This window comes from Manis pentadactyla, chromosome 7 (genome assembly GCF_030020395.1).
Source record: "Manis pentadactyla isolate mManPen7 chromosome 7, mManPen7.hap1, whole genome shotgun sequence".
Taxonomy (NCBI): Eukaryota; Metazoa; Chordata; class Mammalia; order Pholidota; family Manidae; genus Manis; species Manis pentadactyla.
The window spans coordinates 53,902,563-54,479,278 of record NC_080025.1 but is presented as its reverse complement, the minus strand read 5'-3'; the positions used below and the strand labels follow the sequence as shown (position 1 = coordinate 54,479,278).

The 576,716-nt window shown below is 40.2% G+C and overlaps 3 protein-coding genes, 2 pseudogenes and 4 gene segments (V, D, J or C); all 9 read right to left on the bottom strand.

Annotated features, from left to right (window-relative positions):
- Nucleotides 1-27,493: 27,493 nt before the first annotated feature.
- LOC130684258 (T cell receptor gamma constant 1-like) lies at nucleotides 27,494-36,681 on the bottom strand. The segment is given in 5 exon segments: nucleotides 27,494-27,797; nucleotides 27,921-28,077; nucleotides 30,290-30,328; nucleotides 31,934-32,136; nucleotides 36,665-36,681. Coding segments are annotated over 3 exon segments (306 nt in total).
- LOC130684259 (T-cell receptor gamma alternate reading frame protein-like) lies at nucleotides 32,075-32,263 on the bottom strand (annotated as a pseudogene).
- Nucleotides 36,682-54,551: 17,870 nt separating the features above from the next.
- LOC130684347 (uncharacterized) lies at nucleotides 54,552-58,128 on the bottom strand (annotated as a pseudogene).
- Nucleotides 58,129-59,575: 1,447 nt separating this feature from the next.
- Nucleotides 59,576-76,704, bottom strand: LOC118929092 (T-cell receptor gamma chain V region V108B-like). The segment is given in 3 exon segments: nucleotides 59,576-60,852; nucleotides 60,962-61,430; nucleotides 75,901-76,704. Coding segments are annotated over 2 exon segments (471 nt in total).
- LOC130684346 (uncharacterized) lies at nucleotides 67,831-78,136 on the bottom strand. Its single transcript, XM_057504963.1, has 4 exons — nucleotides 78,069-78,136; nucleotides 76,397-76,467; nucleotides 75,652-76,077; nucleotides 67,831-68,748 (listed from the first exon to the last, which is right to left on the bottom strand). Exons 1-4 carry the CDS (start codon nucleotides 78,134-78,136, stop codon nucleotides 68,504-68,506), a joined length of 810 nt encoding a protein of 269 aa, XP_057360946.1. The 3' UTR covers nucleotides 67,831-68,503.
- Nucleotides 78,137-79,804: 1,668 nt separating this feature from the next.
- LOC130684257 (T cell receptor gamma variable 8-like) lies at nucleotides 79,805-82,656 on the bottom strand. The segment is given in 2 exon segments: nucleotides 79,805-82,130; nucleotides 82,241-82,656. Coding segments are annotated over 2 exon segments (474 nt in total).
- Nucleotides 82,657-87,106: 4,450 nt separating this feature from the next.
- Nucleotides 87,107-88,506, bottom strand: LOC118929090 (T cell receptor gamma variable 8-like). The segment is given in 2 exon segments: nucleotides 87,107-87,560; nucleotides 87,669-88,506. Coding segments are annotated over 2 exon segments (471 nt in total).
- An 8,083-nt stretch (nucleotides 88,507-96,589) lies between these two features.
- On the bottom strand, nucleotides 96,590-324,764 carry AMPH (amphiphysin). 2 transcript variants are annotated; one of them, XM_036918931.2, is made up of 21 exons: nucleotides 324,567-324,764; nucleotides 230,066-230,146; nucleotides 192,876-192,930; nucleotides 178,431-178,525; nucleotides 175,294-175,389; nucleotides 169,593-169,700; nucleotides 167,683-167,768; nucleotides 159,397-159,472; nucleotides 158,623-158,705; nucleotides 156,191-156,329; nucleotides 154,930-155,058; nucleotides 138,458-138,574; nucleotides 135,097-135,120; nucleotides 133,098-133,121; nucleotides 130,341-130,373; nucleotides 126,239-126,295; nucleotides 121,728-121,853; nucleotides 109,243-109,443; nucleotides 107,358-107,600; nucleotides 104,762-104,863; nucleotides 96,590-97,828 (listed from the first exon to the last, which is right to left on the bottom strand). In XM_036918931.2, exons 1-21 carry the CDS (start codon nucleotides 324,633-324,635, stop codon nucleotides 97,721-97,723), a joined length of 2,052 nt encoding a protein of 683 aa, XP_036774826.2. In that variant the 5' UTR covers nucleotides 324,636-324,764; the 3' UTR covers nucleotides 96,590-97,720. The 2 variants fall into 2 exon arrangements, with proteins under 2 accessions (XP_036774826.2, XP_036774827.2); XM_036918932.2 differs by lacking the exon at nucleotides 121,728-121,853.
- Nucleotides 324,765-389,057: 64,293 nt separating this feature from the next.
- Nucleotides 389,058-576,505, bottom strand: VPS41 (VPS41 subunit of HOPS complex). Of its 2 annotated transcripts, XM_036918927.2 has the most exons (29): nucleotides 576,453-576,505; nucleotides 567,168-567,206; nucleotides 533,912-534,019; nucleotides 528,112-528,189; nucleotides 486,407-486,481; nucleotides 478,949-479,011; nucleotides 477,049-477,114; nucleotides 460,231-460,350; nucleotides 458,951-459,097; nucleotides 453,219-453,285; nucleotides 441,957-442,054; nucleotides 438,405-438,534; nucleotides 436,860-436,975; nucleotides 435,438-435,494; nucleotides 433,139-433,200; nucleotides 431,668-431,749; nucleotides 429,034-429,126; nucleotides 423,939-424,066; nucleotides 422,664-422,808; nucleotides 419,900-419,941; nucleotides 419,707-419,757; nucleotides 417,293-417,430; nucleotides 413,052-413,106; nucleotides 411,183-411,323; nucleotides 409,758-409,894; nucleotides 399,960-400,059; nucleotides 399,809-399,853; nucleotides 390,384-390,463; nucleotides 389,058-389,820 (listed from the first exon to the last, which is right to left on the bottom strand). In XM_036918927.2, exons 1-29 carry the CDS (start codon nucleotides 576,489-576,491, stop codon nucleotides 389,740-389,742), a joined length of 2,583 nt encoding a protein of 860 aa, XP_036774822.1. In that variant the 5' UTR covers nucleotides 576,492-576,505; the 3' UTR covers nucleotides 389,058-389,739. The 2 variants fall into 2 exon arrangements, with proteins under 2 accessions (XP_036774822.1, XP_036774824.1); XM_036918929.2 differs by lacking the exons at nucleotides 389,058-389,820; nucleotides 390,384-390,463; nucleotides 399,809-399,853; nucleotides 399,960-400,059 and adding an exon at nucleotides 405,347-405,744.
- Between the last annotated feature and the right edge of the window lie 211 nt (nucleotides 576,506-576,716).

Sequence of the window (576,716 nt, the reverse complement as noted above, 5' to 3'; positions counted from 1 at the left end):
ATTAGCACAGTGTTGTCTATACTGTTCTACTGTAAGGATCCGTTTTAAAATCTCTCCTAAGCATTCTACATCTGATCCCCATCATGTTCCTGTTTTTTTTCTTAATATCCTTACCTGTAATTTCAATTAATTGTTTCTGGACTTCCCTCTATTACCTCAAAAAAATTGCATTCTTCTGACACCTACCTGTGACAACAAGGTTTGTTCCTTCACTGAAGACTTTTTTTACATAATCCCACAGTGATTCAACCCTTATTAGAAACTTTAGACTAGCTTAGCTTCTCTGAATTCTCTAAATTCTGATGGAATGTTGGTCTGTAATTCAGGACACCAGGGTTCTGGTCCTGGTTCATTTTCCTCATTCTGTGGCTGAGCAAGTCAAGCATTTAAAGTTGTTGGTGTTTTATGGATTTGGAAATAACAATGTTAGTGTAAATCAACTCAACATCCCTACCAGTGCTGAAGTGAGACCACAGTGAAGCAAGATCTGAAAAGCAATTTGATTCAGAATACTATGGAAACAAGAGATCATCATTGTTATTAGCAATTAGTTTGTGATGGATGTATGCTCCCACATGACATTTTAATCTCATGGGACCAAACCTTGCCCTTACTATGAGGAATTCAGTATTTGGGCATTAAACAGTCTGTGGAAATTAATCATGGAGTCTCCATCTTTCACTTGAATTCCACTTTGGTCTACTATGTCTAGAAACGTGCCTTCCACACTGAATCCATAGGCAATTGTCTGATCCCTTGCATTTCTGGTGTTGAGAAAAATCAAAGGGGACTTTGGGTAATATGCAGTCAGTCTGTGGAATTGCGTCACTTATATTATCCATAACAAATGGCTCTTTTCCAAATCAACAGCAAAATCTATCTGCATCCCAAGCTTTTGCCATAAATTTCAACCTCAAACTGATATCTTTCCAGCTCATGTGGAAAATTCGACATAAAACTCTGGGCAGTGGGCCTTCAGGGCAGAATGCCTAGAGAAACAGAAGGATGCCTGGCCTCAGATGCTCCTATCGTCATGTCAGATCCCTAAAAGTTTACCACCCTGACCATGTCTAGTGAGGCTCACCCTCTGAATGACATTCAATATCATGGCACCCGTAGTAATGTTGCAGTAGTGGTATAAAATGGGATTCTTTAAAGACTATTTCTTTCATGTTATAAGAGAAGGCACTGTCAACTCCTTTACTTCACTTTCTTCCTAAAAGACTCATGTAGTGAAGTCCTTTTCTAATTTTATGGTGGGAAAAAAATACATGGTATTTGAAAATTTGGTGTGCTTTATCAGTTAGTAAAAAGTATGTGCTCCACTGCATATTTCTCCTACCTTCGAATATAAAATCTTACCCTGTGCTTCTTGCTAGGTAATCACAGGCCCTTTTCCTTCTGGTTCCTTAGTTCTTTGATCTTCCACTTTTATTTCATGGTCTACCTAGACTGGGGTATTTTCTCTCAGGTTTTCTCAAATAGATTTTAGAAATAGACAGTTTAAACAAATGACAAAGAGCTTGTGCATTAAAGCTTGTTTCTTTCTCTGCCCTAGGGGTGGATTGAGAGGTGGGAGAACACCTTTGCAAATCCTGGCTCTGTGCTATTGACACAAAGCAGGCAAATTCAACAGACAGAGATCATCAGGTGAGGCCTTCTTTCCCAAAGTTATCCTTCACAATAGAGAGGTTGCTTGAGTTTCAGTCCTTGTACAACTTCTCATACTAAAGATGCTCTTCAAATACTCTGCTATATCAACAAATACTGCTGGACAAGATAGCAAGCTAAAAAGAGCTCTGCTAATGTTGGCATTAAAGCTGGCACTTTTAAAAAGGAATAATGAAATTTAACCTGAATTTGGTAAGTATCACTTGGGACTGCAGTTGAAGTCATGAGTCAGGATTCCACAGTTTATGTTTACACTGCACATATATAGAACAACAGAATAAATGGAAAAAAAGCTCTTATTTTATAAGTGGATAATTATCTCCCAGGTAAAATATCCAGTAGCATCATCATCTGGGGATCCCAAAACAGACACCCAGACCCTGAACTGATACCAAAAGTTGTTCCAAAGTAGATGTTTCATGCATGGGAAGAGTCTGACAAGATTTTAAAGTAGTGTGAAGGCAAAAAAAAAAAAAAAAGCAATATTTAACTGATGTTGATATTGATTTAATTTTTAATTTTCTAGGTGTAATCCAGTTAAGGTTTTATGTTATTATAAGTGGGTATTTGACTTTTTTATCTGTATCGCTGTAAGTTTATATAATCAAGCTGATAAACCTCCCCCTGTTAACTTCCAGATATTTCTACTAGAAAATGAGAGATTACCTTATATTCATGCTGATAATATTTAAGATAATTCTTATTACAGTCTACCCTTTTTTAGCAGCAGGTAACAATTAGTGTTAGAAATCAAAAGTATTTTGCAAATACTGACCATTAGTTCTAAAGTGCTCTGTAGACTAGATAGATGGTAATTAATACATTTGTCTCTATTCCTGATTTCATAGGGAACTGCGATGGATGATGTTTGAATTCTGGAGGATGGACATTTTTACCAGTGACCAGGTCTTAACCACCATGGTAGGTATTTAATCCTCACATTATCCACTTGAGGTGTTTGGTTGCACTGACAGAACAAGTGGATGGAAATTTATCAAAATGTTAACAGTGATAAGTGTCACTATAAAGTTTTAATTTTTTTCTTTATTTTTTGTATTTTCCAATTTTTTCCCACAACGGGCACATATTGTTTTTATAATTCTTCTAAAGCAGTAACCAGCGAGTCAAGTTTTCTTGTGAGATATTCTCCCTCCTTCAGGAAAAATTTCACCATGTAGGCTAGTAAAAAATGAACAATTTCACTGGACTGAATTAAAAAAAAAAAAACAAATCCAGCTTATAACATTTCTGAATATAGTTGCGTAGTAACATATTTTGATACTTGGTGTTAATCCTCTTCTGACCAAAAGGACAGGTTTAGCAAATCTTTTCTTCATTTTTTTTTCTGGTGATTACTTTTGGAAGCAAAGAAATAAGATATCTAAACTGCTTTACAAATCTTTCAAATGCCAAATGGACCTCAATTCTGCACACCTTAGGGACGCACAGTTGCTCTAACTAGCTAACTGTTTGTTAAGGTTCTCCTCCCAAGGTCAGGCAGACAGCTACCTCCCAGGGCCTGGTGGAGTCACCAGCCTTCTAGAATCCCACCATGACTCATGACTCAACTGGGGCCAAATCCAAGAATTCTGAGCCAGCACCAGCCTCTAGCCTGGAGCACCTACATTACCTTATGCTGAAGAATTTAAAGAACACTTACCTGTAACAGTGAGCTGTGTGCCAGGACCAAACACTTTGATTCTCCTGCCAGCCACCTGCCCACTCTAGGAAAAGCCTTTATAGGCACAAAAGTCTCTTTGTGCCTGTTTTAATATTATGCCCACATTTCTTCAATATTTATATAGATATATAAAAATTGGCCCTGGTCGCATTACACAAAGATGGAGCTCAAGAGAATCACATTAGATATGACGGTAGTCAGGAATTAAAGAACTGACCCTCTCTATGTAGGCAACTTGGGTTATGTCTTTTTCCAACTTGACTCACATACTGACGAGTTCTAGTTTTATCTTTCCTCATCATTTTGTCTGAAAATTCTAAATCTCCTCCTTTAAAGCGTTTTCATGTATGCAGTCAGTTCTTTGCCTAGAGTGTAACTTAGAGTTAATATTTCTTTAATTTTCAAGGAGGAACAACAGTAGAAATAATATATTTAAGTAATAAGTATATATTCAATATGTTCTATAGGTATTTATTTTTCATGTATATGTACTGAGGTGTGGACATCTGGATTGAATCAAAAGTTTCTTCTTTCCAGAATTTTAATACCCATTATGAGTGGAAAGGCAGCTATGCAATTTAGTCCAACTGCTATAGTTTTTTTTACCAGCTTCAGTATTTCTAGCAAATGTGATGCCAATACAGACAGGAAATTGACTGGCGTGCTGTCAGATGACTTGTTATTCTAAAGGAATGCCCTAAGAATCACATTTTCAGTATTTAAAAGATGCATGTTCAACATGACTTGCTTGATCTTTTCCCGAGGAGAAAGAGGTAATTTCAGTGCCATGACTAGGAGCAGAAACACTTTTCACACATGAGAAGTAGTACAAATTATGAGCTATTATAATTAAGTAGTCAATCAAAGAGTCCATTTAAAGGGTCAGGCTGCTGAAGAGTAGATATCACAACATGAAAATACCACTTAATGTTTCTAATATCACCTAATGGTCCAGACCATGCACTTTGGAATAGGCAAGTCTTCACTGGATCCCAAACTTTGCCACTGTAACTAGACATGTGACATTGGGCAAATAACTGAACTTCTCTAGGCCTAAATTTCCTTATCTGTGAAATGGGAAAAAGAGGATCTTTTGTATAGGCTGTTGAGGAAGGAGATAAGGCACTAAAACTATTTCTCATGGTGTCTGGCCCTCAATAAATATTAGCTAATATCTTTATTTTCTAATGGAATGGTTTGAGGCCATTTTATCATATTCTTCCCCCACACAAAATATATGCATTTTATAAGCTATAATTATTACATAAGTTAAGAAAGGAAAAGAGCTCAACAATCCAAGTCCCTCCTGCATCTCTGGCGGCTACACACCACGCAACGTGGGGCCCAATCAAGCCACAATCTAAAAACTTATCCACTAGACTAGAAGCTTTCTGAGTGTCAAGACTGTGTTCATCCTTCTGTCTCTAGCATCCATTAAAGAAGCTGTCTGCAATAAATGTTTGCTGAGAATTAATGAATAAATGAGGATGTAAAACCATACAGACTCTTTTCCTGGACTTTGGAGCTGCAATGGCTTATTGAGCTCACATATTCCATTAAACTGCCCCATCTCTAGACAATATAACAAGAGTCACAAATAGCAGAAATTTTGACTGGTCTCAGCCAACCCTGTAAGAAGTTGGAGTACTAAGAATAAGTGTGATTTATTGAATTTATTGACATTCTATAGTGATGTAGTATAAGACTTTAACTTTTTGCACTGCTGCTAAAGATGAGATCAAACCCAAGAAAGAGGTTTTGCAAGTTATTGAGAGAAAGGACTACTATTAATTAAGAAAGGAACCCTATTAATTACCAGAGGTAATTAATTAAAGTGTCTCTCATTTAATAGATTGTCTACAAGAAAAGCATCTTAAAGCCTATGGTTTAAAGACATAGTCCTTCAATACTTTAATATGTAGCCTGAATCTATCATTATGTGTATATTTTAAAAGTAATTTCCATCTGCTTACCAGCAGGGAAGTGAATAACCTGTTTACCAAGGACTTTTGTTTCCATACACAGTGACCAGAACCTGCAAAATTGCTATTCATATGCTAAGCCAAGAATGGCAGCCCGATAAGGGTGATTCTAAATTGTTTTTTCTAAGAAGCATCTATTAGTTTTCATTCACAGGGTAAAAATACAAAAAAGTTACTTACCAGGGGGAGTTACTATGAGCCTAGTTCCTTGTCCAAATATCTTCTTCCAACCTGAGCTATCACACTGGTTACAGCTTCTACAAAAATCCCAGTCAGCTCCTAAGTCTTGTGACCTGAGTAGCTATTAAAACTTTGTCCTGGCAATTTTAACTTCTGGGTTCCTTAGGATGGCCTTGAATATAGGTCTCATAGCATCTGATATTTTGTAAGTTTTCCTCAGATAAATTGACCCAAATATCTTTATCCACTGAGGCGCTGATCCTTGAAAAGAGGAGCTGATGGAAAAGATAAGAGCAGGAAAAAAAGAAGAGATTGGGATCAACTGTTCAACCAACAACTTTTCTAAATTACCAGGAACTGTTCTTCAAGAGAATGAAGACGTTTTCATTTCCAGGTATTCAGATGCATTTCATTTCCAGGTGTTCAGGTGAGTGTAACTGCTCAGAGACTGATCAAAGGAAAGGGCCTCTTTTCTCAGACACCAGTGCTGCTTCGTCAGCATTTGGGAATGCATTTCTGAAAAGAGGAAACTCTTTAGTAACTGAAAATGCAAATATGCTAACACAGATGTACTTGAGAAATGTGAGCAGTTCTCCATTTTTTAATGGGCCATGTTTATCATTTGGCAACGCGGTTCTTTACCAGGCATTGCAAAATGAGAAAATAATTTCTGTGGTGACATTATTTTCCCCCAGAAGAAAAGAAGAAAAGAATTCTATGTCCTATGAATAGAGTCGTTATTTAAACTAGAATTGAAAACAAAATTCAGTTTCTGATGTGCTGAAAGAGGAAGGCTCTTCAAAGCTGTTCTGTAATCTTCTGCCACTCATTCTGGATTGGAGTAAAAAGTAAATTGCCAGAAGCCGCTGAGCATTCCCCTGAGTACAGATGTATTGTCCATTTGTTGGGACCCAGTGAGGTGAAATAAGGTAAACAGTATATAGGAAACTTGTAAGGAGATATCTCTATTCTTACAAGAAGCCCACTGCAGATATTGTTCTTAGAAGTAGAAAATAAGGACCTTTTATTGTCTTAAATTGAAATACTATTGATAATTTCTTGGCATTTTACTTATTCTGTGAAGACAACCAATCACTCAAGTCCTGTACCCAGGCTTCAGGGTTTATGTATTCAGGTAATAATGATTTGTATCAGTTCTGCCCCTCTGTGGGATGGAGGCAATTGCACTGTTCCTTTCATTGTCCTGCCTGAGAAGCGGTTTAGAGCAATAGTCCAGAATACCCAGGTTATCGGGACCCTGCCCCTCTCTGCCAACTAGCCATGTGCCCACCCTGGGACTTGGAGAAGTGCCTGCACCACTTAGTCCCTCTCTTAGCTCCTGAGTCAGACATGCTTAATGAGAATAACAGAACAAACCTTACAGCTGGTGCGGGCTGAGGAGCTGATGTGTGCAAAGACTTGAGAGCAGGGACGGGGAACTGATCCACACATTAGCTCCCCTGGACTTGGCAGGTTCTCTCTCTTCCCTCACATGCAGAATCAAGGGCCACCAGTGGTGGGCTCCTCTCACAATCCCAACGAATGGGGAGCTCCGACCTGATGACAACCCATTGGCAGAAACCTCCCCACACTTCCAGAAAACCAACCTTGCTCCATCCCCAACTCACCCCAGATACTTCTTAATGTTCACTTAAGGAATTGTAGTCCTTAAACTTTTCAGTGTAATCTCACATCCAGTTGAAAAAGCATGAACTCACTGCCATTGGCTGATTATTAAGCCTAAATTCTTTAAGCTATACATTTTTGGTTGTAAAATGAATCAGTAATCATTACATCGTAGATGGGTTGTCTTGAATATATGCCGTAATAACGGCACACAGCGAGTCCCTCTGTCAGCCTGCATCTTGCCCCTTACTGGAAGTCTCGGGATGGTGAGATGAGGGACAGTGGCACAGCCTGGGGGCTCATTCATTGGCAAATATGAAATACGAAGCTGTGGAAACAGCCTGAAGTGAATGTGCAAACATTGTGCGAAGATTCCTGAAAAGCTCTGGAAGTTCTGCAGAGGAAGAGAGGCTGAGGATGGGAGCCCAGCAGGAGGTGCATTGTGATGCCACAACAAAGGCAGAATATATATTTTATTTACTATCTTAAAACTTTCAGAAAATAAGTATTTTTACTTGTTATATATCAATATATAATTTAATGTTTTTTTACATATACATACATATGTATGTATATAGTATGTATGTGTGGTGTGTGTATCTATCTGTCTACCTGTCTATATTATTCCTTTCCTCTCAAGGCTCTAGAGGGCATCCTCAGGAGTCATTACAGGAAATACCCTAACTTGTTTCCTCAGTCATGCTCCCTGAGATTCATTTATTCATGCATTCATTCACCAAATGTTTCTCGAGGATCCACTACAGGCAAGGAGGCATAATGCAGATCCTGGAATGTCACCGAAGCCAGAGACAAAGGTCCCTAAGTATGCGGCACTTACATTCTAGCAGCAGTGGCACTCATCCTAACTGATTTGCGGCAACCCCTGGCACTCACAGTAACATCCCCGGCCGGTGTGCCCTCCCCCCATGGCAGGGCCCCTGGTACTCAGGCTGTGTCATCCATGCTCTCTGGAAATCCCAGGGCTAATGATGGATGCTCCCTACTTCACTCAGGCTATTCTCAACAAAGCTCAGACAGGAGCCCTGGTCAGGAGGAAATCAGGTCTGTTGGAACTTGGAGCATGAAGGCTGGCAGCACCTGGCACAGCTGGGGGCCGTCTGCCCCCTCCTCCTGTGCCTCCAGGACTGAGGTGGCTTTCAGGCAGCACAGACCGGGGGCTGAGGCTGAGGCTGGGGCCCGGGGCTGAGGGTCTACATCCCATGTGGACAGGAGGGAGTCCAGAGCTTAGAGGGATTCCTGGGCTATTGTCCCGGCTCCTCTAACCCCTTGTATCCATGTGTACATGGCTTCATCTACTGTATTCTGTGGACTGTGTAAAAATCAAAGAAGAACTGCAGCGGAGGAGATGGCATCTGTCCGTACTACCAGTTTGTTGCTCTCCTCTGACTGCCCTGAGCAGGGGTTCTGATAGACTCAGTAGTTGCCAGGTGCCCCAGAGCCTGCTCCGTTTTTCTTGGCACCAATGTATGACTGAGGCAGCATGTATGAAGTGCTGTACATGAGCATACACATTCCTCTTTCCTACTGTGGGCATAGATATTTCTTGTTTTGTCAATTTGACTACTAACTGAAAAGCGAGAAAGAGAAAACAAAAACTATTCAGAGGAAGCATTAAATAATTTATTTAGGTTCTCACATAATCTCAACAAAAAGAAGAACAAACTCATTAAAGAAGAAAAAAGGGTGATGATTGCTTGTGACTGGGCATCTTGTCTACCCAAGTTTTGCTTTTAAGAAAAACATGGAGACATGAGGACACCAGTGGCTGGAGGCCTCAGTTAAGTGTCAGGCACGTGGGCCTGCTGGTATCAGGGAGGAAACAGTGGGTCAGGAGGAGCCACCAGTCTATGTATTTCTGAGGTTTCTGATTTGTCTGGAGAATATGAGTCAGGCTGTAGCCACCACAAACCCACCAGTGCATTTCCAGAGAGAGGCACACAGGCAGATATATTGATACCGACAGACACATACCAAGACCTAGATATAGACATAGATATAAAAGTAGAGATAAAGGTAAAGATGCTGACAGAGCTGGAGACAGGCATTTCTAGTGCAGATAGCAATACTAGAAATGTCCCTGCAGAAAGACCTTTCTTAGTAATTGTTCCAATTTTTTCCTCACAAGGGATGTAGACAAAAGTGAAGTTGATTACAAGGTCTGATAAATAATACTGAGTACTTACACTACTCCAGGCTTGATGCTAAGCATTTTGGATTTATACTCTCATAATCTTCATAATAGTGACCACAGAAAATACAGGAGATGCTCAAGTTGACTCCTGTTCTCTGACTTGAGAGTCTGGGCTCTTTGACTTCACACATGTGGCCTATGCAAGTGTGTTTATTATTATTATTATTATTTAATTTTTTTTTTTACTACATTTGTCATTAGGATTTCTCTTAATCCTCTGGAATTTAAAATCTGGTTACTTGATTCAAACAATGCTATTTTCATTCGTTTTTGATAATTCTTTTTTTTTATGTAGACTAATTTTTTCTTTCCTTAGGGTCAGGAATCTTCAGTGATTTAATTTATTTAAAACCCTGTATTTATCTACATAACTCTGAACTTACAACCTCCTAAATAGAGCCTTCCATAGCACAGAAGGTTTCTTTCCACTAATCAAAAAGGCCCACCCCGAGGCAGAATGATTAGTCAAAGGCACTTCTTTTCCAGGCTGACACAGCCCTGCCCCTGGGTCCAGAGGAGGGTGGCATGGATGGGTAGAGGCCCCGCTGCTGGTCCCCCACCGTGGTCACCCGGGAGCAGGGCCCTGTGATGACATAAACATTTCCAACTCCGCATGTCTGTTACGGAGGAGGGAAGCATCTTTATTGTTTATAACTTATACTGCCCATCTACTCCTCAATCTGATATTAGCAGGAGGCACTAAACTTACCAGTTTCATAGTTTCCTCCAGTTTAGAGCCATGTCCTCAGGGCAGTTCAGGCTCATTTGGGACATTGCTCCTCTCTCCTGTTCCTCCCTCTTCCTCCTTCTCAGCCCCGGGGCAGCATCACCACCCAGGAGGAAGGGGTGTCAGCTCTGCTGGGAGCCCTTCTCTCGCTCTGGGCCCCCACTCAGCCCCTGCGCTGTGCCCTGCTGCTCTCTGGGGTGTGGCCTCTTCCTCTGGGCTGTCGAGGCAGCAACCTGCCCCGCTACTGCCTGACACCTGCCAGGGAGGCACGTTCCCATCCGCAGCGTCTCATGCAAATCCTGGCACTGTGGGCTCTGGTCCCGCAGCACATCACCCCTCTTAGACACCTCAAGAGGATTTGGGTTCCTGCATGCACAACCTGTTTGGAAATCAGTGCTCCGTTGGGCTCCTCTTTGCAAATGCCTTCCGGTGTTGATACTGCTCTACTGTGGCCATACTGAGGAAGCCCCACATCAGCCAGATGTTCTCAGATTCTCCCTCCATCTGTTTTGGGTTTCTGGGGAAGAAGTTGGTGTCCACTCTGGATAAGACCCTCAGAGACAAGGGAACCAGAAAGTGTCCTCACTTATTCCCCCCACCATCTCACAACACAGCCCAGTCAGAAGTGCTACCCCTTCCTCTGGGGGCTATGCTCACGTTGCTGATGTCACACCCCCAGTTATCTGTGTCTGGCTTCTCTACTATCCCAGTTTGCCAGGCTTGCCTTTTGACCTATTAATAGGAGATTTTGAGATTTAGATAGTCTTTTTTTTTTTTTGTTTTTCAACTAAATCTGACTTTCAAGCCCACTATCTCATGATTAAGTCAAGAGAGTGAGCTTCCAGGCACAACCACCATCTCCTTCCATGTGAGGTATTTCTCATGGTTTAGCCTAAGTAGAAGAAGTGCTATAGGTGACATGGCTTATGTAGGAGAATAAAAATAATAAGCTGGGGACAAATTTCCAAAACACTATCCTCATTGCACATATTGATTGCTATGTAAGCCCTCTCCATGTACCCCACTCATGATATTTCCTGCTGAAGCAAGTTCACAAAACAAGAAGCTGTGTGATTTTTCTTAGCCTCCCCCTTTACCACAGCAAAGGGTCCTGGTGCAGACTGCCTGGGAAGGGAGCTTTTTTAGGGGGGCCCAAGGGCGGCCCTTCAGCCATGGCTCCTTGAGCCGCCATTCCTCTGTCCTGACCAAGCACTGCTAGTCTGGGCGGCAGATCTGGGATAACCATGAATACCAGGATATATGATAAAGTCAGTAAACCCTAGGGTTTTCAAAGTGGCCCAAAGCATGATTGAAATAGCATGGACTATTTATTCGAACAGGTTACTGTCTCTGTCTAAGCATCAATTTTTTCTCCCATGTATTTGCAAGGTTTTTTATGATGATCACATGAGCTTCTGGACATGTATGACATCTAACACATTATCTGGCAGCCAGTGAAAGCTAAGTGGGTATGGATTCATTTTGTTCAATACCAGCACTTTCAGCCTGAGCTTTTCAGAATATTGGAAATTTCAGGAAAATGGAATAATGAGCCTTGATTTCTCTCAGAGATAATCAGTCCATTACAGTATACCTCTAAATATATCTTCTGAATAGGAACCCAAGTCAATAGGAAATTATGTCAAGCCATACATTTGGGGGCACTGTTGACAGCATCCTGGAGGCACAATTGATAGCCATCAGACAGCCTCTTTCCTCTGAGCCTGGGGCATTGCCCTGAGAAGCACAGGCAAGGCTGCACATGAGGCAGAGGCCTAGTCAGGACTGAGATCTGGGCCTGGGACCCAGGTGGCTCCTCAAGGTAAAGAGGGGGTTGCAGTCAGGATAAGGGGTGTGTGTGCTATGAGCCTGCACCCACTGGTGCTATAAATTCCTAAGGACATTATATTAGGTCATCATATCCTCTTCTGCAAATTTTCTACTAAGGACCAAGAGGTGCAGACAGAATTTTGTGTAACTCATAGATGCAGTTCTTTGTCTGTAAGTGACTTTGAACAAGGAATTTTTTTCCAAGGAAACATTTGACAGTCAAAATCTTCAGTGTTGTTGGTATGTCTGTGTGTATGAAAAGTTACACCTGGATGTTGTAGAGTGAAACTCACTAGATGCCAGTTGCACCTGAACCTTCCTTTCTGGTATTGAAATAAATATTTTTCAGTTGCTTCAATTGTATCTCTCCAATTTCAACTATTAACAAAAAAAAATAACATTTCCAACAAAACTCAAAATTATCATGAAATAGAACACTAACTTTTAAAAAATCTCTTCAATCAATCTGAGAAACAGAGGAATAAATTTACATTCCCAGGGCGAGGAGCAGATGAATATTTGTGTATAACATGACATCTTGTCTGTCCAGGCTCTGTGACCAAAAAGAAAGATGAAGAAGAGATAGGAAACCTGGAATAGGGTCAGCCTACCATGGTGTTACAGAATAATAGCTGACTCAGGACCCCGGGCCCAGATCTGTCATTCCTGAGGTTGCTAATTTCTGAGGTAACATATGGGATTTTCACACCTAAACATGACAGTCCATTTACTCAGGTAAAATTTAGTCATATCTCATTATCTCCTAAGCTCATAGAACATTTTGGGAAGATTATTAGTTACTGTTATTATTTCATCAAGATTAGTTTGTTGATTTCAGCAGGAAAGGTGGTCCACATTACCAAGCCAACTATGACTTAAAGTTCCCTTTTGACTTTTCCAGGTGAGAGTCATCACTGGTCTTTCTTCCCACCAAACCCTCAGGACACAGATCACACTGAGCCTTCATGCAGCCCTCTGCTCTGGACCCATGGTAGCCCAGGGCCTGGGGACTCTCCTTGTTTGGTGTGGAGGTGGGAGAGCTGCCTCCTCACTGGGAGAGGAGAGAGGTGGCCTTGATACTTGATCGGTGCTCTGTGGAGATAGTCTGCAGAATCAGTGTCCCCAAGAGTTTTCTAGGCATCTCTTGTACCCAGTGTGTATATAGTTCTGGAGCCAAAGATTGGAGTAATCAATTTTGTCCATCACTTAGCAAGTCTTTTGGAAATGTACCTAGGCCAGGGTTTCTCAACGTCAATGTAGTTGACATTCTGAGTCAATATTTCTTTGATGGTGGCAGGGGGCTGCCCTGTGCCTTGCTGCATGTTTAGCAGCATCCCTGGCTTATACTCACGAGATGCCAGTTGCACCTGAACCTACTGTAACAACCAGCAATATTATTGGACATTGCTAATGTCCTCTAGAGGATGATTGCCCTCAGTTGAGAATTACTGGTCTAGTCCCCTTATTTAGAAGGCAGGCACACTTTATTAATATTGTCTTGAGCTTTAGACCTCAGCCAAGATTGGGACAAAATGAAACTCCCATCCAGTACACAAAAATTCTATTCACTCTTGGACAATATTTTTAATATTCTTTAGCCTCTTCTCTTTTCTTGGTAATTTCTTCCCTCCTCTGAGTGGATATTACAGCAAATAACTGTAAGTCTAATTAGCCTATAGCATTGCTGCCTTGCTTGACCTGTTACCCGTTGCTCTCATATATCATGTGCTAAATTTCATTTTTGCTACATCAGCCATATGTTAGTCATTGTTAAATCCCCCTATTGCATCAGGCCTAGTCTTCCCAATAGTGTGCTCCTTAAATATTGTGAATAAGAAATCATTCACAGTATAGATCTTATTGGAACAAATAAAATAGGTTAAAATAAAACTATGCTTCTTTAACAACATGTTTACAATTTTGAAAACACATCCTTTAGCTCATTTTATCAAATGATGTTATGTTGAGGCAGGAAGCAAGTTTCAGAGGGATTAGGGTGTAATGTAAGGCCTGTCAGGTAGTAAGTGGTAGGGCTGGAACCCAGACTTACTCTTTAATACCAAGTCCACACAGTGTACTATGAGAGAAAGCACTAAATCAGTCAGCCCTGCTTTTAGTTCCACGACCTCCACCTCCATGCTCTCCTCGCTGCCTCTTTGTGGAGCCGGCTGAGCACACAGCTACTGCAGGGATGCCTCCTTTCGGATTTGGGCTATGCTTTTTGTATGTCTCAGTTCCTTGACTTGAATGATACAAATGGCATCTCCAGACAGAAGAACTTCCATCATGAGTGCTACAGGGTCTCAGCCCTGCCCTCCTAGCAGACATAACGCCTGGTGGATCTTCATGGCCAGGGTTGTGGAGCAGCCACATTCAGTCTGCTCCTTCAGAGAGATTCTGAACCCCACCTAAGGCAAAAATTAGCAGAGGGGACTGAGGGGACAGATATGCCATGTTTCCTATGCCCAAAGCAGTGGTAGAAATCAGTGAAATGAAGAGTTTGATTCAAACAACCATACAGAGCTACAACTAACTACATATTTGAAAATTTGGAATGCTCTTTTCACAAGATGTGTCCTTTTAGTATTAGAAAACTTGATTACAAAAGCCATTTCTCTGATCCTTTTTACTGTTTCAACTGGTCTGTGTGGTTGACGAAAGTAGACTTTCTCCTTTTCTTATTGGCAACTTGTTACTGGAATCTTCTGACTCCATGAAGTTTTCTCAGTGATTCACTGAGTTCTGCCTTCTCAGAACACCTACACACTTCATGAAATCAGGGAATCACTGGTTTAAGTCTTTATATCCTCTAAGGTACATAGTGAATAGTATAGTTTTATTCCCATCATTATTTAATCTACTATTTGGGCTATTTGATTTCTTATTCCTGTTTCATACCATAAATTAGAATTCTCTCTTATTCCAACCCTTTCCATTATATGACTGAATTTTCCACTTGGGTACATTTGTGGGAACACATTCTGCATCTTGGTGAATATACATAGCGGCCTGACCCACCTGACCTCTTCTTTGTCCTTTATTCTAGTTCTTACTGGGTCTGTGTGGTATGGTGGGAAAAGCATGGACTGAAGGACAATCACACTAGGCTTCAGTCCCTTCTGTGCTACATATACAGAATGGACTATTATTCAGCCATATAAAGGAAGGAAGTCCTGCTGTTTGCAACATTGGTGGATGTAGAGGGTGTTGTGCTAAGTGAAATAAGCCAGGTGAAGAAAGTCAAATATGTATGATTTCACTTATTTTTGGAATATAAAAACAAAACAAAATGAACAGCAGTAGATTCATAGACACTGAGAAGTGTCTGGTGATTACCATTGGGAGAGGGTGGGTGAAGGGTGAGGAGGATAAAGGGGCACAAAATTGTCAATCATAATATAAGTTGGTCACAGGGATAGTAGTACAGAATGGAGGATATAGTGACTGATTCTGTAACATCTTCCTATGTTGGCAGATAGTAACTGCACCAGTGGGGGTGAGGATTTAATCATATGGGTAACTGGTGAACCACTGTGTTGTACTTGAAACGAATATAAGACTGTATATCAACAATACTTCAACTTAAAAAAATCCTTTCTCTGTTGCTAACAATGCCTGTGTGAACATGGATTCTAGAGTCTCTGTGAATACTAAGTTCCTCAAATATAAAGGAGATGATAATATTTAAGTCAGAAAAAAATGACATTGAGAAGACTGGCTCATGCCAAGTCCTTCCTAGCCAGCAGTAGGGGAAGCAGAGCATAATGTGGCCACTTCAGCCAAGGCCACGGTTTTGCTTTCAAATGCCTCAGCTCCATGACGCTCCTGGGAGAGACAGTCTTCACTGTGGACCCCGGTCTGTGTCTCATCTATGGCCTCTTTGCACAGGGCCCAGGCCACAAATAATCACAACTGCTAGCAGTTATTAAGCCCTTCCTCTGTGCCAGCACAGGGCTGAGGTCTTTTCATTGATTAGCTCTGTCACTCTTCCAGCAACCTTCTGAGGCAGGATACATACTGCACCCCTTTTAATGTGGGGAACTGGGAAGGTCTATGCCCTGTGTAGACACCCATATATATTAGAGAAGATGGGTATGAAAGCTGAAATGGTACACACTCCATGACAGATTTCTGAAGTACACACAGGGAGTCAATCAGTGCTCTGTACGGAGGCCTCCAAAATGCCTCCAAAAATCCTTGATTCATCTTTGAATGTTTACAGTATGGCTGCTGCCTCCACCGTGAGCTCCTCTCTCCAAGCTCGGGCACCCTGACCAGCTCCCCCCCAGAGGCCCTAAGGCTCACGTTCTCCTCACTCAGGCTGTTCCTTCTGAGCACCTCTCAGGCTGTCCCCAGGGGGTGGGAGTGCTCCCAGGAGCATTTCAGATTCAGCAGACGAAGTAGTCAACCCCCCTTCACCCATGAGGGTTCAGTCCCCCCATACGGACCCGGGAGTCCTTGGCTCTGTTTTCCACCTGCCTTTGGATAATACTCTGGACCCTCCCGCGACTAAGAGTGGGGCGTGCGGTGAAGGCCATAAGCAAGCAGCACAGCTTTGCGTCCATCTGATGCTTTCTTTTGCCAGTCAGACAGTTTTTCTTATGTATATTGTTTCTTACTTTAAAAATTCCTAACCCTGAAGTCCAAAAAAATGCATACATAATCAGATTCTCTGCATTTCTCTCCTTAAAAAGTTGATGGGTCGAATGGTAAGAAGACTTCCCAGGTGAGGCACCTTCTACATCATGTAAAGGGCTCTGTCAGATCCTGCTGCCTGAGATCTGAGCAGCAGATCGCGGGAGCTGTTACAGTCACTTGCTGGCCTCTGCCCTGGCTGCACGTTAGAATTACTGTAGGTGTTTGAAATGTGATGCCTTTAAAAAAAAGTAATGTTTAAACGTGCCCACGAGGAGAGCCACTGGAGTGATGGGTAAAGCGTAGCACTTGTGTCAGGCAGACCAGGGTCATGTGGACTCTGGCACTACTCCCAGTTGAACTTGGGGCACATTTCTGAGCCTCTCTGAGACCCAGTCTTCTCATTCCTGAAATGGGCACAATACTGGGACTGTGGTACCATGCGGGCATTCGAGGGCATAAAGCATGCAAACTGCCTAGCAGAAGGCCTAGTGCTCACACAGTGGTGGGTACTTGCTGCTGTTCTCAGGAAACAAAAACCAAATGAACAAAAAGTAGCAGAACATGACAGAGACCACGCCTTTACCAGGAACGTTTTCCTGGCTAAGGGGAAGGAGGAGCTTCTGGCCTTTGGTTGGACTCTGTCATGCGGCATAGTGTCTCTGCTTCTCCCTTCTTACTCAGAATTTCTAATGGGCAGCTATATAGGCCTTTGATTAATATAAAGGAGTGTGACTTCATTATGGCCTGCTTATTGACAGAAAGCCTTTAGACAATGGAGTCTATGAAGAAAAGAATTCCAAAAGTAGAGAGAATTCCTGATGGGGCAGAGTTTGAGACTTACTGCCTTGAAATACGCCTTTTTTTTTAAGCTGAGGAGCCTGTGGAGCACTCTAGCCCTATAAAGACATGAGTGTCTTTATGTGGAATTGTCTACCTCTTTGTCTAGCCTTTCCACTGCACACCTGTGGAGGCAGCCTGTTGTTCTGATATTTATTTGATCCAGCCAAGTGCCATGGAATTCAACACACAAGTCGTATTGCTGGGTGGTAGTCAGTGGATAAAAGTCTTCCCGAAAAAGATCTTTGAGGAGGGGCGGAAGATGGCGGCGTGAGTAGAGCAGTGGAAATCTCCTCCCAAAACCACACATATCTATGAAAATATAACAAAGACAACCCTTCCTAGAATAAAGACCAGAGGACACAGGACAATATCCAGACCACATCCGCACCTGAGAGAACCCAGCGCCTCGCGAAGGGGGTAAGATACAAGCCCCCGCCCCGCGGGAGCTGAGCGCCCATCCCCCCAACTCCCTGCGGGAGAAGAATAGGCAGAGCGGGAGGGAGACGGAGCCCAGGACTGCCGAATATCCAGCCTCAGCCATCCGGGCCCAGACACAGTACGTGCCCAGGGGGCCCTGGATACTAGGAGAACAACAGGGCAGCAAGAACAGTGAGCGGGAACTGGAGGCCGGGCGACAGAGGACATATGAAAAGCGCGTGACCAATTTTTTTTTTTTTTTGCTGCTTTGTTTTGGCGAGCGCTTTTCGGAAGTCTTAAAGGGATAGGGACCCCAATACCAGGGAAACAGGGCAGCAAGAACAGTGAGCGGGAACCGGTGGCCTGGTGCAGGAGGACACCAGAAAAGTGAGCGCCCATTTTTTTTTTTTTTTTTTTTGCTCTTTTGTTTTGGCAAGCGCTTTTTGGTAGTCTTAAAGGGATAGGGACCCCAATACTAGGGAAACAGGGCAGCAAGACCGGTGAGCAGAGGCCTGAGGCTGGCACCGGAGAATAAAGAAAAACGAGCGGCCACCATTTTTTTTTAATTAAAAAAAATTTTTTTTTTTTTTTTTGGTGGTCGTTGTATTGTTTTGGTGAGTGCTTCTTAGAAGTCTTAAAGGGGCAGGGCGGGACACTTAATCCAGAGGTAGGGAATCCAGGGATCTCTGGGCACCCTAATCCCCTGGGCTGCAGGGAGCAGGGAGGCCCCTTACGGAGATAAATAGCCTCCCAGCAGCTCCCCCTCCAACGCGACTCCACCACTTTGGAGCAGCTGCCCGAGCTAGGCCACGCCCACAGCAATAGCGGAGATTAACTCCATAGCAGCCGGGCAGGAAGCAGAAACTCTGTCTGCGCGCAGCTGCGCAGCACAAGCCACTAGAGGTTGCTGTTCTCCCAGGAGAGGAGGGCCACAAACCAACAAGAAAGGAAGTCCTTCCAGCCGTCACTCGTCCCAGCTCTGCAAACTATTCCTATCACCATGAAAAGGCAAAGCTACAGGCAGACAAAGATCACAGAGACAACACCAGAGAAGGAGACAGACCTAACCAGACTTCCTGAAAAAGAATTCAAAATAAGAATCATAAACATGCTGACAGAGATGCAGAGAAATACGCAAGAGAAATGGAATGAAGTCCGGAGGGAGATCACAGATGCCAGAAAGGAGATCACAGAAATGAAACAAACTCTGGAAGGGTTTATAAGCAGAATGGATAGAATGCAAGAGGCCATTGATGGAATTGAAATCAGAGAACAGGAACGCATAGAAGCTGACACAGAGAGAGACAAAAGGATCTCCAGGAATGAAACAATATTAAGAGAACTGTGTGACCAATCCAAAAAGAACAATATCCGTATTATAGGGGTCCCAGAAGAAGAAGAGAGAGGAAAAGAGATGGAAAGTATCTTAGAAGAAATAATTGCTGAAAACTTCCCCAAACTGGGGAAGGAAATAATCGAACAGACCATGGAAATACACAGAACCCCCAACAGAAAGGATCCAAGGAGGACAACACCAAGACACATAGTAATTAAAATGGCAAAGATCAAGGACAAGGAAAGAGTTTTAAAGGCAGCTAGAGAGAAAAAGGTTACCTATAAAGGAAAACCCATCAGGCTAACATCAGACTTCTCAACAGAAACCCTACAGGCCAGAAGAGAATGGCATGATATATTTAATACAATGAAACAGAAGGGCCTTGAACCAAAGATACTGTATCCAGCACGACTATCATTCAAATATGACGGTGGGATTAAACAATTCCCAGACAAACAAAAGCTGAGTGAATTTGCTTCCCACAAACCACCTCTACAGAACATCTTACAGGGACTGCTGTAGATGGGAGCACTCCTAGAAAGAGCACAGCACAAAACACCCAACATATGAAGAATCGAGGAGGAGGAACAAGAAGGGAGAGAAGAAAAGAATCTCCAGACAGTGTATATAACAGCTCAATAAGCGAGCTAAGTTAGGCAGTAAGATACTAAAGAGGCTAACCTTGAACCTTTGGTAACCACGAATTTAAAGCCTGCAATGGCAATAAGTACATATCTTTCAATAGTCACCCTAAATGTTAATGGGTTGAATGCACCAATCAAAAGACACAGAGTAACAGAATGGATAAAAAAGCAAGATCCATCTATATGCTGCTTACAAGAAACTCACCTCAAACCCAAAGACATGTACAGACTAAAAGTCAAGGGATGGAAAAACATATTTCAAGCAAACAACAGTGAGAAGAAAGCAGGGGTTGCAGTACTAATATCAGACAAAATAGACTTCAAAACAAAGAAAGTAACAAGAGATAAAGAAGGACACTACATAATGATAAAGGGCTCAGTCAAACAAGAGGATATAACCATTCTAAATATATATGCACCCAACACAGGAGCACCAGCATATGTGAAATAATTACTAACAGAACTAAAGGGGGATATAGACTGCAATGCATTCATTCTAGGAGACTTCAGCACACCACTCACCCCAAAGGATAGATCCACCGGGCAGAAAATAAGTAAGGACATGGAAGCACTGAACAACACAGTAGACCAGATGGACCTAATAGACATCTATAGAACTCTACATCCAAAAGCAACAGGATACACATTCTTCTCAAATGCACATGGAACATTCTCCAGAATAGACCACATACTATGCCACAGAAAGAGCCTCAGAAAATTCCAAAAGATTGAAATCCTACCAACCAACTTTTCAGACCACAAAGGCATAAAACTAGAAATAAACTGTACAAAGAAAGCAAAGAGGCTCACAAACACATGGAGGCTTAACAACACGCTCCTAAATAATCAATGGATCAATGACCAAATCAAAATGGAGATCCAGCAATATATGGAAACAAATGACAACAACAACACTAAGCCCCAACTACTGTGGGACACAGCAAAAGCAGTCTTAAGAGGAAAGTATATAGCAATCCAAGCATATTTAAAAAAGGAAGAGCAATCCGAAATGAATGGCCTAATGTCACAATTATCGAAATTGGAAAAAGAAGAACAGATGAGGCCTAAGGTCAGCAGAAGGAGGGACATAATAAAGATCAGAGAAGAAATAAATAAAATTGAGAAGAATAAAACAATAGCAAAAATCAATGAAACCAAGAGCTGGTTCTTCGAGAAAATAAACAAAATAGATAAGCCTCTAGCCAGACATATTAAGAAGAAAAGAGAGTCAACACAAATCAACAGTATCAGAAATGAGAAAGGAAAAATCACAACGGACCCCACAGAAATACAAAGAATTATTAGAGAATATTATGAAAACCTATATGCTAACAAGCTGGGAAACCTAGGAGAAATGGACAACTTCCTAGAAAAATACAACCTTCCAAGATTGACCCAGGAAGAAACAGAAAATCTAAACAGACCAATTACCAGCAACGAAATTGAAGCAGTAATCAAAAAACTACCAAAGAACAAAACCCCCGGGCCAGATGGATTTACCTCGGAATTTTATCAGACATACAGGGAAGACATAATACCCATTCTCCTTAAAGTTTTCCAAAAAATAGAGGAGGAGGGGATACTCCCAAACTCATTCTATGAAGCTAACATCACCCTAATACCAAAACCAGGCAAAGACCCCACCAAAAAAGAAAACTACAGACCAATATCCCTGATGAACGTAGATGCAAAAATACTCAACAAAATATTAGCAAACCGAATTCAAAAATACATCAAAAGGATCATACACCATGACCAAGTGGGATTCATCCCAGGGATGCAAGGATGGTACAACATTCGAAAGTCCATCAACATCATCCACCACATCAACAAAAAGAAAGACAAAAACCACATGATCATCTCCATAGATGCTGAAAAAGCATTTGACAAAGTTCAACATCCATTCATGATAAAAACTCTCAGCAAAATGGGAATAGAGGGCAAGTACCTCAACATAATAAAGGCCATCTATGATAAACCCACAGCCAACATTATATTGAACAGCGAGAAGCTGAAAGCATTTCCTCTTAGATCGGGAACTAGACAGGGATGCCCACTCTCTCCACTGTTATTTTACATATTACTGGAGGACCTAGCCATGGCAATCAGACAAAACAAAGAAATAAAAGGAATCCAGATTGGTAAAGAAGAAGTTAAACTGTCACTATTTGCAGATGACATGATACTGTACATATAAAACCCTAAAGACTCCACCCCAAAACTACTAGAACTGATATCAGAATACAGCAAAGTTGCAGGATACAAAATCAACACACAGAAATCTGTGGCTTTCCTATATACTAACAATGAACCAACAGGAAGAGAAATCAGGAAAACAACTCCATTCACAATTGCATCAAAAAAAAATAAAATACCTAGGAATAAACCTAACCAAAGAAGTGAAAGACTTATACTCTGAAAAGTACAAGTCACTCTTAAGAGAAATTAAAGGGGACACTAATAGATGGAAACTCATCCCATGCTCGTGGCTAGGAAGAATTAATATCGTCAAAATGGCCATCCTGCCCAAAGCAATATACAGATTTGATGCAATCCCTATGAAACTATCAGCAACATTCTTCAATGAACTGGAACAAATGATTCAAAAATTCATATGGAAACACCAAAGACCCCGAATATCCAAAGCAATCCTGAGAAAGAAGAATAAAGTAGGGGGGATCTCACTCCCCAACTTCAAGCTCTACTATAAAGCCATAGTAATCAAGACAATTTGGTACTGGCACAAGAACAGAGCCACAGACCAATGGAACAGGAACAGACTAGAGAATCCAGACATTAACCCAGACATATATGGTCAATTAATATTTGATAAAGGAGCCATGGTCATACAATGGCGAAATGACAGTCTCTTCAACAGTTGGTGCTGGCAAAACTGGAAGGCTACATGTAGGAGAATGAAACTGGACCACTGTCTAACCCCATATACAAAAGTAAACTCAAAATGGATCAAAGACCTGAATGTAAGTCATGAAACCATTAAACTCTTGGAAGAAAACATAGGCAAAAACCTCCTAGACATAAACATGAGTGACCTCTTCTTGAACATATCTCCCCGGGCAAGGAAAACAACAGCAAAAATGAGTAAGTGGGACTATATTAAGCTGAAAAGCTTCTGTACAGCAAAAGACACCATCAATAGAACAAGAAGGATCCCTACAGTATGGGAGAATATATTTGAAAATGACACATCCGATAAAGGCTTGACGTCCAGAATATATAAGGAGCTCACACGCCTCAACAAACAAAAAACAAATAACCCAATTAAAAAATGGGCAGAGGAACTGAACAGACAGTTCTCCAAAAAAGAAATACAGATGGCCAACAGACACATGAAAAGATGCTCCACATCGCTAATTATCAGACAAATGCAAATTAAAACTACAATGAGGTATCACCTCACACCAGTAAGGATGGCTGCCATCCAAAAGACAAACAACAACAAATGTTGGCGAGGCTGTGGAGAAAGGGGAACCCTCCTACACTGCTGGTGGGAATGTAAGTTAGTTCAACCATTGTGGAAAGCAGTATGGAGGTACATCAAAATGCTCAAAACAGACTTACCATTTGACCCAGGAATTCCACTCCTAGGAATTTACCCTAAGAACGCAGCAATCAAGTTTGAGAAAGACAGATGCACCCCTATGCTTATTGCAGCACTATTTACAATAGCCAAGAATTGGAAGCAACCTAAATGTCCATCAATAGATGAATGGATAAAGAAGAGGTGGTACATATACACAATGGAATACTACTCAGCCATAAGAAAAGGGCAAATCCAATCATTTGCAGCAACATGGATGGAGCTGGAGGGTATTATGCTCAGTGAAACAAGCCAAGCGGAGAAAGAGAAATACCAAATGATTTCACTTATCTGTGGAATATAAGAACAAAGGAAAAACTGAAGGAACAAAACAGCAGCAGAATCACAGAACTCAAGAATGGACTAACAGGTACCAAAGGGAAAGGGACTGGGGAGGATGGGTGGGTAGGGAGGGATAAGGGGGGGAGAAGTAGGGAGGTATTAAGATTAACATGCATGGGGGGGTAGGAGAAAAGGGAGGGCTGTACAGCACAGAGAAGGCAAGTAGTGATTCTACAACATTTTGCTATGCTGATGGACAGTGACTGTAAAGGGGTTTATAGGGGAGACCTGGTATAGGGGAGAGCCTAGTAAACATAATATTCATCATGTAAGTGTAGATTAGTGATACCAAAAACAAAGCAAAAAAAAAAAAAAAAGGGCAGTTCCTGTGTGGTAACCTCCAACGAGTTCTACACAAGGGTATAAAGGGCATATAAAAAGGGTAGGCAAAGGGTCTGTTTGTGTTTATACAGAGGATCAAAGCCTAACTGGGCTACCCCGAAAATGAACTAAGATACGATATGAAAAAGAACTTCCAACATCAGCACTCTCGGGAAGACTCATGCCAGAAGATGATCATCAAAAAACCCCAACAAAGATCCACGCACTGCTACAGCTGTAGATGCACTCATCCCACCAGTTCCTGGACTTGCCATGGGAATGAGGAAGGAGATATCTAAGCTGGCCTGTGCATACAGTAAAACAACAAATTTGACTGGATCTATACTGTTGGAACTCAACCAAGAATTTGGAGAAGTGTAAATTGTAGCGCTCCAAAGTCTTACAACTACAGACTATTTACTGTTAAAAGAACATATGGCATGTGAACAGTCCCCAGGAATGGGTTGTTTTAATTTGTCTGATTTCTCTCAGACTGTTCAAGTTCAGTTGGACAATATCCACCATATCATAGATAAGTTTTCACAAATGCCTAAGGTGCCTAACTGGTTTTCTTGGTTTCACTGGAGATGGCTGGTAATTACAGATATGCTTTGGTTATGTAACTATACTCCTATTATGTTAATGTGTGTGCGCAATTTAAGTAGTAGCTTAAAACCTATACATGCTGAAGTACTCTACAAGAAGATATGTCAAAGAAATAATCAATCTTCCCATGTTTTCTCCCGCCTGCTACTTCTATAGCTTTTCTTCTTCCTTCCTAATTACAACGAAATCTTAAATAGAATTCGTGCCTCATATCAAATTTACCGAGTATCATAACTCCTCCAAGTGGTAAAGATACCTCAAGACAAATGCTGGGCATAGAAGCCACAGGGCATAAATATGCAAAGAAGTAAAAAGCTAACCTTTTCAAACAATAAGGCTTCCCTCTCACTTACCAACTTCACATTTCCCTGTATGGCCCCGGAAGATGACTGGTTAGCCAGAGACGGGTAAGATTCCTCAAGGGAGGAACAACCTAAGACAGGCACAGTCGCAGGGGGGCCATCAGGTGAGAAATTGGGGATCAACAGAGGTGAGGCTTAGAACCTCACCCCCCTTGTTCTGAGAGAAATCTTCTGCATACGTGGATGTTTTATTGCCCTGGTCTAGCTTGGATTAACACATAGTCTACAGGCACACACCTGATCATCTACATTTGCTCTCTTACAACACTAAACTATGTTTTCTACCTTTATCTTGTATCTACCTACCACTTCAGCATTTTATTAAAAATCATAATAATAAAGAGAGAAATGTGGTATCCACATATAAATCAAGTATAAAAACCAAATGAGTATTCATATTTGAACTGACTGTTTATAGTTCATAATGCATGAGCAAAACCGAAAGTTTCTGTGATGACTGCCCTTGTACTGTTCACTATGTAACTTATTCATTATGTAAGAATTTGTTCTCCATGTAAGAACTTGTTTGTTATGCCTCAGAAGATTGGAGACTGACGAAAATTAGGCTTGGGGTGGATTAATGATTGTGCATTGAGCATTGACTCCCCTGTACAGAATTTTATTGTTGTTAACAACCATTTGATCAATAAATATGAGAGATGCCCTCACAAAAAAAAAAAAAAAGGACAGACTTCCAATGGTAAAATAAATAAGTAACCGGGATGTAATGTATAGCATAAGGAATGTAGTCAAGATATTGTAACAGCTTGGTAGGGTGATAGCTGGAACCTAGAATTTTTATTTATTTTAGTGTTTTATCACTGTGTTGTACACCTGAAACTAATGCAATGTAATACTGTGCGTCAACTACCCTTCAATAAAAAATAATTATCTACAAAAAAAAAAAGTCTTCCCAACACGTACACTGTGTGGCAGAAGCCAGTAGCCCCCTGATGGTGTGGGCAGCACAGGAGCGGGGGGGAAATGTGGACAGGGAAGTGGCACATCAGCAGCTGATGGGGAAGTTAAGAGCAGGGCTCTGGTCGCCAGACACATGGGCGCAGATGCCAGCTCTGCTGCTCATGAGCTGTCTAGCTTTGGGGATGTTCCTTATGTGATCTGTTCTGCCTCAGTCTCCCCATCTATAGAATGGAGATACTTGTACCTATCTCAGTGTTCTTGTGAGAACAAGCGAACAAGTAAACTTAGGCAGTGTGACATGGTCAAGAGCAAATGACACAGCTGGTCAGAGCCAGACCAAGTAGTCGAAGCTCTAACTGTGGGGTGTAGGTGGAACTTCTGGCCAGAGTTCCTCCCACCACACCATCTGGCAGTCATGCTGTGGGGGAAAGCACAGGGCCAGAGAGGATGTATATCTGCCTCCTACCACACCATGAATGAAATATTAATGGGAGGAGAGGTCACAATTATTTATTTCTGATGACCTACATTAAGGTGACACCCCTGCACCACCAAAACTCAAAAGCAAACATCAATCACTACACCAAGATAACTCAGATCCAGCTTCCAGCTGAACACAATCAACAGCCTTGCTACATTTACTTAAAACATTCCAAATGACTTACTACTTACAAAATAGTGACCTTGAGCAGATAACAATCTCTCCCATCTGTAGGCTGTGGGCTGTAATTGTATCTACCTCCAGGGGCTCTTAGAGGATTAATGGGATTGCCTGGTGTGTAGTCCAAACTCACTGGGTCCCTGTTCCGTCCACATCTAACCTCCCTGCAGGGAAATGAGATGAGATGATTGCTGGTGTGTGTGTGTGTGTGTGTGTGTGTGTGTGTGTGTGTGTGTGTGTGTGTTGGGGTGTGTGTGTGTGTGTTGGGGTGTGTTGGGGTGTGTGTGTGTGTGTGTGCTACTATTTCTAAAGTAGAGCTATCACCCGTGGATGCTCATACCACTGAGGACTAGCGTACCAAGCATTATTAACCCATCCCCACAACTCCACAAGACAGGACACTGGCACTTCATTTTATAAAAGAGAAAATTATGTCCTGGAGAGTTTGAATGGCTTGCCTGAGGTCATAGGGATACTGACACTAGACCCGTAATTCAATCCAGGCACTCGGGGTTCAGAGCCCAGGTGCTCATCCCTCCCCCACACTCTCCCCGCTGTTGGTGCAGCTCTCATGTCACTCATATTGTGACAATCATGAAACGGGGGGCTTGGCAAACGCTCGTATAGGTATGAGCACACACGGAGCAAGTCATGCTAGATGTTACACTGCCGTCATCAGTGTCCCAGACCCTGTGAGTCTGAGTTTGGTGACCTTTGAAAGAGAAGTAACCCGGGCACCTTCGTGCGGCTGTGGCTGCCTTGGAGAAAGCATCGCGACCCCCATCTCAGGGGAAGAATGAGGAATGTGCGGGTGGGCCGTCCCCATAAGCAGTGCTGTGTTTGCTGGCTCCGGGGCTTTCAATAAGGCCTCACAGACCACACACAGACTGAAGCAGACTTTTGATTTCCTTTTTTAAATTTATTGTACCTATTACAAAAAACAAAGTACACGATTCAAGAAGCAAAGATGGCAGCTTCAGGGTGTGTGAAACGGAAAGCCTCAAGGCAGCTCTGCGGTTAAGGAGCAGGAGGAGATGAGTGGGGCTGCGTGCTCCGTGCTCCGAAAGCATGATTATCTGGGTGGACTGTAGTTGCTGGTGGAGATTCTGGGGAGAGTGGCCCTAAAGCCTCCTGAGGACTACCTTTGGGCCTGCCCCTGAGTAATGGCAGATTTGTTGGTACAGAGGGAGATTGTTTGCCTAGATGTAAAAAAAAAAGCATTATGCAAATGTGACATCATCGGAAAATCCACACGTGAACTTAACCCAAACCCGGAAGGAGAACCCAGCGGGATCCTTAGCAGACCCTCTTAGTTGACCCACTTTGCCACGGACTCTCATGAACTCTTTGCATTGCCGCAGACGGTTGTTCTCCCGAGCAGACAGCCGGCAGCGACGGCAAAGTAGACGAGGCTCTTGAGGAGGAGGAGCAGGTAGGTGTAGTAGGCAGAGGTGTTGGTGAGCTGCAGCTGCAGGGTACCTGAGGGAAGTCGTGTGCTTAGTCTCACTTGTTCTTTTGAAAGCATCAGAAATATTAATGAGAGGAGGGGTCACGGTTTCTTATTTCTGGTGATCTACATTAAGGTGACCCCCCTGCACCACCAGAACCCAAAAGTAAGCATCCAGCACCATCACCACCACCACCAAGGTAATTCAAATCCAGCCTCCAGCTGAAGACAATAGCCTTGCTACATTCACTTAAAACAGTGCAAAATGTTAAAAAGCAGGAATGCGTTTTTAATAATGAGTCCAATAGGAAAATAGTATTTGTGATAAAGAGCTTTTAGCATTCTTTCCCACTGTATCTTTAAGTAATAATAATAGCTACTATTCATTAACCACTAACCAATTGCCACTTCTGAGGGCTTTGCAAACAAAGCTTTAATCTTCAGTGTTTACAATAACCTATGACATTATAATTTTCATTCCCATTTTACAAATAGACTGAGGATAGAGAGAGAGGTAACTTGTATGATCTTGTCGATTTAGGACCAGAAACCAGATTTCAATCCCAGCAACATGAACTTTGAAGAACATATTTTTAGCTACTCTGTATTTCTGCATCTCCAAGTGCAATAAATGCCCCAGACATCAAATGATTAAGAATAGTTGAGTTGTTGATTTAGGAGTATCTGAGCCAGTACATACTGTGCATGCAGTGAAATTCCTACAATGGTACAGTTATGGAAATTTGGTGACACTCAGAGTGGGGCGAGTGGGAGGTTCTAACAAAGAGGGAATTAAACAAAATGGAAGAAAGCACCTTAGTCTAAATTCTCTGAAACTTTGAGTCATATCTCACTCACCTGTCTTTCCTTAGTGTCTCTCATTGTGACTACGATATAAGTAATTGCACTTAATATCCCTTGAAGTTTTGCAAGAAACATGATGTTGAGAAATAGCTAACCACAATTGATGGTAGGACAGACTGGCTACTCAGTGAAATACAAGTTTGAGTCATTCTCTGTGGAAATTTCTCTTTAACATACTTTATCTTCATAGAATCAGAACTTCAGAATTATTAGCAGATAGTGTGGAAAGGGAGCTCAAAAGGTGATATGCTCAAAACTCCTTGTCATTCATCAGGTTAGATGTTAGCAGAGGTCCAGAGCCCCCTTGATACTGGAAATGGAGATAAGATCAGAAGGGCTAGGATCAATGCTTCTAGCCACTTTCTATGTACACATATAGGGAGAAAGGGCTAGAAACGAGTTCTTATTCTATGCCAGCAAAATGAGATATCATATGCTACACATTCCACATTTGTAACTTTATCTCTTCAATAACTGAATTAGGTGTAATCATTCCTGCTTGGCAGAGAGGAAAGAATTCCTCAGAATATGGAAGTAATTTACCTATATTCATGCAACCAATAATTAAAAGAACTGGTGCTAAAGTTCCATCTAGTAACTGGAAGCCTGGGCAATCATGTGTGTTCCCTATGTCCAGCATGGTCAGGAGTTTGGCTTTGGAATCTCTTGCTACCCAGTTGGTGTGGGTAAATACATCATGTTTTGTTTCAAAAGCATTTCCACTGGCACTATTTCATTTGCTCTTCAGTATATATAGCCCATGAGAAAGACTGTATCTTAGAGGAAGAATAGAGAACAGAATAAGTGGATAATCTCTTGATTCAGATGACCTGGGTTAAAATCACAAATCTAGATGTGTGGCACGGTGCAAAGGACTTAATTAATTTTAGCTCATTGTCTTATTCTGTAAAATAGGAAAAAAGCATTGTACAACTTTATGAAATTATTATGATATGTAAAGACTCAAAACACAGCATAACGCCTCTATATAAGAAGTTCTTAGGAAGTACCAGATCCTGTTAACTACTAGTGAGGACCAAAGACTTTAAAAAAGATCTAGAGGAATTTGAAATCATGTTTCCAGTCACTAGAAACAAAAGCCATACAAATGAATGAAGTCCATTGCTGTAATAATTCAGAGCATTTCACTGTACCCTCTAATTTACAGTCATCTCATAGCCAAAGCAGCATTTACCATGTTAAGATGACTCCTAGCATGATGGATTGACTTCAAATATCTATCATTCAGTCTATTATGCAAAATCAAGCCAGTCTTATTTTCTACCTTAAGCCAGGGAAGTTCAAAAGTTAGGCTGATCAGGAGGAGAAAATTGGTATAGCATGACATAAAGGCAAACGTACAAAAACTTACTGTATTACCTTTCAGACACATTTCTGTAGAATCAATATCAAAGACCACTAAAAGAAATGAGAGCAAGTATTAATCAATTGTTCATATACATTATTAGACAGTTTGTGTCTGTGTGTGTAGATATATAGATAATAGGTAGTTTAGACAGATAGGTATAGTAGGATAGATTAGATAGACAGATAGATGAAATCTGCCAACAGAGATGCTCATCAAAAATAAAATCCCCGTAGTCCAGGACTAGTTGGTCTGATTCTGTGTAATTCAGATCTAATTCACATATGGTGTTTCTGCACATGAAGATGTTGAAGTCCACGAAGGACACCATGTTTTCTTTTCTATCACAACTCGAGGGTAATATGCAAGACCATCTTGTTTTCCTTCTGTGTGTTCATAGCTTCTAGCACAAGTGCTTGCCACAAAGCAGGTGTTTGATCAATACATGCTATACCAATACAAAGTAGGTGTTTTGTTTCAAAAGCATTTCCACTGGCACTATTTCATTTGCTCTTTAGTGAGTCCAGGAGAAAGCCAAGGGAGTGTTCAAGCCTAACCTGACTCCTGGAAGATAAAGACTGACTGCAGAAATTCAGGCTGGTACACAGCCAAGGGCTGGGCTTGTTCCCTGATGCTTAAAAAAGGCCTGGTCAGCCCCGAGGAACAACACAAACCAATTCCTTCTCATGGACACCCTGGGGCCTTGGGTCTGCGGTGTTAACCCTCAGGACTTTAAGTTCTGGGCCCACTGAGCTGCTGATGACTGCTCGGCCAGGTGGCATTCAGCCCTTTGCCCGCATGTCTAAATATGTACAGCATCCCCACCCATGGGGCTCCTTGGGGACATCATGGGTGACTCGTGAGTGACCCTGAGTGATAAGGAGAAGAGCGTATTCTCTTTACTGTGGTAATCCTGGGACCGTCATTCTTGCTGGTGTTCATCCTCACGCCCCTTCCAGGCCTGGCACATGCTCGCACTGCAATAAATGCTTGTGGAGCAGCTCTACTTACATCGGCAAGAAATCTACTCATCATGTAGAACACGGTATGTTTGTACATGTTAGCCTCACCCGATCTTGAATTATGAAATTTGACCCTATGGTGGAATATAAAATACAAATCTGAAAAGTCTAAAATTGTAATTAATCTGCAGTGGCCCAAATATTCTATTTTTATGTGAAGTTGCTATGTGACTGCTGCAAATGAATGAAAATTACACTTCGTTCATGGTTATACTTTGAGTACGCAAGACTGAAGAGAAAGTGATTTGCCTGTTGAATAGAACATTCCTAAAAGATATATAATGATTCTCTTTCCTGACCAAATAAGATCATCAAAGGTGGAATCTCTTTTTGAGCCTTTATTGTGTACTATGTTGTTGGGTTTCATATTGTTTCATTTAATTCATGCAACACCCTAAAAAAATATCATTGTGACCCTAACATTAAAGGTGGTGAAACAGGTTGACAAAGGTTAAGTAAATTGTTTTTTTAATGTTCCAAAGCATATACTGTTTTAATTCTATATGAGATAGCAAGACTTACATGCTAACAACAGTTAAGAAAGAATTCAATTTTTTTCATTCTTCACAGAAAACATTGGGTGTTGTCTTTGGGAAAAAGTGCTCTTGGAGGTCACATTTCTATTTATATACATACCTTTTTTAATTGAAGGAAAAAGAATCTCTTGATCCACCCCTCCTTTATTATTCTCATGTGTGACGACACATTCATATTCTCTATCCATTGATTTTTTAATCACGGTCAGCCAGCTGAATGTCATGTATGTGTCATTAGTCTTCACGGTGTTTCCCTGCTGGGACTCCAGAACTGTTCTGCCATTCTTTTCTTTCCAGTGTACCCTAATAGCATCAGGGAAAAATTTCTCAAGAAGACAAAGGTATGTGCCAGCCTTATGGAGATTTATTTCAGCAATTGAAGGAAGAAAAATAGTAGGCTTGGGAGAAATGTCTGAATCAAGTCTTCCATCTGTGGTGGAAAATGGAATAGCAATTTAAAAAAATTATTAGAGAAATACAACATTGTTTTGGATAACCTAGTGCATAGTGTAAGGAAGAAACACTGCCATTGGATTAGTGCTCCCCATGGCCTTTCATGCACAGTAAGTTGTGAGGTACTTATTGTAATTTTCAATGAGAAAACAGCTTAGGTAACCTGTCCCAAGTCACAAGTAGCAGAGCCTGGAAAAATGTGGTACTTTTTTTTTCAAAACAATACAGAGTTACTTGTTTTAATGGCAATCTATTTCCACATATGCTTAACATTTTATTGAGTTGACCTTTTAGCTTTAAACGTAGATCCCATGACAATTCTGAAGTAATGGCATTCTCCTACCTGATTTGTAATTTTATGTAACATCTCAATTTCATATTTGAGCCACTCCAGGTTTTTGAGAGCAGCAGGATGTAAAGCTGCACCTTCAAATTATTTACAATACCTTCAATTTAGAAGAGAAATAACAGTATTTCTAAAACTTCCATTAAAATTGTTATTATTTTTAGAAATGCTGTTATTTTAATCTTATTAATAATGCACCTATCAGAATTTTGTTCACTTAAGAAAGTGGTCACCAAAAGCACATTTAATTTTGGAATTTCACTTGAAGCTAAAGCATAACCAAGCATACACCATATTTTGGCTTTCAGTGTCTCTCCCCAAATTTGAATCTACCCACTAAGATTAACTGTTTTAGAACTTCACAGTGTTCTTTGTCTTCACTTCTGAATAAAGTGTGTAAATAACTGGAGTAATGTTGACATATGCTTCAGAGTTTCTTGCAGACATAAAGTCAAAATATATAACAAAACATCATAGTTTACAAAGGCATTTCACTTGAATGTGGAAATGTTACTTGATTATACATTTATGTTAATCTAATGATTGACATAGAGCTCTTTCCAGTTGAAACACAAAAAGAAATGTGCAAAATGCTTTACTAGTATTCTCTTTGGGCTAGTTTGGAGTTAGTTTGATATTCAATGAGCAATTTTTTCTCAAGAAAGGAAGAATTGGACTTCTCATTTGAGAAGAAAAGGAAAGAAATTCTTGAGTCTTCCTTTTGTGTAGCAAAGCTCCTGATTTTCATACTAAATCAGTAAGCAAACACTGTTGAGTTTTTACTCATGCTGTAAGTACATTTGGGTCATAATGTGCTTATTTTAATTTTATACATCTTTTTTTTAGTGCAAATGATATTTTACTGATTATAATAGTGACACACTCTCTATATATCTCCAACCATATACTTTGTTTTTCATTTAAACAGCATGCTATAGAAAATAAGATTAATTTTTCAATAATATATTCTACTTACATAATTTTAGCCTCTAGTCAATATATGAAATGCTCTAATTTTCATCTTTGGAATTTCAGTTTCTTCATAGGAATACTTCCGATTCATTATAATAAAGAAATTGAAAATCAAATGATGAACATAGAAAATCTATACAGTAACACATTACCCTTACCTCCTGTCCTTTTTCCTTAGCTAGATTCTTTAAATTTCATTCTTTTCAGGATAAAATGAATCTAGAACTTCCAAAACTTTCTCAATGTAATAGTTACAGCATTAAGTATAATAGGTCAGCATTAAGTAGTGTACTTGATTATATAAGGTTATTGCCTATATTTTGGAGAACCGTATTACATGTTTTTTCTTTAAACATTCTTTTTTACTTGTGTTAACAGTTTTTTTATGGTCAAAATCATTTAAATTTTAAAGTGGGAAGCAGTTTAAAAATACATATGTCTGCCCTGTATATTTATATACATTAATTTGCATAATTGAATAATACATTTGAGTTAAATTGCCTGAGTTTATATTTTATTAAGGTGCAGCAGTATGCATGCTGCATAAATTTACCAAATCTCAACTACATTTTTAATTCATAGCACTATTTCAAGCCCACATATTGATATTAAGTGTCTACTTTTTTCTTGTATCAAATAAATAATTATAGCTATTTCATATTTAAATATAAATTTCAAGTTTTTGACTTCCTAACTACATTTAATTGACTTTATTTCTTCACCATTTTCTGTATAAATTTAAACTCTTTCTCTGATAAATATGAGCATGAAGCCCAAACTTATTGGCTATAAATTTTAGGTCCAATAAATGTTGATTTTAGTGATTATATTATTTAAGATAAAAGATGAAAATGTAAAGCACATGAAACAACAAAAATAAAAACAAATATATATTAAATCTCATTTTTCTTGCCAAGTGAGGAAAGAGACTGCTAAAGAGAAACAAGTACCTCCAAATTCAATATTTTTGCAGGGATGGACAGTAAACTAGCTCACAACTTGAGCAGTTAGAAGTTGAATCCTCTGAAGAATTTCTGCTCTGTCGGTATGAATGCCTGTGAACAAGTCTCCATACTGGATACAATTCTCTCTTTATATTTGAATTCAAGTAACACTCATTCAGCACTAGTATGTGTTAGACAATGTGCCAAGTACTTTATTCACACTGTCTCATTCATTTTTTATACAACCCCTTCTGGACACATAATGTTACTCTATTTTTACGGATTAGGAGACCGAGGTTGGGTGAAAACTGCCCAGAGTCACATAAGCAGTAAGTGATGGAGCAGGAGACCCAGGTCGGTCTGACTTCAAAGCCCAAGTTCTTTGACAACAATTTCAACATCAGAAGAGAAATATGTCAACTCACAAAGCTTATCTGTAATGATAAACTGTTCTTGGACCAAATGCTTGCATGATAATTACATATGTTATTCATAAGCACATTACACAAATCCACATGTACACAAAGCCAAATCTTTGATGATATTACACAGTGATATCTATACTCTTCTACTGTAAGGGTTGTGTCTTTTCCAGGCTCAACTCACATACTTAGGAGATTATAATTTTATCTTTTCTCACCATTTTATCTGAAAATTCTAAATCTCCTCCTTTAAAAGGTTTTCATGTATGAAATCATTTCTTTGCCTATAGTGTAACTTAGAGTTAATATTTCTTTAATTTTCAAAAAGAAAAAATAATGGAAATAATATACTTAAGTATTTAATAAGTGTATATTCAGTATGTTCCATAGGTATTAACAAAATTATATGTATTGAGATTTGGACATCTGGATTGAATCTAAAGTAACTTCTTCCCAGAATTTTAATACTCATCATGAGTGGAAAGATAACTTTGCAAATTACTCCAACTGCTGTAGTTCTTTTTCTTTAACAGCGTCAGTATTTCTAGCAAATGTGATAATGTGATGCTAATACAGAAAGGAAATTGAATGGTATGCTGTCAGATGACTTGTTATTCTAAAGAAATGCCCTAAGAATCACATTTTCAGTATTTAAAAGATGAATATTCAGTATGACTCGCTTGATCTTTTCCTGAGGAGAAAGTGGTAATTTCAGTACCATAACTAGAGGCAGAAACACTGTTTTCACACATGAGAAGTAGTACAAATTATGAGCTATTATAATTAAGTAGTCAATTAAAGAGTCCATTTAAAGGGTCAGGCTGCTAAAGAGTAGATATCACAACATGAAAATACCACTTAATGTTTCTAATATCACCTAATGGTCCAGACCATGCACTTTGGAATAGGCAAGTCTCACTGGATCCCAAACTTTGCCACCGTAACTAGACATGTGACATTGGGCAAATAACAGAACTTCTCTAGGCCTAAATCTCCTTATCTGTGAAATGGGAGTAGGAGGATCTATTGTATAGGCTGTTGAAGGAGATAAGACACTGAAACTATTTTGAGCTCACAAATTCCATTAAACTGGCCCATTTCCAGACAATATAACAAGAGTCACAAATAGCAGAAATTTTGACTGGTCTCAGCCAACCCTGTAACAAGCTGGAGTACTAAGAATTAGTGTGATTTAGGATTGAATTTATTGACATTCTTTAGTGACATACTATAAGACTTAAAATTTTTGCACTGCTGCTAAAAATGAGATCAAAACCAAGAAAAAGGTTTTGCAAGTTATTGGGAGAAAGGACTACTATTAATTAAGAAAAGAACCCTATTAATTACTAGAGGTAATTAATTAAAGTGTCTCTCATTTAAAAGATTGTCTACAAGAAAAGCATCTTAAAGCCTATGGTTTAAAGACATAGTCCTTCAATACTTTAATATAGAGCCTGAATCTATCATTATGTGTATATTTTAAAAGTAATTTCCATCTGCTTACCAGCAGGGAAGTGAATAACCTGTTTACCAAGGACTTTTGTTTCCATACACAGTGACCAGAACCTACAAAATTGCTATTCATATGCTAAGCCAAGAATGGCAGCCCGATAAGGGTGATTCTAAATTGTTTTTTCTAAGAAGCATCTATTAGTTTTCATTCACAGGGTAAAAAATACAAAAAAGTTACTTACCAGGGGGAGTTACTATGAGCCTAGTTCCTTGTCCAAATATCTTCTTCCAACCTGAGCTATCACACTGGTTACAGCTTCTACAAAAATCCCAGTCTTCTGCTAAGTCTCGTGACATGACAGTCAAAAGTTTGTCCTGGCAATTTTAACTTCTGGGTTCCTTAGGATGGCATTGAATGTAGGTTTCATGGCATCTGATATTTTGTAAGTTTTCCTCAGATGAATTAACCCAAATGTCTTTATCCACTGAGGCACTGATCCTTGAAAAGAGGAGCTGATGGAAAGGAAAAGAGCAGGAAAAAAAGAAGAGATCGGGACCAACTGTTCAACCAAAGATTTTTATAAATTACCATGAAGTCAAGAGAATGAAGACGTTTTCATTTCCAGGTGTTCAGGTGAGTGTAACTGCTCAGAGACTGATCAAAGGAAAGGCCCTCTTTTCTCACAGACACCAGGGCTCCTTCGTCAGCATTTGGGAATGCATTTCTGAAAAGAGGAAACTGTCCAGTAACTGAAAATGCAAATATGCCAACACAGATGTACTTGAGAAATGTGAGCAGTTCTCCACTTTTCAATTGGCCACGTTTATCATTTGGCAACGTGATTCTTTATCAGGCAGTGCAAAATGAGAAAATAATTTCTGTGGTGACATTATTTTCCCTTGGACTAAAAGAAGAAATTTGTAGAGTTCTATGTCCTATGAAATAATAGTCGTTATTTGATGACTAGAGTTGAAAACAAAATCCAGTTCTCTGATGTGTTTGAAAGAAGAAGGCTCTTCAAGGCTGTTCTGTGATCTTCTGCCACTCATCCTGGATCAGAGTAAAAAGAAATTGCCAGAAGCCACTGAACATTCCTCTGAGTCCACATGTTGTCCATCTGTCGGGACCCAGAGAGGACAGGCCCAGATGATCCCATGTCCAGCCAAAGTCCCATGAGCAAACGTGGCCCGTGCCCCCGCGAATGAAAGCATGATGTGGTCATGATGGGCAAGTGCCCATTCACAGGCACTCACAGTCCCCACAGAATGGGCACATCCCCACGGGAAGGGGATGAAAGGGCCGGATGAAATTACATTTTTAAAGAGGTTTTTTTAATCATATAAAAATTGTAAATATAGTTTATATACAATATTATATTTGTTTCAAATGACAATTTAGTGATTCATTAATTATATATATTATTAAATGCTTACCATTTCAAGCCTACTTACCATCTGTCACCATACATAGATATTACAATATTATGAGCTATATTCCTTATGCTTCACTTCCACCTCTGTGACAAAATATTTTATAATTTTAAGTTTGTACCTCTTTAATCCCTTCGCCTAATTCACCTGTGCCTTGTCCTCACCCCCATGGTAACCAACTGTCCATTCTCTGTGTTTATCGGTCTGTATCTGTTTTGTTTATTTTGTTTTACAGATTCCACATTTAAGTAAAACCATATGGTCTTCCTCTTTCTCTGGCTGATTTATTTCACTCAGCATAATACCCTCTTGGTCCATCCACATTGTCACAAATGGAAAGATTCCTTCCATTTTTATGGCCATTGCCCATATGTGCCACATCTTCTTTATTCATTCATCTATTGAGAGACCCTTCAGTTGCTTCCATATCTTGGCTAGTGTAAATAATGCTGCAATAAACATACAGCTGCATATGTCTTTTTGAATTAATGATTTCATTTTCTTTGGGTAGATTCCTGGAAGTGGAATGACTGGGTCGCTTGGTATTTCTATTTTCATTGTTTTGAGAAACCTTCACACTGCTGTCCATAATTGTTGCACCAATTTGTAATCCTACCAGCAGTGTACAAGAGTTTTTCCACAACACTTGTTATTTCTTGTCTTTTGGATAATGGCCAGTCTGACAGATGTGATGTGATACCACATGGCTTTTTGGATTTGCATTTCCCTGATGATTAGTTATGTCGAGCATCTTCTCATGTGTCTGTTGGCCATCCGTAGGTCTTCTCTGGAAAAAATGTCTCTTCAGGTCCTCTGCCCATTTTGTAATTGGGTTATTTGGGTTTTTTGGTGTTAAGTTGTATGAATTTTTTTCATATTTTAGATATTAGCTCCTTATCAAATATATCATTTGCAAATATTTTCTCCCATACAGTAGGTTGCCTTTTTGTTTTGTTGATGGCTTCCTTTGCTGTGCAGAAGCTTTTTTGTTTGATATAGTCACACTTGTGGGTTTTTGGGGGTTTTTTTTCTTTTTTCTTTTGATTCTCTTGTCTAGAGAGACATAGCCAGAAAAAAAATTTTTCCGATGTTGATTTCAAGAGTTTACAGCCTATGTTTTCTTCTAGCCATTTTATGATTTCTGGTCTTATAGTTAGGTCTTTCATTCACATCATATTTATTTTTGTGTATGGTGCAAGTCATCCAGTTTCATTCTTTTGCACGTAACTGTCCAGTGTTTCCAACATCATTTATTGAAAAGACTGTCTTTTCCCCATTGTATATCCTTGCCTCCTTTATCATATATTAACTGACCATATAGGCATGAGTTTATTTCTGAGCTATCTATTTTATTCCATTGGTCTATGTATCTGTTCTTGTGCCACTATATGATACTGTTTTGATTATTGTCGCTTTGCAGTACACTTTGAAATCAGGGAGCATGATACCCCTAGTTTTGATTTTCTTTCTCAACATTGCTTTGGCTAGTTGGAGTCTTTTGTGGTTCCACACAAATTTTAGGATTATTTGTTCTAGTTCAGTGAAAAAATGACATTAGTGTTTTGATAGGGAATTCATGGAGTCTGTAGCTTGCTTTGGGCAGTATGGCCATTTAAGTGATAGTAATTCTTGCTATCCATGAGCATGGAATATCTTTCTGTTTACTTGTGTCATCTTCAATTTCTTTCATCAGTGTCTTACAGTTTTCACAGTACAGGTCTTTCTCCTCCTTGGTTAAGTTTATTCCTAAGCACTTTATTCTTTTTGATGCAATTGTAAATGGGGTTGTTTTCTTAATTTCTCTCTCTGCTAGTTCATTATTTGTATATAGAAATGAACAGATTTCTTTACATTGATTTTGTATCCTGCAAGTTTGCTGAATTCATTTATTAATTCTAATAATTTTTTGGTGGAGTCTTTAGATATTCTACATATAGTATTATGTCATCTGCAAATAGAGATAATTTTATATTTTTCCTTACCAATTTGGTTGATTTTTATTTCTTTTTATTGTCTGATTGCTGTGACTAGGATTTCTAGGACCATTTTGAATAAAAGTGGTGAGTGTGGGCATCCTTGTCTTATTCCTGTTCTTAGAGGAAAAACTTTCAGCTTTTTGCCATTGAGTATGATGTTAGCTGTGGGTTTGTTGCATACAGTTTTTATTATATTGGGTCATGTGCCCTTTATACACACTTTGTTGAGAATTTTATCATGAATGGATGTTGAACTTTTCCAAATGATTTTTTCAGCATCTATTGAGATAATTGTAAGGTTTCCATCCTTCCTCTTGGTAATGCGGTATATTAAATTGATTTATTTACTGATATTGAATCATCTTTGCATCCCTGGGATAAATCCCACTTTATTTTGGTGAGTGATCTCTTTAACTTATTTATGAATTCTATTTGCTAATACTTTGTTGAGGATCTTTCTTCTATGTTCATCAGAGATATTGATCTGTGATTTTCTCATTTTGTAGCATCTGGTTTTGGTACCAGGGTGATGCTGGCCTTATAGAATGAATTTGGTAGCTTTCCTTCCTGTTAAATTTTTTGAAGTAATTTGAGTAGGACAGGTATTAACTCTTCTTTAAATGTTTGGTAGATTTCACCTGTGAAGCCATCTGGTCCTAGGACTGTGTTTGTTGGGAGTTTTTTTTTATTACTGTTACTTATTTAATTCGGTTACTAGTAATTGGTGAGTTCAAATTTTCTACTTCTTCCAGGGTCAGTCTTGGAAGATTGTATATTTCTAGGAATTTATCTACTTCTGAGTCATCCCATTTGTTAGCATATAATTTTTCATAATATTTTCTTATAATTGTTTGTATTTCTGTGGTGTTAATTGTGACTTCTCCTCTTTCATTCCTGACTTTATTTGAGTCCTCTCTCTTTTTTCTTGATGAGTAGCTAAAGGTTTATCAATTTTGCTTATTTTTTCAAAGAACCAGTTCTTATTTTCATTGATCTTTTGTATTTGTTATACTCTCTATTTAATTTATTTTCATTTTGATATTCCTTTTCTTCTACTACCTTTGGGCTTTGTTCTTTCTCTCATTTCCTTAGGGGTCAGGTTTGCTTGTTTATCTGAGATGATTCTCGCTTCTTGGGGTAGGTTAATTGCTATAAACTGTCCTCTAAGGACTGCTTTTGTGTATCCCAAAGGTTTTGAACCATAATATTTCTATTTTTGTTATTCTCCAAGTATTTCTTGATTTTTTATTTGATTTCTTTGATGACCCATTTGGTTCTTTAGTAGCATGCTGTTTAGCCTCCACTTGTTTTTGCTTTTTCTACTTTCTTTTCTTGTGATTGGTTTCCAGTTTCATACCACTGCAGTTGGAAAAGGTGCTTGATATGATGTCATTCTTCTTAAATTTATATATGATGTCATTCTTCTTAAATTTATTAAAAGTTGATTTGTGGCCTAACATGAGATCTATTCCAGAGACTATTCAATGTGTGCTTGAAAAGAATGTGAATTTTACTGTTCTGGGATGTAATATTCTATAACTATCTGTTAATTCCATTTGGTCTAATACATCATTCAAATCCACTCTTACTGATTTTCTATCTGGATGACCTATCCCTTGATGTAAGTGTGTATTAAAGTCCCCTATTATTATTATGTTCAGGGTCTCCCTATGTGTAGTATTTGTTTTATGTATTTAGGTGTTCCTCTGCTGGGAGTATAGATATTTATAATGGTTGTATCTTCTTGCTGGATTGTGCTCTTAATCATTTCATAATGTCCTTCTTTGTCTCTTGTTACAGTCTTTGATTTAAAGTCTGGCTGATATAAGTTTTACTACTCCAGTTTTTTTTTCATTCCTATTTGTATGGAATATCTTTTCCATACTGTGTGTGTCTTTAAGTCTAAAATGAACCTTTTGTAGGCAACAAACAGATGGGTCTTGTGTCTCATCCAGTCACTTATGTCTTTTGACTAGAGCATTTAGTCCATTCACATTTAAAGTAATCATTGATAGGTGTATAGTTATTGTCATTTTGTTAAATGTCTCTTGGTTGTTTCTTTTGTTTTTCTCTGGTCCTTTATTCTTTTCTTTCTCTTCCCCCATGCATTATAACTCCCATTAGAGTTATGTTTAGATTCCCTTCTGTCTATCTGTGTATGCACTATAGGTTTGTGCTTATGGTTATCATGGAGGTCTTACGTGACAGCCAACATATATAACAACCATAAGTTGATGGTCATTTAAGTTTGAATGCATTCTAATACCACTATGCTTTTTACTCCCCCTTCTCCACATTTCATGTATATGATGCCTTCTTTTACACCTTTTTATTTAGTGATTCCTTTACTAATTTTTAGATGCAGTTGAATTTACTATTTTTGTCTCTTTAATCTTCATACTTACTTTTAAGTGATAGTTATAAGCAAACTGGTATGTTTGCTTTTACTAGTGAAATTTTTGCTTTCATATTTTCTTGTTTCTACTTAGGTTCTTTTCTTTTCCTCTTTTTTTTTAAATTTTTTATTAAGGTATGATTGATATACACTCTCATGAAGGTTTCACATGAAAAAACAATGTGGTTACTACAGTCACCCATATTATCAAGTCCCCACCCATACCCCAATGCAGTCACTGTCCATAAGTGCAGCAAGATGCCACAGATCTACTATGTGCCTTCTCTCTGCTACACTGTTCTCCCCGTGATCCCCCACACCATGTGTACTAAACATAATACCTCTCAATCCCCTTCTCCCTCTCTCCCCACCCACCCTCCCACACCCCTCCCCTTTGGTAACCACTAGTTCATTCTTGGAGTCGCTGAGTCTGCTGCTATTTTGTTCTTTCACTTTTGCTTCATTGTTATACTCCACAAATGAGGGAAATCATTTGGCATTTCTCTTTCTCTGCCGGGCTTATTTCACTGACCATAATGTCCTCCAGCTCTGTCCATGTTGTTGCAAATGGTAGGATTTGTTTCTTATGGCCAAACAGTATTCCATTGTGTATATGTACCACCTCTTCTTTATCCATTCATCTACTAATGGACACTCAGCTTGCTTCCATATCTTGGCTATTGTAAAAAGTGCTGCGATAAACGTAGGGGTGCATTTGTCTTTTCGAATCTGAGAAGTTGTATTCTTTGGGTAAATTCCAAGGAGTAGGATTCCTGGGTCAAGTAGTATTTCTATTTTTAGTTTTTCAAGGAACCTCCATATTGCTTTCAACAATGGTTGAACTAGCTTACATTCCCACCAGCAGTGTAGGAAGGTTCCTCTTTCTCTGCATCCTCACCAGCATTTGTTGTTCCTAGTCTTTTCGATGCTGGCCATCCTTACTGGTGTGAGGTGATATCTCATTGTGGGTTTAACTTGCATTTCCCTGATGATTAGTGATGTGGAGCATCTTCTCATCTGTCTGTTGGCCATCTGAATTTCTTCTTTGGAGAACTGTCTCTTCATATCCTCTGCCCATTTGTTAATCCGGTTATTTGCTTTTTGGATGCTGAGGCATGTAAGTTCTTTATATATTTTGGATGTTAACCCCTTGTTGGATATGTCATTTACAAATATATTCTCCCATACTATAGGATGCCTTTTTGTTCTTTGATGGTGTCCTTTGCTGTACAGAAACTTTTTAGTTTGATGTAGTCCCATGATTTTATTTTTTCTTTTGTTTCCCTTGCTTGAGGAGATGTGTTCAGGAAGAAGTTGCTCCTGCTTATATTCAGGGGATGTTTGCTTATGTTGTCTTCTAAGAGTTTTATGGTTTCATGACTTACATTCAAGTCTTTAATCCATTTCGAGTTTACTTTTGTGTATAGGGTTAAACAATAATCCAGTTTCATTCTCTTGCATGTAGCTGTTCAGTTTTGCTAACACCAGCTGTTGAAGAGGCTGTCATTTCCCCATTGTATATCCATGGCTCCTTTATCATATATTAATTGACCGTATATGATTTGGTTTATCAGGGCTCTCTAGTCTGTTCCATTGATCTATGGGTCTATTCTTGTGCCAGTACCAAATTGTCTTGATTACTGTGGCTTTGTCGTAGAGCTTGAAGTTGGGGAGCATAATTCCTCCTGCTTTATTCTTCCTTCTCAGGATTGCTTTGGGTATTCGAGGTCTTTGGTGGTTCCATATGAATTTTAGAATGATTTTCTCTAGTTCATTTAAGAATGCTGTTGGTATTTTGATAGGAATTCCATTGAATCTGTAGATTGCTTTAGGCAGGATGGCCTTTTTGACAATTTAATCCTTCCTATCCATGAGCACAGGATGTGTTTCCATTTATTGGTATCTTCTTTAATTTCTCTCATGAGTGTCTTGTAGTTTTCAGGGTATAGGTCTTTCACTTCCTTGGTTAGGTTTATTTCTAGGTATTTTATTCTTTTTGATGCAACTGTAAATGGAATTGTTTTCCTGATTTCTCTCTCTGCTAGTTCATTGTTAGTGTATAGGAATGTCACAGATTTCTGTATATTAATTTTGTGTTCTGCAACTTTGCTGAATTCAGGTATTAGGTCTAATAGTTTTGGAGTGGATTCTTTAGGGTTTTTTATGTACAATATTATGTCTTCTGCAAACAGGGACCGTTTAACTTCTGCCTTGCCAATCTGGATGCCTCTTATTTCTTTGTGTTGTCTGATTGCTGTGGCTAGGATCTCCAGTACTATGTTGAATAGAAGTGGGGAGAGTGGGCATCCCTGTCTTGTTCCTGATCTTAAAGGAAAAGCTTTCAGCTTCTCACTGTTAAGTATGATGTTTGCTGTGGGTTTGTCATATATGGCCTTTATTATGTTGAGGTACTTGCCCTATATACCCATTTTGTTGAGAGTTTTTATCATGAATGGATGTTGAATTTTGTCAAATGCTTTTTCAGCATATATAGAGATGATCATGTGGTTTTTGTCTTTCTTTCTGCTGATGTGGTGGATGATGTTGATGGATTTTCAAATATTGTACCATCCTTGCATCCCTGGAATAAATCCCACTTGATTATGATGGATGATCTTTTTGATGTATTTTTGAATTCGGTTTGCTAATATTTTGTTGAGTATTTTTCCATCTATGTTCATCAGGGATATTGGTCTGTAATTTTCTTTTTCTGTGGTGTTTTAGCCTGGTTTTGGTATTAGAGTGATGCTGGCCTCATAGAATGAGTTTGGAAGTATTCCCTCTTCTTCTACATTTTCGAAAATGTTAAGGAGGATGGGTATTAGGTCTTGACTAAATGTTTGATAAAATTCAGGGGTGAAGCCATCTGGTCCAGGGGTTTTGTTCTTAGGTAGTTTTTTGATTACCAGTTCAATTTTGTTGCTGGTAATTGGTCTGTTCAGATTTTCTGTTTCTTCCTTGGTCAGCCTTGAAAGGTTGTATTTTTCTAGAAAGTTGTCCATTTCTTTTAGGTTACCCAGTTTGTTAGCATATAATTTTTCATAGTATTCTCTAATAATTCTTTGTATTTCTGTGGTGTCTGTAGTGATTTTTCCTTTCTCATTTCTGATTCTGTTTATGTGTGTAGACTCTCTTTTTTTCTTGATAAGTCTGGCTAGGGGTTTATCTATTTTGTTTATTTTCTCAAAGAACCAGCTCTTGCTTTCATTGATTCTTTCTATTGTTTTATTCTTCTCTATTTTATTTATTTCTTCTCTAATCTTTATTTTGTCCCTTCTTCTACTGACTTTGGGCCTCATTTGTTCTTCTTTTTCTAGTAATTGTGAGTTTAGACTGCTTATATGGGATTGCTCTTCTTTCCTGAGGTAGGCCTGTATTGCAATATACTTTCCTCTTCGCACGGCCTTGGCTGTATCCCACAGATTTTGCGGTGTTGAATTATTGTTGTCATTTCTTTCCATATATTGCTTGATCTCTATTTTTATCTGGTCATTGATCCTTTGGTTATTTAGGAGTATGTTGTGAAGCCTCTGTGTGTTTGTGGGATTTTTCATTTTCTTTGCATAATTTATTTCTACTTTCATACCTTTATGGTCTGAGGGTCTAGTTGGTACAATTTCAATCTTTTTGAATTTACTAAGGCTCTTTTTGTTGCCTAGTATATGATCTATTCTTGAAAATGTTCCATGTTCACTTGAGAAGAATGTGTATTCTGCTTCTTTTGGGTGCAGAGTTCTGTAGATGTCTGTTAGGTGCACCAGTTCTAATGTGTTGTTCAGTGCCTCTGTGTCCTTACTTATTTTCTGTCTGGTGATCTGTCCTTCAGAATGAGTGGAGTGTTGAAGTCTTCTAGAATGAATGCATTGCATTCTATTTCCCCTTTTAACTCAGTTAGTATTTGTTTCACATATGTAGGTGCTCCTGTGTTGGGAGCATAGATATTTATAATGGTTATATCCTCTTGTTGGATTGACCCCTTTATCATTATGTAATGTCCTTCTTTGTCTCTTGTGACTTTCTCTGTTTTGAAGTCTATTTTGTCTGATACAAGTACTGCAACTCTTGCTTTTTTCTCTCTATTAGTTGCATGAAATACCTTTTTCCATCCCTTCACTTTTAGTCCGTATATGTCTTTGGATTTAAAGTGAGTCTCTTGAAGGCAGCATATAGATGGGTCTTGTTTTTTTATCCATTTAGTTACTCTATGTCTTTTGATTGGTGCTTTCAGTCCATTTACATTAGGGTGATTATTGATAGGCATGTAATTATTGCCATTGCAGACTTTAGATTTGTGGTTACCAAAGGTTCAAGGTTAACTTCCTTACTATCTAAGAGTCTAACTTAACTTACTTAATATGCTATTACAAACACAATCTAAGGGTTCTTTTCTTTTTCTCCTCCTTTTTTCTTCTTCCTCCATTCTTTATGTATTAGGTATCATATTCTGTACTCTTTGTCTATCCCTTAATTGACTTTGGAGATAGTTCATTTCATTTTGCATTTGCTTAGTAATTAGCTGTTCTACTTTTTTTACTGTGGTTTTATTACCTCTGGTGACAGCTATTAAACCTTAGGAACACTTCCATCTAGAGCAGTCCCTCCAAAATAGACTGTAGAGATGGTTTGTGGGAGGTGAATTCTCTCAGCTTTTGCTTATCTGAAAATTGTTTAATCCCTCCTTCAAATTTAAATGATAACTTGCCAGATAAAGTAATCCTGCTTCTAAGCCCTTCTGCTTCATTGCATTAAATACATCATGCCACTCCCTTCTGGCCTGTAAGGTTTCTGCTGAGAAGTCTGATGTTATCCTAGTGGGCTTTCCTTTGTATGTGATCTTATTTCTCTCTTCAGCTGCTTTTAACAGTCTGCCCTTATCCTTTATCTTTGCCATTTTAATTACTGTATGTCTTGGTGTTGTCTTCCTTGGGTCCCTTGTGTTGGGAGATTTGTGAATCTCCATAGCTTGAGAGACTATCTCCTTCCCCAGATTTGGGAAGTTTTCAGCAACTACCTCCTCAAAGACACTTTCTATCCCTTTCTCTCTCTCTTCTTCTTCTGGAACCCATATAATGTGAATATTGTTCTGCTTGGATTGGTCACACAGTTCTCTCAATATTGTTTAATTCTTAGAAATCCTTTTTTCTCTCTGTGCCTCATCTTCTTTGTATTCCTCTTCTCTAGTTTCTATTTTATTTATCTTCTCCTCCACTATTTCCAATCTGCTTTTAATTCCCTCCATTGTGCTCTTCAACAGTTGGATCTCCGACTGGAATTCATTCCTTAGTTCTTGAATATCTTTCCGTACCTTCATTAGCATGTTAATGATTTTTATTTTGAACTCCCTTTCAGGAAGAGTTATGAGGTTCATGTCATCTTTCTTAGGGGTTATATTAATTTTACTCTGTACCAGATTCCTTTGGTGTTTCATATTTGTGTATGGAACCCTCTAGTGCCCAGAAGGTCTACTCTCTGGAGCTGCTCAGCCCCTGAAGCAATGTCAGGGGTGGCAGGGGAGTGGTATTGTTGCCTGAGGGGAGGAAAGAGCTGTTTCCTGATTCCCAGCTGCTGTGCCTGTCTCCACTGCCTGAACCAGTGGGCTGAGCACACAGGTATAAGCTTTTGTCCCAGAGCAGCCAGATATGGATCCCTGCTTTCCACAAGCGGCTGGAATCTCAGTCTCTCTAGGAATTCCACCTGTCTTAGCTTTCCAACTCCGTAATCATGAGAGTATCATGAAAGCACCATGAAATGTAGGTTTGTATTCTCAGAGCAGATCTCTGGAGCTAGGTATTCAGCAATCCCAGACCTCCACTCCCTCCCTGCTCCGTTTCTCTTCCTCCCACCAGTGAGCTGGGGTTGGGGAAGGGCTTGGGTCCCAATGGGCCACAGCTTTGGTATGTTACCCTGTTCCGTGAGGTCTGCTCTTTTCTCCAGGTGTATGCAATCTGGCGTAGTTCTCTTTCCTGTTGCTCTTTCAGGATTAGTTGTATTAATTATATTTTTGTATTATATGCAGTTTTAGGAGGAAGCCTCTCTCTCACCTCCCACGCTGCCATCTTTTTCTTCTTTTTCTTTTAAGGTGGACCTTTTATCATTTCTTGTAAGGCCAGTTTTGTGGCAATGAACCCTTGTAACTGATGTTTATCTGTGAAGCTCTTTATCTCTCCTTCCATTCTGAATGATAACTTTGCTGAGTATTCTCAGTGGGAAGTTTTTCTCTTTCACCACTTTGAGTATATCAGACCACTCCCTCTGGCATAGAGTTTCTGCTGAAAATCAGCTGATAACTTTGTAAGCTTTCCCTTATAGGTAACTCATTGCTTTTCTCTTGCCACTTTTAAGATTCTACCTTTGTCTTTGATCTTTGATATTTTGATTATGATGTGTCTTAGGGTGGCCCTCCTTGGGTTTGTCTTGTTTGGAGCTTTCTCTTATTCCTGGACTTGGATGTCTGTTTCCTTCCCTAGGTTAGGGATGGTTACTGTTATTATTTCTTCAATTAAGTTTTCGACTCCTTTCTCTCTCTCATCTCCTGGGACTCCTGTGATGTGAATGTTTGGATGTTTGATACTGTCCCAGAGCTCCCTTAACCTATCCTTATTCTTTTTATTCTCTTTTCTTTCTGTTGTTCAGCTTGAGTGCTTTCCATTACTGGGCCTTCCAAATCACTGATCCATTCTGTGTCCTGTAAAATTCCCTCTAGCATATTTTATATTTCACTTATTATATTTTTCATCTCTGATTTGTTTTGTTTTATATTTTCTATCCATTTTTAGAGGTTCTCATTGAGTTCTCTACTCTTCTCTCCAGTCTGGTGAGCATGTTTATAATCATTTATTTGAACTCTTTACCTGGTAGATTATTTAACTCTGTTTCATTTAGTTCTTTTTCTGAAGTTTTGTCATGTTCTTTTATTTCAAGCATATTCATCTGTCTCCTCATTTTGTTTGAATTTCTGTGCTTGGTTCTGTGATTAGTAGAACTTAATGATTCTATGATTACCTCTCCCAATCTTGAAGGATTGGCCTTCTGTAAGTCCCCTGGGTGGACTGCATGTGCCTGGTGGATTTGGTTGGCTGGCTGGAGGCCAAATGATCATGAACTGGGGGGTCTTAGTGCCAGGGCTTTCAGGGTGTGGTTAGGGGGAGCACAGTCAGAAGGGCCCAATCAGAGGGGTTCTTGAGTGGATACTGATGGGGTCCATACTGGCAGGTAGGGAGCAGACCCAAGCACAGCATCCAGGAAAGCCCTGCCTCTTCTGCTACTGGCTCTGCCCCCACTTGCAGCAGTGGCCCTAGCATATCCTCCAGGGGTGGCCAGCCACCAGTTTCACAGCCATGGAGCAGTCCCAGGGCTAGGTACAGCCTCCAGGAAAGTTCCACCTCTGTGGCTGCTGGTTCCAAGTCTGAGTCCATGGTGCAGCAGCAGCCTGGGCCCATGTGACAGCTGACTCCTGGGAAGACTCATCTCCACAGCCACTGGATGAGCACTTGCAGTGCAGAGGTGCCCAGGGTGTACCCTCCAGGCATTGGTGGTGACTGGCTCTGGGCCCTCAGGGCAGCTGTGGCTGAAATGCAGTCTCTGATTGATGCAGCTGGGTGTGGGCGGGGGCTGCGAAGCTGCCTAGACCAAATCTGAAATTGGTGTGTGTGCACCAGCCCTGTTCCTGAGTCGCTGTCAATGTGGCAAGGGATTGTAAAAAGTTGTTTGCTACACCTCCACTCTGGAGAGAGTTCCAGCCATTCCCCTACCAAAGGGTGTGCCTTAGTTCTATAAATTGGATTTTTTCACTTATAGTGATGCACTTTAAAGCACAGCTTTTTTTTTCTATGCTCTAGGGCAAGGACTATGTGTCCAAGTCCCTCAACAGTATCCCTCCCCCCTGTGGTTGCTGTGCTGTGGGTGAGGTTCCTTCTGTTACAGTGTCTCATTCTCTCATGCCATTTTTTTATGTGATCTTTCTATCCCTCATTATGCAAAAGATGCTCACACAGTCCTCAGTTCTTCCTCAAGATGAATTATTCTGTGTATCAGTATAGATCTGGTATGAAGGTGGGAGGAGGTGGGTTCGACCTCTTTTTATGCTGCCATCTTTCCAGAATCCTCTGGAAATGTTTTTTTTTAAACTGAGAACTCCACGTTATTATTACTTGGAACTGTCAAACACCCTTTGTACCTACTAGAGATGTGAATGATGCTTACTCAATCCCTTTCTGATAGTTGGTTCTGTGTTTTTTGAGTTCCAAGACCAGCTTTAGTGTTGTTCCAAGATTGGGAGCTTTAAGTGTTGTCTATATTTCAAGATCCATGAAAGATTTAACTAATAAAATGCAAAAGAGTAAGTAAAGAGTTATAAAATCTTCTAGCAAATTTACAAGAAACTAAAAGAACAATATGAAGAAAACTGCATTAGGTTTTACTAAAGGGCATAAAATGAAACTTTAATAAATAGAGGGACATACCGTATTCATGAAGGAAAAACCCAATACTATAAATATGCTAATCCTTCCTAAATTCATATAAATGAATTGACTGCAATGCCAATCAGAATTTTATTTTTTGTTCTGCAGTATAAGGGTTTGGGGTGAACTAGATAAGTTGACTTTTAATTCTATTAGGGAAATACATATCAGATAAATGAAAAATAATAGACAAGTTGCATAGGGGATCATAGCACTTATTACAAAGCTCATGACATGATTTGATAATGCTGTAAGAATAATGAAAATAAAATAAATCAGAAATCCTCCAGGAAATGCTTCATGTATGAATTGACATTTTTTTGTTGTTGTAATGAAGTGGTAAACTATTTAAAAACTGGCTTTGGCTATTGATTACCTGCTGGGGAAACAAAAATAGCTCTCTGCTTCCTACCATATAAAACAGGTTCCAAGTAGATTAAATAAAAAGCACTTACAGATGTGAGCTAGGAAGATCAAGTAGGAGATCAATTGAGCCCATTGGGTAGACAGGCTTGGAGTGCGAAGTAGATAAGAGATACCTTTACTTAATACTTAATTTTTAAGAAAGAATTTGGAGAATTTTTACTTTTTACAGTATTTTCAAATAAACATTTTTAAGGGAATAAATGATAAGAACTTACTGAAGGCTTTAGGGAGGAAAGGGACATGATCAGATCTTTGTTTAGGAAGATAAATGTATTAGCATGAAGCTAGGTTGGCCAGGGGAATAATCCCAGGAAAGCATGCATGTTTCAAAGACAGTGACCATAAGCCACTAAGAGGCATCCAAGGTCCCATAATACTGTAGTGACAGTGGGGACAGACAGAAGGACTGGTCCAGGACATACTAACAGGTTTATTAGAGCTTTAAAAGGATTCACATGAGATAAGTCAAATGACCATTGTGAAGGGTGAAAAGAAAGAAAAAGACATTTTAAAATCCAAAATCTGGTTCAAATTCCAATTCTTCCACTCCTGGTGATGTGTCCTTGGGCACTTCTCAGAGCCTCAGTGTCCTCATCTTCAAAAGGGAGATGATAATATCTATTTCTCAGGACTTTTCTAGGGTTCAAATGAGATAGTGTGTCCAGAATAGACGTTGCAAAAATTCAGGCACAGGGAATTTACTTTCTAAGAAAGAATGGAAACATCTTAGTCTCTTGGACAAAAATCAATAATTTTGCTTCTCACCCTGCTTTTCATAACATACATTTGCACACCTCACAGATCATATTCTGAGATGACCAACTGAGGCAACGTAGGTCCCACTGCAAACAAGGGGAGGGATGAATGAGTGAATATATAAACAACAGCAAGTTAAGCAAAGCACAAGTTTCAGCTGAACTGCTTGATATTTTGTATCACTTTTTCAGGTTTGAAGATGATTCCCTAGTTGACCCAATGTCAACCAAATTTGGTATACCATCAGAAGCTTTGAAGAAACATCTCATGTTTCATTAAGGATTTGGTTGCCAGCTGGAAAAAAAAAATCAAATCACTTTTGCATCTTTTTCATCTTGGTTTATCATCTGCAAATTTTGATGGCTTTTAATTAAATCTGATACATGAGTGACAGAGACTTCTAATAAGAAAGATGGCCAGAAGGCTGTCTTACAGGAAAATGAACATATTATCTGACATGTACAAGAGTTAAAATCACATACTTATCTGTCAAACACTAGTTTCCAGAGTGTGATCTAATGTTGATTTCCTCCATCGCTTAGATGACGTCAGGTAGGTTTCTATATAGTGCATTGGATCACGGGAAAGTACTGAGTTTACTTATCCATAAACTCATTAACTCAGGTTGGTGGGAGAGGTCACTTTATTTCGCTTGCAAGCAGTTTCTCATTAGCCATTTTACCATCTGTTTTCATTCTGAACTTGATAGTCATCTAGTCTCACAGGGCTTCTTCTGCACTTTGGGTACTTAACATGTCACTCTGCATTTCAGATACTTATTAATTTATAAGACAAACATGGTTGGTGAAGCACTTGTCTCTTTTTCTGCAAACAAAAAGTGTGTGTTTGAAAGGCATTTGCATGTGGAAGAATCTTTTGGGGGGAATAAACACTTTACCTTAGCTCCAAATGTCCTCTCTACTTCCTTTCTCTGTACTTCAAGGTCACAAGCCATGGCTCTGTGTTCTCTGGTGGTGAAAGGGAAGGCAGTTCATAAAGATGGGGTCTGCTATGAATTACACACCATCTCTACACTTACCTCTACTCAGTTTTCACCTATGAAATGGTTATTGCCATTAAAAGGCACAGGGGGAATCTGAGAATTAGGAAGTTCAAACTGAACAGGGATGTGAGTTCAAGTTCATAATATCCCAAAATCCCAAACCCTGTTCTTCCAACTACTTCACACTTCTTGGGTGGAGTTGGAAAGATACATGTGGAAGGGGCATAGTTTTCAGCTCTTAAGTTTAGAAGATACATATCTCAAATAGTCAAGTATGAGATATTGATTGCTTTCTCAGAATCACAGGAAATATCAAGCTAAATAAAACGTAGGTGAAATGGTTGGTATGCATTTTCTAAAAAGCATTGAACAGGCAATATAAACAAAAGAATCTGGGTGTCATTTAATGCAGATATCCAACTAAATCTCACAGTTTAGCATCTCTCCGCTTGTCCTTGAGTTACTCTAGGAGATTAATGTGCCCATGGGAGCATTTGAGCCTTAAATTCAGAATTAGAATTATTGTTTGGAGTAAGTGGTTATTTCTGTCATGAGCTTGTGATTAACCTGCACATGTAAGTTGCAAAATAGTTCTAAACTTGCATTAAATTGGAGAGATAAGAGTATGAGATCTTTGCACTGGATCTAAGAATTTTGGTTGAGGACTCTGTTTTGACCAACTCTAGTCCCATGGGTTTGGTCTGCACTGTGGTTTACTTTCTGGCAGATGAAACCACAGTTCCCAGGGTCTTCTGTCTCCTTCTCTCAGATCTCACAGCATAGTGGGTGAGGGGGGGAGGAATCCTAAAGAATCATGCTTCCTCATCTCTTTTTCTCTCATTATCAGATGAAGCAAAAGATGTGGAAGGTCAAGAAAATACCATCTGCTTGACAAAACATTTTTGCCATTGTGTTAAATGATACAACCCATCTTGCTCTTTACTGGTATGGGGACATTTGGGGAGAAAAATCATACAAACTGGGGATTGGGGTGAAGTGGTGGGATTAGAATCAAATTTTTTGATCTGGCTACTTATTAGATATCCAAGAACAGAGGTATTTAGCTGTAGTGTAATGGTACAGATGTTGTTATTACTGTTGTTATTTTCAAGGTGCGGCTGATAAAACTTTGAACATGAAAAAGTCCTGAGTCACTCTAACAAAGCAGAAAAGCAGGTCAGGGCTGCCTAATTTAGAGCCAAGTGCATGACCATCCGTTAGAACTGGCCGAGGTTTCAGGGTGAACAGCAGGGAACTGGGGCCTTAGTTTGGCAGGTTCTTCTATAACTCCATCTCCCACATCCCCATATGTTTGCCAGGAAAACTACTGTAACTGCTGGGACTTCATGACAGATAGGAAAGTACAGTAAAGAAGGGAGTAAGTAGCAGTGGAAGACAACATGGAGGTAGGTGGAGCTGAGAGCCTGTCCCCTGCTGGACTTTATCCCTTCTCAACAGTGTGGCAGTCACATATTTTTGCCCACATACTAGACCCTTTTAGGTTTTGAGGCCATCACTTATGAAGATAAGTTATAGTTGTCATGGTTTCCTTTTGAGAGAGAAGCAATTTTGCTAAAAGAAGTTCATCACTGACCACAAGAGAGGCAGGAAAAGGCACTGGACTGAGAATCTGAAACACAGGTGTAGCCTGCCTCTGTGGTTAACTAGCTTTGGACACAGTCAGTTGCCATCTCTGAGCCCCCACTTCCTCATCTGAAGGGTGGGTATTGGCGTAACTGTGTCCAAAGGGCTCTCTTGGTCCAGCAGCTTATGAACATGAAAGAGTGCTCGAGGAGGAAAGGAGTCGAGAGTAATAGAAAATGTTTTCTTACAGGTCCCTTCTGACTGTGACATTGTGAGATCCCAGCAGACCCAGTAGTAGGTGGCTTTATCGGACTTGGTGACCTTATTGGTGTTCAGGTAAAAGGTCCATTGTCTTTCTTATCTGTTGCCAAGTGAGAATTGAGCTCGTTTTGCTTGTAATTCTTGTTTAGGCCACATAGGACTGGTTTCAGGCACTCCCCTCTTTCTGTTGGTACAATGGCACTCTTGAGGGGAACTCAGACAGCAATTTATCTGCACTGTTTTGTTTGGTGTCTGCGTAATGGAGAGTTGATCCTGAGACATTCTCAGGTTGATATCTCCATCTGAAAAGCAAGGGAGAGAAATCAGCCACTTAAAAAGGTTGAGTCTGGCCACAAAAACAGTGAAAAGACAAGAAAGGAGAAAAGTGAACCTACAAGCCCCAAGCTGAAGACACAAGGAGAACCCACGGGTTTGGCCCTGCTAGTGACTACTCAGAATGGACACCAAGGGCCAGCGTGACTCAGGGCCAGGGAAGCAGAGGCAGCCTGTGTTTTCAGAGGCAGGGAATGGGGAGGGAGGTTTGCTGTAGAACCGATGAAAGTTCTTCTCAGTAAGATCTGTTGCAGTGTTATTTTACCATGTTCCTAAGAGACGGAAGATTTGTCAGACCTGGGAAGACCTCACTGAAACCCCTGTTACAATCATTTAATGCTAACCTCCCCTTTGGAGCGGCTCTCTCCCATTTTTCCTTTCGGTGTTGATTCAAATATCCCTCTCCTTGAGCTCTTTTTCACTCCTTGAATTATAGATTTTTCATCCTATTTTGCAAGAGTGTGGATAGCTATATGATTATCATGAGAATTGGAAGAAAAATACTATTATTGTATAATAATAATCCCAAAACCTGATGCAGAACTATGTACATTTTATAGATGAGTAGTTTGTGGGAAGTTCACAAAGTTTGGTAAATATTAACAATTACCGTAATTATGCTCTAGGTACTATGATGTTACTAGTCTCTGCTGTGAATGAAGAAAAATGTTAGAGAAAAAATAATCCCCTTAATTTATTACCCTCCACTCTTTTTCTATTAAGAGTTCTTAGTTTTTCAGGATTAAAGGAACACTTTACTGTTGTTTGGAGGACACTGCAAGTTGGAATTTGAAAGCGTCCCTGAGATCTTAGGTTAGCTGGGGTGGCTCAGTGAGGCAGTTCAGTTATCATGGCAAAGGGCACTGTGACTTGTTGAACACAAGCTCTCATGCACGAAACCTTACCCAGTCCTGGCAGCTTATGCCCACTTAAAACTGGGAAAACAGAACGAAAAAGATTTAATAACTTCCCTAGATCAAGCTGTCAGGTACTAGCTGAGCAGGAATTTGAAACCCAGGTCTGTGGCACTCTATCTTTCATCTTTCATTTGTTCAAAGTCAACAAAGTGTTTTGAACCCTGGATTATGGCTCCCTTCCCAAGAGGCTTCCCATGGACAGAGGCAAAGATGATTTGGGACACTTGCAAAGCCAGGCTGAGCCCCGGGGAGATAAAGATAGGTGATAAAGTGACCTGAGAGGCACCACAGACTGGGGCTTTGGGCTCCTAGCTCAGAGCTTGGTGAGGACGCACGTGCAGGAGGAATGCCCCCTGTGGCCAGTAGCCAGGCCCCTCGGGAAGGAGGAGCGAAGAGGCTGAGCGTGCACAGGGCGCGGCAGGGTTTTTGTTCAGTGACAGGGGAGCATTGCGCGCCGTGTGTCCCAGCAGGCGCAGTAATACAGCCCCGTGTCAGCCTCCTTCACTTGGTGTATCCTGAGGCTCGCAGGCAGGTTATCCTGCGGCTTCCGTGCTTCGTATCTTTCCTCGCTAACACCTTGCTCATGGACCACATTTTCATTTGAGGAAATATACAAGATACGTTTTATAGGCTGGTCGGGCTTCTGTCTGTACCAGTGTACATATACATTCTTCTTTAAGGTATCTGTTTTTATTTGGCACTCAAGAAATGCCGTATTTCCTTTTTTCTTGGTAATGGATGTTCTGAGTTGTGTTATTAGAATGTCTCCGCCTATATCTGAAAGAAAAACAAAAGCAAAATTTAGTAAAATATTGACTTTCATTAACATAGTAAATATACATAGGCTCTGTATTGAAGAGAAGCTTGGGCTCTGAAGATTACATTTTATTCCTGAAGAATTCAAGGGTATGGTGGAATTTGTCAGCTTAGCTTGAATGGCAGTGTGGTTTTCTTCCACTGAATGGGCTGATTTGACTGCCCACGCCTTCTACCACCTCCCTGCGCACTCCTATCCATGGGTAAAGCCATAAAGCCACTCACAAGTCCAAAGGGAGGCAGCCAGGATGACCAGTGGCAGGAGAAGCATTCTGCTGACACTTGTCAGGAGAGGTGGTAGAACAGTGGGGTGACAGCAGAGCAAATCTGAGAGCGGATTTAGTAAGAGGAAGTGACACTGCGAGCACACACCCAAGACCCTGCTGGGAAAGGGATCCACATCGTTTCCCCAAACATCCTGCAGAAATGGGTCTGCTAACCCAATTGATCAGCAGATTTTTCTTATACTGTGTGGTTGTTACCATCTGATTATATTACTGTAAAGAAGCCATTGTCCTGTTAAAGGACTGAAGTCTTTTATTGGTCCAAAACAGCAAGACAGAGGAAGAGAAGGAGGGGTGAGAGGGAGAGAGAGCAAGCCTGAAGTCTGCATGTGACCAGCCTGATGGGTAACTTTGTCCTAACGTCATTGCTCATCCCTACACTTCATCAGGCAAGTGGGGACGCAGACTCAGGGGAGAGCCTACTGACGGATGACCCGGCTTTATAGTTTAGATACCCTAGCCAAAGGAAATTTAAGAGTCCCTGACTTTTTAACGTTACCATTAAATAGGACCTGTAGAGATGCTGTGTCTTTGGAATACCTTTATAACTTAAAAACAAAAGCCATTGTTAGGGCCTATTATAAAATGAATGCATACTCAGACAACTACTTAGAACAGTTTGGGGTGCTCCCTTACAGATTAATTTCTGTTCATTTTTAAATGTTTCCTAACATTGCATATTCAGTTTTATGCTCTGTCTTTATTCCTGAACATGACACTATGAACATTTTTCTCTTCTACAATGAGTTCCTTGTGGTGTTCTCTTAGCTGGGTTCCCTGGTTCACCACCACAATGACTATCAGACCACTTAGGGTGCTTCAGATTTTATTCATTTTAGATGGCTGGTCCCTCAGCTCCTAAGAGGAGCAGAACAAGAAATCAATTACTTAATTCATCATCTGTTTGTGAATCCCTATTTTGCTGCAGTTGTTCACTTAGTAGCTGGTTACTAAGACACCCTGATCAGCCTTCCTTTCCTTGTGTCATTTCCTCACCTCCCGGCTGGTCCTTCACCTCCCAAATAAATTGCTTCTACTCAAATCCTGAGGCACACCTCTGGGGGACCCAAACCAAGACACCCCACACCTCCTGTCAGGTGACCTCTCAATACAGATACTCTTCCAGTTGTCCTAGTTAGGACAGTAGCTGGTTACTAAGACACCCTGATCAGCCTTCCTTTCCTTGTGTCATTTCCTCACCTCCCGGCTGGTCCTTCACCTCCCAAATAAATTGCTTCTACTCAAATCCTGAGGCACACCTCTGGGGAACCCAAACCAAGACACCCCACACCTCCTGTCAGGTGACCTCTCAATACAGATACCCTTCCAGTTGTCCTAGTTAGGACAATAGTTGTTAGGACAACAATAGTTGTCAAAACATTGCTCTATTATGCATACATATCTTTCAAAGTAATAAAGCTTTCTGTTAAAATGTATAAAATATGTAAAAGTACCAAAAAGAACTTAAAACCACTTACTCTCCAAGGGTCATCTACTCTTTAAACTTTGGAAAATTTGTTTCCATTTGTTGCTTCTGTCAACATATACATTTATGTATTTGAGAGCTTAATATGTAAACCAATTCTGTGCTCCACATTTTCCTTACTCAAATGTGACTATTTTCAATTTTACTTATAAGTCCTTAACACACATGTTTTTAATGGCTGTGTAGTGTTTTGTTATGTCCAAGTCACACAGAGAAGGAGCCCTTTTCCCTCCTGCTCATCGCTGCTGTGTGTCGCTAGGTTTTCATCCCCATAAATATCCCAGGGTCAGTTGGCGAGTCAAAGTGGCTCGATCTCCTGAGATCAGCCCTGTGCAGCCTCTTCATCCTGATTCAGCACTGCCCCTTTGAGCATTCAGTGAAATAACCTGTGTAAAGCTTTTAGCACAGATATCAGGAGAAGCTAATTCCATCTTATCTTGCTCTTCTTTCTGGGAAGGGTTCATGCTTTCTGAATCTTTATCTTCCCTTCAGTGGCCTTCTTACCTTTGCTCCTGTACTTGCCTTAGGTGAGGGGTGAGGCTCCGTTGAGACTCAGGCCCTTACGGTGCCCACCACTGTGGACCCCCCCCCATCAGGAGTCATGATGGACAGGGTGTGGGCACGAGATCTTGAGTTTGTCCATGAGAAGGTGTGGACACGGCCCTGAGAGACCCATTCTGCTTTCCACAGTACCTTTGCACTTAACAGCACAACCTGATCCTTGGGAGAAATGGAGGACTGTGTTGCCATTACTTCTGGAACTGTAGGTAAACTGCATGCATGACAGTTATGTGGTAAGAGATCCCTGTTACTGAAGGTACCAATATTAGAACATATTAAATAGAATATATTAAATATTCTATACTCTGATCTGGTTTCTGCTGGTACTTCGCCAAACGCCTCAGTGGTCACCTTACAACGTATGTGGGCACTCTTATCTCTTGCTTTGGTGATTGATATTTCAAGTTGCTTCGGCTTTGTCTGCCCAAGGCCAACTGCAAGCAAAGAGGAGAAATTCCCGTGAACAAAATTCTTCATTATTTGAAAATGGATTCCAAAGAGGTGTGAGAAGAGTTTTTATAGTTTTACATGTTACATTTTATTTCACTCTTCCTTGAACTACCAACTGCCAATCACGGAATTCAGTTCTTGTAATTATTTGCATTTTATTCATCTGTGAGGCATACTACCTTTGTCTCCTCTGTCGTTGCAGGGAGCCTGTATCATCTGTCCTTCTAACCATTTGATCCTTATTTGGAATCTTTAGTTTTCTTTGCAGAACCTGGACAAGGCATACTCACCACGTTGAGTCACCTGCTGTCCCCAGGGGTCTGTCCCCTGGAGCTACTTGTCCTGCCCAGCACTGAGCCCCGAGTGTGGAGTGAGCTGAAGCTTCTTCCCCTAGGGTTCAGGATTCGTACTTTAGTCTCTCCCACAGCCCAAATAGCGAATTGTTAACTTAGGCATTTAATGGTCACTAGACTTAGGACGGCCTCAGGACACTAATAAAAGGCATGAAATTTTTATGTTTGACAGATCATTCTACCTCTGAATACTTCCAGTGCTCATGAATAAAATCAGAAAATAATTACAACAGAAAATATCTATGTACTGTGTATGCCCCTTTCCTGACTCCGTTTGGAACCATTAAGTTACCAGAAATCTCTGTCTCTACAGTAAATTAACAAATGGGTTTTGTTCTAAACCATTCAGCCTTTACTTCCATAGTTTCCAGACAGCCTGATTTGGTAGGAAATAGTGTCAGCTTGCTTTAATTTGGATCGTAATTGCCGATACCCATGGGGTTCACTGTGCAAGCAGAATCGAAGATGTCTTCCTGCAGAGTTCAGGGAACAGCACAGGGAGAGGGGCTCAGGCTGGGCGCCCAGCTGTGCAGCCTCTGTGGTCGCCATGTGGGAAGGACGTGGGTAGGCACAGACCTGGAGATGGTTCTTGTGTAGCTGATCCTGGCAACTTTAACACTGTGTCTGTCCAGAAGGCACAGTAGTACACCGCTTCGTCTTCTTTTTCTAAGAAATTTACTTTCAAGGTTGAAGTGAATGCAGCAAGATTTTTGCTTGCCTCTAATTTGTTGTTCTTCCCACCTAAGGAACCGCTATTGAAGGTTCCTGAGACATATATTAAATGTTCTATACTCTGATCTGGTTTCTGCCGGTACCAGTGTATAATTTCTTCATCAAACTCCTCAATGGTCACCTTACAACGTATGTGGGCACTCTTATCTCTTGCTCTGGTGACTGATATTTCAAGTTGCTTCGGCTTTGTCTGCCCAAGGCCAACTGCAAGCAAAGAGGAGAAATTCCCATGAACAAATGATGTGTAAAGAGGCAACAATAAAGACTTTTTCCAGCCTATCCTGTGGACTGAAATGATCGTGGGGCAACTTACAAGCCCAGAAGGAGGAGAAGATGACTGCTTGCAGTAGAGGCATCTCGATGGCCCTGCTGGCTTCCGGGGAGAAGGTGAGAGAGTGAGGTCTCTGGGAGCAGGAGGTCTCAGGCCAGAGGCAGGAGGGTGGGGCTGGTTCCGGTTTCTCAGAAGAAGAGGTGGCTGATAGGTGCCCGGGCTCTTCATGTCATGATCTGCCACAGAAATGAGCAGTTCTGGGCTTTCCTGCCCCATGGCTGCTGGACAGACCAGGTAAGGGGGTTCAGGGCCTGGAAAGGAATCCCTGGTCTGTAGGGTGGGGCAGAGAGCGTTCTCACATCCTCTCAGCCATTGCCCTTGAAAATTCCACAATGTAGACACATGGCTTCAGAAATATGAAGACATACCTTCTGTGTTCAGCTTCTATCTCTATCTTTCTGTGATTTGCTGCTGATTCCGGACTCAGGTATGAAAACTGACCTTTACTTTTCTGTGATATAATACAACAAAACAAAAATCAGACACTGAAATATCTCATTGACATTACTTAATATGCCTTATCACAAACACTGGAGTGATTCTCTGCCTTTTACAATCAATTCAGATGTCAGCATGCCAGATTATGACTCAGAGAACTCAAGTTTCTTTTATACTCTGGGTGCCTCCAGGAAGGCACTAGGCTACAACGGCTGGCGGGCAGTATGAGTCAGAACAGTCTCTGGAAATGGGCTCCTATTCCCCCTGGACCTTGGAACTCTCATGAACATTATGTCACATGCAGGAATATTTTCAAAGCCGTATTATGTTTAATATGTAATGGTAAGCTTTAAATTGAAGAGCATATCCATTAGCCATTGAGGGCTTGCTCTTTGTCAGGCATTATCCTAAATGTTTTCTGACATTATTCAGTCCTTTCAACAGTCTGTGAGGTAACTGTTAATGATAATTTCCATTTGACAAACAGACACAGAACTAGTAAATAAGAGAAATTGGATTTAATAGTTGTTTGTTAAAGAAAACTGAGAATAAAAGGCACCCATCATTTGCTTTTATTTTGAATTTTTCTCTATGTATTATAGCTGGAAATAGGATTGCTTGGTATTTATATATATATATATATAAAGTTTTGTGTATATATATATATATAAATATAATTTTAAGTGGTATTTGCATATTTGGCTTTATATCCTATTTTTATGGTAAACTTATTGCAGGTCTTTTTAATGATCAAACATGTAAATGAACATAAAGTCTACTATGTGCCTGGCAATAATATGGCCTTTATAATGTTTTTAAGTTGTAGTTTTGTTCTTATTGAAAAACAGGAGAAAATTGCCTTTGTAAATAATATTTTAATTATAAAAATTGTGGCCCCTTATTGGAAAAGCATAGAAAGAAAAGAAAAGCATCCACCTTAAGGAGGGAAACAAACCTGTCTGAAACTCCAGTAGTTCCTTTCATTTTAGTTCTTCTGCCATATGGACATTTACATGGTTGAAATATAATATATACTCATTTGTACTTGTATTTTTTTATATTTGAATGTAGAGATTTTCACTTGGATTAATAAATCCAAAAGTACATTTTCAATGGCTTTATAATATTCTACCACTGAAAGGATCATCGAATTTGTCACTGTGTTTTCTACAGCTCATATTAAAAAGCTGATATAATTTTAGTCTCCAGGCACTTGTTCCTTTGAAGATACTGTGTTATAAGGTCCAGTGCTCTTTTGTACATTTCATGAGAAAATGCATTGAGCAAAGGTATTTTGAGAAGCTTAATCCACACTTTCTAGGCATTCTTTTTATAAGGGGTTCATCTTCTTCCCTTAGATATGTGTTCCCCTCAGGTTCTTTTCTCTAATTTTCATAATAAATATAGGGATGTAGGAAGGTTCTGTTCAGGCTCAAGAAGGCAATGGTCTCCCCTCTAAGAAATTGTCATGTTCATAAACAGTGTAGATCAAAATGTCAATCAAAAAATATGAGCCCCCCAGTGGTACGAAAGAAGGGCTGAAGGATCATGCGTCCAAGTCCATCTCTTTTGTCTGCCTGGCCTGCAAATCCCTCTTCTCTCCCTTCAGTATATTTGCAGAATGAACATTGCACTGTACATCCATAAAATGGGAGTGAGAGAGAGTACATACATTGATGTTATTTGAGGAATTTTTAATTAAAGTGACCATATAGGAAACATAAAAAGTTTACTGCAGATACTACTATTAGAAACACAAAATAAAGATCTTTGCTGTTTTATACAGAATATCAATTTAAAATTTATTGGGGTTTTACTTATTCTGTGAAAGTACGTGATCACTCAAGTCCTGTCCCCAGGCTTCTGCAGATAGTAATGACTCGTGTCAGTTCTGCCCCACTATGGGATGGAGACAATGCACTATTCCTTTCATTGTCCCACGTAAGAAGTGGTTTAGAGCAATAGTCCAGAGCACATAGATTATCCGGGGCCTCGCCCTGCTTTGCCAGCTAGCCACATGCCCACCATGGGACTTGGACAAGTGCCTGCACCACTGAGTCCCTCTCTTAGCTCCAGAGTCAGACGTGCTTGATGAGAATAACAGAACAGGCCTTATAGCTGGTGTGGGCTGAGGAGGTGATCTGTGCAAAGACTTGAGAGCAGGGACGGGGAGCTGACACACACACAGATGTTGGCCCCTGGGTCTTGGCAGGTTCTCTCTCTTCCCTCACGTGCAGAAACAAGGGCCACCCATGGTGGGCTCCTCTCACAGCCCCAACGAATGAGGAGCTCCGACCTGATGACAACCCGCTGGCAGAAACCAGCCCACACTTGCAGAAAACCAGCTTTGTTCCAACCCTAATTTACCCCAGATACCCCAGTGTTCCCATAAAGAACTGTAGTCCTTAAGCTTCTCAGCATGGGCTCAGAGTCCTGTCAAAAAGCATGCACTTACTGCCTTTGGCTGATCATTAAACTTAAATTCTTTAAACTGTAATTTCTTTAGTTGTACTGTGGACTGATAATAGTTATATTGCAGAGAGGTCGCCTTGAGTGTATGCCATGATAATGGTACACAGCAAGTCCTTCTGTCAGCCTGAACCTTGCTCCCTTACTGGAAGTCTCTGTATGGTGAGATGAGGGACAGTGGTATCCCCTGGGGCTCTCAGTCCCCAGACAGAATTTTCCTTCATTGGTAAATAGTGTCAAATAAAGCTGTGGAAGCACAAATCCTGGGGTCAGCCAGAAGCAAAAGTGCAAACATAATCTAGCACAGCTCCCTATAAAGCTCTGAAGGGCTGCAGAGTTGGGGAAGCTGAGGCCAGGAGCTCAGCAGGTAGCTGGTTGTAGTCATCACTACCTGGCAGGATGTGAAATGGCCTAGACCCAAGGAGGGATCCTTGTGAGTTGCCTAGACAGTTCTAGGACTGCAGGTACCATCCAGCACAGTAGTAAATGTCCACATCTTCTATGAAATTATGGTCAGGATGGAACTGAAAACGTAAGAATTCTTTCTTGCCTCTGTCTTAATCTTCCCACCTGTGTGACTTTAAGCTGGGGCTTTTGTTGAGCTCACACAAACCAAATGCTCCAAAGCCTGATTTGGTTTCTGCTGATATCAGTGAATGACTTCCATTTCAAAATATGGGCTTGATGTCTTGCAGTGTATGTCAATGCTTTTCTTTACTTCTGAGGAAGTGGGTATCTGGAATGCTCCACTTTGGATAACCCAAGTCCAACTGTAAGTAAAAGAACAGTATTCCCAATGACCTTCTGGTAGTCTAAGAAACATTAAAGAATTTCTTTGCTTACTCATCTAAACCCAAATGATCAGGGAGTGTGACTTACATTCCCAGAAGGAGAGGAAGGCAAATGCTTCAAGCAGTGACTTCCTGTCTGCCAGGCTGTGTCCTGAAGGAGGAGGCAGGAAGGCCGGTATGTGGTGTCTGGAAGCCTCAGGTCAGTGGCAGGAGGGAGTGGCCTGAGCAGGAAGTGGTGCTCAGGTGGGTCCCTAGTTCTTCAGTGGGGGCTGCAGACTTGCAGGCCTGAGGTTACTGTTGTCTGGCCCCGTTTGCTCTGCTGATCTCAGGACAGGGGGTGGTCTTTGGAGGGCTGTTGGACATGAATGAGAGGGAGCCATGGAAGTGTCTTGATTTTAACATTTTAACATATTGAAAGTGTAATAAATGCTAACTTTTCTAATAGCAAATATTTAATGAGCATTTTCTATTTGTTGGACTTTTTTTCTAAATGTTCTTTACTTTTAAATCTTCACAGCCATCACATGGTAAAAACGTAGCTTCATTTCATAGATCAGGAAAGTGAGAAACAGAGTGTTTTGACTCAACAAAGGTCACATAACTCATTAGTGGGACATGGTGGTAAAGATGCTCTCTGGAGAAACACAGAGAAATGGGGTAAAGATGAAAATCAAAACACCCATGTTCATATCACCACGCCCGGCAATTATTTTATTTTTGTTTGTTAACTTCTGGATTTCTTTTTTGCAGATATATAGTTATAAATATGTTTTGTGGATTATAAATATATTAACAAGCTACACATGCAGTATGTGTAAGGCTTGAGTTCTTCCTCTTCCTGTTCACCTTACATTCTGAGCAACTTCCCAGGTCACTGAAGCATTTTTTAAATGTCTGCAGCTATTAACTGTTTATCCCTTAGAAGCTACCTGACCCAATACAAATTCCTTAATTTCTTTGTGCCTCAAATTCCTCACCTGAAAATGAATGAATAATAAGACCCATTACAAAAGTTTATGCAGTTTTAATTACTAAAAATACCTAGTATGGTTTGGGCCTTTAGTAACTTTTTGGTAATTATTAGATATTACTGCTACTATAATAATTTCTAAAGTTTTCCATCCCCATATTGTCAACCATTTCATTTTCCCCTGAGCTTTCACTGTTAAAATGCTTTGACACAGTTGTCCCTAAAACTTACGTCCAGCCCTATCATGTTCTATTTGGCACCAGTGTGAACTCAGATTGCTTGAGTTCTCCTAAGATGAAAAGGAAGAAGTGGCTCAGATGGCTGGATTGTTCTCATGAGGCAGCTGCCGTTTTCTCCCTTTTCCAGTAATTACCTTTTCTGAGGTGACCAACACTGGGCACTGAATTTTGAGCAGGTACAGGATGGTAGACCAGAAGGCCTGTGACCTACCACTAGTGGGACTCCCTGTTCCTCTGTGCAGGGGTGCAGCCTGGGAAGGAAGGGGAGGAGGGATGGATACTGATGTGCCCCTGGGCATGGGCACTGACTCTAGGCCTGGCGGCTGCCACTGCTTGAGTAACCACAGCTGCTCTGGGTCCTGGTCACCTACATTGCCATCACTGCCAGGTATTTCTATCCAAACCATGTGTGAGTGTAACAGTGTGTGTGTGTGTAAAAAGTAATCAGCTGTATATAATTGGGGATATCCACACAATCTGACTTTAGCTGCAAGAAAAGCTGAGAAAAAGTATTTTCCTTCCTATATTAGGAGATGAATTCACCTTTTACCAAGGCTCAGAAGGCGGGAAATTTCCTATACATAGAATTGGGTTTTAGATTCTAAAAGCCAAAAATGAAGATAAATGGGCACTTCAGATACAGTCCTGAGAAAGTATTTTCCTTTCTTAATTATTGCAAACAAAGAAGTAAACAAAAGTAGAATATATTGTTGGGGAGGAAAATCTTTCCTCTAACTTTCAATGTTCTCACTGGTCTAAGAATGAAACTGATGTGAGACAAGATTACAAATTACTTTTGTATTTACAGGAACCCCACATATGTGAGAGGCTCAAATACAGAAAGGTAAAATGAGGTGTCTATACCAATTTGAGCTAAGGAGTGAGGTAGGGGCTGGAGGCTTCAGAGGGGAGCGGGGCAATTCACACACAGTAGGCAGAGCCGATGTGTGGCAACTAGATGAGCACTCCGCTGTGTAGACAGGTCACTCAGGTAGAACCTCTCTCTGGTACAAACTCTCATTCGGGTCAAGATCCCCAATTTAGATTCTTCTAGGTGGTTAAGGAAGGGGTGGAAGCTTCTCTTGAGCTCGCAGGCTCTGATTGCCTTCAGCGCAAAACTGTCCACATGACAAAGTAGCACATTTTGTGGGGGGTGGTTCTGAACCCCTTTAGTATATTTTTTACCTTTAACACTTAATGAAAATAGATACTTTTGTTTGTTTCTTATAATATTAAGAGCTCACAATATTGAAGGCATTCTCATGTGACAAGCACCGTGCTATGCACGCTTTGGTTCTATAATCTCATGAATCTTCACAAAGCTCATTAAGTGGATGATCTTATTGTTGTTCCCATTTTTCAGATAAGAAAACAGTAATTTGGTAAAACAGAGGGTCTTTGTACCAGAGAATCTAACTCTGGAATCCAAGCTCTTAAACAAGATAACTTCTTCCATATATTCTTTCTGTAACAATATATGTATTATATATCACTATATAGTATATGCATATACATATATATATGTGTATACATTTGTGTGGGTATGCGTGTGTGTGTGTGTGTGTGTGTGTGTGTGTGTGTGTGTGTGTGTGTATGTGTGTGTGTGTAGTGTAGACACCTTTCCTCTCACGTCTTTACAGTGCATCCTCAGGAGTCATTATAGAAAAGATCTAACTTGTTTCCTCAGTCATGCTCCCTGAGATTCATTTATTCATGCGTTCATTCACCAAATGTTTCTCAAGGATCCACTACAGGCAAGGAGGCATAATGCAGATCCTGGAATGTCACCGAAGCCAGAGACAAAGGTCCCTAAGTATGCGGCACTTACATTCTAGCAGCAGTGGCACTCATCCTAACTGATTTGCGGCAACCCCTGGCACTCACAGTAACATCCCCGGCCGGTGTGCCCTCCCCCCATGGCAGGGCCCCTGGTACTCAGGCTGTGTCATCCACACTCTCTGGAAATCTCAGGACTAATGGTGGATGCTCCCTGCTTCACTCAGGCTATTCTCAACAAAGCTCAGACAGGGGCCCTGGTCAGGAGGAAATCAGGTCTGTTGGAACTTGGAGCATGAAGGCTGGCAGCCCCTGGCACAGCTGGTGGCCGTCTGCCCCCTCCTCCTGTGCCTCCAGGACTGAGGTGGCTTTCAGGCAGCACAGACCGGGGGCTGAGGCTGAGGCTGGGGACTGGGGCTGAGGTTGCCCATGTGGACAGGAGGGAGTCCAGAGCTGAGAGGGATTCCTGGACTATTGTTTTAACTCCTCTAATTATAATCGCATTTAAACCAATATCCATATTTTTAAATTGAAGGGGACAGGTGGATCAGAAACATGTAATGCAACCTGTAGTACAAAAGAAGTCACAGAAATAGCGTAGTCTATATATCTTGGCAGGAAAACTGAGTGGGGGAGATTGACTCAGATGAATAAAGATGAGGGTCATTAGTAAGCCTGTTGGGGAGGGAGCAGATCCTGGAAAAGATGAGGCCGATAATTTGCACATACGTAGGCAAAGCTTCCTCTTTGAGAAAATACAGAATTTGGCAACTCCATATAGAGTCACCCACATGTACATTTATCTAGAAACCTTACAAAAGCATACAGATGGCTTCCCAATTCATACCAGTGAACGGAGAACCAGTGGGCATTTATTGAATGTTCTAATGCCTGCTACTGTGCAGTTCCCAGAGGGCACAAGGGTAGGCAGCCAAGTCTTCTTCCCCTCACTGTGAATGGCGATGGCAGACGTACAAGTCTCAGGTATCTTGTCTTCCTCAGATTTTTCCAATGGAGGGCCTGATTCCATTTTGATAACATCAGATGAAATGTACAGCAGGTTCGGCACGGCGAGACCAGGTCTGTCTTGATACCAAAATATACATATTATAGAAATTGTTACACCAGATATGACACATTCCAGGTGGGCTGTTTTCCACAGCTCTTTAGTACTCAAAGGTTGAGGCTGCTATAGATGACCTGCACCATACACACACACTGAGAAAAAAATAAGGGAGGGGAGAGAGTGAATGAACTGAAGTCCTAGCATTTTTTTAAAAATCACGAAACTAGAGAATGTCTGTTAAGGGAGACTGGGGGAAGAAAACTTACAAGCCTTTACAAAAACTTAACAAGAACTGGTAGAATTCATGCTCGGGACAATGACAACATGTCTGAGTGAACTTTGCTCTCTTCCAGGGCAGCCCAGAACCTGGAAACTATGGTGAGAAAAGTTTTAGATTAATGTGGCATAGCTGATTCAACCTAGTCAAACTTCCCATGGTGAGGGGTACCTGGCTGTCTGGCCTCATGGTAAAATAGTGCCCTCACCCCCTGCTACCACATTTATTCAATGTGATGACCGTAGTTCAGCATCCTCCACCTTAGACCACATTGTACAGTTGGCCACCCTAGAACCCTGAGATGACTCAGTTCCCCAGACTGTATTCATTTAGCACCCACTACATGTAACACCCAATGCTAAGTCCTTTGTGTGCAATAAAGATGCAATGATATGGCACCTATCCGTGGAGCGCTGTCTAATGCGGAAATGGCAAGACTTAATGCTCTGATCTTGGTCTTATCTTATTTCCCTCACTGGGAGAAATTTATTCACAGAAAAAAATCCTTAACCCCAGAAAGTTATCACACCAGAGTTAATGGGAAGAAAAGAGTGTGGTCTGGGCTGTGTTAAGCATTATTTGGCCTACAGAGAGTTTATCTACGACCAGCTGGAGAGACTTTGGTTCATCAAGTTGCGTACATCTGTTCAGCCACCCCTACACCCTGCAGTGCGGAGTGACCCTGGTCCCCCTCGCAGGGCTGAATTGTGCACTCCAGTTTGTTTGCCTTTGTTTAAGTTCCAGGCATAGCCTCTCCCTCCCCTGGACAAAGAATCTTTACCACAGGCCAGCTTCTCCTCTAGGAAACATGGTTGCCTCTTTCTGGATTCCTGAGTTTCCTTTTCGTCTATTTTTCTTTCTCTAACGCAAGACATTTCCTCTGTCCTGGGATAACTTCACACTGCTCTTCGGCAATCCACCCAAGGTGCTCTTTTCCAGATTGCTCTCCTCACTTTACCTACTTGTCTGAGTGGCCTCTGCTCCCTCCTGGCTTTAATTATCCTGCAGGTGAGGGGGAAAGGGATAGTAGCAGGAAACCACAGGTCCATACACCCACCCCACACCTTTCTCCCGAGATCAATACGCACATGTCCAGCTGACTGCTGGGCATCCTCACATATGTCAAATGTAGGTGCTCACCCTGCCTCAGCCCAGAGTGGACCCATTCTCCCCCAAGGCCCAGCTCTTCTTCCTGACTCCATGCAGGACACTCCATCCCACTTTGTCCAAGACAGGAACCTGAGTGACAGCCTCAATTCTCCCATCTAACTGATGCATCACATCCCACATCCTACAGATCTGCCTCCTAAATATTTCTTGGCTTTACCTCTGCCTCCAGAACACTCTGTCCAGGCCTCTAATCTTGGCCTCTCCTACCCAACTTCCGAAGACCACAGACTTGATCTGGTCAAGTCAGTTCCCTCTTCAAGTTCTTCACCCTGCCACACCCTTCACCTGAGGATAAAGTCAAGAGTTCCTAGGCTCTGAGACTCTCGATGTGGCCACCTCCTGCCTTTCTCATCTTCATGCACTCTCTCCTTAGATTTCTGTGATGGAGTCCCACAGAAGGACAATATGAAATGTCTCCTCTCTGGACTGCTGTGTATCGCACTTTTCCTGGCTAACTCCTGTTCATCGTTTTGGGCTCAGCTCAGGCCCATCTCCTCTAGGAAGCTTCCCTTACCCATTGTCAGGGACGGACATGCCTCCACTGCTTTCTGGTAACATCACCTTGTGCTTCCGTCTCTCATAGCACTGCTTGAGCAGGGCAAGGCCTATTCACTCACTGCTCTTACTGGACACTGGTAAGAGCTCCCAGGGTAGTGAGACCATGCCTTATTTATCTGTATAATCTCGGATGTGTATTGAATGGATAAAAGAGCAAAGGAATGAGTTAATGAATGGACATGAAAGTATTTTTTTTCAGTGTGATGTCAATGAAATGTCATCATTTAAAATATATTTATATTTTAAAGCTTACCAAGTACTGGACAATTACTGAATGTCTTATATATCCCTAGCACTTTGTAGCCCTAGTCCTTATCATATTTGGCTCCATACATTTAGTTTATTTAACTCTGTAAAATATCCCCATGGGGCCCTTGTAGAAGCAGGTGAGGAAATGAGTCAAGATTAAACAGTTATCAGTGACAGATTTGAGGTTGAGACTTAATTCTGTCTAACTGCAAACCTGTGCTCTGGTAAATTGTTCTTTGTTTCAGTTTTCTCATCTATCCAGTAAGAATAAAATCAGGACCTGCTTTATTGTTTCTTTTTGTGAGGAATAAGTAAGGTAGCCCAGGGAGAGTGTTTAGAACAGTGCCTGACACACAGAGCCCACAGAACAATGCTGGGCAATTACTTATACTTTTAGGCTGCTTCAATTAACATGCTCCAGTGTTGTCAGCAGAAATACATCAGCTGCACCCTTACCAGGCCGAATCCCTCATTTAGAGATAGAGCAGCTAGAATGTTCCAAAAGCAAGTAGTGGGGTGAAACAAGTTGGCACCATTTCCTGGGTATCAAAATTTAAGAATCTAACTTGAGTACCCTAAAGATGAGCTCATTCCAGGAAGAAAGACTCTTGGTCTCAATTTCTCTGTAGGATTTGCATGCAGAAAAGAGCAAGCCTGTTACCCTAGAAGTTAAAACTGAAATCAAGTGGTGTAATTCCGATAGACATGAGTTTTTGGCTCTGTTGTTTTCTCCATTTCAGAAATGAGAAAACTAATGCCTAGAAGAGTTAAGACCTCGCTCAAGGTCACAGAGCTCCTGAAGGGCACAGCAGGAGTCAGTGCGGGGTACAGACAGGAGTGTGGGTGAGACAGGGACCATGGGATTAGACAGAATAGGGTGAAGGCCTTTGGAAAAAAACAAAAGCAAGACAATCCATTGTGAGATTTGCTTTGGCCTACTGAGGGGGGCCCAACTTACTTTTCTGACTTTACCCAAGTGCTGCTTTTCTTCCTCCAGCCCTAAACAAATGATTTGTTGCAATTTAGGCAATGTAGCAAGCAAACCCAAAACAAAATAGTAAAAATAGGAAGGATTCCATCTTAAAACCCAATTAGTTAAAAAAAGTTTCTTAACAGACAATAACTGAACCCACCTTGGGAGCAAAGCAGGCAGTCTTGAGTGATATGCTCCCAGCCCAGGATGCTGCTATCCTGGGAGGAAATCAGAGCAGTAAAATTCTTGTAAATAACCAGGAAGATTAATAAGAAACTTAGTGTTTCTTCAGAAGTTTTTGAGACTACTTAGCAGGTGTACAGCCCTTAGCCCTTTGTCTCTCAACTGCCTATAAAACCCCTAGACAACACACCACCCCCGGCTGTCTTGTCCCCTCCTGGCCTGAGCCAGGAGCTCTGTCCTCTCGCTTTCTCTCTAAATAAAAGCCTCTGCCTTGCTCTCCTACCTGGACTGTTTGTGAAGCTCATTCTTCGGCTCCCTGAACAAGAACCCCGGCATCATAGGAAGAGATGAGGCTTCACAGCAGGGCGCTGGGCACTCCGTCTGGGGAAGGTGAACAGTGTTGCTCTGTAAGGACAGGAGTGAGCAGCTCCTTCCTCCTGTTGGCCACCCCACTCCCTGTCACCGGGTCAGAGGTGGATGTTGGACACTGAGTTGGAAGCAAGAAGAGGAAAGGATGGACTTTTCAGGACAATGGGGAAGATGAAATGAAGGAACACCCCCAAACCTGAGCAAAAGTAAGCCCCCTGTACCTCTACCCTTCTCACATGTACTTAGCCTTGACCTAGGCGTGCAGTAGACGGTGGGGCGGTTGGACTCTTTCGCCCGCAGGCCTGTCTCAATTGTAAATCTCTAACTGCAGAAGCAGAAGCTCCTGGAGATAGAGGATGAGTTAGGGAATCTGAGAAACCACTTCCTTCAGATCATTTCGACTTTCCTCTCGTTAATCTTTGTTATTGATGCTCTTCATCTGTACATAAACTGGATTTTCAATTGAAAAGGTGTTTAAATTCAGCTTAGACCTCAAGGAGCTTTTATTCCTTCCGCACTCAAAGCCACAGAGGGGTTTCCTGTTTGGGGCTGGGGGATCAGTAACATGGGTTTTTCCTTTTTTTTTTTTTTCTTTCCAAGAAGTTAATTGGCTTCTAAAGAAGGTAGTGAACATAGGGTATCTTACTTGCATGATTTTACTTTAATACCCAAATTACACAATTTTAGCAGTTAAACCACCTCATTTCACAATGAGAGAAAAGGGGCCAGAGAAGCTGGGGACCCGCCCAGAGTCCCATATAGGGTGGCCCTCAGGGGATGCGGAAGGCTGATAGCCATGTTTCATCCAAATTGACTGCCTCTTCCTGTCATGAGGATTATTACCCACCAACAGTTTGAGTGCCGGGTGTGCCAATGGATGAGGGCTCTGTGAAGTTGGCAATATTGTTTCCTTTGCTTTTAATCATGGACTCAGCCTTTGGAAAATGATTGTCAGTGGGGCAACAATTTAGAAACGGGAATCAGGAGTTGAGTTCCAGTCTCAGCTTTCAACTGTTAGTGAAGTGTGTCTATTTTCCTTGGTTCTTGTCCCCGCCGCAACAAAGAATTGAAGGGCAGAGACACAGTTGTGAAGCACAGTAAAAGTTATATTTAAAGTTACTTAAAGAGAGAAAGTGCTGGCGACCTCAGAGAGGAGATATTGGTTGGGGGGGAAGTTGGTTTGGAGATGGCAGGGAAGTCAGAGTACAAGGTGAAGAAGGAATTTATTAAACGCGAGAGTGTCAGAGAACGACAGATCAGAATAATAAAGGAAGTTCATTAACTGCTACTCAGCACGGGGCACATGACCTACTAACTCCTTAAGCCAGTGTCCGCTTGGATCTGCACTGTGTGGGAACTGAGTCCCTACTAGTCCAGGATTTGGGCACACAGAGCACTGCCTGGAGTGAGATTATGTTCTGCAAACTTTCTAGAGACAAAGAAAGGAGACTTTCAGGAAAGCTACTGAAGAGCATGACCATTAGCTGCAGTTCCGTCCGCGGGGGGAGGGAGGGACACTCAGGCCACAGTAATTTGCAAGCCTGTATCTGAACTGTCAGCAGCCCCTCCTTACTTACCTGAAATAGGACAGAGGGAGTGAAGGTTTGAGTTTAAATCCAGAGGATTAGAATGACAAAGAAAAGCAATAAAGACACTGACCACTGGAACAAACATTGTAAGTTGAATAGTGAGAAATTTACTTACAAAGCAAAAAGGTGCACACCTAGAGAAAGAGGAGTGTGGGCTACCTCAGAGAGAGAGGTGTGCTGAAAGATGGGGAAAAAGTTCTAAGGCAAAAAGGTTATGCAATAAAGTGTGGACGACCTCAGAGAGAGGTGCCCTAAGGATTTACGGTCTGGGGTTTTATAGATGCAAAACTCAAAGGGGAGTGTGGATTTGTTAAGTGGTCCCAGAATATTCATTTCTGATAAGACATTAAGTTTCTTCTTTTAACTTAACACAAGAAATTTACTGTTTTGATTCCTTTCCAGGATATCAGTTTCTGTCTGGAAGCTTATCAGTCAAGACTCTGCCCTGCCTCCAAGGTGGGCAGAGTTATTGTCTGTTTGATTAAAATGCAAACTTAGCTTTAAGATGGAATTCTTCCTGAATAAGCTGGGCCTTTTAGCAGGCTAAAGTAAATCTTATAATGGCATGTGCTAATTGACACAATGAAAACATAGGCTATGCTGAGATACTTTCTGTATGTGGGGAGTATTCAAGATTCCAGGTCAGGTTGCTCCTGGCCTTCTGAGCTTTCTATTTTTAACTGGTTAACTCTTTGAGTCCCTTCTAGTGGGCTTTACTGGCCTTCTTCTTTTTCATATTTACTTTCCTGCCTAACACAACCTTTGGTGGTAAATCCCCAGAGAGTCCCTCACCCTGGAAGTTATTTGCAAAATATTTTATTTGTTCATTCTTCAGGGCAGAGGGTCAGATTCTTAGATTGCCGGTCTTCAGCACTGCTGTCCAATAAAAACAAATGTGAGTCACCAATTGGAGCCACACATTAATAATTTTCTAGCTACTGCATTTTTAAAAAGTGAAATGAAGTATGGAAAGTTCATTTTGGACTATTTCTGTTGAGCCCAACATGTCCAAAATATTTCAACATCCAATCAACATAAAAATTGTTAGATCTATCACTTTAAAATAGTAACTTTTCAAAATATGGTTTGTATTTTACACATGTAGCCCATCTCAGCCCGGACTGCTGGACTAACTACATTTCAAGTGCTCAGTAGCCACGCGTGGCTAGTGGCTACTGGATAGAACGCATAGATTCTCCTCCGGATGCTTCAAAAACGCTGAACTGGGTGAACTTTAGGAAGTTTCCTCCAGACTAGACAGCCTGTTGGCTAGCGGCTCGTTAGGCTCACGCGGTTAACTGCAGTGGGCGCGCAACTCGACGTCTGGGGCAGTCCGGGATGCTGAGGGATGAGACCCCCGCACCTCCAGAGCCCCGGAGGATGTGGAAGTTGCCAGTCTAGGGGCGGAGTCATTTTTGCACAGGGACCGGGGCGACGCCCGCGGCTGTGCTGGAACCAAGCGGCGCCGAAGTGCCTGCCCGCCTCGCGCTGCTCCAGCTTTAGTACCGGCGGCCGCAGCCGGCGCCTTCCTAAGCCTCTGCGGCGGTGGCCTTACCTGCCTCCGGGACCGAATCCCAGCGCACGTCCGCCTTGAACGTGGCCAGTCGGAGGAGCCTCTCGGGGCCTGGCCCTGTTGGAGGCGGCACCCGCAGGGTGGCCGAGCGGCCCTCGCGCCACCACCGAGGCCGGCTGCTGCAGCCCGACCGCCTCCTGGCCGCCTGCGCGCGGGCAGCGGAGAGGCAGGGGCGGCCCAGGGCCAGACCGCCTTCCCGCGACCCCGCCCGGGGGAGGGGGGCGGACTTACCCGGGCTCAGGAGGACCCACAGGAGGGTTAGGCGACCCAGCATGGCTCTGCGTCTCGCTCGGGTGGAGAGGAGCCCAGAGTGACCTCGCGGCTCCACTGCTGGGGGACGCCGCGCCGGGCTGGGTGGTGGAGGCAGGTCAGGGTCTGGGCCGCTGCCACCCGGGGGGCGCAAGGTCACTGGGGAGAGCAATGGGGGAAGGCGGAGGGAGGGACTAGAGAGAGAAAAGTCAGAAATGCGACCACAAGGTGAAGGGCCGGATGATCAGTGGTGACTGAGAAACGTACAAAGAGTGTTGGAAATAACAATAGCGATCCTTGATTGGATACCGGCTATGCGCAGCACAGCGTTAATTAGTTTATGTTCATTATTTTATTCAATGTTGAAAATAACACTGTGGATCAATTTTATTATCTGCAGTTTAGAAATGGGGGAAGCAGGGCAGGTATAGTAAATGACTTTTGCGAGGCTGCATGCCTGAGAATTAGGGGGAGATACCGAGCTGGGTCTGCCCGGCTTCAATCTCATGCTGCCGCCAGACACTTTTTAGGGAGTCCTGAGTGTCCTGCCTGCTTGGGAGATGGGGACAAAGAGGGAACAGCCATCCCTGCCAAAAAGGCACCCGCACCTGAGCTGGCACGGGAGGATGTCGCCCAGAGGTCCCGTAGGAAGATTTTAAAATGCCCCCAAATAACGTGATGTCTTTGTAGTCTTGGACGAGTTAGTTCAACTCCCTTTCCTAACAGGTGAAAAGGGACCTCATGGGGCTGCCTGGAGAGTGAACAGGAGAATAAGCTTGTAGCTCAGTCCCTGGTGCTAGAAAATGCTTAAGTGGTGGGAACTACTGTTTCACCTTGAAACTCAATAGGTTGCAGTAGATAATTTCTGGGGCCCACATAGGGTAGAAATTATAAGGAATATTACAGTTTGGAGAGTCAGGTGTGTGTGTGTGTCTAAACGAAGAAGCCTAAACTGAACGGGAGAGGGGGAAGAAGGAGGCTGTGAGGGTCAGGGGGCAGGACCAGGTCTCCAGTCCCAGCAGCATGTCCTCAGAAATGGGAGCGACTGGGCATTATAAAGGACCAGCTGAGGAATGCATCTCAAGGGAAGCTTGGAGAAATAGAGCATTGCCCTCCAGCTGAAATGAGTTTCCTTTTCAGTTATGCTAATCATCCCTGGGCTTCCTGGGTGTGGTTATGCTAAGTAGTTATGCTAATCACACCCTGCTGGCCTAGAGTAGAAGGTGGTGGTGATGGCCAGGAAAGGGGACTTGGCCTGGGCAGGGATTTGGCGGCCCTTCAGCAGGCATACCAACCCCAGTGCCTGAACTGCTTGCTGTCTGCTGTAAATTGGAAATGCAGACATGCTCAGCTATACCCATAGTTCCAGGCTCAAGTGTCTCAAGAGGCAGACTTTGGGTTGCACTGAGTTGGTGAGGTGTTAGCCAAGAGAACATTGTGAGGCTATCATTCATACCCTCTGCAGATGTCTGGCCCAGCTGTGGTAAATGTGAAGTGAGAAGGAAGTGACAATTGTGGTGAGTTCTGCATAGCAACATGACAGGTGGGAAGAGTCTCATCTAAGGTGAGCAATTTGACTGGTGGGAAATTGGGTGAGCTGTTTACTTTCTATTTTTCTGGAGTTTCACCACTAAGAAAATATCACTCTGGGGAAGAAAATCCACAACTATTTTATGAAAATTAATTTAATTTCATGTCAGCATTCAAAACTATATTTCCATCCATTATTACTACCATTTTTATTCAATTTCCGCTCAAACGAAAGGCTCAACAAGTGTTGGCAATGACCAGTCTTAGATGTCAGTGAAATCTACCCCAAACTCCAGCCAGATACTGTTTTGGGTGTGTCCAATGACAGAAATAAAATTAGTAAGGAGTTTGACGTCCTCCATTCCAGGGAAGGCAATCCGTGGATGGGAAAGCACAGCCCTTCACAAGCAGTGGAGAGCTCTTCCGAAGTGATTTTGGACAAGCGCGAGTTTTATAGGGCTTGTTTTTATAGGGCCTTAGAAGCTGCAGCTGAAACGAGGAGGCCAGGGATTTCCTTATAAGGCTGGCAGCTCCGTCTGGGAATAAGGAAAGAATATGTGGCTTCGGGTGATTGGCTGGGGTTGCATATCTGATCTTATTCAGAACACAGAAATCCTTACAGGTTCTTAGTGTTTGGGGACTGGCTGGCTGGATACATTGCATTTTTGGTCAAGCGCACCGTTTCCATGGACTGGAAGGCTGTCTGAGTCTCAGTTTGCTGACATGGTGCCCTGGGTAAGGGCAACTCCAGCTTGTGCCTAGAAAGTTATTTCAACAGATGACATTTGTTTTCCTTTCCTCTACTTCTTTTCCAACTGAGTACAGCCTGTGCTCTTTTCTAGAAGAGAGACACGTTAGAAAAAGTAATGGGGAAAACTTTTGAGCAGGACACACAGAGTAGCCAGGTGTTCCCTCTGAGCCCTCGTGTGGACTGGAGAGGGTTCTGAGCAAGACCTCATTGGTGTCCAGGGAAAAGAAATAGGGTGCTGGCTGGAGGGAGCAGTACTTCCTCTCCTCTCATCCCATGCCATCCTGCTGCTGCGGTGAATAAAACCACTCAGGTGGACAACCCTCAGCGGATGGGGAGGAGTGGATAGGTGAGAGCAGAGCCTGACTTAGGCTGATGGGAGGGTCACGGTCCAGGTGCTGATGTTTGGACTTTGGACTTTTAATTTATCCTTTGAGACTCTGATGTTCTTATTCTGAACTGGGCCAGCACTCTGCTGACTGTCACAGAGTCTGAAAACTAATCTGACTTCCTCGTTTTGGTCAAATGGAATGAAAAAATTAGATGTACATGTGATGACAGTTATTAGTGAAATGGACAAGTGGCAGTCATTGATATATTTTGTTTAGAGATCTCTGGATAAATTTTTCTTTTATCCCAATTTATATCTTTATAACACTGTGTGTGGAATATGTATTTTTCTTAAAAAAATCTTTTATCTTTTATTAGATTAGTAATCATGCTTAAAACCAGCTCATAGGTAGCATACTGGACATCCACACTTTGCTAGGGAATCACTGAAGTATAGACACTTAAAGATGAGACAGAAACCTTTCCTTCCAGAAGTTTCATTGTTTCTCATTATTAAAGATGAGAAAACAGCCTCCCAAATACAGGTGACTCATTCAATATATGAGCAACTGAGGCAGGATTAGAATATTCACTCCCACCTTCCTTGTTTCTGCAACTTTTTGCAGAGTGAACCTATCATTTAAAATTCAACAGCTATATCCAGAGCACCTGCTACACATCAGGCACGGGGCCAGGCCCTTTCCCAAATACTTAGCTCATTTTTATAAACCGTTGAAAATAACAAAATTCTGTGAGGCACACAGCAATATTCTCAGTCAATAGATGATGAAAGTTAGGGTCCCTGGACATTCATCACACAGGACTCCTTTAAAAAAGACTGAGTAAGCCAAGGTTTCAGGGTACTTCCTTTTAAAGAATATGAAAAGACACTATCAGTGTCTACACACAAGCCCAGAAATAATTCAGAGAGTGAAACAGAGATGTAATACAAAGGGACTATGAGAATTTGGTTTGAAAAAGAAAAAGAAGACATCGAGTATGACTTGTCATAGGGATGTGTGGTAAGTTAGGAAACAGGAAGAATTTAGGATGAAATGTATTATTTGCATTGGTATTGGTGTCGCTCTGATTTCCAAAGCGGGGTGCATAAGATGACACATTTGGGTGCGGGAAGAAAATGTTAGATCCGTTTGTATTTGTTTTCATTACATATTTTTAATTGTTTATTTTTGCATGTTTCACAATGTACACAGTGCATTTTACCAGAGCTCATGGAACTTATTAATTTATAAATAAATAACTGTACATATATTGGGTATATTGGGGGTTTACTCATAAATAAAATAAAGCCAACACAATTTTGAAAAAAAAAAAAGGCAAAAAGCTTGCTTACCAAAAAGCAAAAATTATTATAAAGCTAGAGTAATGAAAATGCTGTGCTCCTGGCACAGGGATACACAATATAGGGATTCAGCCCCATCTGCAAAATTGTGGTGGTGCGTGTTCAGTGATTCCACCCCTAGCTGTGTCCTTCGGGAGAGCTGCAGGCATGAGCAGATGCCTTCAGGGGAAAAGGAGAGAAAGCAGAAAGGGCTGGATGAGCCTATGGAGAGCTAGTTATCACAAATGTGGCCATGGAAAACGGATAAAATGATGGATTAGTCAGTAATTTAGAGGAGAATTTTGGTCCACATTATGATTTCTACCCCATACAAAAAATTTCAATTCAAAGCAGATCAAAGATGTAAATGTGGAGAGTGGGGCCTTAACCCTATTGGACAAATATAAATGAGAATATGTTTATGCTTCAAGGTAGTAAACAGGCTTTCTTAAAGCTGCAAAATAGCTGAAATATCTGGTCCCTGGTTCAGTAGAGCGAGTTAAAGCTGGTGCATTTAGTATACAAGTCCATCTTGCTGGAGGTCACCAAAACGAGAAAGAAATGTAGTTTACGTGGATGGTTGTGGAATTATCATGGAGAACTGTGCTGACCTGGGAGAGCAGCCGCAACCAGGGGTGCCGTTAGGGAGGGAGGCTGCGGGTTGGGAGGAAGCCCAGGAACCATTCTAGAGTGCACTCATGTGTCAGGCTGGGAATGGGCCCCTGCCAGGAAGGCACATGTGCTCTATCCATTACTGCCAGGACAGCAGGTCTTAAAAATCAGCTACAGAGTAAGAATCAGCCGCAGCCGCAGAGGTTATGGGAAAATGCACGTCTACAGCCTTCATTCCAAGATTCTGATTCGCTGTGTTGAGTATACTCAGAACCTACCCTTTTATTCAAAGTTTCCCAGGTGCTTCATTTGCAGCTGGCTTGTACACCACAGCTTGAGAAACACTGTTCTAGGAATGTGGGCTTGGAGCTAGACTTAAGGTCAAGAGTTCTCAAGAAAGTCGGAGGACCATTGCATGTGAACCTGGCATAAGAGACCATTTGCATATAAGCCTGGCATTTCTGAACTTCAGTATTAAGTTCCCATCTTAAACCTGGCCCAATATGATAGCCGTACCCCTTTCCTGTATGACTTTTCCATTTAAGTATATACTATTCATTATCTTTTGAACCAAAGTGTCCTTTATTATTAAATTATTGAGAAGACTCATTCCAGTTTTGGACTTGGCTGTGTCACTGTTGGGGGTAGAGGTGGACAGGAGCTTTGACTTCACTTGTTTAATACAGAATAGATCTGGCAGTGGAGTGAAATTCAGAAGAAGTTGTCAGTACAATACAGTGGTTGGCACATCTACAGCAGTCACTCTTCTTGTATATTTTCACTATATCAAGTATGCCATGATTGATTAAACTGAGGGAATATCAGTTTGAAAAAGATAAATCAGATACCAGCTTGAGGTCTTCATGAAGTCCAAGGTTGCGGTCCATCGTTTCTCACACTCCTGAGCAGTGGGGAAGCTCCTTTCCCAGCTGTCTCCTCTGGGTGATGATTGAAGAAAGTATACAGGGCAGCACCTTCCCACTCTGCTCTCCTAATGTCACCCTGGATGCATCAATTCCAGGTGACCTTGACTGTTCTAAGAAGCGGGCTGAATGGACCTGCCAGCTCCTAGGAGAGCTGAAGAACATGCTGGCTGCCGGACTGCGTGCCTGAGGCCTGGCAATGGGAATTGCAGCTTTAGGAAAGCGCTCAGGCTGTGGGGTGGGGGCTGTGGGCTCTGAGGGTGGGGACTGGCACTGAGCTCAGGAATCCTCTCTGTTCAGAGCACAGGGCAGCCAGGGCAGGAAGTGAGGCAGCTGCGGGTCTGTGCTGTGCACACGGCTGCTCTTGGCAGCCACAGGCAGGATTTTAGTGCAGTGTGGGGGCGGCCTGCATCTGTGTGGCTCTCCCAGACAGCACAGTAATACACTCCCGAGTCACTTTCTTGCATATTTCCAATGACAAACTTATAGCTCTTGTCTTCATCTTCATAAGCGTAGTACTTCCCTGGAATGATCCCTGAATCCACTACCACGTTTGCATTGGATGAATCATAGTAGAGAATGCGGCCTGGGGCCATCCCCTCCTGGAATCGGTACCAGTGAATATATCTGTTTTGTGTAATAATGTCACAAGTGATTACAGTAGACAGCCCTGTCTGTGTGGTGACTGACATCTTTCTCCCTTGTAGGTTGGAAGACATCTGTGTGGCTGCAACAGGAACAACAGAAACAAGGATGAAGAAGTAATAGTAATTCCTTGGTATGGCCTCTCATTGCAAGAACAAAACATTCTAACGAGCATCCATGCAACATCCTTACCAGGAGCCAGGAACACCAGGAGCAGGGCTGGAGCCCGCAGCATGCCTTCCACCCTTGGGCCCTGGAAGGAAGGGACTAGATGGTAAGAGGAGCAGAATAGCCTCTTGGAACCCAAACCCTACTCAGAAAGAGTGTGATCCCAAGGACAGAAGGCAGTGAGGTAGGGCTGGGCTTCAGGATAGATGTCATAGGCTGGAGAGCCACTGAGGATCTGTTTTAAGAGCTACCAAGCTGATGGCCCAGAGGGGGTGGTGCTCGGGGAGGCCTGGGGAAGAGCCCTGTCTGCTCCTGCCCATCTCTTGAGGGACCCGCATTGCCAGGCTGAGAGCAGACCTCCACAGAGGGGCAACCAGGAGCATAGAGGGCTCAGAATGCAGGCAGGATGGCCTGGGGAGTAGATGGCCCTGGAGGCAGAACCTGGGGAGTAGATGGCCCTGGAAGCAGAACCTGGGTACAGCTTGTCTGTTCCCTGGGAGTGAGCAGCCCTAATCGGGACTTATGTCTTTGCATTCGGGGTTCTGCTGTTAATGTAGCTGCCATCGTCTTGTCGTGGCCATGAAACTCTTCTTGCCCTGAACCACCTTCCTTTTACCTCTATACATCAACTTTGAGGTAACTAAAAGCACATCTGATATGCACTGAGCTTGTTTTATTGAAAGAAGTTAGGATCCGTTGGTCTGCATTTGACTCTGCTCAGAAATAAATGTAGGTGTGTGTGTGTGCGCACAGGCCCGCATGTGTATACAGCAAATCAACTTGATAGAGGATTTCTGTTCATCCTCATGTTAAAAGACCACCTCACATAGGTTTGCCACATTTAGTATGGAAAATAATTAGAAAGGGCTGTGTAATATTTCAGACATACTTGAATGAAAAATTATTTGTTGTTTTCCTGAAATTCAAGGAAATGCAAGTCTACCACTATAAGATATTACCTCACTTTGAATAGCTATTACCCAAAGACAAGAAATAGCAAGTGTCATATTTTGAAAATACATTAGTTCCTGGAGACATATATAACAATATCACTATTAATGACCTATGGAAATCGGCACCCTCCTACACTACTTACCCCTGCTCACGTCTGCTGGGCTATTTAATGTTCTTGTGTCTCAGATTCTACATCTGTAATTGCCAAAATGAATATCTTTCAGACATTTAAGAAAGTTACTTTATTACACTAAAAATGATAATGACCATAAAGTGTATTATATGCCTGGCAAAACCATATCCTTTATGATGTTTTCAAGTTGCACTTTTATTATTATTGAAAAACAACAGGAAATCACCTTGATAAGTAATATTTTATTGTGAAAGTACTTGTTGCCCCTTTTTGAAAAAAATGTATAAAATCAGTACAAGTATTAAAACAAAAATAACCTATCCACCATATCAGGAAACAACCTATCTTAAAACTCGAATATTGCCTTTCATTTTGTTTCTTCAATCAATATAGATACTTACATATTTGAGATGTAATACATACTCATTGGTATTTTATGTACTTTTTTGATATTTGAATGTAGAGATTTTCACTTTTGTTAATAAATCTTCAAAAATGCAATTTTAATGCCTTCAAATATTCTAAAATTGAATGCAACATAATCCATCATGAATTTGTCACTTTTTTCCTAGGACTCTTGTTCCTCTGAAGACATGTTTCTAGGAACCTATGTTTCTAGGGTCCACTGCTTTTTTATACACTACATCAGAAAATACACTGAGCAAACATAATTAGAGACAAAGCAATCATTTAGCAAAAACATTTGAAGAAGCTTAATCCACACTTGCTCTGCGTTCCTTTGGAAGGGGCTCATCTGAGAGTAACTGCACCAGAGGGTCTATATCTGTGAACCACATTCTTAAACTGATATGTTTTTTTCCATACATACTTATTATAACATAATACATATTATATGTCTCTATACAGTAATATAGTATTATGTTATACATACATGTATATCATTTGTATTCATGTGTGTATGTATAATATGCATATATATGTGTGTATGTATTTATATATGTTTGTATGTGTGTGTATGGTGTAGTCTCCTTTCTTCTCAAGGCTCTAGAATGAATGTTCAGGAGTCATTACTGGAAATACTGTAAATTTGCATCCTCAATCATGCTTCCTAAGACTCATTTTTTCATGTACTAATTCAGCAAATATTTCTTGAAGGTTCACTACAAGCAAGGCATAATGATATCCTGGAATGTCACAGAAGCCAGAGACAAAGGTCCCTAAGTATGCGGCACTTACATTCTAGCAGCAATGGCACTCATCCTAACTGATTTGCGGCAACCCCTGGCACTCACAGTAACGTCCCCGGCCGGTGTGCCCTCCCCCCACTGCAGGGCCCCTGGTACTCAGGCTGTGTCATCCACACTCTCTGGAAACCCCAGGGCTAATGATGGATGCTCCCTGCTTCACTCAGGCTATTCCCAACAAAGCTCAGACAGGAGCCCTGGTCAGGAGGAAATCAGGTCAGTTGGGACTTGGCACATGAAGGCTGGCAGCCCCTGGCACAGCTGGTGGCCGTCTGCCCCCTCCTCCTGTGCCTCCAGGACTGAGGTGGCTTTCAGGGAGCCCAGACCAGGGGCTGAGGCTGAGGCTGGGGCCCAGGACTGAGGTGGCCATGTGGACAGGAGGGAGTCCAGAGCTGAGAGGGTTCTAGGCAATTTTCCCGGCTCCTCTAACCCCTTGTATCCATGTGTACGTGGCTTCATCTACTTTATTCTGTGGACTGAAAAAAAAAAAAAGGCAGGAAGAAAGAAATAACTGTAGTGGAGGAAACAGCATCTCTCTCACTACCATATTGTTGCTGTCTTTTGACTGCCCCTGGCAGGTGTTATGAAAGAACCAATACTTACCAGGTGCTCCAGAGCCTGCTCCATTTTGTAGGAACTACAGTGACAGTGGAAATACTCCCCATGATCCCACAGTCCACAGGGGAGCCCTCCAAAGCTGTACCCTTTCCTCTACCCAGGCTGCCTTCTGAACCCATTCTCAAGGTTGAAAATAAAGTGCACCAACTTAAAATAGTGTGGGTTTCTGGGTGGACTAGCTATTTTTAAACTGTAACCATTACAGGTGACTCCCAGGTAACACAGACATCCCTTTTCCCTCATTTAGGGAGTTAGTTATAGATAACATGTTCTATGAAAATAGTGGTTATTAAGAATTCCTTAGACTTTACTGAGCATTACTAAGATTACGTAATTGTGATTCTATCACACAAAGTTATTATGTGTCACCTACGTCAGGTATGAAAGAAAAGGAGTTGAGCCCCAGTCCTCAGGCTGTTTCAGGCATCTGTCTCTACAATGCCCCGCCCATCTGGTGCTGTGAGAACCTACCACAATAATAATCAAAGTATTAATCTCACTTCAATCATCATGAATTGACCCCTGGCTATATTCAGTGCTGTCCATCTTAATAAGATGCTTTTAGTGTTTCTAAGAATCAGCAGTTTGAATGGCAAACACTGACTTGGTACAGGATGGTTTGCATCTGAGCGGTTTGCCTTTGGTGCTGCGTCCAGAGTGCCCTTGGGAGGCTCACGTCAGCCCAGAGAACAGCGCAGGAGGAGCCAGTGACTCCTTGTAGGGGCGGTTTTTCCCTAAACAGAAGCTATTTGCTCCAATCACAAGGCCACCGTCCTCCCCAGCTATGTGTGACTCAGTGGTGCTATGGGACCACCTTCAAAAGGGGGACTCACATTGGTTTGGGATGAGTTCTCATGAGTGTTTTCACAGATTTCTGATCTCTCTTTGATCAAACTTTCATAGCCACACCATGACAGAGAAGGTGCTCACCCTGGAGGCACAGAGGTGTGTGAGGTGTGTGTGTCCCTGTATGCTAGTTGTTATTTTGTTTTGCTGAGTTTTGTTGTTACCAGCTACGACTTACTGAGCTCACTCAAGCTGTCAACAATGGGACACTTACAATACATCATTCCAGCAACATAACCACACGGGACACAACTACAGGATTTTTGTTTACAAGGAGGAAATGGGCTTCAGGAGCTCCTGGCCTTGCCATGCAGCTGGGAAGTGTCCCAGCCCTGGCCTCTCATACTAAGGCCTAGACCTCAACCATTTTTCTACACCTATGTGTCTCCAGCTAATGTTGAACTATTGAAATTAAGAGTGGATAAGAGATATTGGTGGTGGGGGAATCTATGAATGATTTATTTCAACTCTTTCAACCAGAGCAAATCTACTTTCATCTGTTTGAAGCATGTATGTGAGATTACACGTGAAGAAAACAAAGATCATATTTGTTTTCTCATGATAAAGTAACAGCAAATCATAAGCCGTGAGCCGAGAGAGATGTAACCAGCATTCACAGAGACGGCCAGCCATGACATGTATTCAAGGAGAGGCTGGCATCTTACTGGTGAATGACAGCCCAGTCACACAGGGGCTCTACACAGCCACCTCGAGCCTTGACATGACACAGGAAATTTGTGCATTCCCTGTGCACATGCCTGGCTCACAGTAGTCAATCAACCTTTATACCAGCTTGAGGTCTTCATGAAGTCCAAGGTTGCGGTCCATCGTTTCTCACACTCCTGAGCAGTGGGGAAGCTCCTTTCCCAGCTGTCTCCTCTGGGTGATGATTGAAGAAAGTACACAGGGCAGCACCTTCCCACTCTGCTCTCCTAATGTCACCCTGGATGCATCAACTTCAGGTGACCTTGACTGTCCTAGGAAGTGAACTGAATGGACCTGCCAGCTCCTAGGAGAGCTGAAGAACATGCTGGCTGCTGGACTGTATGCCTGAGGCCTGGCGATGGGATCTGGGGCTTTAGGAAAGCGCTCAGGCTGTGGGGTGGGGGCTGTGGGCTCTGAGGGTGGGGACTGGCACTGAGCTCAGGAATCCTCTCTGTTCAGAGCACAGGGCAGCCAGGGCAGGAAGTGAGGCAGCTGTGGGTCTGTGCTGTGCACATGGCTGCTCTTGGCAGCCACAGGCAGGATTTTAGTGCAGTGTGGGGGCGGCCTGCATCTGTGTGGCTCTCCCAGACAGCACAGTAATACACTCCCGAGTCACTTTCTTGCAGATTTCTGATAACAAGCTTACATTTCTTCCCTTCATGTTCGTAAGCATGGTACTTCGTTGAACTGAATCCTGAGTCCAGCACAACTTTTGAATTGTAGAAATCATAGTATAGAATGCGGTGTGGGGCCATCCCCTCCTGGAATCGGTACCAGTGGGTGTAGGAGGTGCTTTGTTTATCACAAGTGATTACGACAGATGATCCAGTATGCCTGGTGACTGTCAACTCTATTCCTTCCTCGTTGGAAGACATCTGCGTGGCTGCAACAGGAACATCAGAAACAAGGATGAAGAGGTAATAATAATTCCTTGGTATGGCCTCTCATTGCAAGAACACAACATTCACGAGCATCCATGCAACATCCTTACCAGGAGCCAGGAACACCAGGAGCAGGGCTGGAGCCCGCAGCATGCCTTCCACCCTTGGGCCCTGGAAGGAAGGGACCAGATGGTAAGAGGAGCAGAATAGCCTCTTGGAACCCAAACCCTACTCAGAAAGAGTGTGATTCCCGAGGACAGAAGGCAGTGAGGTAGGGCTGGGCTTCAGGACAGATGTCACAGGCTGGAGAGCCACTGAGGATCTGTTTTAAGAGCTACCAAGCTGATGGCCCAGAGGGGGTGGTGCTGGGGAAGGCCTGGGGAGGAGCCCCCTGTCTGCTCCCGCCCATCTCATGGGCATCCCTCAGTGCCAGGCTGAGAGTAGGCCTCTGCGGAGGGGAAGCCAGGGGCACAGAGGGCTGCATCTCCTGCTAGGGTTGTGGGGAAGGGTTGGATTGCCCATAATTTTCAGGAAAGTTGAGGGTGCCCAGAATCCTCAACCAAAGCTTTGCATCCTGTCTGCTTTTCCCACTGGCTGGTGGCTGCCATGTGCATGAGGTCTTCAGGGAACTGCTGGCTTAGATCAACGCCACGTGGCTGCTAGCCTTCCAGACTGCTTTTCCTGCTGAAGTGTCCAGCCATGGTGCTCTGCTTGGGGCCTAGTTCTGTGGACCGCCAAAGATGTCATCAACAAACAGTGTGATGCAGGGAGGTGGTCCTCCTCAGGATGGGGCTACCAAAGGAATACTTTGGGGAGTTTTCCATGAGACCTTGCCATTCTGTGAGGACACCTGGCTCTGGAAAATTCAAAATGGCTGCTGGAGTCCAAGCACTGCCCCCTGGAGGATGTGTGTCCCTGGGAAGTTGCTTAAATGGGAATAAAAATGTTCGCTCAGGATATGCTATCCCCATTTGCCGGGGTCTGTGCCAAGTTGTTTGTTTTTAAAATAAGTACTAAGATATTATTTTTATATAAGTATTATATAAAATACTTTTACATAAGTATTAAGCACAATTTGATCCCTATAAAAATTTAATCCTAATTAATAATAATTCAAAGTTGTTATAATCAACAACATTTGACAGATGAGATAATCAAAATCTTAAAAAGTTTTGCCTGCTCTGGGTCATGTAAGAATGGGTAATGAAACCTGGGTTCAAACTCAAGTCTAACAAATACCAAAACCCACACCACCATCCAGTCAGCACACACGGAATGTTGTATGTGTGTCTGTATCTATCTGTATCAGTCTGTCTATATCTAGTGCTCTCTCTACATATATGTATACATATTCTTTTTAAACTGTAAAGATTATAGGACCATGAATAAAATTTCAGGAAGACTGCAGAAATTCAAGATTAACTCTAACATGCCAGTAAGCAAAGAGTAAGGTATTCTTTCAGTCAACAGTGTGAAATCTCAAAATGTACTCGAAATTTCTTCAAGCACTTTGGAGTTAATAGTTGATGACCTTTTGTAAATACTAAATTTTTAAGGTTATAACAGAAAAACCTCGATCCATTAATTACAAATACCCTTTACTGAATGTCAAACATTGTACATGTTTATTCCTTCCTTGCAAGAAGTAGATGTTACTTGTCCCCGTTTTGTATATGAAACAGAGGCTTAGGGAGGTGAAGTAATGCACCTGAGATTGGCTTAGTTAAGAAAGAGGACATGAAGAAGGTGAACCAAGTCTGCCAGTCTCCAGAGCTTGTGCCCTAAGGACGCTGCTTGGCTGTTTGTGATTCAGGGATTAATTTCTCTCCTCATTGGGCTGTTACATTTGAATGGACAATGTGTTATATTTCCTATTTGTTTTCAATGGCATGCTTTCTGCTTAAAAGTACAGTGTTTGTTTGCATTTAATTGCTTACACTAACTTCTAGCATCCCCTCCTGGCCATTAGAGTTATGTCATCTCTGTACGGGAGCCTCAGTAAAAGATGTAACAGCAAAGACTGCATAATGAATGAAAGGGTCCTGAAATAAGAACTAGGAAATCTGTTTTCCCAGCAGTATTCTTAACGCACTTGGTAGTTTTAAGTAAGTGACTCCTCTTTGCAAGGTCCCCATCTCCTCAGCCTCAAGTGAGAGGACTGGGCGATTTTTTTGGTCTCTTCCAGTTCTAATAATTTGTCATTCTGAATTCAAACTGATACTCCAAATATTGAAATCATAGGTGTGGCAGAATGAAAAAAATGGAAGCTTATCACTTCTATTTTGATCCAACAATGCTTCTGACTTGCTTCCTTTTGGTGTGATTCTCTAGGAAAGTTCTATTTTGGGAGGTTCCTAGACAAAAGCACATGAATAATTCCTAAGAGTCTTACAAGGGTATGGAGAACCACAGGCATGGTTACCCAGCCTGACCACTCACTGCACGGGGCAATTACTCTAGCAAACTTATTTCAGGCCAGTGCCAAGGAAATGTTCAAAATCCCACCTAAGAAGGACGCAAACAGTGAGGCTTGGAGAGAGCTCATGTGTGCGTGCATGCATACACACACAGGCACACACAGGTGCACGCACCCCACTGCAGGAGATTCCAGAGCTGAATTGTGCTGATTCTTAAAGGTAACTGGTTCTGGCCTGGTCTAGAAAATAGGAGAGAAGACCCTTAAGAAAGCTCAATATGTACACAAAATAGAATTCTCTTGGGGATGTTCAGATTTTGCCCTCTGTACCACCCATCATGCTTCAATGTTATAATTGTAAAATGCTTTCATATTGCATGGCTTTTAAAAACCAGAAAGATTGTTACTAAGTCCAAGCTCATGCCACTCACTGAATGACATGCCAATAAGTTGTGAGACAAGGTGCTGGGGCGAGGAAAGCGCCTTTACTCGGAAAGCCGGCAGACCGAGAAGAGAGCTGACTCATGTCACCATGGCTAAAGCACCATCATGACTCACGGCCGCTTGAAAGTTCCTTCTCTGTTAGGGAGACGGGAAGCAGGAGTGGCACTGCCCGATGGCCACAGACACGGGTGCCAGCGAGAGGCCGAGGAGAGCTGAGAGGTGGCATCCTTGGTCATTTCACTCTAATCACCCTAGGCCAGGTCATCATGTCTATGAGGGGCTGCTGGGCTGGGCAGGATCCTTTTTCCTTTTTTTTTTCTTTTGGCCCCAAGGTTGAAACAGCGAATGAGCCAAATACAGGATGGAGGCAGAGATGCCAACCTTTTTCTATATGTTATTGGCTTATCAACGACATATTTCATATGCCTGTCTCCAAAGAACATGGTAGTTGCCTATGGTTTGGACAACGTCTCAGCTAAAAACTAAATTCTCATGCCTCCTTTCATTATTATATGATTGAGCTCCCCAAGGGCTTGTATCCATGCCTGGATCCAGTGTTCTTCGAGCATCAGCATCCTCATTCAGGGTCTGTTTCCTTTGTCTTGGAGAAGATCACTACCGTGAAGGTAGAGCCAAACCCAAGACCGCTGCACGGGGCCCAGGGCCGCTGGGTTGATGGCTGGCAGCCAGTGTACATGGGTTTTCTCTGGAGGAGAATGTCCTGTTTTCCACAGCCACTGAAGAGAACCAACAGATTCCCTTTGGGTTACCCTGATCTTAATTTACTAATTGAAATCACTCTGAGATTGATGGGTTATGGGTTTTTGAAATATCAAGTCGCAAAGCTCAAATATGAGCTTTTGATGGCTTATCCTGAAATTAGCACCCTCTGAGTGTCTCCATTGGTATATATTTTCTGATTTCATTTTGTATCTTTGCTTGTTTTTATTTTAACTGTAATTCTCACATTTTTTGGTCCTGTATCTCAGTGCATGGCACACTCAGCAGTAAATCTGTGCCAGTCATGCTCTATAGTTTGATATATGTTATTTTATTCTTTTTCCCCTACATTCTTTATTTTGGTTCCCCCATGGGTACTCAATCTAATGTGTTTAATGGATGTTCTTTGGGCTTATGTATCTGTGAAACCTGTAGAATATTGATTTTGATAATGTATTTTTATTTATACAAATGGCATACCATTCCCACCTATCCGTGTCTGTGCGTCCATCATACACCTTGGTTACTCCCCTTCTCATCAGCCTGCAACCCCTGCCTTGATGAACCCATTCCCCAGTGACAGGCACTTAAACTGTCCCCTCTCCTGGCTGTCACCAGCAAGGCTGTGACTGACACCTCAGTGGTCTCTTCTTGCCCGGAGTAAGCATTTCTCTGGGATTGTTGGTCACAGGGGATGCACTTGCGTGTTTTACTACATCTGCCAGTGCTGTGTGGACATTTTAATTTTTACCTACCTCATGGATACCAACCAGTATCTCATTGTTTTATGAAATTATCGGCACTGGCTTGATTATTAGAGAGCTGAGGGTCTCTTTTATATCTGGCATCCAGTGAAGTGTCTCCTCCAGGGATTTGCCTATTCATGTCCTTTTCGGCCAGAAGGAGTTTGGAAAGCAGATGTTTACAGCCTCCCTTAGAGCCAGGCTGCGTGGGCTCCTGCCTGGCCCTGCCATTTATTTATACTTTCCTCATATGTATATATAAAGGTACACATAGTTTCATATGTACCTTAGCTTCTACATCTGCAAAAGGTAAAAGAAGCAGCTACCTCATAGGTTTATGAAGATTAGAGAAACTAATCCATGCAGAACATTTAGCAGAGTATCTGGCAAATGACAGATGTTAGTTATTATATTTACTATTAACAGCAATTCATTTATTTTGTAAATACATAAAGATAAAAAAATTATATCAACTGTTTATTGAAATTTTAATAATTACTATTCATTTCTTGTTGACTTGAATGAATTCCTTATGTCTTCTATTTATCTTTTTGCAAGTTCAGCCTGCTACAAATATTCTCAGCAAATCTATCACCTGGCTACTAACTTTGTCTTAAGTATTTGTCATTAAATAGAAATCCTCAATTTTGTAATCACATTTTTGGGGTCATATGCTTTGCATGATTTGGAGTCTTGTTTCAGAAAACTTTTTCCTCTCCAATATCACAGAAGCATTCTGTCATTTCCTCTTGGATTTAGTTTCAGGTTTCAGGCCCTGCTGATCCTGGGATTAGAGTTTCTGGACTTCCCTGAACTATGGGATCACTCAAGCTTGGTCCGTATGCACAGGTCACTTGGTTACCAGGTCTGTGGAGTAGATTCAGAATACAGATCAGGCCACAGAGATTGTATCAGTCAGAGGCGGAAAGAAGGGCTGACCTCTATCACCCTGGAGGCATATAAGCCAAGGGGTGGGGGCAGAGGAGCTGGGACTTGAGGGAAGCGGGTAGGGAGGCAGATAGGAGAGAGGAGGCCATTCCCAGGAGGGAGGTTACGGTAGGGTGAGCAGAGTGTGGAGAAGTGGGAGGCAGAAGGGACAGGGTGGAGACTTGTCCAAGGAACCAGAGGACAAGCACTGGGGAGACTGGAGGGCTTGAAGCCAAGCAGAGGCACGGGGATGTGGTCAGACACACAGCAGATAGGCATCATTACTGTGTGTGTATGTGCATGCGCACATGCGTGGGGAGTGGAGATGAACAGGAAAGTAGGGAGATGAGGGTGACAGCGGGGACGGAAAGGCTCTTCTTGGCAGGGATGAGGACCACTCCCCCATCAGGTAGTAGGGATTACCGTGCAAGAGAAGAGACAAAGGCAGGTGTTTGTAATCTGGAAAATGAAGCACAGAAGTGAGCCCCTGCATTTTCTGGCCTCGAGTTCTGAAAAAGCCGGATCCCTCCGTGGTGCGCTGCTGCGGCAGGGTTCCCTTGAGTGTGACTGGGGCTTGGGGAATGCCACCCCAGTGCAGAGTAACAGACACTTTGCAAGAGCTTGACAAATGTTTAATGGATAAATGTGGGCGTGAAGGCAATAATCGGGAGGAACATTCTCTGGGCAGCTGGGATACAAACCAAGGGTAGGAGGTTGATATTGTCCTACCCCACACCCCTCTCGAGCACCCACTGGGAGAAGCAAGAAAAGAGTAAAGGGGACAGAGAAGGAACAATCGGCAAGGTAGGAAAACAACAAAAATTAATATCTTGGAATCTTTGAGTTTGGCAAGGATTCGTGGCATCATCAAGTGTCACAGCAATCACCTGGTGGTCTCTGGTAGGTTTTTGGGGAGCAGAGCACAAGGACACAGAGTTTTATGATATTCATTGATGCGGGGAGCGTATAAGGGCACCTGCCATGTGACAATGGGGGAGGACAAGGCTGGTTTTCTGTGGCAGGAGAACATGCACCAGGAAGTGGGTCTCAGAGCTGAGAGCAGGCCCACCCTGGGGGGTGTGGGCAAGGGGAGTCAGCTCACAACTCTGGTCCAACCTAGAAGGCTGAGGCCACTTGGGCATATGACCTGAGATCATAGGGGACTGGGAATTAACTGGGTTTTAGGAAACCAAGAAAAATTTAGCTATCTTTTGAAAGAGCTTCAAGGTACCTGGCCTCCCTCTCAATGGGAATAGATTGAAGGGTTGTGTCTCAATTTACCTTCTAAAATGACAAAGTCAACATGTGCTGCCATTAAGCAATCTTAAAAAAAGATGGCCAGTGAGTCACGAACTATTTGGATTCAGCTTATTCCAGCATATTTTATTTAGCTTTTATGACCCATTTACCAAACCCTTGCTGCGTGCCTCGAGGAGGGCCGCCGTGAACAGGTCTGTCTGGGCCTGGCGCCGAGTGACGGCGTGATCGTAAAGTAGGGCTGAGCTAGGCAGGAAGCACATGGTTCCTCATTCTGTCAGCTTGCTAAGAGATTACTGGTCATCATCTTCTCCACGCAGCTACCAAATGTCCAATTCCACCCATCTGACTCCTAGGAAGAGGCTACGTCATCTGGGAAGACAATAGCTACACCACCAAGTGGGGGGACAGGGTGATCCACTTATCTCCAAGGTCCAGCACACAGTGCATGTGCAGTCTCTGGTTGGGATTTCAAGAAAACAGAAGGCAGCTCAGGCTCCTCTGAAAAGAGTCAGTGAAGTCCTAGCAAGGCAGTCCGTCTGTTTGTAAGGCCTCAAGGTGTTTGGCCGTGCAGCTTCTGTGGAATGAAGCACTGAGCTCCAGTCATCTTTAAACTCATTGATATCTCATCATGTTTGTAGTTCCCCAAAGGTTTTTTCTTTAAGGGGCCATGGGGTCATGCTGGGATTTTTCTGGTAGCCTGGTTATAGGCCTCTTTATGTGATGAAAGCTCAGAATCATGCACCAGCGCACTCTGTCCCCAGCAGCCTAAGATGTAATGGATGTGCTGTTCTGGCTCACTCAAAGCTGTCCCAGCTTTGTCAGAATGAGCAGGCATGGGCTGAAGCAAGGTTGACAGCATGGTGCATGAAGCCTCTCCCATCCCGAGAGCCTAGCTATGCTGAGATACTGTTAACAATTCAAACTGCCAGAGGACTTTGCTTTGCAATTATATACGTAACGCAGGTTTAAATGAGAGTCTATGGGTAGTATTGATAGGAATCCAGATAGGAGTTGAATAAAAACCACAGTTTTCTTTATCTGGTTCTTGAAGGTCCCTTAAACTATTTGAAGGTCCAAGTACCATAGTGTTTGTAGAGAAATCTTAAAATATGAAGAGGCAGCTTGGTTAGGGCTTCCTGGGTTACAGCCATTTGGAATAAAACATAGATACAAACTCACCAATATATGACTAGGAAGTTTGGTGGCCTAAGAACTTGGATTAGGCTGAGAAAGGCAAGTGAAAAGAACTTCCACGCTTGTGACCATAAGAAATCCTTGAATTTGCTCACACGTCCTTTCAAAAATCCACTAAAATGGGAAAGCATGTTCACTCCATTGCTGTGGACATTTCTGGAGAAGACACTATGCCATCCTCTATCCCTGTATCCTCTTAATTTTGAAAATTCCTGAAACAAATCATCTGAGTACTTTGATTTGGTGTTAATTTTTTTTCCCCAAGGCAACAAGCCAGGACTAAATGGCTAATTAAAAAAATGTCAATTTTGAAAGAATTTGTTTATAGCTCATCTAAGAAGTGTGGGCTAAACTTGTGTAAGGAGCTATGTCCTGAGCTATGTCCTGCCAAACTGGACACATTGAGCACCACTATGGGAGAAGTGGGAGGGGAATTTCAGAGTGACTGGAGCTCCAGGAGATGTAGCAACTGTCTTTGTAGAACACGAGGTGCAGTCTGATTTAAGAACTGATTTCTCACCTCCCAGATTTTCTCCCAATGTCAGGAATAGCTTTCTATTGTAGTAAATCATACATTACTGCACTTTATTTGCTGAATTATCAGTTATGCCACAGGGAAGTTCATGTAATTATCTTGTGCTAGACTAGCATTCATGATGCTCCTGCTTCCTGGGAAATTAGCCCCTGGAAAAGTCTTGGGTCAATAATAGCTATTTCCCTATTAACACTTAAACCTCAAAGTCAATTACCTACCAGGAGAATGCACACCACGAATCAGAAATATACACCAAATTTAAAAGCCTAATACCATCCATTCTTGATTAGCATACACTCTGTAAAGAATCATATTGGCAGAAAAGACTCAAAGTCGAATGAATGATTTTTGTTTTATGAATTCTCTTCCATAAAACAATGGCCCAGTGGATTGACTTTGCTATTCCATCTGATCAATTTTTTTTTAATGTTACCTAAGAACATAAACATGTCAGAAAGAAAAGCAACCAGAAATGAGGCTGGTGTGAGAAGAAATTGCTGATTATGATAACTGTCAGATTTTCCATGCTACACAGACCGGGTGGCCACAGCCAGCGCCTTTGGGGGGCCCCCCTCCTCAGCCGTTATTTGTGCTGTAGTGATTGCCGGGCATGCAGGGACCTCTGAGTGGCCAGCAATGACTGGAATGAAGGGACTTGGGGAAAGGAGGTGGGCTGTGGAGCACAACCCTGGGGAACAAGCATATTTCTGCACAAATAACAACTCCAGCATAATTCAAGTAGTGCATCCGAGTGCAACAAGCTTTCCAAGACAAATGACTCATCAGAAGGAGTGAGGTCACCACTAGAGATTACCAAAGGTTTATTTGGAATGAAACGGCACTGGAGACATAATTGTTACAGATGATTTGGGGATACAGCATACATCACCTATTTTATTTTAGGACATCTGTGAAGGTGAATTGCATAAATATAAAGAAGTGGAAATATATAGGAGCTTTTCTCTTTTGTAGTGCTCTGTTGGGGTGGATTTATATGCCCCATCAGCTCGCCAATCTCAGAAAGGCAGAAGTGAAGACTATATAGCTGCTCATCCTGACTGGCCTACCTTCAGCGATAGCAGCCGAACACCTAGATAATCAGGCTTTACTTTCTCCAAAGGGGAAGCAGCTCTGACATGCGATCTGTAACTGCATCCTGAAAAATGCACATTACAAACACAGATACTATCAACGGTTTTGGCAATGGGATGGTTGGTTTTGCCCTGAGGCAAAACTGGGAACTGTGATGCCAGACAGATAAGAGCGATGCATGTATATCAATGAAGCTTGAGAGGCAAAGAGCTACCATGGAAAAAAAAGAAAGCAACTATGTATATGTAGTTTTGTGCATACACATAGCTCCAGGAGCGATGGGAACTAGCCTGGGTGACTGTGTGTCCGTATATATATATATATATATATATATATGTATACATAGAGAGAGGTGTGTTGGAAAAGAACATTGAAAACTTTTGCAGCAGTTTAGTTTTAAACACAGTAAACTTGACAGGGAGAGAGAGCCAACACGTGCTCACACCTGTGCAGGGGAGTAAGATAATCTCACACTACAGGGTAATTTATCACATCTTCTGCAGGGCAGCCATTCAATACCATACACTTGGTACAGAGAAATCAAGGTTCTGGTCCGGAAAAAGCTACTTTAGAATTGGTGGGTGGGGATCAAGTACAAGAGTCTCCACGGGTTTGACAAAGCACAAACAAACCTGTCATCAATAATGTGGGAACCAGTGAGGGCATTTTCCTTAATTTACTTTTTTCTCTGACATTTTTTTGCACACATGCTCCATTGATAAATCTTCTCAAGCTTTGTCTGGCATCAGCCTGTAAATCATTAAGAGTGTAATAGCAAAAGTGAGTGCTTCAGGTTTTCATGAAGGTTTAAAAACCTAGAATACTTTGGCCCTAATCCAGGCGCCGGGTGAAGTTCTCTGGAAAGAGGCCTTTGTAGGTGGCAAGGTCTCTGTACTGAAGCCAGTCAGATTCTTTCACTCCTACTAGCCAGCCTGCATCCTGCAAGACAAAGACAAGGCTGTCAAGGTTCAATCAACTACTGGAAAAATCTGCATGGCCAACAATAAAATAATAGACTTTATTAGTGTCATGGTCCTGCACCAGGATGTTACATTACGTGTAAACCAGTGTGGTGAGGTCAATGGGAAGTCTTATTCTGAGTAAGTTGTTAGTTAAAAAAAAGTACACACACACACGCATGCATTTGAATATATATATTGAAATTATTTATTTTCTATATAAAGTATAATACATCAAAGGTTAACAGTAATATTATAACTTTGCATAACGTATAGTTAATTGACACTAACTGAATTATGACATGAGTCCTTAAGGAAAAGAAAACGATTAGAATTTTGGCCACTGCAAAGAGAGGACACCATGTAAAAGCATGTCAAGCTCAGGAACATTCCCTATGCTGTGGGTCAGAGGGAAAAAAGGCTTGAGGACCCCGGGTCAGAATACAGTGCTGACAGACAGGGCCTGGGGAAAGCTGCTATTTCATTCTGAACCACTGGCTTTTAAGAAAGAATGCTATCTCCCAGCTAACATCATGTAACCCCAATAAACCACCCTCTACAAGGCTTATCAAATAATAACAGCTAGATGTATATGTATTATGATATTACTGCTGTGTTTTCTGTCCCTGTTATAAATATAATTTTTCAAGTTTATATAAACTACAAAGCAGTTTGTTAGCATGACATTTTTGTTGGACACACTCATATATTCTTTATAAATTATTCCTCATAAACATTCGTCTGTCCCATAGGAGTGCCATCATAAAAAGGAATACATTTAGCCAGAGAAGGTAAAAGAACCTGCATGTGTATGGTCACAGAAGACAATATGTAAAACTGAAAGGCAGAGGCTGCTGCCTGCCCTTGGCTTACTGAAGATAAACACAATCTAGCTGGAAAAAGCTGAGCTAAAGGAACAATATAAAACATACAGACTGTATGAAGCAAAACTAGTGGGAAATGACTATTTTGTTAACCAATACGGAAAAGAGAGCCTGCATTTGAGAGATGGCCAGATTTAATCTGAACCTATTCCCAATATAGTTCAAGTACATCAGATAAAATGAGGTCTCAAGAACTAAATACAAAAGCTGAATACATTCCCTTTTGATATAATCTGAGACTATAAATTGATGCTGCTATATAGATAAGAAATATAAGCATTTAGACAGGCCAATTTTTGAAGACAGAAAAGAAATCACTGAGAAAAAGATGACTCAATAAAATAACTGATAATATCCTAGCTGATGAGGAAAAGTGCCCTCTTTAAAATAATGATGTTATATATGTGAAGGACAAAGTTATATTTAAAGGAAAAGATGATAACTAAATTTTCTATACCTCTTTTTATGGCATATAAAAGGCCATATTTTCCCCACAAGTGTCTATATTTGACTTTATTTACAGTGAGGGCAAAATCTAATGAAGTCACACAGAATCACGCATTTTTAAATTGTTTCAATAAAGAAAAAAATAAAGGCCTGGCACAAACCCATAATCAAGATATAATCAAACACATATATTCTAAAATACAATTTATATAGTATATATATGTACTATAATAGAGTATAACAGAGTGAAGAGTATTAGCCAATATCAATCTTTAGCTGAGGCAAATAAAGAAAATTAAATTTTAACTGCTTAAAGTTTGTGTTAGACTAAGGATTTGCAGCTTTGGTAATGGCAAAATAACTTGTATCACACAAATGTTTCATATATACATATATATGTAATATACACATATGTACATGCACATCTGTGTATATATGTCATTATATTTATATATGTTACATATATATGTATAACATGTATATATATATATGCAACTATTTATATATAGAAATGACTATTTGTAACAAAATATAGGATACAAAATATAAGTTTATATAATGGGGTTGCTATAAGTACTGGGTTGTATATACACCACAACTATTTGAAGGCACGAACGATCAAAAGCAGGCAGAAACAGAAGACAATTAATCCCAGAAAGTGGGGGCCTGTGTTGCCAAGATTTGTGCTCCCCCTTCAGGACTATCCTCAGCCTGTGTGGTGCAGGACATTCAGAGGACAGAGTGGGGTGCTGCCACAGTAGCTAGACATTTATGGGGGATACGCTGTTAAGGAGAAAGCTACAGAGAGGGATCTCCAAATAAGTAGAGAAATTTCTCTGAAATCCTGAGCTTCCCCCCAAGCTGTGACTACACAAGGGATAGCAAAGGAGCCTGGAGAAAGAAACAGTAGGAAGGCAGAAAAAGCTGAATAGAGATTTAAACACTGTCAATGGAGGGGAGGCAGAGTTTAGAGTGAATCCTACCAAGCTAGGGGGCTTGACAAACCCTTCAGGATTTCTACTGAAATCCTAAAAGCACCATGTCTTAGAGGTAGATAATGTGCAGGCACTAAGAATTTATCCTAAGAGTAAATGCAAAATACAAACAAACCCACACTAACATAGTATAAAACAAACTTCCATGAATTCAAAGTAATTATTTAGTACTTTAAATACCAGTGAGAAGAAAAAGAAGCAATCTTCAGAGATAGAAAACAGAATCCAGACTCTCTACAATATGTTACCCAATGTGTCCAGTATCAATAAAAAGAAAAATTGCTAGATGTGAGGAAAAAAAAGGAAAATATGACCAAAAGATGAGAGACATTCAATATAAGTGTGCCTTGAGATGGCCCAGATTTTAGAATTAGCAGTAAGAAATTTAAAGCAGCTATTATAAATATGTTCAAGTACTTAAACTGAAAGACGGTAATAATGAGATAATAGATGAGAAATTTCACTAAATGCATGGAAACTATATAGAAGAACATGAACTTACAGCACTGTGTAAGTATAATATCTGAAATGAAAAAAGTCACTGGATAAGTTCAACAACAAATTCATAGTGGAAGGAAGGGTCACTATATGTGAAAACAAATCATTAGAAATTATCCAACCTGAGTATCAGAGAGAAAAAAATATTTAACAAAACAGAACACAGTCTTAGACATCAAAAAATCCAACATATAAATAACTGGATACTCAGGAAAAGAGGAGAAAGAGAACAAGGCAGAGAAAAATTTTAAGAAATATTAGTGGAAAGTCTTCCAAATGCAGTGAAAAACCTCAAGTTACAAATCTAAGCTGTTTGGTGAACAGACCCCTAGCATGAAAACCACACACACACACACACAGAAGATCTATGCACATGATAGGTGAACCAATGAAAACCAAAAGCACAGAGAAATTCTTAAAAAGCAGTCAGGGAGTTAAGAGAAATTAAAGAGGTCACTAACAAATGGAAACTCATCCTATGCTCCTGGCTAGGAAGAATTAATATCGTCAAAATGGCCATCCTGCCCAAAGCAATATACAGATTCGATGCAATCCCTATCAAATTACCAACAGCATTCTTCAATGAACTGGAACAAATAGCTCAAAAATTCATGTGGAACCATCAAAGACCCTGAATAGCCAACGCAATCCTGAGAAGGAAGAATAAAGTGGGGAGGATCTCGCTCCCCAACTTCAAGCTCTACTACAAAGCCACAGTAATCAAGACAATTTGGTACTGGCACAAGAACAGAGCCACAGATCAGGGGAATAGAATAGAGAGTCCAGACATTAACCCAAACATATATGGCCAATTAATATTTGATAAAGGAGCCATGGACATACAATGGGGAAATGACAGTCTCTTCAACAGATGGTGCTGGCAAAATTGGACAGCTACATGTAAGAGAATGAAACTAGATCACTGTCTAACCTCATACACAAAAGTAAACTCCAAATGGATCAAAGACCTGAATGTAAGTCATGAAGCCATAAAACTCTTAGAAAAAAACATAGGCAAAAATCTCATGGACATAAACATGAGTGACTTCTTCATGAACATATCTCCCCGGGCAAGAGAAACAAAGGCAAAAATGAACAAGTGAGACTATATCAAGCTAAAAATCTTCTGTATAGCAAAGGACACCATCAATAGAACAAAAAGGTATTCTACAGTATGGGAGAACATATTCATAAACGACAGATCCGATAAAGGATTGACATCCAAAATATATAAAGAGATCACACACTTCAACCAACAAAAATCAAATAATCCAATTAAAAAATGGGCAGAGGAGCTGAATAGACAGTTCTCTAAAGAAGAAATCCAGATGGCCAACAGGCACATGAAAAGATGCTCCACATCGCTAATCATCAGAGAACTGCAAATTAAAACCACAATGAGATATCACCTCACACCAGTAAGGATCGCCATCATTGAAAAGACAAACAACAACAAATGTTGGCGAGGTTGTGGAGAAAGGGGAACCCTCCTACACTGCTGGTGGGAATGTAAACTAGTTCAACCATTGTGGAAAACAGTATGGAGGTTCCTCAGAATGCTCAAAATAGAAATACCATTTGACCCAGGAATTCCACTTCTAGGAATTTACCCTAAGAATGCAGCACTTCAGTTTGAAAAAGACAGACGTACCCCTATGTTTATCACCCCTATGTTATGCACTATTTACAATAGCCAAGATATGGAAGCAACCTAAATGTCAATCAGTAGATGAATGGATAAAGAAGAAGTGGTACATATACACAATGGAATATTATGCAGCCATAAGAAAAAAACAGATCCTACCATTCGCAACAACATGGATGGAGTTAGAGGGTATTAATGCTCAGTGAAATAAGCCAAGCGGAGAAGGACAAGTACCAAATGATTTCAGTCATATGTGGAGTATAAGAACAAAGGAAAACTGAAGGAACAAAACAGCAGCAGAATCACAGAACCCAAGAATGAACTAATATTTACCAAAGGGAAAGGGACTGGGGACGATGGGTGGGAAGGGAGGGATAAGGGCGGGGAAAAAGAAAGAGGGCATTACGATTAGCATGTATAGTGCATGGGGGACATGGGGAGGGCTGCGCAACACAGAGAAGACAAGTAGTGATTTTACAGCATCTTACTATGCAGATGGACAGTGACTGTGAAGGGGTATGTGGTGGGGACTCGGGAAGGGGGGAACCTAGTAAACATAATGTTTTTTCTGTAATTGTAGATTAATGATACCAAAATAAAAAATAAATAAATAAAAGCAGTCAGGGAGGATGTCACATTGTGTACTCTGAAACAATGTTAAACAAATGACAGCCGATTCTAATTATAAGCAATAGAGAACAGAAAACAATGGAATATCTTTGAAGAGTTGAAAGAAAAAACATAGAATTCTTTCCCTAGAGAAAATATCTTTACAAATGAAGATGAATAAACACATTGTCAATAAACAAAAGCTTATAGAAAGTTGAGGGGGAAAAAAAACTAGAGCATGTATTGCCAGCAGAGCAACACTCCCAGAATTGGCAAAGAAAGCTTTTTAGGCAGAAAGGAAGTGAGACCACATGGACACTCAGACCTACAGGAAGAGAGGAAGAGCCTGGGAAATGGTAAACATGTTGGTAAATATACAAGACTAGCCTTTGTTTCTCTTAATTTCTTTAAAAGACAACTCATGTTAATGCAAGAAATATAAATTTATATGATGGGGTTTTTAATGATTTTGAGATATGCAGACACTTTTGCCTCACATTGGTAATTTATGCCTTGCCACTTTTTTTCCTTGGAGAGAATATCTAAGGTTTTAACAGTTTTATTAAGCCTTTCAAAGAACTTTTTTTTCTGTTTTCTATTTCTATTCTATTCTATTTCAAAAAACTAAAACTAATTTTCTCCATTGTCTTTTCATTACATTCATTTGTGAACTTATTTTTGTTCCTCCTTCCCTTCTATGTACTTGGTATTTAATCTGATCTCATTTTATCCTCTTAGGCTGAAAACTTTGACATCAGTGATCACTATGAAATTTTTTAACTTACATTGTGATTTCTTTGATCCATAGATTATTTAGAAGTATGTTTTTCAAATTTTTAAGTATTTGGGGTTTTTAAAGATATATTATTATTATTAATTTCTATTTTAATTTTATTGTGGTAGAGACACTTTGTTTGACCCAGCACCTGGTCTATCTTGGTAAGTGTATTATCAAGAGAAAGGACAAAATGTGGGACACGGGAAACCTGAACCTCAAAAGTAATGACTTTATTTTGGGGGAAAGAGCTGAGAAATCTCCTTGAGAATATCATGGCAGTTACAGCTCTCTTCCCGAGATAAACATGTTAACAGGCACATTTACACATTTTGCATATCATTTCAGAGGATCACAAATCTTTTAAACAGGAACAAAATGGAGTTCTCATCACCTTAACATCAGACCACTATGCTCAAAGGTGATTTTTAAAAGAGAATCTCTTAAAATTGAGGTATAATTTAAATAGTGTGTAATGCAAAGTCACTAAGTGTACAGTGCAGTGAATTTTAACAAATGCATACACGTGTGTAACCCACATCCTTATCAAGATACATGATTGTATATACACGTCAGAATTCATTGAGCTATACACTAAGATTTGAGCATTTGATGGTAATGTGCCTCAATAAAAAAATAAATTATAAAACTTAAATAAAACAATTCCATCTCCAGAAAGCTCCTTCATGTTCTTTCTTGGTCAATCCTCACACCCTAAAAGGCAACCAATTTTTAAGGGAATTTTTAGTGCACATGGATAGTGTCTGCATTTCCTAAAGACTGGTGGTTCAGAGACAACATGCCTAGAAAGTGTATGCATAATAAGAAATGGTCATCATCTATTTGCATAAAAAAGAAACAGTATAACAGCATCCCAAAAAGGTGTCCTGAAAACCTACAGTTAGTGATGTGCTTTATCATATTATGCCTTTAAGCCTTTTTCAGGACTGCCTTGCAGCATCTCAGAAAATAGAAATGTCTTTAGGAAGTCACTGCGTCCAGCTGACCCTCAGGAAAAAAACAGTGTAAGCTGTAAGTGCCTTTCAGTCTCAGACTTTACCTGGTCGGCTTCTGAATCTGAGGGGACCACCAGCACCACATCACCCCTTTGTAAGGTCAGTTCATCTGAGTTTGCTGCCTCGAAGTCGTGTAGTGTTTCCACCTGCATAATGTTGTAAAAGAATTAATTTAAAAAAAGAAAAGGAAATGTAAAATCAAAGTCTTCCAGCCAGATTATAAGTACCCACTCTTAGAAGACTCTCTATAAAGATGTAACTGGATAAAAATGATTATGATCTTACTGCATCTCAAGGAAGAAGTAGGCCTCTAAAGAAAGGAAGGAAATCTTACTGTTTACTTAAAATATCCCATTCTTACAGACTGATAGTGGGGCAATTTGGATGTATGTTTTAGTAATGTAATGCCTTCTGCAAGAGCTGAAATGTAGTGCATTAAATTTTAATTCATCATATTTTTGTTATTCAATTTTATTACCATTGCTGCTTTATTATTGTTTGTTTTTAACTTGAACTAAAAATGCCTAGTGGAAACTTCCTCTAACCCCATTCTGTCACAGTAAATTGACAACACCATTACTTGCATGTTTCATGTGAATTATTACTTGGTTAAACCCTGTGATCAATTTCTTTATAAATAAACTTCCTGTGATCAATTTCTCTCTAAACGTCCTCCCCTATCCTACCTTTTAAACCATATTCACCTGTTCCTTTTCTTTCTTTTTCTTTTTTTAATTGGAATATATTTGACATACAACATTGTGTAAAGTGTAATATGATTGCCATTGTAGCAATAGTTAGCTCCTCTATCTCTTTATGTAATTGTCATTTCTTTTTAGTGGTTGGAATAATTAAGTTCTAGTCTCCCTGCAAGTTTGATGACTAGTACAACACTGCTGTCTGTATTCACCAGCCTGGGCATTAGATCTCTATGGCTTATTTACTATTTGTGGCAAATTGTGCCCTTGACAATGTCTGTCCTCCCCCTCACATCCTTCTTTCCCTGTTTTTGAAATATTTGAGACTTGAACATAAAAAACAAAACACCAAAAGTAGAAAGATGGTATAATAGAGCCCACATACTCATCACCCAGCTTGAATAACCTACCACAGCCAGTTTTATTTCTCCTGTGTTTCTCCCCACAAAAGATCAAACAATTGGCATTGATATGTGTATTTGCCTATAGAATCATGTAATGTCAGGGCTGGAAATGACTACCTTATCCCCAAATTCACTTTTCTGATGAGAAAACTGAAGACCAGAAAGAAGGGTCCAGCGGTGGCCTCAGTCACACTTAAGTTAGCAAAGGAAGTGGGGGATGGTGCAGCCAGACCTCGCCTCACACGGCATGCTGCCTCCTGGGCTTCTCGTACTTGACTTAAAACAGTGGGACACATGTTCTTGCTAACCTCATTTAGTTTTTTCTCCACATAATTCATGCATGAATCCATTACACCCATCCCGTCCCCCTCTGTGGGAGCAAAGCTGCAGTTAGCATCCATGAGCAGAGAGAACAAGACAAGAAAACAATGGCTGTTACTGTTCAATCCCACCTCCACAAACACAAGTACATTTAACACTTCTTAAAAGAAAAACAGCTGACTTTTGAAATGTAAAATCAAATTATGGAACTTAAAATTCCCTCTCAAATTCTGTGTGGGTAAAATTGTAATATTTCCAGAATGTCTTGCCTGGCTTTAGTGCATCTCCATATCAACAGGCGTTCCTAAGGGGTGGAGAGAAGTAGTTCATCTCCTTATCAATGGGTAATTACCTGGGTGACCGAGGGCTTATCTGAACCTGAGAGGTTGGGGGGGATTCACTTGCTTCTGCAGGAGTAGGAGAGAGACGGCCCCCGGACTGCTGTTTGTAAGCAATAAACGGGTTTTAAACTTTATTTCTGCTTTCTACTGATTTCGGTTTCAGCTATGCATTTTGCCCCAGGATTTCCTCTCTCCGGAGTTACATTCTGTTAGGAAGGATGATCCTCCTTTGACCCTTGTTTCAAGCCAGTGTTTTCAGTATTTACTGGGGGGTTTTTGTAAGGAGTTCATGAAGGCTCTAAGTAGCCATTTGATGGCCTCTCTGAGCAAAACCTATTTCCCATGAATTTGGGCCTCTTCTTCTTCCATTTTATAGAGACACATTCATATGTTTCATCATGTAGTTTTAAAGCATTCACTGGCTCCCTACTTCAGGCTGGCACTCTAGCAGGAGACAGAGTGGACTGAATGATTCTGCTTCTCGCCCTCCAGAGCTGTATGACCCAGCTGGGAGCAGAGAGGACACAGCGGACCTTAGAGCCTGGGGCTGAGCCCAGGGCGGGAGGGGGACTCAACAATGGGGGCAGCTCGGGAGGGCATTGGAGTGGGAGCAATCCCCCCATTCACCACCAAGGGGCCCATCAGCTGCTCTGTGTGAACTTCCCTTAAATCATCAGTTGTTAAAATATGGAAAAGACACTGTCCAGCAGCATGGAGATCTGCCATCTTACAGTGTGGTGCTGGAATGAAGAGGAGAGCAGTACAGAGAAAGAATATACATTGCAAAGAGCAAAAGTAACCATCAAAAAACCAAAAAAGGTACAGCAAAAGAAGGACAAAAGGCCACCAGATTTAAAAAATAACAAATGTTATGACCTTGTAGAGAAAGCCGGCAGGCAGCTCCTGAGAGGCCTCGTTTGCAGACGGAGTGGTGGCCGCCGTCTGGGAGTCCCCGCCTCCCCTCTGCTCCGTGGCCGGCTCGGGTGTGTCGCCGCTGGGGCCCGGGTGAGCTGCGACCTCGGTCACCTCCTTGGGTTCTGCACCTACAGATATTTCGTGTTCTCCCTCCCCTTCGTTGTTGGAGGCTGGCTGTATGACGACAGAAGGGATGACCTTCTCCTGGGGAAGGAAAGGGTGAGGATGCTGAGCAGGGCTGGGAAAGACTGCTCCCCTGGTGCACCCTCCATGGCTTCCACCTTCCCCATCTCCCCTATTCACAGAAATGCCTGCTCTTCCTCAAACCTGGCTCAGGATTCCTGGCCTTCGGACCTCCCACTTCCTGACATGGCCTCCTTTCTCTCTCTCCTGAGACAGAAACCCTTAGTGGGATTAACTTCTGGATCCTTGAACAATCATGCAGTTTGGTAAGAGGGAGGTGTCCGTGGAAATGGGGAAGAGGAGTAGGGAACTGCAGGAGCTGGGGGAATCATGCCTGGGTAGGGGAGGGAATCCTGAAGCGGAATGTAGTCCGATTCCAAGGATGGTCTCATTTTACAGTGGTCCATTCTTGTCTCGTCTTGGTGGTAACACTGGCTTGAAGCTGATACTTCCTCCTGCAGCTGCTCTTCTCCCAGAGGAAAGACCTGGCTTGTGCATGGAGATAACCCACCCGCCTTTGCTGTGAATTTCCATTTGGAGCCCACACTACCACTACAGTTTAAGGGATGACAATTCCCACCAACCCTTCAAGTACTCTATTGCCTAGGGAAAAGCAGAACCAAAGGATCAAGTTCTCCCTTGTATTTTTTCTGAAAGATGAACAAGGAGGGGGATTTCACTAGCAATATGGCAGTCTGGAGATGTTTACAGCCTTTCAGCTACATTCCCTCAGGTATCAGTGGATATCAGCATTTCCATTCTTCAATTTGCAGAAAATAATACACTCTTTCAATTAAGTTTAACAATATATACAAAATTACTCCTGGCATTGTGACAAGAAAATCTCATGAAAAAAATGGAATATACTTTTGAGTCATTTCTCCAAATACCAATAGGACCTGCTGTTTTTCTAGTGAGATGAAAGGGATAATTCAGTTTCAAGTTTTGAATAACCTTGGAGAGAATTTTGGAAATTTATTATAATCAGGAAAAAGGAAAGCAAAACTTTAAGCCCACTCTTACCTTCTAGAATACAGACGAACCACGCATAGGGTTTAGAAGCTGCCCTTGCTGTGGTGCCCGGATTTGAGGCCCCCACATCTTGGAATATACGGATTCAATGCCTTTGAACACTTCCCTGGGGAAGGGGCTAACTCAAGTTCACGTATGTACTTAATGGCCCATTTTCCTTTTGAAAGTGCCACACAGAGACGGGCTTCTGGGGAAAGGAGCTGAATGGTGCATTTTCCGACCACGCAATGCTGACACCAGTAGCTTGATGTAACTGCCACCCCGGTTCTCACCGTGGGCCGGGCTCTGGCTAAGAAAGCACTGCGGGCTGTGAACCCATGCAACAGTCCGTTACTCTGTCCTGTTCTCCTCCTGCTCTCTCCACTCTCACCCTCTTCCCGGTAACTTATGGCGGTTTCCTTTTCCCTGTCTGAGCCTAAGCACCCAGGGCTGAGCAGAAGCTCGCAAGGCTCATGCGGAGAGAACGCCAGGGTCACCACCCTTTCCGAGAATATAATACATTACTTTTTTGCGCAGTGGGTACCACAAAATGGCTAAGACCTACTCCGCGCCCAAAAGCGTTATCACTGCTCACCAGCGAGCGGAGCACCCGGGGGGCCCCCTCGAGCCGCCCCTTCGCTCGGACACTCACCTGCGGCGCTGCGGCTTCGGTTTCCTCCGGCTGGGACCCGTCCCCGTCTCCAGCCTCTGCGGCGCCGGCCTCGGTCCGGGCCTCCTCTAACCCAGCTCCTCCCGCCGGGGGAAGGGCCGCCTTGTAGGCCTCTGCCTCCTCCGCAGGGGCCGCCTCGGCCGGGGTGCCGACAGCCCCCTCGGCGGCGGCTCCGGCTGTGGTCTGGAAACCAGAAACCAAACAGGCCAAGGCTGTAGCCCGAGGAGCCTCAGCGAGGGTCGGTCCCACCCGGTCCCACCCAGCCCCGTCCGGTCTCTCCCCGCTGCTGAGGCTCCTCGGTTTCCGGGCCGTCCTGGCCATGTGTACGGAAACTGAGCAGAGCCTGCCACGTGTTCGCCAGAACTCTGACCTCTCTTCCTCCCGGGCACCCAAAATGCCACATCCCTCAGCTTTCCCTGCAGTTAGGGGCACCAGACGCGATCTGAGTGCAAGTGGCCTGTGCCATCCGTCAGGGCTTTTCAGGTGGAAGTGCATCCCTCTACAAGCTATTTCTACTTTGGTTGCTTGAAACAAGGCTGGGTAACAAAATGCACAGGGCCGGCCCCCATACTTGGGCCATGGTAAGAAAAGCATCTCCATCACACAAAGTTAGAATTTAGAAAAACTGGATTTCAGTACTAACTTTAAAATGTTCATGGGGAAGGTTCCAGAAGCTAAATCACGCTCACAGAGGTAAAAAAAAAAAAAAGTAGACTTCTTAAGAATGAAGGGAAAAGCATTTTTGTTATCAAGTATGCATTATAATTAAAATCAGATCAGATTTTGGGTCCTTTTCTGGGAGAAGTGAACTAGAAAAACATGAGAATTTTTTTTCTAAGGTTGGGCACAGTCAAAAGAAGAGCTTAAAGTGGTATTTAAAGCTTGCAATAATGAAATAAGAAAGTGTAATCAGATGTGGTAGTTTGAACAAATTGGTTATGGAGTACAAGGCTTTCACAAGACTCTAACATTGCTTGGCAGACCTGATCTGAGCAGTTCACATCAGAAACACTGAGGACAAAGCAGAATATTACATTTCTCTTATAGAATATACCCAGGACACGTGTTTCAAAAACTGATGTTGCTATCCAATGTGATTAGCATTAGCTATGCCTTTTCTTTATTGAATACATTCTACCCAGTTTGCCCTATTAAGTTAGGAAAGTTCTAATGTTGCAGATACTGTCAAACCCAGAAAACTGAAGTGAGCAGTGGAAAATGCCTGCAGCAAGGGCATCACAAATGGGAGATAGAGAATGTGAACCACACACCCACAACTGTGGCAAAGCATTTTCTGAAAACCTTCGTTTCACTCAAATGTACAGGTAATAGATTAAATAGAAATAACCTGCTGCAGAATATATTTTTCTACAACATGCCGTTTTTACTTTGGGATGAAAAATAATGCAACCAGCTGTACTGTTTTGTTACATGGCCAAGTATTACTCATATTCTTAGAAATGTACTTCCTTCTCTTATTTGCTCCCTTCTCTATCTCAGAATAGGAGGATCTCCCATTATGAGAATCTGGTTCTCCATGCAAAGTGTGCAATGATCCAAAATGTTATTATGAGCCACCACATAGCATTAATTTTTTTCCCCTACCCTGTCTTTAAGGTATATGGGTTCAGCAAAGTAATGTCACAAGAATTAAAGTATCCTTATTTAAAGTGAATTAATATGTTGATATTTATATTTTATACAGGTATAGGGGGATTTATATTGGTGAGTGAATGAAAATTCCAAAATAAAAGTTTATTTAAAAATTTAAGAGAATTGCATCTTTTGTTGTAAACAGACACTGGCCTTTTTATGGATGTTATTGTTGCTGTTATCAAGAGAGTAATAACTGGAACATAAATTAGAAGGGCATTTTAATTCCAGGAAGAACAGTGGACAATTGCTCATAGCTGTACTGTTGGAGAAATCAACAGGCTTTCTCCAGGATCTTAAGGACCTAAGAACATTTCTTCCATTAGCAACTGTACATGAAGACAATGTGCATACAATGGACTTAAGAACTCAAATGTATAAAGCAAGTTGTGTTGTCATAATTCTAAGTTACTTATGCTTTCCATCTGTCTGGAAAACCACACCTATGGAGCGAATATCCTTTTGGGTTCAACAGCTGAACCAGATGGACTCTTCTTTCATGTAGACAGTATGGAAAAACATGCACGCCTATACACATATACATATTGTTTCAGGTTCAAAAGCAGCCATATTATTTGAGAGGCTACTCCTCCAAGGGTTTATACATAAATCTTTACATACATGTGTTTTCCAAGCACACACTATTAGTGACTGGATTTTACTTTCAACTGAATTATATATTTCTGTGAAGTACTGATGGTATTGCCAAAAGTAACTTTAACTCTCCATAGAAATGAGATGTTAATAATGAGTCCCTAATGTATCTCTAGCACTTTATATGCCTGTCAATTTGATTTTTTCAGATTTTGCTATTACAAGATATACATGTTATCACCTGGCCTATGCTAAAATAATTTAAACAGGCATCACCTGTGGGATCTGATTTCAACCTGACAGTGTGGCTGCTGTGACACTGGCCACCAGCAGGTGGAGGCCAAGGGCTCTGTCTGTCCTCGCTCTGCAAGGTTCGCTGCCCTTGAAGGAGTAAATACCCCAGCTTTAGCATGTCAGCAATTTCCCTGATCACTGTCACACACAAAAAAGGGACAGAGCATGGAGAAAATTGTTGATGAGAATGACGGCAAATAAAAATCACAATTCTAGTAAAACATTAACAATGCTAGTAAAGGCAAGTGACAATAAAACTGGCACTTGACTATAAAGAGGAAAGACGAACACCTTCAATGACCTACATGGAAAAGGGAAGAAATTAACACTCCTCTATTCTTCTCCGAGTCCATTAGTAATGAATTTCTATTTCTCAAGGCAAAATTAACATTAATTTTACAGACCTTAACAACATTACAGAAACAGAGAAGGACTGTCCTCTACCTGTATTCCCTCATTCTGCCTCTGGCAGTGCTCTGAAAATCAAGGATGCCTCTATCCTCCCTCCTTTATGTCTGGACTCTGTCCCACATTTTCGGCCTCCACAATCTCTTTGGCGGGAAGCCATATGGTCACGGTATTCAGGTCAGAGCCCTTTCAAACACCTAACTGCATTCACAAAATTTTCTGCAAGTGGATGAAACGAATGCAGTGCACGCACGGCCTCAGTATTCTGCAGAGTTGGGAAGCACAGCTGAGTGGCAGATGCTCACCAATCCGTTCTGGAGATGGTGGTGTGAAAGGTGAACAGGAAGGACTCAGACCCAGGCAAGCAAATGCGAGTGCACTGCAGGGGAATTTGTGTACTTCATTGGCTTATTTATTCATTGTTGTTTTCTTGGCAATATTAGTTCTGAACAATGCCTGAAAAGCAGCTTGCCAATTGTGTAACTGGTCTAAATGAGGACACTTAAAGAGAATCCTTACTGTGGAATTTCACACTTAGCTATAACGTAGATTATTTTAATTGAAAATAGGTATTCCTCTTATTAAAAAAATAATGAACACTAGGAGTTAAAAAATAATGAACACCAGGGGTTCAAAAATAATGAAGTGATGTATTTTGATTTTCTGTGCCTACAGGGGCTTTATTTTTCTATTTTACAACATGTGGGTCATATTTCTTGGAAAAATTACATTAATTGCTATATAATACTTTACTATTTTTCGTATGTAACAATTTGTTTAACAGTTCTATCATCAACACTAGTTGGTTTCTAATTTTTAATGTTATTATACTGTGAGAAAGACCTTGGCTTGTAACGAGCAGTAATTTAGGCTATACATTTAAATTATTTAAATACAAAGCACTGCTCCCTTTATCTACTTATGATCTTTATTGGGGACTTTTTTGGGGGGGTTTTCCCAACATTTTATTATGAGAAAAAGTCAACATAGAGAAAATTAAAAGAATCACACAGTGAATGTCCAAGTACCCACCACTTAGGATCTTAACTTCCATGTTGCTGCACTTGTTTTATCACAGGTCTTTCAGTCTATTCACAGTGATTTTGATTCGTCTTTCAGTTAATCACAGCATATCTTCATAAAATTTAAGAATTCTAGGGTGACACTATGGCCCTTCCAGATTTGATAATGCCTTTCTAATGCTTTCATACATGACCAAGTACTGTCTTGAAGTAGAATTGTTACAATGCACTTTTTTGTGCTCAAAATCTGATATGTTGTTCTAACAGCTTCTGACTTTTAGTCTTGGGAAGGATGAGTCCAAGGCCCGCCTACTTGTTCTTTTGTGAAGTTTTTCCCCAATCTAGATGCTTGCAGAATTTCTGTGTATGTTTTGAATTTAAAATTTTTAAAGGATACATTTACATGCTAGTCTCTTGGTAACTTTGCCTTTCTAAAGTGATTTCTTATGATCTACACGTAGGAATTCCTTTGTCTAAGGAAAACTTCAGCTCAAACATGTTCTCTTCTGTTATACTGGCTATAACTGCCTCGATTCCATTCTTTATAGCCTCTGATAGGAACAATTATCCGTGAGTTGGACCTCCTGTCTTTGGCCCCCACATCGACCGCCTTTGCCTGGGAATGTCTTTCTTGTGTTGGGAGAACTCCAATATGTCCTCATATCAGGAAATCAACTCTCTACACCACTTCTTTACCACTTCTTACACACATTTTAATTCTAATAGTACATCATTGAACTGCTTTTTAATCTGCCTCATAAGCAACTTTTTTTTTTATCTCAATGTGGTTGCCTTATCATCTCATCTTTCATTTGTTGTTTTACATAATTTAGATTATCTTGAATTTTATGGACAACAAAAGGAAGACAACTTCCAAATTTTTCCTTTGATATATTTTTTTGTTCTCTAAAGAAAAATCAAACTGTATCTTTGATGCAATCCTTACCTTCTTTTTTGTTGCTTTATATATATAGGCCCTATGCTGTTTTAAAAAATGTGTTTATTTGTTTAGTTATTTAAAATTAGGTGAAGTCTCTCTAGGCCTGATGTTTCCAGTAGACATGGAAACATTTTCTGTGCCCCATTTCACTCTCCACTTGGGGGAATTCAGCTGTCTTTTTCAGAACAGGGGCTGGGGAGGCATTAAGTGCCCAAATAAACCATCAGTTTCAAATCCCCCAAATACATGTGTCACAGGATGTACTGGTGAGAGTAGCAGCAGGCCCAAGATGACCCGGATGCTTCAGAAAGATGCTTCCATGCTCGTGGGGGTTGCTGGGCTGGGCTGGGTGAAACGCTCACACACTTTTCTATGTCAGGCTCAGTAATATGCTTTAAGGACTTGTTTATGCCTCAGTTGGTGGAAAATTCTCCTGGGCTGAGCTAATATTTCTAGACTGCAATATTACTGACGCTATGACTTTTTTTTAAGTGTATTTAAGTGTAAAGAGCATTAAAATGAAAAAAAAACTGGTAATAGTGAATCCGATATAATTTTTTATGATTTGTTTTTTTAATGTTTTCAGTTTTCTCATACAATCTTCAGTCTTGTGCTCCTGGGATGCATTTCATTTTCAGTGAAATAGTCCTGGCACAAATGACACAAATGATAAGAATGTAAGAAATATGTATTTTTAACTTGTTTAGAGAATGTTTTATACTAGAGTCAGAGAGTAGCTGTCTTTCTGATATTTGTTCTTGGCTGAGGCACTTGGCTGAAAGATCACTGAATTCCAGGCCTACCAAATTACCCTAAACATGGAGAGTAATAATGCTGATCCACAGATAGGCTTCTGCTTGACAGTTTTAATAGATGCACAGTCTGAAGCCTGTGCAGGACAGTGACATTTACTGTGACTGTACAATTTCCCAGGCACTACCCCAGGTGTTTTACATTTATTGCATATTATTTGCCCAGTGACCTTATTTGATAATACTCCCACTTTCTTGCAAGTCAACAAATACTTAGAGCTGAAGTTGCTCACACAGCCAGTAAATCAGGAGAATAGTCTGATTCTAAATTCTGTTTTTTTTTTCATACCAACCCACATCTCAAAAGACCACACCTCTCTCCAGTCAGAGCCCCACAGTGATCCTTGAGAACTGCAGAGCCTCCACAGACCCGACTGCTTCCTACAGACAACTTGAGCAGCCAGCGCATTCCCTTATGCTCCCGGGATGCTACTCTTAAAAATTAGATTCATAGATTATAAATGAAATCTTTATTTATATGCATGTACTATGGGCATTTAACTAAATGTGTCATGAAATCCCTCTTAAGTCATAGGCAACTATATGACACGAAGATATTGAGAAGGGATAGCTTGGATAGAATTTCTCTACATTATTTTTGCCAACAGTCCTACAGATTTCTGTTTAGAAAGATATGTACAGAATAGGAACATGGAAAACATCAACTGGTCTCCCAGAGTTACAACTGAGAACACTTAAAAATTGGCACTTGGACACGCATAGCTATGTTTACAAGTTAGAGAGTAAAATCCCAAAGCCAGGGGGCCATAGGGCTCATCTGACCCAATATTCTCATTTTCCAAGTGGGGAAATATGACAGCGTGGGCATAGCACTGGAGATGGGGCTGGGACCGCAGTTTTAGTTCTGAGTCTTCCACTAGCGAGCGTTGGGGCTGGAGCGACCCCAAGTCCCCTGGGAAGTAGCAAAGGGAGTTAAATATCACAGTGGGAATCCCGGCCACAGGCCACCCTTGCCTTTTGCTGCTCATCCCTTATTCTGGACCCAACTGGAGCTCTAGATTTGTCTGAAGATCCAAGCATTTGCTTGGAAACACAGGATTTTCTTCAGGATCCATTTTAAAGAAAAGCCTAAACACATGGTGTGTATGTGGGGGGTGGGGGTCACGGGGAAGGCAGTGCAGTACAGAGAAGACAAGTAGTGACTCTATAGCATCTTACTACACTGACGGACAGTGACTGCAATGGTGGCAGTGGGGGGGACTTGATAATATGGGTGAATGTTGTAACCACAATGCCGCTCATGTGAAACCTTCATAAGAGTGTATATCAATGATATCTTAATTTAAAAAATAATAAAAGATTTGAGATAAAAAAAAAAGAAAAGAAAAGAGAAAAGCCTAAGAGGCAGCTAGGCTCATTATGGAGCCAGAGAGAAGATTCCTGTACTAAGACACAGGCTGCTGGCTGGTGGCTGGTCCCCTCTCCACACAAACCATACTTAAGACACCACAGGTGACAATTTTCCTTCAGCATGACTGTAGGGTGAGTTCTCCCAGGGAATGCCAGGTCCCCTCTGTGTTCCTTTCAAAGGAGGCACTTGGCATTACAAACCTCATCTGATACTCCCATGCGCTTCCTTTCTAATAAAGGAATTTCATGGTTTTTTTTCCCCCCGACCTTCATCTCAATCATCTTGTTCAATCTCGTCTCCTAGTATTGCCTCCAGTACCATCATAAACCAGCAGTGGGTCCCAGTGCAACTCGGCAGCTGGCTATAATGTTGCCGTGGCAACAGCTGTCAGAATTAGCTCCCTACTTTCTATAAAAATTCAGACCTTCTGTAGAAAGGCCAAAGTAATGAATTTCTGGTTAATTTGGCCTTTAAGGTCATGGAAGAATATCCAATAATGGTACATATTAAAACATTAAAGTTTCAATCAGAGATTTATTTGACAAATGTTTGGGAGAAGTGGACAGGAAAAGCGGAGTTATCTTCTGAGGCAAAGGTGAATGACATGTTACTTGCACATGCTCTGCAAAGGGGACGTGAGTGGGTACTAGTTTCTGAAGAAGCTACAAAGGACAGCCTCACTGGAGTCACAAATTGTTTATTAAGGAAGCTCTTTATGGAAAATGCCTTTACAGCACAGTAAACATTTTTCTTGTTGGGGTATGTTATCTCTGCATGGTATGTAAAGCATTTGCTACCACTGCTCAAATTGCCTTCTTGTGAATGGATCCAGGCTCAAGTTGGCAGAAGGCACACCCAGAGACTAGAATAAAAAACGGTGATCTGCAAATCACCTACATGTCATCATGCTCTGCCACCAAAACTCCTAAAACTCCCAACCCTGAACAGCCAAGAACCCTGGGCAGCCTGGAATCCAGCCACATGGCAGTCTGGGGCCTGAACCTTGAGGAAGGGTAGGTAGCTGACAGTCACACATGGAAAACCCAGCTGCCAACCCTCTGATTTTATAGCCTTGGAATAGTTAACAGGATTACTAAGTGAAACCAACTGCATGACGATTTGTTGCTCCAAATGCCTCATAAATAGAAGCTTGAAAAGAAGCCATCAACAAAGGGTGATCCTATTACCACAAGGGATTTGGAAATCCTTAACTTTTTAATGTAATACGTTGTAGGTGTTTGAGAAGTAGGGCGAGAATGTAGACTTTATCAGGCCCAGCCCTCTTAAAGGAGAGATGAGAAAACTGGCAAAGAGGGGCAAAATGATTTCCCCAAGGCCAGCTCACTGGTTAGCTGTGCAGCCAGTTCTCAGACTCCCAATTCAGGGGTCTTTTCAGTACCTCCCCTGTGATATCTGCTTTGTAGTCAAAGTGATTAGAATACCCATTGCTTCTGAGAAGCTCAAGGTTGAGGCGGTATGAGCATTTCTGTTTCATTTTAGCCCCCCAGCTACAAACCAGGATCACCCACCAAGTCTATGTCTTAGTGCTGATACTTGTCACCGCCACTCTCCAGAGTGGAAAAATCCAAGAAGACAGAAAGCAGATTGGCAGTTACTGGGGACCTAGGGGAGGGGACAGTGGGAAGTAACCACTTAAGGGGCAGGAGGTTTTAATTTGGGGTGATGAAGATGTTTTGGAATAAGTGATGGCTATACAATAGTATGAATGTACTAAAGCCACTGACTTGTTCACTTTAAATCAATTAATTTTGTGATGTGAATTTCACCTCAATTTCAAAAAACATACATGCCAAAAATAACACTTAAAGAAGCACAGCCTGACATCTAGAGAGGACTCAAATATACTTGTCAACTGAACAAAGGAGACAACTAGCATATGCATTCTACTCCAGTGGATAGAAATATTCCAGCAAGATGAAATTGCTAGATGTACGGCAAATAAATATGTTGGTTTAAACTGCTTTTGATAAGTCAACTTAGGTTGGCAAGATTTTTTAAAAACATAGCAAAAGCAAAAGTCATCCCCAAAATAATGAGTCAATGACCATCCTCCAGGATTTTCCACCAGTTCTATAAACATCCTGACCTTGGTGTTTTCCCTCAGTACATGTTTTGGAAATGCTTAGCCTATATTTAGTTACAGTGCAGTATTTCTTTAAAAATAGTAGACAAAAAAAGGGGGTTGGTTCATTTTACATTATTTGAGCAAAACAGAAGAGCTAGCAGAAATTTAGAGAAAATTAGAAGGGGACTCTCTGCAAGAAAATGGAATAAATGTGGATAAAAATCATCATTATTTGCTTTTCTAACCTAATTCTCTGATATACATCTGAAACAAATATTGATCTTTTCTTCTCCCAAAGAAAACTTTTATTACTTATATAACGGGTTTCCATGTTACTGGAAAGGTAGCAAATGTTGGTTTTTAAAATGCATCTGCAGAAATACTGGTAAAAATTTGGTGTTGTATGGAAAAACTAAAGACAATATTAACTATGAGGGGAATAAAACAACAAACAATAGTGTAATAATTAAACTTTTCTGGAAAGCCCCGGGTTTCTTTGTGAACCACCGCTAAAATTTCCTGTTGTTGAAATTACGTTTGCCTCTTTTCTTTTTTTTTATGACAAAACCACTGCAAACTTCACCTCTTACAAAATGCATTCTGTCAAAACTCAAAATAATAACTGTGTGGTGACATTTTGGCAGCAGAAAGGATGGCCTCAAAAGGTCATGTCAACCCAGTCCTGACTGAGGACAGCCACAGCCAGCCTGTTAATTAATGCTCAAGACACAAGGTGCATTTTTATGTCTTCACAACTAAATATCACACATCTAGCAACATGAGAGACCTTTCTTTAAAAAAACAAAAAGCCTAATATTTATCTTTGATTATTATGACTAGGACAAAGAAGCCATACATTCGTATTAGAGAACAAAGCATATTCTGTACAATGTTATTTTCTTTAGCAGAAGGGACAACATGGGGAAGAGCTGACTTCACCCAGTCATGCCGATTTTAAGGACATGGAAGGTAGTCATCACTTGTGATGGGCATTAGGCAAATTGCACTGCTATAAGCTGCCCTCTCTTGCTCTTGTTTTTCAGTCCATACGAGGATGGAGAAGGGAACTGCTGGAACTTTCTCTCCTGGGAGAGTGTGGCTCACAGGCAGGCTTTCTGCTGTTCCTACACCACCCCGGGTCTCCGCAGGCACCTGCTGCCTTCAAAACACTCTCCAGATTGCCTGATGTTTCACAAGGAATCTCATTTTTTTTTACTCTCTAAGGTCCATTTACAAGCTTTAGGAGACAAGTATTTTCAGAGTGAAGAATTCTTCCAAATATCTCCTTACCCAACACCAGGGAAGCTGGTTTTAGTAATGGTTGATGTTTTTGCCTTACAGTTTGTTAAATATTTTAAAAATCACCCTTGAGTTAAAATATTATAAGTCTTCCCTAAATCTTTAGATACATAGTAGGTATAACACGGTAGGTACTTGGTAATCGGTGGCTAACATTGTTCATTGGGATCATGAATGAACCACCTTGGATTCTGAAAAAACAAAAACCTATTTATGTAAGTTTGTTAAAAAATGGGTGCAAGAGGCATGTAGTCATGGCCCTCTGAGAGGGGATCCTGGTGAATCAACAGCAGAGGCTGAATTTAACATGCTAGCTTGTCTATTTCCCTCTCCAATCTACTGACACCATGGAAGCCCCTGCTCGAAACCATAGGCAGTGTGACTGTGGGCCTTACATGGAATCGAGTGACTTAAAAGCACTGGTGGAAATGAAGTCTGGGCTGCTATCCAGAATAGAAATTTAATGAGAACTTTTCGGAACTGAATCAATTTCTAAGTCAATATCTGAACCTGATCTTTCTAACTCCCTGGCATTATTCATAGTCTTTCTGAAATCAATTCTTTTCTTAATTTATAACAGGAGTCAAAAGATTCAACTGTATCTCTCCCTTCCTTTGTTATTTAAATAATCTTAAGGCTAGGTTGGGCGGACAGATCACAATCTGATACCAGACAAAAATGCCCCGTCTGTACTGAGCTGAGATCACCGGTCAATCTGTGAGTGACAGGAAGGAAGATGGTGGACAGTGAGGCATGGAGCCCCAGCACCCACAGGTGTGGGCAGCCTGTGCGAGCAGCTCCTCTAGGAGGGATTCAGTCTAGTGGCACATGTTTCTTGTTTTCCCTATAGGACTTGGTCCAACTCTGTATCTTTAAGTGGAAAACATGATAATTTTTATTGAGTTATTCTTAATTTATAATTCCCATCACTATCATGCCCTATTATTTATTTTTCTATTCTATTAATAAACTATAGATTTGACAGATGACCTACCCTTTTTCCAGTAAAATAACCTAAGGCAACAACAGCAAGAAATACAACTTTTATTTCTCTAGTCATCTAATCGAGGTAGGCAATGTTATTTTGGGGAGTGGGAAGATGGGTACAGATTCTATGAAGACTGTAGTAAATGGTACCCTGATTGAAATTCTTGGGAGACATTTGAACTGCATTTCATAAATAAACTCTCTTACTCTCCACAGGTATTTTGAAATACATTTTCCTTGGTATTATTCTATGTTTTTGTGAGTATTACACTATCCAGTGCAACATGGCGCCTGCAGAGCTCATCCCAGCTTGCAACGTGGCGTGGATGTGGCTGCATGGAGGGTAAGAACAGGTTTCCAGGTGGACAAATGGGTCTCTACTCTTGCACACACTACATCCTCAAGGTTGCTCTTACTAAAAGCCAGCACCAGACTTGATTTTAAGCAAATGGTTATACACATAGGAGTCCTACACATAGGATTTTTAATATGTGATTTCAATCCCTCACTGGGCCTTAACTAACCTTATAATATTATAAGAAATCAATATGTGGACACAACCAACACAATTATTATCCTGCTGTTTATGCCCTGCAGGTTGGTCCCTCACTTTAGGCACAGGTCCTGCCACCTCGGGAAGCACGAAGCATCAACAAGTCTGGTGATCGCGAGTTCTGCATCCCACTGGCCATGAATGTGAGGGTACCAGGAAGAGTCAAGGCACCCTTTTTTGAGAACCAAGCCTCTGCCAAATGAAAAGTCTTCTCTAGATCATAATAATAAGATCAGGTGTCTGGATATCTTCCTTTTTAAAAAAATAAAAGAAAATGGAGTTTCACCGTCACAAGGACCAAAGGCTATTTGACCGTGGGGAGCCCTGGTGGGTACGGAGGTGATTCGGCCTGAGGAAGCCTGGATAAGAAGGGAGAAATGGGGTCAGGAGATGAGCACGGCTGTGGCAGGGGAGGCAGATGGAGGGTGGGAGGGAGGTGGTGCTCACCACAGCCCCCTCCACTGGCTGCTCAGCCCCGGCGTCTGGTCCAGTGTCCAGCCCAACGGCAGGGGCCACGGCAGCAGGGGGCTCCTCTGCTTTCGGCTCTGTTGGGGGAGCCTGTTCAGATTCAGCCTTTGATTGTTTGTTTTTTGAGAGTTAAAGGAAAAAGAGTCAACATGTGAAAAGGTAACATCACAGAACATTGGACAATTAAGATTCTCTTCATCCTCCTACATGCAATTAATTTCATTAAGTCTGTGCTGGAAAGGAAGTCCACGTCTGGCCTCATGGACCTTTACAGGACTGAAAAGTCTAGGAACAGACTCTAAGTGAGCTTCTCTACCATCCCCAAGCACCGTCATTTCCCTTGAAGTTAGGGCAGACTTCTGTTTTGGTCACTCATTTCAGTGACTTGCAACATTCTGATTACTCATTTCTTATGACATCTATAAGAGATCCCAGAGTGGTCCTTCCTGCTCTTTGGCAGATAGAAGGTCCTAGAAGCTCCCAGCTTTGCCAGCTGGAAGGAGCACAGGACACACAGTTCTGGGACCTCCCAGCTCTGTTGATAGGTACCACACCAAAACCTTGAGGGATCAGAATGCATTAAGCTGTATGCATAGGTCACTGTGAAGCTACTGTGGCACTGCCCCGGCTAAGAGGAGCACACCCAGCTACCTGGCAAGCACTCCCCACATCACAGGTACTCACCACCTTGCACACTCCTGTTCACCCCTGTTCGACCTCTCTCTCCAACAAAATCCTTAGCAATCATTTTTTTCCTCATATAATAAATTATTTCTTTAAGGAATCACAGGGCAGTACCCTCTTTGGTACCAGTTAGACTCTTCTAATAAAGTGGACAGGAGTAAGGTCTTTCATTCCTCTGTCACCTCTATACATAGACATCCTCTGGATTCCAATTATGTGCTGAATCAAGCCTCTGGAATCTCTTAGCTCCAGACATTCATAGTTTTAAAATAAGCAACATTAAATAAATTAAAAACACTCCAAGCCATTAAAAGACCATTAAAAACACTATAGCCAATGCATATTACCATGGCTACTGAAAAAGTAACCTCTTTTTTGATTTAAGTAGGTTAAATTTAAACAGATTAATTTAAGTAGGCCTAGGTGCTCAGTAGGATTACTTCACTAAGTGGATGACCATAAGATATTTTCCACCGGCACACTTAAACTGTAAATTTTAAAAGTGTTTTCCTAGAAGAGTAAGGCATGTCCAATAAATACATTGATTGGATAAATCAGTAACTCCTGTCATACTTCTACCATAACTCAATCAAAAGCCACCTTTAGTTCTCCTGCTTGTCCACTGAGGCCGGTGCACACAAGTTCCATGGGAAGAAATGCAGAGGTTATGCTGAGATTATAGAAAATGACAAATGATAGCCTAGTGTTGGATAAGTATACAATATTTGTCTTTTAACCTACCAAATCCTCCATTGCAACACATGCTATGATCACATGCCCTTCTCTCTAAAGGATATAATGAGATGAAAGACACTTTGATATTTTTATGGGCTTCTATGACATTTAAGGGGTGATCTGACACATTTTAAGAAAGAATGAGAGAAAATTTACTCGAATAAAGTCTCAAGAGCTCTTTATGGGAAAAGATTTCACTCTTATTGTTCAAAACGAATTACCTCTGTACTGGAACAAGTTTTCAAAGCAGCAAAGAGTTACTATCAGCTCTCAGGGTACGAGCTCACCATTTTGGTAGTCAAGATTATTTGCTATGAAAGGATGGTATCAAAGGACCTACCCAACATGGACAGGAAGGGTAGTCTGGCAAAGCACCGGCAAATTCATATGCAGATGGCACCCCACCCCACCTCCACCCCTGTGAGCTGAGTCTATGCGATGGAGGAGATCTGAAGCCAGATGAGGAGCCAAGAGATGTTTCAAATCATCACTCAAATAAACACATCATGCTCCATTAAAGGAAAAAAAAAAAAACAATATAAAGAGAATTTAAAATGAAGAAATATTGGCATCAGAGTCTGGGTTTTTGGAAGTCTGAAGAAATTTTGAAGTTTTATATAAGGCAAGAATAAGTAGGGTGATTTCATAAGTGAGCCGAAGTGTGTTTGCCTGCTGAAATCAGACAATGCACAGGAGCATGGCACGAAGAGGAGGTAGGATTGGTTATGTTCCCACCAGGCACAACATTTTTCCCTAGACTATAATATCACATTATTATATTATAATATAGCACTGCACCTTAACAACTCACATTCTAGGATGACAAATATAACTCACTCAGTGATGACTAAGGATGAAACATCGTAGCTTGACTGTACCTAAAATCAGTGGCTCACATATGGAAGTACATGTCAGCTCTATTTCTTCTAAGACAATGTAAAATTGTAAATATTTTGTCAAAATAGCAAGAAAAACAAAGGTAAGTTGCAAAGAACATCTCATGAAAAGATCAAAAATAGTCCTGTTAGGACAGTGCTCTGCTTCAACTTTTTTTCTAGCAGATGCCTCCCTTGACAGACACTGCAAATGGGTTGATACCATGCCACACCCATTTAGAAGCCCTGGTAAGGATTCGCTGTCATTTGCTGGAATAGTGATCATTACACATTCAGAGGAGAGGTACACTCTGCATTTACTGGTGGCAGCAGGATGCCACAATGCTTTAACTCTGAGACTCAGAAATGGAATTCTTACTTTAGAAAAAAATGAGTAGTATAGCCTCAGCACACATTTTTCAGTGTCCTCTGGGTAAAGATGGAACATTGGTCAATGCAGAGGAAGAAGAGTTGGGTTGAGACAGTGGAGTTAAGAGTCTCCTCACATCCCAATATGGTGTTTGCTTAATAGTCCTGCTTCTGTAAACTTGGTAGAACTCATTTAGTGAGAACTGCAAAGGGCTATGGAGGCAATTCTGAGCCTTGAGCAAGGTTTGCAGATTCAACAGGGATTTGTTCAGGGGATGTACTGCAGGGCCACAAGACGTAGGCTGGGGAGATGTGCGGCTGACTACCAACCAGCCTCCACCTAGCTCAGGTCAGTCTATAAGCCAAATGTTGGGAAATGGTCCCGCACTGGGGAAGATCCTTTATAATCACAACTCAGTGAGAGACGGAGGTTCATAGTGATTTCCTAGTTCCTCACAGGGCAAAGCCAATGTTAGCCACATTTGCAATGCTGGACTTGGCCAAACTAAGTTCCCCAACGGAAAGAGGGTGCAAGGTGCCTGCTTCAGAGAACACCCAGCAAGAGCGGGAAGGGCCCACAATGGCAGCTCCGAGAACCGGCTGCAGCCAGAGTCGGGTGGCAGGGGGTGTTCAGAGACACTGAAACACTACTGAATTCTATGCCTGGGTTTGTGCACCAAAGTAATAGGCAAGAGTTTAATTATGACCCATTGCTTTTCCTTTTATACCAGCATTTCTCCATTTTTCTTAACCCATTCACAATTGATAATTAAAAATCTCATCCTCTAGCTCCCAGGCTGAAAATCACCAATGAGCATGAAACACGAGTCTCTCTGCCTCCATCATTAACACCAATCTAATTTATATTTTAAACATTTAAATATTTATTTGCAGGCTACAAAAGACTCTGCCTTTCACTTGATTATCCACAAGGCAAAAGTTCGACAATCTATGGACAAGGTACTAGAGACATGCCTGCCCTTGAAAAATATCAAATAAACCTTTAAGACAGACTTCTCAAAACAGAATTCCTTCCTCAAAAGTAAAATCATCTGAAAAGAAAAATTCATTCTACTTAAATCCAATTCTAAGCTTCCAGTGTGAAGACCAGGAGCTGGGATAATTATACACCATTCTCATGGGAAAACCATTAAGCTACAAATAACCCTTATGAACCCCGAAAGAGCCAAAATCCTGCATAGTGTATCATACTGACAAGCTCACAGCAATATCCCTCAAGGTCTCTTCATTCCACTTTTCTACCACATCAATGATGGAAAGGTTTCTTTCTCATGGTAAGTGCAACAGTGGTCTTGCAAGAATCTCCTTGAACACCAAGAGTAACTCTCTCTGCTTCCTATTCACTCCCTAGCTCATCTCACTTGAAAGCAAAGTAGGAACCCCGCCTCTACTATGCATTACTTCTTTCCCCAACTCACAAAATGAAAAGAGGAGATGAGAAGTGAAGTAGCTTCAGGCTCAAGAAAATTCAGGCTATTTTGAAGCATGAATTCTTGAGGCAAGTTCACTTTCAATCTCATAACCTTAATTAGAGCCAGGTGGAAACAGACAAGCCCTAGGTGGATTTACTGTGTTACTGAAGCCCATGGTTTGGGGAATTTAGTTTTTGCCTTTATAAACAGAAGCAACCAAATTCAAAGTCACAGTGAGAATGTTCAGAAGCTTCCCTTCCTATTTTCTAGAAGACAGGGGGCTGCAGAAACCACATTCTAGATACTCAAACTCTAGATAACCTGGAATGGTCAACCTTGGAACAGGCAGCAGTGACCACCACCTTCCCCAAGGCACACTCCAAAATCAACTTACCAAGTTAGAGATCACACTCTGGTCTGTCTGCACTGTGAATAGTGAAGTGTCCTGGGGCTGAAAATAAAGGGAGAAAAAAGAAGGTTAAAAATTAAAGTTCCAGTTAATTTGCTAAACAGCAACAAAGATATCATTTAAATTACATCCCATCAATTGTAACAACAAATGCACTACAAAGTTTTATAAAATCTCTTTTTATTTAAATCAGAAGAGCAATATACGCAAAAGTAATTTTTAACAGTAGTTATTCTCCAGATAAATCTGAGCCAGCATAATACAGAGATGCGGTAAGAGACTTTAAATAAAGGGCAGTGTCTACAGGGGCATCTTTGGTGCACAGCTTCTCTTCTGGAGATTTATACTGAATTAGAATTTCGTGGCTTTAAGCTACAAATGTAAACTTTGTAAATGCTGGAAATTCAATCTTACTATACCAGCTAAGTATGACTTCTATGGGTTACTCATAAGCCATAACTTAAAAATTGTATAAAATATGTCCATTGACCTAAAAAAATCAAGTTGGAAGAAATTTAAGGAAATAGTGATATTTGAGAATATTCATCTCTCATTATACTGGGAGCCAGGCTTATATCCTCTGGACAGAGACCAGAAAAGTCTTCCCGGGATAATCTGAACAATTCAAGAAAAAAAAAGTACCTACAGAATTTGGCCTGAGGGGCTCCTAACAGAACAGATAGACCAGTGATGTTTTGTTCAAGATGGTGGATTGAGCCAATTACCCATACTACCTCCAGAAAGCAGACTAAACCACAATAAAGGGAACTGTATAAAGCAAATTTATTAAAGGCATAAATCCATAGGTGTAGAAAGAATGGGAAGAAAGATAATAGCAACAAAATTTTGAAATTAAAAAGCAGAGGAATGAGCAATAAATTACTTGGTAGTTCCAAAACAATCCTTATCCTAAGGTGATATAAGAAATACCAAAAGCAACCCAATTCATTACTCAGAGCCCCCAATAGATTAAGACTTAGAAACACGAGGAGAATGGAAACGGAACTTAGGGTGGTGTGAGGACAGGGGAGGTGGCTGGAAGTCTGTTAGAAAGATACCCGCGTCTGAAAACTAAGCAATATCCCCTAACCACTGCACAAGACTTGAGATTATTTCCACAGACGCTGAAACAGATGGTCTCTGGATTGGGGGATGCACAGGCATACTAGGAAAATAGCAGGATTAAGTGAGCATTTACATTAAAGTATCGAAAACATGGGTCCCTCTGACCTGCCATTACACTGCATGGCCGGCTTGTACCCCCAGACAGGAGACCAGCACTGTCTTCCCAGGGAAGTATGACCAGCTCAAGGAAAAACAAAATATGCCTCAAGAATCCAGTGTTACTGGCCTCTCACAGGAAAGAGAAGCCAGAAAAGCTTAGACAATTCCCAGACTCAATGAGCTCTATCTGTCGGCATGAGTTGCCTCTTACTTTTTGGGGTCTCACTCTACAATAGGAGAAGACACCCCAGTTCACCTGACAGGTAGGAAAGTTCTCAAATATTAAAGAGAGAAACCAAACAGTTAAAAAAAAAAAAAAAAAAAGCAAGCGACAGAAACAAAGACTTTGCCAGGGGGACAAAAACCTTCAAAAACAATCATTATTAATACTTTTGGATATGTAATGGGAGATACTATGTTCATGATCTGTAAGAAGAGATACTATTAAAAACAAATATTCAGTGAACAAAACAGCTCTTGGAAATTAAAAGTACAGTACAGATGTGAAAAGTCTGTTATAAGAGTTGGAAAGCAGAAAAAGACAACAGAAGAAAGGAAAAAACTAAGAAAAAATATAATTAGGAGACTGACTTAGGAAGCCAACATGTGAAAAAGAGTGGCGTTACGAAATGAGAGAACAAAGAAAATGAAAGAGAACCCATCAGTGAACAGAAAAAAAGTTCCATCAAACTGAGACATCAATTTTTAGATTAAAAAGGCTTAGCCCAATGTATGAAAATAACCTCAGGCCATAGGACAGTGTTGTCAAAGTTCAGAAACACAAGGGTAAAAAGAAGCTTCTACAAACTTCCAGAGAGAAAGAGAGAAAAAGGGGTATATAAGGAAGCAGAGAGGGAGAGAGAGGTTTCATTCAAAATACCATGAATCAAAAATGATAGTTTCTCAGTGACAGCACTAGGAGGTAGAAGTGAGTGAAGTAAAGGCTTCAAAGAAAAAATATTTAGCAGTTTTCACTGTATCCATTATGTCCCCAGATAAAGACATTTTCAGATGCATAAGGTCACCAAGAGATACTTGTTAAATACACTTTTCCTAGGAAGTTACTGATACATGGGGCTTTAATTTGTGCATGAGGATGTGTTTTAATGTGTGGGATTAAACTCCATAAAAGGAAGATCTGTGTCCAGAAAAGAGTGGACTGACATGAGAGAGGAGAGAGACAGGGTAGACACCGGAGAGCCTGTGGAAACCACTGAAAGCCATCGTCACGGAGCACCTGTCAGACCGGCCAGTCCACCAGGGCAGTCAGGCAGGTTCCTCAAGAAGATGAAACTGATGGAATATTTACTATTTTCTAACAGAATGAGGGGAGATTTGTATAACTACACAGTATGGGGCTGAATTAGTGATTAGTTCCTAAAAAACTAAGCAAACCTATCAACCAGCAAACACACAAGATCCTACAATTATTTCTTCAAAGGAGAAGAAAAACTTGGCATGAAAGTTAATGCAGACTCCCTGACTTGGCATAGGAGTTAATGTAAACTCCCTGACTTGGACTCTGATAGCATTCACATCATCCTTACAGTCCTGTCACAGACTGGCTGGATGGCTGTGGTGGAACTCTACCAGAGGAAAGGCTGGAAGCAGAAGACAGGGCTGCGCTGTGAGCATAGGAGTTTGAAAGCGCTCTAAGTCCTCACCTTACAGAGAGATGAGTCAACAGATAATGTTTAGAAATCCAGAGGCAGTGTGGTAAGAAGTCATGCACACACATGGGGGTGAAATCAAAGAATCTGTTAAAAGGAGTGAAAGTATTTGCTGATGAGAAACAGGAAACGGAGGGGGTGTGGGATGGTCTGAACTTCTTAAATAAAAACTCTTACAACATTTTGTTACTGTTTCAATTATGTGTATTTATAATTGATAAGAACACAAACTTCTAAAAAATGAGAAATGAATAATAATTCTTATTACCTAACTTTTCAAAAGAGCTTTATGCAGATGGAAGGGATGTATTATTGGCCCCCACTGGGTTTGTATGTCTCTGTATGTGGGTGTGGGCATGTGTGGGATTTATCTTTTTATAGGTAACATGGGGGAAGATAATCAAAATTTTAAATGGAGTAGTTCTAAATATTAAAATTTGACACTGTTCATGTTTGATTTTCTGAGACAAGGCATTCATCACAGATAAGCATCTGTGTGCAGTCTCTCTTGAAGAACTTTTCAGAACTTATTTCACAAGCTGGATAGCCATGTGGCCTGCCTTGTACATGGTTTACGACTGTCCATCTGTTGGGACATATCAGAGCATGGACAGTCCCTTTTGTGGCTTCTCTTCCATAAACTCCCAAGGGAAATACTGCATATTGGACAGAGCCAGTCTGTGGTTTCTGATTTCAAACGGTTCCTTTCTAAAGAACCACTGAGTAGGTATCAGGTTCTGTGTAGTATGGCTTTTATATGAATCTTTATAAAGAGACTCCTAAAAATCTCTTCTATTTTTTAAAGACCCATCTCATTAATTCAAAATGGTTCTAGCTCCTCTTTCCAACAGCTGAATCTAGTGATCTCTCCTATCAGGACAACTTCTAATTTCTAGGAGAGGAATTAACAGAATTCCTTGGTATAGCTAATGATATTGATAGCTGATTACAGTCATGGAGCCCTTAGTATGTGCTAGGCTGCTGTGTGATGTGCTCTGCACTCACGTATCATTTAAACTTCATAACAAACCTACAGTGTTGCTTCTATTACTGTTTCCATGATGGGATTTGTAAGTACCGGGGTCACGTTTCATGCTGACATGCTTAAACACTATGCTATTTCAGTGACACAGAGGTCTATATTTTAAACAGATTCTCAACAGATAGATCGTGTCAGCAAATAAATTTCTTACCTGGGTGAATCCATTAAATGAGCCCCCAGAAGCCTAAACAGAAATGGAAATCAAAGTATGTTACTTTTCTTTTATCACTTGTGTAGGATCAGTAAATGTCTATTAGACAAATTGGAAAAAAAATCACCACAAATTTAAAAATAATCAAAAGGATGCCATGCATGTTTAGGAAAAGAAAGAGGCCATACTATATTATTTTAATAGGCTGACAAAAAAGAAAGTTTACTTTCACAACCATTGCTGGTGTGTGGTTCAGTGCTAAACAAAGCCCGTTTTCTCAGTACTGGGTTTCTCAGTACGGATGATTCCAGAGAAAAGCCACAAGGGGTTGACTAGCTTTTTCTCAGGCCATTGACAGAATTTAGAAGTATTTCTAGTATCTCTGTAATACATCATTTTGATGAGCACCTATTATGACAGTTTAGTTTCAAGGGGACTGGGAGAAACATTTCTTGTGTTCTTATTGGGGTGGAACCACTTTGAGAGCAGTAAATGAGTCTATTGCACATAGTTTTAGTGCTTGAGCAACAAAAATAAATGCAAAGAGAATAAACATGGTAAACAGAATAGTAAAATAGATTCTCATTAGTTCCCTATATAATCTTTCTGTTTTTTGTCAACCTATTTGTGTTTGGTTTGCACATACGTCAAGAGGTACATGACAATCTGTCAAGGAGATGAGGCAAGCCTCAGAGAAGACAGTGACGATAATGGAGTAGGTGGGAAACATTAGGAAAAACAGAACCTACAGAAGTCTTTGGCTAGTCTATACTACATACTGGGGTAAGTACCTCTTCTTTATCAGGCTCTATTTCTTGGTACAACCATCCATATCTCTGGTTAGCAATTTCATCTTCAGACAAATCTGAGCTGTTGATGTCATTGTCTTGGGGACTAGCAGAACTTCTGGTTCCCAGAACCAAAGGTCTAGCTACCTCTTCATTTTGTTTCCAACAGTCAGCAATGGTTTGCTCCTCACAAGCCTCTGCTAATGAGTCTACCTCCAGACCTTTCTTGCCTTCAACTATATCTAAATGTTCTCCACAATTATAGAAGCCTCCCACATCTCTGATAGGCCAGTGGTTAATAGAATCAAACCAATTGGTAAATCCAATTGCTTGGCCATCTGGTACACCAGAGAACTCCAATGTATCCATATTATTCACTGCTGAATCCAACCTAGGCTGCCAGATTTGACCTGGATTGGTTCCCCAAGAGTCTGTTTCTACAATTCTTGGCAAGTCAATGATGTTCTCAGTCACTGTACTTCCAGAGCCCTCTATCAATGCATCTTCTGCCTTACACAAACAGCAATCTCTTCTGCTGGCATTTGTTTCCAAAGGATAATTAAGATCTGCCCTAGACTGAGGTGCTACTTTATGTTTTATTGATAAAACAAAAGCCTGACTTTCATCTCTGCCAACTCTAGGAGCAGGTAACACAGCCTCACACTGAATCCCTTCAGTATCTGCACAGCCCTGTGCTGCACGATGCAATCTACCATGATTAGGAGGGTCTATTAAGTTTTTCTTTACATCTTCTTTAGCTAAACCCCATCCCTCCAGGCTGCCATCTTCAGTACTGGATACAGAGGCAGTCTGGAGAGACAGAGTCAAACTTTCTGTGTGATTGGCAGGTTTGGTTCCACAGCCCTGCATAATTTCACAGCTGGTTATTACTACTTGAATCCCCTCATCTAGCCCTTGGTCTCTGTCACCAAATCCATCTGCCATATCTACTTTTCCTGTGTCTTTCTCCAATATGCCAGTTTCATCAAGATACTTTCCATTGGTCTTTACACTTCTCTTACTCCTAGCTCTTAGATCATCCCTTGTCTCCTCTTTATTAATGTTTAAGGTCTCCTGGCCTTGCTTTCCTATTGTCTTAAGAAGATCTACTACCCTGTTCCCTCTGCTTTCATATGCTTCCTCTTCAAATTTCTCTGTACCTTCTAGTGCCTTGCTATCAATTGCTCCAGTGTCTACCTTTTCACATGTCTCCACACCTGCCCATACAGAATCTTCTATCTTCTGTTTCTCTTTCTCTTCTGAATTTGTAGCGTCTTTTTGGCTTTCTTTGACCAGGGCACCAGTTTCCATGGCTGGCATCTCTGAGTCAGACAAGTCAAAAGGCTGCCCCAACTCCACACAAGCAGCAAGGGCACATTCAGCCTCAGGCACAGGCTTTGCTGACAGCTCTTCATCTCCACAAGGAGGGGCTGGCCCCAGGACATGCTCACCCTCTTCGGCTACAATGTGCCAGTCCGCAGAAGGAAGCACGCCAGTGGATAATCCCATGTCTTGCTCTGCTTCAGAGGGACATGAAGAGTCTTCTTGAGACCCACCTTGGATAACTTCCTGGCTGACACTCTCTGTACTAGTATCAGGGCCCCAAATAAATGCACCTAGGTCAATTTGAGAACTTTGAATGTCTTCGGCCAACCCACTGTCTGGAGTTTCCTCCATGGTCAGGTTACACAGGGAAAGACTTTTTGAAGACTCAGTCTTTAGAGTATGCAGAATAGCAAAGAAAAAAAAAACATAAGATGAAATAGATATGGTAAGATTTGATGAGAAACACAAAGCTCTTCAGTAAGGTAGCACCAGTTAAAACTAAAGAGTACTTAAATTAAATGGCTTGAGGTTAAATCTATGACAAGCAATGCTATGAAAAAAAGGAAGCTCATTCTAGAGAACATACATGTTTATAATGCATATTAAATACAAAAAATCCAGAATTTCCTGGATATTTACCTACCGGTTGTACCACATCAGTGCTTGTCTGTATGAGTAAAAAAAAAAAAAAATCATAATCATAATCATAAGGTGAGAAAAAATTCCCTAGCACATCAAAATTCCATGCCTTCCAGAGTCAACATTCTCCTGAAATCTATAACTTTTTAGTGTTTGAGACTAAATTTTACAACTGGTTTTATAAGAGCAATGAGTTTTTTCCAATATTGAATAAGACTACACAGTTGAAGCATGAAGACAGCCTCTTTCACTTTCTAGTACCAACAAAGAGCTTTATGCTGTTGCATGACATCTGCTTTAGCAGAGCCTGAAATGCAAAGCTTCAAATGAGTAAGTGAGCCTGTGGACACCAGAATAGGCTCGTACTAGTAGCCGTAACATTACACAGTATCATTGCTCTGACAGAGTATCAGAATAACATCTTCCCCAAACCCATCCTGCACAGCTGATGCCTTGGAGGTGGACGCTGGGGGAGGGAGATCTGATACTAACCTCTCTGATTGCCTGGATGATTCTCCTCATGTTCTCCCCACAACTAGAAGCTTTAACGGCAGACAAAGAAACAACACTGGGAGGCCGAGGGGATCAAGAAATGGAGCAACAGCGTCCAGGGAGTTTATGCTTTGCAAACTTGTTATTGTCACCACTCCTGGCAGGTCTGCCTTATGGAGCAGTCAGTGCTCCTTCTGTATAATACCGTCCCCCTCACCATACCCTTCCTAGTTATGGGAGGAAAATGTATTAGAGCTCCAACTAAAGACATGATATATTGCAATAATAAAACACGAGCATTTATTTCCCTTTTACTATCCAAGAAACTTCACACATAGTTGAGGCTAGAATTCAAATGTCCTGAATATCAATGCCTGCATCCCTTTTTGGGAATGTACAAATACAACCAGCTCACTTCAAAAGGTGTTTTCAACCAACATTTTCTAGCTCTTCTCTTGAGAGCTTTCTGTAATGCTTCAAGGATGCTACATAGTGCAGGGCTATAAACCTGGTCCTGTGGAAAGGAAAGGGCAGCATATTTCTGGGAAGAAAGTGGCAAAATAACTTCAGAAGACTAGGCTCGGGAATAGCTCAGTCTACTAAACTTCCCTGTGCTTCTCACTAAAAAGGAAGAAAACAAGAAACTCAAGTTGAGTTCTTAAGACCACCGAAGCAGGGCTTTTTTAAGACAGGGTAGACAAGGGACCTACCCCCAGGGATGTGAGGCTCCACGTCGGTGTGCTCAGTCTCCTAATTTCACAGCATAGATGCTATTACCATAAAGCTCTGTGCCTTTTTCCCACTCTAAATTCTGTAAGTACTGATCCTTGAATTCGGATTAGTTGAATACATAACATTAGTACTAATAGCTACCTTTTACTGATACATATGAGATATTGGGCTAACTATTCAAACACTATCTACTCCATCCTCCCACAACCCTCTGAGGTAAATGTCATTACTCTTATTTTATAGATGAGAAAACCTGAGCCTGAGAGAGTTTTATAGATTACTCAAGTCATGTTGTTATATAAGAAGTAGAGTCTGGACTCAAATTCAGACTGTCTGCTTCTAAAGCTCAAATTCTTATTGACTGAGTGTCACTGCAGACAGTAATGAGAAAACGGTTCCTTGTGCAGAGAAGCCTATGCAATGCAACTTTGCATCCATACTTTTCTTACATTCTATTTAAAAGCAATAACAAGCGTGGATGTCCTTCATTGCGACACTTCCTGTAGCCACCAATATCACAGGACAAAGCCTAACGGGACACAACATGAAATTGTTGTGTACCCAGGAGTCTGACACACTGACACACTTTTTCTCACCACTGTTCCCAGGTGTTGGTTATACCTGGAACCATCAGGGAGCTGATGATGCCCCAGAGGACTACATTATCATTAAAAATGTCTGGGTCTTCTTTCCATCACAGATTAAATAAAATATAACAAGGTTGCCAAGTCTCTAGAGATCCAGATATGTTACAAATACAGAGTTCTTAGTACTCTTACCGTCCATAGGTCCCAGGGCAATGTCTGAAAGCAAAAAGATAAACAAAAATACAGTTAGCATACAAATCCCAAGCACGTAAAAAATACTGAGCTGCATTCTTAAAATAAAACCATAAACATTTCTGAAATATTAGATATAGCACTGTTTCACAGAACTTTCTTTGGTGACAACAGTGTTCAATATCTGTGCCGTCCAGTATGGCAGCCACTAGTCACATGAAGCTAGTGGGTAACTGAAATGTGCTAGTGTAGAAGAATCAGATTTTAAATTTTATATAATTTTATTAATTTAAATCTAAATAGCCAATCAATCTGCTTTTTGCTTTATGAGTAGATAACTATAACTGAATGGGTTTACTTTTTAGCATACACACACACAGTTAAAATGAAGAGAAAAGGATGTCCACATTTTAGAGTTCATTGCATCTTCAAGGAAAAGCAGACCTTGATCACTGCTAATGCGATCTCCTCTCCGACCCCACCAAATTCAAGAGGATGCCTTGTGAACAGCCTGATGGTAAATGAACCCCAGAAAAGTAGTTCTTCAATATGTCAAATTAGATGATAACACATAACTCAATTAATAGGTAATCATGCAAATTAGCAGGGTATACCTTAAGAATAGGGATGAGTTAAACTTACTACCAGCATTCACATTTTAAAGCTTATTGATCCTGGGAAATAAATCCAGATGATTCAAATGACTTCCACTATGTGGAGAAAGTGGGGGAGACCTCTCTTATTTCCTTTGTGATTGAGAATTTCTGCTAAAGCCACAACCTTTTCTGCCTGTCTTTGTGACCAAAACGCATGTATATGTGCTTGTTTTGAATCACTAAATGTCAGCAGCAAATTAGAGAGCCTGGCACTACTTAAGTATACGACAGTTTGCAGACAGGATTACAGATGACTCAGTTGGATTCCATGTACAGAATGTGGGCCTCGCTAACCCAACCCACCCACCTCCCTGGTCTGGGCCTAGCTGGCCTGCATCTCTGTGCAGCCTGGCTGGTCTCTGGTTTAGCACCTAACTGCTGAGTGATGAACAGAAGAAGCCCTGTGGAAAGCCCAGTTATTTGCACATGGACTCCTCCTGCATCTGCTAAGCTTTTTCTGATTACCCAGATGGTTCATGTTTCCTTGCTTCCCAGCCCTTTAAGAATCACAGCTCCTAAAAGTGTCTCCGCATCCTTGCATAATGCAGACAGTGTGGGCATTTTCTCCAAAGGAAGGCAACAATGGAAATGTCGTGTTTATCACTCCTCAGGGTCGCAAAAGGATGTGCTACTCATGTGGACACTGAAGAGATCATAAGGTGAAATGCTTTGCTACAGCAAGAATGTTGATCTAGAACACAGGATCAGGCGATGGCAGGGGGGGATCCTTTGAGTGAAGGGGAAAGAAGGCCAGAAGAACCTGTCGCTTTTGTTTTTCTCAGCCTCAGCCTTCATAGCAGAAGAGGAGATGTGATTAGAGTTGGATAGCAGGGTGACTCTGCAGGGGAGTGACTCAATTAGGGTGCCCAGGAAGCCCAGAGCTTTGTGACCTGGACTGAGGGACAAACACTGGGGCACACACAACTTGCTGCAACTGTGATGATGCATCTTCTTCAGAACCCAAATTTTGAAGATTTAACCAGGGTCATTTTTTTTTTTAATTCTGAAAGAATTCCTTAGTCCTAAACCCACACCAACTTCCATGATTTATGGATTAATTTGATCATGAGTTGATATAAAAGAGGTCTCTCTCCTGACCCAACTTTGCAGGAACCTTATCCACTGATCACAACAGCAGCTACTGGGGAGACTTTCCTTCTGCCCCAAAAGTTATGAGTCTTGAAGAGTAAGGCAGAGTCCCATGAAGTCCCCTGAACTCTGCGGTCTGTCGACATAATGAGAAGGCTCTGAGAAGGAAGTATACTGAATAATATGTACATTCATTTTCTGTTTATCTTGGCCACCAAGGCAGAACTCTCAAACCTGCTGGTAATTACCATGTTAGTATTTCCCAAAGCATGTTTTAGAGACCATTCCAAAGAATGCTAGAATGTTCATTAAAATAAATTCATGTGGACAAATTTGGGAAATTCTAAGCTAAGCAAATCTAAACAGTTTCTCTTTGAATTGTAGGACTTCTCGGGGCCTTTGATGCTCTAATGTACATCGTGAATCTCCTAAAAGGGGGTTAATAGAACTTTCTGAAACATTCATCTGACAGACCCATTTTCTCTAAAGTACCAAAGGCTAGAGTCTGATCTATTTAATTTTCTGCTTTATTGACATCTCATATTTTTGCTGGTCCTATATTACAAGTGAGAGTGTTTTAGAGAGCCCATCACATTCTGAAACCAAGCATGGATTAAAGAGAAGCTTTATTTACTGATGTTCACATTGAACTGTCTGCTCTCTAGTGCTTTCTTGGAAGGTACCAAGAAGGCTTCAAGACCAGAAAATTGAGCTGGATCTCAATTCCTACCTTGGGTTTTACAATATACCTTCATTTGTTAATTTGAAGTATATTCTAGCATCTTTGGATTTGCTCAGAGTCAAATATGAGGCCCCCAACCACATCAAAAATACTGACATAAACCATTTTTTTAAATCCGCATTTTGAGTTAACTTTTTTCCACGAGCATAGACAATTGCCAAGTAACTACATGCTGGAGGACTCTTCCACAGGTGATCAAAGCACCCACCACCAGTGTCCCTCTGATAAAGAATGTTATCAAAACACCTACTGAAATGGGTAAAACATTTTGAGTGAGGAAGTGATGAGCAAGGATAAGCCCAGTTCAGCAAGGCCTGCTCTTCATCAAGCCATAATCAAGATCATACAGGGAGGTTTCGGCAACAGAGGGGGACATCACCACCAAGTTCAGAGCTCTCAAAACTGGAAAACCTTTCTGCTGGGGCATATTCTCATGGTTATTGCAAACATGCCTTAGCTTGAAAAAGTGTGAAGAAGGAAAGCAGAGAAATCAGTAAGAAGATTAAACCCAAAGCCAAAAGAAAGTGCTTTATTTAGTGAAGCCATTAAATATCCAAACCAAGACACTTCTGAGTGCAGAGGGGTACCACTAAAAATTACTCTAAGAGAGTAATTCCTGGGTAGATGGGAATGTATGGGCAACCCAGCTCTAAGAATAGGGAAAGCTAATGGTAGTGGGAGGTTTAGAATGATTAATACTGATAAGGCCCTCTTTCCACCCTTCCTTCCCATTAGGAAATGTCTGTCAACCAAAAAAAAAATGTACATAGTCATTTGAAAGGAAGCAGGGTCCCTGAAATACATCTGTTGTCTTACTGAGCTTGTTAAAGTTTATGAAATATCATCCCCAAACAGCTGAAAGATCACTTGATACCTGGGACATGGGTGAATGGGTCACTCCCGCAGAAGCCGCGGATGCTACCTCGGGCCTGAAAGGGTCAAAGTCCAGGTCCAGCAAAGTCTCCTCTTTCTTCACCTCAGGGATTTCATTCTGTTAAAATGAAACAAAACTTGACATACACCATGGATAACCCTCTGATATCATCGGTAGCCCCACAGCATGCTTTGATAGTTGACCTTTCAATGGCTCCTCCACGTGCCCCCAGAGCCACTAGCTAAGCGCACCAAGAGGGGAAAGAACCGACTCTGGCCAAGCCCAGACAAAGATGCCCAGGAACACGGCCCAGGCTTCAGCTCCTGTCCTCTGTCCAGCTCCATGTCCAGCCAACAAAGAGAATGCCTGAGATGTACCCTGAAGCCACCAAGACCCAAGGAATTGCCTTCCCTGCTAGTTCAGGAACCTCAGATCATGCATTACAGATGACCAGATGGGTAAAACAGGCCAAGGCTTAGACCCGTGACAGTAACCCAGTGCTGTGAGGTCCCCTGTGAAGCCAAATGTTACAAAGGAAGGGATTGTTGTCTAGGGGGACCACATGGCATCTGCCCCGGCCCTCGGAGGCATCCTCTCCCGTGCTTTAGTTACCACGCGGTCCCTTCCTCCCCATAACACTGTCTCAGGTGTGTGCATGAGGGAGGGTGCAAGGGAGGGAGAGAAAACCAAGACCCCCAACATACACTGCGAAATGGGCTTCCACTCCAGTATCATTCTTGGATTAGAAAGAATGAAAGCCAAGCAGGATACAGAATGAAAGTCCTGTTATGATAACGGCGAAATCTTTTTAGTGCTGAATATTAACACTTGTTGATTTATTGGGCCTGAAGTTAGCCCAGCTATGGCTCGAGTCACACAGTAAGATACACAGCAGAAATAAAGTCCCCATAAATTATACCACATGAACAGAACTGGGGCTGGTTTTCACACAATTTGAGTTACATGCTTTTGATATTTGACATAAGCTTCAATTTTGACCATCTGTTGTTGAAAACTTGAAAGGTCACAACAATGGATGAAGTATTATATAACAGTAGAGATGTTTAGCAAAAAATTTTAAAGAACAAGAGTTATTTTCATTAACATTGATCATAGACATACAATTTAAAGCTTTGCAAATGTATGAAAAGCTTGGGAGCATAACAGATACTGCTTTTTTTAGTATATGTGTGGATTCCCTATAAAAGGAATTCTGCTTATGCATCATGCTACTGGTCTTGAGTTATCTATTTTGCAACACAATTACTCCAATTACTCATATATACTTGTTAAATTTCACAAGGATGATGATCTTATGAGACTCTTCTTTTTTTAGCGATTACAATCACAAACTGTCAACTGATTCCTTTTGGCCCCTATTCAAAATCTGCATGAGATTTTTCACCAAATTTATACTGGTACAGAGTAAATTTTTAACATTTTGTAAACACTTATATTGCATCTGGAATGTGCTAGGCACTGTTCTAGGAACTTTATCTGTAAGAGCATTAACACACATTAATGCACTTTGCAGCAGTCTGTTGATAACAACATTATTATTTCCTTCAAAAATTATTTTACTATATTTCTCTAACTGTGTTTTACCTGCACTGTCTAAACCTTAAAACAATCATGGGGCAGATGGCAGCATTTCCTCGTTCATGGATGAGGACAATGGGCTGACTGGTCATCTGCCTACCTGGGTCTCTCGGCTGTGGTGCTGAGGCAGGAATGCACAGCCAAGTCCCTCTGACTCCACTACTATTCCAGGCTGCCCCTGAGATCTGGCCTCATATTCTCAAACAGGAGCTCCAAGGTCCTGCAGAAGAATTATGCAGATTCCCCTTAAAAATCTAGCCCACACAAATATGCCCATTAGTCATTTATGAGCCTAATGGATCCCCTTAAGGAAGCTTGGATGGGAACTTACAGATCAAGGATCAAAAGAGGCATAGAGTAATGAGCTGTGCTGAGACTGTGAGGTGTAGCTGGCTTTACACCCCAGTTTTGCCACTTGCCACCTGTCTCTCTGTGTGGGCAATTAATTTGGCTTTTCTGAGCCTCTATTTCTCATGGAGAGTAATGAGAGTAATAATAGGTAGTAAGATTACCATGAGTAAGAAAGACAATAAATGCACTGTATATAAGCTACAGGAGATACTTGAAAGTGGAAGCTATGTTGTTATTAATTACTCTTCATAGATATGTATCTGTATAAAATTACTGTCATCAAATAACCATAATACCAGTTGGCTGTCTTTAAAATATGTAGTTAGCTTCTTCAGGCTCAGTCTATTCAGTTTTGCTCCAGTAATCTTGAGGATTAGCCCTTAAAGCATTCATATCAAAGAGTAATTTGAAAGAGCTACAAAGTGAACAAGAAGGGGTTGCCTGTGTATGTAATATTCCTTTATGAAAGGGCACAGAAGTACTTACTGCTCTGTCATGACATGTTGAAACACAGTGACATGTAATTTCCCTTAACATCACAAAAAAATAACTAATCTTTTCTCATTCTTTACACCTGCATCACCATTAGAGTGGATCTGATGTGGTCCCAACCTTCTCAAGCTTTTGGGAACTTGATCTTAAATACTATTTCACCATCAAAAGTCTGGAAGAGGTGACCTAGAATGAGACAAACTGTGGAAACTACAGTGGGGGAAAATATCTAGTGGCAAAAATTAGTAATTATGATAATCTTCTGTGATATGTTCCATAAAGTGTATTCTGCTAGGGACATCTACAATATATAACTAAGTTACTGGACATCTTCCAGTACAGGTGTACAATTTGAGCATAATCTTTATGCTTAGCCTTGCCACAGACTCAAGACAGATGGGGTTTACTCCCTCATCTCTTGACCTGGGGCTGCCCATGTGTCATGCCTTGGCCGGTGGATGTTAGTAAGTGCAATGCAAACAAAGGACTGAAAGGTGCTTGCATGGTGAACTTGGTCTTTTTTTTATTCCTGTCATTCACCATGGAAAGCACAGGCCAGTGGCCAAAAAGGACAGAAGTCACATGGAGCACACCTGGTCCACTGTAACTAAATTTCTCAAAACCAGTGTTAAAGAGAAATACTTAAAAGTGGCTGGAGAAAAGAGACATGTCACTTACAGAGGAACAATATAAGAATAATAGCAGATTTATCACCAGAAATAACTTGGGCGAAAAGATGGTGGAGCAATTATCTTTGAAGTTCTGAGAGCAAGAAACTGCCAACCTAGAATTTTATGCCCCTTGAAAACACTTTTAAAGACAAAAGTGAGCTGAAGATTTTTCAGACATACAAAAGCAGAAAGAATGCACCACCATCCAATCTGCACTACCACTAATGTGAAAGGACATTTTTCAGGCAGAAGAAATGATACCAGATGGAAATATGGATCTACACAAAGCACCACAATGTTAACTAAGTAAGTAAGTATATATGGCTTTAGTTATTATTTAAATCTCCTTTAAAGATAATTGATTGCTTAAACAAAAATAATAACAGTTACTTTGCATTAAAAAATAAAATTTATGACCAAAACAGCACAAAAAGCAGAAAGGAAAAAATATAAGTAACTATTATGAAGTTCTTATACTATACATGAAATGGTATACTACCATTCGAAGGCAGACTGTGATCATTTAAAATATAACCTTAAAGTCCTAAGCAACTAGCAACTATTAAAATAACAAAATAAGTTATAGATACTAAACAGAAGATAGAAAAAAGAAAAAGAAAAGTGATCAATTAATCCAAAAGAAGGCAGAAAGAAGTGGTAGAAAGGTTAAAACAGATGGTACAATAGAAAACAAATACCAAGGTGCTAGATTTAAGCTGCACCATATGAATAATAACCTTAAATGAAAATGGTCTAAATAATATACTGAAAGGCAGAGACTGTCAGATGAGACTTAAAAAGCAAGACCCAACTAGATACTGACTACATGAAACTAATTTGAAATACAGAGACTCAAATAGGTTGAAAGTGAAGAGGATGGAAAAATATATACTGTGCCAACCTAACCAAAAGACAGCAGGAATAGTTATATTAACACTAAACAAAGCAGAGTTCAAATGGAGGAACGTTATCAGGGAGAAGGTAATTTCCTGAAATACAAAGGAGTCAATTCCTAAACATTCATGCATTCAGTTATATAGCTTCAAAACACAGGAAGCAAGAACCAAGAAAACTGCAAAAGGAAATGGAAAACCATGCAATTTTCTAGAGATTTTAATAGTTCTCTTTCAATAATTGAAAAAACAAGTAGAGAGAAAATTGGCAAGGTTATAGAAGACACAGAAACACTATCACCCAATTTGGCCTGGTTTACACTTCTAAAACACTGTGCACAATGGCAGAATACATATTCTTCTCAAATACACATGGGACATGATACACAACATTCTGGGACATGAAATAGGTCTCAATAAATTTAAAAACATTCAAGTTGTATGAAGTATTTTCTCTGGCTATGCTGGGATTAAGTTAGAAATCAGTAACAATATTATCTCTGGAAAATACACAAATATTTGGACAAAAAATAACACCTTCTAAATAACCTGACGAGTCAAAGAGAAAAGTGGGAATTAGAAAATACTTTTCATGGAATGAAAATAACAATTCACCAAAATTTGTAAGATGCTGCGAAAGCAGTACTTGGGGGGAATTTTATAGCACTGAATTGCTATATAAGAAAAGAAGAAGATCTCAGATCAATAACCTCAGCTTCTACCTGGCACACTAGGAAAAAAAATTCTCAGAGCAAATAAAACCCTAATTAGAAATGGAGAAAATTACACAGATCAGAGTAGAAATTAATGAAAGAGAGAATGAATATCAATCAAACCAAAAGGTGGTTCCTTGAAAATATTAATAAAATTGATAAACCTCTAGTTGGACTGATCAGAGCGAAAAATGAAAGAGAGAGAGGGCACAGATTACCAATATCAGGAATGAAAGAGAGGACATCACCACAGATATTAGAAAGAACAAGGAAATATTATTAACCACTTTATTCTAATATATTTACTCATAAGATTAGACACACAAATATCTTGAGAAATATAAGCTGCCAATGCTCCCTCAAGAAGAAGTAGATAACCTGAATTGCTCTATATCTATTAAAGGAATTGAATTTGTAGTTTAAAACATTTGTGTAGAAAAACAAACAAACAAAAAAACAATCCTGCAATCCCAGATGGCTTCTCTGGTGAATTCTGCCAAACATTTAAGGAAGAAGAAACACCAATCCTATACAATATCTCCAGGAAAATTGAAGAGGAGGGAATACATTTCCAAATCATTCTATGAGTAAAGCATTACCCTGGTATTAAATGAGAAAAATGCATTATTTTTAAAAACACCCTATGGACTAATATTCCTCATGAACATCAATGCAAAATTCTAGAGAAAGCTTTAGGAAATTGAATATATGTATTCAATTTATATATTCATAATGCATAAATATAATGCATCATGACTAAATGGGGTTTATCTGAGGAATGGATGATGGTTTACCATTTGAAAACCAATGAATGTAATTCATAATATTAACAAATTGGCAAAGAAACCCACATGATCATTTTAATAGATGTGGGGAAAGTATTTGAAAAAATCCACATGCATTCCTGCTCTATACTCTCAACTAAGCAGGAAAAAAGGCAATTTCCTCAATCTGATAAAGCGTATCAACAAAAACCTACAATTACCAACATGTTTAATAACAAAAGACTGGAAACTTTTTCCCTAAGACCAACACAAGGATGAGTGCTTCACCATTTCTATTCAACAATGTATGGGCAGTACTCATTAGTGAAATAAGGCAGAAAGAAGAAATAAAAGGCATTCAGATTAGAAAGGAAAAAGTAAAATTACATTCATAGAAGATAATGATCACTTATGTAGAAAATCCAATGAAACCAAAAAAAAAAGCTATATAGGAATTAATATTGAGTTTAACAAGGCTGCAGGCTATAGCATCAATACACAAAAACCAATTGTACTTATATATAATAATATGAACAACCAGAAACTGAAAATTAAAAAATACAATTCACAATAGCACAAAAAATATGAAATTCTTAGGGATAAACCCAACAAAAGATGTGAAACACCTGTATGTACCGGTACTATAAAACATGGCAAAGATAAACTAGATTAGACCTTAGTAAAGGAAAAGACAGACTGTGCTGGCATTAGACAACTCAGTATTATTAAGATATCAATCCTCCCTAGATTAATCTATAGATATAATGCAATACAAATCAGTATCTGTATTGGGCGGAATATTGTGAGCCCCTCACAACCTCCTGCAAAATGCATGCCCATCAGGAACCTGTGCATGTGACCTTATTTGGCCCTAGGGTCTCTGCAGATGTAATGAAGTTAAGATGAGGTCATACTGGATTAGGCCTTAGACTGGTGTCCTTATTAGAAGAGGGAAATTTGGATATCCAGGAAAATGCCATGTGAAGATACACAGAACTCAGGGAAAGCACAGTGTGATGGCAGCGGCAGAGTCTCAAATGATGCACCTACATGATGCCAACAAACACTAAGGACTGCCAGCAACCGTGGAAACCAGGAAAGAGGAAAAAGGATCGTCCCCTAGAGCCTTCAGAAGAAGTATGGCCCTGCTGACATCTTGATCTCAGACTTCTAGCCTGCAGAACTGTGAGAGAATAAAGGTGTACTGTTTTAAGTCACCCAGTTTGTGGTACTTTGTTACAACAGCTTTAAGAATCTGATGCACTATCCCAGAAGGGGTTTTGAAGAAACTTACAGATTGATTCTAAAATTCATATGGAAATTTGAAGGACCTAGCATAGCCAAAACACTTCTAAAAAAGAATAAAAAGTTGAAGAACTAGCCCAATCTGATTTCAAGACAGAATAACATGACAGTAATTGAGATATTGTGCTCCTGGCATAAAGGAAAGCAAACAATCAATGGAAAACTACAGAGTCTAGAAATAGAACCATATACATGTAGACAACTAAGTTCCTATAAAAGTAGAGGCAATTTAGTACCACAGCTCTTGGATACTCTGTGCTATTGTTCCAATACCATCCCCTCCCTCCCCACAATGCATCTGAACTTTTTGTGTCTTACTTTGGATAATTTATATCAGGTACCACATTTAATTTAAAAATTTTTAAAAAAAAGGACAGAGGCAATTCAGTACAATAAGGATAGACTTACCAATAACTGCAAATCCATAGACAAAGAAATAAACTTCAATCTATCCACACTTTGCACCATCTACAACAATTAACTCCAAATTGATCACAGAGCTAAATCTAACACCTAAAGCCCTAAAACTTCTAGAAAAACACATAGGAGAAAAGCTTTCTGACCCTGGAGTAAGCAAAGATTTTCAGATGTGACATGAAATGTGCAATTCATTTTAAAAAATGCAAAAATTAGACTTCAACCAAATAAAAAACATATCTTGAAAAACTCTAAGAGAATGACAAGACAAGACACACACTGGGAGAAAATACTTGCAAATCAAAAAGACTTGTATCCAGAATATATAAATGGCTCTCAAAATGCAATCAAATAAATAAATAAATACATAAGCAAGTTTTCAAAAGACTTCATCAGTGAAGATACACTGATGTCAGAACATCCTCCAAACTTATCCATGTTGTCACAAATGGCAGGATTTACTTTTTTTAAGCTGAATGATATTCCATTGTGTATATATACCACAATACCCACTGGCAGACAATTAGGTTGTTTCCATATCTTGGCTATTGTAAATGGTGCTGCAATGGAAACAGGAGTGAAGATATCTCTTTGAAATACTTATTTCATTCCCTCTGCATATATACCCAAAAGTGAAATTGTTGAACCATATGGTAGTTCCGTTTTTCAGTTTTTGAGGAACCTCCATATAGTTTTCCATAATACCGGTACCAATTTATATTCCCATCAATAGTTTACAAGGGTTCCCTTTTCTTCACATCTTCACCAATACTTACCTTTGTCTTGCTGGTAACAGTCATTTGAACAGGTGTGAGGTGACATCTCATTGTAGTTTTTATTTGCACTAACCTGATGGTTAGTGGCACTGACCATGTTTGCTGTCTATATGTCTTCTTTGGAGAAATGGCTATTCTGGCCCTTTGTACATTTTTTAATTCTGTTAATCTGTTGTGGTTTGGTTTTGTTCTGTATTTTTCTTTTTTTTGCTATTAACTTGTATGAGTTCCTGTGTATTTCAGATATATGTTTTTATCAGATACATGTTTTCCAAGTATTATCTCCCATTCCCTAGGTTGCCTTCTCACTCTGTCAATTGTTTCCTTTGCTGTGCAGAAGTTTTTATACTAAATAAACTAAGATAGACACAGAAAGAGAAATATTGCATGATCACATTTATATGTAGAATCTAAAATAGTTAAACTCATAGAGGCAGAGAGTAGAATGGTGGTTGCCAGAGATTGGGGGCAGGGGGAAATGGGGAGATGTTAATCAAGAGTATAAAATTTCAGTTATACAAGTCCTGGAAATATAATATTCAGCAAGGTGACTGTATGTAACAAATGTACCGCATATTTGAAAGCTGCCAAGAGGAGAGATCTTACGTGTCTTTACAACATCAGTAACAACCAAAAAGAGGAGATCATATGTTAGCTTGATTGGGGAAATTATTGCACAATGTGTACACATATCAAAACATTAAGTTGTATACATTAAATATATATAATTTTCATTTGTCAATTTATACCTCAATAGGGCTGAAAAATAAAAAAGAAGATAGACAGATGTCAAGTAAGTATACAAGAAGATGCTTAACATCATTAGTCATTAAGGAAGAAAAAATTAAAATCACAATGAAATGCCACTATATACTTACTAGAATGGCTAAAATTAAAAAGACTAACCATACCAAGTGTTGACAAAAGTGTGGAGGAGCTGGAACTCTTGTGCAATGTGGATGGAGACAAACAGGACAACCACTTAGAAAAGTTTGGCAGTTTCTTAAAAAATAAAACTATGTCTACCATATGATCCAGCCTGTTCACCCCTAAGTATTTACCAAAGAGAAATTCAAGTATGTGTATACAGAAAGACTTATACACAAATGTTCATAGTACCTATAATAGGCAAGGGTTGGAAACAACCCAAATATCCATCAATGGATGAGAAGATAAACTTGATGCATCCACATGATGGGCCACTGCTCAACAACAGGAAGGAAGGGACTGCTGATACATGCTACAAAATAGATGCATCTCATAATAATTATGTTGAGCACAGAAAGTACAACTAAAAAGGGCCCACACTGTATGATTCCATTTATATAAAATTCTGAAAAATGCAAACTAGCATATGGTGACAGAAAGGAGGTTAGTATTTGGCTGGAAATGGTGCAGTATGCAGAGAGGAGCAGAAAGGACTACAGAGAGACACAGAGAAACTTCTGGGGGTGACACATATTCATTTGTCTTGATTCTGGTGATGGTTTTTCATGAGTGTTTACATATTTCAAAACATATCAAAATGTATAGTTTATATATGTGCAGTTGTTTACATGTCAGTCACACATCAATAAAGCTGGTTAACAAGAGTAAATACCCTAACAATAGATGGGTTAAACCTCCTATGTCACATCCTCATAGCACAGTGCTCTGCTGCTATTTAAAATGATGGATATATATTAAGCTGACATGCAAATATCTTTGTTATATTTGTAGAAAAAAAATTACAAGTTAAAGAACTGATATAAAATGATCAAATTTCTTAAAACATGCATTCCAGTCACTATTTAAAGAGAAAAATATTGGGGTATTATAAAAACTAAATTAGTAAGACTGCTTGTGCTGGGAAACAGAATTATACATTTTCATTTTTACTTTTTTGCTTCTCTGAAATTTACTAGATTTTTAATGTTAACCATGCATCCTTTGGGCATTATTTTCATAAGCATATCAGGTAATTTCAATTTATAGCTATAGCCAAACATTTAGAAATACAGCACAGTCTCTAAACCGTCCCCCAAGGCTGCAGACAGACACACACACACCCCACAGTGCCTTCTCAATCCTAACACCGTATTTCGGTGGGTCAGATTACAGTGAGGCCAGAGGTACTACTTATTCCAGAGGTTTTCATCTTTTATTCCTTCATTAACCATATTTTGAGAACATTTACTATATTCCAGGTATTATGCTGGACACTCATAACTTCCCAATGAGGGAGGGGAGGTTGGATGAGGATGATTGACGCAAGGCCAGCCGGGAGTTATTTTCCATGTAACAGGAATATCTTTTATTGAAGGGTCACAAATAGTTCACAATTTCTAACAGTGACTAAAGTTGTAGTACTTCATTAGTAATTATGATGAAACAGTAGCCTAAGGAAATTTAACTTTGTGGTCAGATGCCTACAGTCCGAGCCCTACAGATGGGTACATCGTGGTGGATGTGAATGCTGGTGGTAACTACAGTACGTTGGCAGGTTTAAGAGCTTTATATTCGCAGTCTTAGAATGGGACATCTTTCAGTCATTTTGTATGATGTTGTCAAGTATTCATTCCACAACTCTTATTACATAGAAAGTTAAAAGAAAAGTACAATGAAGAGCCATTTACCTACAACCTACACTTGGCAACTCTTAACCTGTTGCCTTATTTGCTTTATGAGCCTACCTACATTTATACAATCCTGCAATGCTCTAAGGAGTTGACTCACAATAAACTAAACTTTTTAAGGGACTGTTTCCCTAGGTTTGTATGTTTGTTTGTTTTTACTGGAATAAGTTGGTAGACTGCAGTCATTCTTAGTATATCATGTCATGGGTTTCACTCATGCCCTTACATACACTATGACTGAGTGTAGAAGTTGACAGTAATGAGAATAGAGACTACAAGGAAGATGGATAGGTGTATGCCTACAATGAGGTTCTGTTCTGATGATTAATGGACAAGTGGCTAAAACTGGCTGAGTGATGACCCTCTCTTACCACTATATCCCGGTATATACCAATAACACTGCTGATGTGTAACAACCAGAAGAACTCTGTTAATATTAAAAACCCAAAGGTGTTTTAGAGAACATGCCTCCTGAATATTAATATTAAGGCAAGAAAGAGTTAACTCATGTACTGGATATCTAGTATCCACTATCCCACATGTGCTTTAAGTGCTGGCACACATGTCCATAGTATCCTGCTTACCTGTCTGCCTTAGGAGGACCTTAGTATAGTAGAAGGATGACAGGTTTGCTCATCTGTAAAGTAGGGATAATGATCTGTGGATCGCAGAGGTGATGTCAAAACGAAATTGCTTGAGACCTTGCACATAGCACGCTCAGGTGCAAGCTTCCCCACTGGGAGCTCCTTTGCATTTCCTGGGCTCATTCTTCCCCGCTTTCCCCTTTCCTGCTTGTCTCCCTGTGCCAGGTGACCACCACTCCCTAACCCACACCTCAAACCACATTGGAAAAAATTTAAAAACTCAAAAAGGGTTTGCATCATGAGATACCTTGTGCGGAAGTCAAATAGAAGAAGCAAAATGGGGGGAAAGGTAGGAAAAGCCTAGGCTTTGGTAGAGGTTCTGGAGTCTGAAAACTTTCTTAGGTTGTGAGGCTAAATAACAAGGATTAAAGAATATTGTCAGAACCCCAGGTGATCAATACACCGTGCTGCTGGGCTATCCCCGCTGGAGGGATGGAACAGTGCTGCGAGGGACCCTCCAGAGCAGTAAGCCACCAAATCTGGGCTTGAAATGCACCGTGTATTTTCCTCTTTCTGATTTTCATCTTGCTAATTCTTTCTGTCTTACGAGAGTGTTAACATGTTTATTTTGAAAAAATATCAACTGAGAGAAGAGGCAGCTGGCCCAGAAACAGGCTACATTGAAAAGAAAAGCCAAGGCGGTATTTAAAACCAGGTGCAGACTCTCAGGAAGCGAGCTGTGTGTGCGCCTCATCACAGGCAGGTTCGTCAGGACTGAGGCAGTAAAAGGGGCCATTGCCTGAACTGATTTTGCAGTTTGATTGACTAGAAAAGCAGGAAGATTTCATGAACTTAAAATGTAAAATGCAGCATTGGGCTGGAAAACAGAGAGGTAGCCAAGTGACTGGGGCTAACTCGACCCCAGCAGACTCAGGAGCTGCAGGCCGTGCTGCTGTCTGGCCCCACAGCAGCAATAAGAAGGGCCTGTAGGCCTCAGCTTGGGTGTTCCAAAGAGGATTCGTCTGGATTTGTAAATGGGAGAGCTGCACATAGAGTCCACGAGAAAATACGGAACATCGCTGTTGGGATTCAGGCAAAACAGTTGGGTGCATCTGCCATGAAAATAATCCTAACACAGGCAATCTTTTCTTGACAGCCACTTAACAGGAAGAGGGGCAAGCAGGGACCCTTTCCTTGCCTGCGCCTAGGAAGCATCCCATGCTTTTGAGCATCTTTCTTCACATTTTCCAAGTCCTCCTCTGGTTGTGTAGACCAGCTGGGGCCAGCAGTGCCATCTGGTCAGGGCACCCCGTCTGAGCCCGTCTTGTCCCTTTGGAGCACTCTCTGGCTCTGCTCCATGGGGAGGGTCCATCCAGGACCCAGGAACTCTGGGGCTCATACCCGCCCGTTGGCCCTGGAATCTGTGGTCAGGACTATGACTGACTGGTGAGCAGACTGCCCCCACATGCCAGCCCGGCATTTTGCTTATGGAATGCCCTGAGATCAGCCACCAGAATGGTGCCAACATGCCCACTTCAAGTGACTCCAGTTATTCATGTGGATGGAGGCTTCTCTCCAGAAACGTTTGTTCAGGGCCATAATCCCTAAGGAAAGCCCTAGTGGGAGAATGGGTGAACATCGCAATTAAAGTTGTCATCAAGTCAGAATAAAAAGCAGTTCAAAACATGTGTTGAAGACAAAAGAAACAACCTTGCATGTAGGCATATCTGTGTGTGTGTGTGTGTGTGTGTGTGTGTGTGTATATAAATGCTTTTTTTTGGTCTTTATCTCTTGTTAAATTCTTATTTATGTATCATAAATATGGCTTACAGGGACATAATCTTTTAAAGCTTTCTTTTTAAAATGTTTCATGCAAACACCCATTTCATAGGAAATATTTAGGAAGGAAGGGGAGACTGAGAAACTCTGATGTAAACAGCGCTTTTGTTGCACACATTCTCAGAGCCATCAATATCTAGACCTGAGCTATTTAAAGCAAAAGGGGGTGTGACCCCTCCTAGCCACATATGACCAAGGACTCCTTTGCACAGCTTATGGAACTAGAGAGAAAATGCTGTTTAAAAAATATAGCATGGGAACACATACACACAGAGACTTTCTATTAAAGTTCTCGGGAGGAAAATACAGGAAGGGATAGGTTTGTCCTTTGGTGGTCCCAATTTTGTATGGACAGAACCAGAAAAGCAAGATCAGCCTTTTGGTCTCAATGCTCAGGCATCTCCCTGTAAGCGGGTAAGAACATTTCCCAGAGAGGACCCGATGATATAGTTCAGGTCTGGGGCCATTAGAAGGCTCTGTAGGCCTGATGGATTTCTGTTTGCACTTCCAGGACACACTTTAAGACTTGAGAATTATTGCTGTGAGAGGGCCTAGTGTACGAGACACACAAAGCCATCACAGAGGAGGAAGTTTTCAATCATCATCTCTTGAGTTTCTGGGTGCGATTAATACAAATGCTTTTTGTCCCCACTAAACACATGAAGAAATAGCAAATGAGGGCATATACCTATCTGTTAAATGCAGAATGACTCATTAAACTTTTTAAGAATATCAAACTAAAGTTCAAATGAACCATCTATATTATTATAAATATATGAATCTGGGAGAAAGCATTTTCATATATACCTCAGCTTTGCATACTCTCCTTCCCTGCAGTTAGCATCTCATTTTCTCCTGGAATTTCTATTTATTATTTCTCATGTATTTACACATATCCAGAAACACTGTGGTCCAGATAAGACAATCCATTCACTTATAATATGCAGCCTGACATACGATCTGATCAACACATCTTATATTATAAGCACACATGTGTGTGTCCTTGTGTGTGTAAGTCTAACAACCCTACATATGGAACATTTTACATCACATTGGTTGAACTGAGCAGCTGTAAACGGTCCTTGGGGGCATACACTTCAGCGGGCCCTCTGCCTGGAAGAAACCTCTTGACTCCCTGTGGTGCTTTGTTCATGGCCACATGTTTATACCATGTGGAAATCCGGGCCTAAAACAGTGGTCCTATCAGGGTGACCCCATGACCAGCAGCACCAGCAGCATTTGGGACCCTGTTAGAAATCCAGATGTCCCACCCCAGACCTGCTGAATCAGAAACTCCACTGGATGAAACCCCAAAGGGCCCTAATAATGCAAAATGGCTCTTTCTGTACCTAGAGGAATAAGCAACTGAGGAAACTGTCAAGGTGTTTTGGGAAAAGGCAGCCTCTGTACAGTTTTCTTTTTTTTTTTTTGCCTCTATAGAGTTTTACATAAAGTTAGACCATATCACTCAATAAGCCAGAAAGGAGAGGGAGCTATAAATCGCTGCTTCTTTCCCTCCTCGTCCCGCCCAGCAGGGTCACTGCCTCAGCCGGGCTCTGAAAGCACCTCCTCCCCTTCCTGATCCTGGACTTCTTCACTCTCCCTCTATGATCCCGGCAAAAGTGAATGCTCTTACAAGTACTTAGGGGCCCCTTCTGCCTTTTGCAATTTTGAAAAGTGCTTTGATTCTTTCTCCCCGTTCTGCCCTGACCATCAAGGACCCTTATGTGAACCAGCAAACTGCAAATTAAAAAGGCACATTTTAAGAGAACACTTTGGAGCCCCATCCTCACTTCAGAACTGGTCTACACATCACATTTCCTCTACTTCAGTTGTCTCAGTGCTCAGTGGAGATGTTCTCAGCTAACTGCGTGTAGCTTCCAGGAGACCACAGTCTCTGTGGTGGAATTGAGAGGATGTTCTTGGACGATCCGGGTGAAAGCAACTTGAGTAAGAGTATTACCACCTTAAAACACTTTCAGTGTGAAAAAGATGTAGTGAAAAGGAGAATGAAGCTGAGCACTTAACAGACAGAAAAAGACAGCACAACGTGGAATTAAAAATGCTCAAGTTCGGTGCCAAGGCAACCGTGGATGCTGGGTAAGAGCCTTTGGTTCCAAGACAGCTCTCCCTGGTGGCACCTGTGTACCCATAGACATAATTTGTCCCTGCACCGATAAACATCCAACTCCCCTCCTCAAGGAGCTGCTACATCACATTTCAAGGCCTAGTAAGCTCACCAAATTCAGCACCTCCTACCAACAGCAAAAGAAGGAAAACAATAGCTAAAAGCGTTGTACCTGCTGATAAATGCCCTCCAAAGGGATGAAAGATTATCATTTGCCACTGAATTGCTTCTGAGTTTTTATTTTCTGAGCTCCCTGCTATTAGTACATTATCTCCGTTATTATCAACAGGATGTGACTGTAATGGGCACAGTGCACACAGCGTTGTTATTGATGTATTCAGTAATGACAGTGCTGAGTTCACACATCTTGTAAAATATAAACATTATTTCTGAACTCTTGGAGGACATGATATTGGCATGACTTCTCTGGGGACTTTCACTCTTACAATGAAGAGATGGTTTTGACAGCATTAGGAGCAGCTCTGCAAGTCATTCTCCAGGCAATGGGACAACCAGGTTGCTTGCAGGGACAGGCCTGCAGTTCACCAAGGGCAGCAGTAGGTGGAGCACATGCGCCCAGGTGCCTTCAAAAGCAGGATAAACACTGACGTTTCCTTTTGCCAAATCGTGTAAATGGATACATTTACTCCACTGAAGGTCAAGAGACTTAAAAATATTCACCTCTTTTAATCTCATTTTCCTATTCTCTACCAGGAATCAATATGAAAGGAATAACTGAAGGTGAAAACATGAATTAATATACATTAATTCATTAGAGTGCTGGTGAAGTAACATAAATATTGGAAGCAACTTGCAGCCATAATCAGGGGTTGGTATGTCCACCTGACAGAATACTCTGGTTAAACTCTTTTTTTTTTAAAGGACAATATTATGACATCAAAAAAATGCCCAGGAAGACTAAGTAGAAAAGTCAGGAATATGTAACAAACAATCTGAATTTTGTGGTGCAAAATCAATGAATACCTAGAAAAAAAAGACCAAGAGAAAATAAACCAAAGTGCACCAGCAGCTCAGGACAAGCGGTACAATGTAAGTGATGATTAAAATTCTTCATTTTACACTCTTCAGTTTTTTCCCAAATTTCTTCAATAAATATGTACTAACTTATTAAAAAATGAGTATTTTCAAGTACCATATGACCCTCAAATGAGGATGCTTTAGACATACCAAGTAACTGAAGCAAACCTGCATGAGAACTGAAATTATGTGGCTGACGCAGACATCACCACTTTCTTCAGAGCTGTCCCCCGAGGGTCCGTCCACCTTAGTATTTTGCGCACATCAGCTCAGTACCAGATACTCACCTGGGAAGGTGTTGTCACGTTGATTTCAGGAACAAAGTTGTCCTCAAAGAAACTGATGATGTTCTCTTGCTGCAGCTCCTTCGTCGGGGTGACTTTAGGCAGAGGAGGAAGAGGAGGCCCTTTCCTTGTCTGTGAAATGTCAAACACAAACAAACTAGTTAATTCACAAAGATGACAGGCAAGACATGTAGAAATGCCACACGAGCAAAGCAGGGGGACAGACTGATCACTGCCTGAAATTTGGATGTGCAGACAGAAATGGGTCTAGGTGATTCAGTGAAGGATGCTGTCTACCTCAGTGGCCCTCTGAGCAGTGCCAAGCAAAGGAAGCAAAGGCCCAAAGAGAAAGACTTGGCTATGAGATTCCATCCAGCTCAACAAGAGTGCTACACAGGCCTGCCGGGCCATGTACCTGTGGATCTAATGTTGAACTAAGGCAATGCCCTCTCTGAAGGAAACTGAAAGTGATTGCTCTCTTCAGCAATAAATTAGAATTTTAAAAATAAAATCAAGCAAGCTTTTTGCTGGACTTGGTGAGAACACCTATAGGCAGGATGCATTTCACTTTCCACTCCAGTGTTTTGAAAGTAAGAACTCCAAAGACCTGTCTACTGCATATGTCTTTCTAGGACTTCCCTTAGTTTTGACTGTACCCATGAAAATTTGAGCTGAACTGGAGACTCCAAGTTTCCCGACAAGAATTTCATTTTTGCACAAAGTAGGGAAGAGAAGGGCGGCAGGTTTTCTCTGTATTTCCTCCTGCCAGCCCTTACTGTTTCTTTCAGTCATTTGTTGCCCACATTTTTGTTGAGAGTCTGTTCATGTGCAATATACTGTGGACAATACCAGTGTGGGCAATGGCATATAAACGCATTGCTTTTCCTGGCTTTCCTTGCCCTGAGGGTCACCTACAGTGCCAAGGACAGAAGTTCCACGGAGAAGACAGGTGTAAGTGGGGCTGGAAGGGAAGATTCTGAGAGCAGCTACGGCAGAAGAGGACAGCGTGTGAGCCCGAGGAAGCTGCAGTGGTGGAAGCAAGTCCCAACACACTCAAAGGTCGGGTGTGTGAGGAAACATGAAAGTCCAACTAAGAGAAATAAGTGGGGGGCTCCTTAGTGACACCCACAATGTCTAAGGCCTCAGGTCTTAAAGTCTCTCCAGCTGGAAACTTCTTACTGCCCCAGCACCGCAGATGACCCTAGATGGGGTCGTCGCACCATTAGTCCCTTCACTTCCCCCAAGGTATTTGACATCGTCCTACCTGTGAGGGTGACCTGGGCCTGGCCGGTGCGGGAGACGCAGGTGCCAGCGTGTGGTTGGGACTAGCTGTGGGGCTGGGCAGGGGAGAAGCCTCCTCTGGTGGTGAAGGTGTCTTGGCGATGCGGAGAGGGCCAGAGTCACTAGACAACACACAAGAGTAAGCAAGGGCCTCCCAGGCACAGTACTTGTCAGGTCCTCCAGCCCAGGAGAGCCTGAGGCTTACTAGGTAGTGTGCTATCTACGCCCCCTTCCAGGTGAATTCTGCTTATTAGTAACAGTTATGGTGATAATTGGTGCCATATATTGCCCACTGTGGGCCAGAACCTATTCATGTATTATCTCTTATCGCCATGATACCCATGCATTACTGTTACCACTTTACAGGTAAATACAGAAAGGTTAAAATCTCTGAAGTCACTCAGCAATTTAGTGGATCTGAATTCAGGTCTTAATAATGCAAATCCCTGTTCTCTCCACTGTGCCAAAGAGGATCTGTAAGAATCTCCCAAACATAAGCTGAATTAACTTAACTAATTTCACTTTTGAATGCAAGAGAATCCTGCAGTGTCATAATCTACAGAAAAATCAACTCTGAAAATTATAAATGTTAGGCTAAAAGGCATCCTTAGGAGAGTGTTAGGATTTTGTAGGAGTGCTTTCTGATAACATTTGAAAGTCAATTCATTAACTGTTTCTCTTTCTACACCTTCTAGAACAAGGACTCAACGCAGACACATTGAAATGTGCAAACAAATAGGGTGACAGACACTAGTCACTGATCTACCTGGAGCCTTGCTCCGGTCTGGGCACAAGTTCACAGAGGCTTGGGAACTGCTCAGATGCAAAGACTAGGAGGACACAGGCCACACTGTACTCTCTAAGAATTTCTAAAGTCTACAGATTGAGGGAACAGGGTATGTATCCCAAAATAATGAGCATATACAGCACAGCATGGCTCAAGGGACTGCGGGATTGGTCCTGGAGAGAACAGGATACCTGGTGTGTCTGGGCTGGGCACCAGCAATTACGGCCTCTGAGGAGCACAGACCTAGGTTATGCTTAACAAGAGACCCCACTGAGTGCACCACCCCTCGTTCTGCAGAGCAACGCTGGAACAAATGAAAGCCACATCATTTCTTAAGTGGTTCTGAACCCCCTTTCTCTTCGTTCTGACTCAGCAACATTGAAATTTTCAGATGCATTTGCTCCTTCGATAAGGGAGAAAAACTTCGTTTTTTTTCATGTATTTCATTTCTAAAACACCCAAATGTCATTTTGATATTCTCATTACAATGTTTATTTTTCTTTCTCTATAGTGAAATGACCTTATTGGAAACAGTGACTCTCCACCTTTGATGTATTCTTTTAGGCAATGTTCTGTCCCCAAGAAAGAAAACACGTACTTACTGCTCACTCACTGAGCAGCCTTGGAAAGACCACAGTATAGCTAATGCAAAGAGCATCGAATAAGAAAATCAGCAATCTCCAGAGAGACCCAAACACTAACATATGGACATGGTGGTGTCTGCATAGAAGTGGGTATGTTTTTATAAATGCATGTGTATGAGCATATACATTGACTGATTTTAAAAATCACAAATACAGAATTATAGGACTACATGTTACCTTAGAAGCCATTTAGTTCAACAGCATCTATTTTTTGTCTATTAACTAAAAAAAAAATGAGTCCTAAACCAGAGAGGTTATTGGACTTTCTCAAGGAAGGCAGAACACATTAATAGAGAGTCATAAACCTGAAAGCTGAGTCCTCTGACTTCCAGCCCAAGGTGCCCTAGGCATTCCTTGAGGATGTAATGCTGGAGAAGGATGAAATAAAGGGATTGCAAAATCATGGAAATAGGTACGAAGCCAAATCCTGGCAAGGCAGACAATTTACCTGTGGATCGCTCACCATGGTGTATCTGACTGGCATACTCAGCTTAACAATGAGCAATAAAGCCAAGAACAGTGCAGAGTTTCTGAGGTCAAGTTAGAGGTAAGGTGATGGGACGTCTCACCTACTCCCTCTTTCCTTTCCCAAAATGGATTCATCACAGATGCCAGCACCAACATTAAACATAAGGACTACGTGTCTGAGTTTGAGGAACTCCTTTCTTCTCCAAAGAAAGTAACAAATGCACAACTAGAAATTCTCTGTTAAAACTTCACACTGCCGCTGTGAGGTCCCATGGAAAGCAGAGAGCGGCAGCCAATTCTTGTATCAGTAACAAAAGCCCATGCTGGGTGAATCTGAAGGCTGCAGGTGAATGTAAAAGCACAGAACTAAGGCTGGTGTCAGCCTTCACAGGGAAAAGCAACTTAGCACTAGATTTTTACAAAACAAGTAAACTAGTACAGGCTGGTACAGACTGAAGAAATCAAGAAACATCACATAAAGGTGGACGTGAACTGGGCTCTGATGAAGTGGCCTACCTGGGAGCTCCTTGAATGGTGAAGGCCTTGTCGGCGTGCTCATCTCCCAGCTTCGTCATCACTTCATACAGTCTGTGGCAAAGCTAAAGGGACAGGGGCCGCTGATCTATTAGTTGCAGGTCCTCCTGGGGCCAATCAGGCTGTTGCCCCAAGAAAGGAATGCTTTCTTGAAAAACTAAAAATCTTATGACAGTATGGATGGTCTCAGGATAATGCAAATCTGTATCTGGTCCAATTTAAAATTCATGTCGAAACAGGAAGGCCACAAACACAAGTAAACTAACAAAAGCACATCAAAATATATTTATTAATGAGTAGGGAGCAGAAAGCAAAAACTTATTGTTTACATCGACTCTATTAGAGAGAACGTCAAACAGCCATCCTGCTGAACTCGGAAAATACCAGTTGAGTTATCTGAATATTTGAAGAACAATTTTTCTTCAGCCTTAAAGTATCATTTGGAACTTCAACTTTAAAAAATGACTGGGAAAAAAAAAGATTGTGACAATGAGAAGAATTTCAGAAGAGAAATAAAAGCAGGCAATGACCAATGAGAGCATTTTTGTAAACCCACAAACAAATTTTTTTTAGGATATGGAGAACTATGTGGTCATTTCAAAAAACTAGCAATATTGCTGAGAGCAATAACACACTATGAAAAGGAACATGCAGGTGAGCAGATTTTTTGCATAACCCTCTGCCATTCCATTTGCTTTCAGAATCAGTGTTCATTTACTTTATCTTCCCTAAGTAAGAATAATCATCATAACTTACCACTGCAATCTCCTTATGAAACTTGGCCTCAAGGCTAGAGACATTTTTGAAAGTGTTGACATAAAATCCAACCCGTCTACCATGTGGAGATACAAAAACGAAAGGAGAGAGGGAGACATGTCAGTAAAACTGTTCCTAATGGCGAAGAAATGCATTAAAAACAGGTTTTCCTTTATATAATTTTGAAAAGCATTGCCTTAAATAAAATACTTAACCCAATGAATGACGTGCCTTTCCTGATCTGTTAATAAACAAAAGTAACATCATTTGGCATCGAACACATCCTCCCCTAAAATGTAGTTTAATACCCTAAGAGAGTGGATCTTACACTTTTCTGTCATCAGAATCACCTGCAGGTTTGTTTCTGATTCAGTAAGCTCTGAGGTAGGGTCAGAGAATTTGCATTTCTAACAAGTTGTAGTGGTACTGATGATGCTGGTTCAGAGGGAACACTTTCGAAACCACTGCCCTTAGAATTTGTTTGTATTTAGATGCATATCATGTAAAGGATTTGAGATGGAGAAATTTATTATTAATTTTTAGAACATATAAATGGTCTAGTTTGGTATCATATATTTGGGCTCTAAAATATGTTTGATAAAGGGAAGTAAAAAACCTACCAATTAGTTGCAATCCTGCATGCTTTTATGGAGCACAGCATTTATTTGCAGGCAATAGTTATTTGCAGCCCCTAACCATATTTGCATGGGGAAGAGGAGAGGACCTGAACTCTGTGTGAGGGGTCTAACTAAGGCAGCAGCTGGGAGGGAGGGAGAGCCTGCAGTTACCCGACAACACTGTGCAGAGGGACCCAACTCTTTGTATCATTTGCAGAGAAGTCACCCTGGGACACTCTGAATGACAACACAGAGGCCCTTCTCTAGGACCCCGATCAACCAGACAGTAATTCCTCATCCCTTTCCTCATTCAGTTACTCCACAAAGGGCCTATCCAACTGTGGTTAGGCCTGTCTGTGGGTGCATGTCTGGTGGGGGGTTAAGGTGGCTCCAGGAACTAACAACGATGTTAGGGGAACCCCCCCGAGCGGCTGACTCATGAACACATATGCTTGATTCATACTGGGGAGGGAAGGCAGCAGATCTCAAACAGCATGTATATGTTAAAGTTACCACAAAAGGGCCTACACAATTAAATACCAAAAATTGAACACATACGCACAGAAATAGTTGAAGGAACTGAGAGAGAAGGTAGTAATGGCCCTGAGCCAGCTCCAAACATTTGTTTGACAGGAGACAACAGGCTACCCTGAAGAACAGGTTGGATTTGAGAGAACGGGGTGCCTGGACCAGAGGGGGGGATGAGGTTGAATTTGGTGGGTATTATTTTACTTTCACTGATTTCACACTATGATGAACAAAACCCTACTGAAGAACTATGAAACTTTGCACACAGCTTTACTATTTCCTTAGGAAATATTTCTTGAACGGAAATGCTGTGGCAAGGTACAGATGATGGAAGATTTGATGTGTGAGGCCAAACTATCCCGACACAGACAGGGCCTCTAAAGTCCCTCCACGTTGAATGTGACTTTATCTAAAACCTTCGTAAAATTTATTCAGCAAGAATTAGCTTAGCATCTTGCTGACTTTTACATTTATATTCCTTTAATTACCATTAACACTTTTTTGTTCATTTATTTTGGCCCATTTGTACTTCTTTTGTGAGTCACCTATTCATAGTTTTTGCCTATTTCTTAGTGCTTATATTTTTCTTATTTTTTGGTAAAGGATTTTCTATTAAATGTGTTGAACTTGGAGACATTTAGAAGAAACAAGAAAGTATTCTTCTGTCTTTAAATTTTGTTTTCTCCTAGACAGCACATCTTAACTTGTCTATCTTAATTATTATTTAGAGAAATCAGTGGCACAGAAATAAATACCTTACTTAGAATGGCTAAACAAGTGTCTATAATTTTCTAATATTTTCATGGTTTCTTTTTATAATTTAGAAATTAAATCAACTAGTATATACTTAATTTGGAAAAAAAGCATTCAACATTATTGATGCAACTGATCACACAGTGATTTTCTCCGATTTATGAAATCAGAGACTCTTTCAAAGGAGTTGCTAGTTCACTATCACAGGCCCAGCACCTCAGACAGCACCCTGTCAGAGCAGGCACGCCGCGAGTGTCCCGTGAGTGAGTGAACGAATGACCGAACAAGCCAGTAAGTGAACAAATGTGGTAGTGGATCCACCGGAACGGCATATTCTGACTGTAACTTTGGCTTGTGAAAAACTGGTGCCACCAGCAGTGAGATAGATATACACCCACAGAGAGTCCCAGGCTCTGACTACTGGCATTATCTGCTTGGCAGGTTTCATTTCATAAGCTCCTCATAAACAAGGGACTCTGAGACATTACCTTTTCCCTAAAGGACTTTTCTGAGGTACCTACAGGCCCCTTCTGGTTAGCTGTCAAGACCAACTTAATTTCTTTATTAAGATGTTTCTTTGTTCTTAGGAACAGTGAAAGGATTAACAGCTGAGCTATCACAGCCTGAGTTCGCAGGCAGGACACGCTCCCCTCTGCCTTGCCCTGCCTCCCTCGGTGGGGTCTCACTGCTTCCCCTGAGCCCCTGTAATGGAGAAGGCTTCCTCCGCCGCCCCTCAGTGAAGGGGTTGGGGAGGAAGAGCTTTCTTCTGGCACTCCTGTGAGGGTCTGAGCTCATCTGCACAGGTCCTCTGAGCTCCAGGCCACGCGCATTCAACCTCTTCACAGCCTGTCCGTCAACCTCCCAGCACCGCCCCCAGTGCAGCACCGTTCGCCGCCCGCAACGGCGCACGCACATCTCGTGGCTTCCCTCGCTCTCCTTCCCTCAGTCCTCAGACTAACCCAGCGGACGGGGTCATCCTGAGGACTGTCCAACCAAATCACGGACTCCTAACGTGGTGACCTCCGTGCCCAGCACCTTTTTTTATACATATTCTGCAATGAATTACTACTGCATGTCGGGCATGTTGCCATCACTCACAACTGAAGTAAGAAGGTCAGTGGCCTACACGTGTGCGTGATTCCCCAGGCTGCCAGAGCCTGCTTTCCTTCATTTCCATTCCCTGGGTGACCTGCTGATTCCTCAGAGAGCACAGCCGCTGTCCTTCCAGGCTACTGCCCCCCTCAGGCTCCCCATCTTGCATCATTAAGCCGGGGCCCTGTGGTTTGCCTCTCAGCACTGTCTGGTGGCTCTGTCAACACCCCGTCCTTGTCCTTGTCCTCACACCCTACATGCCCCACGTCCTCAGTCCTAAATCATCCCACCTCTGCCACTCCCACTGTCATCTTCTCAAAATGGTGAAAGTTCCTGTTCAAGGCTTCCCTTGCCTTGTCATCCTGCTGTCACTATCCCTCATTCCTTCCACCACAGCAGAGACGCTCAGAACAGCAGATGACGTCTACAGCTGCTTCCTTGTCTCCCACGGACCCTCCAGAGCCGGGCAACCGCTCCTGACCCCATCACAGCAGGAACCTCTCGGACGCTCACGGAAGGCAGTGCCTCTGCGGGCCTCATCCACTCCATCTCTTGTGCAAGACACCGCCAGCACGCTCTCTCTCACCTACAAAATTCTCTCCATTCTTGGTGTTTTGAGAAACTGCTTTTCCAGGTCTCTCCCTACGTCTCTGATGATTTCTTCTCAGGCTCTTCTTCAGCAAAGCCCTTATATATCAGTGCTCTTAAAGGTTCTTTTTGCCCTCATCTTGCCACCTGATCTACCTTGCCACCTACCTCACCCACCTTCAAGACACCAACTACTACCTCAAATCTCTTTTTGAACTCCAGATTTAGTTAGATCAATGAACATATCCTTTTGGAGTTCCTAATCATTCCTCAAACTCAGCATATATAAATATAATGGAACTGAGTACTTCCATAAACCTTCCCTTTCTTCATGTACTATCCACCTCTCTGAGAGAAGCCTCCCCTAGCCACCCAGTCTATACTAGGTACTCATCTGCTGTCATGCTCCACTCAATTACCTTGTTTTATTTTCTGCATTGAACATATTGTCTGATATTTTACTCTTTATTTCTTTTCTTGGTAATTGCCTTTCCCTATCCTTCAGTGTAAGCTCCAAGAAAGCAAAAACCTTCAGTGCAGGATCTTTAGCACCTGAAAGAGTGCTTGGGCCACAGTAGGTGGTCAGTCGACATCTGCTGAGTGATAGTGAGTGAATCTGACTACCGCCTCTCTTCTGCTTTAACACCACAACCATCCTCCTCAACCCTGGCACTCCAACCTCCAGCTACAATAAATGAATTAAAGTTTCATGAACTCACATATCTGTTTCAATCTCCATGCCTTTATGCCTTTATTCATACTTTTCCTCAGCCTAGAAAGTCCTTTTCACTAAATGGTGACTCTACTCATTTTAAAAGAAACAGCTCAAGCATTCTCTTTGGAGCCCTCCCTCCTTTGTGATACCTCTCTCTCTCTTATGAATTGTAAGCTCCTTTAGAATGTACAAACACACCCTAATGTTTCCTTTTTTAAAATCGAACCTACATCCCCCTCTAGGTAGTATTTTATTTCTTTTTTCCCTGATACATGCAAAATTTTTAAAGAGTTTGCTAAGTATGAGGATAACGGAGGAACAGATGAACAAAAAAGACACAAGACATAGCAAACACCAAACAGTAGCCACACTGCCTACTTTATCAGTTATTATATAATGGCCTCAGCATGCTGTTCAAAAGATAGAGGCTGGCAGAATGGATAAAAGACACACACACAAATCCAACTTTGTATATGCAAGAGACACTTTACAGACACAAACAGGTTGAAAGAAAAAGAAATTCAATCATGCAAAGAGTAACCAAAAGAGAGCTGAGGTGGCTACAGTAATATCAGACAAAATAGACAAAATGTACTACTAGAGATAAAGGAGGACATTTTACAAAGATAAAATGGTCAATCCATCAAGAAGTTATGCTAATTATAACCATAAATACAGCTGATCTTTAATAATGCAGAGGTTAGGGCTGCCAAACCTCCATGCAATTGAAAAGCCAAGTATAACTTTTTACTCCCCAAATTTAACTTTTAATGCCTACTGTTGACCAGAAGCCTTACAGACAACATAAACAATCAATGAATACATATTTCATATGTTATATGTATTACATACTACAGTCTTGCAATAAAATAAGCAGAAGGAGGGAAAATGTTTTTTCAAATTGTCACAAATCTCCAAGAATTTTTCTAATATGTTTACTGAAAAAAATCCAAATATATGTTAACCTGTGTAGTTCAAACCTGTGTCATTCAAGGCGCAACTGTACATTTAACAACAAAGCTCCAAGACACACAAAACAAAAGCTGACAGAATTGAAGATATGTGGACAATTCACCGTAGTAATTGGAAATTTCAGTGTCTCATTTTCAATAATGGAAAGAACAACTAGGCAGAAAGCTGATAAGGAAACAGAAGACTTGAACAATACTACAGACCAATTGCACATAGCAGACATATACAGAATATTCCACCCAACATTTTGAATGGCTATGAATAGTTCAATATAGTATTTCAGCCATTAATGAGTTAATAAATGCTCATTACAATGTGTTCAGTATTATTCAGTTCACCACAAAAGGCAAAGAATATACCAGAGTACTACCAACCTCAATTTCAAGATGGAGCAATAGGGCTTGGAAGAAAACATGTGTATTTATGAAATAATTTTATGAAATAAACTCTATTTAGGAAAGTCTGCATAGTTTCATTTTAAATAAAAGAGAGGCACTAAATACAGACAGCAGGGTTTACAGGAAGAAACACTGAAATGTTTTAAGTGCCAGCTTGAAGATTTATAAACCTTATAAACCTAGACAAAGTGTTTGACCAATATGATCCTTAGCTTCCTCATCTGTAAAATGGGGATATATATATATATATGTAATTGTATATATGTAAAGTATGCAAAATGATGCTTGGCAAATAGAAAGTATTCAATAATCCCTCCCTCTCTTTCTCTTTCACACAAACGCACACACAGTACACACAATTATTATGGTTGAACAATCTGGGCTTAGTCAAGGAACATACTATATATAAAGAAAGGTCTAATCTAAGTTTGAACAAAGGGTAGAATCTGATTGACATAAAAAGGACAAGAACCTTGAGTGCCGGTGTGAGAAGGTAGGCTGGGTTAAAAAGCACTGAAGCGTCTATACTGTATATGACCAGAGAAGGGAAAGGTTTCTCTGCAAAAGTTGTCCCTCAAATATTCCCGTTGTGGTTAAGTCCCCACAAAGTCTCATATCACAAGACACTGTGACAATTACTTTATTTTGAACAGCCAAATACTATCTGGCGAAGGCCTAGTTTTAGATGCTTACAGAGAGCGCTAGAAACAGAAATTTTGTTACATTCCCAGTACACATTAGGGAAAATAATAACTGTCTTTGGCAATTTTGGCAATTTTCCCAGGAGGCTTATCTCATAATTGGAAGTGTTGAGCATTGTGGTACACAAGCATTTTTAAAGATATATCTAAAAAAGCAATGGAGTAGGTATATTTGAGATCACAAAAATTCCTTTATAGGAAAAAATGAGAAGAATAGTTGTCTTAATTGTATACAGATGACAACTTGTGTTTGGAATGGAATATCCATTAAGGTGATAAGTTCCAGAGAATTACCAGTTGACTTGATGAGTGTCTTTAATGAGTACAAAGCCGTGGATGCCAAAGATGTATATAAAGATTGTGAATACATTTCTTGAAATTTGAGAGTGTAAAAAACATTTCTTAAAAAACACATAATTTTGTATCATTTGTGATTTTAAATAGGCATGAATAACTAAATTAAAATGATAAATATTCATCTCATCTAATCCCTAAAACAATTTTATATATTCAACTGTCCGAGACCCTCATTGAGGGAGAAGAGAGGTCTTCTTTGGGCACATTCAGCAAATTACCAAGCAGTCCACAGATTGTCAAGGTGGAGCTTCCCAATGAAGAGGTGCACAGGATCAAGTTGAAGACAGAACAGTGAGGCCAAGACTGCATTATAATCCACAAGAGGATGTTGAGGGTTGGGATGGTGGCAGTGAGGATGGGGAGGGAGAGACCAGTCTGGAGGACCACACAGAAGAGGGATGGATTGTTTCCTTTGATGGTCCCTTGGGTTCCCATAGTCTATGACTCCAAAGCTTTGGGGCTAGGATCCCAAGAATACTTTATTGTGTTTAAAAAGTAGCAAAAAGAGAAAAGCAGATGTTGAAAGAATGAATGAATTCAGGTGAGCAATGAGTTAATTTCACACATGTTAAACTTTGGGTTATGGCTGGACAATGTAGCAGACATGTCCTACGGCTTAGTTTTGTAATAAACTAGCCAAAATTTGCTCTATATATTTCAGTAGTTCAAAAGTAAACATTGAATGCCAACTATTGTCAAATTTGAGAGCCCTAGAGATGAACACAGACATGGACAAACTCCAGTCTAGATGCTCAAAATGCTTATAATTTTAGAGGATAAGTACAAGCTCTAGAATTTCTATATAGGAGTGCTCTAGTGGGGAACAATATCATTGGAAGTTGGGTTAGAGAATCTCACTTAAAGCAGTGTTACATGGCAACCAAAATTCTGTTTATTTGGCATGAAAGCAGGGGGATGCTGATGGAAATTGAGAGATACAAGGCTCCACTTTGTCCAACAACTTCTGGTTCTACTATAGAGCAGGAAAAATAAGACAAATGATGGAAAAATGAATTAATGCCATGAGAAACGCAGAGTAACTATAAATAAGAATATTTAGTACTTAAAACAGGAGTGAAATTTAGGTTAAAAGGTAAGAGTTGAAAGTAGAGGCTTGGCATCAAAGCCAGAAAACTGGATGAACTCTCAGAATAAAAGAAGTGCTGCCAAGAGCTAAAAGGGTAGCTTTGTAAACTCCCAAAGTTAAGGGCTGTTCTCATAATGCCTCCAGTTGAGCTTTGGGATTCCACTTGAGAAATCTATCATGGTGCAAAACTGTACCATCACTATGGTAGCTGCTGGCCACCTGGGGTTATTTAAATTTAATGAATCAAAACAAAATGCATTTAATCTAAAACTCACTTCCTCAGTCATACTAGCCATATTCCAAGCATTCCACAACCAGCCACATGTGGCTAATAGCTACCATATTTGGAAGCACAGATAAAGGACACATCTGTTGGATAGTGCTGATGCATCACAGGCAACGAAGAGAAGATAAGGGATATTCACCATTCTTGAACTTCTAGAAGTGACATGTACAACCCATACAGAAGCATCTTTACCTTGACCATAAAGATGGTAACTCTTCTTGTAAGTCAACATTAAACTCTTCAAATACTTTCTGTGCTTTCTGAAATTCTTCTTCTGCCTAGAAATGATAAACAACACAGGTTTATGCTAAAAAAAAAAATTACTGAAACACAAGCCATTTCTATATACAACAACATTATTTAACATAAAATAGGAAAAGCTTTATGGCCTTCAGGAAACATTTCAAGGAGAGACATTTTTCTGGTTAAAATTCACATGATTTTTTTTCAATAAAAGTGAAATATTTAGTCTTACTAATACAAGAAAACTGAATTGATTACAGTGGTTGCGCCTGTAGTCTCTGGCAGATTCATTCATTCTACAAAAATGTGTTAACTGTATGTCACATACCCTGCTCTGCTCTGGATACTGGACATGATGCTTCCCAAACAAATTCCCAGTCTAGAGGGAAATCTAAATAATTACAAGATAAGGTTTACAATCTGTTCTGAAGCATGCTGCTAGGGAAGATGGTGCAAAGAACAGTGAAAGTTCCATAGGGAGTGATTTTTAACTAACCTCAAAGAATCAGCAAATGTTTGCTAAAGAAGTGGGTGGAGAAGGGACAGCAGTACATAAAGGTGGAGTCCCTTGGGTTAGAATTCTAGCTTACCTCCTGTGTGAACTTGTTGGACTGTTTTACTTCCTTCACCTCAGCTACCTCATCTGTAAAAACACCTATTTCACAGGTGCTATATTAGGGAATGCTGATATAGATACAGTGTCGAACGTGATGCCTGGCAGTTCTGGAGTCTTGAATGAAGGGCAGTTGTTAATGGAGATGCTCAGGAACCAATGTGCAGGTCATGAAGGCTCTAGCTTAGGATGTGTGCATGGAAGGGGATGTGGGGAGGAAGTCTTGAAAGTTGATTAGGATAGACAGGTGAGTCATAACCAAGTTGTGAAGGCCTCACATGCTATGCTAAAAAATTTAGGATTTCTTTTCTAAGGCAATGGGAGCCATTAAAAGGCTTAAGCACGTATCTAGATATACGATGTAGAAACACCATTCAGACAGCTGTGTGTAGGCAGATCCGGGAAGGCAAGATGAGAAGCAAAGGGAGTAGTCAGCAGGTGTTAGTTGGCATCTGTGAGTGAGTGACATGCATGGTAAAGCTACTGAAATGGGCTTTCTAAGAGACAATGAGTATTATACAAACCTAGCACATGTCTCTACTTTCAGACAACCATAAATTACGTCTGAGAATTTCAAACTTGATTTCCTATCTGAACCTCCATTTTAGCTTCAAATAAGCACTACAACCTTAGAAAGAAGTATAGTAACACTTATTACTTTCATTGATCCTGCAGTATTGTTGGGGTACAAAGTTTATTCTGATCAAAATGTATGAATCAGTGTCAGGAATACAAATTCTACAATAACATGAAAACCCTTACTTTTAATTAAAAATTAGGGAAAGCAGCCCACAAGTATCACATTTCCTTTAATACTTAGTTTTAAAAAGCACTATTTAGTCCTTTGGTACTTGTCTTTCTCCGCCTGGCTTATTTCACTGAGCATAATACCCTCTAGCTCCATCCATGTTGTTGCAAATGGTAGGATCTGTTTTTTTCTTATGGCTGAGTAATATTCCATTGTGTATATGCACCACATCTTCTTTATCCATTCATCTACTGATGGACACTTAGGTTGCTTCCATATCTTAGCTATTGTAAATAAGGGGTATGTTGGGGGGACTTAGTGAAGGGGGGAGCCTAGTAAACATAATGTTCTTCATGTAATTGTAGATTAATGATACCAAAATTAAAAAATTTTTTTAAAAAAGCACTATTTAGGAAATATTTCGTTTTAAAAAGCAAAGTTGTTATAAGTCATGAAATATAGAGAGTGGTGTCAACAGTCAGTGGGATCAATCCCTACCTTAGAGATTCGACTTTCATCCTTCCTTTTGGAGCTCTGCAAAGCTTCCAGATGGTGGCGAGCACTGTCATAGTCCACCAGCTTCCTACTGCGCTTTGCAATGCGATTCTGCCAACAGGGAAAAACATGCACTGAGAAAGAGACACGATCATACATTCTCTCTTTTTGACTGCCAAAATGCTTTCCTCGTTCAGAGCAGTTGAGGATCGTGACTGAATCTTCAGATCAATATGGACTGGAATTTCAGTAGATAAATGATCCCTGGAAATCAGACAGGAGTTTTAAGATAACTATGACTAAAATGTTGGAAAAGGTAGACAACAGACATAAAAGATGGGGAATTTCAGCAGAGACATGGAAGCTTTAATAGTCAAATGGAAATGCTAGAAATTTTAAAAAGTGGTAGGAAAATGTCTCTGATGTGCCAATCACTAGACTTAAAACAGCTGAGGAAAGAAACTGTGTACTTGGAAATAGAGCAAGAGAAATTATTGCCATTAAAACACAGAGAAATAAGAATTGAAAAAAATAACAAAATCAAGCATATAAGACCTATAATACAATATCAGATGATCTAACATAGAGTATCTGGAATCTCAAAAAGAGATGAAAGGGAGAGTGGGAAGAAATATATGAAGAGATAACAGCTGGGAATTGTATGAAATAATGAAGACATCAAGTACAGAACCAAGAAACTCATATAATCCCAAGAAGGATAAATACCAAACAATACACTTCTGAAGACATCATAGCCAAACTGCTTAAAATCAAGAATAAAGAAAAACATAACGAACAAAGGTAAGAATTATGGAAGACTAATATTCAGAAACTATGCAGGCCACCATATAGTGGTGTGACATCTTTAAAGTACTGAAAAATAAAAAATAAATAAAAAGAAATCTGCCAACTCAGAATTCTATTCCCAGTGAAAATAATCTTCCAAAAGTGAAGGAGAATAAAATGTTTTTTGGACAAAGTAAAGAGAATTCACTGCCAACATAAGAATGTTAATACTAAGTAGAGCTATACAAAGAAATGAGTATTAATCAAAGTTAATATACATGATTTTGTTTTCTCACTTTTAATCGCATTGAAATGACAATTGATAATCTACAGCAAAGAACAAAAAACAATATACTGTGGAGTTTATAACATACAGGAAAATGTATGATAATAACAGCACAAAGGAAGAGAGGGAAGAACTAGAAGAATATTGTAAGATTCTTAGACTGTTTATGAAGTGCTATAATAGTACTTGAAGTTAGACTTAATTAAGTCTAATTAAGATTAATTAAGGATACATCATAAATTGTAGGGCAACCACTAAATATTTAAGTTTTTAAAAAAGAGGTGTAACTAATAAGCAAATAGTGTCAGATTGATTCCTGAGCCCCAGACTAAGACATACTGATTTAATGAATCTGAGGTAAGGCCCAGGCATCTGTCCTTCTTTAAAAGATCCTTAGTTGCTGCTATGCTCAGCCAGTCTGATTAGAGAACTAAGGCAGGAGGAGAGCTGTAAGGAAACTTTAAATTTGATGCGATAAGAAAAATAAATTTAAAAAATGTTTTTGGCTTACAAACCATAGTCACATTCCTGGGATCTTCACAGTGACCTATGGTATGTGTGGTGGAGGGATTATTCCCATTTTACTTGGAGGGGATTTCCAGTTGTATGGGATTATCCTCTCATTTGTCCAGAATTACTCTGAAAGTCTGTGGCAAAGATGAATTAGACATCAGCCCCCCAACCAGTGCCAGGTGTGGGGTGAGGCGCGCACTGAGAGAAGGCCTCCCTTTCAGAGTCCTGGAAGTGTGGGGTCAGCCGCTGGGAGCAGGGGCCTCCTATATTGTGACCCCAGTGCCCTCACCAGCCCCACTCTGCCCCAGCTGTGCTCCTGACTCTTGGTTAGTACCCCCCCTACAGCTCCTGTGTTTCTCTGACAGACGCTGCCACTCAGCTACCATCTGTCACCTCAGCCTATTCCTTTATAACCCCTTCAGGACTGCTGAGAGGTGGGCTAGGCAGCTATTCTCATTTAGCTGCCTCCAGTATCTTTCACTTCCCACTCTGCACCCACCACTTCCCACTGGTGTTAGTAGTGGGAAGTATGGCTGACACACCACATTCGCTTAACGATCTGTGATGAATGAGCCTGGGCAGAGTGACGCCCTTCAGTGACCTACAGTGGACACAGTAGGCTTCTGAGGTGACAAAGCTCATTATTTTTAGCAAACATCTAACTGTTACCTTCAAAGGAACAGTGTCCCTTGAAGCAGTCACTGGCCTTGGGTAACAATATGCAAACTCATAAAGCTCAGCACTGGGGACCTGAGGGTGAGGGTGCGGAGCTGGGGCGTTCTCCTTTGGTATCTTCCAAGAAGCAGATCCTGGTTCTTTGGAGATGAATTTGATTTTTAAAACAGCTAAAATTCAATTATTCCTAAGACTGGGAATAAGGTGGGAGAGTGCACTCAGGCATCCTATTTTTTGTTCAAAAACAAGAAGTGAAGTAAGTAATGTGATTTATTTTCTTGTGCAACTGACAAGTCAATTACAGAGTCGAGCTTACCATGGTAGAATGACTATTCTAAAGGCCATCACTCATTTTGATGCATATATTTTTGTGTTGGAAAAACAAATCAATCTTGTTTCTTTACCTATCTGATATTTGGGAAACTGGAAAAAAGAACCAAATCTCCTAAGTAAGGGTAGAGTTAATAATACACTTTAGCTTTTATATAGAAAATGATACAATTCTTATTTAACCATCCAATAGTAAATTTAACTAAATTTACTCATTCAACACTAAATAGCTTAAATTGTTTAATTAATATTTCTTCAAATTTCCACTGTGCACTGACCTTATACAGTAAAGAAAATAATTTACTGTACCTTTTAAATTTCAATAATAACCAAATTTCATTTGGCACACTGCTGTAAATATATGCTTAGTTGCTCATGCATAGCTGCCAAGATAGAATGTAAACTACATTTTACAATAACTGCTCACAGCTGTAAGCCTCCCTGGGTTGGTGACAAGCTGGCTCTTATTATAGCACTGATTGTAGATTCAGTGTTGCATACTAAGTACTGTAACACTGGGTGCCTTGCCAACCACAGTGGGAAAAGTCAAACATCACCCCCTCATGAATGGTACTTCGTAGCTCTTGCTGATGGCTACAGTGGATATTTGGAAATTTGCCTGAGGTTTTAACTACACATATCCTGTTGGTTTTAATGAGAGTTCAAAAAGTCAACTGTGTTCCATGCTTTGAAAATTCTCCACTCAGTATTTTAATCACAATCCTCCTTTCCATCAGTAACCTGTTATGTAAACACTTAGCACCAACTTTATGAAGTGCTGAAATCTCTATCCACATCTAACTTCCATTTACTGAGTAAAGGCACACACAGTAACTAAAGTGCATTTGCACAGAAGTCTTTCAAATGCTAGAAACAGCTCTCCCACCTGCTCTTCAATTCCCGAGAGTTTCCTTTCCAAGTTAAACACTGCTATTTCCTCAGCTGTTCATTGTATAAAGCAGCTTCGTAATCCTCTATCTTGGTTGAAACCCTGTGTGTATGCTATGGTATTCTAAACACGACGTCAGAGAAAGGGAGAGAACAAGCTTGTGTCAGCCTCTGTCCATGAAGCAGGTAAAACCATGACATGTATTTCACCTTCAGGACATCCAGGAAGATGATACTATTTCCAAATCCTAGTGTAAAGATGTTTTAGAAAATGAAAGATAGTCTTTGTGCATGACCTCAACCATGGACCCCAAGAAAAGGCCCTGCTGAAGCAAAAGTTCTCCTGAGTTCTTCATCTTTCTGACATGGAAAAAATGCAAAGGCTAGTCCGTATAATCCATGTGGTCTTATTTTAATCTCTCTCTGTTTTCATGTAGGTACTTCTGTGTGTATTTGTCTTTTAATGACATATACAAAATAGACTATATATATACAAAGTATACAAATATACTCCCAGAGAGTGTACGGCCAACTTCCAAATAACTGTCGCTGCGCAGGACCACAACAACTAAGATCCTCCATATTTTTTTTGAGGATACTAAGATTTTGTTCCTAAAACTCAGTAACTTTTAAAATGTGTTCCCCTGTCAATCACAGCCTTATTTCCTTAGCTAAGTCATACTATGAATATATGTCACATGAACAAGTCAGACAAATGGCAGACTGCCTCGAAATGTTCAAGCAGGAGGACAAAGTGTTTCCCTTACCCTCTTCTGATTATTGGGGATTGAGTTTTATAGATATTAAACTACCACCCCATAAACAATTTTCTGAAGTGTGATAGAGATTCTCAGACTGCTCCACAAATGCTACCAGTTCAAAGACAAAAATCTGAAGTTCTATCAAATAATCTGGGGATATCCCCAAACACATTCCCTATAGGCTAGTGCATGAGATTGGAGAATAAAAAAAAAACTGTTTTTACTTTAATTTTTTACTTTCCCAGAAAGTTTTAAAAATTGGCATATATTTTAATTAGGATACAGAAATGCAATGGATAAATAAAGTGCTCTGCCACCTATTACGATACCATCACTGAGAATTCATCATTTGGACTTTTTCTCTGTGACTCTTTGCAAACAAGGCTAATGTAGCTAGTCTGGTTCCCTTAGGTTCTTGTCTGGTGCCCTGGGTGCCCCAAAGCACACTTGGGGACTTTGCTGGTCAACTGGTATTAGGTATTTTATGTTGGCCCAAGGAAGCTAACATCATTGATATGAGTGCTGTTTTGGCCAAGAAGCTTCCCTATGCTTTATGGGCCAAGGCCATTGAACATTACTGCAGATGGTTTCCCGGTCTATGGCAATGGCTATGAAGGCCGGTCAAATGGACCTGCACATCACAAGTTACTTAAGACAATACTGCAGGTGCCTGTGGACACTGGTTCATGGCTTCCTCACCCTACAGGTAGAGTAGCACATGGCTATCTTACCTGCCACTCCTCCTTGAGAAGGGAAAACGATTGCGCAGCAAATCTATGAATGCTACCCTTTGCCATATGCAACCCTGATGGTTTAAAAACCATCTTTCCCTCCAGAGTCAATTTCAAATCTAAGGGTGGACTATACTCTTCACTGGTGTATTTCCCTCTCAATGAATCCAAGTGTCAAATAGCACAGTGTTTTAGACATGGTATTTTTAGAACTAGATGCAAATGTACTTGAAATGTTTACATCATAATACTTCAATCTGAACCTGAAAATTTCAAGGAGAGAAAAGAAATACACAGGTGTGCTATGAACATATGCGAAATAAAGAGTAAACAAAGTTCACATCTTGCTGTCATGTTTACAATGAAGTTCCTCCTTTCCTTGTGACTGTTGTTTATTCTAGGGGAAATGCTTATCAAGTGCTATGCAATAAAAAGGTTTGAATATAAAGAACACAGAAATCTCTGATTTATAATTTTGTATCTAGAGTATTAGAAAGATTTCTTTGTAGAGAAATAAAAAGCTGAAGCAGTACATGAAAGGGGAAAATTCTGTAACTACCTTTATTTCATACTGACAGGAACAGGATAAAAATTCCATGCTTAAATAAATGAAAAGTTACCAACTGTCTTTGATATCAGCTTGAGGACTTTTAATTCCACTCATCTCTTGCCCCTGTTTCAATAAGTACATGGGATAATTCAATTCTTCCCTTTATAGACACAGAGTAAAATACCTTTATGTCCGGAAATTGGCCCAGATAGGTATCCAGTGTCAGCAAGGACCCATCTACTAGCTTTTGATGGAAGTCCTCCCAGAGCACATCACATTTCTGAAAGAAAGAGAAATAAAGACATAACTGCTGAATTAGTTTAATTGGCTACCTTTCACCAAACTTCTAAAAAAAAATCTAAAACTATAAAATAAGAAATACTTCCCCAGATAGTAGATGCTAGAAAGAATGTGGATTATTTAATGATACAATGAAATTTCAAGGCAATTTGGCTTCAAGTTCTAATTTACAATACAGGCTATGCAATATCCAATATAGTAACAGTATACGATGTTGTTCTGATTTACAATGTAGATATTGATACAATACCTAAGAACTCAGCTCATTAAAAAATGTATTTCTGCATCTGTGTTAATGAAGAATGTAGAAGCTTCAGAATGTCCCTAGATCCCTATAGAAGGTCTTCAGAGCTAAGGGACTGCAGAATTCCACTGAGGCAACTTGCTTCAGAAGCAATATGTGAAATTAGAAACCACTCCAGACAGAAACAAGCAATAGCTACTGCTGAAGTCTCTACAGAGACAGCAGAAAATTTAGTCATATTGGGAAGGGCCATTTATGGAGTATCAACTATGGCAAACATATAATGAACATTGAGTATTATTATTATTATTACTTCTACTTTCACTGTATCAAGGCATTGGGTTAAATATTTTACCTGTGTATGTATGCATGAGGTCATTTAATTCCCATGACAGCTTTATGAGGAAATTCTTATTGCTGACACAATAGAGAAGGATACTGAAGTCCAGAGATGTTACATAAGTTGGCCACAGAATTGATAAAGGAGAGACTCCATTTCAACAGGTCTGTAACCTTGGATTCAAAGTCCATGATCTGTCTATTATGTGGGCTGCTTCACCAGAATGGAATTCATATCCTGGCTATGTGACTGTGAAAAACTGAACCTCCCTGAGTTTCAGTTTCCCCAGTAAAGTGAGTGGACAATGAAAAGTGCTTCTCAGAATCCCAGGAGTATAGTAGGTGCCTGAGATGATCATCTTCACATTTCTTCCATTACTACATTGGGGTCTCCTGACAGTCTGCTGCTTGGTCCCCAGCATCTACCTTTTCTTTCTTTTAAGTAATAGAACCTCCAGTTTTAGCCAGGCCCACGGCTGCCTAGTATCCAGATGGTATATTCCCCAGCCTACATTGCGCTAAGTGTAGCCATGAAACTCAGTGCCGGCCAAAAAGAGGCTTGTCTTCCATCTCCCTCCTTCTTACTGATGGCAATGCCGAAATGAGAGCAGATGGCCAGTACTCAGAGTCCCCTTGAACCTGGAGGAGGCAGCAAGGATGGCCGAGATGGGCCCCTCATGCTTGTGGGTCCACCACACCACACCTGGGCTGCCCACCTCCAAAGTCCTTTATGGGAAAGACAGAAGTTTCTATCTTGCTGAAAATACTTCTGGGGGAGACTTATTTGTGTCTGTTTCGTTTTTATACTTCAAAAACCAATCCTAATTGTTACAGATTCCAATTCAAGGATTTTTTGCAAACAAAAAATTTAAATCCTCTGTATTTGAAAAGACTCATCTCCTGATGTGAGTAGACGCTGTGAACATGGAGTGTTCTGTTCCTTTGCCATTAAAAGGGCCCCTATTAGGATCTGCAACTGAAGATTGTAAACATCTTGACAGCCACATAGGGCCAAGGTAGGAGTCCTTTCCTTAAGTAATGAATTTTAACAGTGGTAACTGCCACTCACAGTCTCTGACAATGGTATTCTGAAAAGCCATTAGCACAAGTTCCTATTATTCCCTTAAAATTTCTTTTCATGGTGAAGTTTTAATTATACACCATTAATCAGAAATTTACAAAATGAATTAGGCATTTAACACCACGATGTTGAAACGCAGTGTCTTTATATTGAAGAAACATGAGAGAAGATGCAATTACTTAATAATTACATTGGAAAACGGTGTGTGGGAGCTGGTTTTTCCAATGTATATCCTGAAAACTTTCAAAAGAGCTAATGGGCCAACAAGAGCTCTTCTATAAATAAATCTCTGCTTTACCTCAGCCATAAGAAGATTACGAAGCTCAAGGTGGGGATGTCAGAATTTCTGTGGAGCAGCGTGGCCTGGGCTGCAGGGTAACCCGCCCTCCCCAAGGCTGTGGAGAGGGCGCGTCACCCGCCAGGCCTTCCCCCGAGCCGCGGTGGCCGCAGCTCTGAGGTCTTCTGTGCCTACATGAGCAGCAAGGAGTTCAAGCGAAGCAGGCATGACAAACAACTGTTCCTTGTTTTAACAAAGAACTTGGGACATGAGAAAACCCCTGAAAGGCAGCTTTCCAATGTCAGTAATAATAATATGGCTGAGCACCATGTTGATGACAAGAATACACAGGCTTACATGTGTTATTACTATTGTGTACAATTACTGTTCTCATTCTGCAGATGAGGAAACTGAAGTGCAAGAAGATTAAAGAATGCATCCAGCATCACACAGAGACTCCTGGTCTCCACCCCACTCTGCCTCCCTCACACTGTCCGCCTCCCACCAGCTGGACGGCTCTCAGTTAGCAGCTGGATTTCAGGTGTTAAGACACAATCAGGCACAAGGTCTGCAGGGAGCTAAATTCCCCAGGAGGCCAACCGGGTCTCTCCTCAGGCACTGCAATCCAGCAAGTGGACCAGCTCAGGGTTAAGAGAAATAGATGCCCTCCCCAGCACCTGTCTCTGCTTTCAAGGGGGGGTGGGGGAGGTGGGGTACAGGGGTGAAGTTAGTACACAAAACCATGCTGTGAGCCAGCTCTCCTGATGGAATGGGCTAAGACATATAGTAAGGGACCGAATAATGCTTTTATTATTTTGAAGGAAAATTACCTTTAACCCACAGCTTTCTACCCAAGTAGTTTTACAACCGTGTCCATTAGTCACTATGAGTTTGGAATGATCCAGACGACAGGATTGTTCCCTTGCCTTCCGCGTACGAGATGCCTGCTCATGATTAAGGCTGTGAAGTGGTAACAGGGGGACCAAGGGACAGGCGGAGTGAGAAGGACTGGGTGGGAGCTTTGCAGAACCACCCCACCCCCACCCCCAGGCTCCCCTGCACTGCGATCCTGGCTCTCACCTCTCCGACCATTTTCACATCTTCCCGCCCGTACCAGTCAGGCTCATAGACTTCGTGCAGCGACTCAGTGAGCTTCATCGAGGCTTCTTGCATGCCTAGCGTTGGAGAAAAACAACTCCTGTTAGATAGAAGTGGGTGAGGAGCCTCTTCCTCTTTCTCCTACTTTTCTTCTAAGTGAGAGAAAAATCTTGAGTACTTGTTAACTACTTCAGGAAAAACTGTGAATGCATAACTGTGGATTTCTTCTGTAGTCACATGTTCCCTTGAGGGTCTCAAAGCCTTACCCAATTACACTGTGTATTTTCTATTATTTCCATGATAATAATAGATACTAGGTCTTGAAAAAAAAATAACAAGGTGTCCTATTCAGAAAACAATAGTAGTGTACTCTATTATGTGTGCTGTCACTTGCTAAATGGCATGTAACCATAATGTGCAGGACACTGAGAATACTTGTATATAAAACTACAGAAGTCTAAAAATAAAATCAATCTTAAATGACTTTCAGTATAAGCAATAGAGCATTTTTTGAGAAGCAGGTAGAAGCAAAATCAATAGGATTTTAGGACACAACAGTTGAAAGTGGCTTAAGTGGTCTACAAATTTTTGAAGAAAAAAAGAGTGTTTTTCTTTTTCCTGTATTATTAGAAGCTGTATAGACAGCTTTAAACCAGAACTCTCAGAAAGCTTAGCATTCTTAAGTCTATGGGTCAACAGTCATTACAGGTACACTGGGTATAGTACAAAAATTATGGTTACTAAATAGCAGGAAAGATCAAGTTTCTGAGGGCAATGTATTGATCAAAGCATCATCAAATCTTTTCCGGGCTCCCCTCCAGCCCTCCCTCAAACATGAAGGGTAAAGCTCGGACTGCCACAGAGACGGCTCAGGGCTGAGAAAAGGGCAGGTGCATCCTGCGGCTGCTGACTCAGGCAGCGCCTGTCTGGCACCAGGCTCGCCCTACCAGCTGGAAAGTGAGCCCCCGCCGAGTTGTCTGTTGGCCTTTGTCGCCAGGGGAGGTGAAAAGGGAATGGATAAAGGGAGAGGACAGAAAAATCAGTGCCGTCATTAGAAATAAAAAGCACATCTCAAAAACTTAGTGACAGTGGGCCCAAGTTGGGTTTTTGTTAAACTGAAAGCTGCCACATAGACTCAGCCAGGGGCTTGTTGGATTTTAGGGAGTCACCTCCGGATTCAACTGTGAGAGAAAAGGACAAGATAAAAGATGTCTGAAATGAAAGAAGAAGTATTTCCTTGAAGAGTGCGTATAAAAGCCAACATGAAATTTGGTATTTCATAGCATGTATCTCACTCTGTAGGCAGAGCACATCCGCACCCTACTTCCCCTGATGAGATGCAGACAGATATTCGGCCCTTGCACATTAGAGGTTGGACTATGTTTCAGGGCCACAGGAGGTGTGAAAGCCTGTAACCCTCTCTCCACGAAGGGCATCTCGGAGCAGTTGAAGGATGCCCTTTACAGTGAGGTGTGGGGCCCCCACCAGCTGAAACAACTTGGCAACCAGAAGATGAAGCCCTGGCAGGAAAATACAGTGATGACGGACGTCTCTGGGAACTCTGATGAAGACAATTATGCCGGTGGAAGGACAGCCAAAAAATGATGTGAACACCTGCATCCGTCGCCTGGCAGTTTAGACCCACGCGATGAAGAATGCTCTCTCTCACACACGTGGTCCTTGCTGAGGTCGCAGCAGCATTATCTCAAGGATCCACTGTCAGCCCTCCCTAAGCACAAGCTAACCACCTAAGAAAGGTACCCCTCCAATTCATACCAAAAGCTAGTCACTAGTTGACTCCTTTCTATAATTTGGAGACTGAAAGGCTTGTGAAGTTTACTTTTAACTTTTTAAGTCTGGTGGAAATTATAAACAGTTGTGTGGATAGGTTCTTAATGTCTTCAGAGGAAAAGAAAGGATGGCCCTGTAGGACAAATAACCTTCATGGTGAAAAATAAAACTGTGAATGTAAGCTTAAAATAATATTATATAAGACCTTACTTTTGAGGCTAAAAGCACAATGTTGTGGCCAATATGTCTATTAGCGGCTAAAACGATCCATTTTGACATAGACATTGTTTCTAGAACATTCCATAGGTAGTATTCTGATGGATACATAGGTAAACAAGACACTAACTTTGTTCTTAAGGGGCATAAAGACTGGCAGAGATTTTAGGGATTTCAAATTTATTCTGCCAACTGAGCAGAAGAGGAAAAAACCTAACACTTAAGATCCCTTCAAATAATTTGGCAACACTAAAGCAGAATAGATTCTAAATGCCACCTGTAGTGTTTAGTAATATCCATATCTAACATTTTCTTAAGAGGTTAATGATTTTCAAAACTGCAAGATAAGTGCCCAACATCGTATATATAAGAATTATTATTATACTTTTGGATAGGAATCATTACCCTTTCTTCAAAAATTTGGACCTTCTCCAAGGCATTTATTATAACATCCTCTCTTTCCATTTGCAACCAAATTTGTGAGCTTCTATTTTCATCTTCTGAGATTTGTTGCACAGACTACATTGCTGCAAGAGTCCTCTTTGTTTAAACAGCCTGAGGGTATATGTTTTAGTTAAAAATAACATCAGTAAAAACACATTATGACAATAATCTGCAGCAGCTATACCATTAAAAGAAGATCTAAGATATTCTATCTAGCAGCTTTGACCATTGTTTAGAAGAGAGTTGTTTAAGAAGACAGCCACTGCCTCAAAGGAAAGCAGGAAAGGTCTTTCTCCTAGAGTCTGAAGGAGGAGAGTTAGGGGTGGGGCAGGAGGGTGACAGGCGGATCGGCAGAGCAGACAGCTCGAGAACAGTCAGCCCCACTCCAGGGCTCATGCTTACACACAGCAAGTCAGACACAACTAATAAATGATAATCATACCATTGGGGCCACGTTCCATTTAGAGAACAATCTTCTGTGTTCATTTTCCTGTGTCAGGCCTCCACAGCCACCCAAATGCCAGGGACCCCAGATTCCAAATCCCTACTGGACATCTCCACTCAGTGTGCCTCCAGAACCTCAAACTTCAGAGGTCCAAAACAAACCCACAACTCCTTGTCAAAGCCGGCTCCTATGCCTCTTCCCAATCCTCATGGAAGTCACCCCATTGTCCCAGATGGAAAACTGGAAGCCACCCTAGGTTCATCTTCCCAAAGGCCTGTCAATTCTGCTTGACTCTCAGAAGAATCCCCTTCTTTCCATGCCCCCTGCCCTGCCCTGGATTGGGCAAGCCTCCTGCACCTTTACACATGTTGCTTCTACCTGGAAAATCCTTCTAACATCAACCTCTGTCTCTGGCATACCTTATCATCTGACGACCACTTAGACCCCTCCTGGGTCCACTCAAGCGTAAGTTCCTTGGAATGATCATTCCTGACCTGGTCTACTGTCCCTCAGGTAGGGAGGGAGGTCTGTCTTCTATTGTGATGACCCACAATTTACAACCCACATGTATTTTTATGGCTATTTGGCCTTTTTGTTTATTTAACTTTCTCCCCATCTCTACTGTGAGCTCCATGTGACCAAGTACTTTGCTCATCTCTGTGTCTCACCTCCTAAACAGTGTCAGATCCATAAATGGGCGTCAGTGCAATGGCTGCTGCTGAAAATGAATGAGAGCCTATAATCTACCTGGCAAAGCTCAAGCATCAGACCTACAGAGGTGAATGCCAACCAGAGATCAGTGACAATAACATGAAGAGTAGAGCTCATTTAATGCAATTTCACAGAGTCCTGGTGGTAGAGATTTTGGGGGCTTCTGAGAGCAAAGGGAGTATTTTATAGATGAAGAACAAGGCAACTGAGAGGCTTGGCGACTTTCTTGTAATTGCCCCTGGTCCAGGCCCAGGGCCCATCACTCTCCAGGGCCAGATCTTATTCCTCTATAATGCTGTCTGTATTACAGCACAGTTAGTTAGCTAGCGTTCTTTTTGTGAGAGCCAGAAAGTTGGCCAATGAAAGCACTTTGAAAATGCAAATTATGATATAATTAACACATAACCCTTGTCTTCAAAGTATGTTCCCCAAACCCAAAATGCTCTCCAAGGAACACTAAGGATTCCATAGTTAGATACCTAGGAAATGCCCCCCACCCACAGCCTTCTAGAGATTACATTAGCATATGAAGGGCTCCATAGTGATTTAGTCCTGTAGTAACCTGTTTGAAAATTCATTCCAACCAGCCTTGCCCAAAGTAACTTAAACATAGGTCTGTTTTGTGGAGTATCATTTGTTAACATCACTCAATCAGCAAAATGTGCTGGGGAAAAGCTGATTTAAGGTCCTTTCTTCTTCATTTGGAGAGTGGCCACCAGAAGTGGAATGCAGGGCAGTCTGCAACAGGAAGGGTGCTTTCATTCTCCACCCACTATCTCTCTGGAGCTAACTCTTCACTGAATGGATTCTTCCAGACCACATTAAGGAGAAGAATTATTCCAGTCCTTTTAAACAGGATTCTCCATACTAAGGAGATAAAATAGACCAAGATTTATAGACTTAGGAAAGAGACTGGATTCACTCATTCTTTCAACAAATTTATCTACTTGTGTGTACAAAAACATACATATATAATGATAGAGAAAATCCTGTGCTTGAAATAATAAAAAGTCCTTGTGTTCGAATGCTTCAAATGCTTAGCACACAGCCTAGCACATAGTAAGTGCTCACTAGAAAGTAATGGTAGTAAGTTGTCATTACTGGCTTGCATAAATGAACTCTAATTTGGGAAACCAATGGTCATATAGTTCAAAGCCTATGTAAGACAGTAGATCAAAGCAAGGGCGTAAGAGACACACTGACCAGAGTACCCATCCTGGCCCTGTTTCCTAGGCACATGACCTTGCACAAACTAAACCTCTCTGCCTCATTCTTATCTACAAAATGAAGATAATAAAGTATGTCTCGAAGAGTTGTCATTAGGATTAAAATTATATATCTAGCCTACTGAAGCATAAATACATTTTGATTTAAAAATCAGTTTCACTAAATTTTTATTATCAATACGAACTTTTTATTATTAAGATTTTCATTATCTATCACAAGCTTTGTAATCAACTTCACATATCCACATTGAAGCTATGAACTAAAAAAAAAGCTGGCCACCACAGTAGGGACCACCAAAAAGATTTCTAAGGCCTAACTACTGAAGGTTTCACTGACTCTGGGAGGCTCGAAATGGACACTCATGAAAACTTAAGACTTTCTAACCCTATGATAACATCTGTTAATTACAGGAAAAGCTAAACAATTGGCATCCAGAATCCTGCTAAAGGTTAGGCAAGACTGTTTGCCCTTCCCCTTATTTCCTTGGGCACCAGGATATATACATTGCCCCCAGCTCTTTTCTTTTTTTTCTAATTTTATTTTGGTATCATTAATCTACAATTACATGAAGGACATTATGTTTACTAGGCTTCCCCCTTCACCAAGTCCCCCCCCACATCCCCATTCACAGTCACTGTCCATCAACATAGTAAGATGCTGTAAAATCACTACTTGTCTTCTCTGTGTTGCACAGCCCTCCCCATGCCCCCCCACACTATACATGCTAATCGTAATGCCCCCTTTCTTTTTTTCCCGCCCTTATCCCTCCCTTTCCACCCATCCTCCCCAGTCCCTTTCCCTTTGGTAACTGTTAGTCCATTCTTGGGTTCTGTGCTTCTGCTGCTGTTTTGTTCCTTCAGTTTTCTTTTGTTCTTATACTCCACATATGAGTGAAATCATTTGGTGCTTCTCTTTCTCCGCCTGGCTTATTTCACTGAGCATAATACCCTCCAGCTCCATCCATGTTGTTGCGAATGGTAGGATCTGTTTTTTTCTTATGGCTGAGTAATATTCCATTATGTATATGTACCACATCTTCTTTATCCATTCATCTACTGATGGACATTTAGGCTGCTTCCATATCTTGGCTATTGTAAATAGTGCAGCAATAAACATAGGGATGAATCTTTCTTTTCCAAAATGGAGTGCTGCATTCTTGGGGTAAATTCCTAGCAGTGGAATTCCTGGGTCAAATGGTATTTCTATTTTGAGCACTTGAGGAAGCTCCATACTGCTTTCCACAATGGTTGAACTAATTTACATTCCCACCAGCAGTGTAGGAGGGTTCCCCTTTCTCCACAACCTCGCCAACATTTGTTGTTGTTTGTCTTTTGGATGATAGTCATCCTTACTGGTGTGAGATGATATCTCATTGTGGTTTTAATTTGCATTTCTCTGATGACAAGCGATGTGGAGCATCTTTTCATGTGTCTGTTGGCCATCTGAATTTCTTCTTTAGAGAACTGTCTATTCAGCTCCTCTGCCCATTTTTTAATTGGGTTATTTGCTTTTTGTTTGTTGAGGTGTGTGAGCTCTTTATATATTTTGGATGTCAACCCTTTATCGGATCTGTCATTTACGAATATATTCTCCCATACTGTACGATACCTTTTTGTTCTATTGATGGTGTCCTTTGCTGTACAGAAGCTTTTCAGCTTGATATAGTCCATTTGTTCATTTTTGCATTTGTTTCCCTTGCCCAGGGAGGTGTGTTCAAGAAGAGGTCACTCATGTTTATGTCTAAGAGATTTTTGCCTATGTTTTTATCTAAGAGTTTTATGGTTTCATGACTTACATTCAAGTCTTTGATCCATTTCGAATTTACTTTTGTGTATGGGGTTAGACAGTGATCCAGTTTCATTCTCTTACATGTAGCTGTCCAGTTTTGCCAGCACCATCTGTTGAAGAGACTGTCATTTCCCCATTGTATGTCCGTGGCCCCTTTATCGAATATTAGTTGACCATATATGTTTGGGTTAATGTTTGGAATCTCTATTCTGTTCCATTGGTCTGTGGCTCTGTTCTTGTGCCAGTACCAAATTGTCTTGATTACTGTGGCTTTGTAGTAGAGCTTGAAGTTGGGGAGTGAGATCCCCCCTACTTTATTCTTCTTTCTCAGGATTGCTTTAGCTATTCGGGGTCTTTTGTGTTTCCATATGAATTTTTGAACTATTTGTTCCAGTTCATTGAAGGATGCTGTTGGTAGTTTGATAGGGATTGCATCGAATCTGTATATTGCTTTGGGCAGAATGGCCATTTTGACGATATTAATTCTTCCTAGCCAGGAGCATGGGACGAGTTTCCATTTGTTAGTGACCTCTTTAATTTCTCTTAAGAGTGTCTTACAGTTTTCAGGGTTAGGTTTCACTTCCTTGGTTAGGTTTATTCCTAGGTATTTTATTCTTTTTGATGCTATTGTGAATGGAATTGTCTTCCTGATTTCTCTTTCTATCGTTTATTCTTAGTGTATAGGAAAGCCACAGATTTCTGTGTGTTAATTTTGTATCCTGCAACTTTGCTGAATTCCGATATTAGCTCTAGTAGTTTCGGAGTGGAGTCTTTAGGGTTTTTTATGTACAGTATCATGTCATCTGCAAATAGTGACAGTTTGACTTCTTCTTTACCAATCTGGATTCCTTGTATTTCTTTGTTTTGTCTGATTGCAGTACTATGTTGAATAACAGTGGGGAGAGTTGGCATCCCTGTCTTGTTCCCAATCTCAGAGGAAAAGCTTTCAGCTTCTCGCTGTTCAGTATGATGTTGGCTGTGGGTTTATCATATATGGCCTTTATTATGTTGAGGTACTTGCCCTCTATTCCCATTTTGTTGAGAGTTTTTATCATGAGTGGATGTTGAATTTTGTCGAATGCTTTTTCAGCATCTATGGAAATGATCATGTGGTTTTTGTCCTTCTTTTTGTTAATGTGGTGGATGATGTTGATGGATTTTTAAATGTTGTACCATCCTTGCATCCCTGGGATGAATCCCACTTGGTCATGGTGTATGATCCTTTTGATGTATTTTTGAATTCGGTTTGCTAATATTTTGTTGAGTATTTTTGCATCTACGTTCATCAGGGATATTGGTCTGTAGTTGTCTTTTTTGGTGGGGTCTTTTCCTGGTTTTGGTATTAGGGTGATGTTGGCTTCATAGAATGAGTTTGAGAGTATTCCCTCCTCTTCTATTTTTTGGAAAACTTTAAGGAGAATGGGTATTATGTCTTCTCTGTATGTCTGATAAAATTCCCAGGTAAATCCATCTGGCCCGGGTGTTTTGTTCTTTGGTAGTTTTTTGATTACCGCTTCAATTCCGTTGCTGGTAATTGGTCTGTTTAGATTTTCTGTTTCTTTCTGGGTCAGTCTTGGAAGGTTGTATTTTTCTAGGAAGTTGTTCATTTCTCCTAGGTTTCCCAGCTTGTTAGCATATAGGTTTTCATTGTCTAATAATTCTTTGTATTTCTGTTGGGTCCGTTGTGATTTTTCCTTTCTCGTTTCTGATTCTGTTGATTCGTGTTGACTCTTTTCCTCTTAATAAGTCTGGCTAGAAGCTTATCTATTTTGTTTATTTTCTCAAAGAACCAGCTCTTGGTTTCATTGATTTTTGCTATTGTTTTATTCTTCTCGATTTTATTTATTTCTTCTCTGATCTTTATTATGCCCCTCCTTCTGCTGATTTTAGGCCTCATTTGTTCTTCTTTTTCCAATTTCGATAATTGTGACATTAGACCATTCATTTGGGATTGTTCTTCCTTCTTTAAATATGCCTGGATTGCTATATACTTTCCTCTTAAGACTGCTTTTGCTGTATCCCACAGTAGTTGTGGCTTTGTATTGTTGTTGTTGTTTGTTTCCATATATTGCTGGATCTCCATTTTGATTTGGTCATTGATCCACTGATTATTTAGGAGCGTGTTGTTAAGCCTCCATGTGTTTGTGAGCCTTTTTGCTTTCTTTGTACAATTTATTTCTAGTTTTATGCCTTTGTGGTCTGAAAAGTTGGTTGGTAGGATTTCAATCTTTTGGAATTTACTGAGGCTCTTTTTGTGGCCTAGTATGTGGTCTGTTCTGGAGAATATTCCTTGTGCACTTGAGAAGAATGTGTATCCTGTTGCTTTCAGATGTAGAGTTCTGTAGATGTCTATTAGGTCCATCTGTTCTAGTGTGTTGTTCAGTGCCTCTGTGTCCTTACTTATTTTCTGTCTGGTGGATCTGTCCTTTGGAGTGAGTGGTGTGTTGAAGTCTCCCAGAATGAATGCATTGCATTCTATTTCCTCCTTTATTCTGTTAGTATTTGTTTCACATATATTGGTGCTCCTGTATTTGGTGCATATATGTTTATAATGGTTATGTCCTCTTGTTGGACTGAGCCCTTTATCATTATGTAATGTCCTTCTTTATCTTTTGTTACTCTCTTTATTTTGAAGTCTATTTTGTCTGATACTAGTATTGCAACACCTGCTTTTTTCTCTCTGTTGTTTGCATGAAATATCTTTTTCCATCCCTTGACTTTAAGTCTGTGCATGTCTTTGGGTTTGAGATTAGTCTCTTGTAAGCAGCATATGGATGGGTCTTGCTTTTTTATCCGTTCTATTATCTGTGTCTTTTGATTGGTGCATTCAGTCCATTTACATTTAGGGTGATTATTGAAAGGTATGTACTTATTGCCATTGCAGGCTTTAAGTTTGTGGTTACCAAAGGTTCAGGGTTAGCTTCTTTACTATCTTACTGTATAACTTAACTTGCTTATTGAGCTATTATAAACACGATCTGATGCTTCTTTATTTCTCTCCCTTCTTATTCCTCCTCCTCCCTTCTTCATATGTTGGGTGTTTTGTTCTGTGATCTTTTTATGAGTGCTCCCATCTAGAGCAGTCCCTGTAGGATGCCCTGTAGAGGTGGTTTGTGCGAGGCAAATTCCCTCAACTTTTGCTTGTCTGGGAATTGTTTAATCCCTCCTTCATATTTAAATGATAATCGTGCTGGATACAGTATTCTTGGTCCGAGGCCCTTCAGTTTCATTGCATTAAGTATATCATGCCATTCTCTTCTGGCCTGTAGGGTTTCTGTTGAGAAGTCTGATGATAGTCTGATGGGTTTTCCTTTGTAGGTGACCATTTTTTTCTCTCTGGCTGCCTTTAATACTTTGTCCTTGTCTTTGATCTTTGCCATTTTAATTATTATGTGTCTTGGTGTTGCCCTCCTTGGATCTCTTGTCATGGGAGTTCTGTGTACCTCTGTGGTCTGAGAGGCCATTTCTTTCCCTAGTTTGGGGAAGTTTTCAGCAATTATTTCTTCAAAGATACTTTCTATCCCTTTTTTCTCTCTCTTCTTCTTCTGGTACCCCTATCATGCGGATATTGTTCCGTTTCGATTGGTCACACAGTTCTCTTAAAATTCTTTCATTCCTGGAGATCCTTTTATCTCTCTCTGCATCAGCTTCTCTGCGTTCCTGTTCTCTGTTTTCTAGTCCATTAATGGCCTCTTGCATCTCGTCCATTATGTTTTGAAGTCCTTCCAGTGTTTGTTTTATTTCTGTATTCTCCCTCCTTAGTTCTTGCATATTTCTCTGCAAGTCCATCAGCATGGTTATGACTTTTGTTTTGAATTCTTTTTCAGGGATACTGGTTAAATCTATCTCCCCAGGTTCCTTCTCAGGGGAAGGTGTAGAAGATATCGAAGCTGTCTGGGTTAGTCTTGTCTGGATCATATTTTTTTGCCTTTTCATGTTGATAGGTGCAGTGGAGTGCTATTGACGCGTCTATCAGCTAGGAGAGTCAAGACGCTTTCCACTTGGCTCCTGGCCTTTCTTTACTGGGACAACTGCAACCCCTAGCAGCTTGTGTTGGGCAATTGTGTATAGACTGGGTCTTTGTATCTTGCCGGGCCGGTATGGAGGAAGCTCCCTTGCTGTGGGCGTGGCCAGACACAGGCTGCTGCTCTGTTATGGGGTGGCCCCGGAGGGGTAATGCACGGGGGGCTGTTTGGCTGTTTACCTCTGTGAGGGGTCTCAGAGCTGTTGCCCAAGGGATTAGTGCGCCCAGAGTTCCCTGGAATTTCCAGCTGCTAGACTGTGACCCGGGATGCTCCTGTCCAGCTGTGGGGTCCCTGTCCTTTAATACTTTCAAAAAGCACACACTCTTCTTTGTCACAGGGGTGCCGGCTTCGGGACTCGCTCACAGGTCTTACTGTCCTGTTTCCCTAGTATCCAGGACCCCATGCATGCACTGTGTCTGCGCTCTGGTGTGGATGGCTGGGGCTGGGTGTTCAGCAGTCCTGGGCTCCCTCTCCCTCCCCACTCTGACTCCTCTCCTCCCGCCGGGAGCTGGGGTGAGAGGCCTCGGGTCCCGCCGGGCTGCCGCTTGTATCTTACCCCTTTTACCAGGTGCTGGGCTCTCGCAGGTGTGGATGTAGTCTGGCTGTTGTCCTGTGTCTTCTGGTCTCTCTTTTTGGATTAGTTGTATTTGTTGTATTTTCAAAAATATATATGTTTTTGGGAGGAGATTCCCACTGTCCTACTCACGCCGCCATCTTGGCTCCGCCCCCGCCCCAGCTCTTTTGTTTGAAAGAGAGAATCTTATGTAAATGAAATGCTCCCCTTTGAAGTTCAGTCTTTCTTCCCTGCCTCCACCAGGATATAAAACCTTTGTATGACTTAGACCCTTTGAAACATTTCTCCAACCTATGCGTAGGAGTTTTCCGGACTTAAGTCCTTAGTCTGTCTCAAATAAAACTCTGCCTTTAATTCAAGGTGATTTTAATGATCTTTTTGTTGATAAAACTGTTAGAATAAATTCTTAGAAATGAAACTTTTTTTTTAACTTAAACAATGTCTTTATTATCACACAAAGCAGAGAAACACAAGGCAAGCAGTTCTTCAGGCTGGGTGACTTGGAGGCTGGAAAAATCTGTCACATGTATCAAGGGAGACCAACAATATCCATGAATAAAGTAAACCTTTTCTGTAAGTTACGAAACACAGCTTAGGTCCTCGTGGCTAAAGGTGGTTCATGTCCGTACCTGTACCAGTCAATGGGGAGGGAGTAAGGACTGCCATTTAACTCAGGTTTCTTCTAATTCCCTCCTCAATTGGAGAGACAGCACAAGGCTGTCTTCTCTGAGGATATTAGGGTAACTAAGCTGGTAGAGTTGAGATAGTTTCAACCATAGGCATTGGCAACGATAAATCTGGCAAGGAACCTGAAAAGGCCTGAGAGTGCCACACAGCCTGACAGCTTCCCTTGTAACTGGCATTCATAAGATCTCTCTCTAGAGTTTACGTTCAGATATATGAGGTTCAACACCTGATAGATGTCTCCTCCTCAACCAGTAACCACAGAACAACTCTCCATGAGTCCTGCTTGGTTAAAAGCACTCCTAAAGCCTCCCTGCATTGTGAACTTTCTGGTGTCGAATGAGATGGGAGCTTAAAACCTGAAAATACACATTTAAAGGCTTTTTGCCAAACTGCTGTCCAGGAAAGCTGTCCTACTGAGACAGGGACCATGGATGTAGTCAGAGTAGGGTGAGGTCTTCCAGAGGGGGCAGGGTGGGATATTTGCAGTCAGAGCAATGTAACTACATGCAAGGAAACCCCCCTACTAAAACTCTGTTAAACATTGAGCTCTAGAATCATTCTTCAGTGAAATCAGTTAATGTTCCCCAGATAAAGAAGAGTAGCACATGTTTTATTATGCTAATCATTTGTAACCATGTGTAAGATTCACTTTAGCATACTAAAAGGCCCAGGCCTATGTGGTGTCTTTCCTCCTTCAGATCTGACAAGGTGATTTTGCAAACTGAGCAACTAACTTAGCATGCAGACCCAGCTGTAGATGACATGGAAAAAGGCAGGAAGAATTTCATCTTAAAGATAAGATTGCATTTTAACACCCAGGAAGTTCAAGAGGCAAGATTCTTTAGCAAGTAGACAATACCTCAGCCCAGCTTGGGAGCTGGGCAGGCAGCCTTTTGATGTGCTTCCAGACCAAGGCGCCGGTGTCCCAGAGAGAAATCAAGGCAGGAAAGTCCTTACAGTTAAGTTAATTTTTAATATTCAGGGACCACTTAACAAGTCCCCACCCCTAAGTTTTTTCATGTTCTCGAAAAATCCTCAACTGCCTATAAAACCCCCTAGACAACGCACCACTACGGACTCTCTTGTCCCCTCCTGGCGTGAGCCGGGAGCTCTGTCCTTTCACTGTATCTCTAAATAAAAGCCTGTACCTTGCTCTCCTACCTTGACTGTTTGTGAAGCTCATTCTTCGGCTCCGCAAACAAGAACCCCGGCATCACTACCAACAGTGTACAGAAGGGGTCTGCTCCCCACAGTTTGGCCAGTGCTGGGTATTCTTTTTTTATTTTAATGTCTTTGAACATTTGGAAGAAAAAAAATGACAGCATTTTCCTTTTGATTTTGTTTAATATTCTTTGATTACTCATGATGATAAGCATTTTTCATACTTATTACCCATTTAAAGTTCTTCTCTGGCTAATTTTCTCCTCATATGTTCCACCCATTTTTTTCCCTTTTATCAACTGCTATTCATTTAGTTTACTTACTAAGCACTTATATCTTGGTTCACTTTCATTAAATATGTTCTCAAAACAATGTTTTTAAAAATATATGTTTGCAAGTTTTATATAGTTATGAGGTCAAATTTCTCAATCTTTCCCTTTACAGTTTCTGTCTTTGAGTTGCACTTACACAGATCTTGCCATCTAAGACTAGAGACTAAGTCTACTGTATTTTAGTATTAGTAAATATTTATTTACTATACTGTAAAACATGTCTTTGTGAGCAAATTTAAATCTTCACTCTCCTTTAACTGAGAAGGGAGTAAAGTATAAGCTGGGAATCTCACTTTTTCCTGTGTGTATGGCCAGGTTAGCCAAGACCCTCTGCAGATGACCCATTCTCCCCCCACTAATTTTCAAAAGCTGCCTTATGATCCACCACATCCATGGCTGCACCTCAATCTGACTCAGTGCATAGAGCTGGGTAAGGTACAGCAATTAGAGACACAGCACACCTCCCTGGTGCTCTCTCCCACTGTACCACCAGCCTCATTTCTTTGTCCTGCATGGCTGAGACAGGAAACCAATGCCAAGACCTCTCTGCTCCTGCTTGGTGGCAGGGCTGTAAGTGCCACCGGTTCCCCCAGGTCGCAAGCGGTCCAGGCCATGGTTTCCAGCAACCTGCCACCTGTCCTGATTCCCTGCCCCTTCTATCTGCAGGTCTTACGTGAGTCTGTGAGTGATATGCTCTTGGGACACACGCCCCCTCAGGATGTAAACCAGCTGCAGCTTTTCTTAAATAAGGCCTCAAGCTCATTCTAACAACTCTTCCTAGAAATTATGGGCATGTGGGAGGCACTTATTCCTAGTTTCTAGCAAAGGGCAAACAGTTTGTCCCTGTATACTCTGATTATCATTTCAATGGGAATTTGGGAGTGGGTAGAATGGAACACCTGTGCTCAAGTAGCCATCTTCGTGGAAAGCCAAATGGCTTTGTAACTACCACTTAATTTTGTCACTTGTGAATTCCAGGAACAACCTGTGCTTAGAAACATGCAGTAAACAACTCACACACATTACCTTTGATAGCTGCTAAATATCCTCGGAGTTCTCGCTGAAGTCTGGTACCCTCTGCCTGAAAAACACACAAACACAGACCTTGTCTATATTTTTCACACAAACAAGTAAAGAGCAGTAAGTCTCAGAGTTATTATTACCACAGGTTCATTCTTGGAAGATCATAAATATGTGGACACCACATCAGTGTAGATGTTTACAGAGGTTTTATTCAGGACAAGGCAAGTAAGATTTTGCTAAGAATGGAAACTATGACCCATCAGACAGCCTCCTCTGTGTTTAAGAGCTAACAAGTCTCTGAATTTTGACACATGGGTTATAACAGTAGGAAACTGATCACCACTGTTCAACATGACAGCTACTGGCTGCATGCACTGTTGAGTGCTTGCAGTGTAACTCATGTGAGTGGAGAGGTATGTAAGTGTAAAACACAAGATTTCAGAAATATACTAAAAACCTCATTAACATTTTGTATCAATTGCATGTTAAATGGTAATATTTTGAATATGAGTTAAATGAGTCATATTATTTAATTTCACCTGTTTCTTTCCACATCTTAAAATATGGCCATTAGAAAGTTTTTAATTATCTATGTGGTTTGTACTGTATTTCTATTGGATATCACCAAAATAGAGAAATTGTTAAATCATCAATTTTGACATATGAATCCTTGTTTGGGTTTGGATTGCCCTTAGGAACTTGAGACTCTGTAACCAGAATTAGACCTCATGTAGTTTAATCTGGAGTTAATCCAGGAAATGTCAATAGGGGCATGGAGAAGTGAGGCAGGGAAGGGAAGAGGGCCAACACAGGTTGTGTTATCAAGAGAGTTCCCACAGTGGGCAACAAGGTCCTAGTCCCACTGGGGAATTCTGGGAGGTCGTGCCCAACTACTATAAATTCCTAGCTGAGGGGTAAGGTCAGAGGTAAGGGGCATTTATCCATCAACTCCTGTCAGTCATCTGCTGAGGTCTGCTCCTGGGGACATCCCCTCAGTAGAGCCATGCAGGGACAGAGAAGTCTCTGTCAGCCAGAGAAAGCCCTCAAGTGAAGAGCTGCTGTTGGCTGGCAGTTGCAAGTAGTCTAGCGGGCTTGGAAAAGGTGCTAGAGGGCTTATGGCTGGGCACCCACAGTGCCTGACACTACAACTGAAAATATAAAAAATATGTATTTTAATTGCATAATCATTTAACAAAATTGCAGAGAGCTAGCCTATAGAATGACTCCACCTTGATAATTCATAATACAGCAATTTTAACTTAAACTTCATAATTAGTAATATAGCAAATATAATAGTCATATCCAATTTAATGAGCATTTGTTAGTATTTACCAAGAAAGGCAGAGGAGGGAAAATAACCCTACTTCCTTCAATAAATTACAATCTAGTAGAGAACTAAAAAATCAAAATAAAAAATTACATTGCAAAGCTGATTTTATTTAGCTCTGCAACAGCCACTCAAAGTGTTTGGGGATACAAAATGCCCATCATATTTAAAGACAGTGATTAACACAAAGAAATGCTGGAAAGGGTTTAAGACTATCCTGTGTTTTATTGCCCTTGTCTAGCTTGGATTAACACATAGTCTACAGGCACACACCTGATCATCTACATTTGCTCTCTTACAACACTAAACTATGTTTTCTACCTTTATCTTGTATCTACCTACCACTTCAGCATTTTATTAAAAATAATAATAATAAAGAGAGAAATGTGGTATCCACATATAAATCAAGTATAAAAATCAAATGAGTATTCATATTTGAACTGACTGTTTATAGTTCATAATGCATGAGCAAAACCGAAGGTTTCTGTGATGGCTGCCCTTGTACTGTTCACCATGTAAGAACTTATTCACTATGTAAGAATTTGTTCTCCATGTAAGAACTTGTTCGTTATGCCTCAGAAGATTGGAGACTGATGAAAATTAGGCTTGGGGTGGATTAATGATTGTGCATTGAGCATTGACTCCCCTATACAGAATTTTATTGTTGTTAACAACCATTTGACCAATAAATATGAGAGATGCCCTCACAAAAAAAAAAAAAAAAAGTACACACTTCCAATGGTAAAATAATAAGTAACAGGATGTAATGAATATAGTCAAGATATTGTAACAGCTTGGTATGGTGATAGCTGGTACCTAGAATTGTCATGTATATAAATGTTGAATCACTATGTTGTACACCTGAAACTAATGTAATGTAATACTGTGTGTCATCTACCCTTCAATAAAAAATAACTATCTACAAAAAAAAAAAAAAAAGACTATCCTGGACCCCAAAAGGGGCTCTGGATGAACTCTTTCCCTATTTGGTATAGTGTAGATACAGTGACATTAGTTCTATGAAATCTATGTAAAGTTCAGGTGAGGTTTCCTTTATTACCATTAAGTTCAAGCTGTTTTCATGAGCTCTATAAACCCAGGTACTACCAGATAAAAGCTTAGGGTTAATTCATTTGCTGGACACATGAACTTCAATCAGAATGGTTCTATTCAGAATGGCAAAACAGAAATCATAAAAGTTGTAAAAAATTAACCCCCTTTCTTGTGTCTCCACATGGTTTAAAATTGAAACTCTAGGTTTCCTTGTCTTGAAGAGTCTGTCGGAAATATAGTGTGAAGACAAACTGCCACAAGCTAGATAAAAAAACAGACCATGGCGGATTTCCAAAACACCAACGTATTTATACCACAGAAATCTATGTGGAGGGAAGAGATGAGAAGAATGAAGAGAAAATGCTGGTGGTAAACTCCTGGGTAAAGGCAGATGAAGGGAATGCAGAGAAGAAACAGGTGGTATCAGGATGATGTCCTCAACAACCATGAAGAGAATTTGGGGAGGAAAGAAGTAGGCCATTCCCCTACTTAATATCTATTATGTGACAGGTACTGTTTCAGATTCTGAGTATGTAAGCTGAAAAGATACGGCTCTGGGAAATTTTACTATTGTCAAATTTACTCTGCATCTCCCTGTCAGATCTGTTTTGGGGGAGGATTATACCTCCTGCCCCCATCAATATCAGGCTTGGCAGTGGGACTTGATTTGGCCAATGAAACAAAAGTGGAACTGACATGTACTACTTCAGAGCAGAAGATGTAAGAGCCATCACATAGTCCTACCTGCTCCCTTGAGCCCTGTAATGTTCCAGATAGGGGGTGCTTCTCCACACCAGGTCACAGAGTAAATCAAACATGAAGCACACTGCTGTTCACATTTTCTTGCATGAGAAATAAACCTGTGTTGTTGAAAACCACAGAGGTATTGCTACCATGGCATAACCTACCTTAAAAGGCCTGATAAAATATCTCACCATCAATAGTGGAAATGCTAAAAGATGGAGAAGGCTAAGATCTAATGGGGGAAAAAAAAGCAGTGGAGTTAGCAGAAAAGCACTGAAGGCATTTACAGAAATATTTCAGAAAGGAAATCAAATAGGAAAGACTAAGGACCAAGTGGATGGTATAGCAAATAGAAGCCCAAGTGTTAGTCAAGTGATGGAAAGAGAGAGAGAATGGTACTGAGAAAAGACAGCAAGGCCCAGAATCATTCGTCCCAATAGATGGCAGATAATTTAGAGACAATAATATCTGAAATCAGACATGTGATTTACCCAGACAGATCCAGACGCAGACCAATGTAAAGCCTACAAAGGTGCAAGGAGGAGTCTGAATTGCCTAAGGGCACATTTCTCAAAATGGTTAAGTGTGGGCCTTAGGGGCACTTCATGGCGTGTCCAGAACCAGAAAACAAACCTAAAACATCTCTCTGGAACATCACTTTACTGAGGTTGGAGGGGAGCAAAGGAGGAAAAACCAGTACTTTATAGCCACTCAGCACCTGTTAGGATGTAGAATGAAAAACTGCATAGAGATAAAACACAGATCTTCACAGAGTCCCCTGCTCTCAGCTCTACTAGTGTCAACGGCCCTTCCCTGAGCTAAGGCAGGGCTCACTTCTCCCCCGAAAGGACGCTTTCCCTTCAGAAAGTATTACAGAGCCTGCTGCCCTAACTGGTGGTTATGAGCCACCACAGTTGTTCAGAGTACCTGGAAACAGCAGTAGTAGTAAGGAAGGGCATTCTTTCCCCAAATATTTAAGGAATAAAGCATGTCAAACCAAGCCCACAACTAAGATTTTGCCTACGAGAAGAGAATGAAATAATCCAGGCTTCAATCCATAGACTGTGTTCATCCAGCTCAAGGGAAATAATAAACATTTTTTTAATGAAATAAGAATCCCAGAATAGATTTTTAGATATTACAAGAGTGGAAGAAAGTTCAAATTATATAATAAGGGTTTAATAGATGAGGTCAATTTAAGCAAATAAACTGGAGACAAATTTAAATAACTTTCTTCCTCTCCAATTATTAAAATTCTTAAATTTCCCCATGATTATTAAGCTTCATAAATCATTCTGTAATAATCATATTGAATTTCATCTAAACTCCAGGCTGAATCAAAAAGGTAAAAGGCTCTGGAGAGAAGTTTTTCACCTATAATATGCCAGAGAGTGGTTATTCTGCACAAAATCTATCACATAATAAAGTTTCTTAACAGCATAAGTCTCTATGAATCACAAGTATGTTTTCAATTAGAAATAAATTCTTACAGCATTCTTCTCAGACTTCACTAACACTGAATTCATTTAAATTGCTCTGAAAATTACCATTTCAGTAACTCAGCCTTCAGCTGTGTATTGTACACCTGTGTGCAGTAAACAGATTCAAAATTCCACAACCTTCAGACTACATGCATATATTTTGCTTTCTTTTTCCAATGTCATTCTCTACAAGATAAAATTATTACCTAACTCCTGGTCACACTCTCTTCAGGGCCCATAGCAACATGAGAGCAAATGATTCTATTGTAATTAATAGTTGTCTGATTGCCAGCTAATACTCTTCTTTGGACAAGAGACAAGAAGGATTCCTTGCCTTATCATATAGTGTAATAACATGATGCTGGTGTTAGAGGTTCTTCCTTACTTTTTTTTTTTCAATTTAATTATTTATCAGTGTCAGGAGCTGCTGTTCCTCAAGCCCAGACAATCCCCAGACCTTACTTTCTTCCTACATGGCCCAAGGGAGTCATCCTGCTTTTCTTTCCTCATTAAAGCTACACCCACCTTCTCCCTTCCTTGAAGGGCTGGGGAGAAGGAAGCAGCCTCCCCAGGTCTCTGCTTTCTAGCTGTCCTGGAAAACAAGCCAAGGTCATTTGGGGTTTTATCATGGAGATATGAAAAATTAATAGGCATGCAAAAAGTATACATAATTTTAAGACCTTACAAAGGTCTGAGAATCACTGTCTCTAGTCAAAAAATCCCTTTACTTTCTTGCTGAGTGGTATCTTGAAGCTGTTGTTTTCTTCTCTTACTCCTGTGAGCACCACCCATGACACCCCCCACCAAACACTAGAGAGAATTTTAAAATCTAATTAAATAGTTAGAATGCAGCAGGCACACCACCATAAAAAGTTTCAGGTATCTTTGTTACATAATACAAAGAAATCACATCCTATATACCTGACTAAATGTATTTCCAAATTGTTTTACATGAGAGTGGTCTCAATAACATTCATTCCTTAACTATTTGTATACATGTCTTGGGAAGGTGCGGGGAGTCAGCTGGAGCAGGGTCAGTTCCCAGGCATGTTGGGCTCCTGGACAGCTCTTATTTACAAGTCCTTCTTCAGCACCTTGGACAGAACTCCCTCCACCAACCCAACCAGGCACCTCTTTGGTTATGGAACATTTAGATTTAACCTATGTAGTGTCAAAGGACCAACTATAAATGCTACCACATCAAAGTCTACCACACTCTGGTAAGAGAACAGAAGACTTCCACACAGGTTTCCTTCAAGGTGACTCAAGTTCCTAGTAAGAAGAGCTACCATAGAGTTTGACACACAGAAAAAGCATTTCAAAGTCCTAGAGCTATGGCAAACCATCTCTAGGCATTGGGCTTAAAAATCATCATAAATCTATGTTGAATGACATTTGAAGTCAAGTTGCTTGTTGTTTAAATACACTAATTTCTGAAGCACTAAAAATATATTAATATTTGTAAATATTTTTGTCTAGGATTTCAGGAGCCAATAAAGAGGTAAAAGTTTGTTAGCTTACCTTTAACCCAGTTATTTCCACCCAGAAAAACAGAAGCCATAGTGGAGGCATTAATTTGAATTGTAGGCACAATGAATGGCAGGAACTAATAATTTTTAAGGAACTAAACCCAGAGCAGCAGCCACTGCAAATTCAGGGAGCACCATACCCACATTCTTCCCTGTGCATGACACCTCTGGGTAGAGGCATGTACCACTGCAGACCTGATTGCACTTGTGAAATCAAATCCAGTATTTATTTGTAATGTTATGCAGGTCCAGCCAAACACCTTAAGGTAATAGGTATTTAATGCCTACTAAACAAGCAATGGCTATTGAATTAACTTGTTAAATATTTACTTAATAAATGTAGTACTGAATCACATTTATAGGTTACTTTTGTAATAAAAAGAAAAAGATAGACAGGAGAAAGAAAACACCACACAGAGCACAGGAAAATTTCTCATTAAATTGCCTTTCAGAAACCATGAGTTGGCACTCATTCGGAAAGCCAACAGTACTAACAGACATATGAAACTTAGATCTGAAGAGATGTAATGTCACAAAGTTGTGACTTCACAAAGGTGAGTCTTGTCATCTCATCTGTGATCATGAGCTGGAAGAAGTTCCCATAGTTACATTAGTATTTTTTGCCTTTACTGACATTTTTCTCTTGAAAAGGCTAATATAGCAAAATTAAAATTGGCTCAATTTCCTAGAGTTCAGACAAATTAAGTCAATCTTGAAGCAATGTTAATAAGTTTTCTTACCATTTTTGAAGCTTTGAAGAAAATTAGATTATCAAGATGAGATTTAATAAGGCCATAATCAGCACCATGACTAACAGATGACTAATAAGGCATAATATATCTGAATCCACTTATGATCAAAGACAATGGTAGGCTGCTGAACACTTAAGGCACTCTTGGTTTGCTAAAAAATAGAGCTCTCCCTGTGTCAAGTTCAGGCATCCTTAAATTGGGAGATGATAGTTTTTCAAAGGTAAAAGCAACAGGATCTCTGAAATTTACATTTTTGTTTCCTTGCTTTGAGCTCTTTGTAGTAACAGGAGCTGTCATTAAGAACCTAGCACTTATTTCATAGAACTGTTTTCCTGTTTATAAAGATTTCTTTTGGCAGATATTAATGGGAAAGATGTAAGATAGGGAGGAAATTGGAGTAGATTTTGAAATAATATTCCTGGGCTGATTGATGGCAGTTAGGGCAGTGTGGCACAGAAGGGAGATGTATATCAAAGAGAACATCTCTGTTTCCACAATTTTATTCAAGATTCATGGCTCAATTTCCAGTCCCTGTCAGCAACTCCAGTGCCTGATCTCAACATTAAATCTAATATATATTCTATCATTCACAAAACAAAATTAGAAAGCTAGCTACTGTAATTATAAGAACAATTCTCCCATATATTTATCTTAAGCCAATTAACTTGAATTTACATAGTTCTCTCTTCTGATCTTTTGGAAAAGCTAATTCATAGTGTGTGCAAGAAAAGAGAATTGCCTAGTTAGAGCTATTAAGCTTGCCACAGTGTGCAGGCTGATACAAATTGGAGATAGGCTTTATTGTCTTTAGGCAATTGAGTTTGTGACCCTTGAAAAGTCACCCCAGTTGTTTTCCTTGTGGGTGTGCATGTGTGTGAAAGCACACTGGGGCCATTACATCAATATATTTCAACCTCTGCCTTAATACCTAGAGCACAGTATTGAATATAGGGGGACTGACCTAGAAATGAAGAGAAACTCTATGAGAGTCCAACCCCAAGAATGGCACTACCTGTGGCTCATTGTTCAGTTTTCCTTTCGATGGGTATGGATGCCAGCCCAATCTACAAGTTCTGTCATCATCAAATTGGACAGGAAGTAAAAGCATTAGAAAAAACAACTGTCATGTCAAGTTACAGAGGTGTTTTAGTGAGAGAGAACTGCCTTGTCAAACATTACCCCAGTCATAATAGAACATCCAGAATCTTTCCAAAAGTGTTGCTTGTGATGTCTGTATTAGCTTGCTAATGCTGCTATAACAAAATACCACAGACTGGGTGCCTTAAACAACAGACAGTTATATCCTTACAGTTCTGGCAGGTCAAAGTTCTGAGGGTTTGAGGCCTCTCTCCTTGGCCTGCAGACAGCCACCATCTTCCTGTTTCCTCATGTGGCCTTTTTCCTGTTTGTGTGTATCCCTGGTGTGTCTCCTGCTTTTTATAAGGACATCAGTCATATTGGATTAGGAGCCACCTATATGACCTCATTTGACCTTAACTGCCTCTTCGGTGACCCAATCTCCGAATACAGCCACACTTTAAGGTATACCGGGGTTAGGATTTCAACAGATAAATTCAGAAGGGCCATAGTTAAACCCATAATAATGTCCTCAAAGCAATATACCTGAGTGTAATGTTTACTAAGTGGTCTCTTTGTTTCAGATGCTCTCCTAAGTGTCACAGCTCTATTAACTCATAATCCTTATAATAACTCTATGGAGTGGGCACATATTTACAAGAGAAATCGAGGCTGAGTAACTTACCCAAAGATAACACATCTAGTAGATGGCAAGCCAGTTTTGGAGCCCATGTAGTCTGAGTTACTTAAGCCTCACCATCTGTCTCAAGGGCCCACATGCTTCACTGCCTTCTACCACCCCTATGCCTCCAGTACAGACACGGATGCCAGCTGATGATGGAGGAGGCCGTTGAAGAACCAACTGTTGATCCATGAGAATAATTTAACTAAAGACACCATTTCCTGTGTTCTCATGATACAGTCCTAACATGTAAATAAAAATACCAATTGTTCACTTGTTTTTCTCAAGAGCTCATGATTCCACATAGTATAGTCCTGTGATTCATACAGCATAGCGATTAAGTCAGTGGGTTCTGGGGCTACACTGCCTGGCCTTAAAATCTGAGCTCTGCTACCTCTAACTGTACAACTTTGGGTAGTCCCTTAACCTCTCTGAGGTCTGATTCCTCACTGGTAAAATGAAGATGATGACAACTCTCACTTCCTAGATTTATAATGAAGGTCAAGGGAGACAGTCCATGGCCAGTACTAGCAGAGTACCAGGCATACAGTATGCATTCAATAAATGTTGGATGCCACTATTACTTTTCTACCTAATACTTTTCAAATGATAAACTGTACCAAGAATAGATGTTTCGTAAGTGCCTAAGTCCTGCTACATGTCATATTACAAAAGAGTAACTTCATGAGGAATATTAAAAAATTCCCCAGAACAAGTTCCTTGGGAATTTAGAACACTTCCTTATTTTTTATTGGTACTTCTAAGTCTTAAATGCACAGCTTTATTCTTCATAAAGTTCTTTTTATAGCTTTCAATTTTGCAGTTATAGAAGACCCCAGAGCTCACAGGAATAATTTATGAGGATATATAAGAACAACCTGACAATGGATGTGAGAAAAATCAAGCCAAAATAGTAAATTACTGCAGGGAAACAAGAAAGCATGGATACCAATGGCCAACAGAGTAATCAAATTCATTTCCAAAATGAAAGATTTTTGTGACATATACTCTGTTTTCTCATATGTGAAGCAGAATTATACTTATACATTGCCATGATAATCAATTGAGCTAGCATACAAAGCACTTTAATAAATACTGAAACCTACCTGTACAAAGTCTTAATAATAAAAATACTTTATTGTTCCTTTTGCCTAACCCAGTCAGGTATGGCTTGGAACTTCATAAAATTTTAAAACTCTGTGGAAGAGTCTAACAACCATCCAGGAACACATTCAAATAGATGTGCTTTAAGGAAACCATTATCTTTACTATGTCCGTGTAATCCCAGGCTTACATGCATGCTGTTACTATTGTATATGATGGCTCTTTGGAGACACAAGTCAAATGTGTGACCTCATTCAGAAGTCTGAACTGGGATGCAAAAATCAGTATTTTTATAGGGCCTCTAAGTGATTCGAATGGTTAATTGGGGACCCCTACTATAATTTTTACAATGTCTATCATTTAATTGACACTTAGTGTGTTGATGGACACTCTAGTATGTAGCTCTAGTATGAGATAGCCAAAAAGACATTTAAAAATATGTCTGCCTAAGGTTTCAGTCAGCCACCCTCAGATATTCCATCTCATGCCATCTCCATCTCTTAGACTGATACTCCAATGCAAAGTTAGCATGGGGCTGACAGGGTGACTTAAGAAAGAGAATCACAGGTAGTGGAAACCAATAATATTGATGCAAATCTGAAAGTCATCTTCAGTTCAACTATGCAGATTTTTGCACTTCAGACAACCTTCCAAGGCTTGGATCAGAGATGACTGACTGTGCCTCCCATTACCAGAACAACACAGTCAATCTGGGGATCATTTACAGAGGAGCAACCAAACTAGATAGCAAGCCTACCTCACAAGGGGAAGTGGCAGATACATGGAATCGGTCCTATGTGAATGCTGAGGAATGAGATTCTAAACCCTCCTCGGTTGGCATGGTTAATTAAGGCAGTAAGGTGAAAGACTAAAGCTAGGGAACAGTATAGAGTAGATGAAAGGAAACCTTCAGAGCAATAACATGACGAGCTTCCTCTAAAAGTGATTCCTTAAACAGGAAACAGGCTCTGAGGAAGTGGCACAATGATGCCTGGAACATCTGTAGTTGGGTCAAAGTTTAATTAGATTTCAGCTCAACTTTTTTATTTATATAAGCTGAAGAGATATTCTTGCAGATGGAATGAAACAAATAAGAGTAAAAAGGATAAAAGATGGACAGGTTCTCCAAAGAATGTTTTTGTTCTCCGTCACCATCCAGTACCATGGACAGCATCACCCTTCGATTTATATCAAATAGGCAGTCTCATTTTGCTCCTTGAAAGTCAGTGAGCAAAAGACAGGAGGTATAATGGATATGTTGGGAATGAAATAAATAGAAAGACCATAGATAAAAGCCATGGAATTTGAAGAGCAAGCACCAATAGATTCTTTTGACACCTACAGGTTTCCATTATCTGCTCCCTCCCACAGAAGTCAATTGTATAAATGTAATGGCTATTTTGAAAAGGGCTATAAGTCAATACTGTGTACATAAAACACACCTTTTCCATAAGACCAATATTACAAAGGAGACTTAATGAGGCGGTTTAGTGGTCTGAATAACATCCCCTTGCTTTTTGCCATACAGTGAATGTTGCTACATATAAATCTGGTAAATGTAGAAACTCCTAACCAATCACATAACCATTCCATGAATATTTAATATCCAATATGAGCAGCTCTACAGAATGAGAGCTTTTTCAGTAACAACCAATAGACACCCATAAGTCAGAGCTGTCTAGCTGGAAATGGGATCGTGGGAAGGTATAGAAATCATTATTTTCTAGGAATATCAATTTGAGAGAGTATATACCTGTGCTAATGCTAAGTGGTGAAATTAGAATACCAAACAAAACACATCATGATGACGGAAGTACAGTAACAGCATCTCAAAATCTGTGCCTTTTTCCTACATCTTTACTTACTTCAAAAGAATGGAGACTTTTACACACTGGACCACAAGTTTGACCAAGACAGGAACTATGTCTGAAATTTATCATTTTGTGTCCAATGCCTTGTGCCTAGTAGACAAAAACTATGTGTTGAGTCAGCCAAGAAATGCTTCTGATATATATGTATCTACAGGGAAGTTACATTTGGCCTGTTATATATATATCTACCTGTTACCTTCAATGAAGCATCAGGCTCCTAACTCAGCTCAGTCCCTCCAGTTGTGTGCCAGATCCCTTCTCCTCCTGCCACTCAAGGCCTTGAGTCAGTGCTTCTCCCCTTTCCCTGGTGATTCATCAAATTTTCCTTCTGTATTAAATGAGCCCCATTAGTATACATATAGTTTTGCCAACTGAAGAAAAGGTCCTCTTCACCCCACTTCCTCCCCCAGCTACAGTCTTATTTACTTGCTTCCCTTTGAAGCCAAACTAAAAATTTCTGTCTCCAAGCCTCCTGATGCCCTTCATCTTGCTCCATGTGTTCTCTACTTTCCTGGTTTTTTCCCCCATAGCTCTCATCATTTTCTAGTAGGCTGTATAATATGCTTATGTACTGTGTTTTGCTTATTGTCTGTACCCCTGTTTTGGAATGTAAGATCCACAATGGCAGTGACCTTTATCTTGTTCACTGAAGATTTCCAAAGACTTAAATACAATCCTGACATGTAGCAGAAAATAAATATAAGGCAATGGGTGTCTAAATCGTTACATATTATTGTTTTCTAAACACATCCACATGCTGTCATCAATGAATTAACCTAAAAACTTCCTTGAAATCTGATGTTGAGAAAACATTTTAAATGTTAGAAAATATTTACACACTAAGATAGTTTTCAATAGTACAGAATTCCCACAGAAACTTATAGCTAGCTAGTACTAGGACTATCTCTAGGTAAGCTTTATTTTGAGAGATGCAGACATATAGGAATTATAGACTATTGAGTGATTAGTGAGTTTAAACTTTAATGGGTACCCAATGTAAATTCAAGCAACAAGACCAAACAATTCTCTCACAAAAGTTTCTTGGAAGCAATGAACTGGTACCAGTTAAATATATTAATGCTCCATGGTAAAACCCCATCAGAGAAGAGTAAGCTTGCTCCAAAACTCAATCATGAAAAAAAACACTACAAATTGGAGGATATAACTGGGATTCACAGACTGAGAAACAATCTTTTTCATAATTAAAATTACTTATATTAGGTTAGTAAAAGTATGTAAATCTCTTAGAAGATTGAAAATACTGTACACGAGAGGTGATACATATGAACAGCATTAGGACAGCTTAATTCAAATCAGCCTCCTCAATGTGCTGCCTATCATTCTGCACTGCTGACAAGCTGTGTCTGCCTGATACTCTAATGGACAGTGTATCAAGTCAGGGTTTGGCTAAGCAAAGTTTTAGTGCTCTGAACGTAAGAAGAAACCCAACACAATCTGCAGCACCCTACAGAGCAGGGGGCTGAATAAAGAACAATACCAACCAAGCAGAATTTTCTCCAAGTCATGCAAACATATATTCTTAAGAGGGTGATTGAAGGGAATACTTCAGACACAAGGTCAGAGATTTTTTTGTGTTAAAAATGTATGTGTGGGGTCAGACATATTTTTAATGAATGGAGAAAATGATTGGCAGAGACAATTTGGAGGTAAGTGCAAATTGGTTATAACATCCTACACACACACACACACACACACACACACACATGCACACACACACAATCACCTCTTGCTTTATTATACTTCATTAAAGAAAAAGAAAGGTTATAACCTGCTCCATTTCTATGTTGCTTTCTTGACCTAAAGACTATACATTTTCTGTTGGAGAGGTTTTATAGGAAGCACGATGTTCAGTAGGAGTTTCCCCTATACACTCTACTGAAATGTCATCAGAATTCTGTCCTCCCAGCCTGCCATGTCCATTTAAGACCTTGTCAGATGTTCATCCAGTATTAAAACACCTTTGTTCCCCTCCATTTAACAGCCTTGTCCATTATATAAAAGACCCAAAGGTAAGCTTGATCCAGCTTAAGGTTTGTTGTGTTCTGCTAAAAGATGGCTACCAATGGCCAATATACTGCATGTGAAGCAGTCTGCCACTTAATCCCCCACACAATATCATACTGGCAATGAATGTCAGGAATATAATGACACTACGTTTCGAATATCTTGACTGCTGTGGTTTTCAAGAGCCTTGATACCTCTCATCAGTATAATTCAAATATTTTATTTTTCCACTTTCCCCTGGCCATGAACAATAATTTTTCTCTCAAAAGCATGACTGAGAATACTGTCTACTTTAATTGAAGGCATTACTAATAGACAACAGGAGGAATGAGTCTATAAATAATAAACCTGTATTTGCACCCGAGCTGCCCTAGCATGAGTAAGCCCTCAACCCAGCAATAAGATTCCACTGTAATTTCCCTCAGTGGTCACAGTGGATCAAGAATAATTACGGTTGACCCTACCACCTTGTGAAATGTACTACTACATTTCTCATAAGAAATTCCTGCTGAGGTAAGGGAGCAAAATTTTAATTAATTAAGGTTAAATACAAATAAAACATACTTTTTTTGGTATTATTAATATAAAATTACATGAGCAACATTGTAGTTACTAGATTCCCCCCATTATCAAGTTCCCACCACATAACCCATTAGAGTCACTGTCCATCAGCATAGTAAGATGCTATAGAATCAATCACTGCTTGTCCTCTTTGTGCTATACTGCCTTCCCCTTCCCCACCCCAACCTAACGTGTGCTAATCGTAATGCACATTATTCCCCTCCTCCCTTCCTTGCCACCCACCCTTCCCAGTCCCTTTCCCCTTTCATAACTGTTAGTCCATCCTTGGGTTCTGTGAGTCTGCTGCTATTTTGTTCCTTCAGTTTTTCCTTTGTTCTTATGCTCCACAGATGAGTGAAATCATTTGGTACTCGTCTTTCTCTGCCTGGCTTATTTCACTGAGCATAATGCCCTTTAGATCTATACATGTTGCAAATGGTATGATTTATTTTCTCCTTATGGCTGAATAATATTCCATTGTGTATATATACCACATCTTCTTTATCCATTCATCTACTGATGGACACTTAAGTTGCTTCCATTTGGCTATTGTAAATAGTGCTGCAATAAATATAGGGGTGCATATATCTTTTTGAAACTGGGATCCTACATTCTTGGGTTAAATTCCTAGGAGTGGAATTCCTGGGTCAAATGGTATTTCTATTTTTAGTTTTTTGAGGAACCTCTATATTGCTTTCCACAATGGTTGAACTAGTTTACATTCCCACCAGCAGTGTAGGAGGGTTCCCCTTTCTCCATATCCTCACTAGCATTTGTTGTTCATAGTCTTTTCTACGTTGGCCTTCCTAACTGGTGTGAGGTGATATCTCATTGTGGTTTTAATTTGCATTTCCCTGATGATTAGCAATGTGGAGCATCTTTTCATGTATTTGTTGTCCATCTTAATCTCTTCTTTGGAGAAGTATCTGTTCAAATCCTCCGCCCATTTGTTAATAGGGTTATTTGCTTTTAGGGTGTTGAGGCGTGTGAGCTCTTTACATATTTTGGATGTTAACCCCTTGTCAGATACATCATTCACAAATATATTCTCCCATACTGTAGGATGCCTTTTTGTTCTGCTGATGGTGTCCTTTGCTGTACAGAAGTTTTTTAGCATGATGTAGTCCCATTTGTTCATTTTGGAATTTGTTTTCCTTACCCAAGGAGATGCACTCAGGAAAAAGTTGCTCATGTTTATATTCAAGAGATTTTTGCCTACGTTTACTTCTAACAGTTTTACGGTTTCATGACTTACTTTCAGGTCTCTGATCCATTTTGACTTTACTTTTGTATATGGGGTTAAGACAATAATCCAGTTTCATTCTCTTGCATATAGCTGCCCAGTTTTGCCAACACCACTTGTTGAAGAAGCTGTCATTTCCCCATTGTATAGACATGGCTCCTTTATCATATATTAATTGACCATATATGCTTGGGTTTATATCTGGGCTCTCTAGTCTATTCCATTGGTCTATGGGTCTGTTCTTGTGCCAGTACCAAATTGTCTTGATTACTGTGGCTTTGTAGTAGAGCTTGAAGGTGGGGACCATAGTCTCCCAGGCTTTATTCTTCCTTCTCAGGATTGCTTTGACTGTTTGGGGTCTTTTGTGCTTCCATATGAATTTAAGAACTATCTTTTCTAGTTCATTGAAGAATGCTGTTGGTATTTTGATAGGACTGCATTTTATCTGTAGATTGCTTTAGGCAGGATGGTTATTTTGACAATATCAATTCTTCCTATCCATGAGCACAGATGTTTTTCCATTTATTGGTATCTTCTTTACTTTGTATCATGAATGTCTTGTAGTTTTCAGAGTACAGGTCATTCACTTCCTTTGTCAGGTTTATTCCTAGGTATTTTATTCTTTTTGGTGCAGTTGTGAATGGAATTGTTTTCCTGATTTTTCTTTCTAATAGTTCACTGTTAGTGTAAAGGAATGCAACAGATTTCTGTGTATTAATTTTATATCTTGCAACTCTCCTGAATTCAGATATTAGATCTAGTAGTTTTGGAGTGGATTCGTTAGGGTTTTTTATGTACAATATCATGTTATCTGCAAACAGGGACAGTTTAACTTCTTCCTAGCCAGTCTGGATACCTTTTATTTCTTTGTGTTGTCTGATTGCTGTGGCTAGGACCTCCAGAACTATGTGGAATAAAAGTGGTGAGAGTGGGCATCCTTGTCTTGTTTCCAATCTTAAAGGAAAAGCTTTCACCTTCTCACTGTTAAGTATAATGTTGGCTGTGGGTTTGTCATATATGGACTTTATTATGTTGAGGTACTTGCCCTCTATACCCATTTTGTTGAGAGTTTTTATCATGAATGGATGCTGAATTTTGTCAAATGCTTTCTCAGCATCTATGGAGATGATCATGTGGTTTTTGTCCTTCTTCTTGTTGTGGTGGTGGATGATGTTGTTGGATGTTTGAATGTTGTACCATCCTTGCATCCCGGAATAAATCCTACTTGATCATGGTGGATCATCTTTTTGATGTATTTTTAAATTCAGTTTGCTAATATTTTGTTGAGTATTTCTGCATCTATGTTCATCAGGGATATTGGTTTGTAATTTTCTTTTTTGTGTGGTGTCTTTGCCTGGTTTTGTTATTAGAATGATGCTGGCCTTGTAGAATGAGTTTGGAAGTATTCCCTCCTCTTCTATTTTTTGGAAAACTTTAAGGAGGATGAGCATTAGGTCTTCACTAAATGTTTGATAAAATTCAGCAGTGAAACCATCTGCTCCAGGGATTTTGTTCTTAGATAGTTTTTTGATTACCAATTCAATTTCTTTGCTGGTAATTGGTCTATTCAGATTTTCTGTTTCTTCCTGGGTCAGCCACAGAAGATTGCATTTTTTAGAAAGTTGTCCATTTCTTCTAGGTTATCCAGTTTGCTAGTATATAATTTTTCATAGTATTCTCTCATAATTCTTTGTATTTCTGTGGTGTCCGTAGTGATTTTTCCTTTCTTTTTAGTGATTCTGTTTATGTGTGTAGACTCTCTTTTTTTCTTGATAAGTCTGTCTAGGGGTTTATATATTTTGTTTATTTTCTCAAAGAACCAGCTTTCATTGATTCTTTCTATTGTTTTATTATTCTCAATTTTATTTATTTCTTCTCTAATCTTTATTATGTCCCTCCTTCTACTGACTTTGGGCCTCCTTTGTTCTACTTTTTCTAGTTTCATTAATTTTGACTTTAGACTGTTCATATGGGATTTTTCCTCTTTCCTGAGATAGGCCTGTATTGCAATATACTTCCCTCTTAGCACAGCTTTTGCTGTGTCCCACAGATTTTGTGCTGCTGAATTATTGTTGTCATTTGTCTCTATATATTGCTTGATCTCTGTTTTTATTTGGTCATTGATCCATTGATTATTTAGGAACATGTTATTAAGCCTCCGTGTGTTTGTGGGCTGTTTTGTTTTATTTGTGTAATTTACTTCTAGTTTCATACCTTGTGGTCTGAGAAGCTGGTTGGTCCAATTTCAATCTTTTTGAATGTACTGAGGCTCTTTTTGTGGCCTAGTACATGATCTAGTCTTGTAAATATTCCATGTGGACTTTAGAAGAATGCGTATTTGTTACTTTCAGATGGAGTGTTCTGTAGATGTCCATTAGGTCCATCTGTTCTAATGTGTTGTTCAGTGCCTCTGTGTCCTTACTTATTTTCTGTCTGGTTCAACTGTCCTTTGGAGTGAATGGTGTGTTGATGTCTCCTAAAATTAATGCATTGCATTCTATTTCCCCCTTTAATTCTGTTAGTATTTTTTTCACATATGTAGGTGATCCTGTGTTGGGTGCATAGATATTTATAATAGTTATAGCCTCTTGTTGCACTGACCCCTTTATCATTATGTAATATCCTTCTTTGTGTTTTGTGACTTTCTTTGTTTTGAAATCTATTTTTTCTGATACAAGTACTGCAACTCCTACTTTTTTCTATTAGTTGCATGAAATATCTTTTTCCGTCCCTTTACTTTCAGTCTTTGTATGTCTTTGGGTTTGAAATGAGTCTCTTGTAGGCAGCTTATAGATGGGTCTTGATTTTTTTTCCATTCAGTGACTCTATGTCTTTTGATTGGTGCATTCAGATTATTTACATTTAGGGTGATTATGGATAGATATTTTCTTATTGCCATTGCAGGCTTTAGATTCATGATTACTAAAGGTTCAAGGGCAATTCCCTTACTATCTAACAGTCTGATTTAACTCACTTAATATGCTATTACAAACACAATCTAAAGGTTTTTTTTTCTCCTCTTTTTTCTTCCTCCTTCATTCCTTATATATTAGGTATCATATTCTGTACTCTTTGTCTATCCCTTGATTGACTTTGGGGGTAGTTCATTTGATTTTGCATCTGCTTAGTAATTAATTGTTCTACTTTCTTTGCTGTGGTATTATTTCCCTGGTGACAGGTATTTAGCCTTAGGAATATTTCCATCTATAGCAGTCCCTCCAAAATGTACTGTAGAGATGGATTGTGGGAGGCAAATTCTCTCAGCTTTTGCTTACCTGAAAATTGTTTAATCCCTCCTTCAAATTTACATGATAATATTGCTGGATTCAGTATTCTTGGCTCAAGGCCCTTCTGTTTCATTGCATTAAATATATCATGCCATTCCCTTCTGGCCTCTAAGGTTTCTGTTGAGAAGTCTGATGATAGCCTGATGGGTTTTCCTTGATATCTGACCTCTTTTCTCTCTCTAGCTGCTTTTTAAAGTCTGTCCTTATCCTTGATCTTTGCCATTTTACTTATTATATGTCTTGGTGTTGTCTTCCTTGGGTCCCTTGTGTTGGGAGATCTGTGCACCTCCATGGCCTGGGAGACTATTTTCTTTTCCAGATTGGGGAAGTTTTAGTAATTACCTCCTCAAAGACAGTATCTATCCTTTTTCCTCTCTCTTCTTCTTCTGGTACCCCTATGATGCGAATATTGTTCCATTTGGATTGGTCACACGGTTCTCTCAATATTCTTTCATTTTAGAGACCCTTTTTTCTCTCTGTGCCTCAGCTTCTTTGTATTCCTCGTCTCTACTTTCTATTCCATTTACCATCTCTTCTACTACAGCTAATCTGCTTTTAAATCCCTCCATTGTATGTTTCATTTCAGATATGGAATTTCTTAATGATTGAATTTCTGTCCTAAATTTGTTCCTGAGTCCTTGAATATTTTTCTGTAGCTCTATGAGCATGTTTATGATTTTTATTTTGAACTCTCTTTCAGGGAGGTTGGTGAGTTCAGTTTCATTTGTCCCTTTTTCTGGTGTTTGAGATTTTTCTTTGAACCAGGTTCCTTTGATGTTTCATATTTGTATGTGGCGCCCTCTATTGCCCAGAAGCTCTAGTCTCTGGAGCTGCTCATCCCCCGGAGTGATGTTGGGGTTGCAGGGGAGTGGCTCTGGTATCTGGGGGAAGGAAAAAGCTATCTCCTGCTTCCTGGCTGCAGTGCCTGTCTCCACTGTCAGAATGAGTAGGCTGAGCACACAGATGTAAGCCTCTGCACTGTGTGTCTATAGCTGCCACAGGCAGGGCCTCCCTGTGCCTGGCCTGATGCCAGGGCAGGGAGTGCCAGCTAGGGTGCTGGTGCCAGGGCAGGGAATGCCAGTTAGGGTGCTGGTGCCAGGAGGCTGGCAGAAAGGCATAGCAGGCTGCGTATCACAGTGGGTGGCCTCGGAGCTGCATAGCCGGCCAGGGGCATGGAGCACCGGAAGTTCCTGAAAGTTCCCAAACTGCTGGGCAGAGCACCCAGACAATCTTGTCCACCTATCCTTCTCCCACACAGCAAGCTCCATGAAAACCCCGCCCCTTCAGCAGCCCTCTCACTGTTAGGAAGCCTCTCAGACTGCCCACATTTCCTTTGTCCCAGAGCGGCCAGATGTGGATCCCTGTCTTCCACAAATGGCTGGAATCTCAGTCTCTCCAAATATTTCTTCTGTCTTAGCTTTCCAACCCCACTAATCTCCAGAGCACCATGCAATGTAGGTTTGTGCTCCTGAAGCAGATCTCCAGGGCTGGATGTTCAGCAGCCCTAGGCTTCCACCCCTCCCCGCTCATTTCTCTTCCTCCCACCAGTGAGCTGGGGTGAGGGAAGGGCTTGGGTCCCACTGGATCAAGGCTTTGGTATGTTACCCTGTTTCATGGGGTCTGCTCTGTTCTCCAGGTTTAAGCAGTCAGGTGCAGCCTTCTTTCCTGTTGCTTTTTAAGGGTTAGTTGTATTAACTATATTTTCATATTATATGTGGTTTTGGGAGGAGTTCTCTGTCTCACCTCTCATGCCGCCATCTTGAATCTTCTCCTCTAAACCATAGATTTTTAATTGATAATAACTGTCATCCTGTTAAAGGCTAACAACTTTGGGCTAAAGCTAATAGCTGTGTCTTTACAACCTATGTATTCTGTCATTTGACACAGACCTCACCACTCCTTATTGTTTTGCTCCTTATCTACAAAGTGATCATTCCTAGCAGCATCACTAGAAGTGATGCTGTGTTCTTCCCAGTTCATGAAAGCAGGACACAGAGGATACAGGTTCCCTCCCCATCTCTGTAAGAATGTGAGTCTCTAACTTCTACCTGAGAGCACAGCAGTACAAGCAGTATAGGCAGTAAGTTTTTCTAGGTAAGCCTGTGAAAGGAGCTATTTTCCAATTGAAACTTTTACTGAAATAATTACAGAATCACATGCAGCTATTAAAAAGTAATACAAAAAAATCTCTTGTATCCTGCACTCTATTTCTCCCAGTGATAACATCTTGCACAACTACAGTAAGTACACTGTAACAACATAGATACAATTCATTGTCTTATTCTTATTGACCCAGTTTTTACTTGTATTCATGTAGGTATATGTATCTAGTTCTATACAATTTTTATCATATCTGTCATTTCATATATCCAAAATACCAATTAGGATATAGAACTGTTCCATCAGGACAAGGATCACTTGAGTTGACTTTTGTAACCATATCCATCTCACCTCTTCCATCCCTAGCCCCCCACAACCACTAATCTTTCCTCTATTTCTGCCATTTTGCCATGTTAAAAATGTTACATAATGGAATTATATAGTATCTGATATTTTAAGACTGGCTTTTTTTGACTCAGCGTAACTCCCCAGAGATTTATCCAGGTTACTGCATCCATCAGCAATTACCTTTTATTACTGAGTAGTATTCCATGGTGTAGATATACCACAGTTTGTTTAGCTACTCATCTGTTGAAGGACAGCTGAGATGTTTCCAGTTTGGAGCTATTACAAATAAAGCTTTTATAAGCATTTGGGTTTAAGTTTGTGTGTGAATATAACTTTTCATTTCTATGGAATAAATGCCCAAGAGTGCAGTCCTTGGGTTGTATGATAGTTGCATGTTTAATTCTTAAAGAAATAGCCAAAATGTTTACCAGAGTGGCTGCATCATTTTACATGATGTATGAGTGATTCAGTTTCTCCACATCCTTGCTAGCATTTAGTTTTGTCACTAATTTTTATTTTAGCCATTTTGAGGCCTGCCATGATGATATCTTACTGTGGCTTTAATTGGCATTTCTCTGATGGGTAAATATGTGTTGAACAGCTTTTTATAGATGGCTTCTTTACCATCTAGATATCCTCTTCAGTGAAATGTCTATTCTTAGTGTTTGTCCATTTTCTAATTGGACTGTGTTTTGTTTTGTTTTTTACTGTTGAGTTGTTAGTGTTCCTGATATGTTCCAGATTCTAGTCTTCTTTTGGTTATACAAGTTTCCAGATATTTTCTCCTAGTCTGCAGCTTCTCTTTTTTTATTCTCTTAACAGTTCTTTTGCAGAGCAAAAGAGGTCCAATTTATCAAATTTTCCTGTTCTGGATTTTTGGTGTGAAGTCTAGGAACTCTCTGCCTAGCCCTAGATTCTGAAGATTTCTCCTATTCCTTCTTACAATAATTTTAAAGCTTTTTATTTTACATTTAACTCTTTGATAGATTCTGAGTTAACCTCTGTCTATGGGTGGGGTTTAGATCAAGGTTCATCTTTTTTTGTCTTTGTCCAATCAGTACAGCACCATTATGAAAAAGGTGGTCTCTTCTCTATTGAGTTGCTTTTGCACCTTTGTCAAAAATCAGTTGAGCGTACTTGTGTGGGTGTCTGCTTTTATTTCTGGGTTATCTATTCTGTTCTATTATCTATGTGTCTATCCTTCTGCTGATAGCACACTGTCTTGATTAGTGCAGCAATATAATAGACCTTAATAGTGAATAGAGTGATTCCTCCTACTTTACACTTCTTTGCCACTGTTTTAGCTATTCTAGGGTCTGTATGTTTCCATATAAATGCTACAACAAGCTTTCCTACATCTGTTAAAAAGAAAACCTGCCCTACAATTTCCATGAAATTTTATTAAATCTATAGATCAGTTTGGGAAGAAATGACATCTTTACTATGCTGCATTTTCTGATGCATGAACACAGTATTTCTTTCCATTTGTTTCTTTTCTTTGATTTCATTCATTAGCACTTTGTAGTTTTCAGCATAAAGACCCTGTACATGTTTTATTAAGTGTGTACATATATATTTTTTCTTTGGAAAGATTTTAAATGTTATTTTGTTTAAAATTTTGCTTTTCACATGTTCATTGTTAGTACCTAGAAATGTGATTGATTTTTTTGTGTTAATACTGTATCCTGTGACCTTGCTGAGCTCACTTATTAGTTCTAGGAGTTTTTTTATTGATACCTTAGGATTCTCTATGTATACAATCATGTTATCTGCAAACCAGGACAGTTTTATCTTCCTTTATGATCTGTGTGTCTTTTATTTCCTTCTTTTTCCTTATTGTGCTGACTAGAACTTCCAGTTCTACACTGGACAACATTGGTGAGACCAGGTACCCTTGACTTATTCCTGATCTTAGGGAAAAAACATTCAGTCTTTTACCATTAAAGATGATGTCAGCCTTAGTTATTTTGTAGCCACTCTTTATCAAGTTGAGGTAATTCCCCTCTACTAACTTGCTGAGCATTTTCATTGTGAATGGGTGTTGGATTTCATCACATACTTATCCCATACCAATTGTATGATCAGATGATTTTTTTCTTACTTACACTGATTATATGGTGGATTACATAGATTGATTTTGGAATGGTAAGCTAGCCTTTGATATCTGGAAAAAATCCTACTTGATCATGGTGTATAATTCTTTTTATATATTGTTGGCTTCAATTGCTGATATTTTGTTAAGGACTTTTATGTCTAAATTCATGGGACATATTGACCTGTAGCTTTCTTTTTTGATATACTGTCATTGTCTGTTTTAGTATCAAGGTAATATTGGCCACATCTTCTATTTTCAGGAAATGATTATGTGAAACTGGTGTTAATTCTTCTTTAAATGTCAGAATTGCCCTGAAGATTTCTTTTGCTAATTTTAAACTGAAAATTTAACTTCTTTAATGGTTAGAGGGCTATTCAGGTAGTCTATTTCATCTTTATTAAGTTTGGGCAGTTTATTATTGAGGAATTGGTCCACTGTGGTTGTCAAAAAGTTAAACATGCAAATAAAAGGGAATGCATCAAATTAAAAAACTTTTTCACAGAAAGGAAACCATCAATAAATGAAAAGGTCACCTACAGAATGGGAAAAAATATTTGCAAATCATATATCTGATAAGGGGTTAATATCCAAAATATATAAAAAAAACTTATACAACTCAATAGCAACGAAACAAACAATCCAATTAAAAATGGGCAGAGGTCAACTGAATAGACATTTTCCATAGACATACAGATGGCCAATGGGTCCATGAAAAAGTCCTCAGCATCACCAATCATCATGGAAATGCAAATCAAACCACGATGAGATATCACTTCGCATCTGTTAGAATGGCTATCACCAAAAAGACAAGGGATAACAAGTGTTGGTGGATGTGGAGAGAAGAGAACCCTTTGGCACTGTTGGTGGGAATATAAATTGATGCAGTCACCATGGAAAACAGTACAAAGGTTCCTCAAAAAATTAAAAACTGAGCTACTATATGATCTAGCAATCTCACTTCTGAGTATATATCAGAGGAAAGGAAAACAGGATCTCAAAGAGATATCCACACTCCCACACCACTGTAGCATTATTCAAAAAAGCCAAGATATGGAGACAACCTAAGTGTCTGTCAATGAATGAATAAAGAAAATGTATATAATGCACACAAACACACACACAATGGAATATTACTCAGCCATGAGACAGGAGGACATCCTGCCATTTGCAACAACATGGATGAACCTTGAGGACATTATATGGTAAGTGAAGAAAGTCAGACAGAGAAAGACAAATAGTGTATGACCTCACTTATATGTGGAATCTAAAAGAGCCACATTCATAGCAACAGCAACTATAACGATGATACTGGGCTCTGCGGAGTGGGGTGAAGGGGAGATGTTGGTCAAAGGGTACAAACCACCCATTACTAGATAGATACGTTCTGTGGATCTCATGGGCAGCATAGTGATTTACACTTAATAATACCGTAGCATATACTTGAAAGTCACCAACAGAATAGATTTTAATGTTCTCACCATGAAAAAAGAAATAGTAATTAGACAATGTGACTCTATGGAGGCAATCATTTTGCAACATGTAAGTATTAAATCAACACCTTTGTATCTTAACCTGGCCCAATATTATTGTATGTCAACTATACCCCAGTAAAGCTGGTGGGGAGAAAAGAAAGAAAGAAAAACAAGAACTAAATAAGGTTTTTCTTGGCCTGTTTACCTCTCCAGGCTCATTTCACACCCTCACTCACCCGGCTCAGCTCTTAGCATCAAAATTATTAAATTGTCTGAAATTTTTCAAAGGTGGTGTTCTCTTTCTCAACTTCTGGCTTTTACACATGCCATTTTCTTTCATAGGTGACTCTTCTGTCCTGTCCTTGTTAACAATAAAGAAATAGAGCTGTTCATTGTATTCCCTTAGCCCTTTAAATGGCTATAGGATCTATAGTGATATCTTTTATTTCCTTCCTGATATCGATAATTTTTGTCTCCTTTTTTGTCAGTTTTGCTAAAAGTTTATCAAATTGATTGATTTTTTTCAAAGAATCAGCTTTTTATTTCATTTGTTTTCACTATTGTTTTCCTATTTTCAGTTCCATTGATTTCTGCTCTTACCTTTTTCCCTCCCTTCCTGCTGCTTGCTTGGGGTTTGTTTTGCTCTTTTTCCACTTTCTTGAGATAGGCACTTAGATTGTTGACCTGAGACCTTTCTTTGTTTCCAATGTAAGCATGTACTGCTATAAATTTCCCTTCCATCATTGCTTCAGCTGTTTTGAAAGACAATCTCCTCATTTTCAAGGCTTTATATTTGCTGCACTTATGTGACCCCCAAATAAGCACCCTTCATTTTTTCCTCAGAACCTAATACTTTCTATACTTTGCCCTATGAAGCCTGAGTATCTAAAAAGAGGTGTATTTAAGTCCTTCTCCCTGAGGTGTGAGCAATATGCATTTTCTCTCCCCCAGGGGCGTGTGTGGCTTCCCAGGGCCTTCCACATCCATGGCAGTCACCTAGGGAAGGAGGTCTGCCCCCCATACCCTGAGTCACACCTGCCATAGACAAGAGCATCTCAGCAGATCTGAGCTCTGCAGACCATACATAATTCAGAGCCATCAAATCTCTATCCATATTTTGTCATGAAGATACTAAATATAGACATCAAACATGGATTGAAGTTTCAAGAACTAATCAGAGGAAGCACCTGCAAAAAACTGTGAACAGAGACGGAAGCACTGGTCCTTGCTGGGCTGCCCCTGGGCTAGCAGCACCAGCATCACCTGGAACCCGTCAGAAATGTAACTTCTCCAGCTCCCCCAGCCCTGCTGCACTGGAAGCTGCAGGTGAGGGCGGCCAGCAATCTGTTTTGTTCCGAGGCCTTCTCTGTGGTTCTGCTCAGCTGAAGTTTGAGAACCTCTGCTCTGGTGGGCAGGACACTTAGCACCTGAGGCTCTTACTCAGAATCCAGAAGGTCTGGGGACCTGACAGGAGGCTCTGTAAGCTGACTGAGGCTCTCCGAGCTCCAGCTAGGATGCTGTCCTTTAGAACCGGATCATTACCCCACACAGACCCAACAGGCTCACATTCAGTCAAGGCAGAGGCCATTTCACAAGGTCACTATTGAAATAACGAAAGGTAGATAAACTAACATATTCACATCATCTGTGAATCAAAAAGCAGTTACCTTCTTGTTATCTGTGGTCAAAAGAAGCAGTTCTAATGTACCTGCTAGGCCTATCTGCTCAAGAAAATCTCAGACATCTTCAGGATGTTAATGTGACTTGCCAGAAATAAGTTTATCTGCACATCAACACACCGTGGGAGTATATTTTGTATTTATGTTCTTTTTTTTAACACATCTTTTCTGTAATTTTTTATTTTTAATTATTTATATGCATACATCCTTAAAGATGTTGTGAAAGTGCTTAGAAAAATTCACACAATATTCAATATCTCTTCTGCCCAGAAATAAAAACAGGCTCAAAATTATCATTTCTGGCACTAGTTCAACTTCAAGTTTAATGAGTATCTTAAAACTTATGTGCAAAGCACTAGATTCGGTGGAGAGAGAAAGATAAAGGCAGTCACACAGGATCCCTGTATGTAAAAAGAAGGCTTGACTCCAGCTTTCACAGTCACTGCATTATCCAAATAATTGGAATCACTGGTTCTGAATTCTCACAATTAGAGAGAATTTCAAGGTACCAGTATTTTCTTCCTTCTTCATATTTCAAGAGGATGAAAAGCTGTGCAGGTAAGTAAAGGGAGACTCCCCTTCCCTGTATTTGAAGCGTTGTTCTCAGATCACACCTCCATTGGGTGCTCACATCTGCACTCACCGAAGTGGCCAAATACCTGGTTGCCTGGGTGCACACTGCACGAGTTATTTTATCATTGTAATCAGTACACTGAGAAGCATGGCATCTCAGTGGGCAAGCTGATTAGCAAGAAGGAGGGAGAGAGGCCAAGGACCTTCTTTACACTTTGGGACCTTCTTTCTGCTCATTAACGGATCTCAGCAGGCAACTGGGTGAAATGAAAGCTGATATTCATGCCAGTCAATTCTGCTACTTAGTGGCTCTGGGAAAAGAGGCAAAATAGAATGGAAAAAGAAAATCCTCTGGGGAGGAAATGTTGAAGTCAGAAATCATTTCTTCCTGCTGAATTTTGATAAGACTTGCTCTCCTTAGCACTTGTCATCATGGAAAAATCCCGAGTGCTTGGTAGAGGAGTTCCCTCCATTCCCTTTATCCCATCCTACCCTCCCTCCTTTCCTTCCTTGTCCTAGTTGAGCCGCTTATAAAATCTGGACCACAAAAACTACAGCATTGGGGGTGGGGGGAGCAATGGACAACTGAGAGAATATGTACAGACTCTTCACCCACGCTCTCAGTCTTACAAAAAACACCTTTTAGGAAAGGGGGTTTGGGGTTGGAATAAGATAAAAACTAAGCCTCAATGTAGAGTTCAAACACAGACCCTTCTGCCCCCTTTGTTTCCAACATGAACAAGCAGGGAACATATCAGTATGACTTTTATGATTTTATGTAAGGAAATTTAAAAGCAAATTCATTAGGCCCCAAAATGTTTGAACACTTTGTCGAACATTCTAGAATGACCTACTTTGGATAGAGTACTAACTGCACATGGCCAGATGACTATCATGCAACACACAGTCCAAACACTTTTTATTTTATACTGTAAATAGTATCTTTTTGGATTTAAAAAATACATATTCATGAAAAAATATGAAATCTAGATCTCGCAGGTCAGATAATATCTTTAGAGTCTGTTGCCTTTAGATAATGCCTCTGCCTTTATTGCAGTGATTCACTGTTACATAATGTGATCATAGGCCTTCTAGGGGTCACCACAATCTTAGTAGATCCTTCTTGCCAGGTTAATGCTTCAGTAGAAGCACCACATCTTTTTCAGCATATGCAACAGATGTGAACTGGTCACCAATACATTTTGGGGGTTAAAGGGATACATTTTTCTCTAATAAATTCAGCCTTCAGCTATTCTTCCCAACCTTTAATATGCTTCCATGGAAAATTAATAAATTTCTCTCTTACCCTCCTACAGACAGGGTCAAAGTACCATCCCTCTACACTGTACTAAAAAGACTATAAATTTACTCCTTGGGACCAAAACAAAAAATATCAAAATGAAACATGTTTTTGATGCAAAAATGTTTTCAAAGGGAGCCACAGAGGACTTCTACATATCCATTCTATTTGCTTGACCCTTACAAAGTAGAATTGCTTGTTGAAATTTTCCCAAATTTTGAAGTTTTATTCAGGTCTTGAAATCTGCTAATATTCTTGAGAGAACTTAGGCACTGATGTCCAAGAATGACAGCATCTCCGTTTAGCAGTGACCGCATCTGGGGCAGCCAGCGGGCAGCGGCAGGGGATACAGCGGCTGTTGCAGTGGTGGGCTCCTGCACGGCCCACCTGCTCAGGCCGGTCCTGGTCTGGGCCCAGGACACAGAGTCTGAGGCTTGCAGCGGGGCAGACTGTGCTCTTCTCACCGCCTTGGCACTGGGACTTTGGGGCTGGAGACTGTTAGCTTTTGATGTGAGCTGCATGTTTCACCAGTCCTCAGCCTGTCTTTCCAAGATGGAAGAGGGGAATTTGAGTTTGTAGATAACTGTCTGGTGAGGGAACACAGAGGCCGGGGTGTGGTGAAAGGCCTAATGTTACCAGAATGCCTCTGAAGACCTGCTCCTGTTTTCCTGACCAGGCTGCTGAGTGTCTCCCTTACTAACGAAGTGACTGTGGCCAAGTCATTTTATCTCAAAGAGTGTGCCTTCCTCACAGTGTTGTTGTGAGGACTTAATGAAGTAAAGTGTTTTGTGAACCATAAGAAACAATAAAAATAAAAAAGGATGAGAGTATACTCCTTGCTCCGTAACATGGAAAACATGTATAGTGACAAGAATAGATGCAGAGCAGCATTATAAAGCCAGCCCACGATGCTGCTCTGAGCAGCACAGATCATTTAACTGATGAAGCTGGTGATTTAACCCATCAGCTTTTTCTCTAGTACCCTGGACAAAAAACAATCCTCACTTGGTTCAGTCAACAAAGTCCAAAAAGGAGCAATAAAAAGTCACTGTAATTGGAAAATGCAAAGTGCATTCGTGAACTTGATACTTCCGGGGCTCTAACAATATCAAAATGCCATAAAAATGATAGAGAGGGGGTGGAGTCAAGATGGCGGCGTGAGTAGGACAGTGGGAATCTCCTCCCAAAAACATAACATATTTTTGAAAATACAACAAATACAACTAATCCTAAAAGAGAGACCAGAAGACACAGGACAACAGCCAGACCACATCCACACCTGCGAGAACCCAGAGCCTGGTAAAAGGGTAAGATACAAGCCGTGGCCCAGCGGGACCCGAGCGCCCCTAACCCCAGCTCCCGGGGGGAGGAGAGGAGTTGGAGCGGGAGGGAGAGGGAGCCCAGGACTGCTAATCACCCAGCCCCAGCCATCCGCACCAGAGCACAGACACAGTGCATGCGTGGGGTGCTGGAAACTAGGGAAACAGGGCAGCAAGATCTTTGAGCGGATCCCAAAGCCTGCGCCCCTGTGACAAAGAAAAGTGAATGCTTTTTGAAAGTCTTAAAGGGACAGGGACACCACAGCTGGACAGAAGCATCGCGGGTCACAGTCCAGCAGCTGGAAATTACAGGGAACACCGGGCGCACTAACCCCCTGGGCAACAGCTTTGAGACCCCTTACGGAGGTAAACAGCCAAACAGCCCGCTGCCCATTACCCCTCTGGGGGCCCCGCCATAGCAGAGAAGCTGCCTGAGGCTGGCCACGCCCACAGCAAGGGAGCTTCCTACATACCGGCCGGGCAAGACACAAAGACCCAGTCTACACACAATTGCCCAAGACAAGCCACTAGGGGTCGCAGTTGTCCCAGTAAAGAAAGGCCAGGAGCAAATGGAAAGCCTTGGCTCTCCCAGCTGACAGAAAGTGAATAGCTCACCATTGCACCTATCAACATGAAAAGACAAAAAAATTTGATCCAGACAAGACTAACCAGAGAGCTTCAACATCTGCTACATCTTCCCCTGAGAAGGAACCTGGGGAGATAGATTTAACCAGTCTTCCTGAAAAAGAATTCAAACCAAAGTCATAACTATGCTGATGGACTTGCAGAGAAATATGCAAGAACTAAGGAGGGAGAATACAGAAATAAAACAAGCTCTGGAAGGACTTCAAAACAGAATGGATGAGATGCAAGAGACCATTAATGGACTAGAAAACAGAGAACAGGAATGCAGAGAAGCTGATGCAGAGAGAGATAAAAGGATCTCCAGGAATGAAAGAATTTTAAGAGAACTGAGTGACCAATCGAAACAGAACAATATCCACATGACAGGGGTACCAGAAGAAGAAGAGAGAGAAAAAGGGATAGAAAGTATCTTTGAAGAAATAATTGCTGAAAACTGTCCCAAACTAGGGGACGAAATGGCCTCTTGGACCACAGAGTTACACAGAACTCCCATGACAAGGGATCCAAGGAGTGCAAAACCAAGACACATAATAATTAAAATGGCAAAGATCAAAGACAAGGACAAAGTATTAAAGGCAGCCAGAAAGAAAAAAAAGGTCACCTACAAAGGAAAACCCATCAGGCTATCATCAGACTTCTCAACAGAAACCCTACAGGCCAGAAGAGAATGGCATGATATATTTAATGCAATGAAACAGACGGGCCTCGAACCAAAATTACTGTATCCAGCACGATTATCATTTAAATATGAAGGAGGGATTAAACAATTCCCAGACAAGCAAAAGTTGATGGAATTTGCCTCCCACAAACCACGTCTACAGGGCATCTTACAGGGACTGCTCTAGATGGAAGCACTCCTAAAAAGAGCACAGAACAAAACACCCAACATATGAAGAAGGGAGGAGGAGGAATAAGAAGGGAGAGAAATAAAGAATCATCAGACCGTGTTTATAATAGCTCAATAAGTGAGTTAAGTTAGACAGTAAGATAGTAAAGAAGCTAACCTTGAACCTTTGGTAACCACAAACTTAAAGCCTGCAATGGCAATGAGTACATATCTTTCAATAGCCACCATAAATGTAAATGGACTGAATGCACCAATCAAAAGACACAGAGTAATAGAATGTATAAAAAAGCAAGAACCATTATATGATGCTTACAAGAAACTCACCTCAAACCTAAAGACATGCACAGACTAAAAGTTAAGGGATGGAAAAACATATTTCAGGCAAACAACAGAGAGAAGAAAGCAGGGGTTGCAGTACTAATATCAGACAAAATAGACTTCAAAACAAATAAAGTAACAAGAGATAAAGAACGACATTACGTAATGATAAAGGGCTCAGTCCAACAAGAGGATATAACCATTCTAAATATATATGCACCCAACACAGGAGCACCAGCATATGTGAAACAAATACTAACAGAACTAAAGGGGGAAATAGAATGCAATGCATTCCTTTTAGGAGACTTCAACACGCCACTCAGGATAGATACACTGGGCAGAAAATAAGTAAGGACACGGAAGCACTGAACAACACACTAGAACAGATGGACCTAATAGACATCTATAGAACTCTACATCCAAAAGCAACAGGATATACATTCTTCTCAAGTGCACATGGAACATTCTCCAGAATAGACCACATACTAGCCCACAAAAAGAGCCCCAGTAAATTCCAAAATATTGAAATTCTACCAACCAACTTTTCAGACCACAAAGGTATAAAACTAGAAATAAATTCTACAAAGAAAACAAAAAGGCTCACAAACACATGGAGGCTTAACAACATGCTCCTAAATAATCAATGGATCAACGAACAAATTAAAATAGAGATCAAGGAATATATGGAAACAAATGACAACAACAACACAAAGCCCCAACTTCTGTGGGACGCAGCGAAAACAGTCTTAAGATGAAAGTATATAGTGATCCAGGCACACTTGAAGAAGGAAGAACAATCCCAAATGAATAGTCTAACATCACAATTATTGAAACTGGAAAAAGAAGAACAAATGAGGCCTAAAGTCAGCAGAAGAAGGGACATAATAAAGATCAGAGAAGAAATAAACAAAATTGAGAAGAATAAAACAATAGCAAAAATCAATGAAACCAAGAGCTGGTTCCTTGAGAAAATAAACAAAATAGATAAGCCTCTAGTCAAACTTAAGAGAAAAAGAGAATCAACACACATCAACAGAATCAGAAATGAGAATGGAAAAATCACGACAGACTCCACAGAAATACAAAGAATTATTAAAGACTACTATGAAATCCTATATGCTAACAAGCTGGAAAGCCTAGGAGAAATGGACAACTTCCTAGAAAAATACAACCTTCCAAGACTGACCCAGAAAGAAACAGAAAATCTAAACAGACCAATTACCAGCAATGGAATTGAAGCGGTAATCAAAAACCTACCAAAGAACAAAACCCCCGGGCCAGATGGATTTACCTCAGAATTTTATCAGACATACAGAGAAGACATAATACCCATTCTCCTTAAAGTTTTCCAAAAAATAGAAGAGGAGGGAATACTCCCAAACTCATTCTATGAAGCCAACATCACCCTAATACCAAAACCAGGCAAAGGCCCCACCAAAAAAGAAAATTAAAGACCAAAAACCCTGATGAACATAGATGCAAAAGTACTCAATAAAATATTAGCAAACCGAATTAAAAAATATCTCAAAAGGATCATACACCAGGACCAAGTGGGATTCATCCCAGGGATGCAAGGATGGTACAACATTCGAAAATCCATCAACATCATCCACCACATCAACAAAAAGAAGGACAAAAACCACATGATCATCTCCATAGATGTTGAAAAAGCATTCGACAAAATTCAACATCCATTCATGATAAAAACTCTCAGCAAAATGGGTATAGAGGGCAAGTACCTCAACATAATAAAGGCCATATATGATAAACCCACAGCCAACATCATACTGAACAGCAAGAAGCTGAAAGCTTTTCCTCTGCTATCGGGAACAAGACAGGGATGCCCACTCTCCCCACTGTTATTCAACATAGTACTGGAGGTCCTAGCCATAGCAATTAGACAAAACAAAGAAATACAAGTAATCCAGATTGGTAAAGAAGAAGTCAAACTGTCACTATTTGCAGATGACACGATATTGTACATAAAAAACCCTAAAGACTCCACTCTGAAACTACTAGAGCTAATACCAGAATTCAGCAAAGTTGCAGGATACAAAATTAACACACAGAAATCTGTGGCTTTCCTATACACTAACAATGAATTAATAAAAAGAGAAATCAGGAAGACAATTCCATTCACAATAGCATCAAAAAGAATAAAAAACCTAGGAATAAACCCAACCAAGGAAGTGAAAGACCTATACCCGGAAAACTATAAGACACTCTTAAGAGAAATTAAAGAGATCACTAACAAATGGAAACGCATCCCATGCTCCTGGCTAGGAAGAATTAATATCGTCAAAATGGCCATCCTGACCAAAGCAATATACAGATTCGATGCAATCCCTATCAAACTACCAACAGCATCCTTCAATGAACTGGAACAAATAGTTCAAAAATTCATATGGAAACACCAAAGACTCCGAATAGCTAAAGCAATCCTGAGAAGGAAGAATAAAGTGGGGAGAATCTCACTCCCCAACTTCAAGCTCTACTACAAAGCCACAGTAATCAAGACAATTTGGTACTGGCACAAGAACAGAGCCACAGACCAATGGAACAGAATAGAGACTCCAAACATTAACCCAAACATACATGGTCAACTAATATTCGATAAAGGGGCCATGGACATACAATGGGGAAATGACAGTCTCTTCAACAGATGGTGCTGGCAAAACTGGACAGCTACATGTAAGAGAATGAAACTGGATCACTGCCTAATGCCATACACAAAAGTAAATTCAAAATGGATCAAAGACTTGAATGTAAGTCATGAAACCATAAAACTCTTAGATAAAAACATAGGCAAAAATCTCTTAGACATAAACATGAGTGACCTCTTCTTGAACATACCTCCCTGGGCAAGGGAAACAAATGCAAAAATGAACAAATGGGACTATATCAAGCTGAAAAGCTTCTGTACAGCAAAGGACACCATCAATAGAACAAAAAGGTATCCTACAGTATGGGAGAATATATTCGTAAATGACAGATCCGATAAAGGGTTGACATCCAAAATATATAAAGAGCTCACACACCTCAACAAACAAAAAGCAAATAACCCAATTAAAAAATGGGCAGAGGAGCTGAATAGACAGTTCTCTAAAGAAGAAATTCAGATGGCCAACAGACACATGAAAAGATGCTCCACATCGCTTGTCATCAGAGAAATGCAAATTAAAACCACAATGAGATATCAGCTCACACCAGTAAGGATGGCTACCATCCAAAAGACAAACAACAACAAATGTTGGCGAGGTTGTGGAGAAAGGGGAACCCTCCGACACTGCTGGTGGGAATGTAAATTAGTTCAACCATTGTGGAAAGCAGTATGAAGGTTCCTCAAAATGCTCAAAATAGAAATACCATTTGACCCAGAAATTCCACTTCTAGGAATTTACCCCAAGAATGCAGCACTCCAGTTTGAAAAAGACAGATGCACCCCTATGTTTATCGCTGCACTATTTACAATAGCCAAGATACGGAAGTAACCTAAATGTCCATTAGTAGATGAATGGATAAAGAAGATGTGGTACATATACACAATGGAATATTATGCAGCCATAAGAAAAAAACAGATCCTACCATTCGCAACAACATGGATGGTGCTAGAGGGTATTATGCTCAGTGAAATAAGCCAGGCGGAGAAAGACAAGTACCAAATGATTTCACTCATATATGGAGTATAAGAACAAAAGAAAACTGAAGGAACAAAACAGCAACAGAAGCAAAGAACCCAAGAATGGACTAATAATTACCAAAGGGAAAGGCACTGGGGAGGACGGGTGAGAAGGGAGGGATAAGGGCGGGAAAAAAAGAAAGGGGGCATTACAATTAGCATGTATAGTGTTTGGGGGCCACGGGGAGGGCTGTGCAACACAGAGAAGACAAGTAGTGATTTTACAGCATCTTACTATGTTGAAGGACAGTGACTGTGAACGGGTATGTGGTGGGGACTTGGTGAAGGGGGGAGCCTAGTAAACATAATGTCCTTCATGTAATTGTAGATTAATGATACCAAAATAAAAATTTTAAAGAAAAAAAATGATATAGAAAAAGATCAAGAGCCAAGAACTAATTAATTAGCTCCACAGAGACACATCAGACAGGAAGCCTGGGTTTCAAGGGGTTAAGTGTAAATCCTCAGGTAGGGAGAACAGTAAACACGCGTCATTTCTTCTACCTAAATCCAACTCCCTAAAGCAGATTTGTGGGGTGCCCTCAAAGCACAGGGCACCTACTGACAAGGTCTCCTGTGGGACATTGCTGTGACCCAAGACGATAGTCTACGTGAGTGTTATTATCCAAGTGCATGAGAGGATGTTTGAGAACTCACCACATGAGGACATGAGGAGCTGTGGAAAATCTGTTCAGAAAGAGACTGGGAGATGACCTGGTCTGTGGAATGACACTTGTCTAGGAATTCTCTTTTTTAACTTCATAAATCCGAAGCTCTCAGTTACTGGGACATGTTCTATTTTTCCATTACTGTCCTTTTCTCCAGCTCCCTTCTCTCTCTCCTCATTTTCAGCTGGAACAAGATTGCTATGACTTAGTAAAGTGAGGACTATGTGCACACGTCAACTCAAGTCTTAGGATAAAATTGGATGTATTCAGGAATATGTCTTGGTGAGGACTAGTCTACCAGGCTCTATGCCTGCTGGACTTTATAACCCCTCTTGGTGAGGCAGATACAGCATGTCTCCAGCGAGACAAACGGTGGGGATCCTGGTCCACCTGTGGGAGAAAGAAATCTCCAGGATCAGGGATCTGCAAACAGGAGCAAAGAGGGGAATAAAACCTGTGATTATCCCCCATTATTTCTGGGTTGTCATCTCAAAAGCCACAGCTTCCTCCGGGAACAATGGCAGCTCCAATGACGGCAGGAAAATAAATGTGTCCTCACACTGTCTCCATGTCCAATCCCCACTTCCCAGAGTCTGCTGGCCCCGCCTTCTTCCTGCCACACCTCTAGCGCAGTCTCAAGGTTTGAGGCTTCTAACCCCAGAGAGCCCTGCCTGTATCTCCCCTCTCCCTGACCTCATGCATGCTCTCTAAGAGCCATGTTCTAGCCAATTATTCAAGCCTTAGACATATAATCAGATAACTTAAAAGTTAGTTTGTTTCTTTATCCAAGTGTCCGTTAAACACATAGCAGCCCATTGAGGGAACAAACATTACAAACCATGTTTCTCAACCTTTTTCTCATTACCGCCTCCCCTGAGGAGTCTTATTAGACATTTTTTCCTAATCACATACCCCTCCCATGAAATTTTAATACCATAAAAAAACTATATATCTGTTTCTGGGATGTATACGCATAAAAATAGATAAATTTCTTCACCTACCAAGAACCAGTTTTCACCCTCTTGGGGGAAATCCCCATTGAGAATGTATGACCTTGAAGCATGGAACAATTAAAATAATTCTGCCAGAAGTATTTAACTTCTGCTTCTTTAATACTTAGTGGAATATAAATCACCAGAAACATTATCTTTCCTTAAGAGCAGAAATCTGTACTGAAGAGCCCCAGAGAAGCAAAGTCTTCATCTCCTAGAATTCCAAAACACAAATCTTCCTGTAATGCCTCTGGCCTCTCGCTTTACTGTACACAAGGAAGTCTACAAAAGAAGCAAGTGTTGCCCTCTGATGAATGCCAACCCCAACAGTGAAGTCCTTCACTCAACCTCAAAGCATCCTGGCTACATAGCAAGGCACCAACAGAGTCGTCCCACTCCCTAAACTAGACCCACGCGCTTACCTCTTGCCGTTTGAAGTTCTGGACATACTCTTCAAACTGTTCATCTTTTGTCTCATCAGCTTTCCCCAGCTTCTGAAGAACCTAGATTGCAAACACAACAAAATGGCTTGATTTAACAATGTTCTCAAATAAAAGCAAAGCAAGACTGCTGTTTTGCTCTTCTGAGGAGCCCTCACTCAGCACAGCTAATTTTTCTGTCCTGGAAGCATGTTGGCTTGATGGCTTTGGAGTGGAACAGACCTGGATTTTAATCCCAATTCTGCCACTCGTAGCTGTGTAACCTTGAGCAAATGCCACACCGCACTGCATTTATTGATTTACATATATTTCCTTCAGGAGGCTATACATAACTTAAAGACAAAGCCAGGACTTATCTGTTTGTCCAAAGCACCTGGCACAATGCTTGATTTGCAATAGGTACACAGTTGATTGTTACACAGTGAACTGAAGTTATCTGACTGAAGTATTGCCATAGTTCATAGGGATGGTACTAGAATCACTGGAGCCAAGCCCTGGTAAGTTCTCCCCCACCATCTTCTGATATTCCCTTCAACTCAATAAACCCTTAAAGAGGCGCTGGAACACCCCAGGCCCCATGCTAAGCACTAGTCATCCAGAAATACAAAGACAAATAAAACCAGGCTCCAGCACTTGATCCTAAGAAATGTATAAGCTAGTGGAGTAAACGAGGCAGGTTCACAAATAGCAAATCAAATACAATGCATAGTAAACAATGTGAGGAGTTTACAAATATTATTAGTAACATCTGTTATGACTGAGGTCTTTGGGGAATGCTCTGTGGAGGTCACTCAAACTGTGCTGGAAATCCCAGCAGACAGGAAGGTGGCACATTGCATTCTAGCCAAGGAAGTCACCCAAGCAAAGATCTTTGGGAAAATCATTATTCACTGTGGGACTGGGCAAGAGCAGCTCTGTTTTCCTGGAGCCCAGGACTGGGTACCAGGACTAGTTCTTAGAGATAAAGCAGAAAGTTACTTTGGAACAGAGCAGAAGGACCCTGACAGCCACGACCAGGGTCACTATTCGACAGTCCCTAAAACACCAACTTATTCAATGATATACAAACTCCATAAACACTGCCTTCTTGGAATACCCACACCCCGGTATTTGATTTGGCATCACCAAATACATTTTTATGAAACATAAACATTTGGCATCAAAACATATACTCACACAAACACTTTTTGTGACAAGGCTTAGCATCAGATTATGCTAATTTGTATACTCAAATCAAAGACAGAACCTTTTACAAATCAGGACCTTTTAATACGGACTCTCAATGCAAAGACAGAGTGACAAAAACCACCTAAAAAATTAAGAAGAGACTAAAGAAATCACTGGCGCCCTTAACACGGTGCTGGACTTGTACTTCTTACTGGCTTCCTGTGACTGGGCTATTCTACAGCTCAATAGTCAGAGGTTAACGGGAAGACTTTTGTCAGGAAAAGACGCAAACCGTTTCTGTTCAATGGAAAGAATAACCCCAAAGATTATAGATTATGATCCTATAGGACATTAACCAGTTTTGTAACTAACTCAGATCTTATTCTAAAATCTCTTTATTAAACAGCCCATAAATACTGAACTCCTCAAATATTCTTTCAACCAATTTTAACATCTTACTGGACACCTCATTAATTAATAAGCTAAATAAAATCTGTGACACACTTATTTTACATTTATATGAAAATCTTATCTTGAACTTTTGAGAAACTACACAACAGGGCCAGCTTAGAAATGTTATATAAATACAAAATATTGTTAGTATTATTTCGTTACTATTTTAAGAGAGATACGGCGAGGCAAAATTTCACAGGCCACATTCTCAAAAGAAGTAAAATCTAATGACATAGGGATTCTTGGTCTTGTTACAAGATCTCTTCCCATCTACTCCCTATAGTTTCATTCTAAAATAACTTTAAGAAATAAGAAGCTCTCTTGATTGCATCTTTCTTCTTTCTACCCTTTTAAAAAAATGCTTATTTTAAAGCTAGGTTTCCCAAATGATCTCTTCATACACACATACACATACTCCAAAGGTAATGGGGAAAAGATACCTAGCATTTACCACATGACTTTTTTTTCCTAACTCTGAAAATCTACTAATTCATAACTGTCTCGTTACTCTAGATCAGGTAAGTCTTTGAGAAGTGGTAACGCCGCACCTGATGCAGCAGTGCACAAAGGCCAGGAAAGGAGATCAAACTTCCAAGCAAGCAAGCAACAGTCGAATCCTCAGTTCTAGAGCCATTTGCTAGTGAAAAGGGACTCTCATCTCAGCGGGTGGGGGAAGAGAGGCAGATGTTTGCTGAGCACCCACTATGTGCCTCAAACCACAGAGAGTGATTTCCATGTTGCAGCTTTAATCTCTCAGTGCCCCTCTCTGGTTCTTATTTAATCCAAACGACAGATGATGAAACAGGCTCACGTAGTGGGTAAGTGGCTTACTGGAGCCCCTCAGGAAAATCCCCTTTCTGAGGTCTGACAGCATTGTCGCCACGCCCACGTAGCCTTTTCCTTCTCCCAGGAAGCAAATGGGAATTATTCATCATCACTATTATACTCGGATTCTCACTCCAGAGTCCTGAAGGCTACTGTACTCTAAGAAAGGCCTACCTGTGAGGGGGCATGTCCACAGCTGTGGAGGCAAGCTTTCACAGACCCCTGGCCAAAAGTCCGTCACTTAAATTTTAAATCATGAGTCCTTGCTTTCCAGTTTCCATAAATTGCGTAGTATAACTAAAGTAGCCTACACAACAAAAACTGCTCCCAGGTGTACAGAGAGACATAGGAATTTCAACTGGATGCCACCACAAGCCCACGTTCTCTCTTCCAAGGAGAATAGCAAAGGATCCAGAACTCTCTGAGTCTGGCACACCCACATCCTGATGCCAGCTGCTCTGATGGCGGCAGCCACGGAGGAGGGAGGGAAGGTCGGGGACAGAGGCAGGAAGGGACCCTGCCTTCGTTAGGAACTCTCTGTGCCAGTCACTACATAAGGGAGCTGCGTCCATTATTTCCGTTGATCCCCACGGGAGAATGCTCACCCCTGTTTACAGATGGATGAACTGAGACTCTGAGAGGTCAAGCAACCTGCCCAAGATCATTCCCTTTGCAAGTAGCAGAACCCAGATCCAGACCCAGTCCTCCCACCCAGCTCCTTGCAGTGCCTTCCTCCCAGCAGCAGTACTGAAGCTCTGTGACATGGTCCTGAAATATAAATGTCCAAGTCCCCTGGTATCCACACAGGCAGTGTATCCATAACAGGTGCTGCATTATTTGTCTTTATTTCCACCTATTCAATCAGGCCATCAAAAACCCTTGTGATTCTTCTCACCAATAACAGAACTTCCGTTTCTCTTCTTTTCTGCCTGTGCATTTTAAATCTCTTACTTGAGATTAAAGACTCATGTTGCTGAGCCCTGAGATTCTACCATCAGTGCCTCTCTTCTAATTTTCCCAATATTGCCAAGCTCTCTTTTCTAACATGCCCCTCTGGACATATGATTTCCCTCCTTCACATCCTACTATGGTTTCTTGAACCAGATCCTAATTTCTCATGAATGATTCCCAAGTCCCATTACCCTCTCTACATTCTTCTTCCATATCAAGGGAGGCAGCATGCAGCAGAAAGAATAGTGACTGGAGGGCCTGTAAGACAATGAGGCCCTAGTCCCTGGAAAGTCATTTAGAGGTAGAAAGGCAACTATTTGACATGCATGCTGTCACATTCCAATGCCTTTGGAGATCCTGATTTACTACAGCATTCTACCCTGCTGGATCTAGACCTGACCTCAGAATAGTTTTGCACTGAATGAATCTAACTTGGCCTGTGAGTTGAAACCTACTCACAATCCCTACCTTAAGATAAAGTTATGTTTCTCAAGGCTCCGACCTTTCTTTAAGCAGTATTTCATTACTATATTGACTCTTCTCACCATCCCCACCCTTCAGAAATCTTTCTCCCATCATTTAATCCTGAAGCCTGACCAGTCCAGTCTGAGATGCAGCATTACTTTCTCCCCATTTAGCCTACCACCAAAATTCCTATAGTTATCGGCTACCCGTTAGTCCATAATAATACAGTGATTGGGCTTTAAGTGCTCCAGACACTGTTCTAAGGACTTCAGGTATGTTAACTCATTGCATTCCCACAATAACCCTATAGGGTGGGTGCCATTATACCCATTTTACAGATGAGGAAAACGCAACACTGAGTTTAAGGAACTGGCCCAATGGTCACAAAACTAGTCACTGTAAGAATCAAGATTCTAACCTAAGCAAGGATACACCATACTACTGACACTTCATACACTTGCCCTAACTTTGTCAATACATTTTATTACATTTGTATGTTGCACTTAGCTTATCTTCAAAGATTAGGTTAGGAGCACATGCTATAAAGCAGTGGGGGCTCCAAAACTCCTACACAGATGGACTCAGAGGTGGTAATCCTGTTGAGTGGAGAAAGTTCTCAGGAAATCTCCTAAAGCTGTGTCTGCAGACACACATTGTTAAATTAGACTGTAGGCTTCTTTGTGAGGACTTGGGGGGAGGGGAGAGGGGAATTGATAGAGATGACAGTGTGGTTTTAAAAGCCTGCCTTCTCCTGCAGCCACTGTGGCATGTCTAATGGACCTGAGTGAGTCCCTGTTACTACATAGCACTCAGCCTCTCCAAACTTCTCATCTGTAAATGGAATATAATATTAATATATTACATAATGAGATACATTTTAATGGGATAACATTACCTACTTTGTACAATTGTTTCAAATTATTAACAAGAACTCATTTGAGTATTTAGCAGAGTTCCTGATATATATACTAAATGTTTGTTAATGGTCGGCCACTCTTAGTACCATCATCTTGCTTTTTATTTGTTTGTATGTAGGCATCATGCCACTACTAGTGGAACCACACGCCTCAAAGGAACGTGAATCTGGCCAGTGTGCAGTGTCGAGCACAGGCCCACCTGACTTTGCAGCGTTCACTCTGCTCTACCATCGCTCCTGGCAAGCTCAGCACCAGGAGATAGAATTTAAGCCTGTCTCAAATGCAGTTACACCCCTTGAGTTGCCAGCTATTCTGGAACAACCTGAATGGCCACAAATCCAAATTTCCTCCCAGAAAAAGAAATACAAATTGAAGGAACTCTTTTTTGGGCAAATAAGCATCATTTGATTCAATAAGCCTTTCCAGAAGAGAATGCAAAGAGGAGAGGAGAAGATGAGTGAACTGGAAGAAAGCGATCTACTCTGTAGACTTAGTCAGAAGAAGGAAAAAAGGGCAGATGCACAGACAGGGTTCATTCTAATGGTGCTCAAATAAGCAGAACTGTTCTGGGCTGAAACAGAAGCATTTTGGAAGAGGAAGCAGTATGTATGCAGTGGTGAAGCAACAATCATCCAAAATGCATAAATGATTCCTTCAGAGGAAAGTGATTTAGCAAAATGCAAGTAACAAATTGTACTTGCTGTGTTTAAAAATATAAGTAGGAAAACAGACAAATAATATTATACTTCAGGAATAAACAGAAGACATTTCCCTGAGTAACAAAATAAATATAAACGTGTCCTTTTTACTTGACATTTTCTTAGACCATATCTTTTCCCCATTCACAGTTTATAATGTTTTAAATAAACCCAAGTATCAAAATATTTACCCAATAAATAAAGTCAATGCAGATTTCTTCAGTTTTTGGAGGAAAACTGTAATCATTCCAGGTAGATAAGAAAATGACTGTTTTATTCTGTTCTAGAACTGATTATTTGTAACATATGCTTTTATTCCTTCTTTTGGCATTAATAAAGATTTTTTAAAATATAAAATTATATGCAGATTCACACATATAACCAAGTGTTCAATATCACTCAATTTCATTTCACAAACCAGTATCACATATGAATAATGTGGAAGTTATGTTATCCCTCATTGCAAACTTGTTATTTTTAAAAAGCTAAAAGTTACTAGGAGGGACCTTGTAACATAAATCTTAAAAGGACAAATAATCACTCTATTAACCAATAATCTCCTCTCTGTCTTTGAAAGAGCAGAAAATAGTGCATTTTTTTAAGTGAATTGGGTACTGTAGCTGGGGAATAAATTGATAAGCATAAGAAATATGAGATCATATGTAAATATAAAAAAAGAAGACAAAAATATTTTAAAGTTAAAAGTAGTGGTTATTCTGGATGATAAGACTCAGTGTGATTATTTTTCTCTTGAAAATACAGAAAAAACTTCCTGTATTTTCCATAATTTTCTCAATGGTTCTATGTCATTAAAGTAATCAGGGAAATTCATAAAGATAAATAAACAGGAGTTTACCCCCACTGATGTCCTGCACATAAGAGATTTATGTATTAGATTCTAGTTCAAATAAGCAGTTTCTTAGTAACTGGTTGAAAACCTCTCCTCAAGAGATATGGATGAGTGAATTAATATCAGCTAGAAGAAGGATTTCCAGTGGCAGCCATCAGGGACCTACACCTGATTCAGTGGCTCACGTGGAAGGTGAAGGTGTTACCAGGACTTCCTTCACAGCACTGTGTAGAACTATCATGGATATGTTGAGCTATGATGCCTGAAATATAAATAATGCTCAATAAGGCTCTACTATTATTATAAATAGTGTCATCTAACCCAGCTGAGTAATTTCATCACTGGTATAAATTTACATTGACCAAAAGCTGTGGAGGATATTGGATAATGTTATATGACAAGAATCAGGATTCACAAAAAGACCTTTTCTAACAAGATGAAATTCAACAGGGATAAAATTTAGGTCAAGAATATAATGGTGCAAGTGTTAAGATATATGTATTCATCTTTCAACCAAAATGCTACGGGACAGATGCTCGGAAAGCATGGTGTCTGCCCTTAAGTAACAATGAGGAATGACTTCAGCAGATGGTCAGTATGAGTCAACGAAACACTGCCAAAGCACCGCAGGTCATCTCAGGCTGCACGAGTGAGCGTGCTGGCTGCCAGAAAGGCAGTCCTGGCTGCTCTCTGCCTGCGCACGAGGCGGTGAATGACTAAACACGTTGACAACCTGGAGCCAGCTAAAGGAGTGCCCAGAAAGGCAGAGAGAGGATGCCATGAGGTAAGAGGCATATTTGATACACTAGCATATTACCAGTGAGAAGGGAAGACAACATGGAAAAGAGGGCAACTGTCTTCAAATACCTGTAGGACCTTCACAATAAAGAAGAAGCAATTTGTTCCATCAGAAACCAAAATCAAGAACTAGCATTAGCAAGTAGGAGGTATACAAAGAAAAATTTTGCACAAAAATTATTATCATGGTTTTCTGAAAATTAAATAGTTTGTTGGCAGAGGTAATGAACTCACAGTCCGAAGAGCTTTTTGAGCTTAAACAATAGTTAGAGGTGCCATGGAAGAGATTTATCCACCAAATAGGTGAACAGAATAAATTCTTCTAATTTGAATTCTAACTTCAAATATCTTCAAATTCATGAATCCAAATTAAATGTATCATGTTAGACATTTTCCCCTGGAGAAGAATGCAAATCATAATGAATAGTAGGCAGAAAGTCTGCTTATTTATATCTCCAATTTATGATGACTGACTGAAGAGCTGCATGCCCACACTATGCAAGGGGGCTGTAGAAATGCGAGCTGCCTGCTGAGACTGTGAGAGTGACAGCAGAGAAGCACGAGGTGTGGATGTGGAACCGGCTGGACAGGCTGACGTGCAGGCAGAGGGCAGACTACCAAAAGGCCTAGTACCGCCAGACTAAGGATTCCAATTTTCTTCCCAGGAGGCAGTCACGTGATTAGATTTTGTGCTCCCTGGTGACAACACTGACAGATCAGAAGACAGCGAGACTGGAGAATGAGACTAATGAGGAGACCAAAGAACATGGCAGGGCCTGAGCTGGGAACCCAGGAAACACACCCACACGCGGTACCATCTAGGGAACTTGGTGGCCTATGCGATGGAAGGGAGAAGGGCAGAAAAGAAGCCAGGGTGACCTCAGGGGTCTGCTGCAGAGGTTGAGCAGATCATCTGCTGAGAACCCAAGACCCCAGGGAGAGGGCAACAGTTTTGATGTGGGACTGGAAAAGGTAAAAACCAGAAACACGCGATCCAGCTGAGGCAGAAACCATGGATGTGCAGCTGCCCACATCTAAGCAGGTTTGTGCTTTTTCTCCAGCAGCCTCGATATAGGTGATAAGATTGAACTGCTACACAGAAAATTTCTTAAGACATCAAAGACACTGAAACCTCGAACAGAGATGATGAGAAATACATCTTTTACCTTGTTTTGTGTCACATTATCTGACAGTGAGTTCGTAATCTAGGTGGCCTCCCTCATTCACCTCTCCATTGGCGGTGCTGAAAATACCAATTAAGCCTGAACAGTTTGGCACCATTGAAGTTATAGGAGGATTACTACACATTCATGCATCTGATTTTGACAACACATCTTCCACCTACAGGCAAAAGGAAGAAAATTCAGTGCCTCATGCATTTTGGTTTAGGACTTAGCTCTTTCCCTTCACAGGTAATTTCATCTACATTGACACTTTATTATTCTAAAACAATAGGATTTTTGTTGTTACTTTTGTTCCACCATTTTCAAGTGTAAAAATGATATTCTAACTTGAATAAGCTTTTTCAAACTGTCTTCCTTTTCAGGGAGATTCTGAAATCTCCATCCAGAGTTAGTTGTGTGCTCATCCTGTCACTCTTAGCCCTGTGCTCAGCAGTTCTGATCTGATCCTCAAAGACGTCATGCCACAGGCAAGTGAAAAAATTAAACAGGGAGGAAGGGCAGGACCATGGTGACTTGGTATTTTAACTAATAAAGCCTCCTTCAGCGTCTCCTCGGTGCGGGTTGCAAGGCACCTACTAGGAGGTGAATCTTACATTCTTCTCTAGTGCCCAAGTCAGGGCCCCCAAAATTTAGAACTCTTGGATTTCAACCATTTCCCCACACTGTGAAATTCTGATCAAGTTTCAAATCCTCATAGGCCAGTGCAAACTAAATTTTGACTACTGCAGTAGCAGAGAATAATTGCCCTGTCTTAATATTTTAAGATCAGGAATACCATGTTGGCAGTTTTCAAAAAAGTAATTGGCATTTTACGTCAAAGAACAGGTTCACCATCTTCCATTCCACATGGGAACGACTGCTGTTCATTGGGGGGGAAAGTCAAAGCAGGGTCAACCTGTGGTGAGGTGTGATGCCAGACGAGAAAGCTAGTCCTACTATCAGATATGGGGCAACTGAGAAGAGAAAAGGATGCAGACTGTAAGAGAATTCAAGATGAAGACTATGGGGGTGTCATGTGCTCATGCAGTTGGTAGTGGGGCAAGGGTGATGGCTAAAAGGATCCTGTAGGACTGGCAGTTGGGATTCATGCACTTGATGAGGGCTCAGACTAGACAAACTTCCAAATCTGTGGGACTTATGCTTCCTTAAGTCAACAAGAGAATTGTACAATTTGGCTTCTCTAAACAAGGAGGCACCCCTTTCTTCATGTTTTCTATCATTATTAAAAAAGCATATGAAATTATGTATACGTTATATATAGAAACCAGGACTCAGCTACATGGGATGAGCATGGCCTCTTCTACAGTGGGTCTTCCACCGCCGCCCATCCCCAGATGACTCATCCATTCATCTGTCCATACACCCACCTCTCCATCTGCAAGTTCAGAGGGCATTCATTAAGTGCTCACTCTGACACTGTGCAAAGTTCCTAGTTTATGGCAGTTTGGCTCCCAGTTTGGTCCTAGGTCATGACCTTAGGGAGGCAATCAGGTGCATGCAAGTGTTACAGCTGCTTGTCCTGAAATGTCCTCTGGGCATGTAGTACACTATCTCCCAAACTCCATGGCGCCTGGCCTCCCACCTCTTTCTGGGTGTTTCAGGGCTTAAAGAAGTAGATTTAATGTACCCTAACTTGAGAGGAACCAGACAAATCATCCTTTGGTGTGGTTCATGTTCCCATCAGGGTCCTGCACTCTGCCCTCCACCTGGTCCTTTGTGGACATATTTCCACACCACCATGACACCCAACCTTTGCTCTAGCAGATTTCAACAATTCATTCGCTATCATGTCATCAAAGCCTCTCAGAGGCTGGCATGAGCCTTCCTGCTAATTCCAGAAAACACTTGTGGGGAGGTAAGAAAGAATAGATGGTGGAGGGAATGTTCATAGCCTTCTGTCCATGTGAGTTGCCTTCAGACTTAAGAGGTTTGAGAATTACATACAGCAGAGAGAAACTTCAAGTCTCAGAGATGAGCAGATTTATCTTAAGTGAGATAGAGGCAATTGGAAATTATAAAGCAACAGAGGAAAGAAAGTTCAGGAGCCTGGGACAGAGAGGAAGTGAGAAGGACCCCAAAGCACAGATACAGTAAGCACCAGACAAAGTGGCTTTCAATCACACATCTACTTGCTCAGGTACCATGCTCCAGAATTCTGTTCTCCTCTGTCCTTCCAAATCTATGAAGTTGAGGACATCTTAGTCCTCTGACTTAAAAAAGAATATTCTTGGTGGGGAGAAGATAGCCTGAGGAAAACTGATCTAGCAAAGATGAATGGACTCTGAGTCCCAACATCCAATGCCCTCTCTCCTCCAGGGAGCCAGGTGCCTCAGGATTGGTCACCTTGTCTCAGAACTACATTTCTATGAAACCAGATACCTCTAGGATCCAACTCAGAATATTTCAGTGATACCAGAACCTCTAGGACCCAACCCAGAATATTTCATTAACACAAGAATTCAGTGACATGGAAGTCTGGGAAGCCTTCAAGTCACCCTGAGCCCTCTGAGAGGGATCAGATTATTTTCTTCTCCAGTGGCCCCTGACAGATGGTACCGTCTCATGCCAATATTGTGCAGAGTAACACAGTGATCCTCCATGCACATTAGGTCATTTACATTAGCTCTCATGCTCCTTAGCTAAGGGAAGATATTCTTCCATTTACCACTGACCAGATGTTTGAGAAAAAAAAATGTCTGCTGAACCAGTGGCAATCAGCCTATAGAGGAGCTGCTGCAAACACAGGTGGCTGTAGTGGCGATCCACCAGGGAGAAGTTCTGTCCCCGACTCCTGTACACACTCCTCAGGCAGTCTCTGTGACCTCAGTCACCTACTGTCCCAGCAGAAGATGAATCAGCAATTTGCAAACACTGACCTGCAATACAAATATGAAGGAAGACGTTGACGTCAGTAGAACAAGAAGTCCACAAAACTCTACCCAGGATTTCAACAGGGACTGCAAAATGCCTAAGGCAAGAGGGGGCTGTGAGTGCTGATGAGTGGGGAACTGATGAAAAGGAGAGCACAGAGAAGAGAGAAAGGACGTTCTTGTTTTTCTTCTTTGGTGAAAGTGCCCCACCTTAATAACTCCACAATTCCCTAATTTATTAGCTATCATCTATGGGGATTTAAAATACAGTTGACCCTTAAACAACACAGGGGTTAGGAGTGTCAGTCCCTAGTCCAGTCAAAAACCCACATACGACTGTTCACTCCCCAAAAACTTTGCTACTAATAGCCTTCTGTTTGTGTTGACTGGAAGCCTTACTGATAAACAGCTGATTAAGACATATTTTTTGTGTTAAATGTATTGTCTATTGCATTCTTACAATAAAGCTAGAGAAAATTAAATTTTTTCAAGTTGTTGCAAATCTCAAAAAAAAAATTCCAATATATTTACTGAAAAAAAAATCACATATAAGTGGATCTGTGAAGTTCAAACCCATGTTATTCAGGGATCAACTACATATCAAGGTCAGTTCTAAGTGCATTACATCGAAAAATCAATTTAATCCTCCCAACAATTTTGTGAGTTAGTTTACAGTGATAATCTTCATTCTACCAATGACAATACTGACAATTGGAGAGGTTAAGTAACTGACCACAGTCACAGAGGTAGTGTACAACCAAGCCCTGACTCAAGGCAGACAATTTGAGTCCAGAGTCAGTTTCTAACCCCTAGGCTATAGCACCTTTAGGACAGCAACAAGGAAAGCAACACAGTCTGGTGGCCATATTTTTCCTTGACAACAAAGCCATTTGCCTCCATTTCTATAATCCACCCACAATGACTATATCATATTGTCAGGAACGCTCATATAATTCTTGATCCATACTTTTGGTAAGTGGAAGCCATCTGATACCATCTCCATCCAAAAAAGGTTATTGCATTTATTCAAATACCTTGGACAAGGGGCTGCAGATTTACACAAACTATGCCTTCTCCCCATTCAACTCAGTCAGAGAAATCTTCCAATGTGCCTCTGAGACAGGGACCATGGGTGTAGTCAGAGCAGAGTGAGGGCCTCTGGACAAAGCAAGGCAGGACATTTGTGGTCAGAGCAATGTAACTACATGCAAGGAAACCCCCTACCAAAACTCTGTGTTAAACATTCAGCTCTAGAGTCATTATTCAGTGAGATCAGTTAATATATCCCAGATAAAGAAAGTTGCATATGTTTCTATTATGCTAATCATTTATAATCATGTGTAAGATTCACTTTAACATGCTAAAGGCCCAGGCCTATGTGCTGTCTTCCCTCCTTCAGATCTGATGAAGTGATTTGACAAACTGGGCAAACTAATTTAGCATGCAGGCCCAGCCATAAACAACACAGTAAAAGGCAAGAAGGATTCCACCTTAAAGATAAGATTGCATTTTAATACTGAAGAAGTTAAGACATTAGAAATTCCTAACTCTTTAGCAAACAATACCTCAGCCCACCTTGGCGGCTAAGCAGGTGGCCTTGTTTCATATGCCTGCAGACCAAGATGCTGGTATCTCAGGGAGAAATCATCAGAGCAGGAAGTTGCTTGTGTTAAATCAATTCTAAATATTCAGGGATTACCTAACAAGTCCACACCCCTAAGCTTTTTTCATATTCTCAAAAATCCTAAACTGCCTATAAAACCCCTAGACAATGCACCACCCTGGACTCTCTTGACCCCTCCTGGAGTGAGCCAGGAGCTCTGTCCTCTCACTTTATCTCTAAATAAAAGCCTGTACCTTGCTCTCCTACCTTGAGTGTTTGTGAAGCTCATTCTTTGGCTTCGTGAACAAGAACCCCAGCATCACCTCTGACTAGCAAAAGGTATAGGAGGACATTACCTCCTTGTAAGATCAGGCCATAAAGACTGACTCACTGGAGCAGCAACGAGTGGTACAGAAAAACAAAACAAAACAAAACGACCTCACTTGATTCCACAGATGTCAAGACAAAATCCTTCCATTAGGAAAAACGACAAACTCCTAGGGAGCATAATACAGACATGGACCCACTATGGCTGTCCCCGCCCTTGACTGCCTCATGTCCAGGTTCAGGTCCTTGCTTATTATACCTTTTCTGACCCAACAACACTAAACATCCTGCTCTTGCCACCACCCACCTTCATGAGTTCCTGGCAGCCCATAATCTTTGCATCACTGAACATATTTTTAAGAAACCTCGCCAACTTCCCTCTTATTCTGGCAACATAGTTTACATGCCAAGACTATTCACTAATTAATTAGAAATCATAGGAAAGATTTTTGGAAGTTCTGTTATACTTTGTCAACAATCTTTCTCCCATATTTCAAGAGGTGAATTGAAAGGCTGAGATGGGCAAATTCAGGTATGACTGAAAAAAACAGTAAGACAGTGTGTTCAGGACCTGGACAAAAATCTTTGGTAATAGGTAGGACTGAGAACTTTCAGAATAAGAATGCCTAACCCCTTTCTACTTTGCAGGCATTTTCTAAGTTTATATAAGGCTGAAATTTGGTTTTAACTACTGGTTTGATTTAGTTTTCCTGAAGCAATGTTTCCTAAAGAGTGTTCCATGAGACATAATCTCAGTAATTTCTATACAAATAAATAAATAAATAAAATTTCAGGATCAGATATGTTTGAAAAATAGCAAATACTATATATTCCTGGGCAGAATATCAAATATTGTTAAAGGGTAAAAAAGAGAAAATCTCAATGCCATAAAATATTGAGTGAACATGTGTCTAAGATCATGTTTTAACTAAATAATTAATGAGGGAACTAGTAAGATGTTACCACTTCCAAGAAGTCAAAGAATCCACAAATATAGGCAATGAGGAATGCTGAAATGAATTTACATAAAGATGGAGAATATATTGGACTACAGTCAACTGTACTCCACCTGACATAATTCAAAAGCCTTTCATGATTTCCCTAATCACCATTAGCATATTAAAGTTTCTAAGATATCCTGCAAAAAGAAACTTGCATAATATTATTTCCCCTGTGTTTCCCACATGTTTGTTCACACAACAGCCATTAACATCTTATATGGTTACTGTTCAATGGAGTACAATTTAGGGAACCATTTCTTCTCTCTATGCACCTTATGGATTTCTCTGGTCTTCACTACAAAACCAGATGCAGAATTCATATGAATCCAAAATCCCTTGATCATTTGTAGGGAGATTCTCTTTGCTTATGCCAGATTTATCTAGGGAGAAAATAATGAAATTTTAGAGCAAAAGTAATTCAGACTGTGGGAGAGAAGTAATTCTTGATTGATTAGCATAGGTATAAGTTCCAAGAATGTGAAGTGTCTAATTTAAGAGAAGTTTTAAAAGAAAACAGCTAAACCAGAGAATGTTCCCTGTGAGTAGGAATGAAGTGACGTGAACAGCATATTAATGACAAAGTAGGCCCTGGGTTTGAAGAATGCAGGTTTACATCCAACCCCTGCTTCCTCAGAGTTTGCCCCAGACAAGATTCTTCATCTTCCTATGGTAGTTTTCTCATCGTAAATTAAGGATAATACTAGTACCTACCTCATAGCGTGGATTTGAAAATTAAATAATTAAATGCATGCGAAATTTTACTTCAATGCTGAGCAGTAATTCTCAGGAATGTTAGATGTTAGAATGATTGGTATCTTCACAGACAATACTAAACCATCTTTAGTACTCAGGGATGGTAGGGGCTTGTTCGTGAGTCCTGAAGCATGTATCTATCTATTTTGAGATCCTATGGTCCTACAGCTACTCCCTAGTGGTAACTTTCCCTTTCTTTAATACAGATACTCCTACAGGAACCATCCTAGCAGCACAGATCTCTCCATCTAAGAACTGCAGAGTGAAAAACACCAAGTTGGGTTTGTTGGTCTCCCATTAGGAAAATGAAAATGACCATGGCCTGTCTCCAGGCAACGCTCTCTCTATCTGAGCCCATAGACAGATTCTAAGGTGTCCATGAATGACCTGAAATTATACACCTAATATAATAGGAATATGCCTTTTATTAAGAGGGGCTCATGGCTTCCATTCCATGAAGGACCACTGTTCTGAATTCTAAGAGACAGCATGGGTGGTCCCAGCAGAAAGAAAAGAAGTATAAAGATCAAACAAAACTGGGCTCTACTCAGTCACCTAGAGACCTGAATAACCTCTGCAAGATTTTTAACTTCATTAAGCCTCAGTTTCCTATGCTTTAGAATGGGAAGAATACTAATTGTGAGATTAAATGAGAATGCCAGCAAAAGTGCCCAATTTGACGCCTGATTCTGAAAGGTGCTTGGAAAGGGTTAATTCTTTTTCTTCTTGATTTAACATCTTCATCTTAAACTGCAGTAGAAAGGAGCTGACAGGGAGCTCAGATTTTATGCAACCCAATTCACTCATCCAGTGGATGAGACTCTGAGGACAGTTCAGGGCATTGCTGAGGTCACATCTTCAACCTTCTACAATATTGAGGGATCTTTTAGAGCTAGTGGGACATTGCAAGGATTATGGAACCGTCTTTATTTAGAGCATGGTTTGCCATCAATTCTCCTTCTGCAACTCAATAAATGTCTGTTGAGCAGTTCTCTACTGCCGAGAACCACATGTCAGCAACATTGCTGATGCAACAGCCTAGAGCAACTGCCTTGATTTCTCGAAATGCTCTTTATGGCTTACTCCTTCATATTACTGAAGCACCTGATGACAGTTTTAGAGCAGCAGGAAATGCAGTTCTTCCACATGACCCTTATTCAAAGCAGACCAAATGCCACAATCAGATCTGCTAATGCATCTCCTCTTGGATCAGGAAAATCTGGGCCTGGGAACTGCAGGTGGAATCTGATCTAATACCAAGAGCAGCTGGCTTTTCCCTCTGTAGATCTGATTTTCAAGACTAAAAGTCATTTAAAAGTACAGCATTTTTTGGTGGAAATGATAGTGTGACCAGAATCCTCCCATCAAAGTCCCCACTGTAGTCCTGCCTGGGGTTGCTGCCTAACATCAGGAAGGCGTAGAGAAAATGAAAGTTCCTATGGCCAGGATTCTCTCCTGACCCTTGCTGGCTCACTGCACACGTGTGGGCAATATATTATTACTGACTCTACATAAAGATCTCCACCCAAGGCTCTGGGCTGCACGGTTGCAGGAGAGCAGAGGCTGGAGTGGTGGCGCCGCCCAGGATAGAGGCTGAGACGGCTGCGGGGGCAGAGAGGCCCAGAGGCAGAGACTGGCTTGCTGCATGCAGACTCACTCTGAGTGGACAGGTTTCTAGCACTTGACCTGCCATCACTGGGAGAATAAAGTTCGCTATAAACCCTTTCACCCCCATGAACATTCCATTCTTACTTTTTAGTTTTACCAAATCAGGAGTGAACTTGCCCAGGGCTGAAACCTTCAGGCAAGACAAAGGCCATCAGCCCTCTACATGCAAACTCTTCTCCTTTTATTTTTTTAATTAAATAATGCCTTTTGGCAACTTGCCTTTTCCTGTCTTGAAAACATGTTATGAATGCAAAAAAAGAAAAAGGCTATGGGATATGAAGAGTACTTGTGGAAACATACTCTGTGTAATCTCAGACTGGAGTCTCACCCAAATACCACACATTCTTAAAGGGCCCCCCAAAAGCCAGGCAATATACCCCAAATGCCAGGTGTCACCATTACCAAGGATTTTAGATGGATCCAACAGGATGGATGGCCAACAGCATATTTCTCTGGTAGTTTCTACCTTCAATGTTTACTAATCCGAAAGTAAAAAATAATCTGATTTTTTAAAAATTTATACAAATTGAAGGTTTGAATGGAAGTGGAAAAAAAAAAGAGAGATTGCTAATAGACTGAAAACCAAACAATACTTTCTCTGGAAATGAGTCCCAATATAGGGCAGACACAGTATTTTCAGCTCAGTTTGTTCTTAAAGATCTGTGCTCCAGAAGGAACTCTCAAGTGCCTCATAAACCCGTCTCAAAAGGGCACTGGCACAGAGGGGCAACCTAAGGGGCTGGCGACGCTTGGACAAGAAAAAGGTGGCTGCTGCTGGCTGGCTGGGGACTGCCCTTGTCACAACACACAGCATCCTGCTTCCAGGCACTGAGAGCTAAAAATACTTCTCAGCACAGAGCATGCAGTCACCACAAACCAGCAAACAAATAAACCAACAAGCGAAGAAACAAGTCAACAATGCAGCACTAATTAATTCTGCACACATCTCTCTATTTTTATTTTATTCCTTGCTTTCCAATTTCCTGCAGCTGTTAGTAGAGTCTGATCCACATGAACTGAATTGCTCAAGAGAAACTAGTAAACACTGTTCTGTAAAAGGTCAACTCTTCAGATTAAATGTGGGCTTCTTGAGCTGGAATCACCATGTGAAATGCAAACTTTGTGTGAGTTTTTAAAATAAATTGTGCTAACTAACAGTATGCTGCTTTGAGCTATATGACCAAGACTCCTGTCTACCATTTGGGAATCCTTTAGGGGGATGTTTTAAGAAGCACAGTTCACTGTGTAAGAAATACTGCATGATAGAATGGGTTGGAAGATCATACTTGTTTTCATACAACACTTGCTTAACTGAAAGGTGCTTCTGGAAAAGTCTTTCACTACTTGTGCATACTCTGCAAGCACAGCAGGACCCCCACCACAGTTTCCCTTTCTGCCATCTCAGTTACCCGAGGTCAGCAGTGGGCCAGCAGATGATCCTCCATCTGATATACTGTCAGGTCAATAGCAACCTTACGCTATGTCACAATGCCTGCGTTATCTGCCTCACTGCGTCTCGTGACATGAGCATTCTGTCATCTCACATCGTCACAGGAAGAAGGGTGCATACAGCAGTAAGATATTTTATTATCTTATGAGAGAGACCATATTCATGTAATTTTTATTATAGTATATTTTATTATTATTAGTTATTGTTAATCTCTTACTGTTCCTAATTTATAAAATGAACTTTACCACAGGTATGTACATGTAAGAAAACACACAGTATATGTAGGGTTCAGCACAATCCTTGATTTTAGGCATACCCTAGGGGTCCTGGACTCTATCCCTCATGGATAAGGGGGGACTACCATGCTTGAAGACACTTCTGCAATGCATACGGTACATTTACCCCTCCAGACCGCACCCACATTTGTGCTCCAGGAAGTAGACCTTTAGGGACTGCATCCCAGCCCATTCCTCTGGCTTCTGTCTGGAGTCAGCTAATGGGAAGCAAGAACAGGAGATGGAAGGGCAGGAGAAGGAAGAGGCTGGGGCCCTGGTTCCCCTGCTCCCTCCCTGCCAGCCACCAGGGAAGGAGCCATAGTCCTCTGCCTCTTAGTTGGTCCTCCCAAGAACACAGCTCCCTCCCCTTCCTCCTTAGGCCGCACTGCTGCAGCCCCGGGGGCCTTCCATCCCACCTGATGGCTTCCCTTAACCTTCCTGCCTGGCATCCTGGAAAGGAATTTGGACCTCAGAATTCAGAGCTCAGCATCTCTCACTACCTGGTTACTGCTCAGCTGGGAGAAATCACAAATTAAAACAGTTAAACACACTTCTAAAAAAGTACCACTGTTGTGTCACATACTAAAAACAAGCCAGTACAATTCATCCTCCCAGAAGCAATCCACAGGGTCAGCAAGTCCAGGCACACTAATTCCATCACAATGGGTTTTGCCAACTCCGACACTTTTTAGGAAACTAGAGTTGGCAAAGGATAATAACCATTAAAATGTGTTCAGTAGGATATTTTCAGCCTTCAGCTGAAGGCATCTCAAGGGCGGGTTTGCCTTCTAAAAGGTGGCAGGACTTTGATCACAGGAGTTTGCACATCATTTCATCAGTGTTAATACATCAATTTTCCACCACTGAGAATTTGAGGTAATCACAACCAAAATCCCAGCAAGTTTTTTTGAAGAAACTGACAAACTAATTAAAAAATGTATACGGAAATGTAAAAGACACAGAATAGCCAAACCAGTTTTGAATAAAGGATGCTATATTCCACCCCAAAGCTCTTTAGAGACACTGCTAAACTTTCAGAATAGGAAACTGAAAGATAGGGTGACTTGCTTTTGTTCTACTAAAATGGTAGCTTCATTCAAAATCTTTGACCTTAGTATACAGTAAATCCTGAGCACAGTAAAAGTAAACAGCCCCTACAAACAACCAGCTCCCTATAAGTCTTATTCCATGTCCCTGGGGCAATCAAATCCCTGTCCCTGGTGTAAAGCACAGAAGCCACAAAATAGAAATCAACATAGAAAAAAGCTGGGACTGTGTTTTTGCAGAAATAACTGGTCATGTTTCTGGGATAAAAATCCTTTCTATAGACTGCATGCTCATGAGATAATTACTTTAGATTCACAGATACAAAAGCTGGGACCGGGGTTTTGCAGAAATAACTGGTCATGTTTCTGGGATAAAAACCCTTTCTTTAGACTGCATGCTCATGAGATAATTACTTTAGATTCACAGATACACCTTATTATATGCAATATAATAAATAAAGTACCACACCTTATTATATGTAATACTCTAGAAGTATTTCTCTGCCTTCTGTTTAAAAAGATCCACATACACATATGAGTTTGCTTTCCAAAACACTGGTTCTTTTCCTTCTGCTTCTATGTGCCTGTTAAAGCCTTAATTTATAATACCTAATATTTGGACAGTTCAGAAAACTGAAATTATATCAGCATCTGATCAATACAATGTCCAGGTTAACTGAAAGAAGTTACTTATAAACCTATAAACACTTTGAACCTTTCAAATCTTACTGCCTCACTTCTAAGAATTAGTCATCTTGATGAATTTGACTGATTCTTCACTTGAGTTTCTTTCTCTAAATCCATGCCACCAAAAGTGGGTCCTCACACCAGCAGCTTGCTAGAAATGCAGAATCTGGGCCTATTCCAGACTCACCCGATTGCAGTCTACAGCTAAGAACATCCCCAGGCAATTCACCTGCACATTCACGTTTGGGAAGCCTACTCTAAAAATTACAGACTCAGTGTAAAATCTTACAGGTAAATGAAAAAAACCAAAGCCATTACTCTGAGCATTTGCTGTAGATGCAGAAAAAAAAAAAATAGGGTTATCAGACTGAAGCAGTACTGACCACAGGCTTACAATGGAATGCTGGTCGTTAGAATGAAGGCATGATCTTGGTTTAACATTTCTCCCATTCTCTCACAACAGACAACTGAAAAATTTCCAAATGGTTAAATGTTCTGGATGGGTGACTGGGTTCTGCTTGCTTGCAGTTTAATTTGCACTTTAATGAAATCTCCACAATTAGAGTTTCATAATAAGATGATTCTGCAAACCACTCCCTGAGAAGGGGAATCATTCCGATCGATCACATCTTTGTCCACACTATGTGGCTTAGACTTGAGTTTCTGGCTTAGTGGCATTCAGCAACTTCAAATAAATGAAACAGGAGTATCCAGGAAGTTTGGCCATCCTCCAGAGTGGTAAGTCACCGCTGGCTTGCTCAAAACCGCTGGGGGATGCTCCTGCTTTTTCATGCAGAAACAACAACTGAACCCAGATAAGCAGCATCTGGTTTTGGATTTCAACACCAATGTTTCAAGCAACTCAGACTGCAAGCAGGGGCTTTTAACATCAGACAGTCATAGCTGTAAATTAGAACAAATCAGTTTCTATGTTAAAAGTCCTCTGATGGTGTATTTTTTTTTTTTTTTTTGCAGAAAATGAGGAAAAGGTTTTAACCTAGTGATCTGCATGCCACAGCATGGTTAACAGTGAATCAATACTGGGAAAAGCAGCCAGTATTAACAAAAGAAAGTTTCATTTTGTGGAAGTATCTCTCTAAAAAATGTGAAAGACCTAATTCTCTTCCAGGGATGCCCAGGGCCTCCAAGACTCGAATTCCCCTCTCCATGCATCCAGGTCCAGGAGGAAGAGCCAAAGGCTCTGTGAGGAAGAGGAGCAGAAGAGGACAGAGGGAGGGATACACAGCAGCACAGCCCACGTAGGCTGCTTATGAGACGTAACGCTGCTTATAAATTGTTACACTATCAACTCAGGTCGTGGAAGAAGTGAGGAAATGTTTGTGCTGTACTTGGGGGTTGAAGCGCGGGCATGAGCACCTAAAACAAGCTGTCTTTCCGCATACAACTCTACAGACGTGCTCTCCTGAGGGTTAAGGGGCAAACTAAAGGGTTACCTAACTAGTTGGAAAAACAAAAGATAAACTCAAATATATGTAAAGTTAAATAACAATTCATTTAAAATTAACCAGGAAACTAGATGACTTGATATGGCCTTAATACACCAAGGGCACTGAATTTTCAAGAGGAGATGCAAAATGTAGTGCTGTCCAAAACATTTTTGCCCAGAGAACCTTTTTGTCAAACGAGTATCTTGCAAGACTGATGTGCTGCCAAATGCACCTGGGGAGTCCCTGTGCGGCTGCAGAGAGACCTAGGCCTGGGAGCCTGACACCTCACAACCAGCACCTCAAGCCAGCCAGCATTAGGATACCCGGCAGGCTTCTGTGGTAGCAGGGCTGCACAGACCATTCTGAGGACCAGATTTGCCCTGATTTGCCAAATGTGGGCAAGTCCTTAAGCTTATTCCTAAGGAGCAATCATTTCATATAATACATGACACCCAGAAGTAAATCATCTCTCAGCAACATAAACAAATAATTAGACAGCTTGGCTCAGCCATGCAGAAGCTCTGTCACCCAGGATAAGTCACGGAGGCTCTGTGGGGCTCCCTTCCCTGTTTGTCTACCAACCCGAGGTCCCACACAGGGTCCCCAAAATCACTTGTTCCCAAACAGAATCCCTATGTTGTAACCCCTGCCAGGTGTAGCTCAGATAGCTGGGATACTGACAGCTCATTAATGATCAGTATCATTAATTGCCCTGTATTAATAATTCAGCATTTATCAGGTGTAAATAATGGTGGGAGGTGGAAGAACTTTGGTGCACAAGTAACCAAAGGATGGCTAAGCAGACACTAAAGCTTTCTCACCTTTTCCTCTTCTTCTCCGCTGCTCTTTGCCAATTTAGGTGACAATTAGTGAAAGAAAACCATCTGTATAACACACCCACATTGAGACCTTGCAGAGACCTAACCGTCTGCCGGCCCTAAGTCTATTCTCTATACTCCCCTGGGCCAGTGGACTGGGTCACCCCAGCTCCCTCGCCTCCAGCTCCAGGGCCCGTGGGGGGCACCTGCAGGTGAGGAAAGATCCAGGCCCAGCTCTGAGCTGTGTTTCTGGCAGGGCTTCTGCCCCTTCGCCCCTGTAGCTCCTGTCTGGAGACCAGTCCATCAGGAGTCCAGCTCTCACAGGGCCTCCGCTCAGCCCTGTAGGCCTGATAGTGGCTACAGCTTCTTGCAGCTGTTACCAGCCTCAGGTGATTCTCTTAACATGTCCCCCACTTCCACAAACAGTCCTCACTAATGCCTCTTGATCCATCTGAGATGAAGTCAGCTTTCTTCCAGCCCTGGCTGATAACACGAGAGCCTCTCTGGCCCTGGCGATCACTGTCCAGGTGTGCCCATCCTGAACCTGCAGTGGGGTAGTGGCTGTATTTGCAGTTTCAATGCACATGTGCCCATATAGATAATCACAGAACAAAACTGGTCTCACCAAACAAACTGCTAAGGATCCAAACATATCATGTTAATACACACCAAGCAGGGTGCATTTAAATGTCTATTACACTGAGTCAAAGTTCTAAAATCCAGTTATAAAAAGAGCCTGCACCCTAGGAAGGGTAACAGATATTCATTCAGATTAAGGCCCTTAAGTATTGTCATGAGCTTTTGCTAGGGTTAACAGGGTCTTGAGTGCTGTCAGAATTTGATTTTTGTAAAATAAAATTCCAAAATTCAAATCGATATAAAATGGAGCCTGTTGAAGAAGACAAATACCATATGATTTCACTTCTTTGTGGAATATAAAAACAAAACAAAACAAAATGAACAAGACAGCGGCAGACTCATAGACACTGAGAAGTGACTGGTGTTTACCCTGGGGGAGGGGTTGGGCCTGGTGGGTGGGGAGGGTGAGGGGGATAAAGGGGCACAAAAATTCTCAATCATAGTATAAGTTAGCCACAGGGATAGTAGTACAGCAGGGAGAATATAACCAATGATTCTGTAATATCTTCCTATGTTGACAGATGGTCACTGCACTAGTGGGGGTGAGGATTTCATAATGTGAGTAACTATTTAACCACTGTGTTGTATATTTCAAACCCATATAAGACTATATATCAATGATAGTTCAATTTAAAAAAATAAAAATTAAATGGAGCCTGGTGGTTTTCAAAGGCAAGGCCCTTCGGGAAGGCCACAGCCACATGCTTGGAGTGTCATCCCCCAAGTATGCAGGCTGGAAAAGAATTTTGCCTTTGCTACAGAAGAGGTGATAGGTCACTTACACATTTAGCCAATTGTTGAGTATTGAACATAGGTCATAACTGAGGAGCCCGGTTCTTCAAGCATCGCTGGATGCTGCCTCTAAAAGGAAGCACTTCTCCTAACGTGCTGGAGATAGAAGAGGCCTGCAGATGAGCGCTGGGCCCTTTCTGCTACATCATGTTCCATTACCCACACTCCTCCACTTCGCCCACCTGGCTGCAACTGGCTTCCTGACAACAGAGGATGCAGAGAGCCAATTTCCAGGTGTTTTCACCAAGCTCCCCTTAGCCTCTTCCCTTTGAAGCCCAGAGGACCTTGGGCTTGAGTCAATGGCGATTGCTCATCTCCAGTGTTCAGTAGAAAACAAAACATATCTGAGACTTGAATAGCACCCAGGGCATCCTAGGCCTACTGCCTGCCCCATATGCTGCCTCAGAAGAACTCTACTCATGTTCTCTAGAGACCGACAACAAAGATATGAGCATTGTTGAGGGTATAATCTCATTCAGTCTTTCTGGAGTATAGTTTGGCACCACCTATCAAAATCCTTAAAAATGTCTATATTCAGTGACCCAGAAATTCTACTCCTATGAATACACTAAGGAATTCATCATAGAGATTTCCAAAGTTTTCTCTACAAGGATGCTCATTATAACTTTACTTACATATAAAGTTACATATAACTTTACCTAGCAAAATGGCAGAGACAAACCACATATACCAAAATGGGGAATGAGTTAAGTTTTTTATTGGCATTTCTGCTTTTTACATTATAGTGAGCTAGAAATCTAAGACAACCCTTCCACCCCAGATTTCCAGACAAAATATAATAAGCACTGTTTTCAGTGTGTGGCCTAGCTGGCAAGATGTAAGGAATCCCTGCAGGCCAAGAGGAATGGTCTGGGAGGGGTTCACCCAGGACATCTCCCACCGTTCTGACAGCTGCCCTGTAGGTGGAGCAAACCCAGGGTGGGGAATCTACCAGAAGACCCACACTGCTACCCTCCCAGTCCTACTTAAGGCTGAGACCCCAAGTGCTACCTTTGCAATGTCATGGTGAATTAGAACCATACCCATCCCAGAACTTAAGAAAGAATGCCTGTTTGATGTTGCTATGAGGGGGAGTAGAAAGAAACCCATTCTGTGAACTGGGGAGCCCAGGTTGGCCCCACTGCATTTGAAATTCACTGTCCCACCATCTGTGGGGTCAATGGGACAAAACCTCAAGCCAAGAATTTTATCTAAAGTAATCCTTCATTGCTGGACCATGGTTCCCATGGATGGTGGTGCCTGCAGGAGACTGGCCTTGGTGAACACAAATCCTCTTTGGAGGAAATTAACTCCAGCCTTGTCCTCAAAGGATTACCATAGGTTGTGTTCTAAAGACTATTCTAATAAGGAATAGTGAAATAGTATACCTAATAACAAAATATTATACAAAATATATGTGTCCAGAATCTTAAAATATGGGGGAGGGGAGTATCTACAGTATTTTATTGTATAAAAGTTATAAGATAATTAGAAAATGATGGTCCAGTATGTACATGTGTATATAAGTCTACATACACACATACACACAGCCTAGGCGGGAGATAGGTTACTATTGGTTACAGGTTAGCAGAGAGGGAATTATGGGTTTTTTCACTTTTATCTTTATAATTTTTCATTAACCCAATTTTCTACCATGTAAATATACTTTGGATATCAGAAAAAAAAAGTTAATGAACAACACTTACCCTAGAAAAGAACATTCCTACCTTGAAGAAAGCATTTAATGGAATTCTTGCCATCTTCTGATTACCCTAAAGTGAATACTGGTGGGGGCCCTCACGTGAGCTGTGCATGACTTACTTTCACTGCTATTGGAAACCTGCACTATGTCAGGCCTTGCCAGGCGTAAGAGAAACAAAGATGTGTGAGACCCAGTCCCAGCCTTTAGGAGCTCACAGCTTAGACGGGGGTTCAGAAACATAACAAATATAAAACCCAGCAGTGGATGCTGGGCTCACACACCAGGTAATGGGGAAGGCCTGGGAGGGTACCTCCCTCTCCTGGGCCAGCAGCCCAGGAAGGCTTTCTGGAGGCAAGGGACCCAGACCTTCATCTTAAAGGATAAGTGGAAGCTACTCCTGGTTGCAGAAGAAAAGGAAATGAGTGCTTGCCCCAAGGAGAATGCATGTCACCCCAATTCCCTCAACCCCTTCCTTCTCCTCCCCCACCCTCGTTGGTGTTTCTACATAGCAAGTATCCCTTCTGAACGTGGTGTTATCTACGTCGTGTTTCTTTGTTTCCTGCTTCCCCCATTCCATTGTAAGGAATGAAGGAAAGGCCTTTTCTTGTGACTGCTGTATCCTTAGCATCTACAACAGGGTCTTAGCACATAGTACCTGTTCAAACAGTCATTGAATAAATGAATGAAAGACAGGCAAGAAACAAAGGCGTGAGTGCCAAATAATGCCAATCTTCAGTTCACTAAGTGCTCGAGTGTGAGGCAGACTGCCACAAGAGCAGCAGGTTGGAGGCTTGGGCCAGATGACAGGAGATCTACGCACCTTCACCCCAAGAACTTGGAAGAGTTGTGAGGCAAGGGAGGGCCGTGGCCTAGGACAGCAGCGTGGAGGACACAAGGAGGGTGGGAGATAAGGGAGCACGAGCAACTGGGATGGCTGCAGCCACGGCAGGCAAGGAAGAGAAGGCAGGGCAAAGCAAGGTCGGTGGCGGCTGACCCGCTCAGTCACCCACTGCCACTGAGCGCGTGGACGCGGCTGCAGCAGCGAGCACGGCAGAGCGTGCGCCGGACTCGGTTCTAGTCTCTGGGGATGCAGCCATGCACGAGGCAGACAAAGGCCCTTCCTTCACGGAATTTACATTCTATTGTGTGAGACAGCAGAAAATACAAAAATAATAATAATAATTTCAGAGAGCATTCTGTTTTATGAAGAAACATAAAGGAAAGGAGGAAAGAGAAAAATATTTATGAAAACTTAAGAAGAAAAGCTCAAGACAAGGAAGGTGAATATAAGGCGGCCGAGGAACATCAGAAGGCTCAGCATCAACGGAACTGCTGGGGCACATCATGCAGCTTCTTGAAACCTTTCGAAGCATAGAAACTGTGAAAGGCCATCCGAACAAGAGCAGTCACCAAACGGCCCAGAGAAAGTGTTCCGCAGCACACAAACCAAGGGCCGTGAGCAGATGGGTGTGAGCACTGATAGCCTGGGGCTGCCAGATGACACCCGGGGCTCTGCAGCACCCATGTGGGTGAATGCGGTGGGGGGGGAGGGTGGAAGGGGGGCACACCCCACCGAACACCACAGACTGGGATGTGAAAGAGAGACACTGGCCTTTATTCCTGCAATTTAGTCCTGCAATTAGGGGCCTCGTCTGAAATTTGCATCCTGGCTTGCTCAGAGAACTGAAACTTTTCTCAACCTCAAATGTGGTCTCTGTAGCCAACTTGCCCCAGATTAAATCCCAGGAACCATATTAAACGCTTCAAGTCTTCAGGGTGCTGGAAAGAATGGAACAAGGCCATGAAGGAGGGAGGAGGCTGGTTAGTAAGCATCTGGTTGATGAAGACATCAAGTAGTTTCTTTTAAAGGAACGTTAGTAGGTTAAGAGATGAGAGACAACACGTTATGTAACAATTTTCACACCTCGAGGAACATTGCCTTAAATAGACACTGGTGAGTGCTGGGTGTTAGTCCGGTGACACTACACGCCCCTCTGGGCTCTAGTGCCTGGAGAGTTCACTCTGGGGGGAAAGAGGGAAGGAAGTAACAATGCTCATTGTTTTTGTGATTGGCACCTATGTGACACGCAGCCCTTCCTCATTAAAAAGCTTACTTTGCATTCTTCCATGGTAGTCACTCCCCTAAATGTCTGCTGGCAGAGACAAACCAACCAGGAAACATGGAGGTATAAGGAAAGGAAGGGTATGCATTCTGAATCCAAGAACAGTTTGCTTCATGAAAACTGAAGTCACAGAGGACATGCCCTTTGCATGTTCACGTTGTTAAAATGTGTAATTCATGTGTTTCCCAGCCTCCTCAGGTGCTAGCTGGCACAATATATGCAGCCTGCCCTGCTGCCAGCAGCTTGTAATGTGGCCGTTGGGGCAAACTCAGCACATGTGCTACCCAAGTCACAATCGGGCACCCCAGCCACATTTCTTCAGCTCATCTCTTGATTACGACAACAGCAAATGACAGAGCAGTCAAAGGCCTGCCGAACGTTCAGCTCATCTATGCAAGGTGAATACAGATGGTGCAAATCTAGTGTTTAGGCTGGGAACGAGAGATGGCTTCTACAGAATGTCCTGGAAGAAAGCCAGACCTGCAGTTTCAGCTACACTGAGTTTTACAATGGATGGAAGGGGGCCAGCCAGGGATCCCAGCAATACACTCAGTCTGCCATTACAACCATGGACTCAGGTGCCTGCTGGATTGGAGTCAGACTAAATAGAAACTAACGGGCATTCCATCTGGTCTCTCTGGCAAGTGGGTGTATCCCAGTATTACAGCTTCAGGTACTGAATGCTTATGCTGTGCCAAGAACTGTGCTCCATGCTTTATTTCATGGAACCCTATGAATACTGTCATAAGGCAGGTACCATTATTGGCCCCATGTTACAGAAGAGAAAACTGAGACTCACAGATATTGAATAAATGGCCCAATGTCACTCAGCTATGAAGGGATAGAGCCAGTACTAGAAACCCAGGTCTGTGCTTTTGATAACCTCTTATTTGATGCTGAGCTTGAGAAATATCTCAAGTCCAAAGACCACATGTTCCATGGGCAGTGGCCGTCTGTGGCAGCTGCGTGTATGGTCTGTGGGCCAGGCTCTCTTCACAGGACTTGCTTTACTTACTGTAAGTCTGCTCAAAATGCCAGAGTAGTTCTGGGGTGGTTTGTTACACAGCACAAGCTAACTGGCATCAGTATGTAAACAGTAAAGCTCTGGCATCTTTGCAATTGTTATCAGTAGTGCAGTGTGGCCCTGTGGCCATGTACTCCCCATCCAAGCCACGTTGCTCAATAGGTTATATCTATGTGAGAGGAGAAACTGTTTTGTTTTGTATTATTTGTAGCCTATTTCATTCCACTGGCGGTTCCTATGCCCAGCTGTATAGCTGGGGTGCTTCTAAACATATGGATGCATGAGACCCAGTCCTTGAGATTTTGATTTCCTAGGTCTCAGCTGTGACCCCAGCTTGGCTATCTCCAGAACCAGCCTGGGAGGGTTTGAATTACAGCTCTGCTATTGACTGGCTGACCTGTTATTGGTACTTGTTCTCTCAAATTCAGCCTGGCCAGACACTTTTAAATCCCAAACACTTCTTAAAGAAAGCTAACCCTTTGACTGAGAAAAGGTATCTTCAGTGAAGCATCGGACTCAGCACCTGTTTCAAAGCACCCTTTGATTATCAGTATTGAGGGGCCTGGTAGCCACGCTATCAGCAGGTGCAGGTAAGCTCACAGGGCAGGTATATGGCTATTTCTGTGTGGGTTCACAGGCAGGCCATTTAGCCACTCCTGTCATCTTTCCCACACAGAAACAGATGTTCAATAATGAATCTCTAAGTTCTCTTTGAGCTCTGCAAGTATGGCGGTAGAACAGGTACCAGTATTCCAAGCTAAATGGTCAACACCTGGTTCCTCCTGTGACGTGAGCCAGCAAGGCCTGTCTTACCCTCTGGGGAGTGTCATGCACACAGCCCAGGGAGGAGCAGCCACATGGGTTGTAAGCTGTCAAATACTGAGTGCCACCCACGTGCCCAGCATCATGCTTGGCACTGCACAACACAGAAGGGGCAAAATGCAGCACTTCCTGAGCTAATCATGTTTATGGAGATGCGAAGACAGTAAGATTAATCTGCAGACCCAGGTGGCCAGCCATGCAGGGACCCTAAAGGGAGGAGGAAGCCAGAATTCATCTGGTTCAGGTGAAGGAAGGTGCTGTGAAGTGAATGTGTCCCCAGATCACATGCTGAAGCCCTAATCCCCACTGTGCAGGTATTTGGAGGTGGAACTCTTGGGGGTGATTATGTTTAGATGAGATGGTAAGGGGGCAGCCCCCACGATGGGTGGTGCCCTTACAGGGAGAGGAAGAGACACAGGGAGAGGCCATGCAAGCACACAGCGAGAAGGAAGCTGCCTACAAGCCAGGAAGAGGATTCGCACTGGTTGGTAGGTCTGCTTACACCTGGATTGTGCACTTTCCAGTTTCCAGAACTGAGAAAAATAATTGTTTCTGAGCCATTCAGTCCATGTGTTTTCGTACAGCAGCCCGAGCTAAGAATGTTTTCCAGAAGAGACAGGACTCAGCTGAGAGGCCAAGTAGAAAATAACATGCGCAAGTTAGGGGGATGGAAACAGGTGGGAAGCAAGAAAGGAAGTCATTCCATGGATGCAAAGACTGAAAGAGAAAAATGAAAAAGCAAGGGAAGCAAGGAATGACCTGGTAGTAAGGAAGGAAAACCCAGCCTGCTGAATCCAAAGCAAAATACACCAACACTTCCCGGTCTTCCCAGCAGACCCTGATAGGCAGAAAGCTGTCACCACGTGGCAGCACCCGGCAGCCGGCTGACAGGGTGAAGTCCCGCTAACTGCTCTGTGGTTTCATCTTCTCATTGAATCAGTTAATTTTAAAATACATCTTCGATTGGGGTGCTGTCATTTACAGTACTGTGACAGCATCAACATGGAGTTGCTAGTTCATAAATACTTATCACCTCCTGGCACAGCAGAAGAGAAAAAGGGGAACTGGGAAACCACTTCCCGCCCACCACCTCATGTCTCCCACACACACAGGGTGCTAAGAGTCAGCCTCAACTTCCAAGCAACAGCCGGCTTGTCACAACATACTCAAAGGAACCCCGAAGTGACTGCAAAAAGTGAGAGGAGAGAAGAGGGGTGGGGAGATAAAAGGGAGTAGAAAGGGAAGAGAAAGGAGAGAAAAACAGGAGCATCGTTTATTGGTGATTTACTGATATGAGGTTGGGGCAGCAAAAATAAACAAACACGAACGATGAGACAGGTGTGTCTTCACACCTACACTTCCCCTTTCTTTTCAGGGAGAAAGCTTCACATGCAGCAGAATTTAAATCCATCATTAGTCTCAGATGCAGCCTCTTTGAACCTTCCTTGTAAGCTCTCCCTACTTTGCATAGCCATCGTTATCTGAATTCAATAGCAGTAACTCAAGGTCAACTACATTTGCACCCAGCTGGGAAACCACTTGTTAAGCATGTTTTGTTTTCCTATTTGATTTAAAATGTGTTTTCTGAGGAAACACTTTCAATGAGATCATTTGCAGGCCTATCATTATATGTATTAGATGCTCATTAAGTATTGAATGATGAATGAGTGAGTAAACACATGAAGGGATTCCATGGTTCACCCAGGGGCAGCTTGTTTACTGCACATATAAGGGCCAACCAATCTCTACTCTAAGGGAAAATAACTTCTTAATAAATTAATCCTTTTTCATTCCTTTATTCAATCATTTATTCTCAATGCTATTTGAGAACTCAATAGGCCAGACACCAATAACAAACACATCATGAGAAAATTATTTCATTTCATGGCATTTGGTTGAGTATCCACACCACACTTTTCCCAGGCGGCAATGAGATCTGCAAAGGAAAAGGCCTGACTTAAATTGCAATATAATAAGTCATAATAAATATATATTTGGTCATTTATATGACCAAATACATACTTCCCAGGTATATTTGGTCTTCATCCATTGTTCCTGAAAACACTGTAGAATCTTAAAGATGATGTGGGTGTTTTGTCATGTTAATGAGAGACTTTTGGATTCCCATCCAAGGTCAGGGGCTGGAGGCTGAATCAGCCAGTGGCCATTAACTTAGTCAATCATGAAGCCCTCACAAAAACCCCTGCAAAGAGCCTATCTTGCTCTGCTCTTTGCTCTGCCTTGCTCAGTTGGATCCTGCTTCTTGGTCGTGGAGAGCTTCCATGCTTGGGGAACTGGACCGCCTCCACGTGCCACTGAGCCAGGCTCCAGGCTCCATGAGGATAGAAGTTTCTTTATTTGGGACCTTGCCCTATGTTTCTCCTCATCTGGCTGTTAACTTGTATCCTTTATTAAACTGTTAAATGTGTTTTCCTGAGTTCTGTGAGCCTCCCTAGCAAATTAATCAAATCCAAGGGGGAGGTTGTGGGAACCTCTAATTGAAGCAGGTAGGTCAGAAGCACAGGGGCTTGCAACCAGTGTTGGATTGAGGGGTGGAGGGCAGTCCTATAGGACAGAGCCCCTAACCTGGGGGTCTGGTGCTGTCTCCAGGCAGATAGCATCAGAATAGTTTTGAATTCTCCAACACCCTGCTGGTGTTTGAGAATCGTTTAGTGTAAGTATGTGTGGGAAGACCCCCTCCCACATATGTACACACATTGGAATCCGGTCTGGGTACCCAAAAGGAGTTACACTACTATTACTGCTGTGTATAATACTGTTATTATTATACGTATCTGTAGGAAAAGATGACACCATTGCATTTGGTGTTAGATGAGTGGGATTTGCACTAACTTTCCAAAAAAATTACACAATCAGAAGGTCATACAGTGGAGAAATCAAACCCAGAAATCTGGCTCCCAGGGCCTTAATTTCTTATGCAATGACCTTCACAGATACTCCTCTCCCTTACAGACTCAGTAAATGGTTGTTGAATAAAAGATTTACATGAATACACAATCAGTGACCTTACAAGGCCTTGAGGAAAGCAGTAATCCATATATTTTTAGTGAATTAGTATTGGAAAATGATAAAAATAATCCCCAAATAATTAGGAATAATACTCAGTTAGCTATAAATGCTCTGCTAAAGAAGTCTATAGCAAGTCTAAAGAAAACAGAAATCTTTTATAATCTCATCACCCAGCAAAAACATGATTAGCATGTGGCATATTTCCTTCTTTTTCCCCCACTGCAATTACTTGTTCATTTTTTACATTACTAGAATCATATTTTTCTTAAAATTATATCATGGGAATTTTATCACCTCACCCCACATCTTTTAAGCATCTCCATTTTTATCACACTTTATTTTATCCCTGAATGGACCCCGACTACTGTCATCATTCCTGTGTTATAAACACTTCAATTGCCTCCAAGTTTTTACATTAATCAATAATGCTTTAATCATATTCTTCTCTAGAGGCCTTGTGTGGTTTCTTTATTTCACTGGCATAAATTCACTAGCATTGTAAATTAAATATGTAATTAAAGTACGATACTTCCCCAAATTTCTAGGCACATGCAAAACCAGGGATATGACAAGGGTTCGATGCTATCTGGTGGCAAACAACTGGACTAGGACTCCACCATCTCCATCACCCAGGGCAAAAGATGGGATGAAGAGACAGGACTCTGTCCTACGTTACAGGGATCAGAGACTGTATGGATAGTGGCTCACTTTTCTCCAAGGTAGTATGGCCAACACAAGGACTAGCAACAGACAGACAGAAGAGTAGCTGCAGAAGAAAGCCCTTGAGAGCCTGAGATGGAGCTCACATGGGCTTGTTAGGAGGGCTGCAGCCCAAAACAGAGCCCAGGTGATGCAAGAAGAACAAGGAACAGACCCGATCTGGGGACTAGAAGGCTCATTCCCAAAGATGATGAGAGACAAGCTATACCTCAGTGTCACCACCAAGACCCAAGATGGCAAAAAACCAGGAGCCCTCTGCAGTTGCCAGGATGGTGGAAACCCTCAGATAGCCTGTTCAGTCTCATTACCTAATAGAGGCTAAAACTGAACAGCCATCAACAAGAAATGATAACGTATCTCCTTTCCAATACTCTTCTCTATTGCCTCTATTCTAAAGTACTCTTTGTGAATTAAGAGTGGCTATTTGGAGGCTGAGGTTCTGAAGAAATGCCTCTAAACATAGTTTCATCTATAAGTATCATACTTTGAAAAAGAGTTGTACCTTCCTGGATGAATCTTGCTTTGCTCTAATGAAGGGTTCAATGCCATTACCATTAAGTTATCCAGAAAACAATGCTTAGAATGGCCTGACATCACAAGCCTGCATGGGAATGAGACTCAAAGCCAGGTCTGTCCAGCAACAAAGTCCGTACTCATAACCAGTACCTATATTGCCACTAGGAGATACATGTCTTAACATTACACTTTAAAATGGTACTATAATTTAATAACCTAACCCCCGAATCTTTTCACTGAGAAATATAATCTGCACAATATGGTGACTGAGAAAAAAGCCACATAGCATAAAGCATAAAAATGACTGGGATAGGGTTACTCCCATTTTCTAATAAATTGGCACAGTTTATATAAGAATATCGAAAAGCTTTCTTTAAAAAGAAATTTGTGAGGCATTTCATCGTGGGCTCCCCTCAGCACAAGGGTGAGGACGCTACAGTGAATTCCAGGAGATTAAAGATGGCGGCGTGAGAGGTGAGACAGAGAGCTCCTCCAAAAACCACATATAATAAGAAAACATAGTTAATACAACTAATCCTAAAAGAGCAACAGGAAAGAAGGCTGCAGCAGACTGCAAACACCTGGAGAAGAGAGGACACCTCACAAAACAGGACACCAGAGCCACTCCCCTGTGACCCCCGACATCACTCCAGGGCCTGGGCAGCTCCAGAGACTAGAGCTTCTGGACACTAGAGGGCGCCACATACAAATATGAAACGACAAAGGAACCTGGTTCAAACAAAAATCTCATAGACACGAGAAAAAGGACGAAGTGAAACTGAACTGACCAATCTTCCTGAAAGAGGGTGCAAAACAAAAATCATAAAAATGCTCATGGAGGTGCAGAAAAATATTCAAGAACTCAGGGACCAATTTAGGATGGAGATTTAATCATTAAGAAATTCCATATCTGAAATGAAACATACAATGGAGGGATTTAACAGCAGATTAGATGTAGTAGAAGAGATGGTAAATGCAATAGAAATTAGAGAGGAATACAATGAAGCTGAGGCACAGAGAGAAAAAAGGATTTCTAAGAATGAAAGAATATTGAGAGAACTGTGTGATGAATCCAAGTGGAACAATATTCGCATCATAGGGGTACCAGGAGAAGAAGAGAGAGAAAAGGGGACAGAAAGTGTCTTTGAGGAAGTAATTGCTGAAAACATCCCCAATCTAGAGAAGGAGATAGTCTCTCAGGCCATGGAGGTTCACAGATCTCTCAACACAAGGGACCCAAAGAAGACAACACCAAGACATATAATAATTCAAATGGAAAAGATCAAGGATAAAGACAGACTTTTAAAAGCAGCTGGACAGAGAAAAAAGATCACCTAAAAAAGAAAACCCATCAGAATATTATCATACTTCTCAACAGAAACCTTACAGGCCAGAAGGGAGTGGCATGATGTATTTAATGCAATGAAGCAGAAGGGCCTTGAGCCAAGAATACTCTACCCGGCAAGATTATCATTTAAATTTGAAGGAGGGATTAAACAATTTTCAGATAAGCAAAAGCTGAGAGAATTTACCTCCCACAAAGTACCTCTACAGTGTATTCTGGAGGAACTTCTATAGAAGGAAGTGTTCCTAAGGCTAAATAGTTGTCACCATGGGAAATAAAACCACAGTAAAGAAAGTACAACAGTTAATTTCTAGCAGAAGCAAAATCAAATCAACTATCCCCAAAGCCAATCAAGGGATAGACAAAGAGTACAGAATATGATACCTAATATATAAAGAATAGAGGAGGAAGAAAAAGGAGGAAAAAAAGAACCTTTAGGTTGTGTTTGTAATAGCATACTGAGTTAAATTAGACTGTTAGATAGTAAGGGAGTTACCCTTGAATCTTTGGTAACCATGAATCTAAAGCTTTCAAATGGCAATAAGTACATACCTATTGATAATCACCCTAAATGTAAATAATCTGAATGCAGGAATCAAAAGACATGGAGTCAATGAATGGATAAAAAAAACAAGACCCATTTATATGCTGCCTATCACAAACTCACTTCAAACCCAAAGACATACACAGACTGAAAGTGAAGGGATGGAAAAAGATATTTCATTCAACTAATAGGGTGAAAAAATCAGGAATTGCAGTACTTGTATCAGACAAAATAGACTTCAAAACAAAGAAAGTAACAAGAGGCAAAGAAGGACATTACTTAATGATAAAGGGGTCAGTCCAACAAGAGGATATAACTATTATAAATAACTATGTACCCAACACAGGATCACCTACATATGTGATACAAATACTGACAGAATTCAAGGGGGAAATAGAATGCAATGCATTCATTTTAGGAGACTGGAACACACCACTCACTTCAAAGTACAGAACCACCAGACAGAAAATAAGTAAGGACACAGAGGCACTGAACAACACATTAGAACAGATGGACCTAACGGACATCTACAGAACACTCCATCCAAAAGCAACAGGATACATATTCTTCTCAAGTACACATGGAATATTTTCAAGAATAGATCATATACTAGGCCACAAAAAGAGCCTCAGTATATTCAAAAAGATTGAAATTGTACCAACCAGCTTCTCAGACCACAAAGGTTTGAAACTAGAAATAAATACATAAAGAAAATGAAAAAGCCCACAAACACATGGAGGCTTAATAATTTGCTCCTAAATAATCAATGGATCAATGGCCAAATAAAAAGAGAGATCAAGCAATATACAGAGACAAATGACAACAATAATCCAACCCCACAAATTCTGTGGAACGCAGCAAAGGCCATGCTAACAGGGAAGTATACTGCAATACAGGCCTACCTCAGGAAAGAAGAACAATCCCATATGAACAGCCTAAACTCACAATTAACAAAACTAGAAAAAGAAGAACAAATGAGGCCCAAAGTCAGTAGAAGAAGGGACATAATAAAGATGAGAGCAGAAATAAATAAAATTGAGAAGAATACAACAATAGAATCAATGAAAGCAGGAGCTGGTTCTTCAAGAAAAATAAACAAAATAGATAAACCCCTAGACTTATAAGAAAAAAGAGAGTCTTCACAAATAAACAGAATCAGAAAGGAGAAAGGAGAAATCACTATGGACACCACAGAAATACAAATTATGAAAGAATACGATGAAAAATTACATGCTAACAAATGGGATAAAGTAGAAGAAATGGACAACTTTCTAGAAAAATACAACCTTCCAAGCTGACCCAGGAAGGAACAAAAAATCTGAATACACCAATTACCAACAATGAAATTGAATTGGCAATCAAAAAACTACCTAAGAAAAAAACACCTGGAACAGATGGCTTCACTGCTGAATTTTATCAAACATTTAGTGAAGACCTAACACCCATTCTCCTTAAAGTTTTCCAAAGAGTAGAAGAGGAAGGAATCCTCCCAAACTCATTCTATGAGGCCAGCATCACTCTAATGCCAAAACCAGGGAAATACACAACAAAAAAAAAAGAAAATTACAGACCAATATCCCTGATGAACAAAGATGCAAAAAGAATCAACAAAATATTAGCAAACCAAATTAGAAAATACGTCAAAAAGGTCATCCATCATGATCAAGTAGAATTATTTCTAGGGATGAAAGAATGGTACAACATCAGAAATCCATCAACATCATCCACCACATCAACAAAAAGGACAAAAACAACATGATCACTTCCATAGATGCTGAAAAAGCATTTGACAAAATTCAACATCCATTCATGACAAAAACTCTCAACAAAATGGGTATAGAGGGCAAGTACCTCAACATAATAAAGGCCATATATGACAAACCCACAGCCAACATCATACTTAACAGCAAGAAGCTGAAAGCCTTTCCTTTAAAATCAGGAACAAGACAGGGATGCCCATTCTCCCCACTTTTATTAAACATAGTTCTGGAGGTCCTAGCCATGGGAATCAGACAACATGAAGAAATAAGAGGCATCCAGATTGGCTAGGAGGAAGTTAAACTGTCCCTGTTTGCATATGACATGATATTGTACATAAAAATCCCTAAAGAATCCACTCCAAATCTACTAGATCTAATGTCTGAATTCAGCAAAGTTGCAGGGTATAAAATTAAAACACAGAAATCTGTGGCATTCCTATACACTAATGATGAACTAGCAGAAAGAGAAATCAGGAAAATAATTTCATTCACAATTGCATCAAAAAGAATAAAATACCTAGGAATAAACCTAACCAAGGAAGTGAAAGACCTGTACTCTGAAAACTACAAGACACTCATGAGAGAAATTAAAGGACACACCAATAAATGGAAACACATCCCGTGCTCATGGATAGGAAGAATTAATATTGTTAAAATGGCCATCCTGCCTAAAGCAATCTACAGATTCAATGCAATCCCTATCAAAATACCAATAGCATTCTTTAACAAACTAGACCAAATAGTTCTAAAATCCATATGGAACCACAAAAGACCCCAAATAGCCAAAGCAATCCTGAGAAGGAAGAATAAAGCAGGTGGAGGGGGGGATTAAGCTCCCCGACTTCAAGCTTTACTACAAAGCCAGAGTAATCAAGACAATTTGGTACTGGCACAAGAACAGACCCATAGACTAATGGAATAGACTAGAGAGCCCAGATATAAACCCAAGCATATATGGTCAATTAATATACGATAAAGGAGCCATGGATGTACAATGGGGAAATGACAGCCTCTTCAACAGTTGGTGTTGACAAAACTGGGCAGCTACATGCAAGAGAATGAAACTGGATTCTTGTCTAACCCCATACACAAAAGTAAACTCAAAATTGATCAAAGACCTGAATGTAAGTCATGAAACCATAAAACTCTTAGAAGAAAACATAGGCAAAAATCTCTTGAATATAAACATGAGCAACTTTTTCCTGAATGCATCTCCTCGGGCAAGGGAAACAAAATAAAAAATGAACAAATGGGACTACATTAAGCTTAAAAGCTTCTGTACAGCAAAGGAGACCATCAGTAGAACAAAAAGGCATCCTACAGTATGGAGAATATATTTGTAAATGACATATCTGACAATGGGTTAACATCCAAAATATATAAAGAACTCACACGCCTCAACACCCAAAAAGCAAATAACACTATTAGCAAATGGGCAGAGGATATGAACAGACACTTCTCCAAAGAAGAAATTTAGGTGGCTAACAGGCACATGAAAAGATGCTCCACATCGCTAATTATTAGGGAAATGCAAATTAAAACCACAAGGAGATATAACCTCACACCAGTTAGGATGGCCAACATAGAAAGGACTAGGAACAAATAAATGCTGGCGAGGATGTGGAGAAAGGGGAACCCTCCTACACTGCTGGTGGGAATGTAAACTAGTTCAACCATTGTGGAAAGCAATATGGAGCTTCCTCAAAAAACTAAAAATAGAAATACCATTTGACCCATGAATTCCACTCCTAGGAATTTACCCAAAGAAAACAACTTATCAGATTCAAAAAGACATATGTATCCCTATGTTTATTGCAGCACTATTCACAATAACCAAGATATGGAAGCAACCGAAGTGTCCAGTAGATGAATGAATAAAGATGTGGTACATATACACAATGGAATACTATTCAGCCATAAGAAAGAAACAAATCCTACTATTTGCATCAACATGGATGGAGCTATAGGGTATTATGCTCAGTGAAATAAGTCAGGCAGAGAAAGACAAGTACCAAATGATTTACCTCCTTTGTGGAGTATAAGAACAAATAAAAAACTTCAGGAACAAAACAGCAGCAGAATCACAGAATCCAAGAATGGACTGACAGTTACCAAAGGGAAAGGGACTGGGGAGGTTGGGTGGGAAGGGAGGGATAAGGAGAGGGGAAAGAAAGGGGGCATTATGATTAGCATGTATAATGTGGGGGGGGGCTGTGCAACACAGAGAAGACAAGTAGTGATTCTACAGCATCTTACTATGCTGATGGACAGTGACTGTAATCGGGTATAGGGGGGAATCAATAGTAAGGGTGAATGTAATAACCACATTGTTTTTCTTGTGAAACCTTTATAAGAGTGTATATCATTGATACCTTAATAAAAAAAAAGAAATTTGTGGGGAGGTCAGAATTTAGAAAGGCTTCAGATAAAAAGTGAATCTGGACTCCGGGGTCTGCCGGGTAGGGAGTTCTGAACCGAGTAACTATTGTGAGAGGTTGGTTGCAAGGGCCACTGTGAGTGGGAGACCACAGGCCTAAAGGGGATAGAAAGGTTGTATGCATATGCTGTTTGAGGTATTCTTTATTTATTCTATTTTTATTAATAGAGATAGAAGCAATTTTCAGAAAACAAAAATAAAATGTCCCCATTATGTTTCATTTGTAAAGCCATGAGCTTCCTGGAAATAAATTACTGAAACAAATGAATTACATTTCCCCAATCTAAATGGTAATTCTCCATGACAGCACACATTTTACATAACACTGTGTGCAGTGCAAATGGATGTTCAAGTAGATTCTAACACTGCAGTCTGCCTGGAAATCACCCTCATATGTCATGGAAATTGGAGGCTCTGCACTCAGAGCTGGTCGGCCAGGCTCAAACTCAACCCAGCAGCCGCCCTTGGGTGAAGAAAACATCTCAAAGGAGCAACACAGACATTTTTATTATAAGTAATGGGGTTCCATCCACAGTAGCAAATGGAGACTAGCTGGTGAGACCAGTCTTACAGCTTCCCATTTGTTTTATTATGCTGATATGAGACATTGTATCATCATCCAGAATCCAGCCAGATCAGTTGAGATCTAATGTCTGTATGAGTCAGAAAAACAGAACCGCTTCACATGTTTACTATATAGAGGATGGAGGAGCAAGAAACCAAAGGGGCACAATGAGGTAGGTATTCCAGACACTAGCAACTGTGGGAAGTTGCTCTCACACCTGAGTTGGGCAGACACAGGCCTAGGGGCCAAGGTCACCTGACAGAAGATGACACCATAGCAGCCAGTCCATCAGAAGCTGAGCCCAGGAAGGACACATAGCTGCAGGTGAAGCGGGAGGAGAGAAATACCCTAGTTTCTTTCTGACACCCACCCTCCTGCCTCCCAACTGTGCCACCCATTGGCCCATCCCAGCTAGAAGCCGAGCGATGAGCCTGGGAACGGGGCCTGCAGTCCACTCCCTCCAGCAGGGAGCAGAGAGCAAGGAGGCAGAGCATCTGCCGCAGAGAAGTGCATCTGAGGGCGAGCAGGCCAGCACCTATGCCTACCTGAACTGCATCATGATGTCACCATCCTCAACTGCCAGAAATCATTTTCCTGTGCCCTGCTTGGGACAGAGCACGATCACCCACGGTAGCAGGTTTGGCAAAACTGTGTCAGGATTGCTGTTCATTATATTACCAGTAACTACCTTATTTTGAAGACTCTGGGGAGAAATTCCTCTGTCTCAGTAACAAAACTATGTGCAGGTCCCTTAGGTGATTAAGTAGATTTGGGCTTGTGGGCACTGGATGGCGATACCGCCCCAGCTCTCTGTGATGCAGCCAGTCATTGGCTTGCTAACACTGCTGTTGATAATAGTTGCACTGTGGCTCCACCTCCATCCTCCCTACAATGTTTCTACATTTTCTCCTTTCCCCCTATTTTTAATATTTGTTATTTTGCACGTTTCACATTACTGTATGGTAACAAATCATTTATGGAACAAACAGCAAAGAAATACATCTACACACACATATACTCATATAAGGGTACATGCATAATTTTGAACATGGGCTAATAGCTACCATAACATAAAATAACACAAATCCAAGGCATGAGCTTTGGTTTAACCCCAAACTGGATTTGAAGCCTATTACCTCACACTTTGTCAGACATGTGCAACTGTTTATTGTGTTTTTTACTTACTTTTTAATATTATAAATATTTACACTTTGCTTTTCTGACCTATCCAACGTAGACACTATGTATGTACTTAAATCTATCAGTCCTTTGTGGTTTCTGGCACTGACTTAATGTTTACAGAGCCTTTTCTGATCTTAAGATTAGATGAATATTAATTTATATTTCCTTCTGGTGTTTTATGATTTCTTGACAGAAAAAAATATATAAAGCATAATGATAATAATAGTACCAGTAAACAGTTATAATAATAATTATAAACATAATAGCAAACATAATAATAATAATAGTGAATAATTATATGGATCCTACTCTGTGTCAGATACTGTCCTGAATTATAGTTCTAAATAGTAACTAACATAGTAACTCACTTAATTCTCACAACTACCCTAAGATAGCCACTATTATTATCCCCATTATTAGATAAAAAAATGGAGACACACAGAAGTGAAGTTACCTGACCAAAGTCACATAGCTAATAAATGGCAGAGCTGGGATTTGAACCCAAGCAGGCTGGCCCTAGACTCTCAGTGCTCAAGCATACCACCATGCTGCCTCTGGGATGGATTCTGATGTAAAGTGACAGAAAAAGAGCTGAAGTTCTGTGTTTTCTCTCTCAAGTAGTCAGCTAATAATCCTGGTAACATTATGGAATCAGCCTTACTTCCCACCATTGGTGATGTCCACTTACCACATATATTCTTACTTTCCTTGACATCACAAACATGTGAAACAACAGAGAGAGCAGTGCATTGTCACTCCCATCATTCACATACAGATTCCGTCAGGAACACAACTGAGAAGGTGCTTTATCAAAATCCCACAGCTGGACACTCCTGCCCCGTGGCATCCGGGCAGCAGACAAAGTGGCCTCCGGTGAGTTGCACTCCAGCGGTGGGATCTCAAGACACAAGTGAACACTCGGAACAACCCTGAGGATCGGAATTCCAGCCAACCATCACTCTCTCGTTAGCACCTGCTCTAATTACAAGATTCAGGAAACTGAAATGAGATTCACAATCACACAGCCTCTACCACTTACAAGACAGAAATGGCCAGCCTCAAAAGTGTGACAAACCCAAAAAACCCACTTATTACAAAAATAAATATTAATGAAAAAAATTTTAAATGACGGCAGTGGTTACCAACACTATATGTGATAGGGCAATGGGTGAATTTTTATTCCATTTTTCTAGGTTTTCCAAATTTCTATAATTAGCATTCACTACTAGGACCTGAATATAAGGTCATCATGAAAACACTTCACAATGACTGAATAGTGTAAATAAACCCAGACCAAGCTCCCTTTTGCATCCTTCAGCCATGAACAAATGTCCTTTCAGCCCTACTCTGTGTAGACCCTTCACTGGGAACAGAGAGCAAAAAAATGTTCGATCTTCTCTGTAATAATTTAATTTTCTAACCTAGAAAATACAATCATGAATATTTTTATGAATAAAAGTTAATTTTTAAAATGTTTATACATGTACAAAATGGAGAGTGAACATGTGTCAAAGCCCGCATTCTAAGGGAAGGCATCAAAAGGCAGTTCGGTGCCCTTCCCACCTTGCCTGCCCCTCCTTCTCCCTTGCCTGCCTCTGCTGCCCACCTTCCCTCTGTTCCTGTGAGACATTCGCCCGAGGTCAGAGCCTAACGGGGTGGCTGCCCTGCCTGTCCCCTGGAAACCTCATAGGGGTGTAACGGCAAGGGCAACGTGAGTGCCCTCCTCCAGCCACTGCGGGAGCTTTTATTCACCTTCCCTAAATAACTCGCATAAGGAAACTTATAAATTGACAAACATTGATAAGCCTCTGGTCTAGAACTTCTAAATACCCTGAGGCACCTTTGTAAAAAGCCTTTGAAGTGGCCATCCAAAGATGGAGAATTCCAAACCTGCCCAAGGAGCCCAGACCACTTTAGAAGAATCTAATGGAAGGAATGAAGGGAGGGAGAGAGCAAGTGGGGAGCGAGGGAGAGAATGAAATAAAAGAATTAATATTGAGCTCTACAACTCTTGCTTGTAAGTTCCCTTCATTGGTTCTCTTAGTTTACCCCTAATGGCAGAATTAATCCTTTCTCCACATGACAGCCCTCCCAATGTTTGATTTGCTGTCCTCAGATAACAAATTATGGCAATTTTCCTTATAACCTGCTTCATTCTTTTTTCTTGTTTTCAAACATGTCTGCCTGAGAATACCTGGAATGAACTATCTGGGTCTTTTGGGAAATCATCTAGAGTGAGAATTAGGTGCCCGGCAATGTTATATTGGGTCTTATTTATGAACTGAGAGTATATAAGACAAAGAGAAGAGGATGGGCATGGAGGGTCGCTCATTATTGTTTTTCATTTGCATTTCTAAGAAAAGGTTAAGACTGGGACAGGACACCCAGCCTCATCTCTGGGCAAATTCACTCAACTCTCTCCTGTGTCCAGCACAAGGCAAGTGTGGGTGTAACACAGCGTACAGTTACGGACATGGACGGAGAGACTCCGGGTTCTGCCACATTAAGTTGTGTGACCTGGGGAGTCTCTTAATCCTGCTGGAATAAGTTTCCTTGCCTATAATTGGAAATGATTAAGTCCACCTGCAGGGTTGCTTTGAGAAACCAATACATATAAGATACAAGGCTCACAATAAACTCTCAGCAACTGGTAGCTATTGTTATTATTTCCTAAAGAAGATATGAGGGGCTCTGGCCTTCCACCTTCTTCTCGTCTAGTCTACACACAGATCATCTGTACCAGAGAGTGAGGAACAGAAACCGATTTTTATGTAGCAGGAACAGGCAAAGATGTGATGTTTCCAACGCAGAACTGTACTATAGCTTTAAAAATGCTACTAAACAAACAACAGACAAAATCACACTTGAAAAAATCAAAAGGAACAAGAGGAACCAGTCACATGGTGGATGAAACACTCTTGCAGCATACCAGGTTTTCGAACGGCATGCAGTGAAATCACCTCCCTCCAGGGCTTCTCTCTTCTTCCCCAGACAGCAGTGGTGCTGCCCAAACCTGTCAGTTACAGGTCTTCCCCATGCACACATGCTAAGAAATGGATAGTCTTCCACTGTGGACCAACACTTCTATATTCCGGTTTATATGCTTCATTTCCTCGTGAGCTTGATTAGCACAGACCAACTGCAAAGAATTTTGGGACACTGACCAAGTTCCCTGAAGGCAAGAACATCACTTTTGTGGTTTTTCTCCTAAAAACCAGCCCTTAGCACACTGCCACATACACTGCAGAATGCAATGAATTGTTGCCGAACAAATGAGAGAGAGAGAGAGAGAGAAGAGAGAAACAGAGCCAGATGTAAAGGAGAGAGGGAGGGAAGAAAGGAGAGGAGGGAGAAAATGAATGAATCAAGAAAGCAAGGCCAGTGAGGCCTTTTGGAAGCCCTAAAACCCTCTCTTAGGAAATTCAAGGCTTATCATTGGAAAAAGGCACACTAACTGTGCCATCTATGCAAGTTCTGTTGTGAGTGACAAAGGACACAACTACACTGTGTCCAGTAATAGATTACAGAGACTGAGCTGACAGTGTCACATGGAACCAAGAAGCCTCGCGTCCTTATAGCTGATGTCCTTCATGTAACCCTTCACTCTTATTACTTTTTACTTGAAGTATAGCTGATACACAATATTATATTGTTTCTAGTATACACTACAGTGATTCAACAGTTATGCACATTATTAAACCCCCACTCCCACAAGTACAGTTACTATCTGTCAGCATAGAAGATGTTTCAAAATCATTGGCTATATCCTCCCAGCTTTACTACCATCCCTGTGACCAACTTATATTAAGATTGAGAATTTTTGTGCCCATTTATCCTCCTAACCCTACACACCCTACCCCCTCAGCCCCTCCACCGTGGTAACCACCATTCACTTCTCAGTGTCTATGATTCTACTGCTCTTTAGTTCCTTTTGGTTTTTTTCCTATTCTACAAATAAGTGAAATTATATGGTATTTGTCTTCCTCTGCCTGGCTTATTTCACTGAGCATAATACCCTCTAGCTCCATCCATGTGGTTGCAAATGGTAGGATTTGTTTTCTTCTTATGGCTGAATAATATTCCATTGTGTATATGTCCTACATCTTCTTTATCCATTCATCTACTGATGGACACTTAGGTTGCTTCCATAACTTGGCTATTGTAAATCATGTGGAGATAAACATAGGGACATACTTATATTAAAAATATTTGCAAAGACCTTTAGTTTATAGAAGTTATCTTATCAATATTTGCCATGTTAGAATTTAAGCTGAAAGATATTTTAAATATTTATGAAGTCATTTAAAATAACAATAAACCCATTGTATGTCAATAGAAATAGCATATTATGACATTTTATGGCTTTTGTTTACATTTTTACAAATCTATTGTCTAACTTAGTGGAAGATAGTTGATTCTCACATCTACTTCTATACTTTCTATACTTTTATGTTCAATCTATTGATATATACCAGCCTCTGGAAAACTCCACTATACACTTGTAAGAGGAGGAGAGTGATAAAAGCAAATAACATCTTGGTGTTATTATGAAAATAATGTTGGCCTCACAAAGCCCCCAAAAAGGTCCTGGGCTCTGCCAGAGTCCTTGGACCACACTTTGAGAACCAAGACTGTGGGCCAACCAGAGACAAATAGAAAGAATAGGAAAAATCTAGGAAGAATGGGGCTACATTGGTGCCCACTGCTGGCTCCCTGCTGGCCTACAGTGTGCAGCGGCTCATGGGAAGACAGAAATGCCCATGCTCGACCCAGTCCAGGGCTGTCTGTGTTGGCCACTCTCCCCTGGAACACTGGTTCCAATGGAAACACAGCCAGACCCTCTTTCACCACCTCTTGGCTTTGCTCTCCCCTCCAGCACCATTCTTGAGAGAATAGTGTAGCCTCAAAGTAGGTATGGGTGACCACTTCCAAACCAGTGATTCCTAAGTTGTTTCTTAATATAATGTACCTCATATGTAGGCTGTCTTCTGAGAGGTGGCTACAACTGTATTGTCTTGACTTATAGTCAATAATCAGATGTGATGTACTGATATCTTAATTGGTAACTTAATAGTCTAAGACTTAAGGAATGCCTGGTCCAGAATGCTTCTTACAAAAGGAACAATTGTACCATGAATGTCATAACATTTACGGTCAATGGTTGCACACTCAGAATATGATATCTCTAAGAGATAAAGGAATAACCCAAAACAGTGAGTCTAAATCAGAAGGATAAAGAGTAGAAACTTGTTATATTTATAGCCAAATGTAAAGTAATAACATTAATCCCCACACCAGAATTTAAATTTGAGCTCCTCCCTCACCAAACCTTGTATGAAAATGATGCAGAGAAAAGAGAGGCAGAAAGGACCAAGAAAATACACGCAGTGTGAGACCAGCCCCTGAGCTGCAAAGGGACCTTTTTGTAAAAAGCTAGCCTGACATGAATCTCAAAATGTCCAGTCAACATCTGCTGCTCACACATAGTCACAGAATCTCATCGAGCACTGCCCCAATTCTATGTATATAAAATATCTTCCTATACTTTCTTCCCATTTTGGAAGAAACATTTAATTACAAGACCTTTTTACTTAATTTTAATGTTTTTCTCTCCCTGGTGTTAGAAACCAGAGAAAAGATGAAAACACCTAACATATATAAATAGCAAAGGTTTATTACTATACTCGTTAAGTTCCCCAGTGAAATGCTGCAAGAACAAAAGACTGTATTCCCATGTGTGAAACACTATCCTGTCCTGTACCTCCTTCTTAAGAGGTTTACAATGCACAACAGCAAAATAAAGGCATTGGAAAAAACAGAAGCTTTAATTGGTTATTGCTCAAAGTATTTTATCTTGACCCTGTCCCCTTTTTGCATAACACCTATTCATCCTGCTGAACTCTCCCAGCTGCCTGGACTGTGTATCCTCCATATCAGACCTGGGGGGTGAAATCCCAAAGGTGTTAGGCATTATGTTCTAGACAGACGGACCAGACCCGCAGCTCGGTTGTTGCCCCCAGCCCCCCAGCCAGAATCCTAAGGGCCTGGAACAGTCACCCTCCTCATCAGTGCTGAGGCTGAGTATGAAAAGTTGCAACATAAATGGAATGATGATGATGATGATGATGTTGGTGAAAACGACTTCACAGATGATGATAAGGCTGAGAACTCTGGATTAGGTGCACTTGTTCTCAAAGCAGAGTCCCAACACCGAAGGTCCTCCGCCACAACATCAGCTCATGCCTCTGCTTGTTTTCCTAACAGCTTTATGAAGTGCAATGGATACACAGAGACCTGCACGTATTTAATGTGCACAATATTAGTTTGCACACATGCAATAGCCCCATGATACCATCACCACAACCAAGGTAACAGGCATACCCAACACATCCCAAAGTTCCCTTGTGTCCCTGTACTTTCATTTTTGTGTTTGGGTAACGAGTGAGCCCTGCAGATCAACAGGAGGGGCAGTCCGGGAGGCTGCTGGGAGGGCAAGCCCAGAGGCAGCCCAAGGGTGTCCACAAGGGTGGGCAGGAGGGAGCCAGGAAGGAGCCAAGGAGATACTGGAGCTAAGGGACAGGTCACAGGGGCTCTGGGTCCTTCCTTAAGGACTTTGGCTTTCTTTCTGCAAGAGACGACAAGTCAGTGGAGTGTTCGGAACACAGGAGAGCCATGATCTGATTCCCTTTTAACAGAAACAACCTGAATGCCATGTGTGGAGGTTACAGTGGAGCAAGGGAGGTGCCAAGGAACAGCTGGAAGGCTCTGCAGTATGTCGGGTAGGATGTCACAGTGGTGGTAGGAGATGAGGTGACGAAAAGCAAGAAGGGTCTAGATCTATCTTAGACTTTGTACCGCATTAGACTGCTTGATGGACTGGATGCACAGTGTGAAAGAGAGGAGTCAAGAATGACTCCAAGATTTTGGACTGAGCAACTTGTAAGATGGGCATCTGCTGGGCGGAGGAAAACTACAGGAGAAGGTTCACAGAAGAGGGAGCTTAGGAGCTCAGTTTTATATGCATTAAGTATGAGATGCTGTTAGACACGCAAGGGGAGATATCAAGTAGGCAGCTGGATATACAGATCTGGAGTTCAGGAGAGAGGTCAAGCCTAGAAATACATGCTTAGGAGTATCTTTTCATAAACGGTATTTAAAAACATCAGACTAGATGATGTCCACAGCCAGTGAATGATGCAGATAAAAAAGAAAAGAAGTTCAAAGACTGATCCACTCCCACATTAAATGGGCAAAGAGATGAGCAGGAACCAGCAAAAGAGGAAATAAGTCTGGTACCCTAGAAGCTAAATGAAGAAAATATTTCAAGGATGAAATATAACCTACTTCAAATGATTCTGAGAGGTTGAGCAAGGTGATACTGGAAGACTGGCCACAAATTGAGCAATGTGGAGGTCACTGGTGACCTTAGCAGGAGCAGTTGAGGTGACATAGCCAGGTAGAAAGCCCGACTGGAATGGGTTTAGGAGAGGAAAAATGAAAAACATATAGATTAGCAATTATCAAGCTATGGTTCAGGCACCCCTGGGGGAGCCCCAAAACCCTTCAATCAATTCATGGGATCACAAATACGTTCACTCTTATTCTCTCATGCAGGTACAATGGAATCTCCAGAGACATGTGATGATAGCTTCCTAATGGAATGTGTGCCTGTTTTAAGTTTCTCTGCTTTAATTTCCAGTATAAAAAATACCAATGAATACAATCCAAATAAGCCACAACTTTCAAGTCATCAAGTGTTTTCAAGAGTTTAAAATGCTCCTGAGACCAAAGTTGGAGAATGTTTGATACAGATGCATGGTAGGTGATGATGAGGAGATAGATAGACAGATAGATATTTAGATAAATGACAGACAGACACACAGACATTCACAAAAAGTGTGAAGGAATATCATGCTACTCTGTATGTAGTATCCCAGGCTTCTTCTTCTTCCAGTACCACTATCTGAGGTTCTCATTATTCACATGTGTTTCTTAAACTATGAATCAACCATCAGCTTGAGAGGAAATAGTGACCCTAGGAGTTTGCATATGGCAAACCTTCAGCCCAAAGGGGCATGTTAGAGGATACACAGGGGCATAGTCAAAGGCACACATAGTGCAATATGTAACTGTCTGAAAGACTCAATTCTGAAACAAGCTTATTTATGCAAGGACTGATTTTAAAATGCATATCACCATCCCACACTCCAGCACTATTTGGCCCATGGATTCAAATTCTCTTTATCTTCACTGTAACTTTGTCTAAGGGGAAATTTAGCTTAGAATGCTTCTCCCTCCATAACAGTAAACAATGCAGTGGTAATCTCATGGTTTATTACTAATGGGAATCGGGAATTCTTTTAATGAAATGTTAAAGTTAAAAGCATCACCACTGTGCTGTTCATTCATTCTCAAGGATTATATTCATCAGAGCTCCATTTCACTCACAACATCCATGAGCTCAAGAGTTAGGTTTCTGTAACTCAGTGCAGTGAAAAGAGTACAGACTGTGGAGCTCCACGGGCTGGGTTCCTCTACTTCCCAGCTGAGTGGCTTTGGCAAGTTATTTAGCTTCCTTGAGATTTAATTTCCTCATCTATAAAAGAGGATTTCAGAGGTTCATGAGGGTCAAATCAAGCAAGCTTTACAAAGTGTCTAATAAAGAGCCTAGCAAATGGTAGATACTAAATAAATGGTAGTTTTTTTATAGTTCAGCATAAGCTATACTTATTTAAACAGTAAAATAACATCAGATGCACAATAAGGAAAACAAAACGACAAAGGATTTATGGGGAAATTACATCTGTAGATAGAGTGAAGTGTCCGGCATTATGGGATGACCCCTTTTTATAAGACACACATATTCTATCAGGTACTTATCCAATACACTTTTATTGGGTGTTACGATGTGCCAGGCACTGCTGTAGACAATGGGAATACCGGAGAGAATAAATCAGAGCCCCTGCTCCCTGGGAAGCTTGCAGTCTACCAGAGAAACAACCCTGAACAGAACTGCACACAGAGGACGTGCTTTGAGGGCCATGCCCGGGTGGAGCAGAGAAGCCAGGCGCCACTGCACCGCATGTTGCCCACCGAGTCCTGCGGCCTTCCTCAGCTGAGTGACAGCCCTTGAAGGCTGTCGCTAAAGAACTGCCCCTCCCACCATCAACACTGTCATACCCCTCACTCACACGTTCTGCTCTATCACGACATAGACAGAGTGAGGTGGGACTGTCGTTGTGTTTGAGAATTTAGGATTTGATGCTCATCTGCCTGAATCCATGAAAAAGGACTTGGTGACAACCAATTAATTTTTTAAAGTGCATATCTTTTTAAACATTTTCTATGATGGAGAGCCCATTAGGTTTTATAAAGCTGATGCATTTCTATCTATTGTAGGCATGATCCTTTTGATGCTTTACGGTGACATCTCAGGCTGCTGAGAGCACTTTCGGGTTGGCACCGTGTCCTTTGGAAGTGACCCCATTTGTCTTTGATATCTTCCTTGCTTTAGGGGATCACAAGATACTGCAGACTCTTCTTGTACATTTTCTGCCAACATGTGGAAAAGGTATTTCTCCAAGGAGCCCTGGCAGTAGGAAATTTTAGCAGGAAATGGTTCCTTTTAATAGGAAATGGGCAACTCTGCATGGATGTCATTACTCCTGGCCTCTTCACTAGACAGCTGCATATCTCCCTAGATGTGGACATGCTCATGAGGTGTCTCTGCAGGCAGGTGAGTCTTTTATCACCTAGCACTTTCTTGTCAGACAATGCCATCCACGAGGGACTCTCCCCTAGAGGCAGTTACCGCCAAAAATTAAAGCTACCCTTAGGCACATGCTGTTCCTTCTCCCGTGGGTAATTATTGGCATTTAACTGTGAATAGTAGACAAGGGGAAGGACCTCCTAGGAATTCAGATGGCTGGGTTTGTGATGAGAGACCTGGGAAGTTGGTGCCTGGCAGCAGGCATCCTGGAACCTTTCCCTCTGTGCTCCCCTGGGCGCACGACCTGACTCCATTGCTGCCTCAGCAGAGACCTAGGCAGATGGAGCCACATCCTCATGACTCCTAATAAAATGGACGTTACATAAAGCTCTGAGCTTGAATCCAGTGTGCATGGGCATATGTGTACTTTGGCCAAACAGCCATGGGGTCTACATTTCCCCCATGTGCTTCAGGTTTTAGACTGAAATTTCCTCTCCCTTCTATGTAAGAATTATAAAATACTCATCTTTGAATTCTCCATGACAACCAAGGAAGATGCCATTTTCCAACTTTGGGACAGCAAGCTCCATGTTCAAACACTCAGATGTCCAAGTCCATGATTCACAATCACAATAATAACAATGACAATTCACACAATTATTTATAGCAGTATCTTACTTCCTCTCACAACAGTGCAAAGGGGTAGATACCACAACTATTCCCATTTGATGAGGAGGAATCTGAGGACTTGTGAGGCCATGTGTCAAACAGCTCTTAAGCGGCAGTGCCAGAGATTTAATGTCTGATTCCAAGGTCCAGGCTCCAAACCATTATTATTTGGGAAAGAGTGAACAAACATTCCTTTTTCCAGCTAGCATGATGGAGGGTCAGAGACATAAGGTGACCACTAGCTTCCAGCTGGGGTGGAGAAGAGCCACATAAACCCCATGGCAGGGCACTCATGGGGGTCTTACAAAGTAACAGGATACAGCCTGACGGCGACAGCAAGCCCTGAGGTCATCCGTGGTACCAGGTCCTGCGTATACCTGGCTAGAAAAACACAGTCTCTTGACACATTAGAATCTTTGAGGAAACAATGAGACAAAAGCACTTTATAATAGGTTTGGTGTTATTTTACATATCACAGACCCAAATTTAGCTTAAGCTTTTAATACATGGATCTGTTAAATAGCCTCACAGTCCACCATGCCAGTGGAATTTTCCTGTCTACTCTAATAGGCTATTTAAATGCAGCGAGGGCTATTTTTGAACATCCTTCATCTTTTAAGTGCCATATATGGTAGAATTTCTAAATCTCCATAATGCTTCCGCACTGATTACTTCTGATGGGTAAATTAAATATAAATGTACACTTAACTGGATTCTGGCTACACTGAGGATTTCAACTACATAATCTTAAACCATAGTACAGTGAGATTGCAGCTATCCTGATTTTTTTCTAAGCTTAGTCTTTCTTCACTAAGAACATTCTCTCATTTCTTTTGAAATTAGGTTTCATCTTTTTTTATATCATCTCATCCTACAAATAATGACATGATACATTAAGTGGCACCTAAAGACAGCTGCATGAAATCAGAAATGAGACTAAAATATGCCTATCACTTCTGAATATTTCAACAGCAAGGCAACCATCCCAGAATTTTTTAAATGTGGAAATTTTTTACTACGGAAATTGTCCAACATATGCATAAGTAGCAATAACAGTATGATGAACTTTCATATACCCATCACCCAGCTGTTGCCATTCTTGTGTCATGTGTCCATCCGTCTCAACAGAATTTTTTAGAAGGGCATTCTTTGAGCAACACAAACCTTACATTAGAATTCCACTGGTGTCTGAGAATTGATATTTTGTAACAGCATGATGTAAAGTGAAAGTAATTCCTTCAGACTTTAATCTTATGATACTAGTCACGGAGTATCTCAAATCAGGAGCATCTGCTCAATTCTGAAACTATTCTAGATAGTAACTCACACTTGTAACAAATCAAGATATGAAAGTGCTAATCGCTAGTGAGTGAGCTCTTAGCAACATGGACTGATCTTTTTTCTTAAATTTACCACATTCATGTGAAAAATACAAGGTCCAAGATGGAAGGAGTGTCTAGAGCCTATGCAGGACACAAGGTGAAAGTATGTAACCCAAACCAGGAAAACAAATGTATGAACAGTCTACACTCTACCAAACCAGTGTGGAGACCACAGGGCCCAATTTTTCTTATCATCAACATTATCCCCATTACCATTTACTGCCGACCTACTCTTATCCTGCATCCTGCGCTAAGCACTCTACCACATCTCCTTCATCTCCAACAAAAGAGGCACCATTATCATCAATTTACAGATGGAGAAATAGAGGTTTAGAGAGATTAGATTACTTGTTCAGCAGAATCTAGATTATAAATCACATCCTCCCAACTTCAAGGTCTGCATTCCTTTCCCTAAAACATAATTTTGTCCCAAGTAATACTGACCCAAATATCATTAATTATATAAATACACACATACACACAAATACCACTATTTGTGTACCATACAAAGTCCCCACCTATTCTGAATCTCTAGGGCATTAATGAATGGAAAGATCATTGAAATACCTGGGAAAAATCTGAGACCAAGAGGTCCTTTGCCAACTCTATAACTTCTTTATAACTCCTTAAGAGAATAAATAAACCAAGGCACCAAAGCCATGCCAGCCTGTACGCTGGGCTCCACACCCTTTGCTGCACTTCAGACCACCTTAGATATTAGAGAGCAGCTCAGGTGCCAACATCTCCTACAGCAGGTAGGACACAAGATTTGGCAGTTGTGACAGTTAAATGCCATCAAAAAACAATCTTGACATCAACCTAGAAGTTCTTCAGAGGAGGTGCTTCCAGGGCAAATTATGGTAACTTCATGAGTTATCAGTGGTGGTTAAGTCCAGGTAATAAAAAAAACCCTCTGAAGCTTTAATAATATTTTGTACCAAAATCGACTGAAAAGGGCTTTGGAGAGACACTGACTGTTAACTAATGAAAGCTTGCAAAAGAGAAAGTACTATACTAGAACCCTAGATATTCACTGGGAGCAGGGAAATGCAGAGTCCTCTGAGCTTAATTCTTTGAAAAAAATATTTAATTAACAAATTTCTCAAACAATGAAAAGAACTTTCAAACTGCACCATAAAAGTGGTGCAGGGATGACCGTGTTTTGATACACTACAACACCACACCATAAACCCTTGGCCCTTGAACAATGTGGGGGTTAGGTGTGCCAAACCCCATGCAGTTGAAAATCCCTGTGGAACTCTGACTCCCCCAAAAACTTAACTGGTAACCTACAATTGACATGAAGCTTTACCAATTACATAAACAGTGGATTAATACATATTCTGTAGGTTATATGGATTATATACTGTATTCTTACAATAAAGGAAGCTAGAGGAAAGAAAATGTTTTTAAAAATTGTTGCAAATCTCCAAAAAATTTTCCAATACTTTTATTGAAAAAAAATGGACATATAAGTGGGCCCATGAAGCTCAAACTGTGCTATTCAAAGGTCAACCCTCTATTATATATACATATATATGTGTGTGTACACACACACACACACACACACACACACACACACACTACTATTAAGTATATATGCTAATATTCAGCCCCTATATCATCTTGAGTAATCAGCTAGGCTTCTCAGCTTCAAAATTCTGAACTTCAAAACATCTTATTAATTACCATTACCATTTTCTATAATATCTTCTATCTTATCTCAAACAGTCTTTTCCTCTCAACTTTAGTCTGTGCCGTTCTCTCAATACCTACACGTAACAGAGTTCCTTACCATCTGGAGTCTTTTCCATTGAATATGGGTTCCCTAGATATAAAGTTTTTAACAAGCAAAGGGACTCCTGACGTATGGATAACCATCACCCTGCTTTTCCTCTCTCGGTGAACGGGTCTGGGTGAGCAAAGACTGCTACAGCTACAGTTCTCTGAAGGCCCACCGTACAGGCTGGATGCGTCCACGCCGCCACATGTGGACCTTCCAGAGTGTAAACTCTTTTTGTTTTGCCAATTAACATGGCCTTCTTGCATTCCTAACTTTATGCTTAATCAACTCTCCAATTATGGGGGACCATACTGGATTAATTGGTATGGGTATTTATTACTTTTATAAGCAGGAAAAAAAACAGGTATTTCAGAAAATTCTGTTAAAACAGCCTTTGATTCTTTAGACTTTAATTTCTTTACCATCAAACCATCAGTAAAAGAACTCTTGTAATACTAAATTTAATATATACTTTAACCAGAGTAGCCCATAATTGTTAAAATTTAACTGAAGATTGTGGCTATAATTATTAAAATTGAACTGATGATTTCATGGGCATCTGGAGCTCAAATGCCCTCTTCTACACCTCCCCATGACCCTCAAACCACCACCGCCTATCTGATAGTCAATCAAACAAGGTTTGCATAACAAGAAAGCCAAATAAAGTAGGGATGTCCATTCTCTACATTTCAGAATGGAAAGCATCATGTTTTCTGTCACTAATCAAATTCCCATTTCAATAAATTTATTAATTGATACCAAAGAATTATGATTAAACACTATGACAGAAATAAGGTAATGTGGGATCCCGACCATAAGGTGCAATGTGAGCAGATGCTTCACAGAGAATGATAATTGTGGCTTTCTGGAATAAATACTGCACAGTAAACTTTTGACTCTTGGTTAGGCAGTTTAGCTGCCAAATCATGTCTAACTCTTCACCGTGACTCACCGCATCTCTGACTGTCACCAAACTCCTCCCTCCGTCTCTCCTCCCTACCTGTACCTTCATCTTCACCCCAGGTTGATGTGACAATGAAACCAGGCATAGCGTAAGAATGGCTGTTTTATACACTCCATGGTAATTCTTTAAGTAGCAAAATGTTCACTGGCTCGGTTTCGAGACTATGTCAGCCCACCCAAGCATCAAAAACACTGCATTGAAACCAAAATGATGGCGTTAAAATGTCATATATTCTCATTGTTATCTGAGTCAGTTCAACACAACAGTCTTATGGAATATGGCTTTTGCCTGACCTGAAGATGAGATGTTATTTAAAACAGCATTATTCCTCTAAGATGAAAGGCCTTGTATTTGGCTGCTAACACAGTATGCCATATTACATAGTTCTCAGAACAAGAAAGTGTAACTTGAGGCGACACACCTACCTGGCCCAACACCCATCGACACCAGTTTTACATGCCCAGAGAGGGCATCTGTGCACACGGTCTGCATATGTTGGGCCTTGTGATAGATGAGATTTTAGAGATCACTTAGAACAATGCTGTAGGTGGAAACTGTAAAAAATCACAAGCAAGATGAGTGAAAAATTATAAAAACTATCCCCAGGGATTCCTGTTGCCTGGGGTAAGGTGTCCAAAGACAGCATCACACAGGGCTTTAAAGGACTTTATCTCAGACAATTTTGACATGTTGAAATACTCTGAGAAACTAGGGATCTCAAAAGATGGCTCTGTTGGTAACAAAGACATAGAGGTCAAGGATGCATGTGGCAGGCTAAAAAAAAAGTTGCTTCACAAAACCTAAGAGTAGGTATCACTAGAGTAAGATACGATTTTATGTAAAAGATTACTCAATTTTACAAAATTAATACATTAATATTATAAGTTGACATTCAGCTGTTTGAACTACAGCCTTGTAAGTTCATATATACACAGGGGAAAAAATTAAGAGTGAATATACTCACTGGTTGCCTTATATTCAGGAGAACATAGTAAATATCATTATCATAATTTCAGAGAGGACAACACAGACCACACAGCTACCTACTAATAGAGGGGGAATCGGTACCCAGGTTGATGTGTCCAAATCCCACTATACCTGAAGAGCTCTTCCAAAATGAAATCCCATTATGTTTTTCTCTCTTGAGCCGAGCAGTAAGCTATCAGGTCTTCTCTGACTCCCACCCGAAGCTCCCTAGTTCCCTAAATCTAAGGCAATTTCCAAGTAAAAATTATCTCACCCAAGAGAGAATAATGTACAAACCTTGGAAGCACAGCGACACCTTTCTGTAAATTCTGTTCTCCTAAATTAGAAAGGGTCCTAAAAACGGTAAACTACTCTGAAGTTCCCCACACCCTACTTTTCTTCCCCTACCTGTTGTCAATAAGCTCATCAGACTGTTGGCAACCCCTGGGATGTACCTGGTGTGCCCCACTACCCCTCTGTTCTTCTGTTCACTACCCTGACACCTGAGGGCCTTCTAAAGCCAGTCCCTCCATGTAACCTTCTCTGAGGTCTCTCCCATAGATATGAGCTTTCCCTAGTCATGAACCATGGTATCTACTCAGCCATGTCTGAGTGGAAAGAGAAATGACCCTGGAGTCTATGACTTTGATTCAAATTCAATTTCTCCCAGTGCAGGATCCTACCTGTGTGACCTTGAGCCAATTACTTAAGCTCTCTGCATTTCCTGTCATAAAGCCACGAAGTGGGAATAACATTGCCTACCTCATTGCTGATTAAATAAGGGCTTGTGCTTTGACTTATGCTGAGGATGGCATATTCCAAGTCCCCAGTGACGGTTAAAGCTGCTTCTCTTTAACTGTACTCACACACTTCTCTTACAGTGGCTTATGAACCCACAGTATCTCTAGGATGGAATTGCAAATTATTGAAGTGCAGACATCATTTTAATACATCTCTTTATATCTTACAAAACACTTGGCACACAGTAGGGAACCTAATAAGTAGCTTCGCTAAATGATATAAATAGAAGGCTTTCTAGGGAAAAGAGGCCATAAAGTGTCTTAACAACAGGTCCAACATTTAGTTATTTTTGTATTTATAAAAGCATCTATGTCACTGCTGTTCTTTCAGGGCCGAACATATCCACTAATTGGCTTTGACATGCTTCAAAGAAAAAGCCCCAGGAAGTCCCCAGGGCATCCTAATGAAGGTGCGCTCTAGGGAGCAAGCACTGCGGGATTAACCTGCCCGGCACAGCGACATGGGAGCCACGCTGCGCCAGGGCGGGTCTTACACTTAATCAAATAAAAATGTAAAAGGACCTATCATTTTCCCTTTATGGCTTTCAGGTGTATCAGAGGAGCTAGTTGCCTCTATAAAAATAGCAAGTGTTAGTTTGCTGCATTACCTCACAGGTTTGCTTTAGAAAGAAGAATGCCACGTTAGATTCTACTTGGTAACATGCTTTCATTAACCTCTATTCCTTCATCAACAAACATCTGTGGGGCACCCGCCAAGTGCCAGGTGTTGTTCTTGACACTGGGGATACCGTAGTGCACACAAACTCAAACATTCCTGCCCAGAGCCGACATGCAGCTGAGGAGAGAAATCCTGAGAGGAATCAGTAAGGTCTGGAGTGTGTTAGCAGAACTGCTCAAGATGCTATAAGGAAATCAGAAAAGGGAGAAAGGAGAAGAGAGAGCTGGTGAGAAAAGCAGTGGGAAATGAGGTCGCAGAGGTAAGGAGGGGGCACATCAGGAGGACTGGAGGGATGTGGTGAGACCAATGGCTTTTACCCCAATGGGGAGCCACTGGAGGGTTCTGAGAGGAGGCCTGCCAGGCTCTGACCTTAGCACTTTGGTGGTTGTGTGGAGAACAGGGTGTAGGGGTCAAGGGCAGAAGCAGGAAGCCCATGTGGGAGACCAATTCCCTAACCAGGTGAGAGCTGATGGCCGCCAGGCAGACAGAGGTGAGGAGGCCTCAAATTCAAGGTATGTTCTGGAAGTGGAGCTGACATGGTTTATTGATGGACTGGATGCGGGGCAGAGAGAGAGTCTAGGAGGCCAAGGTCTCTGCCAGGCCTGTACACAAGACACATGTTTGGTCCCAGTCAATCCCATGCTCCTTCCAAGCACCTCTCCCCATGTCCCCGGAAGACTTTCCTAAAACACACCATCTCTTCTTAACCCCATAAACTGGCTCTTTGGGACACAGTAACTGATAATTTACTGTTTGTCTACCTCGTATCAGATATTGTGCTAGGTTCTTTGTGTGTACATAACCAACTTCACGTTTCTCTAGAGAAATCTGAAATCCAAGTAATCATGTGGATTCCCCCAATATTTAAATGCATAGTTTTGGAAAATGAACACTGAATGGACTAAACAAACACATCCAACATGACAAAGGTCACCCAAGGGCAGTCTGTCCTACAAGATGGGAATGGCAAAGTGCTAACTCTAAATTATTTCTAGATGTTTTTTACACTAGTTTTTTAAATGATCATCCCAGGTGATGCAGAAGCAATCAAAGACTCTAAGAAACACTTCACAGAAATATAAGGCAGGCATGAAATGAGTCAAAAAAAAAAAAAAGAGGAAGAATTTGAAGACTGACTTCTGGGCCACTGGGAGGTATGTGCTACCTACAAAATGTAAGAAAGAGAAAGGACCAGTGAAGACCACAGAGGGGTGGAGGGGAGTGGCTGTCCGGTTAGGCCTTGGACATTTAACTCTGATGTCCATTTTCTAATGGAAGCTGCTGGCTCCCCACTGGGGTCACCCTTCTCTCTCCTCCACACAACACCTCTGCTTCCTTCCCCTCAGCAGCAGGCAGGGTGGTGGGAACAGGCACAGGGTCTGGGCTGGGGTGCAGGGTGGGAGATGCTAGGGAAGATGGTCATGTTAAAAACAGGCTGTAATAAAAGAGAACATTGGAGTCTGGGCTGGGGAACACAGCAGCCTAGACAGAAGGTTATCAGAACGGCCATGAATCCCAATGAATACAGAGTGGAGGCTGTATCCTCCCAGAGGAATTTAGAGCAAATATCAGGGTGTCCAGAAAGGCCCACCTTTAACTTGGAGCTGAGTAAGTATGAGAGGGAAGCTACTTGTGGGCATGGTTTGACCCCCTGAGAAGGGGAGGGAATGCCTGCCTGGAGAGAGAAGGGGTCGGTCCACAGGGTGCTGGGGCTTGGCACGGTTCCCTCCGGCGGGGAGCACACAGGACCTGCCTTAGAAGTAAAGAGCCTGGGGAAATCTGAGAACTGTCAGAAAAAGAGGCCCAGGCAAGAAGTGTGGGCAGCAGGAGGTAAATCATCTTAAACTGGGCTGCTGTGTTATAAGCACACTCAGAAGTGCCCCTTCACATTGTGGAGTTAGGATTTCATGCTTCAGGGGAGCATTATTGAATGAAACAAATTGCTGATGGCGAGGGAAAGAGGAGAAGGATGGGGCTCCAGTCGTTTTACTTTTGGGTTTACTTTCTCAAATCAGGGATCTAAACTTGTCCTTGACCATCGCTCTTGCCCACTCCCACATATCCTGTCTATTCTACTTCCCAAAGACCACACTCCCGTCAACCTTTCTCCAGCTCACGGCCAGCACCCCTGCGAAGATGGCCTGTCACCTGTCCCTTCACCTATTCATCCACCTCTCTGCTTCAAACCCTACTTACCTCCTCAGTCCAGCCGCTACCCCACAATCCAGATGACCCTTGAAACATTCAAATCTAAGCCTTTCTCTCTCCTGCTCCAGCAGTTTCCCACTGACTTTAAGACAAAGCCCGGTGCTGCCTGGCCCATACCAAGTATGCAACAGTCATTGAATAAGTACAAAAATCTATTTTAGACCATTTCTATGTATGCTACTCCTCTTTTAGTCTTAGTATAAAACTCTGAGCTAAATATTAAAAGGCATACATAGTTCTGTGCCAACTGCTACAGTAAACTGAAAAAGCAGAAAAACAACATCCATTTCATCCTATGGTTTTGATACAACAAATATTTAATAAAAGCTTCAGATTCATACTCCTCCCTTTTGCTTATTTGTGAAACTGACATATACTATCATGGTAATTCATAAAGATTTATGTATATTGTTCTATTTCCATTTAATAGGGGCTCATCATCATGAAAGTTATATTAAATTACTGCCCTCTATTGAATATTTGCCACATATGAGGATTAGAAGAAAGGCTATAATGAATCACTAAGTTCAGCAAATCAGGCACCTGGATGGGTCTCAATCAGCTCTGTAGCAGGGAGTTCAAGGTAAAAAATATTTTTTTTTATACAGATAATTATGAGTAATTTAATTCAAGAGATATGCTTTGAAGTAATACATTTTCTGGGATTTCTTAAACAGAATTAAGTGTACATTTTTCCATCCTGAGATGAATTATTTTTTAAAATATTTTTTCACAATTAAAATAGATTTTTATATTGTGGTAAAGATACCTCAAGACAAATGTTGGGCATAAAACCCACAGGGCATAAATCTGCAAAGAAGTAAAAAGCCAACCTTTTCAAACAATATTGCTTCTCTCTCACTTACCAACTTTACATTTCCCTGTATGGCCCCGGAAGATTACTGGTTAGCCAGAGACGGGTAAGATTCCTCAAGGGAGGAACAACCTAAGACAGGCACAGTCACAGGGGGACCATCAGGTGAGAAATTGGGGATCAACAGAGGTGAGGCTTACAACCTCACCCCCCCTATTTTGAGAGAAATCATCTGCATCCTTGGATGTTTTGTTGCCCTTGTCTAGCTTGGATTAATACTTAGTCTACAGGCACACACCTGATCATCTACCTTTGCTTTCTTACAGCACTAAACTATGTTTTCTACCTTTATCTTGCATCTACCTACCACTTCAGCATTTTATTAATAATAATAATAATAATAATAATAATAATAATAATAATAATAATGGAGAAATGTGGGATTCACATATAAATCAAGTATAAAAATCAAACGAATATTCATATTTGACCTGATTGTTTATAGTTCATAATGCGTGATCAAAACCGAAAGTTTCTGTGATGGCTGCCCTTGTACTGTTCACCATGTAAGAACTTATTCACTATGTAAGAATTTGTTCACCATGTAAGAACTTGTTCATTGTGCTTTAGAAGATCGGAGACTGATGAGAATTAGGCTTGGGGTGGATTAATGATTGTGCATCGAGTCCCCTGTACAGAATTTTATTGTTATTAACTGTTAACAACCATTTGATCAATAAATATGAGAGATGCCCTCTCAAAAAAAAATAATTAACTTCCAAAACCTTGAACTTGTAGGAATCAAGTGATAACCCCAAATAAAATATCAAAATCTAAAAATAAATTAAATTAAATTAAAATAAAATAGATTTTTATAATCTCTCACAAGCAGGGGCAGAAATTGTTCCCACCAAACACTGAGAATATACCCAGAAGGCAACACTGATGTCTAAGCTAGTCTTGATAATACCCACCCACCAAAGCTCAATAGAATACAATGATACCACATGCTATGAGCTGGCTTGTAATTTGAAAATATTTTTATTTATCTCTTAATCTTGTTTATGGTAAATTTTCTTCTTGTTTCATTTTTAAAAGAGTGAAATTTGTCAATCATTTCTGGTATGGTGTCCACCTTGGTACCTGGCTCAGAAAGACTTCCTTCCCTATCTCAGTCTCCCTGTTGATTCACCTTTAGTCTCTCAGAACTCCTTACCTTTTTGCACATGAATAGTCATTTGAGCTGTGAACTTATTTTTATATATAGTATACAGAATAAATACACTTGTTTTTTTCCCAGAATGATAAGCTGTTGGCCCAAATACAATTGTTGAATGATTCTTACATGTATATTTCACTTTTTCTCAACTTTGAATAATTTCCCAGATTCCTCTATTTACATTTGTCATGTTGTAATATCTGGTGAGACAAAGTTCACTTCATTTCACTAAAATTCTGTTGTTGTTTAAGTCATTATTTGTGTTTGGGATATTTTAATATCTGATAAGACAAGGTCTGCCCCCTTCCACCAAAATTTTCCAACTTGCAGCATTAGGATCTTATGTTTTTATCAGCCCTGTATCTGTGATTCTATCCCCCTTTTTCCTATTTTCTTGAAGTGTATTCTAGTTTTGCTCTTGGTTGGTCATCTCAGAGTTAGATTTATGTTATTAGCCTTTTTGAAGAACTATCAGCCTTTGTTCACTGTATTAACTTTGTCATATTACTTTATGTCTTATTCCTTGATTTCTGCTATTCATCTCATTATTCCTTTATCCACCTGTCCTTAAATTATAATTTCCTAGTTTCTTAGTAGAAGCTCATTTTATTTAATTTTATCCTTTCCTATTTAATACAAAAGCATTTAAAGTAATGAGTATACTTTTGTATCTCATGACTTTCAGAGTAAAATGGGCTCATAGCCGTTAATTTCTATGTAGTGTCTAAATGTAGTTTTGATTTCTTCCATTTGATTCAAGTTTTTTAACAGAATTCTTCATAACTTTAAAGCAGTTGAACTTTAGAAAAAAACTCGTTATTTTCTAATTCTTTGAGTTGTAGAGAGAATGTTTTCAGTGTGGTTTCTGCTTTTAGCAATGTAGTGAGATGATCTTTATAGCTAAATACAGCATCATCTGTGTTAATATTCTTGAAGCACTGGGAAAAGACATATATTCTTGATTTATAGGAGCCAATAAACCACCCATGTTCTCCCATTTATATCTGAATATATATATACATTATAATCTTGGTTTGTAGGACACATTAAATCATGTCATCCCATTTATATATGAATCAATATAAACTGATATGTCCATACATATAAAATTATATTTAGTCTGTAGCATACGCTTTTATTTAATATTTTATCATTAATGTTAAATAGATTTTAAATATTTAAGTATTTCAAAAATAAAATTTGTACATATTAGTTTAATAATAGCAATGATCAATGGATCTAACATAAATTAATTGCAAAGCTCTGATTTTCCAACACTATTTATTTCAACTTTCACTATTATAAACTTCCTCTTCCAAAGCATTGTTATATATAATACCCTTGAAGCTTTGAATTTTCTTATAATATATTCCTAAAAATGGAATTACAGAAACAAAGGTTGAAAGCAATTTTAAGGACCACATACCCAACTAGCAACTTAGAAGAGGGACCCTCTTGGATTGGAACCTCACCAAGAATTAATGAGGTTCTTTTTCTTTGAGAGTTCATACAAAGAGATAACATCCCAATTTAAATGCATTTTATTATTACCAATTAATCTGACCTTTTTCTTATCTTTCTAAATCACTTTTATTGCCTCTTTTCAGAACCATCTAAGCCAGTCATTGGTACTTTTGCCTGCTAGATAATTTTAAATATTTTACTGTAACTTGAAATTATTCACTTTAAAGAAGTCACTTTGATTGGCTTATAAGGTCTTTCAATGTAGTAAGAAAATAACTTATATATGTTGAAAATAATATATTTTAGCTATGTGCCTTTTCATATTGCTCCATACATTGCAAACTTACATTTAACTTTTATGTGATCAAAACTGTGTGACTGCTTTGTTGCTTTTATGCCTAAATTCATCCTCCTCATAGATTCAGTTAATACAGTTGCTTTATTTTATTTTATTTTATTTTATTTTTGAGTAGAAGTAGACTTTATTTTGTGGAGAAATTCACAATAGCATTCTGTGTCAGTATCATTTATACCTGCTCAGAAATCCAAAATCCTAAGTGGAAATTTACTGGAGATCATTGGAGTGGGAATGAAAACTGGAAGATCAGATGTGATAATTATGTGAAGATACACTAAATATCCTTTGGCCTGATACAAGAAATAAATGATTTATTTCTAATTTAGGTATATGTTACACAGGTATAAAATATAGTAAGAAGAGGAGTTTCAAAAATTGGGGGATATATAATGGGTCTCTCATTCAGACAATAGTACATCTGACAAGTTCCTTACATGCTTTGTCTCAAAATGTATCTCCCAGCATTTTTTTTTTTGGTATCATTAATATACAATCACATGAGCAACACTGTGGTTACTAGATTCCCCCCATTATCAAGTCCCCACCACATACCCCATTACAGTCACTATCCATCAGCGTAGTAAGATGATATAGAGTCACTACTTGTCTTCTCTGTGCTATCCTGCCTTCCCCGTGCCCCGTCCCCTACTTTATGTGTGCTAATCGTAATGCCCCTTAACCCCCTTCTCCCTCCCTTCCCACCCACCCTTCCCAGTCCCTTTCCCTTTGGCAACTGTTAGTCCATTCTTGGGTTCTGTGAGTCTGCTGCTGTTTTGTTCCTTCAGTTTTTGCTTTGTTCTTATGTTCCACAAATGAGTGAAATGATTTAGTACTTGTCTTTCTCTGCCTGGCTTATTTCACTGAGCATAATACCCTCTAGCTCCATCCATGTTGTTGCGAATGGTAGGATTTGTTTTCTTCTTATGGCTGAATAATATTCCATTGTGTATATGTCCCACATCTTCTTGATCCATTCATCTACTGATGGACACTTAGGTTGCTTCCATTTCTTGGCTATTGTAAATAGTGCTGTGATAAACATAAGGGTGCATATGTCTTTTTCAAACTGGGATACTGCATTCATAGGGTAAATTCCTAGGAGTGAAATTCCCAGGTCAAATGGTATTTCTATTTTTAGTTTTTGAGGAACCTCCATATTGCTTTCCACAATGGTTGAACTAGTTTACATTCCCACCAGCAGTGTAGGAGGGTTCTCCTTTCTCCACATCCTCACCTGCATTTGTTGTTCCTAGTCTTTTCTATGTTGGCCATCCTAACTGGTGTGAGGTGATATCTCATTATGGTTTTAATTTACATTTCCCTGACAATAAGCAATGTGGAGCATCTTTTCATGTGCCTATTGGCCATCTGAATTTTTTCTTTGGAGAAGTGTCTGTTCATATCCTCTGCCCATTTTTTAATAGGGTTATTTGCTTTTTGGGTGTTGAGGTGTGTGAGTTCTTTGTATATTTTGGATGTTAACCCCTTGTCAGATAGTTATTTACAAATATATTCTCCCATACTGTAGGATGCCTTTTTGTTCTACTGATGGTGTCCTTTTTAGCTTTTTAGCATGATGTAGTCCCATTTGTTCATTTTTTATTTTGTTTCCCTTGCCCGAGGAGATGCATTCAGGAAAAAGTTGCTCATGTTAATATTCAAAAGATGTTTGCCTCTGTTGTCTTCTAAGAGTTTTATGGTTTCATGACTTACATTCAGGTCTTTGATCCATTTTGAGTTTACTTTTGTGTATGGGTTTAGACAATAATCCAGTTTCATTCTCTTGCATGTAGCTGTCCAGTTTGGCCAACACCAGTTGTTGAAGAGGCTGTCATTTCCTCATTGTATATCCATGGCTCCTTTATCGTATATTAATTGACCATGTATGCTTGGGTTTATATCTGGACTCTCTAGTCTGTTCCATTGGTTTGTGGGTCTGTTATTGTGCCAGTACCAAATTGTCTTGATTACTGTGGCTTTGTAGTAGAACTTTAAGTCAGGGAGCATAATCCCCCCTGCTTTATTCTTCCTTCTTAGGATTGCTTTGGCTATTCGGGGTCTTTTGTGGTTCCATGTGAATTTTAGAACTATTTGCTCTAGTCTGTTGGAGAATGCTATTGGTATTTTGATAGGGATTGCATTGAATTTTTAGATATAGTTGCTTTTAATTTTTATAGTCTTAATCAGATTTTTTTCTACTTAATCCATCTGAAAAATACTGTTTATAGTACAATGTGGACACTTATTTAATTCATGATTTCTCCAATTAACTGCTTTTTCTATGACCAACTACTGATGAATATTACCTCCATATATTTTAGAGTTCCTCTCCTCATCATAGTGATGCTTCATGAAGGGTCTGCCTCCTCCCGGTGCTTGTGTTCTAATCTAATCTGTGTATAGACTCTTGAACAAATGCCCTACTGTTTTAATTATTTTACCATTATGACACATTAAATATGAAAAGGATGAGTCCTCTGATAGCACAAAAGACTCCAAAGTATTTATATGGACTTTTATCTGATTACGTTCTGCTAAGACTTCTTAAAATCCAGATAAAGGTGGCAAGTGCCACCATCTTTAAATCATTCAATGTTTCTAAAAGAACACTGCACATCTACTTATGCAGTCAGATAATTTTTATACCTATATCACTTAGCTTATAGCTATGGCTCTCAGTATATAATTTTCCTTATATAATTCCCACACACTGCTTAGCAGTTTATATTTTGTTGTTATCCTATGTGGAATAATTTTTTCTTATATCTTCTAAATATTGATGATATAGGAAACATCTTCTAAATATTGATAATATAAGAAAATAGTACTTTTGTTAGTGTTATATGTACTAACATACTGAAATTTTTACTAAATAATTTAAGTAATTACATCAGTTTTAGTTGAATACTTAAGTTTTTGTTTGTATCTGCTAATCATATCATACTTATAAAATTACTTCCACTTCATGCCTCCTTGAATTAGCCAAAAATTCCAGATTAACATTAAATAATAATATTGTTAACTGGGGGAACCTCTCATATTCCAGAATTTAGATATAATAGCTATGATGTTCACCATAAGATTATTTGAATATTTGCATCATAGGAAAGAAGAAGGTTTTAATCAGGAATGGGTGGTGAATTTTATCATACACTTCTATTATTTTTATTTTGAGGTACATACAATAAAATGCACAAATCTTAGTATACAGCTTGACGAATTTTGACATGTATATACACTCATGTAACCATCACCCAGATCAAGATATCAAACATTCTCACTAATTTTTCCCCCTTCACCTGTTTCATACAACCCCCCCCACTTCCACCCCCATCTCCCCTATGGCAATCTCCAGTCTGTTCTCTGTATCTATGAGTCTGTTTCTGTTTTGTTTGTTCATGTTTCTGTTTTGTTTGCTCATTTGTTTTCTAGATTCCACATATAATTAAAATTATATGGTATTTGTCTTTCTCTGACTTATTTCATTTAGCATAACATCTTTTAGGTCTATCTTATTGCAAATGGCAAGATATCATTCCTTTTTATGGCTAATAGCCTATTGCACATATGTACCACACCTTTTTTATCATTCATCTACAGATGGATATTTAGGTTAGTTCTATATTTTGGCTATTGCAAAAAATGCTGCAATAAGCATAAGGGTGCATATATCTTTATGAAATGGTGATTTTGTTTTCTTCAAGTAAATTCCCTGAAGTAGAATTTATCATACACTTTTTTTATACCTATTGAAAGTATCTATTGATTGGCTACATTGTTCACATTGATATGGAATATGTGAAATAGGAAATGCCCACAAGAAATTGCCAATCTCTGACCACTTTTTACCTAGAAAACATGGTAATTTCCTATTGTTTAATATAACATACTAAAACTCCTACCTGGTTGGTGGATAATTCCTTTAATGCTTTTCTATAATCAGTTTGTCAATGTTTTTTATATGAGACTTTTGAATTTACTTTCATTGGTGAGTTTGAGCTAAGCATTCTTTGTTCAGTCTTGTTACAAGACAATTCAAATAAAACATTAAGACACTGTTATAAAGTGACAGGGACCACCACAGACAAAGCTTACACATACTGGCACAGAGCCTAAGGTACAGCATGTTATTCTGACAAACGGGAAAGTATTCAAAAGGCCATTACAAATGACTGCTTATTTCGTAGATTCTCATCTTTTCCTTGAAGCACATTAGCACTGAGGATCTGATCTCTCTCCAGGCTCCTCGCCGTCCAGCGGCTCTCCCAGCTAGCTCGACAGCAGCTTTCCCACCATCAGTGTGGGGTACACCTACCGGTCATGTCCGGCCAACCCCTTCCTGCTGCGATGGAAATCGAGAATGTCCAGGCATCCAAACTCCCAGGCGCAGTTCTCAGCTGCCGCTGCTGGCCCTCCCCCACCACTACAGCAAGCAGCAGCCCCACGACTCACCCTGACGCTAACTGGAAGCACTCCCCCTGAGAAGCAGGCAGCAGACTCCTTGGTCCAGATCTGCTAAAATAACACCCCACTGAAAGCGGCCTCCCTTGGAGGGTGAGACCAAAGACCTGTGTTACCTCACAATCTCATTTCTTCTGTGCCCACTTTAACTTAAGTTTCCTTTTTTAAAGGGCACCTTAAAATCAAATAAGTATTTTTTTAATGGCCAAGGGCACTTAAAGATGTGTTCTAATAATCAAATATATAAGATATTTAAAAATCCAAGCTGTGTCTTATTCATCTTTTCATTCTTTCAAACCCTTACCATGTCTCAAGCACAGAAGTGCTCATTAAATGTTTGCTGGATTAAAAGCATTAACATGAGCCCCCTTCTCAGAGGTCAGGTGGTGTAACGGGGAGACTAGAACCTCAGATTCCCACAGACGTGCCTTGAAACCCCAACTCCAGGGTGTGAGTGCAAGTGACTCCAGTGCTCTGAGGCTCCGTTTCCGCCATTGTAATAAGGGGCTAATCACAGCTGCCTCTTAACGCTGCTGACAGCTCTTGGGAAGAAAACAAACACACTACCTGAAAGGGAGCAAGCATTCTCCTCGCACCCTCAATTCCCTTTCTCAGCCTATCATCCTACAAAGAACCCAGGAAGCTATAAAGGGCCCTACGTGTTGCTGAGATCCCCAAAGAGATAATTATGGGCAAGTATCAACGCCAAGCTACCAGCAAATTTCCTGTGCGGTTAAGGGAAAGCCCTGAGAGCCCACCGCCCGCTTACCCCTGCCTGCCTCCGTAAGGGAGCCCTGAAGGGCCGGCGTCCTGGCCACCAGCAGGTGGCGCAGCCGAGCCCATGGACGAGGAGGGCCACCAGGCCTGAGGGCCGCAGGGGCCCATCTGACCACCAAGCCACCTTCCCTCAGAGCACTTCTCCCTCATCTCAGCCCAGCTTTCTGGGTGCATCTCTCTATCAATTTCCTGTTGCTGCTATAAGAAATTCCCGCAAACTTAGCGGCTCAAAACAACACAGGTTTTTTTTTTTCTCCTGAAGGTCGGAAGTCTAAAGGGGGTTCTGCTCGTGTAACATGAGGTGTTGGCAGGGCTGCATGCCTGTTGGGGGCTCTCAGGGGGCGTCTGTTCCACTGCCTTCTCCTTCTCCCACTGCCCACAAGTCTTGGCTCCTGACCCTGCATCGTTCCCACCTCTGCTTCCTTCCCACCTCTGCTTCCTTCCTCCCAGCTCCTTCTCCGACCCCCCTGCCTCCCTCTTTCCTTCATAAGGGCCCCTGTGATTACACTGGCCCACCCGGACACTCCATGATTATTGCTCCCTCAAGATCCTTCACTTAATCACATTGACAAAATCCCTTTTGCCAGGTAAGGTGAGAGAGTCACAGGTTGCAGAAAACAGGATGTGGACATCTTGAGGGTGCATTATGTCACATACTACCATCTCCAGTAACTTAAAATGATGCACTGAAATGACATTGAGAGCACTGCATCTCTTCTATGGTATTCCTACCAAAATCCACAAATCAGGAGGAAACAGGCATGCCAGAACTGAGGGGCATTCTACAAAATAACTGGACTCCGAACTGTCAGTATCCTGACATAAAGGAAAGCTGAGGATTGCTTGAAATCAGAGACTAAAAACATGCGGTGCCATAAAGGACACAACTGGCAAAACTCAAATCAGGTCTTAGGCTGGCTGTATTAACTGCCTGCTTTTGAATACTGCAATACTTTACAACTTTGCTACAAATCTGAAATAATGTCAAAATATAAAAGGTAAAATAAGGCAGAAAAACATCACATTTTTAAAAATCACCTTAAAAAATACCATTCTCATTTCCCAGAATTCCAAAGCAAAAGAGAAAGCTACTCAAACCCGTTTTGAAATTCTTTTCTATTCTCTCAACCTCATTTGGACTGGAGGCAGATTCTTTCTAGTGCCTCAACCATCTTGATAATAAGCAGACAAAATTTACAGTCACCAATTGCATGCTTCCACAGTGGCCTAAAATGAGTATAGTGGTTAATTTCTAAAGCCCCTCGATTGTGCACCATGGCGTAACTGAAGCCACCAGGAGAAAAGCCAGGCCTCCATATTTACCCACCACACAGGATCTGAAACCCAACATGCCAGGAGGATCATCAAACCTACTATGACAGCTCACTGCCAGCACCAAGCCTCACACAGCTCCTGCTTTCCCTGCTTCCACAACCCCGTAACCTACGCAACACCACCCTTAGGCCCAAGACTCCTCCTAGGTTCAGAGTACGGAGCGCTACCAAATCCAGCTGAGTTGTAGTCAGGTTCTGCCATCACAGAAACAAAAAACAAGAGATCCAGTACAGGTTGTGACAAATCTCACAAAATACGTGAATATGCGACGTGCGATTGGCCATGTCTTCAGTGGATTAAGGGGAGGGCGCAAAGGACTTAGGTTTTAAGGCAGAAGGAATTAGTTCAATGAGAGAATTATATTCTGTGTTGATTGATGTTGAGGGAGTTTCCAGGAAGCTTCAAAACTGGGCAAATCAGAGCAATTACACCTTCTGGAATGGGCTGATGTGGTCACATACAAAGACCATGGCTGGCAGGTCAGCCTCCAAGTGTTGGTTCTCAACCACCTGTCCACTAAAATCATGCTAGATGGAAGACGAGATACTTGAACTGTCCCCAGCAAAACACACACAGAAGAAAGCTATCACAAATGGATTTAGAAAGCAAAGAATAATCACACACTGGGCAGGCAGCCAAATTTTAACTACCAAGACCTGAAACACAAAGGTGGGGAGCAAGTGGACAAGCACACGCAGGAGCATGGGGCTGTGCCCTGAGGAGTCCTCGAAGGATGCGCACCTTTGCCTGAGCACAGAGTGGGCAAGAGCACTGGATCGGAGTCTCATGGCTTGGGTTGGAATCCAGGCTCAGCCCTGTTTACTCATGAGTTGAGCCTCTGGGAGCCTCAGTTTCTGGCCTCCCAAGGTTCCTGAGACCTAAATGAGATCCTCATCCAATGACCTAGCTCTTATTATTTGCAGGAATCCTGCCTATATAAAATCTCTACCCCGTAAGAACTGCATTCCCCCTTCCCCATTCCATCAGCCTCGGGAGGACCACCTTCATCGGCTAAAGCAAATGAAAGCCCATTTAAAGTTGTTCTGTCTCTCCTCCCTTTTCTTCTCTTTTTGCTATATAAGAATAGCATTTTCTTTCACCTTTTTCTAATATTTTTCTGTTTGGAGATGCAAGGTGATTGGTCAAAACAGATTACCATTTTTAGTAAGTGATACTTCTCCATCCTTCATAAAAATCACAAAGGACTCTATGTGATTGATTTTAAGACTAGTGAGGATTAATGAAGGATATATACTGAGTAAATACAAGTTTCCTGTGACAATGGATAAAACTATTAGCCTTTCTTCTTTGAAGGCTGAGGGCTGTGGAGGGGGGCCGATCAGGGTAACAGGTACTACTGCAGGGCTGAAAAGGCCCAGAAGGAGGTGAGTGAATAGACAGTAAGAAGGCAGGGAGCTGTGCAGTGAAGAAAAGGTGGGAGAAGGAAGCAGGAAAGGTGGGAGACAACAGCAGGCACGGACAGAGTCTGGGTCTTGAGAAATAAGGCACGAGGAAGAGGAGAGAGATTTTAGGGAGCCATTCTGCCACAATAAATGGGATGATGGAAAACAGGTGAGGTGAAGAGCAACTCCAGAACATTCTACACTGTAACATTCAACATCCACCCTCTTTGGCACGTTTTGGAGAGAAATCCATATCCACAGACCTACCACTGTCCCTTAAATGCATTGTCTCATTTACTCCTCACAACAGGGTTGTATAGAAAAGGTTTTTATTACAAATAAAGAAACAGAAGCTCAGAAAGATTATATAACTCTCACACGCCCTCACAGTAAGAGCACAGGAGCGCAGGACTCTCACCCAGGTCGGTCTCACTCTAACCCCCACACTTTCGGTTTTGGTTTGGCTTGGTTTTGTTTTATCGCTTTTTTGTGAATTGTGATGAAGTCCACATAACATAAATGCACCGTTTTCACCATTTTGAAGTGGACCATTTGGTGGCATTTACTTTATTCACACAGTGTGCAACCATCGCCACTATCCAGTTTCAGAAAATTTTCATCACCCCAAAAGGAAATCCTGTGCCCATTAAGCGGTGAGAGCCCTTTCCTCCCTTGCCCCAGGCCCCGGCAACCACAGCCTACTTTCTGTCTTCCGGATTCACCTACCCTGGAAACTGTATATAAATGGGATTATCCAGTAAATGGCCTTTGTGTCTGGCTTCTTTCACGTAATAGCATAACGTTTTCTAGGTTCATTCACGTTGCAGCCTATGTCAGAACACTCTTTCTGAAGATGAATAGTAATCCAGTGCCTGGGTACACAGCGCGTTTTGTCTTTCCACTCCCCAGTGGATGGACATTTTGGTGTTTCCTCCTCTGGCCATTATAAATAGCGCTGCTGTGAATCTTCATCTACAAGCTCTTGTTGGGACACCTGTTTTCAGTTCTTTGGGGAAACCCCATACGTTTAACCAGTGCACTGCCCAGACTCTTCATAACAGGACCAGTTCCCGTGTCCGCTACGATGTTGCCAGGTGTCCAAAGAGGCTCAGAAAGCATTTGTTTATGGGAAAGTGACTTACCAATGGCACATTGAAAGAAACAGTCCATATTCTACCAACTGAAACTTTCTCAATTTCACTACTAAGTTCTGAGCTTCCCAAACAATTATAGAAGCTGCACCCAATACCAAAGACCTGATTCAACTTTATTTTCTTAATTACAAATTCCCCTGGAACTAAATTTCCAAAGCAGAACACCCAAAATGCTACAATAGTAAAATGTACATTGGATTATATGTTAATGATATATGTCCAGTTTTTAAACACAGTGCTTCTATGCAATGTTTCAAGCTAACATCAAAGAGGTTTTCGTGGTCTAAAGCAGGAGTGTGAGAAGGTCCTTCCAGAAGACATCAGGCCTCGAGTGAAGTATGAGCTACAGAGAGATGGAGGAAGGGAGTAAGAGAGAGAAACCAGGAGGGTTTGTTTCTATTACTGAAGAATGGTCTAATGTCTACTAAGTCATCCATTTCCATGACTGCACAATAAAATGGAAGTGGAGGGGCTCTAGATGCTACAAGAAAGAACAATTTCCCTGGTAATGGATTTTATTTTAATTGCATGCATCACTGAAGGTACTGAAAAAAGATCTAAGACTTCCATTATCCAGGCCTTTGTGGGACTAATTCCTGATGTTACAAAATTAAATCCATTAAAAACTCCATTTATAAAGCACTATAAAAATTACTTAGAAGATGGAACTTTCTTTTATTTTTCCCCTTTGGTGAAAAGGATGATATAAATCAGTGACTTTTTGCGCCTATTAACAAAATCCCTGTGGTCAGGGCTTCTGTGGCCATTTGATTGCATAAGACATGAGCTTTGATGGTGTGCAGGCCTATGGGCGTCTGACCATGACCCTGTGGGCCAGCATTCCTAGCTGCTCACAGTCACTCCCAGCCGTTCTGATTATTCTCCCCTTCCTCTCTCTGCATGCTGACTAAGGGTAAAGCTCTCTACTACTCAATACCGTTGTGAAAATTAAATTAGATGAATTTGCTCTCTTGCCCCCTTCTTCCACCCCTTCTTTGCTGAGTAAAGACCTGCCTTCCTAATGTGTCACTGTGACCTCTATCTAGGTTTTTTCAGTTCTGTAGCAACAGCTATTATCGTAATCAGCACACCCAAAACCTCCAGATTTCAAAGAAAGGCTGACAGTTTTATCTCTGTCTTATATTTCTCCAATCCCCCAATATATTGATGCCACTAATTGTCACTCCCAACACCAATTATCAACACTGACATCAAACCAGAGAAACAGAACCAAGGGCCTCATATGGAAATGAATCAGGGTGGAAGCCCAGGTCACTAAATGCTATTACCAGTAAGTTAAAGCCTTCTGCTGTCCTCTCTCTATGCATGATAAAAATGCCTCAGCAGCTAATTATTTTAACCCACATATCCAGCCAGCATCTGGAATCAAAATCATGCAATGACCATTTTCTTTTAACCTGTCCCTTTCCCCTTGGCAAGTCTACACTAGGAATGTTCCTATGGAAGAATAGGAAAGAAGAAAATGGTGTTTTCTGAGCAACATAATGGGCAGCTTAGGGCAGCTTAAATGAGCTGTCATCTTTCTGTTTTTGTACCAAGTGTGCTGCATGTAGTCAATGATAAATCATCATAAATCAAAGAGCATTATCTTAAGTGAAAACAAAGTTCTGGTAAAACACCAACAGACTCTTGGCACCAATCCCATTCACTAGAAAGGTGAATGACTGGTGAGATGAGGTTAATCACCAAGTTACCAGGCTAAGGGAATAACAAGATGCTGAAATCAGTCTCTGCTTTCAGGCTTGGCTCTTGACTAGGGATTACTTCCAGCGCCAGTTAACCATATCAAATCATCTCATATCAACATAAACAGGAATCTGTGGCAGTGCAAGATGGCAAAGGCATGGCCATCTCTGCATGAACAAGCATTCTCTTCTTTAATGGAGATGTTCTTTTATTTCCACTTGACTCAGTGTCAATAGAGCTCATTGAAGCCAACTGGAGAAACATCTGCTAGACATCCTCCTGATGCTTCATGAGACCCAGAAATCTTCCTGCCTAAACTTGGGTGCAGAAGCCACTGGCTCAGAACACTTCTAGACATTTTTTAAGAAACATTAGGCACACTAACACCTGAAGCCCTCCATGTGGGCAATCAATGAGGAGTCTGGTGCAAACAGTGGTCCATCCTTGGTACAGCCATAAAAACCATGTTCCCCAAGTGTACTGAAGCAAGCACATGGTACTAAGCAAAAAAACCACTAGGTTTAAAGCTGTAGTCTGTATAATCTCAATTTTCAAAACTTCTCTCTCCTTTTTAACAAAATTGGGGGCACCACAGTATAGAGTATTATATACATTTAAAGAGTAATTATCTCTGGTCAATGATTGCAAGTGTTTTTCAGCAATGAACATTTGCATTGCATTCATAACTGTAAAGCAACTATTTCTTAAAAAAGAAGCTTCATCACATTGAAAACATTCAAGAGATAATCATTAATTCATCCATTTCATAACCATTTTCTAAAAACTTATTCTGTTCAAAAACCAGTGAAATGGCATAATATAAAAGGAATCCAGTGGCTTACAGAAAAGAAAAAATCCAGAGAAGGGCACATGCAAGTAAAATGCCAACTTAGTTGAGATTTTATTTTAAGAAAAATGTAAAATGTTCAACGTACATGATTTAAAAAATAGTACCTACCATGTATGGAGACCTTACTCTATCCCAGGCACTGTGCTAGACATTTTACTTGCATTATCTACTAATCTTTTCAATATCCTCTAAGTTCAGTGTTTTACAAAGTTCACACATGAGGAAAGTGAAATTAACAGAGGCTAAACAACTCCATAGCAAAACAGCAAGTAATTGAAAGAGCCATGCTTTAAACCTGGGTCTGGCCATCTTTACTGACTTTAAACTTTAAAAAAGCGAATATAAAACATTCAGTAATATAGTAAAATATATATATAATTTAATCTCATCTTATGAGCTCCTACAGAAAAGAGTCAAGGAGCAGAATGACAGAGTAGCAGAAAGGACGAAGAGGAGAATTGAGGCAGGCGATACCTGGGTGTTAGGTCAAACATCAGGTTCAATGACCCGCCAGTCCCACTTCTGGGTACTTATCCAGAAGAATTGAAATTAGGACCTCAAAGAGGTATCTACACTCCTATGTTCACTGCAGCACTGTTCATAATGGTTAAGATGTGGAAACAACCTAAGTGTCCATCAAAAGACAAAAGGATAAAGAAAACATGGTACATATACACAATGGCATATTAACCTTAAACAAGAAGGAAACTGTAATATGTGACAACATGGATGAACTATGAGGACATTACGCTGAGATAAGCCAGTCAAAGAAAAACAAATATTTCATGATTCTCCAGTGAGGTATGTAAAATCATCAAATTCATAGAATCAAAGGGCACATGGTCATTGCCAGGGCTGGGAGGAAGGATAAAAAAGGAGTTGCTAATTAAAGGGCATAAAGTTTCAGTTAAGCAAGCTTAGTACATTCCAGAGATCTGCTACAACACTACCTATAGTTAACAATGCTATATTGTACACTTAAAAATTATTAAGAGGATAGATCCCATATTGTGCTCTTATCACAATAACATTTTTTTTTAATTAGGAAGGTAAAGTTCTCCTAACCTGGGGCCTAAGGTCATATTTGTTCTACAAAATTGTGATTATCTGACTAATCCTGGTGTGCAGCTCTGATTTCTAAAGCTCCTATCTCCACTACAGAAGGCATAGCCACTTTAGGAAATACTCTTTCAACTTCTGTACCCCGCCTGGAGCAATAACTCTGAACCTATTATTTTCAGCAGCCCAGAAGAAATGAAACCAGCAGCTGAGTTCTACCCACTGGCCACAGGTTATCTTTGACCAACATTTGCCTGCTTAGATTAGCTCACTGTGTCTACAGATGTATCAAATATGTTTCCTATGCACTAGACTGGGACAGAGGGTTTTAATTCTTTATTTTATAAATATCAGTAACAGGAGTCCATTATTAAAACCCCGATTATACTGATGAGATAGCCAAGTCACAGGTAAGGAGGGAACCTAGCTACTGTGAATGTAATCAACCCCAAACATGGTTCATCTATGCATTCAAACAGTAGGCTAAAAAGCACAGGTCTGAGGACACACCTCTGATCTCCCCACTTCCTTCTGGCTCTAAAATCCTGAACTCAACAGGGACTCTTGTAAGACAAATTTGTTTTTCACCATTATCACCATGAAACTTGCACCAGAGTTCTGAAGGGGGCTTCAGAGCTTGAATAGAGGGCATGATTGATTGCTTTTCAATCTGGCCCACAGGATCAAGGTCTTACCTATAAATCTGAACGGTTTTCTCAAAGGGCCTAACGAGCATTGATATGTAGAGAGATCTGACAGAAAATGTCTTTCTGCCTTGGTCTTACCCAAAGCTGGTTCTGCATGAATAGGAATCAAGATTTTCAAAGGATTCCATGGGTCTGTTTCGCCATGGCTGCGGATGAGGGCCACATACGCTGCCTGTGTGGTACCTGAGGGTGGCAGAGGATGTCAAGTGGTCTGTCTCCACCTGGAGTTCTGGGGCACCTCTTTAGCACACTTGCGTGTGACTAAAGGAAATATGTGTTATGTACCAGCTTTTCTCAGTTTAAACAAGGCATGTCCTCATTTGGCCCAAATAGATGTGTGGAGTATATACTTAGATCCTCTTTTTGCCATCTAGTCTAAAGGAAGATTAAAACATAAATATAGCACTGATTTACCACCTTGAGAAAGATATGAAAATGCAAAGAAAAGAACTATCCTTCCTATTCTATGGAAATACTACAGACTGTGCCAATATTTAAAATCTTAGCTCAGATTCAAACTGCAGTCTGGAAAAAATCGGCAGCAGGACCTGTGTTTTACTGAAATGGAAACACAGGCTCAGAGAGACTTACCCTGAGACCACACAGCTAGAAAGTGAGAAGATTGGGATTCGCACCCACACCTGATTAACTCCAAAATCTCAACCCACCATCCTGACCTACTTCCAAATCCTAGCAAAACTTCCCTGGAGTTCTATCAATACAGCTTCTCTTTTACCAAAGACACCCTTTCTACAGTGTCACAGTCAGCTCCAAACAGTCCCCTGTCAGCTTTGTTAGCACCCCCAGGGGCCTCTGACCCAGTACAGGTGGACCATTCACATCATAAGTCAAGAGAAACTACCTCCCAGGGGTCAAACCTTAAAGTCATCCAGGGCTATACTCAGCTGCTGCAGTGGCTGCCTTTCAACCAATCAGTATAAAAATGCTTGATGATGCTTCCAGGGAGGTCTTAACTAAAGAGATCAATCTTTTCAACAGAAAGAACCTGGGTAACTTCTAAGTAATCAAGCACTTGCTCATTATCCCATGTTCCGAACTGACAGTATTTCTCCTTTGTGTCTGAGTCATCTTTGCACCTTCCAGAAAACATTCTCCATTTAGATAGCATCCACCCTCAAAGAGTAGGTGCAAAACTCAATGGAAAAAAAATGACTACAGGAATGTGTACTCTTAAGTTGAACTGTATGATATTGGTGATATTTGACGATTTTTGATTCACAAAAAATGGCAACTTCAAATGGCTCAAACTAAACCTTAGGACAGAGGTTTAGCTGCAGGAATAAAAGCCAGAATAACATGGAAGCTTCCATAGAGACAGGATTCTCTTACCCTGCCATGCACCTGTCCTAGTGTAACTGGCCCAGGATGTCATAGTGAATCCACAGTGTGGTGGACCCAGGTTCCTTGCATCTCATTTTCCTGCCACACTCAACACATGAGATGGCATGCCCTCCATCACATAATCTAAGGGCTCAGCTCCAGCATTAAAACCACGTTCCAGCCAGTGGGGACCATGAGACAGCAGTGGAATACAAACCCCCAGCCTTAAAATCAACACCTAGACGTTAGACACATGTACCTTCTGCTCATCTCCCGATGGTCAGAGTTTACTCACATGGCCACAGCTAGCTACCAATGAGGTTGGGAAATGCTCTCTTTGGCTGGATAGCCAAAGATGCAGCAAAAATTAGGCTTCTGTTACCAAATAAAAAGGGAAGAACAATACGAGGGGCAACCTGCAATCACTGCCCCACACCGAGAGAAGGAACAGAGGCCACTGTGCAGTGCTACGGAGATTCTGTGATGGATCACATAAGATGTACCGAACTGAAAAGCTCTGGAAAAGCATCTGGAAAGATGAAAATGGAGTTTTTCCAGTGAGTTTACATTAAAGGAAAGCAGCATTCTTAGCATATGCAAGTTTCTAAGAAGCAGGTAGAAAAGATGCACAAGTTCATTGACAGCTTTTGGAAAAATCTGCCTGTCTTGCCAATGGGTTTCAGCCCTGGGCAAGTTCACTATGGATTCAATGTGACCAAAGAAATGACAGTAGAACGTTCTTGGGGTGAAAGGGTTTATACCCAACTTTATTCCCACGGTGGCAGGTCAGTCACTAAAATCCCGTCCACTCAGAGCGAGTCTGCATGCAGCAAGCCTGTCTTTGCCTCTGGGCCTCTCTGCCCCCTGCAAGTGTCTCAGTCTCTGTCCTTGGTGCTGCCACCACTCCAGTCTCATCTCTGCTCTCCTGTAGCCTTGCAGCTGTGCCACTGTGTCACCCAGAGCACTGGGCAGAGCTCTTTATATAGAGTCATTAACAACATATTGCCCACACGTGTGTCGTGAGCAAGCCAACCAGGGCCAGGTGAGCATCCCGGCTGCAGGAACCTTCACTCTCTCCACATGAAGGGACAGTGGTGACCGTGCCACCAACACCTAGTCTAAACACAGTATGTTGACAAGTTCTTGAGAGAGAAATGTCCCTGTGATTATGTGTAAAATATATAAAGATAAAATCATTCATTCATTAAATAACATGAGCCCTATACAGGAAAGAGGTGAACAAACATAGCCCAGTTGCCACATCAAGTCTGTCATCTGAAGACACGATTGCTGATGGGAGTGTCAGTTTTCTCTAGCACTTTGGAAAATTGTTTGGCACTGCCTCCTAAAGCTAAACTGTGCTCACCCTCATGAATCAGTGATTCTCCTCCGGGGTGTTGACCCAAGAGAAATTAGTGTTTTTGTCCACCCCGAGACATGCATAAGAACATGCACAGCAGCTGTATTCATAATAGCCAAAGGCTACAAACAAACCAAATGCCTCCCAACTGGAGGATAGGTAAATAAGCTGTGGGTGTCGTCCAGGGGAATACTATTCACAAGTGAGAGAGAGTAAACTTCTACCCACAGCAACATGGATGACCCTCACATGTATTACGATGAGGGAAGACGTAAGACTCAAAAGAGCACACACTGCAGGATTCCATTCACGCACATCTACGGAGCAGATGAAACAGACCTGTGGGAGTAGACTCAGAATGACGGCTCCCGGTGGGAGGAAGTCAGCCGAGGAGAGGAAGTATGGACTTGGAAGAGGCAGGAGGGGGCCTACTGGGTTGTAGAAATGCTCTTCACTTCACCTGAGTGGCAGTAATACAGGTTGTATTTCACATATATATGTAAAACTTCATCAAGTTGTACACCTAAGATTTTTGCAACTTAATACATGCATGCCAGACCTCACTCTAAAAGTTTCAAAAAAGAGCACATGTACGCACACACACACACACACACACACACACACACACACACACACACATCTTTCTATCTCAGCTTGAGGAGGCAGGGTCTTTAGCGAGGAGAGGAGGGTCAGCTGTGTTACTATGTTACCCCAGAGGGCTGCTCCACACCCAGACTCTGCAGGGTCTCATCTAATGCTCTCTGGATACAAATATCAACTTCTCCCTGGTCACCCCTATGAGAGATCCCCTCTTCATTTACCTGAGCCACCTCTACATACAGATCTCTACTTGCCATGGGATGGACAACTAGAAATAGGTAGGCTACAGTGACTTCAAGACTAAATGAATTCAACAAATTTTATTATCCCTTAAATAACAGATTAAAATAATTCTTTTCAATGTGTGTGATGAGGAACATGGAGTCGTGGTGGGCACATGCCACACATTCTTGTTGAAACAGTCACAATAACTGGACTGACTGTAAGGGACCCAGACAATCTGAGTCTTCAAGGGGCAAGGACTGTGCCACAAACTGGAACAAACTGAACTGGGTGCCTGGATGCCAGTAGTTCTAGCATCCACCGATGGCTTCATTCTCCTTCCCACTCTTCAAGGAATTTTGCAGAAATGTTTCAGCAAAGAGTCCCTTAATATTTAGACCCATTGGTGTTCAAGCTTTTTTAAGGTCACAGATCTTTTTGAGAATCTGACAAAAGCTATGGATATCCAGAAAAGCAAAGCATAACTGCTGCATCCATTTTAAGTTGAGTCTGAAGTAGTACTTAATAGCTCCTAACTGTATAACTATTAAGAGGATAATAACTTTTTCTCAATAATCCAGTCTAACAGAATGAATGTATACACTTACTATAATAAAGCTAAAAAGTAACTAATTCTTTATATTACTTTGTTTTTAGTTGGAGTTATACCTAATAAATATGCTACTACTAGGTAGCTCCTACTATGATCTTGCTTTAGTCTTAAACATGGTGAAATGAGCTAGTTATTACTTAATAAACAGAGTCTATTTCATAAGAAATATATATCTTAAGACATCCCATAACTGCATAGGTGAGTGTAAAATACAGCAGAAAGGTATTTTTGTTTATAACTCATTTTTTACCCTGTCTGATTTAAAAGCCAACTTCATGAAGCCATGATTACAAATCTTTTTCGACATAAAATATTATTTGTTGGACAATAGCACAAAAGAGAACAGAGGAAATGGAGTGGGCACAGTCTTGTATCCTATTGAAATTAAGGTAGCATTAATCTGAAATAGATTGTTACAAGTTAAAATGTTAAATTGTAATCCAGGGAAACCCCTAAGGAAATAATTCAGATAATATCATATAAGGAACAACACACCCCTAAACAACAATCAGTGAATCAAAGAAAATCAGAAGGGAAATTGGAATATACTTTGAGATAGATGAAAATGAAAACACAACATACAAATGCTTACAGGATGCAGCTAAGGCAATGCTTAAGAAGAATTTAGAGCATCTATATTAAAAAAAAGATGTCAAATCAATAACCTAACCTTCCGTGTTAAACTAAAGCCAAAGCAAACAAAAGGAAGTTAAAAATAAACATGAGGGTGGGCACATAAATGGAATAGAGAGTAGAAAAATAAGAGAGAAAATCAAGAACCAAAAAGTTGGTTCTCTGAAGGGATTAATAGAATTGGTCTTTAGCTAGACTGAGCAGGATGTAAAGAGAGAAGACAGCAATTAGTAAAATCAGGGATGAAACAGCTGACATGACAGCCCACCTTACAGATACGAAAAACAATACTGCTATGTAATGGAATACCATGAACAATTAGCTGCCAATAAGTTAGATAAACAAACCAGGTGAAATGGAATTTTCCCAGAAAGACACAAACTACCAAAACTGACTCAAAAGAGAAATAGAAGATCTGCACAGACCTCAAACAAGTAAAGAGATTCTACTCATAATCAAAAAACTTCCCACAAATAAAACAATCCAAGTCTAGATTGCTTCACTGCTGAATTCTACTAAAATCCTACTAAAATACTTAAAAGAAGGACCAGCAATGAAATGTTCTACAAAGTAGGAGAGGAGCCACTTCCCAATATGTTCTTTGAGGCCAGTATTACTCAGATACAAAAACCAGCCAACGACATCACAAGAAAACTGTAAAACAACATCTGCTGAGAATAAAGACACATAAATCCTCAACAAAATACTTGAAAAGAAATTAGACATGGCATGTAATGCACTAGCTCCTAGCAGATGGGGCTTCTTCCACAGGAGACCAAAATCATCCTCTGAGTTTTGACCACGCTCCATAGCAGGCACATTAAACAATCTCATTACTATTCACTCCATAATAAAACCAAGGAAATTGTAAATAAATCTCTCAAACTCACCCCATCTCCTTCTGTCACCTGCCAAAAATGTGCTGCAGCTTTTTGAGGCAAGTATTTCCACCTTTTGTGATTGATGCATTAACCAGAATTACTCTAAAATTATGATGGTTTTTACAGAATCCATCACATAGAGTCCAACCTTCCATGTTATGCAACATTCTGTATGAAGAAGACATTGGTTCCTTGGTGAAACATCTCCAATTTGGCTTCAACAAAGCTGGGTTATTTTTTTGAAATTTAAGTAGGCTATTTTAAGCACATGGGTATTTTTTAAGCTTTCCTTAGGGCACTGCTTTTCACCTTTCTCTCTTTTCTGCATTCAAGATAAATGTATAGTCACTGGGAAGTCCTAACTCTCCATATCATAACCCTGACATGGACCTAGGAGCTCGTAACTACCACAGAATCTCAACCAAGTCCCCTTCTCTCAAGCACTATGCTTTGCAAACTTCATTAAGCCTTTAACTACGAGAGGAAGTTATTAAAAATGCATATTCCCACATCTTAATATGTTCTGTGAAGTTTGTAACTAGGCCCAGGAATCTACATTTTAACTTCCCTCCACCCCCACCAAATATTCCTGACTACACTTTGAGAAAACACTGCCCTGGAGGTACCTCATTTCTGGATTCATTCTCCATGCTGGACAGGAGCAACTATAGGCCAGTATAGGTCCCCAGGACCTATCCATGTTTTGGAATGCTAGTGGTCCCCATGATCACAAGCATTTCCTGGAGGAACGGGAAGAAAAGTCTCGACATCATTTTCTCATAGACTCAGGGAAGAACCCACTAAACAGAGAGCAGGCAGGAAGCTGATATTTTGGTACAGAAATACACAGACAAAGGAAGCAGGACTTCTTGTACTGATGTCTCAAGTACCAAGTTATTCTAGGGCATGTGAAAGGTATTGCTCTGTTCTAGGTTGCGCCACAAAACGGGACATCCTTTCACAGTTTGGACCACCTATGCTACTCAACCACTAGCCACCATTATTAGGTAGAGGAAGAGACTGTCTGCTACAAAAGACTTGCTTCCAAATTTAAGACTCTTCCCAAGCTGCAAAGCACCTCAAACAGGTGACTCTTAAATTCAAGACCACTGCCTGCAAAATAATCTAGTTAATGCCCACAGCACAGTCAGGCTGGTGCCGGGCTTAACCACCTGTGTTCTCCACATTCTCTGCCCCTTTCCCTCTCCCTCATTAAATGTTGGGAGTCCAAGTACAATCAAACATTTTAAAGACAAGCCAAGATTTCTAGATGGGTGGCACTTACGAATTTTATAAGGGCTTTCATTTTTATTTTGAATTTCTGAAGGTTTATGATGAGACCCTACAAATTCATGAAAGCAGATTGGGCTGGAGCTTGCTGCTGTTCTACAAAAGGATCTTTGTATGATTGATAATTCAGAGGGTGAGTGTGGGGAAAGTTGGGGTTCCTATGGCCAGGATCCTCACTGAACCTAAACCACTTGATGATGTAACTGGCCTGTTGCTAGGCTACTGCTTCCACACCCATAGGCAATAAGCACTATTATATATATAGATTATATAACTACATATAATCTATATATATATAATATTATATATTATATATAAAGAGCTTGGCCCAGTGCCCTTGGCAGAGGCAGAGACGCTAGTGCTGACCTACCACCAGAAGAACAAGCCGGGTAATAAACCCTTTCACCCCAAGAACATTCTACTGTCATTTCTTTGGTCACACTGAATCCATAATGAACTTGCCCGGGGCTGAAACCCATTGGCAAGACTGAGTCAGCTCTGATCCAGTGTCCTGTCTCTGTGTCAGGGGAGAACTCTGCCCCACAAGGACCCCTCAGCATGTGAGGGTAAAAATCCAATCATTCAAGAGGGATTGCTACTACAGTGGGAGCATCCCAACCGGGTCTGTTTTTTGCCTCATTAATTTTGCAAATGGCAGGAGAGACCATTTATAAAGCCAGTGCTCACAGCTGATTCTATAGCTGTATCCTACAGCTCTTATTTTTGTCTAGTTTGATTAAATAAAGGAAAAGAGTCTGATGCATGGAATGTCTCCTGATGCCATAACCACATCCAACTCTTCTTGCCTAGATGGGTACAACTTACCCTTTGGATAAGGTAACTGGGGAACTTAACTAGGATGGGAGAAGTGGGTACACCTACCTGAGGAAGTAAGTGCACCCACTTCTCTCATCCCAGTTAAGTTCCCCAGTTACATAAAAGAAAACTGATTATTTTTTCTCCTCCCAGTATTTCTAGTTATGATTTGTCATTGCTTACTATGTGGTTATTAGTATGTTCAAAGGTTTATCTCTACCAACCCCTGCTGGTCTCTATGCTCAACCAGGACAGCCTTGTTGACCTCTATATTATGAGTATCTACCAAGGGACTTTAACACATCAGATTTTTAATAAATGATTCTAAAGGAATGAAAGACTGCTACCAGATTGACTTCACAATAGAATACATAACTATTAGAGTATGTAAATTTAGCATCCTTTACTCAACAAGTGGTAGGTGCCATAATAAAAGTGCACTTATGTAGGGGCGCATGTGCATTTCATTAAATCATTCTAGGCATTTGAAAATAGAGAAAGATATATACAGATGTAGATATATTCAGTTTCTTTCCACTTATGAACTGAACTGCCAACTCCATAACCATATGAGAATAAGGTGAAAATGGCTAAAATAGTGGTTTTCTGATTTTGCACATCTGTTCTAAGTAGCTTCAGGGCAATCAAAATTGATCTGATGATAGCATAGCAAATATTCAAAACTAAGATCTATCCATGGCCTCACCTGACCTTATTCTTATTAAGAGATTTGCTTATTGTATATTCAAGAGGTATATCTACTTTAGTACTATGCTTAAATTTAGATTACAAATCAGTAAAGATGAAGTTTCAGCATTTCTATATGAAAAGTTGGCCCGTCGATATATTCTCAGGGAACTGTGATAACTGTCACTTTAATGCTGCATAATGCTGTGTATACAGTCTTATTATATTCTTTCATGGGTAAATCCCTTGAACTCTGTGAGGATGGCATTTTCATTCTGTAAATGTTAAGCTATTATTGACAATGTCTAGGAAATTATATCTGCAATACAAGAAGTCTTTACATGTGTTATCTTCACAGAAGCCCACGCGCCCACTTATTTCTTCAGGAGTTCTACTCAGATGTCCCCATATTAAATGGCTAGAAAAATTAAAAATTGTGTTTGAACAGCAAAGTGGAAATTCTTAAGACTTCAAAAAGTCAGGATAACATATCATTTTTTTAAATACTCTTTCCCTCCCTGGGTGCTTCACAGTATTTTTTGTCTGAAATGTAATCACACACTCACACACACACACACACACACACACACACGCATCCTTAAACGGACTGAAATGTCCCCAAAGAAAGTCAACTTACAGAGAAGGATGCTGGGGGTCCCCTAGGGCAGTAGGTTCAAACTGCAGGCATGAAATCAATTTGGTATTTCCCCAGAAGCATTTTCTTAAAAATGGAATAGAGTGGAGCAGAACAGAAGGGAACTAACACTCTAGTGTTTACTGACATTAAATCTGTCCTGAGGAGCCCTGGCGTCATGGGGCTATGTGTATATGTGCAAGTATATTTGGAAATGGTAGCCCATGAATAAGGAGCTCATGCACCGGGGCTCCGGCGTGCTTGTGGTACAGAGGGACCACGGCTGACTGTGACCCTCAAGACCGAGGGGACCTGCTCTGCCTTCACAGTGAGAACTAGGTGAGGCCCTACATTCCTTCCTCACTGCAGTGCTCACCAGGGGACAAGAGCGACATTCAAATGCTGGGTAAGTTATGGGGACCCTTTTCCGTAAGGCCATAGTAAAAACCACCTTAACTCCTTGAGAATGGGGAAACTCCACATAGGGTTTCTGAGTCATGATGACACAAGGACCCCAAGGAGGAGTAAGAGATTCTCATGAGACATTGGATGGGGTACTGAAATCATTTACTTCGAATAGTCAAAGAAATGGGATCTAATTATACACCCCAAGTGAAGTGGACCACATTATTTATACAAGTATTTCAGGTATTTTAAGTAATGCTGGTCCATAAACAAGCTGACTTACAAAGTATGACTTCTGAATCACATAGACACACATTATATGTTGTAAAGGAGAATGGTAACTTTTACTGGTGTTACAATCTGAGTTCACTTCTGACTCCCTATTGTATTCATTCCTGGAGAAATAAGAAGGCATGGGTGTATGTGTATCTGTGTTTTTTAAAAAAAGGAAACCTTATCTGTTAAGCATGTCTTCACAAGTGTTATTTTTAATTTTGGTGGTTTCTAACACTGCCAGAGAAAATGATCTTGGAGGAAGAGAAGGTATAAGGTTGTGCAATGTAGAAGCAGACAATCAGAAGGTCTTCAGAGGATCGTAAAAGGGGAAAGCCTGGATTGCCTCAGTGACTCGGTCTCCAGGTGTCGGCAGATGTAATACGGTCATATAAGATACTCTTCTACAGACAAGGAAGGCTCTGGGTCCCACGAGAAGAATCCCCTCAGCAGAGCAGGGTCTTCCCTCTCCCACTCTCTTTGTATATAATAGGCACACACACAGGCACACACAAACACCATCCACGTGTTTCTCGTTGAGAACAAATCTAACTGTGGGCATCAACAAGGCAACAATTAAAAAAAAAAAAAAACACCCACACATATCACATGATGAGGCACATGGAAGGAGACTACACTGCTGTTCTGACCACATCACACAATTCATACTGGGCTGAACCACGTGACTCTACCAACATTTGACTGACTTACTTACAAAATGACAGTTTCAATCTATACTGGCGGAGCTCCTGCCAGGAGAAGAACTGGTAATCTTAGCGGATGTAGCACCTTGATAAAACAGCCAAGCAAGCGACAGTGATACGCAGTCACACCCCTCAAATAATTTCACTGAAGTCAAAGAAAGAATAATGGGTGGGGATGCTTAAAGACAACAGTGTTTACAGGGGTGGGATATAAACAAGCAAGAATACAAAAGTCAAATCGTCAGTGAATACATACAATTCATTTGGTCCTTATCTTCAAGGACTCCCAGTGTAGTTGGGAATATATAAGGCATGACAAAAATCATACCTAAGACTATTATGTAATAATCACTTGGGGCAGATAAGCTGGCACACAGAATATCAAGCTGAACACATCCTTAGAATTTAAATAGTGTAAATGTCTTATTAAAACCAAGAAAAAAAAATGCCTAGAGAGATTAGTACTGTGACATACCAAAGGTTTCCCTGCTTACTAGAGTCATGTTTCAAAAAATATTTAAACGTTAAAAAACGTTTAAAGCTCTCCACCAATTTAAATATATTGCATAGAGGTCAAAAGAGTTAAGACCAAATAAGTACCACTGGATTTCACAAATATAAGAAGATGGACAAAAGTAAATAAATCCCAGAGGGATTAAATATTTAAGTAAAAAAGCTTTTGACTGAATGTGTTCATTACTGTCTTCTCCCCAAAACCAACTAAATTCACAGTCAAGGAACAAAAAAGGTATGAACATACCAGGACAAAACCAGGGGAGGCATCATTAGTGGATGAGAGGGTTCAACACATTTCACAGAAGCAGAAAAGAGGGTGGAAGTGTGGCAGCAACTGAGCAGGATAGAGGAAGGAAGAAAGGACGGAGGGAGGGAGGGGAGGGGAGGAGAAAGTGCCTTACAGGGCAACAATGAAAAAGCAGGCAATTCTCACTGCAGAGTCACACACACAAACACACTCAGGCTTGGAATCTGTACACTTGGAACCAAGTACAGCAGAAAGTGAGGGTGAAACACTGCACTGACAACAGGGGGCTATTTAAAAGCCTGGGAATATAGACTAGATGAGCCTTCAGGTCCCTTTGTTGACCCCAACAGTGGCAAGAAAAAACACAGGACGACAGCTGTGCAGCAGGCCTAGAAAAGAAAAATCATTCCAGATTACAGCAAAAAGACAGAGGCTCCAGAAGGGCAGCAGAGGGATCCTTCAATTGGAGAAAGCACTACAATTACATTATCTGATATGCTGAGCCTTTGATAATAATATTCTAAGCAAGAACAAATAATTCTGAATAGTTGATTAAAAAATAGCAAAAGGTGGGGTGGGGGTTGGGGGTAATTATTAACTCCAGAGAAAACAAACAGCTAAATGAAAACCTTAATCATCAGATAAGACTTCATAAAAATGTTAAACTTCAGCTCATCAAAGGGCACATTAAGAAAGTAAAAAAGACAAGTTACTTTCTGGGAGAAAATATTTGCAAAATGTCTATCTGACAAAGGACTCATATTCTGAATATAAAAGAACTTCTACAATCAATAGTAAAGTAAGAAGCAACCTAAATAAAAATCACAGGCAAAAGATTTTAAGAGACACTTCACAAAAGAAAATATCAAATTACCAACAAGTACATGAAAAGATGTTCATCAGGGAAGTAACAGTGGAAGAACTAAAAAGGTAAGACATAATAGACAAAGACCAGAGAGGCATGAAGGACGATGGGTATCTGGTACCACAGAAATGTTTTATAACTTGACCTGGGTGGTAACTATACAGATATCCATAAACATAAAAAATCATCAAACTGAATACTTAAGATTGATATATTTCATTCAAATCAATACTGCACTTTAATTATTAAAAATACAATCCTCAGCAATCAACAGCTTTTGCTATAATACATGATTGGGTGGTATAGAAGTAGAGGGATGAATTAAGACAGCTTAATCTTTCCCTATCTTCACCAAACAGGAAAAGACAGATCAATAAGTAGTTATATAAGCATATTTTTAAGAGAAGTTGTGGTTAATAACAGATTCCTCTGGAGAAAAAGACTAGTGGCTGAGGACAGGAGGAAAAAGGAGGGGCCTGCCATTTTTCATAAGCCTTTTACTAATACTTGATATTTTAAACTACATATATTAATTTGATAGGGAGTTTGTAAATAAATATTAAATCATAAATTATTAAATATGTGCTTATGTATATAAGCATGGGACCAAGAGGGCCTTCGAAGTATACCTCACTGGACACCTTTCATTTTGCCAGGACAGCACCCATTCCTCCCCTGTGCTGATTCCCCCTCCTCCACGCCCAGACCAAGAGGTTGAGGAGCAAGTTCTCCATCCCAGCTTTGGTAGAAGCTTGTGACTCAAGCTCAATTCTTGGCCAGAGAGAGATTTTTTCTTCCAGGGATAAGCCCATGGCCCAGTTGGGGCCAATGAGAGCTAGTTTATACTGAGGAGTTCTCTGTAAGTGTTGACAGAAAGACACATTCTTGGCTATAGCCGCAGGCAGTCCTTTTGCCACCAAGCAAGAACCTGCCCATGCATGTGGGTGACAAAACGGACAGAGGTGACAGTCAGGGAGGAGCAACTGGGCCTGATGGCTGTGGTGGAGCCCCTGGCTCCATGCAGGTCTGAAGTTTGTACTCCACCCTTTTCATCATTGTAAGAGCCATTGTCATGTAATGGGAAAGCACTGGACACCCGAGTTCAAACTTTGGCTTTACTACTTACTAATTAGGTGACCTTGGGCATGTCATTTAACCTCTTCCTCATCTACAAAATGAGGATAGTAACTACTTCATACACTCAAGTGAATTGATACATATAACACACACATATATGCAGAAATTTATATTATACAGTTTAATACAAATATTTATTTATATATTAAAATCTCATTCAAACTTATATGTGCCAGAACCATATTTTTTTATAATTAATTCCCTTTATTCCTTAAACCAATTTGAACTGAGTGTCTATACTTAAAAAGTGGCAGGATCCTGACTAGTTTGACACCCAAAAGAGAAACCATACAAAGCCAACTGATAAGATTTAAGCAAATATACATAAAACATAATGTTTGATTTCTAAGTATCAAACAAATGAAATAAATAGGAACTAATCGTTTCCAACGACAGAACTAAAGATTGTTTAAGACATGACTATTCAGAACTGGCAAGTATCTCATGGACTGCTGGTGAGAATATAAATCGATATGACCTTTCTGAAAGACAATGTAGCTATAATAAAAAATAAGCATACCTTGACACAATAATTCTTCTTCCAGGAATTCATCTAAGGAAATACTAAAGGGTATGTACATTTTGCCTACAAGTGTACTCACTGATTTGTTTATACACAGAAACATTGGAAACTGGACGTCCAAAATATATAGGATTCATTAAAATCCATGCATTCTAAAACAGTTCAGTCATTTAAAATGCTGATGAAAAATATATACACATATTGAAGAATGATCATAAAATAAACAGGTTACAAAACTTATAGTAAGAGCCTGGTTTTGCTGTATAAAAATATACACATACATATAGAAAAAGACCTGCCGGAATACACATCAAATGATAGTGAAATCTCTGGGTGGTAGAATTATAAGTGTCCTAATTTGTTGGTGTGGGTTTTTGTTTGGTTGGGGTTTCTTTGTTTGTTTTTTGCCTATATGTATATTTCACTCTTTCTCCAATGAACTGTCATAGACTTCATGAAAAAATGTATTTTAAATTTATAAAAAACATAATAACACCTCAAAGACCAGTTTTAGTCATGCATTTGGATCCAAAATACATGCAAGCTGTTAGGTGGAGCACAGATGATGAGAAATTCAAGGGAGTGGATTCTCTCTGGAGAAAATCTGGTTGTAAAAATAAGGAGCAAAAGATCTCAAGAATGTATGTGCACATTGTCATTACAGTGGAGCATCTGTGCATTGGAGAAGAGGAAGAGAGCAAAGATGCCAAGAAGGAATCACTGGGGGGATATCTAATGAAGCCTGCAATGGCAACATACTGTGCTTTCCATTCTCCAGAAGCTTCTTTTTGGGCTAACCTGGATTCACATATGCTCTTTTCCCTTGTGCTACACAGGCTCAGAAAGGGGACAGAATTTACCCAGGGGCAGAACCCATACTCTCAGTCTCTTGGTGTCTAAAGCCCTTACACCAGGTACAGCAGGCACTTTTTACGAGCAGCTTTCCCCAGGGAAGCAAACAGGACGCTTGAGGCCCCACTCTAAGGCTTCCTTAGAAGCCCTGCTCCACTCCTGTAGAACAGTGACCACCATCCACAACCACAATCACAGTACCACTTGACCTTAAAAATGAAAAAGTGAGTTTTCAACAATTCATAAGGGCTTGAATGCTCTGTCAGATTACATATTCCTTTCATTTATTTTTGGCATATTAACAGCTGGTGACCTAGATTAAGAAATAATTTAATATGTGGAAAGGCAGCCTATATCACTAAATTCCTTCACAGATGGAAAGTAAATTCAATGAACAGCCTCAGACGAAAGATTCAAGTAATTACTTGGAAAGGGGCGTGGGGGGGTTGGAATATCTACAAGTGGGTAAAATGAAGTATGGAAGAACAATCACGAAATGTGGCAGGGATCCCAGCAGATCCTGGCTACCTTCTGGACAAGTCACCAGGCACTGGAAAGGGGCAGGAAGCCTTGCTAATTCAGCTGCCCAAGAAGTGGCAGTAGCAGGATCAGGTTAGTTCAGGAGGAGCTTGGGTAGTTATTAAAAGAAATACAATCCTCTTACTGCACTGGGAGTGTGCATGTGTAGGAGAGACTGCAGGCAGCCACTGAGCCTCCGGGCCCGGGGACAAGAAAAGGGATCAGAGCCCCCTTCTACTCAGCTCCTCGGGGTCAGTGGGAACTGGGAGGCAGCCGGAGCCTGGATGAAGAGGGAAATACACTGGTAGTGAGCAACGCGGCAAACTTGACTTCCAGTGAAACAGGAAAACGCTGAACACCCAGAATCCCAGGGATGGAAAATACTGCCACGTGAAAGAGAACACCGTTCAACTGATACAAACCAAAGGGCTCGTTAGCCAGTGTCCACTTTCAAGTGCTTAAGCTACAAAATGAATGTCCTTTGCTCGGGACACAAATGAAAACCTCGTGCTGGCAAGCAGTCGTCAGGGAAGCCAGCCAAGACCTATGTCTGGTACAAGACCTCTCCGACTGTTCAGGGCTGTTCTTGGTATAGACTTGGGATGCAATCGTGCCCATCTAACAGAGGAGAAAATTTAATTAATGTGGGCAATTTACTGAGGGACTTGTGAAACACCAAAGAACCCAAACCATCCAATATAGATTTTTTAATGCAATAAAACGTCCTCCTTTGTACAGGAATGCGCAAAGAACTGTTAGGATCAGGTCATAAATTTTTTGACCTTCCAGAGAAGGGCACTGGCGTCAAAAGGGGCTCACACACATAGACCACCCCACCCCAACCCTCCAGAAAAAAAAGAAAAAAAGAAAAGTGTGTATCTAGCCCTCTCTTTCGAACTCCATGATTCACTCCGCAGCGCTGCATTAAAGACGCTGGTTTTTCGCGATCAGCCTTCTTGAGTCAAGCAGAGATTTCGAGGAGCTTCTGTCCCAATCGGTGGTGTCCAGTGCGCCCAAGTACCCAGGAAAGCCCCCGGGGGGAGAACAGCTGCAGCCAGCTAGTGCCCGGACCTGCGGGCCGCGTCGCTACCAGCTGCCCGCGGGCGAGCCCGGAGCGAGGACGGAAGGGATGCGCTCCGCCCGGGCGGCCGCTGCCGACCCGCCGCACCTGCCTCTGGGATCCAGGCTCCTGCCCTGGCGGGCGCGCAGGGCGGCCACCGCGTGGGGGTCGAGGAGCGGGGCCCCGTGCACTCCCCGCGCCTCCGCGGGCAGGGCTGCGCGTCCTGCGCGTCCTGCGCTCCCTCCTCCCCGCCTGCGCCCTGCTGCAGTGGCCGCGGCGGAGGGCAGGCGTCCCCGCGCCCCCAGCCCTGCCTCCTCTGTCCCCCACCCTCACCCCAGCCGGCCCGGCCCTCGCCGCCGCCCGTTCGCTTCCCGCTTCTGACCTTCTCTTGCGCGCGGTTGAGTCGCTTCTGGACGTTCTTGGCGAAGATGCCCGTCTTGATGTCGGCCATGGCTGCGCGGCCGGGAAGCTGCGGGGAGCAGAGCGGCGGCGAGCAGGAGCGGGAGTGGAAGAGCAGCAGCGCAGAGGAGGAGCGGGGAGGACGAGCAGCAGCGCAGAGGAGGGGCGGGGAGGGCGGCGGGAGCAGCCCCGCGCCCGGCGCGGGGAGGAGGGGCGCGGCGGCAGCACCGGCTTAAAGCGACAGAGCCCACGCGGGGCGCGCGGGGCTTGGCGGTGACCCGGGCGGGGCGGTCAGAGAAAGAGAGGACGACCCCGACGTCCAAATGCCCAGATAGTGCTCACAGTGATGGGGAGGAGGTCGCGAGAAGGGGAACGAGGCCAGGTGGCTGTCCCCGGGCCGGGGGCAGCGCCAAGTTCTCTTAAAGGGGAGTTTGTGTTTGGGGGAAGGGGATGAGGGAAGGGGACCCCAATTCTTTCCAGAAATAAAAAGAACACGGAGGGGAGAGGGCAGCCAAGGGGATATGGAAGCTGGGGTTTGCAGCTGCTCAGAAGTGGAGGGGTCTGGCTGGGTCTCCAGGAGTCCCAGCTGGACCACCCCGCGGGCCAATGCGCCCCTCGCTATCTGTACATTTGGAAGGGCAACTGGGCCTCGCCCACAGCCCGACGAGGAAAGCTGACTGGGAAGTCAAGCCAATACAGCGGTTAGAGCTGCAGTAGAAAGGGACAGAGGACATTGGCTGATACTTGTTTAAACTTTAAGACAAAACTCGGGGCGGGGCGGGGGGAGCTCCACGGAGGGCAGGGTCGCCTCCTTAAAGCCAGGGGCTGCGCTTTGGCTATCTCTGACTCCTGCGCTGACCCCAGTTTCCGTACCCTCTCCCCGAGAAATGTTGCATGAAAGTCATGTCCTCTCTTGCCTCAGCACCCAGGCCTCCCAACCGGCTGCAAACCTTCTGGCAACCTTCACAGGGCTTCGCCATCCTCAGTATCCTTCGCAGAAGAATAATAGGGATAAACTTGTCCTAAACCTACCCAGAGCTGGTGAAGGCTCTGACCAGTCACACTATTCATATCAAGTTCTCTGTGAGAGTGTCAGCTGAGGAAGGCAGGTGGTCCAGCAAACAGCTCAGAAGTGAACCAGACATCAGAATCCCGTGAGTCCCATTGAGCATAGCGCTGTTGTAGTTGTAGCCTCCAGTGAACTTCCCCTTGGTATTCACTATTTGGGGAGTCCCATTCCCCTTGATTCTAAAAGGGCACCATGTCTTTGGCTTTTACCAATAAGACACAGTGGAAGCACACCATTGCAGTTCCAGGCCTAAGCCTTAAGAAGCCAGGCCGGCTTGGAGTTCAGGTCCTCAGAGCAGCAGCACTTCAGGGACATACGGGACCCCACAAGATAAGCTATCACTGCAGCACCTTCTATTTTCCAAAATTGTAGGAGCCATGCTTTTGAGTGTTTTCTTCAGCTCAGCCCCACTGGGCCTGCCCTGCCCACCCCCAACATCCCCAGATTGCTTGTGTCTCTTACTCAGAGTTGCCATCCATTTTTCTCAGTGAGTCAAGGGAAAATGTGGCCCATGCAGTTCCATGTCAATTTCACTGTTCATAAAAAGTTAGTAAGAACCCCAGGTCTCCCCAGTTTCGGACACAAGCTTAAGTGTCAAACTACATTTAACATTTACTCAGATAAACTTCACAGAAACTGTCACAACTCCAACCCCAAATTCTGGCAGGATTCCAGAATTAATTCTAACTTTCAATTCACCTTCCTCCCTTCTAAATGCCCTTTAAATTGGTTGGTAGGTCAAAAAAATGTGAATCAGGACAAGTTTTGGTAATTTGCAAAAGGCCCAAAATTACTCCTGTATTATCACAAAACTCATTTTCTATAATGCTGGAAATAATTTTTAAGTAATTTTTTAAATACCATGATTTTTCCAAAATTTTCCATAGTTTTAATGGCATGGAAGTTTATCCTCACCTATCTTTATACCTTGTAATCCAATTTAGTCACTTAGGGAAGGAGATTTATAGATCCACTTAAATGTATTACCTCTTTGCTAACACTCATAAGAGGTATAATATATGCTATATATTCTAATTAACCACAGCTTCTTTGTGTCATTGTATAGATAATTAAGGAGACATTCCATTTAAACATTTGGTTGAATCTGAGTAGAATTTTTGCCCCAATTAAATTTTGACTACTTCTTACACCTACTTTTTTGTTTGAAACTTAGATGGAATTTCGTTTACTCTCACAAATGTTAAAAGAGCAGGAAAAGGAGGCTGTTCTGTAAAATATATATATATATATATAGACTGGTTATGTTGTACATTTCAGGTGAAAACATTCAGATGTAGATTCACGGTCAACTCTTTAAATTATGCCAACTATTTACATTTTAGTTCTACATATATTTTTGTTAAATTTCACCTGCATAACTAACTGCTTCCTTTCCTAATTTAACCAAGTTTAAAAACAACATCCCAACTGTATTAATAATGCATCTCTAATTATCCCAAAATACTAAATAGGAGGCAAGAGTTTTGTTTTACATAGAGCCATTGGTGACTAAGAAAACCAGTGCCATTGTATTAAATTGCCTAATAAAATGAATATATTTCCACACCATGTTTGATGTTTTTTCATGCAAAGTAGATGCAAAACGACTCTTATACCCCAAACAAATTGCTTGAACACCACCTAATAGCTCACAAGCCCTTTGAGAGGTCAGGCAGCAACCAAATGGAAATTCTAATTAGCCACAGCTCTTTCTGAAGAAAGGGACAAGTTTCTACAGACATTTGAAGCTATTTTCTATCCACAAATTAGCTATAAAAATTCCATGTACAATGTGGGAATCAGCACATTTGTCTGGACTACTGAGAGCACCCTCTTAATTGCTTGTATATCTAGACTATTTTATCAGGAAATATTCCACCTTGGACAAAACCCCAGCTTTGTAACAGTGATGTACTTCAAAACCTCTTAACAAATGCTTAGTTTTATCATATATTGGCAGAGACCATTTTTGGTTCATGGAACTTATTGTTTTATTAAATCGGCCTATATTTATATTTTATATGAATGTAGCTATCCAGATGTGCCAGCCTTTGACTGCATGGCTGCTCCCCCACCTTCACCCCATCTTCTGCCACCCCCAACACTCCTTTCCAAATCTGCTCCTGGAGCTGTGGCCACCAGCACAATGGAGGTGTTCCCTTGGACCACGGGATGCCCCACCACAGTGTCCCTCCACTCTGGGCCTGCACTTCAGTCAAAGCCCTGGCTAACAAGGCCCACCCAGGAGCATGGTATGTTTTGTGTGCAGGAAGCCTGGACTACATGTGCTGTGTCTCACCAACATCTGCCCTCTCCCCTGCGGTACAGCCTCCTTCCTCTCCAGGGGTCGCAAGACCTGTTCTCAGACCTCAAATTCCCTCACTCCCTCCACCTCTCTTATCTAAAGACCCAAACATGCCACTGCTTTTAGCCACCTCCTTCTATAGGTGGGAATCTATAGGAATCAAGCAAGTTGGGTGGTGATGGTGGGAATAGTTCCAGTAAGTATTATTTTCAGGGTCCTGGCTATCATCTGGCATTATTGGGCTCACATAGGCTTCAGTAAGCTAGTCTAGGACAGAATCTGTCACAGATTGAATTGTGCCCCTCTGATATTGTGATTTATAATAAGAAATATTATATTTGGTCTGTATCCCTGTTCTAACACATTGTTCCTAAAACCCTTGGAATTTCCCAAATGATTAGAACAGTAAAGGAGTCTTTGACAATTCATAAAGGAGCACCTTCCCAACACACTTGAGTGTATGTTAATGAGGAAGCTTTTTGAAAGTCCCTAAGGATGGGGGCTGGTTGCCAAGGGTTGGAAACGTCAGCCACCACCCCCAACTCAACCCACCCCTGACCTCTGGGGAGAGAAGAGGCGGGACTGCAACCACTGGTGCCAATGATTTAATCAACCATATCTATATAATGAAGCTTCCATAAAAACCCAGAAGGATAAGATTCAGGGAGCTTCAGGGTTGGTGAATATGTGGAAGGAGAGTGGCAGGCCTGGAGGGGCATTAAGCTCCACACTGCTCCCCCGAGCCTCACCCTGTGCACCTCTTCTATCTGGGTATGTCTGACTTACGTCCTTTATAGTAAACCAATAATCTAGTAAGTAAAACATTTCTCTGAGTTACGTGAGGCATTCTAGCAAACTAGCTGAATCCAAAGAAAGGGTCATGAGAACCTCTGATTTGTAGCCAGCCGGTCAGAAGCACAGGTAAGAACCTGGGCTTGACATTGACATCTGAAGGGTCAGGACTGACTTGAATGGTAGGATACCCAGCTGGGGTTGCAGAATTGCCTGGTGTTCCCTCCCTCCATATTTGGTGGTCAGAAGTATTGAGAGTAGAGAAGAAGCAGACAGGAGTTTTTCCTTTCCAGTCCCTCACAAGAGATAATTGAAGTCCTAGCCCCTGTTTTCTGTGACAATGACCTTGTTTGGGAATAGGGTCTTTACAGATGTAAATTCAGGTGAGGTCATACTGGAGTTGGGTGGATGCTTAATCCAATATGAAGTAGAATACAGACCCGGACAAATCCAGAGGAGAATGCCATGTGAAGCCTGAGGCAGAGGCTGGTGCCATGCCACATGCCAAGAAGTGCCACTGAGGATTGCCAGCACCCACAGAAGCGAGGAGAGGGAGCATGTCCTGGCAACACTTTGATTTCAACTCTAGCCTCTGAACTGAGAATGAATCTGTTGTTTTAAGCCACCCAGTTTGTGTTACTTCGCTACAGAAAGCCTAGAAAACTAATACAGAATGTAATTATTTCTTCAAAGCAGTGGGCATCTTGGAAAAATTCACCCCCACTCCAAATAACTGAGAAACAGATTTCCAAAACAAGATTTTCATTAATTGAAACAGCTTGTGTTCATCTGTGCTTTCTTTTGAGACAATGTATTTTTGTAGTGTATAATTTTTCTTAATTTAGTGGAAAAAGAAACAGCATTTTAGGGCACCTGTTGCAGGTGGGGTTTTCCAGAAGCAGAGGCCAGAGTTTGGGATGCACGTTTGGGATCAATGAACTTGTGAGAGGCAGGGGAGGAAGCAGGACTGACGGCTCTGGTAGCAGCTCTGTCAGGAGCCGGCCCGCAGTGCATCCCCATCCAAGGACCAGAGGCTGGGTAATTACACCCCTGCCCACCAGTCACTAGGAGGGTGTGAGCTGGGGGCAGGCAGCCCTCTACAAGGCTGGAGCCCACCCTGCAGGTGCTGGCATGAGGCTCCTGGTCTTTCACTTGCCAGTTAATTGTTCTTAGTCTTTCCTTATCTTTCTAGAGTTTCAATAAATTTAGCAATAGGCATCTAACTCCATGATCCTTTTAGTTTCCCCCATATTTTTTTGGAATTTTAATATGATAAGAATACTTAACATGAGCTCAACCTGCTAAACAAATTTTCAAGTGTGCAATATAATATTCTTGACTGTACAGTGTTGTCCAGCAGATCTCTAGAAACTTACTCATCTTGCTTTACTGAAACTTTATGCCTGCTGATTAGTAACTCCCATTTTCCATTCTCTCCAGCCCCTGGCAGCCTCTATTCTACTCCTTGATTCCATGAATTTGACTGTTTTAGATACCTCATACAAATGGAATCATGCACAATTTGTGTTTCCTTGACTGGCTTATTTTCCTTAGCATCATGTCTGCAAGGATTACCCATGTTGTGCATATTGCAAAATTTCCCTCTTTTCTTTAAAGGCTAATATTCCATTGTATGTGTATACCACATTTTTTCTTTATCAATTCTTCTGTCAATAGACATTTAGGTTGTCTCTACATTTTGGCTATTGTGAATAGTGCTATAGTGGCCATAGGAGTGCTTATATCTCTTTGAGATCCCGATGTAAATTCTTTCGGATAAATACCCAGAAGTAGGATTCCTGGATGATACGGTTGTTCTATTTTTAATTTTTTGGTGAACCTCCATTCTATTTTCCATATTGGTCGCACCATTCTGCATTCCCACCGACAGCATGCGGGGTTTCCTTTCCTCCACATCTTCACCAACTCTTATCTCTCCCTCTCTTTCTCTCTCTTTAAGCCTTTGTTGTGACAGATTTGAGGTGATATTGTGGCTTCGACTTGCACTTCCCTGATAATTATGGAATTTTTTCATATACATATGGGCTATTTTCATGACTTCCTTGGAGAAATGCCTGTTCAAATCCTTAGCGAATTTTTTGATCAGGTTATTAGTTTTTTGGCCTGTTGAGTTGTAAGGTTTCCATATGTATTTTGAAGATAACCTCCTATCACATGTATGGTATGCAAACATTTTCTCCCACTCCTTAGGTTGCCTTTCCAGTCTGTTGATTGTTTTATGTTTTTTTTTTTTTTCTGTGCAGAAGTATTTTAGTTTGCTGTAGTCCCACTTGTTTATGTTTGTTTTGTTGCTGGTGCTTTTGGTGTCATATCTGTGAAGTCATTACCAGGACCAATATCAAGAAGGTTTTTCCCTGTTTTCTGCTAGGAATTTTATAGTTTCAGGTCTTATATTTAACTTGTTAGTTTATTTTGAGTAGATTTTGTTGTGTGGTATAAGACAAAAGTCCAATTTCTTCCTTTTACATATGGTTATCCATTTTTTTCCACATCATTTGTTGAAGGGACTATATTTCCTCATTACGTATTCTTGGTGCCCTGGTTGAAGATCACATACAATTGACTGTATGTATGTAGATTTATTTCTGGGCTCTCTATTCTATTCCATTGGTCTCTATGTCTGTCTTTATGCCAGTACCATAGTGTTTTGCTTACTGTAGCTTTGTAATATGTTTCAGAATTAGGGTTGTGATGCCTCTGGCTTTATTCTTTTTGCTCAGGATTGTTTTGGCTATTTGTGGTTTTTTATTGGCTTCAATGAATTGTAGAGTAGTTTTTTCTCTTTCTGTAAGAAGTGCCTTTGGGGTTTTCATAAGCATTGCATTGAATCTGTAGATCATTTTGGGTAGTACAGACATTTTAACAACATTAAATTTTCTGATCCATGAACATAGGATGTCTTTCCATTTTTTTGTTTATTCTTTAATTTCTTCATCAATGTTTTATAGTTTTTAGTGGATAAGTTTCTCACTTCCTTGGTTAAGTTTATTCCTAAGTATTTTATTCATTTGGTGCTATTGTAAATGTGATTATTTTCCTATTTCCTTTTCAGATATTTCATTGTTGGTACATAAAAATGAAAATGATTTTTGTATGTTGATTTTATATCCTGCAACTTTACTGAGTTAATTTTTTTTTCTAGCAGTCTTTTTACCAGTACCATAATGATTTTTATGGTGTCTTTAGGGATACATATGTATATATATGATCATGTCATCTGCAAACAGGGACTATTTTATTTCTTTCCAATTTGAATGACTTTTATTTCTTTTTCTCGTCCAAATGCTCTGGCTAGGATTTCCAGTGCTATATTGATTAAAAATGGTGAGAGTGGGCATCCTTGTCTTGTTCTTGATCTTAGAGGAAAGGCTCTCAGTATTTCACCATTGATTATGATTTCAGCTGTGGGATTTTCATATTTGGCTTTAATATGTGGAAGAACTTTCCCTCTCCACACTTTTCAAACATTGCTGATATGCTTCAACAGCTAGTGCATTCCCTTCCATGTGTACAATCAGCATTCATCACTGCTGAAAGTTTCAACTGTCTACTCCAGTTATCGCCAATATGAGGTCCTCACTGCCAATTAGGCAGAGAGTAAACTAGCTTCCAAGTCCTACTTTGGTGTTCACATTTTTGACCACTTCTAGCAGTAACTCTCACAGGTAGAGTTCTCCAGGCAGCAGGGTCTGAGACAGAGTGTAACGGACAGTATGTTTACTATAAATCAACATCTGTGGAAGAGAGGAAAGAAACAGATTTAGATATAGAGATAAGTCATGCTGCAATGCAAACCCAGTAGTCTCAGCCATCTCCACAAAGAATTCTGGAATAAAATAGCCAGTTGCAGTTTTCCTGTGTTGAGCCAAAATGCCTCAATCAGGCCACCCCCAGAAAAGCATGACTTTGAGCAAGCTGGCTTTCTGCAACTGAGGCACCATTGAATGGCTTAACCAAAGGCTTTCTACTGACAGCATTTCCAACAGCTGAACCAAGTCCTTCCTTGAAGACTTTGAATGCCACGTCCACGCTACCAGACAGGACCATTACTCACACATAAGAAAATGGTAGCCAGTCATGCCTCACTCAGAAAGGGCTTGCCGTGTTCTGAAATATAGATCATTTAAACTTTATTGTTTCCACAGCTCTCCAATGTCATTTTAATGCCATTTTTAACTGAAGATTTTTTCCGTTCATCTAATATGTTGTTGTTTGGCCAGGAGAAATGATGTTTCATCACTTCAACAGACCAATCAATAGTGAAACTCCTCCAAACTTTGAATTCTTCATTTCAGTTATATATCTTTCAGCTCTGCAATTCCCATTTGATTCTTCTCTATAACATCCAGTATATGCTGAAATTCACCATCTTGTCACTAGTTTCTTGAGCATATTAACCACCATTCTTTTAATGTTCTTACCTGATACTTCTAATATTTGAATTTCCCATCCAAATATTTTGTCTTTTTTCTTTCTTTTCAATCAAATAATTTTCTTTAATTTTCTCTACTTTCTGTTCCTTTTCCCTTTCCTTATCTTTCTTACTCAGCATCTCTCTCTGTAAGCCACAATTTTCTCCACAACTTTCTAGCCTTGCAGCTGCCTTTTAATCAAAGCTCCCATCTGGGAGCTGGGAGTAGAAGATGGTGCCAAATGTCAGTTTTAACTACCTCTCTTCCCTAATTTATAGAAACTTACCTCAAGTCCTCACTGCCTTGTAGCTCTCTGGTGCCTTCAAATGGTGTGTGCATATGTGTGTATATATGTTTGTGTGTGTGTTTGATTCTGTTCAGCTTTTCTACACATTCTCAGCAGGAAGGTTGGTCTACTACAAGATAGTTCATCATTGTCAAAAGCACAATTCCAACCTCTTGCTTTACTGAGTTCCTGTTTTTAGTAATTTGTTTTATAGCAAAAAGCAGCTCTGAGGAGTTTCCTTCCATTCTTTGGGCTACATTTCTATCTATGTTGGGCTCTATTTGTCTTTCACATGGAAGAGTTCTCACTTTCACCTAATTTGTTCTGTGGTGTGTTTACAGGTTGCTGTTCTATTTCATCTTCATTATGCTTCCCTGACATCCACTTTCCTCTGATATAATGTGATTTTGTTACCTTCTTCCCATTGTATAGAACCAGCTTGTGTTCTCTCAGAATCCCAGTTTGAGGGCTGAGCAATTCATGTTTTACTTGCTTTTTTGAAGCCAGAAGAAGAGACAAGGTTTGGGAGAGAGTTTAGAGGAGGCTCAGTGCAAACTCTGTTTAAATGTCTCAGTTCTTAACTCATTCATTCACTTGACAAATAATTTTTTCATTGTCTACCATGTACCAGGCACCAATCTAAGTACTTGGGATCAATTGAAAACACACAACACACAACACAAAAATCCCCATATTTGTGCCATATGTTTTAGTGAGGAAAAGGACAATAAACACTACAACTAATTGGTAAGTACATTAGAAGATGAGGAATTTTCCATGTACTATGGGTACATGGAAATAAGAGCAGGAAGGGCATTGAAGCGCAGGGACAGGGTGCTGGCAGTTGCCATTTTAACTTTGGTGGTTGGTGTCAGTCTCACTGGGAAGGTGAAATCTGAGCAAACACTCAAAGGAAGAGTCTCTTGGATATTTGGAGAGAAGGTATTCTAAACACTGGGATTAGTCATACATAAATACAGTCAACTGATATCTGACAAAGGAGCAAAGGCAATACTATGGAGAAAAGATGGTCTTTTCAACGAATGGTGCTGGAACAGTTAGACATCCACACATAACAAAATGAATCTAGATCCAAATCTTACACCATTCACAAAAGTTAACCCCAAGTGGATCACAAATCTAAATGTCAAATGCAAAATGATAAAAGTCCTAGAAGATTACATAGGAGAAATTCTAGATGACCTTGGGTATGGCAATAACTTTCTACACACAACACCAAAGTCATGCTCCATGAAGGAAATAACTGATAAGCTAGACTTCATTATAATTTAAAACCTGCTCTATGAAGACAATGTCAAGATAATGAGAGGTTAGGCCACATACTGGGAGAAAATGGTTGCAAAAGACTTATCTGATAAAAGACTGTTCTCAAAAAATACACAAGAAAGGCTTAAACTTCAGTAGGAAAAGCAACTCTATTAAAATATGGACCAACCCTAACAGACAACTCACCAACAAAGATATACAGATGGCAAAGAAGCATATGAAAAGATGTTCCACATCACATGTTCTTAGGGAAATGCAAATTAAAACAATAATAAGATACTCCTACATGCTTATTAGAATGACCAAACTCTAGAAACTGACAAAAAATGCTTGCAAGGATGTGGAGCAACAGTAAGTCATTCATTGCTGGTGGGAATGCAAAATGGTACAGCCACTTTGGATTACACTTAAATGGTTTCTTATAAAATTAAACATATTATTCCCATATGACCCAGTAACTGTGCTTCTTGATATTTATCCGAACAATTAAAAATTTATGTCAGCACAAAAGCCTGCACAAAGATTATTATAGCAGCTTTATTCATAATTGCCAAGACTTGGAGGCAAGTAAAATGTCCTTCAGTAGATAAATAGATAAATAAACCCTAGTACATTCAGACAATGGGATATTATTCAGCACCAAAAGGAAATAAGCTATCAAACCATGAAAAGCCATGGAGGGACCCTAAATGCAGAGTACTAAGGTGAAAGAAGCCAGTCTGGAGAGGCTACATACTGTGATTCCAACTGTATCACATTCTGGAAAGGGCAAAACTGTGGAGACAATAAAAAGCTGAGTGGGGAGGCGGAGCCAACATGGCGGCGTGAGTAGGACAGTGGGAATCTCCTCCCAAAAACATATATACTTTTGAAAATACAACAAACACAACTAGCCCTAAAAGAGAGACCAGAAGACGCAGGACAGTGGCCAGACTGCAGCTACACCAGCGAGAACCCAGCGACTGGTGAAAGGGGTAAGATACAAGCCCCGGCCCTGCGGGACGCGAGCGCCCCTCCCCCCAGCTCCCGGCGGGAGAACAATAGGCAGAGCGGGAGGGAGACGGAGCCCAGGACTGCCGAACACCCAGCCCCAGCCATCCGGGCCAGAGCGCAGACACAGTATATGCCCAGGGGGCCCTGGATACTGGGAGAACAGGGGGTAGACCTCAGAGCGGGTGCTGAAGCTGATGCCCCTGTGACAAAGAAAAGCGGGGGCTTTTTTGAAAGTCTTAAAGGGACAGGGACTTAACAGCTTGACGGAAACAACCCAGGTCACAGTACAGCAGCTGGAAATTACAGGGAAAACCGGGTGCACTAACCCCCTGGGCAACAGCTCTGAGACCCCTCACGGAGGCAAACAGTCAAGCAGCCCCCCCATCCATCACCCCACCGGGCGCTGCGAAAGCAGAGAAGCAGCCTGAGACAAATTCCGCCCACAGAAAGGGAAATTTCTCCCTTCCGGCCAGGCAAGACACAAAGACCCACTCTACACGCAATTACCCAACACAAGCCACTAGGGGTCGCAGTTGCCCCAGTAAAGAAAGGCCAGTAGTAAGTGAAAATTTTGGCCCTCCCAGCTGACAGTCAATAGCACCTGTCAACATGAAAAGGCAAAAAAATATGATTCAGACAAGACTAACCCAGACAGCTTCGGCATCTGCTACATCTTCCCCTGAGAAGGAATCTGGGGAGATAGATTTAGCCAGTCTACCTGAAAAAGAATTCAAAACAAAAGTCATAACCATGCTGATGGACTTGCAGAGAAATATGCAAGAACTAAGGAAGGAGAATTCAGAAATAAAACAAGCTCTGGAAGGACTTCAAAACAGAATGGACGAGATGCAAGAGACCATTAATGGACTAGAAAACAGAGAACAGGAACGCAGAGAAGCTGATGCAGAGAGAGATAAAAGGATCTCCAGGAATGAAAGAATTTTAAGAGAGCTGAGTGATCAATATAAAAGAAATAATTTAAGAATCATAGGCATTCCAGAAGAAGTAGAGAGAGAAAAGGGGATAGAAAATGTCGTTGAAGAAATAATTGCTGAAAATTTCCCCAAACTAGGGGAAGAAATGGCCTCTCACACCACAGAGGTACACAGAACTCCCATGACAAGGGATCCAAGGAGGGCAACACCAAGACACATAATAATTAAAATGGCAAAGATCAAAGACAAGGACAAAGTATTACAAGCAGCCAGAGAGAAAAAAAAGGTTACCTACAAAGGAAAACCCATCAGGCTATCATCAGACTTCTCAACAGAAACCCTACAGGCCAGAAGAGAATGGCATGATATACTTAATGCAATGAAACAGAAGGGCCTCGAACCAAGACTACTGTATCCAGCACGAATATCATTTAAATATGAAGGAGGGATTAAACAATTCCCAGACAAGCAAAAGTTGAGGGAATTTGCCTCCCACAAACCACCTCTACAGGGCATCCTGCAGGGACTGCTCTAGATGGGAGCACTCCTAAAAAGAGCACACAACAAAACACCCAACATATGAAGAAGGGAGGAGGAGGAATAAGAAGGGAGAGAAATAAAGAATCATCAGATTGTGTTTATAATAGCTCAACAAGCGAGTTAAGTTAGACAGTAAGACAGTAAAGAAGCTAACCCTAAACCTTTGGTAACCACAAACTTAAAGCCTGCAATGGCAATAAATTCATACCTTTCAATAATCACCCTAAATGTAAATGGACTGAATGCACCAATCAAAAGACACAGAGTAATAGAATGGATAAAAAAGCAAGATCCATCCATATGCTGCTTACAAGAGACTCACCTCAAACCCAAAGACGCGCACAGACTTAAAGTCAAGGGATGGAAAAAGATATTTCAAGCAAACAACAGAGAGAAGAAAGCAGGTGTTGCAATTCTGGTATCAGACAAAACAGACTTCAAAATAAAGAAAGTAAAAAAAGACAAAGAAGGACATTACATAATGATAAAGGGCTCAGTCCATCAAGAGGATATAACCATTATAAATATATATGCACCCAATACAGGAGCACCAACATACCTGAAACAAATATTAACAGAACTAAAGGAGGAAATAGAATGCAATGCATTCATTCTAGGAGACTTCAACACACCACTCACTCCAAAGGACAGATCCACCAGACAGAAAATAAGTAAGGACACAGAGGCACTGAACAACACACTAGAACAGATGGACCTAATAGACATCTACAGAACTCTACACCCAAAAGCAACAGGATACACGTTCTTCTCAAGTGCACATGGAACATTCTCCAGAATAGACCACATACTAGGACACAAAAAGAGCCTCAGTAAATTCCAAAAGATTGAAATCCTACCAACCAACTTTTCAGACCACAAAGGCATTAAACTAGAAATAAACTGTTCAAAGAAAGCAAAAAGGCTCACAAACACATGGAGGCTAAACAACACGCTCCTAAATAATCAATGGATCAATGACCAAATCAAAATGGAGATCCAGCAATATATGGAAACAAATGACAACAACAACACTAAGCCCCAACTTCTGTGGGACGCAGCAAAAGCAGTCTTAAGAGGAAAGTATATAGCACTCCAAGCATATTTAAAAAAGGAAGAGCAATCCCAAATGAACGGTCTAATGTCACAACTATCAAAATTGGAAAAAGAAGAACAAATGAGGCCTAAGGTCAGCAGAAGGAGGGACATAATAAAGATCAGAGAAGAAATAAATAAAATTGAGAAGAATAAAACAATAGCAAAAATCAATGAAACCAAGAGCTGGTTCTTCGAGAAAATAAACAAAATAGATAAGCCTCTAGCCAGACTTATTAAGAGGAAAAGAGAGTCAACACAAATCAACAGTATCAGAAATGAGAAAGGAAAAATCACAACAGATCCCGCAGAAATACAAAGAATTATTAGAGACTACTATGAAAACCTATACGCTAACAAGCTGGGAAACCTAGGAGAAATGGACAACTTCCTAGAAAAATACAACCTTCCAAGACTGACCCAAAAAGAAACAGAAAATCTAAACAGACCAATTACCAGCAACGAAATTGAAGCGGTAATCAAAAAACTACCAAAGAACAAAACCCCCGGGCCAGATGGATTTACCTCGGAATTTTATCAGACATACAGGGAAGACATAATACCCATTCTCCTTAAAGTTTTCCAAGAAATAGAAGAGGAGGGGATACTCCCAAACTCATTCTATGAAGCTAACATCACCCTAATACCAAAACCAGGCAAAGACACCACCAAAAAAGAAAACTATAGACCAATATCCCTGATGAACGTAGACGCAAAAATACTCAACAAAATTTTAGCAAACCGAATTCAAAAATACATCAAAACCATCGTACACCATGACCAAGTGGGATTCATCCCAGGGATGCAAGGATGGCACAACATTCGAAAGTCCATCAATATCATCCACCACATCAACAAAAAGAAAGACAAAAACCACATGATCATCTCCATAGATGCTGAAAAAGCATTTGACAAAGTTCAACATCCATTCATGATAAAAACTCTCAGCAAAATGGGAATAGAGGGCAAGTACCTCAACATAATAAAGGCCATCTATGAAAAACCCACAGCCAACATTATATTGAATAGCGAGAAGCTGAAAGCATTTCCGCTGAGATCGGGAACTAGACAGGGATGCCCACTCTCCCCACTGTTATTTAACATTGTACTAGAGGTCCTAGCCACGGCAATCAGACAAAACAAAAAAATACAAGGAATCCAGATTGGCAACGAAGAAGTCAAACTGTCACTATTTGCAGATGACATGATACTGTACATAAAAAACCCTAAAGACTCCACCCCAGAACTACTAGAACTGATATCGGAATACAGCAAAGTTGCAGGATACAAAATCAACACACAGAAATCTGTGGCTTTCCTATATACCAACAATGAACCAACAGAAAGAGAAATCAGGAAAACAACTCCATTCACAATTGCATCAAAAAAAATAAAATACCTAGGAATAAACCTAACCAAAGAAGTGAAAGACTTATATTCTGAAAACTACAAGTCACTCTTAAAAGAAATTAAAGGGGACACTAACAGATGGAAACGCATCCCATGCTCATGGCTAGGAAGAATTAATATCGTCAAAATGGCCATCCTGCCCAAAGCAATATACAGATTTGATGCAATCCCTATGAAACTACCAGCAACATTCTTCAATGAACTGGATCAAATAATTCAAAAATTCATATGGAACCACCAAAGACCCCTAATAGCCAAAGCAATCCTGAGAAAGAAGAATAAAGTAGGGGGGATCTCACTCCCCAACTTCAAGCTCTATTATAAAGCCATAGTAATCAAGACAATTTGGTACTGGCACAAGAACAGAGCCACAGACCAATGGAACAGACTAGAGAATCCAGACATTAACTCAGACATATATGGTCAATTAATATTTGATAAAGGAGCCATGGACATACAATGGCGAAATGACAGTCTCTTCAACAGATGGTGCTGGCAAAACTGGACAGCTACATGTAGGAGAATGAAACTGGACCATCGTCTAACCCCATATACAAAAGTAAACTCAAAATGGATCAAAGACCTGAATGTAAGTCATGAAACCATTAAACTCTTGGAAGAAAACATAGGCACAAACCTCTTAGACATAAACATGAGTGACCTCTTCTTGAACATATCTCCCCGGGCAAGGAAAACAACAGCAAAAATGAACAAGTGGGACTATATTAAGCTGAAAAGCTTCTGTACAGCAAAAGACACCATCAATAGAACAAAAAGAAACCCTACAGTATGGGAGAATATCTTTGAAAATGACACATCCGATAAAGGCTTGACGTCCAGAATATATAAAGAGCTCACACGCCTCAACAAACAAAAAACAAATAACCCAATTAAAAAATGGGCAAAGGAACTGAACAGACGGTTCTCCAAAAAAGAAATACAGATGGCCAACAGACACATGAAAAGATGCTCCACATCGCTAATTATCAGAGAAATGCAAATTAAAACTACAATGAGGTATCACCTCACACCAGTAAGGATGGCTGCCATCCAAAAGACAAACAACAACAAATGTTGGCGAGGCTGTGGAGAAAGGGGAACCCTCCTACACTGCTGGTGGGAATGTAAACTTGTTCAACCATTGTGGAAAGCAGTATGGAGGTACATCAAAATGCTCAAAACAGACTTACCATTTGACCCAGGAATTGCACTCCTAGGAATTTACCCTAAGAATGCAGCAATCAAGTATGAGAAAGATCAGTGCACCCCTATGTTTATCGCAGCACTATTTACAATAGCCAAGAATTGGAAGCAACCTAAATGTCCATCGATAGATGAATGGATAAAGAAGATGTGGTACATATACACAATGGAATACTACTCAGCCATAAGAAAAGGGCAAATCCAACCATTTGCAGCAACATGGATGGAGCTGGAGGGTATTTTGCTCAGTGAAACAAGCCAAGCAGAGAAAGAGAAATACCAAATGATTTCACTCATCTGTGGAATATAAGAACAAAGGAAAAACTGAAGGAACAAAACAGCAGCAGAATCACAGAACTCAAGAATGGACTAACAGGTACCAAAGGGAAAGGGACTGGGGAGGATGGGTGGGTAGGGAGGGATAAGGGGGGGAGAAGTAGGGGGGTATTAAGATTAGCATCCATAGCGGGGTGGGAGAAAGGGGAGGGCTGTACAACACAGAGAAGACAAGTAGTGATTCTACAACAGGTTGCTACGCTGATGGACAGTGACTGTAAAGGAGTATATAGGGGGGACCTGGTATAGGGGAGAGCCTAGTAAACAAAGTATTCGTAAGTATTCGTCATGTAAGTGTAGATTAATGATTAAAAAAAAAAAATGCAGTTCCTATGTGGTGACCTCTAATGAGTTCTACACAATAATATAAAGGACATATAAAAGTGTAGGCAAAGGGTCTGTTTGTGTTTATACAGAGGATCAAAGCCTAATTTGGCTACCCCGAAAATGAACTAAGAAACGATATGAAAGAGAACTTCCAACATCAGCACTCTCGGGAAGACTCATGCCAGAAGATGATCATCAAAAAACCCCAACAAAGATCCACGCACTGCTACAGCTGTAGATGCACTCATCCCACCAGCTCCTGGACTTGCCATGGGAATGAAGGAGATATCTAAGCTGGCCTGTGCATACAGTAAAACAACAAATTTGACTGGATCTATACTGTTGGAACTCAACCAAGAATTAGGAGAAGTGCAAATTGTAGCGCTCCAAAATCTTACAACTACAGACTATTTACTGTTAAAAGAACATATGGGATGTGAACAGTGCCCAGGAATGGGTTGTTTTAATTTGTCTGATTTTTCTCAAACTATTCAAATTCAGTTAGATAATAACCATCATATCATTGATAAGTTTTCACAAATGCCTAGGGTGCCTAACTGGTTTTCTTGGTTTCACTGGAGATGGCTGGTAATTACAGGTATGCTTTGGTTATGTAACTATACTCCTATTATGTTAATGTGTGTGCGCAATTTAAGTAGTAGCTTAAAATCTATACATGCTGAAGTTACTCTACAAGAAGATATGTCAAAGAAATAATCAATCTTCCCATGTTTTCTCCCGCCTGCTACTTCTATAGCTTTTCTTCTTCCTTCCTAATTACAACGAATTCTTAAATAGAATTCGTGCCTCATATCAAATTTACCGAGTATCATAACTCCTCCAAGTGGTAAAGATACCTCAAGACAAATGCTGGGCATAGAAGCCACAGGGCATAAATATGCAAAGAAATAAAAAGCTAACCATTTCAAACAATAAGGCTTCTCTCTCACTTACCAACTTAACATTTCCCTGTGTGGCCCCGGAAGATGACTGGTTAGCCAGAGACGGGTAAGATTCCTCAAGGGAGGAACAACCTAAGACAGGCACAGTCGCTGGGGGGTCATCAGGTGAGAAATTGGGGATCAACAGAGGTGAGGCTTAGAACCTCACCCCCCCTGTTCTGAGAGAAATCTTCTGCATATGTGGATGTTTTATTGCCCTTGTCTAGCTTGGATTAACACATAGTCTACAGGCACACACCTGATCATATACATTTGCTCTCTTACAACACTAAACTATGTTTTCTACCTTTATGTTGTATCTACCTACCACTTCAGCATCTTATTAAAAATAATAAAGAGAGAAATGTGGTATCCACATATAAATCAAGTATAAAAATCAAATGTGTATTCATATTTGAACTGACTGTTTATAGTTCATAATGCATGAGCAAAACCAAAAGTTTCTGTGATGACTGCCCTTGTACTGTTCACCATGTAACTTATTCACTATGTAAGAATTTGTTCTCCATGTAAGAACTTGTTCGTTATGCTTCAGAAGATTGGAGACTGACGAAAATTAGGCTTGGGGTGGATTAATGATTGTGCATTGAGCATTGACTCCCCTATACAGAATTTTATTGTTGTTAACAACCATTTGATCAATAAAAATGAGAGATGCCCTAACAACAACAACCAAGAAAAAGTACACACTTCCAATTGTAAAATAAATAAGCAACCGGGATGTAATGTATAGCATAAGGAATATAGTCAAAATATTGTAACAACTTGGTATGGTGATAGCTGGTACTTAGAATTATCATGTATATAAATGTTGAATCACTGTGTTGTACACCTGAAACTAATGTAATGTAATACTGTGTGTTAACTACCCTTCAATAAAAAATAATTATCTAAAAAAAAAAAAAAAAAAAAAAAAAAAAAAGCTGAGTGATTGCCAGGGGTTGGAGCAGAGGAATTGATGAACTGGCAAAGCACAGAGGATTTTAGGGCAGTGAAAATACTCTGTATGATACCATAATGAAGGATACACGTCATTATACACTTGTCCAAAACCATAAAATATACTCCACCAAGAGTGAACTATATCTTAACTATGGATTTTGCATGATTATGATGTGTCAATACAGGCTCATCTATTGAAATAAATGTACCAATCTAGTGGGGGATGTTGATAATAGGGAAGACTATGCAACTGTCAGGGTAGGGAATATATGGGAAATCTCTGTACCTTCCCCTTGATTTTTCTGTGAACTTAAAACTACTCTAAAAAATGAAATATATATTAAAAAATAGATAATGGGAAGTGTTGGTGAATGTGTGGAGAAATTAGAACCCTCACAGTATTGCTGTTGGGAATGAAAAATGGGGCAGCCACTTAAGGAAATAGACTTTCAGTTTCTCAAAAAGTTAAACCCAGTAATTATACTTCTAGGCATATACCCAGGGGAAACAAAAACACATGCCCCCACAAAAACACATGAACACCTAGAAACAAGGAAATGTTCACAGAAGCTTTATTTACAATAGCCTAAAGCTGAGATGGATCCATACTTTCATCAACTGATAGATGGATAAATATAAATTGCTATATCCATATGTAGGAACATTATTCACCCATAAAAAGGAATTAAGTATTGATTAGTACTATGACATGGATGTACCTTGAAAACATTAGCTAAGTGAAAGACACCAGACAGAAACACTGTATACTGTATGATTCTGTTTGCATGAAATGTCCAAATATAGAGACAGAAAGTAGGTTAATGGTTGCTTATGACATGGGGAGGGAGAAAAGGGGATGATAGTTAAAGGGTACAGGAATTCTTCTGCAACTGATGAAATATTCTACAATTGATTGTGGAAATGGTCGCATAAATTTGTGAATATACCAGAAATTATTGATTTGTATGCTTTAAATGGGCAAGTGATATGGTATAAGAATTATATTTCGATAAAACCATTGCCAAAACCAAAAAAGAATGTTTAAATTTAAAACAAATAAATACAAATGTAAATGGTCATTTAAATTCTGATGACCTTCTCAAGAAGGAAATAATATATGTATGTGATTTGAACATTCAAGAATAAAGACACAAAATAGTGAGATGTTAATAACCCTCCCCCTTCCCAGTTGAAGTCCTCAACAGTAACTACTATAAAAATCTATCTTAATTTCCTTTCAGAAAGCATTTTATACATATCCCAGCATATATTTAGTAGATATATTTATTTTCAGTTTTGTTGAGGTATAATTTACAAATAAAAATTGCATGTATTTAAGGTGTACAACCTGATGCTTTGAGTCACATATACATAGTGAAATGATCACCGCAACCAGGCTAATTCTTATTTCTACCACCTCTCATGTTATCATATTGCTTGTTTTCTTTTTAATGGTGGGAATACCTGAAGTGTACCCTCTTAGCTAATTTCAAGCATACAGTACAGTGTTGTTAACGATAGTCACCATGCTGTATACAGTGGATCTCTAGAATAACACTCATCTTGCCTAAGTGAGACTTTCTACACTTGACCACCATGTCCCTATTCGCCCCACTCCCAGTCTCTGGCAAGTACCACTCCACTCCCTGGTTCTAGGAGTATGGCAATCTTAGATTCCGCATGTAAGTGAACCACAACTATTTGCCTTTCTGTATCTGGCTTATTTTACTTAGGGTAATATCCTCAAGCTTTGTCCACATTGTTGCAAATGGCAGGATTTTGTTCTTTTCTATGATTGAAAAATATTCCATTGTATGTATATTTTTTCCATTGTGTATATATATGTTTTTTCCATTATATTAGGTTATTTCAGTATTGTGACAATTGTGGCTAATGCTGCAATAAACATGGGAGCACAGATATGTCATTCTGATACTGATGTCATTTCCTTGGGGTGTATACCCAGAAGTGGAATTGTTATATAGTATGATAGTTCTATTTTGAATTTTTTGAGGAACTGCTGTATCATTTTCCATAATTGGTATACCAATTTACACTCCCTTTTCTTCATATCTTTGCTAACACTTGCCATATTTATTTCTTTTTTAATAGCTGACCTAACAACAGGTGTGACGCGATAGCTCATGATGGTTTTGTTTGCATTTCTCTGATGATTAGTGAGGTTGAGCTCCATTTCACATGGCTGTTGGCCATTTGTATGTCTTCTTTTAAGAAAAGTCTACTCAAATCCTTAGCCCATTTTTTATTTGGGTTGTTTAATTGGTCATGTGCTGTCTTCTGATTTCACTGAACTACCTGGGTTCTCTTTGCAGCTCTCTGAGCGTCTTTGAAACAGTTGCTTTGAATTCTTCGACGAAGATCTCTTGGAGTTCCATTTATCTTGTGCCATTTACTGGAAAGTTATTGCCTTCTTTTGGTGGTGTCATGTTTCCTTGATTTTTTGTCTTCCTTATAGGCTGGCATTGGTGTCTTCCCACATAAGAGGTACTTATCTCTTCCAGACTTTCTCGACTGGCTTCTGCAGGGGAAGACCTTCACTTGTGGGTGGGGTGAGGACACTGGCTCAGCGGGGACTCAGCTCCGAGGGTGTGCGGGGCACCAGACTCCACGTGGGCATATACAGTGGCACCGGTGCGGGAGGGGCGTGGTGGCCCTGGCTCAGGGGAGCCCAGGGGCGTGGGGGCTGGGACCACATCGGGGATGGCTGCAGGGCTCCTCGGCAGCAAGCAGCAAATGCTGTGTGTGTGTTAGGGGGAGGTGCCCAGCGGCAGAGAGTGATTTTGGGGTCCTTCACGGTGAGGGCTGCTGGCGTCTCCCTGGCTCCCTTTCCCCCGCGGCGGGAACGCATGTCCAGGGGGATCTTCATGGTGCCGAGCTTTGCTGGTCTGTGAGATGGAGAGCCACAGGTGAAACGCTTCCTACCCTTTTCACGTGGCCACCCTCTCTTCTGGCGCTCCTGGGGGTTGCTGCCGCCTCCTGATATTCCAGAGCTCTCCCAGGACGCTTTTCATCCCAGATGGCTGTTAAGTCATTGTTTTGGGGGGCTGTGTGCTGGGACCTACTACTCTCACTCCTTGCTGACATCACGCTCTACATGTCTTTATTTTGATTTGCACAAACGATTTCACTGTATACTCTGTTCTGTGCCTGGCACAATCCACTTACTATACTTTAGAGACCGTTCCACAGAGGCAAAGACACATCTTTTTCTTTTCTTTCATCCCCTCCTTTCCATTTTTGCCTCCCTCCCTTCTTCTCTTCTGTTCCTTCCTACTCCCCATCCAGAATGAGAAAAGGTTTTTTCCCCCACTCATATGATACAGAAAGGGAAGGGAAGAAGTTAAAATTTCATATGGTTTTTTTAAATCAGAAAATTCTACTGTAATAATGCCTAATGTCACTGAATTTTTCTGATCACATAAATAACACCTTCTCATTGCAGCAAAAGAAAGCAGTGAATGAACAATTCATCAACAAAGATGTTCACACCACTCCCTGTGGGCGGCGCTTTAGAGGTTGCACATACTTTACTGACTCATTTAATGACATTCTCATAACAAGTCTGCGAGTTAGTTATTATAAACCCATTTTTCCAATGAAGAAACTGAGGTGCAAGGAGATTAAATACGTCTTACAGTTAAAAGGCAGCAGAGGTGGACTTCCAGCCCCTCTGGCTCCATAGCACACCTTGGTAGCCATCCCCAGACTCGGTGACACCAGAGCCACTCGGCAACCTCAGGTGCTGCACAGACCCCCAAAGGGGCCTTTGGCGACCATCCTTTCATGACCCTTCTGTGTATGTATTTATGAATGCACATGTTTTTATGTAAGTAAGCCACAGAAATACACAGTACACATACACACACACAGTCAAGGGGCTTTTCTTTCATTAACTGTCAAAAAAAATTTGCATCTTGCATTCCTCATTGAACAGCTTCGTGAAACTCCTCCAAGTCAACTCATGTAGCTCTACCTGTTTCTTCAGTACTCCAGGACATGCCTCGGTCAATTTATTGAACCATTTCTCTTACTGATGTGTATTTGCATTGTTTCCAGGATTTTTAGTACCACACAGTATGCCGAAACAAACATCTGAATGCACATTTCTTTCTACGTTGCTACTTTTATACCTAGAGATTAGATTTCTAGGGGTTGGGCTGCCTTTTCTTTTCTAGAGTTTGCTAGATTGGTTTCCCAAAAAGCTGAACAATTCACAGGTTAATCATTGTAAATGAATATCCCCATTTCTGACAGTAAAACACCAACCGTAGGTGAAATTCCTCCTGTTTTAATTTTTAATTAAAAACAAAAATTTTTTGTCAGTATCACTGGAGTACAATGATACTTCCTAATTATTTGTTTTCCCTTTCCTACTAGGAGCTTAAAGATCTTTTGTTGTTAATCTCTCAAGCCATTTAGAATTGTTCTTCTGTGATTTGCCAGTTTATAATATCTGCCCATTTTTCTGAGTGTGGTTATAATCTTTGGTGTACTTATCATTTATTATAGTTATTTATACAGAATGTACCCACTAGTTTTTACAGCCATTGAAAATGTTTTTCTCAATTCATTGTTTATATGCTTTTACATTTGTTATACTTTACCTTTTAAAATGTTTTAATATATTTAACAAATATAACTAATTTTTAAATAGCTTATGAGTTTCCTGCCTCACCAATCTCTAGCCTGCATATATGGTTGCTTATATTTTACCCCAGATTTTACTGTCTTATTCTTTATGTTTAAGATTTTACTCCATATAGAATTTATTTTTGTATGAGAGATAGGAAATCAAATTAATTTTTTCCAATGCATAGCCAATCTTTCCAGTATTATTCATTAAATAAACCACTGTTCCCTGCTGAATTAAAGTATACTTTTCATATATTAAATTCCCACAGGCAGTAGAATTTATTTTAGGGTACCCAATTCTACACAGTTCCACTTGGCTTTTTGCCTATTCCTACGCTAATATCATACTACTTTTTTTTATAGAAGTTTCACCTATTTTTATGTCCTATAATGCCCTTTATTTCAATGTTTTCTTGACTGTTCTTGAACATTTCTTCTGTATTAACTTTAAATTCATTTAATCAAAAACCAAACCAAACCACACACCTGTGTTCTAATTTGGACTGCACTCAATTTCAGTGTTAATGGGAGAATTCACATTTCATGATGTTAAATTTTCTCATTTAGGACTGTTGTACAACTTTTTATTTCATTGGTCAACACAAGTCACATGGCCACTCCCAAATTCAACTCCAAAGACATATAACACTCTTGCAGAAGGACCTAAGGAAGGAAAGCTAAAATGTTTGGCCAACAATAATACAAACTGTCAGAATCCACCATAGCTCCAGATGACATACACCTTGTAAAATAAGTCCTTCAGGCATCTTCATCCATTTATTGGTGAAGTCAATTCCATCACCCACTGTGATTGAAACTTGGAACTACAGTTTACGTTATGAAATCCTGAACACAATTCAAAGGTATATAATTAGCAATCTGAAGTTCATTTGCAACCTGGGGTGGAGGAGGCGAATCCAAGAAATTGCACAAACTGCATGAAATCAAGAAGTTCCTCTCACCATGGTTCCCTTCTTGGCTCTGGATATGCCACCTGGGAACACTGATCTGGAGCCACCTGCTTCTGCCTGGAACTACTGAACCAAAGGCCCTACATGTCACACAGGAGAGTCCCGAGGCATATGTGGAGCGTAGATGCTTTTGTATATAAAGTCCCTGTGTGCTGTCCTGGCTGAGACACAGATTAAAGAGGGAACAAGCTACAATGGCCAAACAGCCTTCTCCCCCGGCTGCCCAGCGCCTGTTTGAAGCTCTGCCTGTCTTGATGTCAGCCTAAATGAACCTCATTTCCCAGTCATCTCATACCAGCCTCAGCCATCCTATCGACTTCCACAGCTGCACAATGAACATGGCCTTCACCTGAAGTACACTGGCTTTTAAGTCTGTCCTCATTAGGCTGGGCACCAGTACATTATGGCTCATAACCCACTGCTCATGGGTCTACAACGAAATGGGGAACATCCCGACTTTGTAAGCAGCTAAGCTTTTCATTTCTCATAAAAAAAAATACTTTTGAGACTGAAAAAGTTTGCAAAGAATAAATCACATGATTTTAAATATTTACTTATTTACCCTTAACTGGTTTTATTATGTTGGTAGGCTTATAAAGTAGTTCTCTGAAAAATACTTTTAAAAATGAAATAATTTCCAAAAAAAGTGAAACATTTCCATACACATTAAAGCAAATATTAGAAAGTTTCTTTAAATTGATTATTTAAGTATTTGAAATAATGTAAGCAAAATAATTACATCTGCTTCTCAGCCATGTATGGTTTTTTTGTCACCAATATTTTTCTGAGCCACTTACTTTTTAAAATGATTTGAATTTTTTTCCAAAAAGTTGTCAGTAATCCTCAAATGTATATTTTATGGTTAATAAATTTAAAATTGTTCACATCTTCACTTGATTATTTCTTGCATACCATAATACATATTTTAAGAAAATACTAGCTTTACAGGTATGAACATGTCAGGTAAACTTAGAACAAATTCTACTAAATAGAGAGTATGTTCAATTCTAATTTTTTTCATATCTAACTATGTAAATATTTTAGCCCAAACATTCTCACAGGTTTTGTCTTTTGCTTTCATACAAAGTATCCATCTTCAATTTTTTTTGCATTTTTAAATTGTGGTAAAATACACAAAATTTATTATCCATTTTTAAGTGTAAAGTTAAGTACCTTCACATTGAGGCTTTAAGTACATTTCACATTGTTGTGTGACCATCACCGCTGTCTACCCACAGAGTGCATTTTATCTTGCAAAACTAAAACTCCATGCCCCTTCAACAACAGCTCGTGGGCTCCCCTTGCCGCAGTCTTCAGCAACCCCCATACTAGTTTTTGATTCTGTAAATGTGACTACCCTAGGTATGTCATGCAAGTGGGATCATATAATACTTGTCCTTCTGTGACTGGCTTATTATGCTTAGTATATGTCCTCAATGTTCATCCATGTTGTAGCACATGTCAGAATTTCCTTCCTTTTTAGGATTGAATGATATTCCAATTTATGTATATTCCAGTTTGTTAATCCATTCAGCCGTCAGTGGACATCTGAGGTGCTCCCATCTCTTGGCTCTTGTGAATAATGCTGCTGTGAACATATGAGTGAAAATTACTCTTGGAGTCCCTGCTTTAAATTATTTTGGATGTATACCCAAAAGTGGAATCACTGTATCAGACGCAAGTTGTATTTTTTATTTTTTCGAGGAACTGCCACATTGTTTTCTGTAGTGGTGGTACCGTTTTACATTCCCACCAACAGTATACAAGGGTTCCAATGACTCCACATCCTCACCCACAACTATTATTTTCTGGTTTTACTGGTGGCTGTCCCAGAGGGCATGAGGTGGTATCTCGCTCTGGTTTCTGGTTGCATTTTCCTAATGATGAGCGATGTTCAGTACCATTTCATGGTCTACTTCAATGTTTTTATGTTTTAGAGCAACATTTGTTCAGGTCCTCATTAAAAAAAAAAACACAGACCCAACATGGGGTCACTTCTGCTGGACCAAGTCACCAAACTGGGGCTTAAAGCCCAACCTAATTACAGTTTCAGCCTCTCCTAAGAATGGAATTTGAAGCCAATCATTCTGGAATTTCATGATCACTAACAAGATCATCTGGTTAAGACCCCCTGGCTCCTCCTAAGGGAGGGGGACCTCATCTGAAACAATCCCTTATTTCTTCTTTTGCTAATAACTTTTTGTCCCACCCTCCTGTCTACAAAAACCTTCCATTTTGTACAACTCAGAACACCTCTTTACTTGCTAGATGGGGTGCTGCCTGATTCATGAATTGCTTAATAAAACCCATTAAATCTTCAAATTTACTTGGTTGAATTTTGTATTTTAACATCCTTTACTTATTTTTCAATTGGGTTGTTTTTTGTTGTTGAATGGTAGGAGTGCTTTTATATTCTCGATGATAACCTCTTCTCAGATATATGATTTACAAATACATTCTCCATTCCATGGGTTGCCTTTTTACTTTGTTAATTTCATGCATTGAAGTTTTTATTTTGACATAGTTCAATTTACTATTTTTTGTTACTTGTCAAGATAATTTTTTATAAGAAAAACTCCCTTAGATAATTTGTACCTGATTCTTTTAAGTGATAGTCTAATTTAAATACTGCAAAATTAGTAGATTCTACCTGCAAATCAAGTGTTAAAAAACAAAATTCATCCAAGTAAAATTGAAGATGTAATTGGCCTTATTAAATGATTCATGAATTGGGCCCCATGTCCTCTAGCAGGCAGAGAGATGGACTGAGGAATTGTACAGAATGGAAGGTTTTATAGATGGTGGGGTAATGGGGAACAGTTATGAGCAAAAGAAAAGAAGGGGTTGTTTCAGCAAGATTGCCTTCTCTTAGAGGGAAGACTAGGGGGCCTTATAATGCAGATGGCCTCATCTTCTCTTAGGGAAGATGGAAAAGGCTCAGGTGACAGATTCTCTCATCGATGATGCTGACCAGAAAATTCCTGACTATGTTTCTAAAACCATAATTTGGTTTAAGTCGTAAGCCCCTATTTGGTGACCTGGCCCAGTACCATGTTGGGTCTGTGTGTTTCTTTTTAACACAAGATAGTCCAAAGTGTAATTACAGAACTTCAAAATTAAATCTTGCACCCACTTTGTCCTCTCATTGTTAATCTGTTTGGTTCCTCTGTTGCTTTAGTAGCGGACCATGGCTATGTCTGCCTAGTCAAGCTGTGGAATACTTGACCTGTCCATAAGATGGCGGGCGTGGGAGGAGGTTAATACCCAGTCCAGGCATTGGAGAGTGAAGTGGAAGGGGCAAAGACATCATTGGAACCAGAGATCCAAAGGTTGGAACTCGGGCAAGTCACCTACATTTCAGAACCGCAGTTTCTTCATCTCTGCAGATATTAATAATATCGCTTCTGCGGAGCTGGCCCTGAGGACTGAGTGAGGACAGGTGTGGCAGCTGGGGCGAGCAGACACCAGTCACTGTCATTTGTACATCCCAGAGTGAACTTTCAAAGGTGTCTCAAGGCCAGAGGAGCCAAGCCAAGGGCTTGCAGTCAGGCTTTGCCTGCAATGCCTATACCTTTGGGAGACTTCCTCTCTTCTCAAGGTCCCCAAAATATCTTCAGTTTCCTGTGCTTGCCAGGAGCGACCTTCTGTATTCACCTGCTAAGGCTGCTGGGAGCCCTGTGAGCAAGGGACACCATGTCATGCATGACCACCCTACTTGTCTCAACTCTGTGGACTCAGGGGTAGACATATTTTCTGCACAAGTTTATTTTTTAAAAACTCCTGAGGTTTTACATGTTCTATGGTTGATTTTTTTTTTCCATTTGTGCAAATGTAAACACACGTTTGGGTACTTTCACCACTTTACCATTGTTTTTACCATTTTTGCTTGAACACAAGCTGTGAGTTTCATTGCTCATCTGGTCTAGTTGGCTAAGAGGATGACTTTCATGCCACTTAGGAATCGTTGACATTTAAATCTTAGCAGTAATGGTTGGTGCACTTCCAGGTTAATTTTGGAGAATTCATTTAAATCTAATTGGTTTATTTTTTTCCCCTGAAAAGAATTATAAAAAACTATTAACAGTGGTTACTTTTGGGTGACTGGAACATGGAAGGAGAGGAGTTGTGGCAGGCAGCCTCTAAGATGTACCACCTCCTGGGATTCACACCCTTGTATAATCTTGTCCTCTTGAGTACAGAATACACTTACTGACTTGCCTCTAATGAACAGAACTCAGCCCAAGTGATGGGTTGTCATTTCCAAGTTTAGGTTATAGAAAGACTGTGGCTTCCATCTTGGCTGTTTCCTTTGCTTCCTCTCTTGTCTGCTCATGTGGAACGAAGCTGGTTGCAATATTGTCGGCTGCCCTTTGCATAGGCTCATGTGGCAGGAAACTGAGAGGTGCCGACATCCAACAGCCTGTGAGGAACTGAGGCCCTCAGTGCCTTGCCTGCAGCCCAGTGAGTGAGCCTGGAAGGAGATTTTCTCCGGTCGAGCATTTAGATGAGCGGAAATGCCAGTCAACAGCTTGACTGCCCCTCCTGAGAGGCCTTGTGCCAGAGACAACCAGGCGAACAGTGCCCAGCTTTCTGACCCACAGACATTGAGAGCGCAAATGTTTTTTTTGGAAAGCTGCTACTTTTGGAGGTAATTTGTTATACAGCAATAGATAACTAATACAGGAAGAGAGGATGGGAAAGAGTTTTAGGAAGCAGATTTACCTTTTATTTTTTATGACTTCCATACTGTATGAATTTTCTATTTGTATAAATATGCTATTTGTGCTCTACAGAATCCTGCCAACTGCCACAGGTGCTATTTAGGCAGGTGGGTTGTAGCAAATTTTGCAAATTGGCTCACTCAACACAAACTCCAACACCCTCTAGTGCCTGTCTGCACTATAGAAGCTGAAATCTGTAAAAAGAAAAGCGAACCTACATTTCCCAGACTCTCTTGCAGCTGCGGACCCATATGTGACCTAGTTTTCCCCAAGCAGAGATACTGCTTGTATAAAACTTAGAAGGAGGAAATTTGCGATTTGAGATGGTGGCATATTCTGGCAAATCTGTGGGCAGAAATGCTTACTATTCTGCACTGTAGCGTAGAGTCTGCCTTCTAGGTGTAGCTTAGACTCTACCCCTTAGCATCAAAAGTGTCAAGTGACCGCAAAGTTTCCATAGCGACAGCCCTACAGAATCTCCGGTCATTAGTCATTCAGTGCTCTTGTTCCTTGTGGAGTTACATCCAAGGAGTAACTCACTTTAACACTTCTCTCTTCCTCTGCTTCTTCCAAAATTTTATTGCTAAATTATGATTACCCTCTATTTTGGTAGCTTCAAACCTTAAATAATATACATAAAACTTAAGTTTATTTTGGCTCAATCAACTTTACCTTGATTTCCTTTAACCTCCCACAGAATTCTACCCTTTTCTCCAACTTTCTTCCCCTTTGCCTCCCTAAAACACCTTTGACAGAGAAAGAAGATGCTGTTAATAATTACTCTGGGACAATAGGTACAATTAGATAATTCTTTGGTTAGGATGTATAAATAGGGTTATATTCCTGCCAGATCTCTCTACCTAAGTGGGAAAATACAGTTTTTTTACTAATAAAAATATATGATGAAAATGTAATTATATAATTTTTCTCTCATAGAAATGGATAGAAAAATATGGAAAGGAACTTTGCAAAAATGTTAGCATTGGTTACTTCTAGGTGGTGAGATTTTTATTTTTTATTTCTCTGCATTTTCCATGCTTTCCTCATTTTCTCCATTATGCATGAGTTACTTTTAAACTAGGAAATAATACTTACTGAGAAATAGTGCACCTTAATAAACAAAAAAATTCCACAGTAACTCAGAAAAGCTTGTACATTTCCCCTAATGGCTCCTCACAGATTATAAAAAATAGCTCATAGATTTCCTTTAACCTCCCATAGAATTATATAAGGGAGGTTAACAATAAAATTAATTACTATAAATTCTGGCAGGAATATAACCCTATTTATATATCATAACCAAAGATTTATCTGATTGCACATATTGTCCCAGAGTAATTATTAATTTTTCTGCCACATGGAAGGTGGAGTAAATCCAGAGTTCCACTATTTATGAGCATGTTACATGTGCCAGTGCAGAGGAAGGAGACACAGGGGTTTTTGAAGGTCTTACTGAGAACCCTCAATCTGGCAGGCAGAGCTTAAATATCTGGGAAGGGCAAGAGAGTGGCCAGCTCCTCACCATAGAATGACATTGGTGGCCTCATTGAGAATTTACTAGGGTCCATGTGCCACTTTTCATTATACAGACTCAGGTTCTGCAGGAGGCAGGATTCGGGGATGGTTGAACTGCTCGCTTTCCGCTGGGTTTTCAGCAGATCTGTCAGAGTATGTGAAGGCAGAGTTACCAGATCGCCTGGTTTCATTTCCAATCCCTCCATTGCCCAAAGAACTGGACCTGGCAAGGCTCATTAACATACAGGGAACCTATAAGCTCCAGGAACGAGGCGCCCACAGCAGAGGACCTGTGTGGATAATTTGGTGTTACTGCCTGAAGTACAGGACAGAACGAATGAAACAGAAACAAACATAAAATATTTCCAAAAAACTTTTTTCTCTAAAATGAAGGAAGACAGTGATCTTCAGATCAGAAAGAAAATTTACAATGGGTGACCAGTGCCATGATGAAGTCTGGTGAGTTTGCTAAATGACAAGATTAAAGACAGTCTTAGAAATACTCTCATCACCTATTCAGTCTAAAACCGAGGATGAACTCAGACACCTTCTCGGTTGCATACAAGACTCATAGATATTGGAGCACCTTTCAGAGCAGCACTACTTACGCGTGGTCTGTAGACGGACAGCTTCAAGATCTTCTTAGAACATCAAACCCTAGAGCCCTACCTTAGACATACTGATGTTACTTCTCTAGGGTGGGGGTTTAGAAATCTGGGTTGTATTAAGTTTCCAGGTGATTCTGACACATGCTAAAGTTTGAGAAGCACTGTGCCAGAGCTTTTTCTGATATAAACATGACAACTCATGAATTCTGTGACATACAAAGTTGTCATTTACATGAGAAGGTAACAGACAACTGCCTCTTCTTCGTGTAGATTCAGGAAATACATTTCTCATGAGTATTTGAGACATGGGGACTTGAATGAAGAAAATCTATTTCACAGTTGATTAGAGAGCTAAGGTAATACGGGATGAGGAGACACTTCAGAGGTGAGCAACAGCAATTCTCTCAAATCCTTCCAAGTTCTTGCCATACTCTCCTTTGGCCACTGAAAAGCAGTGGGCTCAAGAACCTGGGAAAATATCATGCAGAGGAGGGCCTCTCCATGGTCCAGAGCAAGTAGAAGAGTGAGGAGGAATCTAAGGGCCAGCAGGCCTAGGACTGTTGCAAAATATGAATCCAGTCTACCAAAAGCTAAGTCAAAATAACTAACAGGGAAGTGCTATGGAAAGCCTGTAGCAGGGTTGTTTTAATGGACTTTACGATCTGGGCCCTACGTAGCTGGGCCCTGACTGATAGTAAACATTAAATTATTTAAACATAGAATAATCATGTTCACAATACAGCGTGTGTTGGACATATTTATAGAAAAGTCCTATGATATTAAAAATAATAACAGTGATAGAAAAAAGCCCTTGTATATCCAAAAAAAAAACTTGGAGCTGATATCAGAGGGAAAACTAGGTGGGTGAATTCCCTCATCTTCCACAGGTAGAAGTAAAGAGATTTTGTTTTGCTTATGAAGCTGAATCAAGTTGACTTGAAATGTCCACATTTAAGCATGTTACTTAAAGTTGAAATAAGGATTCTTAATGACTTTCAAATTACCATAGAGATAAGGAGGAGATGAACTCAAAGAAAATAGAGGTCATGTAGCAAAGATAGGAAATAAGAAAGCATAGAAATGATAGTAAAATTATCTATAGTAATAACACATGTATCTGGGATTTGCTCACATATTGGATTACAAATTTAAGCCAGTTAATGTCTATTAAAGATTCAATTAAAATAAGAGAGCTATAGTTATTAATGCCCACAAGAAATACTCTTCAAAGGGGAACAATCAAAATGTTACATAAAAAGATGGACAGAATATGTCAGGCAAATACAAACAAAATGAGACATGGGTCACACGAATACGATCATGTTAAAGTTAAACAAAGGAGATCAAACATGCCTAAGAGCGTCATTTTATGAGGATGACGGATACAGACGCTCCATAAGTTCCTAGTTGCCACGAACCTATAACATTGAAATATCATGCACACAATTCTTTTTTTTAAAAAAACATATTCATGAGAAGTTTATGAAAATGTAACATGCAAAACGCTGGACAACCCTTTAAGTTTCACAAGGAATTCCATTCCAAAAAAGCTAATATATGTTTACATTCCTAGTTACACCTTACCTTCTCATTCCGCCCCATCCATTACAAGAGCCGCTAAGCAGACACAAGTACTTTGGAGGGCTTGAAAGTGTGGCTGGTCTGAGGTGAGACTCTGTAAGTGTACAATAAAGAGCTTTATTAGTCAGCATGAGAAAAAGCAAGTCACCACATTAATCATTTTTTATAGTTTTTATATGCTGAAATATAATTTTTCAGATACTTTGAGCAAAATAAAATATATTATTAAATTAGTTTTGTGTCTTTTAATTTCTTTATGTGGCTACTAGAAAATTTAAAATTACCTGTGTAGTTGTATTATATTCCATTCGATGCTGCTCTTCTATATGATTATATTTATGAATACAGCTTTGATGTCATTTATCTAATTTCTTTAATTTACTTTATTTTCATAATCAATGCCTGGCTGAAGCTGAGGATTTGCCACTTTGGGTGTATCTGATGACTTTCCTCTTTATTGCAGCAGAATGAATTTATTCTTATCACTAGCACCAACCCATGTCTGTTTCCATGTTTCAATTATTTTTATAAAACAATAAGGGTAAAATACAGTTGACATTCAGATCATTTCATAAACCAAAATAGTAACAATAGCAAAAGTGGGCTGTTGGCTGGCTGAGGGGCACCACTACCAAGAAAAAAATAACCCAGAGTTTTGGGGTCAACACATGTAGGAAAGTCTGAATACAGCACATCAGAGCTTAGGTAGAGGAATCATCAGTCATTTAAAAATGGATAAAAGTCCAAACTTGATGAAAAAAAAAAAGTTAAGGAGTATCTTTAAGACAAAAATTGATGATAATATATTATGACAGAAACCTAATCATAGAGACTTAAATCTCTTCATCATTGACAGATTATATAAACAAAAGATTATATTATAACTGAATGATATAGTTAATAAATATGTATATTCTATCCTTTATTTGGAATATACTAAAACTGTATTACTGTATCTTCTGACTGGGTCCAAAGATTCAATACTGTAGAGATGTCTCACCTTCTCAAACCTATCACTGAATGAAATACAATCACAAAGAAAAAAGCTTAATGTTTTGTGATTTGATGAAATAATTTAAAAGGTCATGTGAAAGACTATATAATGAATAGGTGGGGGAAATTCTAAAACTAAAAAATAATGAGGTGGATTTGCCCAATACACATGAAAACACACATGAAACCATAGTAATTAAAATAGTACAGGTAAAGGACAAGAAAATGAATTAATCCCAGGAAACTGATATATGATACGGATCATTTGTAACTGGGGAGGATATTCAGTCAATGGCCAACTACTTGGAAAAACAAAGCTTCATTCCTACCTCCCTCCTCAAGACAAACAAAAATCCTAAATGGATCAAAGCTTGCATTATAAAACATGAAATCATATGTATAAATAATGACCTAGATTAGGTTGCATTATTTTTATGGTTAGTGTTTATGGCTTGTTCACACTTATATCTTTAATCCATGTAAGATCTAGCCCATCACAGTGCTGTAACTATTCCTGTTATCATAGCTTTATATTGCATTTTAATCTTTGAGGGACAGTTCACCCTTATTATTTTCTTTTTCAAACATCCTCTGAATATTCTCACAGGTTTATTCCTATTACTTTGAGAATTAATTTTCATCAAATGTTACAAGTAATCTTCTGCAATTTTGACTGGAACTGTGTTAAATGTACAGATTATCCTGGGAAGAGTTGTTATCTTTATAATTTTGAGTCTTCCCATCCAGAAATCAGAGATGTCTCTCCCTTTATGCAGTTATTAATATGTCCCCATAAATTTGTTTTCTTTGTATTGATTTTTTACATTTATTTTTATATTTGCTTGTAAGCATCCTATCATTTAGCCTCCTATTATGGTTTCTTTCTTCCTTGCAGCTCAGCTGCAGAGATCTGCGTTACTCACACTCCTCAGTCCATCAATCTGCACAAAGCTTCTTGTTCATTTTTACTTTTTGTTGACTTGTTTATCCATTGGTTTTTAGTTGCTGGCTATTGGGTATGAACACATTTAATGGACCGGGCAGTGCTCCCCAGAATGACTGCATCAGTCTTGGTCTCCCTGGGGTCTCACTCTGCACTGCGCATGTTAGGGATCGTCAAACGCCCCCACGGCGAATTCCACGCAGAATGTGAAACTCCTTTATGCAGTTCCCTTTCCTCCAGAATCTCGGCTCCTCAATTCCCAGCTGCCTTGGGAGCTTGGAACTCCAGTTAAATCTTCTCTCCAGTCCATGAGACTGTGTCAACCTCCAGTCCACTGCTGGCCTCTGTTGGGCCCCTAGGCCTGGTGCTGTCAATCAGCAACCGCTCTGGGGATAAAAGCCCTGGAAGGGGCCCAACTCGCCTCCCAGTTTTTCTTTCTCTCCTAACTCCTGAGTTCTGACTACCTTGGTTGGTTGCCCTCTGATGCCTTCAGTTTTGTGTTGTCGGGAGCTGGGATAATTGCTGTCATTTTCCAGCTGTTATTGTTGGTAAGTCAGATGTCAGTGCCACTCTGCCACAGCCAAATGCAAGCCGTTTCTTTTCGTTAACTTTTAATTAATCTACGCTGTAGTCTTTCACGTGTGGTTACAATTGTGATCACATTTTTATCAAGTGGGAAATTGAAGTTAAGGAAATAAATTTTCTTAAAACATGAAACTCAGATAATATGTCAAGATTGCATGACCAGGCAGACATCTGTTCTAAGAATTTAAGATTTTGAGGAACATTTCTTAGTTGAAAATCTAGTGTTGTGAGACAGGTCTCTATCCTCTTTTTCCTGGACCAAATCCACATTTTTTTTCTTTTTTCGTTTTACCATGGGCTGGTTAGGTACCAAGGCCTGGACCAAAGAAAGGGGCCTGTGATCTGACACTCAAGTGAAGAAAGGGACAAACACTCAGAGGATGGCAGGGGCATGATGGTGGCAGTGTGGAAGACTTCCTTACCTACTAGGTAACCCGTTTCCTCCACATTCTGCATCTGGAGGTACCTTCTCCCTTCTGATTGCTGCATTGCTGTGCTCAAGTTCCCAGGACGTGGGTGGTAGAGAGCAGGTTAAAATGAGTCCCTCAGGGGCAGGGGAAGAGAGAGGCTGGAGACAGTTTCCCTGCCGAGGATGTTAGGTGGCCAGGTAGGTGGTAAAAAGATTAACTTTAGCAATTTTGCAGGAAATGTAACTTGTCTAAATGAATTGTTGGACCTGGGAAGACAGATTGGAACAGAGAAGCATGTCTGTGTCTCCTTTGCACTGCAAATTCTGCAAGGGCTGGACTAAGCCAGCTGAATCCTAAGTGAAGGACTGTGTGCATCTTCCATACTCCTTATGAGCTAACTGGCTTCCGGCAGGACCATTTAGGCTTATAACCAATCTATCCATGGGTGCATCTGAATGGCAGTCTAGAGAGTTTTTCAAAGTCTCTCTTGGCAAGGTAGACTCTCCTTTCCACAGTGGAGAACTATCTAAATGTGCGGACAGTGTTCAGTCCATTTGGAGGAACTCGAGGTCTTCTGGGGTAGTCCACTGCGATGTCCAAAGTCCCAGGTGCCCAGTCTTTAGACTATGGAACCATTGTTTTGTTTGAAGGCTTTCCACTGGGTTGAGTAGTAGACAGTGGTACGGCCATAATTCAATACTGTCGCAGTAAGACAGAACAACCAGAATAAGTAAATAGAGGGCCAGGAAAACCAGTTACATATTCAGGGAAAATTGGAAATATTTATTCCAAAGTGTTAACAGTGGTAACCTTGAAGTGTTGTAATTATGGGCAGCTTTGTGATTTTATCAAAAATGTTTTTATTGAAATATAGTTGACATTCAATATTTATTGTTTTCAGGTATACAACAGAGTAATTAAAAATCAGTCTAATGATGCATAGACCTTTTATAGTAAGAGATAAATGAAACAGCTATATAGATTTTCTTTTTTTAAATCATGGCTAGGACACTGGTCTAGGTAACAAATCCATTTCAGCCTAATGAAGCTTTCAGGGAAAATGGTTATGGAAATGGACAAATCATTTGACATTTCTTTTATAAATAGTGAGAAAAGATCAGGGAGATGAAAGCTTTGATATTATCACCTGAAATCCTATCAGAGTTATTTACCTACAGTGGCTCTAAAGGGCAGGCCACCACGATAGAAACTTAATGAGGGCTTTCTCCCCCACACTGGGTGTATCCCCTAGTGGGACATACACGCTTAGAAATACATTTGTCAGAGTTTGCCAATTAGACCATTTTTTACTGCGTTTTCATTTTCAGCTTTTCCTGTGCGGTTTTGCTCTAACGGGCGGCTGAAACCACAGCAAAGGGAGTGTCGTAGCACGTGGATGGACCACAGCAGCACCCGCCTGCCGGGGCTGGTTTCCTTTTCCGGCCTCTTTCCTTCACTTGGACAAACAAGGAGCTTTTTTTCCTTCAGTCATAAATGTTCTTATTTTTGGTACCGCTTTCTCCAGTGGATGGGAAGACACTTTATGCCTGTGGCCCTGAGGAATAAAATGACCGTGGGCAACAGAACCATCTGTCTGTGACCCTCCCGTCACCTAGAGCTTGTCCACAAAACACGCCCATCCGAGTGTCCACGGCAAGGACGGCGGAGCCCTCGGACCTGCTTCTCCCAGCCGTCGGCCTCGCGGGAGCCCAAGCCTGTCTTGCTCTTCTTCCTTCCTCTTAGTCCGCTCTGCTCCCCTCCCTCCTGCATGGTCTGGACACCCTCGAAGCCCACTCCGTGGTAAGTGCATTCCTCTACGGCCCAGAACCAGTCCTTGCACGTTGCGTCCACATGGCGGGCCATCCCCTCCTGGTCCACGTTCCTTGGAGCCCTTGCCCAGGTGGACAGCTCCTCTCAGCCAGCCCTCCACACCAGGAGGAATATTCCATGAGTCCTTTACCCCCCAGAGCTGCCTGCCTCAGACATTCCTCTGTTCGGTGCCAAGCCCTGTACTGCTCTGAACCTCGGGCTCGTTCTCTTTGGTGCCGTTTCTCAAGACACACTCGCTGAAGCCGCAGCCCCACGTGTGGGTTTCCTCTTCATCCTTCCTGCAGCGTCTAGGTGAATGGCCAAAGCCCCCCACGGGCCGTCTCCAGTGACGCCCCCCGTCAGCTACCCACTGCCAAGCCTGGACTGTGCCCCTTGTGGTTACCTGGGATGAATCATCTCACAGAAGTGTGACGCGAGCACCCTGTTCCCTGGCCATAGCCTCCTGCCCACTCAGCCCAGTGTCCCTTTCTCTCCTCTGGCTTCATCACAGCTCCCAGATGTTTGCTTTCCCCTCTGCCAGCTGTGCTCTAGTCAGGACCATCTCCTCCCCGACACTAGCTCCGGTAGCCAGCACCTCTCTGTCAGCGGCCCGACTCTCTACCTTACTGTTCTGGTTTCCAGCCAGACTGCAGGGAGTCACACCGTCTCACGGTGCTTGGTACAGACTCGTGTTCTCAGCCCTGCTCACAGAGCAGCCCATATCCTTTCTTTGGCAGCAGTTTAAAATCCTCACGACTTGAATGTGGCCCCAGCTCTCCTTCCCCTGCTCTGTTTATAGCAAACAATATTCTCTTCTGTTGCCTGCAGAAACTCGCAGTCACTGGGCGGAGCTCGCTCACCTTCCCGCATCTCCCTCTGGGAGTGTGCTGTGTCCCCACCCTCACCGCGGCCACATCCTCCGCCTGTCCCTGGCCCACACCCACTCCTGCCTCCTTAGGCCCTCATGGCACCTGTTTGTTTCTCTCTTGCATCTCCAGCCGCTCCCTCCGCCTGGCTCTTCTCTGCAAGCATGAATGATGCTCTGGCCTTTGCCGTCTGAAACGAACTCTCTCTCCAGTTCCTGTTGTCTGGTTGTCAGCTGTCTCTGCCCTTGTTCTACTCGTCATGGCGTAGCCGTGCTAAGTTGGATGTGATGGGGGAGGGACAAAGTGGTGTATCTCCAAGACACTTGGATATGTGAGTCTAAAGTTTCAGAGAGCTCTCTGGGCTAATGGTGTGAATCTAGACATGGAATTTAGAGGAGCTGGCAAACAAAAGCAGTCACAGAAACTGCAAGAGTGGAGGTGGCTGCCCGGATGTGGGGTTTAGGGAGAGACAAGAGGTCCAAGGTGGAGGAGCCTCTCAGATGCCAAGTCTTTCATGAAGATTGGGAGCCACTCATGCCAGAAGAAGTCTTTTAAATTTCTAAAAAATTAAAATAATAACATACATTGAGCAGTAACTACATGTTGGTCTTGCTCTAAGTGAGTCATATTCCTAATGACAACTCTAAGTGGCAGATATCACCAACATCCCCATTTTACAGTGGAAGCAAGGGTGGCTCACTGAGGTCGTGTAAGTTTGGAGAAGTGCAGCTGAGTAAGTGCGGGAACCCATGTCACGGGGGCCTGAGATCTGCTGACTGGGCCCTATGTCATACTTCTCGATGGGGGCGAGGAGACCTCAGGAAAGGTCAAAAGAGTTTTTATTTAATTTGTGTAATGAGTTTTGTGTATATATAAGAACAAAGTTTTAGAATGTAGTTGCTTGTAAGGACTTACCTGCCTAAGAACTCCATCAATATGTAAACTACTGAGTTTCTTCCTGTGTTGGGTGTGATGTTAGGTACTAGGAATGCAAAGATGAGGGACAAATAGCACCAGGCTTCCAGGACACATTGCTTTGGGAGGCATACAGCCATGGAAGTGCTCTCAGAAATGGGGAAAGGGCCATGAAAGAAGTTGCTGGAACAGTCAGTCCTGCACATGGGATCCGAAGCCAGGCAGATTGAGCCTTCATTGCTTCATCCCAAAAAGGGGGGATACTGAGAGTCTCTCTGGGATGGTGCAGCTATGATGTGGGGAGGTACACACAGGCTCCTTGGGCACTTCCTGGCCCAAGGCCAGCAATCTGTGAGGGGTGGTTGCTGCTTAATGATGATAATAACTGTAAAGATTAGCATCATTCACCAACTCTTCTTAGAGTAAAGTAGCCTTCTTAGAAGAGTTGTCTGCCTCAGACATTCCTATATTCAGTGCCAAGCCTTGTTACAATATTACACAAATTCATATTTAGGCTGACACTTCAAAGTGGAAGACATTTCAGAAAAAAAAAATGGAGGAGAGGCCATTCTAGGAACAGGGATAACATTAATAGGGGTGCAATAATGAGAAAAAAAATTCCCTGTGCAAGGACTGTGCTTTGAGCCCAGGGAGTTTCAGAATGGTAGGAAGATGGCCCAATCATGAAGAAAATTGTTAAGGCGTATGGATTTGCATTCTTCAAATCAGTGTACCCCAAAATAAGGAGCATGACCTCTTGGGAGTTGGCCAAAATGATTCACTGGCTTTCTGGAAGATAGAATTAGAATTCCTGTGAATATCTAAAAATGTTCATCCTTTAAAATTGTTATACTTTGTGTGTTTGCTAGATGAACATACAAGCTTTGTACATTTATGCAATTTATAAGTAAACAGACATATGTTGGGATGAGTTCTAAAAAGTTTTATACAGATAAGGGTATGTGAACAAAACTGGAGTTTTCAGCAGGAAAATGATGTGCACAATCTCCAAAATAGAACAGGAGGAACACAGACAGAATGTGGCAAAATAAGTAAAGGGAAAGCATCAGGAGGGGCTGTAATAGCCCAGGAAGCGTTTCCACATTCCCAACAGATTAATCTTTGGGATTCATAAACAAGAAGGTATGATTACCAGGAATTTTAAGGTATTCCCCAAATCATATATTACTCTGTATTAAAAAAATTCTATTTATACATTTTTAAATAATATTGAGGGACCATAGTAGTAAGTGGTAAATAATTTTTCTGTGATGAGGTTATATACTTGAAGCATTTTCTGCTAAAAAAGATAAAATAATATGTGAGGTATTTTTGCTGACCAATACACTGTGATGAGATGATAGATTTCAATAACATGTAAAAATGATTTCTACTTAACATCAACATCTGAGAATAAAAACATTACAGGATGGAAATATTAATATGAAATGAATGGCAGCTGAAAATTATTTTTAAAAACTGAAGTAGCCTATGTAATATTTAAGTTATCCATTTTTAAAATGAAAGTTGTAAACTCATGAAGCACCAGTTCTCTTATCCTATAGCCTTGATGCTTGTTTCATGATAAATACCCCGGATATAGAAGACATTTCTTTCATTTCACATTGACACGGTCATACACTCAAAAGTTGACTTGCCCTTATTTTGTTTTGCTGTCAAAATCTATAATCCTTGTTGCTTTGCTAATTTGGACTTCCCATCAGTTTATAATAACCCCTTGCAGTATTCCTCAACCACATTCATATCTTCTTTTCTTTGCATTTCTTCTGTTAAAGTAGTTTCAAAGAAATGTAGCCTATAACAAGCAAACACTGGAAAACAGTGAATACAACTGGGTAGTATTCAAATAAACATTTGGATCAACTAACATGTTTGACACCGTTAGACAGAATCATGTGCTGAAATTGCCAATTAAAGATTTGTTTTGCTTCTAAAACTTGTTATATCTTGAAATCCCACTGGTAGGAATTCTGTGAAGTATACCATGTGTATAAAGTTATTACTATTGATTTTGTTTGCAGGAATGACTCATTGTTATTAACAGGCAGTACCACAAACACACATTTATAACAGGGCAACAGCTACAAGCAAGGCTGTCTGACTAGATGGCGACAGCTTTCCTTCTCCATGCTCCTGACCCAGTTCTTGAAAATGCTGAAATGCTGCCCTTGACCTGTTCTCCAAATCAGAGTTCCTGCTCTTGATATTAGTGGGTTCCCTGAAAAGACTACTCATCTCTGTGTTAACTGTGAATCTTTAATCATTACATAATTATAATACTTTTTCTATTTTCCCAATTTCTTGACTGATTTTTCCTTGGGATTTACAAAAACAGGAACATTTTGCAATCAGTCCTGAGAAGGAACTCCTGCATGGGCTCAAACAGTAGCCAGGATTTTATTATCTCTCCCAGTATTGGAGGCTGACTAGGCTCAATGAGGCAGTTCTTATCTGAGGTTGCGTTCACACAGTGGCTGGGGCTGGAGTCCCCTTGAAGGCCTCCTCACTCCCATGTGTGAAGGCTGATGCTGGCTTGACTGCTGGACTTTAGCTAGGGCTGCCATCTAACAACTTATGCAGAGCCTCTTCGTCTGTGTGACCTGGGCTTTCTTAGAGCATGACAGGTGTGATTCTAAGGCAGTCATAGTGTAAGAAAAGTATGTGAGACATACTGTGGTGGCCACTTAATAGTATTTACTAGTAATTCTTTTACTCTGTTTTCCTGAAGTGCCCTTATCCATGAACTACTTGGAGAAGGCAGAGAATCTAGGGTCTTCCAGATTACAAATGGTCTCAAGTGTAATACTGGAGACCATTCCTATTTTGTATGTATCTCAATGTGCCTGTGTTTTATCTAAACAGCTTTCAATGGTGGTGATATGGACAGAAGAGTGAAACACAGCTAATGGACAAAGTATCTCGGAATTTCGCAGTTGGAGCAAACAGAAGACCTTAGACATACCTGTGTGTTTCCATATGTTGAGACTAAAGAGCTGCCATGAATAGTTTCCTCAAAACCATTGCAGAGCTCTTTCACCGACATGCCTATCTATGGTCAACATACCGGAATGAACATTTTCTCCTCCCCACACTGCCTTTCATCTTTATAGATCTTCTGTAGATTTATTTTAGGAAAATAAGATCACTGTTCACATCACCGTCTTACTTGGCCAAAGAAACTTTATAGATTACCTTGAGAAGACTACAGAAACATTTCAGTTCCTCTTTTAATTTAGCTTAAAATTAAAATAATTAATTTTATCATTGATCCTAGCAATTTTCCCAACACTGGTCACAAGATGCACAGATTGAGAAAATAAAATCACGCCTTTCCAAAGAAGGCAAGCCAAGTTTTGCCGCCTTCTTAAAAAAAGTACATCACCCACAAGCCTGATGATATGGCAAATCCACAGCTTGAGTTGGCTCTGAGAAAATGCCTTAGGAGATTCATTCTAAAAGAGTACCTTGACCTTATTAAGCAAGATTACGAAGTCACAGAGCTACCCAAACACATCAAAATCGTAGCTGATAGGAATATTTTCCTTTGGTGTCATTAAGAAATACACTCCCCACTGGCATTAAATGCAGAGTTCTTTCTAGGTTGGGATGAACTTGCAGTTGAGCTGCTGTTGGAAGAACTGGAGAGGCAGTTTCATTTCTTAGTGAAGAGAAGCTCGTCTAAGCTTGACTGGTATTAATTAGAAGATATAAAACCATAAGGAATACCTAATTTCAAGGAGAAATTCAAAGAGGTGGACCCTCCTTACTGACAGAAAACAACTGTTGACTGTACGAATCACATCCTGCTGCTGCTGATCCTGTAAACATTTTGTACAAATTATTTTTTAGTTACCCAAGTGATGTGTAAGTACATTCTTATAAAAACAATACAAAGCCGAAAAACCCCTTTCCCTGTTCTTTCCCCAATGCCTTGCCCCACTCCACAGGGGACTTCGTGGCTGTTCTTTCTATGCATTTACCAGTTCTGTAAATACCTGAAAAACATGATTGCTTTTCCTCACATGTAAGTGTAGCTGTTTCGTACGTACTGTTCTATAACCAGTTTACTTACTGCTTATAATGCATCATAGAGCTCAGTCTATTTTAGCACCGAGGCTGTCATCTAGGATTCCAGAGCAGGAACGTGGCTTCCACAGGCTTTTCCTGGTGACATTTACTATGACCATCACTGGACATGCTTGAGCACAGGTGTGAGAATTTCTCTAGGATAGATGGGTACAAGTTGAAATACTGCAATGAAGCTGTGTATATTTTTAATTTAAATTAATGTTGTCAATTACCTTCCAAAAAGCTGTAGCCAATTTACAGCTCCAACCCTCAGTATATAAATGTATCTGTTTCCCCCTTTGCCAACAGCCTGGGCATAATTCACTGCATCTCTGTAACTATTAGTGAGATTGGGCTTTTTCTGTCATTTTACCATTTGTTTGCAGTGACTTCTTCCTATCTTTTGTCTGTTTCTTACTTGTGTTGTTTGACTCTTTTCTTCTTAAAATTGACCTTTGTTGATTATATGCTCTAGATACTTAGAGGAATGTCTAAACTTCTGGAAGGCAGGAGCTGTGTCTTAATCCTTTTCGTATTCCTTAGACCTACCACTGTGCTCAATCATTTTTGAGGCATTTACAGAATGAAAGACTGTTTTTGGTTGAAGCTCTACTACTTGTGAGATGGCAAAGGCATACACAGAAGTGGATGTCACATAGGAGGTACATTAGACTAAGCTGATATCCTGACAAAGACCAGCACTGCACAAAAATATGTGGTCAGGGGATGAAAAAGATGTGGATGCGTTTTAGGAGGAAATTGGCATATCCTTTTTATTAGAAATTCAAGCAGGGACAAGGGGAAAAAAAACCAAAGAAAGCTGTGTTCAAGGACACATTGGCAGTCTGATTTGTGCCATCAGGAAGATTCCTGGGTGAACAAACAGCTGACTGGAAGGAAGGGCTTTAATTCTCTGTTGTCAAGGCAACGCTCTTCCAACAGACTTTGTCAGCAGAATGCAAGAATTGCTGCCTGGCTCCTGCTCACATGGGCTCTGACTGTCAGCGCCTCCTTACTCGGTAGACCAAGCTTTCACACGGCTGTCTGAGAGAGCCGGGGACAGGACCCCAACCCCGAGGACAGCTTACCACCGTCCTGCCTCCCCTTTCTGCCTCCCACACCTTAGGTTCCAAAAGGCTTCCCTGGCCTTTCCAACTGATCCATCTTCTATTCTAGCCACACTCATCCCTGAAGACCATGTTCATGCTCTCATATACTGCTGGGGAGGGTATGAATTGGTAGTGACTTTCTGGAGGCAACTTGGGAGTATGTTTCAAAACCTTAATAGGGGTACATCATTTGAGCTGAGGACTTAGTATAAGGACATAGTACAACATAATGCAACAAATGCATATATGTGTAATATATATTTTATGTATATATATAATTATATCATATATATAATACTTCATCTCTCTCTTTCTCTCTCTCTCTATATACACACATACATACATGAAAAGAAAGAGTGCGGAGCAAGGGAGGGGAGTAGGCTGACAGTGACAGTTCTCTCCACAATGCTGTTATTTTTTCTTTCTGTTTAGTTTTTACTTGTGCTGTGTCAGGAAGGAAATTATGCCAAAATATTGATGATCTTGGATACTGGGACTTTGGGTGATTTTTTAAACAATTACACTGTGCATTTGGCATTCTCCAAATTTTCTTCAATGTGAACAAAAACTTGCTTTTATGATTGGAAAAATTTCAATTCAAAGTAAAAATAAACCGCTCGTGGAAAAAAGAGAAGGCAGAACAAGCCTATAGACTAAAAAAGAGGAAACATATTACTGTGACTTATATGGCCAATGATTTGAACAATCTGCAAGAACCATTTGTAAGACAATCAGGCTAGCATGACTGACTGGATATTGGGTGTTTTCTTTAATTAAAAATTTTTTTTATATCATTAATTTACAATTACCTGAGAAACATTGTGGTTACTAGATTCCCCTATTACCAAGTTCCCACCACATACCCCATTACAGTCACTGTCCATCAGCAGAGTAAGATGCTATAGAATCACTACTTGTCTTCTCTGTGCTATACTGGCTTCCCTCCCCACCACCCACATTACATCTGCTAATCATAATGCCCCTTTTTTCCCTTATCCCTCCCTTCCGACCCATCATCCCCAGTCCCTTTCCCTTTGGTAACTGTTAGTCCATTCTTCAGTTCTGTGAGTCTGCTGCTGTTTTGTTCCTTCAGTTTTTGCTTTGTTCTTATACTCCACATATGAGTGAAATCATGTGGTACTTGTCTTTCTCGGCCTGGCTTATTTCACTGTGCATAATACCCTCTAGCTCCATCCATGTTGTTGCAAATGGTAAGATCTGTTTTTTTCTTATGGCTGAATAATATTCCATTGTGTATATGTACCACATCTTCTTTATCCATTCATCTACTGATGGACACTTAGGTTGCTTCCATTTCTTGGCTATTGTAAATAGTGCTACAAAAAACATAAGGGTGCATATGTCTTTTTGAAACTGGGCTCTTCATTCTTAGGGTACATTCCTAGGAGTGGAATTCCTGGGTCAAATGGTATTTCTATTTTGAGTTTTTTGAGGAACCTCCATACTGCTTTCCACAATGGTTGAACTAATTTACATTCCCACCAGCAGTGTAGGAGGGTTCCCCTTTCTCCACATCCTCGCCAACATTTGTTGTTGTTTGTCTTTTGGACATCCTAATTGGAATGAGGTGATATCTCAATGTGGTTTTAATTTGCATGTCTCTGATGATTAGCGATGTGGAACATCTTTTCATGTTCCTGTTGGCCATCTGAATTACTTCTTTGGAGAAGTGTCTATTCAGATCCTCTGCCCATTTTTTTTATTGGATTATTTGCTTTTTGTTTGTTGAGGTAGGTGAGCTCTTTGTATATTTTTTATGTCAACCCATATTGGATATGTCATTTATGACTATATTCTCCCATACTGTAGGATGTCTTTTTGTTCTACTGATGGTGTCCTTTGCTGTACAGAAGCCTTTTAGTTTGATATAGTCTCACTTGTTCATTTTTGCTTTTGTTTCCCTTGCCATGGAGATATGTTCATGAAGAAGCTGTTCATGTTTATATCCAAGAGAGTTTTAGCTATGTAATCTTCTAAGAGTTTTATTGTTTCATGACATAATTTCAGGTCTTTGATTCATTTTGAGTTTACTTTTGTGTACGGAGTTAGACAGTAATCCAGTTTCATTCTCTTATATGTAGTTGTCCAGTTTTGCCAACACCAGCTGTTGAAGAGGTTGTCATTTTCCCATTGTATATCTATGGCTCCTTTATTGTATATTAATTGACCATATATGCTTGGATTAATATCTGTACTCTCTATTCTGTACCACTGGTCTATGGGTCTGTTCTTGTGCTGGTACCAAATTGTCTTAATTACTGTGGCTTTGTAGTAGAGCTTGAAGTTGGGAAATGAGATCCCCCCTGCTTTATTCTTGCTTCTCAGGATTGCTTTGGCTATTCAGGGTCTTTTGTGGTTCCACATGAAATTAAAACTATTTGTTCCAGTTCATTGAAAAATGCTGTCAGTATTTTGATAGGGATTGCATTGAATCTGTAGATTGTTTTAGGCAGGATGGCCATTTTGACAATATTAATTCTTCCTACCCAAGAGCGTGGGATGAATTCCCATTTATTAGTGTCCTCTTTAATTTCTCTCATGAGTGTCTTGTAGTTTTCAGAATATAGGTCTTTCACTTCCTTGATTAGGTTTATTCCTAGGTATTTTATTCCTTTTGATGCAATTGTGAATGAAATTGTTTTCCTGATTTATCTTTCCCCTAGTTCATCATTAGTGTATAGTAATGCAACAGATTTCTACGTATTAATTTTGTATCCTGCAACTTTGCTGAATTCAGGTATTAGTTCTAGTGATTTGGAGTGGATTCTTTAGGGATTTTTATGTACAATATCATGTCATCTGCAAACAGTGACAGTTTGACTTCTTCCTTACCAACCTGGATGCCTTTTATTTCTTTGTGTTATCTGATTCCCACTGCTAGGACCTCCAGTACTATGTTGAATAAAAGCAGGGAGAGTGGGCATCCCTCTCTTGTTCCTGATCTTAGGTGAAAAGCTTTCAGTTTCTCACTGTTAAGTATGATGTTGGCTGTGGGTTTGTAATATATGGCCTTTAGTATGTTAGGTACTTGCCCTCTATACCCATTTTGTTGAGAATTTTTATCACGAATGGATGTTAAATTTTGTCAAATGCTTTTTCAGCATCTATGGAGATGATCATGTGGTTCTTGTCCTTCTTTTTGTTGATGTGGTGGATGATGTTGATGGATTTTTGAATGTTGTACCATCCTTGTATCCCTGGGATGAATCCCACTTGATTATGGTGTATGATCCTCTTGATGTATTTTTGAATTCAGTTTGCTAATATTTTTTTGAGTACTTTTGCATCTATGTTCACCAGGGATATTGTTCTGCAGTTTTCTTTTTTTGTAGCATCTTTGATTGGTTTGGGTATTCGAGTGATTTGGAAGTATTCCCTCCTCTTCTATTTTTGGAAAACTTTAGGGAGAATGGGTATTATGTCTTCTTTAAATGTCTGATAAATTTCAGCGGTGAATCCATCTGGTTTGGGAGTTTGGTTCTTACGTAGTTTTTTTATTACCAATTCAATTCATTGCTGGTAATTGGTCTGTTTAGATTTTCTGTTTCTCCCTTGGTCAGTCTTGGAAGGTTGTATTTTTCTAGAAAGTTGTCCATTTCTTCTAGGTTATCCAGCTTGTTAGCATATAGAGTTTCATAGTATTCTCTAATAATTCTTTGTATTTCTGTGGTGTCCATATTGATTTTTCCTTTCTCATGTCTGATTCTGTTTATGTGTGTAGATTCTCTTTTTCTCTTATTAAGTCTGGCTAGAGGTTTATCTATTTTATTTTCTCAAAGAACCAGCTCTTGGTTTCATTAATTTTTTTCTATCGTTTTATTCTTCTCAATTTTATTTATTTCTTCTTTAACCTTTATTATGTCCCTCCTTCTGCTGACTTTGGGCCTCATTTGTTTTTTTTCCATTTTTCAATAATTGTGAATTCAGACTATTCATTTGGGATTGTTCTTTCTTTCCTAAACAGGCCTGGATTGCTATATACTTTCTTCTTAGAGCTGCCTTTGTTGTGTCCCACAGAAATTGGGGCTTTGTGCTGTTGTTTCCATTTGTCTCCATATATTGTTTGATCTCTGTTTTAATTTGGTCATTAATCCATTGATTATTTAGGAGCATGTTATTAAGCCTCCATGTGCTTGTAAGCCTTTTTGTTTTCTTTGTACAGTTTATTTCTAGTTTTTTACCTTTGAGATCTGAGAAGTTGGTTGGTAGAATTTCAATCTTTTTGGATTTACTGAGTCTCTTTATGTGGCCTAGTATATGATCTATTCTTGAAAATGTTCCATGTGCACTTGAGAAGAATGTGTATACTGCTGCTTTTGGGTGTAGAGTTCTGTAGATATTTGTTAGGTCCATCTGTTCTACTGTGTTGTTTAGTGCCTCTGTGTTCTTACTTATTTTCTTTCTGGTGGATCTGTCCTTTGGAGTGAGTGGTGTGTTGAAGTCTCCTGAAATGAATGCATTGCACTCTATTTCCTCCTTTAATTCTGTTAGTATTTGTTTCACATATGTTGGTGCTCCTGTGTTCGATGCATAGATATTTATCATGGTTATATCCTCTTGCTGGACTGACCCCTATATTATTATGTAATGTCCTCCTTTTTCTCTTGTGACTTTCTTTGTTTTGAAGTCTATTTTGTCTGATACAAGTACTGAAACACCTGCTTTTTTCTCCCTATTGTTTGCATGAAATATCTTTTTCCATCCCTTCACTTTTAGTCTGTGCATGTCTTTAGGTTTGAAGTGAGTGTCTTGTAGGCAGCATATAGATGGGTCTTGCTTTTTTATCCAGTCTATTACTCTGCATCTTTTAATTGGTGCATTCAGTCCATTTACATTTAGGGTGATTATCGATAGATATGTACTTGTTGCCATTGCAGGCTTTGGAATTGTGGTTACCAAAGGTTCAAGGGCAGCTTCTTCACTATCTAACTGTTTAACTTAACTCACTTATTACTCTATTATAAACACAGTCTGATGATTCTTTATTTCTCTCTCTTCTTTTTCTCCCTCTTCCACTCTTTTTATGTTGGGTGTTTTATTCTGTACTCTGGGTTTCCCTGACTGATTTTGTGGATAGCTGATTTTATTTTGCCTTTAGATAGTATTTGGTTGGTCTACTTTCTTTGCTGTGGTTTTATTTTCTCTGGTGACATCTATTTAGCCTTAGGAGTGCTTCCATCTAAAGCAGTCCCTTTAAAATAATTGTAGAGGTGGTTTGTGGGAGGTAAATCCCCTCAACTTTTGCTTACCTGGGAATTGTTTAATCTCCTTCAAATTTAAATGATAATCTTGCTGGATACAGTATCCTTGGTTCGAGGCCCTTCTGTTTCATTGCATTAAATACGTCATGCCACTCCCTTCTGGTCTGTAAGGTTTCTGCTGAGAAGTCTGATGATAATCTGATGGGTTTTCCTTTGTAGTTGATCTTTTTTCTCTCTCTGGCTGCTTTTAGTACTCTTTCCTTGTCTTTGATCTTTGCCATTTTAATTATTACATGTCTTGGTGTTATCCTCCTTGGGTGCCTTGCATTGGGAGATCTGTGGACTTCCATGATCTGAGAGATTATTTCCTTCTCCAGATTGGGGAAGTTTACAGTAATTATTTCTGCAAAGACACTTTCTCTCCCTTCTTCTTCTGATACTCCTCTAATGCGAATATTATTCCATTTGGATTAGTCACACAGTTCTCTTAATATTCTTTCATTCCTAGAGATCCTTTTATCTCTCTGCCTCAGCTTCTCTGTATTTCTGTTCTCTGATTTCTATCCCATTAACAGTCTCTTCCACCTGATCTAGTTTGCTCTTAAGTCCTTCCATTGTTTGTTTCATTTCTGTTATCCCCCTCCTGAATTTATCCCTTAGCTCTTGAATATTTCTCTGTAGCTCTATCAGCATGTTTATGACTTTTATGTTGAATTCTTTTTCAGGGAGATTGGTGATTACAGTCTTACCAAGCCCTCTCTCTGGTTGTTTGAGGGATTTTGGACTGAATAAGGTTCTTCTGCCTTTTCATGCTGATGGGAGTGGTCACTGGCAAGTGGCGCATTGTCAGCTGGGAGAACAAAGTCCCTTCCTGCTTGCCAGTTGCCTTGCCTGTCTCTGCTGTCTGTGCCAGCTAACCACACACAGGGAGCAGCCTCTGGGTTAATCTCCTGAGCTGCTGTGAGTTGGGATGGCCTCTGACAGTGGTGAGGGTAACAGGTGAGTGGCACATGTGCCTCCTGGACTCTGTGCTGGTCTCCGCTGTCAGTGCCAGTCAAGCATGCAAGGAGCAGCCTCTGGGTCTGGGCCAGTTAGCCATGCACAGGAAGAAGCCTCTGTGCTAAACTGTGTGTTGCTGTAGGTGGGGCTGCTCCCTGGCTGTCCTGCAACAATGGTGGGTCAGCTGGTTTGCTTGCAGGGCCAGCAGGAGGGAAGGAAGGGCAGGCTGCTTATTGCTGCGAGGGGCTTCAGAGCTGCATCACCACCCACAGGGTTAGGGCACCTGAAGTTCCTTAAAGTTCCCAGCCTGCTGGGCTGAGTGTGCCAGGATGATTTTGTCCACCTGTTAAACCCTGGTCCCTTTAAGACTTTTAAAGTGCCTGCTTTTCTTTTGTCCCACGTCAGCTGGCTGTGGGAACCTATTTGCAATCTCAATCTTGGACCTTGCTTTTCCACTCCTCCAATATCCAGTGCACCATGCAATGTGTGTCTGTGCTTCTGGGGCAGACCACCAGGGCTGGTTATTTAGCAGTCTTGTGTTTCCACTCCCTCTGCACTCTGATTCCGTTCCTCCCACCAGTGAGCTGGGGTTGGGGAGTGCTCAGGTTCCGTGGGTCACGGCTTTGTATCCTACCCTTTTCCATGAGATGTTGGGCTCTCACAGATGTAGCCTGGCTCGTGTACTGTATCTTCCAATCACTCTTTTAGGAATAGTTGTAGTGGGTGAAATTGTAACATTTCTAGAATATCTCACCTGGCTTTAGTACATCTGCATATCAATAGGTGTTCAGAGTTGGAAAGAAGTACAGCTTTAGTGCATTTGCATCATTCTTCAGGGGTGGAGAGAAGTTCATCTCCATATCAATGCGCAATGGGTAATTACCTGGGCAAGGAGGGCTTATCTGTACCTGAGAGGTGAGGGGGAGGGCTGGTTTTGCTTCTGCTGGAGCAGGAAAGAGAGATGGCCTGGGACTGCTGTTTGTGAGCAATAAACGGATTTTCAACTTTATTTCTCCTTTTGACTGATTTTGGTTTTTAGAGGTATTTTGCCCTGGGATTTCCTCTCCCTGTACATACATCTGGTGGTGTGAGCAGGATTCCTCTGAACCTGAAATCTGTTATAATGGGTGTGACCTTTGGGAGGGCCGCCCCAAGAAATGATGGGTAGAAGTGGCGCTCATGCCAAGGGATGTGAGTCTACACTCGTGTGGTCATGAAGGCACCACCACTGCTGCTGACTGTGCCGACCCCAGCCTGTGGCCCAAGCCTAAGGCTACTGCTTCTGCCACTGCTGCTGATTCTGCTCCCAGCTGGAGCCTGGTCACAACTATGGAAAGGAGCAGAGGTTCGGTACATCTTAATAGAGAAGCAACTGGCTGCTGTGTACCACACCTTGCTGGCTATGGATCCAATCACCAGAAAAGCTCCAACCAAGGTAATAACCATCTCTCCCATCATGGAGTGGGTGAGAGACTGGACACAAATGCCACGGAGTGGTGTGGCACAGACACCTACTGTATTATCATGTGACTGGCCATTTTCCTTTGGCAACCCCAGGGAATAGTGAAGCAGACACATTGGCTCAGGTGTGCTGGCTAGAAGGAAAGCCTGCCTCTGATGTGGCTCAATGGTTACATCAGTATTTATTGCACATGGGGTAAAAGACAATGAGGGCTGTAGCCCATCGGTGGGGCTTGTCATTGAACTTTGAAGAAGTCAGCCAATCCTGGAAGGAGTGCCCTGCACATTGTGCAGATCAGCAAACCACCAAGAGGGGCCTATAGCATCTCTTTGCAGCCTATGGCTGGTCACCAGTGATTGAGAGTGATCAAGGCACCCACTTTATTGGACATGCATTGCAAGGATGGGTGCAGCAATTAGGAATAAAATGGACATGGCCCTGGACATTTTGACACAAGGACTGGGGATAGCTGGTTCTTTTGGCACTTTGGGGAAAAGACCTGGAAGCTGACTTCCTTTGTATTTATGGAATAACACCAAAGTGGCCCCCAGAATCACAGTTATTTACTTCTACTGTCCTTGTGTCCTGGAATGAGTAAACAAGTGTAGAAATATATTTTGTGCTTAGTTAGAGATTGTGCTGCAAAGTACATTTACTTAATCTGCATAGGCTGAATCCTCTGCCTTGAGGATTATCAAGATTTTATTGCTGTTGCTATTGTATGTTATCAGATTGGTCAGAAGAGGGGGAATGACTAAATTGTAAGGTGAGATTTCTGGAGGGGTGGCCTGTGGGTAAAATTGTAACATTTCCAGAATATCTCGCCTGGCTTTAGTACATCCGCATATCAGTAGGTGTTCAGAGTTGGAAAGAAGTATGGCTTTAGTACATTTGCATCATTCCTCAGGGGTGGAGAGAAGTTCAGCTCCATGTCAATGGGTAATTACCTGGGTAACAGAGGGCTTATCTGTACCACAGAGGAGAGAGGGGGGCCAGTTTTGCTTCTGCTGGAGCAGGAAAGAGAGGTGGCCTGGGACTGCAGCTTGTGAGCAATAAATGAATTTTAAACCTTATTTCTCCCTTTGACTGATTTTGGTTTTTAGAGGTATTTTGCCCTGGGATTTCCTCTCTCTGGACATACAGTTATAGTCACTGTATTTTCAAAATATATATGGTTTTGGGAGGAGATTTCTGCCACCCTACTCATGCTGCCATCTTGAGAATCTTGGGCTGGGCTGCTTCATAAATGTCTGATTCTTAAGGAGCGCATCATCTCAGGGAAAATGTTGCTGTCTGCTGTGCATCCATAGGAGTTCTTGACTCCAAGTGGATGTGGATCCAATATTGTGTGTTTTTAAGATATTATTATTTTAGATAATATGATGAAATAGTAGTTTTGATATAAAAGTTACATATAAGTTTATGAATGAAATAATACGATGTGCAAGATTTGCTTTAAAAGTATCAGGTGGCTTCAGGGAAGGTACAGATGAAATGAGGCTGACTAGGAATTAATAATTATTGAAGCTGGGTGATGGGTATGTAAGGAGTCATTACAACGTTCCTATTTCTTATGTGTTTGAAAACTCCCACAGAAAAGGACTTTTGAAAGTAGCAGCAATGGGTAGCTTCCTCCAGCCCCATGAGGTATGGAGGAATGACGGGGCAGAAGGCTGCTCTTGGGTATTCATTCCCCCAAAGCCAGTTTTCCTCCATCTCTCTCCTTACTGCTGGTTTCCAACCGTCTCTCTCACCCCACCCTCTGGTACCTCTCATATTTTGTACCTCAAAGTTGAGGCAATTTAATCTTCCAGTTCTCATCCTTCTTGCTCTTGTCATGGGCTTTAAAATGATTTTTCTGTCTTGGCCAAAGCCCATGGGCTGGTAACTCTTAAAAATATTCCCATTGGCAGGGCTTTGGGACCTCCATCCTTAGCGCCTTCCCCAACCTCATAGATGAACCCGACTGGGGAGAGACCAGGCCCACAGGATATACTCCCTTAGCCCTGAAAGGGTGACACCCATGTTGCCTGCCTAGGAATTCCAGCAGGAGAGGGTCTGCAGTCCCTTTCTACATTCACTTGCTGTGTTGGTGTATGGTTAACCCATGGTTTTGTCACCATTCAAAGGACAAGTCAGCCTTCTAAAAGTGAGCAATAGTTCCCCATTAGTACTGGGCCTACATGCTGTTCCTTCATCCATCCTGAATGGCCCAGTACTCATACTAACCTGAGCTGATAACAGAAGTGAACAACATATATTTTCCTTATATATGCTTTTTTTTTCGGTATTTTATTACTTTAAAAATAATCATTATTAATCACAGCAGACTGGAGGGAGGGGTGGCAATGGACATGGGGGCAGCTGTGCCCACAACATCCTTGTACCTCATTTTGTGGGCTTGATAAACAAGTTATGTCACCAGCAATGCCAGCCTTGAAGTTGTTCATAAAGACATGTTTCCTGCTAAAAGTACTGAATGCCCCATTTACAAATATTCTCAAGAATGATGTCTTCAAAATATCTGCAGTGTGAGACTGAGTTGGCCGTCTCCTCTAAGTGAAGCTGAGCACGTCAGGTGGGCAGCCGTTTGTGAAGGTGCTGTGGTGGACCTGGGGAAGCCCGCGCCCGGCAGGCCTGCCTCGTGCCTGAATTGCTACCTCTGACTTCATGGTGGGGTTTCCTCCCGGTCTAGTCCCTCCCAGAATACTTTCTCCACAGCAGCCAAAACGATCTTTCCAGAACATTGGTTAGCCTGGTCATGGCATCTGCTAAAATCCTTCAGAGCTCTCCCCCTCTCCCAAGTCGCTGTACTTTTCTAAGGGATGCAGTCTGCCCATCAGTGTGGCTCTGGGTCCCTCACCACACGGCCCATTTGCCTCTCCGCCTCTTACCTTGCATTTCTGTTACGTGATGGTCCTCTTTCCTCTCACACAGCTGTTCCCTCTTCTTGGTCTCTCTCACTCCTTTATTTGATACATAAAGGTAGTTCAATACTTGCTGAAGGAAACAATAAATAAATGGCTAGTTTACAGATATCTTTTCACATGCAAAGGCAGTTTTCCCTAGCCAATATCTGAGTTAGATGATTGACTCATATGCTCCAATAGCATTTCTCCAATTCCTGTTTTGTAATAATCTTCCTGTACCATGTTGCTAATTATTTACCGATTCCCTCTCAGCCTTTTTTTTACAGATTCATTTGCCCTGCTGTACTTTTGCGGGGCTTGAACTACATTTCCCAGGCTCTCTGACCGCTCAGGTTCTTGTGTCCTGACAACAGGAACCACAGCTGGGAGATCCGAAGGCAGGAGGAAGAGAAAACCTTCCAGCTTCTGGCTCCAGCACGGCAGGCGCCGCCAGCAGCAGCTGGCACTTGAAGGCGGCTGCTCGTGCTGGTTGGTGACTGGTGACGGGGCGCCTTCGGACTCTGGTGGCGCTCCGAGCAGCCCCACCGCCGGTCAAGGCCGCATCACTTCGCATACCCAGAGGGACTGGCCACGTCTCTCAGCACAAGGGCAGGCTGCTCCTGTTGGGACAGCGGTCCGGCGGTGGCGGCAGCTTCTCACCTCTGGTTATCACCCTTCTCCCTGTTCGCCTCTCCAGCCTCCCTCTTCTTTCCTTTTGCTTCTTTAGCCTCTAGAGCATCTTGGTCTCTGCTTCTTTGTGTTGCATTTTCTCTCTTTGAAATACATGATGGAGGTTTCCCTTTCCCTTCCCGGTTTCTGTCTTGAGAGAAACTCTGATCAGTTCAGAGTTTCTTGAGGGCAGGGACTGTCTTAATTACCTTTTATTTTAGCCCTGCTGCTCAGCACAGTACATAGGACACAGGAATCTTGTAGAGTGAGGATGTAGACTGTGGAAAATTCCTGGGGAGTTTTTTTGGTAAGTAGGCTTACACGGGACATTTAAATGTATTAAAAATATATCCCCTTTCATGCCTCCTCCTAACCCAGCCTCCTCCCCACTCTCAGTCCGTGTGATTTGGACGGGAATGACTCCCATCCAGTGGCTCCATGTGTGAACACGTGAGCGAGTTTGGGCCAATCACAGTTGTGCAGAGCATTTTTTCCAGAACTAATGTAAGAAGGGCTCTCTTTCCTGTGAGCTGCACCTCAGACGGACTCTAAATGCATTTCTGGGACAAACCTGAGCTCAAGTTTCTTGAGGCCAGTATGTCTTTCCCAGGCAGGAATGTCACCATTTGTTATTGAAAAAATGAAGTTTCCATTACTTTGGTGGCCATAAAGAAAAATTGTATTCATAAAATCTTAGCTGTGGATACTGCCAGTGACCAGGCTGCTGAAGTTATTAAAGTCATTTTTCTGTATTAAATGAAAATGAGATATTGTAGGCACTTGGCGAAAACTACAAGCCAGTATGTTTCCAGTGATCTTGAAGGAGTAACCCTATGTATTTAAGAGTGTAGACTTGAATGCAGGGTCATATAAAGGTTATGTGGCTGGGAATCAAAAGATAACATTAGGACTGAAGTTGCTACTGAGGTGAAATGAAGCAAGCATGTTAAAACCGGCTGCCGTTTCATACCTTTGCTGATCTTCCACATTGTGCATATCCAAGAAAATGGCACCCCTTGGGAAACAGCCAATTTCTGTAGCACTTTTTGGATGACCATGAGGCCGAATCATTCTTTCACTATCTGGCCTGCTTTTGGATTTCGTTAGCAAGGTAAGAGGACTAGCAAGGGGCAGCCCTTGGCAAAAATGCATCAGCTCCTTTGGGAGCATTTAAATCAAGAAATCCTGGTTGAGAACCTACTGTGTACAAAGTACTTTGCTAGGAGCTGAAGCATGGGATGCTCTTCAGCTTCCATTCTTCATTTTTCTCCTGTGACAGGGTGGTTGGTTGATAGAGAGGAAGGAAAAAGAAATACAGCATGAACATATAGAGCCTGGAGTGGTGGAGTCACACAGACCCGCTGACAACTTCGGACACTTTGCAGCTTGGCCAAGTCATTTTACCCCTCTTTGGGCCTTAAGCAAATGTCTTTGTTAAATGAGGGTAACAGACCTTATCTCATGGCATTATTATAATGAGTACATGAGATACAATCGTGTGCCTGGAAGATGGAAGTAAATGTGAAGTGCATTAGTTATGCACTGATGGTACAGCCTTGAATAAAGGGCTCTAAAGCCAGGCAGAAGCCCCCCAGCTTCCCTTGGTACTGTGTCTCCTTCAGGGGGTTCTCGTCCATCCACAGTGTATCTGTAAAATTGTTATTAAGCCTTGAAACTGTGGCAAACTCTTTAAATAGGTCCTGAGGGGTGGATATACATGATATTGTCTTTTGTTTTCCAGAGTCCCCAGCCTACTTGAGCAGATGGACACTTTGAGAACTGTGGTGCACCGTTCCAGAGGAGTGTCCAAGACCTTGGGTGAATGCAGGAAGGGGAGAGGCACGTTCTGACTCATTCTGGACCTAAAAAATCCAGAGGTTCTGGAAAAATGGCAATTTTAGGGCAAGTGAGCTCCTTAATAATGTAACTGCTCTATCATCAAAAAGTTAAAGCTCACACGATGCTGTGCTCTCCATTGTACACTTTAGAACTCTTTGACCTCTCAGTTCTAAGGCTGATATATTCTTCTCTTCCTTTTCCTGCTCCACCTTTTCTTCCTCCTCCTCTTCCTCCTCTTCTACCTCCTTCTCCTTTTCAACATCCCCAAAGTACAGAAAGGATCATACCCGATTCTTTGGACTATTTCAAATCCACAATGGTGATAATGCTGGATGCGACCACCTGAACGAAGGAAGGGGTGATGAATGAAGATGGTCCCAGGATTGGGATCCTACAGGGCCTCCCTGTACTTCGCTGCCTGTCATCAGCTACTAGATCTGGGCTGAGTAGACAACCTGATCCAGTTAACTCTACTGTTTACCCACCAGTCAGTGAACATGTATTTGGGTGTCTTTTATATAAATCCCAGGACTTACCCAGGTGTGGGGAAAGACACAGAATTAATATGATTCTTCCTGTTATCTGGAAATTAATAGTCTAGTGGGAAGCAAAAGGGCAATTTCAAGCTCCTAATTCTTTGGGGGAGCCCAGGGGGCCCAGGAGGCACTTTGCAGAGAGCTAGCCTTATCCGGAAAGGCAGAGATGGCCCCTCTGAGGAAGCGATGCTCCAGCTCCAGGATGGGCAGGATTTAGCTGGGGACCACCTCCCACCTCCCACCTGCCATCGCTTCCTCCTCCAGGAGGAGCAAGTTGAGCTCAGACCCTGTCCTTACTCATGGAGGAGAGTGGTCCCCACCTTTCAGCTGACACTGTGCACAGTGAGAAGCAGTGAGAACGCAGCTGGAAGTACTGGCTCAAAGACTGCGGGGCTGCCAGGCTCACAGTGACACTCCTGGCGGCCGTGGGTTCTCCTGGGCTCATCAGTCTGTTTCTCTGGCTTGCACAGGGGAAGTCGGTGGGGGCCACCTTGCCCAAGAAGGCAACCTTGACTCCTGAGGCTGTGTGAGGGTCTCCTTTTCAGATAGGGAGAGCCCTGGCCTCACTAGAGTCCTCGCAGTTGGGGTGCAACGCTACCCTTCTTGCAAATCCATGACTCTCACAATCAATTCTCTGTTCTGACCAAGCTTAGTTTGAGTTCTGTTCCTCTCCCTTGCAACCAAGAGTCCTGACTAATGCAGTTATCAGATGTTTATTAGGTAAAAGCACATATTTTGAACCTAAATCTTAGTACAAGCATTTGTAATAATTGAAACTAAAAGGAATCTTAAGCTACCTATGTTAAAATGAACTCCAAGTTAGGGTAACGTCATCTATAAATATTTTACTAAGCTCTTAAGATTTTTGGAATAGAAATTGATGTTCTGAGTCCTTTCACATTGTTAAGCAAGTGGACGGTTACCGTTTGTTCTATGCTCCTCTGTACATTTTGGTGGAGAAGCCTGGCACCAGCTAGTCTAACAGCAAGCGTGGTAAGAAGAATCTGGAGGAATGAGAAGACACATGGCGTTTGGAAAAGAGAGCCAGCACGTGAGTGGGCGCAGGTGGCATGCTCGGTGTTGGCCAGGCAGTGGTTCCCTGGACAGTGGGGGGCAGTGTGCTCCTGTTTGGTGAGACCCAATAAGGAATCATCAAGCTGTACTCATTTGCTTGGGCTGCTGTAACAGAGTACCCCAGACTGGGGACTTAACCAACAGAAATGGTTTTTTCACAATTCTGGAGGTCAGAAGTCCAAGATCAAGGTTTCAGCAGGTTTGGTTTCTCCTGAGGCCTCTCAGCTTGCAGATGGTCACCTTCTTGTGGGGTTCTTACAGGCCCTTCCTCAGTGTGTTCACAGCTGTGTCCAAATCTCTTCTCCTAAGGACACCATCTATATTGGATTAGGGCCCAGCCATGACTTTATTTTCCCTTAATTGATTCTTTAAAGGCCTTATCTCCAAATACAGTCCCATTCTGAGGTCCTGGGGGATAGGACTTCACATAAATAATCCGGCCCATAACACATGTGGGAAACATACTTGTGCTCATTTTCCTTTTAGAATAAATAAATAAATAAAAGTAATATCGGCAGCTCTATAGGAACTAGCATTATTACAAGCTAAAGTATATATATTAATCTGGCAAAAAAAATAAAAGGAAGCAACAGAATGGTCACATGGGAGAGCCAAGTGGTCTTGCCTGGCGGGTGGATGCGAGCAAGGACCCTGTCGTGACACTGAATTAGTAAGCCAGCCAAAGACGTGGGTATTCAGACACACGACAGATGGGTGCTGGATCTGAATATAAAAATAACAGAGTGTGAGAGTAACTGATTAAATTGGCTGCTTCTACAGGGATTTGATGTGCTTAGAGTGGAAAGAGACCTTAGAGCCCAACTACATTGACAGGCAGCCCAGGGGCGAGCAGTCTGAGCAGGTGGTCACCAAGGCCCTCTCCTCTAGGACGTGACCCAGGGGCTGGACATCCTGGGAGTCAGAAGTCCTTTTAGGTTTTTAGTGGTCACTGATGGTCCTTATTTGTCATCAAGCAACAGCACCTAGATTCATTTGGGGTTAGACTGAAGTCCAGGAGGAAATGTACCAGTAGAGATTTTAAGCACTGGGAATAGCAAGATATTGGGAACTTGACTGGATCAATCTGGAAGGAAGATTGATGTAGAAGCTGGGTGCAGAATAAATGAATAAATCAGAGAAGTATGGATACTGGAGGCAGGAAACAGGGAATTGGATTGGCTTTAATGCATTCAGATACTAGATAATAAGAATTTGAGTCCAAGACAGCGGCAATGAGGATGGGAAAGATAGTGTGATGGTTAGAAAAGATGGCAGACTCGATGGGGAGGAGGATGGAGAAGGACACTCAAAGATGAGGTTTTGGGAGGATAGACTCGAGGATAGAGTGTACCCATTACAGAAGAAAGCAGCAGACAGATGAGACTCTTCTTGATGGTGATGGTGAGAATCACAATGGAGTACAAGGAGGTGGAGGTGACGGCAGGTCTGTAGATGAGACCCTCCAGAGAGGGCCACATTCCAGGTCATGTCACTCATGCCACAGGATGCGATATATGTAAAAATCTATCTCTCCGTGTTTACCAAAAAGGGGAGAAACACTGTGCCAGCCTATCTACCCATCTATCTGGAACAGGGGAGAAACATTGGGTTTATTTTCATTTATTCAGCAAATGTTTCCAAGTGCCTCTTTTGCATCACACTACCGTGGGGAAGATGAACACGATGCATTCCTTGCTTTACTGAGCCCACACAGTCCACAGCATGGGATGGTCACCTACGTGGACTTGGCATGATGCCATTACGGTGTAGTAGCCAAGGAGGCCCTTTTCCCCTTTGGGCTTTCTGCTATTGTTCCCTTGTTCATAGTGAGACAGCAACAAGGGCAGGGATGAAGCAGTAGAGAAAGAAAAGCAAGTTTTTGACCTTAAGTTCCAAAATAGGTTCTCAAAAATTTATGTGACCAATAGCTTGCAGGAGCCTCAGCCTCTGAGTACCAAAAACTACAGTTTACAGCAGAAAGGATACATGAGAATGTGAGAGCCGGTTCCACTGCCCCAGTAAGGAAGGGTTTGACTGGATCTGGGGTAGAGGAGGCCTGCTCAGGAGGATGGCACAGGCTCAGGGAAAGACTGAGACAGAAGGGGTGCCCTGCTCTGCTCTGGGGACTGAGTTCTTGGGGGTGGGGTGCAGGAGAGACTCAGCAGGTAGGTTTGGAGCTTTGAGAACAGAAGGCTCTACTTCCCATTTCCCTTGAGAGGCAGCAAGTCTTGCCAACCGAATGCCACCTCCTCCGACCCTCCTCCTCTGATCACAGTGAGGAAGCAAGAGAGTGCCCAGCTTGGTTGGCAGGTCTGAATTCCCCAGAGCACCGGAGCCAGGAGGCGGAGGGCTGGGGGTACCAGAGAGAGGTGGACTGCAGGGGCTGGGTGATCAGGCGCAGCAGGGTCAGTCCCGGGACCAAGGACCAGAGACTAGCTGGGACTGCAGACATCTCAGCGATACAGGTGATGGAAGGCTGTGGGGATGATGGCATTTCACCCACTGCCAGGATGGACAGAGGCCAACTGACAAGTGGATGCTTTCTCCTCATTGATACCGGACACAGTGAGACCATCTCTACCACCACCCCAAAACGCAGAGGCAACCCAGGAGTGGGGTCCCTGAACCCATCCAGAAGAGCCTTGAGTTTACCATGAATGAAATAAAATGTATGCTATTAGGTAGAATACGGACTCAGAGAAGATTTAAACATTATTCTTTTGTAGACCTGAGTCTGTGGACTGAGTTTATACTTTCTACACAGACAACTGCAGTCTGAGTGACAAAGGCAGGTGGAGCCGCGGCCGCTGCGTGAGGACGAGAGAGAGGTCTCTTCCCAGTCCGAGGCCAGAGCGGGCGAGGAGCCGCGCTGTGCCGAGCATCAGGCGACAGGAGGACCGTGGTGGGGAAAGGCGACTGCTAGCCAAAGCGTGACGGCAGCGTTCAGGGGGTGATGAAAATGAAACTGGAAAGGCAAACGCGATGGGCAGCAGAGGTCCAGCCTGAAGCCAAGAGCCCCTTCACGTGCAGGGCCTGGAGCTCCTGAAGGTCAGGAGAAGAGGCACAGCGTGCACACACCTGCACTCAGAACCCCTGCTCCGGGTGACAGCACACAGGCGGGAACTGGCTAACTCGGGGCTACTGTTCCTGGAGCCTGAGCTTCTCATTCCCTCTCCCGTCCTCACTGGGATCACACTGATTTCACCACCCCCACAGCTGCACTGCGTGAGAACAGAGGAGGGCATTTCTGTCCAGATTTTGTAAGTGAAAATCAGCTGCAAGTCCAGGAATAGGGGTTTGGGAAGTAAAAGTCACCGTTTACTATCAAAACTGGTGGCATTTTAATAGCCAGAGTCTTGATACGAGAAACCAGAATGAACCAGTGTGATATTTAGCACATAGAAATGTCTCTGGCACACATATGTACACAGAGAGTATTTCTGAATGTTACTGAGCATGACTTTTAAAAGAAACTGAGAAATGTGTGTCCTTTTATTTACATACAGTTTGCTTAAAAACAATGATCTACAGTGCTCTGTGTGATGGAGGTGGGTTGGGGTGCCCGGGCCCCAGTTCTGGTAGGGTTTGTGGGAGGTTCCAAGAAACTCTGCCTCTGCCTGTGTCTTCAGTCCTCTCACCGATTCTGTAAGCCTTTCCATACTTTACAATAAACCCCTTTCCCTACTGGAGTGGGCTTTGTTTTCTACACACTGACGAAAACAGGTGAAATAAATACTTAAAAAAAAAAGATCAAACACACAGTAGTTAAGCTCATGGACTCTGAAGGCCAACTGAATGGGTTTGAAATCCAGTTGTGCCATTGGCCTGCTGCTCGGCCTTAAACAAATCATTTTACCTTAATGTGCTCACTTCCTCATCTATAAGCTGATGACAAAGATGGTGAAGCCCATCTCACAGGCTTGGTAGGAGGGGGAATGAGAATACATGCCAAGTGCTTATCACAGTGTCTAGCACACAGTACTGCTCAATAAATATTTGTTCTTATCGTATTAAAATATACAGTTTAACACTATAACAACCAAATTAATTAAAAATTTATTGAGCACTTCTCAAAAATTCTTAAACTCTTATTATAAAGTTCTTTTGGCTAAAAACATAAGCAAAATCAAATTGCTAACACAAAATAACTTTGAACCTGCTTGTTTCACACTCAGGAAATAGCTTTGCTTTTTACCTATGTTTCAAATTGGGCTTCCTTGTAAGGCTTTTTGTGAATGAAGGGTTTCTCTGGTTTAAAAAGAAAGGAAGAAAGAAAAAAATCAGCAGTGTACTAGAAAGATCCCTAGTCTTGGAATACGGAAATACTGAGGGCTGAGGTTATATGTAGCAACAGCAGAGAACTTCCCAGGTCTAAATATTTAAGACTAACAGAAGAAGTCTGTTTGTCTGCTAAAGAATATTATTTTAACTCCAACAGAAAGAGATGTATTGTGCGCTTCCTCTGAACTTGGCTGCATGATCTCTTAAAGTGGAGCCCTACTCTGAAGTCAGGCAGTCACCTCTGCAGCTGTGGTGACATCTCTACATTTTGGTTTCTTTGTCAGTAAACCAAGGGATATGGTATCCTCTTCCTGGGGATGGCATGAGAATTAAATGAGATGGTGCTCATGGAAACGGCTGGGCCACAATTGGTGGTTGGTACCCGTTAGCATCCTAATGCCTCCCTAGAAAGCTGCTGCTTTTATTGCATTTCTTAGACTAAGACAGTGGGGACAGTGAGTATGTGTTTCTCACACTTTTACATTCAGCAGAGGATGGCAATATATCCCAGGACAGAGGCAGCCAATAACTGCAAGACACAGTCACGAGTTTGAATTCTGTCCCTCTAGCCTGTGCTCTCTCTGCTCTACCAGAAGGCTACAGGAAACATCAGTATGCCCATCCTCTGGCATGGGAGTCCCATTTCTCCTGAGACACCTCTCTGACTCTACAGTGTCACTCACCTCCTCCCTGCTGGCCAAACCTCACTACAGCCCCTCAGACTCCAGTGCTGAAGCTCTTCCATCCCTTAGAAGGGTACCAGAATTCTTGACTAAGGTTGTTCAACCCAGTAAAAGTGAGTCTTTCACAATGAGAAAAGCCAAACATTTATTCAATCAACAAACACCGAGTGTCTGCCAGGGCCAGACACTGCTAATCATGGGGACACACAGAACATATGATTAGTCAACATGACTGGGCCTTGCTTCAGCCTGTTCATGTTACTCCCAGATGTCACTGAACAAGGAACAGACCATTTACACAATGTTTCATTAAATGCCTATTAAGAAGATTACCACAATTGATGACTAAAAAAAGCCAAGCCCGGAGTAGGAGAATTGTGGCCAGCAGAGCGCATGGGAGGAAGGCCCAGGCTGCAGCGGGAGCTGGCCGGGCAGGCGCACTGGCAATGCTCTCAGACAGCTGGGGGCAGCTCTCAGGGTCTGCTGTGCGGCCAAACAGTTTTACTAGGATCTAAAAATTCATTTCCAACTCCCAGACGTGTTTCCATTCCTAAATAAAGCATTAAGCAAACAAATGGTGAAACACTGTACCTTTCAAGGCATGGATGGAGAAAACCCTCACTTCTTTACTAACTGCAAAGAGAAACCTCGGGTAGACAGGCAGAGATGAAGAAACTTTTCCTGAACCTAACAGTAAACATGTACAAATCTTTTAACAGCATTGGTGTCAACAAAAGCTGCTGTTGTTGCAAAACCAGTCTTCGGAAGCGCAGCAAGGAAGAGAGTGACAGGCAGAAGGGAGCTACTTTTTCATTTCCAAAATGGCGCTTCCTGGTCCCCGGTGCTTAGCGCTGCAGATGCCGCAGAACTGCGCAGGAGAGCTCTAAAAATGCAATTAACAAACCAGATTTTAAAAAAGGTCTTTTCTGTCTCATCTTCAGAACCTTTAATGGGAGCAATGGCCGGGGAGCTGGGGGGCGGAGAGGAAGCTATGAAGTGTCACTCCTTTTCCCGGTTCACATAGGGTTCCATCTAGACCAGCTATTGTTCTGTGACTCAAAGTTGACACCCCGCAGCAAAACAAATGTCATGTGACCCGGGGGAACAGGGAACATGACGCAAAAAAAATCTCAGTATCAGGATAAAGAAAGGCTGAGAAAGTTATACAAAATAAGTTTCTTACTGTATCTCACATCCCTATAGCTCAACAGTCATCAATTTTGCCTGAATGACTTCACTTATGAACATGGCTTTATCATATTTAGTGTAGTATACTAAGCATTTTTACATTTGAGAAAGAGATAAACTGTTTTTCTTATGCGATATAATACTATGTTACAATTTTGAGAACCGAAAAAGCCCCAAGAAGCTGGGATATAACTTGGAGCACGCCCCCCGGATGCATCAGGTTCTCTTTAGTTGAGGGTCACCAAGCTGCCGACTCACCATGCCAGGCACAGGCAGGCACTCCTTGTGGAACATGTGGCGGCAATGGAAGAGCACGACGCTGAAGGGCTTAGCTGCATCTGGACACAGGGCAGAAAAGGGAGGCAACTCAGTGCAAAGCCAATCAGGAACTTTTTAACCAATCCTGACGGAACATCCAGCGGCAATTTAGTTTTCCAGCACTCAGCTGCCTTAGGAGTGGTTCTTTATAAATGCCTTCTTGAGGAGCAGTGTGATCAAACACGGAGCACATTTTACAGTCACGCTGCCGTGAGGCACATGTTACTTGCTTGTTCTCCATGTCAGTTACTGCAACTACAAACTGGGGACAATCTCACAGCAAATGCAACCATGCTTATTTTAAATATAAGCACCAGTATGTCTAGCATGCCCTCCTCCCTCCCTCACCGCACCTAACACACAAGCATTACATATCATATGCTCAAGTCATCTGCCAGTTCACCTGCCTTTGCCAAGACCACTCACTGCCTTCAGGGCGGAGCTGGGTTAAAATCCCAGGCTGTGACCTTGGTAGTGCACTTCTGCAGGAATTTAATCCAGCTACACACTAGGTGCACTGGTCTCTTCGTTACAGCACTGCCTGAACCACTCTACATAAACTCACTTTTCCTGTAGTCCTTGCAGTTTTTTTTTTTTTTTTTTTTTAGATAATTATTTTTTATTGAAGGGTAGTTGACACACAGTATTACATTACATTAGTTTCAGGTGTACAACACAGTGATTCAACATTTATATACATGATAATTCTAAGTACCAGCTATCACCATACCAAGTTGTTACAATATTTTGACTATATTCCTTATGCTATACATTACATCCCGGTTGCTTATTTATTTTACAATTGGAAGTGTGTACTTTTTCTTGGTTGTTGTTGTTAGGGCATCTCTCATATTTATTGATCAAATGGTTGTTAACAACAATAAAATTCTGTATAGGGGAGTCAATGCTCAATGCACAATCATTAATCCACCCCAAGCCTAATTTTCGTCAGTCTCCAATCTTCTGAAGCATAACGAACAAGTTCTTACATGGAGAACAAATTCTTACATAGTGAATAAGTTACATGGTGAACAGTACAAGGGCAGTCATCACAGAAACTTTTGGTTTTGCTCATGCATTATGAACTATAAACAGTCAGTTCAAATATGAATACACATTTGATTTTTATACTTGATTTATATGTGGATACCACATTTCTCTCTTTATTATTTTTAATAAGATGCTGAAGTGGTAGGTAGATACAACATAAAGGTAGAAAACATAGTTTAGTGTTGTAAGAGAGCAAATGTAGATGATCAGGTGTGTGCCTGTAGACTATGTGTTAATCCAAGCTAGACAAGGGCAATAAAACATCCACATATGCAGAAGATTTCTCTCAGAACAGGGGGGGTGAGGTTCTAAGCCTCACCTCTGTTGATCCCCAATTTCTCACCTGATGACCCCCCTGCCACTGTGCCTGTCTTAGGTTGTTCCTCCCTTGAGGAATCTTACCCGTCTCTGGCTAACCAGTCATCTTCCGGGGCCATACAGGGAAATGTTAAGTTGGTAAGTGAGAGAGAAGCCTTATTGTTTGAAATGGTTAGCTTTTTATTTCTTTGCATATTTATGCCCTGTGGCTTCTATGCCCAGCATTTGTCTTGAGGTATCTTTACCACTTGGAGGAGTTATGATACTCGGTAAATTTGATATGAGGCACGAATTCTATTTAAGAATTTGTTGTAATTAGGAAGGAAGAAGAAAAGCTATAGAAGTAGCAGGCGGGAGAAAACATGGGAAGATTGATTATTTCTTTGACATATCTTCTTGTAGAGTAACTTCAGCATGTATATATTTTAAGCTACTACTTAAATTGCGCACACACATTAACATAATAGGAGTATAGTTACATAACCAAAGCATACCTGTAATTACCAGCCATCTCCAGTGAAACCAAGAAAACCAGTTAGGCACCCTAGGCATTTGTGAAAACTTATCAATGATATGATGGTTATTATCTAACTGAATTTGAATAGTTTGAGAAAAATCAGACAAATTAAAACAACCCATTCCTGGGCACTGTTCACATGCCATATGTTCTTTTAACAGTAAATAGTCTGTAGTTGTAAGATTTTGGAGCGCTACAATTTGCACTTCTCCTAATTCTTGGTTGAGTTCCAACAGTATAGATCCAGTCAAATTTGTTGTTTTACTGTATGCACAGGCCAGCTTAGATATCTCCTTCATTCCCATGGCAAGTCCAGGAGCTGGTGGGATGAGTGCATCTACAGCTGTAGCAGTGCGTGGATCTTTGTTGGGGTTTTTTGATGATCATCTTCTGGCATGAGTCTTCCCGAGAGTGCTGATGTTGGAAGTTCTCTTTCATATCGTTTCTTAGTTCATTTTCGGGGTAGCCAAATTAGGCTTTGATCCTCTGTATAAACACAAACAGACCCTTTGCCTACACTTTTATATGTCCTTTATATCATTGTGTAGAACTCATTAGAGGTCACCACATAGGAACTGCATTTTTTTTTTTTAATCATTAATCTACACTTACATGACGAATACTTTGTTTACTAGGCTCTCCCCTATACCAGGTCCCCCCTATATACTCCTTTACAGTCACTGTCCATCAGCGTAGCAACCTGTTGTAGAATCACTACTTGTCTTCTCTGTGTTGTACAGCCCTCCCCTTTCTCCCACCCCGCTATGGATGCTAATCTTAATACCCCCCTACTTCTCCCCCCCTTATCCCTCCCTACCCACCCATCCTCCCCAGTCCCTTTCCCTTTGGTACCTGTTAGTCCATTCTTGAGTTCTGTGATTCTGCTGCTGTTTTGTTCCTTCAGTTTTTCCTTTGTTCTTATATTCCACAGATGAGTGAAATCATTTGGTATTTCTCTTTCTCTGCTTGGCTTGTTTCACTGAGCAAAATACCCTCCAGCTCCATCCATGTTGCTGCAAATGGTTGGATTTGCCCTTTTCTTATGGCTGAGTAGTATTCCATTGTGTATATGTACCACATCTTCTTTATCCATTCATCTATCGATGGACATTTAGGTTGCTTCCAATTCTTGGCTATTGTAAATAGTGCTGCGATAAACATAGGGGTGCACTGATCTTTCTCATACTTGATTGCTGCATTCTTAGGGTAAATTCCTAGGAGTGCAATTCCTGGGTCAAATGGTAAGTCTGTTTTGAGCATTTTGATGTACCTCCATACTGCTTTCCACAATGGTTGAACAAGTTTACATTCCCACCAGCAGTGTAGGAGGGTTCCCCTTTCTCCACAGCCTCGCCAACATTTGTTGTTGTTTGTCTTTTGGATGGCAGCCATCCTTACTGGTGTGAGGTGATACCTCATTGTAGTTTTAATTTGCATTTCTCTGATAATTAGCGATGTGGAGCATCTTTTCATGTGTCTGTTGGCCATCTGTATTTCTTTTTTGGAGAACCGTCTGTTCAGTTCCTTTGCCCATTTTTTAATTGGGTTATTTGTTTTTTGTTTGTTGAGGCGTGTGAGCTCTTTATATATTCTGGACGTCAAGCCTTTATCGGATGTGTCATTTTCAAAGATATTCTCCCATACTGTAGGGTTTCTTTTTGTTCTATTGATGGTGTCTTTTGCTGTACAGAAGCTTTTCAGCTTAATATAGTCCCACTTGTTCATTTTTGCTGTTGTTTTCCTTGCCCGGGGAGATATGTTCAAGAAGAGGTCACTCATGTTTATGTCTAAGAGGTTTGTGCCTATGTTTTCTTCCAAGAGTTTAATGGTTTCATGACTTACATTCAGGTCTTTGATCCATTTTGAGTTTACTTTTGTATATGGGGTTAGACGATGGTCCAGTTTCATTCTCCTACATGTAGCTGTCCAGTTTTGCCAGCACCATCTGTTGAAGAGACTGTCATTTCGCCATTGTATGTCCATGGCTCCTTTATCAAATATTAATTGACCATATATGTCTGAGTTAATGTCTGGATTCTCTAGTCTGTTCCATTGGTCTGTGGCTCTGTTCTTGTGCCAGTACCAAATTGTCTTGATTACTATGGCTTTATAATAGAGCTTGAAGTTGGGGAGTGAGATCCCCCCTACTCTATTCTTCTTTCTCAGGATTGCTTTGGCTATTCGGGGTCTTTGGTGGTTCCATATGAATTTTTGAATTATTTGATCCAGTTCATTGAAGAATGTTGCTGGTAGTTTCATAGGGATTGCATCAAATCTGTATATTGCTTTGGGCAGGATGGCCATTTTGACGATATTAATTCTTCCTAGCCATGAGCATGGGATGCGTTTCCATCTGTTAGTGTCCCCTTTAATTTCTTTTAAGAGTGACTTGTAGTTTTCAGAATATAAGTCTTTCACTTCTTTGGTTAGGTTTATTCCTAGGTATTTTATTTTTTTTGATGCAATTGTGAATGGAGTTGTTTTCCTGATTTCTCTTTCTGTTGGTTCATTGTTGGTATATAGGAAAGCCACAGATTTCTGTGTGTTGATTTTGTATCCTGCAACTTTGCTGTATTCCGATATCAGTTCTAGTAGTTCTGGGGTGGAGTCTTTAGGGTTTTTTATGTACAGTATCATGTCATCTGCAAATAGTGACAGTTTGACTTCTTCGTTGCCAATCTGGATTCCTTGTATTTTTTTGTTTTGTCTGATTGCCGTGGCTAGGACCTCTAGTACAATGTTAAATAACAGTGGGGAGAGTGGGCATCCCTGTCTAGTTCCCGATCTCAGTGGAAATGCTTTCAGCTTCTCGCTATTCAATATAATGTTGGCTGTGGGTTTTTCATAGATGGCCTTTATTATGTTGAGGTACTTGCCCTCTATTCCCATTTTGCTGAGAGTTTTTATCATGAATGGATGTTGAACTTTGTCAAATGCTTTTTCAGCATCTATGGAGATGATCATGTGGTTTTTGTCTTTCTTTTTGTTGATGTGGTGGATGATATTGATGGACTTTCGAATGTTGTGCCATCCTTGCATCCCTGGGATGAATCCCACTTGGTCATGGTGTACGATGGTTTTGATGTATTTTTGAATTCGGTTTGCTAAAATTTTGTTGAGTATTTTTGCGTCTACGTTCATCAGGGATATTGGTCTATAGTTTTCTTTTTTGGTGGTGTCTTTGCCTGGTTTTGGTATTAGGGTGATGTTAGCTTCATAGAATGAGTTTGGGAGTATCCCCTCCTCTTCTATTTCTTGGAAAACTTTAAGGAGAATGGGTATTATGTCTTCCCTGTATGTCTGATAAAATTCCGAGGTAAATCCATCTGGCCCGGGGGTTTTGTTCTTTGGTAGTTTTTTGATTACTGCTTCAATTTCGTTGCTGGTAATTGGTCTGTTTAGATTTTCTGTTTCTTTTTGGGTCAGTCTTGGAAGGTTGTATTTTTCTAGGAAGTTGTCCATTTCTCCTAGGTTTCCCAGCTTGTTAGCATATAGGTTTTCATAGTAGTCTCTAATAATTCTTTGTATTTCTGCGGGATCTGTTGTGATTTTTCCTTTCTCATTTCTGATACTGTTGATTTGTGTTGACTCTCTTTTCCTCTTAATAAGTCTGGCTAGAGGCTTATCTATTTTGTTTATTTTCTCGAAGAACCAGCTCTTGGTTTCATTGATTTTTGCTATTGTTTTATTCTTCTCAATTTTATTTATTTCTTCTCTGATCTTTATTATGTCCCTCCTTCTGCTGACCTTAGGCCTCATTTGTTCTTCTTTTTCCAATTTTGATAGTTGTGACATTAGACCGTTCATTTGGGATTGCTCTTCCTTTTTTAAATATGCTTGGAGTGCTATATACTTTCCTCTTAAGACTGCTTTTGCTGCGTCCCACAGAAGTTCGGGCTTAGTGGTGTTGTTGTCATTTGTTTCCATATATTGCTGGATCTCCATTTTGATTTGGTCATTGATCCATTGATTATTTAGGAGCGTGTTGTTAAGCCTCCATGTGTTTGTGAGCCTCTTTGCTTTCTTTGTACAGTTTATTTCTAGTTTTATGCCTTTGTGGTCTGAAAAGTTGGTTGGTAGGATTTCAATCTTTTGGAATTTACTGAGGCTCTTTTTGTGTCCTAGTATGTGGTCTATTCTGGAGAATGTTCCATGTGCACTTGAGAAGAACGTGTATCCTGTTGCTTTTGGATGTAGAGTTCTGTAGATGTCTATTAGGTCCATCTGTTCTAGTGTGTTGTTCAGTGCCTCTGTGTCCTTACTTATTTTCTGTCTGGTGGATCTGTCCTTTGGAGTGAGTGGTGTGTTGAAGTCTCCTAGAATGAATGCATTGCATTCTATTTCCTCCTTTAGTTCTGTTAATATTTGTTTCAGGTATGTTGGTGCTCCTGTATTGGGTGCATATATATTTATAATGGTTATATCCTCTTGATGGACTGAGCCCTTTATCATTATGTAATGTCCTTCTTTGTCTTTTGTTACTTTCTTTATTTTGAAGTCTGTTTTGTCTGATACCAGAATTGCAACACCTGCTTTCTTCTCTCTGTTGTTTGCTTGAAATATCTTTTTCCATCCCTTGACTTTAAGTCTGTGCGCGTCTTTGGGTTTGAGGTGAGTCTCTTGTAAGCAGCATATGGATGGATCTTGCTTTTTTATCCATTCTATTACTCTGTGTCTTTTGATTGGTGCATTCAGTCCATTTACATTTAGGGTGATTATTGAAAGGTATGAATTTATTGCCATTGCAGGCTTTAAGTTTGTGGTTACCAAAGGTTTAGGGTTAGCTTCTTTACTGTCTTACTGTCTAACTTAACTCGCTTGTTGAGCTATTATAAACACAATCTGATGATTCTTTATTTCTCTCCCTTCTTATTCCTCCTCCTCCCTTCTTCATATGTTGGGTGTTTTGTTGTGTGCTCTTTTTAGGAGTGCTCCCATCTAGAGCAGTCCCTGTAGGATGCCCTGTAGAGGTGGTTTGTGGGAGGCAAATTCCCTCAACTTTTGCTTGTCTGGGAATTGTTTAATCCCTCCTTCATATTTAAATGATATTCGTGCTGGATACAGTAGTCTTGGTTCGAGGCCCTTCTGTTTCATTGCATTAAGTATATCATGCCATTCTCTTCTGGCCTGTAGGGTTTCTGTTGAGAAGTCTGATGATAGCCTGATGAGTTTTCCTTTGTAGGTAACCTTTTTTTTCTCTCTGGCTGCTTGTAATACTTTGTCCTTGTCTTTGATCTTTGCCATTTTAATTATTATGTGTCTTGGTGTTGCCCTCCTTGGATCCCTTGTCATGGGAGTTCTGTGTACCTCTGTGGTCTGAGAGGCCATTTCTTCCCCTAGTTTGGGGAAATTTTCAGCAATTATTTCTTCAAAGACATTTTCTATCCCCTTTTCTCTCTCTACTTCTTCTGGAATGCCTATGATTCTTATATTATTTCTTTTATTTTGATCACTCAGCTCTCTTAAAATTCTTTCATTCCTGGAGATCCTTTTATCTCTCTCTGCATCAGCTTCTCTGCGTTCCTGTTCTCTGTTTTCTAGTCCATTAATGGTCTCTTGCATCTCGTCCATTCTGTTTTGAAGTCCTTCCAGAGCTTGTTTTATTTCTGAATTCTCCTTCCTTAGTTCTTGCATATTTCTCTGCAAGTCCATCAGCATGGTTATGACTTTTGTTTTGAATTCTTTTTCAGGTAGACTGGCTAAATCTATCTCCCCAGATTCCTTCTCAGGGGAAGATGTAGCAGATGCCGAAGCTGTCTGGGTTAGTCTTGTCTGAATCATATTTTTTTGCCTTTTCATGTTGACAGGTGCTATTGACTGTCAGCTGGGAGGGCCAAAATTTTCACTTACTACTGGCCTTTCTTTACTGGGGCAACTGCGACCCCTAGTGGCTTGTGTTGGGTAATTGCGTGTAGAGTGGGTCTTTGTGTCTTGCCTGGCCGGGAGGGAGAAATTTCCCTTTCTGTGGGCGGAATTTGTCTCAGGCTGCTTCTCTGCTTTCGCAGCGCCCGGTGGGGTGATGGATGGGGGGGCTGCTTGACTGTTTGCCTCCGTGAGGGGTCTCAGAGCTGTTGCCCAGGGGGTTAGTGCACCCGGTTTTCCCTGTAATTTCCAGCTGCTGTACTGTGACCTGGGTTGTTTCCGTCAAGCTGTTAAGTCCCTGTCCCTTTAAGACTTTCAAAAAGCCCCCGCTTTTCTTTGTCACAGGGGCATCAGCTTCAGCACCCGCTCTGAGGTCTTACCCCCTGTTCTCCCAGTATCCAGGGCCCCCTGGGCATGTACTGTGTCTGTGCTCTGGCCCGGATGGCTGGGGCTGGGTGTTCGGCAGTCCTGGGCTCCGTCTCCCTCCCGCTCTGCCTATTGTTCTCCCGCCAGGAGCTGGGGGGAGGGGCGCTCGGGTCCCGCAGGGCCGGGGCTTGTATCTTACCCCTTTCACCAGTCGCTGGGTTCTCGCTGGTGTAGCTGCAGTCTGGCCACTGTCCTGCGTCTTCTGGTCTCTCTTTTAGGGCTAGTTGTGTTTGTTGTATTTTCAAAAGTATATATGTTTTTGGGAGGAGATTCCCACTGTCCTACTCACGCCGCCATGTTGGCTCCGCCCTGGCCTGCAGTTTTTAAGATAAGCACCTAAAATCCAAACGGATTTCCTCAAGAAAAGACCCTAAGTGGAAAGACTTTTCATGCTCCTTGCTCTATTAAATAATTCCTCAGAGCTCAGTAAATGCTACAACTACTAAGTCTTTGAGTTCTTATTTATGGTGAACTTATTTTAAAAAGGCATTTTTTTAGTATCCCAATGCTTTAATTTCTACTTTCAAATTGTATAATTTCCTCTTCTCATATGATTCTTAACTAAGTGCTTTGATTTTACATGAAGATATATGTATGGGTATCTACCAAGAACTGTCAATAAACAAATGCTTCTATCTTTTAAGGAGTCACCATTCCAATCAGACAGCGGGTATTATGTTTCCATTGAAATGTGAGATACTGTGGGTGCCCAGAACCACATGGCAGAGAGAAGGTTGAAAGTACAAATTTCAACCTAAACTTTCTTCCCGGTTACACACATGCTTCTTCTACCCTGGAAATTAAACATGTTAATGGTAGTTTTCCATTTTGTGTGATTTTACTGTACATCAGTGGTTCTCCACGAATGTTTCCCGAACCAGGAGCATCCGTATCACCTGGGAACTTGTTAGAAATGAAGCACTACTGAGTCAGGCACCTCTGTGGGGGCATGGGCAACCTGGGCTTTAACAAGCCTGCCAGGTGATGTGGACTCACCCCAGGGCTGGAGAAGCTCAGCTCTAAAGAATGCAGCACCAGCATGCAACTGAGGAGGGATGTGGGCTGAAATTCTTCTCAAAACTGGATTATTCTGGAAGTTGTTATCATTTTATAAGTAGTAATTAGCTAACTTAAAAATATTAATTCCACTCATCATTAACACATATTTGGGGATTCCCCTGCAACTTCTTACCTGCTGGAAGAATAGGGGAAAGGCAGGATTCACAGATGTTCTCCTCTGCAAGGAAACATACACACTTGGGATTACACAGTGTTGCCATTTGCTCCCTGTCTCCTGAAAGCAAGGCCTATGGCTCCTATACACTCATTTCAACTGTACTCACCATCGACCAGAACACCTTTCATTTGAGTTCGGTGCATTTTCTTCAGTAACGACAAAGAGTCAGCTACAAGAATCTTCTTGCAACCTTCACGAAGCAGGATCTAATGCACACATTGTAGAAGAAAAGCCATCTTTCAAGGCCTCAAATATGGGGTGGGAGGACCCTTTTACGGGGGTTTTGGAAAATTGGTGTGTTTGAAATACTCCCAAGAGGCCCTCACTGGACCCTGGCCCTCAGGATCCTCCCTTTTCCCTCCAAAGTTCTGGTAGACTGACCCTTGCGGCCTCAATTCAGCCATGACTGCTTTTTTTCCTTATGAACATATGGGGATTCTGTAGTGTTGTAAAATCAAACACAAATTCCAAAGTCTGGCAGGGAAGGCCCTGTTAACTGCTCCTACAAGCATCTTCTAGGGCTTCCTAATACAGATTCTCTCTGGCAGCTTGGCCCCTGTATAATGTACTTTTCTGAACCTCCAGAGCTTCACTCAGGATGAAAAACCTGCTATTCCAAAATCATCCATTTATTTCATTACTCCATCTGTTCAGTGCACACATGTATACAGCATCCCCAACACGTACACGGAACAGGGCAAAGTGCGATAAGCTAAACAGATGTGATTTCTACCCCAAACCCCTCCAGGGGGCAACTCATCTTCTTTTTCTTCCAATTCAAACTATTTAGCACAGTGCTGTGACTGTCGTACAAGTGTTAACTGACTACATTAACCTTCAAATTGGGGAACTGAAGGGGCTGACAACTGAAATGACCACAGACGTTAATATTTTGTCACAAGATGCGTCTTCTTTATCTCGGTACTGCACAGTTTCTTCATGCATTGTCCCTGAAACTTTGTAGGCATAGGTCTTTATTCCCCCCTCCCTGCCTGGAGAATTACAGGCGGTCACGACACCTCGGCAGCCTCCGACGTCAGGAGGCACACGGCGCAAGCTGCCTGCAGAGTCTGGCTCCCACGCACGGGGCTTCAGAGCGCGGGCACGAATGAGGCAGAGGCTGCCCTCCTACTTCTAGACAGGGCGCGCAGGAGCGGGAGGCAGCCCACTGCCCATTCGGCTGGCAGCAGTGTGAGTCTCCACCCTTTTCCGGTTTTCTGAGGTATTTTATTGGAAATTGGGAGGGGCCGTTGAGGTGTGCTTAAGCCAGAGGCCATTATTTACTGTAAGTAGTTGCTGATTTTTAAAGAGGGAAACACCGACAGCTTGAAAGGCTGAGAGGCTCTTGGGTGTAGTGCCCATGGCCTCCTCTTCTGGCCCGATGTGTCTTACAACGTGCGCTTCTGCGCAGTTACATGTAACTGCCATGGAAATTCACAAAACGATGACATCGCGGCCTCACTGTGGTCTAGCTCTGAGTTAGGGCAAATGCTGCTGTCAGAGGGACACCCTGCCTCTCCTCATATTGAAGTCGCTCTCAGCCCTAAAGCCTGTAGGATTGTCTTGCTTTCTTGTTTTCAGTTCATGCTACAAGGGAAGGGAAGTAAGGGAGACCCAACTGCGGTCCTTTGTCCCCAGCTGTCTACAGTGACACGGGCTCCTCTCAAATACCAAAGATCACTGGCTTTGGGTGAAGGCAGCCAGAGGGCTTTCTCCCTAATTATATGAAGGCAAATATTCAAGAAAACAGAATCAATGCCCAGATTAAAATTCCATACTGCTATTTCTCATATTGGTAAGCAGGAAACAAACATGGCTTTACTATTTCTAAATTAATTGAGACACTGTCTATGAAGTTTTGTTTTTTAAAATGTTACAAGAAATTGAATTTTTCAGATTCACTTAAAAAAGGCATTAAAACATTAACAAAGCATAGAGAGAAAATAAAGAAAGATATCTAAGAAATACTGATGCCAATAAGCCTTAAGACAATTTATAAGCAAAACAGAAAGCTGCTTACTGTCCACTACCAAAGCAAAAACTTAAGAAAAATAGTGTCAATCACAATATCTTTGGTAATTGTTTCAAAAAGAGCTGGCTCTGACCCTTAGTGGGTGTTTAAGACCTGTTGAATAAATAATACAGGAGAAGGGGCGGACCTGGTAGTCTAGACAGAAGCCACAGTGTCTTCAAACTTGAAAAAGAAAACAGGAAGAAATGCAAACTAAAAAGGAACAATTTCTTCACCAGGATTACGTTTTTCTAAATAGATACAATCCGTATGCCCACAGAATGCATTTTCTAGGGAAAACTTCAGTATTCAGAGGCACACAGCCAGGAGATGAGAAAATACACAAATACAGCTTAGTATATTACTTTCTACTTCACTTGATCAAAAGCCAAGGCTCCAAACCAAAAAAAAATGTGAAAACATTTTAAGTTTCACTTACATGTTGCCAGGAAGGTACATCAAAAAATGAGACCATTACCTGTAGAAAAGGGTCACTTATTCTATAAAATCTATAGTGGTCTGGAGGTAATCACAGGTGGTCAGAGAAAGACTGTACAAGAATGCTGCTGTATTATATAGGCACTGCTGTCAGTGTCAGACATAGGACAAAGCATTAGGTTGACTATGGACTCCCAGTGGCAACTTTATCAGTGACTCATGAAAAGTGTGCTTTAGTTGACACTCATTTCACCCTTAAATAGTCATACTTGGTATTTCCCATGAATGCCTTTGTTAAAACAATGGATGGCTAAGTAAAATGCAGTGACAATTGACCCGAGGAGGTTGTCTTCACCCCTTTCTCACCTTCACACGTGTGCTTTCTGAACACTTTCATCTTCTAAGGTCACCTTACCCAGCCTATCCTCCCGGCTGTGGTCTCTCCCCCTCCACCTGTCTCTTCCTCACTCTGCCGACATGATGTCACTCACAGCGTGCATGCACACTCTGTCATCCAGGTCTTTAGTGACCAGAATCATCAAATCACTGATACTCACATTCTGAATACTATTTCCAATACTTTGTGCTATTTTTCTTTTTAATATGAAACATACAGAATAAAATAAAATATGCTCAAGTCTCTACCACCTAGTTTGAACAAATCTGTTACTATTTTGCCATGTGGCTGCTCACCACCTAAGAGACAGCCATTCTCTCTTTCAGCCATTAAAATATCTTGCATGGGGGGAAAACACACACACACATATATTGCCATGTGCTTCAGATGTTTATTTCATTAAAAAGTATTTCAGATACAGCTGACACTATCTTGCACTCTACTTTTCCTCTTCCTTCTTCCTTATTACCTCAAGTCCAGCTTTGTTTAGTGAATGTCCAACTGAAATATACAGCTGAGTGAGGCTCATGTAACAAGGGTCGGGTCAATGAGATAAACATGGAGTCTGGGAAGAGATCCCTTTCTAATAAAAAAGCAAAGCTTCATTAGGAAGAAGCCCTTTGCTTCCCACATCTTCCTGCCTGGAATGTGAACATAAAGCCTGGAGATACAGCATCTGCTTTGTGGCCAAGCGGCAGCAATCCAGAGATATATTCTCCTGTTTGTGGACATCTGGGCTGTTTCCATTCTAGGGCTACTAAAGATAAAGCTGCAAAGGACATTTTTGTACAGATCTTTTGTGGACATGTTTTTCACCTCTCAGGTAAATACCTAGGAGTGAAATTGTTGGGTCATGGAGTAGGTGTATATTTAATTTTTAAGTAACTGTCAAACAGCTTTCCAAAGTGGTTATACCATTCTACATTCCTACATATTAAGCTTTGCTATCTGCTAAATTTCTCCTCATTCTTTTTGGATGATCTTAGCCTTTTACTTTTTATATACAATCTAGGATCATAAAAATTTTTTTGGGATTTTGATTAGAATTTTATTGAACATATAGATGATTACTTTGGATAGACTTGATAACATTTATGGTATGTACCTACTTTAATAATTAAATGGTTAGATTTAATTTGCTAATGATTTATATAGAATTTTACATTTGTGTTAAAAAACAGGGCTATCATTGCCTCATATCACCCTCATGGAATGCTAGTAGGTTAGACTAGCATCCCACAAGGAACTGAGCTTTTCAATCCTATTCTCTGGAAAAGTTTACATAAAATAGGGACTGCCTGTTTTTTGAAGATCTGATAAAACTTACCTTACCTTTGAAGTTGTCTGTGGAATAGTGCTTTTACTGTGGCTTTATGTTTTGACTACTAATTTATTTAATGATTATAGGTTTATTTTATTTACTCTTGAGTAAATTTTTGTAATTTATACTTTCCTAGAAAACTGTTAATCTGAGCTTTCAAATATTCTAGTATGAATTTGTAGCATTCACTTAGTTGAAATCTTGTCTTTATAGTTACATTTTCCCTTTTTTCTTGATCAATTTTGCTATAGGTTTTCTTATTATTTGTCTTTTCATCCTCTCCTCTGGAGCTCCTTTGGTGAGGACATTTTCATTCTTACCTCCACATTTCTGCCAACCACTCTTCTATATTTGCTGTCTCTAAATTACTCTGTGTTACATGCTGAAGGATTTCATTAGATCTGTCTTCCAGCTAGTCGATTCTCCCTTCCATCTGTGTCTAATCTATTATTTACCTTGTCCAGTGAATTGTCAGTTTAAATACACACACACACCATTTCAAAGAGTTCTATTTGGTTATTTTTTGAATATTCCTATTTTCTATCATATTGTTTTATTTACTTTGGTATCTATTTTTTCCTTCATCTTTATTTTAAATGGACTTGTTAGTAACGTCTTTGAGACTGATGTATATATAGTGTTGCCGATTCTTGGAAATACTGTCATATCACTTTTCATCCTTCTTTGTAATTTGTATCTCATATTAGACTCTATATCTTATATTAGAATTTTACCAAAGTAAGTAACCCACTGTCAGGTCTTTTCTTTCCTCAACTTCATTAATGGCATCAGTTTTTATCTCAGAAAGTATTTGTAGGCCTTGCTTAACAAGTACATTACCTTTTGGAGATTCATTTTCCTTATGAGAGTTTCCTTTCTTTTTCCATGATTTTTCAAGTTGATGGGCCACCTTCTTCCCACATCCTTCTCAACTATTCTTGTTTTCTTAATATTACACTGTCCTTCCACAGCTTTAAGTTTTGAAAAATTCTATGTTTTATTAACATTATCTTTATTCTGTCCTCTTCATTATTTTCAAGACAACCAGTTGAGGCGCTCCTGTAGTCAATTTGTTACAAGCATACCTTGTTCTATTGTGAAGAATGTAGACTGCGATTGTGCCTATCTTTCCTTATTTCTCTGATAATAATCCCAACCAGAAGCACAGCACCACACTCACAGACATTTTATAAAGCAATGAAAGAACTGTACATCAATGAATTTATTATGGTTCATTAGAAAAACAGCTGCCATGGGAAAAATGCCATAAAAAATTGCAGAGTTTCTGAAATTTTTATTTTAAAAGATTCTTTGAATGTTGAACTTTTTGTTGACATTGCCTTGTTCAAATTGCAGTGCTTATGATTAGACTTGCAAATGACAGTGTTACCTGGTTTTACAAGTCCCCAGGATGATACCAGAGCTGGCCTGGAAACCATCTCACCTAATTTAGGCCACAGAACTATGAGATTTTATTTTAATAAAAGCTTTGCTTTTTATTGAGATTATTATCAAAGATGATGAACTGCAGAGAAATATGAAGGGAAAGACAGAATGACGCTAGATTCCATGTTGGAGTTCAAAAACAGTATTATAAATACAATCATATTTAAATTTATAACAGCACAAAGTATGCATGTACCAAATTTATTAAAGAAGTTATAGCGGATTGTCACAGGTCACATACATCAACTAAAAGCTGTGATGAGGCCAAACTGAATAATCTGAAAGGAAAAAAATCCATCTTACCTTAAAAGATTATTTCAGGGATTTATAGATTTAAAAACTATCTTATAGAAGAAATTGAGAGTTATGTACTGTGAGTCAAAAGAAAGCCACGTAAGCCTTAAAAAAAGCATGTAAGAAGTCTATTTTCTCTTAATTCTTTGCTCTCTGGATTTCAAAGTAGAGATATATGGGAAATGATAGAGAAATATGGGGATTTTAGCAAATGTAGGTACAGGGAAATAACTTTGACAGGCACAGAGATGTTGAGTCAACTCACCAGGGTGTGTATATTTATACATATGTGAAGCTTAAGCAAATAGAAGTGTTAAAGCTTTTTACTTCTCCCAGAAATATTAATTCAGATCATTAGCCGCTTGAGCTTATCTCCAGGTCTGTAAGACTGCATGTGGAGGCTCTGTTAGTACTTAGCACAGTATCTGACATAGTTGGCACTCAAATATTTAAATAAACATGTTTTCAAATAATCAAACATATGGCATTGAAAAATTTACACCTAAAAATCTAAGCTACTCTATTACAGATTCTAAAATAAGTATTTGGAATTTTTACACTGAAATATTAAGTTAACACTATGCAGCTGCACTCAGTATATAAAGGCGTTTATGAAATGACTCTGTTAAGAACTTGAGAAACAAAAGATACTTTAGAGATCACCTAATCTTGAGATTCCTAAATGTCAATGCACAGCCCAGTGTCAGGCTGAGAGTGTAAGAAGTATCAAGGTGGTTTAAGGACATACTTGCCTAGTCCTCCCCAAAATATTCTAATCCAGTGTATCTGGGATAGTACCTGAAACTAGATAATTGAAAAAAGAATTCATATAATTCTGGTGAATATCCAGGCTTCACAAATACTGATTTAATTTAGCGGGAAAAATAGGATCCAGAAAGCTTATGTGCCCTTCCTAAGGTCAATAGGCCTGTAAACATCATGCCTGTGGCTCTTTCAAAACCACAGGCTACCTGTTCATCGTCCACGGCAATCCTGTATATTCCTAAATTACAACCTGCCAGTACATCTCCAGAGACAAAGGAAACAACCAGTGAGAGATACACAAGATTTAGTCAGAGGATCTGGGTTCAAATCTAGTTCATCACCTTCCGAAATGGGCAAGTCATTTAACTTTTTTGAGACTCAGTCTTCTCCTCTGCAAAATGGAGATGACAGCTCCTAATGGCCCATGTGGAAAAGGAAAGGACTGTCAAAAGAGAAGGGTTGAAGAACAAAGATGCTGGAATTCTTAAGGAAAAAGAAAGAACAGAAATGGATATAAATGCTACTTAAATAAATAAATGCTAAGTTTATAAATAAAAAAAATTTAAATATTAAACAAAAAATTTATAGCATAAATGTAAGTTGGAAATTGTGAGCAATGTAATGTAAACACTGAGATATCATTTATATCATATTGTTTTGTAAGTTATATCAAAATAAATGCTATTTGTCCTTGAAATCAGGCCTTGAAACATCTTAAGTTTATACAGTATGGTAAGGGTTACTACTTTTATCATACTGACTTCATGAAACAGTGTAATGAGGTACAAAACTATATGATAGCAAGTTAAAATAAACTGAAAAAACAAACATTGATGATGTGGTTGATTACGTATTTTCCTTTACTTTAATGATGTCATAGTTAACCTAATATGCCTCATGCTAAACTTCCATTGAAGAAAGTTGCTGCATTTCAGAAACCATGAGATTTTTAAAACCAGAAGAGATGTTCATTTTAAGTTTTTTCTCACAACTTTACCCTTTCTCTAATCAGCAATTGGCTAATGAGTGTTCTCAAAGCATTTCAGTGGCCACCTAGTTTGAAACCACTGTATCCTCTATCGCCAATCTGCCTCTGAGAGATTCCCAGTGCATATGAGCAAAAAGGTACCTAATAAGCCCTGTGACAGCCTTTCTCTAACATCCTACTGATCCTTTTGTTTACTGAATGGTTCTGAATATCCCCAGGGCCATTCTCCCCCACTGCCTGTCCTCCATACACAGTAGGTTCCAGATTCTTCTAAATTCATGGACCAGCAAAACCTCCCCCCAGTTTTTGGGATGAAAAAGGTTGGTAGTTTTTTTACATCGTTAGCATGTGAAAATCAACTAGAGCTTATGAAGCAACCAAACAAACTAGATGGAATCAAATAAAAACACATACTTGAAACCTTTCCAGATACTTCAAAATGCTCTATAAATAGGTTTAAAGTTATTTTTACAGTGATTCCTAATAGGTTGCCTAGAGAAAGAAAATCAAAGGCCATTAATGGAAAATGGGACCTATTCCATAAGAAAAAATTCTGAAATCTTTCTTCATATATGAGTCAGCAGTATCCTGACATTCCTGAACAACCCATCCCAGGAGCACATTTTCTCTCGGTCCCTGCAACCACCTGTCTGAGCTCAGTGGAGACTCCAGGTCCACCAGAGAGACAGACTCTGCCACGTTCCCTTGAGGGCCCTCACCCCCTACACCCTGGCTGCTCCATGGCTGGGATTTATAGGCAGGCACCACTCTCTGGACCCACTGGCTAAATAACTGCCAGCCTCCTTACCCCATCGCCGCCGGCACACTTACGTATCTTATGGAAAAGCTCTTGGTACATTTAAAAGTATAACTGAGAGGATAGAATATTGACTTAACAGCTGTTTTAGTGAATTATGGTTTATATGGAATTCATTTTGCATCTAATAATAATAATTTTATTTTTATTCCCAGCTGACTCAGAACTATGCAAATTTACTCATAAAAAATGAATGAGCAGTGAGACCTAGTGGTGTCCATGAGCTTGGTTCTCTGGATTAAGAGCCTAGTAAGGATCTGTTAGGTGCTTTTGGAGGTGGGGGAAGAAGTAAGGCATGTTTGTCACCCTAAGGGCTAGGCTTCATGTAGTGCAGCTGGGGGACAGGAGGAGTATTTATCTGGGCACCTTCCTTGGGGCAGAGCTGCTCAGACACCTGAATGACTTCTCAACCAATTTGGATTTGGGACTCTGAGCATACCCTGGCTTACCCAGGGGTGGTGAGAACCAGGGAAGGACAGGCCATGATCAAGCTCATTCACCTGCAGGGCTTTATAGGGTCTCACACAGAGACCGCTTTCCCCAAAGCCCAGCTCGAGCTTCAGAACTAGTTGGTCCTTGCTTTCTGGATCACTTTTCTGTATCCCTTGAGCACTGCACTCCCCTCACCTACTAACTCATTCCCTTGATACTCTTCTCTCCCTTGCCTTTCTCCTTCTCCTTCTGATAACTGTTCCCTGGGTCATTTGCAAACCTCCAGTGTAAATAAACACCCGTATATCTTGAAGCTCCAAGCAAGTACCCATTTCCCTCCCACGACCCCAATTTCCCACAAGCCCTCCTGAGTGAAGGCTTCCTGTTCTCTCACAACCCATCTTCAGGAAGCCCTGCTGTCCAGTAATACCATAGGTACCTGTGGACCCAAGGTTAACCCCCTAGTTCACAGAAAATGCTGAAGCCTGGCTTACAGCCTCTTACCTAATCAGACAGAAGGTTAATAAAATCCAGTATTTAAACTTGTTTCAGGCAATGAGTGACTGAGTGGCTCTAAGGAAATTATCAAACTATTTGAAAAACATTTTTTTTTATTCCCCTACTAAATGGACATAAGTCATTCTACTTAAAAACGGTTTGAGTGGTCTGATCTAAGAGCCAGTGTAACTACTCCCTCCCCGTCTCAATGCCACACTAAATGCGACATTTACTACATAAATGCAGGAATGCCTGCTCCTAGAGAAGAAAACACTGGGGGATGGTTAAAAAACTGGATGGCTTCCTTAAAGGGTGTTATATTTATTTCCAGTTTCTCTATTTTATGAATAGTTTCTTAAGTATCTGGGCCTAAATAAAAGGTAACTATCAAATTGAATTATTTGACTGGCAGCTCTAGAATAGAGCTCTAGAAACGTTTCTCCACTGGTTCAGTCAACTCACTCAGCATACTCATTTGTCCAAGAAAGGATACTTACTTGTAAATTGTAGTCCTGTAAAATTTTAACCAAGGAATCTCGCAAATTAGGAATCTCCATTCCTTCCTTAATGCGGTGTATCAGTAGAATTGGGTCAACATGCGTGCCAATGTTGTTTAACAAGCCAGTAATAAATGCTACAAAATACCACACAAAACAATTAACGTATAAACAATATTTATAATGCAATTTTAGGCCAAAAATAACTCTAAGAAAAAAGTATTTCCTTCAAAATAAGTGTTAAAACCACTTGAGTTTCTAAACTATCAAGAAGTAATCTTCCTTTGCTTTCTTCATGACATAAAGCTAAATGACAAGAGTTTAAAATAGCTGGAGAACAAATGATTGCTTCAGAATACAGTTTGTGATGTCAAAGAGTGCAACTAATATTTATTGAGAATTTACTATGGTTCAGCTGTCATTTACTTTTCTCCAATATTCCACAAGGTAGGAATGTTATTTGTCCCCATTTTACAGAAAAGGGAAAAATTGGGTGGTTAGTTAATTCACCCAGGGTCATACAGTTAGCAAGTTATAAGTCCAAATTCAAACCCAGGTCAGACCCAAGTCACATGTGTTCCATTACACCCACTTTTGCCTCCTTCCTTTAAGATCTTTAAGCTGCTACTTTATAATGCTACACTAGATTCTCAAAGATTGATGTCACGTAACTACCTTAATATGAAATTGGCTTGAATAACATTATCTTCTTGTATTTTTTATTGATAAGATAATTATAATAGCAATTTCTGGAACTTGGAAATCTTGAGATAAGCCTTCCTCCCAAAAAATAAAAAGGGGAAGGAGATTTTAAACCACCCCTGCTAGCTTGTGAATTATTTCTATATCTTCAAAAGGAATTGGGTCACTGTTGGGTGACTGCTTTTGCTCCCTTCCAAATGGGAGACCTGATGCAAATGGTCAAGCACAAGGTCAGCATATGTACCTCTTAGTGCTGCACTGATAAATGGGGCTGGAAAGAGGGACTAGATACTATAAGAGCAAACCTCCAAATATGGCTAATGACCTATGACAATTATATGTTTCCATAAAAAGAGACTGGTAAGGGCCATCCATTTTCAAAATAAATGCCCCCTGTATATAAACTGAAGTAAACAAAACTAAGCCAGATCACACTTATTCAATTTGGCAGCAGTAGGTAAAAATAATGCTTCATGGGGACACAGTTAACATCATTAGGTTAACCATTTGTTCTTTATCACACCCAAGGAATGAAAAGTGATGGGGCTCCAGGCTTCTCTGCATGGGAGGCGTATTGGAAATCGTTACAACGCACCTGGCCTATTTTATTATAGATACTTTGCCATATTTTTAATCCAATATGTCTTGAGATAATTCTTACTCTAGACATAACTGGCCATACTGGGAGAAAAAGTTGAGCTTGCAGATGGCCTTTCTGCTTACGTGGTTTGTCGATGGAATATAAAATCAGATCTTCCCAAAGCTCTCCATCGTCTTGCTCTTTGGCAAACTCAATTGCTTTATCAACATCATGTAATTCCTCCATGATCATCTTCAGGGCACTTCGGCTATTGCCCATACGGCCTAGCAAAGGTGCAGGAAATACTCCACTTAGGATATTTCAGTAAAACATCTTTAAAGAGACAGCATACCTCTATCAATTACCTTACAGTTTGAAAGCTAAGAAAAAAGCATATTTTTATGACATTAGCATTCATTATTTATAACTCACTACATAAATATCTCCTATTTATTGGGTGTTTACTTTGTGCTGAGTACTCATTAAAGCACTTCACATGAATTACAGCATTTAATCACCATTATAATACTACGAGGTATGCTCCATTAATATTTCTGTTTTACAGAAGAGGACATAGGAATATTAGCTACCTGTCAAGTCACACAGCTCAACTAAGTGGCAGACCTGGAATTCCAATTCAGGCTGGCCAGACTCTTCCCTTCTGACAGACCTGTGTTTCTTCCGGATACCTTTGCACCCAGACACCGTTAAGAATTCTAAAGGCCTTAGAGCCATTCTGCCTCTAGCTGCTCTGCATCTGCTCTATGGATATGCTCTGTGCCAACTGCCAACTCAGTTAGCAGAGGGCTACTCATTTCCCTCTCTTCCAAGTTCAGGGGAAAGCCTTTCAATAACCCTCATGAAATAAAACTATTTCCTAACTATTCTTCTATTTGGTTATGTTTACGCACTTTGCTCATCGACCTACTGGCTTTTTAATGGTTTTGTAAACAATTTCCATGAGTTTTTGATACAGTAGATGGAAGAAGGTTTTACTGAGAGAAGGGACGTCCACCGCCCGGCTGTGGGTTTGCTCCTTCTCCCTGGCCCCTAGCTCGCCGCAGGAGCTAAGAACTGGTCCAGACTCCTTCACACTGTGCGCAGCCATTATCAAATGACAAGAGCTGGCCTGGGAATGAGATGCTGTCCCATCTGTTATACCTTCTATAGCACTCTTTTTCCCATAGTTTATGTCGTTAGAACAAATGGGTAAATTTTTAAATGTGTATAGGAGTTTTACATTTTTATAATTAAAAAATGGGAGATTATGTCTCCTCTTACAAGTTCTCTACTGCTTCTACGACAATATGACATTATGACAAAAACCTGTTCTACTAAAGTATTTCCTGGGAGGAGATGCTGGAGAAATACTGAATATAAACTCTATGTTTATGCTACAAATACCTGTGCAGGGCTTCCTTAGGAAACATCCAGGAATCTAACATTGCTTCCATGCAAATGGTTCCTTGTAGAGGATTGTGAAAAGATAGTAAGCTCTGTGCCTTGGTCTCTATGATACCAAAATGGTAACATACATGGAGGCAGGAGCCAGAGGGCCAGGGACAACTAAAAGCTAGGTTATACTGTTTTCCTCTCTCCAAAACTTCGGTATTCAATTGCATTTCCTCCAGTTACTCAAGGTGTGAGTTTTGAAAATGAACATTATTTATTTTTCTACCAAGAGGATGGTAACATAAGCTGGTAATTAAAAGAAAAATGCACAAGCTAATCAACCATCTATAATTTATTTTATATTGTGGGGTGTGAACTAATATAGTTTTATTTATTATATAATACTAAGACATTATTATAACAGCATTTTATTAAAAAACTATTCCTTTTCTATTGAGCTGTGTAATGTCCTTCTGCATGCACTAAATTCTTGTACAAAATAGGTTCTCGGCTTTGTTGTTACTTTGGTCTAAAACCTATGTCCATTCTTAGACCATTTACATCACATTGTCACCTCATTTATTAGTTTATGGGGACCAAAATAAATAAAAGCTACTTACTCAGAAGATAAACTGTCTCTTCCACAAAATTTCTCTGTTGACAGATCTCAAGAGCCTTCATATAAAGCAGGGTAAAAAATGTTACTATGGGTTACCAGGTGAGAACAAACATTAATAGGGTCACTGAAACATACAAGTTTGAAAGAATTTTTCCATTGCCTCCCTTTAAAAACAAAGCAAATAAGCAGAGCTCAAATCTCCTCCAGTTTGTGGGAGGCTGTCCTCATTTATTTCTCAGACAGGTGGTGGACCCTGCACAAGTGAATGGATAATGGATTTGAGGCAGCTCAGAATATTCCATGAGCAAAGGCAGAAACCAAGATGCTGAAAGAAGGATATTTCCCACAAGCTTGCTTTCTTGCTGCTACCTTGGGTTTCACACAGCGCTGCTCCCCTCCTAATCGCAGTCACTGGGCTGAGCTGATTCCCTCTACTGGAAGGTTTGCTCCACAAAGGCCTGCCATCCACTGCAGCATGTTCCCAGGATTTAGTGCACCCCAGCTCAGAAAACATTTGTTGCCTAAATACTGGGAATATTTCTACTGCCAGCTCATGGGGTTTAAGAGAACTCTGCTCAAGGATTTGTCAAAAGTGAGAGGGGAGAAAACACATCTAACAGGCAAGAGGATCAAAAAGGAGGAAATCAAGTCAAGATATGAGGTCCAGATGACAGCAGTTCTTTGAGTATAAGAAAAAAGACACACTATGTATTTATAAATAACTCAGTAATTCTAAATGAACCAGCACACGTTTAGTATGTACTCTGTGCTGGGCACCTAGAGGGTCAGGTTGGATGGAGATGCAGAGATGACGTAAGAAAAATGCTGAACGTGATGACATGTAAGAGGAGGACAAAGAGGAGGAGAAGGGGTGGCTCAGCAGGAGTGGATGCAGCCTGAGTCTGCCCACGGAGCTGGGTCCAGAGGTGGCTACAGAGCTATGACAGCACAGAATCCCATGGCGAGGGAAGCATGAATAGAGGCCATGTGTGTAGATACAGGAGATGAACTCTGGCATGGCCCTCTTACAGAATGCTCCACAGATGATGTAGCATGTGAACTGGGTATAGTAGGATCAGTAGGAGTCCACCAGGAAACCCCATCTCACACCCCGCCCGCATAACCTTCCTACTGCACTGCTCTGCTCTGACTTAAAGCCAACAATCTTTACTGTGGCCTGCATGGCATCCACCATCTGGCACTGTCTTTCTGTGCAGCAACACCTCACACCCTGCTTGTCCCTCTGCTCTGGTCCCTTGGCCTGGAATGCTGTCCTCAGTACCCACCTGCTACCTGGGCAGGTACAATACTCTGTGGACCCCACACCAGGTCAGATTCCAGGTACTTCCTCTTGTTGCATCCTGCATGCTTCATATCACTTAATCCAGGTGCAGCTAACTGCTCCCTAACTGTCTGACTTCTATTGCCTGGGACCATGTGCACTCTAAGCCCTGTGCTTTACTCAACATCTGGCTCACAGCAGGTGTGCAAAAAATATTTTTTAAATAGGTAGGCAGATGGAAAAGATTTCAGGGGTAATATTACTGGGTTGAATAGCTAGTCATTTGAAAACAACCAGCCAAGGTTGTTTAAAAACAAGAACCGAGAGATGAGACCAGTACAAGTTCATCAGTTCCTCGGGCTCAACGACCTATCTTGGGAAACAGCAGGAGCTAGTTTTGACATTTTAATTTTTGACTTAAAAATTCTGTGTAGAATATATATTTAAGCCTATGTCTCTGGTTGGAGATTAGTAGCTAAAAGGGAAGGAAAAAATGCTGATTATAGGGATCAAGATGGGGAAAAAAAACCTGAACCGAACATAAAAAAGGAAAAAACAAGTAACACCTTACTTTGGGATTGCAACAGAACTAGAACGGTGTTTTAAAATACAGAAACCACGTAAATGAGGAAATGAGAAGACTGGAAGGTCACAATAAGGAGGAAACGTTATTAATTCAATTATGCACAAGATTGCTTTAAAAACTATGTGGATAGCTAGCTGTCCCCCAGTGGCCTGTACTCCTTTCTTCTATGGTAATAAAGCTTTAGGCGAGTGTGAGACTGCCCAGAATAAAAATAAACATCTCCAAGCCTCCCCAGTGGTAGGGGAGCTATGCGACTAATGTCACCATAGAGACGGAACAGAACCATGGCACGGCCGCTTCTGGGAATATTCTTTCAGAAGCAGTGTTTGTGAACGCTTTCTTATTTTTTGGTCCCTTCATCTGGTCTGCTCTTGAAAACATGTATGATACTACCTCACATCACTAGGTCAAGGTCATACAATGTTGGGGAACAAGAGAAAAGAGCCTGGCTCATGAACCGTATATACCACCGCCAGCAGGGCCACTCTGCCAGGACTTCCACCTGACAGAGAACTGAGTTACTACTCTGTTTAACCCATCAGTATTTTGGGAACTTTACCACTCATAGCTGAACCTAATCCTAACTAACTCTTAGAAAATTTTTGTTTTGATTAAAAACATAGTTCACCTATCTCTATACTATTATATAAGTCCATAAATCACCATCATAAACAATGGAACTTTCTTACCAACTCTTAACTCTTTTGGAATGATACTGGAGAAGAGAATAGGATACACATGCAAGAGATTAAACAGTAAGGGGTAAAAAGCAAAATATCTGGAATTAGAGGACCTGGGACTATTCCAACAAAAAGTTACTGAGAAGCCACATGAGTGCCTAGATTCATGATAGCTGCTGGAGCTGCAGACGGACAGTTTATGGTGCAGTGAGACTGTGTCACGCACAGCTAAACAGAAAGCTTAATACAACTGGATGGGTGGAGTGTTTAGAAAAAGGTAGTATAAATAAAGCTGAACATATTGCTTAAAGCAGTTTATTACTAAAAGGTATCCATATACCAATGCTGTACTTGGAAATTTACTGACACTTTAAAGTGCCGCTCAGAGGGTTCAAAACCATCCCTCCTTTTCTTGAGAATATGGGAATGCTCAAGAACATGCTTGTTTCAAGCAACAAAGAGTTTGTAGTCTGACCTGCACTATGTAATACATCAGCCACTTGCTCTATGTGGCTATTTAAATTTAAATAAAAAATTCAGTTCCTCACTGGCCACAGTTCAAATACTCAGTTGTCATATGTGGCCAATGGCTACCTGGTTAGAGTAGATGGTAGCACACTTTCATCACTGCAGAACATTCTACAGGATTGTGCTGCTGGAAGCTCGTTTAGGACACCACCAAAAGTGACAGTTCAAGTGGGAAGAAATGTCTGAAGGCAAGTTTGAAGTCAAGAATGGTCTGGAATGCAAGCAGAATGTGTAACACTGAACTCAAAGATGATCTGAATCTCTGAAACTTAAATTTCACATATTTTTTAATGTCTTATGACTAGTACCTTAAAGTTATTCTTTTCTCATATGTGAGAAAGTAGAGACTCTAGAAATCTCTAGAAATTTTAAGTGTAAAAAGAAAATATTTCTGGCAAATGGAAATTTTCTATTATTGACACAAGTGAAGCATAAAGGTTCGCTTCCATATTTTAGATTCTTGAATGTTCCTGGGCTGTAGTGCTCCCTCTAGAGGGAAGAGTAGAGACTAGCTGGAGACTGACATACACAAGCACACACACGAAAAAGGACAGTAGGTAAATAAAAGTGAAAAGACAGAAAAATGACAGAAATTGAGTAAGAGGGGATGCAAAAATGACATATTAATTTTCCCTATCCTTATTTAGTAGAAAGGTAAGGAACATAGAAATTTGGAAACAACTAATAGGAAGCTTATCAAGTATGAATTAAATAATGACTTCTATCCAGCCTTGACCCTGCCATCTTTTATCCTATCTTCTCTTTAAATTTCTTTAATGAAAAGATACGAACTTGCCTCTCCCAGCTTTATTCCTCCAAATTCATAAATACTGCCACCTTGTGAATGCCTTTAGATATGAGAGAGATCACAAATTCAGGTATAAATTTGCCAAAGCTATCAAGCTGATCCTCTGCTTTCAACTCTTCTAGGCAAAGAAGAGTTGATCAGATTTGCCAATGAAAACTAGTGCCTGATGACTACACCTGGAAATTATAGAAGAAAGGACTGTTTAACATATAAAGCATGTCTATTGCTTTGAGAGCAACAGCCTTTCCTTTGAACAGGAGAGGATGAGCAGAGCTGAGGAGACAGAATGACCGACAAGCTTATGAACACTGTCCACTTCCTCACCTGAGAGACGAGAGCAGGTGGGTCCGTGACCTACCTTCTCAAGTGGGCAGTGGGTACTCTCTCGGAGAAATGGAAGTAAGTTTGGTCGATCATACTCAGCGTAAAGGCTGATCTGTTTCTCATGGTAGCGCTGTCCTTTATGATGGTCTCTCTTGAAAAGTTTATGCAGATACTAAAAAGAACACAGAAATAAACAATGAATATTAAAATAGGAAATGCAATACTTGTTAAAGATGCTATTTTCAGTTCTAAATAGCTTTCTGGGAGAGGCCAGGGGGTGGGAGGAGAAACAGTTTTCAGAAAAAATCTCTAGGTGAAGAAGTGGAAAGGAGAATATGTTTGGCAGAGCAAGGAGATTCTGAAACTCTCTAGAATGGCTCTGAGTGACCCGGAGCTACCACTTACCAGGTGCCAAGTGACCTCGGGCAGTCACTAACCTCTGTAATCGAGTTTCTCCATCTGCAAAAATCTCATTAGGCTGTTGAGGACTGAATGAGTTATCACATGTAAAACATTCAGAACCATCCATGCCTGGCATATACCAAGCACTACAGAAATGTTGATGGTAACAGTTGTTAATTATCATCGCAGTCATCTCCTTCAGGTTAGAAATAAAATGATTGATTAATGGTCTTCCTAGATGATAAAAATTCTCATCTTTTATATAAAAAAAATCATAAAAATTCTCATTTTTACATAATAAGGGGTAGAATCATGGGATGAGAATATATTCTCAAAAACTAAAGCAGCAAGAACTAAATTAATTTTCATACATTCAGTATCTCCTCTTTGTTAAATCCACTGATACCTATTTTTGCAATGAAATGCTGCCTACACAGGGGACACCAAAAAACAAAAATAATAAGTAAAAATCAAGAAAAATATAGGTGTTCAAAATCAGTTTTCAAAACTGATTCCTTTCTGCAGCTTTCTGAAAAAGCTGATGGATCTCAAAGGAAGTGAGTAATTCACTTTCTATTCAGAGGCAAGATGAAGTCTATCAATATACTATGCAGAAGTTAGAAATTGATGTTCACGGTTTAGATTATGTTAAATGTAAATACACACCCCATAAAATCCACAGGAGGCAGAAAGACTTGCTCATACCAATCACATAAAGTGCATTCACACCTTGACCAGATTGGTTTGTAAGAAATGCAGAGCTTCCGCCTGTCCTAGAAGCTGTGGTTGCAAATAAATTAGCTGAAGTTTGACATTCATGGTTATATAAGGTCATTAACTAGGCCTAACCATGAAATATGCACACTGAAAAACCACTCCTTGGGTTAACTGCTCACATCTCCCTATAGCAAGGTGGGGGAAGAGCAGACAGAACCCCATACCCATCTAATGAGGCACCTGCCAGTCCAATGGCACTGGGGTCAGCATGTGAGCCAGACACACAGTACTGTTTCCTAAAGGAGCAAACAGGATAGGAAGGCTCTGTCACATCTGCCGAGGCAAACTTACAGAGACATTACACGGCCTGACAGGGAAGATGAGCCATTTAGTGCGAGATCTGCCAGCATCTCACCAATGCACTAATTACACTGCCACATAGACACCTACTGCCCATCATCCTGTCTCCTGGCTTTAGAAGGTCAGGAATCCCAAGGTGGCCAGCACAGTGGCGCCTTGCTTGGGTCAAGTACATAATCTTGAGATTTCCAACCATGAACAAACAATATAGCAATGGCATTCATACAACCCCTGAACAAAAGAAAAACTTAAAAAACAAAGTACCTCTCGTTCCTATCCTGGAGTCTTCAAAAGCTTCAATGCATAAAACTGACTTTTGAATAAAAAACTATTCCCTGAGACTCTCCTGCGTGCAAAGAGGTGGGCAGAGACAGAAGAGTGCTCATTATATTTGATACCTACAGTCCTACTGGAATGATTCTTATTTCTACTAAAGCCTTTTCTTGTATAATTTTTTAAAGGAAATAGATAACATCTGTCCCTGCTTTACTTCCATGATGACAGCAATGCAGAAAATCAAAGTAGCCCCCAAAGGAAATCTAGAACAACAGGTTTTAACAGCACCACCACCACAACCACATGAGAGAAGTGGGATTAGCCAGCGTCAGGGCGAGGGACCAAAAAAATGAGACTCTGTTCTTTCATCACGGTGTGGTCTTGTCATTTGTACCATAATTATATCAAATGGTGACTACAGAAGGAAGGGGCCTAGTCCTAGGCAAAGTTTGATGACACAAAAAAGAATCTAACTTTTTAAAAGTCACGATTGAGTTGTGAGTTAAAAGTTAAAGAGTCTGAGCTGTAACTAATCCCTCGCCTAGATTCAGGGCATGTGCCTGAATAATAATTACAGACTACTGTCGGTGGTCACATTTCCAATCTGAGTAGTAACCCAGAAGAGGTCGCTCCAGTACTGAAAGGGGTTCACCTCACTAGGCAATCAAAAGGGCAAAAGATGGCCATGCTTACCACATGCTGCAACTCTGGTCTGTCTTCCAATTCTTCCACCACCTTCTTAATCTAGAGAGAAAGGAAGTGTTTATATGTAGTGATAAGGACACAAACAGAGCTGCAAAATCATCTGATCAACATCTTGCCACTTTAATGGCTACAATGGTCCCAGGCAGTCATCTGCTGACACATGTAGAAACAAAAGACTCACTGAAATTTTATCTTCATTGTCCAAAAGCATGTCAACAGCTTTCTGGAATAAAAAAAATAAATAACCACAGTCATTGAAATTTGCCATTGAGGAGATCACTGAACACAGTATATAGTATATGTTGTCACAGCTAAAGATGGACAGTTTATTTTCCATATATAAGGAGGCCCTCAGCTTTATGATTGCCCCTAGATATTTGTAAAAGAATGCACTTCAAAATGTGCCTCAATCTGAGGCCTCTGAATTTGATATACTACTAAAATGGTGTCTTGCTGAAACTCACTACATAAAAAAACATCTTGAGTACACATATTCTAACCTCCTTGATGACTCAGATGGCTTCACATGGTCCCATGGGCCTCTCAGTTATGAGAACCTATTGTTCCCAGCACCCCAAGACGAGCTTTCCTTCCTGCCACCTCAGTCTTCACTGAGTCCCTCATAAATTTCACAGATGTGAGGAGCTGGTCTTATGTGGAAAAGAGGATGAGAACCAGAAAAAAATAAGATACCTGGAGTTTCATAATGATATAAAACTTACAGACTTTGAGAATTTGCTCTGGCTACTTTTTACATTCCTGAGACACAAATTAGGCAGTTTTTGTAACAAGAGGCAGTGGGAAGACAGCCGCCCAGACGAGCCTCATGCAGAATGTCAGGGTTCTGTTCTTGACTCTGCTACTACCTAGCTAACTACTTCAAACATTATTTTCCCCTCTGAAATATGAGGATGTTGGAAGAGATTACCTTTAAGGTATCTTTCAATCACAAAACCAGGATTGCTTAACTTTGGTTCATAATCTTGAATAGCAGTTATTTTCAGTTCATTTCATCTTTTTGTACAGCTACATATGCAATGTTAAGCTCCTAGACACATGGTGGGAGTGGAGAGGAGAAAGGGGGAGCCTAGATATGGGGAAATGTAATTACCTTTTATAAGCATCTCATCCTCTTAATCATCTGCCCAAGAAACAGAACCTCTGTGCCTGAACTCCCTGGGAACTGCGCTAATTCTTTTCAGATCTGTAGGCCCTTAGGCCTCATTCAGTGTGAAAAACAAGCTAAGGGGGAGGTCATGGTGGTGGCTAGGGGGACCTGGGCTCATCTCCTCCCATGCACATAGCAGTCTACAACTGTATATGGAGTACTTCCCTCTGAGAGGACCCAGTAAATGGATGAATAGGGCCTCTATGAGGGAAGGCATGGAGATGGGTAGGAGGCAGAGATTCAGTATCACAAAGGGAAAAAGCACACCCCAGGCACGGCATTCCATGGCCCGGAGGGATCTCAAAGGCATGGAACTTTTCCCTGAGGAGTGAGAGAGTCAAGCTCCTAATCCTTAGATCCTGCACAAGAGAGACAAGACCCCAGTGAAAACCAACTGGGAACATATCCAAGAAAACTCTAGAACTTGTAGGGAAAGGAACACCGCTCTTGAAGGGTTCATGCACAGACCAAGACCTAGAAATGAGCACAAAAACACCACATGGAAAAGCACACAGACCACAGGGGAAGGAGCCCTGCATACTAATGTTGGAGTACCTGCCAGAGAGACAGCTGGGCCTCTCCCTGGGGAACTGAGACACTGGCAGTAGCCACTTTTGCTATTTTGTCCTGTGCTGATCCTGGCACTGGAGGGCAGCATTCTGGAGCCCTCCCTCGAGACTGCTAACACCAGGGGCACCCTCCTGAGAGCCCTGCAAAGCCCTGCACCTTGGACAGGATACAGCCCTGCCCACCAGCACACCCACAGCGGTCATGGCTGCCCCACAGAAGGGTGCGTGCAGCCCATACAGGGGATGCTAAAGCACCAATCCTAGAAGACGTCCACTGTCTTACACTTATTGCAGCATTATTTACAATAGCCAAGGTATGGAAGCACCAAATATTCATCAATAGATGAATGGATAAAAAAGGTGTATATATACAGAGGAATGTTACTGAGCTATAAGAAAGGATGAAATCTTGACATTTGTGACAACATGGATGGATACAGAGGATATTATGCTAAGTGAAATAAGCCAGAGACAAATTATTTCACTTATAGATGGAATCTAAAAAAGAAGACAGATACAGACTCACTGACACAGAGAACAAATTGATGGTTTTCAGAAGGAAGGAATGTGGAGGGATGGACAAAATAGGTGAAGGGGATTAAGAGGCACAATTTTCCAGTTATAAGGTAAATAAGACATGGGGACGTAATGTACAGTATAGGGAATGTAGTCAATAATATTGTAACAACTTTGTACAGTGACAGATGGTAGCTAGCTTTACTGCGGTGACCATTTTGTAATGTATTTAAATATTGAATCACTATTCTATACACCTGAAACTAATACAATATTGTATATCAATTATTCTTAAATAAAAAAAAGCAAAATGGGCTAACTGCATCTTTTAGAAAAAAATAAGTAGATTTAGCTCCTATTTAAATTAACTTTGTGAAGACTACTATATAGCATGATACATACATAATGCATGAATTATGTGACCTGTTTTACTAAAAATTACTTCATACACACAACTTTGAAAGTTCCGCATCAAATTAAGAGTGCTATTACAGAATAACCACTTCAAGTAAAGGATTCCCAAATGCCAATTACTGAAGTAACATCTAGTGAGACGACAGTGTTTTGAGCATGATCAGCACACAGCCAACTTATGTGATTGGATAACTCCCAGTAGTTGGATAGATAACTAATTACTAAAAATTTGGGACAGTAAAAATAATTAATCGGTATTGAAGTAAGAAACACATTACCTCAGAATCAAAATCCATTAATAAAACAATTTTATCCTTGATAGAACTGAAAAGATTATGCTTGTGGATCAACTGGAAAACATCCTTATGTCTTAGTGTTAAGTATATTTCCAGCGCATTACCGTAGTTTTTGTCATAGGTGTACCTGGTAATACAAAATGTTTACATTAATGTTCACCAACATTTCTAATTAAACACACACATATGCACATACAAATCATGTTTTACAATATTAAAAACTGAAAAAAACTTGTTTAGAGTGACAGTTCACTTTATATAGAAAACAATTCTTGGTATTTAACTAAGGATTTCTTTCTCAGAACTCTTTTGCTTCCCATCCCACCAAAATTTCATAAAATTTACAATATGTAATACAATTTTTCTCTTGTAAAAATATCAGACTTTTAAAATACAAATCCATAGAGCAGACAAATTATGATCCAGAATAAAGAAATTCGTATTCTGGTGATTAAAAAAAGATTCTGATAAGCAGTTTTTAGCTGACAAATGGGATATATTCCAAAAGCTTTTTTGTAAGGGGCTGTATAAAGCTGACATGTGCTTTCTGCTGAAATAATGTTTTCCACATTAATGCCCAAGCCAGCTCCTGAAAGCCAGATGAACTTAAATTGTACTGTGGGTCCCTTATTAACCTGCAATATGCCTTTTGTTTCACTAGACCAAAGCTCCTTGAGGGCACAAGTGTATCTATCTATCTCTGTATCACAAGCATGTAGCACAAAGCCTTGGTCACTGGAAGGGCCTAGTAAGTATGAAAAATATTGACCAAGCTTCTATTTTCTGAGCCCTGACTCAGTTCTTGATTATGACATCTCACTAAGCCTTAAAATCATCCCATGAGGAATTGTTACCTGTGATCTTACAGCTGAGGTGTCTGAGGTTTGAGAGATTAACCGACTTGCAAGGGTGACAGACTCCAGAGCCTCCCTGGGACCCTGATTTACCCGAGTAGTCTAAGGCCTGGCCCCTCCCAAGCCACTGTCTGTACCAAGGGCTTGCTGGCCAGGGTTCCTCGCCTCTGGGAAACAGATTACATTGCAATTGTACAGCTTACAGTTTTGTCTACCTTCTAGTTGTTCACTGAAGGTCTATGAAAGGTTTTTACTAAGAGTAAATACAGAAAAATGGTAAGAATATAGGACAATGGTATAAAGGCTGCCTTCTTAGAGTCCTACTCAGAGTTTGCCAGAGCTGAAATGTGAAAAACTTGCCACATGGATTCATTTGGAAAAAGCAGCACTAATTTATACTCACAATTCTGCTAGCGTTTTCAGTAAGGTCCTGTTCTGACTATCCTTCTTCAGGTGATCCCGAACGGCCTGAACTATTACTGAATTGTTGTACAGATCTCCGGGCCATTCTCGGATCAGGGTGGCAAAACCCTACCAAGGAGACAAACAGAAGAACACTCTTTAAGATAACAATCCATATAGTTTAAACATTGCCTAAAAGTATTCCTGTAAACAGACAAAATAATTTTATCATCGAAACCTTGGTCCATAAACACATCATCAGTTTTTAGACTATGGGTTCTGGGGGTGGTGAGGGGAGGCAGAGAATTACTGCACCCTCATCTCCACCCACCATTCTTGGAAGTAGGTGGGCCATTCACTCCTGTTCTTATTTGATGAAATGTGCAAGTAAGAAAGCCTGTTTGTCCTTTGCTAAAGTACCACTGCACAGAGTTTAGGTTTGACTAGCTCTAGCCTCATTCTGGACTAACTATAACATCTGGACATTAACAGCTTTATAGATATTATCCCTGTCAGCAACTTTCCCACCACCCTTGATGCACTTCAGGTCTGGGCTGCCATGTGCTCTGGTCATGCAGTGTCACCCCACAGCCAGCACAACCACACGCAGTGGCTCACTCCCACGGCAGAATCATCCAGCATCCTACTTTTGACAAGTTACCATTGGTGTTCTCCTTCCACTCCCACCTCTAAACCTCCTTTAATTTGGGGACTTGGGACTTTAGCTCAAGTTTTATCCCCTAGCTCTCATCCTATCTATGGATCTCAAATTCTGTGGGTCTGATAGAAACTCCAGATCCCCTGAGTGGATTCTCTTTCCCTTCATGGCTGATTCTTGGTCTGTATCCTGGGTAGACTTTATCCTCCTAATTCCTAACTTTAGTCTTCTGGGTTTGTAACTCAGAGTATGGTAGAACAGTTTACACTTACTGATCCTTGAGAACTTTTAGGAAAAGCCTTAGATATATTCAAAAGACAGCAAATAGAAGTATAAGTATATATTATTGGAAAAAACATTTGTTATTAATACTAAGCAACTCAACTAATGCTTAAGTGAGCTACTTTGAATTTGTTTAAATGATATTTAGAAATGAAAATAGTGTGGTAGGATTTGCTTCTGTGAAGCACCAGGATTTGGTTAAGAATAAAATCACAAAAAATTAGGAATATAGCCTTCATCAAAGTCCTATTCACTTTCTACTAAAGTAACCCCTAGGAAGGATGGCATGAGGCCAGAACAACAGGCTACACATTTCCCAATCAAACTGCTACTTTCCTACATATGAGCATGATTGCAGTTTGACTTGAGAGATCTGGGAGGGGAGGGGACTTCATTAAGATGATATACTTTATAAAACTACTGAACCAGAACATTAAAATGTTCTCTGAACCAAAATGATATTTTGGCCAAGTTTCTGTTAAGACTGAAATTTATAAGATAAAAAGTCTGAAAAGATTTCCACCCAAATACTAGAAGCTCTCCACTGCCCTAAGACCAGGAATTAATAGTGTTCAGGGAAAGAAGAAAGCTTGGTTCCATTTTCTCTTTTCCCCATCCATGCAACAGTCTTACAATACTGCCAGCTTCTAACACAATATAAGACAAAACGACCAGGGTCATATTGTGCAATAAAAACTCAGTGACTCCAACATAAACTGAAATAAACATTTATTACATTTCATGTTATGCTTTTCTCTACTTATTTGGCTTTGTAAGCCCTTGAATAAATGTGCAAAGACATATTATGAAATTAACCACGTGGCCTTTATTATTAATTGGAGGACACAATTATCTGGGAGCTGCTGATTGATCAAGTGGGCAAAATTAGAGAACCCTCTGAGACCGTCATAGTAAGTAAAAGGTTAAAAAGTATTCACTGAATGAAATGCCATAGGGTCATCCTACTTTTAACAGGCTTACACATTTGTTATTAATATTTTGAAGCAAAGTTTAATTATTTTAAAATAATTCTGCTAGGCTGTGAATTAAAGGCAAAGCTATATGCATTTCAGTAGACACTCCATACATATAAATCAGGAAGCATCATTACCTCCAAGAAAATGCTGCAACCTGTGATGTTTTTAGGAAGAAAACTGAGACATCAATATTCCAGAGAAGGACAGGTATTGCTTTCTCTAATCTGACTTTTAATGCTCTTTAGCAGTATCAAATTTTCATCCATATAGTATGTGATCAAAGTGTTGCTATAGAACACTGGTGTCTGATCAATGATGGGACAATTTATTTCAAATTTAAACACAAAACTGGGAATGATGGAAGCTAATATATGGATTATTTTTTAGCTTATGACAATGAAAACAAATTACTTATAACGTTAATAGTACTGATGAGGTAGATTCCCTAAACATTCAGGGACAAACTCTAAATTTAAGTCATGCTTATTTCTTTTAGTGTCAGTCAAGTCTTCTGGATATGAATCAGTAGGACAACTTGAATGCTACAGGATTTAAAAGTTTCTTGAAAAATAGATGAATCTGAAAGAACAGAATCATAAAAATTATAAAATTGCTTTTTTATGGGTAAATTAATTTTTTTAAAAAGGGAACAAGTGTACTAAGCTTCAGGATTCCTAAATAAAGTTCATACCTTCCCATCATTTACACAGAACACTCATAATTCTCTTTCTTTTGGGAAGATGTAAAAAGATGGAACATTTATGACAGATGGTGTGTGTACTCAGTACACAGTGGAAAGAAACAGAAGTCTACTACAACTCTTTATTCACTGAAGCAACCTTCTAATAACTATGGCCAACAACAGCCTGTCATTAGATCTCTTTTGGAACACATAGCCCTCTCTGTCTTACTTATTTTTTAGTTGCTTAAAGCTTATTAATGTGGTCTCAAGCCTGTAATGCCACAGGAGAGTAGGACTGTGTTTTTTTATTTCTATTGGATTCAAATGAGTACTCTAGACCATGGTAGGTTCTAAGTAAAGATATGTTTAATAGGAAATTAATAGAAATCATTCCTCTAGCCTACATCAGTTAGTACCTAACATAAATGACAGAAATTATTACCATAAGCTCTTCTGTACAGATCTAGGAAGGGAAAAATCCATGCAGCTAGTGAAGATTGGATTACATTATAATACATGCTAGTAAGATGAGGAAATGCTGCCTCCATTGGTATGCACAATTATTAAAGAAGTACTTTGCTCAAGTTTAATTTATGCCAAAGCACTTAATCCCTTCCTATGATGGTATTACATACAGGCTTATAAAAGTAAAAAACCACATAGGTCACGCATACATCAGGATGCTTGGCTCTTAAGTGTCTGGGGACACCTAGTTGGCAGTAACTGACCAACACATCCATACAATTGACATTATTGTTTATAGTGTTGTTGGGATCAGGGTAAAGCATCACTATTTTAATGGCTGCTTTATATTTTAAGATCTAAAAATCATCTCAGAATTAAAATGTAGTGGTGCCTTATTACCTTTTTAAACTTAATTATTGCTTAAAAAACATTTTAACAATGTGTTTAGTACTGAGTAGGCACTCAGAACATAGGAATTCCTTCGCTTATTCCATCTCTAATCTGCTTGCCCCTGTTCCTATATATTAACTTTTGCGCAAGCCACTTCACAATCTTATGGGAAAGATGAAAGTTGCAAATAAAATCTTCCTTAGCTTTCAAACCAAACACCAGAATGTAAGAAGGCAGCGACAACTTGTAGCATACTGTAAGGCACCAAAATGAAAACTTATTACTGGATTAGACCCCTGAATTTTGTAAGGGAGGATAAAGACAACGCCACTGAAAGACGATGAAGGTTGGGCAGACACTGGAGAGCAGCAGCCCACAGTCCAGCGCCTCCTGGTTTACGGATTCTTTCAGCACCAGTGACAGCTCTAAAGAAGAACTTCCCAGGCTTGTCTAGAATCTGCCCACCAGAAATCTCATCTCTTCCTCTGGTCAGACGGGGAGAAACCTGAGTCATAGCCATAGTACTTTGTTGACAGCTTTATTAGAGCACCCAGCTTACTATATGGTAATTTATCTGTTTATATCAGGGCTTCTCAACCTCAGTACTGTTGACATTTGAGGACAGATAACCCATTGTCATGGGGGGCTGTCCTGTGCTGTAGGATGCTTAGTGGCATCCCTGCCCTCCACCCACTAAATACCCCTGCCATGACAACCAGAAATGTCTCCAGACACTGCCAAATATCCCCTGGGGGAGGGGGGTGGGGCAGAAGCAGCTCCTGTTGAGAATCACTGGTTTACATGCTTGCATCTGACTTAGACTATGAGCCAGCACTGAATGTACATCATTTCATTTATGTTTGCATGCTAACGCCTAACACATTCCTGCAACATAGTAGGCACTAACCAGATATTTTATGAATAAATGTGTTTTAAATAAACAAATTTAAAAAATTATAGTCCATTTTGGCTGCATGGAAACACCAAATTTAAATTCAAATCTAGGCATGCCTATTTTTTACATGTACGTCCTTGGACATGTTATTTCTTTCATCTTTAGCTTCCTCATCTATAAAACTGCCTGTTACTATTTATAGTGATGTTAGGAGTATAAATTTGCAATGTGTGTATAAAATTGCAGAGCACATAGGAGATAAGCAGTTGAAGTACTGCCTTTCTCCTTAATCAATAAGCAAACAGATCATTCCCAATCCCCTTCCCCACTCCTGCTCCCTAATTTCTCTTTAATTCTCCTTTGGCAAACTTAGTTTTGAGTTTCATGCTTTGGAAAGTTCTGAATTCTTCAGGGGTAGTGTAAGCATCAGCAGGTGCTAGTCCATTTATGAAATCCTCCAAATGGCACTTAATCCTTTTTCTGTAGTTCTTTCAAGTAGAAAAAGGAATTAGCTTTAGGAAATTATAAAGAAATTAAGAAATTCTTCAAAATGTACATGGGTGAGAGATTCTCACTGTCTGTATCAACATTAGCTGTTATCAGAGCTTACCTACCTCAGTTTCATCCAGCTTACACAAATGGCAAATCAGCTTCCTTTAACCTAGTTGCTCCACTGTACTATTTTTCTCGATTTCTGAATGTTTCCCACTGGGCGTAAGTAAATATGATCATATCAGTATGTCATACCTCATAATCACTCTCCAAAAATTCATGTAAGATCATTTCATAGATGAGTGGTTTCAGAACTGGATCCCCTCGTGGCAAATAAGGACTAATAGCCTAAAGAAGATAAAGGGAAAAAAATATCCCTTAAGAAGGAGCAACACAAAACTGTACTCCCATTAAGCAGAAGAATAAAAGTACTTACCTTCACCAACTTATATGGGGTTACATCCCAATAAACCCATCTTACGCTGAAAATAATGCAAGTTGAAAATGCATTTAATACACCTAACCTAACCGTTAGCCTCGCCTACCTTAAACATGATTGGCACCCTTACATTAGCCTACAACTAGAGAAAAATCATCTAACACAAAGACTTTTTTATAATGAAGCATTGATATCTCATGTAATTCACTGAATACTGTGCTGGAGGTGAAAACCAGCATGGCTGTGTGGGTCTGGGACGGCTGTGAGGGTCATCAGCTGTTGACCGTGGCGATAGCAGGGCTGACTTGGAGCTTTGCTCTCTGCCCCACCTGGCATCACCAGGGAGGAATGCACCTCATATCCAGGAAAAGATGCAAATTCACAATTTAACAGTTTCTACTGAATGTGTACCACTTGCACACCACTGTAAGGTCAAAAAACTGTGAGTCAAGTGATTGTAAGGCAGGGACATTGTGTCTATTTTTACTTTTAAGATTTAAGGCAGCAGTGTACTTTAGAAAATTTTTACGAAAAGATTAAAAAATCCTCTGCCTTCTTATAACACATTACAGTATATTTTCAAAACTATATATGAAGTATATAAATGTATGAATGTATAATAAAAGAACTGTCAGTTAAATTAACATGTATCTTTCTGATCTTCCTGATGAATTAATGACAATCTCAATAATAGGAGGGAGAATGTCACAGAGATGATAAAAATCAACTTCTTAAGCAATCAAGGAATCTTTCATCATCTAGTCATCTAGTCATCTTTTTTTCCTTAAAATGGAATATATCAACATTTAAAAACACATAATCATTGTTTGAAATGAAGGGAAAATACACCTTGTGCTCTTTAGCTATTTCAGTGCTGGGTTAAGTGTTGAATTTCCAGACACTGTCCAAGGGCCCTGCAGTATACTACACACTGATCACCATGCTTTGTGCTGAGGGTACAGAGCTAGAGTCACCATCCCAAGTTGCCTGGAGCCTCTGAGCGAAGATGTGCAGACATCTAAATGGCCAATTGCAATACTGCTTACAAGGAGGGGTTAACATGGTGCTGGGTGAGCAGAAGTGAGCGTTGTGTACTGAAGCAGAAACAGCAGATGCCGGGGGTCTACTGGGTAAGAAAAGAGTGGGAAGGGCACCCTGGCAGAAGGAACAGCATGAGCAAAGACATGGAGCCATGAATGCATACTCTGCGATCAGGGAGGTCAGATTGGCTTGGAGATGGGTCATGGAAGCACGATAAAGTTGGGGAGGAAGGTGAGGTGGGGTCATGGAAGGAACTGGGATTTTATACTTTGAGCAGGAGGGACATGAGAATAGCATATTTATTTTTTAAACATTTAACTCTGGCTTAGGGTTGTAGAGAGCTATCACATGTAACTCAAGCAAGAGTTAAGGCAGTTGCCCCAAAGGGAAGGAGAGGCTCAACTAACTGGTACTGCCAAGGGAAGACTGACAAAAACTGGAGTTAAACAGAACAAGGAGGTGAGTCAGATGTTCTCAGCGACAGTGGCTGTGAGCTCTTAAGCATGAGGGATACAAATACTGTGATGCCACAGCACAGACTGAAAGGAGGACAAGATTTACAAAAGAAATGAATTCCCATTATTTTGAATGATCACTATCAGCAGTACATACAAGGAAAAATGGCCATCACACACTTCCAGCATAGATGTGGAATTTAAAGAGACGTCTAGGTAATGGAGCCACCAGGTGAACATGGCCATAGGACTGGGTAAGACCCTCCAGGAGCAGCTAATAAACAGGATGGGAGGCATCTGTTGGGGGCCTCTCGGAGAAGGGTAACATTTAGGGGGCAAGCATGGAAGGTCACAGGGCTGGCCAGCTGAGTAACTGGAAATTTTAAAAGCATAGTCAAAACTCCCAAGAGAGCACTGAAAAGACTCACAATTACCAGAAGGTTTAGAAAATGCTTCCAATACAGGAAATACTTCATTGATTGGCCTGGATATTGTGCCCTAAGTGAAAAGCTAAAAAAAGTGAAATATCAAAAATACTTGTTAGAACTACATGGTTGAACTTTTCCATCTGAAAAGTGTACTAATTCTTCAGTACATCTGAAAAAAGCGTTACATTTAATAATCTACTGGATGAGACTACACCTGTTTTCCACATTCATTTAAAAAAACATGAAAACTTCAGCTGAATACAGAAAGAATTGGAGGGAGACAGGAAAGTGAATACATCATAAATGTAATATATTATATTTTATGCAAATATTTTATACACATAAAATACAAACCAAATTTATATTCTGAAACCAATTTCTGAAAGTTCGATATTGTTTTTCTGGTTGAGATAATACATCCCAATAAAGAACTGATTACTGTTGTCTTAATTTTATTTCCATCTCAATAGTAATATATTACAAAAATGAAAAGTTAACAATAAAGCTAAAATAAAGCTATGCGTACCTTAAGCTGTCCAATTTCTTTAAATTTATAAACTTCATATTCCCAGAGTGCTGCATTTTTCCCAAGAATTTTCTGGCATTTGCTGGCAGTAAAAATATCCCAGGAGGAAAGAGAGTATAAATAAGAAAATAAACAGAATAAGTAGACATCTCCCCTAGTGGTTTAGATAACCTGTCATCCCAGAGTTCTGACAGTTGTATCTCAAGTGCCAGTGAACATAAAGGTATTAGACATTAATGGCTGATACAAGGTTGATGGAAGTCATGAGAATTTACCCAAAATACAAATAAAGATGAAACCCTTTCAGAAGACTACAATTAAGGTTTTTCCCAGTATTTTTCCTGTCTGACTTCCCTGCTTACCAGATGAACACTACTGCTGGTTTGGGGCCTTTCTTGTGTTAAAGAAATGCCCTCACACACAAAAACTGCCAATTTAAACTACTTCTGGAATGGCTTTAAACAATGGCATACAGTCAGACTTTAGAAAATTAAAATCCTATCATAACATATAAATCTGGAGAAGTGTTTATATATGAATAAAGGGCTAGTTAATTTACACAGCAAAGAAACAGGTGTCCCTAAATCTCAGGGGAATAGAAGTAGGCCTGACGGCTGTCTTCCCAGGCTGCCACACAGTCCTGCAGATAGGCACACACAACTCCAGGGAGCCACTCACACAGACCCACTCGACCACTGTGAACCACGTATGGTCTTGTTCAACACAGACCCTTGTGAAACAGGAGGCTGGGGTCTGATTACAGCCATTTAACTGCCACCCTCTTGTTGGGCGACAATTCTCCTTGAACTGTGAGCAGAGGCACTGCCTTTATTTGGACTACCTTCTCAAGGATGCACGTAGAGTGAACAGCCATGGCAATTAGAGGACACAGATAATGTCTCTCTCCAGAGCAAACAGCAGGTTTGTTTCCCATCCAGTGTAATAAAAATAACATTCTCCTCTGAAGCCAAGGGAAGATAGGCTCACTGCCCATTATGAAAGAGTCAGATATGCTATGCTCAGTGTCCCTCTCCTGCAATGTGACCTGCTGAAGGTGCAGGGTCACAGGGTCCCCTATGCTCTGCTGTGGGATCTGGTGCAAGTGCAGATACTCTGGCTCCTACTATTGCTGAGACAGATAATCCTGCATCTCTGACCTGGGAGTCTCATTTCTTCCACCAGCACCCAGGAAACTGTGGCAGGCTAAATTGTCAGCTTATGAAAAAGATAACATTTTAGATTCTTCATGACTTTTGACACATTTCTCATTAATTAATGAAAAAAACATTTCTCTTTTGGTGAAAATGAGATGGCAGCTAGGCAAATAAAATATCAATCCTTTCTGTGGTTAAAAAATTACCTGTTAGATGTTAAAAAAAGTTTTGTCAACTGCACAGAATGGATTATTTTTATTGTTAACCTTGTTCAATTCATGTGTATTAACAGACAATTGTGAAAATGTCATTACTACCGTGCTGCAGCGTCGTACTCTCCCTTCTCCACCAGGTGGTTTATATACGCCAAGCCAATATCCTAAGGAAAATGAAATGAAGGGGTTTTGTAATTAACTGGAACAACCAAAAAACTGAGTCTCAAGTTTCTGAGCAGTGATGACTACTGTGTAGGAGATCATATTTCAGATCTACAGGAACTACGTAATGAAGAAAGGGTACCTAACTCTATTTCTCTGAAAACAGAACACTTACCACATTATCAATGGGGAGTTTTTCTGTCTAGGTTCAGAGAAGAGATGTCTTCTCTGCAGGGCCAATTCCTCCAACCTCTCTCCTCCTACCGTGTCCCCTCCCGATTGTGGAGCTTATTCTGCCACTCATCCTCTCTCTGCACTCCTTTAATTTCAACCTGATTTTCCATCTTTTCACTTAGCATAAGCACGGTAAGTGTCTCCCTTATACAAAATACCACCATCACTGGCGACCTTCTCATGTCACAGCCTCCAGTCAGTCTTCACTCTTTTCCACTTCTCAGCTAACCTAACAGTCTACATTCAACTCTATTTCAGAACCTCTTATTTACTTTTCACTCCCGATAGCATGTTGACATAGTGCGAAGCACAATGTGCAACTGACCAGCTGAGCTTGTACTTTGAATGGCTTACCTCAGCTACTTAAGCATTCAACTTCTTTACCCTGGAATGTTGTCCTGTCTCAGCTCCAATAACACAACCTTCCTCTGGCTGTTTCAAACGTTTTGTAGGCATCATCCCTTGAATGCCAGCATTCCCAGTGGTTCCACTCATGGTCCTCTGTTCTCTGACACTGGACACTTGCCCAGTGTGGACTGGTCCCACTCACAGATTCCACTAACTCTTGTTTGCTGAGGACTCTGCTGAATGTATTTCTGAGTCTAGACCTCTTTCCTGGGCTCTACTAGGATGTCCACAGGTGGCCAAAGCTCAATGTGTTGAAACCAGAATTAATTTTCTCCCCTGATCCTGCTCTTCCTCTCTCTCTCTCTTTCTCTCTCAGTGGATGGAACGCCATCTACCAGAGGCTCAGCCCAAGCCCACAGCCTAGACTTCTCACTCTCACTCACCTGTGCACACAGAGCCAGTCACCATATCCTGGAGGTCACCATACCCAGCTGACCGAATCTTCCATCCACCTTCCCCTTGCCATGCCTACTGACGGCAGGTCACATCCCTTCCACCTCCACACGAAGAAGGGAATCATATCTAATTGATTCCCATCTCTACTGGCCTCCCTCTGGCCCCCACCTCCATCAGAGAACCTTTCTAACAAGCAAATCTGACGTGACACTGAGAGCTTAAACCATCTCCTAGAGGTTCTAAGCTAGAACCAGGCTCCAAATTACTCCTGGCCCTTCAGGATCTGGCTCTTGCTTCCTGTGTATAAATGCCTCAAGTGTCCCATATAACCAAGCGGGCCAAGCAGTTGGTTTCACTTCTCTGCACTGTCCCATACACTATTCAGTTGGCTGGATAACTTCTGCTCCATTTCTAGATGATTCTTGCTTATCCCTTACAATTTTGAAGGAAACAAAAATGTTCTGGCTCTCTCTCCATCTTTTAGTTCTTGAATTATTTTGCTTGTACACTCTTTGAGAAATAGTCTTTTGTGTAGGGTTTTACAGAGAAGTTTAAGGTGGGGAAAGTATAGGCAGAAGGGATTTGTGCTGAAACCCAAACAGCCATCAAAGACTAATTGTCCAGTTTTCATCTGTAAGCAATGGTCCTGGGCTCATTGATGTGAAGACCCTTCACACACAGGATAAGGAGTCACTATCATAGTTAGCAAAGTCAGCAAAAAAAAGAAAAAGGACTTTCAGTCACTATATTTTTTTGAGTCCAAAATGTAATAAAAATATTTGGTGTCCTAGATTAGTATCCATAACAAAATCCATTGGGTCTGTAATCATGGAGACACTATGGACATTTAGACAATGTAGTGCTTTGAAACCACTCTTGGTAAATTTTGTGATAATGTGGTTTTACCTAAAGTTTAAAGAAACTTCTTTAAACTGGACAGCTTTGTATTTGAAGTGTATTTCACAAATCCAGTTTCCAAATTATCTAAAACTACCACCTAACAGGTGGTAAGTCTCCTGTTTACAAGCAGAAACTGATTTAATAAAATGAAATATCTGACCTTGGGGCTGAAGAGCCAAGTTTGAAAAAAAATTCTCAAAAGTTAGGAAGCATCTATCTGTTCTTTACACATCACTTTCAGTCTCATTATAACTTCCTGAAAGGTGAAGTTCTGTTTCAAATAATACAAGCACACACTTACCAGAATCTTATGTCTTTTTATGTTCTTTTGGCTGATCTCAGCAGCCATCAAAGCTTCCTGCATTCACATAAGCATGACAGAGGAGTAGGAAGGGGGGAGGGAAAAGGGGAGAGAGTGGGAAAGAGAGATACTGAGTTAAAGAAAGATAAACACTGTATTTATGATGTTTCAAAGTTTTGGATTACATAAACAAAGCCCCGTTTTCCCATGGCTTTTGCTTGAAGTCCAGGAATTTTTAATGTTATGGTTGAATGAGTCTCACTGCATTCAAACTCAAACAAAAGCAGTCAACCAAAATGAAGACTTCTCTTATTTCCACTTGAATTCATTCCCACATTAGGATACTGAAATCACATATCAGACACAAGCCAATATAGAACAAAATCTCCTGGGTTGAAACAAAGGTATTCATCTGTCATTCCAAATCTGGGAGACGTATGTTGACAAAGGGGCACTTTTCTTTTATGAAATGTTAAAAAAGTAAACTATGCATATGTTTAGGTATATCTACAATTAAGATTTTGAAAATCTCTGATGTTACTGTTATTTCACAATTTTTACTTTTATAATTATTACTTTATAGTTATAGTTTATAATTATTACTTTAACACAAATGTGTTAAATGTAAAATGTAACATGATTTCTTTAAAAAACTACTGGATATAAAGCAATATGGTAATAACTGGGATATGAACTTGGTATCAATATCTGGACTCTAAATAGTTTATAAGATTCAAAACATTTTTCCCCCAAATCCTTTTAAGCAGTTACAAACATAAGCAATAAATAAGTGGACTATTTTTTATTTGTTTTTGGTTGATTAGTATATAAGCCCATCAACAGTGTTTCTCTAACTAAACCAACACAATGTCTTTCTAGCTATTCAAGTTAAAAATGCATTATTTAAAAAAAAAGTCATGATGGGACATTATCTGCTCAAATTAGTCTAAACCAAGACTCAGTGAAGTGGACATCATCATTCTATCTGAATGGATACTTCCAACCATCCTAAGTGAGTATTAATTTGCCAGCTTTACTTTTACATATGATACAGCACAAAAATGAATGACTTCACTAAAATATCCAAACAGACAATTCTGAAATACTAGCTGTATTTTATTTTCCTTGTAAAACCACAAAATAAACACTTAATAAACATATAACTTGACAAACACTTGAAAACATCTAACCCATTCCCTCTCTCCACCACTACCTCCCCTACACTGACTGGTACAGCCAGTTAACTTCTTTACAAGCTCTTTTCCTTCTAATTTCTGGAAAGAGTATTGGAAAGTTATTAGTGTCCTATATATTTTTCACTTAGAGTATTCTAATTCACCTACATGAAAGACTTATTACAAAACCTTCTATCCTCTCTGTTACAGAAATGCCAATACTTTCAAAAAAGTAAAATCAAGCTACTTCATATTTCTTCTTTTCAAGAAGCCAGTCAATGTGGTCGTCTTGGTCTCGTTCCTTGGCTACTACAACATCTCTTGGACTCACGATGTAAAATAGTGATTCCCCTTCAGAGTACTCTGTAGGGGAGAGAGGACAGGAATACCCTGGGTGACTCAACAGCAGAAACCTTGGCAGTGGCTTCAAGGGACTTGGTCAGTCTACCCAATTTCAGCAGGAACAGAAAACTCACCTACCTTGGGAGCAAGGGTTTGGCTCTGTGTGAAGGTAGTAGTGGGAAACAGAGTAGAGAATGATGGAATATATTTTAGTGCTTTTAAAAATATTTACATGCAAAATTATTTGAAAGAAAAAAGGAGGGGAAGGACGAAGAAACAGAGAGAATACCAAAAAAATTTTTTAACATAAGGTAGGTTTTACAATTCCATGTTTAATCCGTTAGCATTCTGACCTCAGCTGAAAGATGGTGATCAAAATTCTCCATGTCTCGTGCATATTAGAATTCATCTATTGTATATACACTTTATTTATGGCCATTTACAGCACTGTTCTATTTTTACAGAACAATTACACCCCACAGTTGCCGATGAATGTTTCTTCCTCATCAAGGTCAAGGCCATTTAAAGCATAAATGACAGATGCCCCCAGCCCTGGGGACATAATCTATCATTTCAGCATGTTGTAAACAATGCCAATCGTGAGGGTTTCCTGCAAAATCTAATTACACAACCTGATCTGGAAGGCTTCTAAGTGTGCAGCAGAGTCTGCTCTGAGCAAAATACCAAGATTGGACGCTTTCAGTTGTGAATCACATTTGCTTTTTGCCAAGTCCAGCATATACTCTCACATTTCTCAACTGATTAGGAGCTTCATAGAAGAAAGTGCAAACACATATAGAGTATTTTTCATCTCCTTTGGCCAAAATGAGAACTAAAGATATTCTGAAAAAATGCCAATTGTTTTTAAAGCAAGAAACTTTCTATAAATAGCTTAAGCTCTTCTATTTTTATCAATATATTTTACAAGGATATGATGGCACCCAAGCAGAGATGCCCCTGGGATGACTAAATTATGTTCACCCTTTATTTCTGAGCAGTGACTAAGTGTATTCATTCATCTATGCAACAAATATATGAAAGTGTATGCCAGGCACTCCACCAGGCTCTAGAGCGTTTGGTCACAAACACAAAGACAAACTTCTCTGCTGCTCCTGAGCATACGTTCTAGGGACACAAAGTCGGGAGTGATATGGCAACAAGAGAACCATCCTGCCTGACCGCAATGTAAGTTAAGTGCCATGTTAAACAGGACAAAAGAACAAAGACCATGGGGCCTATTCACCTGGGTCCTGGCCCCATCTCTACCCCTCCCATCTGCTGTGGGTGGTCAAACAGGTTCTACAATCCATCTGGGCCCTGGTACCATCAACACAGCCCAGATATTCTCTCAGCACCTCAATTTAAATTCCTGGTTTTGCTCGTTGTGTGAAGGAGAAAGAAACCTAAGTACAGAAAATACCGTGAGCCAGATCCTTGATCTCTCTCTCACCCAAATGATAATCTCTACATTCATTTTCCTGAAAGCCTCTCACTGTCAGAGCATCAGAAGAGATTTCTTCACAAGTCTCAGGAAGTGGCTGGATAATGTCCAATCTAGGCCTGGCGCAGTATTCTCTTTCCTAGGGGGAAAAAGGAGGGAAAGGCTCATCTTAATTATATTTCTATAAATTACACAAATTAATTCTAGTTAGCTGTCATTAAGTGCCTTGAAATTGCAATTTTGGCAGATGTCAGCCTTTCTCACCACCTGCCACAGACAGGCTCACATGCTTTATTTTCTGACCTGCATGAGACACACAGGACAGGGACTGTGTTGCTTCAGCAGCCATCACTGCAGCCCCTCCACCTCCAAGGGGACGGTTACCACATATGCCCACAACTGTGTTACGGCTCCTCTCTACCATGTCAGAGAAGGTAAAAATTCTATTAAAAATTGCTCCACTACCCAAACCACTGCCACTGCTAGAAAACTTGGTGCTAATGCCAGAAATCCAGAAGCTGGGAGCTGTATCTAAAGCAGAGCCTCCTGAGATGATGGATGTGCTCTCTTTGTACCACCCGATGTGACAGACGACTCACGGGGGCTACTGAACACCTACCTGCACTGTGACGACTGGGACTGGGAAAGTGAGTTTATCATTTTAGTTACTTTTAAGTAATTTAAATTTAGAAAGCCACATTAGGGTTACTGACTATAGTTTTGGAGAATGTAGTTCTAGATCAAGATAGAAGGGGAAAAGATGATTTACTGAGGGCCTAAGATGGTTCCATTAACCTAGTGGGTGATTATACACAGATAATTTTCATTGTATTATTAGAGTTGTTGTTCCTAATTTTACAGATGAAGGAACTGAAGATCAAAAGTTATGACTAAGGTCAAAGTGATGTATGTAAATAGTGAGACTGGGATTTATGATATAATTGGGACTTAAGGTGAACCTTGGATTTGAGATCAAGTTTTACTTTTAAAGCTCATGCTTTTGCAGCATTCAGCACACAGGCATAAAACACACACTTGACTGTGAGCCAAAGCAATGAGACCTCAAGCAGTATGCCACTGGTGTGGAGAACACAGATGGAAAGACACAGAGGAGTCCAGAATGCTCCCTAACTGGCCATTTCCCCAAGGGAAACAATATGCTTTGAAGATCTCTTGGATCAGTTCTGTTAGGTGAACTGAGAAGCAATCACATTAGCTTTTTTGCATCCCAAACATTTAATACCTTCCAAAAATAAAATGGCAACTCTACAAGATCAACTAGCGGAGGAAAAAAAGTGACTATACAGCATAATTTACCAAATCTGTGGAAAAATGAGAAATACATCAATTTTGAAATCATAGGAAAAGAGTAAAAAACCAGAAAGATGTGAATATTAAAATAATTTACTGCTGTAACAATGACAAAAAATATCAAAATTAGAATAACAGAACCGAAAAGGTATTTGAACCAAGTAATATTAAAAGAAAATTGCTTCACTAGACCACATAAATAGCTCCTTTATTGCATAAGAAAACCATCAGCAGTGTGATTCATCTCACTATTTGGTAATTTTTCTTCACTGGTCAAGCTGCCCTACTTAACTGTAACATTCCTAGGAGTAGCAATTTGATCTTGTTGACCTCTGATCCCCAATGCTTTGCATGATTCATAACACACATGTGCTTTATTAATGATTAAGAAAAATAAAACATTAGGGGGACAGTGTAATCAATTAGGGCATGTCAGCGAGATCTAACAGTATGCAACCACTCTAACCGGCAATAATGGAAGCTACCCAGCCCTGTGGAGAGAATGGAATGATGCTCATAAACACAGAGCAATGCCAGAAGTGCGTGTGACTCTGACCTCAACTGGGTGGAAACATACATGCATGTAAAAGGTATAACGGAAAATATTTGGGGGGATGATGATATTGGGAGTGATATACAGTTTCTTTAATTTTGTAGTTACAGTGTCTTTTACATAGGAAAAAAGACAAAGAGGGAGTGGTGAGCCCCAACCCTGCTTCCCTATTCCCTTTGTCTTAATTGTATCAGTTTTTCAGTGTTGCAGTATGTTTAAGGACTTAAGGTACACTCTGGTGTTCGATGAAATGAACAGCTCCATACACTGGCATGCACACTTTTAAGTCACCTTCGATACCCTTACTTTTTCCTTTGAAAGAATTCCATTTTCTCATTTGCTTTATGAGGCTGGCCTTTCTTTGGCTTTCACTCCTTTCCAATACTCTCTTTTATTAACAAAGGTTGCCTTTCTTTCTTTCTTTTTTTGGTCACTTGTTTATTAGGCTTTCCCTTTTTCATTTTACAGCCTCTTCCCTTATGTCTTTCAATCACATTCTCAATCCTCCCCACATTCCTCACCAGAAAGCATTGTATTTACTCCCTCAGGAGCCACTGCTTTTCTTTATTTTCACAAAAATAAATAAAATAATAAACTGCTGTCCTGTAACAGGGCTAGAAGCCAGCCCTATTGATTTTAGCAGGTTTGAGTGTTCACTTAAGTCCACAGCATCCCATTGCCTAGCAACATGGGCGCCCAGAGCTTCAGGTTACTATAGTGATGGCTTCCTAATGCAAGTGCTCTCTGGGAGAAATGCTTGAGAGCAGATACTACTTCAAAACTGGGGCTCCCAGGGTTTTTCTCCCCATTTTATTCCTTGCCGTTTGAAAAGGAAAAAAAGGGAGCAAGAAAGAGAAGATACAGACAAGGAGAGACTACTTACCATAAAGGGCTAGACAATCAATTGTAACTTCTTTTATACACAGCATCCAAAAGAAAACCTTTACAGTAAGCTCTCTGGATTTATGCCTTTAAGTCACCCCTCTCCCACTTCCTGGCAGGACCCCTGGACTCTTAACAATAAAGACAAGCTGGGAATGGGGCTAATGCAGGCTTCAAAGGGAGGTTGAGTGTGCATGCCCTCCTCCACTGGGCCATAAACACAGGCTTCATTCCCAAGTCATGTATAATGAAATGCAGATTCTCTTCTGCTTCCTATTGGCCATACATTTCATATACATTTGCACTGGTAACTGAGACTTAGTAGCAATCTATTTCAAAGCAAAAATCAAGCTCCTCAGAATCGCTGGGCCATTGGGAGGTAAACAACTACGTCTGGACCACAGGAAATAATGAACTGCCCTTTCCATAATTCCCTCTGACCACAGGGACCCTGGTTGTTGCAGCAGATCAACCTCACTGCTGTCATCTCTGCTAATGCACAGTGTCAGCTTAGTTTCTTTGCCTTTCAGCAAGAGGAATCCTTCATTTCTTTTGACTGAAATACCAGGAGTGAAGGAAAAAAAGAGAAAAAAGGCTCTCCTTTGCTCAGTACAAGGAACAAAGGCTGGCAAGGAGTATGGCTTCTCAAAGGTAAATACGTTAGGCCCACAGGGTCATCTTCTCTGCCAATCTTATTTTACAAGCTGGGAAGTTTTGCGCAGACTATAGCAGAGCCTTTTCACAGTAACCTGATCAGGGCACAATGCTAAAAATGAACCCACATGTCCCTTTGTATCTGTGGTGAGAAAAATTACCGTTTTTTCTGAAACCTCCTTTACGTAGGAAAGTACGACAAGCTGATCACAGAGAGGCGCAAGTCCACTGATGTAGAATTCACTTTCGAACTGAGACACTACAAACAAAAGGGATACAGGATTTACCATTAACAGGAGCAAAAAGCAGGTAAGGACACATGGACTGTGAAGGCTGGACTCACCTAGAAACCTACATAAAGGGGGCATAGAAAAACATATTTTCTTTTGACAGTAAGAAGTACCAGAAAAGGATAGCTGGCAACTTATACTTGAAAATTTCTATCACAAACAAAAAGCAAACCCAGCAATGACAGCAGCATGAATGGTCAAGTGTGACCCAGTGGCTCAGCTAGTTTACAAATGACATAGTTAAAACATATAGACACTTTGAAATCCATCAAACTCAATGTAAACTATAATAATCATACTTAAAAAAAAAATTCCTGAACTTAAGTTTCTCACAATTAGGGCATTGCAAGGGCACAAAGGTCAAAAGGAATGTTATCTGTAATAATGAAACATTACTATTATTTCCTTTTTAAAAATTTATTAAACATTTTATCTAAGGACTTAAAAGTAAATGAAACGGTGTATGAATTCAGATTACATAACGATGAAACACCATTATTTCTTAAGTGAAACAAAGGCTAGAGAATATTCGAAATTCCTTTTCCTTTTTAAAGGCAGCCTTTCAAATGTAGAAGAAAAACTGCATTACTTAATAAGTATATGGATTTAATCACAATGGACCTCAGAGATCTGATAGAGAGCTCAGTGGTAGAAGAGGTACAAATATTGCTACAGCATAATCCTAGCATGTAATTCACTGCTGTTAAATATTAATAAAAAAATGACTCTTGTTTTACGCAACTAAGTTTTGGGGTGGTTGGTTACACAGCACAGCTGATACAGAAGCGGCACCAGCAGGGAGACTTCCAGGAACCGTACGTACACTGCACCTGCAGGCTCATTTGGACCCATACATTTTCTAAGAGTTTCCTGATTCAGATCTCCACAGTTCTCTGGTATTTGCTTCAGATTTAATGAAGCTACAATGATGAAATGACTCTCTTTTCTGAACTAGGGGGAGTTAGTGTAGCATACTGGGGAGGATATTCAATGTAGAGTCAGGAAATCTGGTTGTAACTTCAATGAAATTGGACAAACCATTTTAATTTCTGTGAGTATAACGTTTTCCATCTATAAAATAATGGAATCCAAGTAGAAATAAAATCCACAATACAGATGAAATGAAGGAACTACTGAATGTTTATTCTTCCTCCTTTCCATCTTCCCTGCAGGTCACTCATTGTTACCTGTCTCTATCTTTAATACCTTTTATCTTTAATAAAACAACTATTTTCACACCAAAATGAAGCTGAGGAGGACCAAAAAACTGCTAACTTACTAAATAGTTATGAACATAAACATTAAATAGGATACTATTTATTATACTTTGTCCTTGATTAGATGGCATAGGTGGTCATGGTGCCCTGGACAGAACCACAGAAAGGAAGTCCACAGGCAGATGCTCTGATCCCAACTCTACAACAACACTTTTTCCTCAACTTCTGTGGGTTTGAATTGAATTCTTATCCAGGCACTTAGAAATACTTTTGGTAGAGTGGCGATGTGGTGCAGGTTCCTGTGAAGCGTATGAGAACCACCTCCACCCCAACCATGCTCTGAGATGAGCACGTCCAGGGTGGCCAGGCTCTGCAGCAGTTCCTCGCACTGTGTGTATATGTGCAGGGCAGTGCACAGGGCAGGGACAAGGGGGGGTTGGGAGGTACAGATGCTACTGAACATGGGGCCACACACGAATCGGTGACTGAAGAGGTGATTGTTTCATATTCTAGAAGACATACAGACATATTAACAAGAGGTGTTGGTTATCTTCACTCCTGAGGTCTGCTAAACTCTGTTTCGTAGAAACGGACTTGAGTTTGGTTTTGCTAAAGCACATTTCATTGTTGAAATGGTACACGAACAGTTCCCTTACTAGCAACTAGGGTTAAGAACAATCAAAGAAGTCACAGAGACTGATTCATGGAAATCACAAGAGGTTTGATGTGCTTATCTGCCACAGCACCTGAGGGAGAGCGTCAGTGAAGAAGGGGTGGGTGAATAAGGCACTCCCCCAACTGGGGATGCTAAATGGGCTGCCTGGGTTCACTGACAAGGAGCACCAGACAGTGTCTCAACTAAGTATAGCCAAATACACAACAAGTCTTGGTTTCTATGAATGAGCTGTAAAATACAGAACAGAGAAGCTAGAAAATAATTCCCCCCAAATCTTTCCTGCTGTATACACTTATTTCCCAGTCACATTAATAAGACAGAAAACTTCCCATTCTCTAATTAAGAACATGATAGAGAATCTAATGTGTTCTTAAAACAAGCAAAGATCTGCAGAAGCACATATCTATTTGGCTTCTCAATTCCAGATACTGTAGTAAATGGTTGTTAAGTAGTAAATCTTACTAGATTTTACTAATTGAGAATTAGTAATAACTTAGGCAGAGACTACATTAAATGACTAAATTACAACTAACAAAAAAAAGTGTTATCACCATGCAGTAAAGTTGAAATTAAATCATTCTTTTCTGTTTATTAAAATAATTTAATATCAACAAAAATATTCTATGGAAAACAAAATTGTAATTATATTCATACCCAGAATGATTCACAAATTAGGAGCAATAAAATAATGGCTGTTCATCTCAGCTTTGAATATTCTACCACTTAACAATTCACTTCCATTAATACCCACTAATTATGAGATACAAAAAAGAACTCATTTCCCAATGTGAGTTCCTGGTTCAGGAAAATGTCTATGGCCATTGTACATTTTAAAAAGGCATTTCAGAATGAATGGTGGTGTTTTGTTTTTCCACTACTGCTTACTAATGCAACCAAAAATGATTGTTTTTAGATCTATCATCATTCAGTTTATTATTTATATAAATGCTGAAACCAAGAAGGGCTGGCTGGAGACAGTGGTGTCAGAATGAACACAAAAGGATAAGGAATATTTTCCCACTGAACAGACTTAGAGAAAGATTTAGTTGAATGGTAATATTTATTCTTCTGAAGAACATACATAAATTCTGTAAAAGTTTATGGAATGACTTTGTAAAATATCTTCATGTAATTACTGGTTTCTATTTCAAATTTTCAGTGCACCAATGGAAGTTTCAGTTTATCTTCCTGAAATTCTATTATTTTCCATATAACAATGATTTTAAGAATTTTAATGATTTTTTTTTCCCCCTGAAGGAAAACCTGTTTAAATACACATGGTTTACAGGTCTAATCCCACAGAAGCTCACCTTTAAACTGACTATCTGGAAGAGATAAATGACAAAGAAAATAAAACAAATTCAAGTTGGAGAGCACTAAAATAAAACAGAAAGCAAGAGCTGGTAGGGGGGAAGAAAGAGGAGACGAATAAGCAGAGAGTTTCCACAGGGAGCCACGAAAGACAGCAGGTGTACTTCATTCAGATCAAGGAGATCCCGCAAGTGAGGCGATGGTTCGAGGGCCCCGCAGGGAGCATGCTGTGTTCCCTGGGATGAGGACGGTTGTAGCAATGGTGGCAGGGTCCTCCTCCTCCTCATGCTGGTGCAAGAACTGTTAGGCATTCTTAGACATATCTTAGAGGAAAGAATTAAAAAAAAAAAAGAGCGATTCTAAGCAGATTAAGAGAAAAAGAGAAAGAGCATTTCAAAGAGACGTCATAGGAAAATTCTATCCAGAGATCCTCTGGATCCAGAAATGAGGATGATTCCACACTCAGCCCTGATCCAGAAGGAATACTACAGATCTTGATCAGCACTGCCCAGCACTGCAAGCCAAAAGCTTTCCTGGTGCTCGCCTGTGGTGCTGTCCCTGTCCCTGAGCTCTCCAGAGGAGGCAGGGGCAGGACAGCTCCTGGAACTTCACGGAGCCCCCTATTCTGCGGTTTTCATTTTGTGTTAAGACTGTGGCACCCTGCCTTCTGGGACTTCCTGGCTCTGTGCTCTCCCCGTTATTCCTGGATCTACTCTTTCTTTTGTTCCTATCCTCCCACACTGTTCAGTTTTTACTCTTCCTGGGAGCCCAGCCCTGGCAGAAAGCACTGGGTGCTCCGCTGGGGGGTTCACAGGGGCCCCTCAGCCTCACTGCAGCCCTGCACCCTCTCTTCTCAGAGTGGCCTGGGATCTCTTCCAGGGAATGCTGGCCTACTGTTCTGGAGTTCTACTGGTCCCCAGTTTGCCAGCTGCCCCGTTTCTCTGCCTTTTTCTTGCAGACATTACTGTAACAGGTCCTGCAGCTATTAGTGCTTTTTCCATCCACTTGTCCCCTGGGGTTCTCAGGCCTACCTTGTCACTCGGAGTGGTCATAAATGTTTTCTGTGGGGTTTTGGTTATATATCTGGTTCTGTTACTCAGGCAGATTGAAAAATTATGCTGCCACTACCAGCATCCTTCCAAAATACTCCACACACAAAATGTTAACATCTCAGGGTTATATACCAACTCTGTACTAGTCAGGGCAATGGGGTCGGGGGTAGAGTCACAGATACATAAATACTGTTGGGCCATCAATAACACACTAGCAGTTTCAGAATGATTGTCAGGTGACTGAAATAAAAATTAGCAAGGAAGAACTTTCTTGAACTCTGGGTCTTGTATCTCTCTGAGTTACCCACACTTGATAAAGAATCACTGAGCACCAGTTAGGCATAAGACACTCTTCTAGAATCATCAAGATGAGGGAGACTGACTTAAAACAGATTGTGAATCTAGAAGCTAAAGAAATAATTAAAGCACCACATGCTATGTAAAAATGGATATAGGTGTAAACCAAGGAACAGTATGAAGCAGGGAAATTTACTTCAGGAGGGGCAGGGATAGGGCTGGATACGCTGGCAACAATAATGACTATAAGCCTCTTAAGGGCAGGAATGGTGTTTACAATATAGAGAAAATGTTTCATTAAATGCTCATTATAAAAAATGTCATTAAAAAAGATAATAAAAAACTGATGTGTATTAGATTGGAAAGGATAAAAATCAAGATTTTACTTAGGTCTGAATAAAAAGACCATTCTCCAAATAATTCACAACTAGATTATTTTACTTAATCAGGGTATTCAGACTTATAAGAGATAATTAAATCAATATTCTTACTTCTACCTCTATCATAGAGGTTGACAGATACATTTTACTCAGAAAGATAGTTATGAGAGGTATTAATCTCTTCAGAATAATTCAGTAAATCCTTATTTACATCTTTCTCTGAATTCTCTTTCAAGTGAATTTAAGGAACATTATTTTAGTCTTCTGATTGTTAAACCACTGTTTTTCGCTCACTTAATATAATAGTAAAATTAAGAACAGCTTCCATTTAATAAACACTATGTGGGGAGGCAGTATGCTAAGACTTGCCTACGTTATCTCTTTCCACCAGTATGACCCCATACTTATTGCACAGGGCCACTGAAGTCCAGTGACATTAACTAACTTGACTGAAGTCACTTGAGTAGACTGTAGTAGAAGTAGGAATCTGAAGTCACACTAGCAAACATCAATCAGAACATGGAACTGCTCAGGTCAAATGTGCACTGGTCAGCAGGCACGGAAGTTAAGGGCTTGCTGCCTCTCTGGTAGTTCTGTGCATGCAGCTGGGAGGCCCAGCCCCTCTGTGACTGTGCCATGCTACAAGGGCACTGCACTACCCAGAGCTTGGGCTGCAGCTTTGTTTGGGGTCCTAGTTTCCCTACTGTTGATCCCCAAATGCCCATTAGCTAAATGTGACCCAGAAGGATTTTGTGTCTTTACTAAATAAAGCAATATACTATAGATAGTATGATCCTTATTGGATCCTTATTAAATCAAAGATCCAATATACTATACATAGCTTCTATGATCCTTAAAAAAGCAAACAAACAAAAAGTTTATAGATAAGAATAATTATCTTTGTTTTGTATTCCACTTTCAAAAAAGCATCGAGGTCCCTTTATTATGATAGTGCCTTATTCCCAAGAGAATCTGACTCCTTCATTATCAGATATTAGTATTTCATGATGAACTGGATATAATGTCTGCAGACTTTTCAGCAAGTTTGGACACTCTGTCTGCATGACCACTGATACAAGAAAATACATTCTGAAATTATGACATTTCAACATCCTCAGGGCTGTGCTATGAAGCAGATGCATTAAAGTAAAAGTGACTTTAAAACGCTCTATGTCAGCATATTGTGAAAAAGACCTAATACATAGGAATGAGATAGGAGAGAATGGCTAATGACAAAATAAACCAGGAGCTGACAGCACATGAGACAAAAAGCATCTAAAGCAAATTTAGTCTGCAATTCAGTTGCATATTTTCCAATCAATATTCAACACTCCACAGTGTTAAATGAAAATACTAAACTGAAGTAGTGATCTCATCTACTAAACTTCAGCACTCACAAAGCAGCAGTGATAAGAAATGACTTAGTGAGTAGCTTACCACACACTGCTTGGCAGCAGAAAAGGCAGTGGTCAAGGACCTGCTGGGTCAAAACGTTCAGATCAAACAGTTGTACTTTAAGTTGTAGACAGACTTAATCAAAACAAGAAAGGACAAGTGCTGGTGAGGAAGTGGAGAAATTGGAATCCTTACACACTGTTGGTGGAATGCAAAATAGTGTAGCTGCTTTGGAAAACAGTATGGAGGATCCTTGAAAAACAAAAATAGAATTACCATATGACCCAGCAACCCCCCTTCTGGGTATTTATCCAGAACAACTGAAATCAGGATCTTGAAGAGTCACTAGTACTCCCATGTTCATTGTAGCGCTATTCATAGTAACTGAGATATGGAAACAACCTAAATGCCCATCAACAGAGAGGAGTGATACACACACACACACACACACACACACACACACTGGAATATTATTCAGCCTTAAAAAAAAGAAGACTGTAATATGCAACAATATGGATGAGCCTTGAGGACATTATGCTAAGTGAAATAAACCAATTGCAGAAAGACAAACACTACATGATTCCCCTGATAGGAGGTGGTTAAATAGTAAAATTCATTAAATCAAAGAGTGGAATGGTGGCTGCCAAGGGTGGGGGTTGGGGGTACATACTCAAAAAAGTTGCTTATCACAGGGCATCAAGTTTCAGTTAAACAAGATGAGTAAGCTTTAGTAATCTGCCATAAAACATTATACACTTAAACGTTTATTGAGAGGAGATGTCATCTTAAGTGATCTTAATGTACACTTAAACATTTGTATTTAATGTACACTTAAACTAATGTACACTTAAACATTTATTGAGAGGAGATGTCATCTTAAGTGTTCTTAAAACAACACAATAAAATTTAAAAATAAATAAATGTTTTAGAGACCAGAAATCCCCCAAAACTATCTTACTACACCAACAAAACTTAAGTTAAATACTCAAAAGTAGCAAAAAAGCATTTTTCTTCTTTTTCTCATAGTTTAAAGAATCACGTGACAATCTGGATTTGATTCTGACTTCCTTAGAAACAATTTTGGTAGCCACCCAGGGCAACTATATTCCAGATAATCCCTAACAATTTGGAGGAGAAACAATGAAGGGTTGCCAATCCCAGCTACTGCAGACAGTGCTGCAAGAGGAACTCAAATTTCTAAAAACAAAGTAAGAGGAAATAAAATTTCTCCTTCTCTGAATGAGACATGTCACTGCACCAAAATAAAACAAAAAACAAAACCTGCGCTTCCATTCCACCTGGCTGTTTGAAGAACAGCTGAACAGACATCATCTGTGGCATTTAAAATAACATTGAATTCTAGAGAATTCTACCCAATGGTTTTTAACAGAATGCCTGAAGCAAGTCTCTGCCCTTCGCATTAGTTCCTCCAGCTGCAAATGAGGGCCAGGGATTAGGTAGTGGGAATGCATAGGAAGAATATATGACACAGTGGTTAGAAGCCATAGCTTTGAAACCACACATAGCTGAGTTCAAGTGCTATCTTCTTTACATATGAATGTAATCACCTTGAGCAGGTTACCTGACCCTTCTGAACCTCAGTTTCTTCACCTATAAAATGTGATGAAAGCCCCTGCTCATTGGGATCACTGTTAAAATTAAATCAATTGTTTCTAATGTATTTAGCAGGTCCCTAGTGGTGGTGGTTAGAAAATGAACAAAAGAAATCTCTTACTTCAGGTGCTTCAGATTTCTCACCACTACTGACCATGGAGAAAATTTATTAATTCCACACCCAACAACAAACATTTGAGCCTCTAGCACTGAGTGGGAAAGAGTTCTTGGTTTGAGAAGGAGTGGATGGAGGAATAGACATGTAATGAACTCAGTCGAGTAAAATCTTAATTGCAGAATTTAGGAGGTTTCTCACTTTTTTGTGTGAAAATTCTTCACTTTTCTGTATGTTTTTAATTTTTCATAATAAAATGTTGGGGAAAAAATGCAGAATAGAAGACTTAGCAGACTATAGAGTCAAACTGGGTTAAAACAGAACAGAAAAACATACACAGCTAAATCCTTAAGCAAAAACACCTTGAATGATAGCAGAGCTTTCTTGATTCCTGCTGAGACTTAAGACTATGAGATGAAGCATGCCACTCTTGAGCAAAGAGAACCGCCCCAGTGCTGGAACCCGTGCACCTGGGTCAGACCAGCAACAGGTGACTGAAGAGTGGTGCTTAAGTCTAAGAAAGACACTTATTGCACAGCTCTCCTCCATTAGGCAAACAGATCTTCCATTTCTAGGTCACTGTTTTCCCAATCAATCAAGAGGCTGGAAATAGAACAAAGTGCTAAATTCTGTGAGCCATAGTGTGTAATCAACTGAAGATAGGGACACTGCTTAATTAAAGTTAAAAAGATGTTCCTTTTCTTTCCTTCTCCCTCTCTTTCTTTCTGGCTCCTGTCATTTTACACAGATTCCCATATAGTTTTTCTCGATTACTTTTTTTTTGAAACAAACTTCCAGATGAAATTAAGACTTGGAAGTCAGTCATTAATTCCTTGCATGTAAGTCATCTGTCACTGGCAACAGACACCCAGAAAATGACCCACAAATATTGGCTTCACTTCCCAACAACTTGATGTCAACTCTCTGATTACCATTCCATAAACACCATGGAAGACTATGGTGAAAAGTGCCAGAGGGTTAGGGAGCTCCATGAGAACATAAGGTCTAAATTAAATTAAAAGTAAGCATGGGAGGCATCAACCACACCTTACTTCTTACAGGGTAATTTGAAAGAAGAAATGACATCCAAACAACCTTATGTACAGAGAATGTCTTCATGGGCTGGTGATTAGCCAGTGAGCTTAAATCTTTATTATCATTATTAGTTTGCATTTATAATAATAAATCAATATCCTACTGAGAGCAATAACTTTTGTGTTGTTTTTGAGATTGTGACTGATAAGGAAGAGTTTATAAACATTTGGCTTCTAAGAAATGTACAGCCACAGATTTTTCTTTAATCTCAATTGTGTTTTTACCTCATTTACTAAAGGAGAGTGGCTTACACTGTTCAGGGCTGAAGCAAATTGTAATCCAGTCCTCCTAATATTTCTTTTTTCCTTTATCCTAGTCAAGGACTCTTGTCTAAACCACTTTGCCTCCTGCTGTGGAAATGGTTTATATTCTTAAAGGTTTGCTCTCAAGAGGGGAAAAAATGGTACTTAAAAACTAACCACCGTAGTAAAATGTCAGTAATGTGATATTGTTAGTACCCACACATGATCTATTTCACGTAAATTGTAGTACAGATGAACTACACTTTAATAACGTGATCCCAGGGCTCTCAGGCCACTGCTGGGCCTGCTATTAGCAGTCCTGGAGCTGAGATGGAAGTTTGCTCGGCGATAATAACCACCACGATTCAGTGAGTGCGTACTATATGCCAAGTACCGTGGTACAGACGTCACTTAAGTCATGCTAATTCTCACACCCACCTGCAGAGGTTGGTGTTATTACCTTCATTTTACAGGGGAGAAAAGCCTGGCTCAGGAAGGTGAAGGAACCTTACTGAGATCAGACAGGAATCTGGCAAACTGCTTTGTCTCCTTGGAAGTTTTTGGTGGCTCTGCACTTAGGGTCTATCCAGGTTAACACAATTTAACATAGTTTAACTGTCTGTTCGAATAAGTTACAAAGGGAGTGGTATATCATCTTTGGTTACTTCTCCTGAATAGATGTTTCCCTGAGTCACTAATTAGTTCCACACACTGTTGTTTAGTACCTACATGTGCAAGGCAGACACACACACTGAGAAAAACCTGACCCAGTGTGTGTTCTAAGGGAGGCTACAGTCTGAAGGAAGAGAGAGCACTGCTCTGAATAATCACATGATCACTGCGCTAAGATAAGTTTAGAACAGAGTGGTAAGCAGGCCTCTAACGGGAGGATCTGGCCTACTTAGGAAGGTCCAGTGGGCTCTCCCAGAAAGCAACGCTTGAGTTGAGATGTGCTTAACAATGATTAAGGGTCAATGAACTGAAAAGAGGCAAGAAAAGTATTCTAGAGAGGTGGGAAGGAGGAGCATGGATAAGTGAAAGAAGCAGTGGGGCTGCAGCACAGAGACCAAGGAGAAGCTTGGTAGGAGCTAAAACTGGAGAGACCTAGGAGGGCCAACACAGATCCCCGTGAACTACATTAAAGAGACCCACCTTTATCTAAGAACAACGGGAACAGGCTGAAGGGTGGTGACACAATCTAATTTGTGTTTTGACTACACTGGAAGACCAGATGACAGGAGCTCACAATGGGAGACAATAAACCAGTTGGGAGGCTGTTGTTACTATGATCCAGGGAAAAGATTCAGGCAGTTGAGGAGAGACCAGTGATGATGAAAGTTAATATTTAGAAGGTACATGTTAACAGGACAAGATGTCAACACTCTGCTATGAGCTATGGATACAAAAATTTGACTGAAATTCTCACAAGCAACCTTGGGACGGGTACTCTTGTCCACATTTTATTGATGAGAATATTGAGGCTTGTAGAAATGTGTCCAAAGTCCAGGTGCTAAACAACAGATGAGAAGCGAGAACGATGGTTATGCAACTTCAAAACCAACTATAAAATTACTGTGCACAAATTAGAAATATAATTAGAAGAAAGGGTCTCTATGTGAAATTTCCAGACTTAAACACTTCTTGACCTATGTCATCAAGGTCCCAAGTGATGAGCCATGAAGAAGAATACGGTCTCAGGTTTCCCCTTAAGAAAAAGTCTTACACTGTAGAAGGCATACCTATTTCAACATAGCGACTTGGCAAGTCCCTCATTTCACTGGCATGCCGCTCCTTCACTGAGCATATCTGGAAAATAAATTTGCAGGTTATTTTATTCACTTGATGGAAAACTCTTCATGACATTTCATCCAGTATATGAGACTTCGTTAAATTAGCCATGTGGTGCTACAGATTAGGTACACACAAACTAAAATGACAGAAATTAATTTCAGTAACATAGCAACCATTACTTACATTCTTCAACATTTTTCTCCAATGGAGTCTTAATCAAGGCCAAAGAAAGAAACTATAATGGAGTTTTAACACATTTTCAACAACTCATTCACTGCAGCCCCACTTAAGGACTACTTCTCTCATCTCCAAATAAAGCTGTGGCAGAAGTACTCGACCAGAGACGCCCCAGGGCTATCTGGGCAACAACCGCCTTAGGTCTTGTGCTTCTGATTACATATGAGTAATTTTTTTCACTGTTGCTAAATAATACTTTGTAAAAGTGGCACCTGTTCTTCTCAAGGATATTACAAATCAATGTATTATGTAACTTAAACTAGGGGCTGGCAATCTACAGCCTCGCCCCAGCCTGTTTTTTAATGGCCTGTAAGCTACAAATAATTTTTACGTTTTTAAAGGCTTAGGAAATGAAGACAGATAAAAAAAAGAAAAATATTCAGCAGAAACAGTATGTAGCCTGTAAAGTTGAAAATATTTACTTCAGCCTTTTACAGAAAATGTTTGCCAACCTATTTTAAATTATAAGTATATAGTTTGCATTGTGTGTGTGTGTGTGTGTACATACCTATCACACATACAACACAATATGCATGTGTGTTAATATTTGTATTGTGATAAGACTATTGATAGTTTCTGGGGTTTTCTTTTGCTATAGTTTCTGAAATGAATATATTCTATCCAGAATAAGACTCAACAACAATTTACACAAGTTCAGCCATTGAGGTACGACTGAAATGTTACATACTGATTGTACACAACTTTCACCAGGAATCAGGTTTTTCTTTTTCTTTAGAAGTATTTGTTGTGTTCTTTTATAGCTGCTACACTAAGTACAGCTACAACGCAGAAAATTCTAAAATACAGAACAACCCAAAGGGTAAAAACAGCATTATCCATTGTCCCAGCTAAGGTGAACACCACTAACGTTATTTTTTTGGAAGCTACTTCCAGTAGCCTAACAACTTACTGCTAATAATGAAGTATGTATTTAAGTATTCCTTGACAACACATTTCTTTAATGTCTTTATACTATTGCATTACATGAATGTACTATAATTTAGTTAACCTATCCCCTTTTAGACTTTTAGTTTTTGCTTCTATTTCTCTTTAATGCAGGCAACAGTGCAATCAGCATACTTGGATATAAAGCTTTTGGACTTCTGTTTCCTCAGAATAAATTTCTAGAAGTAGACCTGACAGATCAATGGATATGTACACTTCTACAAAGTTTGGTTCTATTTAACGGTCACGTCCAAACTGCTGTCCAGCAACAACACGACAGACAGTACAGCTTTCTCAGACACAGGACTTGAACTCATGGCTGTGGAGGGATAAGCATCTACTTAGAAGAGACTGGCTATTTTCTCTTTCTGCTATTTGTCTCCAGTCTGTCTCAGACAATTTCCTTTCCACTTCTCCAATTTCCTTCTCCTTTTGTCAGACTTTTGATATTATCTGTTACCAATTTTAGTGTCCAGACTTAATAGGAAAACTACTAAATTGTCTCCTAGGCATGCTCCACAAATGGTCTGAAGTATAACAGAAAGTATGAATATATGTACGTGTGTGTGTGTGTAAAATATTAACTAGCATTTTTGAGCAACTAACCAGTCATGAGTTAAGGGCTTTGCAAAACAGATACAGCTCTTTCCTTAGGAAGACTATGGTGCAGTGGGGGAGACACGCAATTAAATGAGGCACTTTACTCGAGTGATAGGACAGCACAGGCAGTACACAAGTACAGAGCAGGGGCATATGCGGGCAGGAAAAGAGGACTTCCTGGAAGAAGTAAACTCAGGCCAAGGCTGGACTGAGTCTCTCTGGCCAGGCCACAGCCTCTGGAGCCAAGGACCCCTGGCACTACTGGCAGCTGGGCCCTGGTGCTACTCTGCCCTCCTAGGTCCTGTGGTCTGAGCTCTCGCCCCAGCACTTGTCTCATCATACAGATGGACAGCAGCAGGTGCAGTTGGGTGAAGAGCTATCCTATGCTCACCTCCCACCTAAGAGCAGATCGATGATTTCAAGAGCCTTTATATCGGCAGGCAGGTTCTTGCCCATGAACACTAATTTGCTTCATCCAACTGTGTCCTACACTCCTCCACTTAAGAGTCTACCAGGCATCTCAAGCAGACACTCAACAAAAACAACTCCTGACTTCCCCACTCTCAACATGTTCCATCGGCATCTGTTCTTCCCTGTTGCAGTGAAAGGCAGCTTTGTCTTCCAGCTCCTCAGTTTTAAAAAGTTGCCATTGGCTTTTTTGTTTTTCTTAAATCCCACATCCAGCCATCAACAAATACTGCAAGGTCTACCCTCAAAATACAGCCAGAATCCAGTCACTCCACCAGCCCCACTAGGCTGACTGCCACTTTCCACTGAGGCTGCTGCAGGAGCCTCCCAGCCAGTCTCCCTCTTTGCTGCCCCTTTGCTGGTTAGCCCCACACAGCAACCATGGTGATCCTTGTAAAATCCAAGTCAGATCATTTAACTAATTCGGTGGCTCAAAACCCTCTGATGGCTTCCCATTACACTCAAAAGCCAAAGATTTCACAAAGGCCTGTGAGCCCTACCTCACAACACATCCACACCCCCTCCTCTCCCCTGCCTCCTCTCCTCCCTCTATCTCTGTTTGTCTGGGTCTTGCACCCTCTCTCATTATCCTCTATGCCTCCCCTCCATACCTGCTCCATCAACTAGGGCAACAATGTTCCTTTATGTTCCACAAAGACACCACTCACACTCCTGCCTGGAGGACTTTGCCCTGGCTGCTCCCTCTGCTGGCACCCCCTCCCATGGCTGCACGGCTGGCTCCCTCTGGATCTCTGCACAGCCCCCCAACCCCTTTCCCCATTTGCCTATTCACTCCCTTGGCAGTTTCCACCACCAACATAGTGTATTTACTTGCTTGTCCATCTTCCCTCACTAGAATGTAAATTTTCTCAGGGAAGGAATCCATTCGTGTGCTTATGTATGTATCTGCTGCACTAGGATACTGCCTGGCACGTTGCAGGAAGCTGGTAAGTAAATGTGGGGCAAAAGCATGGAGGATGCATGGCCAGAGCTAGCCACACACTCGGCCACTCTGCTGTAGCTCTTCCTGCCCAAGGCTGCTCTCCCTCCGACAGGAAAGACTGTGTCCTATTGTCTTGCCAATGGTTTTCTGCCCCTGGCAAGTTCACTAGGGATTCAATGTGACCAAAGAAATGACAGTAGAATATTCTTGGGGTGAAAGGGTTATACCCAACTTTATCTCCAGGTGGCAGGTCAGTCACTAGAATCCCATCCACTCAGAGCGACTGCCTGCAGCAAGATGGTCTCTGCCTCTGAGACTCTCTACCCAGGCAGCTGTCTCAGTCTCTGTCCTCAGTGCTGCCACCACTCTGGCCTCTGCTCTGCTCTCCTGCAGCCAAGCCACCATGTCGCACAGAGCACTGGGCAGGGCTCTTTATTTAGAGTCAATAATGACGTATTGCCCACAGGTGTGCAGTGAGCTAGCCAACCAGGGCCAGGTGAGAATCCTGGCCACAGGAACCTTCATTTTATCCACATCTACCTTCTCTCCCCTCAACAGAACAGAGAAGACATGCTCAACATATTAATAACTGAGTCAGAGGAAGAGGAACCTCCAATAAAATGAAATATTTGACATGAAAAATTACACATGAGTTGGATCGTAGTGTGAGCACAGTGCAAGTGTGTTAGTTCCCGGGGCTGCTGTAAACAGATTACCACAATGTGTAAACCACAACTAGTGGTTTAAGACAATAGAAATTTATTCTTTCACAGTTCTGTAGGCTAGAAGTCTGAGATTAGTTTCGCTGGGCCAATATCAAGGCGTCAGCAGGAAGCCCTAGCGAAGGGCTGCTCCTCGCCTCCTGCAGCCTCTGTGGCTGCCAGCACTCCTTGGCCACATCAGTCCTCACACTGCGTTTGGGGCCTACCCAGACAATGCAGGATAATCTCCCCATCTCAAGATCCTTAATAAATTACATCTTTTGCCATTTAAAGAAACATTTACACGTTGCTTTTTATCTGTGAATTAGGGAATTAGGACTTGTTATCTTTGGGGACCATTACTCAGCCTGATAAAGCATATCTATCTGACAGCAACCAGTGAACTCACTGTCCCTACAGCCTAATTTTCCTTGTCTTTCACCAAAAGAAAAGAATATCACAACTTTAAAACAAAGAATAAAGCCACCTGATTCATTTAAGGAATTAAAAAGGTATCAAGAACATGTTTACCAGATGAATAACCACAAACATAGAATAGCGAGACCAGAGAATCACTTTTTTATCTGAGACTACTGGATACAACTTCCTTCCGGTTGTCCTAAATGTGAATCAAATGAGGATCATTTAACTCATGAAAACAATCCCCCCATGTTCAATTAAGAAAGAAAGAAAAGAGAATGGGAATCCTATGAGCATGAGGGCAAGGAGGACCTTACCTCAAGTTAATGATGCTTATTTTAGTAATAAGAAACAAGAGTAAATTTTAAATAGCCTTGTCTCCTTTGTGCTTTTCTAGAAGTTCATGGCATAGTAATGACAGCTGATATTTATTAAGCACTTACAAATGTCAGATTATACGTGAAGTTCTTTATATGCATTACATCATTTAATCCTCCCCCAAGCATATGATGTAAGATAATTAGCACCCCCATTTTGCAGATGAGAAGATTAAGGCTTAGAGAGGGTCACACAGGAAATCAGTGGAGAAGCTGGAATTAATCTCAGAACTATTTGACTCTAAAGCCGGAGCTTTTCCACAAGACTATTGCTGGGAGACTTTCTCATGCCTTTTTTTACCTCAGCTGATACCTCAGTTTATTTTGTTCAGATCGACCTATCTATTTTTAAAGGGAAGCAAAACACTTTTGACTCTGAAGTATCTAATTCAAGATGAGCACTGGTACCCGTGAAACAAATGTGAATGAGCTGTGGGCTCTCTGTTGTTAAATAGCTAAATTTCATTTACCCAGGCACATGAAGGGCAAATAATCACATTCCATAAAATAGTCCCAAATCTTACTGACAATGAGGCTTGGCCTCTGCTATGTCAAACTATTACCAAGCAAGCTGAATGGCTTAGCTTTAACCTCCTTTTCCCACTATCAACTCTAACGCAGCAGCCAAGGGTCAAAGCTAAGGGAACTGGGACTAATGATAAAAGGAGAATCTGCCAAACCTCCCTGACCAACCACATGTTCTATCAATAGCCGAGGGCGACTGGGCTGTGGGAAGTTTAGAGCCAATGAAAAGGGGTGGCATCTGAACCTACAAGAGTTCACGATTCGTTTCACGTGGCATGCAAAAGGCAGACCATCTCCAAGCTTATGCATACAACAGGATTTGAACATTAAATGATTACCACATAACAATAATATTCACGTGAAAGTATTTTCGTTCTAAGAAGACATTCAAGAACCTATTCCTCTGGACCATCCTCAGTGGACCTATAACAACATGAACTTATTATAAACACAAACAAAATCACCTTGACAGAAGTCCCCCAGCCAATAATCAGTGTCACGCTGTCCTTCCAGCAGAGGCTGCAGGGATACATGTCTGGGCGAAGACTTATATCATCCCGGGGCACATTGGTGATTCTCTGCCTTGAGGTAATGTCAAAAATCTTCACACCCTGGAAAATAAAAGAACACTGAGCAATTTCTACTTGGGAGAAAGAAAGTAAAGGAAGATTTATTAACGGCCCCTGCTCTATACCGCCTATCAGTAGCACTGCAAAATACTGACAGTGTTTACTGAGCACTGCTGGGAGCCATGCAAAGGGAAATGGTCCTACTCCACACAAACCCTATGGAACCCCAAACAAAAGAAAACCTCTATATCCTTCTTTCTGGACAAAGGAGACTGTATGAGTGGATGGCATCAGGGACTCAAATATGCCACGAGTGTGAAATGTACAGATACCTACAACTACATTTCTCAGATGATAGATGAATGACATTTCTAAAGGTATTGTTCCACTACAGAAATGGAGCTTGTTTTCTAGAAACTCTGAATTGGGAAACCACTATGTATAAAGAAAACTACACTTAACATTGTCAAGTACTCATATAGAAACATCAAGCAAGCAGCTTATTAAAAATAAACCAAGGGGCCACAGGCTTGTTGACCTTTACTGTGACCAAGGAGAAGTAAACAAAGTCCTGAACAGCAAGGAAGATTCTGGAAGACTTCCACCATTTAAAACCGAATAGTTCTAGTTGACTAAACTATACCTTGAAATTCCAAAAAGACATGTCAGGTGTCAAAATTTTCTACCGGACCTATGTTGTGCTGAGTCCACTTCATGTTAAGTGCAGCACCAAAAGCTAAGATCTGCCTTTAAAAGGCAGGCCTGCTCTTGCCTGTAATTATACTGGGAGCACAGAAAAAAATCAGCAATATCCTGCACTTGTTTCATATCAACTGCTACTTGCCCATGGCTAATAGGCAAATGGTATTTTCAAGACCACATCCCCAATGCAGCCCTTCAATTATTAAGATGTCTTTTCATTTTTTAGCTATTCTCCATGCCTCAGGTTTGTTTCTTACTCTAAAATGGAGTCCAGAATATGTTGAGAATTACTCTATTAAGAAAGCCAAAAGCAATCTAATTTCTTTAACCTGCTGGTATGATACCAATCGCCATTTGTATCCTTTAGAAAAGGCCATTGCAGCAAGTGGCACCCTTCTCTTTGTTTCAGCCCCTCATGTCAGCCTCTCTTCTGGCTCTGAAGGAGCACAAGGAAGATGCAGACATGATTTTACCATGTTGTTGGCCCAGGCAATCAGGTGGCCTCTCCACTTCACACTCCTTATGTTCCCTTCCCCTTCGTGCAGAATGCAAGACTTCCATCGGCTCATCCAAGACCGTTCAAACAGCAGCAACTGGAGACAAATATAACAATCGAATTTTAGGAATCAAGAAACATATATTAGACTTCTTATGATATGTCTGTTGGCTGACCAAGCAACAAAAATTATTCTGTTTTCTTATGTTAACTTACAGTAGTATGTGATTTGCAGTTTGGAAAGAATTTCCACTGTCTTAGCAGTAAGGACACTGTTGGAAATGTATTTGAAAAGTCAGGCCACAAGATGGCACCAAAACACCAAAATTCATGGAGATTAAGTCATATTAGTCAGTCTAAAGACTTGTATTACAGGAAAGTTCTTCAAATGATTGTCTAGGAATTTATTTTGTAAACTGAGAAATCAAAACATCATAATTTTTTTGCCCCCTGAAAATAAGATATTAATCATAGATTAAACCGCAATATTAGAAGCAGTCTTTCATTTAATCCAAGACAAATAATTTAACAATGATGTTTGAGTAATAATTCATGTCATAAAGAGAAATTTGCTTTAGGATTAAACATTGTCAAAAGTTCACAGTAACTAGGGTCTTTGTTTTAAAGGGAAGAATCTACAATAAAAAAAATCTGCTGGATAAATTTTATTAACAAACATAACTGGTGAAAACCTCAAAGATGGGTGAAGATGAGGTCCTAGTAACTTATGTATTATTAAGGATACAATATTTTTTCTTAATATATTCTAATTTAAATCCTTTAAGAAAGACATTTTTACAATATAACAATATATAATTTATATAAGATAGAACTTCAGATCTGTAAATCTGAAATACTATCATTGGAGTCAATTTCAGTTTACCTTAGTATATTTTATGTCCCATCCCACGATTGAAGGTTGTTGGGGGAAAAACAGGTAATAGGAGAAAAAGAGGAAATTCACATTTTACTTATATTTTTTAGATATCTTTCTCAATAGGTAGGCTTCAATAGTCAGAAGGGACACAAAAAAGAAAGAAAAACCTTAAAGTTAATAGGAGGGTCCATCTTTACAAATAAGCAGAATATGGTCAGTTTAAAATGTCATATATGTTTGGAGTTCTCTATGATCCATGCAAAAGAAAGGTGACCTCACACAGGCCACAGTGAAACTGGAGGCAGGAATTTTACTGGACATATAAAGTCCTGTCTTCCCACTATACAGACAGAGGATGCCCTCTATACTCTCGAAGAGCTTCTAGCCCATCTCAGCCTCACCCCAACAGGTTCGAGGTAGGAAATCACCAGCACCACGCCTCCCCGCTCCTAGTTAGGTCTGTCGCCTGTGCTTCTGCCTCTCCCTCAGCTATCATGCAGAGAGAGGACAGAGCCGAGGAGGTCACCCAATGTGTTCAGTATTTTGTGACAGCATAGGTTTAAAATGTGGGAAAGAAGGAGAAAGCCCGAGAATAGAGCTCCTGCTACACACGCCACTACAGATAGGTGACTAAAGACACTTATGTTAAATATAAGGAATTGAAGATCTAAGTGCCTTTGATCTTTTCAATTCCTTGAAAACATCTGTGGTCTGGACCAGGCAGAGGGAACTGTGTGGGCTCGGCCCAAGGAGAGCTCCGTTGCCACTTGACAGAAGGAATGATTGGCTATATGGCCAGTAGCAAAGTGTGGTGGAGCACAGCATCAATTCCTCTCTCTCACCTACAAGTTCCACCTAGAAATGACCAATGCGCAGTATTAAAAGGGAACAACCGGTACCTGTGTTGGAAAAAAAATAACTATGCCCCCAATTTTAAGTTAAAAATTCTATGAACTAGGATAGAAATAAGACCACAGTGAAGGACATGATTCAACTCATCACAAGAAAAAGCCTGCCTGGGAAGCAGTAGGTCGGGTAGACAGCAGCATGTCCCCTTGCTCAGTGTCGTGGGGGCTGGAGCAAGGGGCATCACTGGGAAAATCTCCTGCAGGGACACACAGGCCTTGGTCATCACCAGTGGCCTAACTCCTGAGTAGCCACTCCTGCAGCCACTTGGTGACACAGCTTGGAAGGAAAAAGCAGGCACGCTGGGAACAGGAGGGCGCCTGTAGGACAGTGGTCCCAGTCAGGGGAGGTGGGCAGTGGCAGTGACAGACCTCACACTGCCTCCGTAAAGAGAGAAAGCAGGCTTTTAAAAAAAACGCAGCACTTCCCTGCTGCACCATTGATTACATTCCTTGGTAGTCATTTTCCCAACAGACAGTTGTGATCTAATTCAGGCAAAAAATGGAAACAAAACTTCCTTCTCCCACCACTGTCCAGAATAAAAGATCTGGACAAGTTCTCCCAAAATCTGTGATAAATTCACAGCAACTTCAACTGTGAATACCAAATACAGACTTTTCCTGGGTAAATATGAACTAACAAGAAAATATACTAGCAATATGGAAAAATTCAGTATTTGAAATAGGACTTATCTAGGGAATAAGAGAAATCCTGACTCCATGTGAATGAGACATACCATAAAACAGAGAAGAACTTTAAAAATAATTCTTTTTCTCAGGTGACAACAAAATGAAGCAAGAAATTAATAACAAAGGGTAAGAAAAACAAACCAAAAATATTGAAATAAAAAAATAAATATTCTATCTTGCATAAAATAGGAAATCAAACTGCAACCAAAGCACTCTGAAAATGAGAACACAAATACTACAAACCTAAATGTTATGGAAGGCAATCCAAGTCATAAACAAGGGGAGTCCACAGCTCTAAAAGTTAATGGTGAATAAAAACAGATGTGCATGTGCTTGCTACATGGCAAGAAAACACCTTGATACAAAAGGAGACCCAAATAGAAGGAAAAATACATTATGTTCCTGGCTAATAGACTCAAAATTCTCACTGAAGAGCTTCTTACTAAGTTAACCTCTATCTTTAATGCAAGCCCAAAGAAAATCTCAAAAGAATTATTTCTAGAACTTTCAAAATGCTATACATTCATTTGCAAATATGTGAGGATAATTTTTTTTTTAATTAAACAATTTGGGGTAGGTGGGTATGGATTTGACCTGTCAGACAATAAAATGTTTCTTAAAATTAACACTCAAAACAGTTCAGCATGGGTCCTAGAATTGACAGGTGAAGGAAAAAGAAAAGAAAGAACTGACAAAGATGAATCAAAATGATAAGGTCAGATGCTGGGAGGTGTGGCATGTGTATGTGTGTGTGTACAGGCGAGCGCTTGCAGAACAAGGGCCCGCAAACTACTGAGCAGTAGTTTTGATCCTCCCCTTTTCTGGAGGATCCTTTGGCCTTGTGGACTCAAAGCTTTAAGAAATGACCCCAGTAAGTCTACCCCTAGAAATTTATGCTAAGAGGTGGTTGTACAAATGGGTACAGAGGTAAGTAAAGTTATTTATAACAGCCAAAAATGGACTAACAATTTGGAACGACTGAATAAAATATGGTAGAGTTAGACAACTACAGAGGATGTATCATTTTAAAAGGATTTTATGTATGTACGTTTGTTTATTAACACAGAAAGATGTTCCATGTAAAGATGACACATTAAATAAAAAAGCAGACTGCAAAACAGTATTAAATATGACAGCCTTTAAATAAAATATGAATGTGTATCCATATATAAAAATCAGAAAGATATATTACAAAGTAATAATAATTAATTCTAGAAATTGGTGATATTGTATCACTTCTATTTTATCATTATTCTGTGGAACATATTAAGTTATTTTTATGTTAATACATATGGGGATGAAAATTCATTCTCTTATTTTTACAATCATGATAGTTTAGGGGAACAGTTAAGACAAAACAATCAAATCAGTATCAAAAATTCAGTGGAACTTAGAATATTTGAGGCACACTAAATATGTATTAAAGTTAATTCACATAAACCGTACCTACTTTTTAAATAAAATATTAACTTCAGAAAATTGTAAATAAAGTCTTCTTGCAATTCCAATCAAAACCCAAACTCACTCCAACTGATCCTTTTTCCTGCGTGCTTTTGGCTATAGGAAGCTCAGGCTGGCTAGACCCCGGGCCTCCCTTTGTCTCCTGATCCAGCTCCAAGGAAAACTTCCAGCAGAGGGCAGGAAGAAAAGGCAGGCGAGAATTCTGAGTTCAGTCTGTCTCACGGCTGAGTGGGAGTTTCCAGAGTTCGATTACAAAAAACCCTGCGTCCCCTGCTCTGACATGGGAGCAAAGAAGGAGCGAAGCTTCTTCCTTATTGGTATTTCTATAGTAGAGATGGCACATGACACCTGGTGCAACTGAAGGGGGGTCCAAAACAAATTAGGGGGAAGGGCTAACATGCTAACTTCTGTAAATGAGACACACTTTAACTAATCTGTGTTATAGTTTTTGGTATGATTCATGTTCGTTTCTGGTTTTTCCAAATAATAGTAGTTTCAATCACTTTACCTAAATAGATTAGGGAAAATCATCATTTAGGAGAAATCCTTTGTTAAATTAAATACTTTTCCCTAATTTCTTGGTTTTGTATATGTTTTAGGGTCATGCTGGCAATATTACGAGATAATGAGCACCATGTTCTACCTCGTCCATTGAGATTTATGTATTTATTTCTCATCTCCCCAAAAGTCTGCAAATGTATTAGTGAAAGTAACCACATCTGCTACTTTGCTAGACACACAAGGCACAATAAATCTTAGATACCGAGTAGGCTTTCCTAGCTCTGCTAGTCTTATTATTTCCTTTGTTGTCCATACACAGGAGGAGCTAGGCAATTTTCCCAAATCCTCCAGTTACTCAAGTCACCTTTAGTTAAGAATGGGCCTAAACTATTTTGGATACATTGGAATTTCCCTTAATCTCAAAGATAAAAACCCTGTGACTGATTCATACAATGAATACATCCTCACTTCCAGAAAGGGATCATTTATACTGACCTATATCCTTCTCCTGAAATGTTGATCTGTCCCTCTGCTCAGTGCCACAGGATGTAATTTGTGCACAACTTGTGAAACATTTGAAAAGCCCTTTTAAGGTGAGTCTTCCCCTGGGCAGTTTAGGTAATTGCAGCCCTTCAACTCAGGAAAGCCAGTGGCCCCAACAGTGATTATCTGAAATGTGTGTGTGCGCCTGCAGGAGGCGCTCTGGGTCACCACGGTTCCCACTTTCATCTTGCACCTGGCCTCTTCTCTCTTCTGTTACCTGCCTGGCCCCCTGAAGCATTTATTTCTGTGCTCCCTCTCCACTCTACTTTATACTTTACTCATGAGTTCTATCTTAAAATCTATACATACTGTGAAATTTTAAATAATTATGGACTTGTTCCCATTACTGTCTGTTGAAACTCTCCAAATACACTATACTGTGCAGCAGGATTTGATTTATAAAATTCTGTAGGACATAGAGTTTCATACAGGAGGGACCAAATGATCCACTTTCCATTTACTTTTTTAATCCTAATCTATGGGAATTTCAAGCAGAAACACATTGTCTAGCAGGAATGCCAAGGAAAGTCCTGCTTCAGTGATTTAAGAAAAGATAAGCAGTTTTTCTTACAAACATTCTACACTAATTTAACTACCACAAAACTATCTCTCTGTGTTTCACTGACATTTAATAAAATCCATTTCTTTCCTCTAGTCATAAAACTGCCTAGAATCCTACTGAGCACGAGTGTTCTACAAAGCATTTTAGAGGTGACTGAACTATCCTTAAAAGCAGCTGGTTAATTTATTTGGTTCATCTTCCACATCCTATAATATTGAATTGTCATTATCACAATACTGAGAACAATTTAAGCTCAATGGGAGCTAAGTACATAGAGAGAAAAACCTGTTTCTAAGAGGTCTATTTTTTGTTGGAGAAAGTATTTTAGGGCTTTATTTCCCATAAATCCACATTCTGGCAGTCAGCACTCTCGGTACTTATATTTCAATAGGAGCCCTCACATCCTCAGCAATATACTTTATTCTCCAATGTTTTGTGCTGATAAATCTACCTAGTACTTTCCTACACTTCAGAGCGGTAAGGATGTACATCCCAGAGTCTCCCACACACGTGGTGTGATTCCTATCGGGCTGTAATAAAGCCACTGATTCTGGTAGCATAAAACCCGTTATTACCCATCATCCCTTCTTCCCTGATGGAAGAAAGGGATGGGAGTATGACTGGCCCCTTTTTAATCATCTTGTGATCTTGCAAGTATATAGTTCACTTGACTCCTTCAGGCTTCCAGAACAGCAGCAGCACTGCTTGCTTTGAGGCAGACAGAGCAGGAACGCCAGGGCTAGTGAAGTCCACGGGCAAGTCCCAGACGGCTGGGACACTCCTAAAGGAAGGACCAGAGGACTGGAGAAAATCAGAGCCCACCAAAGATTAAGTGCCCCCTCAGAGAAGATGCCGGAGCTCAGATAATAAAATAGAGAAATAACACCAGCAAGTTAGAACATGACAAATAAGACTGTCCCAGTAAAAACAAAGGGTATAATGACGGGGAAGACTTAGCACAGAAGGACTTAAAAATCCAAGATCGGAAAAGATTAGAAATGAAATTCAAAAAAGCAAGTGAGAAAAAAATTAGTGAAGCCCAGAGCAGATCTGGAATGGAGGCTGGCTGCAAACTGCAGAGAGGAGTCTTGAATGCTGACGGAGGCAGGAGTGACTAAAGAACCCAGGGGGGCGGAGAAGGCCTCCGTCTTGCTTTCTGCTTAGGCTCAGGACCAAAGTTTCACACACATGGCTTTCCCAAACACCACTAAGAGAGAACATAAAACATGTAGGAAGCAAAGGGGATTTCCCAAATATATTTTTGCTTTTCTGCTCATGTTATAATTCTTCAGTGTCTTTTCCCTGACGGCAATTTAACATGTTTAAAAGCAGTTAAACAGAGGCCAAATATGGCTACCCGAGGAAGTCTCTGTGCCCAGATGGATTTCCAGAGCCCACTTTGTAGGCCACTTGCTTCCAAGCAGTTATTTGAGTAAACGCAACTTCAAGGCACCCCAGGTTTTAGACTGGCCCCTGACGATAACTGATCCTGGAAAAACTTAGGAAGACAGAAGAATGCTTTGAAATTAAAGAACACTCTGTCAACATAAGGTAACAGTCACTTTAGTGACCAAGAAATCCAAGCTACAGGTTCAATGTGAACAAAATAAGCTAAATACTAGCCACTTAGGAGCAATTTCTTTTATATTAAAAACTAGTGACGACAGACAGATATTAGATCTATGTATCTACCTGCCTACCTATATGGGTTTAGCAATCAACTATAGCCAGTATGTGAGGTAGGCACCTATTTAAACTAGCAAACTGCTGTTTCTGTGCCTGCAAACTCACAAATACAAATGTGATTTCAGAAGTGATTTGGGAATTTTAAAATAACTTTGCTGCTAGAAAAAAAAATCTTCCATTATGGATCCTGCAGACTTAACAGAGCTGGGTTGTTCATGCCAAACATCTTCAGTTTGTTTTTCAGTTTACAACTGTCTGAGGAGACATTTCCCAGGGCTGGGTTCAAGGCTGGACCTTTAAGAGCAGAGCAAACACAAAAGCCATTCACTGGGTGATTAAACATAAGTTAATGTTCTGTGCAATGAACAAAATATCTCTAATTGTAATTACACATAATCTCAATCACAGGCAATGAGAGGAAGATCTTTGCAAAGTGAAGAAATGAAAACAAAAAAACAAAAAAACCGCTAAGTCTTGAAACATAGAAAAAGTCACCTGAATACAGGCGTATGTATTTGATTAAGGACTTCACTCAATTCAAAGTAGAGCAAAAGGGGAAAAAAACCATAGTCAGGACACTGCCTGGAGAAGGAACCAAGGTGAATGAACCTGCCTTCACCTGGGCACATGGGCTTGTCCTCACAGCTTCCACGGAGTGGCAGGACTGATGGTTTGGGGCAGACCCACATTTACGCAGGAGCATATATTTGTCCTCTTTATACACACTTCAGTGACTACTCTAAAGTCTCATTATGACTCCTGTATAATGCCTCCTTGGGAACAAGAATAATTATTCCAGGTTTAGCCAAAATTGGAGAAAACGCTATAGGCTATTCACTAAGCAGCAATAAATTGTGCTCAAACTGACAATAAATATCAAATGTACAGTCTTCATTGTCCTGGCTTCTACAATAAAATTAAAAGCTGCCTTAAGCACAGAATATAATCAGACAAATAACAAATGAAGATATTTACGTGGCTGGTAAATAAAAATGTTTAGATCACGATAATTCAACAAAGTTATAAAACCAAACAACAGAATATCCTTTTTTGTCTATCAGATTGGCAGAGAGAATGTGGTGAAACAGGTACTCACACACTGCTGGTATTTTCTTGAATACAACTCTGCTTGGCAGTATGTATCATCAAAAGCCTAAAAAATAATCATCATCTTTGACTCAGTAATTCCAATTCTAGGGATCAGTGCTGGAAAAACACTGAGAAGCACAGACAAAAAATTCATGCCCAAGGATTCATAGCTTCATTACAGCATGATTTATGATAACCAAATACTGAATACAACCTAATGGGCTAATAATATGGCAATGGGTAAGGAAATTGAATAGGCCCAAAGGATAGAATATTACATAACCATTAAAGAATATCTGAGCCAAGATTAGACTTCAAATATGTAGGGAATTTTCACATCATTTACAATGTTAAGAGAGAAAGAGATCCAAAATAGTTGGGATTACTTTATACATTCTTTTATTATTGCTTTTTATTATTATAAAAGTAATACATGTTTTCTTAAAAAACAAAACAAAATAACAGAAAATAAAAGACAATGAACGTCAGGAAAAACACTCACTCCTGCCCAGACATTGTTAGTAATATGTCAATATTATTAATATTGCTAATAACTGGTGTATCGTCTTCCATGGATATTGCTACATACATATATTTCTACCAAAAAAAAAATGAAATCAGACTATACGTGTACTTTTGTACAGTGCCTCAATAAGAACAACCCAGCAAAATTTGGGCATTCCATGTGCTCCAACAGAGATGGAGAAAGGCTGACATTTAGGAGCTGGCCTGGCTCTCACAGCTAGGCCTTGGGTTCACAGGTGAATGTAAACCCTTTCACAGGACACCAACATCAGACAAGGCTTCCTGACCATGCAGAAGCAGGACGAAAACAGACGCCCCATAATCAAGCCTGAACACAAACAAAATATGGACATTTTTCTAAGCCACATAAATGACCAGACATACCCTGGGTAAAATAAGAGACTGTTGCTGTTTCTTTACCAATTACATCTTTAGTCTTGATTTAGTCTTTTCTCCTCCTAGATAAGATTTATTAAGATACCCAATGGTAGAATTACTCTTGCTTCCTGACAGGATCTTATCTAAAGCAAAGCCCTACTTCCTTAAAACCTCCCCTAATCACCTAATCACCTCTCACCAGCCCGAATCCTATAATACCTTCTAACACCCTCTTCCTAGCTCCCCATGGGTGTATTCCTGGTGATGTTTGGCTGCGGGGTACTGACACCACTAATTCACTATTGTTAGACACTTAGTTTGTGCCAATTTTCACTGTTAGAAATATCAAAAAGGAATACTGGCTGAAATTGAATTAGAAAATGGAAAACAAACTATAGGGGAAAAAGTCCAAAATGCTTAAACACAAAGGACTACAAAATCACCCATGGTGGTACCTACATACGTAGGTACATACACACATTTTTTCCCTCTCAGAAGACTGGGAATACTCATGTGCCTACCAAATCACCATTCTGCTGAATGGTCTTATGGACTAACTGCCCTCTGTCAAAAGTGTCCCACCTTCCGGAAACATACTGCTGTTCCTGAAATCTAGCTACTGTGTGTTCAGAGCACCTACCATGGACCCTGACACAAGGTTGTGTTCAAAAAGCAGATTCAAGTCAAGTAATCCTGTGAACTGACTGTAATTCACTTTTTACCAGTAGCACCAACTTACAGTGGCTTCAATTGTGACCCCTTGCTCAATACAGCCTTGTCTTAAAAAAAGAAAAAATAAGGGAGGAAAGAATCTCCCAAAGTTAATAACCGTATTTGTACAGCCTTATCTTAAAAGGAAAAAGGGGGTGGGAGAAGGGAGGGGCCCCCAGTATTAATGACAGTCCCTAGTCCTAAACCCCACAGGAACCTACAATGAGCACCTAGGCAGTGACCCTCACACAGTCATTAATTCTGCAAAATACTTAAGAACAGTCTCAGTTCTCTCAATATGCAAAGGGAGGTATTTTCAGCGAGGAGCAAAGGATGGTTTGATTTTTCTAGGAAGACAGATGGTGGTAAGCTGAGCATCAGAATTGAGGGGGAAGCTGCAATCAATATGGAAATATTACATGTGGAAAAATTAGCTGAGCTCACTAAAGAAAAAGTGACTGCCTGTGGAATAGTGTGTGTAAGAAAAATCTGCATGCAGAAAGTTGCCTAAGACCAAACTTCTGAGCACTTGAACAAATACCACCCTGGAGATCCACTGAGCAGACGGAGCAGGGTAACTGATGTCAATCCCTTGGGCCCCAAGAACTCCACTTACAATCTGACCAGAAGATAAGCATACACATAAGAAAGCTCTCCATTTCATGTTTAGTGGTCACAGGGGTTCATCAGGCTGGGGATTCTAGATTGGTATCTGGATTCTACAAAGAAGTGCATTATTACAAAAAGCTGCTCTATTGAATCCTCTTCCAAAGAGGAGTCAAATGCAATGTTTGCAAATCACCTTTGGAAACTTAGAGAAGCTAGCTGATGCTACCACCTCTGTCCTTGAGGTAAACTAGTCAAGCACCATCAGTCCTGAAGAGCGAGATGATCTTTTTCATTCATTCACATAGGTCCTGTCCTCGTTTGCTGCCTGACCTTTTCCAGCTTACAAAGCAACCTGTCCCTGCAGCCAGGTCTCCTCATTTTATCCCACAACGCCAAACAGCTGACTATCTTGTTTCTAAAAATGAACTCCATAACAGAGAGCATTGCAACAATTTAATAATTTGTCAAAGTAGTAGAACCAGCTATTATGAAGTGCATTTCAGAGTTCAAAGGTAGAGGTCGTATGAAGCTAAAGTTTATCTGCTGACAGAGGAAGCTGAGCAATTAAAAAAAAAAAACCCATAGAAGATCTGCTGGGCAGACTTATTTCTAAAACAGAAGGCTCACTGCTATGCTCATGTATTAGAATTCTGGCTACACAAGAGGTTACACTTAAAAAAAAATCCATCAGTTCACGTGTTTGAAAGCTCTCTCCAATAGTACTTTTAAGAGATGTTTTTCTTCTTTTTTTTAACATGGAAACAAAACAGCATTTAGAATAAGCTTTTTATGCTTATGTGTCAAGCAGTGGAGTCCATAAATCTAGCTATGGCATTCAACTACTGAGAAGTTACCCTGAAAACCTGTAATAAAAGTTTATGCCAGACACAACTATAGCCTCCTCTTTCTAGTCCCTGGTGGATAAGAAGGTCTCTCTAAAGATTTAAGAAGCTAGAACATTAAAAAGGAAATATTAACAAATGTCTCAAACTATGTAGTCTGAGGCTTTTATAATTTTCTGTTTCACAGGGCTGTTCTGAAATGTTTGTTCTAAATATTTTTAAAAAGTTTTTACAGGAAACAAATGTTTAATAAAGTCAAAACAATTAAAATATTAGACAGCTCTTTAAAATATTTTTAGGAATGTCTCATGATGAATATCTCATTGTTGGCCTTCCATTTTTCCTACTTCACTTCTCTAATCTCTGAGCCACTTCTACCACTGTTTACAGAAGTTGGCATATAATTCCAGGATTCATTTCATTGTCGGTGTAGGATAAGTGTTTGTAAGGGTTAAGAATGCCTTTACCTGATGTTATACCTTCCTCTGGCTAGATTAAACTATTTCTTAAAGGCAGAGGGTGAAAAACCCTCAGTTACATGGTACCTGTCTTTACTATCTTCCCCCGCATGTGATCTGCCATCTGCTCTAAACAGAAAGGTCTTGACATCTACAATACATGATTATTGCGAGGTTATCACCATTTGCTAAATGTTGGACTCTTCAAACTTGCTCTCCTCAGTTTATGGTGCCAGCTGAAAATTGCAGTCAGAAAGATCAGAGCTGCAGCAGGCCATCTTTGTTTTTCTTGTTTTTCAAAGGTATGAACTCAGTTATAAAAAAAAAAATCTCCTAAAAATGTGCTAACACTTTCAAAATGAAAATAATCCTTTCATTAATAGTACCCCTTTCTTAATGTAACCTTCTAAAAGCTTTTTTCTTAGCTTTAGAATTCAAAGATATACCCCTTAATGAAATTAGAAATATTTCCTGAAATATTTCACCTAAGTGAACCTATTTGAAAATAAACAAAAATCACTACTGCCAAAACTATGCAGTATAAATGACCTTTGAAAGTACATGCCATACACACACAGGAGGAGATTTCTATTACCATACCGAGCTGGTGCACATTTTGGAAATCTCTAGTTATTTAACTGTATACAAAGCAGTCAGTATAGTGTACTGAATAAATAGTATTTTTTAGTACTTATTAAATACATATTGACATAATAAACAAATTAGATCCTAAGAAATCAATCAATAGTTTGTATGTTACAAGTCTCTGAACAGAGGATACATTTACATATGAATGCTTATTAAGCTTCTAATGTAAGTAGGAAAATGATGGCTTTTTAAAAGGAAAGAACTCAACATCAAATGTTTGAAGAGTAGTTAATTTGTTTGTCATCCCATAAGTAATTATAGAAAAATCAGTGGCTCTAAAACCTAAAAGGGATATTGATACATAGATTAAGAATTGAAAGCCCAGAAATAAATCCTAACATTTATGATTAACTGATTTTTTAATAAACAGGCCAAAAGAATGGAGAAAGAATAGTCTTTTCAACAAATGGTGTTGGGATAACTGGATGTCCATATGCAAAAGAAATGAATTTGGACTCCTACCTTACACTATATATAAAAATTAACTAAAAATAGATTCTAGACCTATTAAAACTATGAAACTCTTAGGAAAAAACATAGGCATAAATAAATCTTCATGACCTTGGATTAAGCAATGAGTTATTAGATACTACAATAAAAGCACAGTGTTTAAAAAAATTTTTTCAAAGGCTAATGAGTCTTCATTAAAATTTAAAACTTTTGAATATTACAGGATACCATCAAGAAAGCAAAAAGTCTGTAATAAGATGTCTATAATAAAAAAAGAGATAAATGAATGTTGGTAAGAATGTAGACGAAACTGAAACACTCATAAATTGTTAGTGAGAGTGTAAAATGGTGCAGCCACTTTGGAAAATACTCACAGACCAGGAGAAAGTATTTGCAAATCCTCTATCAATATGGGACATGTACACATAATATATAAAGAACTTTTCCAGTGTATAATAAAAAGACAAATAGCCCAATCAAAAATTGGGCAGTGAATCTGCACAGACATTTCTCAAAGGAAATATGCAAATGTCCAATAAGCATATGAAAAGATGCTCAACATCATTACTCATTAGGGACATGGAAAACAAAACAATAATGAGATATTACTTCATACCCACCAGATGTCTATAATAAAAAAGAGATATAAATGAATGTTGGTAAGAATGTGGATGAAACTGAAACACTCATAAATTGCTAGTGAGAATGTAAAATGGTGCAGCCACTTTGGAAAACACTTTGACAATTCTTCAAAGTGTTGAGCATAGATAGAATTACCACATAATCTAACAATTACAAGCCCAAGAAGAATGAAAATACATGAATGGCCACACAAGAAGTTGTAAGCAAATGGTCACAGCAACATTATTCGTAAGAGTCAAAAGGTGGAAATAACCAAAATGCCCACCACCTGAAAAATGGCTAAATGAAATATGATATATCCAGACAATGAAATGTTATTTGGTCATGAAAAATAGTGGAAGTATTATTTGGCCATAAAAGGAAAGAAGTACTGTTACACGCTACAGCATGGATGTGCTAGAAAACTGATGAAAGAACCACACACAGATGTTATATATCGTGATTCCATTTACATGAAATATCCCTAATTTATAAGAATACCCACAATAGGCAAATTTATAGAGGAATGGAGATTAGCGGTTGCTTAGGTTGGGAAGGGCAGGAAGGAGAATAGGGTGTGACTACTAACGACTACAAAGTTTCTTTTTTGGGGTGATGAAAATGTTCTAAATCAGATTATGGTAATGATTGCATGGCTCTGCAAATATATTAAAAGTGTAACTGTACACTTTAAACTGGTGAACTAATGGTTTGCAAATTATATATCAATAAAGCTATTAAAATATCTCAAAGAAAGATGACTTAATATCACTTACAATGACATGTATAGTCATGATTCTTCATGTAAAATATCACACATATACTTTTATCAAGGCCAGTATACTAAACCCATTATACAATATATTAATACTTTAGTGTGTTTTTTCTTTTAAATTATTTTAATACAGAAATTCTAATTTGCTATCATTTTTTAAAGTTTTTCACCATATGACCTGAACTGTTTTTATTTTACTCTCATTTTATGTACACATAAATATCTTTTTGTGTGTGAGAATAAACATCTACAGGTTTATTTCTGGAGAAATGAATAGGAGAAAAAGAGAAGTCAGAACACTCTCACAGAACACTGAACAGCGAGTCGAGTAGGCAACGATAACCAGAGATGAACTGAATCCCTCATGTTCTTGCCTGGTCAGCATTTGGTGAATTCTTTTTAGTTTACTGCTCATCACAATGTCGTATCTTTGTGTGAATTCCAAGTTCTTCCCATATTACCTCGCCCATACTTTGAGGCTGAACTTCTCAGCTATTTGCACAATATTCATGTATCTACTCAGTGAGCTCTGTATGGCCTGAACATCCACATTGTCCTTCTTCCAGATGTCTACAAATTATATCAAATGCTAAGTAGAAGGACAAATAATACATATTGACACATTAACACAGGGATTCTGCAGGTTGACTAAGACATTTCATGTAACAAAACTACTGTGGTAAACTTGAGTCTGCAGGTATCCCTCACATATAACAGCAGTCATTAAACTTTATAAATAACCTGATTATTAAGAACACAAGCCAACACAGAAAAATCCTACCTTCAGAGTTTTAGTCCTACAACTTGAATATTACCACTCATATCACCTCTAATACATTCTTTCATACCAATACTTTCAAGAAATAGGGGACAACTGTGAAATATCTAACTTCTGAAACTGGAAACAGGAACTTGAAACTGCATCCCATGCTAGGAAAATACTTAACCCAAAGTGATTTTTCAGTATTTTAAGTATATAAGGGATTATTATTAAGAAGGTAGCAGATGCCTTAAAAGCAGCTTCTCCAGTCCCAATCAAGCCTTCAGATGAATGCAGCCCCAACCAAAATCCAGACTGAAATCTCATAACAAACTCTGAGGCAGAACCACATAAGCCACTCTTTACTTTTTGAACTAGGGGATAATAAAAGTTTGTTGTCCTAAGCTACTTAAAAATCAAACAAAAAAACGGTGACTCGCACTCTTTATCCCCATTGACTTTAAATAAAAATGGATGGATTTAAATTTTAGCTAAGTGAATCTGTACTATTACCTCACATAAAATTTCCTAATTTTTTCACAAGTAATTTTAATAAGTAATTTTAAAGCTACTCTTTGCTGAGGTCAACAGACAAGTAAGGTAGTTATTTTTTTCAGGAGTAAATCAGCTGTAGATCTAAGTTAAAGAATATTAGATTAAATAGGTAATTCCCACTGATTACTCCTATATACATTTTTATGCAAAGCTAATGAGGCCACAGCCTAATGATAACAATGAGCTGTGGGGAGGAAAGAAAGAAGCTGGCTTGTTCTCAACCAGAAATCAGACCTGCTGCAAATGCTGACTTCTGCCATGGAGTGAAATCAGGATCTACAGGACCTGCCACTCAACTATTATGATGAGCTAAAACCAGTGCTTGAGAAATGCTGTCAAGGTAATGGCCAACATGCTTTCCTACCCCATCACTCTATGAAGCAGCAGATCAAGACAAAAAGACAGATAACTATCACAGAACATTTGAAACCATTCTGTAGCTGAGCCTCAAAGTAGCCATTCCATAGCTCTACACTGCTGTAGAAGTAATCACAGACCACCTCCTTTCCACTGAGCTTTAAACTGGATATGAAATAACATTTAGAATTCCAGTGATATAGTTTTTTTGTTATGAAAATGGTTTAAAGATATCACTGGTTAGTCAAAATAGAAAAAATTGACTTCACTTATCCTACACGCAGAAAAGATATTTTAATTTAAGCATTTACTACTGATATAAACAAACAAGTAAATGTACAAAAGGACTATGTAAGTTACTTTTAAAATAGCACTAAGATATTAAAATACACTAGAAAATGTCAGTACAAAATAGCTCTAATTGTTCTGATACTTTATCCAGACCTGCAAGAGATTTTCTAAAACAAAGGGGGAAAATGCCAATTTAATTGCTTTTTTGTTATTTTTAAATGCACCTTTTTTTGTGGGAAGGACAATATTTCAAAGCCCTAGACAGTGGTTGAGTAACATCTCTTTTTTTCTTGCCCTCTCTCTACTCCAAAGAAGTATCAGTGAGGAAGCAATGAGGCCACATGTCCCTCAAGAAATGATGATGTTATGATTTCACTACCTTGCTCTTTCCCCGGATTTCTCCTAATTAATAGTCAGATATTTAAAATATTAAGGATAAGTTAAAGGGCAAACAGAATCCTCCTCAAACACTGCATGCGATGGTAGACATGCAGCACTTACCTTCTTCCCTCCAGTCACAAACTGCTTGCAGCTGGATCTCACGAAATGCGGGTGCACAGCAATGATCTACACGGGAACAGGGAGAGGTTTAGGCATCACAGTTGAAGCACAGAATGAAAACCCTTTCTACATTACAGGCATTCACAGAAGCAGTACCATCAACCAAAACACCACCTGCAGAAATCTTTCTGGGACATAAGCCTCACTCTATCTACCAGATGATTGCTCTCCACCACCAAATTTCTTGGAAGGAGAGTCTACTGGTAGCTTCCACTTCTTTATTTCCAATTTACTTCTTGGTATGTGTTAAGCTTCCTGTTCTAAAGATTGGCAACTCAGATTTCCAAATGAAATGCCCTGTTCCAGTCCTCACCGTGTAATCTCCAGACCAGCTTTCACCCTGCTGCCCTCACTTCCTTCTGGAAACCCTCTCTCCTTTGGCTTCCCTGACACCACTCTCCTGGTGGTGCCTAAGAGACCCTCTGAGTCTTCTTAGATCCCTTGCTGATTCCCCCCTCCTCACTGTAGGAATCTTTAAGTTAAGAGTGTTCCAGAATTTTACCATCAGTCTTCTTCTCACTCTAACTTTTCACTGGATAATATCTTTAAAAATAGTTTCATCTTACTCAACTGTGGTTATCAACTTTGTGTTTTTAGGGCCAATCCCTATCGTGCACTTCATATTCATGTTTCCAAAACCCCATAACATTTCCACTGGATGTACTACAGTTATCTAACCAAACTAGCAACGTCCTCACTCAAACTATCCCTGATTGCAACTGATAGCATTCTAATTACCAAAGCAAGAACCTAGCTCTACCCTCAGCAATTATTCCATGCTTATCCCCTCATCCAATCCATTACTAAGGCTTGTTAAGTCTCTCTCTTAAAGGTTTTCTGAATTCATTTCTTCTAATTCCATCACTATTGCTCTTTTTATTGAGATCCCGCAAAGTCCTGCTTAGAAGGCATTAGCCTTTTAAACTATCTCTGTCCACAAATACTCCCCTACTTAAATCACCCTCCAATCCAGCAAAACTGGTTTTCTAGAATACACATCAGACCCTATCTCTCTTTTACCTGCTGATCAATGTTTGATTAAACAAGTGAAAAAAGGAATGACCTCACCTTTTGACAACTGTAATAGTTACTTAGCCACCATAACTATTACCTAAAACCAGCCCTCCTGCCTTGAGTCTATCAGCCTTGCAATCTACACTATATATAGTCACTGTATTAATTTTCCTTAAGCTTAGTTCAGTTTATGTCACTTCTTTGTTCTTAAACATTCAATAATTTCTTCTTATCTACCAGATGGAGTCCAAATTCCTTAGCCTGAATATAAAGCCAGCCCCAATCTGTCTATACGGCTCTCCTGCCAAGTCAGTATTTTATGCACCATCTAAAGTAGACTATTTGCCACTTCCTGAACACAATTTGAACTTTCTAGCCTCTCCGTTCATATTATATTTATTCCACATGGGAAGCCAGCTTCTCCATCCACTCTGCCCATTTATTAAAGCCCAGTCAAACATCACTCCATCTGTGAAGCCATTATGAACAAGAAGAGCTAGAGGAAACTTCTTCTAGCTTTGGACTTCTTAGTATTAGTATTCTTTATTATTACCTCTTTGCGTCTTTAATCACAGATAGTGTGTGTGTGTGTGTGTGTCATCTAACCCACTAACAAAAGATTCCTGGGGACGGACTGAGATCACAGTCACATAATATCCATCCTGTGACCCTTCACAGCATCAAATAGTATTTAGCACATCATAACTGTTGAATAGATGCTTAGTGACAAAATTAATGCAAGACTGGTAAGTACTCAAAGTACTGTAATGCTTATTGCCTTAGTTGAGAAAACCCTTAAAAAAATGAAAACTTACTGAATACTTACTTTAATGGGACAGTCAAAAGTCTCATGAAATTCTTCTCCTGAGTACAGTCCAAACACCTGCACCTAAAAAAGGAAATGGATCCTGTCAGTTCACCGTGACCACCACAAAGAAGGCTCCTGAATCAGTGAGAACATATACTATCAATAAAAAAAAGTAGAGTATTTAATAATCTAAGGTCCTTGTGATTTTTATTAAGTATACAAGAAAAACAATTCTATCAGGATGAGAGCACTCCGCTGCAACTATTAGAAGCATCTCACAGACAGAGATCCCTTGACTCACCAATTTGTTTCATTAAATGGGTGCCAACTTTTAAAAATGAAATAGATATGAATAGGTTATTAATATTCTTTTATGAACTTCCCATAGGCTATCCCTAAAGGAATTATTTTTTCCTTCCCTTGAAGGAAAAAGGAGCTTCTTTTTTTGAATCATATATATATAAATCAACCATGCGGATCAATGTGGTGAGAGATAAGGCAAACTGCACTTCATTTATAATCTTACACTGGATCTGTTGAGAGCATATAAATGTAAGATTTAAATTTCTACTTATCAGCACCTCCCTTAAAGTTGTTCCAGACTATTTCTTTCATACTTAATCTCTTTTCTGAGTGGTTTACTTAAGAAATTGAATAATATACATATTGTAAAGGGTACAAATGATAAATTTAAAGCTTGACAAATTCTTATGATGTAAACATATCCCTGCAACCCCCATCTAGACCAAGGACTAGAACCCACGAGGCTCTCTGGTGCCCGTTTCCAATCAGTGACACCCTTGTGAACTAACCACTGCTCTCAAATCTATCACTACAGATAAGTTGTGCCAGTGTCTGGATTTTATATAAATATTATCATAAACTCTTTCACTGGCTTCTTTCACCCAACATTTTCTTTGTGAGATTTATCCACACTGCTGTGTATCACAATAGCTGGTTCTTTGTCACTGTTGTGTAGTATTTCAATGTACGAATATTGATCACAATTTATTTATCCATCTTCTGTTGATCGTTTGGGTTGTTTCCAGATTGGGGCTATTATGAATAATGCTACAATTAACACTCTTTACAAATCATCTGGTGTGCTTATATACATATTTATGAAGGGTATGTAAGTCTGAATGGGATTGTTGAGTTACAGGGTTTGCCTCTGCTCACATTTAACAGACAAACTACTTCACAAAGTAATTTTGATCAATTTGTCTCATCAGCAAAGCCTAAGAATATTAGGAGCTCTCAAATGTTTGGAACTATTAGGGGCATTTAGCACTATTTTCCAGCATTTGGGATGTGTTCATTCTTTTTCTAGTCTCTAGAAGAATAGTATTATTTCTTAATAGTATTTCTTCATAATAAATACTTAAACAGTATTTAAGTTTTATAGGAATTCACTAGTGAAACTGTCTGGGTCTACTGGATCTGAGACAGTTGTTAATTATAAATTCAATTTTTAAAACAGATGAAAAACTATTCAGGTTTTCAATTTCTTCTTGTTTGTTGTCTTAGGTTGTGAGCGGTTCATTTTTGCAAGTTCAAAGAGGAAAATTTACTTATGGTATAATTTTTGGAGTCAAATTCATTCATTAAGAGATATAAATCTTTAAGACATTCCATTCATTTTGTGACTACTGTTTTTAGACCCTTGTGCCAGGTATGTTATTTGGATTCCAAGAACAGCACATGGTACAACATTAACATCAAAAGAATCTGATTGACCCTGAAGTGGTCTGTTAAATATTCTTGACATGACAAATACATGTGTGCCCCATAACCACCTTGCTTCTCACTGTTCAGAGGGCATCAAATCATCACTTCTATAATAAATGTACAAGCATAGGATGCACTAAACTTCCTAAAAACTGGTTGAAAAGCAGGAAAGAAAAGCACAGTACTGAGTTTTATTTCACCTGACTGATACAACAGATCTAAGAAAATCAGTGGGAGTGAGAGAGGTACTATAATACCTGAATCTTCATAAATCAACAAGTGGTCAACTTACTGAAGTTACCTCAGTATAAACTCATGCTGGAGTAGGAAGTTTAAGTTCTTCTACCATAGCTATTTCTATTCAGTGTAACGATGTCACTCACAATATGGTCCTGTGTTAAATCTTATAGTACTACTACTAACTTAGATCTTTAATGTTTCCCCATGCTTTACCTCAGTGGTTCTCAAACCTGACTGCACAGTTGAGATCCCTGGATACTAATGGCCTGACCCCACCCTAAACAAATTAAACTTTCTGGTGGGGTGAAAATGACATTTTGAAAGGTCTGCAATTGGAAGTATGTAGCTGGCATTGAAAATCCTGCTCTACCTTATTTGGTCCTTACAGCACCATGGCTAGGGATGGGCAGCAAACACTGTATGCCTGTGCAACACATCATTCTGTAGAAAAGCAAATGACTTGCCTAAGTTCATGAAAAGCAAGGATGGTGTTCCAAGCACTGTTCTTTTATGCACTATCATTACATGACATAGTCTAAAATATGCAAATACACAAAGATACCCTTCTACATAAACTGTAAGAAAAGTAGAATATGCAAAAAAGAAAAAAAAAACCCAGAAGCCTCAAGTATCTGCTAAACTACAGTGAAAGTATCAGATTTGAATTAGGCAACTCTATGATAGAAGTTGAAATTAAACAAAGGCGACTGTTCATTTAAGTGGATAAACTTCCTTCTGCCTATAGCAGGGTAAAGGTGATTTAAGAACAAAAGTTGAGCTATTTTTATTGTGTGGGTAAGTATATGAAATATAAACAAATAATGTATGAGCCTGTTGAAGAGACTGAGAATACTAGTAGGATACATCAGTACTATGATTTTTACCCCAGCTTTTATTTTGTAAGGATAAATTGTAGGACTGTGAATCTAACAGTGAAAATTAGATTATGAATTTCCAGAGATATGTGCCCCTCTAAAAATTTTAGCTCCATATTGAAGATATAATAGTTCAGTGATAAGAAGGAATAAATAGAAAAGGGAACAAATCACATAAGTTCTTAGCACACAGGCTGATACTCATCACTATTCTTGAGAATTAGACGGAAGCAAAAAGCCACTATCATTCCAGAGCAGGAGTTTGAGGAGTGTTTGCTAATGGTGGCTGAGCTAGATTAGAGCCCTTAGGTCAATCTCTATTACTAGGTTCTACTAAGTAACACTTTCCTCAACTGGCCTTATTTTCTCCCTCAGTATGCAAAACACTGTAACTTCACAAGAGGAATATCATAAACTTTACCAGTATAAGCAGGGTGATTTGAAAAACCTTGGATGTTTCAGTGCATTCCACTAATGTGACAACCCTCTAAGTGGTCACAAGTTATACTACTAAAGCCAATAAAATCCAAAACAATTCTCATTCATTTCCTCTATCTTTTCCCCTCATTATTTATTTTGCCATTTTGTCCATACTTTGTAGAAGGAATCTGTTGAATGATTGCTTGGAGTGTTTTAGCTTTTAGGAAGATCTCATCTGAGATAAGAATCATAGATTCAAAAGCTAAAATAGAGAGGATTCTTCTGAAAATGGTATCTCCTACTGCAGCAAGAACACCCTCCCCTATTATCTTGTCACAAAAATACCTGATGAAGAAAAAGAAAATTCAGAACCATTGACCTTATAGTCAATCTACTGCAAAGTCCTAGAGGATTTCTCAGTAACTACAAGCCAAAGGTTTTCTTTACTGCCTGAAGTAAAGAAAACTTACCCTTTTGAAACAGTAAAGAAGGTGTGTATCCTTCTCCACTTTAGCATGGATTCTATATATTTGCCAACCAGAAAACTGGGTGACAGCCCTCCTGATGTAGAGGAACTGTGAGTGAGGTGGCCAAAGTGTCAGACAACCCTCCCAGCTAGTATTTCCCCTGTAATAGCCTCTCTCAAACCTCTTCTTCCAAACAACAACAGGACATGGGTGAGAATTGGATGACCACGTAAACTGTCCCTCCATCTAGGGCAGCAGCTGAAGGGACCTAGCAGGGGAGATTGCTGATTTTCATATTCTCCACTCAAGAAGGGAGTTGGAGACTCAAGAGAGATGAAAGGAGAGGCTCCCTTTTCCCTGGGGGAGCTGCCAGAACCGGTTACCTCCAGTTTAGTTAATCAAGCGTATTAACAGGGCCCCTGTGTGGGGCCAAGAGGGCGACTCTACAATATACCCAAAATGGTAACAAGAAGGGCCAAGAGCAATCACACATGAACCTGTTTGCTAACCCAGGTTCAGAAAGATCTCTTCTTCTTGTTCTGAAATGTATAAATAAGGAACAAACAAGGTCTATAAAAAGAATATTGCCCAACAGAAGTCCAATGTTTCAAAGGGATGCAAAGTATCCATTTAAAAATGTTTAATAGTAACCAGAAAAGAAAGACTTAGGCAACTCCTTGGCAACTTCAAAAAGAAGAGGCCTCTACGAATCTAGAGCAGAAAGATGGGATGATGACAACGATGACGATAAAAGCTAACAATTATGGCATTTTCTTCTGTTCCAAGTACTATTCTGAACAATCTACAAATACGAACTCATTTATTTCTCCTAATAATCAATCAGGTGGGTACTGTTATTATCCCCATTTTATAGAGGAGGAAATGGATTAAGGCACAGAGAGGTATGAATAACTTACCTGACATCACAAAGCTAAAGTGTGGCAGGATAACTCTACTGCTAACCTTTAGACCACACTGCCTGATACTTTAAGACATATTTTAATGAAATATATATCTGTCTGATAGGAAAAGAGAGGTGGGAAAGAAATCAAAAATGCAAAATGGAATAAAATGCTATTCCACAAAGCAAATTTGACATTGAAACAACAGCAAATCAACAAAGGGAACAAACAAGTAGTGAAACTCCCCGACTACACAGAAAGGAGTGGGTGGAAACAACGAGAGCAATGCTTCCTGTGCGGTGTGTGGGTGTCACACAATACAACCCATTTTCTTACAACCTATCAATTTTCAAAAGAAGCGCAAATAGTGTTCATCCATTCACCCTCTCACCTTGAAAGCTTAGGTAAAATAATGTGGGAGAGGAAGAGGCCAGACCGCAATGGATTAAAAAGTGACTGGTTAGCAGTAAATAGAGTTAATTAATATGAATGACTGAAATCTGGGCCATACTTACAGCACCTGCAGCCTCCCTCTGTGCCCACTGTCCACCTGAGGAAGCAGAAGCACTGGGAAGAGGATCAAACAACATCCCCGATCTAACAGCAGCGTGGGAACCCCACCCTGGCTGGCAGAATACAGAAGCAGGCTCGTAGACTGTGAGATACTGCCTCCAGCCTGAGTATTATTGAGTTTATTTGAAGGAATGAAAACAAATGGAACTGAAGCAATAATCAAAATCAGAACTGAAGTAAACTTTCCTGAAATGAAAACAATACTTCAGTATATAGATCAAAAGGACTTACTGTGTTCCAGACAAAATTAATGAAAATAGACCCGAACAAGACATAACTTATCAAAGTGAATTACAAGGGCCGTATATTGTTGTTTTATTGTTGTTGTTATTATTATTAGTCTAAGCTCCAAGGCAGGACAAAAAAAAAATTAAAAAGGTTTTGTGAAAGAACAACAGTAGGCTGGCCTCAGACATGTATACAAAAATAAAGGTCATAGGGAAGATACTTTTCCAGATTTTCAGGAAAATATTTCAACGCAGAACTCAATACAAAAATGATTCTAGCTTATGTATAAAGGTAACGTATTTTATCTAGGAGTCATAATACACTAAAGAAAGTAAAAAATCACAACTGCCATTTGAAGATGCATTCACTCCAGATATCTGGAGTTCACCTTTGCAATAATCTTTGATTTGGTATCATTACTAACCACTTTGCTAGATCATTCCATACTAGCTAATTTTCATACTACTAACTCATGGTAAGAGATGGCTTACAAAAGTATTTATTTTCAACTCTATCAATGCTAATGAAACATGTGAAGAACATTTTTAAAATGTATCATAGGTCTGCACCAAAATACAGCAGTTATAAATTTGACTAAAATAGGAAAACAGGTACTTGCCAAGAAGTGTACCAGGTGCTGAGAGTCATCTCATTATTTTGAGACATAGTAGTTAAAATGTCCCTCTCACCACATCAAATAATTCTTTAACATTTAAAGTTATGAAAATTCCTCAATGAAGTATCTTGTAAAAAATTATTTTCCAATTCAAAAAATGCATATTCTCTTTAAACAAATCAGTTCAATTAAATTGGTATCAGAGTATACTCTTTAAGAAAACAAAATGAAGATTATCCTTCTTTACAAATAGAAAAGTCTTTAAATAGTTTGGATAATTCTTCTCAATTTCTGCACATACCAACTCCTCCCTCATTGCTCTTCAGCAGTCTAGCTCATGTCCAAATTTCAGAAAGTACCGTAAAATCTGACAGTGCTTTGTGAAATATACAGTGTTCCCATTACTATCTCAAGACTCTTTGGGCAACATTAAGCTTAGATATATACATGCATTCTTGTATATCAAGAGAACTTCATTTTTCTTTTGTTAACAGATTAAATGGGTATAAATCTTTTACACTGAGCTCATTACTCTTAATGTACTCATCCTAATGGTCCATTGAATTTAGATGAAAAAAAAATACAAAATAAGATTAGGAAATCTCCTCTTCACTGTCAGACTTATGTAAGGTTCTGAAATGATTCTTAATGCCCTCTCTTTTGAAACTGTTATTTTAGAAAAGTAGCTCAAATACACTGTACATTAGAATTTTATCATTGCAAATCAACATTAGAAAAGACTTCCATTGACTGAAAAACAAAAAAGACATTCTTCTAAGTGGAAAATCAATCACCACAACCACTAAATGTCACAGCTCAACATCAGTAAGAAGTACCAATAATTGTTAGGTATATGCCACACCAATGATGTATGTCCTTAGCCAAGGAAGTGGGTGCCAGGTTTTTAGAAAACTGTACATATATTGATTTTACATTTATTTAATGTGGCCATTGTAAGACACTTTATTCTTCTGATAAACTATGACTGCTTATCAAAAGATTCTATAATTCAAGAGAAACATTCATAACGTGTGTGTGAAAATGAAAACCACTGGCCCACAAAAGTCATGCCCACAAAATCCAATTTTGTGGATTTATGGCAGAAAGGCATTAAACTACTGTCTTGCAGGAACTGCAGACTAGTCACTGAAGTGTAAGTGTCACAGCAGTAATGACTAAGGTGACATGTCCCCCTGCCACAGCTGTTAATCAGCTTAATACTAGTTACATTATTGGCATTCTTGTAATTACTTTTCCTAAGGCATATTTGTGCAAAATATATTTTACTTTAATTATGAGCAATCGGAAGCAAGTTCAATACCCAAAAAGAATAATCAAACATCTCCTAAAGCAGTATACAGTGGGCAGAGGGCTGTTCTGAGCACCTGGAACTGGGTAACATCCCCGGAGCAGTGTCAACACCATACCTTGCCATCCTCTGAACACACGCCCATGTGTTCTCCACTTTCATCCAGGCTAATCTGATTTATCTTCACAGGACTCTATGAAAACAAAACAAAGCAAAACAAAAGTATAAAATTGTAGGAAAACATAAATCAAGAATCAAATGCCTTGGCTCTTTGTAAAATTTAAGTGATAGAACTTGTCTATTCGTTTAAATGAAAAGTTCTTGTTTTTGCAAATGAAAATGGTAAAATACACTCTTGTTCTCAGACAAGATTAAGCCCAGAAAACTAAGATTTCCCTAAATGATCTATTTCATGTACTTGAAGTCCCAGCTAAATGCTAGTTTGCATACATGCTATAGGCCTTTTTATTGTTCTGTTCTATTTACTCTACCCTCCTAAAACTCTTTCCCACCCAAGTCCATTAGAATTATAAAACAAAAGCCAAAATAAAAAGCCTGACATAAAGAAACATTTCAGTTGTTTAATTTGCCTCATCAGTCCATCTATTTGTTATTCTCTTATAAGTGACTAAATCAGCTTTTTATTTATACTTTGTACTTAGTATTTTCTGGGGGAAATCCATAAGGTCTAGTTGATATTAACCAACTTTGTTAGCCACCTTCCCATTCTTTTGAGTAACCTCAAATTTTAAAATCCACTGAAGTTAAGAATCAGCATTCCACCTTAGATGTAGTGTTCCAAGTGCAAATACACAACTATATTTTTAATACTGCCCACAGCTTTCCAGTTCTCTACGTAGCCAAGTGTTTACTTACTGAAATATTCATACAGGTGCATCTTCTAATAGAAGTCAAAACTGTGAATGTTGACAACATTAAAAAATGACAAGCCCCCTTTTCTTCTCTTCTCAAATAATGGCAGTTTCCAACTATCTTACACAAATCATGAGAGAACAAACTACCCATGAAAAGAGAAGTAAGCCTTCATTAGCTACAACATCAGCCTGCAAATTTGTTTTTTAAGCTATCTAACCTTAAAATAATTTGGCTTATTGATAAGAATAAATGGAAATACTCAAAATTGATGTTCATCAACAGAAAACATCTCAGCACTAGTAAGCAAAGGTCAGGTGAGACCAGACACCCAGACCTTGGAAAGGCTCCCCACTGACTGATGCTGCCGAGTGAGATTCCTGTGTTACAGGCTGAGGCAGCTGGCCACAGAACCCTTTCTCATCTTGATCACACACCACACACTCCTGGTGCCATGCTCTGAAAACCAGGCTACCTCTGTAAAAGTTCCTAGAATGTTAGAAGAGGAAAGGACCATGAAGGCAGATATTTGATCCATTTTACAAGAGAATAAACTAAAGCCCATGGCTGAGAGTCACCATAGAGAAAGAGCAGAGTCAGGACTCAGGCCCTGAGCAGTGAAGAGGTGTTCTGCAAAGGGAATGCTGGATGGGCAGCAAAGAACATGCCAAAGTAAAAAAAAAAGCAGAACAGGGAAGGCACTGGGGCTGGCATGTCTGGCCCTCCGGCTGAGAAGTCCTCATGTTCAGCTCCTAAAGTCTTCTTGGGACAAATGCTTTCCTCCTTGAATATCTTTGTTAACACTTTCCTTATTCTGATCTTTGTTAATCAAACAGTATTTTAATATCCATTTTACTCTTGGCAAATATAAACCCCACATACCTCTGACTGTAATTTCATAGGCATTTAGGTATAACCACCTCAAGTTAAAATTTAATAGGTACAGGTAACCTGATGAGTGTGAAGATACCCAAATTGTCCAATACAGTACCATCCACATGTATCTATAGAAAGTTCAGTTAGTTAAAATTACACATAATTAAACCTTCAGTTCCTCAGCTGCACTAAGGCATGCCAAGTGCACAACAGCCATGGGGCCTGGTGGCTATTCCGTGACTAAGCACACAGATCACAGGAAGTTTTCATCAGGGCAGGAAGTTTTACTGCTGTTCCAGGCCTACAAAACTGGGCCCACTGCTGAAGTCAATCCTTCTTTACAAGGTCTTCTTTAAAACAGCTTACTATCAGAAGTATATTCTCTTCCCGGGTACATGACAAAATGTGCGTAATTCGTTTTGGGCTTTGGTACTAAAAAGCTCATAGCCTGTGCTGATATTCTCTGAATCATACTGCATCATTTCCAAAGACCATATGGCATGTACATTAGCTTATCCTAACAACCTCAGTGGAAAGCTATCAGTGCAGGATCATTATGTCCATCTCACACTAAGGAAGACAAGGCCTCAAGGGTTTGTGTGAGATGTCTAGAACTGCCACACAGTGGTATTCTAGGCATAAACAAACTGAACTTTTAATTAAAATGTGTTTCTTCCTGAGTAGAATCCATTTCTACCACCACATTAGCAGTATGAGGGGAACAAAAAAATCATACTTATGAGATATGAGAATCCTCTTTACCTCACATCTCTATTAGCAAGACTTTTATTTTTTTGCCAATGATCAATATTCAATTATTTATTTCCCTGACTACTAATAAAACTAAGCATTTTTCTTAAGTTGGGTGGAATTTAATTTACTCTTCTTTAAACTGCCTGTTCACATCTATTACTCATTTTTCTACTAATATATTTGTTGTTTTCTCATCAATTTTCTGTTCTATTTTTAGGTTATGAGGTCTTGGTACCTCATCCTGACACTGTATATGTGGTCTCCTATATTTGTAAGATGGTTGTGGCTTTATTTCTAACATTTAAGTCTTTAATACTTTCAGGATTCATTTTATTTTCTTTTAAATGGATAGCCAGTTGAGCTAGCCCCACTTATTAAATAACTAATCCTTCTTCTTCTAAAAAGAACTGTTTCTCATATAGCATCTATACTCAGTGAGAGAAGTTCTGGGTTTTCAGTTCTGATCTCTTTGTCCACTGCTCTATCATTCAACATTAATTTAATTATAGGAGATGTACATGGTATGATCTGATAATTAGGGAAGCCAAAATCCAGTTACAATTCTTCATACTTTCCTTGGCTTTTCTGAAGGATTTTTATGCTTTCACATAAATTTTAAAATGAAATGATCCCCACACTGTTAATCATAAAGATCATTGTTCAAATCTAACTTACCTAATAGGAGCATATAACACTGCTGATAACCCACTCCTTCTTACATTTGCTTTCAAGATACCATACTTGTCTGGCTTTTCTTTTAAATTTCTCAATCTCTGAAGGCACCAATCAAAAGACATAGGGTTACAGAATAGATAAAAAACAAGATCCATCTATATGCTGCCTAGAAAAGACTCACTTCAAACCCAAGAAATACACAGACTAAAAGTGAAGGGATGGGAAAAGGTACTTCATGCAAATAATTGGGAGAAATAAGTAGGAGCAGTAGTACTTGTATCAGACAAAACAGACTCCAAGACAAAGTAACAAGAGACAAAGAAGGACATTACATAATGATAAAGGGGCAGTCCAACAAGAGTATGTAACCATTATAAATATCTATGTACTGAACAAGGAGCACCTACATATGTGAAACAAATACTAACAGAATTAAAGGGGGAAACAGAATGCAATGCATTTATTTTAGAAGACTTTAACAACATTCACACAAAAAGACAGATCAACCAAACAGAAAATAAGGAGACAGGCACTGAACAACACATTAGAACACATGGACCTAACAGACATCTACAGAACATTCCACCTAAAAGCAGCAGGATACACATTCTTCTCAAGTGCACATGGAACAATTTCAAGAATACATCACCATAAAAAGAGCCTCAGCAAATTAAAAAAGATTGAAATTGTACCAACCAGCTTCTCAGACCACAAAGGTATGAAACTAGAAATAAATTGCTCAAAGAAAACAAAAAGGTCTACAAACACATGAAGACTTAACAACATGTTCCTAAATAGTCAATGGATCAAGAACCAAATAGAAACAGACATCAAGCAATATATAGAGACAAATGAAAATAACAACTCAACAGCCCAAAACCTGTGAGATGCAATGAAGGCAGTACTAAGAGGAAAGTATATAGCAATACAGGCTTACCTTAAGAAACAAGAACAATCCCAAATGAACAGTCTGAACTCACAAATATTAAACTAGAAAAAGAAGAACAAATGAGGCCCAAAGTCAGTAGAGGGAGGGATACAATAAAGATTAGAGCAGAAAAAAATAAAATTAAGAAGAATAAAACAATAGAAAGAATTAATGAAGCCAGGAGCTGGATCTTCCAGAAAATAAACAAAATAGACAAACCCCTAGCCAGACTTATCAAGAAAATAGAGGTTCTACACACATAAACAGATTCAGAAATGAGAAAGGAAAAATCAAAATGGACACCATGGAAATATAAAGAATTATTGGACAATACAGTGAAAAATTATATGTCAACAAATTGGACAACCTAAAAGAAATGGACAATTTTCTACAAAAATACAACCTCCGAAGACTGACCCAGGTAGAAACAGAAAATCTGAACAGACCCCCAATTACCAGCAATGAAATCAAATAGGTAATCAAACAACTACATTAGAATAAAATCCCTAGAACAGATAGCTTCATGGATGAATTTTATCAAACATTAAAAGAAGAGCTAATACCAATCCTTCTTAAAGTATTCAAAAAAGTAGAAGAGGAGGGAATACTTCCAAACTCATTCTATGAGGCAAGCATCACTCTAATACCAAAACTAAAGACAATTCAAAAAAGAACAGAATCCTGGATTAAAGATGGCGGCATTAAGAGGTGAGACAGACGCCTCCTCCTAAAATTGCATATAATACGAAAATATAATTAATACAACTAATCTTGAGAGGGCAACAGGAAAGAGGGCTGCGCCAGACTGCACACACATGGACAAAAGAACAGACCTCATGAACAGGATAACATACCAAAGCCGTGGCCCAGTGGGACCCAAGCTCTTCCTCCACCCAGCTCACTGGCGGGAGGAAGAGAAATGGAGCGGGGAGGGAGCAGAGGCCTTGGACTGCTGAACACCTAGCTCAAGAGATCTGCTCTGGGAGCACAAACTTACATTGCATGGTGCTCTGGTGATTAGGGGGGTTGGAAAGCTAAGACATGCAGAATACCTGGACAGACTGAGATTCCAGCAGCTTGTGGAAAAAAGGGATCCATATCCGGCTACTCTGGGACAAAAGAAAGGTGGGCAGTCTGAGAGACTTCTTAACAGCAAGAGGATTGCTAAAGGGGCAAGGATTGCCCAGAGCTTACTGCTCAGGAGAAAGGACAGGTAGACAAAATTGTCTGGGTGTACTCTGCTCAGCAGGTTGGGAACATTCATGATTTTCAGGCTCTCCAGCCCACTGGCTGGCTATGCAGCTCCAAGGCCCCCCTCCATGAAACACAGCCTGCTACGCCTTCCTCCCGGCTAGCCCACAGGTGGTTCCACAAACCAGCAAACCCTGCCCTGGCATCAGGTTAGCTAGAGGGAAGTCCCTCCTACATCAGCTACAAATGCAAAGCATAGAGGCTTATACCTGTGTGCTTGGCCCACTGGTTCTGGCAGTGGAGACAGGTATAGCAGCCAGGAAGCAGGAAACAGCTTTTTCCTAACCCCAGGCACCAACACCACTCCCCTGGAACCCCTGACATTGCTCCAGGGGCTGAGTAGCTCCAGCAAGTAGAGCTTATGGGCACTAGAGGGCGCCACGTACAAATATGAAACGTCAAAGGAACCTGGCTCAAAGCAAAATCATATCTACACCAGAGAAAGAATCAAATGAAACTGATCTCATGAATCTTCCTGAAAGAGATTTCAAAATAAAAATAATAAATATGCTCATGGAGGTACAGAAAAATATTCAAGAACTCAGGAATGAATTCCGGTTGGGGATCCAATCATTATGGAACACAGTATCAGAAATGAAACATACAGTGGAAGGTTTTAAAAGCAGATTAGACATGGTGGAGGAGATGATAAATGAAATAGAAATTAGAGAAGAGGAATACAAAGAAGCTGAGGCACAGTGAGAAAAAAGGATCTCTAAGAATGAAAGAATATTGAGGGAACTGTGTGACCAATCTAAACGGAACAATATTCGTATTCTAGGGGTACCAGAAGAAGAAGAGGAGAGAAAAAGGGATAGAAAGTGTTTCTGAGGAGGTAATTGCTGAAAACTTCCCTAATCTTGGGAAGGAGATAGTCTCTCAGGCCATCGAGGTACACAGATCTTACAACAAAAGGGATCCAAGGAAGACAACACCAAGACATATGATAATTAAAATGGCAAAGATCAAGGTTAAGGACAGACTACTAAAAGCAGCCAGAGAGAAATAAGACCACATACAAACTAAAGCCCATCAGGCTATCATCAGACTTCTCAGCAGGAACCTTACAGGTCAGAGGGAGTGGCAAGATATATTTAATGCAATGAAGCAGAAGGGCCTTTAACCAAAATACTCTACTCAGAAAGATAATCATTTAAATTTGAAGGAAGTATTAAACAATTTTCATATAAGCAAAAGCTGAGAGAATTTACATCCCACAAACCACCTCTACAGTGTATTTTGGAGGGACTGCTATAGATGGAAATGTTCTTAAAGTTTAATAGCTGTCACCAGAGGTAATAAGACAACAGTAAAGAAAGTAGAACAGTTAATTACTAAGCAAATACAAAAGTTAATCAACTGCCCCCAAAGTCAGTCAAGGGGTAGACAAAGAGTACAGAATATGATACCTAATAAAGAATGGAGGAAGAAGAAAAAGGAGGAGAAAAAAAGAACCTTTTTAAGTGAGTTACGTTAGACTCTTAGATAGTAAGGAAGTTAACCTTGAGCCTTTGGTAACCAGGAATCTAAAGCCTGCAATGGCAATAAGTACATACTTATCAATAATCACCCTAAATGTAAATGGTCTGAATGCACCAATCAAAAGACAAAGAGTCATTGAATAGATAAAAAAAAAACATGACCCAACTATATGCTGCCTACAAGAGACTCACTTCTAACCCAAAGACATACACAGACTAAAAGTGAAGGGATGGAAAAAGATATTTCATGCAACTAATAGGGAGAAAAAAGCAGATGTTGCAGTACTTGTATCAGACAAAATAGACTTTAAAACAAAGAAAGTCACAAGAGACAAAGTACATTACATAATGATAAAGGGGTCAATCCAACAAGAGGATATAACCATTATAAACAACTATGCACCCAACATAGGAGCACCTACATATGTGAAACAAATACTAACAGAAATAAAAGGAGAAATAGAATGCAATACATTCATACTAGGAGACTTCAACACTCCACTCACTCCAAAGGACAGATCAACCAGACAGAAAACAAGTAAGGACACAGAGGCACTGAATAACACATTAGAACACATGGACCTAACAGACATCTACAGAACTCTACACACAAAAGGAGCAAAATACACACTGTTCTAAAGAGCAGATGGAACATTTTCAAGAATAGATCATACACTAGGCCACAAAGAGCCTCAGCAAACTCAAAAAGATTGAAATTGTACCAGCCAGTTTCTCAGACCACAAAGATATGAAACTAGAAATAAATTGGGCAAAGAAAATGAAAAATCCCACAAACACATGGAGTCTTCACAGCATGCTCCTAAATAACCAATGGATCAACGATCAAATAAAAACAAAGATCAAGCAATATATGGAGACGAATGACAACAATAATTCAACACCACAAAATCTGTGGGATGCAGCGAAGGCTGTACTAAGAGGAAAGTATATTGCAATACAGGCCTACCTCAGGAAAGAAGAACAATGCCATACGAACAGTCTATACTCACAATTAATGAAACTAGAAAAAGAAGTACAAATGAGGCTCAAAGTCAGTAGAAGGAGGGACATAATAACGATGAGAGTGAAAATAAATAAAATAGAAGAATCAATGAAAGCAAGAGCTGGTTCATCGAGGAAATAAACAAAATAGGTAAACCCCTAGACAGACTTATCAAGAAGAAAAGAAAGTCTACACACATAAACAGAATCAGAAATGAGAAAGGAAAAATCACTATGGACACCACAGAAATGCAAAGAATTATTATAGAATACAATGAAAAATTATATGCTAACAAACTGGATAACCTAGAAGAAATGGACAACTTTCTAGAAAAATACAACCTTCTGAGGCTGACCCAGAAAGAAACAGAAAATCTGAACAGACCAATTACCAGCAACAAAATTGAACTGGTAATCAAAAAACTACCTAAGAACTAAATGCCTGGAGCAGATGGCTTCACCGTTGAATTTTATCAAACATTTAGTGAAGGTCTAATACCCATCCTCCTTTAAGTTTCCCAAAAAGTATAACAGGGAATACTCCCAAACTCATTCTATGAGGCCAGCATCACTCTAATACCAAAACCAGGCAAAGACAACACAAAAAAAGAAAATTACAGAACAACTTCCCTGATGAACATAGATGCAAAAATACTCAACAAAATATTAGCAAACCGAATTCAAAAATACATCAAAAAGATGATCCACCATTATCAAGTAGGATTTATTCAAGGAATGCAAGGATGGTACAATATTCGAATATCCATCAACATCATCCACATCAACAAAAAGGACAAAAACCACATGATCATCTCCACAGACACTAAAAAAGCATTTGACAAAATTCAACATCCATTCATGATAAAAACTCTCAACAAAATGGGTATAGTGGGCAAGTACCTCAACATAATAAAGGCCAAATAAGACAAACCCACAGCCAAGATTGTACTTAACAGCGAGAAGGTGAAAGTTTTTCCTTTAAGATCAGGAACAAGACAAGGATGCCCACTCTCTCGACTTTTATTCAACATAGTTCTGGAGGTCCTCGCCACAGCAATTAAACAACACAAAGAAATAAAGGGCATCCAGATTGGTAAGGAATAAGTTGAAACTGTCATTGTTTGCAGATGACATGATATTGTACATAAAAAATCCTATAGAAACCACTCCAAAACTACTAGATCTAATATCTGAGTTCAGCAAGGTTGCAGGATACAAAATTAATACACAGAAATCTGTGGCATTCCTATTCACTAACGATGAACTAGCTGAAAGAGAAATCATGAAAACAATTCTATTTACAATTGCATCAAAAAGAATAAAATACCTAGGAATAAACCTAACCAAGGAAGTGAAAGACCAATACTTTGGAAATTACAAGCCACTCATGAGAGAAATTAAAGAAGATAACAATAAATGGAAACACATCCTGTGCTCATGGATAGGAAGAATTAACATTATCAAAACGTCCATCCTGCCTAAAGCAATCTACAGATTCAATGCAATTCCTACCAAAATACCAACAGCATTCTTTAATGAACTAGAGCAAATAGTTCTGAAATTCATATGGAACCACAAAAGACCCCAAATAGCTAAAGCAATAATGGGAAGGAAGAATTAAGCTGAGGGGATTATGCTCCCCCAACTTAAAGCTCTACTACAAAGCCACAGTAATCAAGACAATTTGGTACTGGCACAAGAACAGATTCATAGATCAATGGAACAGACTAGAGAGCCCAGATATAAACACAAGCATATATGATCAATTAATCTATGATAAAGGAGCTATGGACATACAACAGGGATATGACAGCCTCTTCAACAACTGGTGTTGGCAAAACTGGACAGCTACATGCAAGAGAATGAAACTGGATTACTGTTTAACCTCACCCAAAAAAGTAAACTCAAAATGGATCAAAGACCTGAATGTAAGTCATGAAACCATAAAACTCTTAGAAGAAAACATAGGCAAAATCTCCTGAATATAAACACAAGTAACTTCTTCCTGAATGCATCTCCTAGAGCGAAAGAAACAAAAGCAAAAATGAACACATGGGACTACATCAAAATAAAGCTTCTGTATGGCAAAGGACACCATCAACAAAACAAAAAGGCATCCTAGAGTATGGGAGAATATATTCACAAATGACATATCCGACAAGGGATTAACATCCAGAATAAATAAAGAACTCACACGCCTCAACACCCTAAAAGCAAATAATTCAATTAAAAAATGGGTAGAGGATATGAAGAGACAATTCTCCAAAGGAGAAATTCACACAGCCAACAGACACATGAAAAGATGCTCCACATCACTAATCATCAGGGAAATGCAAATTAAAATGACGAGATATCACCTCACATCAGTAAGGATGGCCAGCATCGAAAAGACTAAGAACAACAAATGCTGGTGAGGATGTGGAGAAAGGGGAACCCTCCTACACTGCTGTTGGGACTGTAAGCTAGTTCAACCATTGTGGAAAGCAATATGGAAGTTCCTCAAAAAACTAAAAATAGAAATACCATTTGACCTGGGAATTCCACCCCTTGGAATTTACCCAAAGAATACAACTTCTCAGATTCAAAAAGACATGCACCCCTATGATTACTGCAGCACTATGTACAAGAGCCAAAATATGGAAGCAACCTAATTGTCCATCAGTAAATGAATGGATAAAGAAGAGGTGGTACATATACACAATGGAATACTATTCAGCCTTAAGAAAGAAACAAATCTTACCATTTGCAGCAACATGGAGCTGGTGAAATAAGCCAGTTGGAGAAAGACAAGTACCAAATGATTTCCCTCATTTGCGGAGTATAACAACGAAGCAAAACTGAAGGAACAAAACAGCAGCAGACTCTCAGACTCCGAGAAGGGACTAGCAGTTACCAAAGGGAAGGCATGGCAGAGGGCGGGTGGGGAGGGAGGGAGAAGGGGATTGAGGGGTATTATGTTTAGTACACATGGTGTGAGGGGTCACAGGGAAGACAGTGTAGCACAGAGAAGGCAAATAGTGAATGTGTGGCATCTTACTACACTGACGGACAGTGACTGCATTGGGGTATGGGTGGGGACTTGATAATATGGGTGAATGTAGCAACCACATTTTTTTTCATGTGAAACCTTTGAAATAGTGTATATCAATGATACCTTAATAAAAAAAAAATGAACAAGGCAGAGTGGTTCCCTGAGAGGCAGCCAACCCAGAGGCTAAAATGGATACTGTCATAATAAGAGATACTGGATGTATTCATTTCATACTGCTTTTGTAACAAATTACCACCAACTTACGGCTGAAAACAACACTGACTTATCATCTTACAGCTCTAGAGGCCACAAGTGCAAAATCAACCTTAGTGGGCTAATGTCGAGGTTGTTTGCAGGGCTATGTCACTTCTGGAGGCTATAGGACGAGTATTTCCTTGCCTTTTCTAGCTTCTTCTGGAGGCCACCTGTGTTTCTTAGCTGGTTGTCCTATGCTCCATCTTCAGAGCCACATTATAGCATCTTCCAGTCTCTCCCTCTGACTCTGACCCTCCAGCCTCCCTCTTATCAGGAACTCCTGTGATTACATCAGGTACATCCAGATAATCAGAATCATCTCCCCATCTCAAAATCCCTAACTTAGTCACATACGCAGGGTTCCTTTTGCCATTAAGGTAACATATTTACGGGTTCCATCAACTAGGATGTGGATATCTCTGAGTTATTACTCAGCCATTATTCAGCCCACTTCACTGGATAGGAAAGAACAGATATTTTCCCTGCATCTGTATCTACCCAGAGATACAAAAGTCAATAAAGATCTATTGCTATCCATGACTATCATGTAGTAAGAAGTCTATTGGACATGAAGTCTGAAAAGAAGTTCAATTCCAAGCAGTGCCTTTAACTAGCCCACTTGTAGTCTCGGTTCCTTTACCTGTACAATGGATATGCTTACCTCAGTCACTAAGTTGTTGTGACATAATGTTCATAAGGGTACCTTGACATTGGACAGCATCATACAAATGCAAATGCTAAGGTCTGGAATGAAATGTGGAGATATTAAATTGCACCCACCTTTGCAGCCATTCATGCCAAGCATAAACCCTGGGGCTTTCCTTCCCCTGGATGGAAAAGTCCCATCTAGAGCAAAAATTGAATCTTGAAGTACAATTGGAAGTCAGGATTTTGCAAGAGAGAAAAGGACTTTCTATATTCCTTTAGCTCCCATGAGCACATTGACAACACCTATGCCTGGCTGCCCAAATGTCAGACTTGGCTCTGAATATGATGTTGTGCCTTTAAAGACACAGGAAGCCACCTGTTGCTGCCTCAGTGAACTGTTTGAAGGAGCTGAGAAAAGGCAGAGGGAGCAGTTCAAATGTCTGGGTCTTTTACTGCCCTCCCACCTCCTGCCCTGGCACCAAGACAGAGAGAAATGATCAGATCCAAGGGGTGCAGAACACTATGAGAAGGCTGGGTCACACCATATTCTTCCATAAGTAACTTGGTGGGTGAGGTGGGAAGAAGTCCCTATGGGGCCATGTGCCGCACAGGATGGTAGCATTAGTGGAAGGATGTGTCTGGTTGGGCCAATGGCCTGCCACACCACTCCCTGCCTTCTATGGCCTGCTTGGGATATGCAGGGCTTCATAAAGTGACTGGCTCCAGCACACCCTACAACCTATTGTGGTGCAGTGGTCACTGATCAGCTATCAAGAAGAGCCATGTCAAGGCCCCATGAAGAAAAGAGTTAACACAGCCAGCTTGAGACTATTTGCAAGGTTGTCTGGCATCTGAGAACTTGGATTTGGGGATGGTTCTCACCATTCCCAGAACTGACAATGGCTCATTGTGCAAACTCTTTATACAAACAATATGGTTTATGCTGAACACCTTGCCTTCCTTCTTCGAAGTCGGGAGTTTGGGTATATGCTAGGGGAAGGGTGTCTTATATTACTGACCCCAGTGGAGTCCCTGGACTCCTAGGCTCAATCTTCCCTGGCAGACAACATTCTACACGTGCTCTAACAACTTGCTACTAAATGAATTGAATACATCCTGTGTGCCAGCTGAGAGAAGACTCTTAAAGCTGCTACCTGCCTTCCTCCAGAGCCTGCCCCATGTGCCTTAACCCTTTGCTGATACTGTTTTATACCCATTTACTGTAATAAATCACAGCCATGAATAAAATTTTTAAAAAAAACAGACCGATATCCCTGATGAACAGAGATGCAAAAATCCTCAATAAAATATTAGCAAAATGAATTAAAAAATACATCAAAAAGATCATCCATCATGACCAAGTGGGATATATGCCAGGGATGCGAGGATGGTACAGTATTGGAAAATCAATCAGTATCATACACCACATCAACAGAAAGGACGGAAATCACATGATCATCTCAATAGACTCTGAAAAAGCATTTGAAAAATTCAACATCCATTCATGATAAAAATTCTCAACAAAATGGGTACATAGGGTAAGTACCTCAACATAATAAAGGCCATATACAACAAATACACAACTAAATCAATATTAATGGTAAAAAGCTGAAAGCTTCTCCTGTAAGATTGGGAACAAGACAAGGATGCCCACTCTCACCATTTTTATTCAACATAGTACTGGAAATCCTAGCCACAGCAATCGACAACACAAAGAAATAAAAGGCAGCTAGACTGGTAGGAAGAAGTTAAACTGTCACTGTTTGCAGACAACATGATATTATACATAGAAAACCCTAAAGACTCCACCAGAAAACTATTAGAACTAATAACTGAATTCAGCAAAGTTGCAGGATACAAAGTTAATACACAGCAATCTGTTGCATTCCTATACACTAACAACAAATTAGCAGAAAGAGAGATCAGGAAAACACCTCCATTTACAATTGCATCAAAAAGAATAAAATACCTAGGAATAAACCTAACCAAGGAGGTGAAAGACCTATACTCTGAAAACTACAAGACACTCTTGAGAGAAATTTAAGAGGACACCAATAAATGGAAATAAAAGGAATTAATATTGTCAAAACGGAGATCCTGACCAAAGCAATCTACAGATTCAATGCAATCCCTATCAAAATACCAATAGCATTCTTCAACAAACTAGAACAAATAGTTCTAAAATTCATATGAAACCAAAGAAGACTCCAAATAGTCAAAGCAATCCTGTGAAGGAAGAACAAAGCTGGGGGTTTAAACTCCCTAACTTCAAGCTCTACTACAAAGCCACAGTAATCAAAACAATTTGGTACTGACACAAGAATAGAATCATAGATCAAAGGAACAGAATAGAGAGCCCAATTATAAATCCACATATACATGGGCAATTAATATATGATAAAGGAGCTATGAATATACTATGGAGAAAAGACAGCCTCTTTAACAACTGGTGCTGGAAAAACTGGACAACTACATATAAGAGAATGAAATTGGAGTGTTGTCTAATTCCATACTCAAAAGTAAACTCGAAATGGATCAAAGACCTGAATGTAAGTCATGAAACCATAAAAATCACAGAAGAAACCATAGGCAAAGAACTCTTGAATATAAACATGAGCAGCTTTTTCCGAAACACATCTCCCCGGGCAAGGGAAACAAAATAAAAAATGAACAATTGGGACTACATCAAACTAAAAAGCTTCTGTACAGCAAAGGACACCATCAGAACAAAATAGCATCCTACAGTATGAGAGAATATATTTATAAACAATTTATCTGATAAGGGGTTAACATCCAAAATACATAAAGAACTCACAAGCCTCAACAGACCAAAAACAAATAACCCAATTAAAAAATGGGCAGAGGATCTGAACAGACACTTCTCCAAAGAAGAAATATAAATGGCCAACAGGCACATGAAAAGACGCTCCAAAATGATAATCATCAGGAGAACGCAAGTTAAACCACAATGAGTTATCACCTCACACCAGTAGGATGGCCAGCGTCCAAAGATGAGAAAAAACAAATGCAGCAAGGATGCGGTGAAACAGGAATACTCCTAGGCTGTTGGTGGGAATGTAATTTGATTCAACGATTGTGGAAAACAATATGGAGGTTCCTTAAAAAACTAAAAATAGAAATACTATTTGACCCAGTAATTGCACTCCTAGGAATTTACCCAATGAAAACAAGATCCTTGATTTGAAAAGGCATATGCACCCATACCTTTATTGCTGCACTATTTACATTAGCCAAGATAAGGGAAGCAACCTAAGTATCCATCAATAGATGAATGGGTAAAGAAGATGTGGTACATATATACAATGGAATATTATTCAGCCATAAAAAGGAAAGAAATCATGCCATTCGCAACATCATGGATGGAGCTAGAGGGTACTATGCTCAGTGAAATAAGGCAGGTGGAGAAAGACAAATACCAAATGACTTCACTCATTTGTGGAGTATAACAACAAAGCAAAACTGAAGGAATGAAATAGCAGCAGACTCACAGACAATGAGATGAGACTAGCAGTTACCAAAGGGGAGGAGTTAGGGAGGGTGGGTGGGAAGGGAAAAGGGGATTAAGGGGCACTATAATTTGCAACCACAACATAGGTAGGTAACGGGGAAGGCAGTACAGCACAGAAAAGTCAAGTAATGACTCTATAGCATCTTACTATGCTGATAGACAGTGACTGCAATGGGGTGGGGGTGGAGGGACTTGATTTAATATAGGTGAATGTTGAAACCACAGTGTTGTTTATGTAAAACTACCATAAGATTGTATATCAATGACACTTTAATAAAAAAAAAATTTTCTCAGTCTCTTTGGCTGGATACTCCTGACCTCCTGATCACTATATCTCATGGTTCTGTCCCTGTACCTCTTCTCTTTTGCATCTACATTCGTTCCCTTGGTATTCTCCCCCGGGCCATGGGATGACTCCTAGATTTTTATATCCAGATCAGACCTCTCCCTATTTCAGAGAAATAAATAAAGCTGCCTATTTTTTATACACACTTGATGCCTAATAGGCATCTCAATGAAAACATAGCTGAAACCAAGATTCTGATGGCTCCTTATCAAAGGGCCCTTCTTGAAGTCTTCCCCATCTCAGTTAAGGACTACATTCTTATAGTTGTCAGGGGCTAAAAACCTTGGAGCTATTCTTGACTCCTTTCTTCCTTTCACACTCTGTGAAACAAATGTGTATGTATCTGTCAGCAATCCCTATCACCTCTTCAAACAAAATTTATCCAGACTTCGACCACGTTCACACCCATACAACAGCCATCCTCGTACAAAGCACCACCATTCTCGTCTGGATTATCCTAACAGTTGCCTAACCAGTGGACTTACTTTTACCATAACTCTGTCTAAAGTCTATTCTCAACAAACAAGAAGAGAGATCTGGGCAACAGGTTGATTAGAAAACATCATACCTTTGCTTAAAACCCTCCAATGGCCTGACCTTTCAGGATAAAACCCAAAGTTTTTACTATGAACTGACAGTCCTAACTGAGCTGGTTGCAGGCCCCCTTCGACTTCTGACCTCATCTACTCTCAGCCCTGCTCTCTCTCCTCCAGGCACAAGGAGCTTCTTGCTGTTTCTCCTGCCTTAGAGCCTTTGCATTTGTTGGCCCATGCCTGGAATGCCTTTCCATCAACTCTTTCTGGTAGCCATCTTCTCAGTGACACTCTGGCCACCTGATCTAAACTTAACATCTTGTAACTCCGTCACTGTTTTTTTTCCTCTTCAGCACTCACCACTATCTATCTTGCTATGTATTTTTCTTACTCATTGTCAAACCCACTTGCTAGAATACTAACTTCATGACAGATAGTTCAACGAATAAAAAATTCCACTTGTACACAAATTCTTCCAGAGAACAGAAGAAAAAGGAAATGTTCCTCTACTTTTTTTTTTTTTACCAGACCAGGAAAGCCTTACAATAACTAAACTCAACAAGGATGTTAAGAGAAAGAAAAAAATATGTAAGAACTCTCACTCATGAACAGAAATGGAAAAATCTTAAATAAAGTCAGCATATATAGAAAAGCCAAGTTTGGTCCAGAAAGACTAAAGCTGCCATAAGGCAGGAAAATTAAACAATGTATTATAATTTTTCACATTAATAATATAAATGGAGAACACAAAGAACTCATATGGCTCAACACCAAAAAACAAATAACCCAATTAAAAAATGGATAGAGGACCTGAACAGACATTTTCCCAAAGAAGAAATACAGCCAGCCAGCAGGCACATGAAAAGATTCTCTGTATCACTAATCATCAGGGAAATGCAAATCAAAACCATATTGAAATATCATCTCACACCAGTTAGAATGGCCACCATCCAAAAGACAAGAATTAACAAGTGTTGGTGAGGATGTTGAGAAAAAGGAACCCTTGTGCACTGATTGTAGGAATGTAAATTGGTGCAGCCACTATGGAAAGCAGTAAGGAGGTTCCTCAGGAAACTAAAAGTAGAAATACCATATGACGCAGTAATTCCACTTCTAGGAACTTACCCACAGAAACAAAATTTCTGATTCAGAAAGATATACAAACCTTTATGTTTATTGCCCATTATTTATAATAGCCAATACATGGAAGCAACCAAAATGTCCATCAGTAGATGAATGGTTGAAGATGTGAGCATATACACAGTGGAATATTATTCAGCCATAAAAAAGGAAATCCTGCATATGCAGCAACATGTATAAACTTAGAGGGTTGTATGCTCAGTGAAATAAGCTAGGCAGAGAAATACAAATACACAATTTCACTTATTTGTGGAATAGAAAAACAAAACAAAAAGCAAAACAAAGTGAACAAAACAGCAGCAACTGTTCAGGTCCTCTGCCCATTTTTTAACTGAGTTATTTGTTTTTTGGTACTGAGCCATATGAATTCTTTATATATTCTGGATGTTAACCCCTTATCAGATACATTATTTATGAATATATTCTCCCATACTGTAGGTTGCCTTTTTGTTTTGTTGATTGTGCCCTTTGCTATACAGAAGTTTTTAGTTTGATGTAGTCCCATTTGCTTATTTTTGCTTTTGTTTCCCTTGCCCAGGCAGACATGTCCAGAAAAAATTGCTCATGCTCATGTTGAAGAGAATTTTGCCTATGTTTTCTTCTAAGAGTTTTATGGTTTCATGTCTCATATTTAGATCATTAATCCAGTTCAGGTTTGTGTATGGTCTTAGACAGCAATCCAGTTTCATTCTCTTGCATGTAGCTGTCCAGTTTTCCCAACACCATTTATTGAAGAGACCATCTTCCTCATTGTAAATTCATGGCTCTTCTGTCATATATGAACTAACCATATGCAGGGTTGATTTCTTGGCTCTCTATTCTCTTCCAGTGATCTATGGGTCTGTTCTGTGCCAGTAACACACTATTTAATCACTGTAGGTTTGTAGTATAGCTTGAAATCAGGTAGCATGATAGCCCCAGCTTTGTTCTCTTTTCTCAAGGCTGCTTTGGCTACTTGGAGTCTTTTGTAGTTTCATATGAATTTTAGGATTATTTGCTCTGGTTCACTGAAAATGTCATTGGTATTTTGGCAGGGATTGCATTGAATCTGTAAATTGCTTTGGATGGGATGGCCATTTTGATGATATTAATTCTTCCTATCCAAGAGCATGGGATAGATTTCCATTTATTTTCACCTTCTTGAATTTTTTTCATCAGTGCCTTATACTATTCAGAATACAGGTCTTCCATCTCCTTGGTTAGGTTCATTTCTGAGTATTTTACTGTTTTTGATGCAATTGTAAATGGAACAGTTTTCCTGAGTCCTCTTTCTGCTAGTTCATTGTTAGTATACAGGAATGCAACAGATTTCTGTATACTGATTTTGTATCCTACAACTTTGCTGAATCCAGTTCTTAGTTCTAAGAGTTTTTTGGTGGAGTCTTAAGGGTTTTCTATATATAGTATTATGTAATCTGCAAATAGTGACTGTTTTACTTCCTCCTTACCAATTTGGAAGTTTTTTAAATCTCCTTTTCATATCTGATTGCCATGGCTAGGACCTCCAGTACTATGTTGAATAAAAGTGGTGAGAATGGGAATCCTTGTCTTGTTCCTAATCTTAGAAAAAAAGCTTTCAGCTTTTCACCAGAGTATGATATGAGCTGTGTGTTTTTCATATATGGTCTTTATTATGTTGAGGTATGTTCCCTCTATACCAATTCTGTTGAGAGTTTTTATAATGAATGGATGTTGAATTTTGCCATATGCTTTTTCAGCATCTATTAAGATGATCATATGGTTTTTGTCCTTGGTTTTGTTTATGTGGTATGTAACACTTATTAATTTAGGAACATTCTTGCATTCCTGGAGTAAATTCACTTGGGCATGATGGATCACCTTTTAATGTATTTCTGAATTCCAGTGGCTAATATTTTGTTTAGGATTTCTACATTTATGTTTATCAGGATATTGGTCTGTAGTTTTCTTTTTTCTGTATTGTCTTTGGCTGGTTTTGATACCAGAGTGCCACTGGCCTCATAAGATGACTTTGGAAGTAATCCCTCCTCTTCTACTTTTTGGAATACTTTTAGAAGGATGGGTTATTAGCTCTTTATTTAAAAATGTTTGGTAGAATTCACCTGTGAACGCATCTGGTCCCACCCATCTGGTCCCAGACTTTTGTTTGTTGGGAATTTTTTGATTACCAATTCAATTTTGTTTCTGATTTTCTGTTTCTTCCTAGGTCAGTGTTGGAAGATTGTAACTTTCCAGGAATTTGTCCATTTCTTGTAGGTTGTCAGTTTGTTGGCATATAATTTTTCACAGAAATCTTACACCTCTGTATTTCGGTAGTGTCAGTTGTAACTTCTTATTCATTTCCAGTTTTATTTGTGTCTTTTTTCTTTTCTCCTTGGGAAGTCTAGCTGCAGGTTTTGTCTATTCTGTTTATCATCTCAAAGAACCAGCTCTTGGTCTCATTAATTTTTTTCTATTATTTTATTCTTCTCTACTTTATGTATTTCTTCTCTGATCTTTATCATGTCCCTCCTTTTACTAACTTTGGGTTTCACTAGTTTTTCTTTTTCTAGCTTCTTCAGTTGTGAGTTTAGACTGGTTATTTAAGATTGTTCTTGTTTCTTGTTTCCTGTATTGCTATGTACTTCCCTCTTAGAACTGCTTCTGTGGCATCCCTCATATTTTGAACTCTTCTGTTTCTGTTTTCTTTTGTCTCCATGAATTGTATGATTCCCTCTTTGGTTTGTTCATTGATTCATTGATTATCTAGAAGCATGTTGTTTAGCCTCCATGTGTGTCAGGGTTTTTTCTTTGGTTTGTTTTCTTCATGTAATTAATTTCTAGTTTCATACCATTGTGATCTGAAAAGATGCTTGATACAATTTCAATCTTTTTTAATTTACTGAGGCTCCTTTTGTGTCCTCATGTCACCTATTCTGGAGAACATTCAATGTATACTTGAGAAAAATGTGTATCCTGCTGCTTTAGAGTGGAATATTCTGTATATATCTGTTAAGTCCATCTGGTCTAATGCATCATTCAAAGCCACTGTTTCCTTATATATTTTGTCTGGATGATCTATCCAGTGATGTAAGAGGGGTGCTAAAATGCCTCAATATGATTGTGTTGCTGTCCTTTTCTCCCCTTAAGTCTGTTAATATTTTGTTTTATAAATTTAGGTGCTTCTATGTTGGGTGCATAGATATTTACAATTGTTACATACTCTTCTTGGACGTCAGTATCATGTTGGACACCCTTGATCATTATGTAATGTCCTTGTCTCTCATTACTTTCTTTGTTTTGAAATCTAGTTTGTCTATATTTTATCTAAGTACTGCTACTCCTGCTTTATTCTCCCTTTTATTTGCACGAAATATCTTTTCACATCCCTTAACTTTCAGCCTATGTATGTCTTTAGGTCTGAAATGAGTCTCTTGTAGGCAGCATGTAGATGGGTCTTGTTTCATTATTCACTCTGGCACCCTATGTCTTCTGTTTGGTGCATTTAGTCCATTTACATTTAAGGTAATTATTGATAGGGATGTATTTATTGTCATTTTATTAATTTTTTTCTGGTCATTTTTGTAGTTCCTCAAGTGTTATATGTGCATTCCTTTAAAAAAATTTTTGTGTATCTCTTACAGGCTTTAGGTATGTGGTTACTATAAGGTTCATAGATAGTTTCCTAAATATATAACAGTTCTGAGTGATAACCTTGCTGGGTAGAGGATTCTTGGTTGTAAGTTCTTCCCCTACATGCCACTACCTTCTGGCCTGTAAAATTTCTGCTGAGAAATCCTCTGCTGAGCCTGTTTTTCTGTTAGTAACAGAATATCTGGCCCATTTAGTTGCTGCATTGTTTTATAATTTTTACATTTCTCCATTTCACTACTATTCTTTTGCTGTATTACTCAAATTCTTTTCCCTTGTGTATCTAGAAGAATTTAGATGTTAATTCTATTTTTATTTTATTAGTGATTATCTTTGAATTATCAATCATATGTGAATTACGTCTCCCCCAAATCAATACTGTAGTAATTGATTCATTTAGAATATGAGGTATTTAGCACATGTTTACTTATTTATATTACTCCCTTCCTTATTTTAAAGTGAGAACACAAGCATTTTATATTTCTTAGGTCACTTCAAATAGAATTGGAGAGAAAAGATACTTAATATATCAGTAAAAACCACAGTCTTAAACTGTAAGTTCTAGGCATGAATCCAGAGGAAGAAACTGTTTCACCCTAATTTTAAAACTGATTTGTGAGAGGTCACAACAGTTTATGGATATTTACCCCTTGTCATGTACATTGCAAACAAGTTTGCAGCTTACTGAACATTAAAACATTTTTTTTTGTTTTTGAAGTAATCTGGACTTTTCACTCATATAAATCAAACCAACTAGTCAACTCATAAAAGAAACAGTATAAATTATTGATAAACAAGACCAAGAGTTACCTCAGTAATAAATAAAAACAAAAGCAATGAGATATTTAGCCTATAAAGTCAGCAAAGATCTTTTAAGTACCTAGTTTTGGCAAGGAACTACAAGAATAGACACTCCTCTTATGCGGCAGATGGGAATTCAAATTTGGAGAAAGTTTCCAAATGATCATTTGGCAACATGCATAATTCTTTAATCTTTGCATTGCCTATTAGGCAACAGGAGAAGGAAGATTATTTTGCGAAGATGCTTTTCACAGGAGGCTTCTTTAATTATCTTAATTTCTAAAAGAAATCCGAATGATAAAAATTAAAAGAGTAAAAAAAAATTCAGTTTAAAAAATAAGCATAATGTAGAAAAAAATTTGGCCTTGCTGAAAGAGAGGTATGGCCTTTGCCCTTGGCTTCTACAAGTAATCTAAGCCATACCTGAATACCTCATAGGAATGCCTGTTAAAGGCAGGGGACCTGTCACACCTCATGGTCTTTCATGCTGGAAATACCAACCTTGTGATTTCAAGATGGGACTTTGGGTCACAAGGTATCAATCAACCCTGGATGTGGAGATCAACCATGTGGACATCTCACTAATCAACCATGCCTATATAATGGAGCCCCAATAAAAACCCTGAACACCAAGGCTGGCTTCCCTGTTTGACACACATCTATGCTGGGGGTAACACATCCTGAAACAATAGAAGCTTCACATTTGGAACCATCCCAGGCTCTGCCCAGTGAGTTATTCCTGTAGCTGATTTTTTTACCTATATCTTTCCCATGTAATAAATCATAATTCTGAGTGTAATAGCTTCCAGTTAGTTCTGTGATGCCTTTAGCTAATTATCAAACTTAACGGTGGATCTCCCCCAGAACCTGCAGTTGCTGTCAGAAGTCCTCAGCAGACTCAGTGGCCTGGAAGACTGTGCTCTCAAATCTCACAATTCCCCTAGTTCTCAGTAAACAGGATCCAATGTTTATAAATACTATTATTTCTGTAGGTATCTGCATATATGTGACTGGAAGCAGATACTCCAAAATATTAGCATTGGTTATATCTGGGTGCTGAGTTACTATTACTAGTTAGGCTATCCTTTGCTATGTTTTGCTAATTTTCCACAACAAATATTTATTTTGTTTCTAATCAAAAGGTAAATATTTTTAAATAACTATGTAGCAAATTCAGGAATCTAAAAACTTTTTGTTTAATTAAAAATTAATTATAATAGTTAAAGCCATCACTCTTGCTGAAATAGATATTTTTACCTAGAGTGACAATGAGCATCATTACTATGCATATCAATTTCTATAAGGGTTCCTAACATTTGGTAAAGAACAAATAAATAACAGGATTTCAACATTACATCTGTCAATGGTACATGCAGCTGGTTCAGAATAAATAAAAAACAAATTTTCTTCTTACAAATACGAATAAATGCCTTACATAAATCTGCTATTTCTATATTCTAGAAATAAACAACAATAACCACAACAACAACAGCAAAAAGAAAAAGGATACTGGAGGGAAACCAGAGTGCAGATTCTGTCTTAGTTCAATACTGATTTTTCTATTGCCCATTTTATACATACAGGTCAGGGAGTGTGTTTGCAAAGATGGGATACAGGAGTAGATGTAGAAAAGGGAAAGGAACCACAGAAAAAAGCCCAGAGAAATTTGGCCTCAGCTGTATTTTCCATTAGCTGCAATTTTATTCTTAATGGAGACATGTTTGGAATTCTGGACAATATAAGTGAGTTTGTTCAAAAATCAATAATGTCAAGCTGGCACTATAGAACATACAAAAATGTTTCCTTAATGGAACAAAAAAAAGAAGCCTGAGTAAGCAGGAGGGGGCAAGGACAAGCACATACCTTCTAAATCCAAGTCCACTACGGGTGGTCTCAGGTTCTTAAATTTAAAGGAAAGGCAAAATTACCAACATGTACACCTCATGGGATAATCAATTACCTAATGTAAAATGCTTGAAATAAATACACTTAGTATGGATTATGTCAGCTCTTCAATTAGGAATAAATTCATGGTCACTTCGAAAGCTGCTTTTAGTGTTCTTTGTGGCAACTTCTTTTCCCCCGGCACTCCTCATCATCCCACCTGAAGCTATCAGTCCCCCAACAGTGAACCTAAGAAATCAATCTGCTAATGTATAATTTGTAAGGCTCCTCTGACTAAAAAATGGATAATTGATTCCTTCACAAATGCTGCATCCCCATAGACATGGACTGGAATGAATAAGAAATCCAAGACAGATTTCATTTTCTTTCTCAGAGACCCTCTAGTTAACAATCCCGGCATCCACATGGTTGCCCATGCATCTTCATGCTCTTTAGCCACAGTTACCAAGCAAGCTGCACTTAACATTATATGTGTGAAAAGCAAATGCCTGTTCTTTCATACTTGGGAAAAGCTCATTTTATGCTTATTTTACTCTTCCCTGGTAACACACTCTGAGGTAAGCAAGACCTTCCTCTGAATTTCAGAAGTTTTTGAAAACACAGCTACTTATGAGTTTGCTACAAATCTACAAAACAAAACAAAATCTTTTTTCTCACTGATTTATTTTATTCTATAGTCATAAAAGGCTTACCCTTTACCTATACACTCTCAAATCCTCTCGCTATGGTAATCAAAGCATCATGGGACTGGCAAAAAAAAAACAAAAACCAGATAATAGACAAGTGGAACAGAATCAGTAGCCCAGAAAAAAATCATTGCATGTATGGTTAACCAGTATTTGACAAAGGAGTCATAAACACTCAATGGGGAAAGAACAGCTTTTAAAAAATGGTGGGAAAACTGGATATTCATGTGTAAAATAATGAAACTTACCCTACTCAAAAAAATTTACTTGAAATAAATTAAAGACCTAAAGGTAAGATCTGAAACTGTAAAATTCCTAGGAGAAAACAGGGGGAAAGCTCCTTCACATCAGTTTTGGCAGTGATTTTTTGACTATGACACCAAAAACCCAAGTAACAAAACCGAAAATCAACAAGTGGGACTACATCAAACTAAAAAGCTTATACACAGCAAAAGAAATGGTCAACAAAATGAAAAGGAAGTCTAAAGAAAGGAAGAAAACATTTGCAAACCATATATCTGATAAAGGGTTAATATCCGAAATATGTAAGGAATTCATACAACTAAATAGCAAGAAAACAATCCAATTTAAAAACAAACAGAGGACTTGAATAGCTATTTCTCCAAAGGAGACCTAAAAATGACCAACAAGTACATGAAAAGGTGCTCGACATCACTAATCAACAGGAAAATTCAAATCAAAAGTACAATGAGCTGTCACATCACATTGGTTAGGATGGCTATTTTCAAAAAGATCAGAGATAAATGCTGATGAGGAAATGGAACCCTGGGTACTGTTGGTAGGAATGTACACTTGTGCAGTCACTATGGAAAACAGTATGGAGAGTCCTCAAAAAATTAAAATACCATGAGCTCTAGCAGTCTCACTTCTGGATATATATCCAAAGGAAATGAAATCAGGGTCTTGAAGAGGTATCTGTACTCCCATATTCACTGCAGCCATTATTCACAATAGCCAAGACATGGAAACACCCTATGCATCCATTGAGAGATGACTGGATAAAGACAAGGTAGTGTATATTTATGGAATATTATTCAGCCATAATAGAGAAGGAAATCCTACCATTTATGTCCATACAGATGGACCTTGAGGGCATTATGCTAAGTGAAGTAAGACAGAGAAAGACTAATACTGCCCTGATTTCACTTGTGTGTGCGATCTAAAAACACACAACTCATAGAAACAGAGTAAAATGGCAGTTGCAGGGGATTGGGGCTGGGGGTGGGGGGCAGATGGGGAGGAATGGAGACATGCTGGTTAAAGAGTACAAACTTCAAGTTATAAGATGAGGAAGTTCAGGGGATCTAATATAGGCATGGTGACTATAGTTACCACTACTGTACTATATACTTGAAAGTTGCAATTAGAGGAGAGCTTTAATGTTCTCACCATAACAATGACAACAAAATGGTAATTATGTGGTAATTATGAAGGATGTATTAACTAATCCAACTGTGGTTTACAAACACATATATGTATCAAATCACTGCATTGCATACCTTAAACTTACATAACATTATATATCAACGATAGTTGCAATAAAGCTTAAAAAATAAAATCACATATTCTAAAAAAAAGGACTAACTTATTTATATAAGTAAAGCTGATTTCTAAGTGAAAGCATTTATTAACTTACATGTTAGTTGAAATACTGAATATATTGATATTGTTATTTTAATAATATGAAACAATCATACATCTGTTATTGGAGGTGATGGCTGTTACATTCTTAACACAAGAGCTCAAAAATACTCCCCAAATATCACAGCCAATTGAACTACATATGACTCCCCTCACAGTGATTTCAAACTGGCTGTAGTGCTTCAAGTAGCTTTATGGTTCATCATAGCTTTCCCTTGTTGCTAATAAGATTAATATGATTAAATATCAAATGATTACTTCAAGGAACAGAGTACACACTGTCTACATGTATTTCCAGATAGCCTTAACAAATATTCTATAGGAAAAATAAATGTGTTAAATATCTCTAATTAGACACTTAAATTTAACTTCCATTCTAGTAATCAAAAAATAAAATTATCCTATTAGGAAATGAATATCCTTGATTTAAACTCTAACATCTTGAAAATAACCTAAAAGAAATACAAATCATCTGGGAACAAGAAGAATGGAAAGAAGTTTTGAGGAAGAGTTGCCTTGTCTGAAAAGAAAATAATTTTGCCCATTCATTGTGTCATTACTGTTCTAATGCTTAAGCTTCAAGTTTCTGCATTTATAAGGCTAATTATAAATCAGTGCTTGCTATTCATCAAAACATCCCTCAATACCTTTTTTTCCAACTTTTAAAAGTATCCTCTAATCAAAGGTTTTTAACCACCTCCCCAGTGAGAGCATATGGGCCATGCCTAGAAGCTGTACCCTTAGAACGACATTTGCAACCTCATCTAACCCCTCAAACCCCAGGCTGCTGCCCTGCCTGGCACCTGCACCACAGTTCTTGTGCATGGCTGACTGGTGAAAGGCTTGGACTGGACAACCTCAGCGGAGGCAGGGGCACAGAACAGCCTTTCGGCCTGCACAGGACTTACTAGATAGATGTTCATTTTCTAAATCCTAACAACCTTTAAAAGCACAGGGAGGATCTGGAAGGGATTGTCCGCTAAGAACGTAGCATACTGCTGATTCCTAGAGCTGTTTTCCTTTTGTTAAACTTCATCCTCTGCCGGTGCCTGTTACATCCCCGCAGACACTGGCAGGAGGTTGGCTTGCACATGACACATACTCAAGACAGCTATTCACAATCAGGACACTGATTGAAACACTGCTTCAGTGAAAGGTAAAATCAGGCTTTCAGTCCACATTTCCTCTTTATTCACATGCCAGAGACTGTGCTGGATGCCAGATGCACATGGTGAACATGGTAAATGTGGCCCTTGACCTTATGACGCTTGCAAATCACTGAAACACTATTCATGTTTAAGACAGTGATCCTTTGGAGATGCTCCAAGCCTGCAGTTGTCCTCTGCAGAAATGGATGAAGAACAAATTGGATTCAGGGCCCATTTTCCCAGAGCTTGAAATGCCCATTAGCTTAACAGTTCAGAGTGGACATTTTGGAGGTCTCCTTACTATGCCTTGGATGGTCGTGTACAGTAGTTAATTAGGCAGGTGAGTGAGGAACTTCTAAGTAAATCAGTGGGAGCAACAGCATAAGGCACCAACAAAATTTCTCTTACTAATATCCATTCTAAAAGAACTGCTGAGCACCTGCCAGGTCTCAGACACTGTGCTGGGTTGTGACGCTATTATAAAACAGATTGTTTTAGTGGAAAACTATTGTTAAAAGAATAAACATTTGTTCCATTCATAAATGGCCTGAAAAGAAATACAATAAGCAGTGTTCCAAATGGTAAAACATGATATGTGAAGTATGATAAAAATTATTTGTTCTCAAACTGAGTCAATATTTTCCTCACTTACACATGCATCAACAAAGATACAAAGAAAAGAATGACAGAAAAAGGGAAGCAGAGTCACCAGAGAAAAGCAGTCACTAGAGTATTGCATGGGAATAGAGCAGAAGAAAAATTTACTAATAGACACATTTAACAAAGGAGCAACTAATATTACCAAAAACCTTACATGATACAGAGGATTAAACAAAAAATGGACAAACAATGCCTGCCTTCGAGGTGTTTGTGTACACAGAGTCTGTGACCCCAGTATTTTGTAATACTTCTGTTTTCTACTTTAACACATTACATTACAGATCATTGTTTGTATGACTCACTCCACAAATGCTTTGACCTGAGTATAGGGGCAGTGTTTTAGTATTCTTTATATCCCTTGCCCGTCCTTACAGAATGTTTGCTGAATGAATCATTTAAAAATACATATTCTGCATGGGGTCATCAAGGTGCCACAAAGAAGGTGGGACACTGAGCATTTCCAAAGGCAAATTCCCACAAGAGCTGAAGACAAGGTGGGTTACAGTGCAGACTGTGATGAGGGAGAACACTGTAGCCCAGGCCATGGGAGCACTGGGGGCCACAGGCTCTGCTTCATTCCACAGGCATCAAGGAGGCACTTGAGTGTTTTCAGGGAACAGAGTAACAAAATCCCAGCAGGCCTTTGGGAAGATTACTAGGGCAGCTGTGTGAAGGAGGGATTAGGAGAGACACAGGGAGAAGATCAGTCGGGATTCACTGCAATAAACTGGGTGAGATTCATTAAAGACTTGAACAAGGGTGGTGGCAATATAAAGAATGAGTGAAAGAAAGAGCAAGGAGAAGACACTAGGGGATATTCAGGGAATAATGGAGGCACACGGTAAAGGACAAACATCACAGAGATGGGCGTAAACACTGAGGAGCAGAAGAGAAGGAGCCTTCTGAAGGCATGATGTTTATTTGCCATCTCTGCACTCAGGCAAAGTCTGGATGTTTCTTTGCTATACTATTTAGATTCAAAAACAGACTTTATTTTGTCTGGCTCAATAGATCCCACTGATAAAGAAACAAGGATCTACAAAAGATACACAGTCTAATTATCAGGCAGGACTTTGCTGGGGGCAGTTTAGTGCTGTGGGCCCGGAGGGCCAGGCCTCAGCGAGAAGGTGCAGTGTGTCCCTTCTGTCCCTGTAATTCACAACTCAGATGTTTCCAGCATCATCCATCCCAACTTGTATCAATTATTTCAAATAATAATTTATCACAGAAATAAATACTGATGTTTTATTACCCAAACAAGTTTGGCTTGAAGGCAGACACCATGAATAAGGTGTCCTCTTGCAGCTGGTCACTGCCCCCAGGGTTCCTAGCCTATTGGGTTCCAACACTACAATTCCAGAAAACAAAGATCTCTTTTTTTCCCAGAGAACATTATCCTAGAGCATATATTTTTCCTGTAAGAATTAATGCAACAGAAATGGGATTGTCATCCTTAAAACCATATACTGGAAAGGGAATAATATGCATATTGCTATTCTTTAAAAATTAAGTCTTAGAGAGCTACTCCTTAGGTTGTCCAAGTACTAAGTATCTGCTCTGCCACACCTCTGAGGACAAACTCCACAAATAAAAGCAGCTCCAGAAGCCAAACACAGTGCAAATCTATGACATCTGAGGAGCTATGTGAACATCTCACAGTGCCCAGACACCCTTGCTTAATTTCCCAATATGTGAGTTCATGACACCGTCAGTGATAAAGGAAAAATCTGTTAGGAGTAAAGATGTTCTTTTTCTCGCTTTTATTTATATAATTTACAATAGCAGCAGCAATGCTAATACAGTCTATTAATTTAAAAACATTTGAGGAAGTAAAGGCAGGACAAACAGTTTAAGTGAGACCAAGTTATTAATCAAATACAAAATGCCTACCTTATTTTTCTGGCATAAAATGAAGAGAGACCATTAAAAACTTCCCAAATTCAGCTGCACTTTCATGGCAGAAATTACTGTTATAATGCTCTCCATATGAGCATTATGGAGAGCATTATAAAATCATTGCTTTGTCAATTTCCCATAAGTCATTTTCCAAGTACACTGTCATCTCTCAGCAGTTCTCAAAAGAAGCACCTTGCATATCAAATTGCAGTGAATCTAGAAGTTCACACCCTAGACAGGTTTTGGGAACCATTTCACAGAGCCTAGTTACATAAGTGAGCAAGTTCTTAAAACACCAAATAAACAAAGGATCTGATGGAGCAGGCAGCCAAATCAATTTGTAAGAATGGCTAGGCCCAGAAGTTTCTCTTTCTTCCCTTCTTTTTCTTTTTTTTCTTCCTGCCTCCCTCCCTCCCAAGTTTGCCTGTCTGACACAAAGAGCGTTTTTACAAAGTTTCTGACACAAAGAGCATTTTTACAAAGTTAACCACATAAGTGAATGAAAATAACAGCTCTCTTTCAGGGATGATCATAAATACAATGAGGCTCTTGACTTGATCCCATTCTTCATAATGGTTGACATTTAATGAACATTGAACTACATATTTTACATGTATATCTCAATCCTCAAAATGATCACATCAATCAGTGACTATCTATACTCTCCATTATATAGCCAAAGAAGGTGAAAGAGACATTAAGTAACCTGCCCAAACTAATGAAAGTGGTAAAAGGGCTGGAAGGCAGGAGTCTGACCCTGAGCCTGGCTTACAGCCACAGGGCCACAGTGTCCAACTCCCATCTCAGGACCACAGCCTACCAACTCTAGAACCTGGCCAGCCACGCTTCTCCTGGGCATTACTGCCCTGTCACCTTCATCTCCAATCATCCCATCAGCACCTCTTGTTCTATATCCATTCCAGTGTAGCTGGATTTCCCATAATGCAATGAAGGAGGGCTAAGGAAAGAATATGGGAAATTAGTAGGTTCAGGAGACAATTTGTGTAATTTTTTTTTTCTGGCAAAGCAAGAACTTTAGACTCCATCATGATATCAAGGAATAAATCCTGCCTGCTTCTCATGGTACAGTGAACATTTTTGTCTTGAGGAATGACGACTTAACTGTAAAAAGTTAAGACTTTAAAACTTTTGCAAGAAAATGCAGGATTTATGAACTTTTTAGGACCAAAAAAATTTTCCCTCAGAAGACATAGAAAATACAAATCATTTATTAGAAGATTGATATATATTTATTTTTTTCAAATAAAAAGCCTCTTAACAAGGGAAAATACCATAAAGGAGGAATTAAAAGATAAACCACAGACTAGAAGACAGATGCCACTCTTCCAACAAGGAGATGTGTCCAGACTCCATGCCCTCTGCCACTGGAAGAGAGCATCCAATCACAGGGCTACCACCAGTGTCTAGTGTCTGGTATTGATCAGATTTTTCAATATTTTGTCAAACTGATGGGTGTGAAATGCTATCTAATTGTTGAGATAATTTCACATTTCCCTGATTATTCCATGATATTTATAGAAATTAGGCATCTCTTCATATGGCTATTAGAAACATTTGGGGTTCTCCACCTGAAAACTTCCTGTTCAGATTTTTTGTCCAGTTTACCTCCGGGTTGTTTGTGTTTTCCTCAGTGATCTATAAGAGTTCTTTATAGAAGTAATATTTTAACAGAAATATATACACTGTTAAAATTTGCTACAAATACTTTATGATCATAGCTCTTAGAACTTCATCAAAATAAGTAAACAAAGACAACAAAGTTCATTTTTAAAGTACTAATTTAGAGTGAAAATGTATATTGTCCTAAAAGTAAATCATCAGTGTTTCATTAAATAAGAGAAAGATTTATCTGCCAGTGTTACATATGACTTGCTGCTGACCCGTGATTTTGAACCATCACACCAGCCACCCTGATCAGTTATTTTTGCTTGTAAACAATGAACTTTTTAATTGCAAATCAATTTAGAACTGAACCCACATACTGACAGAGTATATGAACTTACTCTTCTCAAAAGAGTAAACATTAGTGATCAGAAAAATACAAACTAAATCAGTAAATTCCCATTTTCTAGAAAGCTAAGTAGCAAAGGATTTTGGAATGAGAACAGACAAGATATACTGACATAGCCTCCTATGGCACTGGTGGAAATATAATTTTGTATGACCTGGGTGCAGTGAAATGCAGCAATCTACAACAAAACTTTAAAAATGTTCTCAGCACCTGACCTAATGATTTCACCTAAAAGAATTTGTTCAAAGGAAATCATCAGTCACAAGAGTCCCAGCCTACCCAAGGATCTTCATCCCAGTATTACCCCTGGATTTAGCATCATTTGTTAAGTGTACAGGACACTGGAAAGTTGGCTCCTGGATACACCAGGCAGGAAGAGACTTGCTTTTTTCTTTAAGAAACTGATTCTATATGGTTAGAATGGGCAACACCCCCACCCCTAATTCCCACTCCTAACTCAAGACTGGTCAGAGTATCCTACCAAATCACCTACAATAACCTCAACCAGGCCCGTCGAAGTCCCTCTTGGCAGGCTTTTGCCAGAGTTACTGAGGAAGGAGTCAAATCTCACTCACGTGCCATGACCTCAGCCCTCGGCTGTGGGTTGACCATGAGGAAAGGAGCCGATCCTGGAGACCGGGTACGCTAGGACGCTGAGCCCTGAAGCCTCACTTCAACTTGACTCCACAACAACAGGAGCCAGTAAATCCCACTGTTGGTTAAGCCTGAATGAGTTGGATTTCTGTCACTGAGTAGCCAAAATGCCCTGAGTAATATATTACGTTTTTTCCACTAAAGTAAAATGGAATCAGACTTTTAGACGACCTCACAGAGCATTTAATTTTCTCCCTCTGAGATGAAACTCTTCTAGGAAATCTAATGAGAAGAGTCTGGCAGACTTCTGCAAACTTAGTGCAGCAGCTGCCCATTCTGTTATTTCAAACAAACCCATTTTTCAGCCTGAAACAGAGTGCCTGGTCTATGGGGAAACCTAAAGTGAGTCCTTCCTGTCCAGTTATTCCATTCACTATATTATTTCTATAAACGGTGGGGCCCCTCCCAAAAGGGATATACAATACAGAACACATTAGACAAATACAGGACCAAAACAGGAAAAGATATTAATAATATGGGTAAAATTCTTCCCTCTCTCATGTAAACTGAATGTTGTGTGTCTTCTCTAACTATATTTTATTGGTCAGAAAACAAGCAAAAAGTGAAAAATTTTTAAAGAATTTATTTATTTTTTGACTCACAATTTAAAGAAAGACCAAAGAAACCACTAATTAGATAACCTGGACCCCACTCTATATAGTGCCAGAATGCCCAACAGTTTGGGGTTACATAGATGCAAATAACCTAAGTATTTTTATGTGGAAACATCACCTCCAGGAATACATTATTCCTTTTTTTTTCTGTAGCTTGTCTTTTTTATTGTTATTATTCTTTAACAGCCTTATTGAGACATAACTGACATACAATAGACTGCCGATATTTAAAGTGTAAATTTAAGTTTTGACATATGTATGTACTCATAAAAACCTTTACCACAATCAATATAGTGAATATTTTATCTATCAACCCTGAAAGTTTCCTCATGCCACTTTATAAATACTCTGCCCATCTGTCAGGAACCTTTCTGTCACTACAGATTTGTTTGAATAGAATTTTGTATAATTGGCTTTCTGTCACTATAGATTTGTTTTCATCTTGTAGAATTTTGCATAAATGCAGCCATACAATATATAGTCTTTTGAGTCTTGCTTCTTTCGCCTAACATGATAGATTTGAAATTTATCCATGTTATAGCATATATCAATAGTCCATTCATTCCTTTTTACTGATGCATAGAATGCCACTGTATGAATATACCACATTTTGTTTACCTGTTCCCCTGTAGATGTACATATAAATTGTTTCCACTCCAGAGCTATTATAAATAAAACATTATATTTGATATGAACATTCATATACAAGCCTTTGTAAGAGCATATGCTTTCAATTCCTAAGAGTGGAATGGCTGGATCATGTAATATGTGTATGTTTAATGTTTCAAAAAACTGAAAAACTGTTTTCCAAAGTGGTTATACAATTTTACATTTCCACCAGTAGTATATGAGAGTTCTAGTTTTTCCACATCCTCACCAACACCTGGTATGACCAGTCTATGTAATTTTAGCCATTCTAAGAGGTATTTAATATTATGTATTATTCCATTTTACTTATTTTTAATATGATTTTTTTCCTTGCTATCAATTAAACTAACAAAAGCTAGTGTTAAGACTGTTAGCTGCCCTTGGAAGTAATGAATTTATTCTCACTAGACGTATAAAGTAAGGACTGGTCCAGGAAATGACAAGAATGCTGTGAAAGAATTTCATGTCTTGGGTGGATAGATGAACAAAATATCCTTTAACTTTCCATTCCCATAACATAATCACAATTCCATCAAATGAAAAATATTTTGGAATTATAGCCAAAGAAATAATTTCTAGAGAAAGCTAATAAAACAAAGCTATTCAAATAGAAAACGTCTGTTTAGGTAAGAAAGAATATACCATAAACTCAATATAAATTATTTGTTATTATCCAGACACCTATACCTTACTCATACCCAAGAGCCCCTGCCTTCTGGTCCGTGACATCTGATTTACCATCACTGTAATAGTTTCATTCAGTTCCCTAAACACTGTGAACTCCACAATTAGTCGCCAGGAACACACTCGCATGAGACCACTCCATTTCTTTTCCCTTGGATCCTTCTGCCAAACCTGCTGAGGAAGTCTATCTCGTTGCATCTCACCATCTATTTTTCCCTCTCCACTCCCCTATTCTCAAGATTCTAGCGGAAAAAACAAAATGTATACGTAGGCAAAAAGTCTGTGATAAATGTTTCTTGTCCTTTCCAATTCCTTGTTTTATATAAAGAATGCCTCACCATGCCCAGACCCGATCTAAGAATAAAAAAAAATGCTCATTCATCCTTCATGATTCACCTCAAATTTCACTTTCTCCCACTTGCAGAGTTAATCCCTCCTCTTGAGTTTTCACATGTTTATAAGCTTTTTCATGTGCTCACTTTATGGTAAGTACCTGACCCCCAAAGAAAAAAGGACCAGAACTGAGGATCCCCTCCGTTACAGAATAGAGTTTACAGGGTTTCCGACAATTAGGCCCCAGTCTACTACCCAGTTTGTAGTCATGTCCCCCCAAAATTAAAACTGCAACCCTCACTTTGAAATGTAGGGAATACCAGAGTAATTTTATTCAGTGAAGAAATACTTTACATGTTAGCTTTTAAAGAAGCTATTTGCCCAAATGCAGTTACCACTAAAAGGTCAGATATCACAACTTTCTGTAAGCCAGACACTTTTCTAAATGAGAGAAGCAGCCTTAAAGCTGGGCATGTTTTCTTAGCCACCTCTGTGCAAAGATGCTACCAAAGTTATCAAGCTACCAATAAACACGTAATCCACAAACTGGAGATTATTTAAGAAAAAAATGCAGAAAATGGGAAATATGACTTTCCTTGGCATCAGAATGATTTTCATTTAAGCAATCAATTCTCAACTCCTTTGGCACATTTCTTATCGTTTAAAATACTAAATCCATATATAGAAAACAGATTCTTTAAACACCTAAGAATCTGAAACCTGTCAATCAGTCTTAGGCATTACAGACACTGGCACATTTGAGCCAATAATGTGCCACTTTGACAATATCAAAAGATATACACCATGCTTCCTAAGTAATGGTCCCACATCTGAAATAGCTCCTACAGATAGGGTTTGCTTCAGGTTGATAAGCAAGTGCCATGAAACCAATAGGAGATGAGAGTTTCCTTGTTCAAGGATAGTGCAAGGTTTTAGATTTGTTCCAAGGGTTCTTTTCATGAACAGTTACCCCAACATTATCTAGGTCATATTATCAATGAGCCCAAAATGACTAGGCTCTTCAGGGTAATAAGTAATGTATGGTACCTGTATTAACTCTCAAGGAAATGGTCATGTCCCTATGACTTCCCATAATGTACACACAAGAATGCTGAAGTGGAAAGTAAGGTATAAAACCCTAATTATCTGGAAAATAGTCCGAATATATGGAACTTTATAGATTTGGAGCTATTAGTTCAGCCAACTTCTATCAATTTCTCACTATTTTTGGTTTTCAGGTGGAGCACTAAGGAAGCAAAGAAAAACTGCATAGAACTGCCTTCAGGAAGCTTACCTTCTATGCAGAGAATGAAATAATCCAACAAAAGTACTGTATGTTCAAGAAGTGGTGGTTATGAGATAAGTAGCTGATTGTATCATGTGAAGGATAAAGAGGTGTGTGTGAATATAAAAATGCAGTCTAAGAAGATTAAAGGAACACTAAGTTTTCAGGACTATATTGGCAAAGAGAAATGAGAGGGAAGATAAGCATTTCTTTTGCTGAAACACAAAAATAGAGATGATACTGCAAACAACATTTATATATCAATACCCAGCAAAAAGAATAGAGGGGCTGATCCACATTAGAGATGAATCCCTTGAAACCAAAGAAGAGAGGAAGGCCAGGAGTGCGATCCAAAAGGCCAAGTCCCAAAGCCCAGAGATGGACAGGAAGCCACGGTCAGGCACAGGCCAGGAACCAGCCGCAAAGCATCTTTTTAAACTTAGGAAAGGGAAATGACCTAACTAGAATGTCTAATATGTGAGAGACATCCAGAATGAACCAGATGAGGAGGCAAGTCAGTAGGCAGGGAACATGGAATCCAAGCAGCTCAAGCCCAGACTCCCTCAGGTCTCCTTACTTGGCATACCTTCTTTCATACCTAATTTCCATTTAAGCAATTCTCAACTCCTTTGGCACATTTCTTCTTTCATACTTACTTTCATACCTAAAATGATCTCTAAAGTCACGTCGGCTTCTAAACGTTGATGACTATGAACTACCCACAGCAACTGGGAAAAGCCTGACTGTACATTGAAAACTTCATAAGTACTGCTGAACAGAAGGGTCACTTTCCAAAAGTAGGAGTTACAGCTCAGACCTCAATATAAAAATTCCTAAATATAAATCCCAGTGGTAAGCTGAGGGGTGGATAATACACAGAAGAGCAGAGGTCTGATTCCCAGAGGCCCTCCTGAGAGGTTAAGGAATGACAAAAATAACCAGTGCCATGGGTACGTTTTCAAGAAGACATTATATGCTTACTGGGTGCCTAACAGCCCCAGAGTAAGTAAGAGAGGGAGAGAAGAGGAGAGCAGTAGGGCGGAAGCCAGGCCCCGGCCCTCCCGGCCCTTCCATATGAATGTGAAGCTGGGTGCGACCCTGTGAGGGGCCAGTTCCACAGTGGGGCACTGAGGGTGCAGGAGTTAACACAGGAGTGCAGGGGAAAGAGGACCCCTGGACAATAATCCAGGGCAAGCACGGAACTAATGGAGGAGAGACATTCCAGAAAGATGTGATTAACGGCTTGGAAGCAAGGATGTCTAAGGTGATACTCAGAAAATGGTGAGTGGACCAGAACAGCTGGGGAGGGAAGAACTAACACTAAGATGGGCACTAAGACAGGCAAGGTGGGCATGGGTCCTATGACCAAATCAGGGTCTTGAATGCACTGCGAGAGTTAGGTCTGTTTTGGGAAGTCGTGAGGAGCCACTCAGTGTTCTCAGAGACATAGTGATTAGACTGGTAGGTGGGGAGGAGAAAGAGAAACGAAGAGACCTATTAGGGGGGTGTTAAAACACTGTGGTGTGAGCTAGTAACGTTTTGATGGACATGTGGGATTTTAATAGCATATGAACGTGAGGAAGTACCAAAGATCAGCAGGATGGAAGAGAGTGTGTTAATTAAATCCAAAATCAAAAACAGGAATGAAAATAGCAATAGACCCTTGTATGTGGAATTCAGAGAGAATCCTGAACCCACTGCTTCCATAAGGAGAATTTATTTCAAAAATTTAGCATTTATCTTAATATAAAATGCCCATAAAAATGCATATAAAAAGTCCCTGCTCTGTTTCATTTTGTTTTCTTATCCCTTTCCTTTTGTAACCATCCATTTTATAGGTATGTATATCCTCCTACCAAGGCACCAGGACAGCAAAGCCTTGTCATTTTCTATTTCTAGCTAAGAAAGAAAAACACATAAAGATAAACAGCAGAAATTTATGTTTGGTCAGAGGAGCTCTTTCCTCTCCCTCTTAGCACACTTAAATGAACAAAGATTTAAAACATACGGAATCATGCTCCAAAATAATTTGCTCATTGCTTCAAAGTAAGTACTCCTAATTAGTAAGCCTTAAATTAATATGCTTAAGGAAAGTGGAAGCTATTATGATTAATGGCATTATATAAGCATAAATACCATGTGGGAATTTAGAAGGAATTTGAGATCCTCTAAGGATTTTGAAATCGTATGTTACACACAGTGTAAGCAATTAAGACAGCCATTATTCACGAGAATGCAGCATGATCTATATTAAGGAAGGCAATTTTCTTAGCAACTGGAGCACTTGTATGAGAAAATAGGCCTATGTTCATTTTACTTAGTTAAGTCAAAGTGAACTTTATCAGTTAAGTCTGAATTAACATAAAATTTATCTAGAAATAATCTCTAAAAAAAACATAGCTAAAGCATTTTAATTAACATATAAGCTGAATATTCTTTCAAGTATATTGAAACCTGAATATTAATGTGTAAAACAATGTATTAGTGTTTTTCACTCCTGATCAACTGAACAGCAGTCATATAGAAGGTTGGATAGTACAAAATCCTCTCACTTTATATGTAATTGTAGAAGAATATACAGGAAAGGAATTATCTCAGTGGCATGATTCATTTATATATAAAGACCTGGGAACAGGACATCAACCTAGGAAATTTGCTGGTATTTTCAAGTAAGTGGAGGAAAGGGCTGCTTAACAGCAAAGGATAATGTGAGCTTTACTCGAGGTCAATCAGAGACACACACATATATAGGTATTTCTGTATGTGTGTATGTGTGACCATATACATTATTGAGGTGTAAAACTCACATAGAATAAAGTGCATGAATCTCAAGTATACAGCTCAGAGATTTTTACATATGCATACACCTGGGAGACCACCCAGATAGAGAACATTACCAGCACTGCAGGAGAGTCTCCCATACCCTCTCCTTGATCAAATAATTATTTGACATTTATCATCATAATTTAGTTTTACTTTTTCTTGGCCATCATATAAAAGGAATCATGCAACATCTATGCATTTGTGTCTAGCTTCTTTGACTGAACATTAAATCTGTGAAATTCATCTATGTTGTTAATGTATTGATAATAGTTTGTTTTTTTCAACTGCAAAGAAAACACCACAATTTACTTACCCATTCTACTACTGAAAAACATTTGGGTTGTTTCTAGTTCGGGGTTATTATGAATGAAGTCACTATAAAACTCTTCTTTATGTCTTTTTGTGGACATAAGCACTGCATCCATTCTCCTCAAATATGTATCTAGGAGTGGAACTACAGGCCAAATAGTAAATCTCCTGAAATATTAATGGGAAGACAAATATCTTTCTTCAACATGCAGAATTTGTTTAGTTATTTCTTCCTTTATATCACATATATTTAAAGTAAAATTAGATAGTCACTAGTGCTTGTTTAGTTATTTCTTCCTTTATATCACATATATTTAAAGTAAAGTTAGACAGCCACTCATGCAAAGATTCCATCCCAGCTCAAATAGCACAATCACTTGGGAAACCTTTTTAAAATAGAGAATTTGATGTCCCCACCTTCTGCCAAACAAAATCAGTTAAGGGTTTTGAACTGCTGTTTTATGACTTTACCGACTAGAATCCAAAATTTGATGAATGGGTTGAAGAGATATTTCTTGGGAAAACAAAAAAATGTTATGCGAACATAGGTATTACTATTTTACCTAATTTTAATTTGCTTAAATTATTTTTACCTAGAAGTGAAAACTAAAAGTCAAGGGTATTTATTCATTAATCCTCAAAATTACCTGTTTCACTCTCACTGCATTTTTAATGAAGAATACAGTTCTTGATTCAGTATGGCAACTATTAAAGGAAAACTAGCAAACTCAAGTCATAACACTGTTTTTAGAATTGAGGAATGATACAGAAGAATTAAGAGGAATTCTACAGAGCCCCACAAAGCAATCCCATTATCTGAGACAGGAAAATAAAACAATAAGGGAAAAAAACTCAGAGATGTGAAGCAGAAGAGTAAAGCTCCGCTCAAAAGATGATGACAATCTGAAACTCATCACTTGAAACTCATATACCTGATATGGTAATGATCGTGAAGAAGGCAGGGCCTCATGAAAAAAAGACTACCAAATTCTTGGGTAAGGTAAACAAAAATAGCACCAAACCATTTTCCTCTCCTGCCAAAAAAATTTAAAAAGTGCAAAGCTACAGAGTACTTCATTTCAAAGACGTCATATAGGGAAGACTGAAAACAAGAACTGAACAAAGGTGTGGGCAAATTAGGGATAATGCCATAAATTACCTGGAAACGGGTGCAGAATATTCTTGACATAAAACTGACATCAGAGAAGATGTAACTAAAGCCTTGCACTAAGCAGACACAGGAATAAATGATTGAAGAAACACATGAATAAATTCCTACAGCAATTTTCTTGGTTTCCCTTTTGGTAATGGAACCAAAATGGTGTTCCATTACCATGAACCTTGGCAATCAAACACTGTAATTTCTATACAATACTTAAGTGATTTACTTAGAAGCCAAGTGTCACAGAATCCCTGAACTGGAGCAGGAAATTTCAGAGACCATACAAGCAAGCTTTTTGTTTTTTTAAAGAGTTCTCCCTGCACCAGCCACACACTTCAATGGATGGTAATTAAAAAATCAAATGCTCAGTCATCACGATGGGGTGTTCATTGTCCAGAAGGCTGATGAAGGAGAGTCAAAGCATATTCCTCTTGCTGAAGGGGATGCTGAAGCAAAACAGGAACCCACAGTTTGCTTGATGTATCAGTATAATTAGAGAGTGTAACTCCCTTCCTGGACTGTCCAAAGATTCTGCCATCACTCAGTGGTTCAGTTACTTTTAAGCAAACAAGCAACCCTTTTCCTTTCATACACAATGTGCCAGTTTTAGAAACTGTGGTCTCCTTTACAAACTACCCCAGTACCCTTTTCTTTGATGGATCTCTCAAGAAGTGTTGACACTTTCCTCAAAAAAGTAATATTTGCCGTCTAAAATGATCACCTTTTCCACTCCAAATGTTCACATTCACACAAATCATGGTTGCTCTTGATATTTTCGAGGTCTGTCTTAAACACCAAACTAAGCTTTAAATTCAACATTTCCCTCATCCTCGATGATTCCAAATCACAATTAAAAAATTGAAAAGTCAGGCTCTTTGCTGTCAATCAATATAATCTCCTTAGAGTCCAAGCATCAAAACATTCACATAAAATATTAGCTTTATATATTTAGAAGAGATAAACTAAACGAGAACAGTGATCAATCAATTTTCAATTACATCTGGCATCTGGAGAAGATGATGGGCCGTGTATTCACAATTGACGTTAGTCACCAAATGAGGGGGGTTCACACTTTCAGGATTCCACACCCTCCTCACCCCCCAAGTATGTAACTTGCACCATTATACACTTACTAAAAGCAGTATTTTTCCTTTTAATAACAAATCACCTAGACAGTCCACACTTGTTAAAATTTTGAAAAGAACACACACAGGAGTATTGTAAATACCCCCATTAAAAGCCAAATGGATGACTATAATCAACCAAAGAATTACAATTAAATGGATTTACAGAAACAGTATTTTAAAGAGTCTGATTTATAAAAGATATCCAGTCAAAATACATAATCAAAATATTTGTATTTGAATATATCAAAATATATATAATATAGACACACACACCTTTTTGTGTAAGTTTACCTTCAAAATTGTTAGCATATACCATAAAATTCAGTTATGCTTTAAACACTCTGATTTAATTGACAAATATCCTTTCTTTATGCTATTAAAACAAACTGCTAAAACTAGTATTTTTAATCACAAATTTTTAGCATGAAGTTCAGCTAATCAATTATTTTATACTGAATACTTACTACATCAAACTTCTGAGTGATGTTCCCCTGGACATCAAGTAAGTAAACCTTGCCATAATGTGTGCCCAGTGCCAAAAACTGTAAGAAGAACAGAGGGGTCAGTTTATTAATGTATCATTAATATACAATTAGTACCAAAAAACACTTTCAAAGTCAAGACTCTTCAATGCATAAGTGATCTGCACCCTTGGAAGATACTCATTCCTTGAAGAAGGCTTGTTTCCAGCTTCAGGGAAAACCAGAACAGGGCCTCCTTTATTGTGATAGTGCAAGCCAGCTGTCAGAATGATTCATGAGGACCGTCATCTACTGACAACTAATGGTGTGTATGCGGCCTGTGCACAACGCCTGGCAGACTGAGGCAGCAGATTAAAATGCAGCTGTGAAAGCATGCCCGGCCTACGCTTGAACTCAAAGTCAGAGAGACTGATTAAGCAACTTCCCTTAATTTATGGCAAATGTGTAAATCTGTGTGATCACTTAAGTTCAACATATATACACACATGCACAAACAATAAAGTCTTATTTTTCAGAAAGGAAAATGCATACCATATTGAGAGATGAAGAAACTCAGATGTCCTTAGTACTAGTCAGTTGGCATTAGAATGCCTCTATAAAAGTTAATGTAGACTACTGAGTAGTAAATGTTTATTATTCTAATGCAAAAGAAAATCCCTTTGTCACAAAGTAACTGCTGAGCTACATATTTATCTTCTGATATGCAATCAGTTCATAACTCTCATTGTTCCTTTAATTCTTTGAACTTTACCCTAAACAAACTTTTGGTTTGTTTAGGTAAACTTGCAACATGACATGAGACTTTTCTTCCTTTTTATGTCTCTAAGCATTACTCAAATAGTTGCAAATTCTCTGTATTTCATTGCATGTGAGCATGCTTCATTGCAACCTATAATGAAATGCTCAAATTTACAGGCACTACTAAGCATTTCAGTCGAGCAACACAATCTTTAAAAAATAACCTTACAAAAAGTCATGATTTGAAAGTATTTATCAAGATGGAATTGCTTAAAAATGAAACTGCAGTTCAAGCACTTAGAATATGAAGCTACATTAAAGAGAAGTCACAAAAAAGGGAAAGAAGGAGTTCATTAGAGATTCATCCCCTGCAATGCCTTTCACTCCTGCAAGGTTGCCTTTTTTGAGGAAGAAGAAAGTCCCCCGGGTAAAAAAATCAATACTGGTTAATAAAACATCAGGTGTGCAGACATAACTAGGTATGACGATTCCACAGTGCAGGTCTGCTCCAATGCACTGGCTGCCATGCCGATTACCCATCCAGGGCAGACAGCAAGCCCGCTGCAAACAGGAGACCTGGGCCTGGACAGGGAGAGCCAAGAGTAATTCTAGGGGGAAATTAGCCTGAATATTTAAACCCAACCGGATGTTGCCTCCAGAGCACAAGAACATTCTAATCAGAACTAAGATAACTCACATGATTGTATTTTCTCTCCACAGTGACACTCTGACAATATTTGAATAAAAAACTAAAAACAAACCACTCTCCCTTCATTTTGAGGCTTTCCATGGGAAAAGAATGAGTCCTAAGAGCTCACTGCACCCCAAGTACTCAACGGTATTGATTCTCCTCACAAATACTGCATTTAGACTGTTAGAAAACTGAGGGGGCTTGGGTACTTAAAATGCTTTAATACTGGGTCATTCTCATATACCTCTGTGAAGGTCATTCTTGAACTGTTGATATTTTGTTATCAATGCTTTAAAGGTTCTATGCAGGATACTTTACCCAAATATTAATTCCTTCCCTTTTTTTCTTTGTTCTTTCAAAGTTACTAGCTTCAATCATTTGATATTTAAGATAGAAAGGAAACACAAAATAATTGTTTTGATTTTACAGTTTTAACCTAAAACTATAGTTACTTCAGGACACTTGGGGAAAAAAATGCAGTGATTTATATGATCAGCTACCCTTTGTTTACAAAATCATTTTATCATTTACCTTAGATAAGTGGCTGGTGCTCCCTTTTAAAAATGAATAACTTCATGCACTCTTAAAAAATAGTTTGATAAGCCAACTGTGTAGACCTTAAAAAATTATCAAAGTTACTAATGGGTCATGCTTAGATTTGCTAATGCTTTCAGCTACTTAAAATACAAAAAAAAAAGCAAAATCAGACACAAATCCTTTAAATGTGACTCTTCCCAGTCACTAAAAGCCTTGAGCTTTTTAACTATTACATGTTTTTTCTTAACCTGAGAGTGCTTAAGATCCAGGAGGGGTAAAGGATAAATATATTAATTAGCTCCCTTCATGTTTAATTAGAGAAGCTAGACTCATTTCATAAGCTATCGGATTGGGCATCCAGTCCTTCTGAACCTCCCCCAAGTGTAACCACTTTTACTTTGAATGACTGGACCTTTTGTAAGTAAGCAAGGAGAAGATGTAATAAGTAGTCCTTTGGATACCACAAAGGAAACAAGGAGCACAGTTCAAATGTGGTCAGCTACATTTTGAATAGTGTTTTACATTATTCAGGGCATTAGGGCAAAATGTGCCTTTAATTACACATGATTAAATAAGCCCTGGGGGAAACAGTCTATGAGTGGCAGAGTTAGGGCCAGAATTAAGAGCTAAAGTACTCTCTGGTGGGTCAGAAACAAGGGCCTCAGATGAAGAGGGCATGCTCTAGAAGTTAGCATTGACTACAGTTCCTGCTGTCAGACTCCTTGGCCAAGCTGGTTTAAGTATGGTGTGAGTAAGTTTGACCTCTAAGCAGGCAAACTTTGTTCTCCATTTCATCTATTCAAAGCTCCTTCAACAAACACACGAGATGCACCAATAATATGCTTAGACAATAAGCAAATGTGACTTAAAAGGGTGATGGTATGAGAATGAAGGTGGATATAAAAAAACTGATTAATTAAAATCAATTGAAAGACTATGCTTAAAACAGAAATATCTCTAAGACCCTATGGAATGTCAGAGCTGAACTGGGAAGGAGTTAACAGAGATTCACCCATTCCGGTACTGAGGCAGGTGGGCAGACTTGTGGTAAAGACCATGTTAGCTAGAGTGGAAACTACTTCCCCAAAGGCATGGAGTCACAAAACAAGCAGGACTAAGTCAAGAAATTACAAGTTGCTTTATGTGGCAGGAGCACCCAGTTCCTGCCCAGGGGAGGAGACAGGCAATGAAGCTGCAAAGGTTGGTTAATAGTAGGCATTTGAATATTTATGGAGAGATGAAAGGTAGGAAACTAGAAGGAGGTAGAGGGAGCCCAAACCATGAAGACACCAGGAAGCCAATAAGAATTCTAGGAAGGATTATATGGCCAGATTTGAATTTCTAGAAGATTAGTGAAAAGAAGTGTTATGCATGGACCAGAGTGAAAACAAATCTCAACGAAAACAGATTTGTTCACAGTGTGTGTGCATTAGTTCCAGGGAGAAATGACAAGTGCCTGAACTAAATACAAGAAAAGGCGCTTGGGGTGGGGGTAGATTCAAGCAGGTGAGATGGAGGTGGAATCCAGGCAGAAGAGGTGCTGTGAGTAAACACAGCCAAGCATTGCTGCCAGGGCACCAAGCTTACAGCAGAAAGCAGGAGACATAAGGCCAAGTACACAAGAGGCAAGACCTCAGAGGGGCTTACATACCACAGTAAGGAGCTCAGACTTTATTTAGTAGATGATGAAAATCATACAAGGGTTTTAAAATCTGCATTTTTCAAGAGATCATTCTGGTTACAGGGAAAAGAAGATGAGCTCTTTATGGATATGCTGAGTTCCAGATAAAAACAGAAGAAAAGGTAAAATTATTTAAGAGGCACCTGGATAAATAAGCACACCTGTCTAGGGAGCATCAGTGTGTAGGTGGTCATAGAAATTGTGAAATTTAAAATCAAGAAAAGTACAAATTAAGAAGAAAGGTGGTCAATGGACCAAATCCTGGAAAAACTAATGTGTAAGGGAAAGGTAAAAAAAAAAATGAAGGTAAAGAGCAAAAGAAGGAATAATAGAAATGATCAAGAAAATAATGAAAGAATGATATAATGATAAAGAAATTTTTAGAAGAAAGGTGAGATCCACAGTTTTGAAAGCAGCAAAATGTCCATGAACAGGGAAAGGGATGGGCAAGCTATGGTACACCCACACAATGGAATACTGCTGGGTCAGCAATAAAGAGGAATGGCGTACACATCCTGGGTACCTCAAAAGCATTATGCTACATAAAAGAAGTCAGACACAAGAGACCAGACAACTTATTATTCCATTTATATGAAATATCCCACTTAGGCAAATCTGCAGAGACAGAAAGATTAGTGGTCACCTGGGGCTACGGCTAGGTCTGTTCCATGATAGCAGGTATTACTAGGAGAAAAGGAAATGTGATGAGGTGAAGAAAAAAGTGGATGAAAAGATCTTTGAGCAGGAAGAATTACTCCAGTGGGAAAGGATGGGCACAGATTCAAAGGAGTTGGACATGGGGTCAGGAATGGAGACCGATCATGCTTGAGAGACTCTGTTTTCTTAATTAGACAGAAATGACTCCATCCTCTGAGAGTGAAATACAGTGGTTGAGAAGGCAGATTGAGGACTGAAGGAGCTGATGAAGGACAAATAAGTAACAGCATTTTTAGTGGCTTGATGGACACAACAAAGGAAAGAGATGTAAGAGAACTGCAGATGCTGGTGGAATTAGGATAGTTAACATTTTGATAGAGACCAAAAATAAAAGGAAAACAAAGGATGGATTAGAGATCAGGGCTCCACAAAGTCACAGAACAGAGTCAGTGGGAAAAATTAACACAAAAGTTTGAGAGCATGGCCTTGGTATGGTGGTAGAGAGATGAACAAGGCAGAGGTGAGGGACACTGGCAGGCAGGTTGAAGAACGACAAGGTTGATTGTTAGTGAATGAAGAAAGTGACAAGGAGATTAGGAGACGGCAGCAATGGGAGGGGCACATGGTGCTGCCAAATAGCACGTGCCTCAAAGGAGTGGGCTTCCAGCAGAACAAGAGAGAGCAAACGTTCTATTACCATGTTGAGTAAATACAGGAATCTGTTCACAAAGGAGTGAAATACGAGTAAAAAGGAGGGTGAGGAGGAAGAGGAAGAGGCAACACTGCTGGTAACACAGGATAAAGCTAGGAGGTAGACCATGGATGGGCATTTGCTTTTGTGGAGAGACGAAGGCTCCCCACACAGGGCTCATGGGGAAGAAGAGAGCAATGGCTGAAACTGCCTGGCCTCCAACACTCCACTTAGGACACAATTTGCTTGGTCCAAGAATAGGTTGAGTAAGGGTGCTGTACAGTACTCAGCCTGGACTCAGAAAGTTGGTAGGGGCTTTGGAACAGCAAAGACCCAAAGGTGGAATATAGCAATCCATTCATATGGTATATACACGATAATCTGGGGGCCTTTCTACAGATTATTAATGCCTCTAACATAATATCTTCTATTCTTATGAAAGCACTGAGCTCCACACTACTTCTACTCTTAATACTTTCCAGCTCTATTACTTAAGATTTGAGGAATTAAATGACAGAGTTTGCAAGAACCACTTGCAATTAATCTTTCACATCCATCATCATCTAAATTATACTTGCTACACTCTTGGAATGTGGTGTGGGCCTGATACATATATATAATATTTTTGGGGTTTGTTTTGACTTTTTGTTGGTGACGAAGAGGAGTGGAGTGGCAGGGAGACACAATTACTGTAAAAAAACTCCACTAAAGTGTCAAGATTTCCATATATAAACAAATTTACATTAGCAACAGCTTACAGAGGAATCCTCCACAATAGCTACCTTACCTTGTCATGGACAGTCATGCAGCTAGCTGCATCCTTCTGAAGGATTTCCGTCACCCCATTGGAAAGCCTTTCATACTTCAGTTTGGGTTCCTCTTCACTCTCTTCTTCCTGCATGGAAAAAAACAGAGAAAATGAGGGCTGTCCTGGACTTACTTGAAATAGTCAAAGACTGTCAAAACACATTTATTAAAACACATTTATTTTAACAACCCATTTGTTGTGTTATTAACACATGTACCAGAGATGGTTCCCTCAATGATTATAGACAGCTGTGGCTAGAGGTTAAGATCTGCATGATTCATTCTTCCAATTCAGTATATCAACTGCTACAACTTCACTGGTAGAATGACTTCAAAAACTGAAAATAGGACTAGACCTACCTACCTACTGTTGACAGTAATCAACTCTGGCATGTTAGAGTACATAGTCACAGAACTGGCCCACTATGCAGACATATGCCAATAAGAGCTGTGTGGGCATATACTTGTGTGACTGCATGGATGTAAAACATAGGAATATAATAAAACTCCAAAACATGAATTTTATATTTCAAGATTATAAATATTTTTATCAGATTTGAGAATATCTCATTTTAGTTAGAAAAATAAAATTTAAAAAACTGAAGAAAGTTGGAAATCTTATATAAAGCAAAATATATCCTATCCTTCAGATAAAAGAGTGTAATATTTAAATAACTGATAAACCATGATCATTACTTATTTAGCTTATGTTAGAAAATATATTTACTCTCATAAATAAATCTATTAGGCATTAAAATTTTCTTAATTGTTTCATATGTATTATTACCAAGTTCACTGTTGATATAGCATCACATGGTATCCTTAATCTTCACAGTTACGGAATAAAGTTAGGAATCTACATTGACTATAATGGCTGTGAATTAATAAATCAAGGATAGTTATATGAAGTATTACAATGATTCAGAAAAATATTTTATTTGTAGTACAATCTTATGTAGTAAGATTATGTAATGAGAATATTTTCAGTATGTAATGAGAAACCAAAAAATGTGCATGTACTGACAACTGTGAAAAGATAAAGCTGGCCAAAATGTAAGTTCACAAAATAATCTACTCACTGACATTCCCTTTGAAAATAAGTATATATATAAGTGTACAGTCTTCACCTTCCAGCTGACATTTGAGTAGCCTGAAGCACATTAATGCTCTCACCCAGAATAACTAGAAAGGCTGAATGAAATATATGGCAACATCAGTCTAAAGCACCAATTAATGGGCTGTGAGGCAACCTGAACTAGAAGGGCTATAATTCCATGGTGGTGGAGAAACTATGGAGAGGTGAGCTGGCATTAGAGAGCCATTCTTCCTGGAGGTATTTACCAATTCTGGGTACAGGACCAGAGGCTCAAAACCCAAGCTCTGCTAGGGAACATGGTCACTGCTGAGGGTAGGGAAAACAGCAAATCTTTTGGTACTTGTGAGGATAAAGTGACAAAATTGGAGACTTAAACAGCTAAGATCCCAGTGGAAGAGAGAGGCAGAGAAGTGAGCTTGTTATACAGCCACTTTTTCCTGTAAGACAGCTTCCAATTTCCAAAGCTATATGTGGTGTGAGGCTAAAAGACTAAACAGAACACCTCAAAAAAATGAAAACCAGCTGCCTTGATGTGCTGAGAAGCATTTGAGTTCAGGAGCCATCAGCAAATGAGGTCCTGGTGAATACCAAAGACTCTCAATTGGAACTCCTGGTCCCCAGGGGACATGAAAAATAATTTACCAAAATCTTTGACTCCATTCATCCCCAGCCTGCAAAGGTACGTAATTCCCAAACCGACTGTCCAGTAAAGGAAAGGGTGACTCCTTGGAGTAAGAAAACTGACAGGGCCTCTACAATTTTTCACTTACAATACAGAAAATTCAGTAAAAAATTGCTATGTATGCCATAAGACTGTACCAAATGACTAAAAATCAAGGAGAAAAAAAGACCATAAATACAGATACATGGGTGCCCTAGAGTTAAAAGGGCTTTACTATATCTATGACTACTAGGTTTAAAAAAAAAACAGAGAAGAGAAAATAGATGAAAAGACAGATTTTTCAACAGGGAACTATATTCTGTAAAAAAGAATAAATGAAAATCCTAGAACTGAAAAATGTAACTGAAATTAAGAACTCAATAGATGGTTTAACAGGAGACTGGCAAAGAAGAAGACAGGATTATTGAAATGGAAAACTTAAAAAAAAAAAAAAGCCCAGAGAAGACAAAAATGGTGGAAAATAAAGATGGAGAATGTATGAGCTACATGGGACACACTGAGAAGAGCTAACAGATTTTAATTACTATACCCAAAGGATAAGGAACATGGGAAGCGGGGAAAGCAGGAGCAATGTTTAAAGAGGTAACAACATAAAATTTTGTAAAACTGATCAGACATCAAGAAGCTCTGCAGTCCCAAGCGGGACAGATCTGAAGAAAATCACATCTAGGCACATCACAGTGAAAAGAAAATTGAGTGAAAGAAAAATGACTTGTAGAGGAATAGGTGCTGGGCCTATTGAAGATTATAAGGCTGATAGGACACACCAGGCAGAGGCTGCAAACTCAAATGCCTACAGAAGTCTACCTCTGGGGCAAAGAAGCGCATCTACACAAGGAAAGGGGCTAATTTCTGCATAAATGGGAAGGATAAGCTGTATCAAACATCATGTCATAGATTTAACATCAGATATTTCATTCTGATGTAGAAAAAAAGCATTGTGGAGAGTTAAATATAATTATCCTGTTTTACAGATTTGTAGTAAGACTAATGATCACACATTTTACGTATTTCCTCAAGACACACACCCAAAACCAAAATTCAAATTCAGTTATGAATGTTCTACTGCCAATGCCTTGTTTAACACACACCGCCCCCATCTCCTATGAAAATGATGCTACAAAGCACAACAGACGCCTCCACAACTTTTATGCCTACAAATAACTATGCACTCTATGATCAGTGGGAAATGTTTTTAAATGTGCATTAGTTATCTCCTGTGGCATAACATATTATGCCAAAATGTACTGACTTGAAACAAGAAAAATGTAGTATTTTGCAGTTTCTATCAGTAATACAGGAGTGGCTTGGCTGGGTGGCTCAGGTCTCTCATGCAATTGCAGGCAATCTGTCAGCTGAGGCTGCAACATCTGAAGGCTTGACTGTTACAGTATCTGCTTCCACAATGGCTCACTCAAATGGTTAGCAAGTTGATGCCAGCTTTTGGAGAGAGGCTTCAGTTCCTTGCCTCAGGGATCTCTCCTCAGAGTCACTTGACTGTCCTTAGGACAGAATGAGTATTCCAAAAGAAAGCAAAGTGGAAACCCCAATGTTACATGTGACCTGGCCTCAGAAGTTGCACACTGACACTAGTACAATAGTCTGTTGGTCATACAGGTCAGCCATGATTCACTGTGGGCAGGGAGGACACACAGGTGGAAATATGAGGATCACTGGGGGCCATCACACAGGCTACCTACAAGAATAGTAATTTTTAAGAACAATAAACCAGGTTAAAAAAAAAAAACAGTATTCCATGTGCATGATGTGCTGTCAATTTTTCTTCCCCCAATATACACAAACTATTTCACCACAGAGTACTAAAAAATCAGAGATGATATACCTACTATTAATTAAAAAGGTAACTAATGATAACTCAACCCAAGGAGCTGTTATATGTCAAATCATGACCAGGTTTGTTAAAATACAATATGAAATGGATAATTAACCAAGTCGTAGAAAAAGGAAAATTACAAAAAGGAACAAATAAACACTTCTATTTGTGCATCTACAAGCAAGAAATCGAAATCATTACAAAGTTAATATTAAGTATGGCAAAGATGATGTGTGCATTCTAAAGTAAATGTGTTAAATACAAATTGAATCCTAAATGTTCGTCTTTATAATAAGATGCCACATGTTGCTCAAGCCTGGACATCAAATGTGCATCCAATGTGAAAAGTTAATTCTAGCTTCTTGACTATTTTGCATAAAAGCACTCATCCACGGACCATTAGACAAAGTTACTGTAAATAGGGTTTGCCTGTCTTATTTGTAAGTGAAAACTAAATTCTTTCACATAAATATACAAAAATAAATACTTTCACAACACAGTTCACTGAAGCATTTGTGCTAGCCTTCAAAAACCATAAATAAAACTCAAACTCTAAATATTAGGCACTTGATGTAGCACTTCATGCTTTTCTGACAGGTATCTTTTATGTTAAGTTAAAAGCCAGCTAAAGGTGAATCTATAAGGATTTCTACTCCTTGCCATAAACAAAGAAAACCGAAAGTGATTCAAAAACACAATTTATGGAGGTTATCCTACAGCTGCACACTACGGATCACATTTTACATAAAAAAAATCTAAAAAAAATCAAACAGACTTAATATGGAGTTTCACCTTAAAATTTTTTTAACGGAAAAAAAAGGCTTTTGTGCAGTTTGAACATCCACAGAAAACAACCCAGGGTTAATAAAAAGCAAATCAATAATTTTTGTTAAATTTTAATAATCTTGCAAACCTACAAATACAACCATCAACAGTCTGAGTTGAGATGACAGTTAACTGTGTTTCTATGACAACCTAGTGGAAGAGTACAAGTCCTGACTTGCAGCTAAGCGAAGATATGAAGAGTGACATTTACCCACACAAGAAAAATTTGCAGCTTCCCTTTAAAAAGAATCAATTCTTCAACTAACAAGGATTTTCACTAAATGTACAGCACTTTTAATTTAAGACAAGTCTTTTAAACCATTCTATAGAATTCTAAAACACTATCTGAAACTGAATTTCCTAACATAGTCATTCTTATTGAGTTATAAATTTGAACATGAAGGAATTATTTGGGTTTAATAAATTAAGGCAATTAAAGATTTCTACCTGAAAACCTATTTAGTAATTTGTTCCTAACAACACAGGGTAAATGTTCATGGAGGAAGTCCTGTCACCTTAGACTTGTATACCTGTTAGGGTAGGTAGGAAGCCAATTGTAAGTGGGGAGGAAGTGGGGATTTCTGCTGCCTGTTGTTTATATTCTACACATTTCAATGTGGAGAAATTGGCCCAAACTTCACCCCAAAATACATTATACACTCATTAACAGAGATATAAAAATCACATCTGTCAGAACCATGGCAGTTCTGGTGAGAACCAAATACAGCCAAAACCTCCCCTGCTCAGTGTGAGGGTAGAACAAGCCCCAACTCCAAGAAAACCCTGCCTGTTCCCTTGGAAACCTATTCCCACTTGGTAAATAGTCATCTCCCTTTATATAAAAAAGCTCCTATTGTGTCCTTGGGGCAACTCGCCCTCAAATCTGCCCGTGCTCAATTCTCCAGTGTGTACTTTTTCTTCTCTTTAAACTCTTATTTCCTAATAAACTCTTAAAACTCCTAAAACTGCTTTTGGGGTGTCCCTTCTTGAATTCTGTCTCACAATGATGCAAAGAACCTATCTCCAGTAACATACTGATTTGAACATTTGCATTTTTTACCTGATAATTTAAAATTCATGTGTGAGAAAAAAAATTTTGGTGTTCATAACTAAAACTCTGTTTTAACTTCATCCATATCTTTCACACATCAGTACATTTTATATACCAATGCTATAGCCCAAAAGAAGACCTAGATTTTCTTTTAAAAAATGTGTGTCATGTGAATTCAGGGGAATCATGGAAAGATCATTACATTTTCTATTGTTCCTTTTAACAAATAGCTTGAAATTGCATTTCTGGATACCCCTTCCTTATTAAAATATATATATTTTTTGTTTTCTTTTTTGTTTTTTTCACAAAATAAGATAGTATTAGAGACAGTGACAGGGAGAGAGGAGATACCTTTTAAAACCCAAGCTAAGTTAGTGGAAAATAACACCAGGAAAGCACTCCAAGACAATTCAGAATCTCACTCGATGGAAATGGTTTTTTTAACATCCAACTTCAGCTATGTGAAATATCTCAGCTGAACTTCTAGGAATTTTAATAAGATGAAAGCGTTACATGGTCTCACGTCATCAACTATATTTGACTAGGGGCATATCCTTTTAAATAAGTATCCAATGTCTTAAAACTAGATTCAATAGGAAGTCCTAATATCCTCAAAAAAAAAATTCTTATTGTTTAAGAAAAAAAGCAGTTTGAACTCCCACAGTAAAAACCAAGTGTTAATAAAAACAATCAATAATCAACTATGGGTATGAAGGTATAAAATAAAGGCTTTCCTCCTCTAGAACATTCTTTCCAGAATTCTAATAGCCTTAAGAGGAATTGAAATATTCAAAATTAATCAGCACCTTTTTTTAAGTTTCAGATATTAAAAAAGCAACCAAAATCTAGTGTCAGAACTTTTGCATTTTAGAAAATCTGTATTAAAAAAAAATTTTCTCTTTATAATAATTCGCTTAAAAAGAAGCCCCATGGACAGGAAGGTGCACAGCTGGGGATTGTTGCTACCATTATAAGCTCTTCTATATTGCTTGTTTCTGTTTTGTTTTTTTTTAAACCATGTGCTTACATAACTTGGATAAAATATTAAAAATTATTCTGAAAAAAAAAGAAGCCCCATGATATACTACAATATTTCATTTTGATCACTATTTATTAAAGTAGAAGGAAAGGAGCAAAACAAAATACAGTTGTGCCAAACACAAACAAGTTTTTTTTAAAAGCATAATTGAAATTATATTGTATATCAATCAAAACACATAACTTGAGTCCCAAAAATAAGACTAAAAAATTTTTAAGGAATAACTCTACTTACTACAACAGGGTATTAACAAAGTCAAGAACTATATATTATTATGCATATACATTTATTTTAAACGATAACGCTATCAGTAAACGTACATGCAGTTTGTACCATTTGAACTTCCTCAGAAAACAACCCTAGTGTTAATAAAAAGCAAATCAATAATTTTTGTTAAATTTCAGTAACATTGCAAACCGACAAATAAAACTGTACAATATAGGACATTTCCAAATATGGCATGTCAATCTTGAACTTCTCCCAAAAGGGTGGAAGAGGTCCATGGTGAGGAAAAATTGTATTAAAGAAGAACCTAAACATAAGATTCATAATTAATCAAGGACTAAAGACCCTAATTAGCTTTGTATTGCCTCCCTGTTCCCCTTCCCCAAAAGAATGCTAATTCCTTAAAAGGGCAAGTGCAACTACTAATTAATATAGGCTATAGTTCTATTACCAAAAATAATTTTCTTTACAGAAAAAGATGACTATCTGGAAGGACAGATGGCTTTATTATATGCTTCTAAAATGTCAAAACATATCAAGACTACTACATAAACAAGCTGAAAAAGTAACTTCTGGTTTCCATTAATAACACAAGGTATTATTATAGCTGCCTCAGTGACCAAACTTTTTAAGAAAGTGACATGGAGATAATGGGAGTCATCTACAATAAAACAACGGTGGTCAGAGCTCCCAGGATGCTTTTTCATCAGACTGGTGAGAGATAAGCAATTACATTCTTATATGAATGCAAATAATGTTGCTAAATTTTTTACTTTCAAGCAATATTGCTATTATTGAAAACATGTATTAACCAAAAAAAAAGAAGCTGAAATTAAAGTGCTGATAAATATAGATGACATGGGTCTACTTTTTTACAAAGATAGAAAATTCACAAGTTTATTCAGATCCATATATTTTTAAAAGCATAAAATACATATGGTTAAATAAGTGGCTCTCAACCAGAGGTGATTGTGGCCCCATGGAACATTTATTTGGCAATGTCTAGAGTTAATTTTATTGCCACAACAGAGTTGGGGGGCAGGGAGAAGGTATTCCTGGCATCCAGAGGGCAGAAGTCAAGGATGATGCTAAACACCCTACAGTGTTCAGGACAATCACCCAGAACAAAAAATGATCCAACCAAAAATGCCAACAGTGCTCAGGCTGAGAAACCCTGAGTTATTACATACTTTTCATAAGATTACATATCATACAGATATTAAACTCCGTTTTCAAAAACTACTTATTAACAAAGGAAGTGTTCTCAAAATGTCTTACTAGGTAAAAAGGTAGGTCACAAAACTTACTTTTGCATGATCCAAATTTTATTGAAGAAATTTATGTACACATATAGGGGTAAAACCAGAAGATCAAACACCGAAACAGTAACCTTCCTAAACTTCTGTCTGTTCATCTGCAGAACGGGAATAATAATAGGATCCCCATCTCAGGGTGACTGTGACCATTACAGAAGAGAGCAAACAAAAATCACTACTGGGTGCTATTGCCAATATTTCTAACTCTTCTAAAAGAAACATGTATTATATTTATTAGGGAAATAAGCACTACTTTTAATGCCATTGTTTAACATACTCTTCAAAACTATTTCTACCAACCCAAGATTCTTCTCTCTCAAAGCTGCTTCCCTTACCATACGTAACACTTTGACTAGAAAAGTAAGGAAAAGTTGAGCCTCTAATAATTGAGGAGCTCTACTTAAGATTCACAAGGTACGCAGTCTTCATAAACCCTGGTCTCTCCTTTGCCCTGTAGCATCAGAATTTCATGTTTAATTCAAGGAGGAAAAAAAACAAGGTGAAGGTGCCCATGCCCTGAGCCACATACCATAAACAGGATCCACTCCCATCATTTATTTTATATTGGGAAAGCGATAAGAATATATAGAGAAGGAAAAAAAAAAACGAGAAAAGCAAATAAGCTTTTCATTTCCTTCCAGCCACATGGAATAACCTTACCAATCTTCAAGATATGCCGTTCAGGTGGACAATTTCCGCCACTAAAGCCAACATAACCCTCTTTTCCTTTCTTCCCAATATCCCTTGGTGATCACAAGATCCTCAGAAGCAGGGTTTATGCCTTTTCACTGTTCTGAACTTCACCTAACAAAACCACGGGTACTTAATAAAGACCAATGAAAACAAAAGTTTAGTAAGAAGCTTTTCAAAGACATTTTCATTTAGATTTCCACACAGAAAAATCCAAATCATAGAATATCAACCAAAAGGAACCTGAGAGATCATCTAAACTAGGTGTTATTTCATAGACATGGAGAAAGGAGGAATGTGGGCAGGTGGGGAAGGGGGGGCACCAAGCACAGGGAAGGGGGTGGCAATTCTGAAAAAGAATAAATTAGAATGACTCATAAGTTAACAGAAATGAAGCTCTATCATCTTCTAACAGTAGTAGGAAATGGACCCTGCAAAGTCAATTTTCATGAAAAATTTACATTTATAATTTGTTTATTGTCATATGGACAAGGAAAATATTAGTTTTTGAGATTAGTTTATGTTTCAGAGATTAAATACCTCCCAAGAACCTTTCAACGGCACATTCCATATTCTAGGTGCAAAGAAGCACCTTGCTAGCCACCCCTACCAAAGTCTCTCACAGTTTCTCAAAATTTCCATGAAGAAACAAAAAAACTACAATAGCAAAAAAAATTGAGACAAACTGTCACCAAAATCAAGGATAAACTGATACATATGTTGAGGGATGAGTTTGAACATGATGCACCTTGATTTATTTCATGAAAATATAACCTGAACAAAAGGTAGAAAGGGATTCTTTAATTCCCACCAGCTCCCTGTGCCCAAGACTTAGAGCCCCACCCTCACCCCTGACCAAACAGACACCCACCCCATCCTTAGGAACTGTTTTCTCCTGAAGGAGCCAACTGTCTACAGCCTCTGCCCACTGTTTTTCCACACCACATTTTCAGCCCTGGCCACCATCTGTCTGCATCTTTCTCCTACTGGCAGAGACTGTGAGCCACTAACACATGGGCAGTACCACTAGTCCACAGTCTGGAGTCCTGGCCATGAGCCCTGCAGGACCAAGAGAATGCTGGTAGCAGGAAGATGGTCACAGCAGGGACCCAGAGAGCACTAATAAAGGTGAAGGCAAAAATGCATTATAAACCCAGAAAACTGAGTCATAAGTCCAAGGGTGAGTACTTTAAAAGACAAACAGAATTCAGATAACCACAGAATAAATTGAGGAAAAAAAATGTCATCAAAATACTACATATCTCTTATGGAAAGTTTCTGGCCTAGAGTGATATAGCAGCATGTTGAATTAAAAACCCTGAAAGAATAGGAAATCCGTAAGTTATTTCAACTGTCCTGAAACAGAGAAATATTAAAAACATCCCAATTCACTTGAAAAGATGGCAAAACCCTGATAGCAAAACTCCCAAAGAGTATATCAAAGGAAAAAAACATACTGTTCAGTCATTTCACGTAAGAATTTAAGTGTAAAAATTCTAAATAGAATGCCATAAATTAAACCCAGTATATGTTAATAGAAAACTTTTAAGATCAAATATTGCACAAATGCGAAGACTGGATTTTAAGAAATCTGATTTTATCATTTGATAGATCAAAGAAGAAAAACTACAGACCTGAAACTGCATTTATAAAGTTTAACACTGGTTTCTGATTTGTTTTTTTTTAAAGCTTTCAGTAAATAAAGAGAGGTTTCTTTCCTGATGAGTTGGGAATCATCACTTGAAATCAAAAGCCGTATGACACTTAACAGTGAAGAGAAGTATTCATATCATTAACAGTAAACAACTCACAGGTGTCTACTATCGCTTTATTTTCAAAACTGATTCAGAAGTTCTAGCCAGGGTGAAAGACAAGACAATGGAAAACAATATGGTCTTAACTAAAGATGATATGGCTCTACAGGAGAATAAAACACTGCAATTTGCAATGATTTATCTTCTGTCACTCTGACTGAGCTATGGCATGCCCAGACATTTTGGTCAATCATTCTGGATGTTTCTGTCAGGGTGATCTGGATGAGATTAACATTTAAATTAGCAGACTGTGTAAATTAGATTGTCCTCCCCCAGTGTGGGTGGGCCTCATCCAATCAGTTGAAGGCCTGACTAGAACAAAAGGCCTGGCCCACCCCCAAGTAAGAAAGAATTCTTCTGCCTAACTGCCTTTGAACTGGGCAGCTTTTTCCCCATGTTCAGATTTGAACTGAAACATCGGCTCTCCTGGGTCTCCAGCTTGCTGACTCAGCCTGCAGATCTTGGGACTTGCCAGCTCTATAATCACATGAGCCAGTTCTGTGTAATAAAGCTCTTCCTTCTCTCTCTCTTTCAGATCCCACTCCTCTCTTTCAGGTCCTCTTGGATCTCTCTCAGATTTCCTCTCTGTCCAGATCCTACTGGTCCTACACAGATCCTACTGGTTCAGTCTCTCTAGAGAACCCTGACTAATACCCAGCTCCTGCTAAGGCAGCTGACTGGGTTGCTGGCCTCTTCCCCCAAATATACCTGATGACACTATAAGAATGAGAGAGAAGAAGGATTCCAGCACTTAACATTGCAAGGTGAAAAACTCCAGAGACAACTAGAATAATCCAGAAGGCAGAGCTGTTTAGATCAGCATTTACCTCTTTCAACAGTTGCCCCATGAGGTTTTGCTGCCCAATCACTACACAGTATCTATGAAGTGTCCAGTGAATGTCAATTACTAAAAATATTACCATTATTTGTATTATGGCCCCAAGTTTAAACTGTGTAACTAATATTCTTACTTCCGAATTTATTTCCTATCACATTACCCAGCATAAAATCAAGCAAATGGAACATTTCTAATTACCTCTTTGTTTTCTACTACTTACACAAAATGAAGATACATTACTTTTGATTTTGTCACATCATCAAAAAATGTTTTCAAAGATATCTAAGTGTGAATCTTGTTATTAGGAGAGTAAAAGGAAATGCTACAGTCTCCTGTTTACTAAAGCAATAGCCTCTCCTGGATGCCTGTAAAGACTAAAAGTAGCCCAGCACAGGTCAACTATACCCACAATACCAAATCAGCAATGGAAATTATGACAACAGACTAAAATCTAAGGCTTTATCAGAAGTTTCCCCACTCCCATCCTTTCAGATACTATGTTGAGAGATATCCTGGGAAATATAGCCTGATGGAAAGTGCTAAGGGAACAGGATCATCCAATCACACTATTTACTGTATGAGTTCCCTATTGCTGCTGTAACAAATTACCATAGACTTAGTGGCTTGAAACAACATAAATTCATCATCTTACAGTCTACTGCCATTCTCACTGGGATGAAATCAAGATGCTTGGCAGGGCAGCACTCCTCTGGAGGCTTCAGGGGAGGATCTGTTTCCTTGTTTTTCCCAACTTCTAGAGCCCCCTACATTCCCTGGTTGTGGGTGCCTCCATCCTGCAGGGGTGGGTTGAGTCCTCATATCACATCCCTCTGCCCACTTCCACCTCCCTCGTCTACTTGTGAAGATCCTTGTGACCACACGAGTCCCATGTGGAGAATCCAGGATAATCTTTTTATATGCAAGTCAAGCTGATTGGCGATCTTAATTCCGAGGTCTAATCTGCAACCTTAATTTCCCTCACCATATAAAGTAACATATTTAGATCCCAGGTATTAGGACATAGGCATATTGGATGGGCCATTATTCTGCCTATTACCAAGAATAATATTAAGATAAAGAAGGATAAAAATAATAGTGGGTTATGGAGCTGGATACCCCAAGCCAAACCCAAAGCTAAAAGACAGTTCTCATTTGCTTGTCCCTAAATTACATCACAATCCTAAGGAGGACATAATGTGGGAAAAAATAGTTCTCAGCTTGAGTAAGGAGGCCAGGTGTGATCCTTGATATCTATTTTTGACAGAGACCTCTTGTAGCCCTGGTTTCACCATCTCTGACACATAGGTATAATGCCAATTTCATGTAAGGTATAATGCCAGTTTCATGTAATTGTTATGAGGATTAATGAAATCAATGCATTCATTCACTCCCAAGCAGCTATACTAATGAGACTCAAGTTGACAGGGTCCCTGCCCTCATGAAAGTACCTGGCACAAACCTGGACAAAACAATAAAACAGGAGGAGCAGGCGTAATGAACACCTTCTAATGACTGGCCAAGTGCTGAGTACACATTCTCTCCTTTAACAATCTCTCCACAGATCAGTCCTGCTAGAGCATTCTAGATAATAACTGTTTGGTAATATAAAGAACAAGAATTTCTGATAGCATCAGAGACATTCTGCAAACCCAGTCTCTCTTGGGCCCATTCCCTGTCTGGCCCCATGACCACATCCACCACGAGTTGCCACAACTGCTGCTCTCAAGGATCACCAATGGCCTCACCTTTGCAGATCCAAGAGTGAATCCCTAGACCTCATCTTATTCCACCTCAGCAGCATCTGGCACAGCTGGCTAAGCTCTCCTTCCTGAGATGCATTCCTCCTCAGCTTCTCTGAAGCTACTCTCATTTGGTTCTTTTCCTACTTCCTAGATACTCCTTCTAAATCTCCTTTGCTGATTTCTCTTCACCTACCAGATCTCTAAAATGCTGTAGTACTCCTGAGGTCCAGACATTAGGCCTCTTATTTACTGGACCTCATGCCCTAAATGAACTCATCCAGTTACATGGTTTAACCATCTAAATGCTGACTCACAAATTCTCATCTCCAGTCCAGACCTGCACTAGTCTTTATCCAACTACTTATTTGACATTTCTCTTGAATGTCTAATTGACATCTCCAACTTAAAATACCCAAAATGGAATTTTTATCTACCCCATCACCACCACCTCCCCTGAGCACCAAAATCAGTTCTAGCCAGTCTTCTCCTATCTAAGTTAACAACTCCTTTCTGGTGGCTTATTCTCAATTCCTCAGTTTCAATTACACACCTACATTCTAATCAGGAAATTTGCTGACTACATTTCAAAAGTTACCTTCATCACTTCTAGCCAAAGTTCTGCCAAAGCCTCTAATTGGTCTTGTTGCTTCCTACCTGCCCCGCAACCCACCCCTGAGACTTTTCAAACAGTGTACAGAGTTTACTAAAACAATGACCCTCCAATGGCTTCCTATCTTACTCAGTAAAAACTAAAGTCCTTAAATTGACTTACAGGTGCTATGTTCTTGGCCACTCACTACTTCCCTTTTACCACTCAGCTCCAGCCCCACCCGTATCCTCAAACATCTACATGACCCCACTGGAAGACCTTTCCCCCAGATATTTACACAAATGTCATCTTTTAAGAGAGTCCATCCCTGACCACCCAGGGCAAAATAGCACCTCCTCAGCCTACTCTATAGTCCCCTTACCCAATGTTATATTTTTAACCACAACATCTATTACCACCTGATACATGTTTTTGTTTATTGTTTGTCGCCTTTATCAAACACTTGTGTATCCTAGCATTCAGAAGATACCATAACTCAATAAATGTTTAATGAATAAATAAAATGGTCATTAGTCCATCTTGGACTGCCTAAAATAATTTTTTTCCTAGGTACTGAAATTATAAAATTTGTTTAAAAAATACATCATACCAGAAAGAGTTAAGTTCAGCTTTTCAATCTCTAACAAAGGGCAGAAATACAGGATCACAAATTTGTATCTGCATCCAGAAAGTTTCTACTAAACTTCCAAACATATAATTTTTATAATATATGCTTCAAAGGGAATGTATCTCCATGCCTGTATGATGCAATAATCAACAGAACCTGTTAATATTAATAGCTCATTAAAAGAAACAGCAAATTTTTAACCCAAAGGCTATTTGGAAGGATATAATATTATAACCCCATGCTCTTATTTTCTCAGCAATCAATCTCATAACAAGCTACATTACCATTTTAGTTACTATAAATTTGTTTATTAAAATTGATACAGGTAAAGAATCAATTTAAGTTTCAATAAATGATTCACCATCTTCTACCCACCAGGTAAGATAAATAATTTTGTGTGATACATTTTCTCATTAAAAAGAGCTCTCTCCTGATTTCTCACAATGACTGGTTTTCATTTTAACAAAACTGAAAAAGAACATTACCTGCAGCTGATACATCAAAAAGTTGCATTTTAATATTAATTTCTCATTCAACATAAATTGCATGTAGGTTTATTTTAATAGGTTCTGTTGTTTGTCAGTCCACTCGGCTTATTAAAACTAATACATCTAAAATATTCAAGGCCTCCTAATTGTGATATTTGCAAGAACTAAACCAGATCCAAATGAGCATCTAGTTAGGAGGAATGTTTATTAATAATGTTAACAAAAATTATAAAGACAGAGGTGACGCTAATTAACTGTTATTACATGTCATGGCCCAGACATGGGGGTAATATAATTTACATGTAATCTTTGCTTCAAAGGAACATACTACAGACAGAATAAGACTTAATTTAGCTATTCAGTTGCATTCAAAAATAATAAACAGTCACTGGAAACTACCTGGCACAAAGCAGACCTTACTATGTATCAGTTTCCTTTAGGTACTCTTCTCTTCTTGTAACTCCTCTTTAGCCTAATGGTTTTTCCCTTGTTATTCTTTTCTTTGCTCTCCAAATTTAATCTTGAAATGTCAGGCTAACAATTTGATACCTCTATTATAAGGTTTTTTATACAGGATACTAAACTCTTTGAAGTAAAGGTAGAATATACTTCTAAATAAATAACTATACCAAGAACCTATTCAAAGTAAGCAGGGTTTTAAAAAATAAACATCTCCATGAAGCACAGCTGCTTGAATTTCCAGCTTTATGACCAAATATTCTATAGTACATTGTTTCTGGTCCATAAAGAGGAAAGACACTACAGAAAATGATGACATTTCTGTATTGTCGGTGACCCATTTCCTCTCCCTAAACTACTGACTCTACTCAGAAATAAATCTGTGCTGTGATAACTACACTTTTGGAACTGTTTGTTACTTCAGCATAGCCAGCCTCTCCTGCCTAACATTACACCTGATAGGGCTGTAGTTCATTAGAGATAATTCACATAAAGCATTTAGCACAACACATGACACAAAGTAAGTGGGCCTGAAGAGTATAAGGAACTGAAATTCTTCATGATTCAAAAATTGTCTTTCATTAAAATGTACATGATAAGAACAAAATATATCAGATACAAGAATTATCTAGCAAGGATTTTAAAGCAGTCATCATAAAAGTGCTTCAACAAGCAATTAAAAATTCTCTTGAAAAAAATGAATAGGATAGCTCAGCAAAGATTACAAAAAAAAAAAAAAAAAGGAAACTTTAGAACTGGAAAATAGAATAACCAAAAGAAGTAACTTACTGGGAAGGCTCCAGAGAAAGTGCAGATGACAAAGGACAAAACCAATGAACTTGAGGATAGATCAACAGAATTTACCCCATCTGAACAATAGAGAGAAAACTGACTCAATAGAGAAAAAAATGAAGAGAGTCTCAGGCATCTGTGGAACAATAAAAAAAAGAGCTAACATTTATAGAACTAAAACCCCAGGAGGACGAGAAGGGAACTGAAAAAGTATTCAAAGAAATAATGGCTGAAAACTTTCCCAATTCAGTAAAGGACACAACCCTTCAGATTTAGAAGTTGAGCAAACACCAAATAAATTAAATCAAAGAAATTCACACTAAGAGACATCACAATTAAATTTCTGAACACTTAAGTTAAAAAAAAAATCTTGAAAGCAGCCAGGGAAACATATTACTTATGGGGGAGAGGGGGACACCAATTCAAATAACAATAGATTTCTCATTTGGAATGACAGAGGTCAGAAGAAAGTGGCACAACATTTCTCAAGTACTAAAAGAAAAGAATGGTCAACCATAAATGCTATACCTGGTGAAAATATCCCTCAAAAATGAAGGAAAAATATAGACATTCTTAGAAGAAGAAAAACTAAGGGAATTTGTGGCTTGCTAACCTAACCCTAACGAATAGCTAAAGGAAGTTTTTTAAACAGAAAAGAAGATAGAAGATAAAAGAAGAAGGCTTAGAAATTTAAAATGAATGTAGGAATGGTGAAAATAGGGGCAAATATAGTAAATTATCCTTCTTTTCAGGAGTTTCTTAAATCACATGTGAGAGTTGAAGCAAAAAGTTTAATATCAACTGATGTGGGTGCTTAATGAATGTAAAGTAAATATTTCAGACAATTGTGTTTAAAAAGTGGGAAGGGTGAAGGTAAATAAATGGAAGTAAAGTTTCTACACTTGACAATAAGTGGTAAAATATCATGGATACCAGTATGGTATGATAAGTTATGTATGTATATTTTCATATCCAAAGCAACCATTAAGAAAACCCTACAAAGTAAAATACTATATTTAAAGTATACATATAAAGTATAACATACTCAAAAACACTATGAATAAATCAAGGTGGGATCAAAAAAATGTTCAAGTAACTCACAAAAAGCAAGGAAATAAGAAATGAAAAACAGAAACAAACAGAAAGCAAACAATGGCAGATTCCAGTCCTAATACATCAACAATTACCTTAAATGTAAATGATCTAATTATACCAGTTAAAAAATAGATAGGCAGAGCAGAAAAAATGTGAATCTAAAAAAGTTACACATGTAAGGTTCTACTCATATACTATGCTTGAAATGACACAAGCCCAGAGATGGAGAACAGATCAGTGGTGCCAGGGTGTAGAGTGGGGGATGGAGTGGCCAAAAAAAGCAACACAAGGGTCCCTTGACTGCAGTGGTGATTGCAGGATTCTTCACATGTAATAAAAGTGCACAGAACTAAATATACATACACACTCACACATGTGCAAATGAGCACACATAAAACTGAAATCTGAATAAGGTCTTCGACTTTATCAGTCTCAGTTCCCTGGTTTTGATGCTGCACTAGAGCTAGGCAAGATATGCTACCCTTTGGGAACTGGGAGGCGGATATACAGAATCTCTCTGTATTATTTCTTACAACTGCATGTGAATCTACAATTATCTCAAAGTAAAACAACTTTTTTAAAAATCTCAAGAAAAAAGTGTGTATTAGAGTAAAAACGATGTTGGCTTTATATAAAATCTAGGATAAAATAAAGAGGCCTTCTTGGCAAATAAACCAAACCTTTTCCCTAACTCCCCTGTTAGAGGTTCAGATGAGGAAAGAAGGAATGCAGTTTCTGGGTTCCACAGCTCTGCAGCTCAGAAGTCCTGTAACACTAACACAAAGACTACTTTCATATGTACAGAGATTAATGTGTTTGGTTAAAACAATAACAATTGTATGATTTTGCAAAGTATGTAAGTTATGTATATTTGTTATGGAAAATTCAGGAAATGAAGGCAGACAATGATAGTAAATAAAGTAAGGATCTCATGACCCAGTGTTAATATGGTCTTCTGGCCTTTTTTTCTATGCTTGCATGCGGATTTTGGAGGGTGAAGAGAAACTGGATTATCCTCTCAATCAGGAATCGGCAAAGTTCAGCCCACAGGCCAAACCCAGCCAGACACGTGTTTATATACAGCCTTCAGGCAGGTTTTTATGCTTTTATATGGTTACATACCTATATAATATCCTCAGTATTGCCTCTTTGTCTATAAAGCTTTAAACATGTACTATCTAGCCTTTTACAGAAAAAGCTTGCCAACTCCTACTCTAAATGACATTTTCATAAAAAGATTTTATCAATTAAAGAGATGACACAATTCTTTATTTCTGGATATTTAGTCTGGCCCCCAATTTTTATATCATAAACAAAGTTGTAATGAACATTCTTGCAACTCAACCTTGGCACACAGAGATGGACGTACTTTTTTCTCAAAGGACATAACATAGACCATCGTTTATTTTATAAATGTATTTCAGATTATTATTTTCTAAAATAAATAACACATTTATGGTAAAACAGGAACTTCATTAGATGTTATAATAGACATTAGCCAGACAATTCTCAACTCTCTAGAAGAAAAAGCAAAATTCAAAGACTCTGAAATTGCTATCTTTTCTTATGAGCTAATAAACAAGCCAAAATCTGTAACATCACCCAGAGCATTATTTTATATATAGGCAGAAGTTTTGAGGAAAACAAAATTTTAATCCTGTCCTATTTACACAGAGGAAGAACCTGGCATAAAATTAGATGGGGCACAGGGAAGTCAGAGACAGTGTAACTAGAGGTTAAAAGGCCAGGCTTAGAGTCACTGACTACTGGATTCAAATCCATTTACTAGCCAGGTGACCTTGGGCAAGTTAACTAAACATTTTGTTCATCTGTAAAACAGAAGCAATAATCATGGCCAACTCACAGGGCTGATTAATATACGTAAAGGTGTACCAAAGAGCCAAGCACTGTTTCCTACACTAAAAGTGTTTTTGTAATGAACATCATTTCAAAATAGATTCCCCAAGACTGTACTCATTTCACTATGCCATCTTAATGTGAGCTCAGAACCTTCCTCTATAAGTAGTAACTTCTAGAATTTTAAAAATAAAATAAAATCCCAGATATTTGTCTGCTTACTTGCTTGTTTAAAAATGCATTTAATATGAAAGCATATTATTTGTTTCAGCCTGAACAAAACCATACAAAAAAGAGTCACTAACCAATTAAAAAACACTACTTTAGAAGCAAAAAACTATCTGAATATAAAAATTATCAAACTTCAGGCTCAGAATGTCTTTTTCCTTTAACTGCCTTTTTCCTATAACCATCTAACAGTGGAGTTTACTCAGTTTCCTACAACACAGCTAAGCTAGATACTCTGTAATCTTTCTGACTCCCTGATCTAAATCATCTGTTACTTACTCCCCCCTACCCCTCCTACTGACTGAACTTGAGAAGCATTTCTTCTTTGCCTTCTGAATTGCCTAGTCCAAACCCCTACATTCCACACATCTCTTTCGGAGACACTGCCAATGCATCTCTCCTTCCAGTCCATCTGTCACCAGCCCTTATCCCCACCCCGACCCTCAAAGCTTTGGCTGGCTCTCCAATGTCCATTGCATCAAGTCTTCCCTTTAGCTTCCTTGGCCAGCCTCATTCCCCCAACTTCCTCCTACATTCCAGCTGCACAAATTACCTCACAGTTGGCTGAATTTGCATGTACTGTCATGACTCGGTCTCGGCACATATGTTCCCTCCTTTTCAAAGACTTGTCCAACTTCTCTGCCCAGATTCACCTTCCACATTAACTCTTAAAGATTCCAAAAGAAGCCATTCCTGACAAATCCTCCACTCATCTGTGCTCCCAAAGCACTATGCTCCCACCTATACCATAGCAGTCAGCCCTAAGTACTGGAAAGATCTTAGAGCTTCAAGACAGGAATGAATTCTTTTCAAGGTAACACATTTCTTTGTTATGCTTTTCAAGAGTAAAACACCACCTAAGAAATAGTCTGGCTTATCATATCAAGGTAGACTAAATAGTAGAATGTGTATTAAAAATAGAAAATACTTGAGTACTGAAGGAGGGGCGGAAGATGGCGGCGTGAGTAGAGCAGCGCAAATCTCCTCCCAAAACCACACATATCTATGAAAATATAACAAAGACAACCCTTCCTAGAATAAAGACCAGAGGACACAGGACAATATCCAGACCACATCCGCACATGAGAGAACCCAGCGCCTCGCGAAGAGGGTAAGATACAAGCTCCAGCCCGGCGGGAGCCGAGCGCCCATCCCCCCAGCTCCCGGCGGGAGAAGAATAGGCAGAGCAGGAGGGAGACGGAGCACAGGACTGCCGAACACCCAGCCCTAGCCATCCCGGCCAGAGTGCAGACACAGTACATGCCCAGGGGGCCCTGGATACTACGGAAACAGGGCAGCAAGAACAGTGAGTGGGCACCGGAGGCTGGGTGCCGGAGGACGTAAGAAAAGCGCGCGATCATTTTTTTTTTTTTTTTTTTTGGCTGTTTTGTTTTGGCGAGCGCTCTTTGGAAGTCTTAAAGGGATAGGGCCCCCAATACTATGGAAACAGGGCAGCAAGACCGGTGAGCAGATGCCTGAGGCTGGCGCCAGAGAATAAAGAAAAACGAGCGGCCACTTTTTTTGTTTTGTTTTTAATTTAAAAAAAAACTTTATTTTTTTTTAATTTAAATTTTTTTTTTTTTTTGTGGTCGTTGTTTTGTTTTGGTGGGTGCTTTTTGGAAGTCTTAAAGGGGCAGGGCGGGACACTTAATCCAGAGGTAGGGAATCCGGAGATCTCTGGGCACCCTAACCCCTGGGCTGCAGGGAGCAGGGAGGCCCCTTACAGAGATAAATAGCCTCCAGGCCGCTCCCCCCGCCAACGCGACTCCACAACTTTGGAGCAACCGCCCGAGCCAGGCCACGCCCACAGCAACAGCGGAGATTAACTCCATAGCAGCCCGGCAGGAAGCAGAAACCCTGTCTGCGTGCAGCTGCCCAGCACAAGCCACTAGAGGTCGCTGTTCTCCCAGGAGAGGAGGGCCACAAACCAACAAGAAGGGAAGTTCTTCCAGCCGTCACTCGTCCCAGCTCTGCAAACTATTCCTATCACCATGAAAAGGCAAAGCTACAGGCAGACAAAGATCACAGAGACAACACCAGAGAAGGAGACAGACCTAACCAGTCTTCCTGACAAAAACTTCAAAATAAGAATCATAAACATGCTGACAGAGATGCAGAGAAATAAGCAAGAGAAATGGGATGAAGTCTGGAGGGAGATCACAGATGCCAGAAAGGAGATCACAGAAACGAAACAAACTCTGGAAGGGTTTATAAGCAGAATGGATAGGATGCAAGAGGCCATTGATGGAATTGAAACCAGAGAACAGGAACGCATAGAAGCTGACAGAGAGAGAGACAAAAGGATCTCCAGGAATGAAACAATATTAAGAGAACTGTGTGACCAATCCAAAAGGAACAATATCTGTATTATAGGGGTCCCAGAAGAAGAAGAGAGAGGAAAAGAGATGGAAAGTATCTTAGAAGAAATAATTGCTGAAAACTTCCCCAAACTGGGGGAGGAAATAATCGTACAGACCACGAAAATACACAGAACCCCCAACAGAAAGGATCCAAGGAGGACAACACCAAGACACATAATAATTAAAATGGCAAAGATCAAGGACAAGGAAAGAGTTTTAAAGGCAGCTAGAGAGAAAAAGGTCACCTATAAAGGAAAACCCATCAGGCTAACATCAGACTTCTCGACAGAAACCCTACAGGCCAGAAGAGAATGGCATGATATATTTAATACAATGAAACAGAAGGGCCTTGAACCAAGGATACTGTATCCAGCACGACTATCATTCAAATATGACGGTGGGATTAAACAATTCCCAGACAAACAAAAGCTGAGGGAATTTGCTTCCCACAAACCACCTCTACAGGACATCTTACAGGGACTGCTCTAGATGGGAGCAATCCTAAAAAGAGCACAGAACAAAACACCCAACATATGAAGAAAGGAGGAGGAGGAATAAGAAGGGAGAGAAGAAAAGAATCTCCAGACAGTGTATATAACAGCTCAATAAGCGAGCTAAGTTAGGCAGTAAGATACTAAAGAGGCTAACTTTGAACCTTTGGTAAACACGAATTTAAAGCCTGCAATGGCAGTAAGTACATATCTCTCAATAGTCACCCTAAATGTAAATGGATTGAATGCACCAATCAAAAGACATAGGGTAATAGAATGGATAAAAAAGCAAGATCCATCTATATGCTGCTTACAGAAACTCACCTCAAACCCAAAGACATGTACAGACTAAAAGTCAAGGGATGGAAAAACATATTTCAAGCAAACAACAGCAATAAGAAAGCAGGGGTTGCAGTACTAATATCAGACAAAATAGACTTCAAAACAAAGAAAGTAACAAGAGATAAAGAAGGACACTACATAATGATAAAGGGCTAAGTCCAACAAGAGGATATAACCATTCTAAATATATATGCACCCAACACAGGAGCACCAGCATATGTGAAACAAATACTAACAGAACTAAAGGGGGAAATAGACTGCAATGCATTCATTCTAGGAGACTTCAACACACCACTCACCCCAAAGGATAGATCCACTGGGCAGAAAATAAGTAAGGACACGGAAGCACTGAACAACACAGTAGAGCAGATGGACCTAATAGACATCTATAGAACTCTACATCCAAAAGCAACAGGATATACATTCTTCTCAAGTGCACATGGAACATTCTCCAGAATAGACCACATACTAGGCCACAAAAAGAGCCTCAGAAAATTCCAAAAGATTGAAATCCTACCAACCAACTTTTCAGACCACAAAGGCATAAAACTAGAAATAAACTGTACAAATAAAGCACAGAGGCTCACAAACACATGGAGGCTTAACAACACGCTCCTAAATAATCAATGGATCAAATGGATTTTGACCAAAATCAAAATGGAGATCCAGCAATATATGGAAACAAATGACAACAACAACACTAAGCCCCAACTTCTGTGGGATGCAGCAAAAGCTGTCTTAAGAGGAAAGTATATAGCAATCCAAGCATATTTAAAAAAGGGAGAACAATCCCAAATGAATGATCTAATGTCACAATTACTGAAATTGGAAAAAGAAGAACAAATGACGCCTAAGGTCAGCAGAAGGAGGGACATAATAAAGATCAGAGAACAAATACATAAAATGGAGAAGAATAAAACAGTAGCAAAAATCAATGAAACCAAGAGCTGGTTCTTCGAGAAAATAAACAAAATAGATAAACCTCTAGCCAGACTTATCAAGAAGAAAAGAGAGTCAACACAAATCAACAGTATCAGAAACGAGAAAGGAAAAATCACGACAGACCCCACAGAAATACAAAGAAATATTAGAGAATACTATGAAAACCTATATGCTAACAAGCTGGGAAACCTAGGAGAAATGGACAACTTCCTAGAAAAATACAACCTTCCACGATTGACCCAGAAAGAAACAGAAAATCTAAACAGACCAATTACCAGCAACGAAATTGAAGCGGTAATCAAAAAACTACCAAAGAACAAAACCCCCGGGCCAGATGGATTTACCTCGGAATTTTATCAGACATACAGGGAAGACATAATACCCATTCTCCTTAGAGTTTTCCAAAAAATAAAGGAGGAGGGGATACTCCAAAACTCATTCTATGAAGCTAACATCACCCTAATACCAAAACCAGGCAAAGACCCCGCCAAAAAAGAAAACTACAGACCAATATCCCTGATGAACGTAGACGCAAAAATACTCAACAAAATATTAGCAAACCGAATTCAAAAATACATAAAAAGGATCATACACCATGACCAAGTGGGATTCATCCCAGGGATGCAAGGATGGTACAACATTGGAAAGTCCATCAACATCATCCACCACATCAACAAAAAGAAAGACAAAAACCACATGATCATCTCCATAGATGCTGAAAAAGCATTTGACAAAGTTCAACATCCATTCATGATAAAAACTCTCAGCAAAATGGGAATAGAGGGCAAGTACCTCAACATAATAAAGGCCATCTATGATAAACCCACAGCCAACATTGTATTGAACAGCGAGAAGCTGAAAGCATTTCCTCTGAGATCGGGAACAAGACAGGAATGCCCACTCTCTCCACTGTTATTTAACATAGTACTGGAGGTCCTAGCCACGGCAATCAGACAAAACAAAACAATACAAGGAATCCAGATTGGTAAAGAAGAAGTTAAACTGTCACTATTTGCAGATGACATGATACTGTACATAAAAAACCCTAAAGACTCCACCCCAAAACTACTAGAACTGATATCGGAATACAGCAAAGTTGCAGGATACAAAATCAATACACAGAAATCTGTGGCTTTCCTATATACTAACAATGAACCAACAGAAAGAGAAATCAGGAAAACAACTCCATTCACAATTGCATCAAAAAAAATAAAATACCTAGGAATAAACCTAACCAAGGAAGTGAAAGACTTATACTCTGAAAACTACAAGTCACTCTTAAGAGAAATTAAAGGGGACACTAACAGATGGAAACTCATCCCATGCTCGTGGCTAGGAAGAATTAATATCGTCAAAATGGCCATCCTTCCCAAAGCAATATACAGATTCGATGCAATCCCTATGAAACTACCAGCAACATTCTTCAATGAACTGGAACAAATAATTCAAAAATTCATATGGAAACACCAAAGACCCCGAATAGCCAAAGCAATCCTGAGAAAGAAGAATAAAGTAGGGGGCATCTCACTCCCCAACTTCAAGCTCTACTATAAAGCCATAGTAATCAAGACAGTTTGGTACTGGCACAAGAGCAGAGCCACAGACCAATGGAACAGACTAGAGAATCCAGACATTAACCCAGACATATATGGTCAATTAATATTTGATAAAGGAGCCATGGACATACAATGGCGAAATGACAGTCTCTTAAACAGGTGGTGCTGGCAAAACTGGACAGCTACATGTAGGAGAATGAAACTGGACCATTGTCTAACCCCATATACAAAAGTAAACTCAAAATGGATCAAAGACCTGAATGTAAGTCATGAAACCATTAAACTCTTGGAAGAAAACATAGGCAAAACCCTCTTAGACATAAACATGAGTGACCTCTTCTTGAACATATCTCCCCGGGCAAGGAAAACAACAGCAAAAATGAGTAAGTGGGACTATATTAAGCTGAAAAGCTTCTGTACAGCAAAAGACACCACCAATAGAACAAAAAGGATCCCTACAGTATGGGAGAATATATTTGAAAATGACACATCCGATAAAGGCTTGACGTCCAGAATATATAAAGAGCTCACACGCCTCAACAAACAAAAAACAAATAAACCAACTAAAAAATGGACAGAGGAACTGAACAGACAGTTCTCCAAAATAGAAATACAGATGGCCAACAGACACATGAAAAGATGCTCCACATCGCTAATTATCAGAGAAATGCAAATTAAAACTACAATGAGGTATCACCTCACACCAGTAAGGATGGCTGCCATCCAAAAGACAAACAACAACAAATGTTGGCGAGGCTGTGGAGAAAGGGGAACCCTCCTACACTGCTGGTGGGAATGTAAGTTAGTTCAACCATTGTGGAAAGCAGTATGGAGGTACATCAAAATGCTCAAAACAGACCTACCATTTGACCCAGGAATTGCACTCCTAGGAATTTACCCTAAGAATGCAGCAATCAAGTATGAGAAAGATCAGTGCACCCCTATGTTTATCGCAGCACTATTTACAATAGCCAAGAATTGGAAGCAACCTAAATGTCCATCGATAGATGAATGGATAAAGAAGATGTGGTACATATACACAATGGAATACTACTCAGCCATAAGAGAAGGGCAAATCCAACCATTTGCAGCAACATGGATGGAGCTGGAGGGTATTATGCTCAGTGAAACAAGCCAAGCGGAGAAAGAGAAATACCAAATGATTTCACTCATCTGTGGAATATAAGAACAAAGGAAAAACTGAAGGAACAAAACAGCAGCAGAATCACAGAACTCAAGAATGGACTAACAGGTACCAAAGGGAAAGGGACTGGGGAGGATGGGTGGGTAGGGAGGGATAAGGGGGGGGAGAAGTAGGGGGGTATTAAGATTAGCATGCATGGGGGGGTGGGAGAAAAGGGAGGGCTATACAACACAGAGAAGGCAAGTAGGGATTCTACAACATTTTGCTATGCTGATGGACAGTGACTGTAAAGGGGTTTATAGGGGGGACCTGGTATAGGGGAGAGCCTAGTAAACATAATATTCGTCATGTAAGTGTAGATTAGTGATAACAAAAAAAAAAAAAGGGCAGTTCCTGTGTGGTAACCTCCAATGAGTTCTACACAAGAGTATAAAGGGCATATAAAAGTGTAGGCAAACGGTCTGTTTGTGTTTATAAAGAGGATCAAAGCTTAATGAGCTACCCCGAAAATGAACTAAGATACGATATGAAAAAGAACTTCCAACATCAGCATTCTTTGAAAGACTCATGCCAGAAGATGATCATCAAAAAACCCCAACAAAGATCCACGCACTGCTACAGCTGTAGATGCACTCATCCCACCAGTTCCTGGACTTGCCATGGGAATGAGGAAGGAGATATCTAAGCTGGCCTGTGCATACAGTAAAACAACAAATTTGACTGGATCTATACTGTTGGAACTCAATCAAGAATTAGGAGAAGTGCAAATTGTAGCGCTCCAAAATCTTACAACTACAGACTATTTACTGTTAAAAGAACATAAGGGATGTGAACATTCCCCAGGAATGGGTTGTTTTAATTTGTCTGATTTCTCTCAGACTGTTCAAGTTCAGTTGGACAATATCCACCATATCATAGATAAGTTTTCACAAATGCCTAAAGTGCCTAACTGGTTTTCTTGGTTTCACTGGAGATGACTGGTAATTACAGGTATGCTTTGGTTATGTAACTATACTCCTATTATGTTAATGTGTGTGCGCAATTTAAGTAGTAGCTTAAAACCTATACATGCTGAAGTTACTCTACAAGAAGATATGTCAAAGAAATAATCAATCTTCCCAGGTTTTCTTCCGCCTGCTACTTCTATAGCTTTTCTTCTTCCTTCCTAAGTACCACCTTTAAATAGAATTCGTGCCTCATATCAAATTTACCGAGTATCAGAATTCTTCCAAGTGGTAAAGATACCTCAAGACAAATGCTGGGCATAGAAGCTACAGGGCATAAATATGCAAAGAAATAAAAAGCTAACCATTTCAAACAATAAGGCTTCTCTCTCACTTACCAACTTTACATTTCCCTGTATGGCCCCGGAAGATGACTGGTTAGCCAGAGACGGGTAAGATTCCTCAAGGGAGGAACAACCTAAGACAGGCACAGTCGCAGGGGGGTCATCAGGTGAGAAATTGGGGATCAACAGAGGTGAGGCTTAGAACCTCACCCCCCCATTCTGAGAGAAATCTTCTGCATCCGTGGATGTTTTATTGCCCTTGTCTAGCTTGGATTAACACATAGTCTACAGGCACACACCTGATCATCTACATTTGCTCTCTGACAATACTAAACTATATTTTCTACCTTTATCTTGTATCTACCTACCACTTCAGCATTTTATTAAAAATAATAATAATAAAGAGAGAAATGTGGTATCCACATATAAATCAAGTATAAAAATCAAATGAGTATTCATATTTGAACTGACTGTTTATAGTTCATAATGCATGAGCAAAACCGAAGGTTTCTGTGATGGCTGCCCTTGTACTGTTCACCATGTAAGAACTTATTCACTATGTAAGAATTTGTTCTCCATGTAAGAACTTGTTAGTCATGCCTCAGAAGATTAGAGAGTGATGAAAATTAGGCTTGGGGTGGATTAATGATTGTGCATTGAGCATTGACTCCCCTATACAGAATTTTATTGTTGTTAACAACCATTTGATCAATAAATATGAGAGATGCCCTCACAAAAAAAAAAAAAAAAGAAAAAGAAAATACTAGTTGTGAGGACCAATTCAGTTATCCTACAAAATTTGCCACAACTAATGAAGTGTCAGCATGAATGCAAGATCCTTAAGTATGTCACCGATTAAATAGCATACTCAGTATCTTGACTGCAATATGATTTTGAACTTCCACATTAACTCCAAAGTACAAGTTAAAATTCGTACAGTTTTACATACTTAATATACACCACTTTTGATTATATTAATCCTTCTGCACTAAGCAATTCATTTAATTTAGTTGTAGTTTTCAAGATTAATGAAAAATTTGGGGCAGTCAGTATTCTTTCCTTGAACACACATTAAAATAAGGACGTTGCAGACAGGATAAAATCTTCACAACATTGGATTTGGCAGTGACTTCTAGGATATGACACCAAAAGCACAGGAAACAAAAGTAAAAATAGATAAACTGGACTATATCAAAATTAAAAACTTTGTTATGCATCAAAGAATACATTCAATAGTGAAAAGGTAACCTATGAGATGTGTGAAAATATTTAAGTATTTGCAAATTGTATAACTGAAAAGAGGTATGTAAATATAGATGTATTCTACATATACTTTTTATATTCTTTTTAGTTGATAGATAATAAAATAACTTATAGCTCTATAGATCTACATCTATCCATCTATCCATCCTATTCGTAGAATTTTGAGATGTACATGAATATCGACAGATACATCTATATCTATCTGAGATTAATATCCAGAACACATAAAGAACACCTCAACTCAAAACCACAAAAAATCCAATTAGAAAATGGGCAAAGGACTTGAATAGATAATTCTCCAAAGATGACACACAAATGGCCAAAAGCACATGAAAAGATGCTCAACATCACTAATCATCAGGGAAATGCAACTAAAAACTGCAATAAGATAGCACCTCACGCCTATCAGGATGGCTACTATAAAAATAAATACATAAATAAAACAGAAAACAGCAAGTATTGGTGAGGATGTGGACAAATCAGAATGCTGGTGCACTGTTAGAGGGAATGCAAAATGGTGCAGCTGTTGAGGAAAACAGTACACTCATTCCTCAACAAATTAAAAACTAGAATTACCATGGGATCCAGCAATTCTACCTCTGGGTATATATCCAAAAGTACTGAATGCAGTTGTCACAAAGATATTTGTACACCCATGTTCACTGCACCACTGTTCACAATAGCCAGAAGGTAGAAGCAACCCAAGGATCCATCGATGGGTAAGTAGATAAACAAGATGTAGTATGTACACACAATGAAATATTATTCAGCCCTAAAAAGGAAGGCAACTCTGACACATTGGACAAAACAGATGAACCCTGAGGACATTAGGCTAAATGAAATAAGCCAGTCACAAAAAGACAAATACTGCATGAGTCCACTTATCAGAGGTGCCTGGGGAAGTCGAATGCATAGAGTTGCCCAGGGGCTTGGAGAACAGGGACTGGGGAATTGTCATCTAATCACTATATGTCAGCTTTGCAAGATGAAAATCTTCTGGAGATTGGCTGCATAATGTGAATATAGTTAACGACAATGAACTGTACCCTTAAAATGGTTAAGATGGCAAATGTGGTGTTATGTGTATTTCACCACAATTAAAAATTTTAGATATATTAAAAATGTAAAAAACAAAAACTTCAGAATAACACGATGGTGTTCCTGACATAAAAACCCAGTCTATATTAAATGCAGCATTTCATAAAATGACAGATATATAAATTGTTATAATACATGGTTGGAAACACTACGCATTGTTGTTCATAGAAGTGAAAATGATCTGAGCACTTGAATAAATGGGTCAAAGTACAGAAAGGCAATGCAGTCCTCAAAAGCTTAATTAACAGTTACAAAGCCTAATGGGAAGAAGAGGCAAAGGAAGAAGAGAAAAAGAAAAATAAAGATTCTTGGGCAACCAAGTGGTATCTCATAATAATCAATCCTGGAACTGGAAAGCAATTCAAAATGAATGGGAAATCCAAGACACACTTCTCCAAAAACTGGATTGCATATCACCTCACTATGAAAGCCTAAACTTGGTCATCTGCATCCATAAACTCACTTAGGACTCAAATATAGGTGGGAGAGTAACCACTTTCCTAGGGCCATTAGGGAGTCTCTTCAACCCCTCAGGTTGAAGGATCAGGCTGTAAAATGAGCCATCAGTACCACATCTAAAATACAACCTAAAGATCCCTCATCTTCACAGTGCTTCTCACATGCTAGGCACTATAGAAGATGCTTTGCAAACAACTGTATCTAATCTTCACAATAACCATGCAATGTTACAACATAAGCAATCACCCCCATTTTCCACATGAGGAAACTGAAGAATAGGAGTTGAGTGCTAGGCAAGTGTGCAGTACAACTGTGGTATGAACCCACCACCTGACTTAATCCCTTAGTACCCGCCTAAGCAGAAGGCACCCGAACTAGTGGGTGAAATGATGGAAAGAGTCTGGGGACTTGAGTTTGAAAACATCTCTTCCATGAACCAGCTGTCTGACAACAAGACTCTGTTTCCTCAACTTTAAAAGAACTATCTTCCTTTCCATTTCTTTCCTGAGTGTGGTCAACTCTTACTCTCTAACTTCCTAGTTGTTTGTCCATATCAATTCTGAGCTTTAAAATTTTTGGTCTAAGTTTTTGATATCTGCAAATGCTTGTTTAAAAACATTCAACTCATGATGGAGTATTATGTTGGTGTTTTCTTTGGCTGTAAATTTTTGATTCTCACTTTCTGTGTTTTTCCTATATAAATTTTGTGGAGATGCTAACCACCATTTCAGTTCATTTTTCACTGTCTTCAATTTTCTGCAATGTCTCAGAAGCACAATAGGTGCTCCTATGGAGGGTGAGATATTTGGGTGGCTTACTAGTGCATTTCCTTTAATAAGCAGCACTTCTTTTGAAGGTGGGGAGAAGGGGGAAGTCTCTTGATTTGATGCTGTTTATTTCTGTGCACCCTTCATGTCCCTGGGCTTTTTTCTTTCTCCCCATGCCTCCAGGGGATGCCTCCCCTTTCCCTCCAGAGGCAGCTTTATCCCAACACTGCCACCTCTGGTCCCACACACTTTTAATTCCCCAATAGTAGGATCCACCAAGCCTCAGACCTGTTCTCACCCCTTCTGCCTCCTGTACTGTGCATACTCCCTTCATTCCCATCCAGTCTCCATCTGACTCCCAGCTCCAGAGTCAATCCAGAGCTTGCTCTGCTGGTTTCTAATGCTGAGCTCCCCACTTGTCCCAAGTTCATAGTGCTTCCTGGCCCCTAATCATGTGGGAGGCATGAGTTCTGGATGCTCATGTTTGCTCTCCTCTGGATCCACTGGGCATCTGAAGGATGTGTGGAAATACTTAGATTTAGGTAATTGCCAACATCCTTCTTACCCCCAAAGTGAAATTCCTGGAAAGGCTCTACCACTAGAGGACTCTATACCCCAATAATTTTGAGGGCATAGGGTTCTCAGTAACTAGAGATTTTCAAAAACAAGAATGGTGATCTGAAATGCTTTCCAATACTTTATTAAAAATTAACAACTATTATATGCTATCTATAAGTAAACTCAGTAATGCCATAACAGGAGCCCCCAAAAAGTATCACAAGTCCTTAGTAGTGAAAATGTTAGGGACTGCGACTCTACAGCCAAACTACAGATGCGTGATGGCATAATGTGTAAGATGTTCTCTAGAAGAACATGAATAAGCCCATGTTTTTCTTGAAAAAGCAAAGAAAATTCACAGAGCTATCTGCAATATCAGCACAAATTTAATACATTATCATGGTTATAGTCACATTGCTGTGGATTTCCAGCAAGTTATCGTAGATATTTTTATATTCATCTTAGTGAAATGAAATAATAAAAGGGAAAATGTTATTAGCATTAGTCCAGCTATAAAACTGATAAACTAATGTTATGCTTAAACTTATTTTTATTCAGTCTTGAAAAAATTTTCTAAAAGCTTCCAATATATATTCCTTTTCTCTCCTTAAAATACAGTATGTATTTACAATAGCCAAGATATGGAAGCAACCTCAGTGTCCATCAGTAGATGAATGGATAAAGAATAGGTGGTACATATACACAATGGAGTACTATTCAGCCATAAGAAAGAAATAAATCCTACCATTTGCAACAACATGGATAGAGCTAGAGAGTGTTAGGCTCAGTGAAATAAGGCAGGTGGAGAAAGACAAGTGCCAAATGATTTCCCTCATCTGTGGAGTACAAAAACAAAGCAAAAACTGAAGGAACAAAACAGCAGCAGACTCACAGAACCCAAGAATGGACTAACAGTTACCAAAGGGAAAGGGACTGGGGAGAATGGGTGGGAAGGGAGGGATAAGGGGGAAAAAGAGGCATTACTATCAGCAGACATAATGTGGCGGGGGGCGGGGGGGCGGTGCATGGGGAAGGCAGTATGGCACAGGGAAGACAAGTAGTGACTGTAGAGCATCTTACTATGCTGATGGTCAGTGACTGCAATGGGGTATGGTGGGAGGGGGCTTGATAATATGGGTGAACATTGTAACCACAATGTTGCTCATGTGAAACCTTCATAAGATTGTGTATCAATGATAGCTTAATAAAAAGAAAAGTCTAATACAACTTAGCCCCCAACAGCATTTAAAGTTGTTCTTTTCCTTTTTGTTTTATGAAATAAACTATAATTTTAATGATTCCAAAATCACACCAATGAGGATGCCATATAATGAAGGAAGAATAAATATTGCAGAATGTACAGCAGTTATTTTTAAAACAGGCTTTGAAAGTGGCAAGATTAGTTTGTAAAACTTTGCATCAATTCTCCCACTACCAATCTGCTTCAGGTTAAAGTATTCAAGATGAGGAGCAAATTTTTTGTTCCTTTTACTGCTTGTTTTTTAAGTTAATCCATTTAATATTTTTACAGACAACCGGCCTGTTCCTCACCAGGGGTCAATCACCGACGGCCCTACTTTACCACCCCAGCCCCTGGGAAGGTTGCACTTAGAGGGCTGGACAAGCTTTAGGTAAAAACATGGTTAGCTAGAACCCCAAGGCTCTGAATCACCACCTTACCTCAGACTCTTCTGTCGATTCTTCAAGAGACCCGGGTTCCTACAAACACAGAGGGGGGAAATGATCAGAAGACAAAAGAATAAAAAACATTTTTAAGGGAAAAGAGCCCTAAAGCCCCCACCACCAATGCCCACCTACCCTTGTGTTTGGGGTAATTTCCAACTACAGTTTAAAGGACCCCACGTGCTCCGACTCTCATAGGCCTCCTACAACTTCCCCTCCCTGTGCAGGACTGAGATGGTTACTCAGGAGCCACATGGACCCACTGCTCCTGACAAACTCCCTCAAGTGGTCAGCAGGTTGACAAAGGACCCCAGGAACTTGTCATGTGACTACCTGGAAAGCTCTTCCTTTGCTAAAAATGGAAATTGGTCTGGCAAAGCAGCCTTAGTGATCTCAGAAGGGAAGAGGAGGCTGCCATCTCGAATTATCCATAAACCAATTTTTATACTGAAAAGCTCTATGCCGTTAATTATTATGCTATTAATCCGGTTGAGTCAAAATGACTGTCTTGCTTAAACAGCTTTTACAAGAGAATTCCCCTAGAGTGGTAACTATCAGACACTGCGCAAACAAGCTGTATAATTTACACCCACTCTTTAAACCATTAACTGGAAAACAAATTCTGCCATTTGACACAGTTTCCCTCTTGCTAGACAATGAATCTTGCTGCTCTGGAGAAAACAAAGCAAAAAGGGAAAAATTGACTTGATCCTGCTAATCTCTCACCTGTCCACTGAAGAGAGAATGTGCTGATGCCACGCATCCTCAAAGAGGTCAGCAAAATGAAGATTTACTTAACGTACTTATAGATATCAGTAGCAATAAAAGGTTACAACTAATATGCTGACACTGAATGTAAGCACTTTACAACAATCCATGAGATAAAGAAAGAACAAAAAAAATGGGACAAGGATATTTTAGCTATAACTAATACTTTTTCAAGACAAATAGTGAACATTTTCAAATAGTTCAGGTGCATATTACTCAAATCAAAATGGAAAGGAGAAATGCAAATCTAGTGTTTGAAAACATTTTAATTTCATTCATGGAGTATCAGTTAAGAAACTGGCATTTGGAAGGCTGCCAGTGGAACAGCCTTGTGGACAATACAGTCCCTGCTTGCAAAGGCCATCTATAAAATGGGGATGAATGCTACTTGTGATTAAGAATGTCACTGCAGTTATAACATTAGCCATGATGAATATGAGAGTCCTCCTCTACATCTCAATGCAGCCGGTTTAGTTTAATGTTATTCTGAATATTAGAAAATTCTTACTAATTTGGAGCTACAATTGCTCCACAGTAACTTTTTGTTCTTCACACCAATAATACACATGAAAAAATCCCATTCTTCTACTACTTGACAGTTCTCCAGAGTTAATGACACAGATCGTGCCTACCAGCCTAAGTTGTTTCTCCTTTACACTAACCACCCCCAGTTCCTGACGTTAGTCCACCTACCATCCTGATCCTTCTCTTTTTGATACCCTCCATTTAATATTAACAGTCACTATTCTGATGGCTTTACTGAACATCTATTATATATATCCTAATAATGCTAAATTTCATGTAGCATCTTGAAATTGCCTAATGACCCCTGAGCTAAAAACACTGAGGCTCAGAGGTTGAACTTAATGCCTTCTAACATCCATTCCATCCGGGACAGTCCCTGAATATGACGCTATTAGCATGAGCAAAACAAGGCTTTGATAACTGCCATGAACTGTACCTAGATTCCCATTTCCAACTCCAGAACTCTAAAAGGACAACTGACTGCTACTCATTTCAGAAAAATTACAATAAACCTATGGAAATTTTTTCCTTCTTATTTAGAGTCCAGTCAAACAGGCACAAGGAGTAAAAGGGCCAAGTGTCCCACTTATACTCTTCATTTTTAAAACAATCCTAAAGCCTCCACCCACCCCCACCCTCACCCCCAGCAATTTCAATCCACTCAAAACCAAACTGTACTCTTGCTCCCTACTGGGAAGCATGCCAGACTCCTATGTATTCCAGGAAAACCAGGCTCATGGAGGAGGAATGTGGCTTTTAGTATCAATAGTAAATATGATTTACTCAAGACACTCTCAGACTTACCCTCAGCACCAGCACAAATGTCCCAAACATAGCTGTGGCCTCAAAACAATGACACTTTGGTCCCCAATCCTACCAAAACAGTGAAGGAGTGGCAGCTGGGATCAGCCTGGTCTCATATTTCTTAGCTTGATTCATTCATCAAGCCCCCCCTGCGTAATGCTCTACAGCCAGACAGGCAAGCAAGAGGACAGGAAGTGAATGTCCCAGTGAGGGATCCAAGAAGCAAGGCTGGATCTTGAGAAAGGTTACAATTCAAAAATGATTTTCAAACATTTTAAAATTCATACTCTACCTTTCAAAGAATCTAGCTTCAAACCATGAAAATTTAAGTTACAAAACTGTGCTGTTCTCTAAGTGAAATTAAGCCAGACACAAAATGACAAATATTGTAGGATTCTACTTTTGAGACAGAAAGTAGAAGAGAGGTGTGCAGGGGGTGGGGGAGGGAGGAACGGGGAGTTAGTATTTAATGGGTAGAGTTTCGGTTTGTGATGATGATAGTTCTAGAGATGGATGGCAGAGACAGTGGCACAAAAATGTGAATGTACTTGATGCCACTGAATTGTTCACTTAAAAATGGCTAATGTGGTAAATATTATGTTATGTATATTTTACTTACAAAAAATATGCTGTTCTGGTTGAAGCAAAAACAATGGGTTAAACAGTGTCACAAGTGTACATCTGGATAAATTCTGGGAAGCAGGCTGCATGCTGAACTCAGCGACTGTTTCCCTTTACCCTTCTTTCACAAACCATTCCCTTCAACTCAATCATCGATCCAAACCTAATGATCTTGGTGCCTTGACACATGACCTCTCGAATCTCTTCATCAATTGCAGTCAGCATCTTCTTCCCACAGCACACAGCCTGGTCGCTGCCCTCCTCCAAGATCCTGATGCCCCAGCACCATGGTCAAAGCCCACCCTAACCTGGCTCCCAGTTGACTTTCAGATTCGCTTCCCACTCTCTGCACAAACCCATGGCCCTCTAGCCACACCGGGTAACAGGAGATCTCACACGCTTACACCTCTATGCTCTCTGCCACAGGTGGCAGAACAGTGACCAGAAGGTCTGTTTTGGTCTGGGTAGTGCACTGAAGATTTTCACATAAATATCTGTATTTCTGACTTCATAAAAATCAGACTATATGTCTATACCGGATTTACATTTCCATATAACATCACTGGGAGCAGAACAGCTGTGTCCGTGAAACAGAATGCACTTCACACACATACACACCCCGCCCCCCACATCCAACACCAAGACAATTCCACTCATTTCCACTGCCACCTGCCTGCCTTGAGCTTGTGATACTTGCACTGAGCCTCCTTAAGTGCTTCCCTCATGTTAGAAGGCCCTTGGCCCAACTCCACACTCATCCTAATGGTCTTCCAATTCCCAATATACTCCATAGGTTCAAGGTCACCACCAGGGGCACCTCCAGTGGTGGTTACAGTCAGGCTGAGATCCTCATTCTTGTTTCAACAACAGAACTTGGATTTTAGGTTTTCTATTTCTGTGTTGCCAATCTGAAGCTAGAAAAAGCTTGAAAATCACTGGCTGCCTCTAAATCCTAAGCTTTCTTCATGGTCCGACCGATGCCTCACATCCTTCACCGAGTTGTTTCTATAGAGTCCAGGACACCAGGTCCAGATCTGGCCTTTGTTTCTCACTATATCCCTCAGCTGATGCATTATATTAACTGCCCTGTCTAATAGTTATCTCTGTAAATATGTCGTGGATAAACCAAAAGGCTTTGCCTCTTTGTCTCAAGGAACGGCTCAACACATGTTTGCTGGTGGTAAGGGCAGGAATAAACAGCCCATCTGAACCAGGAGCATTCTGCCTCCTCTGTCTGTTTTCTTTATTACTCATGCGCATCACCAAGGGCATTTTCTCCAGGCAGATGCTTGAATTACTAGCTCATGGCTACAGGGCAGTTACAGAAGGGGACCTGAAAGAAGGCAGCAGCAGACAAGGACAGAATGATTCAAACTGAATGTCTGCAGCCCAGCAGCAGCCCCGGGAAGGGCTAACTGGGCTCTTGGAATAAAAGCTTTCAAACCACCTCACCCCTAGCCCCACCATGGGCACAGAGCCCCGTGACAGTGGCCTGGGTGAAGACTCAGCACAGCTGGCCTCAGAGTCCAAGAGCTTCTCTCATTCCAGGAGAGAGAAGCTAGGACCTCCCAGTTGTGAAGTCCTCAGAACTTTGAAGGTATACACACTGTTTTGCTTGTTGGATTTGTGGGGAGGGAGAGAATTTGGGGAAGAAATGGAAGGCTGGAGCCTGAGGAAGGCCAGCTGCAAACTGCAGGAGGAAGGAAGAGCAGAGACCAGGCACTGGGAAATCAGGCTGGGCTGGAGGCAGATGTGAACCACCGTCTCTCCCCTCCCAACAAACTGCAGGGCACAGCTGAGTGTAAGGAAGACAGGGTGTGATGGCTCCAACGTCTGACAGAGGCCCGGGAAAGAGGAATATTATGTGTGATGTGTATTTGAAATCTCTTTGTCACAGAGCCTCAATTTCTAAAAGCCCAACGGAGCTGTGGCCAGCTCGGGGCACCCAGGGACGAGGCCGCTTGAGGGGGAAAGATGAAAGAGTACCTGGGGGCTGACGTGAGTCGGGAGACTGTTACCAACCTGGTTCAACCCACTAGGCTCCGCTGCCACATGCAGCTTATTTTGCAAAGGAAGGAAAACCTGACATATAACCAGTGTGGAGAAAGGGACCAGCTCGAGGACCAAGTGACCAGTCCCAAATCTGACTCTGCACCAGGATCATCTAAATTCAGTTTGGGGAAATGGCTAATACCCACCAATGCATCCCACCTTCACAGATTCTGATTCAGGAAGTCTAAAAAAGAGCCTAGAATCTCAAGCATTTGGTAACAAAAACACTAAGGAGGGCTGAGTTTCTAGAAGAACTACAATTGTGACTGAGCAGCCATGAATGGAGAGCTGCATGAAACCCAGACCCCTGATATAAGGAATGCACCCTCTCCCTAATAACCAGCTGGTGACCTCTGCCTCCAGCCAACCAACCCAAAGATGAGAGGAAAAACTGACAAGGCAATAAGCATGTTCAGCTAAGCTACTCTGTGACTACACTTTGGTTACATTATGGTAAAGAGCAGACTATCTAAAAATTTCTCTGATCCCGTGCTTTTGCAACTTCTTGTTTAGGGGCTGTTTCTCCTTCAGGTATCAATAAAGTTGCTTTTAAAAGATTTTTCTTAACCAAACGGTAAAAGAGAACAGTGCATACCTAAGCCAAACCCAAGCTTGGATGATAAGCCATTGTCCCATTTACAAGACAATAATTTCAACCTGGCCACTTTAACATACTTTACCCTATTTCATACTGACAGGAGAGTAAAAGCCCGACTTTATAAGCAAGAACACTGAGGCACTCAAATATTTGTTGATTTGATTTTTATTCCACATATGGAGCACAATCACATGGGAGTATTCGAGCTCAAGAGAGGGCCATCTGATAATCAGTAAATGCTCTACAGTAAGGATAAAACTAACCTAATTTTGAAAATGTAGAGGCAGCATCAATGGAGAAACTCTCCTGTCTGGTCAAGAAAGCGATGGTCTGATTGTTCAAGTATTTTAATGGACTAGGTTCCCTGCTGGTTTGTAGTAGGAGAGATGAAAAGGAAGATAGGTAATGTAATCCACATCGAATTAATAACTTTCAAAAGTTTTTAAGGTAAGATAAAATACCAAAAATTCTACTGAACCTAACTGACAATTTGGTATTTTCAATTCAGAAGGCTATTCTCCCCCTACTAATTTGATTAAACATTTCATTAAGCACCTAGTACCTATGAAGCACTAGCCCTGTGACAGACACAGGTATGAGTAAGCTCAGTCCTTCTTGAGGACTCAGCAGTCTGCAGGAGACATAAGAGACAAATACACAAACAGCCCGACTTCAACAAGAGGAATGTTATTCATAAGTGAGGTATGAACAAATCCTGCCAGGCATCAGTGTTAACGAAGGTCAACTATAAATCATTTTGAAGCTAAGTAAAACTGCTGCTTAGAAGACTTCCAGGCAGAATAAAGGGTATTAGTTCTTTCTGGGAACTATGTAATATACAGTTATTTTTGTGAACTGCCTTTACTATACTCAACATAAACAAGGATTTCCCAATGACTTTTAAAAACTTGGCTCATATCCAAAAGGCGATTTTTAGTTTGAGAGTCTATGAACTGTTTTGCATTATATAAACTCAGTATGGCTCTCACTATTTTGGTTCTTCCAAAAATTAAAGGAAGGAAAAAGCAATCACTGAAGAATGCAAGGCTCAGAAAAGTTAAGAGTTTAGTTTTGTGCTGCCTACCATGGAGGGCTGTTTGCATTTACAGTGCATGGTGGTTCCAAGGGAAAACTTCCTTGGCCCTAACCTATCATTGCAGTTAATTTTAATATACATCTTACTTCTTAAAGCATTCAGAGAGGGGAAATTATGTCAAGATTTTCTAAAAGGTTTGAAGTAGCAGAATTGAACAACTAGCAAATTTACTTAACTCCACTTTTGTGCACTCTTAGGCTTCAAAAATCTGTAACAAAGGCCTACTATCTTGAACAGATTTGAATGGCTTCCTACTGTGAAATGCAAAATGCACAAATGAAGCAGATAAAAGTCTAACCATTTTTAATCTACAAGGGACTGATAATATAGGTACATTTATTTACTAGCTTTCTTTAAAAAAAAATAAACAGAACAACAATTTGTGAATGTTTGCTTCTTTCTGCGATTGACAACAGACTATGGTCTTTTTGACACTGACACCATGGGGGCAGCGGGTGGGGAGGAACACCTGCTCTAACCATAGGTTGCTAAATGTCAAAGGTGAAATAATGACTTGAAAGAAATTTATTAAGGTGATAAGGGCTAATTCTACTTCATAAAGTAAAAAAATCATCTAGATTTTCAAGTACTTTTTAAAAGGTGGGGTGTTTCAGTGAAAAATCATAAGCCCTGGAGATAGAAGACTGGAGATTTATTACAGATACATGCCTGCGCAAATTACTTAAGTTGTCTGAATTTCAATTTGCTTATCTGTAAAATTCAATCACTTAACACATATTGAGTGCCAAGCACTATTCTAGGTGTTAGGCATATAGCAGTGAACAAATCCTTGCCATGATGGAACTTACATTCTAATGAGGAAATATAGATATGAATACAGAAGCATACAGAATATACAGAAAAAATAAACAGAAATTTTAAAAAATAGTATGTCAGATGGTGATGAGTGTCAAGGAGGAAAAATAATGTAGAAAAGAGGTTCCAAAGATTGGTGAGGGATGGTCTCTCTCAACAAGGTAACAAGACAAAAATATGAAGGAAGTGAGGGAGAAAACCTGTAGAATTCTGGGACAGAAAAAGGGAGCAGTGTGAGCAGAGGCCCTGAGGTAGAAACATGTCAGCCTTGTTGAAGTAAAAGAATGCAGTACGGCCAATGCAGTGATAAAAGGGGAGAAGAGTACTGGAAAAGAAATCAGAGAAAGGGGACAGAGAACAGTTGCGACAAGCCTCTGTAGGGCCGCTAAGCTTCTTCAGACAACAAAGAGAAAGCCACTGGAAGGTTTGGAATGTAGGAGGTGCTTGTCCTGACATATATATCAGAATAAACGTTTAACACACACAATTCTTTTGTGAGGACCAAATGCAATGTGAAAGGGTTCTTGAAACTGGAAAGTGGTATAAGAAAATTCAGAGCCTCATTCTTACATCACTAACTTCCTATATGTTCCTTTACCCAGGGCTGCTTTGCCCAACTCCTCATCAACACAAAACTCTCAGTAGTAAATACTAAGAGCAATTCTCTCCATTTCTACTACCCTTTACCCAAGAATGTAAGTAGCTTGGGTTTCTACTTTTAAATCAAACCACAAAAAATTAATATTTCAATATGAAAGACGAACATTGTGAAAACTAATCTCACCACTATCATCAAACCCAGCAATGAGTCATGAAATTACATGTGCTTAAGGAGCATTTTCCTTTAAATTGCCTGGAACAAAAAAGGGAGGCTGCAATGGTAGGTAAGGATTCTCCTGTTATCAGAGTGACCACCCACACCAAATTTCTAGCTTATTTCTTAATTATTGGCACAAATGCATACAGGGCAAGCTTCCATTATATAAATGAAATATGTTGCAAATGGTACAAACTATAAACTTGGCAAACTTCTCTTAGGACAGTACTAAACAGCTCCTCATCAAATCACTTTTTAGAGAAAATTATAGAAACTGATGGCCCCGTTAACTTGTGAGGAAAAATAATGAGAAGCTGAAATGACCCCAGAAATGGAAAATTAAGGTATTTCCCCAAGTTCTGGATTTTTTGGTCTTCATGTTACTTTGTCATTTCAACTAATTCTGACTACCACTATTTCCTATAAGAGAATAACCCTATGGCCATTACTAACTTCTACCCTACACTCCAGTGGCACATTGCAAAGTGTTGACTGGATATTACTATCTATAGTCTGCCTGCAACAAAGAATCCTAGGCAACACTTAATGTGCCCAACTTTTACGAAGCACTCTGTGTACTTAACTCATTCTCTCTTTAATCTCCTGCCGCTGTTATCTCCACCTTATGTTTAAAAGTTAAATAACTAGCCCAAAATCACATACAAAGAAAGAGAACCAGCACTGGAGCCTCGGCATTACTTAGCTCCAGAACAGACGCACTTGATCACTACTGCGCGCCACACTGACTTAGCTTTGTACCTGAATGCGACAGATACGAAACAAAACTCGCCATCTGCTACTCTCAGCTACCCTCCCGCAAAGCAGTTCTTACTTCGAGGGGAAAGGAACTTAAACTTCAATCACGTGGCCTCAAAACTCTATCCATCTCTTATGCCTCCCACGGGCAGTCAGTGCCTGGGGTAGCCCAGTCAGCCTTAAAGCCAAAATTTCAACTAAGCACAAGCCCTGGGGGCAGCACCAAAGGAAGGGTCGCCTCACGGACGCCGGGGGTGTGTCGATGCGCTTTCCCGGGGGCCCTCCAAGAGCAGGCATCCCACCCACCTCTGCTCCTCAAGATGGCCTTCCGTAGCCCTGCAGGATATCCGCACCTCCACACGCTCCACACCAAGCCCCCCACCACCTCACCCTCTCTCCCCTTCCCTTGCCAGCAGTTGCTGCCTTTACCTGCTCCTCTGCTTCCGCCATGGTGCAGCCGGGAGTCATGTGACATGCCCGGAAGTGAGAGAAAAACAAGCCACTGGCACCAGAAGCCTGCTGGGAAATGTAGTTTTAGCTCCATCTGAGCTAGAACGAGTTTTCCTGAATGCAAGTCTATAGGGCCTCATGTCGGATTTGAACTTTTCAAGTTCAGTGGAGTTGTGATTTGGAGCATACGAACGTAACGACTGTTAATGCTATGATTTACTTTATTGTTCTTATTGTTTCGTG

Excerpts from the sequence above, each read along its gene's own strand:
- LOC130684346 (XM_057504963.1), bottom strand. The coding sequence starts at position 78,136 with ATGGAAACGGTGCGCTTGACCAAAAATGCAATGTATCCAGCCAGCCAG. Across the intron at positions 76,468-78,068 it reads TCCCCAAACACTAAGAACCT|GCAGGACACTCAGGACTCCC; the intron begins GTAAGGATTTCT and ends TCTCCCAAGCAG. Across the intron at positions 68,749-75,651 it reads GGATTCGGTCCCGGAGGCAG|ACAGACCTGGTCTCGCCGTG; the intron begins GTAAGGCCACCG and ends TTTGGTATCAAG.
- AMPH (XM_036918931.2), bottom strand. The coding sequence starts at position 324,635 with ATGGCCGACATCAAGACGGGCATCTTCGCCAAGAACGTCCAGAAGCGA. Across the intron at positions 167,769-169,592 it reads ATGAAAGTCGAATCTCTAAG|GCAGAAGAAGAATTTCAGAA; the intron begins GTAGGGATTGAT and ends TATCATTTCTAG. Across the intron at positions 126,296-130,340 it reads CATTTAATGGATTCACCCAG|CCCCAGGACACTTCACTATT; the intron begins GTAAGAAATTTA and ends CTTTATTTTCAG.
- VPS41 (XM_036918927.2), bottom strand. The coding sequence starts at position 576,491 with ATGACTCCCGGCTGCACCATGGCGGAAGCAGAGGAGCAG. Across the intron at positions 409,895-411,182 it reads ATATTCCATCGACAAACCAC|CATTTATTACTGGCTTGTTA; the intron begins GTAAGCAGAAAG and ends GGTATTTTGTAG. Across the intron at positions 390,464-399,808 it reads TTCCCCTATTCTTCCAGCAG|ATGCAGCTAAGCCCTTCAGC; the intron begins GTAAGAAGTTGC and ends CCCTGTGTCCAG.